Source organism: Sorex fumeus, unplaced genomic scaffold (assembly GCF_029834395.1).
Source record: "Sorex fumeus unplaced genomic scaffold, SorFum_2.1 ptg000169l, whole genome shotgun sequence".
In the NCBI taxonomy this organism is placed as follows: Eukaryota; Metazoa; Chordata; class Mammalia; order Eulipotyphla; family Soricidae; genus Sorex; species Sorex fumeus.
The window spans coordinates 6368370-6918299 of record NW_026606226.1 but is presented as its reverse complement, the minus strand read 5'-3'; the positions used below and the strand labels follow the sequence as shown (position 1 = coordinate 6918299).

At 45.1% G+C, this 549930-nt stretch overlaps 15 protein-coding genes, 1 long non-coding RNA gene and 5 pseudogenes across 26 annotated transcripts; 14 read left to right on the top strand and 7 right to left on the bottom strand.

Moving 5' to 3' along the window:
- Positions 1–18267: 18267 nt before the first annotated feature.
- LAYN (layilin) lies at positions 18268–39670 on the top strand. Of its 3 annotated transcripts, XR_008791283.1 has the most exons (8): positions 18268–18491; positions 22685–22982; positions 29259–29416; positions 30880–30912; positions 31732–31815; positions 34543–34645; positions 37706–38143; positions 38575–39670. XR_008791283.1 is itself a non-coding variant. In XM_056107615.1 (7 exons), the coding sequence occupies exons 1-7, from the start codon at positions 18407–18409 to the stop codon at positions 38067–38069; spliced, it is 1119 nt and encodes a 372-aa protein (XP_055963590.1). In that variant the 5' UTR covers positions 18268–18406; the 3' UTR covers positions 38070–38356. The 3 variants fall into 3 exon arrangements, 2 of the variants coding, with proteins under 2 accessions (XP_055963590.1, XP_055963589.1); XM_056107615.1 differs by lacking the exon at positions 38575–39670 and having other exon boundaries at positions 31738–31815; positions 37706–38356; XM_056107614.1 differs by lacking the exon at positions 38575–39670 and having other exon boundaries at positions 37706–38356.
- Positions 39671–49488: 9818 nt separating this feature from the next.
- LOC130016953 (male-enhanced antigen 1-like) lies at positions 49489–50023 on the top strand (annotated as a pseudogene).
- An 18139-nt stretch (positions 50024–68162) lies between these two features.
- On the top strand, positions 68163–69015 carry LOC130016949 (PRELI domain containing protein 3A-like; annotated as a pseudogene).
- A 5464-nt stretch (positions 69016–74479) lies between these two features.
- On the top strand, positions 74480–192265 carry SIK2 (salt inducible kinase 2). 2 transcript variants are annotated; one of them, XM_056107580.1, is made up of 15 exons: positions 74480–74743; positions 89544–89660; positions 93084–93147; positions 151455–151616; positions 170307–170431; positions 171298–171421; positions 172926–173146; positions 174682–174834; positions 179666–179830; positions 185472–185700; positions 186090–186374; positions 186636–186799; positions 187457–187567; positions 188246–188337; positions 189093–192265. In XM_056107580.1, the coding sequence occupies exons 1-15, from the start codon at positions 74609–74611 to the stop codon at positions 189718–189720; spliced, it is 2775 nt and encodes a 924-aa protein (XP_055963555.1). In that variant the 5' UTR covers positions 74480–74608; the 3' UTR covers positions 189721–192265. The 2 variants fall into 2 exon arrangements, with proteins under 2 accessions (XP_055963555.1, XP_055963556.1); XM_056107581.1 differs by lacking the exon at positions 188246–188337 and having other exon boundaries at positions 189093–189287.
- Positions 192266–202661: 10396 nt separating this feature from the next.
- On the bottom strand, positions 202662–229287 carry PPP2R1B (protein phosphatase 2 scaffold subunit Abeta). The gene is made up of 15 exons (XM_056107584.1): positions 229149–229287; positions 227991–228081; positions 227222–227322; positions 222950–223182; positions 222554–222701; positions 221548–221703; positions 220488–220602; positions 219757–219827; positions 219189–219323; positions 218162–218335; positions 214698–214758; positions 209551–209705; positions 206843–206985; positions 205712–205803; positions 202662–205325 (listed from the first exon to the last, which is right to left on the bottom strand). Exons 1-15 carry the CDS (start codon positions 229260–229262, stop codon positions 205309–205311), a joined length of 1806 nt encoding a protein of 601 aa, XP_055963559.1. The 5' UTR covers positions 229263–229287; the 3' UTR covers positions 202662–205308.
- Positions 229288–229537: 250 nt separating this feature from the next.
- LOC130016880 (uncharacterized) lies at positions 229538–254863 on the top strand. Its single transcript, XR_008791280.1, has 3 exons — positions 229538–229686; positions 230074–230139; positions 254688–254863. It is a non-coding gene; the product is annotated as an uncharacterized LOC130016880 (long non-coding RNA).
- On the bottom strand, positions 248460–329154 carry ALG9 (ALG9 alpha-1,2-mannosyltransferase). Its single transcript, XM_056107583.1, has 15 exons — positions 328929–329154; positions 327953–328091; positions 325973–326107; positions 323704–323774; positions 322059–322147; positions 319344–319479; positions 313940–314027; positions 313655–313760; positions 301559–301681; positions 299055–299209; positions 295671–295800; positions 294717–294864; positions 292399–292528; positions 268455–268585; positions 248460–252316 (listed from the first exon to the last, which is right to left on the bottom strand). Exons 1-15 carry the CDS (start codon positions 329075–329077, stop codon positions 252193–252195), a joined length of 1854 nt encoding a protein of 617 aa, XP_055963558.1. The 5' UTR covers positions 329078–329154; the 3' UTR covers positions 248460–252192.
- Positions 329155–331871: 2717 nt separating this feature from the next.
- FDXACB1 (ferredoxin-fold anticodon binding domain containing 1) lies at positions 331872–335679 on the bottom strand. The gene is made up of 5 exons (XM_056107582.1): positions 335478–335679; positions 335089–335245; positions 333859–334062; positions 333605–333763; positions 331872–333076 (listed from the first exon to the last, which is right to left on the bottom strand). Exons 1-5 carry the CDS (start codon positions 335647–335649, stop codon positions 331897–331899), a joined length of 1872 nt encoding a protein of 623 aa, XP_055963557.1. The 5' UTR covers positions 335650–335679; the 3' UTR covers positions 331872–331896.
- A 1918-nt stretch (positions 335680–337597) lies between these two features.
- Positions 337598–341082, top strand: CFAP68 (cilia and flagella associated protein 68). 2 transcript variants are annotated; one of them, XM_056107585.1, is made up of 4 exons: positions 337598–337821; positions 339313–339543; positions 340489–340555; positions 340900–341082. In XM_056107585.1, exons 1-4 carry the CDS (start codon positions 337726–337728, stop codon positions 341076–341078), a joined length of 573 nt encoding a protein of 190 aa, XP_055963560.1. In that variant the 5' UTR covers positions 337598–337725; the 3' UTR covers positions 341079–341082. The 2 variants fall into 2 exon arrangements, with proteins under 2 accessions (XP_055963560.1, XP_055963561.1); XM_056107586.1 differs by having other exon boundaries at positions 337601–337821; positions 339316–339543.
- An 18393-nt stretch (positions 341083–359475) lies between these two features.
- Positions 359476–362744, bottom strand: CRYAB (crystallin alpha B). Its single transcript, XM_056107685.1, has 3 exons — positions 362341–362744; positions 361049–361171; positions 359476–359827 (listed from the first exon to the last, which is right to left on the bottom strand). The coding sequence occupies exons 1-3, from the start codon at positions 362536–362538 to the stop codon at positions 359627–359629; spliced, it is 522 nt and encodes a 173-aa protein (XP_055963660.1). The 5' UTR covers positions 362539–362744; the 3' UTR covers positions 359476–359626.
- Positions 362745–363553: 809 nt separating this feature from the next.
- Positions 363554–364731, top strand: HSPB2 (heat shock protein family B (small) member 2). Its single transcript, XM_056107684.1, has 2 exons — positions 363554–363728; positions 364089–364731. The coding sequence occupies exons 1-2, from the start codon at positions 363635–363637 to the stop codon at positions 364541–364543; spliced, it is 549 nt and encodes a 182-aa protein (XP_055963659.1). The 5' UTR covers positions 363554–363634; the 3' UTR covers positions 364544–364731.
- Positions 364732–368833: 4102 nt separating this feature from the next.
- Positions 368834–379102, top strand: CUNH11orf52 (chromosome unknown C11orf52 homolog). The gene is made up of 4 exons (XM_056107687.1): positions 368834–368918; positions 377017–377054; positions 377784–377842; positions 378044–379102. The coding sequence occupies exons 1-4, from the start codon at positions 368881–368883 to the stop codon at positions 378278–378280; spliced, it is 372 nt and encodes a 123-aa protein (XP_055963662.1). The 5' UTR covers positions 368834–368880; the 3' UTR covers positions 378281–379102.
- A 1827-nt stretch (positions 379103–380929) lies between these two features.
- On the top strand, positions 380930–465664 carry DIXDC1 (DIX domain containing 1). Of its 4 annotated transcripts, none has more exons than XM_056107497.1 (20): positions 380930–381011; positions 414468–414597; positions 415531–415656; positions 418365–418596; positions 422718–422825; positions 432275–432387; positions 435293–435441; positions 438359–438448; positions 441342–441395; positions 442858–442908; positions 446612–446716; positions 447290–447343; positions 448363–448455; positions 448528–448599; positions 449249–449338; positions 450202–450363; positions 451051–451117; positions 457099–457204; positions 459797–459905; positions 464481–465664. In XM_056107497.1, exons 1-20 carry the CDS (start codon positions 380955–380957, stop codon positions 464559–464561), a joined length of 2049 nt encoding a protein of 682 aa, XP_055963472.1. In that variant the 5' UTR covers positions 380930–380954; the 3' UTR covers positions 464562–465664. The 4 variants fall into 4 exon arrangements, with proteins under 4 accessions (XP_055963472.1, XP_055963473.1, XP_055963471.1 ...); XM_056107498.1 differs by lacking the exon at positions 380930–381011 and adding an exon at positions 394033–394300 and having other exon boundaries at positions 415534–415656; XM_056107496.1 differs by lacking the exon at positions 380930–381011 and adding an exon at positions 394033–394300.
- On the top strand, positions 411421–412327 carry LOC130016806 (myosin regulatory light polypeptide 9-like; annotated as a pseudogene).
- Positions 465665–467928: 2264 nt separating the features above from the next.
- On the top strand, positions 467929–468026 carry LOC130016982 (uncharacterized; annotated as a pseudogene).
- Positions 468027–473120: 5094 nt separating this feature from the next.
- DLAT (dihydrolipoamide S-acetyltransferase) lies at positions 473121–501653 on the top strand. The gene is made up of 14 exons (XM_056107500.1): positions 473121–473491; positions 473918–474019; positions 474515–474639; positions 474795–474948; positions 476677–476803; positions 482170–482357; positions 483659–483812; positions 488203–488270; positions 489810–489902; positions 490241–490348; positions 493150–493265; positions 495672–495834; positions 499657–499793; positions 500228–501653. Exons 1-14 carry the CDS (start codon positions 473213–473215, stop codon positions 500355–500357), a joined length of 1944 nt encoding a protein of 647 aa, XP_055963475.1. The 5' UTR covers positions 473121–473212; the 3' UTR covers positions 500358–501653.
- A 2832-nt stretch (positions 501654–504485) lies between these two features.
- Positions 504486–514648, bottom strand: PIH1D2 (PIH1 domain containing 2). Its single transcript, XM_056107505.1, has 6 exons — positions 514587–514648; positions 513391–513592; positions 511351–511474; positions 510282–510518; positions 508489–508754; positions 504486–504822 (listed from the first exon to the last, which is right to left on the bottom strand). Exons 2-6 carry the CDS (start codon positions 513565–513567, stop codon positions 504670–504672), a joined length of 957 nt encoding a protein of 318 aa, XP_055963480.1. The 5' UTR covers positions 513568–513592; positions 514587–514648; the 3' UTR covers positions 504486–504669.
- A 263-nt stretch (positions 514649–514911) lies between these two features.
- Positions 514912–527806, top strand: NKAPD1 (NKAP domain containing 1). 3 transcript variants are annotated; one of them, XM_056107508.1, is made up of 6 exons: positions 514912–514983; positions 516310–516386; positions 518646–518746; positions 521964–522113; positions 524592–524645; positions 525494–527806. In XM_056107508.1, the coding sequence occupies exons 2-6, from the start codon at positions 516318–516320 to the stop codon at positions 526002–526004; spliced, it is 885 nt and encodes a 294-aa protein (XP_055963483.1). In that variant the 5' UTR covers positions 514912–514983; positions 516310–516317; the 3' UTR covers positions 526005–527806. The 3 variants fall into 3 exon arrangements, with proteins under 3 accessions (XP_055963483.1, XP_055963481.1, XP_055963482.1); XM_056107506.1 differs by having other exon boundaries at positions 514914–514983; positions 525491–527806; XM_056107507.1 differs by lacking the exon at positions 514912–514983 and adding an exon at positions 515339–515419 and having other exon boundaries at positions 525491–527806.
- Positions 527807–527910: 104 nt separating this feature from the next.
- On the bottom strand, positions 527911–529742 carry TIMM8B (translocase of inner mitochondrial membrane 8 homolog B). Its single transcript, XM_056107512.1, has 2 exons — positions 529594–529742; positions 527911–528304 (listed from the first exon to the last, which is right to left on the bottom strand). The coding sequence occupies exons 1-2, from the start codon at positions 529675–529677 to the stop codon at positions 528137–528139; spliced, it is 252 nt and encodes an 83-aa protein (XP_055963487.1). The 5' UTR covers positions 529678–529742; the 3' UTR covers positions 527911–528136.
- Positions 529743–529803: 61 nt separating this feature from the next.
- Positions 529804–541795, top strand: SDHD (succinate dehydrogenase complex subunit D). 2 transcript variants are annotated; one of them, XM_056107509.1, is made up of 4 exons: positions 529804–529917; positions 534012–534128; positions 537031–537175; positions 540691–541793. In XM_056107509.1, exons 1-4 carry the CDS (start codon positions 529866–529868, stop codon positions 540854–540856), a joined length of 480 nt encoding a protein of 159 aa, XP_055963484.1. In that variant the 5' UTR covers positions 529804–529865; the 3' UTR covers positions 540857–541793. The 2 variants fall into 2 exon arrangements, with proteins under 2 accessions (XP_055963484.1, XP_055963485.1); XM_056107510.1 differs by lacking the exon at positions 537031–537175 and having other exon boundaries at positions 540691–541795.
- Positions 538630–539070, bottom strand: LOC130016810 (60S ribosomal protein L27-like; annotated as a pseudogene).
- Positions 541796–549930: the final 8135 nt, after the last annotated feature.

Genomic DNA, 549930 nt, shown 5'->3' with positions numbered 1-549930 from the left:
AACCAACCACAGCTTAATCCCCATACCACAAGGTTCCCTTAGCACTTTCAGAAGTAACTCCTGAGTCACAGATGCTGCAATCCCAGAACACTATCGGGTATGTCTCATAAAAAACACCACTAAGAAATAGTGGATTCTTGGGCCAGAGTGATAGTATAACAAGTAAGATAACGGCCTTGTACATGGTGGGGTTCAATCCCCACCACCCCATATGGTCCCTCAAACACTGCCAGGAGTGTACAGGGCCAGAAATAACCCCTGAATATCACCGCGTGTGACCCAAAAACGAAACAAAACAAAACAAAAGTTAGTTCTACTAGCAGTTCTATTCACAGATGAAATTAATCCCAGTTAATCTTTTGTAATAAAAGAGAATATTTGCTGCACATGAAAGTATGTTTAAGTTCATGAAAATATATTTAGAAAGAATGAGTTCTATTCAAGTATCTAAACAAGCAGTCCCAGACAAATTTCAGCCCCAGAGTAAAATCAGGGCATACATTAAGTGCATTTCTTTCTCTTTTTTTTTCCCCCAAAGATATGAGACTATCTTCCATACATATTCACCTTAAGAACAAAATAAACTAATAAAAATTTTTTAAAAAATTTTTAAAAAAGTATATCACCTTAAAGATCAAAAAAAAGAACAAAATAAACTAATAAAAGCATTTTAAATCCTAAACACTATTAGGCAAAGACCCATACTAATTATCTTCTTAGAAACCATAATTAGGGCCTAGAGCGATAGCACAGCGGGTAGGGCATTTGCCTTGCACACGGCCAACCCGGGTTCGATTCCCAGCATCCCATATGGTTCCCTGAGCACCGCCAGGAGTAATTCCTGAGTGCAGAGCCAGGAGTAACCCCTGTGCATCGCTGGGTGTGACCCAAAAAGAAAGAGAGAATAAATAAATAAATAAATAAATGGATAAGAATAAAAAGAAACCATAATTAAATGATCCTACTGAACACAGAATAAAGAAAAAAATGGATCAGCTTTGTTTTGTTGCTTTGTGGCCACACTCTTCTGGCTCAGTGCTGTGGGGGGCGGGGGGGTAACTCCTGGCAGGCTCAGGGACCATGCATGCTGGGGTTGGAAGTGAAAGCTTCAGAACACAGCACTTCCAGCCCTCTGCACTCCAGACCCTCATGTATTTTCAAAAATCAATTTTATTTTGTTACATGAATACCTAATTTTCAAATTAATAAACACCTTATAAACAGTAGAGCGAATCAAAGAGAATAAATAAATTATTCTGAGCAGTAGGGCAAATAAAAATTAGATTATTTTGTGGATTAGGTCATCAGAATAAGTACAGCATCTGAAACCAAAATAATAGTTGCCTCTTTATTTTGTCTTAAAAGCAAAATGAGAGGATCTGTAAGCAAATCTGGAGCCAGATAATAAGATAATAAAGTTAAACAATTTTTATGTTTTTGTGTATATTTCCTTATCATTTTTTGAGATAATGTTTGTCAGTCACACGAAGTGATTAAAAATGCACTCAGAGTCCATGTTGATCTATTTAATAGGCTCTTGAGAGTTTATAATTCTCCAAATTGTTATGCTAGCAACAGAATTGATCCTCATTATTCATAGACTCTATATTTGAGAATGCACTTACTACTGCTTATTTGTAATCCCAAAATCAATATTCAAGGCACTTTCATTGTCACTTATGGACATTCACAGTATAGTATAGATTTTTAAGTTGTTCTACATACACTCTGCCTCTTGCTTTAGTTCCCAAGAGTTACCTTTTCACAATTTACTTTGTACCACATTTTTCACTTTTAAAAAAAATTATTTTGTTGTTTATAATGGCCTTGAAGTACAGAAATGCTACCTAGTGTTCTAACTGCAAGAAAGCTGTGATGTGACTTAAGGAGAAAATACATGTATTAGATTAGTTTTGTTCAGACATGAGCTATAATTGCTATAAGCAATGAGTTCAATGTTGATGAATCAACAATGTACTTTAAAAGTCATCTTGAAGAAGAACTATACATAATACAAGGTTATATGTTGGTCTATTCATGAGAGGTTAGAACAATGGTTAGGCAGAACTAAGAGCCATGTTCTGTATTCATCCATTGTGTCTGCAGCAACTTTATAGACATAGCTACTGCAAAAATGAGAGACAATCATACTAACAGTGGTTGAACCATAGCTTAACATAGTTTTTCACTGTCTTCTTCCTGCCACATCACCCTGTCTTCTTTCCCACCATTCCTCTTCAAGTACAATTCACACTACAGCCAGTTGAGCAGCAAGTGGTCCCCAGAAAGCACCAAGGTATTATATACCTATGTTCACATTGAGCCTACCATTCCTCCTCCTCCTCCTCCTCTCTCCCATTTCTTTGCATTTAGCTAAGGTTTACTTTCACTTAAAAATAATCCAGTAGCCAGTGTGGTCTTTCCTCACCTTCACATAGCACCGCCACCAGGACCTTCCTACCACCACTATCATTATTTCACAGTGCTCTTCCTTTCTGCTTTTCTGGGACCCAGTGCATTCCCCTGACAGACATATAGTAGTAGTATGGTATCACAGTTTCTAAGGGAGAAGGAAAAAATCCTGGATCATGCAGAGCTTTACAGAATGTTTGAGCAGAACAACTGAAAATATTGCACCCTTAAAAAGAAAAGTAGGCAAGTTAATGGTCAAAGCTAAAGAGGCAATGTCAAGCTCAGAAAAGAAAAGTTATAAACCATAAGATGAACCCTGGGGCAAAATAAATTGACTTGCAATAGTGTAAGAGTCATCCAACAAATGTTTTCTGGGCATCTCTACAAACCTGGCATGGTAGGCATTGAAATCCAATGGTGAAGAGCAAACTCTGGGGTGGTCAGAGTGATAGTACAGCAGGTAGGGTGCTCGACTTGCACACTTGCACACAGCTGACCAAGGTTCAATCCCCAGCATTCCAAATAGTTCCCTGAGCACAGATCCAGGAGTAAGCCCTGAGTACCACCCCAAAGCAAAAACAAATGACAAACTATGGATCCAATGAGATGGCTCAAAAGGTTGCGGAATGGGTTTTGTATGTAGGAGGTTTAGGTGTGGCTCCTTGCACTTCAGGGTTCCCTGAGAAACACTAAGTGCTTGCAAGTTCCAAGCACTGATCTAGGAGAAGTCCCAAAGCACAGCCAAGTGTGGTCTGGAAATTAAAAAAAAAGTACAAACTCAGTTGTTATATTTTTCTTCTATTAAAGAAGAGGGATGTTTATGAAAGAATTACATATACAAGATGTCAGACCACTTGAATAGGCAATTTGTCCAACTGAGAAAACTTCTGTAATGACTAAGCTAAAAATTGAAGGAAAGAGAGGGTTTAAATAGCCCACAAGTAAGGGTAAAGAGAAAAATGGGAGAATATTCAAGGTTACAGAAATAGCCAAAGCACTGACCCTTTGCTGAGAAGCGTGGCATATTTCAGAAGCTGAATGGCAGTATTAGGCCACAGTGAGAATTAGGCCACAGTGAGATCTATAAGAAGCCCCTGATGGGTCTTCAGTTGATAGACAATATATATTTGAAAAGAATTGAACACTGTCTTAGGTGAAATGAACTGGAAAACGTCAGAGAATAAAAGCAGCCAGAGAGGAGTTTATAGCAATCATTCAGTTATGGAGTTTGCTAGTAGTTTGAACTAGGTAAACAATTTTGAGGGCTGTGTAGGAAGTTAAGAAACAGTGTGACTCTGTGGAGCTGGAGCAATAGTACAGCCGTTAGGGAGCCTGCCTTGCACGTGGTAGTGAGGGGTTTCATCCCCAGCACTCCATATGGCCCGTGAGTCCAGTCCAGAAAGATCCCTGATACTGGTGATGGATTATGCTGGGAAATTGCATACCTGAAACTCAAGTATGAATAACTTTGTAAATCACAGTACTATAAATAACTCTGTAAATCATGGTACCTCGATAAAAAAAAGAATTTAAAGAAATGCCTTGAATTATATATTGGATATGAAAGGCGAAATACAGCAAAGCAACAAAGATAACTCAAGGTTACATATCAGACTGGGCTGGAGCAATAGCACAGCGAGTAGGGTGTTTGCCTTGCATGCGGCCGACCCGGGTTTGATTCCTTCATCCCTCTCAGAGATCCCGGAAAGCTACTGAGAGTATCCCACACACATGGCAGAGCCTGGCAAGCTCCCTGTGGTGTATTCGTTATGCCAAAAACAGTAACAAGTCTCACTATGGAGACATTACTGGTGTCCACTGGAGCAAATCGATGAACAACGGGAGGACAGTGCTACAGTGCTACATATCAGGGTACACATGCAATTTTCTGAAATAGGGAGCCTGAGATGAAGATCAGATATTGGGTTCTTTATTTACTTATGGAGGGCTGTGGAAGGGAGTAAACATTCAGCAAACATAAGGAGTGTGAGGTACCTTTGAAATAAGCTGGTCAACTGTCAAATAAGCCTGTGAATGTACAGACTAGAAATTCAGAAAAGGATTGAGTTTGAAGATCACCTGGATGGGTTAAGGGAGTCCTTCATTCCCCCCTTTTTTTTAGTTTTTGGGTCACATTTGGCTATGTTCAGGAGTGACTACTGGTTCTAGACTCATAAATTGCTCCTGGCAGTGTCTGGAGGACCATAAGGGGGGCTGGTCATAAGGCAGGCACCTTATCTACTGTACTACCACCACCTGCTTCTTTCAAAAATCCTAATTCAGGTCAGAAAAGATAACTGAAACACAAAGTCCGGCCCTTTCACCCATTCATCATATCTATATAACCAACAACACAATGAAGACCTTAAAGACGCCATCATAATTTATTTGCTAAGGTAAAGGTAAAGGTAAAGGTAAAGGCCCTCCCGTTGTTCGTCGATTTGCTCGAGCGGGCCCAGTAACGTCTCCATTGGAGACTTTGTTGTTACTGTGTTTGGCATATCGAATACGTCACGGGGAGCTTGCCAGGCTCTGCTGTGCAGGCGAGATACTCTCGGTAGCTTGCCAGGCTCTCCGAGAGGGGCAGAGGAATCGAACTCGGGTCGGCCCAATCGAACTTGTTGGCTGCGTGCAAGGCAAACGCCCTACCGCTGTGCTATTGCTCCAGCCCTTATTTGCTAAGGACAAGCCTTAATCATTATTGCAGACTGAATCATCAGTAATACATAGTTGAACCATATACAGAAGTATCTTTAATTCCTTTATACTTCAATACACTTTTAAATGTTATGCTCATTTTTCTCAGCACTAAAATTCAAACCTTAGTTATTTTAAACAATAAATGTCTTTTAAAGGAGCATTAAAGCATCAGAAATAACTTGACTTGCATGTATTTGTTTTATATAAATGTTTTAAAACATCAGCTAATTAATTTACTCCATTAAAACATATGTAACAGGGCCCCAGGATAGGGATATGGGAGGTGGGGGTGTGGCTTCATAGGCAGGGGGTGTGCCTGCCATTAGGGGGTGTGCCCTAGGGCCTACACATTCATCAAGTGCAGTCCCAGAAGCTCTGCTGTCTGGCATCCCAGCACCAGATTGGAATATGTGATCTCTAAAGCACCACGAACAGGTTCGAATCAGCAAATGAGTGTGATTCCCAGAAAGTATGAGTACAAGTTTCCACAACTATGGTGTGCACCGCCCTAGAAGGCACTGTGGCTAAGTTTGCAGGCATCACAACCAAGAGTGTACACCCTCTGCTTATTGCAAACATTGCAACAAAGGGGAAAAAAGAGGGACAGTAATATGGAGTAGAACTCAGGAAAAATATGCAATAGTTCCAAGAATATCCACATTTTTCTTTACCATAGATAATTCATATTTTGTTGAAATCTATATTTAAGAAAAATTATATTGGCTCCCTCTTAGGTAATGATTGATATGTTTTTCTCATTCAAGTGAGTGTTGTTTTTCAAATGAAAATTATATATGTCAGAACTGGGAACTGAGCCAGAATCAAGCAATTTCCAGGAGGTACAGAAGGTGCTTTGATATGCATCTTTTTGCTGCAAGTCAGCATTCTTCCTCCCTCCGATTAATAGTCCTCTAACATCTTCCATCCATTCCCATAGATGATTCAATTATATCTACCTCCTAAACCTGTACTACTGCTAGAGAAACATTTTTCACTGATTATTCAGGCTACCTTTGTTTTCAAATTTGAAATGATTTTCATTGAATCACCGTGAGATAGTTCCAAAGTTGTTCATAATTCGGTTTCAGTCATAGAATGTTCCAGTACCCATCCCTTCACCAGTTTGCATTTCCCACCACCAATGTCCCCTGTTCCCCTCCTGCCACCACCTCCATGCCCTCTCCCTCTCCTCCTTTCCTTTCTCCCTCCTTTCTCTGGGCACTGCAATACAGGTGCTGACAGGTTATCATGCATATCCCTTTACCTACTTTCAGCACTCAGTTCTTTTCCAGATTGATCATTCCAAATAATCGTTGTCATAGTGGTCCCTTCTCTATCCTAACTGCCCTCTCTCCATCCTTCCGTGTGTGACATGCTTCCATCCTTGGACCAGTCCTCTTGACCCTTGTTTCTATTAGTCTTATATTACGGTGGGATTTTTTTGTGCCCCACAGATGAATGAAATCAGTGTAGTCTGTCTCTCTCCTTTTGACTCATTTAACTCAGCATGATACTCTCCATGCCCATCCATTAATAGGCAAATTTCATTTCTTCATTTTTCCTGATGGCTGCATAGTATTCCATTGTGTAGATGTACCACAGTTGCTTTATCCAGTTATCTATTCTCAGGCACTCGGAATGTTTCCAGATTCTGGCTATTGTAAAAAGTATTGCACTGAACACTGAAGTGCAGGACCATTTTGGGGTTCCTATGGTATCCCAGAAGTGGTATTGCTGAGTAATACAGAAGCTCAATTTCTAGTTTTTTGAGGAATGACCCTATTGTTTTCCAAAAAGGCTCAACCAGTTAGCATTCCACCAATGAAAGTCCCTTTCTCCATGCATCCACACCAGCACTGGTTGTTCTTGTTCTTTTGGTTGTTTGCCAATCTCTGTGGTGTGATATAATATCTCATTGTTGTTCTGATTTGTATCTCTCTGATGATTAGTGATATACAGCATTTTATCATGTGCCTTTTGGTCATTTGTATTTCTTCTTTGAGGAAGTTTCTGTTCATTTCTTCTCATTTTTTTGATGGGGTTGGATTTTTTTTCTCGTAAAATTCTACTAGTGCCTTAGATATTTTTATATTCACCCCTTGTCAGATGAGTATTGGGTTAATAATTTTTCTCATTCTGTAGGCTGTCTTCATATCTTGGTCACTGCTTCTTTTGAGGTGCAGAAGCTTCTTAGTTTGATGTAGTTTATTTTTGTTCCTCATGCCTGGTCAGTGGTGTTTCATCTTTGAAGATGCTTTTAGCTTCAATATCATGGAGGGTTCTGCCTACGTTTTCTTCTATGTACCTTATGAATTCAGGTCTGATCTTGAGGTCTTTAATCCATTTTGATATGACTTTTGTGCCTGGCATTATTAAGAGGTCTGAGTTCATTTGTTCTGCATGTGACTGTTATTCATGCTTTATTTTAAAGCACATAATAGATTTGTTGAAGTCCAAGTGTTTTGGCATTCTGCATCTCATCATTATAGTGGATATAAATTTGTTATGTGGAAGTTATAGAATCTACATAGAAAATTTTAATTAATAGGTACAGTGAATATTAAACTCATAGAGAAAGTTCATAGTTGTTATTTCATAGTTCTTTTAATTAATAGGCATAGTGAATCATAACTTCATAGAGCAAAGTCATACTTACCAAAATCAACAAGCTAAGAGGTATTCTGCTTTTTGGAATCAAGCCCCAAAGTGAAACATTTTACTAATAAATAATTTTACCTTAAGCCAAAAATAATTACCACCTTCCTTGAGATTACATTTGTAATCAGAGAATCTGTTAAATTTGTAAACAGGACAAATGGAACCTCCTGATGCTTAAGGGTTTATGTATAATAAGAACTAAAATTCCATACTATTCCCATTGGACATTTAGCTCTGTATCAGTGGCACCAGAGTCTTTAGGTAAAAAGCTGATTTTGTTTTCAACTTCTATTTAACAACAGAACCTTGGTTTGTTTAGATAATATTCTAAATTTGAACTGTGGGGCTGGAGCAATAGGGTAGGGTGTCTGCCTTGCACACGGCCGACCCGGGTTTGATTCCCAGCATCCCATATGGTCCCCTGAGCACCGCCAGGGGTAGTTCCTGAGCGCAGAGCCAGGAGTAACCCCTGTGCATCACCGGGTGTGACCCCCCAAAAAAAGCAAAAAAAAAAATTTGAACTGTAATCACCATTTTGTTGTTAGGTTTTAATTTAAAAATTCTATCATAAGTATACATTAAATAAATCTTAGAAAATTCATCAGTTTAAAAATACCACTAGAATTTAGCTGTTCTTTACCCTTTAAGCTCTTTTTGCAGATTGCTATATGGTCTCCTTTTAAAGAGCTAATTAAACAAAGCTTACCTCCAGCTGGCTTAGCGCCCCCTGCTGTACACTCGCACAGGCACAGCACACATTTTGTACTAGAATAGTCAGAGCAAAGAGTATATAGGTCACCTTCAACATGGTTAGCCCTAATTAACTCTATTTTCTGAATGAAAACAGAATGGAGAAATCATCTGTCACACTACATGGTTATGTGTTGCAGTGTTCCAAAATCTTTATCAGGAGTTCAAAGCAGTATAGCTAAAGTATATGATATACAGTCAAACAGAACTGAGAATGGGTTTAAATTTTTGGTTAGGCCAGTTAAGTGATTCAGAGAAAAGTTGTTAATTTTTATATAATTGAGTTCCTGTTATTAAAGAGATAACAGTAAAAATAATACATTTTCACTGTTCTATGATGATAAAAGGAGTAATCCCTCACCTAAGGCCTAGCATCCAACTTTTTAAAAATTATTCTGGGGCTGGTTAGTACAGTTAGCTGGGAGGGCATCTGCCTTGTTTGCGGCTGACTCAGGTTCAATACTGGTCAGCCCATAGGGTTCCCCAAGTCCTCCAGAAGTAATCCCTGAGCAGAGTCAAGAGTGGACCCTTAGCACTACTGGCTGTGTCCCCAAAACCAAAAATAGTTTTTTAAGGTGATTCTTTACTTTTATTTAGAGTTGGAAAAGGTACCAACCCTCCACAGTTCTGATTAATGCTCCATTTTCATTTCTTTATTATTTTGTTTAATATGATTTCCATATTTAATACTTCAATCAGTCCAATCCGGTGTATCTTTTTTAAGTATATTGTAAGACATGGACATTACTTAATTTCCCCCCAAATTACTAATTATTCCAACAGCATTCATTAAAATGTCCTCACCATACACCACCCTACCCCCACTCCCCCCAAAAAAGTTCTTTTCTTAGGCTAGGATGTGACTTAGCAGTGGAGGGCATTCATTGTATGTGTGAGGCCCTGTTCAATTCAAATGGTCCAATTCAGTCTCTAAAGGAAATGGTTTGGTTTTATCTTCTCTGCTTTCATCTTTCCTCTTCACTTTTTATTTTTTGATATTAAAAAATAAAAAAATTAGCAGGTAAAAAGTGTTAGTATTAAATAAAATACCTTGAATAAAATGGTAAATCTCAAAGGATAGTGAATAGATTGCTAACGATATTAAACCACCTAAGTATTACACTCTGATTAAAAGACACAGACTAGCATATTCTCAGAGTCTTTAAAAATAAAGTACATTATTTTCCCTTCATCATGTCTTTATCACCTTAAAAAGGGAAAATTAGGGAGCTGGAGCAATAGCACAGCGGGCAGGGTGTTTGCCTTGCATGTGGCCAACCCAGGTTCGATTCCCAGAATCCCATATGGTCACCTAAGCACCGCCAGGAGTAGTTCCTGAGTGCATGAACCAGGAGTAACTCCTGTGCATCGCTGGGTGTGACCCAAAAAATGAAAAAAAAAACAGAGAGAGAAAAATTATCACTGACAAGGTTTTTGACATTTCAATTATGCAGCAAAAAATGTGTGGACTATGTTCATTTTTGCTTGTACATAAAAGGTAATTAAATTTATCCCATTCCACTCTTTTACAAGCATAGATTAAAAGGAGGAATATTTTGATGATTCTGGAAGTCTAAATCAGTGCTTTTTGATTAGAACCTCTCAAAACTCAACTGAGAAAAGATTATTTTCACTCTACAAGACTCTTGGCAACAGTTTTAGGAGCCTCGAAAAGACTAGTATAGACTAACTTCCTAAAACCAATGCATTATTAAAAGTGGTGAATAATACACCAATTAAATCCAATTCAATTCAAAGCGAAGCTAATTGCTAAATGGTAAGCAACATTAGTTGCTATAATAAATAGGGTAGTAATCTGCCTGAGTACATTGTAGATGTGGTTTGCTTTTTGTTTTTGTGTTTGATACTGGATGGCACTGTTTATTTCTTAAAATAGTTTGGTAAGGGGGCAAGCAACCCGGGTTTGATTCCAGTGCCCCATCTGTTCCCCTGAACCCCACCAGGAGTGATCCCTGAGCTCAGATCCAGGAGCAAGCCCAGAGCACCAGCAGGTGTGGCACAAAACCAAACCAAAATGTTTGATAAGTCATTTTTGTCTATAGAGTTCTCTGTTTTTATTTACTCTACCCTCCAGAGACAGAAAGTTTTACATTTAATGAAAAAACTCACCTCCTTCTTTTCCCTTTTAAACAGGCTAAAAAGAGAGATGAGATTCTCCAACTCTTAAAAAAACAAAGAGAAGAAAGGATCTCGGTGAGACAGAGTGAGGCATTGGGATCAATATGTCTAAAAATGCAGTGTTTTAGAGCGTTTATGTATTGACCCCTTAAGTTTAGATATCCATGTTTTAGAATCTTCTATATACCAGAGGGGCAGGGGCAAGGGATAGACATCAGATTGTTAACCCCTGATGGACCAAAGGCCCCTTCAAATTGTACACCAAAGCTGATCTAGAGGGAAATTGTCGTATCTGTGGGCTTTTTTGGCATCTTTCATAAAGTTGTTTTTAGGATTTAATACCTATATTGATAATATTAACAGACTGATTCAGTCCAGTGATTGTTTTACAGTGAATCTTATAACATTCAAAAACAAATGCTAAATTTAAAAAGACAAATAAAAGAATAATAATATGCTATGAATTTATAGACATATCAACACCCAGCACTCCTGAACAAACCCCAAATTCCCTAATCTGGAAAATTTATAACCCCACCATCTCCAAATTTTAGAAGCTAGTCTATATAAATTCTGTGAAAATTTTAACCTCAAATTTTTTTCAAGTAAATTTCAGTCAATAAGATTTTCCTTTTGAACATGAACATTTCATAAAACATAAAAATTTTCCTTTTGAATTTTTGTTTAGAAAGAACTACTCTCCCTTCCATATAAACCGAAGGCCAAAGACTTCAAAGCAAAGTAAGTTTAATTCTGTCAAAAAAACATTCTTACCTTTCTAATTCCCTGGGAAGAAACAATTTTCATATTCAAACTAATTATTGCCCCCATCTTCAAAATCTTCATTTCAAAAAAAAAACTCACTGTACAAGAGATTTCTTGCCAGGAATAAGCAACTGTGTATCTCTGTGAGTCTATTGCATTAACGATTTCTTGCCAGGAATAAAGTGTGTGTGTCTGTGTATCTCTCACAGACATTGCTGTCTGAGAGCCTCCTTGCATCTCTCATACAATGTGCAAGTACAAGTGTGTGCAGGGCGGAGTAGATGACCTGAAATCTGTACCACTCCCTTTCCCTCCAGTAGAGTGCTATAGTAGTGATCCACACCTCCTCTCCCCCAGTCTTTAGCAGGTCTTCCAGATTGCAAACTCAGATTCCACCAATGGCATGCCTGAATTTGTCAATCTAAAGTCAGGTGTCATTAATAGCCTTATTTCTGTAATGTTTGAACAGGACCAGACACATGGTTCTGAAGAGTTTAAAGGAAAGCATCTATCACTAATCATTAAAAAAAAAAAACTTGCACGTATACATTCAGAGAAAAACAGAAAATAAGGGGGTCAGAGTAATGGTATAGTAGATAGGGCACTTGCCTTGCACACAGTCCGCCTAGGTTCAATCCCAGGCACCCCAATATGCACCCCTGAACACCATTGGGTGGAGCCCCCAAACCAAATAAATATAAAATAAAATTTTAACTCTTAGCCCCCCCCTTAATGTTATCAAAGTGATACCTTTAAAGAAAAAATAAGCATGTCTATACTACTTCTAAAAATGGGAAAAAGGAGGGCTGGAGAGATAGCACAGCGGGTAGGGCATTTGCCTTGCATGCGGCCGACCCGGGTTCGATTCCCAGCATCCCATATGTTCCCCCAAGCACCGCCAGGAGTAATTCCTGAGTGCAGAGCCAGGAGTAACCCCTGTGAAACGCTGGATGTGACCCTAAGAAAAGCAGAAAAAAAAAAGAAAAAGGAAAAAGATCGTTGAATCACCTAGCTGTTGTCTACACAGCACTCAACATCTTAATTTCTTTTCTTTTTAGCTAGATGATATATTAATTTGCTCGAGCGGGCCCAGTAACGTCTCCATTGTGAGACTTGTTGTTACTGTGTTTGGCATATCGAATACACCACGGGTAGCTTGCCAGGCTTTGCCGTGCGGGGGAGATACTCTCGGTAGCTTGCCAGGCTCTCGGAAAGAGGCGGAGGAATTGAACCCGGGTTGGTCTGGTCGACTGTGTGCACAGCAAATGCCCTATAATAGCAAAACTATTATGTCCACTTGAAGGATCACTTATCTGCAATAATGGATGAAGCCTGCTATGTAAATAGCATCACAGATGTCTGGGTATCTTAGATTCCTGTGCATATTTTTACAGGAATAATCAGAACATTCCTGCTACTATTCATCTACCTAAACACTAATCCACCTTAGATAAAAACAATATTTCCTATCTTAAACACAAAAGTCCCTCAGTGACTTACATGCCTGCTCCCATCTTGTAGCAATTTGCTGCTACTCCTCCTCAGTCCTGAGGTCACTCTATCATTCTTTAGGCAATATACTATTTTATACCCATATTTTACAATTACTCAGTTCTACAGTTGTTTGGCTTTTCATACATTTTTGACTTGTCTATTGTAAGCAACATGAGAAACTGAGTCTGTCAAAGTGTCCAGTGCATTGCCCACACACAGGGATTCAGAAAGTATTTGTACCCAAAAAAATTATATCAACTCAAATATCATGTTGATTGGACCAGAGACTGGTCCAATGGACTGAGTACATGGGAAGCCTGATTTAATCCTAGGCCCCATATGGCCCCACAAGCACTGCCAGGAGCAACCCCCCAATCACAGAGCTTGGAATCGTCCCTGAGCACTACGAGATATGATTCCTCACAACACCACAACAACCAAAAAAAAAAGCAAACATCAAGTATTAGCTATTTAGAAAGTGATGGTTAATACTGTACATTGATTTGTAAACACTTTTTATACTTTGAAATATTTTAGACATAAGTAAAATATTTTAATTTTAGTCCCTTTCCCTTCCTCCAGTCTTTTCTGTATCACACACAAACACACACACACACACACACACACACACAAAACAAAAATACCCTACATTCATAGATAAAAGTCTAGTATTTCTTCTCCAACATCTGTTAGAATAATACAGATTCACTTCTGCCAAAGAGAATGAGTATGTTTATTATAAGGTTTTAGTAGCAATCTGTTTATTTATCCCAGTAATATTTTTAAAGAGGATTACTAGAAGGAACAATGGTAAATGCAAAGAAATCAGTTACTGATGATGAAATCTCAGAAGTTTAACTCTTGGGTAAGTAAACTATATTAAATGTATGAAGTCTTCTCCCAATCCCACAATATAATGACCACTTCTACATGCAAATTTATACTTATTATGAAATCTAATAGTCATAATCCAAGACAGTGAATATTTATTAGGGGGAGTGAACACATTTTCATACATTTTTGACTTGTCTATTTATTGTAAGCAACACGAGAAATTGGTCTTGTACTATATTGTATTCACAACTACTATACTGGCACTCTGATGGCCCACAGGAAAAGGACAACGGAGTCAGACAAAAATGACAAAGAAGAAGTCAAAGCCTTAAACTAATTCGACTGACAACAGGGCAGAAGCAGACACACTTGGATCTTCACTTTTGAAGTAATCTACTCTTACATCAGGTCATTGGGTTGTTTCACTTAGTAAAATGAGAGAAATAAAAGTTAAACATATAAACTTCTAAGAATGAGTGATGGGCTACTGCGTCTATTAATACTGCATTTGATATACAGAATGATCATGTCTCTCTCAGCTTGTACATTCTCAAACTCTTATTTGTCTTATTTTAATTTAAATGTTATTTTTAGAATTATTATATTTGATATATAATAGGAGCATCGTATAAACAAGAAAAGAGATTTTGTGTACCAGTTTTCATATTTCCAGTAATCAGAGATGAAAGGGAACATGTGAACATTTTAAAATTTTATTGTTTGGCCAGAGAGATAGTCCAATGGATAGGGAGGGTACTTGCCTTGAACAGAGCCAACTTGGATTCAATCTCCAGTTCCCCACGTGATGGTCCCCTGAGCCCTGCTAGGAATGATCCCTAAGCACTGAGCAAAGAGTATGCCTTGAGCACCACCAGGTGTGACCCAAAAACACTGTAGCACTGATCTCCTGCAAAACAAACAAAAACGTTTTTTCTGAAAATCTGACTTAATTGCTTTTGGAACGTAGCTAAAGTCAGAAATGAATGACTTTTGGTTTGGGCATTCCCATGTCTAATGCATATTGCCAACCTTCCTCACTTTCAAGAGTCATACCTGCTAGTATATTTCGGGAGAGGGGTCAAGTATTCGTCCCTTCTGCATTGTCCAGCTGGACTGCTTGCCGGTTCTGTGCTCCACTCCAGATTTGTGGCTCTATTTAGGACCATCGTGCACTTTGCTCTGTTGTAAATCTGAACTCTGCAGCCTAGCAAAGCCCAAACTTTCCAACCAATTAATTCTTGTTTTGTCTTTTGCAGTGCTGAGGGTCAAACTCAGGGCCTCACACATTCAAGGGAAGAACTCTACCACTGAGCTACGTCCCTAGTCCAATTAATTAGATTTGTCCTCCTTTCCTGCTCATTAAGCCCAATGCAAACATCATTTTACCTGATAATCATATATCTCAATGTACAAATATGCTAGTCTCTTAGATTGGGTTTGAACTTTATCACATTAAGGATTAGACACTAGATCAAGGTAATTTCACCAATAAAAATGTTACTTTGTGAGCTCTCAGTAACTGGTCTTCCCCTGGTAACACTGCTTGGTACTACCAAGTAATGCAATAGTACTGCATAACAATGAACTAACCATTCAGGGACCCAAATATGGCTCAGTACTATCACATATACTTTGCAAATATGAGACCCTGGGTTTAATATCTGGCAATGCAACAAACAAGTAAACATTATTTGTTCACATGTTTGCAGATCAGTTGGAGTTTAGCTGATCTAGTTTTAGCCAGATAGCTCAGCTTTACACTACAGCACCTGGAAAGGGAGGGCAGGACTCCAGTATGCTAATAGATGTCTAATGATTGACTAAGGTAGCCCTGCGTCTCTTAGCATCCTATTTGGGATATACATGAACAACTATGAACAGCTGAGAAATTGATATGGTCTTCTCAAAAAGCAAAGATCCAAGAGAACAACTAGAAATATGTGTGGCCATTTCCTGTCTAGGCTCAGAAACAGAAGTTTCAACTCATTCTGTTGACCAAGTGATCTGGTAAAACACAAAGATTATATATTTTGCCCCTTTAATGAAAGGAACTACAAAGCCACATGACAAAGGATATAGAGGCAGAGCAAGTGAAGAACTGAGGTCCTTAACCTACCATATGAAGCTGACTCTATACCTTAACAATATATATCTGGACCAAGGGCCAAGGTACCAAAGGGAGAACCAGGGCACAATTTCATACTTGTGTCAAGGGAACAGTTTCTCCAGCAAGTTGTAAGAGATACTGTAATACTGGAAATAAGTTATTTTTGTTGAAGAGATACCATTGGGCTACACTAGCACGCGACAGGGACAAATGGAGACGTTACTGGCGCCCGCTCGAGCAAATCGACGACTAACGGGAAGTTAAGTGATTAAGTGATTGTTGATCATATTCAGCAATCTGCACACTTTTTATTTTCCTAAATTATCTATTTTCCTCCTACCTATCTCTATCAAATATCTATTTGATTCATCAAACCTTCACAAAACTTTTTCACATAAATATCAGTCAAATATCTAAATATCTATTTGCCTCATCAAATCTTTACAAAACTATGGGGGGAAGTGGAGGGTTTGGGCCATATCCAGTTACCATATAGCCCCCAAGCACTGCCAGATTCAAGCAGTACAAAGCAAGTGCTTCATGCTTGCCTTGCACATAACTGACCCAGGTTCAACCTCCAGCACCCCATTATCGCCCCCTGAGCTTGTGAGGAGTGATCCCTGAGTGCAGAGCCAGGAGTAAGCCCTGAGCACAGACAGAAGGCCCAAACACGCGCGCACACACACACACACACACACACACACACACACACACCAAGTGTTTTAACCCCTGTGCTCCCTCTCCAGCCCTTAAGGGTCACATTTAGTATTACCAAGAATTGCCTGAAACTTGCCAAAGGAACTAGTTCAAGGCCATACAGATATTTTTTTAAAGCATGGGAATCGGAGATATCCCAATGGTTAGGGTCACACACACTACATACTGAGATCTGAATTTGAACCCTGGCACCAAATACCACACCCCAACACCAAATGCCACACCCCAGCACCAAATACCATACCACAGCTCCAAATACCACGGCCGCAGCACTGCCTGGCATAGCTGGGTATATCTTGCCCACAAGCACTGCAATGTTAGCTTGGTGGTCCCTGGTACTGCACTCCCAAAGTGCTCCCCATTCTTGGACACTAACATTGAACAGCCAGACCCAGTCTGTCGAGTTTAGACATGATTGGTCCCTGGGCACCCTAAGCAGAGCACAAGAAGCCAACTAAAATGCTTTTTTTTTTTTTAAACCACAACAGTTGTCTCTGTTGTTTTGATGACCAAGACTTTCTGGAAAAACTGTATTTTGGGTGTGAGATGTTCTTTAAAATATTTTTTCATCATTGGTTTATAACATCATGTAAGTTCAAGTGCTTCGCTTCACACCTCTGTATGTGTCTTAATAGTTACCAGAAATAGTCACCCTCCACCAGAGTTCCAGTGTAATTGCACCACAAAAAGACCCCATGGCTATGACTATCCCGCCATACTCTCCCTGCACTAACAAAGCTGCCTATTATCTGTGGATGCTGAAATCCCTCCCTGCCCCCCACCCCCAAGACTGTATTCAGCCTGTTTGTCTAGAATTGCAGTGACTCAAACTGAGGATGAAAACAGACGTCTGTGGCCACGATGGGGGCTTCTTCTGTGTTTCACAGAGCAGCATGGTATGGGGGAAAGCCAAGGAACTCAGAACCAACTCTGCCACCGGGTGCCTTAGTATTTAGGTGGGAGGCTAATTTAATTACTAGCGTATATTTAAAAACATCTTGTTTCGCTACAAAACTCAAAGGTAAAACACGACTGCTGGAAGAGTCTAGGGACAGAGCTGGGTTAGGGAGGAAAGCTTTTCCAGAGGGAACCGGGCCATTCTTTTCTTAGAGGGGTCCTCTTCCAAGGCCACCTTCTGGCCCACTCTGCATGATGTCTTCTGCGTTGCTACAGTGCTCTCTGCCAACTTAAGCCACCTGCTCTTGCAGGCTATGCTCGCTGTCTTCCACGTCCACACTGCCTACCTGAGCATCTGAACCTACCACGCCTTTCCCAGGGGTAACTGTCCTGACCCGAGAGTTCTCGGTCGGTACCTTTGGTCCACACCGCAGAGCCCAGGGCTGGGCGGATCTGCCTATGCCTCTGAAGCGTGCGGGAGAGATGTCCTGGTTTGGGCCACGGGTGCTGTCACCAGGCTTCAGAAAAGTCAGGCAGGGATTTTCCTGGGCCCAGTGCCCCGAGGCAAACACGGGATGGACGATGGACGGCCCAGCGGAGCTAGGAAGCCAGGCGGAGAGCTGGCTCTCTCCTCTCCTCCCTCCCCTGGCGCAGGCCGGGCGTCCAGCCCCCAGTTCGCGGGTGGAGACCCGCAGGGGGCGGGGGGAGTGGATGGGGGGGGGGACGGGCTAGCCGGCTGGGCTGCCCTCTCCGCAGTGACGTCCCAGGGGGTGGGGGCGGAGGGGCGACGGCTTGGCTCCGCGCCCGGCCCGCCTCCTGCGGGTGCCGGCTCCGTCGAGCTTGGGAGATGCTGCGGCCGCCGCCGTGGCGGTGGTGCACGACGCTCCGGGGTTCGCCCGCTCCGCCGCCGCCTCGTGCCCCCCGAGCCGAGCCATGCTGCGGGGAGCCGCGCTGCGAGCCTGGCTGCTGGCGGCGCTCCTGGCGGGGTCCCGGGCCGTGAGCGGACGCCTGCTGAGCGGTGAGTGCACAGCGGGGCGGGAGCCGGGAGCTGGGCCCCGAACTGCCTCGGTGCTGACCCCCCCTCCCCTGCACCCCAACTGCTGCTGACGGCCTGCAGGGCTCCGGGGTGGGTGGGGTGGCGCCCGTCCCGCGAAGGAAGGAACTCCGCTCTTCGACGCCCGCCCTCTGCTCCGAGGGGAGCAATCGCCCCGCGGTGCAGACCAACGCCGGTTCCCTTTGGATCCTGGCAGGATCCGAGCGAGCTCCTTCCCCAGCCCGGGGCACGGGATTCGGGGTGACGGGGGGGCTCCAAGCGCATCCCGGACGGCTGCCCCAGCGGGCGTCCCCGTTGGCCAGTGCGGCACCCACACTCGGTGCTGGATCACCGGCTCCCCTGTCCTGCCCACGCACGGCCCGGGGAGGGCCTCGCGCCCGGGTACTGGGGGAATGTGAGTCGGTTGTGCCGACGGGACCTCGCCCGGTACTCCGGGTCCTTTCCTGGGGGAGCCGGGAGGGTGGCGGGATCCAGCGGCGCAGGGAGAGCCCTAGAGGTCGGGAAAGCAGGGGGTCAGCGGGACCAGCCCCGCCTGACTCGCTCGGGGATGACTCTCCGTTTCCTTCCTCCGCCACTGTCACTGCAGCCTCGGACTTGGACCTCGGAGGAGGTACAGTGCTCTGTTTTCGCTCGTTTTGCATCTGTGCTGCATGTCGGGCGTGTGGGAGGGGTCGGGGGGGAGGGCGAGAAGGGGGAGCACTGTCGCGCCCCTCTCTCTCCGCTCCACTTGGCGGGAGCGGACAAAAACAGAGGGAGACACCGGGCAATGCAAAGCCCCGCGGAGTTTTACTGCCGGCCCAGCTGACTGTCAGCACAGTTGGTTTCGGGATAGGAGTGGGGTGCGAGCGACAGCAGCGGAGGAGGGGGGGATGGTAACTAACGGGTAAGGCTGCTAGGGCTCAGTCCTTGCTCTTGGGGAGCAGAAAGCCCTCCCACCCTTCCCTTTCCTGCCAATGAGAAGAGAAAGACTTCCTGGAGGCCGGAGAACCAGATGGCCCAGGCCTGTTTCCAGCTCTGGCTCGCTGGCACTCACCCACTTACCCGGGTCTCCAGGCCAGGCAGACCATACAGGAAACGGTGGAAGGTGTTAGAGTTTCCCTGGATAATCCAACGGTGGAAAATGGGAATGCCAGGAAATTCAACTCCAGTCTGTCTTATACTGGGGTCCAGGCTGGAAGTTCTAGGCTCATTTGTTTTCCTCACCAGGCTCTACCCCCCAGGGGAGTATCCCTGAACCCCTGTCTACCCAGCACACACACACAAACACACACACACACACACACACACACACACACACACTCTGGAGCACTCCCCTTAGAGAAGTCCTGCTTTTGAGGCCCCCTAATTTGCCAATGGGCAATTCTATTAAAGTTTCTCTGTTTAGTAGCAGAAGACTGACCCCAAGAAAAGAAGAAAATACAAAACTCTCTTACCTTGTTGCTTTTTGTCAAAGTTTTTTTTTTCTTTTTATTAGTGAAACACCATGTAGTACAGTTGTAGATTTACAATTTTTTGTGCTTGGGTTTCGATTATACAATGATCAAATACCCATCCCTCCATCAGTGCCCACTTTCCACCACCATGGATAATATCCCTCCCACCCCCACCCCCCCTATCCCACCCTGCCTCTGTGGCAGGGCATTCCCTTTTGTTCTCGCTCTCCTTTTGGGTGTTGTGGTCTGCAAAAGAGGCATTGAGTGGCAAACATGTTCAGTCCATAGTCTACTTTCAACATGCATCTCCCCTCCTGGGAGGATCCTCCCAACACCCTTTATTTGGTGCTCCCTTCTCTATCTGAGCTGCCCTTTCCCCTAGAATGCCCGGCTGGCCTCTAAGCTATGGAGTAATCCTCCTGATGCTATCTCAGCTATTCTTGGGTATTAATCTCATATTTTGTTACTTGACAAGGTGTTTTTTGTTTTTGTTTTTGTTTTTTAAAACAAAAACCAAGCAGTTAAAGAGTAATTGAAAATAAAAGACCACAAGTGTGTTCTGGATTATCTGTTGTGCTGTTTCCTTTTAGCACCAAAAAAGCTGTTGTCTGTGGCCTTGTGCTCTGCATGCTGGACAGTTAGAACGTAACGAAGTCTATCTGGCTCCCTGAACAGTGGCAAAATAAGAATTTCCATGAGACTTGGGAAGAGATCTTCAACCCAAAACCACCCTATGTGGCACTAACTCACACCTACAGCTCATGCATGGTTGGACTTTTTCCTTACAAGGGATTCCCCTTGTTAAAATTTGGTTTTCATTTCATAGATCTGAATCAAGATACAAAGGCTGACTGGAGAGATAGCACAGTGGTTAGAACACTTGCTTTGTACCCAGTCAACTGGGTTCAATCTCCAGTACCATATGAGGCCCTCTAAGCCCTCCAGGAGTGATCCCAGAGTATAGCCAGGTGTGGCAGAAAAGAAAAAAAAAGAAAAAAAGAAAGGAAGAAGGGAAGAAGGAAAGAAAGAAAGAAAGAAAGGAGGAAAGAAAGAAAGAAAGAAAGAAAGAAAGAAAGAAAGAAAGAAAGAGGGAGGGAGGGTGGGAGAGAGGGAGGGAGGAAGGAAGAAGGAAGGAAGGAAGGAAGGAAGGAAGGAAGGAAGGAAGGAAGGAAGGATGGATGTACTGGTGAAATGGAAGCCCATCCATTTGTCTGAGATGGTCTACAGCCAGATGGATGTCATTTATGATATTTATATTCAGTCTCTTCAGATAACATGTCATTACTGCCTCAGTGCAACCTGAGTCTGCAGATAAGAGGGGAGTGGGAAGTATGTTCACGTTAGCAGACATAGATAATTCTGCTGATAGCAACGTGACCACCATATTACTCCATTTCCCTGAGGCTTTGTTTTCTCATCTGTAAAATGGGGTGTGCACAATATCTACATCCGGGAATTATGATGAGGTTTCAATAATGTAATATATGTATGTAAACGTAAAAGTCCTTAGTATAGTTCATGACACACAGTAAGAGTTCAGTAAGCCATAGCTGTTGTCTTTAAACAAGATCAGTAACAGAAACCCCAATGGATCTGATGTCCTTGCTACATTTCACCATAAACTGAGCAAATTCTCAGTCTTGCAACCTAGACAGAGGGTCCCAAGGTAGAGAAAACTGCCCAACATCAGACTACCTATCTTACATGAAGGGACCCCCAAGCAGATATCTCATTTTAAACCAACCATACAATCTCCAGAGACTCCCTGACTGCATGAAAATAGTAATTGTATGCCTCTAAGTGAAGCCATAAATCTCCATCTACTTGCATTTTTTAAAAAATGGGGAAATGATGTGGTTTAGAGTTAAAGTCCTTCCTCAAAAGTATCATGCTAAGCGAAATGAGTCAGAAAGAGAGGGATAGACATAGAAAGATTGCATTCATCTGGGGGATATAAAGCAACAAAATATGAGATTAATACCCAAGAATAGCTGATATCAGCACCAGGAGGATTACTCCATAGCTTAGAGGCCAGCCGGGCATTCTAGGGGAAAGGGAAGTTCAGATAGAGAAGGGAGCACCAAATGAAGGGTGTTGGGAGGATCCTCCCAGGAGGGGAAATACATGTTGAAAGTAGACTATGGACTGAACATGTTTGCCACTCAATGCCTCTTTTGCAGACCACAACACCCAAAAGGAGAGAGAGAACAAAGGGGAATGCCCTGCCACAGAGGCAGGGTGGGAGGGGGGGTGGGGGGGATATTATCCATGGTGGTGGAAAATGGGCACTGGTGGAGGGATGGGTATTTGATCATTGTATGACCGAAACCCAAGCACAAAGATTTGTAAATCTACAACTGTACCTCATGGTGCTTCACTAATAAAAAAAATTAAAAAATAAAAATAAATTTAAAAAAAGTCCTTCCTCAATACCTTAGTTCAATCCCCAGCACACATTAAAAAATAAAAACAAAAATGTCTGCTTTTCAACGATCTGTAAGAAAACAAATGAGCATGAAATTCTTACATGACACCAGAGTCACAATCACTGCATCCCTATGATGGAAGAAGAACATGTTTGCTCTAAAAACCCTGACATTCTAATCATCCATTGAGGTGTAATCGAAATTCTTGCCTGGGAAGGCTTTACTTAGATGGCACTAGGCATCTCAGCTCTGATACTTTGGGGGACACTGATAACAGGCTATTTTCTTTTCTTCCTAGGGCAGCCGGTGTGCCGGGGAGGGACCCAGAGGCCTTGTTATAAAGTCGTCTACTTCCATGATGCTTCTAGAAGAATGAACTTTGAGGAAGCCAGAGCTGCCTGCAGGAGGGATGGGGGCCAGCTAGTCAGCATGGAGTCTGAAGATGAACAGCGATTGATAGAAAAGTTCATTGAAAACCTCCTGGCATCTGATGGTGATTTCTGGATTGGGCTCAGAAGACATGAGGGGAAACAAAACAATAGCACAGCTTGCCAGGATCTTTATGCTTGGACTGATGGCAGCACATCAGCATTCAGGTAAGTTCACCACAGTGGTGAACTCATGTGACTAAACTCCAAAAGTAAGCAAGTTGAATCCACATTTCCAGGTTAGTGGGAAAAGAAGACAGAGCTATGCAGACCCCTGGTGTACAGCAGACACTAGAATACTAGAAGTGTGGCAAAGGTGGGGACCCAGCCTTGGGTCTGAGTTCATCTCATATCCAGTGAGTTATGTCTGGGTGGATGAAACCCAGAAGTACTGCTTCAATAGCAGTGGATTTGGCTATCTGGCCTTCGGGGTCAAGAACTTTAGGGAGAGGTTGAAGGTCTCTGTTTGGGCTCCTGACTACAGGGAATTGTGATGATAGGCAAGAAATCAAAGCTAAGATCTAATTCTATGGATAGCCAAGAATTTATACCTTCCTAAAACCAGAATCACCCATCATACCCCACCTTGGCACCATGGCCTTACTATCAACTTTCTTAACAAATACAATAACGTGAACAAAACTCAAAAATATCAAAATTAGAAGTCACACCTAAGACAAAAAATAGTTATAAGAGTTATAACAAATTTACCATAGTTGATATATTTTTACAATGAAATGTTTATGCCAACGAAACACTAAAAGTGTAGCCAACAAAACATTAAGAAATAGAGACTGGAGAGATAGTTTAGCAGTTTAGCAGGTGTTTGCATTACATTTTCCCAACCTATGTTCTATTCCTAGTGCCACATATGATACCCCAAGCCCCGCCAGGAGTAATCCCTGAGCATTTCAGGGTATGGCCTAAAATAAAACAAATAAATAAGCAAAAAGATTAACATATATAGTATGTGGGGCTGGAGAGATAATATAGTGGGTAAGACACTTGCCTTGCACCTATCTGATGTGGATTCTATCCCTGGCAACCTTATGAACCCCCCCCCTCCCGCAAGCACCACCAAGAGTAATTCCTGAGTACGGAGCCATTGAATACCCCTAAATATTGTCAGGTGTGATCCAAAACATATATATGTATATATACACACATATATATGTATATAAGTAAGATCTCTATATATATATATTTACCTGTTATATTTAAGATAGCAGATGAGCATCTATGAAGGTCCATCCATTATGTTCATGAAATCTGCATCTTTACCTGCATTCTAGGATCAATAGCTTCTGAAGGATTCTCATGGAACTCTCTTCCTGGAGGAATTTCTTAAAGGAAAATAGTAGGATGAACTATATGTCCCACCACTGCAGCTGGTCCCAGTGCCATTACTGATACTGAATGATGCTCAGTTTAGACTCCCTCACCTTCTGCTCAAGGGGCCTAAATGGCTTACCTTGTGGCATGACCTAGACCTTCATCCCGAGTCCACTTGTAGTTCTCAAGCTGTAGTGATTGCAGTTTTTCGTTTAGCATCTAAATTGGGTAGGCAGAAAACAAGAGTACCCAAGTAGATAATCTTGGCACCTTTAATAATGTATAAAAACAGATCTACCTCCTCTTTATTAGGGGCAATTTCCTTCAGTGGCTTTCTGTTTTGTCTCTTTTGTTTTGTTTTGGGTATTTGGAATCACATCACTCAGTGATGTTCAGGGCTTACTCCTGTTCTCTGTGTTCAGGATCACTCTTGACAGGGTTTGGGGGACCATACGGGGTGCTAGAGATCAAACCTTGATCCACTACATGCAAGGCAAGTGCCCTACCACTGTACTACTGCTCCAACCCTAATGGTTTCTCTTCTTGACTCTTAGATAGATTCCAAAATGCCCAAGTAGCAGCCATAGTTCATGGTTCAATCAGACCCTTGCCCTGGTTATTCTCCTCTGGGAGCCAAAAACTTCTAAACCCATAAAGCTCAGAACTGTAGATATGTAAGACTCACTCATTCTAAAAATAGTCCATTACTAGTCATCACAAGTGGGTTATCCCTTGGCTCTCAGAACCATGTACTCTCACACTTAGGTTCAGATGCTGATATAAAAGTCACTAAGTTCATTGGCTCTTAGAGAATGATGTCCCGTCAACAGAGAGGATTACCTCAAAGTGTTCCCAAAATGCTATTCCGACCTCCTATCAGGATGGCAGCTACAGAATGGTATAGTATGTGGTATGACTAGCAAATTCCTTGGCCAGGTGCTTATTCTGCACTTACTATGTGATAAAGTAGTTCTTTGTTCTGATGAGATGTTATATGGTATCCTGTGTTGGTAGATCACATACTGCAAAAGCCTTTGGATAGCCTTTGGATAGCCATTCTGCGCAAGTAGTTAACTATATGTACTGTTTGTACAAACTGAGCTTTGGCCATTGAAAGGATGTTCCTTTACCCCTTGAGCTTTCAAGGACATCTGTGAGCATGGCTGTTTTTATCCATATGGAGCTGTAGTTCCGTAGTTGACTGACCTATCCACAAATGAAACTTAGGCTGATCTATCATAAGGATTCCCTTATGAAGCTATAGTGTAAGCTGAGAGGGGAGCCTCTGGTATGACAGTGTTACATGTCATGAGATCATCTGTTCAAATGGCTTGTATGGTACACTTTAGTCCTAGATATACCTCTTCCATCTTATAATTGATTGCTTCCAGGCATGCCAAGCTCTAGTGAGGTCTGTCTCTCATTAGGGATTGTCACGAATTCCATATGACAAATTCCAACGAGTCCTCCTGATGACATTAAGTCAGTGGGATGTAAGCTTGTATCCTGTATTCACCAGTATTTGGAATGTTTGGGTACTCTTCGTTCCATTAGTAAATGGTCTAATAGTACCTCAAACATAATTGGCAAGTAGGATTGCATGGTCTCTGTGCCCCTTGCCTCATAGCAAGCAAGAGGTTGTTTTGCAAAAGATGATTCTTTCTCAGCTGCAGGAGACATGGCCTTAACCACATAATCCTAAGAGTCTGCATTGAGATTCTCTCATTAGGGATTGTCACAAATTCCATAGGACATTATTTTTATCACTACTGATCCCTCCAACATTAATGTCTCTGGGTAATATGGCCAAGTAGCAAATCAGCTTACACCACATCCTAAACTACTTGAGTTCCTTTCTGCTTTTGACTCTTACTCAAAGACAAGTATCCCCAGGTTTGAGATCCTCTGCATTTAGAACCAAAAGAGACCTACTAGGGGCTGGAGTGATAGCACAGCGGGTAGGGTGTTTGCCTTGCACGCGGCCAACCTGGGTTAGATTCCCAGCATCCCGTATGGTCCTCCAAGCACTGCCAGGAGTAATTTCTGAGTGCATGAGCCAGGAGTAAGCCCTGTGCATTGCTGGGTGTGACCCAAAAAGAAAAAAGAGAGAGAGAGAGACCTACTAAGCATTATGCTTCCCTCTTGAATTTATTGGAAGACACTTCAAATTATTGCAAGATGCAATTGTCATGTTCTTTAATTTGTCAAAAATGTTCTGGCATTCTTTAGATCATGACACATCTAAACCATTATTACAAAGTAGAAGTTTCTGAATCTTTTAATGTTTATCTTCAACCTCTTCAATGTACGGGAGGATATGAACTGAGTCTAAATTCCGAAATTCACTCACTAGTCAATTTCTGCCTGTTTGATTCAGTCCACGTCATGATAGCACTATAGATGGTATATTGCACAGTTTTCCTGCAAGATGTCTGAGCCATCCAACTCTCTTCACATCATATTATAACAGAAGGTAGGGGAATTCATATTACCTTTAGGCAAAAACAAATACATACTTTTATTCATTCCAAATGAATGTTAACCATTTATTATTCCCTTCCTGATGCATGTGAAAAAGAAAATTATCATCACATCTACACACTGGGTCCCTGAGGACATGTTAACCTGCTCTAGCAAAGATGCCACATCTGGCAAAGCAGCTGTAATTGTGGCTTCTTGGTTGAGTTTGTTCTCCTCTGGTACTTTTATAACCCCCCTGGGTTTTACAGGAGCCAAAACTAAATTTAATTAAATGCATTAAATAGATGTACTGTGAGGGAAATCGTGTTTGCATACCTCAAGCGTTCAAGTTGCTGCTACTTTTGACATTTTCCCCTGACAAAGATATTTATTCAGTGTCTCAGAGCAGATAGGAAAAATGCAGTTTCAGAGACTTATTATTTGATCTTCTCCATCATTATAGCTCTTAATCCTAAAAGGAATCAAAGTGGGATTATACCAACTACTTTTCATTTCATATCATATCATGTCTTTTCATTTCATATCCTTGAGAACTAGATAATAATCATGGAATGGAGTCCACCAGGAACTGGTTGTGGGTCAGAATTATATTTAAAATGCTCTCATTCTTGGGGCTGGAGCAATAGCACAGTGGGGAGGGTGTTTGCCTTGCATGTGGCCAATTGCGTTCGCTTCCCAGCATCTCATATGGTCCCCTGAGCAGCGCAAGAAGTAATTCCTGAGTGCAGAAACAGGAGTAGCCCCTGTGAAACACCTGATGTGACCCAAAAAGCAAAAATAAATAAATAAATAAATAAATAAAAATAAATAAAATGCTCTCATTTTAACGAGTCCTGATGACATTAGGTCTGTGGGATATAAGTTTATATCCTATATCCACCGGTACTTAGAATGTTTGGGTACTCTTCTTTCTCAGTAAATGGTTATTTGAAGAGCCACAGGTCCCAATGACAAACAGGGTAAACTATTACCATGTGTATTGCTGTGGTGATGAAGGCTCCTTCCTTCTGGAAATCTGGCCTCTCCTTCTATCAGTGAATCCCTTCATGGCAAGCTGGCTCAGGACCAGAAACAAGGTGCCAGGCCTAATAATCCATTCATTCCACTGTTGAAACGAAGCATCATAAAGCCATAAGTGAGGAGTAGGACAAGGCAAGGCAGGGTAGGAGGTATACCAACAAGTCTTCATGAGTTGGAGTAATAGTACTTGTACTATTAGTATTATTACTAATAGTAATATTACTCATTTGCCTTGCATATGGCTGATCCAGGTTCGATCCCCAGAACTCCATATGGTACCCTAAGCACTGCCAAGAGAGACCCCTGAGTACAGAGCCAGAAGTAAGCCCTGAGCACTGCCTGATATGGCCCCAAAACAAAAGAAAGAGAAAAGGGGGAAAGAAAAATGGTCTTTAGGCAACTAATGAGAGACAAATTCCAGTTACTCTGGCACAGTAACCAAGTTCAGTTACTGTCAGTTATTCAACTCAGGGAATGCAGCATAAAAATTTCCACTTGAAAATAGCAACCAGGCCTCAAGCAAAGCCTTGCTGGGTTGCTACCAGAAGACCTCTAGGCCATGTCTAAGGAGAACAGAGTTACATAGAACAGAACTATATAGAACATAGAACAGCTTAAACATCTGGGCATCAAGGCACAATCTGGGCCCAGGAAGGAAACAGTTCAGATGGGTAGCCTAGTAGACTATGAAGCCCCATCCTGAGACAACACCTGAAATAAATGCTCACGGCTGTAGACTTTCTGCCATTGAAGCCAGGACACACATATCCTGCACTGAATTCCAAGTGCCACTGGATAGTGGAGCTGAGATTACCCCATTTAAGAACCAGGGAGGGCTGGAGTAATAGCACAGCGGGTAGGGCGTTTGCCTTGCACGCAGCCAACATGACCAACACAGGTTCGATTCCCAGCACCCTATATGGTCCCCTGAGCACCGCCAGGAGCAATTCCTGAGTGCATGAGCCAGGAGTAACCCCTGAGCATCGCCGGGTGTGACCCAAAAAGAAAAAGAAAAAAAAGAACCAGGGAGACAAAATAAGAAATCAGGCAGCAGAGGCTGAAGAGAGACACATCAATCTGATGAAGTGGAAATAACTGAAAATGACTTCTAACCTCATCCCTCATCTGTTTTGAAATCCTCTGAAGTCTGATTATTTTGATGATGAATTTTCCACCTGCTTCCCGAGGCTAGTATAGGAAGGCAGTATAGCCACTGAAAAGTGCAGAGAGATGGGAGAGGCAAACCACTCTAGAGGAGATAAGATATATAGCTATATATTATATCAGGGCAACTGACTGAAAGAGAGACAGACTCTCACTAATAGCTGCTTTTTCTTCATAAATACTTTACAGACATTATCACATGGTAATAAATTCCTCCATGCAAAGAGGCCATGTCAAATGATTGACTATGATGTCCATATTAGAACGTGTGTGGTACTACTTATTGACAGGACTTCAATTCATTCTCTCTCTCTCTTTCTCTCTCTCTCCCTCTCATACTTAAATAACATTGTAAGTTTATGGTTCAGTAGAACTTGAAAGGAAAGGAAAGACTTCCATGTCATGGGGTATCCTTCTATTGCTTCCATTTTAACCCTTTTTCTACAGGAACTGGTATGTGGATGAGCCTTCCTGTGGCAGCGAAGTCTGTGTGGTCATGTACCATCAGCCATCGGCACCCGCTGGCATCGGGGGCCCCTACATGTTCCAGTGGAATGACGACCACTGCAACATGAAGAACAATTTCATTTGCAAATACTCCGATGGTAATGAATTCCCTCCCAATTATGTAGTTGAATTCTCCACCTCCTCTCTCATAAGCAGCTGCTAGTTCCAAGAATGTTTAATGTGGTCTCTGAGAAAATTTGTTGTGAATGCCAGCAATGATAAACATGGAGATTTCTTGTAAAAGGAAATGCAGATACTTCTTTAATGAGGAGTTATTCTAGGAAGAGAAAAGGACAACAGATGCTAAATGAGGTGGATGAAGAAAACAAAGGATCTAACTTAGTTGCAATTAAGTAAGAATTATGAGACCAGGAAAAAATGTCCTCTCAGAGGGCAGCCACAGAATCCTTATACTTTCCACATGTGAAGTTAACTGTAGGAGCTTAGAATAAGAAGAAGCGTGAGAGGAAGCGTCTCATCATACTCTCAAGTCTTCTAATAACCATTTGAAGTTGTTTATTAGGGCTTTTAAGAAATCAGAACAATGACCAGAGGAGGTAGATGCTAAAGAACACCAATTTCACTGGCACTGGGCAGACCAGTGATCACTCATATGGGCAGGCTTTAAGTCCCCAGGCTAGATTATATTGATACCTTGCAACTTCAACTTGCATTGCTTTGTTAGTTCTATTTGGGGATCAAATAATCCTCGCACTTTCAAATCTTGTTTGAAGTTGACTATGCTTTTGCTACAATTTTTTGCTGCTGATTGCTTTTTTTCAATTTTCTGTCTTTGCCCCTCTGAATAATTCTTTCTTCTCTCCAGAGTTCTGGCCCTCCCCATCAAACACAGTGTCTTCAGTAAGGGAACTGCAAAAACCAGTGCTGGGTTCTTTAGCGGATGGCCTCTTCAGAGAGATAAAGCAAGGCACTTAGGACAAATGGCTTTCCACCACTTCTGTTAATTATTCCCTTAAAGATCAGCCCAAAACACAAAGAAGGATAGAGTATAGATCTGGGAAATGGAGGTGGGCACATGGAAAAAATAAGCATATTGCTTTTTAACTGGCTACTCATCCTCCGGACGAGTTCCCACACCTCGGCATGCCACAAAACAATGGAAATAATCAGATCCTGGTCTCTCCAGACAGTCTCATGCCTCCTACTTTTCTCTCCTTTGCACTCTATGAAATACCCCAAGACTTTTTCATTGCTCTTTCCAGGGCTTGCAATACCCCTCTTTTCTAGTGATAACTCTCACCCTCAGGTTCAGGCTAAACATCACCTTCTTTCATAAGAACTAAGTGCAACAGAGGATCCTAGCTAATGACAGTGACACTGATGATAATGATGATGATGATGGTGACTACTTATGACAAATAGCAAAATTTGAATACGGTCTGTAGATTACATGATAAGCTACCAGTGCTGATTTGTCAAGTTTTTATCTCGGTGGGATGATAAAGTTTTGTAGGGGCAAATAAATGATAGATGCTTAGGCAGGTTTCATTCAGATGGCGTAGAAATTTGATCACTATCTTTATTTTTGTTTCTTTCTCAGAAAAACCAACAGCTCCTTCCACAAGGCCTGTGGGTAAGCTTTCCATTTGAAGTTTAGGTTACTTTGGATTATTTCTTAGCTTTTCTTTGTAGGTTCAGAAGCAAATATTCTTTATTATGAAACAGAAAGACCACCGACTGGGGGGGCAGGAGTGGTAGTAAAATATGCAGGGTGTTTGTCTTGCATGCAACCAACTGGGTTTGATCCTTTGCACCCCATATGGTCCCTCAAGCCTCACCAGGAATGAACCCTGAGTGCAGAGCCAGGAGTAAACCATGAGCACTGCTGGGTGTGGCCCAAAGATAAAACCCCCAAAATAAAGACCACAGATATTATCCCTGACCATTGAAGAGGTATAAATCACTTCTGGCTATGGAAAGTAGGTTCTCTCTCTCCCCCTCTCTCTCTCTCTCTCCCTCTCTCTCTCTCTCTTTCTCTCTCTCGCTCTCTCTCTCTCTCAAAAAAAAATAGTTCCAAACTTCTTAGTTTGTTATATTACATAACTGACTATATGAAAGGAATAATTCAATCTAATGAGACAAGAAGTGGGCCAAACTAATAACTGTTGTTTCTAGAAATGAGCCAAAGCTTTTCCTTTGGTACCTCAATACTTTATGTGCCTTGATGCCTATTGGTTGTTCCAGTGCCTGATTCTTAGCAACAAGGATATTACCAAGGAGATGAAGACACTGAAAACTCTAGGCCAACAAATCCATCCCTTTTACTTTCCCATGTTCATAAATAAATGGCATTGGAACTGTTTTGGGGCCTCCCACTTTGAAACTGTTACGACCCAAGAGTATTGGGGTTACATGCCCTTATCACCTCCTCAAATGCACTATTTCTTTCCAGGTGCAGGAATAGAGCCAGCAACACCTACATTTTCAGAAGACACACAGAAAGAAGAGGACAAAGAAACATTTAAAGAAAATAAAGGTAACAAACTGGCGAGCTAGTACAGGGGTTTAAGTTTATACTTTACATACAGCCGACCTAGGTTTGAATCCCCAATACTACATGGTCCCCCAAGCATTTCCAGGTGCAAGCCTGAAGGTGCCTCCAGCACCACTGAGTAATCCCTGACATTGCTAAGCCCAAGCAACATTGCCTTCTTAGGTCCTAGAGGTGAACCATGAGCCCAAATGGCCTAGCATCACCAGAAGTGGCCCCCAGGCTTCATGAGCTCTGACTAGAAGATTCTCGCAAAAAATAAAAAAAGAAAAGAAATATTTGTAATGAACTCTCCTGGAAAAACTGCATCCCAAGTTATCCAGGGTTACATTTCCTGCTCTGTTCTTTCGCCACAGCTACTTGAAAGCTGTAACTGGAGCTTTAGTGGTTATGCAAAATTACATTAAATATCAACTTTCATCAATGAGATATGAAGATAATGCTAGCCTAAGACAACTGGGGAAGTTAAGCTAGACAAGAGGTGAAAAATATGGATGAAGACAGAACCTTAAGAACCATCAAGAAGTCATGACGTGGGGAGTAGGCAAAGGAGGGCTCTGAGAGATTGATATGAAGAAATATAAAACCATAGAGTTCCAGTCATGATCTATAATATCCATGATTAATAGCATTGTGAGACAAACAAGAGAAGATAAAAGAAAATGGGAAGAACATTTTAGATTGCAAATGGAATATTCAAGAGCAAGTTTTGTTACTGGGAAACTTTAAAAAAAAACACTTAATTTTTCTGAACTTGAGTTTAATCGTTTGCATAATGGAAGTAACAGTCTTTTTATTGCAAACTTAAAAGTATTACTGTGCCCATAAAATACAGTATAATGCAAAACTATAATCTAATTCTGACATTAGCCACCAAGTTAAGGGTTCAACTCCCAACAAGATGCCCAATTTTATTTAGAACATCAACAAGTTTAAGAGATCCCAGGGTCCCCACACTTCTGATCAACTGCCCGAAATCCAGGGAAAATTCACAATCCCCTCAGATTTGATAATTCACTACAACTCCCAATTCAGAAAAACATTATAGTTATGACTACATTTTACTATAAAGGATAGAAAGATAATTGAAACCCAAGCACAAAAATGTGTAAGTCTGCAACTGTACCTGATGATGTCTCACTATTAAAAAATAAATAAATAAATATAAAAATAAAAAGCAAAAAAGAAAAAAATAAAGGATACAAAGAGAAGCCAAATGAAGAAATCCATAGGGTAAGGTCTGTGGGGGTTAGTTCTCAAATGGGGAGCTTAGCTTTTGAGTCCTTTCTTTATGAAATCATCATCCTTCCACACGTTAACTTCACCCACCACCGAGCTTTGGTGTACAGATTTTATTGAATGTCTGTACACCAAACATAGACCAAACACCAAACACAGACCATGCACCAAACAGGTATGTTTGATTTGCTCATGGGCCACAGAGCTGAATTCAATCCCTAGGCCTCGCTGCTTCCCCACTAGTACTACCAGCCCATCCATCCTCAGATATTTCTCCTCAACATAGACTGTGATAGGACTCTGATAAGACCTGAATGGCCCCTGGAAAACAAAATCACTACTATATCATGGGAAACCCCAAGTATTTCTGCTCTCCCTCCCAGGAACCTGGGACAAGAGCCAGTCAAATCCTTTACTGCATAGTAAATACAATGTATGAAAAGGCTTTGAAAAAAGTACAAAGTGCTTTGATAAAAGTACAAAAGTAGGTGGCATTTTATTGTTCATTATTATGACAGCAGCACTTAGAGTTTAATTTTGGTTTGGATTTTTATTTGTTTCTTTTATGTTCTAGTGTTTTCTGGTTGTGAAGTTTGCAGTCTTTTTTTTAAAAAAAAAAAAGAGGTGGGGGCTGGAGCAATAGCACAGCGGGTAGGGCGTTTACCTTGCAAGCAGCCGACCTAGGTTCGATTCCCAGCATCCCATATGGTCCCTTGAGCACCGCCAGGAGTAATTCCTGAGTGTATGAACCAGGATTAACTCCTGTGCATCACTAGGTGTGACCCAAAAAGCAAAAAAAAAAAAAAAAAAAGGGAAAGTATCTGGATGACTGGGAGTAAAAAGGGGAGTCAGTTCTTAATTCTTAATTCCCAAAGCCTTTAAGGGGAGAGTCTCTAGTTCTAAGACCTAATGGACAGGAAGTTCAGGAGGAAGAACTTTAAGTGCTAGTCACAGTCATGTGGTTCAGGGACACAACTGGAGCCAATTAGTCTTAGTCAAAGGCCCTGGAAAGATTCTACAGGCTGATTCATATGTTTTGTGTGACTTTCCCTTTCCTGGTTATAAAACACTGAGAGTTCTGACTTGCTTCTTATTCCTTCCCTTTTCCCCACACCATTTTAGTTTCCTGTCGTTACAGTCAAACACATCAGCACTCCTCAAGTATCCCCTATGTTGTTACGAGAGGAAAGACAAGGAAAGAAACTCTTTCCTCTGGGGAGAAAAGTAGTTCACAAAATTTACCTTCTGATATATTACAAGAGACTTCAAAAGTTAAACTTTTCTATAATTCTGGATAACAAGACTGGTAGAAGATCCTCATTTATTAAAACTAGGGGATTTTGCTAAAAGGAACTTTAAATTCATGCTAGGAAAGTGCTCTTTGGAATATACGCTGGTAACTATGGTTTTTTGTGCCTGTTCGAAGTACATAAAAACATCATTAATGCAGATAATGTGCATTCCTCCTTTCAGATGTTGCCTTAAATCTTGCCTACATCCTGATTCCCAGCATCCCGCTTTTCCTCCTGCTTGTGGTCACCACATTTGTATGTTGGATGTGGATCTGTAGAAGGAGGCAAGTACAATCTTGGTCCTGTACATCTTTATATCTTCTAAACTCTTTGAGATTTAAATGCGACCATGTTTGTTTCATGAAAAACAACAGTAGCTAGGCAAGAACAGCCACTGCAGATTTGAGAGTAAATTTTGTGCTAGTGAGGATTTCTGAAGTATTAAGCAATGTGCTTGGGCTGGAGCGATAGCACAGCGGTAGGGTGTTTGCCTTGCACACAGCCAACATGGCCAACCCGAGTTCGATTCCTCCCTCCCTCTCGGAGAGCCCGGCAAGCTACTGAGAGTATCTCGCCCGCACGGCAGAGCCTGGCAAGCTACCTGTGATGTATTCAATATGCCAAACACAGTAACAACAAGTTTCACGATGGAGATGTTACTGGGCCCGCTCGAGCAAATCGATGAACAACAGGAGGACCGTGACTGTGAAGCAATGTGCTTGGTTATAATCAAGATAGTGATCATACATTTTCTAGTCTGTTTTTTTGTTTGTCGGTGTGGGGTCGGGGGGGGGGGATGATTTTTAACCACATAAGTGGTAGATCTCAGTGATATTCTCCTCCATTACTCAGCCACGTGTTCTTGGGAATGTATGCATGCCATCCCAAAAATTGTTGAGTGAATTAAGTCTAGTGATAAAGGTAAAGGTAAAGGGCCTCCTTACTATTCTAAAGCATTCTAGTAAGCCTCTAAAGCTTACTTCAAATGAAATAAGCAGATCCTTATAAATTGATTTTACTTTCAATTGAATATACTAGTTCTCTAAATATTAAATAGCTATACCAAGTCACAGAGAATGCCTGTTTATAAACTGCATGCCAACATTTAGAAATAATTATTTTCATTATAGTCTAGGTAATGTGGTTATAATAGTGTTGTTAATTATATATTAATGTACAAAGTGGCTGTATCCCATCACCGCGAAGTGCTCAGTACCCTCCACCATTATCCCTGTGTCACTTCTAATCCACCTCTTCGTTCCCACACACACTTCCCACTACTTGGTAATCTGAGTTTTATAATCCAAGGGCAAGAATTTGCCAATTGTTTGATACTATCTATTTTCCCTTGTCTCTCTTTTTTTTTGGGGGGGGGTGCTTTTCTTTTGGTGGAGGAGGTCACACCTGGCAATGCTCAGGGCTTACTCCTGGCTCTGCACTCAGGAATTACTCCTGGTGGTGCTCAGAGGGCCATATGAGATGCCGGTGAATTGAACCTGGTTCAGCCACATGCAAGGCAAATGCCTTCTTTGTCTCTTTATATATCATAGTGAGTGAGATCATCCAGTGCTTATATTTCTCCTTCTGACTTATTTTGCTTCAAGAATACCCTCCAGTTTCATCCATTCATTGCAGTGAACAGCAATGTGTCATCTTTTCCTATGATATCCCACTATTTCTAAGATACCTGAAACTTTTTTCAGTTACCTCTTTAGTCTCATCATGGTATACTTAAAAAGGTTGGGTGTTCCCCTTTTACAACAGGTAAATTCCCCTTAACTAAGTTCAATTCTCTTTGATGACCAATTGGAGAGGCATTCGATTATTGTGATCATTTTACTTATTTCCTTTAAATTTAAATTTTGAATTATGTTCAAAATACTACATACAGCTTTTTCAGCCTACAGTTGGTTCTTGGTTTCCCTTGCTTCCTTTATGTAACACCTCACAGATCTGGGAGTTGTTTGAAGAGAAGTCTATCTATCACAGAGATTTCTTTTTTTAAAATCTTTTTTGGAGCCACAGATCTCTATGGTAGACTAATGAAGTCCATGGACCCCTTCTCAGTATGCTATTTTTAAATGCATAAAATAAAATACAATAGATTACAAGAAAAGCAACTATGTTGCTATATATTTGTGAAATATTTCCAAAAGTGATTATTTAACTCAGTAACACATGTACTTCTTTATTTAGTGTTAGGTATGTAGCACTGTGGCACTGTCCTCCTGTTGTTCGTTGATTTGCTTGAGCAGGCACCAGTAATGTCTCCACTGTGAGACCTGTTGTAACTGTTTTTGGCATATCGAATACGCCACGGGTAGCTTGCCAGGCTCTGCCATGTGGCGAGATACTCTTGGTAGCTTGCCGGATTCACCGAGAGGGATGGAGGAATCGAACCCAGGTCGGCCGCATGTAAGGCAAACACCCTACCTGCTGTGCTACTGCTCCAGTGTTAGGTATAGTTATCATAATTTTGTAATCAAAATTGGGCTGGGGTCAAAGTTGGTGCTGCTCAGGGCTTACTCCTGGCTTTTTGCTCAGGGATCTCTCCTGGGGTGCTTGGGGAACCACATGCAGTACCAGGGATAGAACCAGGGTTGGCAGCATGCAAGACAAGTACCTTACCCCCTGTACTATATCTCTGGTCCCAGAGCTAAATTTTTAGAGGGGCTTCCTCAGTGGTACTTGGGTGCCCAAGGCCACTCTCCGTGATACTTGGTCCAGTTGTGAGAGTCTGACACTCTGTGCTCTGGTCAGATAATGCAGTGCCACTTGCACCCCATGGTGACTCAGGGGCCACATCTAGCAGTGTTTGGGGTACCATGCACTGCCAGGGATTGAGGCCTTGTACACGCAAGCATGTGTTCTGCCTTATGAGCTAACTCCCGCCCTGAGTAGAGAGTGTTTAGAAGATATCTTAAGGCATCTGTAATAACTGTAATGAAATATGTAAATATCCATGATTTTTGTTGATAGAGCCAATGATGCTTTTTTCCTACTTGGTTTACTGTCTATATTCTTAGCTAAACAGTGGGAGAAACTTCACTGAGATATGTTTTTTTAAAATGTATTCTTCTTCCTCATCAAGTTCAATACATGAATCTTGTAGGGGCTGTGGGACCCTGGGATACCCACTAGCAGGAATGACTGCTCATCCCTTTAAACACAGTGGCACTCTCCTGTTTTCTCCCTCCCACACCCAATCCCTGGCTGTACGTGCGTCCAGAGAGAAGAGCAATGAGTGGCTCCCCAAACAATTTCCTCCTGCCCACTCAGGAAGCACTGGGGGTTTTTGGGTCCCCTTGTCTAAAATATTCAGCCCTGGTTTTCTTTCCTCCTAGGAGAAGGGAGGAGTCAGGCCCCACCACAAAGGAGCCACACGCCATCTGGCCGTCCCCTCACTCCGAGAACAGCCCCGACCTAGAGGTTTACAGTGTCATACGAAAACAGAGTGAAGCGGACTTAGCTGAGACCCGGCCAGACCTGAAGAACATTTCCTTCCGAGTGTGTTCAGGAGAAGCCACACCTGACGACATGTCTTGTGACTATGACAACATGGCTGTGAACCCATCTGAGAGTGGATTCGTGACTCTGGCAAGCACGGAGAGTGGCTTTGTGACCAATGACATTTATGAGTTCTCCCCGGAACGAATAGGGAGGAGCAGGGAGTCTGGGTGGGTGGAAAATGAAATATATGGTTATTAGGGCACACAGAAGGAAGCTTGGACTGATAAGAAAGGAAAAGAAAAGAGAATCAAAATTCTCCTATTTTTCATAAGGTAAACACTCAGAGAGTGTATGGAACTACCGGGATCGGACTCCAGGGGTAAGCATGATCCTTGTTCTCCCGTATTAGATCCCCAAGTTTGGACTATCTCCCTTATCCCAGACATATCCAACATGACCTTATGAGAAAGTGCAGTGCCCAGAGTGAAAAACAGATGTCAGATTTCTGGTGATATCTGACTTTCCAGGGACTGCACTTCCACTGACAGTGCTCAGGTTGGGGGGTGGGGGGAGGGGATGGAAGGGGGGAGCTGTGAGATGGGTTTCATCTCAGGGTTCTGTTTTTCTTGCTTTGTGTAGGTCCCACACATAATCATCAAGAGAGAGAAAACACAGACTCTTTCAAAGTCCACAAATAGCAGCCTCAGGCTGACCTGCACATCAGCAATTCTTGTATCTTATTTTTTTTTTTTTGTTTCTGCAGAGAATCAAATCAAATAAAAAGCAGGAAGCAGAATGTTAGTCAGTCTGTGTCTACAGCCCTTCCTCCGCCTGTGGCCTCGGGGGACCCTTTTTTCTTTCTCTTGACATCCAAACTTGGAAATATCCAACTTGGAAATACTTTAGAAACTAAAAATGAAATTGCAGTTGGGGCTCGTAGGCCTGTGTTCTCAGCCCTGGTATTGCATGTTTGATTCTGTTTAAGCTATTTATCGCAGCAATAAAATAATACTATTTTACTGATAATAATATGATCAGAATTATAATATGCTGGTAATTTTGTTTTAGGTATCTATTTCAAATATTTTTGGACAGAAATCCAGAGAAAAGTTTCTTGGCCTAAAACCAGTTATTTAGACACTGATGATCTGAGCACCATTAATCACCAGCAACCTCTCTCTAACAGCTTAATAATCGGGATCATTTAACTATTCCTTGGGTATCTTATTTCTGAGTAGTTTCTAACTTCTGGGTCAGAGCAGTAAGGAGTACCATTACTGCCCAATTACCTGCCTTTTTTGGGCAGACAACAGTGTGGAGAACAAAACATTACTTAGGCAGACTTTAGGGAAGTATATTTTCAGTTACCACGTTTCAAGCAAAAATAGTGACCACACTGTCTGAAGGACTGAACTGCTGTTCTGAAATGTTCAGCTTCCCATTTTGCTTCAAACTACCTGTCTCTCTGATCTGTCCCTTGATCCTCTCTATGTCCCTTTCCTCTCCTCGGTGCCCTTACTCAGCTACCAAACACCTCAGGGCTGGGATTCTATCTGCCTATAGACATTGTACCTCCTATACTCAAGGCAGAAATCAGCATGGAGTATACAAACAGTATTTGTTAAATCGATGAACAATTCATCTTTCAAACTATAAAGCACCCTAAATCTTTCAACTTAAAAGTTTGTAGAGCCTGTTTTTCCTACTCTACCGGGATGAAGGAGGTAACTGAGTTGTCTGAGTTTAAAAATCACTCCTGTAGTCCAAAGAAAAAGAAGCATAGTAATAAGTAAAGTCAAGTTGGATACTGTATGAATAACTTACTCTAATTATGTCCCTGCACCTTGAAATGAGGATATCTTGGCCATATCCTTGTAGGCTACAAGGAGGCACGATATATATACTTTCTGATTCAACCACCAGTACTCAAAAGTCATGCCCTCTTCTAACATAGTCGTGCCCTCGTCTAAGATACACTTTGGCTGTGAAAACACAAGCCAAAGATAAAAAGACTAAACTCTATGATGTCTCTCAGCTCTAAATATTTTATTTCAATAGCACAGCGGTAGGGCGTTTGCCTTGCATGCAGCCAACAAGGCCGACCCGAGTTCGATTCCTCCGCCCCTCTCGGAGAGCCCGGCAAGCTACCGAGAGTATCTCGCCCACACAGCAGAGCCTGGCAAGCTCCCCGTGACGTATTCGATATGCCAAACACAGTAACAACAAAGTCTCCAATGGAGGCGTTACTGGGCCCGCTCGAGCAAATCGATTGTTATGCTCACATTACTTATCATCAGAAGACATAGAGTAATGGTGTGGAATACCCAGTAGAGGGACCACATGAAGATTGAGGGAACTGCATGCCCAGAGGTGGGAAAGCAGCAAAGCCAAGCCCTCTTCTTTTTAATTTCAAAGAGCAGCAAGTGATTAATAATTGCTGACCAATGCTTTAATAATTAATAATTGCTGACATTCTATTATGACATCTTATTATCTCATTCCTACTTTGGACAAACTAGCAGGCTACCGAATGTAGCCTGCCCACACGGCAGAGTCTGGCAAACTCCCCGTGTCGTACCCAAAATGCCAAATACCAGTAACAATGATGGGTCTCATTCTCCTAAAGAGCCTTGAATATAATCTCAGGGCTAGGATGAAGGAGACGTTACTGGGGCCTGCTCGAAGCAATCGACGATTAACAGGATGATTTGTGATTTGTGATCTGTGACCAATGCTTGTATTTTTAAATTCTGAGTCTGAAAGAAATAGAGTCTAGAATAAGTAATCAGAGCAAGGACATCATAGGAAAATAGTTTTCCAAGATTAAAGAAGACCAGGTAGAACGTTTGAGTATATAAAGTTATTAAATATATATGTATATATATAAAATCACAGAAGTACAAGATTTATATGTTTTAATCAGCACAATTTAGATCCCTTCAAGAGATAAAAGTTTATGTTATTATGTTCCTGAGGTTGGTTTAAATTAGTATCAGCATAATTCATAGTCGCTTGACTGTATTAGAGCATTTAGGGAGAAGGCCAGTTAGAATTTCATGCAATACAACTTTTGCTGAAAGTCGGAAATGGCTTTACTTATTTTTACCACCAGGTGGCAGTGTTGTGATACAATAGAAATTTCATCTATTAAAGTTTCAATGATGAAATTTCAAAAGTTCATTCATTTCGAACAATTACTTTCCTATGACTATAAAGGAAGTGAAAGTAAAAGCTTCAGGAGAATATAACTTCTAGGACAGTACAGCAAAGTAATTAAAATCCTGGATTCTGGAATCCCAGTGTCTAAATTCTAAATCTTGTTGCTGTACAATCTTGAACAACTAAATTATTTAAGCCTCAGTTTCTTTGTCTTTCAAATTAACTGTCTTTTCAAATTAATTAACTTTCAAATTAAGTGTTTCTTTAATCAAATCACAAATTACACGCAAAACATTGACATTTGTTGAATTATTTCTCTCCATTTCGTTTGCTGAAGTCCTAGCCCCTGGCCCTTCAAAATGTAACAATTGTATTTGGAGATAGGGTCATTGCAGATACAATCGGTCAACATGATTTAGGATATTCTGGATTATTCTAGATTATTCTAGATTATTCTCTAATCCAATATGACTGGTGTCCTATAAAATAAGGAAATTAGAAAGCAGCAGAACATTCTAGAAGCTGAAGCCAAGAATGGGGTGCTGCTTCTACAACCTAAAGAATGTCAGAGATTGCTGGCAAATGACCGAAAAATAAGGCAAAAGATCTGACACTAGCATCAACATTCAAAAGGAACCAACTGCACCAACGCCTTGATTTCAGAATTCCAGCCTACAGTACAGTGGGATCACACATTTCCGAGGTTTAAGACAGTCTGTGATACTTACGGATACAAAGAATAGAAAATGTACAGCACATGATACCACTAATATGAGCTATTATTATCCCTGAACACTTTTAATCTAATTGCACTCAGGCAACAAGACTGCTCAATTCAATTTAGAGAAATTAAATTTTCCAATTAAAGTGCATTTTCTGGCTATCACAGATTTATATCCCCTTCCCCACCCCAACCTCATTGATGACATTCTGAGGAGCAACAAAAGGTTAAACCCCCCTCAAAGGAGGGAGATTTAGTGAACTACGAGACCAAACCATCATTGCCTGTGTTGAAACTCACACAGAAGTCAGTGGACCCCCTTCAGGGAGTCAGCAGGGTGTAAGATGTGGAGGCCCCAATTTTAGATCACTGAATACAGGCAATAAAGGTATTTGTTCTATGCACCATCAGGGCCTCCCAGAAGTTAGATCTGTAAGGTTCCTCCTTTCTTGGTATGTAGATTTCAGTCATTTTCCTTTAGTCTGAAAAAAATACTAAGAAAAGAAAGAAAGCAAAAAAACTTGGTGGGCCAGGGGGATAGAGCAAAGGACTAAAGCACATATTTCACATGCAGAACCCCCGGTTTGATCCCAGCATTGAACACTGACTGGACTGGAAGTCACTCCAGAGCACCTCCAGGTGTGGTACACACACACGCACACACACACACACATACTCACACAAATACACTCACACAAGCATACACACACAAACACACACACACAAACACACTCACACAAACACACACAAACACTCAAACACACACACACAAACACTCACAAACACACATATACACACAAACACACTTACACAAATACACTCACACAAGCATACACACACAAACACACACACAAACACACTCACACAAACACACACAAACACTCAAACACACACACTCACACAAACACACTCACAAACACACAAACACTCACAAACACACATATACACAAACACATTTACACAAATACACTCACACACACATACACACACTCACAAACGCACACACTTACACACACAAACATACACAAATACACACACACAGACATTTGTTGGCAGTTTCTTTCTTTTCCTTTTCTGGAATCTGGGATCTTTAACAGTGAGATCATCTAAGTAGAATTAAGGCTAAGAAACTGACCCCAGACTTCCCTAAAACCCCATAAAACATACAACCTGTGCCACACAAGTCCTCATCATTCATTTTATCCCCCAAGGCAATTAATAATCTCGATAGGGCTAGATTAGATTAGCATTGCAAGATAACGCAGTAGATAACTCATCCCTTCTCCACTCTCAAAGGAGAGGTTCAGCCCCACTGGGAAGGAACTAAGGGAGATCTGGAAGTGTTTATTTTGTGTGAATATTAGGAGGAGTATTTATGATCATGCAGGGTGGTCCCCAAATGTCTTCCACCACAAGTTGGCTCCAGGGCTATTTTTAATAAAAGGAATTATACTGGTGTGGGACCTTGTTTGGCTGTTCATAGGGGAAAAACTAACCAAAATAAGACACCCTGAAATAACTGAAAAATTGAACATGGGTTGAGAATAAAATTAAGGATTTCTCTTTATGTTTGGAGACTGCAATACTGCTTGGGCCCTGCAGTGTTGGGTGCCCCCAGGGTCACTGCCATGGTCCTCAGGAGGCCATGTGGTATCAGGACTCAAAGCTGAGTTGTTCACATTCAAGGCATGCACCCTGACCTCTGAACTACATCCCCCACTTTATCTTGTACTTGCTATGTGATAATAGCACAATGGTTTTGTAAAAGATAAAGGAGCTTGGTTGGGGGGGGGGGGGGTCCCTCCAATTCATAGCACAGTGTGTAGAACAATAGCCTTGCACCACCCCGGCATTCCATATGGTCCCCTGAGCCCACCAAGAGTAATCCCTGAGTGCAGATAAGCCAGGAGTAAGTCCTGATCACAGTTGGGTGTGGCCCAAAACCAAGAAACAAACAAACAAACACAAAAGATAAAAGGGCTTATCAGTTACGAAGCTTATAGTAAAATGACCCAATTTCTGAAATTTATATTCTAAAATACACTATGAAAATGATATGAAAGGGGAAAAATATCAGCACATTGTTGAGGTTCTGAATGAGAGGTACACTGAGGTTCACTGTCTTATTCTCTTTCTCTTTTTACCTATGTTTGAAAGTTTCTATTAAAATTTTTCACAAACAAAAAGGATACGAAGGAAGAATCACGGTTCTTTGCTTCTAATGAGTAAGAGAGTTCTTTTGGGTACATAAAGGGGAAAGACTTAGAAACTCCAGTTAGTTGCTCCTCATAAGAGACAATAAAATAACCTGGAGAAAAATATAGAACTAGTTTGACCACCACTAATCTCCACCAGAGCCTAGAACATGATTTTTTTTTTCTTTTTGGGTCACACCCAGCAATGCTCAGGGGTTGCTCCTGGCTCTGCACTCAGGAATTACTCCTGGCAGTGCTTGGGGGACCATACACAATGCTGGGAATCAAACCCAGATCGGCCTCGAGGAAGGCAAATGGCCTACCCCCTGTGCTATCACTCCAACCCCTATGATTTTTTTTTTAATGAATTGATACTAATTCACTGAGTGGCCTTGTGACAAGTGCTTTCACAGAAATATTGTTCAGCAAGCTAGATATTTTTATGAACCCCTGTGCTTATTTTTCATCATTTGCAATATCTCATGGGGAATCCTGTCTGGGGACCAGACATCCTACTCTATTCTTCCACCCTGCTCTGTGTCCTAGCAAATTGAAGGCAAGAGACTGTATCACTCCACATCTTTCCCCTACGACTTGGATAACAGGAATTTCCAGCAGTCGTATGTGGGCAGAAGGGAGAAAAGGTTATGGTATTTCTTCCCCACTTCCTTCCTGTTTTGATGTCTTAGCTACTGTAATTGTAGTACCCTCTACATAAACAGTTTCACTAGTCAACCCCGTTTTCCATATCTCACTGTGAGCCAGTAATTCTTTTATGAATATATGTATTTTAATTTTTATTAGTGAAACATCATGAGGTACAGTTGTAGACGTACAAATTTTTGTGCTTGGGTTTCAGTTATACAATGATCGAGTATCCGTGCCTCCACCAGTGTCCATTCTCCACCACCAATGATCCCAGTATCCCTCCCCCACCCCAAGCCCCCCATCCCACCCCGTCCCTGTGGCAGGGCATTCTCTTTTGTTCTCTCTCTCCTTCTGGGTGGTGTGGTTTGCAAAAGAGGCATTGGGTGGCAATCGTGTTCGGTCTATAGTCTACTTTCAGCATGCATCTCCCATCCTGGGAGGATCCTCCCAACACCCTTTATTTGGTGCTCCCTTCTCTATCTGAGCTGTCTTTTCCCCTAGCAGAGCCAGTAATTCTTGTCCAATCAGTCTTAGGAGACTTGACAGCTTCAACCCTCCTTCCCCCCAGTTAATCTCTGGGCACTTCTGATACCTTGTTTGATTTCTTGATCCTATCTGCACATATGCAGTAATTCTTTCACTAGAATTTTACTTTTTGAATCATTTGTGGTAAATTGTTTCCTATTAAAATTTGAATTGTTTTCGTTCCAAAAGCTACAGGGAGATATTCAAGGATTTTAAGAGGGTGAAATCACATGACCATGAAAGCTCTTCTTGACAAAAACTTTTTATTTCCAATTAAATTTAAAAAATTATAGTAATACAATAGCCAAAATCTGGAAAAAACCTGAGTGCCCGAGAACAGATGACTGGTTAAAGAAGCTTTGTTACATTTACACAATGGAGTACCATGTAGCTGTTAGAAAAGATGAAGTTATGAAATTTACATACAAGTGGTACTACATGGAAAGTATCATGTTAAGCGAAATGAGTCAGAAAGAGCGGGATAGACACAGAAAGATTGCATTCATCTGGGGAACATAAAGCAACAAAATGGGAGACTAACACCCAGGAAGGGCTCAGATTAGTACCAGGAATTTTGCTCCATGACTTGAAGGCCAGCCACATGTGCTAGGTGAGAAGGAAGCTCAGATAGAGAAGAGAGCACCAAATAAAGGGTGTTGTGAAGACCCTCCCAGGGTGGGAGAGACATGCTAAAAGTGGTCTATAGACCAAACATGACTGCCACTCAATGCCTCTCTGGCAAAACACAGTACCCAAAAGAAGAGAGAGAGAACAGGGAGGAATGCCCTGCCACAGCGGCAGGGTGGGACGGGGGGGGGGGGGGGGGGGGGAGGATGGGGGGTGGGAGGGATGCTAGGACCCGTGGTGGGGGAGGATGGGCACTGGTGGAGGGATGGGTACTTGATCATTGTATAACTGAAACCCAAGCACAAAAATTTATAAGTCTATAAGTGTACTTCATGGTGTTTCACTAAAAAAAAATAAAATAAAAAAAATTATAGTAATAAAAATAGTTTGTTCTTGGTATCAAAAGCAGATTCAAAGATCAATGGAATAAAAGCAGGAACCTAGACATAAACACACATATACAAGGTGAATTAATTTATAACAAAAAAAATAAAGAATATGTAAAAAAGGACAGTCTTCAATAGATGGGGTTAGAAAAATTAGACAGTCCACACACACACACACACACACACACACACACACACACAAATGAAGCTGGACCCATATCTTACACTTTACCCAAAAATAAACTAAGACTATACTAATAACTTCAATAACGTTAAATAACTTTTTTTGTTTTAAAAGAAAAAAATACTTGAACTTAAGATCTGAATTCATAAAACTGATAGAAGAGAGGGGACAAAGCTCTTGGACAATGGTTTTCTTGGATTTGACTCCAAAAGCATAGGCAACAAAAGCAAAATGTAGACAAGTGGGACTACGTAAAAATAAAAAGGTTCCACACTGCTAAGGACACGATCATCCACATAGACAATCTACCGGGAGACTATCATACTGAGTGAAATTAGAAGAAGAAGGACAGATATAGAATGATCTCTCTCATATGTGGGATACAAGAAACACACAACTTGGGAATAACAAATGAACAAAGGCAATTGCACCTGAGAACTGGTCTACAGAACTGAGAACTGAGCTTACCGTGGCAGTGGGCTGGGAGGTGGAGATGAGCTAAAGGCGAGGGCACTCTGGTGGATGGTGTGGTGTTGGAACACTGTATTCACAAAACCCTATCATTACCAGTATTGTAAATCACAGTGCCAAAAAAAGTCTTAATTAATTAAAGGAGCCAGAAGATAATAGAGCAGGTAAGATGCTAACCTTGCATGTGGCCAACTTGAAATCACATGATCCCAGGCCAGTCTGGCATCCCATATGGTCCTCAACCTCACCCCTGCACTACTAGGAGTGACTTCTGAGCACAGCGTGGTGTGGTTGAAAAACAAACAAGTAACTAGGACAATCTACTAAATGGGAGAAAATATTTGCAAATTGAAATCTATATCCAGAACATTTAAATCAAGAGGTCAGGAAGGTAGTACAACGGGTAGGGTGCATGCTTTAAATGCGGCATACCAGGGGCTGGAGAGATAGCACAGCGGGTAGGGTGTTTGCCTTGTACGCGGCCGACCCGAGTTCGATTCCCAGCATCCCATATGGTCCCCTGAGCACCGCCAGGAGTAACTCCTGAGTGCAGAGTCAGGAGTGACCCCCGTGCATCGCCGGGTGTGATCCAAAAGGCAAAATAAAAGCAGCATACCTGTATTTGATCCACAGCATGCCATATGGGTCCCCAGGACCACCAGGAGTGATCCCTGAATCAGGAATAAGACCTGAGCAACAATGGATGTGGGATACCCCACCCCACCCCTACCCCCAGCCAAAAATAAAAAGGAAGGAAGAAAGGAAGGAAGGAAGCAAGCAAGCAAGCAAGCAAGCAAGCAAGCAAGCAAGCAAGCAAGCAAGCAAGCTAAAATAAGATTAAAAAAAAAAACTCACAGAAATGAGACCAGGAATCTGGCTCAGTAGTAGAGTGTATGCCTTGCATGCAGGAGACCTGTGTTCGATATCCAGCACTGCCAAACAAATGAAAAACCACAATGAGATCAATGAAGCTGTCAAAAGTAACTGCTAAAGTTAACTAACCTCATACCTGTTAGACTAGCTATTATCAAAAAATCAAAAAGTAACACGTGTTAATGAGGATGAAGAGAACCTTTGTACATTGTTGGTGGGACGCATAAATTGATACAACCATAATGGAAACAGTATGGTGGTTCTTCAAAGAATTTTAAAAAGTATTATAGGGTTTACACAATTCCTAGTCTAAATAAGAACAAATCCAAAGGAAGTGAAGCTACAATGCCAAGAAAAATATCTGCACTGCCATTTCATGGTAGCAATTTTATAATAGCCAAGACCTGAAAACAACTTGTGTCCATCAATGGATGAATGAATCAACAAAACGTGGTATAAGGTCATATGTTGCTAAATATGATCCCAATGTAGTATATCATGCAGTGTAGGAGTAGAGTAGGCCACTGCATTCTAGGTTTGGGCAATTACACTTTCTGACGTTCACACAGTGACTCAATTACTGACTGGCACATTTCTTAGAATGTTTATCCATCATTAAGTGACGCATGACCATACTTAAATCATGAAATATTCAACCAGAAAATAAAAAGGGAAATCCTTTCATTTGTGACAACATCAAAATTGTCCTTCCATTTGTAACAATATGGATTGAACCGAGTGAAATAAGTCACAATGAAAGAGACATATTGTATAATGTTATAGGTAAAATTTAAGGAAAAAGTAACTCACAGATACACAGAACACATAGCTGGTTACCAGAGGCAAGGGATTTAAGGGGACCAATAAAATAGGTGAAGGTAATCAAAAAGTGCAAATTTCCAATTAGAAGTTTGGGAACGTAAAGTGTTCATCCTGGGGATTGTTACCAACAATACTGTAACATATGCTTGGAAGTTGCTCAGAGAGCCCATCTGAAAAGGTCTCATTACAAATTTGTAACTGTGTGGGAATGTGTATTAACTAAAATTGTGATGATCATTTCACACTACAGACATATACCAAATCATTAATTTGTGATCTAACACAAAGACAATGTTCAAGTACATCTCAATTTTTTAAAGTTCATTATGACTATATGGTATAAGGTCAAGGGTTGAGTTTCCCTCCCCGCCCCGAGCAGAGCTCCGGCAGCCGAAGACCTCCAGAACCAGCCACAACCATGCTGAGACCACTCTCCACATGCATGAAGGTACCGGCAGAGGAACAAAGGCATGTGGTTTCTGGGGCTGAGATCTCTAAGCCTGCTCGGATCGAGGCTGAGCATCCTCCACCCAGATCCTTCATTCTCCAGTAGTCAGGGGTCACACCCACCAACTGGCTTCCTGGCGCCGTGTAATCCCATCAACGGCCAAGACCCAGAGACTGTAAAACCCAGCTCCCAGAAGCGCGTGGCTGCATTCGCGGTCGCACGACATCTTATTATCTGATTTTTACTTTAGACCAGAATGTAACCTGCCCACACGGCAGAGTCTGGCAAACTCCCCGTGGTGTACCCAATATGCCAAATACCAGTAACAATGATGGGTCTCATTCTTCTAACCCTGAAAGAGCCTTGAATGTGGCACTTTTTAAAATCTCAGGGCTAGGACAAAGGAGACCTTACGGGGGCCTGCTCGAGGCAATCGATGAATAACAGGATGATCGTGATCGTGATCGTGATCATTATGACTATATTTTGAGGATGCTATTGAAGAAGGACAAAAGGTTAGGAGAAAATGACCACAAGCCTGATTCCCAGAGAACATCTTGCTTTTTGGAAGTTAAGATATGGGGCTTCTGCCACAGATTCAAAGCAGCTTCTGCCCAGATGGAAAGAGTAGTTCTAGAGAGAGACAACATGGGCTCTGAGCACATCTTCCCCAATCAGACTGAGCAATTAGAGCCACAGCAGAGCCCCACGGAAGGCACCAGAGATTGGAACAGTGAGGAGCCGGAGGAGGAGCCGGAGGAGGAGGAGGAGGAGGAAACCAGACCAGTCCAGCTGGCTATTCATTGGGCTCCTGAACCAAGATCCTGAACAAGAGGAGGTGGAGCTTGGCCCCAGTGTGGGATGGAGAAGATGTAGTTGCAGATATCCAGGATGGGATCCAGGCCTTGGGGCTTCATTTGCATATCCACCATTCAGAAGTGAGGAGGAGGAGGAGGCAGGCACCGCAGCATTGAACAGCCACAGCTTTATTTTCATGTCAGAGCACACAGAGCTGGTGAAAAGGACAATGGCTGGAGTAAGTTTGTCTTCCCCTCGGGGTTCCAGCCAGGGCTTGGGAGATCTCAGATGCTGATGGGAAGATGTGGTATAGAAGATCCTCTAAGCCCAGGTGACCTCCCCTGCCTCGAAGTGACCACCTACCTCCCTCCACACGTTCCTGAGAACTGCCTTACTCCCTGCATTCCAGGCCAGATGCAGCATGGGACCGAACACTTCCCTGGTTACCATATCTGTCTCTTAAGTGATAGCACAGCGGTAGGGCTTTTGCCTTGCACATGGCTGACACAGCCAACCCGAGTTCGAATCCTCTGCCCCCCTTGGAGAGCCTGGCAAGCTACCGAGAGTATCTCGTCCTCACGGCAAAGCCTGGCGACCCATGACATATTCCATATGCCAAACACAGTAACAAGTCTCACTATGTTACTGGGCCCACTCGAGCAAATCAATGAACAATGGGAGGACAGTGACAGTGATCATTCTCTATCCCCTGCCCATATAAATGCAAAATCAGACTTCTCAGAGACCCACTTTATTCAGTTCTGGAGATATTGGCCTAAGCCCATCTCACCTCAGCATGGATCAATGTGTGAAGAATAAAGCACCCCTTATACATGGCAGGGGGAAAAAAAGAAAAGAAAATGACCACATGGGAGGTTGTGGCAATAATAAATACAGGGATTAAGGAGACAGGGAAAACTTTAAAAAGTAAAAAGAAGGGGCTGGAGAGATAGCACGGAGGGTAGGGCATTTGCCTTGCACACAGCCGAACCAGGTTCAATTCCCAGCATCCCATATGGACCCTTGAGCACCACTAGGAGTAATTCCTGAGTGCAGAGCCAGGAGTAACCTCTGTGCATTACTGGGTGTGACCCCAAAAAGCATAAAAGTAAAAAGAGTCAGGACATACTAAGGAAACATTATTAATAAGACTTGAAAATTGATTGCACACATTTACATATAACAAGACTGTAATAATCTGATGATTAGCACCAGAAAAAAAAAACAGAAAAGAGGGAATGATAGGAAACAGAAAAAAAAAGGATGATAGATAGATATCATCCAATGCTGCTTAAGAGTCAAAACCTTCAGAATTAGCTAATCTATTGCTTTGGGGGGACATCCCAAGAAATGTTCAAAGCATCAGAGGGCATCCCTGTCATAGTCAGCTAGCTTGCCAGACAGTTTAATGCTCACATCAAAATGGACAATACTGTTAAGGCTCAGCAAAACTGGAAACCACCAGGGTCACCTCAGCAGTAGTCAGATTCTATGTGGGCCATACCCAGCAATGCCACACTCCAGCAGTACCAGGGATCAAACTCAGGACCTTACGCATGCAAGACACACATTAGAGTTCTGTGAATTATTTCCCCAGCTACTAGCTAATATATACCTATACCTCCATCCATAAGTTATAGGTTCATTACATCAGACTAGAAACCTCTCCAACTAACCATTTCCAATTCTAATGGCAGGAAAGAAAAGCAATCTTAGTAAGCATAAGCAGATTTCTCACATTGACCTACTGATAGGAAATACTCAGGTCAAAATCCTGATCTTTGGGACATTCATTTCATTGCATATGAACAAATTACTAGTCTGATTTATACAACAAAGCTCCACAATTTGATATCTGTGACTCTGTCTTCAGAATTATTCTGATTCACTCAAGATCTTAGAAGGAACAGATTTTAGATGATGTCAACTCTTTCCCATCCCAGAACTTCCGCATGTTTGCTTTCTGTTCCCTCTTTTTTGGAGGGATCACACCTGGCAACCCTCAGGGGTTCCTCCTGGCTCTGCACTCAGAAGTTACTCCTGGCGGTGCTTTGGGGACTATATGGGATGCCAGGGATAGAACCCACATCAGCCGCATGCAAGGCAAACGCCCTCCCCACTGTACTATCACTCCAGCCCCAACTTTCTATTCCCTCTTAAGTGTCACTTTATACCCCACTTCACTGCGACTAAAATGTCCTTTATGACTCCAGCTTCAAGGTCATTTTCTCCACCAGAAATTGTGCAATGAAATATTACACCTTCTTTAAATATCTGGACTGGAGCAATAGCACAGCAGCAGGGTGTTTGCCTTATATGCAGCCAACTCCGTGGACCCAGGTTTGATTCCTCTGCCCCTCTAGGAGAGCCCGGCAAGCTACCGAGAGTATCTCGCCCGCATGGCAAAGCCTGGCAAGCTACCCGTGATGTATTTGATATGCCAAACACAGTAACAAGTCTCACAATGGAGACGTTACTGGTGCCCGCTCGAGCAAATCGATGAACAACGGGAGGACAGTGCAGTGCTTTAAATCTCGATATTTACCTGTCCTAATCATGTTAAGTAGCAACACATAAGAAACATGGAATGTCCACCTCAGTATCCCATAGTTCAATGCCTGGCTCAGAAACTATCTTCTTTATTGGGAAGAAAGTACCTTGAGGTCACACTACTCATCGTATTTATTTTTATCTTCCCACATGATTAAGAATAATGCTTTATACACAGCAGGAGATCAATAAACACTTGTTAAATACATGTAAGGATAAAATACAACACGTGTGTTTTTGGTTCTATACTTCAGTTAAAAAAATAAAACAAATAATCATGATACCAGAGCCAAATAAATCCAAAGAACCTCTAGGAAACAAAAACGTGCAAATGTGCCAAGGGATTTTACAGAGTACATCCATATGGGGTTTTGAAAAACAACACAAGTACAGTAGGATTTTATTGTGAATTGGATCTGCCAATATCAAGGCTAAAGGAGCCAATCCCAAAGCCAAACACCAGCATTTGTTTCCCAAACACTGATTAAAACAAATATTTTTCAGTTGCCATAGTTTTTGGATCTGTTTTTGACATTCACACTGAATCTAGCAGAAAAATATGGAAACCCTGGCTTTCTTCAATGCTGTTTGACATTAAGGATACTAACCTCACGCGTGAGACCAAAAAACACAAGTTTCCCACCCACAAAAGATAACTTTCCCTTGGTTCTAGGCTGCCAACTCCAGTACTATCTTTGTGATTGTTTCTCGTTGCCACAAAAAGCATGTGCTTTCAATAGAACACAGCGGCCAAATAGCCTTAACGTTTTAAAATTAGTTAAAATTAGACTAAACTCTGGGTCTGCATGAAAGCATGGACATTTTCTCTTTGATTGTGTGTATCCCTCGTATATTATTTAACTTTTATTATAGAAAATTAATAACATACACAAAATTTGGGGCCTTGTATATGCAAGGTCTTGGGTTCAATCCCTGGGACTGTATGATGACCCCTACTAGTATCACTGGGAGTGACTCACACAACTTATACCAACAAATACATACAAAATTAGAAAGAACTGTAAAAGGACTGGACATCCCTTTCCTCACTTGTTTTTTGTGTAGCAAGCATTGTGATACAAAATAGATATTGATATTGTAAAAAATCAGGAATAAAATTGTTTGCTTTAGGTTGTCAGCATCTTACACGAATGGCCCAGGCTTCTAAGAAAGGTTAATATTTCTACTTTTTAGTTGATTTCATAAAACCATGTGTTTTGGAGGGTATTGTTTTGTGACTGTAGAATATAGTTAAGTCATAAGGCAGAAGGGTTAGTATTATTCCTGCTTGCATTCCTCCTCTGTCCAAGAATACAGATTTCTATCCTTCAAGCACAGACTTGACCATATAGGTACATGCAGTTTTCTGATTATACCATGAGTGTGGTGGGATTCTTTAACTGACCAGCTTGATTTATATAGATGCCACAAATGAGTACTGATTAATACTTGAAGATTTCCTTTTGTATGGATTTTAAAACTAAACCCTTATGTTACTGTTGTTTGAAGATCTTGAGATATTAAAATGTCCTGCTCAAATTTTGATCACTTCAGTGTTACAGAATTCAGTGTTACAGAGTTACAGTGTTACAGAATTACAGTGTTACAGAGTTACAGTTTTACAGTGTTACAGTGTTACAAAGTTCAGTGTTACAGAGATATCTGAATTACCACTGTCAAGTTATCCTTTCTTCAAACAAAGGCATCTAGTTTGCTTCTACCAAAATTTTGCTGCAGTAGCTATATGACTGGAGTGTCTTTTTCTCCGAGATCCCATTTATATAATTGCTCCTAGTATACCTGGAAGTAAATTTTTTTTACTGACTCTAAAGTTGTGAGCTCACTACTCTTAGTACTACAAGTTCTGGAAGGGCTTTGAAGTCATTATTTCTACATAAGAAGAGCAGTCCCTATTTTCTTTATATTTTTGTGAGAAAAGAGTCTCCCACGCAGTGCTGGGAGGTTGGGTGAAGTGGCTGGGCCACTACCAGTGTTAACTGGCCAACTAACCCTCAACATTCAATACAAAGATGCAGAGTTGCTTGGAACTTGCAGTGCTGGAGACCACAAGGCCAGGTGTAGCAAGGATCAAACAGGTACAAGTATAAAGCATGTGTTCTGACCACTGAGCATCTCCCATGATGCACTCCTCATATCTAAATAGTGAATTTATCATTTCTAATTAAATGAGATTATTTTTGAAATGTAACATCTCTCACATTGTCTTATTACAAATGTCTATATCCAATCATATCCCCATTTTGACAGATAAGTTTCAATTTGCAATGAACCTCTGTAAATAACAACAAGGCCATGAAAAAGTAAAGAGAAACAAGAAATGGATTTATTTAAAAATAATTATTATTCCCGTGTAGTTTTTTTTAAGTTTTTTTTTTTTTATTGAATCACTGTGTGATAGTTACAAGCTTTCATGTTTGGGTTACAATCACACAATGATCAAACACCCAGCCCTCCACCAGAGTACATTCCCCACCACCAATATCCCCAGTATATCCCCCCTTTCCCACCCTCCCCCTGCCTCCATGGCAGACAATATTCCCCATATTTTCTCTCTACTTTTGGGCATTATGGTTTGCAATACAGACACTGAGAGGTTATCATGTTTGTTTTACAGACAGAACCAACCACTATGTGTCACTATTTTCCTCAGAATCATTTTTCTTAGACTTCCCTCTTGATTTACTAGCTTATAAACCATTTTCAAGATATTTTATAGATTTGTCCTTCAATTCTAAAGAATAAGCCATAAAAAGACTCTATCTTGAGTTCATTTCACTTTGTAGAATTTGTAAAATGAAAAATTAGTAATAGAAGATGTTTCCTTTCCTAAAAGGAACATTCTTATTTTTCCAGAGTATAGAATATTAACCACCAGCAAACTTTTCATCTTAATTTCCACTGGTCTTCCATAACTTTAAGTTTTCTAATCTTAGTATAAACGATCGTCCGTCACTGTCACTGTCACTGTCCTCCCGTTGTTCATCGATTTACTCGAGCGGGTCCAGTAACATCTCCATGGTGACACTTGTTACTGTGTTTTGGCATATCGAATACGTCACGGGTAGCTTGCCAGGCTTTCCTGTGCAGGTGAAATTCTCTCGGTAGCTTGCCAGGCTCTCAGAGAGGGGCGGAAGATCATCTATAATTATAACATCATTCTTTTTTAGACTTAAAAATAAGTAACTCCTGTCTCTGCACTCAGGAATTATTTCTGGCCGGTATTTGTGGGACCACATGGGATGACAAGGATTAAACTCAGGTGAGCCACATGCAATGCAAGGCAGATGCCCTACAGTGCACTATTGCTCCAGCCCCTAATCCTTGTATTTTTAAGAAACTTAAAAACTAACATAAAAAAAAGTCTCATTAAATTGACACATTAAGGGATTACCAGAGTAAAGGAGCACTTTAGAAAGTGTTTAAATATCCAGAACTTTAGAATTAGAAGAAACCTTAGAAACCATCCAGTGACCCGAAAATCCATTTACAAAGGAGGGTGAAAGGACATATCAAAGTTTGGTGAATTTGCTCCAAGTTTCATGACTACTTAGTGCCCTGGATACAACTAGACCCAGACCACCTAATTTTTGTTTCTTTTTTTCGAACACTTTTTCATGAATTACCACAAGTGAGAAAGTGAGAATACGGAGAGGAACAGAAAGGAGGATGGAACTCATTTGGGATTGTAGGGCCTCACTGAAAGTGACAACTCAGGGCACAAATCCACATGATGGAAACGCTGTTTACCCACCTTCAGTCGGAGATAACTGTGTCGCTCACTTTCCAAAGCACATTAGATTTTCTTGAGAATTCTACACCTTTTCCTACCCTACTGCCAGTGGCCCAGCAGTTACACATGAGCAAATAAACTAGCCAAGGTAGGGCTATCACAGCAAAGGAAGAATTCCATTAGCAGCCTGCTCAAGAGCAGAATTTACGACTTGGCCTCATTAGTGCCACACACACAAGACAATCAAACTCACAGCATGGCATAATGCCTCAGTCCCCTTCTAATGAAGGGTTCTTTTTAAGGATTCTTTCTTTCCTTCCCAAGCATACTAATTTTGTCTATAGTCATTGCTTATTATCTCTTCCAGTTTGTCTGAAACTTTTCCACAGAAGAATTGAGAGCGAAGAAAGAGCTCAAGAGCTGAGGAAATAGCTCAAAGGACTGCAGTGCATGCAAAGCATGCCGGAGCCCCAGGTTTGATTAGCAGTACATGATGCCCTGAGAACCACCAGGTATACCCTCCCAAAAGAAATAGTTCAAGCTGCACCACACACATGTAAACCTACGTGCCCAAGAGAATATACATATATACCAGTACACATACCCAAAGTCATCCAAATATATAAAGAGCACTGGAATAGTAATAACCAAATATTTCCATCTGAGAAATCTTGAAAAACTAAGGAGATAATCAATACAAAGCTAATTATATAATTTTTATTGCTCTGGGTTAAAGTCATACTGTTAAAGGTTGCTTGATATTTTCATTGAATCCTATCTAGCCATTCAACCAATATTTATTGATCATTTCTTTTTCTTGTTTCTATTTTAACAGTCACTAATTAAGCTGTAATTATTAAGATTTTCATAAATTTTTCATTTTATCAACAGTAAGGATATTAAATTAAAATGTACATGTACTTATATTGTGTAGTGTTATTGTATTTTCATCAAAGGTAGGTCACTGTCCTGTTGTTCATTGATTTGCTCGAGCGAGCCCAGTAACGTCTCCATTAGAGACTTTGTTGTTACTGTGTCTGGCATATCGAATACGTCACGGGGAGCTTGCCAGGCTTTGCTGTGCAGGCGAGATCGTCTCGGTAGCTTGCCGGGCTTTCCGAGAGGGGCGGAGGAATCGAACCTGGGTCAGCCATGTGGGCTGCTTGCAAGGCAAGCACACTACCCGCTGTGCTATTGCTCCAACCCTTTCATCAAAATGTAAACTATATATCAAAATAAGAAATGTAAGATTAATGTATTTCAAAAATGTCTTCTAAAATATTCATATTAAAATTAGTAAAAAGGTAGGGACTGGAGCAATACAGAAAAGCACATAGGGTGCTTGCCTTGTACACAGGTAGGGCACTTGCTTTGCACACTGCCAGCCTGGGTTTGGTCCCTGGTATCCCATATGGTTTCCTGAACCTACCAGTAATGATCCTCGAGCACAGAGCCAGGAGTAAGCCCTGAGTCTTGCTAGGTATGGCCCAAAAACCAGACAATGAAAATAAAATTAGTAAAAAAGGGTAAATTAGATATAACAAACATTAACACTCTAAATTAAACTTAGACAATCTGAAATTTTAATCTTCAAAATATAAGTAAATATTGGGGCTGGAGAGATAGCACAGCGAGTAGGGCGTTTGCCTTGCATGCGGCTGACCTGGGTTCGATTCCCAGCATCCCATATGGTCCCCTAAACACCGCCAGGAGTAACTCCTGAGTGCAGAACCAGGAGTAACCCCTGTGCATCGCCAGGTGTGACCCAAAAAGCAAAAATTAAATAAATAAATAAATAAAATTTTAAAAATGTAAGTAAATATTACTGGCTTATAAAAATAGTGATTCTTTATTAAGAAGTTATTATTCTCTTGTGACTGGAGCAGTAGCATAGTGGGTAGGGCATTTGTCTTGCATGCGGCCAACCCAGGTTCGATACCCAGCATCTCATATGGTTCTCTGAGCACTGCCAGGGGTAATTCCTGAGTGCGTGAGCCAGAAATAACACCCTTTTTTGGCGGGGTGTGACCCCAAAAAAAAAACAAAAAAAAAGTTATTATTCTCTTACTGTTAGAAAGAATGTAACAAATTGGTATGATACTCTAAAGAATTCTTAATTAAGAACTTGATATCAGTAACTTAATATGGATATTAATTAGTGCAAAATATGCCTCAGTCACCAATGTGCATGTTGTACACCATTCTGATCTGTGAACACAAGAGGGCAAAAAAGTACAAACAGCACACAGAGAACAGTAATTGGAATGGAAAAAAAATCTCTTCATTCTTGTTTAAATAAGAGATCTGAAGAATTGATTTATTTGTCTTTCTCTTATCTAAGCACTTTTGATCACTTTCATCACTCTAATGCTTACACACTTCAAAGCAGCCTGAGGCTGCATATCTGGGAACAGTACCACCCACAAATCTTTAAAACATTCGCAGTGAAGTCCTTCTGTTTTGTGGCCCTAAGGCCAGAAGTGTGAAAAGAAATGTTTTCCTGGGGTTGAAACAGTGTTCGTTATGAAACTGGATCATTCATAAAGTAGCAACAAATGTGAGGTGGAACAAGCAAAGTCTCTTCAACAAGTGGTGCTGGGAAAACTGGACAGCTACCTGCAAAAAAATGAACTCTGAACTCTCTCTAATGCCAGGCACAAAAGTCAGATCAAAGTGGATTAAAGACCTCAATATCAGATCTGAATCCATAAGGCACACGGAGGAAAAAGTAGACAGGAAACTGAAGCTAAAAGCACTTTTAAGGATGAAACACCATTGACCAAGCAAGTGGAAACAAACATAATCAAATGAGACTACATTAAACTAAGAAGCTCCTGCACCTCAAAAGACACAGTGACCAAAATACAGAGAGAGCCCAAGAAAGAAAATTTACCCAATACTCATTTGAAAAGGGGTTAATATCCAGGATATACAAGACACTAGTAGAATTGTACAAGGAAAAAAACCTCCAACCCCATAAAAAAAAAAAAACGGGGAGAAATGTACAGAAGCTTCCTCAAAAAAAAAAAAAAAACAAATGAAAAGGGCACATGAAAAAATGCTATACATCGCTAATCATCAGGAAGATGCAAATCAAAACAACAATGAGATATCATCTCACACCACAGAGACTGGCACACATCAAAAAGAACAAGAACAACCAGTGCTGGCACAGATGTGGGGAGAAAGGGACTCTTTTTCTTTGTTGGTGGGAATGCCAACTGGTCAAGACTTTTTGGAAAACAATATGGGTATTCCTTCAAAAACTAGAAATTAAACTTCCATATGACCCTGCAATACCACTTCTGAGAATATATTCCAAGGGTGCAAAAAAGCACAGTAGAAATGACATCTGCACCTGTATGTTCATTGTCGCACTGCTCACAATAGCCAGAATCTGGAAACAATTCAAGTGCCCAAGAACAGGTGACTGGTTAAAGAAACTTTAGTGCATCTACACAACGGAGTATTATGCAGCTGTTAGGAAAGATAAAGTCATGAAATTTGCTTATAAGTGGATGGTTATGAAGAGTATCATGCTCGGTTAAATGAGTCAGAAAGAGAGGGGCAGACATAGAAGGAGTGCACTCATTTGTGGAATATAAAATCACATAATATGATATTGACACCCAAGGACAGTAGAAACAAGGGCCAGGAATATTGTTCCATAGTTAGAAGCCTGCCTCATGAACTGGGGGAGAAGGCAGCTGGAATAGAGAAGGAATCACTAAGTCAATGATGGTTGGAGGGATCATTCGGGATGGGAGATGTGTGCTGAAAGTAGACAAAGGACCAAATGCAATCACCTCTCAGTATCTATATTGTAAACCGTAACCCCCAAAAGTAGAGAGAGAGTATGGAGGAAATTGTCTTCCATAGAGGCAGGGGGAGGATTGGGATGGGACGAGGGGAGGAGGGGGAGATTCTGGCGACATTGGTGGTAGAAAATGTGCCCTGGTGGAGGGATGGATATTCAATCATTGCATGACTGAAACTCAGACATGAAAGTTTTGTGACTATCTCAATTTGTAACTGTGATTCAATTTTAAAAATTCAGAAAATCAAACCAAAAAGAAAGTAGATCATTTAGGCTTATGGCCATGCTATGTTAGTGCTCAGCTGAGAGAAGGATCCATGTGCTCTTTTAACAATTTATGTGGGAATGGGCACAGGTGTTTGGGATATCCCAGCAAGTCTTGATTTGTCCCAGTCTGAAGAGAGCCAGTCTTCAGTACGTGACTGATATAGAATGGACCAGATAGAGTGAGTGGGACACACAGCTCTCTATGTTCAGGGGAGAATTGAGTGAAGGAGGCCTAGGAACACAAAGTTTACAAAGTGCTTTTCAGCTATTACCTTTTCATCTATTACCTACCTATCTAGAGAAGTTCATTTACAAAGCAGATATGATTATTACTTTACCAATAAGGAAACTGAAACACCAAGTAAATTGAAGTAACTCTTCAGTGTTTACTTAGATGCAACTTGGGAGAACTAAGACCAAAACTCAGTGTTCTCACTCCCTACCCCCAGAACCTTGTTCTCTCCTGTCTCACTTCTCAATTCAGAATTCTGTAGATATCTGTCAGGGTTTTGTGGTCAAGTATTATGTGAGTTGAAAAGAATAAAATAACCACATTGTTTAGCCTTCTCCAATGTTTAAGCATTTGGAGGTTCAAGGGTGGAGGAAAGGGGAAGTTGTTTTAATAAATGTTTTTTGAACTTGATCATTGAACTTCAACATCTTGGAACCAACATATCCTTAACTCTGTCTGGTCAAATAGTGATTATGGGCACAACAATACAATTACTGTATTTAGTCTTCTGAGGAGTGGTCAGCATCTTCTTTCATCCTTTTGATTTGGATTTCCCTGGGCTACTGCACAGGGATGTTTTCTGCTCTTATGTGGCAATTTGAGAGGGGTAGCTAAGTAGCATAATTGTTACTTAGAAAGCCTTGGGAGTTGGGGGCTGAAGCTGACAGAAAATTAAATTTGATTTCTGCCCTCAGAGGTCCTTATTTTACTCTGATGAATGGATTTGACATGTAAACACAGGAAGGAGAAGAATACACCAACTTCAGGGGAAATGAGGAAAAAAACTGAGAGTACCTAATAAAAGTAATTTAGTGATGAGCTGATAAAAATGAGTAACTTCTTAGCTGTAAAGCAAAGGCTGCAAAGGTTGCAAATGCTGTCTCTCAAGTTGATCACTAATATTCTTCCCCCAGTTTTTATACAAGTCATTATAATACACTTTGCCATAAACCATGGTTTTTGGTGACACTGTCCTCTTCACAAAATATATGTATATACTCCTTTCTCTTTCTCAGTGACAACTCCAGAAAAGATGAGAATACCAGAAATAAGCATCAAATTATGATTACTCATAGGGATGAATGAATTCCTATTGAGAAAGACATTTATGGCAAAGCAAGGCTGACCAGTAGAAAAGCACGAGCTTCACTTTTTGTGTTCTAAAGAAAGAAGGGCTGGGTCAGGAGGAAAGTACAGTAGGTAGGGCACTTGTCTTGCACATAGCCAACCTGAGTTTGATCCCTGTCACCCTCCATATAGTTCTCCAAGTCAGCCAGGTATGATCCCTGAGTGTAGATGCAGGAATAAGCCCTGAGCACTGCTGGTTGTGCCCCGCCCCCCAAAAAAAGCAAAAAAATAAAATAAAATAAATAAATTTTTAAAAAGCAACAAAAAAGCAAAAAGAAAGAGGATGGGCTCCTAGAGAAGACACAAACAATTGTATAGCATCTGCCTAACATGTACGAGGCTCTGAGTTCAATGGCTGGCCCTGGTGGCACCCAAACTGTCTTACTGAGCATCAACAGTGTGACCCCCAAGCCCCAAGCTCTTCTGGGTATGGGAACAAGAATGGAGGAGGAAGTGGAGGAGGAGGAGGAGGACTTGGATGAAGTCACAAAGCAGAATCATTGTAACTTAGGTGTAGAACAAATGTACAACTGCTAAAAAAGACTTGTTAACATTCTTTTTATATCTTTACATTCTTGCATGGGCATACGACAAAGGCATGTTATGCAGACAAAAAGGAATGAATCATTCTTGATCCAACACTGCAATATATTTTTTACTTCTGCATTCTAAATTGTATAACTCAACGAGCTGAATTTTGGGGATTCTATTATTTCTAAAAACTGTTATTATTATTTCTAAAAAATATTACTTTTTCCAGGAATCATTTTTTATAAATTAATAATGTTGTCAGAAAATAATGATAATTGTGTTTCTTCCTTTCCAGTCTGTATTCAATCTCAAATAGACGTGATGCTACTGGACAACACTGTCTCATTCTTGATTTAAAATGTAATGCTACCCGGGTTTGATTCCCAGCATCCCATAAGGTCCCCTGAGCACCACCAGGGGTAATTTCTGAGCACAGATCCAGGAGTAACCCCTGTGCATCGCCGGGTGTGACCCAAAAAGCAAAATAAATAAATAAATAAATAAATAAATAAAATGTAATGCTACTATTATCTTCCCACTAACCACATTGTTTGTACTACATCATCCTTCATCAGGTTAAGTAAATTGCTAATTTGCTACGAAAATTTTTATGAATACATGCTAAATTTCTGTAAAATATTTTTTCATGTCTTCTGGAATAATTTCAAATTATTCTTGACATTTGATTTATAACTGCTGTGAATTATATTAATAGATTTTATGTAAATATAATTAAATTCCTGGGAAACTCCTGCCTGGTATACTTCACTTTATAAAATTTATAAAGATTCTGTATGCTTTATAAAACTTAGTTTTCTAATATTGCTTAGAGTTTTGACATATTTTTCTAAAGAAATAATCTATAGTTTTCTTTTCTCATACTAACATTATCTTGTTTGATGATTGATAGTACATAGCTGTATAAGTTAGTTGGGAACTAATCCCTCTTTTCCTATTGTTCTGCTACAGTTTGTAATAAATTTAATATTGCACGTTTCTTGACAGTTAAATAGAATTTGCCTATAAAACTACATGGCTTGATATTTTATTTTGAGAACATTCTTTTCATTATCATTAAGCCACTGTGATTTACAAAGTTATTCATAGTAGAGTTTCAGAAATACAATTTCCAACACCACTTCCACCATCATTGTCAGTTTCTCCCAATCAATATCCCCACATACCCTTCCACCCCCCATCCCCCAGACTGCCTCCTAGGCAGGCACATTTTTAAGTTTAGTTACTGTAGTTTGGGTCTCATATTCAGTGTTCTTTGTTCTGTGAGATATATATATGCATATATATATATATACCACTGTACCAACCAGGTGCCTAAAGATCTTGACCCCCTCCTTCTGACACCTCCCATTTGCATTTTCTTGCTTTCCCCTTGATTTCTTTCCTTCCCTGTCCTTCTCATTCTCATTTCTACAATCCAGGATCAAGGGTAATCTAGACGTCTCCCTTTAATACTTTGCATTCCCTTCATCTGTTATTCTGAATACCATAGGTGAGAACATCCAGCACTTGTCCTTCTGACCTACTTCACTTAACATGATAAGCTCCAGTTCCACCCAAGTTGCAGCAAACAGCAAGATTTCATCCTTCCTTGAAGCTCCATAGTATGCCATTGTGTAGATATTTACCATACTTTCATATCCTCTCATCTGTCATTAGACACATGGGTTGATCTGATATTCTAGCTATTTTACTAAGTGCTGCAGGGAATAACACACGTTCTTTGGAATGGATCTTTGTATCCTGGGAGTACATACCAAGAAGTGAAATCGCTGGGTCATATGGCAGCTCTAGTCTTGCTTTTCCGAGAAATCTCTATACTGTTTTCCATAGGGGTTGAACCAGACAACAGTCCCACCAGCAGTAGATGAGTGTTCCTTTTTCATCACACCCCAGCCAACGTAAATTGTTCCACTTTTTGGATATGTGCCATTCTCACTGGTAAAAATGTTATCTCATTATTGTGTAGATTTAGATTTCCCTAATAATAAGTGATGATGAGCACCTTTACATCTGCCTATTGGGCACTGTCAGATAAGTGTTGGCTCATTTCCTCTCCCCATTTTTTGATAAGGCATTTTTTGTTGTTGTTGAACTTTGTGAATGTTGAGAGTGTTTTCTCTTGGATATCTCTTGGATATTAATCCTTTATCTGATATGCTGTGTTCAAGTATTTTCTCCCATTCAGTAGGGTGTCTTTTAGTTTTAGCTCATGTTTCATTTGTTATACAGAAGCTTTTTTATTTGATGTAGTCCCATTAATTTGTGTTTCTGTTAACTTTGCCAAAAGAATCGTATCATTGAAAACACCTTTGAGGTCCAAATCTTAGACTGCTGTGCTGATATTTTCCTTAATGCGTTTTATTGGTTCCAGTTTGATCTCAATGTCTATAATCCATTTTAAATTGATTTATGTATAAGGTGTGAGAGACAGATGCAGCTTCATTTTTCACATGTAGCTATGCAGTTTCCTCAGCACCATTAGTTGAAGAGGATATCCTGATTCTACTTCATGTACCAAACACCTTTGTTGAAAATTAGTTGACCAGAGATCTCCAGATTTTTCTTTGGTAGTTGATTCTAACCCACTGGTTAGAACCTAACCTACTGAGAATTTCTTTTTATTCCTGTACCATGCTATTTTAATAATGCTCAGGGATTACTCCTAGCACTGTGCTCAGGAGTCATTCCATGTGAAATGCTAAAAATTGAACTCGGGTTGGTCATGTGCAAAGCAAACACTAAACCTGGTGTACCATTATTTTATTTCTCAGGATGGCTTTGGATATTTGGAGTGTTTTAAGATTACATACAACCTTTATTATGGACTAGTCTAAGTTCTTAAAGATGTCCTGGAAGATAGGAACTGCAATGAATTTATGTCATAATTTAGTCTGAACTGTTATTTTTGACAACATTGTTTCTTCCAATCCAAAAATGTGGAATATTTTCCCATTTCCTAGCAATGATCTTGAAATCAGCAGTCACTTGGCAGTAATTCTAAGTAACTTGGAAAAAGTAAACATTTTACATAGCCTTTTTTATTTGACCAAATTGTAAGACAACTATCAAAGGGGATCTTAGTTGCACTTCAACAGCCTAAATTCAAAATTTCCATTTCGGGGCTGGAGAGATAGCACAGCAGGTAGGGCGTTTGCCTTGCACGTGGCCGACCCGGGTTCGATTCCCAGCATCCCATATGGTCCACTGAACACCGCCAGGAGTAACTCCTGAGTGCAGAGCCAGGAGTAACCCCTGCGGATCGCTGGGTGGGACCCGAAAAAGAAAAAAATTTCCATTTCACTGCTATTACCCAAGCCTCCCTCCTGCCAGAGGTCTTATCTCTGTTCTTTGTCTTCTTTGTATCCATTAATTGATGATTATCTGATCCTTATGGAGATACAAATTAACTCAGTCATGAAACTAGTGGGAAAAATCAGAATTAACAGATAATTAACAGATAAACAGAAACAACTCTCAAGATTCTGGTGTGTGGTTCCAAAGATTGAAACCAGAGCCTCATACATGTAAGGCAAGCACTGTACTAGTGAGCTACATCCCTACCTCCAGAAAGCATTGTAACAGTAGTTTATTAAAAGGCTATCACACTTGCTTTGTTTAAATACAAAGGAAGAAGGCTTAGTCAGAAGGAAAATAACCAGACTCTGGAGAAGAGATTTCAAACAAAATCTTCCAGCTTTCAACTTCTATGTAAAATCACACATCTATAACAATACTATAATTTCTATTAGTACTTATGTTATAATTAATTTGTTTGTTTTTGAGTCATCCCTGGCTCTGCTCAGGATCTACTCTCAGCTTGGTATTTGAGGGATCTTTTGGTTCTGGGGATCAAACTCAGGACTCCTGAAAACAAAACATATACCGATTCTTTAAGCCATCTCCTTGGGCCCTAGTGCTTATACAGTATAAGTCAACTTTTCCCATTTAAAATCTAATTGATCAAAATATTCTCCAAGATTTAGTACATATAGGACCATAGGTAACATGGTCCTCACTCTTTAGTCCACAAACTCATACTATTATTATATAGAATAACAGCATACTCTAGTATTATACTATCGTTATATAGCTTATTTAGGAAACTTCTTGATACCTGCTAATCCTTTCCCACTGCCATGTTATAGGAATCAGAACCTCATCAGAACTGTGCAATCTCACTTCATTCAGTGCTTTTTTCTCTTTTACTATGTTTAAACTTAACTAATGAAATATGTGGGGAAGTTGGGAAATGACATAATATGCCAAGAAGCAGAAAATACAGTACATGTATTTATTTTAGATGAATAAATGTATATATTGAAAACAAATTTGTTCAGTCGTTGTTTTAATTAACTAAAAACAGTAGGGAAATTAACACGCCCTTCTTTCTACCCCCAATAACCCATTCTTGAGGATATTCCTTCGATCCTATCATATCCTTAATCAATATCTAATTCAAATATATATAGGCACAGGCAGGACTACTTAAGAGCTTTCATACCCTTTATTTTTGAGGAAGGGGATTGTGGGATAGTAACTAGCAGTACTCACGAATCTCAGGAGTCATTCCTTGAGATTCTCAGCCCAGGTAGTGACCAGGTCACACCTGGCAGTTTGATGCCATGAAGTACAGGGATTGAAGTTGGGGCCTCATGAATGTCACATAAATGCTTCAACCTTTTGAGCCATCTTTCCAGCCCCTATGCCTTTGTTTTCATTTCATTTATGCTCCAGACTCTTGAGCCTCTATTTTCCTCTTGGTCTCCAGTCCCTTATTTTCTTTACTTTTTTCTCCCTCTATCCAGGCGACATGGTACTTAATTACTGGATACATGGCATCCAGTAATTTTCTTGCCCAGTCCTCAACAACCTTGCCCCTTTGATTTTCTGCAGGATCCCATCCAGAACACTCCAGTTTTATATCTAGGCTACCAAAGCATTCTTACCAAAAAAAAAGTTCCATGCCTGGGGCCAGAGACAGTACAGCAGGGAGGGAGCTTGCCACATGGAATTGTTGGGGTTTAATACCTGGCATTCCATATGGTCCCCTGAGCAGTAACAAAAGTGACCCTTGAGTGACCTCAGAGCCAGGAGTAAGTCCTGAACATCCTTAGGTGTGGTTCACCCTCCCTCCAGTCCAAAAGAGTCCCATGAACATGCAGATGGGTACTTCTACCAATCCATGTTTTCCCTATCTCTAACTAGACCTCCATATACCATGTGGCTCTGTGCTCTAATCTTTTCTATTTTCCTCTACTACTTTCAATCCTCTATTACTAACCTAAATCCCCCAAACCATCCACTATTGCACTTTTCAAATAATATGCTTTTTACTTTAGAGAGGAAAGTCATGCCATGGGTAAACTAAACGGCAAACTAGCCACTAACCCAGATCCACTGCTCCCCTTGATTTCCTCCCACCCACATGGAAGCAAAATAGCCAGCTCACCTTCCGCCCAAAGAGACTCTTATTCTTTGAATTTCATTGTACGCAACAGATGATTTCTAGTCACCTTTATCCCAACCTTTTCCGTCTTATGACACTTTCCAAAAATGTTCAACTTTCTGCCAAGTTAAGAACAAAACATGTAATCCCTCTGAACAAAACATGTGATCCCGCTAAGGATATCCATGGCACTTTTCAAAGAAAAGATCAAACACTCCTGAAATTCACATGGAACAACAATCCCTTCCCCCAAATAGCCAAAGCAATTCTTGGAAAAAGAAGATGAGAGTTATCACTCCCCCCCGGCCCCCCGACTTCAAACTGTACTATAAAGCAGTAAATTAAAACAGCATGGTACTAAAACACAGACAGATTCACAGGACAATTGAATAGAATTGAAAATCCAGAGATAGATCCTCAGACATATGGCCACTTAATCTTCAATAAAGGAGCAGAAAATATTAAGTGGAGCAAGGAGAGCCTTTTCAATAAGTGGTACTGAGAAAAATGACTGGCCACAGACAGGAAAAAAAAAAAAAGAAATGAACTCAGACCTGTTTCTAACTCCTTGCACAAAAGACAAACTAAAGACCACAAAATCAGACCTGAATCCATAAGAAACACAGAGGGGGAAAAAAAAAATAGGGCCCACTGCCCCACCCACCCACGTCCTCGCGCCCACTCCGCACCATGCGGGAGCTGCAGAAGCACTGAGCTGTAGCCGTGAGCCAGTACCTGGAGGCCCACAGCGATGAAGATCTGGAGCTCAGAACACGTGTTCGGGCTCCCCTGGGACACGGTCATAAAGGCTGCCCTGCCCAAGTACCCGAACCCCATGAACCCCTGCATGTGGGCGTGGACGTGCTGGAGCCGAGCATGGATGGCCAAGGCTTCCTGAGAGCAATTTTGGGGACCAGCAGGACTTTGACATACATCAAAGAACATTTTGTCGTGGATCCAGTGGAAAAGAAAATGGAACTCTGCTCCACCAATATCACACTTAAAACTTGGTGTCTCTGGGGGCTGGAGCAATAGCACAGTGGGTAGGGTGTTTGCCTTGCATGCAGCCGACCTAGGTTCGATTCCCAGCAACCCATATGGTCCCCCGAGCACCACCAGGAGTAATTCCTGAGTGCATGAACCAGGAGTAACTCCTGTGCATCGCCGGGTGTGACCCAAAAAGAAAAAAAAAAAACTTGGTGTCTGTGAATGAGAGACTGGTCTACACACCCCACCCGGAAGATCCAGAAATAACCAAGCTCACGCAGAAATCCATCATCCAGCCTTTATGACTGGAATCAGCCTCGGCAGCTACCTGGAAAGTCTCATGGCCAGCACGATATCGTCCAATGCGAAAAAGGGTCGCGAGGCCTTGTAGTGGGTGATCAGCCACCTCAGTGTGGAGCTGGAGGGACTCACCATCCTGGCCTGTACCAGAGTCTGATGCCCAGCACCGGAGATGTGGATCCTTAGGAGGCCAAGTCACGGGAATTGTCACCTGTCCCCTAACCCCACTGTGGGGACTCCCCGCACAGTGCTCTGCTCTTGGTTTGTCACAAGGAGCATTCCTGATTAGTGCATGTTGCTGGGAAAGAGTTATTTTGCTCTATCTAGTCTATAGCTTACCATTACTTTTTTTTCTTTTTGTGGGGGTGGGGGGGCTGGGGGGTAGGGGAGGGTTTTGTTTCGAAGTCAGTTTCATTCATTGATTTACTGATCCTTTGTCCAGAAGCCTCAACATCATAGTGAAAAGGGAGATGGCTTTCTTACTCTCTGCAACCGTCCAACGTTTATACAAGTTTCGTAGGTGTTGTGCCCCTCACACTGACTGCCATCAAAGACCACATTTGGGACTGGAGCAATAGCACAGCGGGTAGGGCGTTTGCCCTGCACGTGGCCAACCCAGGTTCAATTCCCAGCATCCCATATGGTCCCCCAGCACTGCCAGGAGTAATTCCTGAGTGCAGAGTCAGGAGTAACCCCTGTGCATCGCCGAGTGTGGCCCCAAAAAGCAAAAAAAAAAAAAAAAAAAAAAAAAAGAGCATGTTATTCCCCCGGCATCTCAGAATGGTGGCTAGTTCAGAGGGCCAGAGCAGGGTTGACCTTGGTAGGGCTGAGGATGGCTAAGGGCTGGGAACATGACAGATTTCAAGCCATCAGCCCAAGAGATTTAGTGGATCAGACTAGGCACCTCGGGGCCCCAGAGCACTGCCCATTTATTGTGGTGCCTCAGCCTGCGGCTGCAGCTGCCCTACTGGTTTCATGATCTTCCACTGACTTCAGACGTTCAGTTGAATCACAGAGAGAGGGTTTTTAGAATTATGTCTGCATTTGTCTGCCTGTGCTTGGTCAGTGATGTCTCATCTTTAAAGATGCCTTTAGCTTCAATATCACGGAGGGTTCTGCCTACATTTTCCTCCATGTAACTTATGGATTCAGATCTCATATTGAAGTCTTTAAACCATTTTTTATCTGACTTTTGTGCCTGGCATTAGACAGAGGTCTGAGTTCTTTTTTTTTTTTTTCATGTAGTGGCCCATTTTTCCCAGCACCACTTGTTGAAGAAGCTTTCCTTGCTCCACTTCACATTTCTTGCTCTTTTATAAACAAATGGGACTACATTAAACTAAGAAGCTTCTGTACCTCACATGAAACAGTGACCAAAATACAAAGATAGCCCATGGAATGGGAAAATTATTTATCTAATACCTAAATAAAAGGTAAAGGTAAATAAATAGGTATTTATCCAATACCTATCCAATACCTATTGGATAAAAATGATTTATCCAATACCTATCCATAACTTGTATAAATTATTTATCCAATACCTGGCTGTCCTCGCCGGGGCCCCTTGGAGGGGAGCGGGTTGAGCTTTCCTTCCCGCCCCGACCAGGGCTCCAGCAGCCGAAGGACCAGCCACCAGCATGTTGAGACCACTCTCCACACACCGAAGGTACCGACAGAGGAACAAAGGCAAGCGGGTCCCGGGGCTGAGATCTCCAAGCCTACTCCGATCAAGGCTGAGCATCCTCCACCCAGATCCTCCAAATTCCAGTAGGCAGGGGTCACACCCACCAACTGGCCCCCTGGCGCCGTGTAATCCCATCAACAGCCAAGACTCAGAGACTATAAAAACCAGCTCCCGGAACCGCACCACGTGACCGTGCGACATCTTATTATGACATCTTATTATCTCATTCCTACTTTGGACAAACTGGCAGGCTACCGAATGTAACCTGCCCACACGGCAGAGTCTGGCAAACTCGCCGTGGCGTACCCAATATGCCAAATACCAGTAACAATGATGGGTCTCATTCTCCTAAAGAGCCTTGAATATAGCACTTTCTTAAAAATCTCAGGGCTAGGATGAAGGAGACGTTACTGGGGCCTGCTCGAGGCAATTGACGAAAAACAGGATGGTTGTCTTGATACCTATCAGATAAGGGATTAATATCCAAGATATATCAGGCACTGGTAAAACTTCACAAGAAAAAAAAAATCAACCCTATCAAAAAATGGGGAGAAGAAATGAACAGAAACTTCCTCCAAAGAAGAAATTCAAAATGGCAAAAGGCACATGAAAAAAATGCTCTAAATTGCTAATGATCAAGGAGATACAATCAGAACAACAATGAGATATTTCACACCACAGAGACTGGCTTACATCAAAAAGAACAACCAATGCTGGCGCGGATGTGGGGAGAAAGGAACTCTCATTCATTGTTGGTGGAATGTCAACTGGTCCAGCCTTTTGGAAAACAATATGGGTGTTTCTCAAAAAACTAAAAATTGAGCTTCCATGTGATCCAGTAATACCACTTCTGGGAATATACCCTAGAGACACAAAAAACACACAGCAGAAATGCAATCTGCACTTCTATGATCATTGCAGCACTATTCACAGTAGCCAGAAAAATCTAAACAACCCAAATGTCCAAGAATAGCCAACTGGTTAAAGGAACTATGGTACATCTACACAGTGGAATACTACACAGCTGTTAAAGAAAAATGAAGTTATAAAATTCGCTTATAAATGGATGGACATGAAGAATATGGTACTGAGTGAAATGAGTCAGAAGGAGAGGGACAGACAGAATGATGTACTCATTTGTGATATAGGGGAAAACAAACAAAGCATTAGACTAATACCCAAGGACAATAGGAATATTGGTTCATGGTGAAGCCTGCCTCAAGAGATGGAAGAGAAGGCAGTTAAGATAGAGAAGGAACCACTGTGACAATGATAACTGGAAATGATCACTCTGGGTGAAAACTGGGTGCTGCGGGACAGATAGATTGCACCATAGCTGGAAGCCTGCCTCATGAGCAAAGGGAAGAAGGCAGCTGGAATAGAGACGGGATCACTAAGAAAATTATGGCTGGAGGAATCGGTCGGGATGGGAGATGTGTGCAGAAAGTAGATAAAGGACCAAACATGATAACCTCTCAGTGTCTGTATTGCAAATCATAATGCCCAAAAGTAGAAAGAGAGTATGGGGAATAATGTCTGCCATGGAGTCAGGGGGAGGGTGGGAAAGGAGGGGTATACCAGGGATATTAGTGGTGGGGAATGTGCACTGGTGGAGGGATGGGCGTTTGATCATTGTGTGATTGTAACCCAAACATGAAAGCTTGTAACTATCTCATGATGATTCAATTAAAAAAAAAAACTGTGTTCTGAAAGTAGGTAAAGGGACCAAACAAGATAACCTCTAAGTACCTGTATTTCAAACCATAATGCCCAAAAGGAGTGTGTGTGTGTGTGTGTGTGTGTGTGTGTGTGTGTGAAAGAGAGAGAGAGAGAGAGAGAGAGAGAGAGAGAGAGAGAGAGAGAGAGAGATACCTGTTATATGTTATTGGGGCAGGCTAGGGCTAGGAGTTGGTGGGAGGGATACTGGGGACATTGGTGGTGAGAAATGTACATTGGTGGAGGGGTAGGTAATGGAACGTTGTGAATGAAACCCAATCTTGAACAGCTTTGTAACTGTATCCCTCTTGGTGATTAAATTAAAAAGTTTTAAAAAAGAAAAAAAAACATAGGTATAATTCTCCATGACAATGAAGCTAAAGGCTTCAATGCTTGTTATTTTAAAGGACCAGGAGGTAAGTGCCAAAGAGATAGCACAGGAGTCAAGTAGTCAAAGACACATGCTTTCATGGGTGCTCTCATTCAATCTCCTAGTGACCCACAAACCCCTACTAATGGGTGACTCTTGTGGTCTCCTGCTAGGGTGGTACAACACCATTACTCACACAGCACAGCATAGCCCTGGTTATGAACCATTTAGTCAGAGTGGCTAACGTTTTACAGAAGTGGCACTGAGGCCTCTGATCATTGCTTACCAGGTTTGGAGAAATAGCACAGCGGGTAGGACATTTGCCTTGCACGCAGCCGACCCGGGTTCGATTCCTAGCATCCCATATGGTCCTCTGAGCATTGCCAGGAGTGATTCCTGAGTACAGAGCCTGTGCATTGCCGGGTATGACCTAAAAAGAAAAAAAATCGTAAATAAATGCACAAATAAATAAAGAACCAAGGGCTTTAACAGGCCTTAACCTTAATCTTACTCAGGAGAAAACTGGTTCCATCTCTGTCTTAAGGACTTTTGGTGGGCCCCCAACCTGTGCTAAGGGTGACAAGGGGCCACTCCCAGCAATATTCAGTGATGTAGTACTCCTCCAGTCCAAAGGTGCTGGAGGTGATAAATGCTATACCTGGTGGTGTTGGGTGGGGATTCATTCAGTGCTAGGGATGGAACCCATGGTCTAACACTTGCAAGGCATGAATGCCAAGCCACTGAAAAGCCATTTCTCTGAGGTTTCTTTCCGTGAAGAACGGCATTTAGACACGAAGACTGGGAGGTGAATAGTTTTCAAAAGACTAAGATTAAGTTATACCTATTTCTCTGGGGCACCACACAGAGGCCAGAGCAGAGTGGTGATTTGCCATCCTAACTCTAGCTTGGCCTGAGTGACTTGGTGCTCCAGTCCTCACCTACAAAAAAGAAAAGAAAAGAAAAGAAAAGAAAAGAAAAGAAAAGGATTGGGGCTGGAGTAATAGCACAGCGGGTAGGGCGTTTGCTTTGCACAGGGCTGACCGGGGTTCAATTCCCAGCAACCCATATGGTCCCCCAGCACCGCCAGGAGTAATTCCTGAGTGCATGAGCCAGGAGTAACCCCTGAGCATCGCAGGCTATGACCCAAAAAGCAAAAGCAACAACAAAAAAAGAAAAATATTAAGGATTAAGTAAATATTTCTTCATTATTTGTTCCTCCACTCCCACCCCGGGGTGACCAATTCTTTGGGGACTCGGATCTCCCCCCCTCCTCAGGGTAAGCCCTGACAGGGTAAGCGACCACGTGCCTGGGTGCATTCGAGGCTCTGACGCCCGTTCGAGGCTCGGGTGCCCGGCTGCAGCATCTCTGGGGCCCCTTCACAGCGGACTACCCATCCTGAGGGGCTCCACAAGACCGTGTCGCTGTGGGCATGATTCCTCAGAGACATCCAAACAAATGTGGGGCGACTTCTAGAGAAACACGATGGGGGGGGAAATACAAAGCAAGGAGCCTGCGCGCAGCGAGGCGTTGCCCGGGGCGCGGCTCGGCTCTCAGGCCACACGGGGTGGGGGCGCGCGCGCGCGCGCTCCCAGTCCCAGGTGAGAGGTTTTGGCGGGAAGCTCCGCGCGGGGCGGGGTGGGGGGGGCGGAGGAGAAGACGGAGCGCCGGGGCTCCCCTGCGCTGCACCCCTCCGCTCCGCCCACCAGGGCTCGCTCTTGCCCTTCGGCTGCCTCGGCCGCCCGAGTCGAGCGAGGCGGGCCCGGCGGCGACCCCGCCCCCACCCCGCCCGCGGCCGGGGCGAAAGGGTGAGGAGAACAAGAGGGCGCCGGAGCCCGGAAGGAACGCGCCGTCCAGGCCCCGCCCACCTCCCCCGCCCTCCGCCGACGTCGGCGGGGCTCCGGTCGCCATGGTGACCAATCGAGGCCCGGCCCCGCCCCCGCCCCCCCGCCCGCCCCCCCCCCCCCCCGGCCCCGGCCCCCTGACGTCGGTGCGCGTCAGCGGCGGCGCGCGCCTGGCTGGGCCCTGGGAGCCGGAGGGACTGAGCCCGGGAGCCAGCGGAGCGGTCGTCGTCGCCCGCGCCGAGCCGCGCCGCCCGCCCGCCCGCGCTCCAGTCCGCCGTGCCTAGCAGCGGGGCCCAGCATGGTCATGGCGGATGGCCCGAGGCACTTGCAGCGCGGGCCGGTCCGGGTGGGGTTCTACGACATCGAGGGCACCCTGGGCAAGGGCAACTTCGCCGTGGTGAAGCTGGGGCGGCACCGGATCACCAAGACGGAGGTGCGGCCCGGGGCTTGGCGGGAGCGTCCCGGGCGAGGGAGTCGGGAGAGGAGCTGTTGGCCGAGTAGGGGGGTTGGGAGGGGGGCGCAGGCAGGACCCGAGAGGTTGGGGGGGGGCAGGATTCCGGGGCGAGAGGCCCGGCGGCGGTGCGCCCCGAGAGGGGTCGCGGCGCCGGGCGGGGAGGGCGCCGGGTCCCCCGGCACCGAGTGTCGTCCGGTTGGAAACCCGCCGGGGCTCTGCCTTCCCTGCGCCGCCCCCGGCGGCGGCGGCGGCGGCCGCGCGGAATTCCGCCCCGCGCCTCCCACCCGGGCCGTGACCCGCCGGGTGGCCTGGGCTCGGGGAGCCCAAGTTCCGCGTCTGTCCGCGTCTGTCCGCTTTCGGCGGGGGGTGGGGTGGGAGGGGAAGTCGCGGGGCTGCGGGGCTGCGGGGCTGCGGGGTGGCGAGACGTCGCCGACCCCGAGGAAGCGCGCGGGCTGGGGCACTGCGTGGGCCCCGTTGACCCCGGCGCCCCGGGGGGCGAGAACACCCGCGCCGACCCCGCGCCCATCTCTTCTTGCGCCGCCCCGCACCCGCCATCCCCTTTCGCCCCGCAGCGCCCCTGATTCGGTGTCAGGCGAGCCCTGGTCCTCCTGCTTGAGACGTACCCACCTAAAGAACTGCAGACAAAAGGGCCGGTTTTAGATGGTCAGCGGTGCGTAGGCACCGCCGGTGCCCGGGTCTTTTCTTGAGCCCCGGGTTGTCCCCTGGACCAGGTGTGCCTTATCTGGCTCGGAGGACGCGCTCCCGAAGAAACCGCGGCAGATTTTGCTTCCCTACTCTTAGAGACCTCATCCCTGGCTTCCTGCCGGCGAACCCCGCACGCCCCCACCTCCCCCTCCCCAATTGCACATTCTAATGCACCGCACATATTTTCTCACGTCTTTCCTACCTAGATCTCCCCCTTCCCGCCCCCCTATCCCCCCCTTCGCCGCCTTGCTTCCCCAGCCTCAAGCTGCTCTCCTCGGGGTCTCTATTTTAAGAGGTGCAAATGAAATACTTTGGGCTGGGGGTGTGGGGTTTGGATGGGGGCACTGGGTCGGGACGGGACGGGACGGTAGAAGCAAAAGCATTCTTTTAGAATAAGCCTTGAGAATTTTTTTTTGTTGTTGCTGCTTGTTTGCTTGCTTTTTGACGCACTCACTTCTGCCTTATTGTAGTTCCAGCCTGCAGCTTCATCCTTTTTTCATGCTCTTTCCGTTTTCTTCCTATTCCGTTTTTCTCCTGATTAGTGAGAAAGTGGAATGAGTTTGAAGGTGGAATAAAGTAGGACTTATTTCTCCCTGAATGGCTACTGAAAATGGGGGTGATTTTTTTTTTTTATCTGTTTCTGAAACTGTTGCTCTTAGAAGTTTGCCTTAACGTGAGGGAATCCATTTGCAAAGGAAGGGGCAGTGTCTTTGTGACATCTTCACTTTTGGTCGGCCCGTGCTGATCCCGAGGCTGGCCAAATCTGACTTTCTTTCCTTCCTTCCTTTCTTTCTTTTCCTTTCTCTCTCTCTTTCTCTCTCTCTTTCTTTCTTTCTTTCTTTCTTTCTTTCTTTCTTTCCTTCTGCATCAAGACCAAGGTTACAGCTTTTCCTTATGCAGATTTCCCAGTGTTGGAGATTTAAGTTGACGAACTGAAAAATAATGTGACTATAGTGAGATTACTAAATATTTGCATAGTTTAATCTGACCCCAGCATTTTTAAAATGAAGAAGGAAACTGGTTCCATTCCTCCAAAAGAACCATGACCTAATGCCATGCCATTTCCCCTTTAAATTACATGAAGATAAGGCATTTTTTATGTGTTTTCTTATTACTTGCTTAGTGACCGTCTAAACATCAAACAAGTTGTGCATTGCAGGGAACTTCCTCCAAACTTTACAATTATTTTGTTATTTGATTCCCAGCCCCTATGTCCATAGTATTTTTTTCATCATCTTTTCTTATCAGTATTAGTTGCAAGATTTAAGTAAGTCCCTTGTTACTTTTAGGTTAAATTAAGCATCCATTTAAAACTGCTTAAGTGGAACTGCTAGTGACAGCTTAGAGGTTGACAGTTCAAACTGTGTCCCCTGAAACTAACAAATCTTGTAGAGCTAGGGGGCACTGTGGAGTAGTTTCATGGTTTTTGGCTAGGAAGAGGGAGTGAGATCAATGCGTTTGTAATTGAAGGCATAGGTCAGATCATGGAAAAGCACTCAGATCCTAAATTAGTGTGTGTAGTTTTTGTGTACAAAATGACTTAAAAGCTAACTTTTTAGTTCATAGATCACATCTCCCCTGGGTTTTTCTCAAGATGTCCTTAACACTAGAAGAAACTGAATTTAAGATAGGTGATTTGTACTAACTTGGTGTAATAGGATATTTTAAATTGAGGATGGTGAGAAAAATAACAAAGTTATCAGCAGGACCAAAATTTCCTGTTGATCTCGAGCTTTTTCTTTGTGAACTCTTATTTGTAATACATATTAAGAGTTGTTTAGCATGCAGACACCATTGTTTTTAAAACTAGACTATTGTTGGGACATTTTGGTTTGGGGACCACACCTAGCGATGCTCCGGGCTTACTCTTGGCTTTGTGCTCAGAGATCATTGCTGGCAGGGCCCAGGGACTATACCGGTATTGGGAACTGAACCTGGGTTTGCTGTGTGTAAGGCAAGAGCCTTCCCAGCTCTACTATTGTTTTAGCGCCTATTAGTTGAGATTTTAAAGGGGTGTTTGTTATCTTAATTAACTGAATAAATATCTGTGTCTTTGCTGAATAAGACTACCTCATATACTAAAAGATGGCTACCAAAACTAAACTTTTATTTAACATCACTTTAGATTTCCATTACAGGTCTCTCTCCACCTCCCCTGCCCCAAGTTTGAACCAAAGGCAAATTTCAGGGCTTAGTTTAGACATTTATGATGAACAATTGGACCCTCCTTTTTTTTTAAATTGACTCTTTTTCATCTCTTGTTTTGTATCACTGAAACTTGGTGTGTTTTGACTAAGCTTGGAAAATCCAAAACTGCCTTTTAGGGAAAAAGAGTTAGTAGACAAAGGGACCTTCATTTTGGTCTATCAAATAGCTAAACATTGTTTAAGGACTATATTTACATCGTCATCCAAAGCAGTATTCTTCAGTAGATTTCTATGTAAATTTTGCACACAAAAGAGAAGGCAGGTGGTGGTAGAATCCAGCTTCCTAATATAAAACTCATAAAAGCTTTGTAGTATTGGTTTGTGGTTATGAATTAAAGTAGCTAATTTTATAAAAATTAGCATAATGGGGAAAGAATAATAGCATTTAGACTGTCAAAACTATTTTCGGCAGTACTGGTTGCTAGTTTGCTATGAAGGGAGTGTCCTTGAGAAGTGTTTTATTAATACTATACTAGTAAGGAACTGTTTCCTTTTATCTAATTGTATGACTGGTTTGGGTTTTGCTAAATAAAATTCCAGAAAAGCCATTATGCTCTCAGATATGTTTTGTTTTCTCTTAAAAATATATAGTCATAATATAGGACATATAAAGAAGAGGAGTTAGTGTACAAAGAAAACCCTGGCAACACACACCAAAAAAAAATCATAATAATAATTCTTCCACCAAAAGGGCTAAGTCATTTATAGCCCTATGTCATATATCCCTCTAGTCTTCTTAATGGATTTTTCCATAGATGAGATCACATTGATATACTTACATAAATTGTATCTTTTTTTCCCATTAATCTTTATAGCATAAGCATTTTGTTTATCTGTATCTTCATAAACTATCTTTGAGGTGTTTTCCTTGCATGTGGTGGAGTCAGGTTAGAACCCTGGTACCATATGTAAGAGTTATAGAGTGTTTCTTAAGCACAGAGCAGGGGGAAGCCCTGATCATTGTAAGGTGTGGCCCCAAAACAAAAACACAAACTTCATAGAGGTTCTAAAAATTACCTACTCAAATGGCAGGTGCTGGGCTACATACTTATCTTTAAGAAACCTGGAATGAAAAACTGAAATTATGGGGCTGGAGTGATAGCACAGCGGGTAGGGCGCTTGCCTTGCATGCAGCCGACCCAGGTTTGATTCCCAGCATCCCATATGGTCCCCCAAGCACCGCCAGTAGTAATTCCTCAGTGCAGAGCCAGGAGTAACCCCTGGGCATCACTAGGTGTGACCCAAAAAGAAAAAAATAAAATGAGGACATTTGAAAACTGTTTTTTGTTCACTGAAAAACCAGGAGCATTTGGGGACTTTCAATTTACGGATGACATCTGAACTTCTACCCTAAAATGTAGGTTTTTTTTTTTAAGCTTTCCAAACTGAAGTACTAAAATTGCATTTTTAGGGAAAGGAAAAGTCATACAGCATACAGTGTTTGCTGAAAAGGAGAACTGATTGTTTGATACATTTGAATTTTATATTTTGCCTGGAAAATTTAAGACTTCTCTTGGAAAAGCAATTTGCAAGTGATATCTCATTTCTACGAATGAAAAAATCGTCCCCTATAGTAGTTCATCTGGGCTAGGAATGAATGAGGAATTACTGCAGAGGCATGAGGAATCTTTAGTGGGTGGCAAATGTTAATGTGAACCTTGGTTGTGGTGGTGTGATCTTGGGTGAATGCGGTTACCAAACTTGTTGGATTGTAAACTTTAAGTAAATATGGGTTTTTTAATGCATAATTTCTCAATAAAACTGATGTGTTATAAAGGATTTGAATAAAGAACAAGTAATTAGAACTTTAAAAAAGACTTCTCTTGCTATTAATCTTTGTACTGAAGTATTCCAGATTTCAAGAATCAGCAACAAAAGGACTTGTTTCCAAATTTAATCACTCATATTTCTATGATCTTTGTGTATTAAAATAAAAATTGTTTTTGCTATGGACAATAAGTGGTTATTAGAAATAGTTCTTGGAACCCTCAAACAAGTAATATTTTGCAAATTATTCTGCTAAATATTGTTCAGAGTGGTTATACTTTTAGGGAAATGCATATGTACAAAGTAAGAATTGTGTAAAATTTTACATGCTCTAGAAATATGTAATTTTAACAGTTTAGTGCATCTGATTTTAATTCCTCTGGGAAATTCTATCTCAGCTTAGGCAGTTAAGAAAACACTTATTTGGAAATAACTGAAACTGACGTCCATTCTTGGATTCACATGATGATATTTGATTTATGGCCCATTGCTGACAGCAGATTTACTGCCTTAGGGTCAAATGGATTCCAGAAGTCTTTCCTCTTTAATGTACCTGTTGCCTCTTCTACCTTTCATCTTCATACTTTTGAAATAAAAGTTATTATATGAAAAAAGTTTCTTTATATGGAACATTTATGGAGAAAATATCCCTTGTATTCCAGTTGAGATCATTATAGTTATATTTGGGTAATTCATCAAAAACTCTTTTGTTTTAAAAATTGTTTAAGTATTTTTAAAAGATTAGGAGATGGCTTGTGAATGAGTTCAACTGAAAAATTATGCTAAAATTTAAGTCCTTTAAAGTCAACATGCTATTTCTGTTTTCCCAGTTGCAAAAAATATGCATATTTATTGTGGTTTTAAAAACTCCAAGAAGAAAACAAACATTCTTAGTTATACATCCAGACCATGGGAGAACCATTGTTAGTATCTCCTTCATATCTTCTTAGTTACCCACATATATCTTATATATATATGTAATAAAAGTTAATGTTATTTTTCTATATGCTCTGTCATTTACTTATAGTATATTAATATTTTAAAAGAAAAGCTGTCTAAAAAATAAAGGTATCCTGTTATCATCTACATTTTGTTTAATCAGTTTCCTATTATTGAACATTTTATTCTTTCTCTCTTGCTGTTTCTCATACAAAATTCTTTTTTTTTTTTAAATTATACCCTGGGGGCTGGAGCAATAGCACAGTGGGTATTGACTTGCTTGTGGCCAACCTGGGTTCAATTCCCAGCATCCCATATGGTCTTATACCTCTTTGATTATTTCATTAAGGTAATCCCACCAATGAATTTCTGGGTCAAGTAGGAAAATTAATAAAAATAAAGATACTTATCCTTATATCCATATATGATAGACTGAAATGCCAAATTTATCTAGAAAAGAGTACCTATAAATTACACAAGAATTAATGCATATGTTTACCAGGACTGTTATTCATGTATTTCCCCCAGTTTGTTAGGAAAAATAGTGTTTTTACTTTAATTTGCATTTCTTTGATTAGCTTAATGACACCATGTTATACGATGACCAGTGGCCCTTTTTTATGTGTGACTTGCTTTTTCGGTTCTCTGACCTATTTTTTAAATTGGGTTGTCTTTTTTGTTTATCTTTTCCTTTTGGAAAGATTAGTTTTAATTGCTTCTTTAAAGTCTTAAGAATTGTCAGTTCAAGATCAGGGAGGTAGCTCAAAGGACTAGAGTGCATGTTTTGTATCAGAGAACCCGTATTCAATCCTGGGCACTACCTGGTACTCCAAGAAACTATGGGTAGTAGTCAGGGTGCTTGCCTTGTACACAGCTCACCCAGACTCAATCCCTGGCACCCATTATGATATGGTCCCCTGAGCACCAGCAGGGGCGATGCCGGAGTACAGAGCCAGAAGAAAACTCTAAGCACTGGGTTTGGCCCAAACATACACACACACACACACACACACACACACACACACACACACACACACACACAATTGCAGCCCAGGGATTGAACCCAGGGGTCTTATACGTGCAAGAATTGCTGAGTGACCTTCCAGCCCCTCATTTTTTTTTTTAATGTAGGAGTACTGCTATTTATTCAGCCACTGATTAGCTGATTGAATTGGGCATGAACTCCACCTTACTTTTTTTCCCCCCTAGTTTTATTTATTAACCCCAATATACCCCCCACCCACCCCACCCAATGCCTGTGAGGCAGATGATTTCTACTTAACTCTTCTCTACATTGATTACATTCATTATTTCGACAAAAGATGCGCCATTATTGTTTAGAGTTCCCCCCCGCCCCCCCCCCCCCCGCCCGCAACATTTAGAATTGCTGAAAAGGCATTGTGAAATACTTTGTTTTCTGTAGCTGCTTATGAAAATCATATAATGCGGCCACGCAATTTTGGATTTCTGCAAAGAGCCAGATAATTTAGAGATTGGTTTCTGTGTGTCTGGTGTTATGGCTGTGCCGGAGAGCCGCTCGTGGGGGGCAGCTCAGGACCTCGGCAGGGAGTGAAGGACAAGCCGGTACCGTCCCCCTTCCCATGAGACTGCAGTTGCCCCGTCACTGCCGGCTCATACCTGGCTTTCCAGTAAGCTCTGAGGTGGCGGCCACCTTGCTACCAGCGGGGGGGAAAGGCAGAACAGACCCTCATTTTAAAACTAGATAGAAGGTACAGTTATCCTTTAAAGATAACCAGAGAACTCTTAGTTTTACTGCTGACTGCTGTCAGAAATTCTTTTACTGTAGACCACTCCAGTCATGTTACAACTTATGAGTCAAATGATAGAGTGGTATTTGATTCCACCGTAATTTTATGTATCAGCTTAAAAAGTTGAATTTAAATTTCTAATTGTGTGCTAACAATAATGCTCCTTGGCATGTCAAGAAAGCAGTTTGAGTAAGGGTATCAGTGGTAAGTAGCACTAAAGCAAATATTGCCTCAGACAGCCAACATACTAGTCTCTGATTTGTTACAGGAAGAATGGCTCTTATTATAGAATTTCCTTTTAAAGTCCCCTAAAGCCACTTTTGTACCTGTAATTGCTTTAGGTCCATGAGATTAATATTTTTATGACAAGTGAAATGAGTTTTTCTAAATAATATTAAGTTTTATTTTAAAAATGGAAAATTCCTTTTATGTTATCAGCCTAATGTTAGTTTCAGTGTTCTAAAAAGCTCTCCTTTCTATGTTTAATTCCTTGTCTTCTAGATTTTTGTTTTAGGAGCTTCAGTGGCATAATTGCTAAGTGCACAGTACTAATATGTTTTACATAGATACGTTATACCAATGTAAAATAACATTTTTTGCTTAACACAGTTATAAACATTTCTATGTAATCTTAAATCTTGATATTTAAATCTTGTCACTTTAGAGGTCATTTAGAAAATAAATGACTAATATTTTACAGATTAAGAAATTAATATATAAATATAGCTGGATTTCACCGTACTTTTTTATTAAACAGTAAATTTTGCTCATTAAAATTACCATAGCAAAGTATAATTCAGGGAAAAGACTGATATTTTTTGCCTCGTGATATTTTTGTATTTGTATCATAATTTTTCTAATTTTTTTTAATGCTTTATGTTGGCTATATTTATATACTGATTTTTTTAATTGGTTTGTAGTGCCGGGGATCAAAACTGGGAACCCTTTCATTTAATATTTTAACCTAAGCATTTCTCCATCTTTTATTAGAAGAAACTAGTTTAATAATAGTTGTGTAATAGTCATAATGTAAACTTACAGTAGTTCATATATTACTAAATTAAATAATTTAGGGGAAATTATTAATAAATAATTTCCATTATTTATGAATGCCATTCTTGCATATATTTACACATCAGTCTGCAAATTATTTCTTCAGTAATTACTCAGAAATAAAATTCTTGGACTAAATACAATGGATGATTTAACATTTTTTAAGTTTAGTCAAAGAACCATGATTTACAGAATTATTTATAGCTGGGTTTTAGGCATAGAATGTTTCAACACCAATTCCACCGCCAGTGTCTCTTCCCTCCACCTGTGTTCCCATGCTCCCTCTCACCGCCCTCCCCCACCACCTGCCACCTGACCGTGCACATTTCAGTTCTGCAGTGGTAGTTTGGATCTCATGTTTTCAGTGTTGTTGAGTCTGTGTTTCGAATATATGGCTATGCCACTCTCCCACAGCACCAGTGTAACTGAGGCCGCTCACCTCCGTTCTCCCTTTATTCCTCCTCCTCTTCTTCCTCCCTCACTCTTGATTTCTTTCCTTCACAGTTTTCCTCCTGTACTCTGGGGTCAAGGCTGATCTTGGCACTCCCCCACTTTACTACATTCTGTTTCCTCATCCAGTTATTCTATATGCCACTGATAAGTGCAGTCATCCTGTTTGTCCTTCTGGCTTACTTCACTCAACATGATTTATCTTCCAGTTCCAGTCAGGTTGCTGCAAATTGTGACTTCATCTTTCCTTGCAGCTGCATAGTATTCCATTGTGTGTGTGTGTGTGTGTGTGTGTGTGTGTACACACATATACATACATTATATATAAATATATATACACATACCACTTCTTCGTAGTCCAGAATGGATGATTTTTAAGGTTCTTGATAAAGAGTACCAGGTTTTTTTAAGTTACTATTATTTATGGTTTTGCTCCCTTGCAGTAGGGTGTGGGGGGCGGTGCTGGCAGGGGCTCCTTAGTCCTGCTGAAAATCACCAGAGCTATACTTGTTACTAAGGCCATGCTTTGCCAGAGATCAAGCCTAAGCCTTCATATCCTTTGTGCATAAATCCGTGTACGTATATCCCTAACCCAAGGACACCAAAATCTTACAGAAAAAAGACTATATTTATCCCAGAAATATATAAAAGTGACCATGTAATTGCACCCTAGTTCAGAAGATTTGACTCCTTGTTATCTTAGTGAATATAATAGGTGAAAATGGTATTTTATTATTTTAATCCGCATTTTTCTGTTCTTGAAATGAAATATTCAGCGTTGCTCCTTTACATGGAATTTAAATGGCAGGCATTCTATTATATCCACCATGCCTTCCAAAATTGTATTGCAAACCTGTTCCCTAGTAGAAGGAATATCAATTTTCTACCCTCATAAAATGATATTTTAAAAGAGAATGCATGTCTTATTAGGAATCACAGTGTTGTATAATTTAGATTGACAATAATAGAAAATAGTTAATAGGGTCCTTTAGTTAATAGGGTCCCTTGCTTTAGTTATTAGACAATTTTGTTAATAGTCTCCCTTGTTACGGCTCTGGGGGTTTTGTTCATCGTACAGTGTTTAGACCTAAGAAAGTAATACAGAGATTAAGTTCTTAGAAATCTAGAAATTTCTAGTTTCCTTTAAAGTGAAATATTAGAACACAACACTTTTGTAAAGTGGAGAAATACATTATTGGAAAAATTCCAAGATGCATATTTTTTGGTGGATAAAGTTTGCTTTCCAAAATGTGCTCCCTTTGTTCTCACAGACTTTGAAGGTAGGAAATGAACTTCATTAATTTTTGTATGGCAGACATAATTTCAGGTATACAACATGTGTTTAATAAATGTGTGAATAACAGGCTATTTGAGATCATGAAATGACTGAACTTGGTGTTAGAAGGCTTGCAATTTTCCCCATTAATTCACTTGGGCTTTTGGAATCTATGTAGATTATGTAACACCTCTTGAAACCTTAGATTCTTTGATTCTTTAATGCAGACTGGTCTCCCCAATTACCGCACAAATTTGAGATACAGGGCCCTTTAGGTAAGATGAAATACATTTGAATATCTTATTAAATTAAGTGCTATGTAGCTGCGGCCAGAGAAATAGTTCAAGTGGTGGAGCACATGCTTAGCATGAGCAGGGCCCCAAACTCACCCCCCAGCATGGTCTGAATACCCTGCCCTCTTCCATCTCAGCAAAATCTAGGTGCAACCTGATGGCTCCTGAACACTGGAGGGGGGGGGGGGGAGGGGAAACGCCCTTTAAAAAAAAAACAGTAGTTGTGAAAGCCAATATAATTATCCCCATTATTGTTTTGCCAAGAAATATTGGTAAAGAGTCCCATTGTTAAGAAATTACCTGGAAGAGAGACCTAGGAAATAGTACAGGGGTTAGGGCATACATGGGCACAACCTAGGTTCTGTCCCTGGCAGCACATGGCCTGAGCTTAGCCCTGAGCACATACCCAGTCCCACAGCCCCCTGCAGCACCAGTGTGGCCGTGTTCTGGTTCTACAGGGCTGAGCAGCACCCCTCCTTGGCTTCTGAGTCAGCTGAGTGTTAACCACAGTCACCCGTTGGGCCTCTACGCATTGCTTGGGAACCACAACAAAAAAAAAAAAAAAAAAAAGGAAAAGAAATTACCTGCAAGAGTATGGAGTATGGTAGAGATTGTTTATAAGCCAGATAGCAACAATTTCATTTCTTCTTCCTGAGCCTCCAACAAATGATTTCTTGGCCTTCCTGACATTAGGTATGGTCACAAACCAAATTCTAAGTAGTGGAGTGACCACAAAATAATGTGGGGCGATACCAGACATGGCCCATAAAACCTTTCATGGGCTCCTCAGAGCTTTCTCCTCTGCTGTCTGGCCTGAAAGGGAGGCCCACCTACTCACTGGCTTCACCCATTCACATTTGCTCCATGAGCAGGAAAAAAAACTTCCATTGTCTCTGAGTCGTATTTGGGGGATCTACATGTTACAGCAGCCAAATTAACCCTGTTTATAACAAGCAAGCTATGCTGGCTTTTTTAGTGCCTTTTCATAATCTTCTTATAGCAGCTTCACAGTAAGAGATAATAGTGTGAAGATATAAGTAAACAGACTTGTGAAATGTATGTACTACATATGTGTGTGCATGTTTATACACTGTACATACATTTACTGTACAGCATTCTTCAACCTTGTTAAATCTGTGGATCAATACCTGTGCAGTAGTAGTGTCCACAGACATGCAGTTCTAACCAAGGTATGGGAGACTGGTAGTTTCCAAACTTTCTACCCCTGCAGCCCGGCACCAATCTGTGGAACTGTGGTTGAAGACCTGGGTACCTAGTATATGTGAAATAAAATATGACATGGTCTGTTTCCCAAAAGAAAATCAAGGATTGGAGCCTGAGCAGTAGTACAGCAGGGAGATTGCTTTTCTTCTTGTACATGGCCGGCCCAGGTTCAAGTCTCAGCATCCGATATGGTGCCCCAAGCACTGCCAGAAGTCATTCCCAAGCACAGAGCCAGGAGTAACCCCTGAGCACTGCCGGGTGTGACCTCAAACCATTACTCCCCACCCCTAGAAAGAGGAAAAAAAGAAAAAGAAAAAAAAAATCAAGGAATTATATTTTGCGATTTGTGAAATTTCTTGTTTGAAAAAAAGTTAAATAATGTGGATTATGACTATTTTAAAAGACTGACGTAGTAATTTATATATTTTTCATTTTTTCATTGTTAGCAAGACTCCAACAGAGTATAATAGAGGAAATACCAATTAAAGCAATAGCTGTTGCTTTAATTAGTATTTAAAGCAATCGCTTTAATTGGTATTTAGTATCCAAACTTTTTCTTTAATGTTAAATATTATATTCAAGATAAGCTTATACTAAAATTTTCTTAGTTATTCACATTGAAATTTTTAAAAACAGGATTATTTTCTCTTGGATGGTTTTCTTTTTACATGGTCGAGAGCCATTTTATTGAAAAAGCTTTTTTTTTTTTTTCAGCTTTTTGGGTCACACCCGCGATGCACAGGGGTTACTCCTGGGTCTGCACTCAGGAATTGCTCCTGTTGATGCTCAGGGGACCATATGGGATGCTGGGAATTGAACCCGGGTCAGCCGCTTGCAAGGCAAACTCCCTGCCCACTGTGCTATAGCTCCAGCCCCTGTGAAAGCTTCTTGTTGGTGAAAAGATCATGTATCTAGACAAACTCCAGAAATTGTAGGACATAAATTTTCTTCAAAATGTTTACTCTGTGAAACTCCTGTTATCTCCCTAGGTAATACTGAGGAAATTCAAGTATACACTTACATTTTTATCTGGCAATTATTAGACAAAGTAACAAATAACTGATAATAAGTAACAAAGTAATGGATAATAATGGGCATTGTTGTAGTCTGTAGTAGGGAGGTGGGGAACACATTAAATATTTTTAGGTTTGAGGTTGTTCAGTAATATTTTTAACAGCGAGTGAGTATTTAATTAGCTTACTTAATCTAGCAAAGTTTAGCATCTTTTGCATTATTGAACATTTTGTTGATAGAAATGTAAAAATTACTCCCAAACATATTAAAAATAGCTATCACAAAACCTTTGTACTTTACTGACCACATAGCACATATTCTTTTTAAGCAGTGGACTTAATTGTATGCATTATAGTTAGTAATATGATTTCTCCGGAGAAACTTGAGGTCTTCTACGGGTTACAGTTACAGTTATTTCAATTCAGGAAACAAGCTATGGATAGCAAATTAGAAATCGGAAAAGTAAGAAATAAACTTAACAAGAGATTTTTAAGGGGTAACAGTAAAGAACATATTGGCCATATGAGAAGAAGGTAGGACTCGAGTAATAGTACAGCGGGTAGGGTACTTGCCTTATAGGTGGCCAACCTGGGTCCAATCCCTAGCACCCCAAATGGTCCCCTGAGGAGTGAACCTTGAGTGTAGAGTCAGGATTAAGCTCTGAGCACTGCTGGATGTGGTTCTAAAAAAAAAAAAAAAGCTGAAAACGATAAAAAAAAAACAGTAGTTTCCAGTTATCTAAAATACCTTATTTCTCAACCAAATTTATATTAATTTTTTAAAAATCTTTTTGTTGCATGAATGATTTCTGATTACCTAAGTCACCTTCAGATGTAATTGTTTCAAAATACTAACCTTAGAAATGGTTTCGGGTGCCTAGTCAATTATTACAGGAAGAGGCCACATTTTATTATTATAATAAAGTAACGGTCACGGTCCTCCTGTTGTTCATCGATTTGCTCGAGCAGGCCCAGTAACATCTCCATCGTGAGACTTGTTGTTACTGTGTTTGACATATCGAATACGTCACGGGGAGCATGCCAGGCTTTGCCGGGCGGGCGAGATACTCTCAGTAGCTTGCTGGGCTCTCCGAGAGGGGCGAAGGAATCGAACTTGGGTCAGCCACGTTGGCTGTGTGCAAGGCAAATGCCCGACGGCTGTGCTACCGCTCCAGCTGGGCTCCAGCACGGCAAAGCCTGGCAAGCTCCCCGTGACGTATTCGATATGCCAAACACAGTAACAACAAGTCTCACAATGGAGATGTTACTGGGCCCGCTCAAGCAAATCGATGAACAACTGGAGGATAATAAACTAACATTTAAGAAAATAAAATTTGGAGCTGAAAAAATAGTACAATGGGTAGGGTTCTTGTGTCATACATAATTTACCCTGGTTCAATCCCCAAAACAACATTATCATCTGAGCCCTGCAGGAGTGATCCCTGAGTGCAGAGCCAGGAATAAGCCCTAAGTACCTCCAGATGTGGTCCCAAACCCTCACAAAGAAGAAAAAGAAAAGAAAATTTTGTAGCATTAGAGCTATTCAATTTTTTTCAAAATCAAAATGTATTTTTTAATGTGGAAGGGTTTTATGACTTTTTATTTAGCCTTTTTTTTTCTTCTCAGAATAGGGTATGTCTATTCTCTAGGACCTTCACTAACTTTTCTAGGAACAATTTTATTTCAGTGTAACAGAAACAATCTCCAACTTGTCTGATCTTTTGTTTATAGTACATTACAATGGAAGATAACTAGTAGATAACTAGTTGAAACCACTAAGATTTTATTTCTTTGGATATAAATGGAGTAAAAGAGCATTCCAGAAGTACTGGAAGGAAACTGTTTTTCATTAAAGTCACTTGACAGGGTTATTCTTCATAGTACACTGGTAACACTCCCAGACAAAATCCACCACAGTGCCCCTTTGCAATAGAGGTGTGAGAAATATTTGCAGAGTGAATGAGCACTGCATTTAAGTCAGTTCTCTTCATTGTCTTACCCATCTTAAGTGTCATTTATTAAAAAATAATTCTTAAATGGGAAAGAAAAGTGATAATTATATTTATTTGTGTTTGGGATGCAGGTGGCGATAAAAATCATAGATAAATCTCAGCTGGATGCAGTGAACCTTGAGAAAATCTACCGAGAAGTACAAATAATGAAGTTGTTAGACCATCCTCATATAATCAAACTTTATCAGGTAGGATTTGGCACCACGCCTTTCCATGCTTCTCACATTTAATGTTTTATTTGGCATCATCATCTTTCTCTCATATTAGTTTTTCTTAATGCCTGAAAGCTGGAGCGATAGCACAGCGGGTAGGGCGTTCGCCTTGCACGCGGCCAACATGGCCGACCCGAGTTCGATTCCTCCGCCCCTCTCCGAGAGCCCGGCAAGCTACCGAGAGTATTCGATATGCCAGACACAGTAACAACAAAGTCTCCAATGGAGACGTTACTGGGCCCGCTCGAGCAAATCGACGATCAACGGGAGGGCCTTTACTTTACTTTACTTACTCGAGCAATGCCTGAAAAAGGATAATTATATGCTTTAATTACAGTGAATATTTTCATTTCCCATACTTAAAAATTTGGAAATAAAAAATACTAGTAATGTAATTTTAAGTCGTTTTACAAACTGTAAACTATTTCATTAAAAAGTTTGCAGTTGTAAATTTATGATGCCCAGCTAAGTTTTGACGACTCTGCCTTTAACGGGGTTTTACTTATTTAAAACTGAATCATTTTATGCTTTATGAAATACAAAAGCTAAAGTAATATGTTACTTGCATTTTTCAATAGTCAGAGCCAAATATTATGTTTTGGGTTATTTTATCAAATAAAAGAAATCAACTACTTTTTAAAATATCAACTATAATTAGACACAATTTCGTAAACTATATTTTAAGGATAAGCTGTTTTTTAAATGGAAGACTGTCTCAGGTTTTTAAAAACTAATTCATGCTTGAATGATTATGTAGTACCAAAGTTTTCTTTCACATTTTTATTCATTAATATGTAGAATTTTTGTATTAGAGAAATTTATTTTGAAAACAAATTTTTAACCATTTTTATTGAGACACAAAACTGTTAATCATACTTTTATTTTGAAAACTTTTTAAATTCAAATATTTCAGTCTACTGGCCTATGACTTTGATCTGTGAGTATGATTTGTCACCCTGGTATGCTAGACTCTGCCTGTACTGACTCACGACTATTACATTTTCAGAAGTTTTGCCAAACAATTAATCACATTAGTAGTTTAAAATCAGCAATGATTGTAGGAATATATTTATACCACACCAGACAGTTTATAGCTAAGGACCTTTTTATTTCCATAGAAACCTTGTAATAAAAAATATTCGTATTTATCTTCTCCTGTGCATTTTATATTAAGCAGAATATATATGGTGGTATAAGAATGTTATTTGTGTCTTTGTATATAAAAACATATGTACATATATACATGCACATATTACATGTATAGGCTTAACAGCTTTTTATAGATATTTGCAATTTGAAAACAATGGAGATCATTGAAGAACATTAACATTATCATTAGCTACAGTAGTGCTAATACAGTTACTAACTGTGTTGTTCCACTCAAAATAATTCCTTAAGTTCCAGAACTCCAGAGGACCGCTAAGGTCAAATTTTTATCAGTGTAGCTTTCTGTTTAGGCTTTTTCTTTTTCTGTACAATATTTAAAGAGGATAATCATAAGAAACTAAACATCATCCTTTTGAAATATCTGAGGAGAGGCCAGGGAAATGGCTCAAAGGACTGAGAACGTGCTTTGCATTTGGAAGCCCAAGATTTGATTCCCAAAAACATCATATGGTCCCAAAAACACTGCCAGGAGGTGACCCCCAAGCATAACCCTTGAGAGGAGTTTACCCAAAAGCAAAAAATCTCATGAAACAGAGTCAAACTGAGGGCACACCCATATTTCATATCATAATTTTGTCTTCATTTGAATTAATCGGTTAAATTAATTGACTTTTTTGAGATTAAACAATAAGATTTTACTTTTTATGTAATCATTATCAAGAATCCACAGTTTAGAAATCATCTTAGAAACTAATTGACTTTTTAACTTGTCCCAAGTTATAAGTAATTCTTAGATTTCTAGCCTGATAGGGATGATACTAGAACTATGTGTTAGAAGAAACTTAGTTTCAGCCTTTTCAGTACATGGCACTTAAACTTGAGATTAACATGTACTGGTGTAGAAGGACATATTACAAAGAAGCAGTCTGAAATTCAGTCATTTAATTAGTGAATTCATTTCCTATTATAAGTAGACTTTAGAGTAGATTGAAAGATCAAGTTTGTGACAATAACACACCTCCTTTAAACTTACTTAAATAAAAGGATTGGAGAGCCCGGTAGGGCAAGCTACCGAGAGTATCTCAATATGCCAAACATAGTAACAACGGGAGGACTGTGACAGTGACTGTCCTACCATTGTTCATCGATTTGCTCAAGTGGGCCCAGTAACGTCTCCATTGTGACACTTGTTACTGTGTTTAGCATATCAAATACATCACAGGTAGCTTGCCAGGCTTTGCTGTGAGGGCGAGATACTCTCAGTAGCTTGCCTGGCTCTCCAAGAGGGTCGGAGGAATCGAACCTGTGTCGGTGGGGTCGGCCGCGTGCAAGGCAAATGCCCTACCCTCTGTACTATCGCTCCTCAGGCCCAAATAAAAGGATAATTTAATAGAATTGTAAAGAACAGCCTTTGAACACTGTTTTTAAGTTGCAATATTTGTTAACAATTTTAAAGTAGAGTGGGAGGAACACTACATTGTGTCAGAGTAACTATCCTGCAGACCTGATAAACTGACCTCTAATGTATTATTCTCTATTTTAATAAGACTACATGATAACACAGAGCCGGAAAAGTCAGTGAGATTGTTATGTTTTGAGAGTGTTTTGGTTTGTTTTGTTTCTTTTCCCAAGTTAATCTTAAAACTCTATTAACAGGAGTTTTTCCTGTGACTAAATAATAAGATATTAGTATTTCTCAAACTTGATGCGCAAAAAAGTCACCTGGAGATTTTGTTAAAACGCAAATTCTGTTTTTAGAAAGTCTGGGGTGAGATTCATCACTTCAGACGGTCGCCTGGGCAATGCTCTTGCTGCTGAGGTCTGTGAATCCCACTTGGAAGAGCATAGCTCTAGATTTTTTTTTTTAATAAAATTAGTCTGCATGCAAAAATAATTAGCAAGTGTATTGTTGTGACTGAAGCTGTCGCTCAGTGATAGGGTGTGTGCTTGCCTCTTACGTGTGAGGTTCTGGGTTCCATCCCTAATACCAGAATGCAAAGTAAAAAGTTGTCACGAGTCTTGGAAACATAACCAGCTTCTGAACTGTTCATCACATCAATTCTTTGGCTCATTTTCCTTACAGGAGCCCCCTAAGCAGGGCTCAGGCCCCCAGGGCCACTCCCAGACTGAGAGGCTGTCTGATCAGTGCTGGCCTAGCAGTATGGGGCTGCTGGGGTCCAGCAAGAAGCTCCCACAGTGCTCGCCTCTCTCAATGATTTTGACTTTAAATAACACCATAGGATATTGTGCTGCCTTTTCCTCTGACACTGATATGGGACTATTTATCAACAGGTAATGGAGACCAAAAGTATGCTGTATCTTGTGACAGAATATGCCAAAAATGGAGAAATTTTTGGTAAGTCTCTAACTTTTTTTTAAATGAAAATATGAATTTTCATGAATGAAGGGTTTTCTAGAGTTGGGGGGAGCTTGTTTATGTGTTGTAAGTTTGACATAAAGAATTAAAATACACAGTATAATTATGTAGTGTTTCAAAAAACAAAGAAAAGAAAGAAAAACAACAACAGCAACAAAAGAAAATTAGTGTTTTATTCTTTCATATTAAAGAAACAAGAGAATTAAAGGTATAAGGAACTTTCAATCATACTGCAAGGGAGTTTTTTCTCTCCTTTTCACCTTCTCTCCAGGGTCAACAAATATTTATGGAACTTGGATTATGTCTCAGGAATTCCATTAGGTATTGGGATATGGAGTCATCTAAATAACACAGTTCTGTCGTTGTGGATCTGATAGTATTGTGGGCTGTTAACTATAATGGAAGATCTCAGGCAGACGCTAAACCTCTGGGATCCAATTCCTTTATCTCTAACAGAAAGTACTTCACTATTTGGTCTCTATGATCCATTCTAATCCTTTAAAACCTAGACATATTTTCAGAGTCTTTGCTTTTTCCTATTTTATTTTTCTGTTTGAAGCCTAACCAATGTAGGCAGTCTAACGGTTTTGGTTTTTAAGTTAAATTTAAGTCAGATTAATTTCTATACAGCTTTATTGTGGAATAATTTAACAAAATAAATGACATGTGTGTAATGTGGACAGTTGAATAAATTTTCTTCTCTCTCTCTCTCTCTCTCTCTCTTACACACACACACACACACACACACATATACACACAACAGTCTGTGAAACTATTACCAAAATTAAGAAATCTAACTTACTCAAGTTTCTTTGAACCCCTTTGCAGTATCTCAGAAGCTAGAAACATTCACAGATTACTCCTCATTTTTTCTTTGTCCCGTGAAGATCACTCCTTTGAGTGATGTTCAGTGTCACATTTTGATTTTGGAGAAAGAATTATATATACTTGTCTATAGTTTTAGCACAGCAGGTAGGGCGTTTGCCTTATACGCGGCCGACCCAGCCGACCCAGGATCCATTCCTCTGCCCCTCTCGGAGAGCACGGCAAAGCCTGGCAAGCTACCCGTAATGTATTCGATATGCCAAACACAGTAACAACAAGTCTCACAATGGACGCGTTACTGGGCCCACTCGAGCAATTCCATGAACAATAGGAGGACAGTGCTCCAGTGCTGTTATTTACAGTTGAATTTTAAATAACTCATTCTGATTGGATAATTTTCTAATCGTATTTTAAAGATAGCTGGTGTTTCCTCATATTGTTTTTCTTTATTAAGCTATTCCTTGCTGAGTTTATTTCAATTATTTGGGAGTAAGGGTTGGTTTTGGTGCCACACCTCCCGGTGCTCAGGGCTTACTCCTGGCTTGTGCTCAGGGATCACTTCTTGGTGGTGTTCAGGGAACCATATGAAGTGCCAGGGGGTGAAACTGGTCTGCCTAGTGCAAGACAAACAGCTTACCTGCTGCACGATCTCTCTAACCCCGAAATTCTTTAGATATTTGTTGTAACTAGAAACTCCTTAACTGGCTCTGGACTGGAGTGGTATGGGCTTTGAAGCAAAACAGATCCTATAGTGTAGAGTGCAGCCAACCCTATTGAACCGTTGCATTATTTTAGTCGTTTCCTTCTTTCTTTTTCTTCCCCTCTCTTTCCTCTGTTTGCCTTTCTGTTCTTTTTCTTTTTTCCTATTCTTTCTTAAATTCAGTCATTCATTTCTTCACTGTCTTTCAAGAAATCTTTGAAAATCCTCACACACTATTCTGTGTGATAAGAATACTGTATCACTGTATCACTGTCACCCCGTTATTCATCGATTTCCTCGAGCAGCCTCCAGTAAATCTCCATTCGTCCTAGCCCTGAGATTTTAGCAAGTGCCACATTGGAGGCTCTTTCAGGGTCAGCAGAATGAGACCCATCGTTGTTACTGGGGTTTGGCATATCGAATACCCCACGGGGAGCTTGCCAGACTCAGCCATGCAAAAGAATACTGCAGTGAAGGAAATAGACCTTCTATTCTTACAAACTTAAATTTAAAGTTTTCCCCAGGGGGAGAAACAATAAACAAAGCAAGAATATAGTGTATCGTATGATGATAAATGCTGTAAAATAGTAAAACAAAGAAGGGGGCATGGGGAGTTATATAGTTGAGTGTGGTATTAGAATGGTCAGGCGAGTGCCTTTATTTGTGTAAAGAGTGAAACGCTCAGTGATAGTGATAAGGGAGAAAGGATGGTCCAGGGACAGGGAAAAGTAAGTGCAAAGACCCAGTGGCAGCAGTGAGACTAAGGTGGTCAAGGAATAGCAAGAAGGAGATGAGGACAGAAAGGTAAGTGGGAGTGGGACAAAATTTGTTAGTCATTGTAAGGATATTTGCTCTTACCACAAATAAGGGGGCTGGAGCGATAGCACAGCGGGTAGGGCGTTTGCCTTACAAGTGGCCCACATGGCTGACCTGAGTTCGATTCCTCCGCCCCTCTCAGAGAGCCTGGCAAGCTACCGAGAGTATTGGATATGCCAGACACAGTAACAACAAAGTCTCCAATGGAGACGTTACTGGGCCCGCTCGAGCAAATCGACGATCAACAGGAGGGCCTTTACCTTTACCTGCCTTTACCTTTACCACAAATAAAATTAGGAAATCATCAGAAGTGCTTTAGCAAAGAAGTAGTTGCATGTAAGTTGCAAAGAAGTAGTTAGCATTTTAGAATTATCTTTGCCTTCTTGAGAGTAACTTAGAGGGAGCAAGGGTGAACACAGGAAGATCGGGTATAATCCTTTGGCAGTTGTTCGGGAGAAGCTATTGTGGCATAAAACAGAGTAGCGGCAAGTCTGGTCCCTGAGGCACTCAAACATTAAAACGTTGAGGGAAAAAAGAGGAACCATCAGAATAAGAGACAAAAATGGAAGAATCAAGACTGTGTTGACCTGGAAATCAAGTGAAGACAGCGTTTTAGGAGGATAGAGTGGATATTGTGTCAACTGTTGTTTGATAGATCAAGAAAGATGAAGAATAATAAATGAACATTGTATTTATTTGGCAGTTGGCAAGAGACATTTTGGTGGAGCAAGTAGTCCAAAAGCTAGATCTACTGTTTCAGAAGAAAAACTGAGAGTAGAACAGACATTTTTTTGGGAAGCTTTTATTCTACTAATAGGGAGAAAAGAAATGGGAAGTAGTTGAGATAGAAGCCTATGTGGTCAAGGGTAGGATTCTTAAGTCTCTATTTAGTATATTTTTAAAGCTTTTGGCTATACTTTTAAATTAAAAGGGGTATGACTCAATAAATGTCATTTCTGTGATAATGAATTATTTAAAGTTACTCTTTCTTACTAAGTCCCTTAATGAAAGTTTTGTTCATGTTGTTTTATATGAATTGAGGCACAATTTGGAGGTTTTCAATGTGTAATATTTCCTTTCAGACCTCCAAGGCAGTCCTCAGGCATCTCCAGGGGCCACTCCCAGTGATGGATCAGCTAGGACAAACAGATCAATGCTTAGACTGACCATATGGCACAACTGAAGTCCAGTGATGCTGGGGGTGATTGGGCACTCTGAGTTGTGCTCAGAGTGTCATGTCGTGTGAGGGATCGAACCTGGGACCTTAGCTTTGACCCATCACCCCAGAGCCATAATTTTTTTTGCCATTTGAGATTTCCATGAAAAAGAGCCACATAAAAATATTGAACTAAGTATTCCAAGCTATGTATTAAGGTTTATCTTTCATGTTTATAACTGGAATTCCTTTTAACTTTTTAAGTGTTTTTTCGGGTCCTATCAGTGCTGAGGACATTGTGTTCCTTTTTTCCTCCTTTATTCCCTTAGTTTCGTGTTTAGTTGGCAAGCAGACCATTCCCTGTGTTCTTGAAAAATGACTTGAAATTGAATCCTCCTGTTTCCACAGTCATCACCCTGATCTCGGCTTTCATCACCTCAGGTCTCAATTCATGAAGACCTTGTGCTTTACCTCCTCGGTTCCTTTCCCAGTTCAGTTACTTTCTAGTATAATTAATATTTAATCTTTCAGAAATATTTCCATTGTGTTACTATTGAGTCCAGTAAATATCACTTACTATTACTCCCTGGTTAAAATCCAAACTCCTCAGTCCATAAATAGGACAGCTGCCTAACATCAGCAGAGGTGCCCCGCTTTCCTTCCATAGGTCTCTGGTAGACCCCATTGCTGTAGGAAGAGCATCCAAGTTGCATATTATACTACTCGTTCCAGCTGGTAACCATCCTCCCTCCATCCCTTTCTGCTTCTGCCTTTCTTCTCTGTCTCTTTATTTCTTTCCTGTTTCTCTCTCTCCCGCTTTCTCTCTATCTTTCTCTCCTCTCCCTCTCTCCTCCCTCCTTCTCCCTCCCTCCTTCCCTCTCTTCTCTCTCATTCTGTGTTTTTATTTTTGCAAAAGTTGAACATGCAAGATTTATACCAATAGCAGCACTTTCTGGTTCTTACCACACTCATTTTCCTTCCTCAGATGTAGCCATTTTCACCTCTTTGATTTGAATTTACCCTTGGTTCCCTAAGTAATATGCGTACTTTGCTGTTTCAGACTTTATTTTTTATGTCAAATCATTTGAAGCATATTTTAATTTTTCCCCCTATTCCTATATGGGGAATATGTTGGAAAAGTGTGTAAGGACATTTCATAGAGACTTCAGGTTTTTAGATAAATATTTTAGTTAGGATTATTTGTAGCAAGGGCGTTGATGAGCCAAATGGTAATAAGCGTACAGGGCTTTCTTAGGAAGACAAATATAGTAGCAGTATATAGCCTGAACTATTGAAGAAAGGGGGCTGCTTCGGAGGCAGTTTTAATTGTTCAGATATAAGAGACTGAGTGCCTGGGTTAAGATGTTAGTGACCACATCATGAGAAAAGATTTTAAGCAAAAGGCATTTCCAGTTCTAAAAATAACAATGAGTAACATTTTTTGAGCACTCCCTTTTTGTTGGGTACTATTTAAAGTACTTTACACAACTCACTTATTTAAACTGAACAAAAAAATTGTAATTGAAAAACTCAGTATCACAATCACTGTCACTGTCCTTCCATTGTTCATTGATTTGCTCGAGGGGGCCCAGTATCATTCTGAGACTTGTTACTGTGTTTGGCATATCGAATACATCACAGGTAGCTTGCCGGGCTCTGCTGTGTGGGCGAGATACTCTCGGTAGCTTGCCGGGTTCTCCGAGAGGGGCAGAGGAATCGAACTTGGGTCGGCCATGTTGGCTGTGTGCAAGGCAAATGCCCTACCCGCTCACTAAGCTGCCCAAAATCATGCGGTAAGTAGGTGGCAGTCCCAAATTAAGCCACGGAGTCCTCGAGACTACAGCAAAGTTCATAATTTAAAATTCTGCTGCCTACTTCTCAGAGTGTGTTTGATGATCTCAAATAAAACCTTGAAAGTTTGATTTAAGATCTCTGTGATTAAAGAGCGTTCGTGATATGGTTGACAGCAATCCCAGCATCTGGTTCCCAGCTAAAAAAAATTGTAAATTCAATTTAAAATGTGCTATTGGAGATAACATCAGTACATTTAGTTTGATATGAGCTGTTAGCAGTTGAAGATAGGGAAACAAATGATATTCAAAAGAGAATTTAAATTCAACAATAAAAAGACAAACAACCCAATTTAAAAATGAACAAAAGACTGGAACCAGACACTTCACAAAAGAAGATATATAAATAGCCAGTAAGCACATGGAAAATTAGACGACATTATTAGGCATGAAAGAAATGCAGATTAAAAACCATGGTGAGATAACATTACAAACCAGCTAAAATGCTGAAAAAGATTGATAGTCATAAATGTTAGTAAGACTCCAAAGCAACTAGTATTCTCACACTCTGCTGGTAGGAGTGTAAAACTTGGGAGATGTTTCTTATCAGGTTGAACATAAAACTATCCTATTACCTAGCAATTCCACTTTAGGTATTTACCCAAGAAAAACTTAAATGTTCATAAAAGGATTTGCACATAGATGTTCGTAACAACTTTTTTCTTAAGTAGCAATTCAAGTATCCATAAACAGAAGAATGTATCCAAAACAAATTGTGGTATAATAATACAATGGAAGATGACACAGCAATAAAAAAGGAATTAACCACTCATACATGTAGCAACAGGAACAAATCTTACAGATATGCTGAGCCAAAAAAGTCACACATAAGAGTTTCTACCTTATGGTTCTGTTTATATGAAGCTCTACAACAGACAAAAACTAATAATTGGCTGGGGGGGTGTAAAGAAATAGTACAGCGAGTAGGGTACTTGCCTTGCACATGACTGACCTGGGTTTGATCCCCAGCACCCCAGAATCTCTCTAGAGCCCACCAGGAGTAGCCCCCAAGTGCAGAGCCAGGAGTAAGCCCTGAGTGCCGCTGGGTGTGGCCCCAACCAGAAAATTAATTTTTAATAAAAAATAATAATTGGTGGTAGAAGTTGGAAAGTAGTTGCCTTTTCTCCTCTTTCTAGGGAGGGGAGTTTTTTGTTTTGGTTTGTTTTGGTTTTGGTCTTTGGGCCAGGCCCAGCTGTGCTCAGGGTGTACTCCTGTAGGGCTCTGGGGACCATCCAAGGGTGGTGCTGGGGATCAAACCCAGGTTGCGTGCAAGGCAAGTACCTTACCCATTGTATTATCTCTCCATTCCAGGAGAGGAGAGATTTTACTGAAAAGCAGCAAGAGAAACTCTTAGTTGGTGAAATGTTTTGATTTTGAGTGGATTTCAGTTGTATATTGACTGAGTTGTGTACTATATGGAATATACAATAACCAGATCTCACTAATGATTTCAGAATTTGCGTATTATTATCTGTAAAATTAGGTAAAGGTAAAGGTAAAGGCCCTCCCGTTGATCGTCGATTTGCTCGAGCGGGCCCAGTAACGTCTCCATTGGAGACTTTGTTGTTACTGTGTCTGGCATATCGAATACTCTCGGGAGCTTGCCGGGCTCTCCGAGAGGGGCGGAGGAATCGAACTCGGGTCAGCCATGTTGGCCGCTTGTAAGGCGAACGCCCTACCCGCTGTGCTATCGCTCCCAAAGCAGGCCCGAGCCGCCTGGATACCGCAGCTAGGAATAATGGAATAGGACCGCGGTTCTATTTTGTTGGTTTTCGGAACTGAGGCCATGATTAAGAGGGACGGCCGGGGGCATTCGTATTGCGCCGCTAGAGGTGAAATTCTTGGACCGGCGCAAGACGGACCAGAGCGAAAGCATTTGCCAAGAATGTTTTCATTAATCAAGAACGAAAGTCGGAGGTTCGAAGACGATCAGATACCGTCGTAGTTCCGACCATAAACGATGCCGACTGGCGATGCGGCGGCGTTATTCCCATGACCCGCCGGGCAGCTTCCGGGAAACCAAAGTCTTTGGGTTCCGGGGGGAGTATGGTTGCAAAGCTGAAACTTAAAGGAATTGACGGAAGGGCACCACCAGGAGTGGAGCCTGCGGCTTAATTTGACTCAACACGGGAAACCTCACCCGGCCCGGACACGGACAGGATTGACAGATTGATAGCTCTTTCTCGATTCCGTGGGTGGTGGTGCATGGCCGTTCTTAGTTGGTGGAGCGATTTGTCTGGTTAATTCCGATCTGTAAAATTATACTGTACTAAATCTTTTTCTCAAAAAAGGAGATTTTTGTAGTATAGACATCAAATTGTGAGAATTATATGCATAGAAGTGATGAGTGAGTTTGTAATTTATAATGTTATCACCAAGAGAAGAGGCTGAGAAGTGGGTTTTGTTAATTACTTCATTTATAAAGCAGATTGGAGGAGAGGAATTGGTGAAATAGAAGAATATTTTGGGAAGGAAGGACAGTTTCAGTTCTGATTAGCCGGAATGCTTGGAGTAAGTGAGCAAGGGAAGAAAAGTGTGGTCATGAGGAATTCCTGATGGCTGGAGGGGATGTCTCTGAGTAAACAGGGAGCTAAGTCAGACTCCAGTAGTGATGGGTGGTGAGCAGGGGGAGAGAGATAATAGAATGCTATCTGGAGGCATTCAAGGTAGAGAGGAGGGAATCCAGGCATAATCAGTGTTCTCCAGATTCAGTATTGTATCATCATTTTGTTGATACAATACTCGTGGTGTTCTTGAAGAAACCAGAAAAAATATAGACAGGGAAGAAGAGCCAGTTGGTGGTAATACAGGGTCCCAGGAGAGACAAGAGACAATGGTGTCAAAACCAGGAAGGAATGGTTAGCTTAGAAGAGAGAAGTTTACCTTCTCTGAGGTGTACAAAGTGCAATTACACTGAGAAGTAGGGCTGGTGCTGAGGATATGGCTACAGAGGTGCTTTGGGGTAAAACGGAAAATGAGTATATTGCTAGGGAATAGATTTAATTCATTCTTTAATATAGCAGATGAGACATCAGGGGAAGTGTGGGACTTAGACATTGTGGTGTGGGAAAGGGGTTAGAGCAGATGGAGATACTCATACGACAGTCAAGGGATGAATCAAAGCATCAGTAATTAGTGACGTGGGCGCTCATGACAGACTCACAGTCATCTTTCCAACTCAGGGGGAAAAAATAGACAGTATGAGTGACTCAGGTTGGGGATTTGAACGGCAGGAGGTCAAATTCATGGAGGAGATGGTGTGGCCAGAGAGGGCAGAGTTGAAATGGCTGACTTCAAGGTCCACGTTCTGAAGAGACAGAAGTGAGGCAACAACGTAGACTGATGTGCCAATAGAATGAAACAGTGGAGCAATTGCAGGTCATAAAGACACCGAAGTGCTTTCAGGAAAAGCATCCCCCTATAAAAAAAACAAAACCTTTCACCTTGAGCCCAACAGTGCTGCTTCTGAGTTCTCTGCTGCTGCTGGCACTGATTACCCTGACTGTGCCCTGCTAATTCAGAAGCGGCCTTAGGGCTTTGCACTGTCCTCAGCTGCTGCTCATTTGCGCAGAAAGGTTTCCTGTGCCATCTGGTTTTCTTGCTCCATCTGACTAGGTTTCCTCCAGCAGAGTGATGTTGGTGGCTTGCAGTGGATGACCTCTGCGTGGTGGGACTGTGGGACAGGGGACGTGTCTACAGTGGATAATCCCTGCATGGGGGATGTGGGGCTGGGGATAAGTCTGCAGTGGATGACCCCTGCATCGTGGGGCGGTGATACCTTTGCCTTTTATTTCGTTCAGTTCATTTACAGGACAGCGGCCCAGAAAAGCTTTACATAGGAAAATACACAACATCCGTAATCCTAAAATACAGAAGAGTAAAGAATTTATTCCGAAAGTACATCTAAGAGTAAGAAACAGACACTAATTTCAGACAGTAAAGGCCTAAGAGCTACAGAGTTGGCACTAACTTTTCTGGGTGTCAAAGTGAAAAGATTACAGTTACTTACAGAATTTTGTGTAAGAGAAGAAAGCATCTATTCTTCAAAGTGGAACACTTCTTGAGAATAAATTCTAAAGTAAACATTTCCTTTAAAGTTGTTTTTTCTTTTTTGAAATTTAGGTAGCATGGTTTACCAATAGTTTTGATAGCTGTATGTTAGGCATACAGTGTTACTGTACCCACACCCAACTGAAGTGCCAATACTAAGTAATCTGTCTTTTAAGAACAAAAACTCAGTTAAAACAAATATTTTCAGGACTTTTACTGCTTTTGAAATAAAGACTAGGGTTTCTTAACAAAGACAACAAGAAAGATTATACTCTATCCACCCAGATTTAAAAATAGTGGCAATAAAGATACCATTTCTTGAACACTTACTGTGTGCTTAGTTACTAAGTCCTGTGTATTTACACCATAAATCATTTAGCTTTTTCAAAAAGCTTAGGCAATGGAGACTCTCAGTGTCTCCATTTTACAGATGAAGCTGAGAACAGAGAGAGGAAACAGTTTGCCCAAGTTAAAGAGCAGTTCAGTAGCATAACCACGTCTTGAAGACTTCAGAGTCTGAACTTTCAACAGTTCCACTATCCTAACCTGTTATATGTCTTCCTAAGCTCTTGTACTTAGCAGGCTTCTTCTGCTTTGTACGTTGCTCTTTGTACAACACTTTGTACATTGCTCTTTCTTTTGGTAGGATAATTCTCTGCCCTCCCCTCATGCCCTGAAAAGTGCCAGTTAATTGAAGTAAATTTTGATAAATATCATTCATTTAATGTTATTATTGAAACTAGAAACAGGCGAAACAAAAATCTTGAAAGATTTTTTTTTCTATTACAGTGGGTATAACTTGACATAACTTCTTGTGTAGCTTTAGTCCCATATTCTCTCCTATGTTGAATGGAAGTAAGGAAAGCTTTGAGTCTTCAGTACTTTGGAAAGTGGCCAGTGGACTTCTTACCAAATCTAATGACCATATCAAATCTAATGACCACAAAACCCATAACAAGACTGATCTACATACTGCCTCTCAGACTAGAACATGTGCAACTCCTGATTCCAGATTCCAGATTGCTCTAGAGTCGGAAAAAAAGAAAATAGCCATTTGCACTCTACGTATTCAAACCTTTTTTTTTAAGCAGTCAAGTTTTTTATAAGGGCTCCCCCCTCTTCAGTTAAGTCTTTCTCTATCCATACTGATTTTCTCATTTGAGAGTTATATTTATATAGTTCTCTCTCTTTGCACAACCAACTTGAGAATTGACCTGCAAACTGCCTTGCATTGTTCTGGTTATAAAATATATCTGTGTATCTTTTGTGTGTGAGTCACTATTGTCATAGGTGTCACTCATTTGGGAGTGGGGTGGTATGTACGGGGAATGTCCAGTGCTGGGGACCCAACTCAGGACTCTGCACAGGCGAGGTTTGTGCTCTGCCACTTGAGCCATATCCCTAGCCCCGCAATGTGTATCTTTTGATCTCTGCTTAATTGTAAGCGTCTGCTGAGGACTTCACACAATGCACAGCATTTTACAGACACCTGCTCGATGAATGGTGAAGCGGTTCTCTTCGGCCTCTTACACCTTATTTACTCAGGGAAGCCAACAGGAGAACACTCTGCCAGGTTAAGCAGTCTGAGATACTTCTTTGTTCAGTTTTTAAAAGGAGTTTTCTGTTGGTTTACTCTTCAGGAGATAAAAGTGAATGAGGAAATGCTAATTGAATCAGGGAAGAGAGTTGGCTTCCTCTAGTGTACTGAACAAGTTTTGAGTACTTACTGGCAATTACCCTCCAGTTACATTCTTTCTTAACTCCCACATGGCCCTAAAATAATCTTTTCCAGAGTATAATGGTAAATAAGAGCATAGGAACCAAATCTGAGTAATTTTGTTTTCCATTTCTTATGCAGAAGTGGTGCTCATGTCTTGATCTGAAGGCAATGAGTTTGTAACGGGCAAATGAAGTGGCTAAAAAGAGCCTTGGGTTATTTGCAAATAGGTTTTGACTCTTTAAGTTTTTCCTTTGGAATTGTGGGTGTGATTAATGAAAGACATTCAAGATTTCTGTGTTCTGCAGAACTGTCTCTTATGTTTGCCCATGTGGTCATATGCAGTAAATGGTGCAAAAATCTTAGGGTGGCACCTCATCGGGACAATTTGGGCACTGTTCAAACAATTAAACCGGCAGTCAGCAGATTCCGGCCTGGTAATTAAATTACCCTGGGCCTTTGTTTTCAGATTTCTGTTCCTTGATATGCAGTGTCTTTCCAGGCCAAGCATGTGCCTGAGGTTTATTGATTCATTTCCTGTCTTTCCCTTTCAGTGGTAACATATTAGGATGCAGACTATAGAGATTGAAAAAGAGCTTTGTTTTAGCCAAAATACCCTCGGACTCTTGGTTACACAGAGAATCTAAGGGCCAGTTTCTGTGGCCTTCTGTTGCTACCTAACAGCATGAAGGTGATGCTAGAAAAACCACTCGCTGGCCTTTTTGTTATGTGTTTAAATAAACATTTTATAACAGCAGTATGACTCTAAGTTTAAATTTGGGTTTTGTTTGTTTGTTAATGATTAACAGGACCCACTTGCAGTGCTATTCAAATCTGTCTTCACCCCTTCACTTTGTTCTGTCATTGCTTTCAGTTTGAACTTTCATCATTTCTCGCTGGATTTACTTCAGGAGCTGTAGGCTTCTGCCTCCAGCTTTGTCCCTCTTCAGAACCATCTTCCATGTTGCTGTCAAAATGATCTTTCTAAAATGCAGATCTGATCTTGTCAGGTTTCTACTTAAAATAGTTCTATGGTTTCCCTCTTGCCTTCATTATAAAATCATATTGAATATTGAACTGATATAATGATGCAGCCCCTGTCTGCCTTTCCTGTCACATCCCTGTCATGTGTCATATGTGCTTTATTAACTGAAATAATCTGCTGAGCAGGTACTCAGACATATATGGAATTTCACACACCTGAGGATGGTATATGTCCATGAAGAAAGGTACTAACTTGGTGTATAGTCACAGTAAAGATATTAAACATGATGAAATATAGTTAGCATATTACATTTATGTCTGGATAGGAAATGTTGGTTCCATGTAGTTAAAATTGGGTGAAGTCAGTCAGAAGAAAAGGCTAAAGGATGATCTCTCTCATATGTGAGATTTAAAGATAACATCATAAGGCCAAAGGCAACAGAACTGGAGAGTTGGTCCACAGAGCTGAGTTTGCAGGGAGGGCCAGGTTGAAAGGGAGGTGCCTTTGGGAACTTGGGGGAGGAAAGTGGTTACTCTGATGATGGGTATGGTGTTAGAATGATGTTGGCATGAAATTATCATTAACAAGGTTGTAAAACACAGTACCGCAATAAAGATTTTTAAATTTTTTAATTAAGATTTTGAAAAAGTTAGCCATTCTTCAATGTAAAATTTAGGGCCTTCCCTTTTAAATTGTTATTTGATGCATCCAACCTTTGAAAAAAAATCAGGTCAAACTGGATTATTTGTAAGTCTTTCTAGTTAACCTGTAGGAAGACTATTAAGTACATACAAGAGTCAGCATGATTCATGTTTATTCGTGTTAATTCCTGTTGATTCATGATTCGAGAAGTTGTTGCTTTCCCCTAACTTCTGTTTCAGTTGAATGAGACATTAAAAGAAAATGCTAGAGTAAGATCTGTGTGCTATTCCGAAGGCAAGCCATAGAACATTTCTGACCCTTGGTGTCTTCTAAAAGCGAGGGACTTGTATGCACTCATCAAGTTTTATATGCTGGATACTCCGACTGGTGCTGGCAATTTCAAAGATGAAAGGATAAATGAATGACTTGATTATTACATAAAGGGGTTGAAGTCAATTTTCTAGGTCTAAAAAGTTGATGCCTGTAAATCTCAGGAAACAAAGTTTAGTTTCTGAACATTTGATGAATGGAATGGATTTGTCGGAGCTGATTAGATGAATTGTTTTTAAGCTGCGTATGTTTGGAAATATAAGCATAACAGGCCTTAATTGAATAGACGAGATTCTGAAAAGCAGTCCAGTTTTTCTGTTAACTTCTATTTTCATTTCAGCTATCTCCTGCAGATTATTGGCAGGCTGCCGTCAGCTCTGGTTCAAAGCTGACATTCTGTGCTGTGAGCAGTCAGCTTCTCCCCTGTCTGGCAGCTGCAGCTGCAGTGAGGCTACAGCAAAGAGAGGCATGAGCTCTCATCTGAGCCATAACCGTACCCAGCCGAATTCTATTAATGTGGGGCTCTTGGCAGTCTGTGTTCTCTGTCTTTCAGAATGAATTTCTATTAAGTGAGTCATTGTATTAAGGCATTTCAGTAAGATTGAATTAATTCAGAAAAAAAAAAACTGCTTCATTGTGAAAGGGGAGAGCGAGAGGCAGATTTTTATCTGCAATTAAGGTAGTAAGCAGGATAGATAAATTTCCTTCTTATAATGATAAAGTCACACAGGGGATGATCTTCCCATCTCCTCTTATAGAATATTTTTTCTGCTTTTTGAAAGAGGTCTCTGAGTGAGACCTTGTATTTCGGAACTGGCCTTCGTTTTGTCCTCATCACTGGTCTGTTCTGTTGCTTCATTGTTTATATTTTAAAGAAGTCTTTTCTATCAAAGCAGCACATTGCTTTTAGGGGACCTGTTACATATCAGACACAGTTCTAGGTGTGAATAGCATTCGTGAACGTGTTCCTTGTCTTCTTGAGACTTAAAATTAGCAAGCGTGTTTCAGGTTGTGGGGAGTTATAGAACTGAACTGTGTTAGAGTTCAGATACAAGAAAACTAAAGGAAGTAAGAAAATGAGGATCAATATTCGTTCCTTTATAAAAGTGGTCAAGGAAAACCTCTCTGATACATATTTGGGCATAAATTTAAAGAAAGGGTATGTGGAAGTAATTGTTTTGAGGCCTTAAATGGTTTAATGTCTTGTATGTCTACCTTGTATTTCATGATTTATCTAGGAATAGAATTTAACTTGGATATAACTTCTCTCCCAGTAAAGAGAATGTTGTTTCACTGTCATGTCATTTCTAGGATTTCTGTTCAGAAGCCCACAGTGATCCAGTTTCTGATCTTGTGTTGTTTTCTGCCTATGAGCTTGTAAGAGCTTTTCATTCCAGGTGTTCTGAAATTTCAGTGATGTGCCTTGTGTGGGTCTTTATTTTCCCTCCATGACTAAGCTGTTGGTGGACCCCATTAATCTAGAAACTCAGATCCTTGGGATCAAGGAAATCCCTTGAAGCACTTAGTTGATGGTTTCCTTCCCTAATCCTACGTGTTCTCCTTCCTAAATGCCCTTATGAACTGGTTATCTGCTTTTTCTTTCTATTACCCTGTTCCGTGTCTCAGTCCTTTTGCTTGACTTTCTAGGGAGCTTACAAACCTTATCTTATAACCTTTCTTTTTGTTACTGTATTTTTATTATCTATAAATTAATTTTGCTCACTGGTTTTTTCCTCTTGGTTGCAGACCACCTTTCTTGTAAGCCTGAACATGAGTTTAATCCCCAACACTCACCCACACGCTCCGAGTGCAATTTCAGCAGTCCCTGGAGTTTGCCAGTTTGCCCCACCACTTGCCATTTTCAGCATCCACAACCAAGTGTGTGTGATCGCCTCCAACAAGCGTGTGACTTCTGGTCATCGCAACACCGCCAGTTACAATAACAAAAGGGAAGGGGGAATTTTTTAAGTAAGTTAGACAGTACCGTTTTATTTGATTATTTTTACAAAACGTTATTTTACTCTATTTCCTTCTCTTTATATATGCAGTCCCTTTTGTCCTCCAGGTTTTTTTCCCAGTTGAAGTCTGTTTTTGTCTGTCTCGTCTGTGTATTTTATGCTAGATTATTTTTTGGTAATTGTTAAACATATTTGGTTGCCAATTCCTATAGAAGAGTGAGACTAAGAAACAAACTCTACCCGAGTGGATGGAATTTATCAGCTAAGAGTTTTACCGTTGAATGATCTGACTCTGTTCTTTCATTGGATATTCCCAATGTTTATATCATTACTCTTGAGTTGATAATTCCCAGGACAAGATTCTGCTGAGAAGTCAAAGGCCTGATAACCATAGTTTTGACTGATGCATATTGTTGTTGAGTGTGCATAAATTTACTTTATCCCCCAGTTTCAGTGTGATATTCCTGTCCTCTTCTAGACTGACTTAAGGACAGTCTAGGGATCCTCCGTTTTCATTTATTTTTCTTTTAGAGACTATTTTGATCTGAAAATATGAAATTTCATTTGAAGTATTCACCCAGTTATGTAAAATGAGAGATGAGCTGTAAGGAATGAACTGCCTCTTGCTCATTTTCTGCAGGGTACCCTTGTTATAGCTCATTTACACCAACTCTCAGCAGTTCTTGGGCTAATTTCTAGTTCATAGGTCTTTGAGAATTCTGCTGGAGAAATTCTGTTAATTCAAGACATTTTCTACTGTGAGCCTTCTAGGTTCTCAAGTTAATTGAGACTGCCATTTCAGTAGTTAGAATTTTTTCGTTTCCACATTCTTTAATTCTTCTTACCATTTCGTATACTTTTTCTTTGATGTAGTATATTCCCTTACCTGAGGAGAAAAAAATTACACACACACACACACACAAACACATATGAATATATATTTAGAAACTTTTTATTGAGATTCTATAGTTTATAATACTATTAATAATGTTTTCTCATTCTCATAACTTCAGCACCATACCCATAACCAGTGTACCCACCTTCCTCCCCCAAGGACCCTAACACCCCTACATTCCAGTCCCCTCCACCACTAACAGCTCAGTTGTGTAGATTAGTTGTCCTGTTGTGTTGTTGCCTTTGGCCCTTCATTGCCACCTTGCTGTACATCTTAAATCCCAGCTATTACTGAAATAATTCTGTACCTAGATACATTTTTAGAATAATTTTTTCCTTTAAATAACTCTCATAGTGCCATTGAAAATTCTATGATCTCTGATTTTTTCTGTCTCTTTCTGTTGTCTGGTCTGCTCTTTTCCTGATTATAGTTTTGTTTTCTGGCTTCATGGCATGTTTTTTATTGGATGCTGGACATTGTGAATTTACATGGTCAGGTCTCTGGATTTTATTGTCTTCCTTTTACAGAGCTAGGCTTTAGTAGGCAGTTAAGCTACTTAGAGTTCTTTCTGAGTCTTTTAAGTTTTGTTAGGGTATGTGTTAGAGTAGAGCCTGTCTGCTAGAAAGGGTTTAGCCTGCCTGTTAAGGTGTGGTCCTTTCAAGGTTCTCACTCAGCCTTGAAGTGGTGCAATGAGAACTCTCCACTTTGGTGGAAATTTGGGTGGTTCTCACACCCATGTGAGTTCTGGGAACCATTCTGCTCATAGGATCTCAGTCATTTTGTACCCAGCTTTGCAGAATTCCATCCTATTAACATATATATGTCTTGGTGCTTAGCAAAGACTTACTGACAAGCCCCACCCCCATACACATTTGTGGGTCCTTTTCACTGCATATTGCCCACCTTTCTGAAACTTTGACCCATATTTTCCAGAAACCTTAGATTTCTCGAATTCTCATGTGTCTCCTCTGCTCAGCAAAACAGCCATGCTCTGCTTGGGATCTATATCCTTGCTAAGAAGTCTGGAATGTGGCTTGAGACACAATGCCAGGAGTTAGTAGGCCTCACCTTTTTTGTTTCTCTTCCCTGAGGGTTTACAGTCAGTGTTGCCAATGCCCCGAGGTCTAAAAACAGTTGTTTAGTACTTCTTGACTGGTTGTCTGGTTTCTGTTACTACACTTAGGTAGTAATGGAAGACAACAGAATCACTTTAAAAATCCTTTTCCAGTTATATATTTGTTTTAACTTTTGGACCACACCTGGTTGTGCCCAGGGCTTTCTCCTGACTATGCTCTGGAGTCACACCGTATGCGGTGCTGGGGTTTGAGTTGAGGTTGGCCACATGTAAGGAAGTATTTTAATCTCTGTACTATCTCTCTGAGCCTAATTTAACTTGGTTTTTTTTTTTTTGCTCGAGTTTGCCCATTCACATATGTGTCTGCTTTTCTTTATATTGCCTGTTTAGGAAGAGGACAAAGACCTGCTATTGGTGGCGGTGGGGGTAGGGAATGAGAGAGACAGAGAGATGGTACAGCAGGTAGGGCACTTGCCTTGCATGCAGCCAACCCGGTTTAATCCCCAGCAACCCATATGGTCCCCCAAACCTTACTGGAAGTGATCCCTCTGCACTGCCAGGTGCGGCTCCCAAACAGACAAACACAAAACCAGACTGGCTATTGGAGTTAGCACTCAGCCTTCAGTGAGAGTAAGACTAGAGGAGGCAGAGAGATCACTCAGTGGGCTGAGCACAAGCTTTGTGTGCAGGAAGCCTGGGTTCAATCTCCTAGCACCACCAGGAATGGTCCCTGAGCACAGAGTCAGGAGTAGCCCCCAAGTACTACCATGTGCTCGCCTCCATTCTCCCCAAACAAGTGACTAGAAAACATCCTGGTATCTGATCTACCGGGAAGGAATGCTTCCCTTTCCTTCTTGATATTCCCAGCCACCCAGAACACTGTCCTGACCCTCTGAAGTCTTAAACACAGTGCTGTAGACTTAGGGGAAATACGCCTCCTCTTTTCTCACTGCCAGTGGGGTTGTACAGAGCACTGGTGTTCAACCACTGGTCTCCAGACTGGAGCTGGTCCCCAGGTGTAGACAGGTTGAAAATCTGCCACCTGGATGTTACTGCCTGTCTGTGGAGTGGTGTAGAGGCAGGTTTTGGTCTGCAGGTATCAGAAGGCTGAAGAATGCTGGTTCCAGGGCATGAATATTGCTCGCGCTGACTGCTGTTCGGCCAGTGCTGCTTTTGCGCTTGCCTGCTCTCTCTGGTTCTATTTCACCTTTAAGCATGGAATACTAGCATTCCTTGTCATTTTCTTTTTGTCTTTAAAACCACTAAAGATCCATGTTGATCTTAGCCTATGATTTTCTTCTTCAGTTTGATTTAGTCTGTTGTAGATCACAGAACATCCGGTTTCCAGCCTTTCAATTCTTTTGTTCTTATGTGACCACTAGTTAGTTTTGCTGTTTCCAGTTTTTGATGGGGGGTGGAACTAAACATTTCTTAGTCTGCTTTTTGAAATGAGCAGAGTCTCTTTGGACCCTATGTTTAGCAATTTTTAAATAGATTTGCTTTTCATTATCAAGGATTTTTTAAAAATCTAGCTTTTTTGTTGGGACAGTAGACATTAAATAGTATGAGCTTTTCTGTTTCTTTATGCCATTGTGAATTTCTCTCTCTCTCTCTCTCTCTCTCTCTCTCTCTATTAAGAAATAATCACCAGGTTTCTAATCTGAAAAACGTGGGTATTTTAGGGGAGGTACTGTATAAAGAGAAAATTAAAGACACTACTATGTTAAATGTGCGTGATATGTACTATTAGAAAGTACATGAGAAGTTCTGTAGAAAGTCGTCCAGGCCGGGGGGGGCGGGGGGCGGAATTATTAAGCAGAGATAATATTTTCAGGGTGCACAGTGATGAATTCAGTGGCTAGGTAGCATCTGACAGAGGTCATTAGTAACCTAATGGGCAAATCTAGTTGCTCCTTTTTAATCTTCATTCTTTCTTCCTTGCAACTACTTTACTCTTAGCATGTATTCTCCTCTCTCTCTTTCTCTCTCTCTCTCTCACACACACACGCACACACACGCCAATATCTTCCTACTTGCAAGAATTAATTTTCGGGGGCTGGAATGATAGTACAGCAGGTAGGGCATTTACCTTGCATGCAGTTGACCCAGAGTCGATCCTCGACATCCCATATGGTCCCTTAAGCCTGCCAGAGGTGATCCCTGAGCACAGAGCCAGGAGTAAGTCCTGAGCGCCACTGGGTGTGGTGCTAAAACAAACAAGCAAAAAGAATTCTCTGTCAACTTTCTGTCCTTGGATTTCTATGCATTCTCTCCCAGTGAGCTCCTGTATTTTGATCTTTGCTGCCTCCTGTAAACTGATCCTCAAGTCACTGACCTGAGCCTTTACTTTAACCTGGACTCCAGATTCTTTTTTCCTCTCTGGTATCTGGAAAATAAAGTACAAAACTGGCATATTACCTTCCGTTCTAAGTAAGCTCTTTCTGTCTTTAAAAATTCTATCAGTTAAATCATTCTTATCACCACTGAAGTATCTTTGACACATCCTTCATGTTTGTATTTAGTTAGTTCCTAGATTACCAGTTTTTCTTGGAACTTTTTCTCATTTCTGCTCTTTGTATTTTCATTGCTTTAACCCTAACAGTCTCATATTAACTGAGTTCCAGCTTATACTTTAACATTCCAAATATTCTCTTGTCTCTAATATTTTCCTCATCTGTCTGTCTGTCTAATGAAGGGTTGGCAATTGAATCAGAAGCTTAATTTATCTTCGCTTTATCTGTTGTAAAGTCCCGTTATCAATCTGCATATCTTTCTCATACTCCTCTCTGATCTCTAGGGCAGGACCCACATCTGACTCCCTTAATATATTTCCGCCACCCAGTAAAATGATTGGCACATTAGAGAATTTGGTAGTTGAATAAATGAAAACTTGCTTTGTTTTTGAATTATGTTATGTTTTCAGATGTACGGGTCTGGAGCAATAGTGTCAGGTTTGAAGCACTTGTGCCTTCACCTTCAGCCATGGCCCTGACAAATGCCAGCTCAACATGTGTCCCCGAGCACAGGAGCCTCACAGACTGTACAGCCTTTACAGAGACATGCATAGATTTTATGTTTCGTTATTAAAATTTTTGCTAGTAATTTAAAAATATTTCTTATTGATTCATGAAAGGTAACCAGTATTTTGGGGAGCAAAATATAGCATCCAGTGACACTAGAATAAAACAAGGGACTTAATGTCTGTCATAGTATCAGACAAATATGGAAAATCCTGTTTTCCCAAAAGGAACTGAGATAAAGGGGGGAAAAATTCCCCTAACATATTGGCCACATGGCATGTATCTTATTTTCCAAGTGACTGCCTTCAGTATTTCTGCCACTTAAGCTTTACTACCATCATTGATTTGGGAAAACTCAGTCTTGCTTGGAAAAGCTCTACTAAACAGCCACCTGTTCGTTTATTTCTAAACTTATATTCTAAATATATAATTTGTCTAGTGCTGAAAAATATGAAGGAAAGGAAACTAAGAGATATAGAAACTATCAAAAGGACATTTTGCTTCTATGTAGCAGTAAGGTTTTGGATTTGTAAATTTAATTAACCAACACTTAAAAGCTTTCTGGACCCCTATTATTTCTTTCCAGAAAAGAAAATTTTTACAAAGAGTTACAATCCCATTTTTGTTTTTGTCTCTTTTCAATAATTCTTCATTTTCTAGTTTAAAAATAAAATAAAATTATAACATAAAATACATGTATCTTAAGTTTATAGATTGACATTTTTAATGTAGTCAGGTAACATGATTACAATAGTGTTACTCTTTATGTTCTTGGTGGACAAAGTTATTGCACCTTCATCATCACCTATGTCAAAACTCTTCACCATTGTCCTTGGGTCCTTTTCTAGTTTGCCTCCATTTTCTGCATATGTACTTTCTTTTGTGATAGATATAGAACATTTCCATTACCTCTGTGTTCGCTCCCATTAGTGTCACAAGATGACCTTGTGTCTGTCACCATAGATTAGTTCTGCCTGGTTTTGAATTTCAGATAACTGAAATAAACCTTTGTGTCTGCTGCTTTCACTCAGTCTTGTAATATCCATCCATGAGATGATATATAGCTGTTCTTTTTCATTGCTAAATTAATTATTTTAAGTTTACCCTTTTCCACAAAATCATTGAAGAAAATTTATAAAGTAAGGAAAAGGAATAAAGAAGGGAGGGGGGAAGCCCTATTTTTAAAGAAATATGTCTAAATTTTGGTTTGTTTCCTTACACATTTATTCTTTGTATAGACCGTTTTCCATGGTTGGAATCATGATATTTAAGTTGTTATAGAATATTGCTTAATTTTTATGTGGAGGTAAAACTCTGTGGTACTTAGGGGCCTTTTGGTGCCAGGGGTCAACCTAGGGCCTCATACATGCAAGGCATGTACCCTACTGCTTGATTCACATCGCCGGCCCATAAAAATTTTAAGCACATCACATATCAGATATTTTTAGCGTCTTTGGGCAAGGCCAGTTGTTCTTTTTTACCCGAGCTAACTTATAAGTGGACCAGAATTTTCATTTACTTGAGGAATTGTGGTTCCACTCTAGTACTGATCCTAGAAATGTACTAGAAATAGAGCAGTAGACAAGACAGAAGAAGTCCCTGCTTTTATATAGGTTATAGTCAATACTTCGGTAGTATGGATATTAGATTAATACCAGATAGTCCAAAATAATAATCCGTGTGACCCCCAAATTTCACTGTTTCATATACATGTAGAAGACAAAATTTTAATAAATATGTATTGAGCTGTAGAGTACTCTGTCTGAGGAATAGAATTATTGGGGGGGTTCATATATGTTTAGAGTGTTTTTGGTTTTGGAGATTTGCATAATGAATATGAACTGCTTTTAGATTGGGGGAATGAATATGTTTTTATTTGGAAAGTATGCGGGCTCAGCAGGTGAGTTTGGAAAACATTGAAGGTATAGATCTTTTAAAGGACAAGGCCCGGCTAGACAGAGGCTATGGCAAGTGTAAGCTACCATGTTCCTGGAACATATATCTTATCTTAGTTACGCTCTCCCAGTAGTGTTTGTATTCTTGAACTGTTAGTCAGCAAAATGAATACTTTTGCTCTTCCTAAATTCTGTCAGGCTACATGTTATTTGATAATTGATATGTCGCGTAGCTTGTCAGTCCCAGTGCTCTAGTGCCTATTATATTTCAGCATACTGCAGCTGGCCAGGGTGGTGGCACATAGTTTCACTCTTTTTTCTGCGCATTTGTCTCTCCATCTGTGAGTACAGCATTTTGTTGATCCTTGCACATATTCCACGTATCTGTCTATACTCCGATTTTGAATCTGCTAATCATACACTATACACTTTAGCTTGCGCCCACTATGTTTTAAGATAATATATTGTTACTGTCAGCATGTAGCAAATTCCTTTTTTTCCCCTCAGATCAAGTAAGATCTTATCTATGGATGAAGATGGTAAAAAAAAAAAACTTATATAAGTTTATAATGCCGTAGTGAAAAAGTCACCTAACTGAATAACCAGGCGGTCCGTGTAATTTTCCTAGCTCTATTATTTATGTACTTTAGATTATATCATGTACTTGGCACTAATAACACTTTCTTGCTGGAGTTACTCAACAAGAAATGTACATTTGGGGCCAGGGTGATAGTGGGTAGGGCACTTGCTTTGCACTTGGCCAACCCGCGTTCCATCCCATATGTTCCTCAGAGGTCACTGGGAGTCAGCCCTGAGCACCACTGGGGATGGCCCAAAAACTTTAAAAAACAAAAAAAAAATGATCATTAAAGTGTGAGGGCTAAGCTAAAGAAAGCTTTTGATGATGTTGTATATAAGACAAAGGACAGTGCAGATTCAGATCTGAGTTATACATCTGCTTGTTAATGTGCTAACGTGGGGAGGGGTGGCGATGTAACGGTGGTAAGAGCAGAGAAGGAAATCATTATTGCACTTTTAATGTTGCTTTTCATAACTCACAAAGTCTTTTCTCCAGAACAGATTTTTCTTTAAAAAAAAAAAAAAATGTAACTGTTACAGGAGTAGTCACAAGTCTTTGCATACCCAGAAACTTATTTAGGGAATGAAGAGAGGCAGAAAAATATCATTAAATAGTTTACTGGTAAGCACTAATTCAAGGCAAGTATAATACCATAGTATCATCCGAACTTTAACTATAAACAGATCATTAGCTTGAAATCCTTATGCTTGACTGGAATTCTGTAGGTATTTTCCCCAATAAAAACATTAAATTAGTATATGTACTACCATATGTCGATATGCTAACTAGCTGTCACTTAATAGACTTAATTTAAATATATTTCAAAGTTGGTTTTAGCAGCTAAGTTTTTCTTTTTTTTTTTCTTTTTTGGCTTCTCAGAGCAATCAGACTTCAACTCATAACTTAGTTAAACTGTCTTTGTTACGAATTTTCTAAAGAAGTAGAAAAAAAATCTGCTCTTTATAGAAACACGTGATGAGTTATCAGTAGTTTTATGTTCTACTTGATGTTCTTTACAAGCCTGTATAAAGGACTTTGACTTTTTTGACAGTCAGGATAGCATTCCCCTAAAGAGCAGAAATATTTCTTGCTTATTGTTTAAAATAAAAATATTTATTACATTCCTTTTACAGAAATTATAATGATAGGATGCTCCGGTAGAGTTATAAAATCTTCAGCCTAATTATTGCCTTGGGAAAGTAGAGACGCAGCATTAAAATTCTAAAATATTACAAACATTTTGTAATCTTCATAAATCACCATTCGTAGCCCCCCCTTTTTTTATTCAGATTCCCAATAATTCATACATCAAACTGTAAAAAAATCTGGGCCAAAGAGAGAGCGTTGAATTCAGTCCCACCTAGTACCCTGAGCAGCACAGAGAAAAATCTCAATGACTCCCCACGTACTGCCAGGCCTAACTGGCTTATCACCAGGAGTGAACCCGGGGCCCCAGAGTTATTGCTTGGGAACCACCTCAAAATACATATTTTTATAAACTACTCCATAAGTTGTTTTAAGTTTTTTCCATGAATTATTTTGTTTTTAAAAGATGCTTTTTCTAAAATTATGTAAGGTAAAAATAAAACTAATAGGTTTAAATCACAGTTGTATTCATTGGAGCTAAAACTGATGTGAGCTCTCCTTTTATGCCTGTTTAATGTGACTGGTCGCAGTAGGCATGCTTTTGTAGAAACAGCTGTCTTATTTTGAGTTTCAGATAGAGGCAAGTTGTGTTTTCTACCTTTGATCATATATATAGAAATAAAACTCAATTGCACTGCTTTCTGTGGACCTCCTTTGTTAAAAGCTCTTCTGAATTTTTTAGATTTATAAAATTGCTCAGTTGCCTCAAGCTATATGTTCTCTCCTGAAACAGTTAATGGTTTGCAAATTGTGTGCGAAGAAAATTGGTCTTTAATTCGCTAGAGTAAAGTAAAATAAAGGTAATTTAAATTTTATAATTAATGTAGTGCTGTGTAGGAATTAAAGGAAGCAGCTCTGTGTTCTCATTGTAGAGTAGTTTCAGTTTTAGTGAGATTTTTTTGTTTGTTTGGCTAGTTGGGTTTTGGTTTTTTAACCACATCTGTCAGTGCGGAAGGGTTACTCCTGGCTTGGGGTCTTTCCTGATGGTGCTAGATGGAGGGATCGTGCTGTTTCAGGAATCGAACCCAGGCCTTCTACTCCAACCAGTTGAGCCATCACCCTGGTCTAGGTTTGGGGCTTTGGGGAGTTTTTTAAGGTAAAATGAGAATCTTCTTTTTAATACATTTTATGAGGATAAAGGCAGCTATGTTATAAGTTATCCGGTACTCATGCTTTAAGTACCTATTATAACACAGGCATTTCAGTTTCCTCAGCTCATTCAATGTAGTTGTGATTTTGCCTTTGTTTGTGGCAAATATTCTGGTCTGGATGACGTTGCAGGCTTTGTAGCTTTCTTAAAGTTGACCAATACTTTTAATAGAAATAATTTGCTGCTTTGAGGATGCTAAATAAAAACAATATATGAACAATAATTAGCTGTACTTAGTTGCCAGCATCAACTCTTTGTACAGAGAAGTATCCACTTGATTTTCTGCTTGAAGTTGTTGCATTAATGTGTCTAAGGCTTTATCCAAACTACTTCTTTTAAAATTGATCCAAAGTATTAAGTCTACATTGAAAAATCATATGGTAATAAAAGAGATAAATGCTAAATATGAGTATTTTTATGTGTGTATGCAGTAATAAAAATGCTAACTGAATATATAAAACACATAACTTTAAATCTTGCCATTAGATACATTAAATTTATGGGAAATTGGTACCTATGGCATATGATCAGAATCAGCCACTTCTGAGTTTTTAACCTCTTTGTGATCAAATAGGTAATTTATTTAAAAGGATGGGAGAAGAATGGCAGAAGTTAGTGGAAAACCAAGAATCAAATCTAATTTGCCAAGAATTTTGGTGTTAGACACTATGTCATTAATATCATCTCACGGCTGCAGGCAGCCTTTGGCACACCACCGCAATTTTGAACATGTTAACATAAAAATCATGGACCATGTGGATGTGACTGGGTATCTAATGTGAGTGCTTGGAGAGACAGAACCCACAGACTCAGATGGCCTTGATTAGAAAAGCTAATTTTTAAATTATTATTAATAACGTTAGTAACAATTACTGACATTTATTGAATAATTACCATATGCCAGACACTCTGCTAACTGCTTTGTCCCACTTAAACCTCACATAGGTGAGGTACTGTCATTAACTTCATCGAAATAAACATTTGGAGACTCTATGGTAAAATAAATTTACCCACTGTAACACAGAAAACAATTGGGGAAGGTAGGATTCAGACTCAGATGAGTCTCGACTTTAGGGTAAATGCTTTTTGCCACAAAGAAGGAGAGGAGTGCAGTTCAAGACAGAGAAGAGACCACCATGACAATGACAGTTGGAAATGATCATTCTGAAAAAGAACCAAGTGCTGAAAGGAGGTAAAATGATATGCATGATATCCTTCCAGTAACAGTATTGCAAACCAGAGTACCTAAAAGGGAAAGGAAAATGTGTGTGTGTGTGTGTGTGTGTGTGTGTGCGCGCGCACGCGCGCGTGCGTGTGTGAGAGAGAGAGAGATGCAGAGACAGAGAGAAAGAGAGAGAGAGACAGAGACAGAGACAGAGACAAACAGAGAGACAGAGAAACAGCGGTATCTGAAGTGTCTGCCATAGAGGCAGGCTGTAGGGGCAAAGTGGGGGGGTGGGGCTGGGCAAGAGGGAAACTGACTGCACACTGGTGAAGGGATGGATGTTGAAACATTGTATGACTGAAACTCTGTCACCAACAACTTTGTAGCTGTGTATCTCACAGTGATTCAGTTAAGAAAATAATTTTTTTAAGCCATGCCTTGGAGGCTGGAGAGTAAGGTGTCTGTATTGCATACGAACTGCAAGGGTTAAGATGCGTGTATTGCAAGCAACCAACCCGGGTTTGGTCCTTGACACCTCATGGTTCCCCAGGCATGGCCAGAGTTAATGGCAATGGAGGCTCCTAAACTCTGCCAAAACAGAAAGGTAAAACCAGGCCATCATGAGAGTGTTTCTCAAAGCCTATTTTGGAGACCACGGTGTCCAGCGTGTATTAAATAATTATAAGACAAAACTTCTGTTTACCATACCAGAACTGCTGAATCAGATCTCATGGGTGTAAGGGCCAAGGCTTTGTTTTTAACAAGCATTCCACTGTGAAATTTGTTTGTTTGTTTGTTTTTGGGGGACACTCGCTGGTGCTCAGTGGCTACTCCTGGCTCTATACTCAGGAATCACTCCTGGCAGGCTCGGGAACCATATGGGTCTGAGGACTCAAACCTGGAACAGCCACGTGCTAGCCGTGTACAAGGCCCTGCCTGCTGTTCTATCACTCAGCCCCTCCGTGATTCTCTAATGTGAGACTCCCATCCACGACATTCCACTATATTGCTATGGAATCGGTAAAGACAGAAGGATGGATGGGTAGGAGGATGAAGACCATTCCTGATACTAGAAATCACATGTGTGAATCATGGAAGTACAAATATGTTATACGTGCACTGGCAATATTTGTAACAGTGGAGAACATAGGTTACGATATAGTGGACTTTAGGGGACTTTTTGTTTGTTTTGTTTTGGGACCTCACTCAGTGCGCTCAGACCTTACTCCTGACTCTCTACCCAGGAATTATTACTGGTGATGCCAGGGATTGAACTGGGATGGGCCACATGCAAGGTTAGCACCTTAACTCTTGTGCTATCTGGCCAAACTTGGACTATTCTGTTTCAATTATGAAGATTGGCATCGTTCTTCAGAAAGACAGTTCCCAGTAAATTAAACACAGTTCAGTACTTCCCTACTGCATTAATACCTTATTCACACCTGTATCATAGTGCTAAAACATTCCATTTCAGCTGTTCAACTGTTTTCTTTTCTTCATTAAACTGTGTCCTTGAGACTAGATAGTACATTTTTCCCACTGTTATATCTCCATCGTTTACCTCAGTCCCTTGTCCAGTATAGATCCTTCATGAATGTCAAGTTATCTCACTCTTTCTTTTGAAACTCTTGAAAGGTCCAAACAGCAAAGCCCTTTGTAGGCCAATTTTCTGTAATTTAAGAGACTTTATCACTACCTTCGCAGACCCCAGTCCCAAGGAGGGACTTCAAATTGTGACTTGACTTTGAGGAACCAGCCAGTGAGGTTTAACTCAACCTTCTTTTGTCTTTCTAGACAGTTCAAGGAGAAAATTTCTAAGAAGTCCTATAGCTTCCCTTTATACTTTGAAATATTATTAAGAAGCTGTTACTTGACGCTCAGCCTAGATGCCATCTTTCCTGTGTACCATAAGAATTGTTCCAACAGCAGAAGAGAACAGAAGATCCAACAAGTTGGGCGATGGGAAAGGGAATTGGCACTTTCAGAGAGGCCCCCAAGACTGTGCTTTAATAAAAAGAGGGGGGAAGCAGATTGTAGTTGACTTGGTTGCTTTTTGCCTTGTATTTTGCCTTGCAGAGAAGCTTCCTAAGAAGTTAAAACAGTATGGAATGGTCAATTTTAGTAACAGGAAGCAGATTTATGCCAAACAGTAGTATCAAGGATAGATTCCATCCAGTAGCAGTACCAGTACCAAGAGTCCCACTAGTAATGTCAGAGTCTGCAGGACCGATAAGAGATTTCTCCCAGGCAGATTGTTTTTCACCCTTCCCGTATCTGTCTTTCCTTTCTTCTAGAAAATCTACAATTTGTCAGTTATCCATGTAGACTGAATAACTTTCTGATTTCCTTTTGTTTCACTTTGTTTGATTGATTGGCCATTCTTTGATTCCTGCCTGTATTTTAGAATTCTAAAGTCAATCATAAATTGGAATCCATTGTTCATTTGAACCACACGAAAAGCTGATGTATGGGGCCGCGGGTGTGTGTGTGGGGGGGGGTGGGGAAGAGGAATGATAGGAACTGTTTAGATAAAACATGATTACTATAAAGTATGTTAGTAAATAATTTTTGCTCAATACCAATTCTCATAGTCTCTTTTTAAGGAATTCCTACTGTGTTATATCTTTGGGCTGGAGCGATAGCACAGCAGATACGGCCTTTGCCTTGCATGTAGCCAACATGGCCATCCCGAGTTCGATTCCTCCACCCCTCTCGGAGAGCCCGGCAAGCTATCGTGATGTATTCGATATGCCAAACACAGTAACAAGTCTCACGATGGAGATGTTACTGGGCCCGCTCGAGCAAATCGATGAACAACGGGAGGACAGTGACAGGGACAGTTATATCATTACAAAATAAACCTACTTAAAAGTGAAGAAAAACTTCAGAAGCTCCCATGATGAGATACATGCTTATGAAAAAAATAAAAGGGAGAGAAATCCTGTGTGCCATAATTGGAGTAGCTGGTTCCTTTTCTCTTCCTTTGCTTGTTGGAGTCTCTGATAATGGCCCACCCAACTGGACTTCAGGCTTTTACTCTTCACTACATAGAAAGTTCTGGGGTTTGGGTCATTCTTATCCAAACAGCATTTGGTCCTCCTGTCAGTTTGTCGAGTCATATACTTAACTATTTACCTGTCACTCTTTCTTTCTTGACTTGGATATAATGCATTGTGTCATTTGCTTCCCTCTTTATAGCTCTTTATTTCTAAAAAACCCAGTTAAGGAGTTTTTCAAATGAAAGGTATGCTCTTCATATTTGTGCTTTGTGCAATTGGTACAACATGATTTTTTTACATGTTGTTTTACAATTCCAAGACAGACTTCTCAAGTAGCTTTTAAATTAGTTCCCCACACCTAAATGCGAGTGAGAATTATACATTTTTCTGCTTGTCATCGACTGCCTCTTCTCCTCAGTCTTAACCATGTTTTACTAACCATGTCCATCTGTTGTGTCTTATTAAGAATCTGTATACCCATCAGTATCACCCTTTTAGAGGAGTCGGGTACAAACACTTCATGGAGAGTATGACTATATCTTACATGAGGTGAAATTTCCCACTCCAGGTGAGGACTATTTTTATTTTTCACTAGAGATGCATTAGAAGATAAATTATGAGTTTGGAATCTGATTTCAGAATACAAATTTCTTTAAGAGAAAATTTAATCAGAATATTTTAAAACTGTACTCTGCAGTGCAACAATTTATTAGGGGTTTTCAGTGGCTCCTTCATATATACATATGTATAGTGCATTCAACAATATGAAACAGAATTTTAAGGTGCTTTTTGCCTGTTTAAATTCAAACACCCTTTTCTTCTTCTTTGATCCCCTGTACCATTAGCTCTGAATCTTGAGGACAGGAACCTTCTACTCGAGGGGTCCTGAGTGTGATCCTTATCACCACATGCTCAGTGCTCCCTGAGCACCTCCAGCAGTGATCTCTATTTGAAAAACATTTTAAAAAATGTCCTTGGCAGAGAAAATAGCATGACGAAAAAAGAAAAAAATATTGAAGAAAAGGAAAGAATTCAACAAGAAATTCTGAATCTGTGGGGTCAGAGAGATCGTACAGTGGTTAAGGTGCTTGCCTTGCACACAGCCAACCCTGGTTCATTCTCTGGCATCATGTGTGGCCCTGGGCACCCCAAGGAATGACCACTGAGTACAGAGCCAGGAGTAAGCCATGAGCACCACTGTGTGTGACCCCAAAACAAAAACCAAGTCTACTCTTAAGCTTCTTTATATACATCAGGAGATATCAGTTATTGTTTTTCTTTTTTCTTGTTTATTTTTGGTGTGGGGGGGGGGTTGAGTTGGGCCCACACCAGGCAATACTCAGGGGTATCGCTCCAGACTCTGTGCTCAGCAATTGCTCCTGGCGATGCTCGGGGGTCCATATGGGGTGCCAGGGATCAAACCCAGGTCAGTCACATGCAGGACAAGCACCCTACCTGCTATACTATCGCTCTAGCCCCTCATTTCTATTTTTATCATTGCTTAAAAACCATGAGGGGAACTCACCTTGCTTTAGAGACTTTGGATGAGGTTAATGACAGTGGTGTAGACATTATGCAGAGACGCCCTGACCCTCCAGCAAGCTCACTCGCTTAGGCAGATTGCTCTTCTCTGTGGCCACTCATGCCCACTGGCTCCCTCAGCCTGTTCACATCATTTTATAATGATGTTCTTCTAAGTCTCTCTCCCTATCAGACTGAAACCCCTTCATGGCACAGGGCATTCGGTCTTAGCAGACTGTCAACTCCAGTTCCCTCACTTTCCTAAGTAACCAACTCAGGGCTGTACACCTGCAAGGTGAGTGTTCTCCTCCTGAGCAACATCCCTGGCACTACTCTGAAATTTTTAGTAAGGAATAAAGAACATTAACACGAGAACGATTTGCTCGAGCGGGCCCAGTAACGTCTCCATTGGAGACTTTGTTGTTACTGTGTCTGGCATATCGAATACTCTCGGTAGCTTGCCGGGCTCTCCGAGAGGGGCGGAGGAATCGAACTCGGGTCGGCCATGTTGGCCGCTTGTAAGGCGAACGCCCTACCGCTGTGCTATCGCTCCAGCCCAACACGAGAACACTGATTACTATTTTGAACTATGATGCATCTCTGTTGATCAAGAGACCTATGGTTGAAGATAGGCATGTTACTAATAGATCTTATGATTCGGTTAGAGAATGAGTTATTTTTCAGTGTGCCAAGAGTACTGAAAGTTAAACTGCAGAATGTGCTCATGCAAATAATTTTGTTCAGTGTTATCAAATGCCAATAAATCTTAACTTCAGGAGAATCTCCTGGCTATTAATTGTGTGATTTTTAATCTGGTTACCCATTTATCTGTGCATACAACTCACCCATTTCTCTTAGTTAATGAACTGGTTGTCACTATTTTTTTTTTTAATTTCGAGAAACCTATTAATGGAAAGAAATAGGGACAAGTTATTCAAAAGGCAAAATAATCCATTCAGTTTGTTTTGAAAATACCTTTTATTAGCAGTTTTGAAATGTCTTATATGGATTTTTTTTAACGTTATGCCTTCCACATAATAGACAAATTTTTCCATTAGTAGCATTACACTTAAAATACAGTAATCATGCTCTGGATCTCTGAATTGCATTGCTAGGAAGTTAGTTGCCCAATTCACTTTCCATTCAGTTTTAGTAATTTTCTCAGAATCATTAGACATTAAGCACGTTTAACCGTGGTTGCTGCTGGTCACACCCCTTTAGCTGTTCTTGCACACATTCTGACTGCAGTGCTACAGGGGGTGGCAGTGCCCCCTATGGTCCTGCTGCTCACACACACCTGACTAGCAATCCTGTCATTAGCAATCACCTGCAGCCTCAGGAATCCAACGCCTCAGCTGCCAGGCAGGGCATCCAGAGCACCCGCACTCTCTTGCTTTATGCTTGCAAGGCCGGGTCTGCACCTTCTAACCATGCCAACACCTCAGCTGCCAGGCAGGGCATCCAGAGCACCCGCACTCTCTTGCTTTATGCTTGCAAGGCCAGGTCTGCACCTTCTAACCATGCCCCCTTCTGATCATCTTGTTTCCTTCCTGTCCTCGTTGGCCCCCTCATTTCATGCCATAGCACCCCGTTGATGCAGTTTTTACAGGAGTCCATATGTCCATAAGATCCTCAATTGGGTAATGCTGCTCTTAAAACCATTAAGATTATTTTAATGAGGGGCTGGAGCAATAGTACAGCAGGTAGGGTGTTTGCCTTGCACACGGCCGATCTGGGTCCGATTCCCAGCATCCCATATGGCCCCCTGAGCACTGCCAGGGGTGATTCCTGAGTGCAAAGCCAGGAGTAACCCCTGTGCATTGCTGGGTGTGACCCAAAAAAAATGAAAAAGAAAAAAAGATTATTTTAATGAGATGACAGGCTTAGAGTTGGAGCTCAGAGATCTAGTCCAAGTACTTCTGCTGCTCCACTGAAGCCTTTGGGGGATCATTTGAGTTGCTGCTCCCTTTGCAGGTACCTGTCCCACTTAGACTGCGCTCTTTCTCTCTCTCTCTCTCTCTCTCTCTCTCTCACTCACTCACTTTCTCTCTCTCTCTCTCTCTCTCTCTCTCTCTCTCTCTCTCATGAAATTTTGCTGACTTTGTAATCCTTAAAGTGGTTTTGCATATGTCTAATTGATTCATTCATATGCTGATTTTATTAATTAGAATATGCTGCTATTTCAAAAGAAATCTATTAATCCTTTGTGTTGCCTAGAGTGAGGAGAGGTGAGTTTTAGATGAAGGTAACAGTGTGAGCTGTAGTACAGAATTAGAAAATTAGGAGGTTAATATGGAGAACAAAGCAGCTCAGACTGATTGGAGCAAATAGAGGAGGCAAGGTGAATAGTAGACGGAGATGCGAATAAGAAGAGATAGTAAAGACATGGAAGATACTAAAACTACATCTTGGGGTGGAGGCAGGTAGAGACAGTTCAGCAAGCTCGGGTGCATACTTGGCTTGTAGGAGCTCTGGGTTCATTTGCTGGCTTCAGACCCCTAGAACACATGGTTCCCCTAAGCAGTTCCTGGAGGGGCTCTACTAGTACTCCTTGTGCCCTGTCAAAAAAGACATGCCTTGGATGGTCTTTAAATCAGCTAGGCCACGGAGATATAAGCAGGCAAGTGCTATTGAGAATTTTTAAGTAGAGAAATGATATTTTTAGAGTTCTACTTTAGGAAGATTGATTTCTGTTGACATTGGGAGATGCAGGAGCCATGGTGAATACCTCGGCAGGTGTTATAGTAACTCCAGTGAAGTGTAATCAGGAGGAATATGGAATAATAACCAGCAGGACACAGTCAAGTGAAAAGGCACCAGATGGGAGCGATGATGCACAGAGAAAATGCCAGGCCCTGACAGCTTCTTGTTTGGTTGGTTGGTTGGAGTTTGGGGTCGCATCCAGCGCTGCTCAAGGGCTGCCCCTGGTTGAGTGCCTGGAAATCCCCCTGCAGTGTATGTGCAGTGCCGGGATCATGTGAGCCTCCTGCATGCAAAGCATGTGCTCTCGCCCTTTGAGCTCTCTCCCCAGCAGCAGCTCTGGCATTTCCCCCCCCCCCCCCCCCCCCAGAGCATAAGAATAAGTTAATGGTAAAAATGCATCAGGCAGGAAAGGTTCTGAAAATCTACTCATGACCTCAGTAGCTTTTTTTAAATTTTATTTTATTGAATCACCATGAGATAGTTACAAGCACTCCGTAGCTTTTTACTATCTGTAGAACACTTTTTGACACTTAAGTGATTTATTTTTCTTTCAGTAGTTAATTTCTTTCATGCTGCTTTTACATGCTCATTTTGTTCACTGTTTATATTATTTTAGTCATTTTTTAAAAGTTTTACCATCTTTGTTGCCATTCTCTAGTTCTTTACTCATTATTGTTAACTCCTTTAATTTGCAATTTTACTTCTCTTGACCTCCACCTTTCCATCTACACTCATGCGCCCTAGACAGTCTTGTAAAGTAGCCGAGGACACAGCCCAACTCTGGTAAAAGGGTAAAGTTACAGAGCGGTCACACGGTAAGTCAGAAGTAAAGCTAGAAAGCCAGGGGGATGCATTGACGGCTGGAGCTCATGCTTTGCATTCGGAAGGCCAGAGTTTGATCCCTGGCACCCAATGGTCCCCCCAGCACTACCAGGAGTGTCTTCCTGACTTTCTAGCTGGGTATGAAAAAAAAATTTTTTTGAAGATACTATCTTTTAAAAGGAAGACTCATTTCTTTAATGGTCTCTGCTTCTTGCTCTATACTTCTGTTTCTTTTTTCTCTCTCCTAGCTGTCTCTCTCTGTCTTCTTATTCCCTATAAAATGGCTTCGATGAATTCCCTGTTTTTATATACCCTTCCACCTTCCATCCTCAGAAATAGTAGCAGCTTCCTTCCTTGCCTCTCAGTTCTAATATTTCTAAAAAGAATACTGTTTCACTAAGCTCACTTTCCAATCCAAGTCTGAATGTTCTTTCTAATCTAGCAATCTTTTAGCTTCGAGTCATAAAAAACGGCAAGGCAAAGCCTTAGAAGTGAAACGGTGTGATAAAGTAAAGGTGGAGTGATGGGAGACATGGGCTGGGAAGGGACAGAGGATGGGTAAGATCATATAAGGTCTAACCAGGCCATGGGAAGGACTTTGGAATTTATACAAAATGAGATTGGAAGCCCTGGGGCTTTTCGGGTACAGGCGTGGCTTGATTTCTAAATACTCACTGACTTCCATTTGGAGAATAGGGTGGAGTTGGATTGGAGACAAACTGTTTAGGACAGATGCCTTGATCCAGATGAGAGAATGATGGTGGCCTGGACTCATGTGCAGGTGGGAATAAAGCAAACAGCTTCAGATATATTTTTAAGTTAATTGTTGACAAGAGTGCCCAAACATGGCTCAATTGCTTAAACTTGCTTAGTTAGCATGAAGCTTCAGGTTCAAATGCCAGTGCCACCTCCTGCACTGAGGCAACCCACGCAGCACTGCAGTTGTGATCTCCTTCACGAAGGGCCTGGAAGATGGCTCAGTGCCCAGAGCATGCATCAGACCCTGAGTTTAATTCCCGGTGTTGCTCACTGCATGCCCCAAGGACTTCCTAACAGCCCCAAGATCTCACCAGGGCGGGGAATGGGAATTTCTGTTGATGATAACCATGTGCTTGGTTTTAAGTGTTTAGTTACAATGTTTAATCGTCACCAAAAAATTTTGAGGTTGATACGGTTAAAATCTCTTAGGAAAACCATGGCGTGCATGTGCACACGCACATGCGTACGCGCGCGCGCGCGCACACACACACACACACACACACACACACACAGAGCTTTCCAAGGTCAGACAGCTAAAATGCAGTGACTCTGAATTTAGAAGTCAGGCACAATCTCTCCAGAGCCTATCCTCAGCATTCTGTCCTTCTGTCCCCCTAGCCCCTGCCTCCCTGGGGAGGAATGAGAGGAAAGTGCTAGGCCGGTCCCAAGTAAACATCCCATAATGCCTTCTGCCTTCCACAGCCATCAGCTATGTACAACATTCGTGTGAAATTAAAGCTCTTCTTCTTTAAACTGCTCATAAAATAACAAAATGCTTTGCATGCTGGAGACCCAGATTCATTTCCCAGCAACACATGGTCACCCAAACACAGAACCAGATGATAGTCCCAGCACTGCCAGGTGTGGCCCCTAAATCTCACACCACACACACACACACACACACAACCACACAACCACACAACCACAGAGCTGGTTCTGCATAACTTTGTCCTTTTCCTTGTCTTCCTACAAAAATGTTTTCGAAAGATTTTCAAAGTTTCTCAGGGGAAATCATATCAGACTGTTTTGCGCCACAGGAAAAGGTTACGTCAGCATTAGCTGGTGTTGGGCAAACGGGACCATGGGAGAAAGCGCAACAAGATTGCAGGGGTTCTCGGGTTATTTCCGACCGCCTTCAGAGCATTCCTGAAAGAGAAGTGGGATAGCAGTCGGGATATTTTAAACAGTTCTTGCCTCGCTGCTCTCGATGGACTGAGTGTGCAGTGACCATAGGGGGCACAGTTGGAACGGGGGCACCTCTCTGATGCCCATCCTCTTACTCTTATCTTTTCCTTCGTCCACATTGGTTTTGCGCTTCAGAGCACTATCTGAGAGGGAGAAAACAGTCCTAGGAATCTTCATAGCACTGCACTGTAGCTCTGTCGTCCCGTTGGTCATTGATTTGCTCGAGCAGGCACCAGTAATGTCTCCATTGTGAGACTACTGTTTTTGGCATATTGAATATGCCACGGGTAGCTTGCCAGGCTTTGCCTTGTGGGCAGGATACTCTCCGTAGCTTGCCAGGCTCTCCGAGAGGGGTAGAAGAATTGAACCTGGGTTGTCCCGGGTCGGCCACATGCCAAACAAATGCCCTACCTACTATGCTATTGCTCCAGCCCAGGAATCTTCATATTTGAACTATTTTTTTTCCCAGGACCAGAGCTACAGTACAGCGGGTAGGGCATTTGTCTTGCACACAACCAACCCAGCTTCAATGCCTGGCATCCCATCTGGTCCCTTGAGCACCACCGGTAGCACCACCCTGATTACAGAGCCAGGAGTAAGCCCTGAGCATCACAGGGTATTAATCCCAAAACCAGAAAAATAATAATAACTTTTTTTTTCCATTTTCTGATCTGGCATGTAAGCAGCTTGGAAGTCATCACTTTGTCCGAACAACAAGTGAAAACTGAACAAATAGAAAACTAGTACTTCTTTGATTTTTCAAAGAAGCCAAGCCATGGGCAAACCCCTGATCCAAACTGGAGTGATAGATAAATGTAGACAGTCACTGTCTTTCTAGAGAAAAACACTGCAAGAACTAGTAGTGGAGTAAGGAAACCTGAATGAGTGGGAAGCTCTGTGTGGATACATCGGAGAGGGGAAAAGTCCAAGGGGAACCCACTCATGGTAGCCGTTCTTTGTGGGTTTTAGCTGTACGGATATACTACTGTAGTAGCCAGGCAGCTGTAAAATACTGACTCCAGCATCACTGTAAATGCTGCCGTCGATATCGGAGCCCCATTAGGTTCTCACAATGAATATTATAAAAATAAATTGCCTCCTCCTCTTGGCAGGGAGAAGGGAAAAGCAAACCATTTTGAAATATGTCAGAGAATGTAAGTTCCACACTTGAGAGGAATCATTTCACTAGAGCCTAATTTACTGGGGTTTTATTATCTCTAGCCAACATGGGAGGAGAGAAATGACCAACTCCAAACCGATCTAGGTACTTTGTCCTGCTTGCACTGGTGGAGATGGTGGGTGTGTACTAAGAAGCACTTAGGACATCCACAGCCAGGCTCACTAAAACCTGAGACTCTGGGGTGCTTTTCCACCCCCCCCCCCCACACCTCACCACTAAAGTCTGAGTTCCTTTCACATAGTACATCTCATTAGATTTTCAACAAAAAACCATAAGGCCTGATAAAAGACCAAAAGCATAGTTTAAAGGAACAGTAAGCATCAGATTGAGTTTCATATATGGTATGGATATTGATGTTAATAAGCTGACATTTAAAACAACTGAGGTTAGGGCCCGTGGTTTAAGTGGTACAAAACAGGCCTTAGATGTGTGAGGGTCAGGGTAAGTCCCTGACTCTGCATGTTTCCCCTAGAGTGCCACTGGGTACAAGCATGGTCGGGCGTGTTCCCCACTCAAAAAAACCTAAGATAGGTATGCCAAGGAATCTAATGGAAAAAATAGATGTGTAAGGACAGATAAGATAAAGAGAAAAATGGAGCATCTGGTAAAAAAGGAAATGATAGAGAAACCTTTTGATGGACTCAATATTAGGACATGGATGGCAGGAGGGAGGACTTGAGAATATGTTAGCAGAAATTCCACAAAGGAAAAGTGTAACAGATTATCTGAAAACTGAAACAACGATGGAAGGTATACCATGTGTATAATAGGGAAGCAGGAAGAGAAAAAGTGACAAAGGAATATTTGTAACGTGAACTTACCTCAAATTAATGTTACACACAAACCACATATCTCAGAAGCTTAAAGAACCTCATCCAGAATAATGTCAAAAAGCAAAAATTATATTGAGGAATATTGTGTTTAAATTTCAAAAATTTTTTGTTGGGGCTGGACCAGTAGTACAGTGGGTTGGGTGTTTGCCTTGCATGCAGCTGACCTGGGTTTGATCCCCTGCATCCCCCTGTGCCCACCAGTAGTGATCCCTAAGCTCAGAGCTAGGAGTAAGCCTTGAGAATAGCCCAGTGTGGCCCTCCAAAAATTATTTTTGAAAGAACCCAGAAGAAGAAAACAAGTCCACCTAATAGAGAGCAAAGATAAAGAATTATAGCCAGCTTCTTTGCAGAAACCAGGCAACTAACATAGAAGTGAGTGGAGTAGAATATTTGAAATGTTGGAAGAATTACTTTCCTCCAGTTGCCTTGTCTACAAGATAACCAAAGAAATCAGGTAAAATTTAATCTGATCCTTTTCCCACAACCTACTGAACACTAATTCTAAAATTATGGACTTGGGGGTTGGGGGAGGGTTGGATGAAACAAGGACGAAATTAATAGATTCAGGTACTATGGTCATGTCATAGACTTTGGTCTTGTGGTGGTGGCTGCGGTGAGGCAGGTGTGACCTGAGGTGGCCGAAAATGATCACAGTAAGACCAAAGTGGAGGTGAGATATTAGAATCATGATTTAGAAATGCCAGGAACTGTTGTGCCAAGGTTCTAAGGTTTCCCATGGGCTTTGGTTTTCCAAGTGTTACTCTCTAGGTAGCTAGACCACCCGTGAGGGTCAGAACCTTGGAGAGTTCCAAACAGCCCTGCAGCTTGCTTTAAAATAGAAATCTGAACTGTTGCATTGACAAAAAATCAACAGATCTCAGTGGCGGTCAAGATTTCAGTTCATCTTTTGTAACAAGTACAAAGCCATCGTAGTTACAAGGGAGTTTTCATTGACTTCTGAAGTTACAAGAGAGAATTGGGGATTTCCATACAGATATTTGAATTTTTTCCTAAGGACTCTCCTATGTCATAGCATAGCTCTTCTGTGTTATTTTCTGACCTATTATAAAATTAATGTCTTTGTTGGGTGACTTTGTATCATATAGTGATATAATAATTTTTTTTTAAATTGAAATAAAATTTCAATTTTAAAATTTCAAAATTTCAAAACTCCCCGTGGTGTACCCAATATGCCAAATACCAGTAACAATGATGGGTCTCATTCTCCTAAAGAGCCCTGAATATAGCACTTTCTTAAAAATCTCAGGGCTAGGATAAAGGAGACGTTACTGGGGCCTGCTCGAGGCAATCGACGAATAACAGGATGGTCGTGGTCGTCGTGAAATAAAATTTTAAAAGAAAAAAACAATCTTTTTGCGTGGAGGGGGAAAGAGAGAGACAGCACTACTAGTTATGGCCCAAATACAAACACACACAAACACACATACACACACACAACAAAATCAAAAACTTTTTGGGTTTGGGTTTGGGAAAGTAAGGGGTTTTTTGGTAGATGTTTAAATATTTGTAATTTAAAGATAAAAAAAGATTCTCTGTGTTAGAGGAGGTTTATGAAAAACGAAGTAAGTGCAGGCTTTTGCTGGAAACAATCAGTTTTTACAGTTTAAGTTCTAGCTCCTAGCCTTCCCTAATTGCAATAATCTGGTTGGTTGTTCGCTTGCTAGTTTGTTTTTAGTCATGAAACAATTCCTACCATTGATGTTTATGGGGATTCTCTCTATCTTCAATTTTAGGGCATGTTCATGGTTTTCACATCATGTTAATAAACTTTAGTGTTTTAGTTAATAACTACTTCACTCGACTGTTTAAAGTTACTTTTTAAAACTATCTACATTTGTGATTACTTAACAGACTTCTAAAACGAGTTGAAAGTAGGGACTGGAGAGATAATATAGCAGATAGGGTGCTCGCCTTTCAATGCCTGACAGCCCATATAAACCCTGATCACAGCCAAGTGTGACCTAAAACAAACAAACAAACCAAAAAATCAATTAAAATACAAATTCCAGGAAGCACCAGACTAGTAAATCTTGGGGGTAATAGTAGCAAAGGGAGAAAATTATATGAAAACAGAACAACTTGCAGTGAATAGTCTACACATTTACACTCCGTGGCAGTTTGAACATGTATCCATTCTCTTTTTTAAATACCTGAAAGAACAGGAGAGTCAGGGTAAAATTTCTGATTAGCTAACTAATTCACAAGGCCAGAAATAAGTACCATCTCTGCAAGGGGTTTGATGAGAGGGAGTCTCCAGGATTGCATTGTCATCAGATTGTGGAGTAAAGAAATGTTAGATGTACTCATGAAAAATTGTAAGAAGTATTTGTGAGAGGGACCAGAGGGTACAGCAGACAGGGCATTTACCTTGACCAATGTTCCATCCACAGGATCCATATAGTCCCCCAAGTCTCACCGGGGAAGATCCCCGAGGAGCAAGCCCTGAACACCACCAGTTGTGGCCCCAAAACAAATAAAAACACTGCTACTAAGACCCAAGACTGTACCAGAGATTTATCTCCTTCTTAGGGGTATTTTTAAAAAATATTCATTAGTGCTATTCTTGGTTATCATAATAAAGTAACAGTGTTTTTATGTGATGAGGTGGATGCAGTTTGTGGGAGTGACCTGAGCTTGCACTGAGAGGCAAATTTCTAGTTCAAACCTCAGTCATCCAAAAACCACAAGGAAAAAACTTCAGGAAAGTTCTCGGGTGTAGTGAGTAAGGGAGAAGAACGTTATCCTGGGTGTGAATTTGCAGATTTAAGAATTTGCAGAATTAAGTTACAGATAAGAATCACAGCATCTGACAGAACAAAGGGGAGATAACTCTGAGGGAAATACTGGTGCCATTCATAGGAATGTGGCAAATTACAAGGAAAACCAAAAGTAATGAGTTCCACTCACGGCATGTGGAATATGAGGGATTGAAATGATATCCACTTGGAGATTTACTATTTAGCTGTCCCTTTTTTTGTTGACTGGAGAACTGAATAGCATCTGTTGATATTGAGGTTGGTAAAGCTTTCTTACCTGCACCTCTATGCCCAATATTGTGGTCCCAGGGAAACTTCCTTGAGGAAAACTTTAAACCAAGTGTTTATAAGACATAGTAATTGCTTTCTTTAAAACCAGCTGTGTCACATCTCACAGTAATCACAAATTGATGGTTTCCAAACTCAAAGATTGTTTTTAGTTTTGTTTTGAAAAAAATTATTCTCCCTGTGAATGTCCTGGAAAATACCAATATGCATTATTTGTGTTATTTGAGTGGGTGAATTATACATGGTGCTAAATAGCTACTCTTAGTAGCTACTCATTTTCTTTATTGCCATTATAGTTGCAGCTGCTGCAATGACCAGAGGTTACACACTTGGCTACATGGTGTTCACGCATTTCTTTTTGGGTTATACACTTGTGTGTTCTCGTGATTGTGGTGGCAACTTTTTGTTATAAAGATACCTATGACCATAAGTACAGTGCCACTGGCATTGTGCTCAGCAAGTGGATCAAATTGACGTCCCTTGCTTGGAAGACAGGTGCTCTGTCACGAATTACAGCCATAGGCCCCCAACAAGTAGACATTATTTAAGACAGTTTAGGAAGGACCTGAGTGACAGACCATTGTATCAGTGGCAGAACTCATCAGAGAGAAATAAATTACATTGGATTTAAGAAAAAAAAGTTTTTATTTTTAATCTAAATGACACTTTCTCTAAGACTGTCTGACTTTTCTACATTTTTATTCTAAAATGACTTTTTAGAATGAAGTCTCAAAGTAGCATTTAGGATATAGAAACTGAAGGGTTTTCTTTTCCATTGTATAGTCTACAAACAATGAGCATTTGTCCTACCTAGCCAGAGGAAATGCTTTCTTTAGGAGGTGATACACTGAGATGAATCTTGAAGGATGAGTAAGAATGACTACAGTGAGGATGGAGATATGTAGAGGGAGCATCCTGTGCAGTTTATCTCAGTATGGAGACCTGCACTCAGTTTGCAGTTGCTACAGTGAGGGGTGTGTGAGAGTGTGTGTGTGTGTGTGTGTGTGTGTGTGTGTGTGTGTGTGTATGTATGTGTGTGTTTGTGTATGTGTGACAAAGATCCTTTCATAGAAATACATAAAGATTTATCACATTTGGGGGGGGAAGCTGGAGTGATAGCACAGCAGGTAGGACATTTGCCTTGAATGAGGCTGACCCAGGTTCAATTCCCCACATCCCATGTGGTCCCCTGAGCACCACCAGGAATAATTCCTCAGTGCAGAGCCAGGAGTAACCCCCGTGCATTGCCGGGTGTGACCCAAAAAGCAAAAAAAAAAAAAATTATCACATTTTTTTGTTTGTATTTGTGTTGTCCGGCAGTACTCATGGACCCACGTGATGCTGGGGATTAAACCCAGGATTTCTACAGACAAAGCAGAATTCTGGCCCATTGAACTATTTATCTGGCCCTTCATTACATTTTTTAAATAGTCTTGTGTCTCATGGAATAATTATATGCTATAAATTATTCAATAATTTCTCTATTAATGGAATTTAGATTGTTTATTAATTTGGGCTCTTTCAAATAGTGGTGAACTATTGTACACAAGCCCTTGCAAACTTTTGCTTGTAATTCTGAGTCAACACTAGGCCTTGATTTTGATAGTTCACAATGAGAAGGTAGACTGTAAGCCTGGGTCTGCACTGTAGCCAGTCATACTTCATTGTATATATAATTTGGAATTATCTGTTTTGTGAAAGCTACTTTCAGTTTCTGATCACCTTGGTCAGTTGTCGTAAGGACTTTGGCTCTTACTTAGAATCCCATGAGAAGCCACCAGACGGTTTGGGGCGGAGGACTTGCATGATACATGAAAATGTTTCTGAACAGAGGCCAGAGAGACTGTACAGCGGATTGGGTGCTTGCCTTGCACATGGCTGACCTGGGTTTGACCTCCAGCATCCCAGTCCTACCTGCTGTGTCATCACTCCAACCTCAGAGGCTATTTGTAATCATTTACTGGAGTATAATGGTGATTTGGCTGGAGAAAGAATGATGGAGGTAAAGAAAAACCATAGGATTCTGGACTTCAGGTAGAGGTAGAGGTGATAGTATTTGCTCCTAGAGTAACTATGGAGAGAAAAAAGGGTCTCAAAGTGAGAGTTTCGTTTTCCTTAACTTGGAAGATGGGAAAGATGCAGGATGAGGAGAGATGATCAGGGGTTCTGTTAGGAGCATGTTCTACCTGAAATGCTTATGAGATATCCTTATGGAAGCAGTGAATAGACAGTTAACCGATGAGGGTAGAGAACACAGTGCCCAGTATTTTATGCATAAAGAATTACTGGTAGCTAAATGTAGAAGGAAATGCAAAAAAACTGAAGTTTGAAAGGGCACAGAAATTGAAACTTTTCCTTTATTAAGACACACACTTTCGCATTGTCCTTTTCTCTCTGTTCCCAGTTAGATTTCATCTTGACTGAAATAGAACTAAATCAATAAGAGTTGGGGCTGGGATGAGATTTGTGTGTATATGTGTGCTTATTTCTCCCAGAACAGACCTGCATGTAAGATATGACAGTCCTAAAAATTACACCTGCTATTATTAATAGTTCTATGTAGAAATAGTCTTGCTTTATGAAATTGCAGTTTCACTAAGGTGATTATAAAGGAATTCCTTTTTCATTCCCACTTTTGTGTAAAATTAGAAATGTTTTACACCCCTCGTCCCCCCAAAAAAAGTCCTGCTAGTTGTTGGAAAACTTACTAATAAACTAGCAGTTAGGGTGTTAATGACTTTATGATTGTTAGTTCTTAGGTTCGCCCCTGTGTGTGTGTGTGTGTGTGTGTGTGTGTGAGAGAGAGAGAGAGAGAGAGAGAGAGAGAGAGAGAGAGAGAGAGAGAGAGAGAGAAGAGCATACCACAGATTAGATTCAAGGTGTCATACATGCAAAGCACATCCTCTATGACTGAGCTATATCCCGAGCCTAGCTAGTCTTCTGAATGTATTTTTTTCTTTCTCTCTTTTTCCCATTTCTTACCCCTGTTTCTCCAACCGACAGTGTTGGAGACTAGCCCTGGTGCAGTGCTCAAGAGCCACAAAGGAGGTACTTCCGACTTGAGTACCTTGGATCCAACCCAGGGCTCCACCCAACCCTCAAATGCATTATTCTTGACCCGTTGCAGGCTCTCTAATCCTGACCATCCCTGCATCACTAACCATTGACTCCATGTCTAAACCCTCTTCCACACTCGAGTTCCCCAAATCTCTTTCCTACCTTTTATCTCTGTGTTATGGGAATGCTGATATTTAATAAAACCTCACTGTGTTAGGGCACAAGTGTCCTCCTAATTATGGTTGTTTAAAATGCTAAGAATGAAGTGTTTGACATTTATATGCACAATGAAATGTTCTTTAGGAAGCATCAGGCCATAAACTCACTATGTGTAAATTATGAACACTAGCTGGCACAGAATCTCCTATTCTGTAGGTTTCAAAGAATCAAATCCAAAGATAATGACAGAGCTCACTGACTTTTTCTAATGTGTTTGGTTAATAGACATCCTTATTTATAGAAAGCTTAATGGTCCACAAATATTTGAATAGGACAGAGGTTTTCTCTTTGAGTTGTTGGTAATATTCGTGCATGATGAACTTAAATTAAAAACAAAGTAGGCCCAGAATTTCTTGCAGATTTTCGCTTTTGCTCCTCTTGAAGTTCTGTAGCTCTAAAAGACCCTGAGGATTATATTTTAGAGCTCCAGGAGGATATTCTTGAATAAACCTTAGAGTAGCATTTCTTTTTTTAGTGCAAAAGTGCAAAGGAATCATGATTTATCTTTCATGACTAGCATTCTTAGAATAATTGGCTAAATAGTGATTAAAGTCAGCGTGGCTTAACAAATTCCTAGAAAATAAAGTGGATTTACCATTAATTTTTTTTTCTTCTGCTAGAAGAGGAAAAAAGAAGATAAAAAATATTGACTTCAAAAATAAAAAAGGGGGGCTGGAGCGATAGTACAGCGGGTAGGGCGTTTGCCTTGCACGCGGCTGACCCGGGTTCTATTCCCAGCATCCCATATGGTCCCCTGAGCACCGCCAGGAGTGACTCCTGAGTGCATGAGCCAGGAGGAACCCCTGTGCATCGCCAGGTGTGACCCAAAAAGCAAAAAATAAACAAATAAAATAAAATAAAATAGGCTGGAGTGGAGAGAGCTCACTGTACTGAGTATGTCGTTTACCTGCAGGACACCCTGCTTCTGTCCCAGCCCACCCCTTGAGCATCCCTGTGTGCAACCCCTGAGCATGGCCTATGTGGCTCAAAGTCGGCAACAAAAAAAATTTCAAATAACTAAAATATAGGCCCTATTTTTTGAGAAACTTCAAATGAACAACTCTTGCCTAAAATCTATAGCAATAATGCCTACCAGACGATAGAAAGATTTTTAATATCTGTCGTATCGAAGAACCAGTTTCTAACTTTGATAACTGGAGAGCTTTTATATAAAGGTATAGAACATAGTCATGCAGTTTGCAGCAACAGGGAACTAGAGAATATCATGCCCGAGTGCAGTCAGAGAGAAAAGGGTAAATACAGTGACCTCTGTCATGTGTGGGACTTACAGATGCACAGTGAGGGAGTGACGAAGGGCCAAAGGCAGCACCACAGGAAAACTGAACCACACAATTGAGATCGGGTGAGGGGTGATAAAAGGGAAGGGGATTGGGGTCCTTGGGGGAGTGAGGGGGGATACTGGTTATGTGTGTAGTGCTGGAATTATGTGCATGAGAACCACCATTAACAGTATTGTAAATCACAAAACTTCAATTAAAAACAAACTTTTTTTTTAAAGATGTAGACACTTTCTAAACTACGGAGATCAGTTATTAGCCGAAATTCAGGCTTTAATAAAATGTGCCATTAGAGAGAAAGATATCAAACTGTATCTGAGAGTGTTTAATCTTAAGCTTTGTGTGTCAGAGTATGTGATTGTAGTATCTTTGGGCTTCCTAAGCACACTCATTAGAAACACATGCTAATTTCTCCCTGCTTGACTACACCTGTGACGTAAGAACAGCAACTTATACCACCTGGAGACATGTAAGAGTTGGAGTTGCATATACATAAAGTCCTACCTTTCGTCAAATATTAATTTCCTGAAGGCTACAAAAGAAATCTTTCTTAATGTCTTTTCCTATTCCTTTGTTATTCAGGATCATCACTACTAAGTTCCTAGAACGAGTGATAGATGTCATAATCATTCTATGTTTCTTTTTCTCTGTTGTCCCCCCCCCAAAAAAAAAAGGAAAAACGTATTTATTAACTCTAATAGTTAGAGGCCATAACATTCATTCTTCAATTGTTTCTCTGTCACTCTTTCTGTTTGGGCACATCCTTGCTAGTGGCTTGATGAAATCGCAGCTCTTCACCCTAAACTACCAGGAGTCAGGACAGACCCTGCTGACTCTGCTGGGTTCCTGAATATCGACCACACTGGTGTCATTTACTTTCTGTACTTCCTGTTGATCTTTTGGATTTGATCTATTTAAATCTTTTTACATCCCCCCTGGCTTCTGGTGCTTTCCATCTAGGATTCTGTCCTTGTGACCTTACTGCTGAAGAGACGTAGTTTCAGAACTGCCACCCCGATACATCTGACTTCGCTTGAGTCTTAAAATAAGTGCCTGAGGGAGTTGTGTGCCAGAAATTACAGGGAAAGAAAGAGACAAGATAAAAATAAACCAACAGGGAACTATACATTTAAAAATGTCTAACACGAGGGGCAGTACAGCGGGTAGGGAATTTGCCTTAGATGCGACTGACTGGGTTCAATCCCCAGCAGCCCATATGGTCCCCCAAACCTGCCAGGAGGGATCTCTGAGCACAGAGACAGGAATATATTTGCCCTGAGCACCGCTAAGTTATGCTCAAAAACAAAAGCAAAAAATCTAAGGTGAACCCAGGGATGTAGTATATGTCAAGCACATACCTTGCATATATGAGGCCTTGGATTTGATCTCAGCACCACCAAAGAAAAACAGTTAGGATCATCTTGGTAAATTTTGTTACATGTATTTTACCTCAGTTGAAAAAAAAAAGGCAAAAACCTTTGAAATAAGTAATCCAAGGAAAGGTAAAGGTAAAGGCCCTCCCGTTGGTCGTCGATTTGCTCGAGCGGGCCCAGTAACGTCTCCATTGGAGACTTTGTTGTTACTGTGTCTGGCATATCCAATACTCTCGGTAGCTTGCCGGACTCTCCGAGAGGGGCGGAGGAATCGAACCTGGGTCGGCCATGTTGGCCGCTTGTAAGGCGAACGCCCTATCGCTATGCTATCACTCCAGCACAGCGGGTAGGGCGTTCGCCTTACAATCCAAGGAAAATTATAGTCATATTTTTCATAATGATGGTTGGATTAAAGAGCAACATTTTTTTAAAAACAGCGTAAGATATTTCATAACTTTATTTTAGAAACATTTTAATTATACCTGAGGTCAGAGATATAGTACCGTAGGTAAGACATTTGCCTTGCATGCAATTTGTTTGATACCTGGCACCCCAGTGGTTCCCCAGTCCCTTTTGGGAGTGATCCCTGGGCACAGAGTGAGGAGTAAGCCCTGAACACTGCCAGGAGTGACCCAAAATAAATAAATAATAAAAATGACATCTGGAACTATTTAAGTGATATGTGTCAGACCTGAGAATAGAGCCACCGTTTTCAGCATTAGACCATGCTGTTTAATTTCTCCCTTGACCTAGAAATTAGCCATCGCCAATTCTTTTGTCTCTCTATTTTTCCTTGTTTTTGTTTTTTTGTTTTTGTTTCCGTGTCACACATGACATTGCTCCTCTCTCTCTCTCTCTCTCTCTCTCTCTCTCTCTCTCTCTCTCTCTCTCTCTCTCTCCTGTCCCCCCTCTCCCGGATCATTCTTGGGGACCATACTGGGTACCAATCAGGGATCAAACACTGGTTGGCCATGTGCAAGGCAAGTGCCCTCCCCACTGTACTATCCCTCCAGCCAGTGTTTTGTCTTCTTTTGGAATGGAATCACAATCGCTTCCTCAGGACTGTGCCTAGGGCAAGAGAGATGGTGTAAGACGTTAGGTTCTTACCTGGCCAACCCCGGAGAGAGGCAGGGAGGTGGGGAGGGGGCAATGAAAAGAATCCTGCTCACTCAGTTGTCCTCCTTTCCCAATATTGAACCTTGAAATAGAAGGCAGTGAGTAAGCCGAGGTGCTCATAGTGGATAAACCCACTGGAAAACGTGAGCACGTGGCCTCCCAAGAGAAAACCAGACCAGCTTTCTTTACATCATCTACAGAACAGAGCCACTGACAATAAGGTCTACATGACCATATCTGTCACCACTCTGTCCTTTAAGCCAGCCAAGTGGGTCTTGATATCTCAAGATGCCATCTAGACATGTGAAACTTGTACAAGTGTAATATATAATAAAAAACACAAAATATAAATTGTCTGGCAAAAATATTCAGAATATTTCCTTGTGTACTTCTCGTTCATTTTATAGCTGAGAAAACTGCGTTTTTCTAATCTCGAAAATTATTATATCAGTCCTGTTGCTGCTGTAGTAAAGTTACATAACAAATAACCCATAATTCAGCGATTTACATCAACAAACATTCCTTCTGTGGGTGAGCTGACTTGGTTTTCTGTGGGCTGCAGACTGTATTGGGTTCAGTTCTGCTCCACGCGCCTCTCATCCTGAGCACACTCTGATGTAGATGAGTAGATGGTAGAAGCACGGAAGATCTAATCAGAGCACACCCAGTTCCCCAGAGCCAAGACTAACCGCGATAAGGCGGAACCCTTCCACCACACTCCTTTCTGCGAGGCATTGAAAAGTCAGCCAATGGAGGGCTTGGATTTTTAATCCTGCTGCTGAGGTAAGGGTGAAGAAATGGGAACAAAATCCTACCACAAAATGTCTCAACTTTATGATATCAGTTTACTAACGATCCACGGCCTTCTTTGAATTCAAATATCTGGGCATACGCAGAGTTAGATCTTTTCTACCCAGCTAACCCTTCCCTTTCACTGTTACTTTTTCTCCTTCTGACAAGTGGCTTCCGTGTAGTTACTATGTACAAGGAGCACCCCAGTAAATAGAAATGCAACAGACTGGTGAACTGTGGAGCATGACTTTTCATAATCTTGTTTACCCGAGAAATTTGATTTATCGCTTAGCTAAATTTATCACAGTGCTTTATTGAAAAGTTGTTTTTACTCAGCACAGCTTAACCTGTTGAGTTTTCTGTGCCCACTTCTGAGCAGACCAATCCATCTTCTCGTCATTGTTTTCCTCTTTCAATTCATCTGGAAGGCTTAATGGGAAAAAAATGTAAAGAAATAAATTTGTCCTTTGAATTATCAATAAATGATGAGACTATCTTAAATCTCAAGTATTTCCTAAAAATGCATCTTTAGAGTACTTACATGAAGAAACTAAGGTACTTAAATATTTCCTTCATCACCAGCATCTTATTCTCCAAGTTTGGATTTTGAATCTTAATTCTTAAATATTGCATGGTTTGATACATCATAGTCTTTTCTTTGGACTGCATTTCTTTCCTTAAGAAATAATTGCATATCAAAATAGCTATCTGGATGTATTTATCTGTGTAAAGAATGTGTTAGAAGTGTGACCAGATTGCATTTATAAATATTATTATAACACTACTATAAATTGAGTAAATAGCACACCACATCAGTAGTTCAGTTTAAAGTGACTCATTTATCAGTCCAGTCATATTCATTACTCAGAAATAATTCACAACAGACTTTGAGGTCCTTAGAGATGATAAAAGTAGGTGGGATGAAGATACATATTTACAGAGTTGTCTGGTATGTTTAATGCCATCAAGATGACATCATCATCTAGTAGTATTAAATATTACTCCTAGGCTGTTCAGTTGACATTTATTTTTAAAAATCACTGCCTGGGTCCAGAAAGATAGCTCAGCTGTCTGAGTGGGTGCTTAGCCTGAGGAGGCCTGAGTTCAATCCCCAGAAACTCATGGTCCCAAAACACCACCAGGAGCAATCCCCAAGCACTGAGCCAGGAGAAGCCCCCAAATTCCAGTGGGTATGACCCAAAAAACAAAAAGAAAAGAATAAAAGAATCACTGCCTAAAAATAAGTCTGGGACCATTTGTGTAACGTAACTACATATATTGAAATCAGTAAGAAAGTTTATCTGTTGTTCTGGAATAGGAGAGTTTATAGTGTTCACACAGCATCTCACCATGTTTGTGAACTAGTATTACCTCATGACATGTATTATTTCCATCAAGGGCTGTTTAAGGTTTTTATTATTTAACTCTCTCTCCTTGGGCGTATTGCAGATGTATTTACACTAGGGAGTAGATTTCATTTCTTGTGGCTCTCACTTTAGCCATCAGAACCATTCCCATGCAGGTGCTTAAGTTTGGAGTTGAATTTTCACTTAATGGAGCTGTATAGCTTATTAACGTAGAGCTCACAGTTTCAGATTATTTTTAAGTGCTTTAAAAATGTAAATTAGAACCGATCTCTCACCTACTTAAAACCATTCCGTGGTTTCCCAATATTTCCCAAAATACACCTCTTAGGATTGTAAGTTCCTGCTAAATTTGACTACCGTGTCTCCCTTTACATGCTAGTTTGCAGCTGACCATGTTTTTCCTATATATCGTGTTTAGACTATCAGAATATATTTTTATTTGTTTTCATCTTTCATTCTATGCAAATGGGCAAAGTGTTGGGCTTAGTGACTGACCCAAAAAGTCACTCCAGTTTTTGATGAATGAATCCTTTTACTCCTTAAGAGTCACAATCAAGTTTTGACTTTGATCCTCCATTTGATTGAGGAAAGGAAACTAGCAGTGAGACGACTTTGAAGGAGTCAGTACCGCTGAGGGTCTACTACTCCCAAGCGTCTGCGCTGTATGTTACTCTTCTGTAATTGACTATTCTGATGTATTCCATAGTGATTGTGTGTCTTGAAGATCTGTACAAATATTTGGCCAAAATCACCTTCTTTGTACATCTTTGTTTCACAAGCCCCGACTTTCCCTGTTAAATATTTCAGTGTTGGAGAGGTTTTTTTCCCCTAATGTTTATTTAGTATTATAGGTACTAGACTCTTTTGAGACACTGTAGATGGCATAATATTTTCATGCAGCAGGATAAAGCAATTGCCGTGTATGGACAGAAGCTGAGAGATGTAGAAATAAAACACTCTTGGATGGTTCTTTGTCGTCAAATTGGAATTGCTTTGTGGAACAGTTTAAGAACAAAGTGCAAAACTTGGGGTTTATAATTGTGAAATCGAATTACGAACTACTAAATTATAAGTCATACCACAGTGAGTAATAGAGTGTTCAGGTCAGAACTGCCCGACTTCAGAACTTATTTCCACTATATTTTGAAATCTCCCAGTAAAAGATTTAGAAATATATGTTATTTATATATTTTATTTAAAATATGGGAAAATTTGTATCATCTCTTTGCTGCCTATTATTCTCATTAGTTATTATGATTTATAGCCTATGTGAAGGTTATAAATTATTTTAGAAAACTTCTCTATGAAAACTTGAACACATATCTTTGGAAATTAATTGTAAGTGATCTTTTGGACTTTAGGGACTGCGGGCCAAAGAGATAGTACAGTCGATAAGGCACCTGCCTTGCACATGACTGACCCAAATTTGATCCCTGGTACCACATATATCCCAAACCCTGCCAGGAGTGATCCCTGAGCACTGCAGGGTGTGGCTCATAAACCAAGACAAGAAAATAAAACTAAGCTTTAGGGACCGGAGCCAGGAATGGAACTCAGCGTTAGAGCCTTTCGTGCTTAGACCCTGGTTTGATTCCTAGCATGTGTATGGGCCAGGGGCTTGTGCTTTGCGTACTCAGTGTTATGAGTTCAATTCCCACTTCCTCATACTGCTCCCTCCCCCGCCCCTCCCCCCAGCACTACTGCCTGTGGCCCTAGTTGCCCCAAGAAGCACTGCTTTGGGGTGAGCCTGGACTGTCCCCTGAGCATTGCGCAAGGTCTACCTCCAAAAAAAATGAAAACTGTAAGCTGTGTAGCTCAAAATTCATTTTCTCAGGAGGCCGTGCTTTGCTTCATTAGTTTCCCAAACTTGAAGAACTGATTCCGAGTCTAACAGATGCAAACAGTCTAATGTAGGGAAATTGCTGAAAGCACAATTAAATTGCCAAGTATACCACAAGCAACAATTTCCTTTAATTTTTGTCAGATAGACAATTTGAAATGATTATATACTTAGAAAAACTAAGAGAATAGGCAAAATGTTTTAATTATGAATGTAGTTTCATATTCACAAATATGTCTCAAGGTTAAAAGTTCAACGTAAATAACGTTATAGTATATTTAACGTTGGCTCAACCCATGTTATCCTTATCCAATGCCTACCATGTACTCTTAGTATTCACTATGCTAAAAAACTATTTTTAGGTTTTTATTTAACTTAATAGGACCCTTAGTTATACATTATCTAATAGTAATTGGTAAGAACAAGTAACAGCTTAAGTTGACAAAGACTAGAGTCTTTTTTTTTTTTTTTTGGTATTGGGGTCACACCCATCAATGCACAGGGGTTACTCCTGGCTCTACATTCAGTAATTACTCCTGGCGGTGCTCAGGGGACCATATGGGATGCTGGGAATTGAACCCGGGATGGTCGCGTACAAAGCAAACGCCCTACCTGCTTGTGCTATCACTCCAGCCCCTAGATTCTTGAACTCTTATAGTGGGGTAGTTTTTTCTTTCGGTTTTTGGATCAACTCTTGCAGTGCTCAGGGGCTTCTCCCAGCAGTGCTGGGAAACCATATGGTGCCTGGATTGTCCCTGTGACTCCTGTGATGCAGCCCTGTGAGTCCAGTAATATTTTTTCTGGTTGGAGGAAAAGGTGAGGAAAGTTAGGACTATTGACATTGAAGATATTAGAGCCTCAATATCCTGAAAGAGCAAACGAGCCAGCTTTGATCACTTTATCAGAGGCCCAGAGTACATAGTGACCATATTGATGGAAAAATATTTTTATTTAAAATAATAATTAGAAATTTGAAGTCTTTGTAATGTTATGGATAAGAAACCTGTGACCAGGAATTATCAGAGGTGTTTTTGTTTTGTTTTGTTTGGCTTTTTGGTCACACCCGGTGATGCTCGGGGATTACTCCTGGCAGTATTCGAGCAACCATATGGGATGCCAAGGATCGAAGCCAGTTCAGCCACGTGCAAGGCAAATACCCTACCTGGTGTATTACCTCTGACCCTATCCAAAGTACTTTTTAAAGACTATTTGAGTATAAAATGTTAAATTAGTATTTGCCTAAAACTTTACCCCCAAATTACATTGTCAAACAACAAACACTGTCCTCCTGTTGTTCATCTATTTGCTCGAGTGGGCCCAGTAACATCTCTATTTTGAGACTTGTTGTTACTGTTTTTGGCATATTGAATACATCACAGGTAGCTTGCCAGGCTTTGCTACGCAGGCGAGACACTCTAGGTCGCTTGCCGACTCTCGGAGAGGGGCGGAGGAATCGAACCTGGCTCAGCCAGGCTGGCTGCGCCAAGGCAAATACCCTATCCGCTGTGCTATCGCTCCAGCCCCCAAATTACAAATCAATGAAATTATTAACAATCATTTCAATGTAATATTAAATGTTTAATTGCACACATTAATAATTTTTGAACTTTCACTTAGCTCCAGACTCAAGAAATGCTAATAATTTCTGACATGAGTGTTAAGCTCGAAAGCATTCTATGGTTCTGATGTCCCTGAAACGCAGGGAAATGCAGCTGACTTGGTTTCTCCACGTCTGTGATAAATACTGGGAAAGCTGACCTTTCTCCCTGGGGGAGGAGAAGGTAGAGCTGATGACAATGACGAGAAAGGGGTAACTCTCCCCCTTTCCCTTCCTGTTTTAGTTGTTGCTCGGGACAGAGGGGGGTGGGGGGAGGCAGGGGACTGGGTGGTGGTACTTGCAGCGGCTCATGTACTAGCTGTGAGGTTTACAGTGAAGTTGTACACAGAGTTCGCTGTGTCCCCAGAGATCAAAGACGGCAGTTGACCATGATTACAGTCTGTGTGGTGTTGGTGTTGTTGTGTCGGGGGGGCGGGGGCGCACACACGCTCTGCAGGGCAGAGATCTGATCCTCGGGGTCTTACCTGAAGACCTGTGCTCTGCAGTGCTCTGCCCTTGAACTGCATCTGCAGGTCCTGAGCAGATATTTTGTTTTAGGCACTTATTGGACTGGAGAGATAACTTAAAAGGCTGGAGCACATACTTTGTTATACAGGAGCCCTGGGTTCAATTCCCAATAACACAGTTCCCTGTATACTGCTCCGAGTGTCCCCTCAGAATCTAAAGCTAAATCCAAACATTCTTTGTAAATATGCAGTGCAGACACTGATGAATTATGCTGTAAAAATTAAACCATACAACCTGAACCCCACCTTTTAGTGCTTCCACTATACTTAATTTAGGGGTTGGTAAAAGATTACTTGAATTTTTGAGGTAGGATATAGTTATAGTGACTTAGATGGTGTAATGAAGTTTATAAAAAGAAAGATGAACTCACTCTTGATAACACTGCAGTGGCAGAAAGATCTGTGTAGATGTATATAATTAAGTGTTGAAAGTTTAAATGCACTTGGCAATCTGGAGGTTATTTCTATAAAAATTCTAATGAATGAATTAAACCCTGCAAGGCAGAGTTTCTCAACCCTGATTAAACCTAAGATCTTATAGGTCCCCTTGAGAGTGTATGAAAAATTTTACATCTGTGTTTATACGGAAGGATAATTTCCATCTGTGAACAGAAGGTCCCAGGCCGGAGTCCTGGGGCAAGACTTGACTGGAGTGAATGAAGAGGCCCCTTGTGACAAGCACTAAATGAAGAGTCTGAAGAGAACTGACACCTTCCAGCTAGGAATAAAGCAAATTAAAGTTTAACCACCAAAGGTGATAATTTAGACTAATTCTGTGAGAGGAGTATCTGGAGGCAAAATAAAGGGCCAAAGGTAGACTAAGGTACGAAGAGAAAGAAAAGCAATTAGTGAGAGATACGGAGGAAAAGCAGATAAATGGGAGTCCATAAGGAGAAATTTTTATGTGGGGAGCCAGTTAACTATACGATATTATTAAACATTCATAAAAGATGAGAATCTAGGGCCAGAGAGATAGTACAGTGGGTAGGGTGCTTACCTTGCACATGGCCAACTCTGGCACCACATATGTTCCTTCAAGCCATGCCAGAAGTGATCCCTGAGCACAGAGCCAGGAGTAAACCCTGAGCACCAGTGGGTGTGCCCCTGCCTTCCCAAAATAGATAAGAATCTAAGAAAGTTGCTGTTTGGGTTTTGCACATTGCCAGAATCTCACAAATCTTTTCCACTAGCCCAAACTGACTCAGTATTTTCAGCAGAAGAAATTTTTTCTATCTGGAAAAGCCAACTATTTGTGAAGAGTTGTCTTATTTATGAATACAGTTTGCTCCATTTCGTGTAGAATCTCCGGGAGGACATTACTAGGTATGGGGCTGGAGCAATAGTTCAGTGGAGAGGGCATTTGCCTTGCATGAGGCCAACCCGGGTTCAATCCCCAGCATCCCACAGGGTCCCCTGAGCACTGCCAGGAGTGATTCCTGAGTGCAGAGCCAAGAGTAACCTCTGAGCATTGCCAGGTGTGACCAAAACGTGTGTGTTTGTGTGTGTGTGTGTGTGTGTGTGTGTGTGTCCATGTGTATTATTAGCTAGGTGGAAGATATTCTCTTGTAGTAAAAGATGTTGCTCCGGGTGGATGGGTGTGGGAGGGATACTGGGATCCATGGTGGTGGGAAATGGGCACTGGTGGAGAGATGGGTACTTGATCATTGTATAATCGAAACCCAAGCACAAAAATGTACCTCATGGTGTTCCACTAATAGAAAAAAAAAAAAGATGTTGCTCTTCTTTCAGAAACTCACATTTGCCCCAAGATCCAACCCTTTTTATAAATATATGTCTCGGTTCATCCAGCAGAGAAGTGAGACTCTGATTTACTTTTAGAAATAGAAATAAAATTTCCATTTTTTAACATAGTTCAAGAACAATTTGATTATTTTGACTGCAAATTCTATTTTTTTTTTCTTAAGTGATCCTTTCCTCTGTCAGAATTCTGGGTGACTGCTAAGTGATCTATAAATGTAGTCAGACATTTTAAAGAAATTATCTTTTTGTTTGTTTGATTTATTTTTTAGTGATTTTTTTTAATGATATATACATTTTTGGCCACATCCAGCGATGCTCAGGGGTTACTCCTGGCTGTGCCTCAGGAGTTACTCCTGATGGTGCTCAGGGGACCACATCAGATGTCAGGGATTGAAATCGGTTGGCCACATGCAAGGAAAAAGTCTTACCTGCTGTGTACCATCATTCTGGCCCAAGAAATTATCTTTTTGGATTGAGATAATAACAGATAGAGAATAATATCCACAACGTCCACCTTTACATACAAAGCCCTAACGTGGAATAGCGCAATCTTGTGAGACTGGTGCGGGAAAGGACTGGGACGCACCTGTGAGAAGACCTGGCTCACTCGGTATTTGAGTCTGGACCACTCGGATGTTCTGTGCATGGTGCTGTGCATTGTGGGGAGTGCAAAAGACATTTTTGGGTCCCTCTTTACTTAAATGAAGATGTCCTTATTTTCTAAAACATTGCATTGTTCAAGTTTGTGTGTGTGTGCGTGTGCGCGCGCGCGCATGCGTGCACATGCATGCACATGCATGCAGCAGCTTTTGCGTGCACATTGAACAGTTTACACAGATCATTCAGGTGGGAACATGTTCTAAATGATCTGGAGTTCAGAGAAGAGAAATCACTTCTGCTTTACGTGATCAGGCACTGTCCAAGGGCAAAGTGCCATTTGAGCAGGATTTTGAAAGGATTGTTGGAATTTGACCAGGAATACAGTAACGCTTCAGCAAGCCCAAACTTTCTAGTTTAGATTAATTCAGAGTACCAAGCGTATGAGTTCAGCCAGTCAGCCAGATTAATTAACTAAACGCTCTAGTTATTAGCTTTCTAGTTAGATAATGAGAAGTAGGGCAAAATTTATCATTATTGGAGGGATTTTAGGAAAATTGAGACACTGATATGAACCTGCATTGTAAACTGTTAAGTGCTGCAGAATTTATAAATTTTTAGTAAACCTTGAAGATGGTATAAGTAAAAGACATGGATGTAGCAGAGAAAGTATTGGAGAATATTGACTCATATACAATTCCTTATCTTAACTTGACTCATATACAATTCCTTATCTTAACTATAAACACCTTTGGAGATTTCTCTTCACCTGTGTTCTTTCCCTTCTTTTCTCTCTCTCTCTCTCTCTCTCTCTCTCCATCACATCAGAAAATTCTTCATCTGCAGGTGAAACCTGTATGAGTTATACTACTAAGTTTCATTGCAGTCATATAAATATATACAGATTTATTTTAGTAAACTACTTTAATAGAGCGTACAATATTTCACTAAGATAGTTTGCATATTTTTCAAAGTAGATCAGTTTAGAAGACACTCATCTTGAAAAAGACATCTTGGTTAACCAAGGATAGGAATATTGTGGCTCTAAGTGGTAGAGTAAGTGCCTGCCATGAGCAAAGGTCCTGAGTTTGGTCCCTGGCATTACACAAGCCTTTCAGCACTACTGGCTACAGCCCTGGTGGCCCCAGCACTAGCAGGATTGAGCATTGCCAGAGTGGCCCGCCACAAACATCCAAAATAGAACACAAGGGAGCCCAGGAGGGAGCTCTGAGAACTGAAGCATGTGCCTAACGTGCACTGCATCCTAAGTTCCATCCCTGGAGCCCCTGTGTATGAGATTGGTATGCCCAGGAAGCCCCACACCACCAGGCCCAAGCAATTGAACTATCTGGGCATCTCCTGGAGTGCCCCAACAGCAGAACTGCCTGGGAGCAACACACACACACACACACACACACACACACACACACACACGAACAGAGGAGAGTACTTAAGCATAAAGAACATTGTTGAATTGCACTGAGTTATATGCCACTTTGTCCTGTCTGGTTGGGTTCTCTGTGTAACTGGACTCCAGTGAAATGTATTAGAATTTCTTCTCTACAGGCAAGGAACTTGGAAAACAGCATACTATTTTAACTCTAATTCTTATTCATTTGGAAAAAAAAAAGATCTTTGAGGGGGGAAAAAATCTTGAATCCATATAGTAAGGATATTTTATTTTGCAAATAATTCTAAATTTCTTTTTTTTTTTCCACAGACTATCTCGCTAATCATGGCCGGTTAAATGAGTCAGAGGCCCGGCGAAAATTCTGGCAAATCCTTTCTGCTGTTGATTATTGTCATGGTCGGAAAGTTGTGCACCGCGATCTCAAGGCTGAAAATCTCCTGCTGGATAACAACATGAACATCAAAATAGCAGGTACGGGGACAGAGCTGGCTCTGGCCTGAGGGGATGCGAGAGTGCATTCACTCAGTGTGTGTGGAAGCAGACCAGCAAGCAGATGTCCGAGCATCTCAAACCAGAGCATCAAGCTTTTTCCAAGTGTTTTCTTCATTTCCCTAGATCTGTGTGTAAGAAAAAGGGAAACAAGCCCATTATTCGTAGAATCTGATTTGTGCCCCAGTCCCTTTGTGGCAGTCTACTAGATGAGATGCTTTTGTCTGAACAGGAGAGTGACGTGGGGACTGTTTGAGCTAGAGAGAGCGTGGGTGCTGGTACTTGGTATATTTCACGTTCCTGATTACGACTGATGGCTGCAGAGAGGCCAGCTAGAGAAGAGACAAAGAGGGAAACAGAGGTAGAATGAACAAAGTTTGGGGTGCAAACGCTTCGCTCTGATAAAATGGGATTGTATTTCTAGTTATAAAAACCTTCATATTTTATATTCTAAGTTTCCTGTTCTCCACATGGTCAGAACTTTAATTCAGTCAACAGATACTTACATGCCAGGTACTTTCATTGATCCTAGGAATATAAATCAAAAAGTTATTTTCTCTGATCTTAGAAGTCTAGTAGGGAGAGAAGAATAATTAAAATGCAGTATGCTGGCTGCCCGAAAAATGCAACTAGAAATGTAATAGAAATAAATACAATACAAGAAAAATACAAAAAAGAACTAAACTCACCAACATACGTAACAAGATTCAAGTAACTAGACCAGAATATTCTCCCAAGAAATGAGCTAACCAGGTACTGCTGTTATGCATGTGGAAATTATATATAAATTCGACAGTATATATAATTCATTTTAATATTAAAGGAAAAAACAAAAAAAATACACTAGAAATGTAGGCGAAGGAACATTCACGTTCTTGAAGAGTCAGAGAAGCATCTGTTTGGCTTAGGCTTGAGAGATAAGTTAAAAGCTTACCGGGAATCGAATAAGTAAAAGTACAATATTGCAGACAAAGGCAAAGTGTCTAAATGCCACTGGCATGAGAAGGAATTGTGGTTGGAATGGACCCAGCTGCCACTCAGTGCTGGTTCACTGTTAAATCTATGAGTATGGGGGGTTGAGACAGTAGGAGCAGGTAGACAAGGACCAGCATGTGAAGGATTTTGAAGGCTGTGAACTGGATTAAGACTTCATTCTGTACAATTTTGCTTGTTGTGTCGAGTCTGCCCTGTTGACAGTTTAGGGTCGGAGTGGGGTGTAAGGGACGTCGGATAACACATTCATATTTGCATGTTAGAAAGATGTCTCTCTAGCCACACAGTAGAGGTAGGAGGGAGACGTGGTAATACTGCAGACAGGGAGATCAATATGGAGCCTGTTGCAGTGATCCAGTCTTGGAAACGTAGGGCTGAATGAGAGCAGCAGCAGCAAGGCTGAGGAAGGAAAGGAGATTATTTTGATGAAGATTTTGAAGATGATGCAGAGCATGAAGCAGAAGCTGAGCTTGCTTATCATCTGTGGTGTTGTGTTCTAGGATTGTTAAAGAGGAACAGAGAGCTATCCAACTTCTTTGTGAGAGAAGTGCACAAAGAAATTATGGACTGTCTAACTAGTTTGGATACTCACTGGACTCACTAGGTTTCAGGAGAAAGAAACTCTTGGATCTTTGGCCCCGTTGTGTAAAACAGAAATGAAAACCCTCTGATTGGTGCATTTAGCTGATTTCTTTGTATGCCGTTGACCACTTAATTATGTCTCAAGTATCTTGTGGAAGAAAAATATTTGTTACTTATCTTTGACTTTTACTTTAACTTAGTTTTACTTTAATTTCTTTTCAGTTTTTCACAAGTATTTCATTCTTTTTTTATTTTATTAAATCACAGTGAATACATAGTTGCAAAGTTATTCATGCATGAATAGCACTTAGCACTGTAGCACTGACCTCCCATTGTTCATTGCTTTGCTCCAGTGGGTGCAAGTAACGTCTCCATTGTGAGACTTGTTGTTACTGTTTTTGTCATATCTAATCCGTCAGGGTAGCTTGCCAGGCTTTGCCATAAGGGCAGGATACTCTCAGTAGCTTGCCGGGCTCTCCAAGAGGGGCGGAGTAATTGAACCTGGGTTGGCCTGGGTCGGTCACGTGCAAGGCATGAATAACTAGTTATAAAAGCCAGTATTATACATGTTTCAGAGAAATGTGAAGTTCCCTGAAGTTCCCTGAAATGTGAATTTCAGGGAATTCAGGGAAGGGATTTTCTGTTCTTGTGGTCTGTGATTTATTTTCTAATGGGATTGCCAAAATGAAGCAAAGTACTGGGGGAATGGTGAACTGGGGCCATCCCGGTGATATTCCAGAGACCGATTGTATCCCTCTCAGAGTCTTAGCCAGCAGTTCAGCACAATGGCCTGGGGTGCAGTGCAGGGATTCTCTCGGCCACCCCAAGTGGCGCCTGGCACCCCTTGAATCACCTTTTGGCAGTGCTTGGGGTCCCCTGGTGCTGCACTTGGATACACTCAGGGTCTACATCCAACCAGGGTTGTCCACATGCAAGATATATGCCATAACCCCTGCACTGTCGCAGGCCTCTAAAACAAGGTATTTTTGGAATTGGAGCTATAGCACAGCGGGTAGGGCGTTTGCCTTGCATGCGGCCAACCCGGGTTCAATCCCCAGCATCCCATATGGTCTCCCAAGCACCGCCAAGACTAATTATTGAGTGCAGAGCCAGGAGTATCCCCTGAACACTGCTGGTTATGACCCAAAAAGCAAAAAATTAAATTAAATTAAAAAATAAAACAAGGTATTTTCAAATTAATTTATCGTAGATCTATTATATACATGTAAAAATACCTACAGAGATTTGTCATTTTGAAACTGCAGTTCACAGAATTAGTGTTTCCATAGTTTCTTATATGTGTTCGCTTTTCCTGCTTGTGGGTTTTTTCATTATTTTGGTCCTTTTGCCTGGTCTCATTCATTTCACTCCTCTGTGCCAACCTTCTGTAGTGCACTTCACACAAAAAGTTTTGTTTGTTTGTTTACTTCTTTAAAATTTCAGCTGCTCAGGGATGGAGCAGTAGTACAGTGGGTAGGGCATTTGCCCTGCATATAGCTGACCTGGGTATGATCCCTGGCATCCCATTTGGTCTCCTGAGCATCACCAGGAGTGCAGAGCCAGGAGTAACCTTTTAGCATCACCAGTTATTGACCCCAAATGACCCCTCCAAAAAAAAATTTTTAATTAAAAAAATAAAACATTTACTGCCCTACACTTAACTCTCCTTAGAAAGTGCTCTCGTGTTTTGAAGTCTGTGACCACACGAAAAAGGTCACAGACCTTTGCTTCACTCTCACCTTCCTTTATGGCCAAAGCAGCAACTTCATGGAGCTCTAGAAATCTCACTAGGGAGAGAACGGTGAGACATGTGGGTGATATGCAGTAGGAATTACAAAGTGCCCTGTCCCTGACATCTTAAGAGAAACTGCCAAACACCAGAGAAACTTGTGAACTTCCTTTAATCTTACCGCCAAGCTTGCCTGACTCTCATGTACCCACCGTAATTCTGGCTTATAAGTAGGTAGACTCAGTATTTCTAATGTCATACCTACATATTTTTCTCTTGCTATTGAATTTTTGCTTTTGAGTATTGAAATGTCAAGGTTTAGATATTGTGTAGCAGATAGGCAAATGCCAGGTGTCTCTAGTTCTTTTCTGGGTTAAACTAGTCTAACCGCTTGCACTCGCTGAGCTTTCTCTGTTTTCAGGTTCTCCGCTCAATATTTGTCTCTCTCAGCAGCACTGGTTTGCTGCATTCCCCTTGGCAGTCTTTAGCTGAAACACTGAGAGATTCAGTGACTCGCTAAGGTGACACCAAGCCCAGACCTGGAATTCAGGGTGAGACTCCCCGTGTCCGTGGTATCTGTGCTGCTTGGACTGCATTGTGCGGCTGTTTCCCGGCATTACTTGGAACGATTCTGTGGTTCGGTGCTTCAATGGGGCATTCTCTCACAGGGCTCCATCCTTCTGTATTTACACATTAGTATGCTAGATTCCCTTCCTCACTAGTGGACACACTGCTGTGCATGCAGATGTTGTCTCACTCATATTTTTTTTTTTTCAGTCAGCTTCAATATTATCAACCCCAAAGGTTCAGAAAAAAATTTTTTCAGCATCAACTGTATGCCTGGGCTTAGTTCAGATATTCCAAGACAAAATGGAAACAAACGAAAAAACTCTCTCCACAAAGAATTCATCACAATCAGACCTTTACATAAATATGATACAGAAAGATAATTGTACAAGGCTATGAGATTCAGACAAAGACTGACAGCCAGGAAGAATCAGGGAAATTATTGGTTAAGAACTTGATTAAGAAGGAGACATTTCTAGTGAGATGGGGTTGGAGAGTAGGGCCCAGGGTGGAGAGAGTGTTTGAGGGTGAGGCAGGGATGGGCTGATTCATCCTTAGGTAGGGGTGCATGTTGATGCATCATAAGCAAATGAATCAACGTATGCAGCCAGACAGGCCAGAGAGAACGCCAAATGCAGAGGAATGCTGCAGGCCTGAACTGGTAGAGCATGAGTACTGAAAGGAGAGATTGGAAAAGAGCCTGGACAGATCCCCAGAGCCAGATCATGAAAGGACCACAGGCCATCAAATGTTTAGATGTGCTCCAGTGTGGCTGAAGAATCTCTTTCTGGGGCCAGAGAGATAGTACAGTGGGCAGGGCACTTGTCTTGCAGACAGCTGACTAAGTTCAATCCTTAACCCCCTATGTGGTCTCTGGAGCCTGCCAGAAGTCATCCCTGAGCATAGAGTCAGGAGTAAACCCTGAGCACCACCAGATGTGACCCCCAAGAAATCATAAAACAAAACCAGAAAAACAGAAAATCTCTTCTTAATATTTATCTTTACCTATAGATTTTAGAACATTTTTGTAATCCTGATTTCCTTTAAAAATATCGATGTTTGGGGCTGGAGCAATAGCACAGTGGGTAGGGCGTTTGCCTTGCATGTGGCCGACCCAAGTTCAATTCCCAGCATCCCATATGGTCCCCTGAGCACCGCCAGTAGTAATTTCTGAGTGCATGAGCCAGGAGTAACCCCTGTGCATCGCTGGGTGTGACCCAAAAAGCAAAAAAAAAAAAAAAAAAAAAATCAGTGTTTGATCTCTGAGAATTCTTCTTGAATTTCAAGGAAACCTAACACATTGGAAAGCTCTTGTGCTCTTTGAATTGGAAAAATTGGAAGAGCACAAAACAAAAATGCCATAATATCCCTCAAATTATTTGTTATTCTCTATAGTAAGGATGAAGAATAATGCCCATTTAATTGCTGCATGCACTGAACATATGAAGTGGTTAGCCATCTTGTATGTTGAAATTCGAGAGATGCACAGATGAAAACTAGGCTTAAAGAGAAATATTTGTCTCCTCTTATAAGACAGAAAGTTAAGTAGAACTAGCAGACATGGTTCATTTTAATCAATAAATATGACTTTGCAATCAGCTTTTGTGCTCCCTCCCTGGGTGAAGATTGCAGACACTGATTGCCAGAGAGCCGCCCACAGCTGTGTGTGCTCTTTGCCTCCATCAGGAGATCCCACTCAGCCTTTGCAAAATATACATGGTAGGATTTTCAGTATAAGAGTCAAATGCGAGGAATATTGGTTTCCACTAAGTAGTAATTGCAATTTAATTCTTTCTCCTGGTATTCTGTCTCTGACATTAAGTTGAGAACAAATGTATGAAGAATATTTAGTTTTATTCTTCATTTTTTCTAATCTGAAATGTTAATAATAAATATTAAAATGTATGAAGTGGATCAGAGAGATAGGACAGTGCATGCAGCCAACCTGGGTTTGATCCCAGCCTTACCAGAAGAGATTCCCAGAGCACAGAGCCAGGAGTAAGCCCTCAAAACAAGGAGAGAAAATAAAAATGTATGAATTAACTTGGAAATTTTTAAAACATATCATAACTCAGGGCTGGAGCGATAGCACAGCAGGTAGGGCGTTTGCCTTGCACGCAGCCGACCCAGGTTCGATTCCTCCATCCCTCTCAGAGAGCCTGGCAAGCTACCGAGAGTATCCCGCCCGCACAGCAGAGCTTGGCAAACTACCCATGACATATTCGATATGTCAAAGACAGTAACAAGTCTCACAGTGGAAATGTTACTGGTGCCCGCTCGAGCAAATCGATGAACAACGGGAGGACAGTGCTACAGTGCTACCGTCATAACTCAAACAAGGTTTTACATAATGAATCTGGAGTTTGATGTCAGGTGGTACCAGTGTGGATTCTGGACGTGCCTCTCAGTATCTTGTGTGGCCTTTAGCTGATTACTTGATCCCAAATGAGCCTGCGTTTCACTATTTATTAAACAGATTCATCTACTGTAAGGAAATGCATAGAGATTAATGATAAAGTCAGAGACAGGAAGGGTAATTGGCAAAAATATGGGTCCAGGCTACCAAGATTTGAATCCTGGCTCTACCACTTATTAGCTGCGTGATCTGGGGTACTTTTGCAGTTTCCTTATCTAAGTTTCCTCCTATCTGTAAAGCGGGAATGAAAGAAGTGCATATCATGGTTACCAGTTAATATCTGCAAGATACTTCCAACAGTGCTGTACATAGAGAGTGCTACTTAAGTGTCAAATTATTACTGTTAATTCAAGTTCCAGGCATTATTGTCTTATTGAATGTTTATTCAAATATTATCTGTATTCAGTATGTAATTGATTTCATGTGAAAACACATCCTTAAAATTTGGATGTGTAATCACCTCCCCCCTACATGTTTTTTTTTCAATTACCAAGGCCTGAAAGCCTTATTAATATAAATCTCAGAGGAAAAAGGAAAGTTTATCATTTATATTCTGAGTTGCCTCTGCTTGATGCAAATTAATTTTTTTTCTGAGAGGGACCTTAGATGTAATTAGGAATGTGTAATTGCCTGATTAACCAGCGCAACCTGTGCATCACGAGACACTGGTGATCAGCCTGAGAAGTGCTCCCTTTCCCAGTTAACTCATCATCATCTCTGAGGAACTGTCATTCCTCACTGGGAGAGCTGGAGATGGGTTTGGGGTATGTGTACACTTGTGTACACACATACACATACACACACACACACTTTTATTTCTCTATACAATATAATACAATACAATATTTGTGCCCTGGAACAAAAAAGAACGGGGAGGGACTGAAACACATAATGGCACAATGCTTATTAATAGTCGTCTGCATATGTAACTTCTGGCCAGTGGGATGGAAAACATGAACGGAGCAAACACAAGACCCCATGTGCCCAGCACTCACAGTGCCTGCGCCTTGGTGTGGGGAGGAACCCCACTAGGGTTTGGCTTGAGTCTGGTGTGGGTCCCGCTCCCTTCCCTTCCCTTCCCTTCCCTTCCCTTCCCTTCCCTTCCCTTCCCTTCCCTTCCCCCCCTCCCCTCTCCTCCCCTCCCCTCCCCTCCCCTTCCCTTTTGAGCGGAGGACGCGCTTGTATTTGGTTCATCTGAATCATGGATCACATTTCATCTCAGCCCTGGGGATTGTGCTCTTTCCCTCCTGACAGGTAGGGAGGGAGGAACTGAGCTTTGGAAGGAAACTTCGGGGCTGACCTTTTCGTGGTGTCGCTGGCGGGCAGTGAAGTATGTGCTGACGTCAGAGTTGGCTGCTGTGACCGCTCCGTGTGGGCCCTGGGTCAGCCCTTCTCCAGCGCTCTACCTTCCTACCTTTCCTTTCCTCTCGCAGCTGCTTCTTTACCCCTCGCCAGACAATTTCAGAAGATCCCCGATTCTTGATTCTTTGTCAAGACTGGCATCGGGTATTTCAGAAACAGGAATAAATTTAACCCTGTAACCGTCCACAGGTCTGTGGAAGGATTTTTAAGTTATGAGTTCGATGTTGCAACACAGTGCTGGAGATTAAAAGTTGCCATGGTTGTATTGATTCCTAGAAAACATTTTCTTTTTCTTAGCTTGAAGACTGTTCTAAATGTTTTTGTTTTCTTTTTTAAAAAAAAATAATGACTTGAAGACATTTTTCTTTCACCTAATAGCTTATCCTATGTATTCTTTGTCACGTAAAAGCTCTGGAAGCATTTAACCATCACAGTGAGCCATTGCAATAAACATTGACAGGCTTGTTAACAACTTCTCTTCTCTATATGTGGGTTTCCTTAATTTTCTCACTCGAGACTGTCCTAGGGACCAGCAGCATGGGCAGCACGTGGAGGGTTAGTACAAGTGCAGAGTCCAGACCCAACCTTAGATCTGCTCAACCAAAATCCACATTTTAGCAGATCCCAAGGTAATTTCTCTACAGACTATTGTGTGCTCCATTTTATCTCATAAAGCAACACAGAGGGCCAGGGGGACAGCTCAGCGGGAGATCACTTCCCTTGCACATGTGAAGTCCCTGGGTTCAATCCCAGACAACACAAATAAAAGTTGGAAGGGACAAAAAATAATTCTCATATGTTCCTATCAGACAATAATCATCAGTTTATTGACTGTAAGATTCAATTATTTCTAAAACATTGACTTCTGTTAGCACGTGTGGATATTGATTATATTATTTAATGATGACAATAATAATAATTGATTTTGGTTATCAGGAAGGCACGGTCGTCAAATAAATCCCTGGTTAGCTAGGGAAGAGGTTCTGAGAGCTTTTGAGGCCAAGTAGATTTCTATCAGTCAACAGCAGTTGATTATTCTGAGATTAAAGACTCTATCTCACCCTCTGCCTCCTATATGCCTTATATGGGAGATATAGCTACACTTGAACCCGGAAATATATTTTAAAAATCTCAAAACCATTGTTCAAGAACAATGTAATGGTACATGCCTTTACACTGTGGGAATGAGAATGTATGTTCATATATACACACACATACACACTGTCTGCAGATTTCTTGTAGGTTCCTGGAATTCCCACATATACAAGCAGTTCTCTGGACACCATCTCGCAAACCTGCAATTTAACCCATCTCTGCGACAACCTACCTGAGGCAGTATCCGTTAAGGGCTCAGTTCAAAATTGCCCTATGCCCCCACTTCAGAGGGAATCACAGCGATGTTGTTACTTTTGCTGCTGAGTGAGACCTGTATATCCAAGATTCCGATCTCCCACCCCCAAAAGTTCAGTTAATTTGCTAGAGCAGTTTACAGAACTCAGAGAAGTATCTTATTTTCTCAATTTACCAGTTTCTGGTAAAAGTATGTAGTCGGGAACTAGTGGAGAGAAGAGTGCATAGGGCGGGGTGTGAAACAGGACATGTAGTTCCCACACTCTCTGCAGGTGTGCCCCGCTCCACACTTTCATCAGTCCAGAACTCTGAATCCTGGCCTTTGGATTTTCATGGAGGCTGTGCTATAGAAGCATGATTGGTTAGGGCATTGGTCACAGGGGCAGATAATGGCGTCTGACGAACATTTCAAATCTCTTATGGTTGTTTCCACTGGCAACCAGCCTCCTAGGTGCTTTCCAGAAATCACTCATTTGGGCTGGAAAGATAGTACAGCTGGAAGGGTGCCTGCCTTGTGTGCAGCCAACCCAGATTCAAACCCTAATATCCCATATGGTCCCATGAGCACCTCCTAGACTTGATTCCTGAGCACAGAGGCAGAAGTAACCCTAGGTTACTTCTGCATCGCTGGATGTGACTCAAAAACAAAACACACACAAAAACCCCAAACCAACCCCCCCCCCAGAAAAACCAGCCCAAAATCACTCATTAACATAACAAAAGGAATGTTTGCCACTATTAGGTCAGGAGATTCCAGGGGTTTAGGAACTCTGCCAGAACCTAGTGGAAAACCAAGTATTTTTTGTGGGCGGGAAGGGGTCTGAGGGGGAGTGTGACAGGGACCACATCCAGTGATGCTTACTCCTGGCTCTGAGCTCAGGGATCACTCCTGGTGCCTTCCCCCCCACCCCCCTACTGTCTCCCAAGCATATGTTTTGACTTATTTATCACAACAGCACAGCATGAAAAGGACAAACTGTTTAACACATCATGCGTTCTTTTTTTTTTTTTTTTTTTTTTTTTGCTTTTTGGGTCACACCCGGCGATGCACAGGAGTTACTCCTGGTTCATGCACTCAGGAATTACTCCTGGCGGTGCTCGGGGGACCATATGGGATGCTGGGAATCGAACCTAAGTTGGCTGCATGCAAGGCGAACGCCCTACCCGCTGTGCTCCAACCCCCACATCATGCATTCTTAAAATGATTATAGAACCCTAAAATGAATGGGCGTATATATTTTTAACATTTCCTTTGTAAACCTCCTAATTTTTCCTATTTCTGTATTAAAGATGCCACTGACCTAGCATCCATTATTGTAAAGCAGAGAAAGCCCCTACCATCTGCTTGGCAGAGGGATAAGTTAGAAAAACTTTGACGGTAATTAATGTAAAGGACCTTTTATTTTTGACAGCCTTACCTTCAATTTTCAATGGGGTTAAACTTCTCTGTCTCGTGGCATTCTTAGAACTCTGATACAGTGAAAAGGAATATCTGGCTCCGGATTCAAAGCCTGTATTTGAGGACCAGCTACACCGTGCACAGCTCTAGACACTTAAGCAAGTCTATAGCTACTTAACCATTTTTTTCTGTTTTTTTCTGGGCCAGGGTATGGGGGAGAGTAAAGACATAGTAGGGCAACATCTGGCAGTGATGAGAGACTATTGCTGAGTCTGTGCACAAGAGTAACAGTGCTCTGACAGTGCTCTGAGGATCATATGCAGTTCCAGGGTCTGATGCATGCAAGAAAAGAGTCTTACCCTCTGCACAGAGTCTCACCAGCCCTCAATTAAGCACTTTGAACTTCAGTTTTCTCCTTTGTAAGGTCAAGACTCTCATACCTCCTGGGTGGGGGAGGGGGGGTGCCTCACATCAGGATTAGATGAGATAATACCACGACCACGACCACCCTGTTGTTCTTCGATTGCCTCGAGCAGGTGCCAGTAACGTCTTCTTCATCCTAGCCCTGAGATGTTTTTTAAAAGTGCCATATTCAAGGCTTTTTCAGGGTTAGGAGAATGAGACCCATCATTGTTACTGGTATTTGGCATATTGGGTATACCACGGGGAGTTTGCCAGACTCTGCCGTGTGGGCAGGTTACATTTGGTAGCCTGCCAGTTTGTCCAAAGTAGGAATGAGATGATAAGATGTCGCATTTGTGGCCGCGCGCTTCCGGGAGCTGAGTGTGATAATCTCTGGATCCTGGCCGTTGTTGGAGTTACACGGCAGTTGGTGGGTGTAACTGTCTAGTTACTGGCAGGTCCAGTCCCAAACCGTGCAGGCTTGGAGATCTCAGCCCCGGGTCCCACACACCTGGGTTCCTCTGCCAGTTCTTTTATGTGTGAGGCTCATCCAAGTGTGTGGAGAGTGGTCCCAGCATGGCCTTGGCTGGGCCCCGAAGGTCTTCAGCTGTTGGGCCCTGGTGGAGACAGTCAGGCACAGGGTAGGAGACTCTGCCTTGTTCTCTCCCGGGAGCTGAGTGTGATAATCTCTGGATCCTGGCCGTTGTTGGAGTTACACGGCAGTTGGTGGGTGTAACTGTCTAGTTACTTACCACAAAAATAAATTCCAAATATAAAATGCTTTGCCCAAAGTATATCTGACATAAATGGTTAGGGTAGGGTTCTAATTCATAGACCATGTTGCAAGATCAGTTGTCGTTTTGTTTCTAAAACTTCTTGTGATTTTATATTGAACTTTCTTAAAATTGAGAAGCTAAAAGGTTCTTTGAGAAAAACTTGTCTTTTTCCCAGCAATGTTCAAGAAATGTTGGAAATCATGATTGATCTGACAAATTCAAGCTATGTTATAAGGGAGAGTTGAAACAATTACTCCCACGCAAATGACAAATTACTGAAGGAGAAAAGCTTCTACCTTCAAAATTTTGTCAGAGTTGCTCAATCATGTATGAATAAAAATAGTTTCAACATAGATAATGCCAGACCGAATCCTGGACTAGAGTGAGAAGTAGTGGAATGAACTCATGGATCATTTGGGGATTATATATATATATATATATATATATATAAATTATATATATGCAAAAATAAATATAACCGTGTATATGCAAGAGCTATCATCTATACATTTATTTTCTGCTTCCTTTTGCTGACAGGACCCAGAAGCAATGACAGCCCTGATAAAATGCAAACATCTATATCTTAGTCTTGCTTTTTTAAATGCCATTTCTCTGTGAAAGGTATGAGGGTCTCCATAGAAAACTAGTTGATCCCAGGGCCAGGCAAAGGAAAATAGAAGATAATCCTATACATCTTCTGGTATAAGAAAAAAGCTTTAGATAAAAGGAATTTGGCTTGGTTTTTGTTTTTGGGGGGGAGTTTTTTTGTTTGTTTGTTTGTTTGTTTTTTGGTGTGGTGTTATTTTTTTTTTTTTGAGGTATACCCAGTGGTGCTCAGGGCTTACTCCTGGCCCCGTGCTCAGGATACCACTCCCAGAGGAGCTCAGGGAGACTATATGTTGTTTTGCGAATCCACCACATTTACATTACAAGGCAAGCATCATAGCCACGGTGCTACCTCTCTGGACCTAAGATGAACTTTTTGTTTTTCAGTGTCAGGAATTGAAGCCAAGGCCTCACAGATGCATGTGGTCTGCCACTGGTCACATTCCCCCATCCCTAAAATGAAATTTGTAAAGAATAAGGTCATGTTGGAAGGACAGAGGAGCAAATCTGAATTAATTCCTAATGACCTAAATAACCGTTTAGGCATCAAAATAAATCACAGAGACATTGAATTATAAGCCATAGAATAAATGTCTGTCAAATATATTACAATATTATAACAAACACTGTCCTCCCGTTGTTCATCGATTTGCTCGAGCGGGCCCAGTAATGTCTCCATTGTGATACTTCTTGGTACTGTGTTTGGCATATTGAATACTCTCGGCAGCTTGCCAGGCTCTCCAAGAGGGGCGGAGAAATTGAACCCGGCTCCGCCAGGCTGGCTGCGCACAAGGCAAACGCCCTACCACTGTGCTATCACTCCAGCCCACAATATTATAAATGATATATAATAAGTAAATAAAAGGGAAAGAAGAGACATGGAAAAACTCAGCAGATAGCACCGTAAAAAGAGAACAGAATTAGGGGCTGGAGCGATAGCACAGTGGATAGGGTGTTTGCTTTGCATGCAACGGGTTTGAGTCCCTGCGTCCCATATGGTCCCCTGAGCACCGCCAGGAGTAATTCCTGAGTGCATGAGCTAGGAATAACCCCAGTGCATCACCGGTGTGACCCAAAAAACAAAACAAAACAAAAAAAAAACAAAAAAGAGAGAGAGAGAGAGAGAAAGAGAAAGAGATCAGGATTAGTCTCACAGTGACTTGAAACTGCATGGTCCTCTGAACATTGCCACCTCTGGCCCCCAAAAAAACAGTGTTTTAGGATTAGTCTCCCCCATAAGTAAACTTTGCAGCACGCTCCCCTGGTACGATTTACTAATCGAGACTTCATGACACCAAGGTGATGTGTTCCCCCAAATTCCTCATCTCAGGCTAAAAGTAAAAAAAGTAAAGGCCCTCCCGTTGATCGTCGATTTGCTCGAGCGGGCCCAGTAACGTCTCCATTGGAGACTTTGTTGTTACTGTGTCTGGCATATCGAATACTCTCGGTAGCTTGCCAGGCTCTCATCTCAGGCTAATCATGAAAAAAAACAGCCCTCGGTCGAACCAGGATTGAGGAACTGCCTGTAAAGTCCCTGACCTGGTGCTTTTTGTGGTCGTGAAAAGCAAGTAAAATACTGAGGGGCTGGCCCAAATTGGAAAGCTCCGGGAGGTCGGGCAGCTTAACTCCAGTGTGTGGTCTTAAATATTTGCTCTGAAGCATTCATGGAAACATTGGTGAAAGATTAATCAGGTCTGTGGTTTAGTTAACAGTATTGAATCCATGTTACTTTCTTAGTTTGGTATATGGTAGATAAAATGCTAACACTAGGGAGAGTTGGCTGAAAAGTATAGGGAGTTCTCCTTTATCATTGTAGCTCTCTTGTAAATCTGAAATTATTTCTAAATTTATATATATACATATATATATAATAGCACAGTGGGTAGCACAGTGGGTAGGGCATTTGCCTTGCACACGGCCAACCCAGGTTCGATTCCTCCATCCCTCTCGGAGAGCCCATCAAGCTACCGAGAGTATCCCACCTGCACGGCAGAGCCTGGCAAGCTCCCCGTGGTGTATTCAATATGCCAAAAACAGTAACAAATCTCACAATGGAGGCATTACTGGTGCCCGTTCGAGCAAATCGATGAACAACAAGAGGACAGTGATACATACATACATATATATATATATATATATCAGCATGAATCCAGCTTTGCATGGTATACATTTTATGACAAAATAGGGAGGAAATGAAGGGGTGTAGCAATAGTAATTTGGGCATCAAACTATCAACCTTGTGGATCAGAACGTTAAAGACACATTGAGCTAGGAGAACTCTTTCTGTCCACCCAGCAAGGCCAGGCTACATCTGAGTCCAGCCGAGGACAGGAATGCCCAGGTGGTTGTTTCCATAAGACTTCCCAAAATTCAGAGAGTAGCGCGGACTCTCTTGTTGTTCTGCCTTGCTGTGGGGCTGTCCTCTGTGTCTGCACAGTGCTGGAAGCACACATGCACCCCAATGTCTCCTAAAGGAATGAAACACTTCGGTTGGTTTGATGAAGCACGTGTTTGAGAAGCGATAAGAAGCGAATTGTGTTTCGCACTGCCGTTTTTGCGTTTCTTCCCTCTTACTCACCCCTCAGTTTATTATAAACTTGTAGGCAGAAAGCTGCAAACTGTGAATGAGGCAAATTATCCAGATTCCTGTGAAAAAGTAATGTCTTTTATTTTTAAGTGTCTTTCCATTGCCACTTCTTAAACCTGACAATTATTAACTTGCTCAAAAATAGCTGCATTTCCCTATGCAAGGAAAGGACATGAAGGTGGTGGTGACCAGTGAGGACTCAGTAGTCAGGCTTGCTTTCAGTTCCACTTCTTCAGCCCTGCATAACTTCTAGCAATGGACTGTATTTTCTTTCCTTTCTCCTATAATAAGGAAACTTTCTAGGGGTGCTATTAAAAAAAAAAAACATTTTCAGAGAAATAGGTCAGCTTCTGGCACATGGTGAGCACTTTTGAAAGAGATGGTGGCAGTATATTTATTCAGCAAGCCTTATTGAATAGTTGCTACCTACAGCAAGTATGTTTAGTGCTGAGTGTACAGACCCATTCATTCTCTCCTTCCTATCCTCAAGGAAGTCTCTCTGATGAAGAAAATATAAGTTAAACCAGAGGGAGAAGAGCACCCATTCTCTCTGTTCTATCTAATAGATTATTCAACTGTTTATTGAGCACCTACTATATTTTAATGCATGCCTAAAACATGTTTGTTATCTGTATATAATTACATAAAGTACTACAGATATGGACTGGAGCAATAGCACAGCGGGTAGGGCGTTTGCCTTGCACACAGCCGACCCAGGTTTGATTCCTCCGTCCCTCTCGGAGAGCCTGGCAAGCTACCGAGAATATCCCGCCTGCATGGTAGAGCCTGGCAAGCTCCCCATGGGTATTTGTTATGCCAAAAAAACAGTAACAACAAGTCTCACGATGGAGACGTTACTGGTGCCTATTCGAGCAAATTGATGAACAATGGGAGGACAGTGCTACAGTGCTACTACAGATACATACACACAAACACTCATGTAGAGTGATCACAATTTACTCACAATTAACTTTGTGAAGTGTACATATTGCCCCCATTTTTCAAATGAGGAAACCAAAACTTCAAGAAGTTAAGTCATTTTCCCAAGATCACACAACTAAGTAGAGATCTAGGGTTTAAGTCCCAATCTACTTGACACCAGAGTCTCCCTTATCAGAACCAGATGGTGACAAATACAGTGTGTAAGAGCTCTGAGATTATAGGAGACCTTTGTGATAGCTTCAGTGACCTGGTTGACTTTCTGTGTTCCTTTGAAAGTCCCTAAAAGCCCAGGTGCCTGTTTTCATCTGTTACCTACAGAGCAGGGAGGTGAACATCTATTTTGTATACTTCGAAGTGACCAGAAAACATGTTTCGTCCTAACTGTCACAAGCAGTGGTCAAGGCTGGGCCTCCCCGAGCTACTTTTCTGGCCTCTTGCTCCCTCCTTTCTGGGAGGGGCATCCAGGCCTCTGTCCCAGTGTGTCCCCCAGAGCCGGGGGCCAGCTCAGAAAGTCACAGCTCCGCAGTGGCTCTTGGAGATGTTCAAACTTTACAGTGCTATTTGGAGAGTGGCCCCGACTTGTACTAAAACTCATCCTGTGATTATGGTTTAAAGTACAGCAATTATTGTACCTATTTCAGGATCTCTAAACACATCCCAGTGCCGCTTGCGCTGTGCTGTGAGTGGAATTAACATTTCCCTCTTTAAATGTTCTTTGAGCCCCTTGACTTCATTTGCTCATCTAGCTTTTCGAGAGTTCTAGAAACCTGCATGCGCATGGATGTGTAGGTCATGGTGTGATGTGTGGTTAGCCACAGAAGTGAAGTTGAGGAGAGAACAGCTCTCTTGAGTCATTTTGGAAAGCAAGTCAGGGCTGACCTGCACCCCTCCCGTCTGAGGGAACAGGTTCTTGCCTCAAGTCCTGGAGGCCAAGAACAGACCCCAGTGGGTTCCCCCAGGGTTAGACGGAGCCTGAGGACTTTCCTCACATGCACCTGCTCCTCTAGGTATTTTTTTATTTTTGGGGTGTGTGTGTATGTTTTAATTTGAGCTACATTAGTTATTTTTCTATTTTATTTTTGTCGTAGTTGAGAAGACATCGCTTCCAGCAGTGATAAATAATGTTTAGACTTTGGATGCACAGAAGTACTGCGTACCAGAGCCTGAATCTTCTTTTCTCCCTTCTTATTGGCTCTAGACCTCTGCTCTGAAAGGCAGGGCTGTGTGATGATGGCTTCCAGCAAGGAGAAGCTGACATTTCCCATCTCCTGTAGCCCAGGCAGTGGATGGTTTTAATCTCATTGCATGCTCCCAGCAATCTAAATGTGTCGGTGGATTAGCCTCACCCACATTCACAGATACGGCAGGTTCAGGGAAGTTCAATCATTTACCCAGGGGATTTGCAGTGCGAACATGGTGAAGCTGGAAATGGCTTTCTCCTGGCTTCACAGGTGTGCTCAGCCCTGGAGCTGCCGGCTCAGGAAGTGGGTCTGTTGTTCACGGTACCGCTGACTGCACACAGAGTGTGTGGAATCTGCAAGTGTGGATAGCGGATGAGCTAACTCACAGCAGCCTGTGGGCCATGGGCCCTACAGAGGTCAGCTTTGGAGTCAGAGACACTGAGGCTCACAAAGACTGAACTGGATGGCCCATGGCCAGTCAAGCTGGTTCTGGAGATGCCATCGGGTCCGCCCCCCACCCCACCCCCACCCCCCCAGACACCTAAAATCTCTCTGTCCTTCTGGTGCTGGGTGCTGCTGGGAGACATAGCCAGTTTCTGTCACTAAGACATTGTTTTTCATGTAAGTGTGATGCATAGGAACCAGAAGGCCGAGGGTACAAGCTGACACTTGTACCAGGGCTGAGTTTTCCTCTTCTATCTCGTGCATACTGAAAACATCCGAGTATTCTGTTTCCAGAGTGCATGCTGCGTATCTAAGCTGTAGATTCGGTATGACTAATATCAGAGAGGAAGGACATTAACTCTTGAAATAGAATGTCACTGTGTCCCCTGAATGAGTAATGAGGGGGTGCTGGGGATCGTTGCGGGGTGGCAGGGCCATCGAGTCACCGCCTGGTCATGAGCTCCTCAGCTGTGCCCCAGCCTGACTCCGGATGTAGGGAGTGGTTGCTTAGGAGACACTTAGAGCAGCCTAAGTTTTCACTCTTGTTTCTTACCTTAGAGAGCACATAAAATAAAGAGATCTAAATTGTGGAATAACTAAAATTCTGAAACTGTCATTCAAGTTAGACCCCACCAGTGGTGGTTGATTTTTTTGTCGTTGTTTGTGGGTTTTTTGTTTTGGTGGGTGTTTTGTTTTTTGTTTCTGCTGGTGATGTTGATTTGGGGCCACACTTGGTGCTGCTCAGGGGTGGTCCCTGGCTCCATGCTCTGGAGTGAGCCCTAGCAGCTCAAAAGGCATATTTTGGTGTTAGGGATTGGTGAACCCAGGTTGGCAGGATGCAAGGAAAGCACCTTAATGCCTGTACTAGCTCTCTGGCCCCACCAAGCTGGGTTGTTTTTTTTTTTTTCCCAACTTTAAAGTATCTTGGGAATGGGAAGATGGCTCCAAGGACTAGCATGCAAGTTTTGCATGCAGAAGCCCAGGGTTTGATCCCAGAGAATGCGTGGGACCCCAGGTATCACCTAGTTTGGCGCAAAAGCAAAAAGCAAACATAACCCCACCCCCCAGAAAAAAAGAGAAAAAAACCAAGAGGATTTGAAGTCTTTTTATCATCTCTCAGTCATTTCTTTTGATTTATTGCCACACTCATTCCATCAATACTTCTTACATACTTAATATTTGCTGAGTAATTAGCCAATACACTCTGGAAGCTAGAGTCCGCGCCCCCAGGGCCATGCTATTGACCTTGTTAGATAACCGCGCTGGAGGTGTTTTACAGAGGGTTTGTACAGCGTGAACGCGTAGGTGAGAGTAACATTTATTTCTGTCTCCCTAGATTTCGGTTTTGGAAACTTCTTTAAAAGTGGCGAGCTGCTGGCAACTTGGTGTGGCAGCCCACCCTACGCAGCCCCCGAAGTCTTCGAAGGGCAGCAGTACGAAGGACCACAGCTGGACATTTGGGTATTGCTTTGCTTTGCTGTGTTTGAGGCACCGATAAGGACAATATTTGGTTTCTGACTCACCTTTGAAGCGTCGGTTCCCTCCACAGAGGCAGCACTTGACGCTTTCCCTGTCTGCCGGGCTGGCATTATTAGCCTGAGCAGCTTGAATTGCACTTTGGAGAAGGCTTTCTAGGGACAGGCATTACCATCCAATTTTCAGCACCATTTAAGTCAAGTCAGAACCAGAAAGCATGAAATTCAGATCTCTTGGTATTTACTCTAGTAGACTTTATTGCAGTATTCGAGTTTTTTAGATTTTAGACTTTATTGCAGTACTTAGGTTCTGTAGATTTTTTTCCAGATTTTTTTTTTAAATCACTGGGCAATGATACAATCACAAAATTGTTCATGATTGAGTTGCAGCCATACAGTGTTCCAACACCCATCCCTTCACCAGTGTACATTTCCCACCACAATGTCCCCAGTTTCCCTCCTGCCTGATCCTCTCTCCCCTGTCTCACGCCCCCCACACCTGCTAAAATGCCTATGTGGTAGGCATTTTTCTCTTCTCTCTCTCTCTCTCTCTCTCTCTCTCTCTCTCTCTCTCTCTCTCTCTCTCTTCCCTCCCTCTCTCCCTCCCTCCCTCCCTCTTTTCCTTTAGGCACTGTGTTTTTGCCAATACTGTTACTGAAAGGGTATCATGCATATCATTTTACCTCCTTTCAGCACTCAGTTTCTGTCCAGAGTGTTCATTTACAACTATCAAAATTCAAAGAGGAATGTTTCGGTCTATTTGACTTTAAGAGCCCTGGCGATGGAGGTCTAGGAAGACAAAAAGCACAGTTGAAGTTCCCAGGAGAAAGTGACTGTGATTTTCTTCCCTAGAGCATGGGAGTTGTTCTTTATGTCCTTGTTTGTGGAGCTCTGCCTTTTGATGGACCAACTCTTCCAATCTTGAGGCAGAGAGTTCTGGAAGGAAGATTCCGGATTCCGTATTTCATGTCTGAAGGTAACAGCTCATTCATCTCACTTATGAATTGCGCTTTATAGCATCTATGCTCCACATGAAATGCCTTGGTAAAAACTTTCTTCTTTCTAAGAATTCGGATGTCAAATAAAATGACTTAATGACTTTTAAAATCATATAAATAATCCCTCCACTCCGTGTAATTGATGAAAGTTTCATTCTTCCCACTCTTGCCTGAAAGCAGAAAGTTTCCCACAGTAATAACAGCAAATTTCCCCTTTACTCTTGGTTTAGAAATGTTCCCGGTTTACTTTAGACTTTGAGAAGCACTTTGAAAGTACAGATCTACAGCCGTTTTACTTTAACTTTGAAATGGACTGTCCTATAACCTATGGCAGGAAGTTGAAAAAATGAGTAAAACCACCTGGAAGAACTGTTGAATGAAAATGGAATGTCTTGGTCTCTAAGCAGTCCTGTATGGGTTGCTAGATAAATGCCAGTCCAGTTTACTCATTACCCTTCACTCTTTCATTTATAAATAAAAGTAAAAATCATGCTCTAGCAGTTAAGAACAAGAACCTTTGAACCAAACAGTCTGGTTTGATTTGTTTTTGTTTTGGGGGCACACCTGGTGGTACTCAGGGACTACTCCTGTCTCTGTACTCAGGGATCACAGGCTTGGGGATACCATCTGGGACGCCAGAGATCAAACCTGGGTCGGCTGCATTCAAGACAAGCACCCTACCCTCTGTATTCTCCCTCTGGCCCCAAATGATCTGGTTTGAATCCTGAGCCCACCACTCGCCGGTGGCCTGACTGTGGCAAGTTTCATCTCCTCTCTGTAGTTCCACTTCCTCGGTCAATAAAGGAGAAATAATGATGTGGTACAGATGAGTGACGTTGCTTTGTATAAGGCTCTTAGAACAGTGCCCTGCATATAGCACGTAACAGAAGGTTAGTGTGTGTAAGTCTGGAGGGAGCGGGGGAGTGTGATTAAAGAGCATAATGTCGGCTTAGAGAATAGTCTAGTATCCAAAGCTTAATTCTCGCTGTTTTCTTAGCATCGTCAGGAGTAAGTGAGGTCTCACAAGCGTTGTCTTAGGTGCGCTGATAGGATGGAGACCAGAAGTCTACTGGAGCCTCTTCCCCGGCTTACAGAGCTTAGGAATGACCGAGGATCCATTTGCAGTTTGCTTGCTCTAAGAATTAAGGCTGTTTTTTCCTCTTTAGTAGAAATCTAAGTCTCTGTCTAGGTATTTTTCCCTCGAGAATTTGGTAGAAACTTTCCTTTAGCACGAATTGCATTGACCTACACTCTCCTTTTTTACAGTATTTATCCACGGCGGTGGTTAATTTCCACGTGTCAACATTTACTGTATGAACTTGACAAATATAAGTAGCTCTCACGTCTCCCTTTATTCTTTTGACCTTCCTCCCAATTGTGGAGGACAGAGAGATTAAGGCTGGTAGAGTCACACGAGTCATGTGAATAGCCCGAACTTACAAGGTGATTTGTGTGACCTCTGTAACATTGTGTTTTCCGTAGACTGTGAGCATCTTATTCGAAGGATGTTGGTCCTTGACCCATCTAAGCGGCTAACCATAGCTCAAATCAAGGAGCACAAGTGGATGCTGGTGGAAGTTCCCGTACAGAGACCCATTCTCTATCCTCAAGGGCAGGAAAACGAACCATCCATCGGGGAGTTTAATGAGCAGGTTCTGCGATTGATGCACAGCCTCGGAATCGACCAGCAGAAAACCATTGAGGTAAAATGATAGTGATCTGACTGAAGATATGGTCAGATTCTGTTGCATTTAGTAATGTGTGGTTTCATGCTCACACCTGTCATCCTGGGCTGGTACCACTGGCATCGCCGGCACTGACGCACACTGTTCAGTTTTCCCGGAAGATTACATCTGACTCTTGCTGTTGGCTTTTATGCCATGTATAAATTCCTCCCTTTGCCTCATATGCCAAGAAACTCATGTTGAGGAGCTTCTTTGGGAATGAGAAATGGCAAAGGTGGAAGCTTGACAAATACGAAGTATAGATCTTCTTCCAGGATGAAGCAAAAAGTTTTATGTAAGAAATAAACTAAGAGTGAGCATCAGTGTGCAGGCATAAAACAGGACTGACAGTTGAACGGAAAATTAGGGAGGTATTGGGTTTAGGAAATCCAGGGCGGTTTATATTATAAACTAAAGAAATTGAGGAGGCAAAAAACAATGGATCCCACATCAGGAATTGTGGGTCATATTATGAGTTACAGAACTGAGACGGTCATGAATTAAGTCCTCAAATTATATTCCTTTGCCTTCCCTGTAGCCATAAGTGAAACCAGGCTGGTGGCTCCGTTTTAATCCCAGGTGCCCACTGCTTCTTTTGGGTAACTTTTCCACAAAGTAGATCCACAATCTTGCCATGCCAATATCACTGGCCAGGAACCTAAGCGTGTTCCCTGAACAGTGCTCACCACAATATCCAATAGAATCAGAGGTCAGGGGAACCATTGTTTCTCTGTTCCACTCATGGCCTGCAAGAGCTGGCCAGTTCAGGATACGAAAATTTGGGAAGCAACTTTATTTTCAAGGTTTTGAGAGGGTGGGACTACAAAAACAAGAGGAAAAAATTACCCAAGAATGGAGACACAGTGTCTCTCGATCTAGCATCCAAATGCCCTCCTCCAGCCCAGAATCATCGTCAGAAATTTCCCCAATGAGTAATCATTCACTTCAGAGCCCTTGATGGTTTGGACTTGTGTTGAGACTTGGAATTGGAGCCACAGGGCTCAGGTTGCTGACTGACCGTCCACGGGGCTGCGGCTGAGCTGCCCACGCCGGCACAAGGGATTGTCTGCAGGGGACAGTGGCCGCATTTCTCTGAACACGCATGAAATGGGTTCTAGTAATGTAAACAGGTAGATCCTAGTTAAGATCAGGTCATGAAAAAGTACCATGCTGTTTGCCCTTCTAAATTTCAGAACTGGGGCTGGAGCAAGAGTACATCAGGGAAGGCTGGGTTCAGTCCCCGGCATCCCATAGGGTCCCCCGAGCACAGCCAGGAGTAATTCCATAGTGCAGAGCCAAGAGTCAGGAGTAACCCCTAAGCATTGTCGGGTGTGGCCCAAAAAGCAAAAAAAAATAATAATAATAAAAAATAAATTCCAGAACAGCTTTCGTTTTGCTGCTTCTTTGCCCTGCCTTCAAGAATGCTTCATTTGTTCCTGCTTTTTTTAGAAAGGTGCGGATCATTGGATCAGAGTTTCTGGTTCTCTGCCTTCACCACTTGTTTTCTCTTTTAGTCTTTGGAGAACAAGAGCTATAACCACTTTGCTGCCATTTATTTCTTGTTGGTGGAGCGCCTGAAATCACACAGGAGCAGTTTTCCTGTGGAGCAGAGGCTTGATGCCCGCCAGCGTCGGCCTAGCACCATCGCTGAGCAAACAGTTGCCAAGGTAACGCCCCATTAGCCAACAGTCTTATCTGTGCAGGTGCCTGTTCACATGTTTGACACATTCATCTTGCAGTACAAAGGGTTAGGATTTTATTCTCTACACAGTTCCTCTGTAAAGTTTCTGCCTCCGTCATTCAGTAGATTCTCAGATGGTTTAGTGCCTTCCTGTTTTTAAGGATTACCTTTATTTCAAATAACTTTTAGATTTTTTAAAAATCATTCTCTCGTGTTGGGGAGTCATGTAACTAACATGTACATTCTGTTCCTTTGAACAGATAACCTTTACTGTCTATTTACCGGGCTGGAGCGATATCACAGCGGGTAGGGCATTTGCCTTGCAAGCGGCCAACATGGCCGACCCGGGTTCGATTCCTCCGCCCCTCTCAGAGAGCCCGGCAAGCTACCGAGAGTACCGCGCCCGCGCGGCAAAGCCTGGCAAGCTACCCATGAAATATTCTATATGCCAAAAAACAGTAACAGAAAGTCTCACAATGAAGACGTTACTGGGCCCGCTCGAGCAAATCAATGAACAACGGGAGGACCGTGACAGTGACAGTCTATTTACCATGTTCAAACCACCTTTTTCGTCATGATAGCAGTATTTCAAGTAGCCCTTCCCTAAGGCAGTACAGAGGAGGAGAGAAATAAGACACCCTCCTAAGTAGTCATAGACACTGCCGAAGAGCTCAGGGCAAGAGGAAAAGAGATACAACTGAGCAGGAAAGGGCGAGTGGACACGAAGGGCCTCCTTAGGGAGAAACCGTCGGGACAGGTGTGGTGTGTAAGCGAAGAAACAGCACGAGTGGAAGTGCCTAAATGCGCGGGCAGAAGGCTTGTTCGAATCAGCTACTCAGATTGAAGCGGGAGGACATGAAAAAGTTGTGGGCAGTTGAGGCCGTGGTGTGAGACTGTGGATTCCACAGAGCAGAGTTTCCTTGAAATGCAGGAAATGGTAGAGGCTTTGAAGCAGAAAAGTGAGTTGGTTTTATCTGTGCTCAACTCTCACTGATCCGGTAGCAGTGGGGAGCAGAGACTGGATAGGTAAGAGAAGGAATTTAGAGAAGTTAGATTATTGCAATGTTTTCGGATGAAAAATGGGTCAGAATGAGAGGAGCAAGCTCTAGGCACTGGCCGTGCATGCAGCCTACCCCAGTTCAGGGTGTTTTGCTTGGTTTGATTTGTTGGGGGCAGTCCTGGGGCTCTGAGTCCATGCCCCATGATACTTGGCCCGCCTGTGTGGGCCTGGGGGTTCTGTGCTCAAGCCCAGAAATATCACACTTCCTGAGCTCAGCAGCAGTAGAACCCACAGAGATGGCCTCAGTAGTGCTGGAGGCCCGGCTTGTGGTTCAGGAACAAAACCCAGGGCCTCTCTACACAGGACACTTTGAGCTATCTCCCTGGCCCCTGGGTTTGATTTTTAATAATGTGTTTTGTTCCAGTTTTATTGAGACATAATATATATCACAGCCTAAGCTTAATGTGTACAGCATAAAACCACTGTTGTTTGGGGGACGCAATTTTTTGTTTGTTTGGGGGCCCCACTAGTGGAGCTTAAAGACTACCCCCAGCTCTGTGCTTGGAAGTCACTCCTGGGCGTGCTCAGGGGGACCCTGTGATGCCAGAGATAGAATTCATGGCTCTGGCCTGCAAACCATGTGCTCCAGTCCTGTGACTGCTCTCCCTGCGGGAAACCATCAGTGTTCACTAGTCCCCCACTCCAAGGACTGAACAGATAAGTAGGCAAAGAGATAGTGCAGCAGATAAGGCCCAGGTTTGAGCCCCAGCATCCCATTTGGTTCCCTGAGCCTGCCAGAAGTGATCCCTGAGCACAGCCGGGTGCAGCGCATCACCCTGCGCCCCCTCCCCCCCCCCAAAAAAAAAGTGAAACTCTCATCCCAGTGTTTTCTAGGATACTATTCAGAGGTTGCAAGTAAAAGCAGTATATTTGTCTGCTGGGGCTTTTCAGATTGGGTACTCAGACAAGAAAAATGTGTTTCTCACAGTTCTGGAGGCTACATGTTCAAGATGAAGGTGCCATCGGGGCGGGTTCCTGGTGAGAACTTTTCTGGCTTCCCGACAACTGCCTTCTCAGCATGTCCTCATAGGACCTTCTCTGCATGCATGGAGAGAGAAACCTCTTGTGGCTTGGCCTCTTTGTAGAGGGACATCACCCTGTCATACTCGGGCCTCACCCTGGTGACCTCTTTGCACCTTAGTTACCTACTTAGAGATCATGTCTCCAGTTTCCTGGGAGTTCTAGGCCTTCAGCAGGAAATAGTTCTGTCCATAACAAGCGTATCACTTGCAGCAATAAAGCTTTCTCCTTGGAACAAGACATTATTTCCACCCCACTAGTTTTGAGAAGCACAAAATCAAGAGCAGAGATTCAAAGCACTAAACGCATGACTTTAAAAAGTCACTACTGGGGCTGGAGCGATAGCACAGCAGGTAGGGCGTTTGCCTTGCACATGGCCGACCTGGGTTCAACTCCTCGCATCCCATAGGGTCCCCCAAGCACCGCCAGAAGTAATTCCTGAGTGCATGAGCCAGGAGTAACCCGTGTGCATTGCTGGGTATGACCCAAAATGCAAAAAAAAAAAAAAAAAAAGTCACTACAGTTGGTTGGACACCATCAGTGTTTATGACCCCTCGGGGGAAGCCGGACCTCCCTGCTCCCTGAGGATACTAGTCAGCCTTATCGGAGTGTCACCACCCTTGAGTCAGCTCAGTGGCACTGCAAGTGCAGTTGTCACCACCTACCTTGTTCCAGAAGGATCTTTGACCCTAAGAGTACCAGAACCCAAAGATGCAGGCCCCTACCCTAAGGCCTTCCATCTTAGTCAGTGAGCTGCTCGTCCTTATACCACAGGCCTCTGTCCTCACATGGCCCACAGTTGCCCGAGGTGAAAGTTCTCAGGAAAATGTGCTGCTGTGCCTGGCATGGCCCTGCCTGTAGAAAGCCCCCCTGGCGTGCCCAGGCTGTGCCCACGCAGGCCAAGAACTTTTATGACGCTATCTGTCATCTGGCACATTTCTCTGTCACAGTCGTGGGCTCACAGGCCTGAGACATGGAAATCTGAGTTCATCTGAACCTCTGAAACCCGATAATGAGTATTCCAAGAAAAATAAGCATACATTATACATTGTTAACACCATCGGGTAAATAACGTTAATGACTCATGCTTGATGAATGATAGTTTTTTAAAAACTCTTAATCATGCCAGAAGAATATTGTCTTTTTGTCGTTTGTTGTTTTTCTTATCCATGTAATACCAATGATTTCCTGTTGCTATTTTAGTCTCTATCACCTGCTGTATATCTAACGATATTAGTATTTGAATATATCAACTGTAAATATATTCCAAATATATTCAAATATAAAGCATATTTCTAACATTCTTGAAAGTCATCAATCTGAAATTTTAACTGGAATCATTAGCAAGTGCACGTGCCTTTATTTTGCAGTCAGGTTCGTTTTTGAAAGACTTGTGATCATTTGAAGGCTTTAGGAAGCAGGGGGAAGGAGGATTTTGCAGTCCTGAGTGAAGGCCCTCCATTGCCCTTTAATACTGGTGAAGAAGCAAAGGCCAATTGGCTTGGCAGCTTCATCAAGGTCACACCATCAGTGATGGAGGCAGGAATCAAACTCAGGACTTGGGAGAGAGAAAAGCACCCAAAATCATATTTTTTTTTGGTTCCTTTTCATTTATTTGCATTTCAAATTCACCATCTTACATCCTTTAAAGTGATTACAGAATTAAGAATATAGTTCATCCCTCCGCCTCTTAGAGACTTAAAGAAAGATTATTCCCACAGATGTTTGCAAGTATCTGTTCTCGTTCAAAAGGCATCTCATAAATTATTCTGCCAGATTTGAAGAGACGATGAGGAAAAGATTCTTCATCCAACAGCTCCATCTTGAAAAATCCTGATCAGTTGTCAGGAGGTTCTCCTTTAAGGGATTTTTTTTTTTCTTCACCAGTATATAAAGCTTGTTGACTTGGAGATTTTAACAAAGATGTGAGGAATGGACCTGGATGTGAGAAATGGAGCCAGTATTTCGTGTCAGGAAGAAGTTAATTCACCTGCAGCAAGCATCCTCCAGCTGCACGCAGGCAGGCTTTTGCCCTCACAAGACACTGCTCTCTCTCCCTTCCTCCCCTTCAGCCATCCCCCTGCCCGGAAAAATATTCCATCTCCCCCCACTCAGAGTCAGGAGAGAAGAGTCAGGGTGCAGTGCATTCTGGTTTCAGGGTGCAGTGCATTCTGTTAGTTAACTGTGTGTGTTTGTGTCTAATCCTGGCTCTTTTGGGTTTTCCTGGAGGCAAGGCCTTTCCTATTTTTTTTTATCTCCTTCCCCGATAATATGTCTACCGAAGTAGACAAGCTATGTATGTTGATTTGGAAGAAAAAGAAAAATAGGCATGGCCTTTGATTCCTTGCAAAGAAAAAGGGGGGCGAAAAAAGGCCTTGTCATCTCTGTGAAACGTCTGCACCTTATTCTGAAACAGGAGAAATTCTGGGCAGCCGATCTGAGAATCAGATGGCAGAGACTGCTCAGACTCAGGCCTGTCCCATGCGTCACTCCCATCCATTCTTCGCCAGGATTCTAGCAAATGACAGTCCTTTCATCGCACCGGGAGGGATTACTTTACTCCAAGGATTTTGTGTGTTCATGATGAGAGTATTCGATATGCCAAACACGGTAACAACAAAGTCTCCAATGGAGACGTTACTGGGCCCGCTGGAGCAAATCGACGATCAACGGGAGGGCCTTTACCTTTACCTTTTACCTTTATGTTCCCAACTGTCCGTTCTTGCCGCATTTGCAGGCACAAACCGTGGGGCTCCCGGTGACCATGCATTCGCCCAACCTGCGACTGATGCGGTCGGCCCTCGTCCCGCAGGCGCCCAATGTGGAGGCCTTTCCCTTCCCAGCCCCCGGCTGCCAGGCAGAAGCAGCCTTTATGGAAGAAGAGAGCGTGGACACTCCAAAGGTACAGTCACATCTGAGAACTGCAGGGTGGCTGGACTCTACCCTTTAGCCCAACAGTGTTGGGCTTTGTACTTCCTCCGGTCACTTCCGAGGGCTGCTTTTTTAAAAGACCCCAGCAGGAAAAATACCCTGGTCTCCACTTGAATCTCATCACTTTTTGGTGGTGGGAGGAGGGGTGTGTGTGGAGGGTGGGGGATGGAGGGGGCAGGGAAGGGCAGGAAATGGAGAAGATTGGGCCACACCCAGCAGTGCCTGGGGCTTACTCCTGGCTCTGTAGTCAGGGATCACTCCTAGTGGTGCTCTGGGGATCATAGGTGGTGACAGGGCTTGAAGCAGGTTAGCTGCCTTCAAGCAAGCGCCTGCCCTGCTCTCCTGTCTTGGTGGCCCCTCATCACCGTCTCATCCTTATGACTTACGCAGCCTGTTAACATACACTGGATCATTTTCATAGGCATAGTTCATAGTCTTGCAGTTTTTTTCAGACTGTCTTTGTTCTTTCACTAGCTGGGTAAAGTTGAACAAGATGACTAACTCCTTTGAACCTCAGTTTTCTCTTGTGTAAAATCGGAGGACCAATTTTATAAGAGAGTTGTGAAGACTAATTGGGAAAATGCATATGGCTCTGGGTGGATTTTAGATACGTAATAAATATCGCTTTCCTGTATTTGGGGGCCTACTAAGGTAGTAAAAACGATGAGTCAGATATCATTTCTGCTTTAAAGTCTAACAGAAGAGACACTGCATAACCAAAGGCACTGCCAGGCACTAAAGAATGATCTAATCGGCGTGCTCCAAGAAGAGAAGGGGCTGCTCTAGCAGTTTGAGCAGGCAAGCCTGGGTAACTGGCACAGCTGGGAACTGGAACATGGGCGGATCAAGGTGGGTGGGGAACCGGCTTTGATGTTCCAGAACAAGGGAAAGCTGAGCCACAGGATATGTGAGAAAAGCCTCGGTCCTAGGGGCTGGAGCTGTAGTCCCGCCAATCTGCCTTACAAGACATTTGCCTTGCATGCGGCGACTCAGGGTCAGTTCCCGGCATCCCACCATCAGGAGTGACCTGAGTGCAGAGCCAGTTAGTAACTTCTGAGCACCACTAGGAGACCCCAAAAATCAACCAATCAATCAATAATGAAATTTTAAGAACGAAGTTGGGTCAGTTTAGAAGTAAAATGTTTATCTAGAACATGGCCAAGCAGCTTCATGCCAGGCTGCCACGGGCAGGTGTAGACCATGTCATTGACCAGGAGACGTTTGTGCCCTTGCCTCTGAGGACAAGACCACTTCCTGTGGACAGTCCATTCTCTCTGCTGGTGGCTGCCAAGTGGGTTCCGCGCCCTCAATATAACTGCTCCTCCACCCTCCCCCAGAAACCCAGACATCAATTGAGGCCACATAATTCATTTACTTTTAAGATTTAATTCCCTTGAAAAAAAATTAAAATTCAGTCTGCTAAAAGCTTGTCTGTGAGGGCATCGGGCCCAAAACACAGATTGGGCACTGTCTGCTGAATTATATAGGGCAATCTATTTTTAAAGCTTGTGATTGTTACCGTAACTAGGAAACAGACAGGAAATGAATGCTTTTGTGAAAGATAGAGACAGGAGCTCGCTGGTGCATTTGCATTTGTAGGAGAGAGCAAGGCCATGCTGGAGCCAGCCTTGTGGGTGGCCCACACTGACAGTGCCACCTCGGGCCGTGGTCAGGCCAGATACCCACCAGTCTGCCCTGTGTGCTGGTTCAATGGGACAACAGAAAGGCTTCTCACTCTTCCCTCCCTCGCACCTTCTCCGTGGGGCCTGTATATAAATGCCCTCGCTCCAGACTGTCAGAGAAACCAGCAAGTTCCTTTGTTCCTGGTGCTTCCTGCGCACTGACTCCAACATCCAGCCGCTGTTTTGGAACGGAGCCTCCTGCCTGCCCTGACACTTGTTTGCTTTCACGCACAGGTGGTGGCAGGTCGGTGCTGGCAGATCTGTCCCCTCTCCTGCCTTCTCACAGTCTGCCGTGTGTCCCTTCCACTGCCGGGTGAAGCCCTGCTCTCAACCCTAGGCTTGGGGCTCCTCCCAAGTGAGCACCTGTCTGAGGCCGTCACCCCACTCCACTCAGAAACAGACCCGCCCAGGTGACACAAGCAGACCGTGGGGGCGGGGCCAGTCATCGCCTTTGGGGGTTTGGGGGAATTGCGAACATCTCCGATTCGCACCCTATTTCAGTCTCATTCAGGGGATTTTACAAAAGGGTTTTTCAGCTTACCACATTCAGAGCAGGAAGGCAAAGGAACTAGGAGACTAAACTGGGAAAATGCAAAGGGAGTGGAGGTATTCCCCATTTAGCTGTGTTCAATAGCCTCCTATTATAATGGCAGTTCACAGGAAAGGAGGTCGGAAAGCCATACTACATCAGACTCAAGAGTACGAAGCGCCAGGCAGCGGTTAAGTTGCGCGCCTTGCATGCAGCCAACCACCATTCCGTCCCAGCACCACGTGACCACCCCAGCTTCTCTGGACGTGGCCCCAGAGACCCCCCAAGCACAGCCAGGGACAGCCTGGGTGTTCCTGGCTCTCCAGGGCACCAATGCCACATCCTCAGGCCCTTGCAGTTGAATCGCTGACCCTGTTGGCCAGGCGTCAGGAGGAGTGGCCCCTGACCAAGACATACTCCTGACCCACCTTCCATCTCCAGCACTGCCTAAGGCTCCCTGAGACCGGCCAGCAGTGATCTCTGAGAGCAGAGCCAGGAATAAGCCCTGAGCACTGCAGGGTGTCCCAAAGGGGAAAAAAAAAAGTACCCTTGAGCTTTTAGAAAAGACAGAAGTGATATAAGTTAGAAAATGTCCAATGATGATATCCATCTTGTATTTGAAGTCCCTAATTTACAGTTCACTCAGGCTCTTTTCTTGAAGTGAAAGATCTTTCTAGCAGCCCAGGTCTCCTAGAGATTAGCCCAGTATTTCAGTAGCAAACCCGAGAGCCCAATTTAGACTCTTGTTATACCAAGTCCCTGGGTAGCAAATTGGCAGGCAGGGGTGGCGTGATTATCACTTGTTTCAGGAAATGATCTTAGAGCTGAAGAGTTCGCACCTATTAACTGTGGGCAGGCCCCCTCTGTGCTTTCCGATTCAATCACCAGACATCTGAACACCCCAAAACTGAAATCAGCAGTTTTTAATAAAAGACATCAGCTCTCTCTCTCTCTCTGTCTTTCTCTCTCTGTCTCTCTCTGTCTCTCTCTCTCTGTGTCTCTCTCTGTCTCTCTCTCTCTCTCTCTCTCTCTCTCTCTCTCTCTCTCTCTCTCTCTCTCTCTTATTTTTTATTGTTTTTGTTTTGGAGTCACACCCATTGGTCCTCAGGGCTGATTGCTGGCTCTGTGCTCAGGGTGCCGGGGATCAAACCCTGGTCTCGCTTTCCTGTCACTCCAGCCCAACATCATTTCTCTTTCATTACAAAAACAAGGAGAGAAATTCGTAAGGAGACAGTCTGAGGGAAACCTATATATAAATCTATCTGTTTTGTTTGGGGCCTCCCAAGTGTTGCACAGGGGCCCCATGGACAATTCTGAGCCAACCAGGCCTGCAGCTATTCAATGCAAGGGCCTCAGGGTACATCTGCTTCCACTCCCAAGTGCCAGGGATTCCCTGTGGTGCTGGAGGTTGAGCCCAGGTCTAAATACTGTAGTATCCCCCAGCCCCTTAAGGGGACTGACTCAAGGCTCTTTTGACTACCCAGAAAGCAAGAAAACCCAGAAAAGAGAAGAGGTGACTTTTCTCTGTTAAGGAAAACAGAACCCGGTTGTAAGATTATTCTGTGGAACATGTGTGATGCCATTTCACCATAGTCTGTCAGTGTCAAGAGGCTCAGTAGGTAAATACATAATGTGGCTTTATTCATTTCTAAATTACCTCTGGATAATATTAGCATCTGTAGACAGCTGGAGAACCAGGAGGTATAAAAATTAATTTCCAAGCAGTCATTTTTTTCTACAAGAAAACTCTTCGTCGACAGTGAGAAAACTTTGGCTGGGGAGATAACTTAGTGGCATGTGCTCAAACCCTGGCCTTCCACAGTCCCACTGAGCACCGCCAGGTGTGGCCCTGGGGCCCATGACCCTTGCCAGGAAGGCCCCCACACCTCTGACCCGAAATTTAAAAACAGAAAATGTATCTGGGGGCTGGCCAGAGGAGCAGTTCTCAGAGATTTTTGTATTCAGGTGCCCCGGGAAGGTGGATGTTGGACTGAGAAGACAGCACTCCTCCCTTCCTTGAACATGACGCACACAGTTTCAACCCGGAGAGGATTAGCTGCCTCATTCATCCGTGGCGGCAGCCCCAGAACAGTTTGGTGGAATAGCCATCCCCTCCCCCAGGCACCCGAAGGTCTGAGTCACGGCATCTCCCTCTCCAAATACGGGGCCTGCCAAGCCTTCCAATTGGTTGCCTTAAGAGGGAAGTTTCCTGTGTCTGGCACCGGGATGGCCCACGTCACCTCTCCAATCCATGAGCTCCTCACGCTTCCAAAGGCAACAAGCGCTCTCCCAGCACGTTCCAGGTGAAAGCCGGGCGAGGGCCAGCGTGCAGCTGACTGGCTGGTCCTGAGCAGCTATTCAGAGGAGAAAACAGATTGATTTCCACAGGGGAATAGTTTAGGTAATGAGGTAAATAATTGCCTGCTCACTGGGGCTTTTACCAGCCAGAGGACTCCCAACCACAACTCCCCTCTGTCTGCAGTTCCTGCCCTTCGGTGGTTGGCTTGGCGATTGCCAAGGAAGGCCGAGTCCTCACTCCGGGCCGCACCCAGCGGTCCCACTGCGGTGGGAGCTGCAGAGATGGTGCGTGTGCCTGGAGGAGACAGTTCAGCACGCTGGCGCTCATTAACCTCTGCAGGAATTTGGGGCCTGTGAGTCATTTGTTATTCTATAATGGAAGGTCTTGGCTCTTTGCCATTTGAGGGTTTTTTGGTTGTTTTTTTTTGGGGGTGGGGGGCATTTTTTTTCTTTTTCTTTCTTTTTTTTCCTTTTCTTTTCTTTCTTTTTTTTTTTTTTTTTTTTTTTTTGCCAACCCTTCCTGTGGTATCAGTCTGTCTTGAAAGAATTCTTTTTTTCCATTCCCCAGGCACATCGAGGCAATTAAAGATTAATTCAAATGGGCAGGTACTTAAATTACACACGTAGAAGTATGTCTAGAACCTTCCAGTGTGTTTTGTGGTTAAAAATCAGAGGAAAGCCAATGACTACTCTTTCTCCCTAGCTACAAGCCATGCTGTTTTGTTGTTTTGTTTTTAATTTCATCAGTCCCCTCTTAATTTTTCTATGTAAAAAAAAAAAAGTATCGGGTAGGCCTCAGGCTGATGGGCCCCACTTCATCTGGAAACCACTAGCACAATTGTTTATTGTACTGATGGTGACTCAGAGGGACCCGGAGCCGGAGCCAGTTTGGATCATAATGGGCTTCTGTCTCTGAGTGCTACGCTTGACTTGCCTTGACTTCTAACCTCCGCGCTGTCCTTGGTAGAAAATAAGCACATTTTTAATCCTTTACCTGCTTTCCAGTTGGCCATATCTTCCTTCCTGGGTTTTTCCTGTGCTCAGCGGAGAACCGCAGCTCCCTCCCTCCCTCCCTCTGACACCCACTCTTGCACTGCGTCCAGGTCAATGGCTGTCTCCTGGACCCGGTGCCTCCTGTCCTGGTGCGGAAGGGCTGCCAGTCCCTGCCCAGCAACATGATGGAGACGTCCATTGACGAAGGCCTGGAGACTGAAGGCGAGGCGGAGGAAGACCCGAGCCAGGCCTTTGACGCCTTCCAGGCCACGCGCAGTGGGCAGAGGCGGCACACTCTGTCCGAAGTGACCAATCAGCTGGTCGTGCTGCCTGGCTCAGGTACGGAGTCAACTGGGTGCCAGGCTGAGTCCGTCCCACATCTGCTCACTGCCCTCTCCAAAGAGGGAGATGGGCTGACCCCAGTTGGTTCCTGCATTTTGCGCCTTGATGGAGCATGTCCACTGTCCAATAAGGGCTTCGCGGTAGCTCCCAGGAGCCCGTGGAACGCAGTGATTCACCAGGGACGGGCGTGATTGTGGAGGTGAAGGCCCTGTGGGGGCAGGCTTGGGAGGGTTAACCCCCTATAAGTTCAACAGCAAATCGATGGCCAAGTTAAAAGACTCTGTTGTGGTTGAGAGTGAGAGTGTTGTCGCTGGGAAGACACATCCCAAGCGCAGACAAGCCGCTTGCTTCACTGTGGGGGGACTGTAACGGTTTCTCTTCCACAGGGAAAATGTTCTCCATGAGTGACAACCCCTCCCTGGACAGCGTGGACTCGGAGTATGAGATGGGCTCCATTCAGAGGGACCTGAACTTCCTGGAGGACAACCCTTCCCTGAAGGACATCATGCTGGCCAATCAGCCATCACCCCGCATGACGTCTCCCTTCATAAGCCTGCGACCTGCCAACCCAGCCATGCAGGCTCTGAGCGCCCAGAAACGGGAGGCCCACAATAGGTCCCCAGTGAGCTTCCGAGAAGGCCGCAGGGCGTCGGACACCTCCCTTACCCAAGGTGACTGTCTGCCTCCGGCTTCACCCCCTTCCTGCACTGCCCCAGGCAGCACGTGGCCACGCTGCTATCACACCTGTGGACTTGAAAGATCTCTCTCTCTCTCTCTCTCTCTCTCTCTCTCTCTCTCTCTCTCTCTCTCTCTATCTCTTACTCTCACTCTCCATCTTGCTTACTCACTTGCATTTCTCCTTCCTCCCTCCCTCCCTCCCTCCCTCCCTCCCTCCTTCCATCATGTTCACTGCTCCGTCTTTTTCCTTTCAGGAATCGTCGCCTTTAGACAGCACCTTCAGAATCTGGCGCGAACCAAAGGCATCCTGGAGCTGAACAAAGTGCAGTTGCTCTACGAGCATATAGGCTCAGAGGCCGACCCCAGTGTGGCGTCAGCCACTCCGCCGCTCCAGGACCTTCCTAGCAGCTGTCCCCAGGTGGGTTCACCGGGCACTGCTCCCGGGGCTTGGGGTGTCTCTCACCCAGATGGGTCCTTGCGGTTAGAGATTCCCTTCGTCCTGGAGCAGATAGGGGCCTTGGCAGGCAGCTGCCCTCCTGGAATCTTGCTTGAGCCTGGGGGGATGGAGGCCCGCACCTCCTCAGCCTGGCTGAGGGAGGCTTCAGTTGCCTCTTGGGGTGTCTCTTGAAGTCCTCTCTCCTGCACACACACACACCAAAATGAAAAATGAGAAACTTCCCCGAAGGGAGAAGCTTCTACTACCGCTTTTGATGCTGCCGCTTCACTAAGCTTTACAAGTGGAATATTTATGCTAAAAATGCAGAAAAATTGCTTTTTGTTTTAAGCCGGTGGACGCGATCGAGCCCTGTTTCCATGCTGCAGAGTTCTGGTACTTGAGTTTCTGGGGAAGGTCAGCGCCTCCAGGGGATGCCAAGAACCTTTGCTCCAGGCTGAGACACACACACATTTTCTGCAGGGACATTAACCCTCGGCCTCCTCATTAAGTGCAAAGCTTTGCCTGCGCGGTCTCGTAGTGGTAGACTTCCTCTTGGACATTCGCCAGCTTGCCTAATTAAGAAGTGAAACTTTTTCCCACCTGGAGAACTGAAAGTGTTTGCACCCCCTCGCTCCGCAGGAGGAAGTTTCTCCGCAGCCGAAGAGCGCGGCGGCTCTCCCCGGCGCCGTGCGCCCGCAGCGCCCCCAGCGGCCGGGCCTGGAGGCGCAGTACCTGCAGCACCGTCTCCAGGTGGGCCGCTTCCTCCTGCCCCTGCCGGCCGCGCCCTGCCGTGACCTGCTCGCTGCGCTCGGGAACCTGTTTGGCATGCTCCTTCTTCTTTATTAGGGTGGCTTCTTGATTCCTTTAGGCAGGAATTTGACTCTGCACTTGTACGTTCTAGAAACATGTTGAGACTTAGCCTTATACTCCGTGTTGACAGCGGGAAAGGGGAAAAAAAAAACACATTTGTCCTTGGGCCCCAGTAAAGGGTAATGCCATAGTGCCACTGAGAGGTGGGAGAGAGACACCTGGCTTCCATGCTTCTAATGTGACTCCCTGTAATGAATAATAAATAAGATGGAAATCTCTAGTGCCAGAAGCGTCATATTAGCTCCACACTGGGGCCTGGTAATCTTCAAAAATGACACGCAGCAGTGCCCTACAGAATGAATTGTTTTTCATTCAGCAGATGCTGCAGTCTTTGGCCTCCCCCCAGCCTCCCAGTCCTTGAGGACTTCCGGAAGTGGAAAGGGAAGTAGGTTAGGGCCGAGGTGCCTGACTGGCCTGGACCCAGCCAGCGCCTTGGGGCTCAGTGAGCAGTCAGCCATCCCTGCAGTGGTGGGGGAAGGACTCTCCAGACAGCATCTGCGGCCTGCAGCCGGTGTGACACCACATTGTCACACTCGTACTGTCTTTCTGCTCTTCCAGAAGCCAGGGCTTCTGTCCAAAGCCCAGAATACCTGTCAGCTTTATTGTAAAGAACCTCCCCGGAGCCTTGAACAGCAGCTGCAGGAGCACAGGTGAGGGGGTGGGGGTCTGACCAAAGAAGTCACTTTCTCATGCCGAGACTGAAGAAGGTGGGATTTGGGGGCCAGAGACACAGCTCATGAGCTAGAGCATGCATATTGCCTGCACTCGGCCCCAGGTTGGCTCCCCAACACTCAGCACTGCTGGGTGTGGCCCCCATCAACCACAAAGAATGTGGGGTATGCCACCCTGGAGCTCCTGTCTCTGGGGCGGTGCTTTGAAACCTGAGGCCGTCTGCAAGATGCAATGGCTAACACAGAGACAGCACCCCTGCACGCTCCTCCCGTTGGGTTAGGAAGAGACCTAAGATCTCTGGACTCTGACCAAATGAATGCCATTAAGTGAGTCATGCTGCCAAGGGGGCTGCACCCCTCCTCCCACAGGAATCCTGTCCCCCCACAAGCCCAGGTAGAGAACCCCAGATCCCCTCCAGCAGACACTCAGGGTCAGCGCTGCAACTGAGATACCAGCTTCTGCCTTGCAGGGAGGGAAGGAAATGGCATCTTAGAGAAATGAGTCAGTGGGCGTTGAACCCTGAGGGGTCAGTGAGAAGGGGGCGGGGGGCCGCAAAATAAGATTGGGTTTGAGAAAATGAGATGCAGTCGGTTCCTTCCCCACTGAAACAAATGCTGCCCCTGCCACGGGAAAGAGAAGCAGGACTGCGGCTAGGGACCGAGTCTGGATTGCCATTAAGATCACCGTCGCCCCAGAAGATTTACGATTCTCTCTTTTGGTGTTGCCAATGCAGACTTCAGCAGAAGCGGCTCTTCCTGCAGAAGCAGTCCCAGCTGCAGGCTTACTTTAATCAGATGCAGATAGCGGAGAGCTCCTACCCGCAGCCCAGCCAGCAGCTGCCCCTGGCCCACCCGGAGACGCCGCCGCCTTCGCAGCCGCCGCCCTTCGCCCTCACCCAGCCCCTGAGCCCCGTGCTGGAGCCCACGTCGGAGCAAATGCAGTTCAGCCCTTTCCTCAGCCAGTACCAGGAGATGCAGCTGCCGCCCCTGCCCTCCTCGCCTGGGCCCCGCGCCCCCCCTGCGCTCCCCACACACTTGCAGCCGCCGCCACCGCCACCTCCTCCGCCTCCACAGCCACAGCCGTCTGGAGCTGCCTCCGCGCCCTTACAGTTTCCCTACCAGACTTGTGAGCTGCCGCGGGCTGCGGCCTCTGAGCCAGACTATCCCGCGCCCTGTCAGTACCCCATGGACGAGGCCGCGCAGAGCAGCATGGGGCCGCCCGAGGATCCCCAGAGCTCAGGACTGCAGGAAGCCCCCGCCACCTACGACCCTCTGGCCCTGTCGGAGTTCCCTGGACTCTTTGATTGTGAGATGCTGGAGGCTGTGGACCCCCAGCACAACGGCTACGTTCTGGTGAATTAGTCTCAGCACGGGAGCAAGGCAGCTCAACTGAAGGAAGAGTGTCTATTTGCAGTCCAGCCTTTTAAATTCGAAGCTTATTTTTCTGCCTTCTCTCTAATGGGGAAAAAAATCAAGTTGCCCAACTGGAATCAGAGAGCCTGGCTGGGTCGATGTCACTCCTTCCTGGCCCCCTCCACCCACCCCAGTTTTCTGTAGTAAGTGCTGGAACATAGTTGTTAAGCTGAAGTTCGTGCTCTCTTGGTCCTGGGAGGAAACTCCCGGGAGGCACCCACAGATGTGCTTGAAAGATGACATCCAGACCCAGGCCATGTGCTGAGCTGCCCCAGTCCACCACCGAGGGGGACCCTTGATGATTGTGGGGAAATGTGGGCCACACCCTGTGGGCAGAACCGACAGGGCAGTGCATTTTCCACTGAAGCCAAGAAACAGCGTGTCGCTTAAAGGAAGTCATGAGTACCTTTGGTAAAATCGGAATCACGGGAGGCAAAGGTGTCCTTTGTCACTGCATCCTGAGTTCTAAGCTGCTGGTGCCCGTTCTCCCGCGTCCACGACACAGCAGGAGAGCCTGAGCTCCGTTGGGTTTGGGGGAGGAGGGGCTGCTAAAATAAGAGCTGGTACTGACCCCGGAGACTGGCAGCAGGCAACACACCTCTCCAGAAGGTGCCCTGGCCCCTGGCGTCAGCGTGTACTCAGGGCTTCGAAGATGTTGCCTGCAGAAGTGACCGTGGGCCGGGTAACACAGGCTCTTCCTGTGGCCTTCGGTGGAGGCTTCCGGTTTAGGCAGTCGGTCTCCAGAGGCCCGACTCTCACCGTGGAATAGTTACTTTGACTTTACACTCTCTGTTGCTAGTAGTTTATTGAGCTTTGTATATTTGGACAGTTTGACATAGGGCTTAGAAACTTTAAGGACAAGAAAAATGAACTTTTATCTCCCATGTGAAGTGGTAGTGCTGTGCCTTTTCTCCCCAGATCATGCTTTAATTCTTTCTTTTCTGTAGAAACCAACACTTTTCCATTTCTGTCAATGCTAAATCCAAAGTCACTTCAGAGTTTGTTTTCCACCATGTGGGAATTGCATTCTTAATTTCCTTAATATTTTGATTTGTAATGAAATGTTCAAGTATTACAGCAATATTCAAAAAGCCACAGACGTGTTAACCATTTAAGCAGATTATCTGCCAAATGTGTGATAGGACTAGTAAAAGCTTAACCTCGACCCTTAACAAGTCATTCCTCCAAGTAAGTTAAAAATAGATGCTCCAGCTAGTTAACTGTATGCCTAGAAGTAAGGAATAAACTGTCATTTGGACAGTAACATACAAGTGTTACAAATCCCAGTATTACACAGAAAAACTCGTCCTTTCTGTCCTTTGAGTAGCTTGTCCAAACAGCAGATGAATGCATTAAGCACAAAGCCTCTTCCTTAAAGCACAGAGAAGAGAGGCGTACATTGATGCTGCATCTAGAAACACCTTTAGTTGCCTTTCCTCTTTGTAGCAAGTGTTCCGGCAGATGAGGAAAGCACGGAGGGTCCGAGGAGGCCCAGCCCGGTCCCTGCATGGCTTCCGGTGGGGTGTCCTCTGGATGTCAGCAGCGAGGGGTGGTGTGGAGAACTGTCAGTTCTGTGATCTTAAGCAGCACAGTGAAGGTCCAGAACGAGCCTCCCTTCTGTGGGTCGCTTGTTTCTTCCTCGTGCTTGTGATTGATGGTTTTGTCAGATAGATGACATTTCATTGGAGAATTTCGACCTCTAACCTGTTTTATGTCTGTGTGAAATAAGCCAGTTATAAAACAGGGCTGGTTTAGGCTGACAGAATATGTGTCCTGAAAATTTACTACAAATGTGCTATAATATTTATGAAGTGAGGAAGCCTTCTGGATTGAAAATGAGGACACTCATTTTTTAGTAAATGAGTACCTTCCCAAGAAGAGTGCCACTACCAATCATTGAACAGGAAATGATGCCTGCTCCCTCCCCCCCCACCCCCACCCCAATAAAGCCACCAGCCAGGTAACCTCCCTGAAGCTCAGGCAAGGCTTACAAAGGAAAGGCTGCTGAAGGGTCCAGAACCCACGACAAGAATGAGGAAGTGCCCACGTGAGGGCAGAGACCCAGCTGCTCAGCCTCTGTTTAAGCTCCAGTTTGCTTTTTTCAGTGATTTCAGTCGGAAATCAATAAATTCCATAAGCGTATGCCTTGAGCGACGTTGTGCTGGTGAGAGGAGACTGGTTCTGTTGGTCAGTGAAGGTGTTTTTCTCAACAGTCTTGTCAGTTCTGTTGCTGTCCCCTAACTACATGACCCGTGGAAGCTTCCGAGTAGTTTTCTCTTCACAAATACTAGAGTAACACTAAGGAGGATGAGAACCACTCTTTGTAGGAGAGGCGACTTTGGAATAATGACTTTCTTTCCCGTCTGTTTCACATTAGCAGTGTACACTACTGTATAATAATCATTAGCTTTATTATCTTGTAAACCAGGCTCCTCTGAAGAGACTTTGGTGAGATGAACGTGAGGTAAAAATTTTCATTCGACAAAAAGTGCAATATGTGTGGTACTTTATTTTTGATGTTTCTCTCTTTCTCTCTCTCTCTTTTTTTTTTTTTTTTTTGATCCCAGGGCTGTTAGTCTTTGCTTTTTGGAAAAAAAAAAATGCACTAGTTCTGTGATTTCCAGTTGGCCAAGTGAGTCTTTAGTATTTACATAAAACTGATATGCAGGGCCCTGAAAGGCAAATAGAGCATTAACACTCCAGAAGGAGATTAGTGTTCCAGTCCGGATTCTTGGTGAGCGATTCCACCCCTCACCACCACTGCCCCTCCCTGGCCTGCGTTGCTCCCAGTTACCTTGGGAGTAGAGAAGGTTCTCCGCCCTGATGTCCCTCCAGGAGCCATTTAATGGGAAATATCTGGGCCTGACTGAGGCTGCCCAAGATGGGACGAAAAGGGCTTCTGGATCGGAGAAAGCAGAACCTCCTCCATTCTGTATTCTGCCTCCGAGGGGACTGGAGAGAGCACAACACTTTCTTCCCCAGAAATAAACGGCTCCAAGATGATAAGCAGTCATCGTGGCAGGACCGGCGGGGGCCTGGGTGGGCTGAGGTCAGGGGGCCCTGGCCATACAGCAAAGAAGCAGCACTTGTGGGAACGTCGTTCTTACCCACACAGGCCTCTACAGAAGAGACTCAGGACCACTGGCTGCCCCCAACCAGCCCCCACACTGTTATCAGTACCCAGAAAGTGGGAACACCTAGAAAAAAAGGTGCAAAACAAGGAGAGTTGGGCCAAGCTGGAGCTGGCAGGGTAGGGAGAGCCGCAGTGCTGGTGCCGGCGGGGAGAGGCACTTCCTCCAGGGGGGCCTCCAGCAGCTCATCAGTTCCAGGGTACTTCTGGATCCGGTCCTATACTGGGGTCATGTTTTCTGTTCTTGATGACATTCCACACCCTTCATCTACATTTACTCTTCCGTTGTCCACTGGTGTTTAAGAAATAATACAATGCATGCTCCAGATAACCTTCGCCCGGTCCCCTCTTCCAGGGACCTCACACAGTGCCCTTTGGCAATATGGCGGCCCCCCATGAAGGCTGGCAGTTCCCTGAACCCACTGACCTTGGCTGCATCTGTGCCCCTAAGCTGGGCTGCCACTACGGCCTCTTTGGACACCATCCGAGCTGCATGGTCCCTATGTGCCTAGACACCGAAGGTCAAAACTGGAGAGCAGGGAGTACTTTGGGGTCATTGAATAGCAATCTCCAATTGTTCTGTGGCTTCTAGAAATTCATCTTTCAGAATTTACACAACTGTTCTTTCTAGTGGTGTGTGGAAGACCAGGGCAGTATCTGCCTCCGTTTCAGAGCAGGACAGAAAGCATCTTAAGTGGACACGTTCCTCACAGTGTCAGGGGTGCCCCTCCCGGGCCACTGCCCCCCCCCAGGGTGTGACTGACTTAGAGCTGCAATACTGGGGCTGCTCCCCAGGCCCGGAGGGCCCCTCACCAAGTGCTCCCCCACTTCCCAGTCAAGGTAGCTGAGCTGGTTCCTGAAGACACAGCCGCCCTCATTGCACCAGCTTCTTCTTGTCCACACGTCAGCAGGGCATTGCAACACACTTGGCAGATCCGGGCTCTGCCTTGATTGAGAAAGAGCAGCGGGGCCTGGACTCAGCCCGCCTCAGTTCCGATGGTTCTGACCCTCCTCGGCAGCTCGCTGGCCCGGGAGGAGCTGGCCATGAATTGTGGACAGGCCTTGACCACGCACTTTCACACCCAATCTTGCCCAAGCCTCACAGTTCTTTGAAATCCATCGGGCAGGCTCACTTCTCAGTGTTGCTCCTCGAGGAAGCCAGCACACTCGGGCGAGGGGGGCTGCTGTGGGGCTCCCCAGCACAGTATTTTGGCCTCTCACTCTGTGCCCTTTCACCCCATCAGTAGCAGTTGACTAGAGCCAGCAGCTGTCTAAACAAAGCCCCCGTCGTAGCTGAGCACTGGGTGACGGTGACCTTGTCCCACTGTGCATTCCCTGCTGGACGGCTGCCTGCCTTCAGGGGAGAGGTGCCCTCCAGGTGGCAGCCGCAGCTGTGCAGGTGGCCCCGCATGAACAGGGCTGAGGCAGGCACCCCCAGATCAGCTGTCCTTTCTGGGACGCGTGAGTTCACACTCGGGTGTCCTGTTCTCCCAGTATCGTAGTGGAATTTCCCACAGAGGTATGTCATCAGGGACATCACGGGGGCCTCAGTCACCCCCTCGGGCCCTTAAACTCAACCCAAAGGAAGGGACTGGCTCTGAAGAGAATCCCCAGCGCGGCCTGGCCCCGGTGGCAGTAACTTGCCTTTGCAGCCAAAGGCCTGTCAAGTCCAAGTGCCGATGAGACTCAGTCAAAAAAATAATAATAATAACATACTTCAAATACTTTGTCTTTTCAGAGGCAAAGTGGGTGGGTCGAGGGGAGCTTTAAAAATAGAAGTACAACATAACATCCTGGAAAACTCTGACCCCAGATTGGAACACTCTTACATTAGCAAACACGATGAGTGGGCCTGCCGCGGGCTGTGTGATACCTGTCTGCTGGAGGTTGGCTCCATCAAGGAACTTCAAGTGGGGATCCCATCCCGTTCCTGATCGTCAAGAGCCCACCTCCACCAGAGTCTTTTCTCAGAATGAGGCAGAAAAGGATGCTGGCTACTCTCTAGGGACTACAATTTAAGAAATCACAGCGAGCGAGCTATTTGCACTTTGTAGAAAGGGCAAGATTATTTGCTTTTTTCTGAAGGGAATGGGGGTGGTCTTTGCTGGATGTTTGGTTTGGTTTGTGAAAGTTACTTTTGATAAAGTTAACCTGATTGTGGTTCTTTTCTTTTTTCTTTTTTTTTCCCTGTGAGCTTTTTTTTTTTCTTTTTAAATTACTGAAAGAAATCGGTGAGTTCACTAGCTTTGGTATTTTGAGTAAAATCATAATAGCTCCAATGTGGAAAAAAAAAATCGACACATAACCTGTCACTTGATGTTAGGAAATTGCCTAAAAAATGCAGTTTAATAAATAATCTTTGTATCAAACAGTAATTTAAATGGGGTAAATTTTTGCAAGGAAAAAAATGTACTGTTTTTATGTTTTCAATCTTCTTGAATTCAAATAAAAACTTGTTTTCTAAGAGCCTGTGTGATAGGACTGTCAGGCGAACTGCGCCTTCAGCAAATCAAGCCTGGTGGGGGGAGTTCGTAGAGTGTGGAATGGAAGGTGGGTGGAAGGTGGCTGCGTTCCCTGAGCACTGAAGCTCACTTCAGGCTGCAGAAAGAACAGCGGATAATGTTCTCATTGACGTCAGCAGGGTAAATAATACCTTGCTCTGAGATCGCCCGAGCACACGTCCGCACTGGAGAGCGCTGACGGAAGCAGCGCTGACCACAGGCTGCCCAGGGCCGGCCTTGCTGCTTCCGAGGCCTCTGCAGTGCAGGAGAGAGAGTGGGGAGCAGGGGCTGGGGTCCAGGCAGGGCAGGGAGGGGGAGGGGCTGCAGGCAGCTGGATGCCTCTTCACTGGGGTCTGCACACACACACACACACACACACACACACACACACACACACACACACACACACGACCAACCTGTCTCTCACCCCACACACACACTCCACACTCCACAGTGGCCTCTGGGACCAGGGAGTCCCTCTGCTGAGGTCTTTTTGAGTTGTTCTATGTGTGGGTCCTTTTTTGGTGCCAGACCCTGCGAGAACAGGCAGATTAAATTCTACTTTCTGGCAGCAAGTTCGACTTCAGATTTGGTTTCGCTCAAACAGCTCCAGCACAACCGATGCTGCAGAACGGAGGCCCCTCCCCCAAGTGCAGGATCCTTTGGGGGTGGTGCCCGGGGCAGGAAGAGAGAGGAGACCCCCTTTGTCAGCCTCATTCCTCAGGGCCCCAGCCGGCCACAAAGCAGCTCTTAACCCCCTGCTGGGCAACCTGAGAATTCGGTTCACTGAGTTTTTGTTTTTCTTTTTCTTTTTTTTCTTTTTGAAGGGAAACACTCAATTTCAGTCATGTTTTGCAAGCCTTCCCCTTTCCCACCAAATTTCTCCATCATTTTGGACTTGCCAAAAACAACCCCAGTGTCTAGAGAACAGGCAGGAATCATGGAGCTGCCCGCAGAGGCTGGAGCTGCGAGCCACCCCCAGGACTCCCTCAGCACAGTCGCGGCCCAAGGAGGGGTGTGGGCCTGGGCAGCCGAGCCCCACAGCTGACAGCACCCACACTTCCACAGGGATGCGGCATCTGCCGTGCTGTCCCCCGGGACCTGTCATCACCCAGTCAGCCCTGCCAGCTGTGCTCTGGCGACCGCCCTCTACCCGGAGCTTTCTCTGATCTTATGACAAGTTGGTAGAAGCCTCAGTCCCTTGTCCCATACAGCCAAAGCCAGATAATTAAAGAAGAGGACAAGGGCTGGAGCAATAGCACAGCGGGTAGGGCGTTTGCCTTGCACGTGGCCAACCCGGGTTTGATTTCCATCCTCGAGCACCGCCAGGAGTAGTTCCTGAGTGCAGAGCCAGGAGTAACCCCTGTGCATTGCCGGGTGTGACCCAAAAAGCAAAAAAAAAAAAAACAAAATAAAAGAGAGGACAGCTCGACTCCCCAGGTCACAATAGGAGCTTTCCTGTCCCCACTAGCCAACCCTGGGCTTCCCAGGGACCTGCCAACCAAGAGGACCCCTACTCCACCTGTGGCGCCAACATCCCAGACCAGGGAGTCTCAGAATTGTCCCCTGCACCCGGGACAGCTGCCGGGCCCTGTGCTGTTGCCCCGACCCCAGCTCACATCTGGTAGGGCCGCACTTCAAGTCAAGCGGCAGCTCCAGCTTGGCAGGATCTGTCCGGGCTTGACTGAGGTGACAGAGGGGTCGGCCCTCACTTCCAACTGAGTCAGAGGCCACACTGTGTAAGGAGCTGCCAGTCCCAGCTAAGGGTCCCCCGCAGGGAGCGCTGGTGCTCCCCTCTAAATTTCCAGGGGCCTCTTCATGGAGCTAATGGGCAGAGGCCGGAACCAGCAGAGAGGAGTCCCCCTAAAAATCAAGCCCCCAAGAGCTGGCTGGGCAGAAGGCTCAGAAAAGCTGAACGCAGAAGCAATGAGGTACTGGAGACCCGGACTCTCAAAGGAACATCTGAGGGGCTGGAGCGATAGCACAGCGGGTAGGACATTTGCCTTGCATGCAGCCGACCCGGGTTCGGTTCCCAGCATCCCCTATGGTCTCCTGAGCACCGCCAGAAGTAATTCCTGAGTGCACAGCCAGGAGTAACCCCTGTGCATAGCAGGGTGTGACTCAAAAAAAAAAAAAAAGAAGAACTGAATCATCACCCCATGGCCTGCCTCGGAGCTTCTGACTCAATCTCCTTCCGAACTCCCCAAAGAGGAGGAGGAGGGAGGGAGGGGGCCTGACTGCCAGGCATCAGGCTGTGACACTCTGCGGGTCCCAACGTTTCTGGGGAGTGCGGCTGAGGTCTCGCCTGGGCGCTGGCCCAAGGCTCAGTGGCCACAGCTCAGGGCTCTCATCACCAGAGGCCTGAGTTGGGCAGGTTCTGTCCAGGCAGACAGCAGCTGAATGGGCCGTGTGCAATTCAGAGGGAATGGAGGTCCCCACGCCCTGGAGCTGCCTCCCTGCCAGGAAGAGCCTTCAGTTTCAGGTATGGTGCACCACCCCTTCCTTTCCCAGGGACAGCCTGGCCACCAGCCTGGGCAGTGATGCTGGGGACACACTGCTGACGGAGCCTCAGTTGACTGTGAGCCCAGCACACAGCTTGGGCCAACACCGCCTCTGACAAGAAAGTTCCAGACTCCCCCTCCCTGGACAGCTCATTAGAGAATGTCACCTCCACCTGCAGTGCTTTGGCTCTTGCGTGGTGCCTATGAAACCACCTCACAGACATAAGGCAGTGGCGGAGAATATGCCAAGAACTTGGGACCTGAGGCGCTTGCTTTGTAGGTGGTCGACTCCAGTTCCACCCCAACATCTTCCATCCCACCCACCCCACCCCAACACCACCAGGACTGCCTGAGCACCGCCGGGTATGGGAGAAAAAACAAACCAAAAAGCCAGAGGTGTAAGGATATCAAGTCAGCAGCTGGCCTGGCTGGGGCTTTTTTTCGTGCTTCCCCGCTACTGGAGGCCAAGCCGAGCTTCTGGATCGGAAAGAGTCGGCGGGTCTGGGGGTGTCTCTCAGCAGAGACAGCTGCTCCATCTCCAAGCTCCCGAGCTGGTGCCATAAAAGCAGACACTGCCCCGCTGACCGGCCACCTGCCCGCTGCTGACCATCCTATCACTCTCACGGTCCCGCTGGGACCAGCCACTCATCCCGGGCTTTCCCTTCACTGCCCAACCTTAGTTCAGCGGGGCTCGGCCTCTCCCTTTGGGGCGCCAACCCTTCGCATGAGACGCCCACGGCCAAGCGCCTCAGAAGAGCCTTGGCGTCACCGGGTCAGCCTGAGCCCCGGCAAGCTGCTTTCTGGGAGGGACACGCAGAGGCCCCACGGCCTCTCCTCCTCCGAGAAGCTTCGGGAAGGCCCACGTGGAGACCGCTCAGGACAGCCAGCTCGGTGAAACGGGTGCCCCCAAGGTCAGGCCAGAGGCTTCCGCTCTCATGAGGCCGAGGAAAATCTGGAAGCTGGAAAGACTGGAAGTAGAAGCGAGGGTAGAAGGACGGGCGAGGCGGCAGGAGCTCGCTCAGCTGGGACTGGCACTGCGCCAGTGTCTGTGTGGACAGAAGAGGCGGCGGCGAGGGGGCGGCCCCTGCCTCGGTGGTGCCTGCGACCATTATTTATGGATGAGGCCTCACTGGATTTTAGCCTCTAAACTGGGCTCTGCGTGGAGACTGAATGTCCCTCACAGCTGCTCCTTCCTGCAATAACAAGACTGACATCACTGTTGTCAGGGAAATGGTGTTTTGATTAAAATCATGTGACAGCTATTTCGTGACTCAATAAACAAGCTCCATTAACCCTCGCCTGACAGGCATGCCGGGTGCTCGGTGGTCGGAGTAACCTGCCAGCTCGCCAGGATGGGAGGGTCCCCGGCCTTGGCAGGGACTCCACCTGCACTACCGCCGTGAGCGAGCAGCTGAGTGGACCTGGGTCAGTATGGTGCGCAAGGCAGCCATCGGATGCCCAGGAGACGCTGCGGTGTGCTGCATGGGCCACTTTGAGGACATCAGGGCTGGGACTCTGAGGGAACCGAGTGGGGACCCCTCACCACACCCCACGCCACCAAAACTGGCCCTCTCCTTGGAGCTGTTTTCTCCCGAGTGACAGGCTGAGCCCTGAGTCCAGGCCAGCAAAGGGCTGTCACAGGGTCTGAAGCGGGCAGGGACTGAGGGCAGGGCCCCCACAGCCAGGTCCACTGACTCCATGGCCACCTCAGGAACGTGCTCTGCCCACACCCCAGCCAGGGAGTGAGGGGTTAAGAACAATTTCTGGTTTGCAACTGGATGACTTCCTGGATCACTCACTTGGCTGCTGGCCCCTGACGCGCAGGGTTCTGCCTGGCAACAGTCAATTCTCTCCCCATGGCACCCACGGGTCATTTTCCTTCAGTGAAACCAACCGGGAAGGCTCCCTGAGTCATCGGGCAGGGACTTTTCTGGGCTAAATGACCAGCGACTTGTAAGCCCTCCATTCCTGGAAAAGGAAAAGACACCCCCCCCCCCCCAGTTGATGTGACCTGGCTGAGGAGGTGCACCCCACACCTGAGGTCTGGAGCCGGCAGCTTCTCCTGCCCAGTCAGGAGGATTAAGGAGACCAGGACAGGGCTTGAGAAGATGGCTGTGTGGCCACCATGGGTCAAGGGTCAAGGAGAGCTCCCCCAACTTGAGGCTGTCACAGCCACCCACACTTGAGCAAGTCGGTTGTGGAAGAGTCCCGCTCAAGCAAGGCAGAGCAAGCATGACACTGAATTTGAAGGAAACATGAATTCCTCTCTGGGGAAGCCTGTGCTTTGGCCCCGAAAAGAGGAAACTATTCTTGCAGCTGCTTGGGCCAAGTTAAGCACTGAAAAGGGGTGATCACTCAGGCCCCTCTCGGGATGCCCACACTCCTCCCAGAGGACAAAGCAGAAGAGCAGTGCCAGCAAGGGAGAAGCTTTCAGGTGAATGTCTTCAGGGCTCAGTTCACAGGAAATGAAAGCAAAGCCATCATGCACATTTGGAAGGCAAAATTTTATGGCGGCTTCTTGAAGGTCGATTCTTCACCACCCGAACACAATGGCACGAGTGAGTGTGCGAAATCAAACGCAAGGGGGCCCAGGCCCCACATGCAGCTTCTCCGACATTGTTCCGACAGTCTGCTCAAGTCCGGGCTTTTGACTTGGGCTTTTCATGTCAGCCCTGGAGTGGCAACCAACGAGGCTTGCGTAACAGTTCACCCACTGCACAGTATAATGGGCAGAAAAGTCTTCTTGGACAAAAATGCCCTCCGAGGTGCAGAGCTGAGGGCTAAGTCCTGGGAGAGCCATGGGACCAGCCTTGTCTGAGTCACCCGATGGCTTGTGGGAGATGCGACAGCTCAGCAAAATGCTCAGAAAACATTCCAGGGGCTGGAGCAATAGCACAGCGGGTAGGGCATTTGCCTTGCATGCAGCTGAACCAGGTTCGATTCCCAGCAACCCATATGGTCCCCTGAGCACCGCCAGGAGTAATTCCTGAGTGCAGAGCCAGGAGGAACCCCTGTGTATTGCCAGATGTGACCCAAAAAGCAAAAAGCAAAAAAAAAAAAAAAAAAAAAAAAACAACCATTTTAAGACTGAAGGACCTTAGGTCTCCTGCAGGTCTTACAAATGTGCCATCAAGGGACAGTGAAGGTCCATGCCCCTTGGTCTGCCTCTGCACCAGCCAGGGTGGCCTCTGTCCACCCACTACCTCTGTCCAGGCAGCAGGGCCACTTACCTGCCTGGGCGCTGCTTCAGGCCCTCAGGTTCTTGCTGGGCCACCACTAGACAGTAGCTCTACCACTGTCCCTCTGTCACATGATCAGGGCATGTCTCTGAGGGCCATCTTTGTGTCCTAGTCAGTTTATCCTCAGTTGGACCAGCACAGTGGAGAACAAGCCCCGATGCAGAGAAGACCGGCTCACTGCAGGAACTTCCCTCCAGAACCAGGAAAGTGCCACCCCATTGTGCCCAGTGATGCCAGTTGGCTGGTCCCCCACTTCTTGGTCACTGGTGGCCTACAGAGCCCCAACCAGACTGAAAAGAAACTGGTATCAGCTTAAGAGACAACTCTGAAGAAATGACTTGGCTTTCCTACCCAATGAGTAATTAGACTTTTTTCATCTTCCAAAAGATTTCCATCTCGACATTATGTAATTTCCTGGAAACAGCAGGCTTGTAGAGGCACATGGGGAGTAGTGAAACCATTCTAGGTACAAAAAAGGACAGAAGACAGGCAAGTGGACAGGCAAGAGAGAAGCAAGGAACTGGATGGAAATAAGAACCCAGGAAAATTTGGGGGGGGGGGGGGGAGGAAGAATTACATAACGTCAGACCACAATCACTTCATCTCCTCAACCCGTGAACACAGAAACAGCTCCATCCCTCCTCTCCACCTCATTTCCAGCTGTGGAGCAACTCAAAGTTTCAAGCTAAGAGTGCCAGAAGGAAAAAGCGTGAGAGGAATTTCAGTGAAAGGCAAGAGGCTGGAACAGGCACCCAATTTGTTTGGCCACCCTGCCCTACCACCCCTGGGGGGAACGGCACCTCGGCCATTTCTATAGGAAAACACCAGGCTTTCACTTATGGGACGAGAGCAATTAATACACAAAACTGCAACCAGAAAGCACAGTCATGGCTTAGCTGTTGGGCCGGGAATGACATGTTTCCCCCAAGGTCCACAGAACTGATCTCAGGCTAGGCTATGACAGCTCCAAGTATAGGCTGTGTGTTTCCAAGGATCTAGGGCTCGTATTTCAACCAAATCTCCCTAAAACTATCCATCAACCTGTTCGAGTTTTACTGAACAGCTGCCTCTTCAGGTTCAGATCCTGGCAGCACAAAGAAACAAGATCTAGTTTCCTAAACCTGGAAGTGGTCCCCGCCTCACTCTACTCCTTCCCCCCTCCCCCCTCCCCTACACACACACACACACACACACACACACACACACACACCCCGTAGGAAGAGGCACTGAGGTGAAGCATGGTGGTGGAGACATTTTTATAGGCCTAAGGGTCTCTGCATGTCATTTTCACTTTCCTAATGGATCAGAGACCACACGTGACGTGAGCTACACAGAAAGAAAAACACGAGAGCAACGTGTGCTCAAGACAATCCAACGAGTTCAAAAGGAGCTGCTGCCTAAACGGGGATGTGGAGGAGAGCAGGAGAGCCACAGGTTACTTCTCAGGGGCACTGCTCCCCTTGCATCAGGAGGAACGCCTTCACGGACTCGTCCACACACGCAACAATCAGGAGACAGTTTAGAAATTCAAACACATTTTTATTGAGCACCGACCAAGTACACCACACTTAGAAGTGCGGGTGATACAGAAGACAAAACAGACACAAAATCCCTGCCCTTACAGAGCTCCCAGAGCTTACAGTCTACTGAAGCCAGGATCAGAAAACTCTCAGAGAAGAAGGTAACGAGTCATTAGGCAAAGAACTACCCTAAAGGGAAACAAAAGGGGCCCCTTTAAGTCAGAAAGAGCAATGCCGCTCAGAGGGTCACCTACGATCAAGAAAGCCAGGTGCACGGTCTCTCCCTTATGACACTCTCAAGGTGAAAGGATTCGTGCACAGTACTCCCAAGGGGTTACAAGGGGCTTTAAAAGTCCAACCCAAACCAATGTCATTTTCAACCCAAGAGTAAAGCAATGAATGGTTGTGCAACAAAATCAGGACAGTAGTCTCTCAAATATAACTCAATAAAGGAAATATAACCTACAGGTAATACCAAACGAAACCCAACACCTAGAATCAAAATGCACAATAGTTTAGGATATTCGAATGAGAATGTACGGTTTGTTTTGTTTTGCTTAATCCTTAACCAACAAGAGGATAGTAAAATAGAAACTTAGTGTAAGTTAATGTGGCAGTCGAAATTGCAAACAGGTAATTTCTAGATCTTAAATGTTCTGGTTTTTGTGTCTTGTTTTGTTTTTTTAAGTAAGGAAAACTTGAAAGTATTTGGTTAGACTCCGTTTTATGTAATGGTTTAATGTAAAAAGTTCTGGGCTTGATAAGACCAGAGTGTTCACTGGGTTTAATGTAAATAAAGGAAACAATCCAAAATAGGAATCAAGCAAAAAAAGCAAGATGCAGAGAAAAATAAGCTACAACAAACACCTCACCAATTAGTATTTATTAGGGACAAAGAGTGTGATTTGATAAAAAGTGTAAATATATTTAAGAGAGAAATATTTAAATTTTCAGTAAAATAATTATGGTTTTTTTTTAGGGAGAATCGATTTAATTCCTTTTCTACGTTTTGGAGCTACACCCAGCAATGCTCAGGGTAACTCCTCGCACTGCACTCAGGAATCACTCCTGGTGGCGCTGGGTGACCATATGGGATGCTGGGGGTAGAATCTGGATTGGCCACATGCAAGGCAAGAGCCCTACCCACCGCAGTATCCAGCCCCCAGACTGCATTTTTCAAAGGTGTAGTTTCGAAAAGATCTCTGTGGAAGCAATTCTGATATAATTGAAGAGTGATTAGTAGCTGGTTTGTCGACTGGTAAAGGAGTCCTTTTAAAATACTTTTACTTTTTAAAAAATGTTATCTTTTTTTGGGGGAGGGAGGGTGGTCTTTGGGTCATACTTGGCGGCGCTGAGGGTTTCTTCCTGGCTCTGTGGCCTTCTGGTGGGGATCAGTGAGCATGTAGAGTGCTGGGGATAGAACCCGCTATACTATCACTGTGGCCCAAAGCGTAAATTTTTTTAGCTTAGATTCAACAGGTTTCCTTACATACTAATGGTTTGCTTCAACAAAACCTTTACTTATCTTAAATTTCTGGAGGAATTAAGGAAGTTAAACTGTGAAAGTGGCAGAGGAGGAAACATTTTAAATCGTAAGATTCCAGTACTGCTTATACCAAAAACATTAGTGATGAAACTAGTTAGGAAAGCTCTCACCATGCGCAGCAGGATGGACCGATGCAACACCGCAGGAAGCAGAAGCAGGTACTGAGCAGGAAACCCTCAGTTCAGGAAACCCTCAGTTCAGTAGCAGGGGCAATTCCTTTATTACTAGGAACGCAAAACTGTAAACTTACGTAAAACAGTACAGACTACTTATGAAAGAAGGCACTAAATTTCAAGTTTTCCTGAGAGAGAGAGAGAGAGAGAGAGAGAGAGAGAGAGAGAGAGAGAGAGAGAGAATCATTCTTGAACGCAGTCACAGCAGTGAACTGCTGGAATTCAATGAGGTTTCAACATCACACTTTAGCAGCAAGATGTGTCTGCACCTCAGGTTTCGGAATGACATGATTAGAGTCAAAATCAAGCAAATAAAACCCAAAACAACCAATACATGAAGCCCAAGTTTCCATATTCCTCCTTCAAGTGAGATACTAATGTAGTTCATCATTATCCAGGAAAATGTGGCTTCCACTACAATCAAATTTCAATGTATCTCCTGGAGTGTTTATAAAATAAGTTACTCTAAATCATGTATATTTAACTTTGGAATAATGGACACAGATACAGACGTATGTAAACATCAGGAGAATCATTCCACACCCTGACTGGGTCCAAACCCATGCAAGCTTGGTCAGGAGTAGTAAGTGGCCAGAACCTGTTACAGTGCAGATGAGGAGCCTCGATGGTCCCTGCCAAGTCAGTAGGAGACAATCAAGAAATGACTATACGAAGTGTCAGGAATTGGTCACAAGCAGTAAGAATGGTTCACATATAATTATCCCAACAAGGCAGACAAGTAAAAAACAATCCCATTTCATTCTTTAGAAACAATCAAGTCACTGAAATTTGATTTCTTCCAAGTTGGTGCCATTTGCTTGGTTGAGGTCTTGAAGGTTTTCCATTTTTTCTCCACTCAGTTTAAGAGCACATTGACTAGAAATCTGTGATAAGAATTTAGTAAAGTCTCTTCCCTTCTGTTCCTTATTATGCCAACGCAAGCACTGGAAAATTCCAAACAAAATCAAGTTAGTTGTACAGAAAGTTCACAAACTATCTATGAGAACATTAAGCATGACAACAATGACCCAAAAGCTCTCTAGCTTTTCACTCCAGTCGATTTCTTCACTCTATCAGGCTAGGCAGGAGTTCAACTTTCAAAACTGGGTAAAATCCACAGGAAACCTGCTCTCAGGATCGTAGTTCCACCCAGGGCTAGGCAAGGCAGTGAGGAAATGGCCTGCTCACTCCAGAGAGGATGGCGGGCCAGGGTGGTTCTGCCCCAAGACCCCATCCAAGTTTCCCAGCTGTCCCCCCGGCCACCCCCTTAGCATCACTCACACACCCTGTAGTACAACGTAAGGTGTGAGACAGACACAGAAAGACCTACCACTTATAGCCTCCTGTGCAAAGTATTTCACATCCATGTCTTCATCTTGGCCTAACTTCTGCAGCACTGGCTTAACTTCCTCCTGCAAAGCACTAAAATCCAACAGTCATCCGTGAAAGGTAGGTTTCTTAAAAGCTTTATGGCATATATGCTCTATGGTCATTTTAAAAGGTTAAAAACTAACGACAAGTATTGATTTCCAAAGTTCTCAGCAGTTTAAAGCAATGACCAAAACATATACTCCAAAAAAAAAGTGAATACCTTCAAAACTGTTATAAAATTATTTTCCTTTAGGGGCTACTCAGTGCTGCGTAGGTCAGGAATAGTCAGAGGCCACCAGCCACACCCAGAAATGCCAGGATCAAACTAGCTCCCCAAATTATTTTCCTCAGGGCTTGGGATGTGGCTCAAGTGGCATGGCAAGTACCTTGAATTCAATTCAGGGACCCACCACATATACCCCATAACACCAAGCACCACTGAGAATAGCTCTGACCCCCCCCCCCAAATACTGCAGGGCATCCCCCAAACTATTATCTTCTTTAAAGAAGCCTCCATCTGGGGCTGGAGCGATAGCACAGCGGATAGGGTGTTTGCCTTGCACTCGAACCGAGCCAGGTTCGATGGCCAGCATCCCATATGGTCCCCGAGCACTGCCAGGAGTAATTCCTGAGTGCATGAGCCAGGAGTAGTAACTCCTGTGGATTGCCGGGTGTGACTCCCCCATCCAAAAAAGCCTCCACCCTAAGTGAAAAATGACTGAATTTCATTTCCTCTTATTACTCCTCTCTAAAAGGTCATTCTTGGGGGCTGGAGCAACAGTAAAATGAATTCAAGTGCTTGGTCTGCAAGCAGGAAACCTATGTTCAATCCCCTAAACACTACCTGGCTGGAAGTAATCTTTGAACTTGGCTCAAAACTCACAAAGTAAATAATTCAGGGTGCACGCAGCAGCACATCCTCAGGCCATGACAGTGAACCGTCAGCCTGGTTGGCCAGTGAACTGCTGAGAAGGTCCCTGGGCGCCCTGAGCACCCCTTGAGAATTCCTCCAACTAGAGCAATTTAATTAAAATATAAGAGATAAAAATTCCAAGCTGCTTTCTGAGCAAAAACAGTACTAAAATCTTACTCAGTGTGTAGAATCGGTCCGATTTTTTGCAGTGATTTGGCCACATTGAAACGAACATTCGCGACTTGGTCTCCTGCCATCTTCAACACAATGGGCAGCATCTGCTTCGTGGTTATTTCCTGACCACAGGCTTCAGACAGTGCCTAGGAGAAGAAATGAGAGTGGCACAATAAAAAGCACTCTTCTCTTTCTAAGCTTCCCCAAATCTAAAGAAACAAATTAATATTTAATAATGCCAAGAGAAAAGTTTTTCTAATTTGAGCACAACAATGAGGGATAGAAGGTAACACAAAGAATCACAGGTTGGTATGTTCCACCGTAATGTTATTTATTATAATGTTCAAGGTTTGGAAATAGTGAATCAAGACGAGGTATCTAAACCCAGCAGAACACCCAAGAAAAGATGAATTCTTTCCTTTTTCTACAACATGGATGGAAGTGACAGGTATGTTACGTTAAGCAAAATATGTCAGAAAGAAAAAATATAAACTCATTTGCACACTCTTACATGTGGTAAAGAAAAAAAAAGAAGAATCACAGGTTTAGCCTGGAATTCATGAGTGACTTGACTGTTAGAGGTTTTTTTTTTTAATTGAGGTCTTATTTCTTTAATTTTTCTTTTCCTATTCCTTTCCTGTGTGTCAGGATGGACAGTACGTGCACACCTGGTGGCAGCACTGACTTCCTCCTGCAGCTGCTACTCACACTAGCTGCAGTGCATGACAGAGACTGCACCCCATGGCACCGGGACTTGCTCAGAATGGGATCAGTGGTATCAGGAACGGCCAGATGGCTTCATGCCTATAGGACAGGAGCCCTACTATGAAGTCACATTTCCAGGCTCCTGCTAGAGTTTCTGTTTATTATTTTGTTTTGTTTTTAATCCCTTTTTCTTTTTGGGGGAAAAGCACAGGAGGGAAGAATAAGCCAGGGAAGCTTGCAGATTATGGGAAGGGGTCACCTGAAGCAGGATTCCCTCCCTGTTAGAGATTATCATGTACACTGAAACAGGGACAGCATCTCCTATCTAAATGAAATCAGTGTAATATGTATTCCTGGGCCAGGGATGAGGGAAGGGGGAAGAGAAGGAAGAAGATACGGGTCAAAAGGAAGAAGATACGGGTCAAAGCACCAGCCTGCCATGCAAATCTGAGGTAAGAGTCTGATCCTTGGTGCCACCCACATGTGTTTCAGCACTCCAACAGTGCTGATCTCTGAGGCGCTGTCAGTGTAGGCACACAGAGCAAACTCCAGCAAGCAGCTGTGTGAGCACTACGGCAAGGCCTGAGGAGCAAAAACAGAGCATGCTTCAGCACCGGAACTCTATCATGACAACCCCTGGAGTGCGTGCACAACCGCAACCTACAGGGCAAGCAACCCTGTGGGAGATGAGCACTAAAGGAGGGATGCAAAGGCCTCAGGCAGTACTGCCAAGGTGTGTGTGTGTATAAGCATCACAATGACACCTCTGCGGCAGCTCCCCTCCCCACTCTGCCCCAGGTCATTGCAACAGCAGCAACAAAGGGAAAGGGAAATTCTTAATATCAAAAAACTGCAAACAAACACCCAAAGGGGAGAGAGAGTAAAAGGGAACGTGCCTGCCACAGAGGCAGAGTGGGGGATGGGGTGGGAGAGGCAGGAGGGATACTGGGAACACTGGTGGTGGAGAACAGGCACTGGTGGAGGGAAGGGTACTTGTCATGACTGAAACGCAATCACGAAAGTCCATAAGTCTGTAACAGTATATAACATTGATTCATTAAAAAATATTTAAAACAAACAAAAAAAAGAAACAACCTGAGTGCCTGAGGACAGATGATTGGTTAAAAAAATCTATGTACCAAAAAAAAAAAATCTATGTACATCTATACAATGGAATATTATGCAGCTATTAGGGAAAATGAAGTTATGAAATTGACTTATAAATAAACAGATGGACATGGAGAGTATTATGCTGAATGAAATGAGTCAGAAGGAGAGGATAGACATAAAATGATTGGACTCCTTTGGGGATATAACAAAACCTAGTATGAGACTAATACTCAAGGGCAGCAAAAGCAAGGGCCAGGAGGGTTGGTCCACGGTGGGAAGCTTGCCTCAAGTGCTGGGGGAGAAGGCAGTTGGGATAGAGAAGGGACCACTAGGACAAAGACAGCTGGAAATGATCACTCTGGATAAGAACTGCATACTGAAAATAGGGAAAGGAACAAGCATGATAACCTCTCAGTATCTGTATTGCAAGCACAATGCCCAAAAGTGGGGGAGGGAGTGGGAGGAGAGAAGGAGGGAGAAGGGGGAGGAGGGAGGGAGATGGAAAGAGAGAGACAGGGAGGGAGGAGGGTGGGGGAGAGGGGGAGAGGGAGGGGGAGAGAGAGAGAGAGAGAGAGAGAGAGAGAGAGAGAGAGAGAGAAGTGCCTGCCACAGAGACAGGCTAGGGGGAGGGTGGTAGGAGGGAAACTGGGGACACTGGACATTGGTGGTCGGAAATGTACCTGGTGGAGGACTGGGTACTGGAACACTGTATGACTGAAACCAGACCATGAACAGCTTTTTAACTGTGTATCTCACAGTAATTCAATTTAAAAACAACAACAACAACAAAAAAACTAATATATTCCACAGAGAAGACATGTTCAGATTTCAGAAATACAAGACTAAATAATTGCTTTAATAACTGAATCGAGTAATAAAAGCTATGGAATACTTACATTAATACAAAATAAAGTGGTCATTCTATGCAAGTAATTAGGATCATTTGCCATCACTAGCACTTTCGGAACAATGGTATTTTGGGCCCAATCTGTACCAAACTTCTGAACCAGTTTCATAAGGTTGTTGGTGGCAGCTTCACGAATGGCATACACTGTAAATGAGGGGGAAACATTCTTGTATGGCTTCTATAATAACCTTATTCCATAATCTAATTTACTTACACCATCAGTCAAGTGGACCCACCCACACCAGAACTGCCAACTCACTCCACGGTGAATCACACTATGGAAACATACGTGGGTAGAACCCAGGTATGTGGGACCCATGGCTGAGATCTCCAAGCCTGCTCGCATGGGGACTGGGCCTCCTCCACCAGATCTCCAGTTTTCCAGTAGCTTGGAAGTCACACACACAAACTGTCCCTGGTGCCATGTAATCTCATCAACGGCCAAGATCCAGAAGACTATAATATAAAACTACCAGAAGAGAGCGATACAGTATTTCCTGGAGCATGTGGCCACAAATGGGGCCACGTGACCTTTTATACTCTAGCCCACTGATGTACCTAAAGTAGCACACATGTGTTTGGTTTTTAACATACTTGCTTCTATTTTTGTATATACGGGCTTAAATAGGCTGAAGCAATAGCACAGCAGTAGCGCGTTTGCCTTACATGCAGTCGACCCGAGTTCCATTCCTCCATCCCTCTCAGAGAGCCCGGCAAGCTACCAAGAGTATCCCGCCCGCACAGCAGAGCCTGGCAAGCTACCTGTGGCATATTCAATACCAATATGCCAAAAACAGTAACAATGTCTCACAACAGAGATGTTACTGGTGCCTTCTCCAGCAGACTGATGAACAACGGGGGTACAATGCTACAGTGCTACTGGCTTAAATGGCCCCAGAATGGAATACAACAACCTTCACACATTTCCCTCTTATTGTGGTGGGAAGATGCCTGCTGGTTGGGTGGGTGTTTGAATATTATCAGTAATGAACTATTGTGAACTACTTTATGAAAATAAAATGTATAAAAATCATAAAAAATACATACAGGGGCATAACTCATATCACACTGATTTGTCTACTCGAGAGATCTGAAATGTGTATGTCCAAGGTAGGAGGTACTGAGCTCATTAGAGGCCATCAGTGCCCATAACACCAGACATTTACTATACAAGACCGGAAGTAGGTAACTCTTCTCACAAAGCCTGTGTAAGAGCAGGCAAGATAACGTAACAGCCCTAAAAAGCCTATGGGAGAAGCAACCTGCTCTAAGAAGCAAGTTCAAGTCCACTCTGCTACCCATAATACACAATGCCATCCTGCATTCACATCCAGTTCCTGCTGTGACACAAACTACTCCGCAGTCCGTACCACTAAAGGTGGAGCTAGCTAGAACATCGATATCTTCTCCCCTAATTCTGTTACTTCACTTGGGATTTTTCCTATTCTGATCTACTACTATAGGATAGTGTCTCTCAAAGTAACCAAAATGGACCACAAACAGGCTCAGTCTTCGCGATCTCAACCTGAAATGCACTTGGCTCTACTTGGCACTTGGCTCTACTTGGTCAGACTCGACAATGTTCTTGGCTCCTCCTCTCATTTTTGCAGGCCACGCCATAGTTCTCTGCCTGTTGTCTGTCTGTCTGTCTCTCCTCCCCCTCCCTCCCTCCCTCCCTCCCTTTGTCTTCAACCCTCTCTCTCTCTTTCCATCTTTCTTTTTCCCCTCAAGGTCTGACTGATTTGGAAGGTTCCTCTGAGCAAGTATCTAACATAATACAAGCTCACTCAGCTTTGATACTTTTTCCTTTCTATAAAACCCAGGGGCCGGGGAGATAGCTGAAGTGAAGGCGTTGCATGTGGAGGCCCTGAGTTCAATCCCCAGAACTATCCAGTCTCTGGAAAACTATCTGAAGCAATTCCCCCAACCACACTCCCTCCCCCCCCCCCCCCAAAAAAATGTACTGGATGTGGCCCATAAAACAGACAGAAAGAATTAAATTCCTGCTTCCAAATTGGAGACGAAACATATTTAGGAAAAGAGGAATATTTAGCTTCCACAGACAAAGCAATCCTGCAAAGAAATGGCATCAGGAAATTAATTTGTAACTTGTAACCTTTTAATTTCCTCAAAATTTGGGTCAGAGAAAGAGCTCAATAGACTGGAGTGAATTGTGGGAGTGTCTTAAGTTCAATCCCCAACACTGCATGGCCCCCAAGCACCACTGGGAGCAACCCCAGAGCACTAAGTGAGGAGTAGCACCCAAGCACCATCACAATGTGGCCCAAAAACAACATCAAAAAGAACCAGCAGAAGCATAAATACATAAGCATTTATTTATTTTCACTCCCCCAAAATATAGCACCATAAGCATTCACAGATAAAAATACTCAATACTCTATGAAATGTTAATATATATAAGTAATATATGGGCTGGAGCGATAGGACAGTGGGTAGGGCCTTGCACACAGCTGACCCAGGTTTGATTCCTCCATCCCTCTCGGAGAGCTCGGCAAGCTACCGAGAGTATCCTGCCTGCTCAGCAGAGTCTGGCAAGCTCCCCATGGCGTATTCGGTATGCCAAAAACAGTAACAACAAGTCTCACAATGGAGACGTTACTGGTGCTCGCTCAAGCAAAACAACGAACAACGGGAGGACAGTGCTACAGTGCTAATACTATATATATATATATAATATAAATTATATATATATAATGCTGTGGAATCATAATACATGCTTAGTGTCTCCACCAAGCATGGAATAGAGGCTCACTGAACACTGTGCCACAAGTCCCCAAGGGTCCTCATCTGAGGTTACAGACCCCAATGAGGCTTCTGGGTCAAGACCTGGGGCCTGGCACTGATCTCTGTCAGAGGGCAGCCCGCCTACTTTCCACTGCCCGACAAAGAACATAAAGACAAGTTAAATATAAAGTGGTTTTATATGAAACAACAGCTGCGGGGGACGGGGGGAGGGGGAGCTGGAAGGAGTAGTGTGGGTGCCAGGCACTGAACCCAGAGCCTCAGGCATGCAAAACACGCATTCTACCGCCAAACTACAACCCGGGCCTCTGTCCTCCATATTTTGGTAAGCAACAGTACCAGCTCTCATTTCTAACCATTTGTGGCACAACAAGAAGTCTGTGCCTGCTGAAGGAAATAAAATAATGCTATAAATATAGAAGGACCAAGAAAGGGACCGGAGATTGCATTATCTAAACGCTGCCCTGGCTGATCCTACCAACGCCTGACCCCACTGAGCACTGGGGAAGCAAATGGCTGGGGGAGGCCGTGACTCTTTCCCTCACTGAAACCAGAAATCCAGGGGCCTTCTCTGCCTCAGGTCACAAGCTGACGTCTCCCTCTTCCAGGCTCCTGTGCCATGCCACTTGACCTCTTTCTCTCCATACCACATCAGAGAAGGCCACAAAAACGTTTCTTTTCCCATCATCACCCCTGGCCCCCCTCACCTTTCATCTGATTCCAATCCCTGTGCAACCAAGTTTATTGTGGCTAAAAATACAAAGACAGCATGAAGATAACATGATCGAATAAACAAGCAATAGGGCAGATTGTTTAATGGAGAAGGTAGCACTGTAGCACTGTCCTCCCGTGGTTCACTGAACTGCTCGAGCGGGTCCAGTAACATCTCATTGTGAGACTTGTTGTTACTGTGTTTGGCATATCGAATACATCACGGGTAGCTTGCCAGGCTTTGCCGTGCAGGCGGGATACTCTCGGTAGCTTGCTGGGCTCTCCGAGAGGGGTGAAGGAATCGAACCCAGCACGGCCGGGCCAGCTGCGCGCAAGGCAAACGCCCTACTGCTGTGCTATCACTCCATGGAGAAGGTAAGAATAAAATTTTAAGGGGGTGGAGTGATAACACAGCGGGCAGGGCATTTGCCTTGCACGCGGCCAACCCAGGTTTGATTCCCAGCATCCCATATGGTCCCCTGAGCACCGCCAGGAGTCATTCCTGAGTGCAAAGTCAGGAGTAACCCCTGAGCATTGCCGGGTGTGACCCAAAAAGCAATAAATAAATAAATAAATAAATAAATAAATAAATAAATAAAATTTAAGATAGAGGGGCCAGGGCATTAGTGAAGCAGGCAGGGCACTTGCCTGGCACACAGCCAAAGTGGATTTGATCCCCAGCACCCCACGTGGTCCCGTGAGTCCGCCAGGAGTGATTCCAGTCCACAAAGCCAGGAGTAAGCCCTGCGCACTGCCACGTGAGCCCCCAAAATCAAAGGGAAAAAATTTTTTAAGATTTTTTTTTCCCTTTTTGGGTCACACCTGGTGATGGAGATGCACAGGGGTTACTCCTGGCTCTGCACTCAGGAATGACTCCTGGCAGTGCTCAGGGGACCATATGGGATGCTGGGAATCAAACCTGGGTTGGCCGCGTGCAAGGCAAATGCCCTACCCACTGTGCTATTGCTCCAGCCCCAGCAAACACAGCGGGCAGGGCATGCAAGGCAAACGCCCTACCCACTGTACTATCACTCCAGCCCAAAATTTACGATTTTTAAATTTAAAATTTTTAAATCAGTCTATTTAGAGGCAAAAAGCTGAACCGTTGTGGCTGGAGAGACAGTACAGTGGGTAGGGCGCTTGCCTTGTACACTGCCCACCCATCTCATGTGGTTCCCTGAGCATCTCCAGAAGTCAATTCCTTGGTGCAGAGCCAGGTGTAAGCAAGCCCTGAGCATTGCTGGGTGTGGCCCCAAAACAGCAACAACAAAGCAGAAAGGTCAAACTTGGTTCAAAGGAAGTAAAATCAACTGTAATCACGTGATAAAGCAAAAAATAACCGGTCGGGTTAGGATTCCTTTCTAAAAAGGAAATATATGAACAAAATGTTCTTAACAAAATATATGAACAAAATATATTAAGAAACATGGGCCTTCCATGACAAACTTTTAAAAAACTTTTCTATGCGGGGCCAGAGAGATAAACAGTACAGTGGGTAAGGTTCTTGCCCTTGCATGCAGCTGACCCAGGTTCAATCCTGGCACCACATATAGATCCCAAGTTCCTCCAGGAGTGATCCGACCGGAGAGACAGAATCAAGCCCTGGGCACCACCACATAAGGCCCCAAAGCAAGAACAATCCAATAAAATGTTTCTACTTACCATGGTCCACAAGCCAGGCCATACACAAAGAGTTCAGTTTTTCATCAAAGAATTCCACACCCTATGGATACAGAGGAGTCCGTCAATACAGATCGCCTGATATAGAAATCAAGATGATCTTACATTACCCCAAAGTGATCTAAACTAAAACAAAAGCCATGGAATCTGATTTACAAACTGTAAAAAACAGCTAGGAGAGCTCAAAGGGCCGGTCACATACTTTGCATACAGAAGACCTAGGTCCAATTTCTGGCACTGCATGTTACCCTGAGCACCAAAGAAAGTGAACCACCATCACACGGCCAAAAATAACCCCTGAACACTGCCCCTAAACACAAAAACACAAACAAAATAATGATAACAAAAAAGTGTAAGTGAGATGGTTAGATGATCCAAGCCCTGCTAACTGAAGAAATAAGGGGCCTAGGGCCAAGCCCAATGCTGCAGGTAAGTAGGGAATAGGCAATGTGGGCTAGCTGGAATCACTTTCTAGATCTATTTTTGTTTTTTGTTTTGTTTTTGGGACACACCCAACAATAGTCAGGGCGAGGATACTCTGAGCTCAGGGATCAGCCCTGGCAGGCTCAGGAGACCATATGGGGTCCCCAGGATCAAAGCCAAGCATACAAGACAAATGCTGTACCCGCTGTACTACCACTCCAGCCCAACTTTATAGATTTATAAAACTAGAAAAAAAAATCTCTCAATGGTATCAGCAATTCTTAAAAACATGTCCCCTTCTGAAGACTTAAACTGATGTTAATAGGTATCTCCTCCTATCTAAAGAAATAAGAATCACCAATGCCTGGTATGTTTAAGACCCCAAATTCAACCCCTGGCACCACATAGCCCTTAGGCACCACTATGTATCCACCTCAGCCCTGGATGCCCGAGTACCAATGGAGTGGCCCAGGGGCGGGGGCGGGGGGTGTCTCAGCACCACAAGCACTAAACCACAGGCTGGTGAACTGCTGTTCCCCAGCACCATAGGGAGTGACAGTATATAAAAACAAAACAAAACCAGCCCAAAAAACCCCGTATTTCCAAAGAGAGCATTTCTGGGATGATGGGGAAAAGCAGGGGCAGAAGGTGGACAGAAAGAGAGGTAAAATGGCCTCAGCACAAGCACAAGGGGAGCCAAACTGATGCTACCAGCTCTGCTCTTCCTATCAGCAGGCAGACACCCTGCATGAGCTGGCAAAGAGCTCATTTACACACACCTGCCACAGACGAACCACAGGGCTTCTTTCATCCAGACACAAACCACATACAAATCAGGGACTTTTATCTTTTGGGTGGGGGTGGATGCTCAATCCAGGGGTTATCCTCAATCCAGCAATGCCAGGGGTCCGCAGGGCTGTATCCAGCAGAGCAGCGGTGGTGACTGAAGCCAGGGATACCAGGTGCAAGGCATGTCCCTAGCCCCTTCTCTCAGCCCGGCCGCCCTGGGACTTCTGAAACACGCAGGAAAATGCTGGGACACATTCCTTCCTAGTGCCACCCTTTTGGGTTCTCTGTTTATGGTTCTCACTTCTTTAGATCCTAAAATGTTCCTGACCATTGGTTTAAATAAGAAGAAGTGTTGAATAAAGTGCTCTGACAGTACAGATTTGGTAAAATAGCTAAGATTATGAGCAAGTTTTGGCACACACTTACATTACCATGTCAGGTCTCAAGAATGCCCCTTTTATTTCAGATTGTATAATTCCCTTGTCTTTTTTAATTTCCTGGTTTTTGTGGTTTAACATTACATTTACTGACTTAAGACCCACAAGCCAAACCACAAAGCCCTGAGTTTTATAAATTGAATGTCTAATATAAAAATATTTAAAAAGGAAAGACAAAATATACAATACTAACAAATTGAAGCTGGGACCAGAGAGATACTACAGGGGCTAAAGTTCATGCTTTGCATGCAATTGACCCTGTTCAATCCCAGGCACTGAATCTACCACTTGAGCACAGAAAGCCAGGAATGGTTTCCAAGCACAGCCAGATGTAGCCCCAAAAACAAAAACCAAATACCAACAAATGTTAAGTATCTGACTAAGGCCAGGCATCAAGGTTTTAGGGGCTTGGGTGGTGTGTTTGTGGGGGAAGTGTTGGGGACTCTAGCAGTACTCAGGAGTTACTCTTGGTGGTGCGCAGGAAAACATACAGTGACAAAGATCAAACCAGGGTTAAGGCACCGTTAAGTAAAACCTTTACACTCTCCAGCCCTGACGTCAGGCACTATTGGGGGAAAAAACATGGATCATAAGGTTAGGGTCATAGTTTAGTGGTAAAGCACTTGTCCTGCATACATGAGACCACACACACATACACAGACAGCAGTCCCCCATTCCAACCCCGCCCCCCACTACAGTTCCTGTACTATGAGATCACACACACACGCACGCACACACACCAGTTCCTATACTATGAGATCACTTATCTATCACCCAAACCAGTCTTTAATGGGCAGTTACAGTATATGTATAAGTGCTACCAGCATAGGGATATATGAAATAAGAATTTACTACAAAAAAAATAAGGGAAATGGGGCTGGAGTCCTAGTATAGCAGATGGGGCATTGCCTTGCATGAGGCTGATCTGGGTTCAATTCCCAGCATCCCATATGCTCTCTTGAGCACTGCCAGGAGTAACATCTGGGCATCACTGGGTGTGACCCCAAAAGCAAAAAAAAAGGGGGGGGGGACGGAACAATGTGGCTATAAAACCCAGTATTAAAATTTTAATCACCATAGTATCACAATAACACTAATCATGAAATTCAAGCAGTAGCAGACAATCATGGAAATTCCAAACATGGAAATTAGCCAATATACTAACATTACAAAGTTCCAGTATTTATATATGGTTATTTTGCTCAGAATATAAGCCAACAGGGAAACTGTCCTGAGCAAAAATAAAAATTGATTTGTTCCCATTTCCTCTCAGTTATAATACTGAATTCATAGTCATTATAAATAGCACAAAATCTAGGTTACATATACAGAAAAACTGATATTTTCTAAGGCAGAAGTTCCCAAAACTACTTGGTCTACAGCACTCCCTTTTCCAGAAGGGAAAAAAAAAAAAGTCCCCCCCGCCCCCCCCCCAACTCAACCACCTTTAAGCTAAAAACAGAAAATGCAAACCCCACCCCCACCCCCACTGCACCCAAGGCCACCACGGCCTCCCTGAATCCTCTCAGCAACAAGGAGTAGGATCACCCACTTTTGGAAACTTTGGTCTCAGCCTTTACAAGTGGTGAGATGAAATATGTTTCTGTAATTCTCTTCTATTACAAGCTCATGAACAAGTCTGAATGACTAAAACCCATGCCACAAGCGGCTAGGACTGATCACACTTTCACATTTACCTAAATGATCACTATCATCTGAGCTCTTTAGGCCTCTGACTTGCAGAGGTACATGTACTGTGAGACGCTACACGTCACTTCATGGGACAATACAACTCACCAGCTGGCCTGCCAGCAGTGGCATATACTCAATGATAGCCAGGCGGACCCTCCACTTGGCATCCTCAGCCAGCTCCACAATGGCAGGCAGAAGAGACTGGGAGAGCTGACGAATTCCAATTACTTCATTTACACAATCCAAGTTGGAAATGATATTCAAACGAACTTCTGGGCACTGTAAGGACATAAGCCCCCAAAATACACGTAAAAACCAATTCTCTACCCAATATTCAACTGCCATGTGAGAGGGAAACAGCTAAATAAATTTAAAAATAAAATTGGTTCAGGTTTAAAAAAAAAAAGTAGTCTTAAAAGAAATACTAAATATCAAGAATATAATATATGATTCAAAACAAGTAAGTCATTGACCTTAACCAGAACTTCCATGAAAACTCTACAGGATGATAAAGCAGAGATTCCCAAATCAAATCACATACTTTCAAGTCCCAGTCTGCATTACTGAGAGCATGAGCAATTTTATCTTGCTGTGCCTCAGCATCCTTATCTGTAAAACGGGGTCAATAAGAAGACCAGTCTCATAATACTGTTGCAGATTACATATAATACATGCATAGCACTTAGTGATCATACCTGGCACAAAAGAGAACTCAGTACATGTCTGCTGAGCTGGGCGCTGTACTCAGCAGCAGAGTGCCTGTCTTACACTCAAGAGACCTGGACTCTATCCCAGCATCACTTTAAAAAGAAATGCTAGCAATACTTATAATTAATTTTTGTACTATACTTAAATTAAACAAAGATACTTCTCCTTTAAGGAGAAGAGATCACTACATAGAAGAACTTGAGGAAAGAGGATGTACAGATGCTATGCCTCCATACGCAGATTCTCAGCCCATTTTCGGGGAAATTTATAATCCCATACATACACATACACATGGTCAGTGATTAAAACATTGGAATTTTTTTTTCAATCCCTTCATTCTCATTCTGAGGTTCATTTTAGTGAAATCCCAAACCAAAATGAAGCCAAATCATTATCAAAGGAATAGAAATTTACAGCCACTTACCTCATCCTTTAACTGGGCTAAAAACAGAGGCAGAAGATGTTCAATGGTGTTCTCTTTACCCAAAATGGTAGACAGTCCCATAATTACAGAAGCTAAAGCTGATTTGACATGTTGATTTGTGTCAGATACTAATTCCTAAAATAAAATTAAAAGCGATTTTTTTTGCACTACAATAAAATCTTCCATACCATCTCCCAAGAAATTTAAAAATATTGACTAGTTGGTACATTTCCTGAGACTATCTACTAATACAAATTTATACACCAAAGAGCAATTGACTATTACAAAGTACTAAAAAGTAAAGCATAAACCACACATCAATATAATTTACCCATTCACCCCTTCCTGCCTTTAATCTAAAAGAGCTTAAAGAGAAAACATACACGGGCAAGGAAGGTGGTAAGAGAACTGGTAAGCTCACTGAGCTTGCACGCAGGAGCTGCAGGTTCAATCCCCAGCATCCCCACGGTTCCCAGAGTACCAACACGAATGCACGTATGCCCTATAAGCCCCACCCAAAGGATGTAACAATTTTCATATAGTGCTGAAACCAAAAATTTAGATTTACCTTTATATAGGGCAGAATTTGATTCATAATTATGGTCTCTCTACCTTCGGTGGGCAAGTTCTCACTAAGTTCTAAAATCGAGAAGACAAGTCATGTTTATATAATCATTACAGGAGTCAAGTTTTATCAAGAGTTACAAAGTCAAGTCAAATCATAAGCTTAAGCAAGTTACGCAGTAAGAGGGAACAAGAACTCTTACTCTACACTTCTTCTCTCAACTATATGCCCCTGAGTATCAAGTCAAACAATTCTGAAAACGATTTCTTAAAAATAACAGGAACAGGGTAAAATAGCTTTTTGGCTTTCAATACAAATCCCTTTATGGCAATGTGACATTTCTATACCATAAAATCATCTCCACTTTTTAAAGTTATATTCCAGAACAAAAAATTTAGCTGGAGTACAATACTGAGGGCTAATATGGGAGACCGATCAGGGGTCAGGGCATGTTCTCTGCATGTGCAGGGATCTGAGTCTGATGCCTACGACCCCTTGCCCCCTCAACCCCACTACCACCACGTATAGCCCTGGAGGCCCCGGCCACCTTTGAGATGTCCTAGTAGACTCCAGGACACACCTCCAGCACTAAGTTGAGCTGTCTGGTCCACCTGACTGACTACTGCCAGTTGTGACTGCTGCCCCACCCCCACCCCAATCCTGTTCCCCCCAAGAAACTTTTAACTATGACATACAAACATGAAAGAGGCTCAAGGAAAACTAAACAACTTAACCTTTGACTTTGTGGGCAGCAGCTGCTCGAACTTCAGCTTCACAGTCCTTAAGAAGGTTCTGAAAGGCGGGGATGAGGTCATTCAGGGTAATTTTAGGACCCACGGCTTTCTGGAGCTATAAAAGAAGTTGTACAGGCTTCAATGTATACTAACCAAGTGACCAACATGAACAACAACAAAAAACCAAAAAACCATCAAATTGTATTTGTGTGACTAAGTACTTCCAATTCAGAATTCAGAAACCTGTGTGTAGTACAAGAGCAAATATACAGAAGACAGAGAAATAGTCAATGAACTAAGAGCATGATTTGCATGTGAGGTGCACAGGTTTGGTCCCTGGTACCTACCCCAAGCACTATCAGAGCAAACTCGCGCAGAGAGTTGGAAATACCCCAGCATCATTGGATATGAACCAAAAAAAACAAACAAAAAGAGCAAAAGTATGTGGGTTTGGGTTTTGTTGTTATTATTTGGCTTTGTTTTTTAGCAATTAAAATATTAATGCAACAACTTGCATGTGTAAGGCTCCAGGTTTGATCTCAGTTCCACAGACTCTAAGAATCTGAACACAGAGCTGGTGGCCTCGAACTGCTGAGCTCAAGCACCACTTGGAATGGGCCCCAAAATTGTCAATACAGACGCCAAGCAGAGCAATAAAATTTATCAGGTCACACTCTTAAGCTACTGAGTGGTCCCTAAAAATGAAAAAAACAGAGGCTGGAGTAACAGCACAGCGGGTAGGGTGTTTGCCTTGCACACGGCTGACCTGGATTCGATTCCCAGCATTCCATATGGTCCCCTGAGCACCGCCAAGAGTAATTCCTGAGTGCAAAGCCAGGAGTAATGCTTGTGCACTGCTGGGTGTGACCCAGAAAGGGGGAAAAAAAAGAATGAAAGGAACATGCCCACATCAGAATCACACCCCCAACCCTGCCTACCCCATGCTGTTAGCTCAGAATATTCAGAGACTAGCACATCTGCAAACAGAAAGAAAGCATCATGTATCGAGACACTCAATGGAAAAGGTGAAATGGAAAAAAGCGTAAATGAAATCAGTTACCTCTGAAAATTTGTCAGCGACCATGTATCGGACTCGCCAAGATTTGTCTTCTGCTGCCTGTCGAAGAGTGGGCATCACCAAAGTCTCAAGGTCACCCTGGGGCAGTAACTGGGCAATACTGACACAAGCTTCCACAGCCAGGAGACGCACTGAATCCTAAAGGAACAAATTTCCTTACCGTTACACAATTATTTACAGAGAAAAATGGGGAGGGAGGTGGGGGAAAAGGAATCCTCATTCACTGTTGATGGGAAATGCCATCAGGTTCAGTCTTTATGGAAAAATGGTATGCAGACATCTCAAAAAAAAAAAAATGAAGAACGAGAGAGAGTACAGAGGATCAGATAGCATGTTTCCTAAAACCCGCTGCACTTGTTTATCTCAAAATAAAAACTTCAGAAAACATCATTCACCCATCTAACAATCAACCCTACAATGTACAAAGATTACCCCTTAACGCAGCCACTGTTTTTTTTTTTTTAATGTAGGAGTACTGCTATTTATTCAGGCACTGATTAGGCTAATTGAATTTTGCATGAACTCCACGCCACTGGTCTTCTAATTCTGGCTCCCATTCTATGACACCACCTTATAACAACTGTTAACATCTGGAGCGATAGCATAGCGGTAGGGCATTTGCCTTGCACGCAGCCAACATGGCCGACCCGAGTTCGATTCCTCCGCCCCTCTTGGAGAGCCCGGCAAGCTACCGAGAGTATCTCGCCCGCACGGCAGAGCCTGGCAAGCTCCCCGTGATGTATTCGATATGCCAGACACAGTAACAACAAAGTCTCCAATGGAGACGTTACTGGGCCCGCTCGAGCAAATCGATGAACAACGGGAGGACCGTGACTGGTCTAATATTAAACTTTATTCAGCGTAGAATTAAACATGAATTTTGAAAATAAAAAAAATCCCAATAAGAAAACTGAAACTCCCTAGAAATTTTCTAAACATGCTACAAGGGAAATTTATCTATGTAGCCTAAATACTAGGCGTTACTTACCTGTTCATCTGAAGCTAGATTAGTGAACAATGGAACAATCTCACTTTTCACACTGTCTAATTCCAAAACTTTTGCAAATTCACCCAGTTTGGAAGCAGCAGCACGTCGTACCATTGGTGTGTCATCTGAGCACAAGGAACGGAAGTGCCTGCAGCAAATAAAAATAATGTAGGGACTTCCTATCAAGTATCATTGATTAAACACTCCCAGCAACACACACACATGTGGACAGATGTTCTAAAATTGTTCTCAACTAGACAGAAAAGTCTTTCGGTACTGCTGGTACCACCAAGAAACCTGCCATCAGTCACTCACTGTAACAAGTCACCGTGTAAACCCATCAGGTACAAGTTCCCAATAACCCCAAATAACCGAAAATCCCTTGATGTGTCTTACTGTCGAATTTCTGCTTTGACAGCATTTGAAGCCCTGGGATAGCAAACGCTGAACAAGCCACATGCAGATGTTCGAGACGTGAACCAGTCCCCGCTCGCGAGGCGCTTCACCAGAGGAACGAAATGAGCTTCCAGCGCCACGGCGGTGTGCTCCTGGGAAATCTGCCGCAGAGACTCCACCGCCTTGTCCCGGACCACTGTCTCTTCCACGGTAGCCAGGCTTTCCAAAGGAGGCTGAACAGACCAAAAGGGACAATCAGAGGGGAAAACTCTGTTAGATACAGATTATCATTTTTGAAAATGACTGAAGGGAGGGGGTCCATGTAACCAGAATGTTCACTACACCACACCAAATGGTTACTTTCAGTTCACACAGTGATAACATATGGTGTGTTCAACCTGAAGACACGACTTCTGTAGGACAGCCAAGATCTCATGTCCCAGATGGCACTTCCCAGATGGTGTCTACAAATGACACAGTGGAAGAGACTTGACACAATATTAATATTATTGTGGGCTGAATCACTAGGTTGAAGAGATGTAGCCAAATTCAGACAGGATTGTGTACAAAAAGCATGACCAACACTGGCACCACAATTACATGATGACATTTCATCAGGCCACTGAGTCCACAGACTTCAGAGTATTATTCTACCATTCAGGAATAAGCAAGGAGGACCTGTCCACTGGCTTCCACACCACCAATTTATCCAATCTTTAAAAGCTGAATACAAAACCGCTTTCCTCCCCAATACTTACAAGTAGCACTGTTCTATGAGCCAGAACCTGAGCAGGCGTTTCAGACAGATCTAAGAGCAGAGAAGGCAGGAAACCTTGCTTGTAGCTTCAAAAACAGGAAAGACCAAATCGGGTCATGACCAGTGAGCACGGCACAGCCCAGTGAAAAGTGGAAAGAGGACTGGTTCTCTAAATCTCTCTTTCTGGGTTTACAATTAGTCTGGGAAATTTTAGCACTGTGATGAGCTGCAAGTGCTAAAGAGAAAGAAAGCCCACATGCAGAGGCCAGGAAATAAGATAGGCCAACTGGTAGGGGCACAGGGTTTGCATACTAGAGGCCACTTGGTCCCCTGAGCACTGCCAAGAGCAACTTTTAACAAGCTGGAAGAAGCTCTAAGAATTATCAGCCATGGCTTAAGACTGCCCCTCAAAACCCCACATGTAAAATTAAGATGAACAGAAGCATAAGCCAAAAAAGCACATCTACCTCATAATACACTCAGAAAATCTTGTGATACACAGCAGTATCAAGTGAAAGCACAGGGGCCAGGGATGTGGCTAAGTGGTAGAGAGTATGCCTCACATAAAAGTCCTGGATTCAATCCCTGGTATCACTTACTCAGCTTTCCTATCATACACACACACACACACACACACACACACACACACACACACACACCCCTTTCCTAAAAGGCATTCCACAAGACTTTTTTTTTAAATGCTGATTTGAAGGGGCCAGAGCCATAGTACAGCAGGTTGGGTGCTTGCCTTGCACATAGAGAACCCGTGTTTGATCCCTGGCATACTTGGTGATCCCTGAGCACTACCCTGAGCCAGGAGTAAGCCCTGACCACTGAGTGTGCACCCAACCCCTCCCCCCAATACTGTTTTTTTTTTGGGGGGGGGCAGAATTTTACAGCAAATAATGTACTTGCCTAGCACATGGCCAAACCCAGTTCAATCAACATATGCACAGCATATAGCTGTTATCATCCCACCAGCACTACCAGGAGTGACCCCTGAGCACAAAGCGCACCAAGCTCTGAGCACAGCCAGGTGTGGCTCCCAAACAAAAATTCCTCCTTGTGAAAACCCGTCGCGATCTGATGCTTGCCTTCTCTGACCTCCTCTCAACCATTACCACTGGATAGTCTCTATCACTACAAGATAAGGCTAAGCTTCAAAAAACATAAAGCATTTAAATAGTCTTCTAAACTATTTTTCCATGCTTATTTTTTGTTTATTTTTGTTTCTGTGCCACACCCAGCGATAATCAGGAGTTTCTCCTGGCTCTGCTCTCAGGAATTGCTCCTGGCAGTGCTCAGGGGAGCACACATGCTGGGGATCAAACACTGGTTTGGTTTGCTGCATGCACGGCAAACGCCCAACCTGCTGGACTATCACTCTGGCTCTGTTCATGCTCATTTTCGAAGCTCCTACCTCTCCTGGTTCAACAGCAGAAACCCCAGCAACCCAAACTATTCAGCTTCCCAGCTCTTTTAAAAAACAATATTGGTGTGTCTGACCATGAAGATATGAAGCAGAGATTCCTCGATCTAGTGGAGTTCACATCCTAACTAATCAAGAACCAAAAGGGGCCAGGAAGAGAGTTCAGGGGTCAGAGACATATGAACTGCAAGCTCAAGGACCCATTTTCACTTCCAACACCACAGGGCCCCCTCGCAGCCCACCAACTACAACCTAGAGCCCTGCTGCCAATCTCAAGCATCATGGGCTATGGATATGGCAGACCTCAGCACCAGAAGATCAGGTATTGCAACCCCAAGCACCAAACCCCAGGTTCCCTGAGCACAACTCAGGGAAGAAGAGATAATTAGATGGTGAGAGCACAACCTTGGAGGCCTCCTGAGCATGGCCAGAATATCTGAGCAACACCCAGTATTTGGGCTCTTGCCAATGAACTGCCAGCTTACTAGGAGAGGCACTCAGACTTCTTAAGCATCGCCTGGGAGGATCCCTCACCCCCACCATAAAAGAGAAATTATAGAATAGGGTGATGTATTAAGTGGTGACTGGAGTGTTATTTCAGGGGCAGGGAGGGGGTTGGAAATGCCTCTGAGTACTGACACTGATCTGAATAAAAAGGAGCCAGGAACAGAAACCTCAACAGATTAGAGGGAATACCAAGGGCAGAAGTCTTAAGGCACTAAGACGCTTGGCTTCGTCATAGAACACAAAAACCATGCTCTGTTTTAGCATGTTACATTTAAAAGGTTAATGCATTAATGGGCGGAGCAGTAGCACACCAGGTAGGGGTTTGCCTTGCACGGGGGCTACCCGGGTTCGATTCTTCCGTCCCTCGTGGAGAGCTCAGCAAGCTACTGAGAGTATCCTGCCTGCATGGCAGAGCCTGGCAAGCTCCCCCTGGGGTATTCAATGCGCCAAAAACAGTAACAAGTCTCACAGTGGAGACATTACTGGTGCCTGCTCGAGCAAATCGATGAACAACGGGAGGACAGTGCTACAGTGCTACATTTGAAATGCCTATTTGACATCAAACAGAAATGTCACCCTCCAAAATACAGTTCAGGGGCCAGAGATAAGAGTAGAGATAGTACATTGTGCAGGGTCTATTTGCCTTGCACACAGCAAACTGGGGTTCACCTCTATATGGTACCCCTAAACCCTACAGGAGTGATCCCTGAACACAGAGCCAAGAATGAGCCCCGAGCACCACCTAACATAGTTCAAAAATACACACACACACACACACACACACACACACATATATACATGGTTCAAACATTATATTCTATGGTCTTCCCTGATAACCCTGGGCTAATCACTATCTCCTATTAACTTGCATGTGTCTATTTTTTAATCTGACAAGGTATACCAATTATCTGTTAACACTTAAGGACAGAATCTTCATTCCATTCACCCTCAGCTTTGTTAACATTAATACTTAACTTTAGTAACTAATATAGAAGGCACTAAATAAATGTCAACAACATGGAATTAAACTGTAACATTCACAAAGTCACACACAAAAATGATGCTTACAATTATTATTTTGTTTTTTTCTTTTTGGATCACACCTGGCGATGCACAGGGGTTACTCCTGGCTCTGCGCTCAGGAATTACCCCTGGCGGTGCTCAGGGGACCATATGGGATGCTGGGAATCGAACCTGGGTCAGCCACATGCAAGGCAAACACCCTACCTGCTGTGCTATCACTCCAGTCCCATGATGCTTACAATAAAACAAAAATTGACTCCAAAGCCATGACATTGCCAGATGAGAGTAAAACACACACAAAAACAATTAACTCCTTTGTCTCCTAACCTCTAAACTGAGGCAGGAAAGAGAACTAAGGCCTTGTATTCCATCAGATAAGGAAAGAAAGGGCGAGCTGAGTCTAAAGAGCCTACATTATTCATCCTCACCACAGCTAACACTGGGACAGAGCCATAAAAATTATCTGCATCAAAACTGCTGTAGCATGCCTATCAGCACACACTGGATCCTTCTATTGCTTTAACGTCTGGGAGGAGAGGAAGCTGCATATACTCACCAGCAAGCAGTGGGCAAAGTCAGGTCCTCCCACCAGGCCCGTAAAATTTCCCAGCTGCTCAGCAAGAGCTAACAGCACTTCATCTTCATCGTAAATTGTATCTGGAAATGAAAACAACCCAGTATCCATCAGCAGAGATGACCCAGAGCTGGACACTTACACGACAACGCGTGTGACCTTCGCAATGATCCATCACAAGCCTAACAGTTTCTCCCTTTCAAATAGTTTTCCTGAATGTTCTGTAGAATGAATTAAAAATGCCTAAGCTTGAGGCAGAGAGATGCGTCTCAGCAGTCAACTCATCACTTACTCGCATGTTGTATCAGCCCCAAAGTTTGTTCCCTGGTAAAACACAAACACACACTAAAAATCTCCTATCAGAGCTGGAGAGACAGAGATAGTACAGTGGGTAGGAGGCTTGCCTTACTCAGCAGACCAGGTTAGATCCCTGGCATCCCACATGGTCCCCCCCGGGGCCCCACCACGACTGATCACTACGCACAGAGTCAGGAATAAGTCCTGAGCACTGCCAGGTGTAGCCGTTAAAAAACAACAACAACAACACAAAACACAAAACCCCACACTATTTTCTATCAACTAAAAGTCAATTCTAAGCGTATCTGCCGACACTGCAACCAGCTCTCTCCCATTTTGGTTTTATTTCTTCACCAGGCACAGTATAATATTTAAATCTAAAAACAGTCAGCTGTGAAAGTCATTAGAAGATGGGAATGCTCATTTGCCTACCTTTCAATAAAGACACACATACCTGTAAGGAATGGCAGCAGTTCCGTTCTAGTCCTTTCTACTCCAAGTGCTAAAGCAATTGTTGATAGCTTCTTAATACTGTTGAGACGGAGCTTAAAAAAAAAAAAAAGAAAAAGGAAGCAAAGAAACAGTTGGGATTTTGATGGGAAAAATGTAAGTTCTGGATGACTGTGTGCAATGTAAGGATATAACCTTAAAAACTTGGTGAGCAAACACAAGAACAGACAAACCAGGGGCGACTGGCAAGAGAAGCGAGGTTACCAGCGAAGGCAGTGGGAAAGGGGGTTTTCTCAGTGGGAAATGAGAAATAACTACATTTTACGCCAGTCCCGTTCCAAAGAAGAAACAGTTGGGTACACAGCCCCCAAACCAAAAGTTGCAAACAAGCGAGATCGTTGCCTACATAGGGGCGAGGCGCAGGAAAAATGCCTTCTATTTAAATCTCTCCCAATAATTAACGATTTAATACGGGGTTCCACTCGCCAAAGTTCTTTTTCAGGTGAAACCTCCCAAGAGCCCATTCAAAAAAAAAAAATGAATGAATGAATGAATGAATGAAACTGCGATGACAAAAATCTAGGAAGAGCGAGGAATGGGGGGGGTGTGCTTGGGGGTGGGGGGACGGCGCAGCAGGTGGAACTCTCGCCTTTTCGAGGACAAGTAGTTCCGCCGGCGCGGACACCGCCGCCGCCTCTGGGGTCGCCGGGCCTCTCCCCACCCAACCCGCAGGGCCGGTTCGGCGCGGGAGGAAGGAGCCCGGTTCCGCCCGCAGCTCGGCCTGGGGCCGCCCGGCCGCCCGCGGCTTGCACGCGGCGCGCCCACCGCCCGCTCCGGGACGAGGCCGCGGCGGGAAGTCGCTGCGCCCACAACCGCCCGCGGACGCGGGGGCCCCCCGCGGCGCCGCCGCCTCAGGGCGCGGGGGGGCGGAGGCCGGGGAGGCCGGGGAGGCCCGGGAGGGTGACGGCGGGGCGCCCGCACGCCCCCCGCGGCCGGTCCCCGGCCTCCCGGCAGCTTTCCGCTCCCCCCCCGCGGCGCCCCGTCGGCCTCCGGGGCCTCCCCCGCGGCCCGGGCGGCCTTTCCCACCCCCCCACCCGGCCCCCGCCTTCCCCACCACGCGCCCGGCCGCGCCCACCTCCGCGCCCCGACTCGACTTCAGTACCTGTACGTCCTCGTTGCGGAGCTCGTCGATTAAAACCGCGATCGGGTAGAGCGAATCATCTCCATCTCCACCCGCTGCCCCCGGGCCGCCGCCGGGCCCCGCCGCGCCCGCCATGTTCTTCCTCCTCCTGCTCGTCGCGGCCGCCGGCCCCGCGTCCAGGCCCCGCCCCGCGCCCGGGCCCCGCCCCGCGCCCGGGCCCCGCCCCGCGCCCAGGCCCCGCCCCACACTTAGGCTTCGCCTCGTGCCCGGGCCCCGCCCCGCGTTCGGGCCCCGCCCCGCGCCTAGGCCCCGCCCCGCTCTTAGTCTCTGCCCAGCCTCCAGGCTCCGCCCTGCGTTCAGGCCCCGCCCAGCGAGTGAGGAGGCGGAGTCAGGGCCGGTGCTCCGGTTCGTTGGACCCGGAGAGACCGAGTTTCTGCTACGCTGGTGGAGACACCCGCCCAGCCCTCGTTGTAGAGGCTGTAGGTGTAAACTCCAGAAGAAAAGCGGACTTAGAAAGAGAATTGAGCTCCCATGTCCTTTCCCCAGACGGAAGAAACAGGTGCAGTGGCTCATCCGGCTCGTGCGGCTGGGAAGGATGATCCGATCTGTGTCCTACTCGGACTCGGGTGGAACCTAGACGAAGCCCAGCTCGGAGCCAGGAGGAAACTAGGACTTGGCGCCTCCCCTGACCTGGTCCTGACCCCGAGCCGCTGGGGCTCCAGGTCCTCATTTCTTTAATAGCCTCACTCAAGCCCCCAGCGAAGCCCTCCACCTACCCCTTCCTTGGGCCCGAACTGTGTCTGGCTCCTGCTCTCTAAGACAAATAACGCGGGCGGTTGGAGAAAATGAACAGTGCTGTCCAAACTCCCCAGTCAATATTTTTTCCGCTTCCTCCATGCAAGCTGTTGAAAACATGCTGTTCTCTTGTTTTTGTGTTTCTTTTCAGTTTGGTACTGGAACGGCGCCTTCTGTTGTATTTTCTTCCTCCCATTTTTCAGTCTTTAACATTCTGGTAAGTACAACAATCAAGTAAAACCGGGACAAGTGGGGCAAGATTGAAGTCTTCCAAATTAGGTGAAGGCGGTTCAAGAAAGGTTAGACTTGACCCCCCCCCCCATGCCCCCAACGTTTCCCCCAAGCACCAAGAGCCCTCCATGGCAGCAGTGGGAGAGGGAGAAGGCATGAGAGTTCTTACAAAACTTGCTTCTCACTTGTGATTTCATTGTTAAGGCAGTACAGAATGTCCTGTCTTTTTGTCTTGGACCACAGGCACTTGAGAGTGATAACTCCAGGGGCTGGAGCAATAGCACAGCGGGTAGGGCGTTTGCCTTGCACGTGGCAGACCCGGGTTCGATTCCCAACATCCCATAAGGTCCCCTCCGAGCAACACCAGGAGTGATTCCTGAGTGCAAAGCCAGGAGTAACCCTTGAGTATCACCGGGTGCGACCCAAAAAAAAAAGCAAAAAAAAAAAGTGATAACTCTGTGCGGTTATCTCAAGCTTTGAAATGCTAATTCTATGTGAAAAATGATCACTAAATGCCATTTAGAAAACTGCACTCTTCCTCCCCAAAACTTGTGGCTTCTGAAAGGAAGGAAGCTCTCGTAGATGGGTTGACAGTTGTGAAACTTTGGGGTCCAGTGAATCTGAAGGGTACTTCTCAAATCAGATCTGTGGATATATTCTATATTCTTTCACTGTTTTCATTTTGGCTATACATATTTTTCCAAAACTTTTGTTTTGTGGAGCAGGGTATTGAACCCAGGTCTCCTGCATGCAAAGTATGGGCTTTACCACAAAGCCACATCCTGGCCCTTGATAGCACTTTTTATTTCAAAGTACATTCTGGATTATTTGGGCGACCTCTTTGTCACCCAGTACTGCCAACTGTGAGTTCAGATATTTGCATGTGTGTTTCAATGCTGTCTTTAATTGTTGTGGGAGAATGAGAAAAAAAGTATACTGAAAATCAGAATAAGACTTTCATACACAAAATGGAAGGCAAAGGACATCCTGAGACTGCACTATCAGAAAAGACATGAGAAAATTGCAACAGCATATTTTAGACTGGGGCGCAGGCATACTGATCTCAAAGAAAACTTAGCTTGCCTGGGCCATAGTCCCAGTACAAGGGATGATTTTGTTAAAAAAAAATTGTCATGTTAACTTATTATACTATTAATGAATATTATTAATTTTGCAATTTGATGTACAGTTAATGTATAGTTGGGGGTTCTTTATATAAGAATGGTAAAGATAGGCTGGAATGATAGTAAAGCAAGTAGGGCCTTGCATGTGCCCCCATATCCTGAGCACAGAGCCAGGAGTAAGCCTTGACAACTGCTGGGTGTGACCCAAAAACAACCCAAAAAGAATGAATAAAAGGATAACATATCTCTACTTTATAAATTCAAGTAACATTGTTATTAAACATTAATTTAAATTGAGTTCAGATTTGTTTTTCTTTAGAAAGCTCGAGCAAATCGATGAACAACGGGAGGACAATGACAGTGACAGTGACAGAAAAGAATGAAAGATTAAAGTTTGAGAAATAGAAGCCTGGGCTTTTTGATCTAGTGCTTTTCCAGTCAGTAGATCAGAGGGCTTTCCTATTGGCCTGGGGAAGAAAAATATATTGCAGTCAACTTTGTGTGAAAAATCTGCAGAACCAATCAATGAAACAAGAGCAGAGAGAAACGCATTAAATCTGTTCCACGAACACTATTATCTAGATAGTAGGTCCAGCTTAGACAAGCCATAATATGCTAACAAAAATTCCCACCACACTGATGCTAAGCCATCCGTTTAAAACTCAAACATGCGTTGCTTACCCAAGCACAATGACGTGGGCACCCAAGGAATAGCTATGATTAAATATGAAATCACAGGCTGAGAAAATAGGTCCCAGAAAATTGCCTGGTTTGAGAGTCATCCATTCTGTTGAATTCCTACCTCTGTCTCTGACTCATTGTGACCCTCCACCTCCTCACCCTCAATAAAATGCAGCTCTCCGCCTCAGGAACCCTCCCTAGTTGCTGGGATGAAGTGAGAACAAGACTAGCAATGAACAAAGAGATGCTAATAAAGCCCTCAGTAGAGAATGTGATTGAACAGACTGCAGCAGAAGGAGACTATTTCAAAAATTGGGCCAACTGTCCACAGATGACAGAATAAAGAAGTGATGGAATACTTCACTTTGCAACAGGCAAATTGATACTGGAGACTGAGAACAGCCAGCAAGAGACGAGTGACTTTCTTAGCACCAAAGCACTACTTAGCTGTTGAAAACAATGAAGTCAGGCTGTTGAAAACAACGTAGATGGATATTAACGTGATCACACTTAGCAAAATAAATCAGAGAGCAAAAGGTGTCAGAGGGCTTTCTTTTTATCTGTAGAATAAAAGTAGCACTGTCTGTAGCACTGTCCTCCCGTTGTTCATCGATTTGCTCGAGCAAGCACCAGTAACGCTCCATTGTGAGTGAGACTTGTTGTTACTGTGTTTGGCATATCAAATACGTCACGGGTAGCTTGCCAGGCTTTGCCTTGCGGGCGGAATACTCTCGGTAGCTTGCTAGGCTCTCTGAGAGGGATGGAGGAATCGAACCTGGGTTGGCCGCATGCAAGGCAAACGCCCTACCAGCTGTGCTATCGCTCCAGCCCAGAATAAAAGTACCCGAAGAAAATTACAAACTAAAAACAGCAGAAGCCTTTCTTAGAATCTGTGTCAAGACCTGATGGCTGCCAGAAGGAGGGGGGAGGAAAAGGATAGAAGGGAATAATCAGATCATGGGAACAGCACTGGGACCAGATGGGTGCTGGGTGGCTATACTATAAAGGTATGAAACTGGACTCAGAGGGCTGGAACGATACTACAGCGGGTAGTGCGTTTGCCTGTCACTTGGCCAACCCAGATTTGATTTCCAGCATCCCATGTGGTCCCCCGAGCACTGCCAGAGTAATTCCTGAGTGCAAAGCCAGGAGTAACCCCTGTGCATTGCCAAGTATGACTCCCCCCAAAGAAAAGGAAGGAAGGAAGGAAGGAAGGAAGGAAGGAAGGAAGGAAGAAAGATGGAGTCAGAGATCTTTCACTGTCACACTGTCCTCCCATTGTTCATTGATTTGCTCGAGCTAGCCCAGTAACGTCTCCATTTTGAGACTTGTTGTTACTGTGTTTGGCATATCGAATAAGTCAAATGAAATGGGTCAAATGAAAGCTGAAATGAAACCTAAGACAAGTTTTTGGGGAATGTGATTTGATTTACTGACAATTTGTTCAGAATCACCTAAAATGCTTCTTTAAAATGCCCTGATCCCCACTCCAGACCTGCTAATGAGGAATTCTTCAGATGGTGCAGGACGTTTTGCCATGTACCCCTGATGATTGTAATATACAATAACAGTAGGAATGAATGAATTTTAAAGGAGGATGACTCAAAGGGTTGGAACAGTTACTGGAGGGCAGGGGGAGGGGGCGTGTTTGGGGCCATACCCAGCATTGCTCTCCTGACAGGGTCACTCCTGGCAGGGCTCTGGAGACCATATGTGGTGCCAGATAACAAACCGGGTCAGCAAGGCAAGCACCCTACCTGTTGAACTATCTCTCCAGCCGTGGAACAAATGCTTTGCATACAGGAGCTCCAGATTCAATCCTCGGCACACATCATGGTCCTTTGAGCACCATCAGGAGCAACCCCCAAGCATTGCTGGGTATCACCCCAAAAACCAAAACCAGGCTTCATCTGGAAGAAAATAATTCCCATGTCCACAAACAAGCATCTGTTTGGAGGAAATCGACAATGAACCTTAGGAGGGCTTCTCTGTCCGGCAAAAGCAGATGACAGTGACAACTGCTTAACAATCAGCAATTCTGTCGCTGCTAATCTTTTGGTCAGATTAAAATGGTCTCTCTTTTCCTGGATTCCTGGAAGTCAGCGCAACACTATAAATACAGGACTCCAGGACTGTGGCACTAAACTGTTTCCACATCCTACTCTCTACGGCTCCCTCTGATCTCCTCTCTGTCCCACACACACCACAAGACTCCAATGACCAGGAAAGCCCAGAGGCAATAGGCAAATTGACACCGGAGACTGGGAACAACCAGCAGAGACAGAGTGACTGTCTTAGCACCAAAACACTACATTCCGACTCCCACATCAAGTTTGCTCATCCAGAGAATCAAGGGGAGACAGGACAAGACTTGCCCAAACCAAGCACAAGAATACGGAGACCATGCACAGACAGACGGACTAACAGCCTTGAGCTCTGGACTGGTAGTAGTTCTACATTCCTGCAGAAAATGTTCCCTCCTGAAAATGCCTCAGAGGCCTTGGTGTGGTCTCGGGCCTCAGGTCTCAGCTTGCATCCTCCTCAGAGTTCACAGAGCTTCACAAACAGGTGTTCTTTCAAGCGCTGATTGGCGCCATAGCTGTTCCACACTCACCCTGGACAGTGGAGTATGGGAAAGAGACCAGTGAGTAGAAGTTTCTCTCAGGGCAAGCCCAGAAATGTCAGCCCATTGATGAGGTCAACGAGAAAGTGGTGGGCGGCCCATCGTGAACAGAACTCCTGAGGCACATGAAAGCTTTCCTCTTCCTTCCTTCAGCAGTGTTCAGGGCTGACTCTTGGCTCTGCACTCAGGGATCTCTTCTAGTGAGGTTCTGGGGACCATATGGGGTGCAAGATTGAATCCAGGTTGGCCTACATGCAAAGCAAGCACCCTACCCACTGTACTATCTCTCCGGCCCCATTTCGCCACTTCTTCACTGTGTTCACTGAAGAAGTTGACTAGTGAACTGGTGGTCTCCAGGCCTGCATTCATTCACTGCCGGTAGTAAACCTCAACACAGCATTGATGACATCTTGAACTGATATGAACACAGTCTTTGGTGAGATTCAAAGAGTTATCCCCTCAACTTCACCTGAATACTTTTACTTTCTTTCTTTTCTCTGTACTGAAGAATTAAATTGAATCCTAGGGGCCAGAGTGATAGTGGGTATGGTATTTGCCTTGCATGGGGCCGACCTGAGTTCGGCCTCTGGCATCTCATATGAGCACCGCCAGGAGAGATTCCTGAGTGTAAAGCCAGGAGTAACCCCTGAGCATTGCCAGGAGTGACCCAAAAAAAGCAAAAAAAAGAAAGAAGAAGAAGGAGGAGGAGGAGGAGGAGGAGGAGGAGGAGGAGGAGGAGGGAGGAGGAGGGAAGAGGGAGCAGGGAGGAGATAGAGGAGGAGATAGAGGAGGAGGAGAAGGAAAAGGAGGAAGAGGAGGAGGAGAAGAATTATTAAATTCTATTTTTGTGGCTGTGAATGGTTGTCTTAGAGGAAGTGCTGCTCACCTGGAGTCCCACAGTTAGCAGAAGCAGCTGTGAGATTCAGCCCTGGATTGTCACTCTCCTTGCTTTACCTGATCTTTCTCCCCCAAGCACCACCGGCTTTGACTTCTGAGCACCAAGTTGTGAAGAGCCCCTGAAGATTGCTATTGTGGCGCCCAAAAAGACACTGGCTCAGTGGTACAGGACTTGCCGTGTGTGTGTGTGTGTGTGTGTGTGTGTGTGTGCGCGCGCGCGCACACCCCTGGATTCAATCCCCAGTACAAAAAAAATTATAGTACGAGAATAATATCCAAAGACAGTAGAAACAAGGGCCAGGAAGACTAGTCCATAGTAGGAAGCTCTCCACACATGAGGAGGGAGGGCAGTTAGGACAGAGAAGGAACCACTATAACCATAATAGCTGGACATGATCACTCTGGACAAGAACTGGGGGCTGCCCACGAATAGCTAAAGCAATTCTTGGGAAAAAGAAAATGGGAGGAATCAACCTCCTGAACTTCAAACTGTACTACAAAGCAGTAATAATTAAAACAGCATGGTACTGGAACAAAGGCAGAACTGCAGACCAATGGAACAGGGTTGAATACACTGACATCTCTCCTCAATCATATGCTCATCTAATCTTTGATAAAGGTGCAAGTAATGTGAAGTGGAGTAAGGAAAGCCTCTTTAATAAATTGTGTTGGCATCACTGGACGGCTACATGCAAAAAAATAGGCTCAGAACTCTGCCTAACACCATGTACAAAAGTAAGATCAAAATGGATTAAAGACCTCAACATCAGACCAGAAACCATAAGGTACATTGAAGATAAAGTTGGCAAAACCCTCCATGACATTGAAGCTAATGGTATCTTCAAAGATGCCACGCCACTGGCCGAGCAAGTGAAAACAGAGATAGATAAATGGGACTATCTTAAACTAAGAAGCTTCTGCACCTCCAAAGAAACAGTGACCAAAATACAAAGACAGTCTACAGAATGGGAAAGGATATTCACCGAATACACATCTGACAAGGGGTTGATATCCAGGATATACAGAATACTGGTTAAACTCCACAAGAAGAAAACATCCAACCCCATCCAAAAATGGGGCAATAAAATGAACAGAAACTTTCTCAAAGAAGAAATCCGAATGGCAAAAAAGCACATGAGAAAATGCTCTACATCATTAATCATCAGGGAGATGCAGATCAAAACCACAATGAGATACCATCTCACACCTCAGAGACTGGCCCACATTCAAAAGAACAAAAGCAACCGATGCTGGCGTGGATGTGGCGAGAAAGGGACACTCCTTCACTGTTGGTGGGAATGTCCACTGGTTCAGCCCTTCTGGAAAACAGTATGGACGATTCTCAAGAAATTAGAAATTGAGCTCCCATTTGACCCAGCAATACCACTCCTGGGAATATATCCCAGAGAGGCAAAAATGTATAGTCGAAGTGACATCTGCACTTGTTTGTTCATTGCAGCACTCTTTACAATAGCCAGAAACTGGAAGAAACCTGAATGCCCAAGAACAGATGACTGGTTAAAGAAACTTTGGTACATCTACACAATGGAGTACTATGTAGCTCTTAGAAAAGATGAAGTCATGAACTTTACATACAAGTGGTACAATATGGAAAGTATCATGCTAAGCGAAATGAGTCAGAAAGAGAGGGATAGACATAGAAAGATTGCATTCATCTGGGGGATATAAAGTAACAAAGTATGAGATTAATACCCAAGAATAGCTGAGATCAGCACCAGGAGGATTACTCCATAACTTAGAGGCCAGCCGGGTATCCTAGAGGAAAGGGCAGTTCAGATAGAGAAGGGAGCACCAAATAAAGGATGTTTGGAGGATCCTCCCAGGAGGGGAGATGCATGTCGAAAGTAGACTATGGACTGAACATGTTTGCCACTCAATGCCTCTTTTGCAGACCACAACACCCAAAAGGAGAGAGAGAACACAGGGGATTGCCCTGCCACAGAGACAGGGGGGATGGGGGGATGGGGGTGGGAGGGATATTATCCATGGTGGTGGAAAATGGGCACTGGTGGAGGGATGGGTATCTGATCATTGTATAATTGAAACCAAAGCACAAAAAATTGTAAATCTACAACTTTAAAAAAATAAAATAAAATAAAGGGAAAAAAAAAAGAACTGGGGGCTGAATGGAGGCAATAACATGGTTGATCCCCTTTCAGTAGCAGTATTGAGCGATAGCACAGCGGGTAGGGCGTTCGCCTTACAAGCGGCCAACACGGCCGACCCGAGTTCGATTCCTCCACCCCTCTGGGAGAGCCCGGCAAGCTACCGAGAGTATTCGATATGCCAGACACAGTAACAACAAAGTCTCCAATGGAGACGTTACTGGGCCCGCTCGAGCAAATCAACGATCAACGGGAGGGCCTTTATCTTATCTTATCTTATTGTTAACAATAGAGCCTAAAAGAAGGGGGGTGGGCAGAGAGAGAGAGAGAGAGAAAGAGAGAGAGAGAGAGAGAGAAGAAAGTGCCTGTCATAGAAACAGGCTGGGGGCAGGGGGGAGAAAAACTGGAGACATTTGGTGGCCAGAAATGTACTCTGATGAAGGGACAGATGTTGGAACATTGTGAACATTGTATGACTGACTACAATGTTCCAACAACTTCGAAACTATATGTTTTATGTGATTCAATGATAAAATTTTTTTATTTCCTCAAATATATATGTATATATGTATATATATGTATATATATATAGTTTCCTAAGGCAAACTTTTGCTTGAGAAGAGCAAATTAATGAAATGAATCTCATCTGTTCTGATCCAAAGCAATATATACAATAGCTGACTGTAGAATGAAACCAGTAATATATTGATGAACATCTCAGCTTTACCTACTACTTTTTTTTTTTAAGAGAGTAGAAAAGTTTATTATAAAGCAGAAGAGAGGGGCTGGAGCACAGCTGGTAGGGCGTTTGCCTTGCACGCGGCCGACCTGGGTTCAATTCCCAGCATCCCATATGGTCCCTTGAACACCGCCAGGAGTAATTCCTGAGTGCAGAGCCACAGCCAGTAGTAACCCCTGTGCATCGCCGGGTGTGACACAAAAACAAAAACAAAAAAAAATACAGAAAGGAAAAGGAACTCCTCACGTGTGGAGGAACTTAGTACAGGACTAAACACCTACTTAACTATTTTTTGTGTGACTAGCACTGCATTATAGCACTGTTCGCCCATTGTTCATTGATTTGATAAAGCACCAGTAACATCTCCATTGTGAGACTCATTACTGTTTTTGGCATATCAAATATGCCACGGGGAGTTTGCCAGGCTCTGCCATGCAGGCAGGATACTCTCAGTAGCTTGCTCGGCTCTCTGAGAAGGACGGAGGAATTGAACCCTGGTCAGCCGCATGCAAGACAAATGCCCTACCACTGTGCTATCTCTCCAGCCCTAGGCAAATCTAAATCTTGATTTCTGCATTTGTAGAGTGGGAAAGTAAATTTTAACTTTTTTCATCATTAACATTTTATATATATATATATATTTTTTTTTTTTTTGCTTTTTTGGGTCACACCCAGCAATGCTCAGGAGTTACTCCTGGCTCATGCACTCAGGAATTACTCCTGGCAGTGCTTGGGGGACCATATGGAATGCCAGGAATCGAACCTGGGTTGGCCGTGTGCAAGGCAAATGCCCTACCCGCTGTACTATCACTCCAGCACAGCGATAGGGCGCCTGCCTTGTGCGCAGCCAGCCTGGCCGAGCCGGGTTCGATTCCTCCGCCCCTCTTGGAGAGCCTGGCATGCTACCGAGAGTATTCAATATGCCAAACACAGTAACCAGAAGTCTCACAATGGAGACGTTACTGGGCCCGCTCGAGCAAATCGATGAACAACAGGAGGACAGGACAGGACAACATTATATTATTTCTATAAAATGCCTAGATTAGAGCTTGAAAAAAGTAGCAGCCCTCAGGGCCAGAGAGATAGGATAGCAGTTAGGGAACTTGCTTTGCTTGCTAATGTCAACTTGCTAATGCCAACCTAGTTTTGATCCCCAGCTCCCCATATGATCCCCCAAGCTGCAGCAGGAGTGATCCCTGAGCACAGAGCCAGAAGGAAGCCCTGAGCACAGCTGGGTAGGGCCCTCAAAATCACACATACCTACAAAAGTAGCCCTCAAATATTAGTCATTCAAGTTACTATTGACTGAAATAGTAAAAAGCCAACAGGAAAACATTCCAATCAATTTTCCTTTGTCAGTCAAGAAAGGGGACCAACCAATGTAAAAGGATGAAAGGAATCACGATTTACAGAAGACCTATAAATCAGAAGAGCTGGCTCATGCCTTTCCAGGGGTTTTCTCATCGCTAAAATGGGAGTAAATTGTACCTTCCTTCTCTCCTGGACTTGTTGTGAGACATAAGATCCATCACATAAAGTGTTGTGTAAATGAAAAGCAAGGCACCCGTGTTAGAAGTGGTTACTTATTACCAAGCACCCGTTGAATTGGGCGCTTTAAGCCAAACACAAAAAAGGTGAACAGGCCCCCAATTCCCTAAGAACTGCTGTCAGAATTAGTACTTCCTCTAACCACAAAGGGTAGATTCAAGCTACAACAAACCTGGAGATCAAACAGGCGTGGTGACCTTTCTTTCAGGCCTCTGAGTTCTATTACAGGCTCTAATGTTCTTAGGACAGAACCCCTGGTTTATCTAGCCGGATGCTCCGCGCAGCTCAACAAAAAACCCTTTGTTAAAGTGTGAAGTGAAAAAGCAAGATACACAGTGTTATTGAAATTGTGGGGTGTAATTTAAGCTGAACAATCTTTGGACGTAATAAGATTGCTCCTCGATGAGCTATATTAAAATAGCTTAAGTTTTAAAAAGCAAAAATATAAGGGCCAGAATGGTATATGGTATATGAGTCTGGCAAGCACAGACAGGAGTGTGTAAAAACAATCTCTGAGCTTGTGTGGTTTAATCATGTTGGTTGATTGTGGGAAGGTAACCGGGGAGAGGCATCTGGGAACAGAAATGCAAGGGGTCTTTTGCAATGCACAGCACATCCATATATCCTTGGCTTTTTACTATTTACTAAACTCCATGGGCTGGAGCGATCGCATTTGCCTTTCACGCGGCTGACCCGGGTTCGATTCCTCTGTCCCTCTCAGAGAGCCTGGCAAGCTACTGAGAGTATCCCACCCACATGGCAGAGCCTGGCAAGCTCCCTGTGGCATATTTGATATATCCCAAACAGTAACAAGTAATGGAGACGTTACTGGTGCCCGCTCAATGAACAATGGGAGGACAGTGCTACAGTGCTAATAAACTCCATATTTACTCAAATTTCACCCATTTTTCAACTAATGTCTTTTTGTTGGTTTCAGAACCCTATCTAGAAAAAAAATGACAATGCATTTAGGCTTTTGAGTGAGTAACCATGATAATGATTACTGACTCAAACCAACATTTAACTGCTGGCTACCATGCTGAGAACTGGACTCTGCCTCCCCACGGCTGGTCTCTCCAGCAGCATCCAGAGATGTAAATAAACAGTCTCTTCCTGCCAGCTAGTCCCCATCTAGCCTTGCTACAGCTTTCCCCCTCTCTTGTTACTCCTGAGCACCATATTCAGTATTAGACCCAGCCCGTATAACTGGTAAGAAGTTGGCAGCTTCTTTTTTTGGGGAGGGGGGGAGGGGTCACACTTGGGGATGCTCAGGGGTTACTCCTGGCTCTGCACTCAGGAATGATTCCTGGCAGTGCTCAGGGGACCATATGGGATGCTGGGATTTGAACCCGATTGGCCGCATGCAAGGCAAATGCCCTACCCGCTGTGCTATGGCTCCAGCCCCAGAAGTTGGCAGCTTCTTAGGCTCCAACTAGATGGAGGTTTGATTCCCCCAAAGCGGTAATTACTTAATATTCCTGGTCCCTTTAGAAGTCTTTTCCTTTGGTGTCTCCTGACAGATGTTATTCTCTCCTGCTTCCCTTTCTTGATTCGTCCAGAACAGTTAAGAGAAAGGTCAAGGGGATAAGAAAGGACCGCTGCCAAGACCCCCTTGGACATACCACTCAGATCTCAGAACTCCAGCTGGGACTGTAATCAGAAGCTGGAATTTTCACTAGCTTCCAGGACTTCAGGAAATCAACCTCCTTTCAGATCTGGCTGCATGATTAAAATTACCTTCGGGCCCAGAGTGTTCTAGAAAACCCCCTACGAAGACTGAATGTATTATCTTCACACTGTCTCACTGCAACAACTTCCAGGCTAAGTGACTAAGAGCAGATTAAAAAGGTGGTGAAAAATGTGTAACCACTTTGATTAGATACTGTTCTGGCTGTTCTAATCTCTACATAACGTCCTCCTCGCCCCCCCCCACCCCCCAGAGGAGACGCTAAGGGGTTGGGACCAGGCCTCATCGGTACAGCACATATCTCGTTGGGATCCCTTGCACTGCATTAAAAACCAAACCAAACAAAAGGAGATAAAGAGCTGCGGAGTTCAAGAGGCCATGAAAGGGGGGGATAGGGCCATAAAGGGAGTCTGGAGTCCCACTGCTCAGGCTGGAGTACCAGGTCTTTAACCTTCTACCAGGTGATCGTTGGTGAGACATTTACGGTCTGATAGAAGCTTCCCCCTGTTCAAAGAGAAGGCCATGGTGGTTATTGGCTTCACGTCATTGTTTTAAGGACTGTGTGAAAAAAGAAGGAACTTGAAACATTCCTAACATAGTGCTTAATGACTGTCAGCTGTTACATTGTTCCTCAATTTGATAGATCTAATCAGAGAGTATTAAAATATTAAAATATATAAACAACCCCCAGTACATTTCCTATGAATTCTAAGATTAAATTCAAAGGAGAGTCTCTAAGCATCTTTGATTAGATACCGTTCGGCCTACCCTAATTTCTATATAACATACCCCCCTCCCGTCCCCTCTCCCTCCCCACACAAACAAGGAGCGGATAGGGGGCTGGGACCCAGCCTCATTAGTATAGCACATATATTGCAGGTGTGAGTTGCTGGATTTGATCTCTGGTACTATATTAAAAATAAAAGTGTATCTCTTTAAGTCACATATAAAGAAGATAACTCCTGTATCAAAGAGCTGAGGGGCTGGAAGGGTGGAGGTGGAGGATTTACAGGCCTTGCATGTATGAAGCCCTAAACTGGATCTTCCACACCACAAAGATAGATAGAGAAAGAGTAGAGAAAGAGAGAGAGAGAGAGAGAGAGAGAGAGAGAGAGAGAGAGAGAGAGCTGGACTTTTCTGTCAAGGACGAAGTCTTTCTTTGTGGGTACCCTACACTTGAAATGTAAACGGACTCTCTTCTGCAAATATTTGCATTTCACTCAATGACCTACGCATAAAGAGCAAGCAAAGATATTCTGAGATTTGTTATCTTCTAATGGCTGAGGGCCTGCTCAAATCTCTAAACTTTCATTGAGTCATTATACTTACATAATATGATAGCTTTTGAAAGAGGGGAGAATCTTCTAGAGTCACATTCTCTGGGTTGCTTTTTAATGACCTCAGAAGGTAGGTAGCAGTGACAAAGTTACAATTCTGTTTATGATGTGATGTGAACATCCTTGGACACTTAAAAATAGGAAAATGGCTAGTAACTATGTGGATAAGCAGCTTCTTCCTCTCAGTACCTATCTTTTATTACCCTAAACACAAGCAGCTTGGTGCCAATTAGCATTGGCTTAATCCAAAAGAACTGACCTACAGATTATCTTCCAAGCAGGGAATCAATATTTGGGAGTAGATACAGACCCCATAGGTTAAGGACATGGTTTTCTTCAGAAAAAATTTACAATCATAGCAGTATATGAGTGCGGTGTAGAAATATAGATTCTGAGAAAAAATGCAACTCAGAAATTTCTATTCACACTGGACCCATCAACCCATACAGAAAGCAGTTTGCTTGGAGGAAAAGGAACGTGGCCAGTTTTAAGTGAGAGCAGTCTGCCCTCTGCTGGGCACGGAGTCTGTCTCTCTGCTGGCTCTGTGACAAGGTCAGCTTGGAAAAGTTTTCTCCAAATGACTCTTGGCGGTAAAACAAAAAACACCAGCAAACATGACCATGGGTTAAACTTTGGTGCTATTTTTTTTAATAACGCGAGTAATCACAGACTGTCAGAAGGTGGTTATAGAAAAACATCCCCCCCCCAAAGGAAAAAAGTTATTTTGTTTTGTTCATAAAATTCTTGTCTAGATAGAGACTGAAAAACCAGACCCTTGTTCTACATAGCTCCACAGACACTGGCAAGAAAAAAAAAATGGGGAGAGCATATTCAAGGAAATACCAGGGAAGCTCAGAGACAAGAAAAAAGACCAACTTCTGAATGGTCCACGGCCTTTTCTTGTTGGTTGACTGAACATATTCCAGATTGTTTCTCCCTAAATGTGATTAACCTTTGTTCCCATGTCCAAGGGGTGGGGGGTGGCAGTGCTACAATAACAAAGACCTCTCGACTGGATTTGTGTCAAAGAAAGCCACAAAGTACCAGGCAGGCACCCCCAGAGTGTCTGGAGCAGAGCAGGAGGTCTTAAAACACACACACACACACACACACAACACACACACACACACACACACACACTTCTTTTTCTCATTATCTTACTCAGGACCGCCAGAGGTCCTTATCTGAGGGAGCCAAGCGATGCCAAACAGAGTGCAGCTGAAAGGTCAGTGTGCTGAAGGTTGAATCTGCTTGCTCAAACTCTCCTACCCAGAGAAACACAGGCAATGGCTCACGGATGGATCTGAACTGCCAGGACTCCCTCTCATCTTTCTCCCCCCACCAGATGTGCTAGCAATCCTGTGCACTGAGACATTTGAGGCGCAGGGGGTGTGTCTCACTGATAGAACACCTTCCTTGCGGGTTGCGGGTTGGAGGACGAGTTCAGTCCCAAGCACCAGCCCATGTTCCAAGGGCAGGCCAGGGGCCGGGGTGTGTGTGCTGCTGACTCCTGTTGCCTGACTCCCAGTGGCAAAGCGTGTCCGCTCCCTGTGCACACCAATAAAGTATGAGATCCTTTGGGGGGCCGGAGCAATAGCACAGCATAGAGGGCTTTTGCCTTGCACGTGACTGCCATGGGTTCGGTTCCCAGCATCCCATATGATATCCCAAACACCGCCAGGAATAATTATTGAGGGCAGAGCCAGGAGTAACTCCTGAGCATCTCCAGGTGTGACCCAAAAAGCAAAAAATTAAAAAAAATAAAACAAAATAACGTGTGCGACCCTGAATGAGCACTGCAAGAGAGCCAGAGCTAATGCTACCAGGTCTGTGCAATCTCGCTTTGGATGAGGGAGGAGAAGGACAATGGAATGAGGTGAGCGTTCAACGGGATGAGGACGACGGTCAATCATTAACACCCACTAGTGGACTTTGGCATCCTATTAGTTAACTGGTATCCAGGGGGGGGGGGGGGGGCCCAGAGGGAGTAGGAGACGAGGTCGGGTTTGGGAAGGTTTCACAGGGCAAAAAACTAGAGAACAGGGCCTGGGGGAAGGGAAGAGACCCATCAGAGGCCTGAGATATTCAGAGAAATTAGAACTGGAAAAAGACACCAAACATTTTGCAATTTAATTCTCATCCCTCTTCAATGTGGTCGTATTAGAAAAATATATAGATATATTTTAATGGTGGCCCATTCTAAGCACAACTCAGAATTCCTGTGGATCAGTCAGATAGTGGCTATGAATTAATTAATTAATTAATGTATTTACTGAGGTGCTAGGGCTGGAACGATAGCACAGCGGGTAGGGCGTTTGCCTTGCACGCGGCCGACCTGGGTTTAATTGCTCCGTCCCTCTCGGAATGCCTGGCAAGCTACCAAGAGTATCCCGCCCACACGGCAAAGCCTGGCAAGCTACCCATGACGTATTCAATATGCCAAAAACAGTAACAACCAGTCTCACAATGGAGATGTTACTGGTACCTGCTCGAGCAAATCGATGAACAACAGAAGGACAGGGCTACAGAGCTACAGTGCTATTGCGGTGCTGGGGATTGAACCCAGAGCTTCCCGAGTGCCGGGCAGACACACGTCCACTGAATTGCATCCCCAGCCTGGCAACTTTTCAAAGGGTTCTCAGGAGATCTGGCAAGTTTTCAAAGTGTTCCCAGGTGATTTGCGTAGCATTAGCTGCTTCACTGCGTCACTGCTCTGGAAGATTCATTTCCTCCTGTGTTTTGAGTATTACGCTGCTGAGACAATGAGCAAACAGAACAAAAAAGCAGACCCTCTGCCTTCAGCAAGCTGAGACCAAAGTTTAAAAAGACATTAACAAGCTAAGGGCCGACTTGTCAAGTGCTGTTAGGCAGGCAAAGGGAGATCAAAGAGAACCTTCATTAGGCAGATAATGGCTGAACTTTTACTGTCTATGGTCTGTGATAAATCCTTGCTCCAGTTTATCTTTGTTCACACAACCTTTCAGCTGCTTGAACCGTTAAGCCTTTTAATTTTTCATTTTTGTGCCACACCCAGTGGTGCTCAGGGGTTAATCCTGGCTCTGCACTCAGGAATTACTCCTGGCAGGTTCGGGGGGCTATTAAGGGGTGCTGAGGATAGAAACCAGGTTGGCCGCATACAAGCAAAATGCCGTCCCCGCTGAACTATCGCTCCTGTTTATACCTGCATTTACAAGTATGAAACTTGAGAACAGTTTCAGAAGCTAGAAGAAAATGGAAAAATCTTGGGGGCTAGGGAGATAACTCAAATGGTGAGCTCATGTTTCGATGCAGGAGGCCCAGGTTCAGCCCCCAACATCCCACAGTCCCCCTGAGTACCATCGGGAGTGCTCAGAATTGCTAAAATACATAGTACTGAGGCTCATCCACATCTTCCAAATTGCTCTTTGGGGGGCGATTTCGGACTTAAGACTCGTTATATTTTTTTGTGGTCCAGAAATGGGCTAATTGAAAGGAACAGCTGTATAAAAGCTGTGGGTTTCTGTTTCATTTTCCCTTCTTCATTGTCAACAACATGTAGAGAACCCAATTGTGAAGGACTGGGCATAGACAGAATGATGTTGTCTTCGCTCCTAGAAGAAGTAACAGTATTCGCAATAGACTGGTTGATAAGGCCCTATGACATGAGTTCAGATATTAGCTACCCCAAGTGTTCAGAAAAGTCAGTTCGCATCAGGATCTGAAGTCCAGAAAGGCTTTAGAGATGGGGAAGCTCAAAGCAGACTGTCGAGGAAGACTAACAGCGTGGATGACGTTTGAGACAGAGAGAAATTGCAGAGGCCAGTGACCATTTCCCAAAATGAAACTGTATTGACGAGGACATCCTTTTAAAAAACAACTCAGGAGAAATAAAGTTTCAAGGCTATTCGGTTTTTTTAAAATTTTTCTTCTTTTAGGGTCACCCAGTGATGCTCAGGGGTTACTCCTGACTCTGCACTCAGTTTTACTCCTGGCGGTGCTTGGGGGACAATATGGGATGCCGGGGATTGAACCCTGGTCAGCCACATGTAAGGCAAACGCCCTACCAGCTGTACTATGGCTCTGGCCCCTACTTGAGGTCTTAAGGGAAGAGAACTGATAATGTATAAAATCAGACGGTTATGAGAAGTTTCTGGCTATAAATTGAAAAGTATAGAGCGGCATTAGGAATTTAAATCATAGAAACATTTTCTTGCTGCTGATAAACACTGATAAGGTGAAAATAGTTGTATAGTATTCCTAGGTCCTCATTGCTATGGATATTGGATTCACAGAGTTCAGGGACTGAATCCAGGGCTTTACACATGTTTGATATGAGCTTTACCACTGATTCAAATCTTTTTTTTTTTTAGTTTCTTTTTTAAATTTTTTATTAGAGAATCACCATGAGGTACAGTTATAGACTTACGGTAGTTATAAACTTACAAACTTTCGTGCTTGCATTTCAGTCATACAATGATCGAGTACCCAACCTCCACCAGTGCCCATTCTCTACCTCCCACCACCCCCACCCCACCCTGCCTCTGTGGCAGGGCATTCCTTTTGTCCTCTCTCTCCTTTTTGGGTGTTGTGGTTTGCAATAGAGATACTGAGTGGCCATCATGTTCGGTCTATAGTCTACTTTCAGCACGCATCTCCCATCCCAAGCAGGTCCTCCAAACACCCTTTACTTGGTGGTCCCTTCTCTATCTGAGCTGCCTTTTCCCCTAGCATGTGAGGTCTGCTTCCAAGCCATGAGCAAACCTCCTGGTACTTATCTCAGCTATTCTTGGGTTAGCCATTCTGTTACTTTATATTCCACAGATGCCACTGACTCAAATCTTGTCCCTACACCAGAGAGTTAAAGTTTAAAGCAAAATAGCAAATATCATTTTTTTTCTTTTTGGGCCACAGCTGGTGATGCACAGGGGTTACTCCTGGCTATGCACTCAGGAATTACTCCTGGTGGTGCTCAGGGGACCATATGGGATGCTGGGAATTGAACCCGGGTCAGCTGCGTGCAAGACAAACACCCTACCCGCTGTGCTATCGCTCCAGGCTGGCAGATATCATCTTAAGAAAAGGAAAGCTGGAGCCAGTGAGATAGCACAGGGGTAACGCAGTCTGCTCTGGTTTGGTCCCTGGCACCTCACAGTGCTCCAGGCATTGCTGGTTGCAGCCTTAGAGGCTCCTGAGCACCACGGGGGTGACCCAAGCCACCCCCCAGTATCACAGGGCCAAGCAGCTCTACATGCTCTGGGGTCTTACATTGAATGACTGGCCTGATTGGCTGAGAACTACCAGGAGGGGCCCCCAGGTATAGCTTGATGGTATATATAGCTTCAGGTATAGATTGATGGCTGCCTCATGGGTCTTTATTCCAAACTCTTTACACAAGTAGAAATTAATGAAACTTTTTCATTTAGGAGTTAAATTTCTGGTGATCCTTTTTTGAGTTCCCATCACAGCGTTTTTCCATGCGTTCCTGGGGCCTCTCCTCTTGGGGAGCTCTGAAGCCCTATCCCTTCCCACCCTCACTCCCCCCAGAAAAAAGAAAGAAACGGCAAATCAAACCACCAAGTGTTTATTCAACTTTTTCTTTCACCGAAAATACAGTAAGTTGGTCTTGTAAACACTGACACATGACATAAAGTACAAGACTCAGTAAGACAAATGTATGGGGTAACACTTGCTTCCACACTGCACTGGTTTCTGATTTTATTTGTATGATCACATGGTTATAGATATGGGGAAAATTAAAGGCAGTATTCATTCAGATTTAAAGAAACACCAAGGAGCCTCTGAAATGCAGCAATGCCATACAAAGTCTAATTCTTCAGTTGCAAAAGCATTAAGCTGAGCACACGTTCTTTTATCCATTTATCCAAGGCATTTTATGTAGAAGTGTAAGAATGAATTAACACATGCGCTTTAATTTGCCTGATTGAATTGTGCCTCCTTTGCTCTCCAGAGAAAATAAAATGAACTAAATTGAAAGCAGAGCTGTGCCATTATCCAGAAGACAGTGCACTCACAGCTAATTCTTATTTTAATAAATCCCACGAAATGCAAAACACAATCAAAGATTACTATTGGTGCTCTGCCCAATGGTCATCCCAGACCTCATGTTATAGAAGCACGTGAGAATTTTAAGGTTCTTTCCCAGACCTCCCAACTGGAAAAATGTCCCAAATAAGCAGTTGGCATCCAGAGCCACCTGGGTTGAAGACGAGTCTAATGTTTCTAAAGTTGAATTCAACGGCAAAATGTATGGGCTTCAATTTTCAGAGGTTATTTCAAGAGGCTAAAATAGACACCCACTAGACGGCACGTCAACCTTGATAACCGATGCTACCACATAGTCTGGGCCGGAAACATCACGTTTTCGGTAGGGCTGCTCCTGATCTCCAGACCAGAGAGGCCTGAGCTGGTGACGATCCTCTCCCACACGAAGCTCACCGTCACAGGCCACGGCGCAGAATCTGCTGCGCCTCGTGCCACGTCTACGGGGAAGTTTGGACCTTGGCGACTATGCCCACAGCAAGCAGGGCGTTCTTTCCGGCCTAACAATGATTTTCTGCAGAATCAAAGCCATCCGGCCAAGACTGCTGACGCTCTTTCTGCCCCACCCACCAGAGCCCTGCTCCCAGAGGCTCACCTTGTGTAGTGTGGAGGTAGAGAATTTCTTAAATTTAAGAAATGAAATTTCTTAAATTGATCTAATCTCACATGAAAGACACCTTCGCAATGAAAACAGTTTTTATGACTTTACCTACAGCATTCTCCACAGTGTTCTGCAATGGGTCGCGCTCACACTCAAAATGGATGTGGAAGAGAGACACCCAGAATCAGGTTTTAAAAGTGAGAGAAGTGAAGCATTCCCAAGAAATGCCTGGATCAATCATCACAGTTTGGGTCACATATTATAATAGTACTAACATTAGCTCCAAAGGTGTTTTTTGTTTTTTTTTAAAGTGTGTGTGTATGTCTGGGGGAAGGGCACGCCTGAAAGTGCTGGGGCTACTCCCAGCTCACTGTGCAGGGATACTCAGGCCAGGTTGGAAACAGGGCCCTCGGCATACAAAGCACATGCTCCAGCCCTTGGAACATAGAGCCCCAGCCCAGGCCATTTAAAAAAAAAAAAGACATGCAAAATAGCAAGCTGATCAAAATAGATCAGCATTCATAGATCAAGGAAGTGGCACATTTTAGGAGAAAACCCATCACGGGCCTCCATTACTAGATTCTCTACTTGGATGTGTGTGCTGGGTAGGGGAGGGGGAATGTGTTGGGTCACACCCAGTGATGCTCAGGGACCATTCCTGGCTCTGTGCTCAGGAGCGACCCCTGATGGTGCTCACGGCCCATATGTGGTGCTGAGATTGGAACCAGAGTTGCAGCCACTGCAGCCCCATGCAAGGCAATCTGCCTTCCCTCCTGTACCATCTTTCTGGCCTCATATACGCTGATTTTCTTTCGCAGAAAACTAGAGAGTTTTAACCACTGTGAAGTACGGTTAATATAACTGTAGGTGTGGGGAAGTATTTCACGGACAATCCCCTGACCCCCGTCTTTCTTCTTACTTGGCACTGGTGCCGATCAAAAAGCCCTTCTCTTTTCAAATGAAAGATGGAAAGGAAAATGGGCCCCTCGTCTCTGCAGAGACTTGACACACTCACCTGGAGGGGAATAAGGCACCTGGACCCAGATTGATCATGGAGTGGTGCTGGCACTGGATCTTGCATGGCTATTAAGGAGTGAGACTTCCAGACAGAAGTGCTGCTTTCTCGGGCGAGTTGCATTGCGGATGACCTCGCCCACAGGCAGACCAGAGGGGCTGAAGAATTCAGAAGAGGTCAGAGGAAAGTCTGCTTTCCAGGAGAAACCGTACTTGTGTCTCTGGCCAATCTCATCATTCTTTCCAGGGATGTTTTCCCAGCCGAGTGAGGAATGTGGATGAGCACTAGATGAGAAGCTAGTCCCAGCACTCATGTGGGCGGTGGAACCTGGGGGAGGTCATGTTACCACCTTCCTTAGTCTCAGTCTCCTCGTCTGAAAAATGGGGATAAAGACTACCTACCTTGGGGCCAGACAGGTGACATGAGTACAAGTTTCGTATGCAGGAGCCCCGAATTTGATACCCAATACCACAAGGTCCCTAGGCGCAAAACCACCTACTTTGTCTCCCTCATGTTATGTCATGGCTCTGAGATCTTGCAAAACTGCCTTATAAACACTTGGAACACTGGATGTAAAGGCAAGGAAATCATATGTATTGACCATATTTTAATTAGGTCATTATTATTTTTCTATTTGACCAGAATTGCCTGATGCAGGATGTGCTTTGCAATATGGAACTCAAAACTATGTGCTATAAATATGTGCTATAAACTGGGTTGTTAAAAAACAAAATTAAAAAGGTGTGTGTGTGTGGAGAATTCTTAATTTCCTCAGGAAGGAACTCAGAGTATATTACTTAAAACTGAGCTATTTTTCACATCGACTGACTGATGGAATTAATTTTCTCCAAACATGTTCTCTACTTTGAGTCAGATCTGCTGATTCCTTGGTACAGGAAAGTCTTGAAGTCAAGAAACAGCATACTGAAACTTGGGGGTGAAAAATAATCCATAGAGTTATAGTTTCCTATAAAGTAAATAAACTGAAAATGAGGCATCTTCTGTAACGCCAGCCCCCAGCCATACTTCGTCACGTGGCTCCCTTCTTCCTGAGACATCTCCAGGACAGAAGCCAGTCCTGTGAAGGGTTTTTGGGAAGTGTAGCCATGGTGGAGATGAGAGGACATGAAGGCTGGCAACAAGGCCACTCTCATTTCAGCACTAGGATTTGAACAAGGTCTGCTCGGACCTGCCAAAAAGCTTTGGTGGAGAAACCCATATGGCCCTGGAGAGGCGAGAGGCGTGCTTAGATGCCAGGCCAGAGTGTGGGGAAGAGCTTAACGGCATCCAGGAGAGGGATTTTCCATTCTTTCTGTAAGTTGGTCCTGCTCTTCTCTGGTCTCGTAAATGATGGAACACCAGGAAAACAATGAGATGTGGAGCAACCACTGGACTTCGGGGCTTCAATTGACCAGGACTGCAGGGCTTTCTTTGCCTAGTTTGCATGCAGAATACACAGGCAAAAAAGTGGCTGTGAGTGACTTGACCGGCCCAAAGCACACAGATTCCAGTCTTCGTGTCAGAGGTCTTTATTACAAACGTTACAAAGTGATGACTTGAGGGAGTCACGTAAGTAGAACCAGGTCACTGGACGGTTGTCGGCCGGGATCACGGGCCTGCTGCTAACCTCCGGTTTTCTTCCTGGTTGGCTTTGCTTTCCTGAGTTTGAGGATGGTGTAATTTGCATACACAGTATACTGATCTGACAGGAAGGGAACATAGAATGCCCGTAGCAGCTTCGAAGATCTGAAAAATAAGGGGGATACAAAAAGAAAAGAGATGAGTTTTATTATCTGATAGAATTTACCTTGGTACTGAGAGTGGCTGAAGGAAATAAACTAAATGGGATCTTGAAGATTCTCTCTTATAAATACATCACAGAGAAGTCTGTAATGTACCTGCTAGATTGTGATAAAACACTTTAGACCAAGTACCTTGCTGCCTCACCAAAAAAGATCGTTTTCCTAAGCTCTAGGTCTTCACTCTGCATTAGACAGTACCAGATAAAAAGTTCCAGGTCAAGGGGCTGGAGCGATAGCACAGCGAGTAGGGCATTTGCCTTGCACGCAGCCAACCCGGGTTCGATTCCCAGCATCCCATATGTTCCCCTGAGCAACGTCAGGGGTAATTCCTGAGTGCAGAGCCAGGAGTGATCCCTGTGCATTGCCGGGTGTGACCCAAAAAGAAAAAAAAAAGTTCCAGGCCAAACATGGGACTTCTATTACTGATATAAAGTTATTATTGGTGGTGGTGGCAGTACCAAGAGTCTCACACATGTGCTGTTGTGCTCTACCACCAAGTCACAGCCCTGGTCCTGAAATAATTCTTAACACCTAAATGATTTCTTTTTTGTTGTGGGGCCACACCTGGCTGTTCCCAGGGCTTATTCCTGGCTCTGTGCTCAGGCCTCACTCGTGGTGGGGCCTGCAGGACCATTTGGGGTGCTGGGAAATCACGCAGGACAAGTGCCTTACCCACTGTACTGTCTCTCCAGTCCCAACCTCTAAATGAATTCTGCATCTGAGAAAATGACAGAGATGTCAAATGCTCAAAGGACCGTGACATTAGCTCTGGGTCGTCCTAGAAAGGTGAAGGAAACCTCTGATGTTTCCATTCAAGGCATTCCAGCTAGGCCCATCCACATCCAAGTGGGTCCACACACAAGCCAGTGCTGAGTCATTTCTTTGGGGGGCAGGGGGGAGGCAGGGGAGGGTGGTTATGAAGTATCTGCTTATTGCTAGATTCTAAATTTCTCATCTTCTTTAAAGAATGTGGAAAGTGCCACAGACTTACTGAACAGTTACTATTGGATAGGCACCAAGAACGTGCTTGTACTTATAAATACATTATTCATTCTATCCAATAACCCTATGAGAAAAATGACATTGTTATCCTTGTATTCGAGGTGAGAAACTGGAGGCTGAGTAGATTAACTTGCTTGGGGGGGGGGGGGAGGCGGGGAGTGGTGTCACAAAGTAAGTGACTGATTTCAGAATCAAATCCAGTCAAATCCAGATTTAATTCCAGAGTCTGAATTCCACCCTCCCTCATCAGGGGGCAGATGGGTTCTGAGGACATGTTCAGCAGTGATAGAGGCTACTCCAGGTTTAGTGTTGAGGGACCGTACTGTGCTGGGACGGAGACTACAGCTCTCACATGTGACACAGACACTCCAGACTTTTGGCCATCTCCTGAACTCCAGAGTCTGAATTTTGTTTTGGGGGGGTCACACCCAGTGATGCACAGGGGTTACTCCTGGCTCTGCACTCAGGAATTACTCCTGGTGGTACTCAGGGGACCCTATGGGATGCTGGGAATTAAACCTGGGTCAGCCGCATGCAAGGCAAACACCCCACCCTCTGTGCTATGGCTCCCGCCCCACAGAGCCTGAATTCTTAACCACTGTGGTTATTCCCGAGTTTTAGCCACCCCTCCCAAGAACAAGTAGTCACAACAGCTTCCAACGGGATGTGATGTAGTAATGCCTGACTGTGATTTCTGAGGCTGCCCATGCAAAGCTGGCCTGGTGACTGCCAAGCTACATGAAGTACCTGCAGGCTCTCCGCAGCCAGCCCTTTTCTGTAAATGTCACACAGACGTGGCATTTGAGTTGGCAGCCTCCTGCCCTCTGAGACGGGCAGCGTCCTGCCATGTGCTGGGCCTACACAGCTCTGAAAGGCTCCACTCTCAGTGATCAACAGAGATCTGCTTCTCTTCAACTGCTGACAGCTCAAGGGCTTGGAGAGAGAAAGGAGACCTCGAAGACACACATGAGAAACAGCAGGGTTCCTGCAAGTCCAACCAATGGAGGCGTGCAAAGCTGGAAGCAAGGTGGGAATCCAACATAAAGAGAGAAGAATGCGTGTATCGGGGCTGGAGTGATGATAGCACAGTGGGTAGGGTTTTTGCCTTGCACACGGCCGACCCAGGTTCGATTCCCAGCATCCCATATGGTCCCTGAGCACCATCAGGAGTGATTCCTGAGTGCAGAGCCAGGAGTGGCCCCTGAGTGTCACTGGGTGTGACCCAATAAATAGGAAAAAAAAAAGCATGTATCATTAAAAGTGGGCACTGGAGAAAATCTTCTGTTAGAAGACGAGTTTCCTTTTCTCCACAGATTCTCTTTGTGATCTCTAACAGCATTATCCATCTTCGAATTATACAGCCACTGATTTCTTCCAGAAGATGAAGGAAGATGAAGGAAGGAAAAAAAATCCTACATATATACCTCTGAGCTGGGATGAAAATATTTTGAATTTTAGGGTTTTTTTTTTAATAAATTCATGTTTTAATTTTTCCTTAACTATAGTCATGCCATGATTCCTTAGATTGGTAGATGAAAAAAATTAGTGAAGGGTTTTCAAATATGTCTATTTGTAAAAACATATCACCCATAAAAAGAAGACATATGATATGTTAGAGTACAAAATGACATTTTTCCTTGGCAATTCTTTGCAAATTGCAAAAATCCTATAAACATATTATGGACTCATTTCTTTATTACACAATTATTTTTTATTTACATAAATATTAATTTATTGCAAATGAGGAAACTGAGGCACACAGGTTAAGTATCCTTTCCAAGGTCACACGATTATTTTATATCAAGTTGTAATGTAGTCAGAATTTGCTCACAGAGTATGTCTTCTGAGTTAGGATGTTTATTTTTATAAAGGCCACAACCATCATTGCATATGCTCGACCACTTGAGTAGCTCCCAGCCCTGCCAACACACATACACACACACCCCAGGAAGACCATGCAAGCAGGAGGGCTTATTTCTACAAAGAGTGAGGCCCTGAGTTTTATCTCTCGCCAGGCACAACAAGCCTCATCTTACCGTCAGCACAGGTCTGTTCCTGGACACCACTGGATGTGGATACCAGAAAACAGTAACTAATTAACTAACCAATGAGAAGAACAAGTAGGCTTGAATGTGTCGTTTCTAATAGGATATGTGAAGTACTGAAAATTTCTCATTTAAAATGATTGTGGCATTTCAAATCTGTCATGTTGTATTGTTGCTGGGAAAGAGAAAGATCCCGTTGACTGTCTTTGTGGAAGAGAACAGCGAGTGGGTGACGTGTGTAGCCACACTCAAACATAGGGAAGATCAGACTGAATCGCGAGACATAACTGAACGGGTGCTTACCCAAACCCATGCCATAATGTCTGTAATAAAGCGAAACGCCAGAGTATTGTCCTAAATAGTCTGCACGAATGAGGGTGCCTGACTCAACAACCAGGGCCGTCCAGGCAGACGTAAGCTCCATGCCTCTAGCATGGCAAGGGAAATGCCTCCTTCCCTGGCGAGAAACACCCGAGTGATTCAAGGCTGAAACAGACCTGGGCAAAGCAACCTTCTGAAGAGACTAACGAGCAGGCAACTCAGAACATTTTCTGATTCAATGACCAGCCCTATCTATCAGGGTGAGGGAGCGTTCCGCTGTGGACTTAAATCTGCTCTTGCTGACGTCAATGGAATTCTGGCTCCCAGTCCCTGGTGTCACCAGTTCAGCCAGCACAAATAAAATTGCTGGGTCAATTCTTCATTTTAAAAAGGAAAACATCCTAGTACTCAGGTTTTCTCTTTTATTTTTAGCCAGCCAGCCGGCCAGCCAGCTATCCATCCATCCTGCCATCCAGCCCCGAACATCCCCTGTGAATCTGCCAGTCTAGGCCCACTGCCAGTTCCTTTTCTGTCTCAAGCTCGCCCTCCCTCTGCTGCCCCAGCTCCTCACTTAGTCCCCTTCCTTTCCTTTCCCTTCCTAGCGTTCTTCAGTTCTGCATGGACTCTTGGAAATCTTTCAAGGCTCCATCTCTGATACAGCCAATAGATGGTCCCCTATCCAGACACTTAAGAACCACTTATAACAGCAAACATGCAATTGTTCTTTTTTTGGGTTTTGTTTTCTAGGCCACACTCAGCAGTGCACAGGGCTTACTCCCAGCTCTGAGCTCAGGGATCACCCCTGGTGGGCTCAGGGGACCATATGGGATGCTGGGAATCGTACCTAGGTCAACCCCAGGCAAGGCAAGCGCCTTACCTGCAGCTATACTATTGTTCCAGCTCTTGTCAATGTTTTTTAAAGGCAAGAGGAGGGGTGAAGGACCTGCATGGTCAGTAAGGCAGAGGTGACCTTTCTAACTTTTTTCCACGAGAGAGAAGTGGACACATGCCCTTTGTTACACTAGGATGTTCCATGCCCTTTGCTACACTAGGATGTTACATGCTCTTTGTTAAACTAGGATGTCGTCTCTTGAAGACAAATTTATCTAACTGCTGTCGCCTCCAGCTTTTGTAACAGGGCACAGAGAGTACTCAAATAGTCTGTGCATGGATGACTGCGCCCTGACTCTTAAATCAGAACAAATACTTTGCCTCCCTCCTTTTTGGCAATATTCATCCCCCACAAGGAAAAGGAAATAGCAAAATAGAAACTTTTCTTTTTTTTCTCTCTCTCTCTTCCCAAACCATCCTGCCTCTAGGTCAGCAGGTGAGAGTAGAGCAAGAACAGGTATCTACAGCGAGGGGGAGGGGCAGGAGAGATGTGGCAGACACCTGTATCAGCAAAGCAAACACTAGCGAAAGGGGTCAAGTAACATCTCCAGGTTTCTGTTCCCAAGAACCTGCTGAGAAACTGTTACCCATGTGACCAGAATACCTTCTTTCCAGTAGGCACGTTCGCTCAGTAGGCTTCTGAGTTAGGGGAGAGTCCTGCCTCTCTGGGAGCAACCTCAAGTGTGATAAACTACAAGTTCACTGGGGCCCAACTGAAACCCCCGCACCATAAGCCTGCATGGACTCCCACGGTGGACCATCTCATTTATGTGTGGTCCTGGCCACCATTTGATGGGACATCGAAGCCTCTTCACCAGGAGTCTGGAGTCTGGCCAAAATTCAGAACGAGGGAATTAAGAGCTGGATCGGGCAACCAGCTTTTGCTGACCTCTAGTCCACAAGCGTGGTCGGAAATGCTCTGCCGGTCTTCTCTGCATGTGGTGGCTTCTAGGAAATGTCAGCTGTGGTTTCAAGGCCACAAGGCCACGAAGAAGACACTGAACTGTAGTCGAGGGGGTGTCTGTGCCTGTTCCTGGGACTCTCATTTGTGACAAACAGGAAATATGGAGAAGGCATAGGTTGCTTTCGAGACCACATCAGGTAGATGATTCTTGAAAGCTTTACAGAGATGAAATCAACAATGAATATACTCGAAACAAATAAAAACCTTGACTCCTTTACCAAAGAAAGGCATTTTTGAGGCTTCTGAATAAATTCTTATATGACCTTCATTTTTTTTTTTTACTCTGGCATAAATCCAGTTTTAAGGGTGTAAAACACATCAACTAATTGATAAAACATTTTCTAAACCCCTACTCCAAGGCTTCAAAGACCTCACAAGAGATGTGGTTCTGACTCTAAGGAACTCTTAAGCATCAAGGTTGGGGAGACACAAGCCACTTGGAGTCTGACCAAAATTCAGAATGAGGGAATTAAGAGTTGCTGTTGGGCCGACCTTTAGCTAGCAGAAAAGCTGCGACCCCAGAACTGTGGTCACCCCTCAACCCTCCCCCTCCCCCGAACACATATACTCTACGGAGTCTCCCAAAGCCCGACTTTATGAGCTCCAAAAAGAGAAAGAAAAGAAGTCGTTCCTCTTACAACGTCAGTGGAGCTTGTTGAGAAGCCAAAATCTGGCCAAAACATATCAGTCGCTTTCCCAGAGAAAGGGGAGAGGGATCCCAAGAAAGTATTGAGGAAAAAACAATGGAATGAACCAAGTGATGAGCAGAAAATAAAAGAAAGAGATCAAAGTGATAGAATAGTGGGTGGGATGTTTACCTGGCCGGCAGTCAACTCTGATTTGATCCCAGGCACCTCATATGGTCCCTGAAGCACGACCAGGAGTGATCCCTGAGCACAGAGCCAAGAGTAAGCCCTGGGCATAGGAATGGGATGCGGGGAGGAAAGCATAAGAGAGAGCTGAGCTGGAGCGATAGTACAACAGGTAAGGTGTTTGCCTTCCACGCGGCTGACCCGGCATCGACCCCCAGCATCTCATATGGTTCCCTGAGCACGGCCAGGAGTCATTTCTGAGTGCAGAGCCAGGAGTGGCCTAAAGTGACCAAAAACAAAACAAAAGAAAACAAAAAAACCCCAAAAAACAAAAAAAAAAGAAAAAGAAAAACAAAAACAAAAAAAGAAGAAAATAAAGCAGAATAGATCGATGAGTCAAGCAATAATGATACCAGCACAGAGACTGAGCATCTACCTTATGGCCTTCTATTCTGACACAGATGAAGGAGAGGGCCGGCTGTGATTGATGGGTAGGGAAAGCCACAAGCACTTCAATTACTGGGGAGGAGGGAGAACGGCTTCTACCCAAAGGCTTTGAACACCACGGCGCACATCAAACTGCTGGCCTGCAACCAAATTCTGCCAGAGGGTGCAGCCGCCCTTCCCACCTGGGCAGTAAGAAGCCGCAGATGGAAAGAACCTGCTGGACTACTTTGCTCACCAGATGTCCCTTTGGTAAGTCATCTTTAAAGGTGGAGAGGGCACCCCTTTGAGTTATCCAATTTGGATGGAGCATGGCATCAAAAGAGCTCTGATGGCTTTCAAACATTCCATAAATTCTTTGACACTCCTTCCATCAACAGGAAAAATTTAATTCCTCTCTCCTTGGACATGGGCAATTCAAGTGGCTTGCTTTGAATGAAGAGAATGGAATGCAAATAATACTGTGTAAATTCCAAGGCTTGGTCATAAAAAAATATATAGCTCTTGGAAGCTGGCCACCATATCATGAGGAAGCACAGGCCACGTGGAGGAGCCTCATTTAAGTGTGCTGGCTGGCAGTCGCCGCTGAGACCCAGCCAAGAGCCAGTACCAACTGCAAGACACACGACAGCGCCTTCGAGATGCTCGTCCCCAACCACCATCTGATGCTCAGGCGTAACAACCCAGTCGAAGAACTGCCTCTATAAATGAACCCAGATCCCTGAGAGAAGCAGGAATAAAACTAGTGTTTCTCATCAATTAGTTTGGGATGACTTATTAGACAGAAAAGCTGGGAACAAACCCTCCGCCCTAATTTGTCCTTCACAGTGATAACTCTGCCTGTCTTCTTACTGGCATGTGACAGGAAACAGTGCTGCTTAGAAAGGGATGAGGGGATACAATGGTGGACACCAATCATCAGATCACCGCATCACGCCAAAATGGAGACAGATGCCAGAGATTCTTTGTGGTTGGTGTTTTCTTTTCTTTTCTTTTTTTTTTTTTGGCGGGGGCGGGGCTGTGCCACTCCAGGAGATGCTTAGCTTAACTGTTTGATCCTGACTATTCACTGTGCAGGCTCTGGGGTGCAATGCTGGTCAGGTCTGGAGGTACTGGGGACGCCACTGAGAATCCTGCATGGGTGACTAAAAGAACACAACTACCTCAACTCGCCTTCTGCCTGGGGGTCCTCTGGCCAGAAAGGTTCCAGCTGCAGACCTCAACCTCCTTCTGTCTTTTGTTTATTTCCAGTTCGGGGGCCACCCCGGCGGTGTGCAGGCCTGCTCCCAGCTCTGAGCTCAGGGGTCTCCTGTGGCATGTGGTACTGGGAGGGGATCCCCGGCCCCCGAGTTGCCCCTCTCTCTAGCTCCGAAAGCTGCCGACCACTGACTTGCCCTCGCATCTACTCTTCACTGGCATTACAGATTTGCAGGGCCCTGAGATGTTGTTCCAATGAAGTCCCCCCGGTGATCTCAAGCCCCTCCCCAGGTAAGCCTGAAATTCAGTAAGGCGAGGCTGGTATGCTCAAATGCAGCGCAGGAGAAAATCTCACTATCAGGAGAAACAATGGTGGAAGCCCGGCAAGGCAGACACAGGGCGCCTACAGCTATGAGCGTTGAGGGAGAGGCCCTTGAGGCAGCAGTGGGGCCTCCCCAGCTGCTCTTCAGGCTCCGAGAGGGCCCCATGGCACAGGCCCAGCCCCCACCACCCACCCACAGCCACGCGTCCCCCCCCCACCGCCGAGCTGGTCCTGGACGGTGACACTCCCTTCCCTCCTCGCCGGGGAATCTCCGAGTAGGCCTTGCCTCCACCCACTTACCGGGCCATTTTCTCCCGGTGTCAAAGCTAGCAAGGCTGCTCTTGCAGAAGTTTGCGACAGGAGACAAGATGCGTCTCCCAGCGACAGAGGTGACTGGTGAAAAGGACTGTGTGGGGGGGGAGGGGGAAGGGCGGGAAGTGGGGAGCATGCCGAGCACAGGCCTTCAGAGTGCAGAGGCCTTGGAATGCCCTCTGAGGTGCTGGGCTCCATATCAACGCTCTGCATGCTGGAGGCCCTACGTTCAAGCACTGACACACAGATACTTCAGAAATGGTCGGGGGGCTGGAGAGATAGCATAGTGGGAGGGAGCTTTTGGCAAGCAATCACCTTAACCCCTGTACGACCCTGTACTACCTCTCCGGTCCTCAAACTAGATAGCCGAGGCCGGTCGACGGCCACACCAGGAAACAGCAAATTAAATCACAGAAGTAACTGTGGCAAATACACCTGGCACAATGGACTGTGGGTCCAGGGGGTGTAGCCTCCTGCTCCCCTGTCCCTGCTCTGAGGAGGAGGCCCTGGGCTCCGGTTCCAGCACAGCAGACCACCTGGTCTGTCCAGGACGCCCACTTTCACTTTCAAAGCGTTCTGACGTGGGCAGGAGACAAAAGGTCGCTACTTATGTGTCAACCGAAACTAAGGAGTTATTTAATTTCTTTTTCCTGATGCTTGGGCCACTCGCCCCAGCAGGCTGCTTTCTAGCTTCCCACATCCACTCCTGGTCCTTCTCTTGGAATTCCAGAAGTTTCTCTGCCCCTGGATCACCCTAAGCTTAGGTCATGCTCAGGAACCCCCCCAGAGCGTTTGCCTTTCTTTGAAGTTGTAGCACACAGCTTGGCACCTCCTGTAATCTTAACGCTGCTTTCAAGATGTTTCCATCCATGTAATTACAAAAGCTGTAGGTAACTCAGGGGCAAATTCTCACTCCCAGAGCTGCCAAACCTGCTGGCCTCAGGACTTAAGACAACTCCCCCGACCAACTCCTCAGAGCGTCCTGAATGTCTGCCTTTAAAGCAAGGAACAAGATTGGAAGAATGTATGGAGGAACTGGACTAACCGTACAGGGGTAGCTTGACACCAGGTTCAATTCCTGGCACCCCATATGGTCCCCTGGGCCTGTCAGGAGTGATGCTCTGATCTCTGAGCTCAGAGCCAGGAGTCAGCTCTGACTATTGCCGGTTGAGGCCCCAAAACAAAACAAAAACAAAAAACTCTTGGTCTGCTTGGTTCTGTGTTTAAGGCCAGCCTTCCTTGATACTGTGAGATTCCAGAGGATAGGAAGCTTCGTCACGAGACACCCAGATCCCCGTCAGTGCCTGGCAGAGATGACTAGGTGGGTACCAGACGCCTGGGTAAGCAGTCAGATGGGTAATGGAAGAAACAATCTCGGCATGAACAATCAAGAAAATGGATTTAAGTTCGAAAGAATTCAACACTTAAGAAACTGACTTGCATTTCAGAAAAGATCATGGGCCAGTAGATAACAGTTCTCTGTGAAACTTCCTTCTCTTAGAAAAAGCTGGACTAGGGCTGGAGTGATAGCACAGTGGGTAGGGCATTTGCCTTGCACGCGGCCCGACCCGGGTTCAATTTCCAGCATCCCATATTGTCCCCCGAGCATGGCCAGGAGTAATTCCTGAGTGCATGAACCAGGAGTAACCCCGGTGCATCGCTGGGTATGACCCTCCCCACCAAAAAACTGGACAACAATGAGGGCTACAGTCCTGTCCAGTCTGAGGTCTAGAACATGAGTGACCATGACATGCAAATCATATCATTTCTTATGATGTGATTTTTCCAAAGTATAGAAATCATTGTTTTGAGAACAGGAAATGGAACAGCACCAGAGAAAAAGGCTCAAAGATACTGTCACAGAGTGACAGCAAAAGACTCATAGCGCTGACGACCTGGTCAGACCTACTGACCCCTGGTCAGCTATGGGAGACGTTGCCAGGCAGACAGGAGCAAATGACTACAGCAAACTGGTCTGTGGGGTCCTGCTGTTTTGGCAGTTAGATCAATAGGAACTAAGAAATGCTGAGGAAGACAAATGTAGAGAAAATCAGCATGATATTGTATCTGGAGGCAGCCTGCTCATTAACTGAAACATTTCTGTTTTAGAATTTGAAACCTCGGTTGGAGAGATAGAACAAGGGTTAAGGTAGATGCCTGGCATGTGGGAGAGCCTGGTTGGCCCCCTGGCCCCACTCGGTCGCCTGAGCATGGTTGAGTGCCGCTTTGGAGGCCCCTGAGCATCACTGGGGTGGCCCCCCAAGAAGCCCTGAACACAGAGGACCTGAGAAGTACCAAATCCTCAGAACCTTCGACTGGCAGGGACCCTAAGTATTGCGAGCATCGCCTAGGAGGTGGCCCCCTAAAGTATATAAGATCATATCTGTTGTGCTGATGTGGAGACCCTATACTTGACATACCGTCAGTGACCTGGACCTTTCCAGTTCTCAAACCAGCCAATTTTCTTCCTCAGCATACGGTTATGGAAACAATGTCCTGAGTACAATTTATGGGGAGTGGGAGCCCTGCAGAGGCCCCAGAGGCCTCCCCTCCCTGCTCAGTGGGCACTGGGTACAGGAGGATGCAGCAAGGCGAGTCAGCAACAGGACCCAGGAGGTCAACTTGGGGTCCGTCTCTCTACTTTAGGAAGTTGTTTAACTTGCAAAAGCTTTTGGTCACCTGGGAACATCCCAGCTAGAGAAAGCAATTCTTATGAAGACCAGGTTTTGTGGGTTTTTTGTTCTTGTTTTGGGTTTTGTGGAGGGGGCCAGGATATTAAAGGGAAATTTGGGGCCACGCCCAGTAATACCCAGGGGTCAGCCCCAGAGGTGCTCAGGTGACCAAATGCAGTGCCAGGGATCAAACTGGGGTCAGCTACATGCAAGGCAAGCACCTCACACCATACTATCTCTCTAGCACCCAGTACTCTACTTCAAATGTAGCAAACAAAAATATATTTTTTCTGTGTGCTTTTTGGGTCACACCCAGTGAAGCACAGGGGTTATTCCTGGCTCTGCGCTCAGGAATTACCCCTGGCGGTGCTCAGGGGACCATATGGGATGCCAGGAATCAAACCTGGATTGGCCACGTGCAAGGCAAATGCCCTACCCACTGTGCTATTGCTCCAGCCCCAGCAAATGGAAATTTTTTAAGCTTGGGAATGTTGCGTTCTGGAGCTTGAAATTCAGCCTGATCTGGCCTGTCCACAGCTGAAGCCTCCTAGTTCCCGCCCACTCTGCGGCCAAGTTCCCTACCTCAGTACTGCTCACTGCTTCAACCAGCAGCTGACAAGCAGGCCTCTGACTTGTTTCTGGGCTGCCCCTCTCCTTCCACCCCAGCCCCACCCTCTCACCAGGGCAATCTCAGGTGTCTGCCCTCCTGGGCCCTCCCTGGCCCCTCCCATGCTGACCAGGCCTGCACTAGCCGCTCCCTCCTAGGCCCAGGTAAGGTTTAGCACTGAAATGACTCTGGTCTTATTTACAAGGGTATGGAGGTTTCAACATGGGAGGTGCTCAAGAAATATTTATCAAATGAATCCATTTAGGTTTTCTTTCCTTTTTCTTCTTCTTTTTTTGTTTTTGTTTTTGGGCCATTCCCAGTGAGGCTCAGGGTTTACTCCTCGCTCCGTGCTCAGGGATCACTCCTGACAGGCTCAGGGGATCTTCTGGGATGCTGGGGATTGAACCTGGGTTGGCCACGTGTAAGAAACGCGCCCTCCCCGTTGCACTATCTCTCTGGCCCAATTTTAGGCTATATTTCTGCCCTTCAACTCCAGGGCCAAGGGAAGCAAGATGTTTAGGGAAGGGCAGCACTGCATGGTCTTCCAACTCCGCTCCCAATGGCCAAGACACGGAGGGTCCAGCGAAGTGATGCTCGGCCTGTCTCTTGCAACTGCATGATCAGATCTGGCATTCTGCTCACCAGGTAGAGGTGGAAAGGTAGGAGGGACAGTCCCCAACACCTGCTTGTCCCTCAAGAGATTTCAGAGCCTCCAGTGAGAAGTTTCCTTCATTCAGTCCCAAGTGTGCCAGCGGCTGCACAAGGGAGCTGGCAGAGGGGCCACGGGGACAAGGACCTCTTGTCACTCAACACCTCAAAATCCAGAAGGAGAGGCTAGGGGCCTGGATAGAAAGACTGGAGGCCCTGAGCTGATCCCTGCACGGCTGTCCACTGGCAAGAATCCGAAATGTGCGTCTCTAGCCCAGACCAGCTCCAGGTTCTGGGTGCCCACAGTTCTCCTGGCAGCCAAGCTACTGAACTGCCCAAACCAGTCTCCTCACACTGTCCCACAGCCTGGTCCACTTAGGTCTTTCCCGTCTCTGAGAAGGATAGCTTCTTTTTCTTTCTTTCTTTTTTCCTTCTTCTATTTATTTATTGAATCACTGTGGGAAAAGTTACAAAGCTTTCAGGTTTAACTCTCGGTCATACAATGATCAAAGACCTTTCCCTTCACCAGTACTCATTTTTCACCACCAAGAACCCCAATATACCCCCCCACCCCTCCCAATGCCTGTGAGGCAGATGATGTCTACTTAACTTTTCTCTACATTGATTACGTTCATTATTTTGACAAAAGATGCACCATTATTATTTAGAATTCCCCCCCCCCAACAATCAGAATTGCTGAAAAGGCATTGTGAAATACTTTGTTATCTATAGCTGGTTATGAGAATCATATAATGATTTTGGATTTCTGCAAAGAGCCAGATCATTACGAGATTGGTTTCTGCGCATCTGGCGTTATGGTTGTGCCGGAGAGCCACTCGTGGGGGGCAACTAGTGACCTCAATAGGGTGTGAAGGACAAGAGGATGGCTTCTTTTTCACCAGTGCCAAAATTAAAATGCTCCGACTCATCGTTATCACTTCTCATCCTTTCCCATTTCACTGCAATGTGGTTTTTCTTCTTATTATTTGCTTTGGGGGGGGGGGGGTCACACCCGGCAGTGCTCAGGGCTTACTCCTGGCTTTGTACTCAGGCATCGCTTCTGATGGGGCTGGGGGACCATACGGGATGTCGGGGATCAAACTTGGGTCAGCTGTGTGCCAGGCAAACGGCCTGCCCTCTGTACTACAGCTCTGCCTGCTGCTTTTCTACATATTCTCTGACTTGTTCTGCCTTACTTCCTCCGCTGCCTGCCCCCCGGCCCGAATCACCCCTGCCTTCTGTGTGGACACTCGTGGGCTTTATCTTGATTGGCCTCCCTACTTTAATGCTCATAGTTCTTCTCGGCACAGCCCCTGAATGAACTTCTTCTTTACTTTGTTTTTGTTTTTGCTTTTTCGGTCATACCCCGCAATGCACAGGGGTCACTCTGCACTCAGGAATTATCCCTGGCGGTGCTCAGGGGACCATATGGGATGCTGGGAATCAAATCTGAGTCCGCCGCGTGCAAGGCAAACGCCCTCCCCGCTGTGCTATCACTCCAGCCCCTCTTCTTTACTTTTTGAACGGGGAACGTCTCCAGCTGTGCCTGGGGCCCGTGGCACTAACTGGCAGTGTAGGCCTGACACTTCAGGGTCTGCGCCTTGAGGTGCCAGAGGCCTCCCGAGCCACAGCCAGTGGTACTCAGGGGGCTGGTGGTGCCTGGGGTCACACTGGGGGCCTCATACGTGCCAGGCATATACTCCAACCTCTTGAGCCACTTCCCTGCCCCCAAATGATCCTTTTCAAGGTTGGGGAGACTGCCCAGTGGTGAAACACCCTGCCCTCATGTCACATATATCACATGTATGAGGCATGGGTCCATCCCCATCTATAGCAGAAGACACACCAAGCCTCTGCTCAGAAGCCCCCTGTGGCTCTCTGTTTCCTGGAGAATCAAATTCTTCCAGGAGTCAACCAAGTCCTTCTTGACCTGCTCTGACGCCTTCTGGCCCGGCCATATCGCCTGTCCTGGTCAGCTCCAGCCACTCCTTGAGGGGCCCTCCGGAGGTCGGCGCCACGACAGCAGACCAGTCCCGACAGCAGTCCCAGTCTGTGCAAGGCTACCGTGACAATCCCCGTCCTGGGGACCCTCCCGAGCCTTCCCACTTCCCTGGCTCTCCTCTGCCCGCAGCCCGCCTCACCTTCCCATATGCCACAAAACTCCAGGGGTCAGGGATGAGAGTGGGGCCTCACACACGCAAACGCGCCCTCTGCCTCCGTGCTCCAGACCAATAAAACCCATTTCCTCACTTTTATGTTCCCTGTATGCTTAGCCTGCCCCTTCTCCGAGCACAGGGATCTTTGTTTTCTGACCGAAGTCTCTAGAACAATGGCAGGGATCCTGAGGGTTCCTGGGAAATACCTGTTTGGAAAGTCACACTGTTTCCTATTCTCTGGGAAAAGGCAATCCCAGAAGTGAGCTCTGACTCTGGAGGGTGCGGCTTCAGGCGAGGGAAGGACGCACGGGATGACGGCAGGGCTCAAGGACCCGTATTCGAGACAGATTCAAACACAAATACCGGCCTCAACACCCCCGTCTGTCCCAACGACAACTGAAGAGCACGGTGACCCACTGGGCGCTCACCTCAGCGCTCAAGGGGACTGGCATCCGGGTGGGCATCTCTGCCTTGGGCGAGTCCTGCTTGAACAGAACCTGCTTAGAGAAGCTGGATTCTTTTTTTTTTTTTTTGCTTTTTGGGTCACACCCGGCGATGCACAGGGGTTACTCCTGGCTCATGAACTCAGGAATTACTCCTTGCTGTGCTCGGGGGACCATATGGGATGCTGGGAATCAAACCCAGGTCAGCCGCGTGCAAGGCAAATGCCCTACCTGCTGTGCTATCACTCCAACCCCCGAGAAGCTGGAGTCTTACCAGCCTGACCAGGAACCTTCCTGAGGTTAGCTCAGTCCCAGGGGAGGTTCCCTGGCCTCTCCCTCCGGCTCCTGGTGTCCTGTCCCCTTCTGGTCCTTCAGACTCGAAGCCCAGGACCTGTGCTCCTCTGACATTTCTGGAGGACTGTCCTGAGTCCAAGTCCCTCTCTCAGAGTCTCCTGCCTCTCCTGTCTTCTTCGTTTTCCTTCCGCCAGGCCCCATGGGTCCTGGGCTCTGCCTACAAGTCTCCTTGAGCTCCAATGCACTGTTTCCCTGGACCTCTGCCCATAGACAAGCAATGCCTCCACAGTTCCCTTCCCCTCACTCCTTCACCTGAACAGCCCGGCCCTCTCTTCCCAGCAGTTCTCACACTGGCCTAGAGAGTCTATTTAACACTTAGGAAGGCCTGTCCCGGTCCTGACAAAACTTTGGGCCCAAAAACACTGGACACAAACTTTCTAGGTCCTTGGTCAGTCTTCCTAGTACTGTTAGAAGAGCCGATGCTGGTGGCCCAAAATATGATCGAGTACATGTAGCTTGTCTGTTTGGGGGCCACACCCAGTGGTGCTCAGGGCTTATTTCTGGCTCTGTGTTCAGGGATCACTCCTTCTGGATTGGGGCTTGAGGGAACATATGGGTTGCTGGGGATCAAACCCAGATAAGGCAAGTTTCCTAGCTTACCTGCTGCGCTATCTGTCTGGCCCCTTACATACATATATGTTAGTTTTCCTCCATGAATATGCTTTACTTACATCCTTTTATTTTGATACATACCAGAATATACTTTGCATTCATTCCGGTGTCTAGAAAAAGACAAGCCCTCTTTTAGATTCGTCAGGAAATTACATAAGGACAGGAGACATATTTGAGTCCAAATCAAATGAAAATGATGGCTACAAGAGTTGGAGGCCATCCTGGATTCCAACCTTGGTGCCACTAGTTCTGGTACATCTTTGAAGATCACATCACTCACCGAGAGGCATCGAGGAACGGTCTGTGGGCCACGCTGATCCACTCTTCACTGTTGGCTGAGTACTTCGGTTCCCGGGGTGCTTCTCTCATCGTGTCCAAATCCACTAAGTAGTGGCACTTGCTGATGTTGATCTGCAGTGGAAAAAGACCAACTCTTCACTAATTATCACCAAGGGCCCCAGAAGAGTGGGAATGTCTGCTACAGCCCTAAGAATTCCCAAAGAGACTTGGAAACACAAACTCCCGAGTCCTCGGACAACATTACCTGTGACCCCTCCACTCAGGTGGGTGCACTTAGTGTTATTTAGGCTCTGAGAAGGGACAGGGAGGATGGTCTAGACTCTGGCTGGGGGATTAAGTCCCTCCTGATCCACAGACACCTCTGAAGCGACCCCAAGTCCACAACCACCTCTTGCAACAACCGTCCTCTCAGTGCCGCTCTCTCCAATCCCTCACCCGTATTTCTTTTTTTTGGGGGGGGGGTCAAACCCAGCAATGCTTAGGGGTTACTTCTGGCTCTGCACTCAGGAGTTACTCCTGGCAGTGCTTGGGAGACCATCTGGGATGCCAGGGATCGAACCCACATCAGCCGCGTGCAAGGCAAACACCCTACTCACCGTACTATCACTCCAGCCCCTCACCCTGCACTTCTGACTAGAGGATGAGCCCAAGACAAAGGCTCCGTGTGAGGAGGCCCTGGCGGGTTCGAGAGCCAGCAGAGGTTATAGCACTACTTACAGGTGGCACAGAAAAAGAGTGCCACCCCCCTCCAAACTGTATCGAGACACCTGGAGATGGCAGGGGGGGAGAGCGCAGAAGCACCTGCCTGGCAAGGATGCAGCCCAAGGTAGATGCCTCCTGCTGCCCATGGGCACTGGGCATGATCTGATCTGAGAAGCCCCCCTCCCCCCGCCTGCGGTCCCCAGCACCATAGGGACTCCAGCTGGGCTGCAGCTAGGCCTGTGGCCAGGAATCCCGCTAAAGGAGTATAACCCCAGTGACTGCTAAGGCTGGTGACCAAGCCCAGAGAGAGAGAGAGAGAGAGAGAGAGAGAGAGAGAGAGAGAGAGGAGGCAGCAGGGGGATCTGAACAGAACTAGAACGGATGTTGGCTGTGGAGAGCTGGAGAGTATCTACCTAGAGTGACTATCAGCAGAGCTGCCGCTTCGTAGCTGCTCTCGTAGACACTCCCGGGAGCTCCCAGGCACCCACAGGAAAATGGCGCTGTAGTTCCTGGAACCCACGCAGGTACCGTGTCTTTCTCAACAGAACGTATGACCCTGTCTATAGAAGGACTCTGGCTGCAGCCCCTTTCAAACAGAATCACACTTTCCCTCTCACATCGAGGCCACCGGATGATTTAGTGGGCACGGGGGACAATTTTAAGTCTCCTTAATTTTTTTTTTTTTTTTGGTCACACGTGGCGATGCACAGGGGTTACTCCTGGCTCTGCACTCAGGAATTACTCCTGGCGGTGCTCAGGGGACCATATGGGATGTGGGAATCGAAACTGGGTCGCGTGCAAGGCAAACGCCCTACCCGCCGTGCTATTTTTCCAGCCCCAGTCTCCTTAATTTTTAAGAAGTTTTAGCCAGGGGTCAGGCTGATAACAGAGCAGGCAGGACGCCTGCCTTGGCAGACCCAGGTTTGATCCCCGTCTGACAGCCAGGGGTGATCCCTGAGCAGAGAGCCACGTGTAAACCTTGAGAACTGCCGGGTGTGGCCCCAAAACAAAAAAAAACAAAACAAAAAGAAGCTTTAACTCCTTAAATGCAAGGACACATTTCTATGAGATTAAATAAAAAATCAAAGATGGAAGCTAAATAATAGACCAGACAGGGTGAAGGCAGCTACCCTGCATGAGGCCAGCCCTGGTCCCATATGGTTTCCAGAGCGCTGCTGGGAGCAACTCCCAAACACAGAGCCGAGAGGGTAGGGCCTGAGCATTGCCAGGTGAGGCCCAAACCACACCCCCTCGAAAAATGAAAACAAAACCCTCACCAATGGAAAATATCACTAATGTGGTCAGTTTGAAAAAGAAAAAAAAAAAGGAACAAACTCTCCAGGGAAGAAAACTATTATTCACTCTTGGCTCCATGCCAACTCACTTACATGTATTTTTGCTAAAATTGTATCAGAGTCTATGAGCGTATTATCCTAATTATAACTGAGGAAGTCAAAACTCAGACGAGTGAAATAACCTCTTTTTTTTTTCAACACAAATATATTAAGCCTGTATGATATCAGAGGCATTAAATTAGCATTAAGGATACAAACTGAAATAAATAAGATACAGTTCCCGTCTTCAAAGACTTTACGGATCTGGCCGAAATCACATGAGGAAGGAGCAGAGCTATATTTGGGCCCAGGTCGGAGTGACCACAAAAGTCTTATGTCAGGACTGCCAGAGAATGAGTCCATCAGGGCCAGGTGCGGCTCTGGGGTTGCGCCTGCCTGGCTGTGGGCCTCCCTTACTTCAGTTCCCGGCAGCACCAGAAACCAAAAGGCTGAAGCAGAAGGAAGAGAGGAGCTCATTTGAAACAAACATTTCTCCAAAATTAAAATCAAAAAGAGGCTTCCCGGGGCTGGAGTGATAGCACAGCGGGTAGAGGGTTTGCCTTTGCACGTGGCCAACTCAGGTTCAATTCCCAGCATCCCATATGGTCCCCCGAGCACTGCCAGGAGGAATTCCTGAGTGCAGAGCCAGGAGTAACCCCTTCCAGGTGTGACCCAAAAAGAAAAAAAAAAGAGGCTTCCCTAGACTGCTAGGTCTTCAAGAAGGTCGCTGGAAAGATGACAAGATCTCCAGTAAACTGTCGACGCAAGGACAAAGGGTTGAGGGCTTTGGGATGATGAGGAAGTCTGGCTGCCTGTCACCACTGTTTTAATCAATACTGTACAGAGGTCCCAGTCAGCAAGGGAAGAGGAGCAGAAACAAATGGCAGAGGAAACGGGAAAGGAAAAAAACACGTGGTCAGTCTCCAGAGTCAGGCTTAGGGGTTATCCGTAGCCACAGGCTTCAAAGGCTCACAGAAGACCGTGGTCATCTCTGGCTTGCAGGAAACGCTGTTCTTCCCCAACTCTAACGCCCTCCCAGCACTATTTATACGTAAAAAGACTCTGGTCTCACATCTGTCTCTGCATATGGGCGATTCCTCCAGGGGAGAGAAGGCACACGGAGGATTGACGTCAGCCCCAATTCCATTCCACATAACTCTCTAAAAATGATCCTTTGCATAAACACTTCAGGAAGCAGCTTTTTTGGTCTGAACACCCACTCTGCAACTCCAAAGGACTTCTAAAACATGAAACAAGTTTTTAAAAGCTTTACAAGTGCTATGGCTCTGTAATCAAATAGAACCACGTAAGGCGCAGAGACTCTGGTCATCTGCCTGGATCTCCCTGGGCGAGGGAGTTCTGAGGGTGATATTCAACAGGTGGCCTCAGCCTGGCCTTGTCAGGACCCCAGCTCGGGAGAGATGAGTGACTATACCCCGGTCAGCTTTCGGCTCCAACTCACCCAATCCACATCCAATGAAACTTAAAGCCAAGGTTTCAGAAAGATACCAAGGCAAAAATCATACTACTGGAGATATTAACGAGTGAACAAATTTAATTTCTTTCCATCTTCTCTGGAAAGCAGTGACTGAATATTCTTTTTATTTTTTTTCTTCTGGGAGGCAGTTGCTGAAGACGTAAAACACACAAGGATAAAGATTTCCAGCAGAAAATAGTTAAGGGCAGACTTTCCTTTAGAGGACAAAACAAAAAAAAGTAATAAGAAATGGAGCTTTAACAATCAAGAAAATAAAAAGGCAGGGAGATGGGCCAGAGCAATAGTACAGTGAGTAGGGCATTTGCCTTGTATGTGGCAGACCTGGATTTGATCCTTGGCACCACATATGGTCCCTGAGAACCAACAGGCGTGATCCCTGAGCACAGAGCCAGGAGTAAGTCCTGGCTCTGCGGGGTACGACCCTCCCCCCTCCCCCAAAAAGTCAGGGAGAGGAGACAGCTCCGCCAGCTTAGCACACGCTGTGAATGTAGGAGGCTGGGGTTCAATCCCCGGCACTGCATCTGGTCCCAAGAGCACCACCAGAAACAACCCCTCCGCTCAGAGCCGGCAGCGGCTCCCAAGCACTGCGGCAGGTGGCCCCAAACCCAATATAAAGACAGGAAGAGAAAAAAGGCAGCCTACAGATTCAGAGAATACGCGTTTCTGCAGACCATCTGTAAGGATAAGTAACCCACATGTGTAAGGAATCCACACGAGTGGATAGGAAACTCAAGACAAAACAATCTGATTTTAAAACTGGAAGCGTGGGGCTGGAGCGGGAGTACAGCAGGTAGGGTGTTTGCCTTGCACATGGCTGACCTGGGTTCGATTCCCAGCATCCCATATGGTCCCCCGAGCACTGCCAGGAGTAATTGCTGAGTGCAGAGCCAGGATAACCCCTGAGCATCGCCGGGTGTGACCTGGATAGATTGTGTTCCAAAGAAGACTTACAAAGGGCCCGGCAGTGAAGCACCCTCACACTTATGGGGACGACTATTAGCTAAGAGACAGCAGGGGGTGTGGAGGCCAGGGAACCCCAGCAGACTGTTAGCTGCAAAGTAAATTACACAGCGAGTTTGTTGTCACAGTGTGCAGACCCTGCTACTGAGGGGTGTGGCCCCACCTAAGCGGGGTGTGTGACAGCAAGCTGTATCACGGCAGCGACCACAGCAATGGGGCAGACACAGCAATGTCCCTCAGGGGAACAGATCTGAATGAAAAAGATCCAGAATCTCAAAATGCCACCTAAAGCCCCAGGTTTGTGGCCTTAAGTCATGTGAAAACAACCTCAGGGTCACCAGGGGATGAAAAGTGGTTCACATTCTGCCTAAGCACAGTGGACATCCTGCTAAGGTAAAGGTAAAGGCCCTCCCGTTGATCGTCGATTTGCTCGAGCGGGCCCAGTAACGTCTCCATTGGAGACTTTGTTGTTACTGTGTTTGGCATATCGAATACTCTCGGCAGTTTGCTGGGCTCTCTGAGAGGGGCAGAGGAATCGAACTCGGTTCGGCCATGTTGGCCACTTGTAAGGTGAACGCCCTACCCGCTGTGCTATCGCTCCAGCCCTATTCATGGCAATATGGACAAGCCCAGGGACACTCTGTTAGCTGAAAGGAAGTCAGATGGAGAATCCTCACGAATTTCAAGAGTTCTCAATTAATAGAAGACGGGTGGTTACAAGGGGCTGGAAGAAACAGGGCAATATTCGTTAAAATGTATGATTTTTTTAAAATTATAAGAATATATTCAGGGGCTGGAGCAATAGCACAGCGGGTAGGGCGTTTGCCTTGCATGCGGCTGAACCGGGTTCAATTCCCAGCATCCCATATGGTCCCCCGAGCACCGCCAGGAGTAATTCCTGAGTGTATGGGCCAGGAGTAACCCCTGTGCATCGCCAGGTGTGACGCCAAAAAATATATATATATATTCAGAGGCTAGAGCAATAGCACAGCGGGTAGGGCATTTGTCTTGCACGCAACTGACATGGTTCAATTCCCAGCATCCCATATGGTCCCCTGAGCACCGCCAGGAGGAATTCCTGAGTGCAGAGCTAGGAGTATCCCCTGTACATTGCCAGGTATGGCCCCAAAAAAGCAAAAAATAAAAAAGAATATATTCAGAAAGGAAACTGGCTATAAATGCATTTTTATTCATGTGGGAGGAAATAGTATGAACTGTTTTACCTTAGATGACAAAGATCTGAGGATTTTGTGAAGATCTGGTGGCTATAGAGAATGACACAATGTCGTGTACTTGGAAACCTCCTCAGACAGTAAAATATTTTCACCACAGAAAAACATAAAATGGACGTGACATCAAGACGCATAAAACACCAAAACGAGCATTGTTACTAGAACCACCAGCATACGGAGATGAGGACATGCTTAGGACTTCGTGTTTGGCAAGTCAGAGCACAGGGAAAACTGACCGAAATCAGCGTGTTTGACAGGGGAGAGAGAAGAGCCACCTGCCTGTCCCAGAATGTGTGCTCAGAAATGAACCGAGACAGGGCTGAGAGTGGGAGCACCCAAAAGAGAAGATGCTGGGCTTTTGTGCCTCAGAAACCAACCGGAGCTTTCCCAGCCAAGGTCCGTGGGGGAGCAAGTTCAGTACTGGCTGAGCACGAAGGTGGGGTAAGGAAGGGCTTGGGGAAACAGCTGGAGGCCAGGGCTCCAGACACTGCAGAGTATCCCGCTCTTGGAGTTCTGGGGCAATGGGAATGGAGAAAGAAGAAAGAGTCAATCAGGCACATCTCAAAGGAAATAGCACTGTAGCACTGTCTCCCATTGCTCATCGATTTGCTCGAGCGGGCACCAGTAATGTCTTACAACAAATTGTGAGACCTGCTGTTACTGTTTTTGGCGTATCAAATATGTCACGGGGAGTTAATGACACCAAAATTTCTAATCCAGTGCATTGGGATGGTGCTAGGGTGAGAGTGGGGAGGAATTGCAGTACAGAGTTTGTTTGAGGGGCCAGAGAGATCGTACAGCAGGTAGGGTGCTTGCCTTGCATGCAGCAGAAGTGATTCCTGAACGCAGAGCCAGGAATAATGCCTAAACACCGCTAGGTGTGCCCCCGCCCCCCGCTATAAAAAATAATAAGTCTGTTTGAGTGAGACAGAAGATGGTAAATGTTCACTCTCCAGCTGGGGTGGGAAGAAGAGCAAAGGGGCCAGGGATGCGGCTCAAGTGACAGAACACATACATTATGTGTGTGTGAGGTCCTGAGTTCAAGCCCCAGCATTTCCTGATGTCCCAAGCACCACTGGGGATGGTCTTTATAAAACATATGTAGGGACAAGTGAAAGAGGGAGAAAAGGAGAGAGGGATGCAGGGAGAGGAGAGAGACAGAGAGAAAGAAAGGAAGGAAGGAGGGAGGGAGGGAGGGAGGGATAGAATGAATGAAACTGAAGACCAGTGTGACTGGAATACGGGCAGCCAGAGACTTGCTTTCTGTTTTCACTGCCTGGAACGCTCCCAGCCAGTACTTACAAAATTCCTACTCAGGGGTCCCAGCGATTGCACAGTGGGGAGGACACTTGCCTTGCATGTGAAGCACCCAGATTCAATCCCCAGCATCCCATATGGTCCCCCGAGCACTGCCAGGAGGAATTCCTGAGTGCAGAGCCAGGAGTAACCCTTGAGCATCATCGGGTGTACCCCACCCTTCAAAAATAAATAAATAAATAACAGCAAAATTCCTACTCATCCTTCAGAGTTCAATGAAGTAATTTCCTTAGGAAAGATTCCACTGTCCACTTTAACTAGAGCAAGACTCAAAATCTCATGCTCTCATAGCAACCAGTACTTCCCCAACGAACTATTTCATGATTCTATTCTGTGAATGAATCCAGACATTAGTAAAGGCCCTAAAAGCTGGGGTTGTGGCTCTCATATAGATGCCAAAAGCCAAGTATAGCACCAAGCAGGTGCTGGATAAACGCATTCAGCCAATGCACAGAAAAACGTATGAAAAACAAGTGGAAGGAGAATGAGGGAGGAAAAGCCGTCAGGGCAGAAGAAAGGAAAAAGAAGAGCAAAAGAGCAGAGTGGTTTGGGAGGATGCCAACAGCACTGGGCAGGAGAAAGACGTGGAGCGAGCCAGGGACAAAAGGCTCCATCAGAAAGCTTGGAGGGCCCTGGAGGAAGGTCCAGGCACTGGAACAAATGACTGCGGCATGCGCTAGGCCGGGCTCAATCCCTGGCACTGCATGGCCTCCCGATCACCACCGGGCAGGCCTGAAACTAAACAAACCTGGGCTACGAGAAGAAAGCTGGAGGAGGAGAATCAAAGAAGTAGTCCTGACACGCCAGAGGGGAACAGCTTTCAAAGGCTACTCGAGAGGCTGTGAGGAGCTGAGGACGGAGAAAAGGTAACGGGAACCCCAAAATACATGGACCCATTTAGAATGCAGGGTGGAGACAAGGGAAGAACTGCGAGTCCAACCTCCTCTTCTTGGTGACCTTCCCTGCTGTCCATCCAGCTGCCTCAGCCAAGCCCCACGAGTCCCAAGGCAGGAAGGATGTGAACTTGCATTCACGCATCTATCAGCTGGAAACGACAATGACGCATGTAGCTGTAAAAATAGAGATGTCTGCGAGGGCCAGCGTGGCGTTTAGGGAACATCACGCAGAAACCAGCTCCGCAGAGAACGCCGGTCTGTGTCTCAAATGAAAATCCGCTGGTAAACAAGCGCTGTAAAAATCCGCGAAGTCAGAGGCTCCCAAACTTACTTGGCCAACCCTCCCCCTTTTCAGAAGAAAAAAAAATCATTCTCCACACTCCCCTGGAAATCTACTTTCTTTAAATGAACAAACAGAAAAGCACCCCCCCACCCGAATTTCACCCAGGTTACTACTGCCCCCACCCAGGAGGGAGTGGGTGATATCTCTCACTCTGGATAACACTGCTTTAAGAGTGTAAGGGGCTGACTGAAGTATCAATTGTCCTGTAACCTCTAAGGCAAGTGGGAGGATGGAAGCTGGAATGGTTGTTTAGACACTTTTCCCACGGCTCAGAAAAAAAAAAAATCCAGTTACAACTCAGAGTATCAATAGCAACAACTTGCTGCAGATGCTCTGACACGAATCCTTCACGTCTCAGCAGTATTCCATTGCCTTCCTTCTTTCCAAAACTTGTCTCAAAACTTGATTCATGAGGGCGCCGCGCATCCCTGGGTAAATGACTGTAGTGAAAGCCTGGACTTATTCCAGCTGCCCACTCTGAGGGCAGGGCCAGAGCCGGCCATGAGCGCCACTGCCTGTCCCCCAGTGCCTGGTCAGTATCTGCCACGCAGCTGGAGTCCGGCTGCGGTTGCCAGAGCCGAGACAGGTCACCAGCTGCACGAGCAGACGGGACAACTGCAAACACCACGTGTTCAGAACCAAAACCTGAGTTTCTATAAGTGCCAAGAATTTCTTCCCTTCTGGTCTTCTGGCTCTGGGTGCCAGGCTTTGAACCCTGGCAGGATGAACTCGGGTCCTCTAGAGTAGCACACCAGCAAGATCAAATCACACTGCAATAAATCTACTGAAACGTCTCGAGCAGGCTGCAGTAAACTACTTGACTTTGAACAAGGCTGGAAAATTCACAACAGCGAGAGTTGGCTTAGTGAGATATTTTATAGAATAAAACACATTCAAAGCATGGGAATTTCCAGGCTGGGGTGGTGGCCCAAAGCATCAGGATGTTAGCACTGCATGCCAGAAGCTGCAGTTTCGTCCCCCTGTACCACAAGGTCCCTTGAGCACCACCAGGGGCAACCGCCAACCACTGAACCAGAGGCAGCCCTGAAGCACTGCCAGGTGTGGCCTCAAAGCAACAACAGAAAGTATGGCAGTTTCCTGTAGAAATCAATTTAAAGACCCAGTCCTGGATTCCATCACGGCAACAAGAACACAGCTCCCTCGGGATTGAGGAGGGTGAGTTGCTAACCGGAAGGGGATCAGGGAACCCAAGGGCACAGAAAACGAGCAGCAGAATCACATTTAAAAGCAAGCCCAAATCACACATGGACAACCTCTGCTTATTCTCAATCCACGCACAAGATGTTGGAGACAATTAAGTCCAGACTATTAAGTTTGCAGGACTTTCTGCATGTAAAGAATTTCTGGGAGGCTGGACTATAACTCAGGTGTAAAGCACTTGTGTTCTATAGATTTATTAAACTTGGATTTATTCCCTGGTAGTTGCAAAAAAAGAAAAAGAAGAAATTTTTTTTTTTTTTTGCTTTTTGGGTCACACCCGGTGATGCTCAGGGGTTACTCCTGGCAGAGCTCGGGGGACCATATGGGATGCTGGGAATCGAACCCTGGTCGGCCGCATGAAAGGCAAATGCCCTATTCACTGTGCTATCACTCCAGTCCATTTTCCCCCCCATTTCTAAAGGGGCTATGGGGCTGGAGAGATAGTACAGCAGATAGGGCAATTGCTTTGCTTGCAGCCCACCTGGGTCCGATTCCCAGCATCCCATAAGGTCCCCTGAACACTGCCAGGTGTGACTACTGAGTGCAGAGCCAGGAGTAACCCCTGAGCATTGCCAGGCTTGGCCCCCATACAAACAAACAAACAAATTTCTGAAGGTGCTAGGGAGAGAGCTTAAGTAGTACAGCACATGTCTAGCATATGTAAAGCCCTGAGTCGGATACTCTGGCGGTGCTGGGCAGGGGAATGGGGTTGGGATGTGTGGGGCCAGGACCCAAATTCTGGGCTCTACCAATGCCAGGCAGGCACTGTACCACCATGGAAGCCATCTTTCTGTCCCTGAAAAATATTTTTATTACACTGTGCCAAAGTGTTTTACTATAATAAATATAAATAGAAAAAGAAATCCTAAATGAGAACATAGAGCTACTGATGATGTTTGCTTCACATTCTAAGATTTTGAAAAATATAAACATTTTAAATGGCCTTAACATAGGTAACAACTTTTTTTTTTTACAGTGCTACAGTTTTAAATTACTTATTATCAGGGAAATCCAAACCAAGGTGACAATGAGGTATCATCTCACACCAGTGAGAATGGCACATATCAAAAAAAAAAAAACACTGGGAAAAATCTGTGTCAGTGCGGAGGTGGTGAGAAAGAAACTCTCATCCACAGCTGGTAGGAATGATGTCCTGGGTCAATCCCTAGAAAAACAGTATGGAGATTTCTCACAAAAGGAAGAACACTGCTCCCATAGCCAGCAATTTCCTTTCTTGGTATCTAACCCCAGGAAACAATAACATTCATTCAAAAGGACATTAGCACACCGTGATTTGCAACAGCTAAAATCTGGAATCAACCTAGGTCTCCAATGAAGATGCGTGAATAATGAAGATGTGGTGTACATTCATGATACAGCTACAAGGAAGGTCAAAATCACACAACATGCTGCAACCTGGATGAAATCGGAGGGTATCATGTTAAGCAAAATAAGTCAGAAGGAGATAGTCAAATACCAGATGCCACTTATCTGTGGTATACAGAATAACAGGACAAGGGAATACAAGTCACCAAAGGGGGTACCTAGATTACCCTGGCCCCTAGGTTACAGATCTGAGAAGGACAGGGAAGGAAAGAAATCAACAGGGAGAAGCAAGAGGAGGTGGACAGGAGGGGAGAGGCAGGAGGCAGGGTTTGGGAACACACTGTCGTGAAGGGATGTGGTTTAGATAGCTGAACCGCAGAACCGACAGAACTGAAATCATGAGATCCAAACTACACCAACCAAACTTAAAAATGTGCCCGTCCGGAGGAAGGGAAGAGTGGGGACTGTTGGAAGGAAGCTGGCACTGGTGATGGCATTCGTGTTGGAACATTGCAAGCCTGAAATGCAACTATGATTATAAATCATGGTGTCGTAATTAAAAAAAATTTTAAGAAAAGAAAAAAGAAGTCCACGTCAGAGCGATAATACAGTGGGTAGGGCATTTGCCTTGCACGTAGCCGACTCACGTTCAATCCTCAGCATCCCATATGGTCCCCCAAGCACTGCCAGGAGTAATTCCTGAGTACAGAGCCAAGAGTAATTCCTGAGCATCGCCAGATGTGACCCAAAACTCCATAATAATAATAAAAGTACTTAAAAATTAAAAATAAATCCTATTATGTGCATATAACATATATGCCAGCATTCGTCGACATTTTCACTCTTGTGGAGCTGCACCAATCCTGTTCCACAGACTGCTGGTTAGAACCAAGGTCATAGACCTGTGGTTATCTTTCTAGACCCTCAGACCAGCAGTGGTCCATGGATTGGCGGTTGAAGACCTTCAATATATGCTAGTATATCTGGATGTGGATTTTATTAGCAAGCAACTATACAAGTACTGGAAATTAGCAATTCTCAGAAATGACTCCAACAGGAAAACAGAACAATGCTCTCAGCTAAGAGCCCTCTTCTTTAAAACACAAAATTCGGGACCTTCCAGGAATGCTTAGGAGGGGGCAAGAGCCATTCCCAGTGATAGATAATTCACTGCCTCCAGCCTAGTCACATCATTATGCCCGGGTCCAGATGCACTTGAAGGGTCATACCTGGCAGTGCCCGGAGGACTAGGAGTGTCAGGGATCCAAGTCAGGGCCTCTGAGCTATCTCCCTGCCCCCAAATGTTCTTACGGAATATTGATATTTGCATCAAGAAGTGGAACCTCTAGCTGCTTCTGCCTCTGTGATATAGGTAAGTTACTGTAGCCTTAGACATCTGGTCATCTTAGCAAACCACTAAGATCCCTCTCAGTTTCGAGAAAGAACCGTTTTAGAGAAAACAGTTTCATCACAGTGACAAGTACTCTCTGAAGCCACTGTTGCTCCTCATTCTGTGTATTGTTTTGGTTTGGTTTGGGTTTGGTTGGGTGCCTCACCTGGCAATGCTCTGGGTTTGCACTCAGAAATCATTCCTGGTGGTGCTCTGGGGACCATCTGGGATGCCGGGGATAGAAGTCAGCAGGCCACGTGCAAGACAAGCACCCTGCCTGCTGTACTATCTCTCTCCGGCTCTTGTTCTGTGTATTTTCATACTGAATGACATCCTGTTGTTGAGGTAACAGATACACGAGATCTGCTTTTTCTGTCTTGCCAACATGTGTGCAATCAGAAAGTCTGTCTCACTTCTGGCACTGAACATGATGGAAGGCGCGTATTTGTCAGGGATGGCAAAGGCAAAATAAGATCATTCAGTTCTCTGAACGTGGTGATGTCAAGGAGCTATTTCCAGTGCAGATGTTATCACTGTTACTCATTGTTAAATATGGAAAGGATTAGGGAAATTTTGTGAGCTTGCATGCCTGAAGAGATACTGAATTTCTGCAGCTTCTTTAACTCCCGTGCTTTATCAATATAAAATACAATCTGGGCATGGGTCATGTGCTTTAATAGGAGTCCCTAGAAGCACCGCGCAGAGATCTCTAAGGTCGAATGATGAAACAGAAAACTCAATGGGGCAGGTTTCCCTCCCCGTTGCTCACGCTACACATCACTCATCAACTCGAGCACTCTTTCCCTGAGTCTGGACATGAGCTCAACATACTTTTCACCTGGAGATCCAGTAAGCCACTCCTGGTTGATGTGAAGTATCTAATGAACAGAGACTGTTGTCTTCCTCGTTAAATCAATCCAGCAGGGGGGAAATAGGTCCTGAGATAGTGGTGCTAACATTCAAGAAGCCCCGTCTTCAGATGCCTAGGTTCTCAACAACCACTGGGGTCAAAGAGTCGCCTGCGAGGGCTGAAGGACCTACCAGTCTTGGGTGCATGGGGCCTTTGGGTTGATCCTGCCACTGTACGGTCCCCCAGCACTGCTCAGGAAGCCCCCACCAAACAAAAATCTTAATATAAATAGGCTTCATATTAAGTATATATTTGGAAAATTGATAATCATGGGTGATTAACTTCTTTTGTTTTACAACAGCAAATTCAAGGTTGGTTTGTTTTTGTTCAGTTTTGAGGCCACAGTGTTCAGGGCTTGCTCCTGGTTCTGTGCTCAGAGATCTCCCTGGAAGTGCTTGGAGGGCCACATGGGGTGTTAGGAAAGGAACCCAGGTCCGCTGCATGCAAGGACAGTGCCACACCAGCTGTACTACCTCTCCAGACGCTTCTCCCCTCTGCTTATTTTGTGATTCTATAAAGAGGGAAAGACTTACATCCCCAGCCATTCAGCACCATTATCCATTCAAAAGAGTCCTCCTCCTCCTCCTCCTCCTCCTCCTCCCGTTGTTCATCGATTTCCTTCAGCGGGCCCAGTAACGTCTCCATCATGAGACTTGTTGTTACTGTGTTTGGCATATCGAGTACATCACGGGTAGCTTGCCAGGCTCTGCCGTGCGGGTGAGATACTCTCGGTAGCTTGCTGGGCTCTCCAAGAGGGGCGGAGGAATCGAACTCAGGTTGGTCATGTTGGTCGCTTGCAAGGCAAACGCCCTACCCGCAGTGCTACGGCCTCCAGCCCATTCAAAAGAGTATAAATTCAAAATGAAGCCTACCTAGGTTAAGATTTGCATCAACCTCTGAGTCAGAAGAGGTTGCTCAGGGGTTGGAGTGATAGCACAGCAGGTTGGGTGTTTGCCTTGCACGTGGCCAACCCGGGTTCGATTCCCAGCATCCCATATGGTCCCCTGAGCACCGCCAGGAGTAATTCCTGAGTGCAGAGCTAGAAATAACCCCTGAGCATTGCTGGGTGCAACCCAAAAGGAAAAAAAAAAAAAGAGAGGTTGCTCAGAAGAGCTGAATTGGGAAAATAAACTTGGGGAGGTGGCCTATTTCCTGGTGAGTCCTCTGTTGAGATCCCATGGATAGTCTTTATGAGCTTACTTAAAATTCTGTGAGCTCCCAAAATAGTCTCATATCAAAGTAACAGAGCAAAATATATTTAGGAGCAGAGGTTATTCATGCATAACCTTTTCCCCCAACTAACAGATAATTTAGGGTTGGTGACGTTAAATGAAAGATTTAAGGTGTTAAGATTATATGAAAAATGTTCAAAGATTAAGTAGAAACCAGGGTGGAGGATGTGCTGCCACAGTGCTGGGGACCCAGGGGCCACTTCCTGAGATTCTCAACGTCACTGTGCAAACTTGGCAGTTTGGTGCTTGGGCCTGGCAGTGCGCTGCTGCTGCCATCGGGGCCACACTCACACTCAGGGGGGACTCAGGGGCCACCAGCACCCCCTATGGTTCTGTGGGAAAGGAAAGCGTGTGGTGCCATGGACTCTTCTTGGGGCTTCCACACGCAAAGCATGTCCTCCAGCTTTGAACTATCTTCTTCATTCTAAGACTTTTTGGGTTTTTGTTTTTTATTTTTTTGTTCTGGGGGGCACACCTGGAGGTGCTCAGGGCCTATTTCCGGCTCTAAACTCAGGGATCCGCAGTGCTCGGGGACCAAATGAGGTGCCGGGGGTTAGCCATATGCAAGACAAATTCTTTACCTACTGGACTATCTCTCTGGCCCATAAGTATAATTTTTTTCAGGGCAAAAGATAGTGTGTAACTAATATGGAAAACTTGTGCCACACAACCAAATAATCATGATCACATTCACGATCATCCTGTTGTTTGTCGATTGTCTCGAGCAGGCACCAGTAACGTCTCCTTCTTCCTAGCCCTGAAATTTTAAAAGATCCATATTCAATGCTCTTTCAGGGCTAGGAGAATGAGACCTATCATTGTTACTAGTATTTGGCATACTGAGTACGACACGAGAAGTTTGCCAGACTCTGCCGGCAGGTAGTAATAAGGACAGTAATTCTCATTTGCTCAAACTGCAGGGAACTCCTATAGAAAAAAGATCCGAAAAGTGATTGGCAGGTGAGCTGGAAGAAAAGGTGGTAGAGGAGCATTATGGGAATTGAAAACTACTTTCAGGGGCTGGAGCGAGAGTCCAGCAGGGAGGACATTTGCCTTGCACACAGCTGACCAGGGTTTGATCTCCGGCATCCCACATCGTGCCCCTGAGCACCACCAGGAGTGATTCTTGAGTGCAGAGCCAGGAGTAACCCCCGAGCATCACCAGGTGTGGCTTCAAAACAAAACAAAACTAAAAATAAAAAAAAAAAAAACTACTTTCATAAGGACTTGCAGGTGGAGTGAGCGCAGCAGGGAGGCTAGGCAGTAGCGCTTCAAAGTCCAGCACAGAAGACTGTGCCTCCCAGGCTTTCAGTGGCCATAAATGTGCCTGCCGGGGGAGATTCCGAAGCATCTACATGAAAGCAGACCTAACAGAGCTAAGAGAAAAATTTTCCATCGTCCTGCAATACATCAAGTCTGATAGTGAACCAGCTGAGACACCAATCTGCCAACACAAAGTTTGACATTATAAACAAATGACAGAAGAAAGATGGACTGTATCTCAAATGTCTCTGAGGCCACGGGAGGATATTCAAAAGCTTTAAAGCGAAGAGATAATATTTTCTTTTTCTTTTATTATTATTTTTAAAGTTAAAGGTTAAGTCTTCGGAAGACAATGATAAGGAAGCGAAGAGCTGAACATGAACAATGGAATTAAATTCAAGACTGTTTTTCCAGATGAGAGCTACAGTTCTAAAGGATCATACTATATGGCCCCAAAATCAGCTGAGAGAAACTTCTGATTAAGTTCATTTTTAAATTAAAATCTGAAGGAGGAAAAATATATACCAAGATAAAATGTAAAATGAGACACTTTGAAGTCTAAAAGATGTCATACATTTATAAAACACACACATACACACACACACATGCACACGCACAGAGACCAGAGAGATTAAGGTGTTTGTCTTGCATGCAGTCAAACCTGGTCAATCCCAGACATCACATGGTCTCCCTAGCCAGAATGATTTCTGAGCACGAAGCTTGGAACAGGCCTTGAGTATCACTGGATATGCACCCCCCAAACAAAACAAAACAAAAATTAAAAAAAAAACCATAAAAGGAAGGACTAAATAATTTTCAGGAGAAAATAGAGAATTGGCTTAGAAATAACCTATCAAATATCACTAGAACATTCACTCTGACAGCGTTAAATGAAGGAGGCAAAAAAAAAAAAAAAGGAAGAGGTACTTCACCATTTCCTTCTGCTAAGTCCAGCTGAAAATTCTGGATCCCAAAGATATGGTGTCTATCACCCCTAGTGTGATTATTTATTTTTTAAACTATGGAAAGGCGGGCTGGAGCGATAGGACAGCGGGTAGGGCATTTGTCTTGCACGTGGCAGACCCTGGCTCGATTCCCAGCATCCCATATGGTCCCCCAAGCACTGCCAGGAGTAATTCCTGAGTGCAAAGCCAGGAGTAACCCCTGAGCATCGCTGGGTGTGACCCAAAAAGCAAAAAACAAAACAAGATAAACAAACAACAACTATGAAAAGGCAATCATGATTTTGGCGTTTATTTTGGGTTGTTGGGGGGCCACACCCTGCAATGCTCAGGGATTACTCCTGGCTCTGCACTCAGAAATCACTCCTGGTGGTGCTTGGGGGATCATATGGGATTCCAGGGATGAAACATGGAGCAGCTGCATGCAAGGCAAACGCCCTCCCCGCTGTACTATCATTTATTGCAAAAAAATAAAAGTATGCATTAAAACCATCACCTATCAGATCGCATGTCCTTTTCTCCCGGAAGGGAGCAGAATATGATGCTCACCATAATCACGCCGCTGGAACCTGCACCAGGCTGTTTCACTTGGAGCGCGCCAAAGGGGGGCAGGTGAGAGCCCTCCCCACTCCAAGGGACCCAGACCAACAGCCTAAAACCTCCAGGGCTCAACCGCCATGACTCTGAACGATGCTCTCCACATGCTCAGGCCAAGCCTCACCCACGAGTGAACCTACTACTGGATGGTATGTGGCCACGCGACACTTCATACCACATACCCTACCCATACTCCAAGAGTATAGCACCACATTTGATGGAGTTCAAAGTAGGAGGCAACCAATCTTACAGGGAAATTTTTTTTTCACAAATATATATATATATATATATATATATAAGCACACAAGGTACCTTATAAAATTAAAAAAATTTATATATATATAAAATAGATTGCATATATATATAAATATATATATATATATATTACCTATAACCCCGCCACCTGCTCCAAACCACCATCAAGCTATTATTGAGGCCAGGTCTTCTCTGAAGATAAGGCTTCTCCTCATATAGTCTAGATCAAGCGACAGGTACTGCCTGACTGTGATTGCTTGGGACTTTTCTACCGGAAGCTCTAGTAACACGAAGGGAATGCCACCCCCTCAGGTCTGAGATTTGAATTCAGAAAGACTAGTTTCTTCTCTCCACTTTTCAGTCTCTCATGGTGCAAAAATCTGAAACCACGCTCCCTCAACACATCATCTACAATTCAGAATTCAAAAGACCAGATTTAAATTTGCCTTAAAGTGTAAGCAAAGAGCTCTTTTTTTGTGTTTGTTTCTTTAGATCTAATCATTCTTTCTTGCATCAAAAATAACAAAATTGTAGGGTGACATTAACACATGATCATGGAACAAAAATGTATTTCATTTCATTAGTCACGGGCTACATATCAACCAGCTGTCGAGGCTAAAAATATGCCCTAGTTTAGAGTTTTGTAAAATACAGGCATTTACGATTCATTCTGAAAGAAATGTGACTTCTTCCAGTTTCTAACAAGCCCAAGAGAAGCATCAGAGAACAAAAATGCACCTTTACAGTAATTCCATAAAAAGATGGAGAAGGGAGGGGAAATTCTAGGTAATTTTCTGATTAGAGTATCTCACTGTTCATAGATCATCAATAAATACATGCTAAGGATGGCAATATAAGAGTACATGAGGGATTGGAGCAATAGTACAGCACGGAGGGCGTATGCCTTGCATGCAGCTGACCCTGGTTCAATTCCCGGCATCCCATATGGTCCCCCCAACCAATGCCAGGAGTTAATTCCTGAGTGCAGAGCCAGGAGCAACCCCTGAGCACCGCTGGGTATGACCCAACAAGAAAAAAAAAACAGTACATGAGATGTAACAAAATATATATTCTTGAGTTGGGGGTGTGGCTCAAGTGATAAAAGCATGAGTCTTGCATGTGTGAAGCCCTAGGTTTGATCTCCGGTACGACTCCAGCAGCACCAAGCAAGGCCTCTCATAAATACCTCTGGTGTGGCCCCTCTAGAACAGACAAACATACCCTCAAAGAACAGCCCCTGGGAGTTCAGGATATAGGTGAGGAAAGGCGAGTGCCTACCATGGGCGTTGTGCACAGAATCAAACAAGTGTGTCTCCATGCTGTTCCCTCAGCAGCCGGGGCTGGGGTGTGCAGTGGGTTTTTGGGGGGCTGCACTCCCAACAACAGCACAACATTAGCACAGAGCACCCCCCCCACAGACACTTGTCTTGTTAAGGTCATCAGCACAGTGCACCCCCACAGACACTCGTCTTCTTAGAGGTCGTCAGCACAATGTACCCCCACAGGCACTCATTTCCCTAAAGATCATTAGCACAACGCACCCTCATGGTCATTCGTCTCTTTAGAGACCATCAACACAGAGCACCCCCCTGGACAGTCGTCTCCTTAGCGTTCAACACTGAGCACCCCCACAGTCACTCTAATCTCCTTAGAGGCAGAAGAGCACACAGACTTCCACTGAGGTCCACAGGTCCTATGGCTTAGGAATCAAGTCTCAGAATAGGAGCAGACAACAGGCAAGACTTTGCCCCCAATCTAATTCCTTTTTTTTCTTTTCTATTTTTCTTTTTAGTGTTTGGCTTTTTGGGTCACATCCAGCGATGCACAGTGTTTACTTCTGGATTTGCTCTCAAGAATTACTCCTGGCAGTGCTCAGGGAACCATATAGGATGCTGGGAATTGAACCCGGGTTGACTGCGTGCAAGGCAAACTCCCTACCCACTGTATTATCACTCCAGCCCCTTAACTCCTTTTCTTTAAGTTTTTACATTTATTTAGGGGCCCCCAGACAGTGCTCAGGGAGACCAGGGATCACTCATGGTGGTGCCGAATGAGCTAAAGGGCTCAATGCGAGGGCCATAGGCACCAGTGCCCCCCCTGGTGGTGCTCAGAGACCTCAACACTCAGAGATGCTAACAGGGGCAGGCAGGGATGGGGATCCACCCAGGTCTCCTAACCCTGGTGCAATGTCCCTGGCTCTAAAACTTTAATTTGAAAGAAGCACTCCACTCAGATTCTTAGCGGATCCCAATTTTATTCTACTGTCTTATAAAGCTATTTGAATCTGCTTTGCTTTGGTACTCGGTGCTAATAGCTATTACTCAGGATTTCTATAGAGAATTCTGTTTTTCTCCAATAAGGACTTGAAAAAAGGTAAAAGAAAGGATAAAAAAGAGAAAAACAAGGGGCTGGAGCAATAGTACAGTGGGTAGGGCATTTGCCTTGCACAGTGGACAACCCGTGTTTGGTACCCAGCATCCCATATGGTACCCTGAGCACCACCAGGAGTAAATCCTGAGTGACAAGTCAAGAGTAAATCCTAAGTATTGCCAGGTGTGAACCCCCCAAAATAAAAATAAAAGAAAGAAAAGAAAAAGAAGAGAAAAACAAAAGCAAGTGGCCCCTGGTCATTTATGATGATTAATACAAAAATTACTATTTTAGTACATGTAACTCTAGAAACGAAAAATAACTTTTGGAGGGGAGGGGCTACCCAGAGGGGCTCAGGGACTAGTGTCCAGTCCTGAGATACGTACTGGCTAGGGCTGCTCAGCCTAGCCAGTGGTGCTAATCTTGATGGGCCTTCTCTACAGTGTTTATGGGCTCACAAAGTGTAGGGATAGAACGTGAGCTATTTCCCAAGCCTGAAAACAACTTAAAAAAAAAAAGTATGTTTAGGGCTGGAGAGAGAGTGCAGAGGGGTTAAAGTGCTTGCCTCGCATGCAGCTGACGCTAGTTCTATTCGTCACCATATATGGTTTCCCCAAGGGGTCCCTGAGCTGAGAGCCAGGAGTAAGTCTGAGTACAGTCAGGAGTGACCCAATTCCCCAACACACACACACACACACACACACACACACACGTATGTTCAGTACCAATGCCTACTGATCCCTATAACATCAAAAATTATTAACTACTATATGAAAACATATATGTAAGTGATGTAACATCATATAAACCACAGAAAAAAGCAAAGACAAAAGGAATATCGAGGACTTCTGAAACCATACATCTTAAAGCTTCAGTTTCCCCATTTATAAAATGAAGAGATCCGGGGCTGGAGCAATAGCACAGAGGGTAGGGCATTTGCCTTGCACTCGGCCAACCTGGGTTCGATTCCTAGCATCCCATATGGTCCCCCACGCACCGCCAAGAGTAATTCCTGAGTGCAAAGCCAGGAGTAACCCCTGTGCATCGCCAGGTGTGACCCAAAAAGAAAAAAAAAAAGAGATCAGAAACTCCACAGTGATTTAAGTTCCTCTCTAAATTCCTACTTCTTTTCACTGGTTAAGTGGGAAAAGCAGGAGTAAAGAAAACAGACTGGAGCAGGAGCGACAATATAACAGGTCGGGCATTTGTCATGCGCTAGGCTGACAGAGGTTCTATCCTAGCTACCCCATATGGCCCCCTGAGCCCCACCAGGAGGGATCCCTCAGCAGGAAGCCAGGAATAAGTCCTGACTACTGCCAGGTGTGGACCCCCAAAACAAACAAAATAATAAGATTTTAAAAAATTTTAAAAAATCTACAGTTCTGTTATAACATTTCTTTTGAAATTGCAAATTTGTTTCGATAAAAATTGCAGCTCTTGGGGCTGGAGAGATAGCACAGCAGGTAGGGTGTTTGCCTTGCACACAGCCAAACCGGGTTCGATTCCCAGCCTCCCATATGGTCCCCTGAGCACCGCCAGGAGTAACTCCTGAGTGCAGAGCCAGGAGTAACCCCTGTGCATCTCCGGGTGTGACCCAAAATGCAAAAAAAAAAAAAAATTGCAGCTCTGCCAGAGCCACTTCCACAAGCTCAGGAGCTGCTTGTCCAAAGTCAACTGCCTCTGGGCCAAAGTGATAATACAGGCCTTGCACGAAGGCAACCTGGGTTCAATCCCTGGCATCCCATATGGTCCCCCAAGCACGGCCAGGAGTAATTCCTGAGTGCAGAGCCAGGAGTAACCCCTAAGTATCTCTGAGTGTGACCCAAAAAGAAAAAAATAGTCAGCAGCGTCTGACAATATCCATGCATGGAGCCAGTTGATATATGTGAAACAGTGCGACCATCTCTCCTAGGCACCTGTTTTTCTTTAAGCGGTTGCTGACAAAGTTGGTAAATATTGTGTTTTTAATGCCAACCCCCCCAAATTGTGTCCTATACTACTTAATAATTTTGAGAAACTTTATATAATCATGCTATAGCAAAACTGTCATTTTGGGGGAAAAATTCATCAATAAAGAACTTTATTCTTTCAAATGTAAAAGATGGATACAAGGCTTCCTGCAAGTCTTCTTCAGCATTAAGTCAGTGTCGGAGAAAGGATGTGCGAGCTCCTTCCTAAACAGATGTTTTCACTTCAGATCTATCCTGGACTAGGGTGCTCCCAAATCAGACAGCACATATGGAGTCAGATGGATTTCGGGCCCCAAACAAAACCAAAATCTGAAGAACCCCTGGGCACTGCTGGGTGTCTCTCTCTCCACAAACAAACAAAAACAAGAGTTGTGGAGTATTCCAGGCAAAGTCACCAGGGCCAGAGAGACAGCCAAGGGACAAAGGTGCTTGCCTTGCATACACTCAATCAATCCCAGTCTGACCGCCCATACTTCATGTGGCTCTCCAGGTACTACCAGCAGTTACCTCTTGCTCATGGACACAAGAGTGGGGCCCTGAGCACTGTCAGGTGTGGCCCAAACACCCCACCCCAAACAAAAACAAACTAAAAAATTAGGGAACAATAAAATGAAGGAGAGATTCAGGCAGATTCTAAATCCTCTCGCAGGTTCCTTTCTCTCTAATCCATCTGTTATACCATTTATCGGATTAGGAACATTTATGGGAAACTATGTACCAGACTATGGTAAATATGAGCGAGAAAAAAATCTAATCTCATAATAAGCTTCCAAAACATACATCACTGTTACAAACAGAAATTGAAGTTAGTGCAAAAGAGAAGCTCACTAAAAAAACAAGGGCACTAGGGTAAGCAACAGAGCTGGGATATGAACTCAGGCCTATTTGATCCTTCCTGATCAAGTGCTTGCAAAGCCTGCTCTCAGAAGAGCATCTGCAGCTGAAATGGAAACCACTAATAACAACCTACCCTGCCCAGGGATATTTTCATGTGACCCAAGTCAGGCTTCACTTAGACAAAGGAAGCGCTGCGAGAGGCACTCAGCAGAACAGCCCTCTCCCCGTCTCCAGGGGACCTGCAGCATGCAGCTAATGACACCCATGGGCAGAGCTTATAGCTAAAACTCACAGGCCAAGAGCCACACGCCAGGGGCTGGAGCGACAGGACAGTGGATAGGGTGTTTGCCTTGTATGCAGTCGACCCAGGTTTGATCCCCAGCATCCCATATGGTCCCCCAAGTACCATCAGGAGTAATCTCTGAGCCAGGAGTAATCTCTGAGCATAGCTGGGTGTGACCCAAAAAAAGCAAAAAAGAAAGAGCCACACACCAAAGTCCTGAGGTCTTCGTGAAAGCCCAACTAGACCCAACCCAGGAGACTAAGGAGAAGCTGCCGCCACAGGCTTGCTTCAGAGGAAAACCAGAAGTCCTGCTGTTCTCGTCGAAGCAAAGGGACCCAAACGGACCCACATGACAAGAGTCTGGCATGAGCTCTGTCAAATGTTTCTGAAGCAGAGCACCCAAACAGGTGCTTTTTAGTAATTCTATAAAAATTCTATAAAATGAACATTCACCGTCACCAGGAAATTTTCTTTATTGCTGCCACTTTTTGCCAAAAAGATCTGACAGGTGTTGAATGGCCAAAGCGTCATCTTTCAAAGGCTCAGAAACAAAACCCTCGTAGGACTTCAGTGGACCGAGACAGGTGGGGACAAAGAGCACGGCCCTGCAAGACTGCTCCAGGGACCCACTTTGAAAACAGCCTTTCCTGACCGTGTTTGCTTAAAAACAGAATACACAAGAGCTGCATCAGGCTCTACCTGGTAGTTGGAAAGTCCCCCCCAGGTATCTTAATGAACCAAGGAATAAAAGTTTTAGGATGTGTTGAGAATGTGGTTCAAATGGAACTAAACAAAACTTTCCCATTCAGCTTTGAAAAGATACTGACTTATTTGTTTTATGCTGAAAAATAAAGGAAGGAAGGAATTTGGAAATGAAAGTGATATTGTTCATTCTTTCTCAACAAATGTTGCTATCATCACTCACCCTAAAGAAATCACTTCTAAAGAAATTGTCATCTGTCTCCATTCTAATATGAATACCAACAGATTTCGGGGCCAGGGGAAGTATAACAACAGTGCCCTTACATATCTCGATGGCTCCTCCAGGTTCTGGTCATTCATGTCTGTAGGAACAATCCGGGTGGCCAGTGATCCCTCTGCAAAAGGTTTTGGTAACTGGCCCCTGAACTCCGAAGGAATGAACTGAAGCTGCCAACTGTCAGAAACACAAATAAGGAGAAAAAGAAAACACAGAGGCTCGTATTGCTAAATGTGCTTGAAATAAACAAGCCAAAGACAAGTTTCATGTGAAAAACATTTCACTTGAGGAAGAAAATATTTCTGCTAAAACCTCAACCAAGGAGAACTGAGGCAGAGGTCAGACTTCAGTCCAAAACTGTTGAGAAATGTTCAACTAAAGGTCTCGACCATTTCACCGACTCTCAGCAGGGGAGATCTGCAACCAAACGGCCGTCCAGCACACAAACCAGGGAAGCATGAACGTGTGCTAGCAATTGTAGTATGGAAAGAGAGATTTATCAAAAGTATCAAATAGAGAAAATAGCGGAGTGTAAAAAGACACCATGAATGGGTGAAGGAACTTTGTTCCTGAGTAATTCTCAAACGTATTTTGAGAGCTGATGCTCTGAACAAACCATCAAACTCTTTCAAATGCTAAAGACTTAGAAGACAAGTTTTTATTTGATGATTAAACGGATCTGTGCGCGGAAGAGACACCAGGCTCGAAGCTGCAGAATCTCGCCCTCCACTGCAGCAACATAACAACATGACTCATCTTTGCCTGACCTCCCCTCCCTAGTCCCTAAATAGGACTTGTTCTCTGTTCTCATATTTGAATTAAGCAAATACAAGGAACTCCCGAGCCTTTGCTCTCCCAGGCAACAGCAGAGAGCTGAAGGAAAGTGGGGCAAGGTCTGAACCCAAGAGTTCCCTAGACACCAGGTGACCTTTCGCTGCTGTTGGAGGCCCAACGTTTTTCTATACTGTTCAATGCCATCAGCCTCTCAGGGGCACTTTTGTTTTATTTATTTATGTATTCATTGTTGTAGCTGGTGTTTGGAAGAATTTTACTTTTCTTTCATTTCTACTTTATTTAAACACTGTGTGGGTGCCAGTTGGGGGGGGGCTGGGGGGCTAGAGCGATAGCACAGCGGTAGGGCGTTTTCCTTGCACGCAGCCAACATGGCTGACACGAGTTCGATTCCTCCGCCCCTCTCGGCAGAGCCTGGCAAGCTACCCGTGATGTATTCGATATGCCAAACACAGTAACAACAAGTCTCATGATAGAGACGTTACTGGGCCCGCTTGAGCAAATCGATGAACAACGGGAGGACCGTGACCGTGACTGTGGTTTACAAAATTGTTCATAAGACAGTTGTTATGGGCACTCAATTCTCCATCACCAATCCCCTCACCAGAGTGAACTTCTTTCCACCTTGTCCCCATTTCCCCAACCACCTCTCCCTGCCTGCCACGCCTGCCTCCTTACAGCAGGCACAAAATAACTTATTTTATAATGCTTGTTACAACTTAACTGGCTAATGACATTATTGAGAAAAACTACAGTAAAAGGAAATTTGTGAAAACTGTTATATCTTACTTGAGGATTTGCTAAGCCATTTGTTGTTAGTTGAGCCTCCTGGGTTACTGTTTTGGTCTCCTGAGCTCAGCTGGCATCTATGTTACTTCTCTCAGGGGTGTGTGAGGAGCAATTGACACCAGGTAATGATAAAAATCGGTCACGGTCCTCCCGTTATTCATCGATTTGCTCGAGCGGGCCCAATAATGTCTCCATCATGAGACTTGTTGTTACTGTGTTTGGCATATCGAGTACGTCACTGGTGGCTTGCCAGGCTCTGCCGTGCGGGCGAGATACTCTCGGTAGCTTGACGGGCTCTCCGAGAGGGGCGGAGGAATCGAACTCGGGTCGGCCATGTTGGCCACTTGTAAGGCAAACGCCCTACTGCTGTGCTATCGCTCCAGCCCAACGATAAAAATGTAAATATGAATTCTTAGGAAGGCCCACGAGCAGGAGCCTAGACCTTGGTGGTAAGGGGCAATGCAGAGTGCAAAACTTGTCTCCTGACCACAGCAGTAAACACAGAAAATACTTTCGGAAGAAATTTAAGAAGAAATTGCCCAGGACTAGAGTGATAACACAGCGGGTAGGACGTTTGCCTTTCACATGGCTGACCCAGGTTTGAGCCCCGGCATCCCATATGGTCCCCCAAGCACCATCGGGAGTGATTCCTGAATGCAGAGCCAGGAGTAACCCCTGAGCAACGCTGGGTGTGACCCAAAAAAGAAAAAAAAAAAGAAATCTCCAAAGAATTGCTGCTTTTCACGCCATGATATGAAACCCTGGGATTTAAATGACAACTTACTTATCAGGCAGAAGGAAGCTGCTGGGAAACCGATACCACTCTTTACCCACACAGACATTCACAGGTCTGCCTTCTGGGACAGTGTGGATGGTTGGGTCGGTAGCGATTCGGTAGAATTCTGGATACAGATCAAGGGGCCCGTGATATCCTGAAGGGAAAAGAGCCAGAGGGGCGTAAGAGGAGCTTCTGACATTTCAGCATGATGCATGTTAACGTCTTACTGTAATCCATGTGAAATTTGAGAATGTGACAGCCCACAGCCACTCCAGCAGGAAGCCGGCTCTGCTGGAATAAAATGTCTCTGTAGTTAACAGACATGACAGCAGAGGCCAGATCTTGCCCAAAAGAATTTTTCTTTTTGCCTCTTTCACATCCTTCCACCGTTTAAACTCCATGCTCTTTGAGTGCATTTTAATATTCTGGATCCAAGTGCTGATTATCAGAAAGGATATAATCACAGTAAATGATCCCCAAATTTGGATCCTCCAGAGTTCCTTAATTTGTCCTTTAAAAGGAGAAAGTATCAGGGGCCGGAGCGATAGTACAAGCAAGTAGGGCATTTGCTTTGTATGAGGCCAACCCAAGTTCGATCCCCAGCATCCCATATGGTCCCTGAGCCTGCCAATAGTAATTCCTGAGTGCAGAGTCAGGAGTAAGCCCTGAGCACCACTGGGTATGACCCAAAACCCAAAAGGAGAAAATTATTGAAATAAAATATCAATAAGAATAAAACCAAGAGAATTACAGTTAATCACACTGAAAGGAACTCTCACTCTTCACTTTAATCCAAAAGTATAGAATTTACATCCTTTTCATAATATGACATCTACAGGTTATCCCAATTTAAAGATTCTTCTCCTAGCTTACACCAAAGTATATTAAATAATGTGTAACAAACATAATCAATTGTGAAAAACATCAGGAATATGGGGAAGGTATTCCCAGTGTATTTACCTCTGAATAGTGCCACGGAGCGAGAAAAGGAAAGGATCCCAAAGAGGAAGACGGTCCCCAGTGCCAGCCAATTGGACGTGATGGTATAATGCTCTAGGCGGTACCATTGAAACATGAAGTGGTAACATTTCTAGAAGACAAAACACCCTGCACTGAAGAAACACTGCGATAGCTTACAGAATACACATGATCAAAGACACATGATCAAAGCAAAAAGAACCTGACTGAAGGTCTGAGCATTTGGAAACATCAGTGGGGACTCCCCTACAAACCCAGACTGACCTGAGTAAAGCAAGCTTAGCAAACTTATCTAAGTAAAGCAGACTTCATTAAGACTGGCAGTAGGGGCTGGAGCGATAGCACAGAGGGTAGGGTGTTTGCCTTGCATGTGGCTGACGCAGGTTCGATTCTCAGCATCCTATATGGTCCCCCAAACACTGCTAGGAGTAATTCCTGAGTGCATGAGCCAGGAGTAACCCCTGTGCATTGCCGGGTGTGACCCAAAAAAAAAGCAAAAAAAAAAAAAAACTGGCATTAGATCAGCCCAGTCACAGGGCTTGTGAAGAATTTAATCTTTCAAATGCTATAAAAAATTTATTTGCTATTTCTTTAGTACCTAAAGCCTTAATAATTTTTTTTCTTTTTTGCTTTTTGGGTCACACCTGGTGATGCTCAGGGGTTACTCCTGGCTCTGCACTCAGGAATCACTCCTGGTGGTGCTCGGGGGACCATATGGGATGCTGGGAATCGAACCCGGGCTGGCTGCGTGCAAGGCTAATGCTCCACCCGCTGTGCTATCGCTCCAGCCCTAATTTTTTTTTTAAAAAAAACTTTCCAACAAAAATGCTCTTCTGGGTAGTTTTAATATATAAAGTTACCTAGTTCCGGTTTGATGTGAGAATTAATCTCGATTTCCTTGCTGACAAATTTGCATCAGCATTTTTATAGCAACAAAATACATACTGACAAAACAGGAAGAAAAAAAAGAACTTGTCACAGATTGGTGGATTATCTGCTGGACTACTACCCAAATAAACGGGATGGATATTAACACAACACACACAGATGCATGAATGCTGTTCTGTCTAAGGACCTGCCCAGTAGGTTTACCAAATCCATGCCTTTCCTCTCATCTGGACTACTTCTAGAAAGCGATGCTATCGCACATTACAAGTTGTACTCCTGGGGCACAGCGGGAGGCTCAATGCCTCCCCTACCAGCAAGAGCCTCAAGATCCCCAGCACCTCACCGAGATGGTCCTGGAAGCTCTGCTGTGTGGAATCTCTGGATCATAACAAAGTGTGTGACCCCCATTACACCGCAGGCAGAGCACTGCGTGAGCACTGCAACTAGAGTGAGCAACCCCCCACCCCACACCACCCCTGGCAGCCAGTATATGCAGAAGCTGACAGCTACCATAGCAAAGGGAAAGGGGGAAATGGTTCTGTGCTCCTTCCATCGTTATACGAATCTGTCGTAAGGAAACAATCAAAATACGTAAGCAAAGCATTATTTACAAAACTGAAAATAAGATAGTAGCCCAAATATTGATATGAATTATACTTAACTAGAATATTATTCAGTTAACTATTATGTAACATAATCATGTTTTATTATTAAATACAGAACACTACACGCTATTAAAATGATGGGCACCAAGCACTCCCCGGAGTAATTCCTGAGTGCAGAGCCAGGAGTAACCCCTGTGCATCGCTGGGTGTGGCCCAAAAAGCAAAATAATAATAATAAATAATGGGCAGCATCATTTTAGATTTTTTAGAGTAAAAAATCATCATCATTTTTCAGAGTAAAAAATTTAATGTATAACTAAGTGAGATATAACACTGTAAGTACATTTTTATTATAATAAACTCTGACGTGTGACAAATACATGTTAGAAAATGGTTTTGTTGGGATAACGAGATAATCTTTTCTTTTATTTCTTTCCAAGTCATCTGTAGTAAAGTTCAATTACTATTATGAATTTGATTTCTTTGAATTGTCCAGGGCCACGGAGATAGCTCAATGGGCTGAGCACATGATTAGCATAAGAGAGGCCCAAATTTGATCCCCAGCACCACATGGCCTTGAAACACTCCTGGGACCAACCTCCAAGTACAGAGCTGGGCATGGTCCCAAAATAACCAAACAGCAACAATGAATAATACAACTCTCATCTTGATATGGAGATGAGTGAAAAACATGACGCTAAATGGAAGGAGTCCACCACAGAGGGACAGCGCCATGACGCCATTCACACAGACCTCCACATCTGGGGAACCCATGGAGATTGAGAGCAGACGAGTGATGGAAAGCCAGGGGACAATGGCTAAAGGACCTGGGTTTCTGATGACAAAATGGTCTAAAATTGACTGTAGCCATGGTTAGTTCCCTGAACATACCCACAAACTATAGAAAGGTGTACTTAAAATGGGTGAGTTCCACCAATATAGCTCCACCAATCTGTTAAGGAAAAAACCTATCACCCTAATAATTCTTTTCCAACAACTGCAAATGGTAAGACATCAAGAAAAGTCTGCACAGACGCTTGTGAGGCCTTAAATATAGAAATCTTGAAGGTCAGCTCTAAGGGAATTGACCCGGAGAGGTTCGAGGCCAGATTACAAAGCATACCAAAGAGCTAACTTCCTGATGTTCTCCTAAACAGTCGAGCAAGTTCTATTCTGGTCCCATAGCAGAAGAACCAACATCTGGGTAGCTGTGCTCTGAGGCAGGCCCACACCAAGTCACAAACTTCTTTCTGTTTGTTTCTGGCTTGGGGCCACACTCATCTGTGCTCAGTTCTCTCCTGGGCGAACTCCTAAGTTTGCACCCGGGGACCACTCCTGGCAGTGCTGGGGATCCAACTCGGATTGGCTGCATGCAAAGCAACCGCCTTACCCCCCAAAATTTCTTTACTAGTATCTGGATTACTGTTGACAAGAGAGACTGGTACAGAAATGAATACTGCAAGCATATAATTAGCAAGTTAAGAGCACGATCACCAGCTAGGCGATCAATGCATAAAGTTTTAATAACACGATCGGAAATCTGGTTGAACGTATGGATGACATGTCTGACTTAGGTGAAAGCCTTCTGAAATGTGCCTTAAGGCTTTGTAAACAATTTTACAAGTGAGGCCGAGGGACCAATACAGGGGCAGGCACTTGCCTTTCATGCAGCTGACCAGAGACTGATCCCCAGCACCCCACAATGTCCCCCAAGCACCACCAGGAGTAGGCCCTGGGCACAGAGGCAGGAATAAGCCCTCCTGAGTCCTGAGCACAGTCAGGTGTGCGCCAAGAACAAAAACAACAAACAAACAAGCAACAACAACAAAAAGCGAGGCAGGATGAAGCACTCTGACATTTCCCTGAAACTTACCTGAAGTGCAGAAAGGGCCACAGCACCACAGAGACATATAAGTGGATACACAGGGAAAAGAAATCTCTCCTCTTTGTGAGGCTGGATGAAGAAAATCAGAAACCAGATATACATTGGAGCCAAGGTAAGCCAATATGGGTGGCCTAAATTCTGAACTGCAAGACACACACACAAAAAAAATCCACATTTCACCATCATAGAACAAAACAACATATTTCGTTTCAGTCCTCCGGATCTCAGACTTGGGAGTATGCCCTACACACCCCATAAAATGTTACGACTCTTGTATTCACACTTTCTTCCATGCCACAAAGGAGTCAAGCAGAAAGAGGAAAACAGGCTCTTCTCAGCTCACGCCCACGGGAAGGAACATCTGAAAAGACTCACGATACAAATTTTCTCTGCTAATTTTTAGGTCTGGGAAAACTATTATCATTCATTTATGTGGAAAGGATTTTTTTTAAGCATTCCCAGATCCCAAAAGCATTCCCAGACCCCAAAACACCAATTCATGCCACACAGAAATGATCTACTTTCAAATAACGGGGGAACTGGTATTGGATTTGGCTGGAACATGAAAGTCAGGTAAAGGAGTAACAGAACTGAGTAATTCCTACAAGGCACAAAACAAAGAAGCAAAACCCTGATCTCTGTTTTATTTATTTTTGCTTTGGGATCACACTTGGAGATGTACAGGAGTTAGGTACTCCTGCTCTCAGGAATTACTCCTGGCAGTGCTCGAGGAACTACACGGGATGGGGATGCTGGGAATCGAACCCAGGTTGGTCACATAGGAGGCAAATGCCCTATCCATTGTGCTATGGCTCGGGCCCCACAAACCCTTATCTTTAGTGGCTCCTTCAACGAACTCTACAGAGTCCTGAAATTAACTAAAAGCATTAACATGAACTCACTTCCGGGATTTCCACTTCTATGTTGTTTAATATATCAATGTTCTTTCTTATACACTAATTGGTCTGTTCATATATCTGTAGATCCAAGGGGGGGAAAAAGTTTTTTTTTTTCTCAACCTACCTCTGGTTATTAGTCAAGCCATACCTACGTGACAAAGTATTTTAAGGACTATAAAAACCAAGTGAAATAAAAACCAAGTATTTGTTATAAACACTATGAAAAGCACTTTTTTTAATGAAGAAATTCCATTTAGGAAATATGAGAGAGAAGAGGAAAGAGGAAACCCAATAAGGTTTAAAAATAATACTAAAGAAATTATATATATCCCAAGTTGGAATATGGGTGACTCCAGAATGAGAACATACATGCAGAACTCTTCAAGGAATTATACTGTGATCCCAAATTAGAACCAAACTGTATGTACAGCATGAGGAAGAATTCAGGGAGTTTAATGAACCCTAAGACCCAAGCACCTGCTTGGAAGTTGCTGGAAGTTGCACAGACCCACAGGGAAGGCTGAGTCCTTCCTTCTCGTTGAGAAGGCAAACCAGCTCAAAGGTTGGCAGACAGCACCCCCTGGTGTCCATTATGTTTACAACGAGCGAGTCCAGATTGAAAAGATCAAGATTCTAGTCAAGACCAACCTACCTGAGTGGACCCAAGGGATAGTACAGTGGGTAGGGCATTCGCCTTACAAGCAGTCGACTGGGGTTCAATCCCCGGAATCCCATATGGTCAAAGCACCGCCAAGAGTAATTCCTGAGTGCAGAGCCAGGAGCAACCCCTGAGCATCACCGGGTATGACCAAAAAAATAAATAAATGAAGTACTCCTTACTGTGTTTCCATTTAAAAAAAAAAAACCTAAAAAAAAGATCTGTAAAGAAAAAATTGGGGCCGAAGCACAGTGGGTAGTGAGTTTGCCTTGCGTTTGATCCCTGGCATCCCCTCTGGTCCCTCTGGACATCACCTGAGCATCACCAGTGTGACCCAAAAACGCAAAACAAAAAATATATATATAAATAAAATTTTAAAAATTCTCAGACTAAAGGGGCCGTAAAGACAGTAGAGACTGAATGGGTAGCCAACCAGGGTTCAATCCTCAGCACCCCATAGAGTCCTCAGACTCCGCCAGGAGTAATTCCCGAGCACAGAGCTAGAAGTAACCCCTGAGTAACACTGGGTATGCTTCCCCTCCACCAAAAAAAAAAAAAACCAATAATTTTATTAAAAAAATTTTTTTTCCTCTCCCATTCTGCCCTCCTCCACTCCCCCATCTTGTTCTATAAATTATGCTGAGACTTCCTCCCTTGAAATCCTCCCTCTGTCAGTTATATTTGCAGTTATTAACCAAATCATAATTGTTTGGTTTTGGTGGGGACAGAGGGTGTGTGTGTGTGTGTGTGTGTGTGTGTGTGTGAGAGAGAGAGAGAGAGAGAGAGAGACAGAGAGAGAGATCTGGGGATTGAACCCAAAGCCTCCCCAAGCAAAGCGAATATTCTGTTGAACTACATTCCTGGCGGCCCGACTCCCGGCATACACACTGTTCCTTATTCTTTCCTCTTCACCAACTTACCACCATGCCACTCACCGTGAAAGTTCTGCAGTAGATATTCCATAAGGTAGGTCAGTGGCAAAACAAAAAGAGCCAAAGCAAAGGCTATATTGAAATTCAGAAATCCATTAATGAAATAGAAGTACCAGGGTTCCGTGCCTGAAGGAGAGAAAAGGAGAAAAGGAGTCAGTAGCCAAGTCTCCAATAGCCATTGTGGGGCTCAATGTGTTTTCTTGGTTCAAGGAGACTAATGAGTCACAAACTCACTCTCTTTCCATGCTCGGTCACACATGGGAAGACAAGAGCAGAAGATGGCAAGATGGGATCGGCCATGATTTAGACAGAAACCAAATCTCAAATGTTTATTCATCTAGTGATCCACAGAGGGAATATTGATCACTGTTGTTCCCTTTATTAATCACTATATCTGGCCCAAACAGCCAAGTCTGAATGGACTAATACTTTTTGTTTTGCTTTATTTTGGTGGAGGAGAGGGGTACTCAGGACTCTGGTTTAGTGTTGAGGACAGAACATTTCAGTACTTAAAACAGTTTAGTGTAATATTGTGATTTATAAAAAATATATAAATACAAGTATTTTGCTGTATCCCTATTCCTGGCTTACAGAACTCTGAAAATCCTTGGAATTCCCTAAGTGATGAAAAGGATGAAGGTGTCTTTTGTTGTTTAGTGAGGCAAAATGTGAAAGGCCCAACATAATCAAAGGGTAGGGACTGGTTGTCAGGGGAACCCAGCTGGAAGCCACAGTCCCTCTGTCCTTCCCTCCACCTCTTCCGGGAGGGGGCTGGGGGCTGGAATGAGTTCAGCCTACAGTCGCCAATGATGTCATCAGACAAGCCTAGGAAAAGAAGCCTCCCTAAACAACCGCAAAGGAAACTGGTCTACAGAACTGGGCTTACCATGGAGGGGCAGTGATCTGAGGCAGGAGGCACTCTGGTGGAGGGTGTGGTGTTGGAATGCTGCATGCATGCAACCCTAACGCTAACAGTATTGCCAACCACGGTGCCTAAAATATGTTTTTCAATAAACAGAAAACAAAGTCAGGGTTTGGAGAGCATCTGGGCTGGGGAGCAGGGTGGAGAAGCTGGCGGCGCCACTCGAACTCCTTGCCCAGTCCCTCTCTATCTCTTCCAATGGGCCACTCAGCTATCTCCTGGGTAATAAACTGTCATGGATAAAGGCTTCTCTGGGTCTTGAGAGCCACGACAGCAAATGAACTGAAACACCCCCTGTAAGAACCTCCAATCTCTGGTGGACTGGTCAGAAGCACAAGTGACAACCTGAACTTGTAGCCAGCATCTGCAGTGAGGGCTGGGGGAGGGGTGGGCGACTTCAGGGAAAGAGCCTTTGGGACCGGATGCTACCTCCGGGCAGACAGTGTCAGAGCTGAGTTAACAGTCGGGTGATGTGTGGAAACAGCACACTGGACCGAGGAACATGGTGGTGTGCCATTAAGACTACTAAAACGCCATTCAGATGTGACTATCCTTCTCACAGTCTAACAATTAAGTGATGGGGTGGGGGAAGAGAGAGAGAGAGGATGCAAATGCTAGTCTTGGACCAGGGAGATGCTCCCTGTATGCGGGAGGCCCAGGCTCCATCTCTGCCCCGTCTCCTGGAGCACAAAAGGAGGGGAGCAAAATGCCTTGAGTACCACCAGGTCCACAAATAAAGCAAACAAAAAATGATATTCTGTTATGACAAATATTCGGTCTGAGCTAGTCATGTCTCTGTCATTTTCTTACCTCTTTATACCATCTTTGATATTAGTATTCTAATTTTTTTTATTCCAGTAACATTCTACTGCCTTTCCCACTGAGATGCCTGACCACAGTCCTCCAGTCACATAGGGATGGACTAAGAATCAGCCATGGGTTTTCCCTAGGCAAACAGGGCTCAGAGACCCCATGCCCTGCTCAGAAGCGCTGGGGATTCTGAGTGAAACGAAATGAAAACACAAGCCTCCCCCACACTGCTCTTGATTCTTTCACTCAAAATCCTTAAGCCCATGAAAAGGGGCAGGTTTGCGGTCGGTGCTTCCTGTGTGTGATGACTTCCGCAGGCAGTGGGTGACACCTGCAGGTTTTAATCACGGCAGAATGTTCTGACACCCACTTTGCCCCTCCCCCCCCAAGCAATTTGCTGCAATCAGTGTTGCTTAAAAGGGTAATCAGAAGGCAGAGAGTAGTTAGAAAACCCTGACATTTCTGCAGCTTGCACAGCAAAGTAAGATTAGAAACTAAACTCATAGTGGAGATATTTAGGGGAGCTGGGCGAGGGGTGGTGGGGACACTCAGGAAGGACTCAAGTGCTACTGTGGACCACCGTTGGGGACATCTCTCTTCTGAAGTCTAAATTCAGTGATCAGGACCCTTGAGGCCGAGAGGGTCCATCCCAGGCCAAGCTCACAAGGGAAATTCAGAGTGGAACTCTCTCTCTCTCTCTCTCTCTCTCTATTTATTTATTTATTACTTTTTTAAAAAAAATTTCCCAAAAGAAGAGAGAGAGAGAGAACAAGGGGGAATGCCCTGCCACAGAGGCAGGGTGGGATGGGGGGTGGGGGATGGGAGGGATGCTGGGACCTGTGGTGGAGGGATGGGTACTTGATCATTGTATAACTGAAACCCAAGCACAAAAATTTGTAAGTCTATAACTGTACCTCATGGTGTTTCACAAATAAATAAAATAAATAAAATTTTAATGAACCACTATGAGATACAGTTAGACTTAAAAACTTTCATGATTGCATTTCAGTCAAACAACGTTCAAGTACCCATCCCTCCACCAGTGCCCATTCTCTACCACCAATGTTTAGGAAAGCCGATCTCATGTGCTGGGGGAAAAGGAACTTTCTTTCTGGACCATCTTTTGGGGTACAGAAGACTCAAGGATGGTTTCAATTCCAAAACTAATCTGTGTTCCCTGGAATTCGTCACTTCTTGGCTTTTTAGTTAAAATCGAATGTGGGTTTTAATTAATATCTTATGCAAATTTCCTGAATGGAGTGGGGAAGAGTCTCCCAAGCAGTGTTCATGGGGCCACTAGGGCCCCCCCTGTCCCCCTGCTCCAGGCAGTGCCACATGCTAGGCCCACAATTCCAGCTTTCTGAGCTATCTCCCGGCCCCGAACTGGGTCCTTCAGGAGACCAGTTTCCGAAAAGGTAAGTTCTATCCAGTCGCTCCTTCCCTCCACTGTGGAAGCAATCAACTTCCTGTTCACCAGTTCTCAATCTCAGTTGGAAGAAAAACCAGGAAGTGGCCAGAGAGAACGAGGGACCTCTCTCGCCTCAACTATTACAGAAGCCAAATTTCAACAGGAAAAATAATAGCCTCTTTCTCTTTGTTATTTGCAAATACATATTGGTGTTTTTTTGTTTTTCAGGGCTACTCTTCATTTCCTCAATGTATCTGTCTCTCCCCGCAAGTTTCAATACTCTCCTGTTAGTGTGATCTTCTTACTCTAAGACGTGGGGTTGGGGGCTGGAGAGATAGCACAGTGGGCAGGGCGTTTGCCTGCACCTGGCCGACCCAGGTTCAAGTCCCAGCATCCCATATGGTCCCTTGAGCACCGCCAGGAGTAATTCCTGAGTGCAGAGCCAGGAGTTACCCCTGTGCCATCTCCAGATGTGACCCCCCCCCAAAAAAAAGACGTGGGGTGGAGAGCATGCATTGGCATATGAAATCATCGCCACGTGTTAGGGGCTCAGATCAACTTCTCAGCGAGACAGGGAGCATTTTGTAATAAGTGGTTCCTTCCCTGAAGGATGGAGCAAAAACTAGGGGATAAGTCAGGAGTGGAAAGTTCAACAGTCCTAAAAACAAGGGCAAAAGGGGACAATCCTAGCGAATTTCTAGCCATGCCTGTCCTCCTTGAGGGGGCACGTGCTTTAGGAGTGGAAAGAGTCAAAGCTTTTCTCTCTAGCCAGCGAGATATTCAGATATTGGATTCAACGGCTCAGCAAGTATCTGGGCTGAGCCCCGCAGCTGAGATGCGCTGAGATGCGTCAGAATGAGGCGCTAACCCTGTAGCTGGTGCAAAGTGGAAGGTGAAAGGAAGGTGGCAGCAGAGCCTCTCGGCTCCATTCTTTTCACTCAGAGGAGCGAAGGGGAGGTTTGGAAGAGCTGAAACAAAGAAGCATGTTCACAGGCTGAATGAAGGGGAACAATTTTATAGCCAGAACTTTGTAGAACATTAGAAACTAAGTGAGAGAAAAACCATCCCCGTAAATGTTAAATTGGCCTCCGAGAAAGGGCACCGAGGTTCCACAGAAAGATCTAAAAGGAGCAAAGGTTCTGTAACACTCGTGCATGGCGGGGAGGACCCCGGCCACAGGACGCCACTGGCTTCCTCTGCGGCTTCGAGAAGGGAACCCGGGCCGCTTTAACACAGGGCACTCGCCTTTTCCTTCTGAATTTCCCATCGAGGGAAACTGGGGTGGGAAATAGGGATCAGATCCTAAGTGGTCCTGTGGCCCCTTTGTGTAGACCCACTTATTTCTTCAGATCCTCTGTTATTTTGTGGAAATTGCTGATTGGTTTTGCCTCTGGTGTTTGGGCCATGCCTGGCAGTGCTCAGGGGTCACTGCTGGCTGTGCTCTGGGGACCATATGAGATACCAAGGATCAAACCAGGTTTGACTACATGCAAGGCAAACATCCTATCCACCATCCTACAGCTCTGACCCCTATTTTGGGGGTGGGGGGTCATACTCAGCAGAGTCCAGGGAACTCCTCCCAGTGGTGCTCAGGGAGCCATGAGACCTGAGGGATTGAACCCTGGTTCCCACTTGCAATGTCCTTTGCCCTCTCCCCCAGCCCCCACTGTTATTTCGTGGGCAAGAGAGAGCATCTGTTCTCCGTCCTGCCCGTGACTCCTCCCCGGGGAGCACCACCCTGCACGCCCCATACCACTCCCCTTCTCAGCAATAATGTCTGCCAGATCCAAATGCTACCAGGGTAAGAGGCAAAGTCCATGCCAAGACCAGTGGCTTTCTCTTTCGCAACTCTCGCTTGAACCGCTGGCCTCTGACGGGGAGGGGTGGGGGAGGGAGGTCTGGCCTGCAGCCTTCCAGTCTGAGGTCTGCACTGCTACCCCACAAGGCCAGGTGTCGTGACCTCCTCCAAGCATTTTCGCTTTTCTTCCACAAGGGTCTGGGGTGGTGCTCCCCTGGGGAAGAGCAGGTGGCGCCGCCAATGGAGCCCGATGGGGGGCTCCCGCTGACAGGCCAGGCCAGCTGCTCCCCACCGTGTAGACGGGGCCGCTCCTGCCACAGGGCCTCCTACCCCCACCACTAACTTGGCTGTTGAATCGAGTCCAACGCCAGGCCTGTGCCAGAGCTGTCGCCCCACTGCTGCCGTGGGTCGGACTTCGTGGCGAGTTCCCAGCCGGCTTCTCGAAGGTTCCCTTTGTAGTGAATAAGGATGAAGAGAACCTCCCTCACATTGCTCCCTCGCGAGCTGACGTGGGGCGAGTTCTCTGGTGCGAGCAGGCGAACAACGAACAGAAGTTGTTGTAATGGAGAATTATGAAAAAGTACTCCTTGTCTTTCCCCCACGTTCTTGGGCAAGTTCAGCTCTGGAACAGGCCATGAATATCGGCTACTGGGCCAAGAAAGTGCCAAGGTCCCTTGGCAAGCAAGGAGCATGAAGCAGGCACATTGAGATGGTTCCGAGTTTGAACGGATCCTGCTTATGCCTTTACCGTTGCCACCTAAAATTCAGCTCAAGCTGTAAAAAATACTTAGAGTTTTAAAACATTGAACTCAATGTTTAATCCTTCTGTCTCAGCACTCTCTATACCAGACATCGAATTTGTCTGAAACGTGTCCCTTGCTGGTATCACTGAACAAACTCCTGCCCTTCCTCCCTGACTCATTTTAAAGATCACCATCTCCAAGGGAGCACCAAATAAAGGATGTTTGGAGGATCCTCCCAGGAGGGGAGATGCATGTCGAAAGTAGACTATGGACTGAACATGTTTGCCACTCAAAGCCTCTTTTGCAGACCACAACACCCAAAAGGAGAGAGAGAACACAGGGGATTGCCCTGCCACAGAGACAGGGGGGATGGGGGGATGGGGGTGGGGGGATATTATCCATGGTGGTGGAAAATGGGCACTGGTGGAGGGATGGGTATCTGATCATTGTATAATTGAAACCAAAGCACAAAAAATTGTAAATCTACAACTGTAAAAAAAAAAAATAAAATAAAATAAAGTGAAAAAAAAAAAAAAGATCACCATCTCCAAGAAGCCCCTCCAGATGCCACCAGATGCAGTCGCCCCTACTATCTTACCACTGGAGCACATAAGATACAGAACTGGAGGGGCATATTAGGCATCTGCAGCCTTGGTGATGGCAAGTGCATGTGGAAAATGGCGAATGCTTGAAAGCTCTTTCTTCACGTCTTTGACTTAGATCCATTTGTCCGTTTATCCAACAAGCATTTATAGGCCTATTATGCTTCTCTATGAGCACTCAGGGGGCTTCTCTGGAGGTTCAAGCAGGGGAGCACAGTTCCTTACACACCTTTGACCAAATAAGGCCCATCTCTAGCCAGAGGAGGCTGTTCTCCTCCACCCATGTCAGTGTATAGCTTCAGGAAGGGCACGTGGAACAGTGGAGGAAGGGTCAGTCCTGGTGGTCAATGGGGTGGCTGATGTCACAGCCAGAGTGCCCTGACATTCAGAAACAGCACTATGACACAGATGTCCACAAAAACTATCAGCAAAATGCATTTTTTAAAAATTGGGGGGAGGGGGGAACGGGGGGCCATACTGGTTGTGTTCAGAGCTTACTCCTGGCTCTGCGCGCAGGGATCACTCTTGGGGGGCTCAGGAGAGCACACAAGGTGTTGGGATAGAACTCGCATCTGCCACGTGAAAGGCAAGTGCCCTATCCACTGTCCTATCACTCTGGCTCCGCACAAAACATTTAATTCTCAGGTAAGAAGCTGCCTGTCACAGCTAATGAAGTACTCGGAGAAGGAAGCTCTTATAATATAGCTAAAATAATGCCAAATAGTATCAGAGAAAGTAAAAGAGCTGAAGTTTCCATAACAGAGTCGCGCTCTCCCACTTGTTTGATGATTCACAGCATCAAAGCACCTATTAAAAGGTAAGTCTTAAACTGGGGACATTGGTGACAGGAAATGTACACTGGTGGAGGGTTGGGTGATGGAACACTATATGACTGTAACCTGATCATGAACAGCTTTGTAACTGTACATCTCATGGTGATTCAATTAAAAAAAAAAAAGATAAGTCTGATACTTATTTATTGAATGGAGTCATCAATTAAGATAAAATTAGTTGATGATCATGAAGTGCTTTTCAGCTTAAAAATACATTTGCCTCTATTCTTCTTTGGTATTTAGAAAATACCAACCTAATACAACACAACAGGTCTCACCAAAATAGATCTAGGACGTGAAAGTGCTCAGGGAAGCATGCAACCTGACAAAATTCACTCATTCGTTCATTCGTGACAAACCTTTCTCTGTACTGAAGCAACACTGCACTTTAACACCATGGGTTTTAGATGTGCGTCACTGAAATTCAACACGCAGGGCTGCGGAGATAGCACAAAGCGCTAGCGTCCAGGCTTTGCTCACTGCAGCCCTAGCCCGATCCTTGATGCAGCCACTGGTACCATATAATCCCTCGGAACACCTCTACGAAAAGCCCCAAGCACTGTCAGTGAAGCCCAAAAACCCAAGGGAAAGAAAATCAACATGTGTATATACGACATTGAGTTCACCGCTGAAAGTGTGGTCTGTCTTTCACCAGAAAATGAAAAATCTTTTTTTGCCCCCTTTTTGGCTCTCGGGGGGTGGGGTGGGGAGGCAGGGCCACTCCCAGACATACTCTGCCCAGCAGATTTGCATGGTTCAATGCCATGGCCTGAGGGTAGAGGTGCCAGGCATGACGAGGACCACCTGGCAGTACTTGGGAGCCTCCAGGGCTACACCTGGCCATAATCAGAGGACCATGTGGTGTTAGGACTTGAACTCGGGTCTGAGCACAAAACATGCACTTTTGATCACTGAGCTAACTCCCCAGTCTCTTAACAAATAGTGTGGACTAAACTCCATAAAGAATGCTCACTCCTAAATGAAAGTGTTCTCTGCAAGCCTGCTAAAGCAAAAAAGACAACTCTCTAAAAGTGCGGAAATCAAACACTTTCCCCCACATTGTCCAATTCAAAGAAGAGGTAAAAGTACTCTTCGAATTCAAGGCACTGAGATAGAACAGCAGATAAGGACGCTTGCCTTGCAAGCTGCCAACTCAGGTTCAATCCTAGGCATTGCAAATGGTCCCCTGAGCCCTGCCAGGTGTGGTCCCCGAGTACAGTGCCAGAAGCAAGCCCTGAGCACTGCCAGGTGCGGCCCCAAAGCCAAAAAGAAAAGAAACAACTTCAGGGGCCGGTGAGATAGTAAGGGCCCCTTACGGTGCACGCACTGCAAGCTGCCAACCCCAATTTAATGCCTGGCCCTACAGGGTCCAATGAGCATCACGGGTGTAATCCTGGGGATTCCTGAGTACCACCAGTGCGGCCTGGGCAGCACCACATCCTCAGACCCTTACAGTGAACCAAAGGCCCAGCTGTCCAAGAATCTGTTCCAGCAAAGCTTTTTCCTACCACTGGGAAATCAATCAATTTCTCTAACTTCTAAAAAGTCAACAGTTGAACTGAAACTACCCCTGGCTCATCAAAGCAGGTAAAACACAGTCTCCTCCCAGTAAAACACTGGCCAAAACGAATAGCAGATACCAGTAGGAAGATTGGCCACTGCTCTGCTGGACCCCAAAACCTACCAAAGGGGTCCTGATCACCCCCAATACACACGGATAAACTAGAAACATGAACTTAACTCAACCGACCACCTGTTTATTTCTAGTTTCAAAAACATCAGCAATCCAGTGAACTACAAAATTCATACAACATTCATGGACTCATACACAAAGTTTTATAAATAAACATTCAAAATGTGATAAAGGCAGAGAAGCCAATTTAACTCAAGAGTTAACATATATTCCCATATGTCTACTTTTTAAAAACAATACTGAAGACAGAACCCAGTGTGTCACAAACACAAGGCACTGTCCCATAGCCCCGTTCTACTGTCTACCCACCCACATAGAGTATTATATTTTCAATCGAACCCATTTTTTTTTTTGCATTTTGGGTCTCACCTGGATTACTCCTGGCTCTGCACTCAGGAATTACTGCTGGCATTGCTCAGGGGACCATATGGGATGCTGGGAATTGAACCCGGGTCGGCTGCGTGCAAGGCAAACGCTCTACCCACTGTGCTATCACTCCAGCCCCAATCGAACCCATTTAAATCCAATTCTAATATATAAACTAGGTGAAAGCAGAAGTCTCCCTTCACTTTCCCCTTCTCATACTATCAAATCAAAGTCTTCAAGTAGGCCACAGAGACAGTATCGGGGTTAAGGCATTTGCCATGCATATATGGCCAACCCTGATTCAATCCCCCACACCACATATGTCCCTGAGCACAACTCAAAATGACCCCTGAACACAGAGCCAGGAATCAGCCCTGGCCATTGCTGGATGAGGTCCCAAAGCAAACAAAAATTTAAAAATAAATTTGGGCTGGAGAAAAAGCAAAGGAAGTAACGGGCTTTCCTTGCATATAAACAACCCTGGTTTAATTTCCTGGCATCACATATGGTCTCTGAGCACCACCAGGGGGCAACTCAAGCAGAGAGCCAGGAATAGCCCCTGAGCACCACTGCCTGTGACCCCCCTCCCCTTCCAATGGCAGTTAGAAACGCACAAACTTTCCCTAGCAAAAGGGAGACATCTAGAGGCAAAAGTTTAAAATAGGGGCTCTTTCTCCTATCAGTCAGGATCTTAGGCCCTTAAATACGGTAGTCTCTCAGAGTCTATTCATCCAGCAATTATTCTCTAACCATTCAATTTATGAATTCAATTCACTAAATAAGACATGGCTTATTTGGGGGCCAGAGTGATAGCATGGCAGTTAGGCGTTTCCCTTGCACGCGGCCAACCTGGGTTCAATTCCCAGCAACCCATATGTTCCCCCAAGCACCACCAGGAGTAATTCCTGAATGCAGAACCAGGGGTAACCCCTGAGCATAGCTGGGTGTGACCTAAAAAGAAAAAAAAAACATGGCTTATTATAACTTGCCATATAAAATGACACTACTCCCCAAATCCTAAGGGGAGTCAATGAAATCTTAATAATACACTTACTTTCAACCTGCTAGTCTTATGGCAGAGTGGCACCAAAAAGCTATGGGCATGGTTTAAATTAGTACTGGAAACAGATAAAGGTAATATTAACCTGCTTCATAGGATTCCCCAAGTCTATGATATATACACAGAGTGTCCTCAGACTTTCAAAAGAGAAGACAAATTACACTCTTTTAATGACAAACTTTAAAAAAAAATGCTTACTGACTGGTCTGAGCAGAAAAATCTCTAGTCCATCCCTCTCTGCAACTGTCAAATGTCCTCTGGCCAACTAAAACAAACTCAAAGGCCAACTGAGTGAAGTCCTCAGGAAAGGAGTGAAGATAAAGGGGATATTTCAGCCCCAAAGGAAAAGCATTCGCCTTTTCCCATTCAGCCCTAACCCAGCCAGACAACCCACTCTCTCTCCATTCACTTCACCTGCTCTCCAGAGTCTCCAAACATCTTCCCCTAAAGATCAATGTTGAGGGGGCTGGAGTAACAGTACAGTGCGTAGGGAATTTGCCTTGCACGCGGCCGACCAGGATTTGATTCCCAGCATCCCATATGGTCCCCCGAGAACTACCAGGAGTAATTCCTGATTGCAAAGCCAGAAATAACCCCTGTGCATCACTGGGTGTGACACAAAAAGCAATAAATAAAATTTAAAAATAAATAAATAAATATCAATGTTGAAATGATACACATTAAAAAAGAGAAAACTGGCTGGAGTGAGAATATAGCAGGTAGGGCATTTGCCTTGCGTATGGCTGACTTGGGTTCAATCACCAGCCTCGCATATAGTTCCCAGCAATGCCAGGAGTAAATCCTACTGCAGTCAGGAGTAAGCCCTGAGCACAGCTGGTTGTAGCCCCTCAAATTTTTTTTTTTTTAAAAAAGAGAAAACAATATATGTACAGGAAATATCTGGAGGAATTAACAACAGCTATTAACAATGGCTGTCTGGAGATGATGGCATTGTGTTTTTCTTGCCTTCTTTTTAGTTTTTGTTTTTGTTTCTGGGCCAGACCTGGCAGTGCTTGGGAATTACTTCCAGCAATAGAGGGTCAAGCTGTTCTGGGGTTCCAACATGCCAGGAATGCGCTCCACTCCTTTAAGTTATCTCCTGGTCCACATATTCTTCTGTTTCGTTGTACTGATTTTCGAATGACAATAAAGAAAAGTCACTTTTAATTGTCACTGTCATTGTCCTCCCATTGTTCATTGATTTGCTCGAGCGGGCCCAGTAACATTGTGAGACTTCTTGTTACTGTGTTTGGCATATCAAATATATCATGGGTAGCTTGCCAGGCTTTGCCATGCGGGCGAGATACTCTCAGCTCAGTAGCTTGCTTTTGGGCTCTCCGAGAGAGGCGGAGGAATCGAACCTGGGTCGGCCTCATGCAAGGCAAATGCCCTATCTGCTGTGCTATGGCTCCTTTTAATTAAAACAAAAAAAAGAAGGAGCAGTATCAAAAATCAAGGAATCTACCTTCCTAGTCTTCTAAACTCTGAACCTGGGAAAAACAGATGGTAGGACTAACAGAAAGCCAGTATCTGAATTTCACAGTGATCAAGGAGAAATATTCAGTTATTACACATCAAATTCAAACGTCATTCTATTTTAAATTAAGATTACCGGGGGCCAGAATGATAGGACAGTGGGTAGGGCACTGGCTTTGCATGTAGCTGACCCAGGTTAGATCCCCAGAAACCCATAGGGTCCCCTGCTAAGTGTGATCCCTGAACAAAGAGCCAGGAGTAAGCGCTGAGCGCCACCAGGAGTGGCTCACAAACCAAAAGGGGAAAAAAAATGAGTGTAAAGTAAGATTACCGGCAAAGAGGCAGATTAAGAATTCCTAACCCTTCCCCGGATTTCATCAAGTCTTACCATAAAGATCAGGGCCATGAGGAGTAAAGACATTATACAAAACAATGTTGAGTGGCGCGATCACCAGCTTCCCATAATAGTAGCTGTCAATGATGACCACTGGCACCTAAAACAGTAGAAAACAGATAAATATCAATTGTGAAGCTTCACCCTGGACACATTCTCTCAGTGTGAACAGAATCAAGTCCAGAATGAACTGAATGGTCGGCCCATGTCCCCTTCCCCCACATCAGCGGCGGCTTGCACTATGGCTTCAGAAGTAAAGTTTTAGAAAAGAAAACTCACCAGGAAAAGGACGAGGGCCACCAGTGACCAACACAAGAAGCTCTTCCACCTGTGTTTCATGATCAGCAAATCAAAAGCAATAGGCAAGCTAAGAGAGAAACAGAAAGAGGAGGGTTAAATCAGACACTTCGAGGAAAGATATGCTCGGACAGTTCAGATTCTCACAGACCTCATGCTGCTGAACTGAGATCATAATGTGTCTGAGTGTCGCTATGAAGGAGGAGCATGAGCGGGTGACAAGTTGTTGTCCCAAAACCATATACAGGGGCTGGAGAGGTACACAGCGGGTAGGACGTTTGCCTTGCATGTGACCAACCCGGGTTCCATTCCCAGCATCCCATGTGGTCCCCTGAGCACTGCCAGGTGTAACTCCTGAGTGCAGAGCCAGAAGTAACCCCTGCGCATTGCCGGGTGTGACCCAAAAAAACAAAAATAAATAAATTAATAAAGCAATGTCCTTAAAAAAAACCCATATACAGAGAGAGACTCATAAATAAATCTCAGAGGAGATCAACAGGCTACAGAGATGCCGTCAGATCCCCTTCCAGACTGAGTCTCATTCTGGGGACCCCAGAGGTGGGTGGATGAGCCCACTGCCTGCCCAAACAGAGCCCTGGCAGCCAAAAACCTCCATAACCCGATCACCACCGTGGTCATGGCCAAACTCCACAGGCTCAGGACGAGCCTCATCCGATGAATGACTCTGTTGAAAAACTCAGGTATGCAAAAACTGTGTGACCGAAATCTAATCCAGCTCTCATGGAGTCAGGGATGGGCAACCTCACCCACCACCCTGTTCTTCTGGGAGCCTGGCAGTCACACCCATGAACTGCCTCTATATAAGATCATTAACTGGCCATGATCCAGAGATTCATAAATAAATCTTAGAAGAGATCAACAAGCTACAGAGTTGCCTCTGGACCCCAAAGTTGCCATCTAGTTAAAAATTTAACTATAGCTATATCACCCTATTTAATATTTGAGAATAAATTTTTTTAGAATTCCTGGAGTGCCTCATACTCTACACCACTGATATACCAGGAGTAGCACACCACATTGGACGGAATGAAAAGTCGAGAGCAACCAATCTTGATTAAGAAAATTTTAGCACACAAGGCTCAATCTGTAACAACAGGTTAGTAATCTTTTATGCCTAAGGGCTTAATGGCTCCAAGGTAAGATACAACAATCTTCACACACTTTCTTCTAAGGAAATCTTTCTGATCATTTTTAGCGAATTATAATAACAAGCAAGACAAAATAAATTATTTTGGGTCTGCTATTCGGGCAGGCGTGGGTGATGATTGGAAAAATTTGAAATAATGGTGGAGGGAAGGTGTAATGGTGGTGGGATTGGTTTTGGAATACTGCATGCAATATATTAGTGCAAACAACTTTATAAAAATAAAATTATATTAAGAAAAACTGTACTGTGCTTAGACCTGTATTGCAAACCACAATGGCCAAAAGGAGGGGGAGAGAGAGAGAGAGAGAGAGAGAGAGAGAGAGAAAGAGAGAGAGAGAAAAGCACCTGCCTTTGACAGGCTGGGGGAAGTGGGAAGGAGAAAGACTGTGGACACTGGTTATGGTGGTTATGGAAAATGTACACTGATGGAGTGACTGGTGTTGGAACATTGTATGACTGGAACCCAATCATGAACAACTTTGCAACTGTGTATCTCATGGTGATTCAATAAAAATAAAATAAAACAAAACCCTAGAAGACACTGTTAAAAAAAATTCCAAAACTGTACTAAGCTTGGGACAGGGCTATGGCTTGAGTAACAGAGTTTGGTCCCTAGGACAGCATGTCCAACCCATCCCAGCACTTCTGGGAGTGTCCCTGAGCCCAAAAGCACAAGTAGGTATTGCCCCTATCAAATAAAATTTAAAAATAAAAAGTACCAGTTTCTTTGCAGGACCTGTGAGAGTGCTCTTTGTCTGAAGGAGAGCAAAACTGACCTCTGGGCTGGTAGAGACCGGTGGGGCAGGGAAGTGTGGCATGCTGGGGATCGAACCCAGGTTGGCTGCGTGCACTGTACTATAATTCCAGCCCCTAGATATATGTTTTAAGTGATAAAAATAAGTCACTACTCTAGTGACTGATATAAAGTGAAAGGGCATGCTCAGGGCCCTGGCTCTGCGCTCTCACACTTCCGGTGCCTGTAGAGTCACTGTTGGGGAAGCCCCTACCCAAGCAACAACAAAAATCTGAGCCTCTAGAATAGGCAGTTTCATACATATTTATGTGCAACCAGCATTCAAAATATATTAATTACTAGTAGGCATGCCCTGCTGTCTTAAATCCACCTGCCAAATAAATACCAAGTCTCCGTCCATAATTTATTGACTTTAATAACATGATAATATTACAGGCTTTGACCTCAGTTCGAATAAAGCCTTTTTTAATACCCCTTGCTCTTCTTCCTTTCACTTAAATTCCTTGAGCAAGTGGCATATATGTGCTGCCTCAGCAAGTTTTTTTTGGGGGGGCCACACCCAGCGGTGTTCAGGGCTGACTCCTGAATCTGCACTCAGGCATCACTCCTGGTGATCACCAAGTTCACTCCGGATAGAAGGAAGGGAATGGGGAGCTAACGAAAGAGGGCTGGGGAGATGAAAAGGAAGAATGAACCATCAGGGTTCTGTAGTCACATTTGGATTAGACTCAGTAGGGGAGGGGTCCGCACTCTTGACCTGACAGTACGATTTCAGGCTCTGAAGGCCACAGACAACCTCTGCTAGACTATGTGTGCATGTGTGTGTGTTGTCTTAACAACCCTTTAAAAATGTGAAAATAGGGACCAGGGGGACTGGGGTCTAGTATAGGAGTCAAGGCACACACACAGCCTCCAAGCATCACTGAGTTTAGCCAGGAGGCTTCTGGGCACTGCCAACATGGTTCTGGTGGTCCCTGATTCTGCAGGGCCTGAGCAGTGCCACATTCTCAGGCTTTGGCACTGAACCAGCAACAGCTTGACTGGCAAAGAGTATCATGTGGGAGGCATCACCATCACACCAAAAAGACACAAAAAACTGGGGGCAGGAAATGGCTCACAGGGCTGGGTGCATGTTTTACATGCTAGAGTCCCAGGTTCAGTCCCAGCATGGCCTGCTCCCCATTGCACCATGCAGTATGGCCCAAACCAAAAAATAAACTGGGGCCAGAGAGATAAAACACTGGTTAGGGTGTTTGCTTTGCATGCGACTAACTCAGGCCCAATCCTCAGTATTCCGGTTGGTCCCAAGAGCACCAGCAGTAGTGATCCCTGAGCGCAGAGCCAGCCCTGAGCACCAACAGGCGTGGCCCAAAACCAAAAACAAAACTAAAATATAAAGTGAAAACAGGCTGAATGATAATAGGCCTGCTAGATTTGGCCCACAGACAGTAGGCTGCCAAATCCATAATGTGGGACAATCAAGAAGTTATGGAACTTAAAAGAAAACAAAGTAAAAAGGGACTGTAGTGATAATACAGCGAAAAGGAGTTTGCCTCAAAGAAAGTCGACCTGGGTTCAATCCCCAGCACTCCAAATGGTTCCCCACGCCCCTCCAGGAGTGATCCTGGTGCCAGAGCCAGGAGTAAGCCCTGAACACCACCAGGTATGGCCCAAAAAGAAAAAAGAAAAAAAAAGGGGGAAAAATAAAAGACAAGGAATGTTAACTGTCCTATCTGCCCTTCTTCAGGAGAGCTCCATTTTGAGGACAGAAAAATAAGGGCACCGAAAGATACAAATCTATGTACAGCGAAAGACATCCTTTCCTACAGGACAATTCTATGTAAGAATATTAGCATGCACGCACACATGGGTGTGCAATCTATAACACAAGGATAATTTCTGGAAGGAGTTAAGTCAAGCTATTAGCAATTACTATCTTTTGAAGGTCAAATGGGAAAGAACAGAATTAAGAGTTGTTTTGGGGTTTTTTTTTTGGTTTTTTTGTTTGTTTGTTTTTTGCTTTTTGGGTCACACCTGGCATTGCACAGGGGTTATTCCTGGTTCATGCACTCAGGAATTATTCTTGGCGGTGCTCAGGGGACCATATGGGATGCTGGGAATCGAACCCGGGTTGGCAGCACGTAAGGCAAATACCCTACCCGCTGTACTATCGCTTCATCCTCTAGAATTAAGAATTTTGGGAGGGAGACAGAGCAATAGTATTGCAGGTAAGGTGCTTGCCTTGCACATGGCCAAGCAGGGTTCTCTCTCCATCAGCCTGTAAGGTTCCCCAAAGTTGCCAGGGGTGATCCCTGAGAACAGAGACAGAAGTAAGCCCTAAGCACTGCCAGGTGTAGCTCAAAAACAAACAAAAAGTATTGTTTCTAAAAATCAATCATATATAAATGTATATATATACATATATAAGTATATACATATACATATACATATATGTGTGTGTGTGTATGTATATGTACACACACACACACACACACACACACACACACACACACTGCGTTTCTGGGTGACACCCAGTGATGCTCAGGAGATACTCCTGGCTCTGCACTCAGAAATTATTCCTAGTGGTGCTCAGAGGACTATGTGGCATGCTGGGGATTGAACCCAGGTCCGATACGTGCACTGTCTATCACTCTAGCCCCCAGATATATATTTTAATAAAAATAAGTCACTACTATAGTGACTGATATAAAGTGAAAATATTTTCTGAATGAGAAGGGCTATTGGCACGAAGTCCACAAGAGTAGAAATGGGGAGAACAATAACTGATGAAGGAATAACAGACACAAGGGCACTTGGCAAAAAGCGTCTGGGAGCGAGGACAGAGGGAGATGAGGCTCAACTCTGAAGCAAGAACACATGGGAGGACTCAAAGCACAGGCTGCTCCAGGGGGAGAAACATCAGCCTCCAGTCAAGAAGGCTAATTCCAACGGCAAACCATCTTTGCTGGGGGAAGAACTTGGGTCACACAGTGCAGAAACTGAGACTTATTCTTGGCTCTGGGCTCAAGGGTCACTCTAGTTATGCTCAGAGACCATCTGAAGTGCTGGAGATTGAACCAGGGTCAGTTGCATGCAAGGCAAGTGCCTTAACCATTCTACTCTCTCCAGTCCCACAATCTGAATCTGAAAGGCACAATCAGAAGAATCGACCTCTTCTTCTCCTTTACAAAGTTACAATCATTGCATTTCTCTTGCAGGGTGAAAATTGGGGATAAAGTTTATCCCCCCAAACAGGGGTTCACACAGGTGCTTAATAGTCACCACTGTATTGGAACTAAGCATAACAGGCCCTGACAAATGTTCTGTGCATTCCAGACACTTTGGAAGTCCAAATCAATCCTATAATTCTAGGTTCCATCCATAGGAGATTCTCTAATACAATACTGAGATTTTTTACAATGTGCCCTGAGATCCAGGGAAGACAAGCTCTCTTGGTTTCTCACCCAAGAGCTGCGCTGAACGGCCAACCCAAGATAGCCCCAGCAGCTACGCCCAGCACGGCCACAGAAGTCTTCTCCATATACCAGCCGGTCATGGCGATCAACGTAGTGTACATGCAGAAACTACTAGGAAGGAATGCTGCAAGGAGAGAAAGAGAAAGGGGTCAGGGCAGCGACAAGGACTGAAAATTAATTATGTGTCAGCGATAAAAGATTTACCTACATTGCAAAGCGTCAATTACCAGGATGATATTTTGAGCCATGTTATATTCCAAAAACATGCAATAATGTGATATTCCATTTTAAAAACTAGTCTATTTTCTCATTTCCTCACTGATTTTTGTTTTATTTGGTTTTGGGGCCATATCCAGCGGCACTCAGAGTTTACTCCTGGCTCTGTACTCAAGGATTACTCCTGGTGAAGACCAGTTGTGGTGTCAGAAATTAAACCCAGGTCAGCCACGTGTAAGGCAAACACCCTACCCACTATTCTATTACTTGGGTCCCCTCACTTCTTTTTTTTTTTTTGGCTTTTTGGGCCACACCCAGTGTTGCTCAGGGGTCACCTGGCTCTGCACTCAAGAATTACTCCTGGCGGTGTTTGGGGGACCATGTCAGGGAGGGAACCCAGGTTGGCTATGTGAAAGGCAAACACCTCCCTGCTGAACTATTGCTCCAGCCCCTCCTTTCTGTTCTCACTACTAAAACATGGCCCAACTGTATACCCACCACCTAAGCCCTTGCTCTCCTGGCTTCTGCCACAAATTCAAAACATACAGCAATGAAGATTCCCAAGAATATGCTTCAAGAGACCCATTGCCAACGACGTATTTCTAAAAAAGCTTTATCTTTTGAGTATTTTTTGCGGCTATCCTGGGACTGATGTGGACTCCACAGGAATTCTAGGAACTCTTCTCAAGGTCAAACTCTGAAGGCAGTATCTCTCAGTACCCTGCTGACCCCCTGAAGTTTAATGTCCCCCATTACTCCTTCAAGCATTACTCTATCATAGGCAGCCAAGCCCTGTCAAGAGTCTGTGACTTGATCTGGGTGTTCGGTTTTGTTTTTAGTTTGGGACCACACCTGGCTGTGCTAAGAGGTCATTCCCTAAGCAGTGCTTAGGGACCATGAGGTACCAGGAACCCCCCACACGCAAAGCACGGGCTCCAGCCCTTTCAGCCACCTCCCCAGCCACAGGTTCCTATGTCAACACCAAAATACAAATGTGTGAGGTCAGGATACAGAATAGTCGTTGAGGGCACAGGCCCAGCACACACCTGACCATGGTTTTATTCCCAGCACCCTGTGGCCCCCCTCACAACCTGGAGACACCGCAGGTCCCAAGCGCGCCTCACCCTCAGGCCTCAGCCGTCAACTGACAAGCGGTGGGCTGAAAATCACTGACGGGACCCCCAGACTGCCCGAGAACCAGTGGATGGCCTCCCCACCAGCCCAAAATACAGATGTGCCTCTCCCTGCTATTTGGGGCTGCTTCACTTCACACTAGGGAAAAAAAAAAACAGTTCCAGCAAGAACCATAACAAACAGGCAACCAACAGCTCAGAGGCTCTGCATCCAAGAGTGCCTTTAGCTTATCTGGACCTTCACCTTCTCTGTGAGTCACAAAACTAGATCTTCCCCCAAGTATTCCCCTAATGAGAGACTTTAACAGGGGTAGCAAAATAATAGCACTGTCCTCCCATTGTTCATCGATTTGCTCGAGCAGGCCCAGTAACGTCTCCATCATAAGACTTGTTGTTACTGTGTTTGGCACATTGAATACGTCACGGGGAGCTTGCCAGGCTTTACCGTGTGGGAAAGGTACTCTTGGTAGCTTGCCGGGCTCTCTGAGAGGGGCGGAGGAATCAAACTTGGGTCAGCCGGGTCAGCCGCATGCAAGGCAAACGCCCTACCCACTGTGCTATCGCTCCAGCCCAAGGAAAATAATAATAAAAAAAAAAAGTGTGAGGGACAACATTCACAGATAATGCTACGTAATTCTACTGCCTTCCCAAGTTGCCCGTTCTCATTGCCAGTACAGGGCAAAGTGAGCAGGAGACTCAGGTGGCGGCCAGCTCTGGGGGAAAAGGACAGTCTCAATTAGGACAATAGCTCTCAAAGTTACACAGGGCTGGGCCTGGCGGTCTCTGAAGAATGGGAATGTTGACAGAGCAAAGAAAGGAAAAGTAAGCATACGATCTTATGCTGTATACTGTTTTAGGTTCTGGTGCACACAGCAGAAACTGGTATTAATATAATTACATGGAGCTCATTTTTTTCCAGAGAATTGAACCCAGGTTGACCTCTGGGCAGCAGGGAGCCTTGGCTCAGCTCATAGCCCACAAGTTTCCAAGGATAGCACGTTTGAAAGCTACCACTTTAGATGTTTAAATGTTAAATTCTAAAATTCTAAAAGCCTACTGGGAAAAGCCCAACTGGATATACATATTTCTGTAAGACACCCTAATAGCTCTATTGCAAGCTGTGAGCTGAAAGCAGAACAACACTGAAGATCAGGGGCTGGGGTGGGGGTGGGGGGCAGGGTGCTGTAGGGGAAGAAGGAAGCTCAAAATCAAGTGTGGCATAGAGCCAGAGAGATAGATCATGTAGACACACAGTGCTCTGCACATTATTGACATTCTGCAAATATCACTCATATCAGGAAGGAGCTTCCTTTCCATGCAACTGTGAGATATTCCTCAACTACCTTTCACTTACCAGATGAAGAGCAAAACATGCCAGTGCTGAGAACCAAGAACGCAAGCATCATTCGGCTCACATGCAGCCCGAACTTCTTACACACAGCTCTAGGAGATAGGCAAAGATTATCAGAGGGACACTGCATATCAAAGGACACACCTGCCTTAGCAAGAAGCAGGATCTACAGTCAGGGTCAGGGAGAAGGTCCAAAGGCACATGGTGTGCATGAGGGAGTGCCAAGTTTGATCCCCAGCACTTCCTGGTCTGCAGAGTGTGGCTGGAAATGGCCATTAAGTAACATCGTGTGTCCCCGCCTCCCCGCAAATACCCTTTTGGGCCCAGAGACCCAGTGCTGGGGTTTGAGGAGCCTGCTTTGTACATACAAACAGTCACCAATCCCGGTATCCCTTGAGCACCAGGTATGATCTGGATAGCTGCTTGAACCTGGAAGTTCTGCTGTCTCTGACCCCCGGTGCTGCAATCAGTTCCCAGATGTACCACAGCCTGGTGTACACAAACACCACAAAATAGGGTGCACTCTGAACAAGCGCTGCAAATAAAAGAGGCGTCCTTGCTGTACAGCCAAGAGGTATGACATCTGGTTGGGCACATGAGGGAGCATCGCAGCAAGGCACCCTGCCATAACTGGGGGGGCTCAAAAGGAGTGTGCCTGGTGGCAAAGCAAGTGTGCAAGCACCACAGCTTGAGAGGGCACACCTCGTGAGCACGTGGGCCTATGTGAATGTCACAGTTTGAGTTGTGCCTTTGGAGACAACCGCATGTGCAGGGAGCAGTCAGGTGTGCAGCACCTGTCATCCTGACAAAACAACAACAGGGAGGGGAGTCGAGGGGAGTTAAAAAGATCATCAAAATAATTTAACTAAAGGGAAAACAATCTCAGGTCAAATGTCAAACTTTTATCAAGTCTGCTAGCACCAGGCCCTCTGGTTAGATTTAGGGATAGCCTGGGCTCTCTGAGAACCAGCAGGTATTCCAGGAGGCTCTGAGCACCGCTGGGGTAATCCTGGTGGCCCCCAGCACTGCAAAGTCCAAGAATCTCTGCATTCTCAGGCCTGAGCATGCAACTGTGCCACCAGGTTGCCAAGTATTTGGGGGAATGGCCCCTGGGCCCTTGAACAGTTTGGGAGTCCCCCAACATACACAAATATATTAGGAGCTCAAAGGGAAGTCTTTCCTGTTCTAAACGCTCCTTATAGTATCAGAGAAAAAATATTTTCTGTTTTAGGTTTCCTCATACCATTTTTATTTTAATTTGGTGGGGGGGGTTGGGAATCCAAAATACACCTGTGTTCAGGGGCTACTGCTAGTGGTGCTCAGGGGACCAAGCAGTGCTGAGGCCTGAATCAAGCATACCTGCGTACAAATATATAATGTGCTCCAGACCTCTGAGTCAAGACCCCAGCCCCTTAGAGAACTTTCAAATGTCAGGATTTTTTTTTGGGGGGGGGGGCGGGGAGGGCCTTTTTGGGTCGCACCCAATGATGCTCAGAGGTAACTCCTGGCTCTGAACTCAAGAATTACTCCAGGGGATGCTGGGACCATATGGGATGCCGGGGATCTAATCCAGATCAGACACATACGAGGCAACTGCCCTACCCCCTCTACTACCACTCCAGCCCAGAAATTAGGTTTTTATACTCACTTGTAAAAGTAAAGTTCACTGACACAGCTCACAAAACCTAGCAGACATCGTACAAAGTAAAAGACGAGAATCTGAAAGAAACCCAGAACAAGAAAATAAGTCACAGATGTAAGTTAAGAAAATCTGAGTGATGAAAACATTCTCATTTGTCGTGAATAATATCATAAACAGTCCTACACGAAGTTCCTCTCCAGCTTTCTCTTCTATTCTCCAATAAAATTTTCTGCTTTCTAAAAAAAAAAAAAAAAAAGCAAAAAAACAAAAACACTATAAGTTGGTATAACCCTTTTGAAGGCAGTATTATGACCATACAATACAGGACCAGGGAGATAGCTCCGAGAGCTATCTATTTATATATTTATATATCAGAGTTATAGCTACAGAAGTGAAAAACACTTGTAAAAGCTGCAAAGAAATATAATAAATGGCCTAAGATGACTCAAAGACCTGGAGAACATGCTTTGATATATAATACAGGAGGCCTGATTTTGATCTCCAGCATCACACAGTCCCTCGAGCACTGCCATGAGTGACCCCTGAGCACCAAGCCAGGAGCAGCCCAAGCACTGCCAGGTGTAGCTTTAAAAAAAAAAAAAAGCAAAAATAAATATAATAAAAAATGGTTATATCAAGCTGGTGGGGATTTGGGTACATATTTTACTCCTATCTTCTAAATTTCTGCAATGTGATCTTAGCAATATTATAATTAAGAACATTTTTAAATAAAATAACAAAATAATAAGAGTTATAACAAATAAGTTTTCTATGTGGCAGCACGGTGAAAGCTTTAAGAATGCTGAAATTATCAACATATAAGCACTATGTGAATGTTAGTCATATTTAACTGGTATACTTAACATACTACTAATTTTAGTGCATCCACATTGTATAGACCATACAAGCATATATAATCAACAGCAAAGTGCTCAGTGGATCAGGCTGTGCCTGAATTAAGTGCTTCCGAACAAGAGTTGATCTACAATATCTGCTGAACAGCACTGGTGAAACAGCTCAGATGTCAGGACTGCATGCCTGGCCTGAGCAAGAAACCGAGTTTACAATGCCTCTTTTGCAGACCACAACACCCAAAAGGAGAGAGAGAACACAGGGGATTGCCCTGCCACAGAGACAGGGGGGATGCGGGGATGGGGGTGGGAGGGATATTATCCATGGTGGTGGAAAATGGGCACTGGTGGAGGGATGGGTATCTGATCATTGTATAATTGAAACCAAAGCACAAAAAATTGTAAATCTACAACTGTAAAAAAAAATAAAATAAAATAAAGGGGAAAAAAAAAAGTCCAACAGAAACGAAAAAAAAAAAGTGTATAAAGTGAAAAGAAGTCACAGTGGAAGAGTTTCAGAAGCCCTAGTCTATATGACAAGTGTTCAATATCAAAAATACAGAAAGTGCTTATACAGCAGAAAAATAAACAATCTGATCAAAAAATAAAGTGACAGATTTGAATAAAAGTTTCTCTGAGCTTGGCGCATCAACACCCAGAAAAGTCTCCAGAAATCTCAGACCAAGGAAGGGTTACCAAGGATTGTTCAGTGTCAATGCCTCTTTATTATCTTCTTATATTAAATTAATTTATCTCATAAAATTACAGTCATCCCTTGCTTTGTTTGGCCTCTGTTTGTCCTTATTGTTGTTTTCAGGTCTCTTACTTTTCATCCCTTTATCATGTTTTAAAAGTGTATTTTAAAAGTAGTGTTACTCTGTTTTCTAATCTGTCTTGTCATTTTGGCACAGAATTGGCAAGTTCAGGCCACTGGTATTTTTAAAAACATTGAAATAAAGATATATATAATGCCAAAAAAAAAAAAAAAAAGAAACCGAGTTTAGGGGCTGGAGCAATGGCACAGCGGGTAGGGGCATTTGCCTTGCACGCGGCCAACCCGGGTTCGATTCCCAGCATCCCATATGGTCCCCCGAGCACCGCCAGGAGTAATACCTGAGTGCATGAACCAGGAGTAACCCCTGTGCATCGCCGGGTGTGACCCAAAAAGCAAAAAAAAAAAAAAACCAAAAACCAAAAAAACCTGAGTTTGATCCCCCAGCACCACACAGCCCTCCCACCTAGCACCACTGAGTGTGGCCTTGGTGCTTCCTGAACACTGCTTGGGAAGGCTCTCTCCAAAGACACCTGCTGAATAGAAGAATGAAAAGAAATTATTTACACAAAGTTCTGTCCATTTCTCAAAGCCATTCCAGAGACTCAACTCTAGAACAGTCATAACTGCTTCCAGGCTTACCTACTCTTACCTTACTCGTTTGTAGAAATCTTGCATGGAACGCAGCTGGCCAGGCGTGAAGCAACAGGTAAGCATAGGAGCGAATGGCATAGGCTGGGGAATACTCCCAAGTCTGAAACCCCTTCCCATAGATGAGGTAGTGAGTCTGAAAACACAGAGAAGGATTCGGGGTTATACTGGCCAAAAAATCCTTGCTAAGAGGATGCTTGTGGAGTTTCTAGGCTTGTGGAGTAAAGAGACAAAAGTGCACAAAAATGCTCACATTCTGAACAAGATTTGAAGCTAATGCGCAAAAATCAAAATGATCCAGGGGCTGGAGCGATAGCACAGCAGGTATGGCGTTTGCCTTGCAGGCAGCCAACCGGGGTTCAATTCCCAGTATCCCATATGGTCCCCCAAGCAACGCCAGGAGTAATTCCTGAGTGAAGAGCCAGGAATAATCCCTGTGCAACGCCGGGTGTGACTCCCCCCCAAAAAAGATCCAATATTTTAAAATATTAAGACGTTATAGGGCTGGAGCGATAGCACAGCGGTAGGGCGTTTGCCTTGCACGCAGCCAACATGGCCGACCTGAGTTCGATTCCTCCGCCCCTCTCAGAGAGCCGGGCAAGCTACCGAGAGTATCTCGCTCGCACGGCAGAGCCTGGCAAGCTCCCCGTGACATATTCGCTATGCCAAACACAGTAACAACAAAGTCTCCAATGGAGACGTTACTGGGCCCGCTCGAGCAAATCGATGAACAACAGGAGGACAGCGACAGTGAAGACATTATAATTCTTACAAGATTTTGTCAGGTCAACAGTGAAAACCTTGAATTTTACTCACGACTTTTTTTTTTCATCTAAAACAGGGAAATTCTGTACCTTGTATTTTTCTTTAGCTACATTTGAAATTCTTTATGTTTACTTAAAGTCTCCTGCCCCCGCGCCTGGCTGTTCCTCACCGGGGCCCCTTGGAGGGGAGGGGGTTGAGCTTTCCTCGCCGCCCCAGCCGAAGACCTCCAGGACCAGCCATCACCATGCTGAGACCACTCTCCGCACACATGAAGGTACTGGCAGAGGGACAGATCCACGCGGGTTCCGGGGCCGAGATCTCCCAGCCTACTCGGATTGGAGTCGAGCATCCTCCACCCAGATCCTCCAAATTCCAGTAGGCGGGGGTCACACCCACCACCTGGCCCCCTGGTGCCGTGTAATCCCATCAACGGCCAAGACTCAGAGACTAAAAAATCCAAGTCCCGCATTCGCAGCTGCGGACATCTTATCAGGACATCCTTTTATGACATCTTATTATCTCATTCCTACTTTGGACAAACTTGCAGGCTACCGAATGTAGCCTGCCCACAGGGCAGAGTCTGGCAAACTCCCCGTGGCGTACCCAATATGCCAAATACCAGTAACAATGATGGGTCTCATTCTCCTAAAGAGCCTTGAATATAATCTCAGGGCTAGGATGAAAGAGACGTTACTGGGGCCTGCTCGAGGCAATCAACGAATAACAGGATGATGAAACGAAAAATGAATGTTTGCTTAAATGTGTTAAGAAATTTTCCTGGGGGGCGGGGGCTGGAGAGATAGTACAACAGGTACAGTTGTAATTTGCAAAAGGGGGAAAAAAAAACAGGACAGGAGGTGCCAGAGAGATAATACAGCAGGCAGGGAACTTGCCTTGAACATGGCTGACTCCAGTTAAATCCTGGTCCACCATGCCCAAGGAGGGATTCTTGAGCACAGAACACCATCAGGTGTGGTCAAAATTTTTTTTTTAAAAAATCAAAAAACAGTATTGGAGAGCTAGTACAGCAGGTAAGGTGTTTGCCTGCCACACTTCAGTGCAGTTGGATCTCCTGCATGGTCCCCCTCAGCAGCACCACCAGGAGTCAGCCCTGAGCACAGAGTCAGAAGCAAGAGCACCGTGAGGTGTAGCCCCCAAACAAAACAAAACAAAACAAAACAAACAAAACAACCAGAAAACTAAAGAAACCACCTACTGGTTCCCAGTAGTTGAATATTTCATCACAGTCAGAGATGTTGCTTAGGAGAGCGGCACACAGCCTTGCAGAGAGCAGGCATTTGAAAGCAGTGGATCCTTCAGGTGCCCACACTTGCCCTGCTTTGTTCCCAGGTAACCTGCAAAGAAGGAAAACAAACAAACAAACAAACAAAAAGAGAACCATGCATGTCAGGAGGATCTGTTGACTAACCAGGGTGAGGGGAGGGGGTAGGGGTGGTGGGGGAGGAGCCCTAGATTGGAAAGACCAAGCAATGCATCAAAATACCGAAGTTATTCTCCGAAAGTGGGTGAACCATGCTCGATTCTAGGCAGAATCGAAAAGGAGCGAGACTTTCATCCCCCGGCTTCCACTTCCTGCTTTTCAAGTGCTTTTCACTTTAGTTCTTTGCCTCGGACGCCGCTCCTTTATCTCTCCCGTCAATCTCTCCCGTTCTCCTGGTCTTTCTTCCCCTCCCAACTGCTCTCGGTGCCCCCCACCCTAAGCAGAAGCCTCGAACAAGCCTCCCGACCACCACGGCCCCCTGCCCTGACAGCTCCTTCCTGCCCCCTCCCGGGCTGGAGGGACCAGACTCGGCTGCAGGTGGACGTGGTGGGGCGCACACAGAGCGGGAAAGGGTCGCTCTGGGGGCGCGACGAAGGCTGCCGTGGGGAGCGAAGGTGCGGGAGAAGGAAGAAGACCCCCTCGGCTCCGGCCAGCGCGGTCGGGGACAGAAACCTCGCGACCCCGACCCGCGCTGTCCGGGTTTCCCCCGGTGGGAACCGGGAGCCCGGGCGCGGGTCTCTAATGCGGGGCGAAGTCCCGCTCGTGGGTCCGCCCGGGGCGGGGTGGGGGGGGATCCCGAAGGCCCGGGGTGAGGGGTCAACCCCAGAGGTCAGGCCCTGGCGGGTGGCGCGACCCCGAGGGTCACCCGCGCCCCGCCGCCGGCCACGCCCCGCCCGGCAAGCACACGTACTCGCTCCGCGGCTCGGCGCCCTGCACCTTCGGGCCGCACGGCAGCTCCCGACGCCTTTTCGCGGCGCAGGCCGGGTCCCCGCCGCTGCCAGCCCTGCCCGCGCCGCCCTTGCTGCCCTTCGGGCGCTGCCGAGCTCCTCGGTTCACCATGGCCAGGGTGCGGGCGAGGGGCTAGAACCCGGCTCCAAGCGAAGGCGGCGAGCGCGCAGACATTGCTGAGGCGGGCGACGGTGTCCGCGGAGGGACAAGAGACCTTGACATGCGCAGAAACGCCTAACTGGGGCGCTCCCGGGCCAATTGGGGTTCATCCCTGGGTAGGTTGGGACTTAGGACTTTCGTCTGGAAGCTTCCGCTTCTTTCTCTCGATCTGGGCATTCTTTCCGCTTTCCAGCATTCTCCATTGACAATAATCGACCACTTCCCCCCCCTTTTTTTTTCTCCATCTTTTCTGGTTTGAGGGCCATATCTATCAGCGCCCAGGACCTACTCCTGGAGTGCTCATGGGACCGTCTGGGGTACCAGGAATAGAACCCAGGTCCGGTGCAAGGACCCTGCCCGCTGTACTCTCCAGTCCTATCTATTTTTAGGACTTACTGTATCCGAGGGCTACAACCATTGATGCTGGGGGTTACTCCCGCTATGTGTTGGGGCACCATGCCATACAGTGCTGGGGATTGAACCAGGGTGTGCCACTTGCAAGGCAGGTACCTGTTAATCTCTGTGCTCTCCAGCACTCCCTTATTTTAAAAAAAAATAAAAACCCTTATTATAACACTGTGATTTTACAAAGTTGCTCATAAGTTTTTTCAGATAGTCAATGTTCCAACACCATCCCACCACCAGTGTGACCCTCCCTCCACCAATGTCCCCAGTTTCCAACCCACCACTCCAATATGCCCCCTTAACAGGCACAAATTTTTTTTTTACTTCATATTTGTTACAACTCAAAGGGAACTGGAATTATCAATAGAAGCGAATGTGTGATCATTGTTATATCTCAATAGTGTTACTGCAGTCGTTGTGGATTTACTGGGCTGGCTGGTGCTAGGTGAACCTTTTATGTTACTGTTCTTGCTCACTGAGCTTGGTGGGCCTCTACACAGCTTTCCCATCAGAATTAGTGACCCTATGGGACTGACAGTACTATGAAACTTGGAAGTGTCAGGTGGCCCATGTCATTCCCTTGTTTCATTCATTTAACTTTAGCTTTGGAGTCACACTACAATGCTCCTGGCTTTGCACTCGGTAATCACTCCCTGTGTTGCCTGGGGGGCCATATGGGATGCTGACGGTTGAACCTGGGTCAGCATGTGCAAAGCAAGCATCCTACCCACTGTACTATCTCTCCAGTCCACACGCCCTTATTTTAAAAGTACAAATATAAAGTGATTGAACAGCTCCACCAAATTAGTTCTTAGAGGCAGTTAAAAGATCGCAGCTTTCCAGGTATGCGGCCTAGTGGCAAAGTACTTGAGACCTGGCATGCATGAGACCTGGATTTGATCCCCACCACACACAGAGACGCCTACCAAAGGGGATGGCCTCAGCTCACTGGGCTCTCTATTTTTCAATGAGATAATCTGTAGTTACCTTGAGACAATGCCCTCATGGCAGAAATGGAATGAAAAAAACTGAAATTTTGTGCACATCCACCACATTACTGCCTTGCTACTACAGTATTATATAGGAATTCTATGTATTTTATCCCTTTTGAATTTAATATACAATCTTGTTTCATGGAGAAGGAAACTGAGGCTCCAAAGTTGGAGCACAAAAAAAAAAAAAAGAGGCAGAGAATTAATCAAGCCATTCATTTGCACAAGCACTGACTAGTTACCAAAAGTAGATGGTTTTTGGTTTTGAGCTATACCGGGCAGTACTCAGGAATTACTCCTGGGTTCTGTGTTTGGGCAACTCTCCAAGCAGGACTCCGGGAACAATAGTAGTACTGGGAATCTTAACCAGTTCAGGTGAGAAATTCCTTAACCCCAAACCTACTCCTATGCCAGTTTTCTGATTCCAGTTAATGTCACTTCTTTTCTGCCAGAGGCTTATAAAAAATCCTGGGTCCAGCTTGATACCTCCTTTTGTTTCTCCCAGGTCTCACCCACAAAAGTCCTTGTAAATATTACCCAATCCAACTTCTTACCAGTCTGGTCCGGGCCGCCATTATCTCCTTTACATAACCATAATAACCTACAAATGTGTTCCTTTGCTTCCGTCTTGCCTTTATACATGCTTTTCTCCAAATAAAGGAAATATGGCAGTTAAATTCCTTCCAGTAGTTCATGATACAACTCTAACTTCTGTAACCTATCTTGTCAGGAAGATACATTCATTCACATTAGAGTATTTCATCCCACACTGTGCCGAGCTGATCAGTTTTCCCATGTTGCTCTGATTCCAAATCCCACTGTTGCCAATTGATTCAGTGAGATAAGACAACTCACTACTTGACTCACAAGTTAGCTCAGATGAGATTTAACTCAAGAGGAACTGACAGTGTGGGAAATGTCATATAGATACGAGAAAACAACATTCTACTGCCTCAACAACAGAGCTTCTGTTTGTTTCATCTATTTTCCCTGTAATTATACAGGATCAGAACATCACATACTTTAAAGGTCACCAACCACGTCTATAACATTAAGTGACAGTCACCAATATCTTTGGCGTCACTCAACAGCAGTTAGTCCCAAAGTAAAAGATTGTTTAAACCCAGAAAGAATTGATTTGTGATCAATTTGATCACAAATTGATTAGGCCTTTTGTTGTTGTTTTGTGGGGGCCATAGCCCACCCTAGCCATGGACTCCTGGCAGAGACAATGGGATGCCTGGAATCAAACCTTATGTCACATGATAAGCTTGCATTCCAGCCTTTTTAATTCATCTCCCAGCCCCATAAATTGGTAGTTTTTATCAACTCTCACCCCAATAAGGATCACACAGTCAAAATAAATTTATTGAGCTACCGGGGTATCACATTTAGTAGTTGTTCAATTGTTTTCCTAAACTGGGACTGCATTGACATTACCTGCTGTTTGGTGAGGGCTTTGTCACAAGTCTGGTAAGTCATTCTATAGCAGAGACTAACCCGTCCAGTCTCTGGATGCTGAAATCGACTAAGGAATTGTACAGAGATGACAGTGTCCTGGGACACTGCTCGGGCCACAGTGTGAAATTCAAGTTCATCAAATTCTTTCTTCTCATCTAACCAAAAACTTATATCATGCACGTAGGTAGGAGGATATAGGGAATAGCTTTGGAAAGGTTCTATTTTCCCAGGGACAAAATTCTTCAAGAAACGGCTATCAAAGGTCCATAATATCCTCCAGTCTGAGATTCCCCAGGCAAGCATGGCTAATAGGTCCAAGTTCATAGATACAAACACAAAACCCTGGTCTTTGCGCATACTACCGGCAGCCGCTTTGATCACAGATCCAATATTTAGATCCTTGGCACCATCTGTGCCAAAATTCTCAGATTTCACATTAATCATAACATCTTCCCCATTTGCTTGAAAGGTAAATTCCACTGAATTACGTGGTTTAGATCCCTCCAGGCCTGTCTGTGTCAGAAGGTCACTTAGAATGTTCTTCAAGTGATGTAGTAGTGACTGAAAACAGCCATCCTTTAGGTCTTCATTTAACCCCAGGATAAGTAAAGTCTCATGAAATGCTGGCATTGTGAAAGGCAAAATATAGCACTTCCGAAAGACAGGTCCGCTGAGGATATGCAGAGAACCTGGGAGAAAGTCTGGTGCTTGGATGACAGCCTGAAGGTGAATTAGGAGCGAAGGTCTAAGGCAGACCCTGGCTTGACCAGAAAGTCCTTCCTGTACTTTTTCCCTAGAGTCTCTCTCAGGAGTTCTGAGGAGGTTAAGTTCTGAAAATGACACCAGGAAATCCTTTGTGTCTGGTGCTGTTCCAACGTTTTGAAACTCTGAATTTGAGGTGTCTTCACGGAGATTAATCCAAAAGGCCTCTGACAGGCTGTCACAGTTCCAGGAAGTGAAAGCACTGCCTCCCAGTGGCAGCAAAGGGTAGGAACACTTCAGCCTCTTGACAGGGAAAACCTTGCCCAACTCAGCAATGAGTTTCTCATTTATGGTTTTGACAGGATGGCTAAAAGGTGCTTCCAGAAAATCCCTATTTAAATACAAAGACAAAAAATACATTTTTTAACTTAAAATGATAATTCTAATGTAACGTTAATTAATTCTAATTAAATGATCCACTGTAAAGAGAACCATCTGGACTGAAAAGACAGTTATAGGGTAAAGGCTCTCCTTGCATCCTGCACACCCTAGATCAAATCTATATATGGCACCACCATATATAGTTCCCCACATCACGTATGGTCCTCCCCAGGACTACCAGCAGTAGCACAGGGCCAGAACAACCCGACCACAGCAGTTGTGGCCCAAATGCCATTCCCCCAAATAAAAAATAAAAGATAGCTATCATATATGTCAGAAATTTGATAGCTACCATCTCAACAATATCCCAGAACTATGACAACTTTAATGCTAAAGTGACTTGTTGAGCCAGACTGATTTTCACAGTACAATCACCATTAACAAGTTACAAAGTGGCCATTCAACATATGGCTGCCATCAAGCCAATCAGGCTAAGGACTACAGAAGGGAAATGATTTCTGGTCAAGTAATGGGTTACCTGCTCAACTTTCCTATAAGTGCTTCTGGTTCTGGAAAGGAAAACCACTGATCACCCAGTTTGATCCTGAAGATTCTGGGCTGTGAACCTTCAAAGGGTAAGCTCCGGGTAAAGACATGGTTCAAAGCACCTTCTAAATTAAAGGTCTTATTCTGACTCCTGGCAAAAATAGATACCTGTCATTATTGAAGAATACAAGTATTTGTATTCTTGGGATGGAAAGGGTGAAGACTTACATCTATGTTAGGACTCACCGATATCCAGTGCACTTGTACCCTGGCACAGACTCACAGATGAAGGGATGCACGTCACTTAAAATGAATCCCCCCAGAGCTGCCATGCCAACTACTTGCCAACTGTTATTCCATTCTCTTGTTGGCTTATCAGCAGGAGTCCCACCTTGTCCTCTACACAATGCCACATGGACTTCTCCTTCCTCTGCAAGAACATCTGCAGAGCTGGGGGGTGGACACCAGCCGTTTATTAGAAAAAAGTAGAAATTACCACTAGGTTAGTTATATCTGCATAATTTGGCTGTGAAATCATTGACGTCCAATCATGCCTCTTTCCAAAGGTCTATTTAGACTTCAAGCATGCAAGGAAAGTAGCTGGAAGTAAAGAAGAATGTCAATATTCAACTTGGAGCTGGCTTTAATGGCTGACTGGGGTGTTATTTAGTTTTACATTTGCATTGTCCATCTATGTCATAAAAAGTTCCTATACCTGATTCACTGATCAGGCTCGTTTCCCTTTCTTCTTGTTCCCTCTAACAATTACAATCTTGTCCTTCAAACACTAAAATCACTAAGATATTTCACTTGTGAAATATTTCTTGATAATACTCATGCACACCGACCTCAAAGATGATATGCATTGGTGTAATAACATAAAAGCATCTTTTAGGTTCACAACAATTTTTTTGAGATATTGTTAATATCCTCAGCTTACAGAGAAGAAAGCAAAAGCACCTAAGGATTAAGTGAACTTACCTAAATCACACCATTCAATGATGCATTGGGATTTGAATCCAAGCAGTTTGGCGCCTACATTCATGCTCTTGCCCCTGAGACCAGCATTTCTCAACCAGGGGTTATAGGGGACCCGATGGACCACAGGATATTCCAAAAGGGCATAGGTGAAAAATTCCCATAAATGAGGACCACAGCACGAGACTAGGGGGTCAACCCAGAGGACAGAGTCTCCACAGAAAGAAAAGGTTGGAAGAAGGGCCAAGGTCAGAAAAGAGTTGAGAAACACTGCACACCGGCTACAGTTATTTTATACTATCAGAGAGAGGCGATCCTCCCTTTACACGCCTAAGAGCAGACTGTATTTCTGGTCAGCCTTTAGGGCTGTATGTCTGATTTCCTCGGAGCTCCAACATGACTGTCTGTCTTATTTCCCAGGCACACGTTTGGAGCGCTGTGAACTCTGCTAATGTGCATCTCAACGCATGTTACTTGTGCGTGCTCTCCTTTCCTCACCTCTGGAAAAACTTGGCCAGGAGTTTCCTGTTCTCGGCTATTCCCGCTTTGCGTCCGCAGTGCGGAAAGTTAAAATAAATTCGATCGAACTCCCGGTCGTGCGTTTCAAAGGCATCTGCCAACTGGGTGCAATCCACACCAAAACGTACGTCCGCACCTGGCACGAAACGGGGACACGAGGGGGGGGTGAAGAGTCGGGAAGCCCCTCCCTAGCCTGAACCGTGCGGCATCCACCCAGGCTGCAACGTGGCGGGGAGGGGGGCTGTCTCGGTCCAGGTCCCGCAGCGGGAACAAGCCACGCCCACCGGCCGAGCATCCCCCCAACGCCCCGCCCTTCTCGCTGGGGCGGCGGCGGCGGCTGGGCGGGGCTTTGCTGACGGCCTGGCTACCTCGCTCTCGCAGGCACTGCAGGTTCTCTTGGGCCACCGGGTCGCCGGCCAGTTCGGAGGAGCACTGGAAGCAGGTGGCAGTGATCCGAATGCTCGGGTCCAGAGTTTTGCTCAGGGCGGCGGCGAAGGAGAAGTTCCCTTCGCCGACCAACAGGAGGCGCCGCGGGGCCATGACTCCCTCAACTCGGCGCCCGCGCGCGGTCTCGGCGGCGCTCGCGGATGACGTCACTTCCTGTCTCCGGGCCGGCGCCGACAAAGGGGGAACAGCGACTTCCGGGCGGAAGGGAGATGCTGGGGCTGGCTTCGCCTCTCGCCGCCTCGTCTCCCCCACCCCACCCCAGTGTCTAAATAAGGGCCTGGGACACCCCGAGTCACCCATCCTGCGCCCCCAAACCGCTATTTGTAACCCTGGAGGCGCCAGAGCACTGCTGGGTGGTCCTGGTAGCCCCCAGCAACGTCCGCCCGAGCAGCAGCGCCTAGTCCGGGCCGCCTGCCCGAGCATCCCCGGGAATGACCCGGGCCCCTGGGCGCTGCTTGGGACCCTCTCCCCGACCCCCGCACACCAGGAAGGAACCTTGAGCCCTCGAGCCTCCCTGACCGACCCCGTCATTCGCGCCCGAAGTTCAAGGGAGGTCCCCGGAGTAGGAGGGGCAGGAGGAAAGGGAGTCTGCGTCTCAGTGCCCAACGGGGCGGGGCTGAGGCGAGAGGAACTGCACAGCATCACCCAGGATCAGTTTTGGTGGTTTTTTTTTTTTTCCTTTTCGGGTCACACCTGGCGATGCTGAGGTGTTACTCCTGGCTTTGCACTCAGGAATCACTTCTGGCAATGCTCAGGGGACCATATAGGATGCTGGGAATCGAACCCGGTTCGGCCGCGTGCAAGGCAAACGCCCTACCCGCTGTGCTATCACTCCAGCCCAAGTTTTTGTTTATTTTTTAAAGAGAGTCGTTTTCACAATTCTTTGTTCCATCCCAAGCGTGTACCGTGCGGCCGTGCTCCCAGGGGAAGCTGCTCCAAGCGGAGCCAGCTGGGGTGGAGAGCTAAGGGGGTTGGGCGGAAGACCAGCTTGCAAGGCTCGAGAAAAGTTAAGAGGCGGAAGGAATTGGGAGAGCGTCAACTCCTGTAGAAACAATGGTTGAGTTCGGCTGAACTGGAGTTGGAGGGAAAGTGAAGTCGTTTAAGCAAGAGCCAAGGTCAGAGAGACCAACACACACCAGTGGAACAGATTGAATCTTAATTTGGAAAGTAGCCAGCACCAGGAAGTATTACAATAGAAAGATGACATCTTCAGATGTTTGTTTGCAAAAGTTCTCAGAGCCAGAAAAATGTTTTTGTCATGCACGCAGTTGACTCATTTCCCTGGCACCACATACCACCCTCTAGCACGAAGTCAGGGGTAAACCCTGAGTATAGTTTGGTGTGGAAAAGAAAAGGAGAAATAAAATATACTAACTCCCGAGTGCAGAGCCAGGTGTGATGCAAAAAAAAATTGTATATACTAATTTCCTGGGGCCAAAGAGATAGTACAAGAGTTAAAATGCTAGCTTTGCACTAGGCAGCCCTTGGTTTGAGTCCCATGGCATCACAGTCTTCTGCACACTGCTAGTGGTCACTTCTGAGCACAGGACCAGGAATAGAACCTGAGTTCCACTAGTGTCCGACCCCCCACACACACACCGTCCACAAAAAAAAAAGAAGAATACTTCTGTGTTTCTATGGAGAAATGATTTGAAAAGAGTAAATCTGCTGGAAAGATGATATGGAGGCTAATATGGTCATGGGACTGGTCAGTTGAGATCTGAATTGATAGTGGGGAGACAGGGGACTGAACTGACACAAAAACCAGCAAGACCTAGTGAGTGGACAAATGTGGACATTCAAAGACAGAATCAAAGATGACCCTAGGTTTGAGGCTTTGGATAAGTGGGAGGATGCTGGTACCTGTCCTTACAGTTCTAGGGCATATGGTCCTTGGTTTGCAGCCTCAAACACTGGGCTGTGAGGTTTTATAGGACCAGATGATGGAGTCATCATGCTGTTTGTTGCATCAGTGCTTTCATCTGTCTTCAAAAAGACTCATGGTATTAGGGCAGTTACCTTTTATAGCTACAGTGTTGGCTTTATCCTTGCCAAAACAGGATGGGTGATGACTCCCAAATCATCCCAACTACCTGGATGATGAACATCCTTTCTTAGCTTGGAGAATTGGGAAAGCCAGATTTGGTGACTTTTTTTATTTTTAAGAACATGGATCCACTGAATAATGATTGCTGTTCCTGTTCTCCAGAAAGAGGTGAAAACGACCCCTGCTACTCAGAATCAAATTACTCTTCTTCGAAAAAGGTATTGCTTTTCTCCTAAGAGACTGAATTTGTCTTTGGGCCAAAAATTTAAATGTTTAGGCTTTTGATTCCTTACTAAAAAAAATGGAAATTCAGACTTTGGTTATCTGGTATGTGCAAAGCACTTTTAATAGAGCAGGTAGAAAGAGAGCGAGATAATGAATAAGACATAGATCCAGGGAATGTACAGTGTAATATAGAGCATTTGACACACATTTGAAGGACTCAGCATACTGTTAAAAGTTATTAATATAGAAATATATGAAGATAAAAGTTCTGAGAGATAAAAGGAGAGAGAATGGGCTGGAGCTATAGCACAGCGGGTAGGGTGTTTGTCTTGCATGCAACTGACCCTGGTTCAACTCCCATCATCCCATATGGTCCCCTGAGCACTGCTAGGAGTAATTCCTGAGTGCAGAGCCAGGAGTAACCCCTGTGCATCACCAGGCGTGACCCAAAAGGAAAAAAAGCAAGGAGAGAAAAAACCTAGAAAGCATCATGGAAGAAGTGCCGTTTGAGCTGAGTCTATATGGAAGGAAAGTATCATTTATGATCATTTATTGGTTCATCTAGTTAGCCACTAATCTCATTGATTATAAAGCAAAACTCTTAGTTCTTATAAGCTCCCACATTATAATGAGTGAGGATTAGTTCTCTTTCTAGTTGGTTTTTTTTTTGTTTTTGTTTATGTTTTGCTTTTTGGGTCATACGCAGCCAATTCACAGGGGTTACTCCTGGCTTTGCACTCAGGAATTACTCCTGGAGGTGCTCAGGAGACCATATGGGATGCTGGGAATCGAACCCGGGTCGGCCACGTGCAAGGCAAATGCCCTACCCGCTGTACTATCACTCCAGCCCCCATATAGTATTTTTTTCTTTTTGGGTCACACCTGATGATGCACAGGAGTTACTCCTGGCTTTGAACTCAGGAATTACTCCTGGTGATGCTGGGGACCATATGGGATGCTGGGGATTGAACCCGGGTCGGCCATCTGCAAGGCAAATGCCCTACCCACTATACTATTGCTCCAGCCCTCCATATAGTATTAAGGGTGCTGAAGGTTTATCTATCTTCTTTGAGGGTAGGGAGCCATTTATAAGAATCATTCACTACTTTGACATAAAGCATAGGACAAAGGATTCATGGACCTGGAGATAAAGAAATGGAACTACAAGAATTTAGTTGAGAGGGTTGGGGAGATAATACAGTGAGAAGGTCACTTACCTTGCACACCAGGCCTATTCAGGTTCAATCCCCAGCATATGGTCCCTTAATCCCTCTAGGAATGATCCCTGAGCACAAAACCAGGAGTAATCCCTGAACACATCTGAGTGTGGCCCAAAAACAAAACAAAACAAATAAAAGAATTAAGTTGAATGAAAAGCTTGATCCTTAGTAAGTTGTGCTTTTGTTTAGTCGAGGAAAAGGAAGTGATACTTTTCTGCTCTCTGGTTTGAGCAACAAGCTGTTCTCTTCTCACTTTTCCCCCAGAAGCAGTCCCTCATCTGCTGCCTTGCAAAGCCTCACTATGGCAGCCTCATTAATGCAGATGGTCATGCTGAAGTATGGACAGATTGGAATGATATATCCAAGTTTTTTCAGTATGGCTGGAGATGCAGCACTAATGAAGATGCTTATTCGATTCGTACCCTAATGGGCAACTGGAACCAGGAGAGATTTGACATAAAGTACATCATCCAACCCAAACCTTTGCCTTCCCAGGTAATCTTTCCTGTCTCAGTTTCTCTCGTTAGCAATAAATACCTGTGACCATTTGAGAGGCAGGCCTCTGACAACTTCAAAGAATTCAATAACTTCCAATTCTGAGATCTCTCAGGCTTTAGTTGAGTGAGATGACTGGGAACTAACCTACTTTACTATTAAGTTGAATATTACCATTATCTTAAGATAGAAAATGGTGGGCACCACTTTCTCTTTGTTCTTTGTGGACTTCATTTGTCTATAGAAGTAAAGCTTCTAATTATATATGCACTGTCCTTGTAGCACTGTCCTCCCGTTGTTCATCGATTTGCTCGAGCAGGCCCAGTAACATTGTGAGACTTGTTACTGTGTTTGGCATATAGAATACGTCACAGGTAGCTTGCCAGGCTGTGCGGGCAAGATACTCTCGGTAGCTTGCCGGGCTTTCCGAGAGGGGTGGAGGAATCGAACCCCGCTCGGCCGGGTCGGCTGCGTGCAAGGCAAATGCCCTACCACTGTGCTATCGCTCCAGCCCAATTATATATGATTTTATGAAATTTATCAGACTAACTTTACCCATGGTTCTTGCATACCTTGACTTGTCATTTATCTGCATCTTTCCCTAAAATCTCTCCTAAATAAATAAACCTATAAAAGAAATGAAGATATAGATATATAAGATATAGCCTTATGCAGAGGTTCCTGATCTTATTTGGTCTACCAACCCCTTTTCAGAAAAGAAATCACTCAGCAACCCATTGGAAACCCATCTCTGTAAGCAAAGTATTACTGCACCTGAGATTGCTCCCCCTACCCCCCACTATTGTTCAAGTGGCGAGCTTTGGGAAATGCTGGGCTAATGTCATATAGGCCGATAGTCAATTGTAAATAAGATAGAATCTGGTCGAATCCATGTCATTGTACAAAAGCTATAAACTCCTTTTACCTACAACTTTTGCTTTCTAGTTTGGACACTACTTTGAAACAACATATGGTGCAAGCTACAACAGCCAAGTTCCAATTCCAACCCATAGTAGGTTGACTTTTCTTTTTTCATTCCTAATTCATTCCTCAGAGCCTAGAACAAACAAACAATTGTGTAAGTTAGTAAACTTTTTAATTTTTTCTCATTTGGGGGGTTTTGAGCTACACCTCGTGGTTCTCATGAACTCCTCCCAGAATGATTCTCAGACGCGCTGAGGGATCATGCAGTGCTAAAGATTGAACCTGGGCCTCGATAGCCCTGTGAGCTATCCCTCGGGACCTCTTTTCTCATTTTTGAAAGATTCACTGTCCATTCCCTCAAAAATAAGTATGATATTTATTACTAAGACTCCTGCTGTCCATTGACTGCTCCTCTCCTTTCTCTTTCTTCAGGATATATACGAGAATCTCACTGGTTTCCAGGACATCAGCCTGAGCTGGAGCCCCCTCAACCCAAATGCACAGAGAAGTCAAATTATCAGAATAGCTATGTAGAGCCTCAAATTTGGCATCAGTCTTCTTCATGTGTGTGTTATCCTAAAAACTGCCCAACCGAGGGTCAAGGATTCTAAGAGTAAGAAGTGCATTTTACCGAAGTAATATGGAGGGAGCCCATTCTAAGCACTAGGCATTTAGTTGACTGTAACAGTTTCATCTCTGAATAATAAAGTACATTAAATATTCTCTACTCCTTTTTTTTTTTGCTTTTTGGATCATACCTAGTGATTCTCAGGGGTTACTCCTGGCTCTGCACGCAGGAATTACTCCTGGCAGTGCTCGGGGAACCATATGGGATGCTGGGAATTGAACCCGGGTCACGTGCAAAGCAAATGCTCTACCCGCTGTACTATTGCTCCATCTCCTACTCCTCCTTTTTTTGAGAGGGAGGCTCCCAATCAGTGCCCAGGGACCACCCCTGGTCGTGCTCAAGCTGGCATTAGAAGCAGCTTTTCAAGGAGATATGTGCTGCGTGACTCTAACAACACTGGGAAGCACTAGGGCTTTACCCAGTGGTGTTCAGGGGGCAGGCAGTGCAGGAGGTTGAACTTGGGCCTTTATATGTGCCAAACCTGTGCTCCAGCCCTTTGAGTTACGTCCCCAGCCTCTATTTCTCTATATCTTTGTTTTTTGTTTTAACCAAACCTTAAAGGGTAAAATTTAATTTTAGTGGCTAGACCGATAGCATAGCGGGTAGGGTGTTTGTCTTCCACTTGGCCGACCCAGGTTTGATTCGCGGCATCCATATGGTCCCCCTGAGCACTGCCAGGAGTAATTCCTGAGTGTAGAGCCAGGAGTAACCCCTGTGCATCACTGGGTGGCTAAAAGCACCTGCCTTGCAAGTGAGGCCATGAGTGTGCCTCATGCACAGAGCGAGGTCCTGGAAGCTTGGCTGTGAGGGACCACAGCACCAGGACAGAGTGTACATTCACTGGAGCACAGCCAGGGCGTGTGAGCAACACAGTGAGATGTGGGATGCTCAGTGAGCACCACAACCAAGAGTGCAAGCACCACAACCAAGTCTACTTGTATGACGCTTGCCATTAAGAACAGCAGCAACAATGGGAAGGGAAAGGGGAGGCGTAGACGCTGGTGTAGTATATTAATAGGAAAAAAACTTTATTGATTCAAGTCTTTTGAAATAGAGACCTAGTTAGGGTATTAAAAAGAGGTGGTAAAAACATGCAGTAGTCTTAATTTTAAATATCACTTAAATTTATAGATAGAGCCAGAGAGCTGGGACAGCTGGTAAGGTACTCCACCAAGGGTGATCCCTGAGTACAGTGCCAGGAGTAAATCATGGGCACACTGGGGCTGGAGCAATAGTACAGTGGTGTGTAAACACAAAAAGACAGGGACGCCAGATGCGTAAACACAAAAATACAGCAGCAGTCTATCTCTCCCGCTGCCCACACTCAGTAGTCTCATGCCTCTTCCTCCACCCCAGGGAGGTCGATGGCGATGGGCAGATGAAGGAACTCGGGCCAAGTTGGTTGGTGTCAGTTGCATTTTATTCCGCTTTCCATTCTCCTCTGATTCTCCTCCCGCATCTTCCTCCCCCATGCTACTTCATTCTCCTCCTTGATCCCTCTTTATTCTCCTTCTGGCCCTGGAATCTGGATCCCCTTTCTCCTCCTCCTTCTGGAATCTGGATCCCCCAATCCACCATTACAGTCCAGTTAAATCCCATTCCCCCCGCCATGAGGCATTGGGGCTTACACATAGGTGTGGTCACAATCAATAGGGGTAAAGTTCTTTCCCTCAAGGGATGCTTCTAGGACAGATGCTCTCTCAGTAGGATGACCCACCCAGCAGCAGAATCCCATGGGTGTGTTTCTCCTCATCTTGTCCAACAAACATATAAGCATTCATAATATTAATCATTTTGTATGGACACAGTAAGAGATGCATTAATCTTATAGAATTGCTCTCCTGGGGTTAACTCAATCTCAGACTCTAGTTCTCAGGCCAGATTAGTCTTTCCTATCCCTAACAGGGTCCTAGTCTCGTTATTACTTTTGGATCATGACAGCATTTGTCCATGATCAAGCTCTTATAGTTAAGAATCGTGGCACTTTGGCCTGGCCCATTTCGATGCCATGGTAGCTCACAGCTTGCCCTGGCTCCATTCAGTCCCTCGTCAGGACCCTGCTTCTGGGGTGCTAAGGAACTGAAGGCAACTGAGGCTTAAGTTGAGACAGCAGATGCCTGGGAGTGAATAATATTCAAAGCCAATTAAATCCCAAGCTACAAAAGCATAATATTAACTGTCTTCCTGTACCTATACAAAAGGGACGTTGCATTAAAGTAAACTATTCAAAAGACATAAGGAGAGGAGAAAGGCAATATTAACTTACAAGTTCAGTGTCCTAGAAGGATCTCATCTTACAAATTAACAGAGTCTGATTAGGGGGGAAAGCTGATTAACTGGTTGGGGAAGAGAGCATAAAAAGGTGGTTACGGATAAACACATTGGAATGGAAGTGCCTCAGGAGTACTGTGATAAACCTGAGTTCCTTGTGGCAAGGAAACAGGACATACCAATATCTTCCTAAAATGGTTAGAGCTACATTCCAATTAACACAGAGGAATGGAGGTACTTCGGGAGCACTGTGATGGGTATCACCCTAAAAACCTAAGCTCCCTGTGGCAGAGGAGAATGGGAGAATGGGCATACCATTGTTACCCTACACAGTGGGGAGAGGGGTTGTCTTGCACACAGCCCAGTTTCAATTCCCAGCATCCCATACAGTGCCCTAAGAACCACCAGAAGTAACTATTGAGTGCAGAGCCAGGAGTAACCACTGAGCATTGCCAGGTGTGACACCCCCCTCCGCAAAAACAAATCATGAGCACGGATAAGTGTGTTCCAACACCCCACAAAATTATAGTTAAATATCAGTATTTCCCCCATTTTTTCTTAAGATGACATACGGTATGTGGGGATTATCTTCCATTTATTATTTCTGGACTTTCATTATATTGATACAGATTAAATTTATATATGATAAATAATGACCAATTTTTATTTTTGCTGCTTGGCTATCCAGTTGTACCATTATTAATTGACCATACTTTCTTTTTTTTAATTTTTTTTTAAATTTTTGTTAGTGAAACACCATGAGGTGCAGTTGTAGACATACAAATTTTTGTGCTTGGGTTTCAGTTATACAATGATTGAGTACCCGTCCCTCCACCAGTGCCCATTCTCCACCTCCAATGCTCCCAGTATCTCTCCCACCCCCTATACCCCATCCCCCCACCCTTGTGGCAGGTCATTCCCTTTTGTTTTCTCTCTCCTTTTGTGTGCTGTAATTGACCATACTTTCTCTACTGTTCTTCAGATATTTATTGTAAATCTACACTGTGTACTTAGGTCTGTTACTGGGCTTTGTATTACTTTTCTCTTTCCTAATTGTAATTCCTTATAAATTCTTATCTGCAATGACTTAGCAAATGTGAAGTATACTTTGGGGCCAGAGAGAGTACAGCAGGTAAAGCACTGGCCTTGCACATGGCTAAAGTCTAACCTGGATTTAATCCTTGTACCTCTAGCACCTCTAGGAGTTATAGCACTGTAGCACTGTCCTCCCGTTTTTCATCGATTTGCTCGAGCGGGCCCAGTAACATCTCCATTGTGAGACTTGTTACTGTGTTTGGCATATCGAATATGTCATGGGTAGCTTGCCAGGCTTTGCCATGCTGGCAGAATACTCTTGGTATCTTGCCGGACTCTCCGAGAGGGGTGGAGGAATCGAATCCAGGTCGGGCTGCATGCAAGGCAAACGCCCTACCCGCTGTGCTATCGCTCCTAGGAGTTATAAGGATCACAAAGCCAGGAGTGTGACCCAAAAACAAACAGAGTCACTATAAATTTTCTATTTTTCCTTCTATTATTCATTTTTAGTTTTATTTCTCAGCAGGCAATAACAGCAGCTCTGATGACTAACAATGAAGGGTGATCACATTCTGGATTCCACACTCCTCAACTCAGTAATATTAAGAGAATAGAAGACAACATCTCAACTCTACTATTAGACACCACGGACTGGAGCAATAGCACAGCTGGTAGGGCATGTGCCTTGGATGCGGCTGACCTGGCTGACCGAGTTCGATTTCTCCGCCCCTCTTTGAGACCCCTGCAAGCTACTGAGAGTATCTCTCCCAAACAGCAAAGCCTGGAAAGCTATCTGTGATGTAATCAATATGCCAAACACAGTAACAGCAAGTCTCACAATGGAGACATTACTGGACCCGCTCGAGCAAATCGATGAACAACGGGAGGACAGTGCTACTGTGCTACAGTTTTATTTCATTGTGACCAGAAAATATACTTTGCATTATTTCAGTCTTTTAAAATTAAGATTTTTTTGAGTCAGAGAGATAGTATAGACCTTGCACATAGCCAACCTAGATTTGATCCTCAGTACCATTTAGTCCCCTGAGCACCATTTGAATTGGCTGTCAAGCCCATAGTTGGGAATAATCCCAATGCATCACCAAGTATGGCCCAGTCACATTAACCCCAAGGAAAAAATACTGCTGGGGCTGGGGTGATAATACAATATGGCCCCAGAACAAAAATAAATTTGTTCAGCTACATGGACAATTTATGACAAAGGAACTAGATACATGAAGTGGAACAAGGAGAGCCTCTTCAACAAATAGTGCTGTGAAAAATGCATGTCCAGATGCAAAGAAAAAAATCCATACTATACACAAAAGTTAATTCAAAGCACAGCGGGTAGGGCGTTCGCCTTACAAGCGGCCAACATGGCCGACCCGAGTTCGATTCCTCCGTCCCTCTCGGAGAGCCCGGCAAGCTACCGAGAGTATTCGATATGCCAGACACAGTAACAACAAAGTCTCCAATGGAGACGTTACTGGACCCGCTCGAGCAAATCGACGATCAACGGGAGGGCCTTTACCTTTACCTTTACCTTTACCAAAAATTAGAGCAGAATCCATACAATACATTAAAGATAATATAGGCAGAATTCTCTGAGTTATTGGGTCAGAGTGGAGTGGCAGGAAGGATGCTTGCCTTGCATGTGATGGAGCCAAGTTTGATCCCTGGCACCATATATGTTCCTTGAGTATTATCAGCAGTGATCCCTAAGCACAGAGCCAGAAGTCCTGAATATCTCCAGATGTGCCCACCTCACCCCCCCTCCAAGTAAAAGGTTCTTCAGGTAATAGACCTTAGAGATATCTTTAATGATTCTACACCACTGGAAAAACAAAAATAAACAAATCTGAATTTAACTTAAAAGCTTTTGCATGGCAAAAGAAATGCTAGCAAACAGACCACAGAGATGGTATAAAAATTAAAGAACTTCTCGTCCTTCATGACCTACCGAGGTCATGAGTAGCCCCCCACAAGCGGCTCTCTGGCATGGCCATGGCTCCAGAGGCAAAAGGACTTAGTCCAGAGCCCAGCAGCTTGCAGGAGAAAAGTGAATGGACCATGCATTAAACTATGGTGCCATGCCTCCCCAGGAGGGAAAGGGTGTTGCTCCCTTCTGCCTTTTCCCCCCCTGGCAGCAAAGTGGCTGCCGCCTCAGAGCTTATAGGAAAGCCAGGTACAAGCCGGTGATGGGGCAACTGCAGTCTCATGGGAAGAGGGGCTGTACCGGCACGTTCTTCACGCCCTACTGAGATCACGAGTTACCCCCCAGGAGCGGCTCTCATGGTGATTCAATAAATAAAATTTATAAAAAATGAAAAAAAAGTAAAAAAAATTTCACTAAAAAAAAGAATTAGGAAATTATCATGCTTAGGTTGTCAGTGTAATAATACTGATAAAAACTTTATAAGTGATTTTTTACTTTGATTTGCATTTCACTGACTACCAATGATTTTCAGTATTTATTTGTATGCTTGTTAGCTTTGGTTTCACTTCAGTAAATTCCTTTATACAGTATTTGTTTTAAGTTAGAGTAGCTGCTTTTTTCTTTATTTTTTTCCAGCATTCTTTGTATATCACAGTTATTGATGCTATTTCTCATAAAATTGCTACAGTGCTTAGTCACTACTCCCAGCTCATCACTGACTCCATACAGTGCTCAAGGGACTGTGTGGTGCCAGGTATCTATCCCAGGTCCCTGGCATACAAAATATGTGTGATAGCAATTTGAGCTCTCTCCCCAGCCCCTGAAAAGTTTAGATGTTACATTATTCAGTTCCTGTGGTTTAAATTGGTTACAAAATTTTGGACATATCTAGAGGTTAAAGTCTATGTATTTCCTTTTATTTTTTAGATAAAATATTTTTTATTAGTGAAACACCATGAGGTACAGTTATAGACTTACAAATTTTTGTGCTCAGGTTTCAGTTATACAATGATCAAGTACCCATCCCTCCACCAGCGCCCATCCTCCACCACCACGGATCCCTGTATCCCTCCCACCCCCCGCCCCCCCCATCCCACCCTGCCTCTGTGGCAGGGCATTCCCTTTCTTTTGAGTGTAGTCAGGCTCTGCAACTGCTTTGTCCAAAGAAAATGAACAAAATAAAAGTAAAAAGCAAACTGCGAATTTCCAGACCCAGTTCTTCAGAAACGACTCTCCCATTTCCTGTCTTTGAAATATTCCTCCTTCTACTTCTGAGCCACCATACAGGAAATCCAGCAACCTGGTCAAGACTGTGGAGAAATATCTTGACATTACAAGCAGAGGGAAAGGATCCCAACTGAGCCTACCATTCCTGCCATCCCCCCTGCCATGATATCAGGAATGAGTTGTCATCTTGAAGTGTTACAGATCAGACTGTCCTCGAGCTGAATACCACCAAGTACTGCCAATCAGTACCCCAAAGAGCTGAGGAATTGGTCCAGCTAAGTCCTGTGCTTTAAAAAAAAGAATAGTAAGTGCTAACAAAATTATCATTGTTTAAAGCTGCTGAATTTTGGAAGGTTGAATATGCAGAACAGTCTCTAGAAATAGGTTATTTCCTATTAACTTTCTGCACTCGTTGATTATAATAGTTTGTTGCTTATGTTGGGATTATTTTGGCAGATGATTTTTATCTGTAATGACAGTTTTCATTTCTTCTGATTTTTACATGTCTTATTCTTTGATAGTCATTCAAAGATTTAGTTGCCTTATTAATATTAGAATGCCCGGTTAATAACGAATAACTTTGTTTTTACTCAGGATAGTAAAATGAGTTTTTTATTTGGTAAGAGATGAAGAATACTTTTGAGTTTCATTAATACTGTTTACCAAATTAAGGAAATTTCATTTTATTTCTGTTTATTAATAGGAGATTTTTCTCACACATAAGTGGGGGGCTACATTAGTTGGGCCAATCATATGATTTTTTCTAGTAATGTAGTAAATTTCACTGAGAATTTTTTTCAGCATTGACCCATTATTTTTGCATTTTTTGTTTTAGTAAAAACTTAGCTATGTGGTTTTACCTGTTATTGTTACCCCACCAGAACTTTTAGATACGTTTTGATTCTTATTTATCTTCATGTACATCTTCAATGCAGAAAAACATCTTCAAAATAATTCTTTACCATTTTCTTACTGATTCTTCCAAAAGACCTATTTGGAGATGTTTTGGGGTCTCTTATACTTTCTCTCATGTATTGTTAGTGTGTGTGTGTGTGTGTGTGTGTGTGTGTGTGTGTGTGTGATACCAGAGTTGGAGCCCATGGCCTCATACAACTCACACAAGCAAGGCAAGTGTTCTAATGCTGAGCTATATTCTTGGCCCTGTTCTTAATCTTTTTTTAATTTGTTTTTTAATTTTTATAAAGTTGCTCACAATAATTTAATAATTTATTACATACAACATTCCAACACCAATCCCACCATTCTGAGACCTTCCCATCACCATTATTTTAAATTTTCCCACCACCACCCAAGCCTGCCCCAAAGACAGATCCTAAATAATTTATTTTGTATTGCTTGTTTTGAATAATCCACTAAAAATTATCCAAAAATGTTTCCTTAGAGGAAAGTGTGTGAAGATTGTTATATCTCACCCTGAAGACACTAAGCTCATGTATGAGATTACTAACATTTTACAGGTTGGGCCATGCGAATAATTTTTTTATTGAGATAGGTTTCCTCCTACTTTACACCCCATCAAATCTGGTGTGCTATTCCTGGTACATCAGTAACTTGGAGAATGAGATGTCACACCGCCACGAATACGGGTGCATGCTTCAGGAATTCTAAAATTTTAGATAGGGTGATAGAGCTGGAGTTAAATTTTTAACTGAATGGTGACTTTGGAGTCTAGAGGCATCCCTGCAGCTTGTTGCTTTCTTCAAAAATTTATTTGTGAGTCTCTGGGTCATGGCCTTTAATGAGCTTATATGGCACCAGAGGTAGTCAATCCATGGGCATGACTACCAGGCCCCCAGAAGAACAGGGAGATGGGGGAGATCACCCATTTCTTACTCTGTGAGAGCCTGAAATTTCGGTCACAAAACTCACATACCTGCGTTTCTCAGCAGGTCTGTCCTTAACTTTGAAATAGCTTTTTACCCTTTAGTTCATGCATTCTGAGAGGATTCATCAGCTTTAAATTGGTAAATATGCTACCTTGTCCTTGATAGCATCTTTTAAAAATTGTTTTTGTTGGGGCTGGAGCGATAGCACAGTGGGTAGGGCGTTTGCCTTGCATGCAGCCAACATGGCCAACACAGGTTCGATTCCCAGCATCCCATATGGTCCCCCGAGCACCGCCAGGAGCAATTCCTGAGTGCATGAGCCAGGAGTAACCCCTGAGCATCGCCAGGTGTGACCCAAAAAGAAAAAAAAATGTTTTTGTTTTTGTTTTGGAAGTCACATCAGTGGTGCTCAGTGCTTACTCTTGGCTTTGCACTCAGGGATCACTCCTGGCAGAGCTCGGAGGACCATATGTGGTGCTGGGGATTGAATCCAAATTGACCACATGCAAGGCAAGTGCTGTACTCACTATACTATCACTCCCACCTAAGCTTTGTTTTCCTTCTGTCTTTCTCTACCTCTGTACCTCTCATTTCATACTCCCCCATAATTTTGAAGTAATTGTTTTCATTACATGCTGCATCCTCTCTCCAGTTCTAAGTTGAGCTTTTATAGTCATCCACGTAGTGTTATCCTACAGAAAACTTATCCATATGAACAACCATGTATCTTTTACCATTTATAATTTTGATGCTGTGTCTATATTTTCTGCTTTAAGAAATGTTTTAAGAAATATTCTAGAACCGGATAGAGAATATAAGGAGAAAATCCTGTGAATTTCTGGGTGTGCCCAAACACCCATTTTTCTCTCGCCACCCTCCCACCACCACCAGAAAAAAAGAAAAAAAAAAAGTGGAGTCAGATGCCGCTTGTTTCTCCGAGCACCGCTAGGGGTCACTCCTGAGCAGTGGAAAGTATGAAAACTTTATAAAAGAATTCAGAGGGGCTGCATAGACACTACAGGGTTTAGGGCACTGCTTGGAATGTGCTTAACCCAGTTTGATCCCTTAAACCGTATGTCCATCCCCCCCACCCTAAACATTGCTAGGTGCAACCATAGAGGACCACCCACCCACCATCAGCACCACCACGACAACAGGCCTGAGCAATACCATATCCTCAGACCTTTAACTCATCAGCCTAGTTCGCTGAGATTCACAGAAAGGGGGCTGCTGGCTACCTAAACACTGCTTGAGAGGACTAGCCCAAAATCAAACAATTAAACACTGCTTAAGGGGCCATCGGGACAGTACAGCAGATAAAAAGCTTACCTTGCGCCAGCCAACCCAGATTTGATCCTGGCATCCCATATGGTCCCCTGAGCACCACCGGGACTGATTCCAGAATGCAAAGCCAGGAGTAAACCCTGAGCATTGCTGAGTTTGGCTCAAAAACACAAACTAAAAGAATTCAGTCAGGGCCAGAGAGATAGTACGCAGGTAAGGTACTTGCCTTGTACGCAACCCATTGCAGTTAGATCCCCAACACTGTATATGGACTCCTGAGCACTGCCAGGAGTGATCCCTGAGTACAAGGCCAGAAGTTAGCCTTTTTTTATTGAATTACTGTGAGCTACAGCTACAAAGCTTTCTTGTTTGAGATTCAGCCATACAATGATCGAATACCCATCCTCCACCAGTGCACCTTTTCCGTCATCAATGACCCCAGGATCCCCTCACCCCCTCCATTCCAGCCCTCACCCTGCCTCTATGGCAGACAATTTCCCCCATACTCTCTCTCTACTTTTTGGGCATTATGTTTTGCCCGAATTTTCCCACCACCATTCAAGCCTGCCTGCCAGGGGCAGACACTAGAAAATTTATTTTCCATTGCTTGTTTTTAATGTCATGAGAGTTTGCACGGCCATGAAGTGGCCATGCTTCTGGAATCTTACATTGTAAATGGTTGGGTTCCAGAAACATCTCTGTAGGGCACTAATTCATTTAGGGATTCAATTGGGAGTCTCTGGATCAGGGCTGTTGGTGCACATGATGGTACCTCGAGGCAAATTGTGAGTGTGACAGCCAAGGTGCAGAGCAGGCGAAGAGCTAGAGAGGGACAGCCCGGCACTTCTACCACCATGCAGCTTGGAAATTCAATTCTGGAACCCGCATGCCTGGGCCTTGCTCTTGGTTGCCAGGATTCCATCTGGAGTAGGCGGGGAGACAGCACCTATTCCATCTGGGGTGTCCAGTAAAATTGGCTCAGTATGGGGCCCGGAGGGATCTCCAGTGCTGTGGTGCCATCCGGGACTCACTGCTGTGTCTCTGGACCAGGGTTGTTGGTACACTAAGATGGCCCAGAAGTTAGCCTTGAGCATTGCCATGTGTGGCCCCAAACCCGAAGTAATAATAATACTGTCATTTCCACTCCACTTGATCACTTGACTTCCCGTTAATCGACGATTAGCTAGAGCGGGCGCCAGTAACGTCTCCATTTGTCCCTGTCGCGTGCTAGTGTAGCCCAATGGCATCTGTTCGCTCCGGGAACATGAAGGGCCTCAAACCGATCATTCATGATCTTGACGAAGAAGTCTGACCATCTGGTAGATGGGCGGCCACGCGGTTTTTTGACATCCCGTGGAATCCAGTCGGTAACAGCTCTAGTCCAGCGGTCATCTTTAAATCTCATTACGTGACCAGCCCATCTGATTTTTAATCTCAGTGCTGCCATATTGGTGAAGCCTTCAGGGTCAGGTGAATGAGACCCATTGTAATTACTGGTTTTGGCATATCGAATACACAACGGATAGTTTGCGAGTCTCTGCTGTGCGGGCGGAATACTCTCAGTAGCTTGCCAGGCTTTTCAAGAGGGATAGAGGCTTTTGGGGCGACCTCTAATCGCCCTCGTAGGTGTTACCATATTTGAACCCTATCAAATATGGTACGGCAATTCCGGAAGATGGGTATTTAGTGTCTTATAATGTGTCGGGTCTGGAAAGCATCCTGGAGTGTGGTGGCGGCTGGGTAGTGGAGGTAGTGTCGGTAGTGGAGGTCTGCCAGTGAGGTATTTATCTGGTCCCGGTAGGGGTAGGGTGGGTCTTCTGTGCGCAATCCAATCCCTGGGTCTCTGGTGGTTGGTGGAAGCAGACAGGGCAGGGTAGGGTGGGGCTCCTGATTATAATCCCTTCGTCACCTGTGGTTGGTGGGAGCAAGCAGAGAATCTCTGTCCTGGGTCCGTTGAGCCTGGAGTCCAAGGTCTCAGAGAGTTCCGCTTATCTTGTTCTGTGGGGCTTCAGTCGTGCGTGAGTCTCGGCCGGAGCGGCCGCGCAGGTCCGGAAAGTGTCCTGGAATGTGGTGGTGGCTGGGTAGTGGAGGTAGTGTCCACTACCAAGGTGTGTACATAGACAGATAAAGGAAAACACAAAAACTTGTACATGAAGGGTGATGTTAGCAAAAGTACTAGAGCGCATGCTTACCACATGCAAAGCCTTCAGTTTGATCCCTGGCAGTGCATGTCACTGTCACTGTCCTCCCGTTGTTCATCGATTTGCTCGAGCGGGCCCAGTAACGTCTCCATTGGAAACTTTTGTTGTTACTGTGTTTGGCATATCGAATACGTCACGGGGAGCTTGCCAGGCTCTGCCGTGCGGGCGAGATACTCTCGGTAGCTTGCCGGGCTCTCCGAGAGGGGCAGAGGAATCGAACTCGGGTTGGCCATGTTGACCGCTTGTAAGGCGAATGCCCTACCGTTGTGCTATCGCTCCAGCCCGGCAGTGCATGATTTGTGTTAAATATCCCAAAGACACAAGTTTTACAGAGATGGAAAACGTGAACTAGTAGTTGCCCAGACTGATGAGTAGACATTGGAGGGTGATGAGTAGACATTGCCTGTGATCGGCAAAGAGGGTGTAAGATATCTTCTTAATGAATGAAATGCCTTAAAATTTAAATTGTTCACTGTGAATGGATGAATAATGTATTGTATGAATTATATCTCAATACCGCTTCTTAAAAAAATTAATCAGGGCTGACATCTCCTGGATTCCTCTCCTTTTCAGATGAGTTTTTCCTCTTAAGGATTGTGATAGTAATGTGGGGGTTTGGTTTTGTTTTTGAATGGAGCAATATCTGGTGGTGTTCAGGAGCCACACCTGACTCTGCTCATAGCTATACCTCGCAGTGCTCAGGGAACCAAGATTTGAACCATTGTCACAGCCTCAGCCATAATGCAAGCCTATCTTTTCATTCCTATAGCTGTCAATTCTCTTTTTCTTTTTTCTTTTAATTTTTTATCTTTTTGGCTTTTTGGGTCACACTGGGCAACGCTCAAGGGTTACTCAGAAGGGTTACTCAGAGTGCTCTGCACTCAGCAGTGACTCCTGGCGGTGCTCAGGGGACCATATGGGATGCCAGGGATTGAACCCAGGTTGGCAGCATGCAAGACAAGTGCCCTCTACAATTTGCTATCACTTTGACCCCTATAGTCCTCATTTTAAGTGAACATATTAGGATCTTGAAAAGATGAGTTCTATTTGTCGTGTTTTTTTTTTCTAGAGCTGGTGATTGGACCAAAGGTCTTGCATGGATCCTACATCTGAACCTTGGATTTGTCTTTTCATAACTTGCTCTTCCTCTCACTTTGCTGTTGTTCTTGTTTTGGGGCCACACCTAGTGATACTTAGGAGTTACTCCTGGCTCTGAACCCAGGTGAGCCGCATGACTGGAACATTTTAGCACAAAGATCAGTAACAGTTCAATATTCAAGATAAAAGGTAGAGTTTAAAACAATGGTTCTTTTTTTTGGTGGTAACAGAAACGGGTTGAAGCCAGAGCCTCACACATTGCAAGTAACTATGAGATCACATCCTCTAAGCCACAACCCCAGCAAAGATAGAATAAAAATTTTGTTTCATTTGTTTGTTTTGAGTTAATACCTACCAGTATTAACCTACCAGTATTACCAGGGATTACTCCTGGCTCTGTTCAAGGATCACTTCTGGCAGGGCTCAGGGAACCATGTGGGGTGCCAGGAATTAAAACTGGTTCAGCTGCAATGCCTTATCCATTGTATTTTCTCCCCAACTCCAAGAATAGAATTCAGAATTTTTTACATTATTTTTTATCTATTTATTTTTAGTTTAGGTCACACCTGGAAGTTACTCCTGGCTTTGTGCTCAGGGATCACACCTGTGATCGGTGTACTTGGGACCATATGGGATGCCAGAGATCGAACCCAGGTTGGCCATGTGCAAGGCAAGCGCCCTACTTGCTATACTGTTGCTCTGGCCCCAAAATAGAATCTTTAAAGCTAAAATCATGTATCATTGTAGAGCCATTTGGCAAATACATCCATCTAGTCTTCTAAGTGTGGCATCTTACTAAAATTATGTGCTTAAGTTACACTTTTTTTCAGAATTATTGCCCACAAAATTATAGTTTAAAAATGTAAGGCATTCAGCACAATTCTTATTCAATAGCAAGTACTCAATAAATTTTTCATTTTTTTCATTTCATCATCCTGTTATTCGTCGATTGCCTCGAGCAGGCCCCAGTAACGTCTCTTTCATCCTAGCCCTGAGATTATATTCAAGGCTACTTAGGAGAAGGAGACCCATCATTGTTACTGGTATTTGGCATATTTGGTACGCCACGGGGAGTTTGCCAGACTCTGCCCTGTGGGCAGGCTACATTCGATAGCTAACATTTATTGAGTTCTGAGTTCGACATCTTATCAGAACTCAATAAATGTTAGCTGATTTTAAAAAGCAAGAGGCTGGAGAAATTGTACAGTACTTATCTTACACTCAGCTGACCCCAGTTCTAATTCCTGGTACCTCATCTGGTTCCCTGAGCACCACCAGGGATCTCTCCCAAAGACAGAGCCAAGAATAGCCCCCAAGAACTGTCAGATGTGGCCCAAACCCATACTACACACACACACACACACACACACACACACACACGCGGACTGAGTATGCAGGACTGAAGCACATACAAAGTATGGGCAAGGCCCTGATATTCTAGCATTTTGGGTGTGGTGTGGTAGCCCCAAATATCTCTGAGAAATATCACTTCATTAGTCTTTGCACTGACTCACCAGTTCTACACTGTTATGCACATTCCAAACAACAACAACAAAAGATTAAAGTTGGCAGATGACTTGCAGGGCATCCTTTAGTATTTAGAATATTTTATTCAGTTCTTATCAGTTTTGTTTTTGCCTCTTGGTTACATAAAACTTCATTAAGATTAAATTTTAAAAGAAAACATAGTAAGACATCATGGATTAGGAAAACTCTAGAGTTGACTAATTCAGTAATTTATTGGCCCATCAAGGATCAGAATCTCCTATCTTCTTTAGCCATCTGAATATATCATGATTATTTCTCATGGGGCTGGAGCGATAGCACAGCAGGTAGGGCATTTGCCTTGCACGTGGCCGACCTGTCTGACCCAAGTTCGATTCCTCCGCCCCTCTTGGAGAGCCCGGCAAGCTACCGAGAATTATCTCGCCCGCATGGCAAGCCTGGCAAGCTACCCGTGACGTATTCGATATGCCAAACACAGTAACAAGTCACAGTGTTATTGGACCCTCTCAAGCAAAACAATGAACAACGGAAGGACAGTGCTACAGTGCTATTTCTCATGGTTGCAAGAGGATTTAGCAATCTGAGTGTTATGTTCTCATGTTCCAACATTCGGAGACTGTAGCCTCATTGTCCACCCCTCTCTCCCTCTCTCCCTTTCTTCCTCTCTCTCCCTCTCTCTCTCTCTCTCTCTCTCTCTCTTTCTCTCTCTCCCTTTCATTGGTGTTTCATTTGTTCTTTGCTTTTAGTTTTCATGTGACATTTGGCAGCGTTCTGGGGTTACTCCTGGCACTGTGTTCAGGAATCACTCCTGGCAGTGCTCATATATGGTGCTGAGGACAGAGCTTGGGTTGGTTATATGCAAGGGAAGCCATATCAGCTGTAGTATCTCTCTGTCCCCTTGGTATCTTTTCTTGAAGCATCTCTAACAAACTTCTCTCCTGTCTCACTGGCAGTAATTGAATCATAGCTCCTTTAAGAGTTATCAGTACACGAGGCTGGAGCGATAGTACAGCGGGTAAGGCATTTGCCTTGCATGCGGCCGACCCGGGTTGGATTCCCAGCATCACATATGGTCCCCCAAGCACCACCAGGACTAATTCCTGAGTGCAAAGCCACAAGTAAACTCTGAGCATCACTGGGTGTGACTCACAGAGGAAAAAAAAAAAGAGTTATCAGTACAGAAAAAAAAGGGAATTTCCACGGTTAGTTTCAACTAGTCAAGATATACTCTCCCTAGTTAAAGCCTGAGTTCACGTCCCTAAAACACATGACCAGGAAGAATATGATGATACATAAACAAATATGGGGTGTTATTAGCAAGGCCAACAGTCTGTTACATAACCACCAAAAAAATGGCTATTAGTTTAAAGAAATCTGGGGTCTGAAGAGATAACTAGTGAATTGAGCACCTGCTTTGCACTCAGGAGGCCTGGGTTTAATCCTCAACAGTACATGGTCCCTTGAGCACCACCAGACGTAACCTCAGAGCACAGAAGCCAGGAGTAGCCCCAGCAAATCCTTGGTATGACTCAAAAACAAGAAAACAAATTTGGTTTCTAGCTAAACAATAACATTTCAGACTACTAGAAAGATGGGCCGGAGTGGTATTACAGCAGGTAAGACATTTATCTTGTATGTGGCTAACCCAGGTTTGATCTCTGGCATTTTTTATGGTTCCCAGAGCACCATCAGGAGTCATCGCTGAGATAAGAGCCAGGAGTAAGTCCTGAGAACTGCCAGGTTTGGCCCAAATAAGCAAAAAACAAAAAAGAAAGTTTTTTTTTATTTTGTTTTTCTTTTTTTTTTTAATGAAGGAGTAATGCTATTTATTCAGCTATTGATTAAGCTGATTGAATTGGGCATGAACTCCACTGTTTTGTTTCTTATGGTAAGACATCTTGAGCCTAGATAGAGAGATAGTCACGGTCCTCCCGTCGTTCATCGATTTGCTCGAGCGGGCCCAGTAACGTCTCCATTGGAGACTTTGTTGTTACTGTGTCTGGCATATGAATACTCTCGGTAGCTTGCCGGGCTCTCCGAGAGGGGCGGAGGAATCGAACTCGGGTCAGCCATGTTGGCTGCGTGCAAGGCAAACGCCCTACCGAGCTGTATAATTAAAACAAAAGTACAAACAAAAAATAATTTTAAACCTACGTACATTTGTAGTTTATACAGTCCTAGTCCCCCACCCTTGAATCATGGAAATTTTTGGCAATGTAAGTTGAAATATTTTCTAACTACAGACTTTGTGAAGATAAGGATCATGGTTTACCTTATGGTCAGTCCTAGCACAGCAGGTAGGGGGTTTGTCTTGCACGTGGCCAACCCGAGTTCAATTATTCCACCCCTCTCGGAGAGCCCAGCAAACTACCGAGAGTATCTCACCTGCATGGCAAAGCCAGGCAAGCTACCCATGATGTATTCGATATGTCAAACACAGAACAAGTCTCACAATGTTACTGGGCCCACTGGAGTAAATCGATGAACAATGGGAGGACAGTAACAGTGACAGTGACAGTCCTTGTGAGACGTTTGAAATCAGGTGGAGGCTGCTACAGAATTAAAATAAGAGTTCTCTTGGGGCTGGAGTGATAGCACAGCGAGTAAGGCATTTGCCTTGCACACAGCCAACCAGGGTTCAATTTCCAGCATCCCATATGGTCCCCCAAGCACCACCAGGAGTAATTCCTGAGTGCATGAACCAGGAGTAACCCCTGGGCATTGCCGGGTGTGATCCAAAAGCAAAATAAATAAATTAAATTAAATTAAATAAGAGTTCTCTCTAAACATTTATACCAGAAAGTCTACATCAGGGCTATTTTTTTTCTACTAATTGAATCCAAACTATTTTGTATACTCAAGGGAAATGGAGGTGTTTTTTGGAGTGATATTTGATTTAAGTTAAATACATTTACTTATTAATCATTCATTATAATTCTAAAACTTTTCTGTGGTGAGTTATTGATTCTGGTATTCCCAATTTTCAGTTTAGTAGATTTTTTTGGATAATTTAAAGCAGAGGATTTCAAACTTGTTTGACTCACCTCTCCCTTAAAAAAATACCTGGAAAATATCTACCTTCTTTAAGCAAACAAAGTACTCCCCAATGATGGGAGATGTGTGCTGAAAGTAGATAATGGACCAAACATGATGACCTCTCAGTATCTGTATTGCAAACCATAATGTCCAAAAGTAGAGACAGAGAGTATGGGGAATATTGTCTGCCATGGAGGCAGGGGGAGGATGGGAAAGGGGGTTATACTGGGGATATTGGTGGTGGGGAATGTGCTCTGGTGGAGGGATGGGTGTTTGATCATTGTGCGATTGTAACCCAAACATGAAAGCTTATAGCTATCTCACGGTTATCCAATAAAATTTAAAAAAAAAGTGCTTTCCAGTTACAACCGAGAATACTCCCACCTTTCTGTCAGTATTGCCCAGTTTGAAAAATACTGATTTAGAGACTAAATTGAAGAGGTTTGCTTGGTGATATGCCCTGGTGAATCAATAGTAGAATGCAATAGTCACCAATAAGAGAAATGTCAGATAATATTGGGGGCACTTTCCTCCTTAGTGCCATGAGTAATCTTGGAGATGCACTGAGGTCTTCTACGCATTGTTATCCAGACTTCATTCACATTTGATATTGGAACCACAATATTGATATTGTGGTCAAAATCACAGAGAGAAGAGAGAGAGGGATGATAATATTTCTGAACTCTGCCAAGGACCTCACCTACATTTTCTTAATTTACTCCTTACAACAAGTGTATAAATCAGTACCCATGTTATAAATAGAAGACCCAAAGACAGAAAGGTTAAGTGACTTACTAAATTTATACCATTAGCAAGTAGTCGAGAGTGTCATTCTGACTCTGTTATCCCCAAAGCCCCGTAAATATTCAAGTGATAACTATATGGTCACAGTATATGTGTATTTTTAAATGTACCAAATATTAGAACACAAGATAGTCATCTGTTTCTGAATAATATTTTATTAGCTTAATAATTTGGGCCTGCCCTTAGCATTAATAAGCTTCAGCACTGTCACAAGATTTCCATTCACCAATGGGGAAATGTTCTTGTTTAATTGTTTTGAAAAAAAATGCAGTGGGACAAAGGGCATCTACTTCTTGGGGCTAGTAACAGCCGGCTTCTCTTCACGGGTAATGGGAATGGTGCGCTCGGGGCCAGAGGCCTGTTTCCTTGGTCCATTCACAGTGAGGACCCCATCAGATGACAGGGATGAAGTAATGGTGAGAGGGTCCACATCAGCTGGAATCCGGTATTTTCTTTGGAACTCCCGGGAAATGAAACCATGTTCATCCTGATTCAAAAGGAACAGAAAGATAAGATAAGAGTAGGAAATGGATTCCATCATCTCCCTGTCAGCTAGACCCAAATGTCATGATAATATAAGAGAAAACTAAATAATCTATTTTGGACTAAGATTAATTTGCTTATCAGTGAGAGACTGAGAAATCTGGAATAGCTCAAAATTTTATAATTCTCCAAACCCTGAGACATGGATATGTTTAGAGGTATGTCCTAAAGATTTATATCAATGTTTATTCCTACAAGATTAAATCTTATTTAGTAACAAAGATCAAAGAAAGTCCGTAAATTGTCCTGACTGTTCAGGAATGTCCCAGAACATTCCAGGTCAGTTGGACTACTACTTAAAAAAACAAAAACCTCTATCCAGAGAATCCATGACCCAAAGTTAAATCAGATTAGCAAAAACTAAGCGAGCCTAAGAATATCAAACTATTGTTTGATGCATACAATTGAGTGGTTACCAATTCATGGAAAGCAAACTCATTTAAAAAAGAAAAAACTTCCAAAGAGTGAAGAAAAGCAGTTTTATTCTTCAGAAGTCCCTCAGTGAGTAATTGACCTTAACCATTTTATCTATTGAATTTTAAGCATTTATCCAGACAAGATCACAATGAGCTGAATTTTATGTGGGCAACAGCTTAGGGTACTGAGAGCTGAGCACAACTCTGAAGCTGAGGCTAAGGATTTTGAGCACTCAAATGGGTCCCTGAACCTCTAGACAATCCCAAAGACCGCTAGGTGCACGCAGCTAATGTCATTCTGTAAAGCAACCAAGTGTCCAAAAAGCAGTACACCTAAAATAATGCTCCTTCACTTTGACTATCAGCATGACTTAGAGATTCTCAAAGGCTGGTGCCCGAGTCCCACTCTCTAAAAATTTTGATCTAATCTGTCTGGGTACACCTGAGCAACTGGGATTTTAAAAACTATTCCTCTGCCGATTCTAATGGGACCAAAGTTGACAACCATTGACTTAAATGCAGAGTGAACATCCCAAGTATCCCATTGAACGCAATCAAATCAACAGTCATTTGGCACTTTTCTAGTTAACACAGTATTAACGATAGCATGTCTCTCCCTCAATGAGTGATAACTATTGATCCGAACCCCTGATGGTTTTGAACCGCATGGTGGCCCTCCTCAGAGATGATTGGCAAGTATGTGGCATCCAGAAGGTACGACATGAGCAACAGAGGAAAAAAAGTCATACCTGGCGCTCTTCGTGCTTGCCGTGCACCTCAATCACGTCGCCCAGCACCTTGACCTTGAGTTCCTCCGGGGAGAAGTGCTTCACATCCAGGTTGACAGAAAACCTGTCCTTCTCCAGACGCATCTAGAAATAATGAAGTGGGGAGGAGAGGGTGCAGAAAAAAGGGTTGAAATGTGGCTTACACTGCAGTTTCTTCATTCTGGAGATGTGATTTCTCCCCAGGAACTTAATCCTCTTTTTTTCTGGCTAAGAATAAAATCCCTTTTTGAGTGAATGTTTCTCTGGCTGAGGGGAGGCACCACCATGGTACTCAAATCAGAACTGCTGATCATCAAGCTCAGACTTTATCTACAGGAACAGAGAGAGGTGGAGGCCAATCACAAGGACGGGTCTGGGCATGGCTTTTGCAGCCTCTTGGGACCCAATGCCTGGTCTTGTCATTTGTCTCTCAGACAAAGGCCCCTTCTTCTTGCTCAGGTCATTACCAAGTTTCCCACCCACCCAATCTGGAATGTTCTGCTGGTCCTGATTGTCCTTCCAAAGTCCTTGCCCACTCAGCTCCTGTTTAATCACACTAGAATATTTTTAAACCAGAGTATACTCTGTGACAGCGGCTGTCCACCTTATCTCTTCACCCTATTCTCTTGGGACAAATGGGGGTCCCAAGAATGGATCGCATTCTTTCCTCTTAAGGCTTGGATTCAAGCCAGTGCCCTGTGACAGCCAAGACAAAAACCAAAAAACTAGAAAGTCAAGTGGGGAAAGAAAGAAAGAAAGAAAGAAAGAAAGAAAGAAAGAAAGAAAGAAAGAAAGATAGCGGCTGTTATCTGCTGTTTCACCCAGTGGGGATGGAGTCGAGAATGAGGGAGGACTGTCTCCTGGCTCTGATAAAATTTTTCAGGCATAGAGGTGGTAGGAAAAGAAAAAAAAAAAGTGGCAGAATAGGCGAGCAAAGGAATTTGAAGGAATTTGAAGGCAGTGCTTTCCATGTAGATCATGATGGGCACACCAGAAAGGAGCATCCCGGTTGAAAGTTAGTGGGGGGGTGGGGGGAGAGGCTGATCTTCGTAGTACATGGGATAAAATGCAATGAAATAGGACGCAAAAGAGGACCAAGGACAGACAGGTGCTGGGGAGGAAGGCACCAGTAAGCTCATCTTTCTTCACTGCCAGGTGCAAAGCATCTAAGTCACTTAGACACGGCCAGATTTAGGCAGGGAGAAAAAGCAAAGTGCATGAAGATGTTCCCAGGAGGTTCCAGAAAGAACTGTCCTGGCAGAGGAGGGACTTACTTCTGAGAGGCCAGTGTCAATCCAGCTGGGCATCCGCAGGAATGAGGACGGCCGCAGGTAGAAGGGGCTTAGGGAGGAGGACGGGAAGAAGTCAGGCTCGAGCAGGTGCTCCCCGAAGAACTGGTCGAAGAGGCGGCTGGGGGAGTGGAAGGGAAAGAAGGGACGACGGATCCAGGGGTGGTGGATGGCGATGTCCATGGTAGCTCTGGAAGTGTCAGGGGTCAGCTGGTTGCTCAGCTCCTTCCACTGCAGCTACAACCAGCCCCTTATATACACAGTCTTGTGAAGCTTCTGGAATGGTGATGTCAGGGGTTTTATTATCCCAGCTCGCCGCCAGTGCATGGAGACTTGTGATTGGGGATTTGGCAGGGTGACACATACCCAGTACTCACTGAGCTAAGAAAAGAGAAACACAAACACGCCTGAGCGGGCCAGTGACTTGTCCTGGTCTTGTTTCACCAGCTTTCCGTCCACACCCACTGGCACCCCCACACTCTCCCCCCCTTGGTGGAGTTGGGGCCAAGTCAGGAATCCCAAGCAGCCGGGCGAGGGGGCCCTCCTCCTCCTCCCCTGCCTAGCATGCCAGGGGAATGGAGCCAGCGACTATCTTGGGCCTGGGCAGGAACTGGAATCTTCCGAGCAGCAGCGAGGCTGCGGTCCCGGGGACGTTAACTCTTTGCGGGTCCCAAGGGAAAGCAGCGCCCCCCCCCCCCCAACTCCGCCGCGACTGCTGATCAGTGCCCCGCATCTGTGTGGCGCCCTGGGCTGACCTGGGTTCAGAAGCGGGGCGGGGGGATAGCCCAGACTCTGGGCAGGAAGACCCCTCGCGGCTGTCCCCAGAGTAGAGGATTCTCTTGCACCTGTCACTGCACAGGCTGCGGAACGTTAGCCCCCGGGACACTTTTGTCAAGTTTTGCGCCTGCCACCCCCCACCCCGGGAGGATGCATTTGGATTGTGAGGGAGGGTCCCAGCGAGATCTCCGCAGGGCCGGCCACCAGCTCTGCTCCCCAGCCCACTCCTCAGCCCGGGACCCTCAGCTGTCCACGCCAGGGGGGGAGGGGGGCCAGCGACAGCTGAAGGGTGCGCGGGGGAGGGGCCAGGGGTCCGTAAGCTGCCGGTCACTCCTCGCCGCGGGAGCCCGGCTTCCCGCCCCTCCCCCACCCCACCCCGGCTCCTCCGCACTATTTTGGGTGGTGTCGACCCCGCCCCCACCTCCGCGGGCAGCTGGAGGGGTCCCGGCGCGCCTGCTGGGGCCGCACCTCTCGGACCAGGGCCGCGGACGCCAGTGCAGCCATGTCGGGCCGCTCGGTGCCACATGCCCACCCGGCCACCACCGAGTACGAGTTTGCCAACCCGAGCCGCCTGGGCGAGCAGCGCTTTGGGGAAGGTAGGGCCCAGTCGCCACCCCCCGGGCCCCCACCCCCGCCGCCTGAAATTCTGGGCCGCTTTCCCGGCCCGTCCTGGCCCGCGCCCCGTTCCGGGCTTAACTGCACTCGCGGCCGGCCCGTCTCCCACCCCGGACTGTCCCCTCGGGCCCTCGGGCGCCAGGCCCTGCTAGCTGTCCCCCGGCCCTCTCGGGGGTGCCCTGGGCACCCCCCCCCCGACCCCCGCTGCCTGCAATGCAGCCCCCTCTGGCTGCCTGGCTGCCATCCTCTCCCTGGTCCTCCCCTCCGGATCTCTTCTCGCCCCCTGTCCTCCAGCCTCATCCCCTCCCCTGCCTTCTCTTCCCCCCCTTTCCGCCCCCCAGGCCTGCTGCCCGAAGAGATCCTGACCCCCACCCTCTACCACGGCTACTACGTCCGGCCCCGGGCCACCCGCGCCGGGGAGGGCAGCAGGGCAGGGGCCTCGGAGCTCAGGCTCAGCGAGGGCAAGTTCCAGGCCTTCCTGGACGTGAGCCACTTCACCCCCGATGAGGTGACGGTGAGGACTGTGGACAACCTGCTGGAGGTGTCCGCCCGGCACCCCCAGCGCCTGGACCGCCACGGCTTCGTGTCCCGCGAGTTCTGCCGCACCTACGTGCTGCCCGCCGACGTGGACCCCTGGCGGCTGCGCGCCGCCCTCTCCCACGACGGCATCCTTCACCTGGAGGCCCCCCGGGGCGGCCGGCACTCGGACACAGAGATCAATGAGGTGCACGTCTCCCTGCTCCCGGCGCCACCTGACCTCGAGGAAGAGGGGGACGCGGCGGGAGTGGAGTCCTGAGTGCCGCAGACCCAGCACCCAAGCGCACCCCTTCCTACTACCTCCCTGGGTCCGGAGCGCTGCTGGAGGTAGCCGCATCCTGCGGGGTGGGGAAGGGAACACACGAGAGTGGTCACAGTGTACAGTTTGATCCCTGGGGACATGCCGTAGCCTGTGTGTAGTTCTGGGTAGCACAGAATAAACCAGAATCTCAGGGCCTTGTTTGTGTTGCTTCAGATTCTGTCCCCCTACCCCCACCCTGGGACCCAGGTATCAGAGGACTCAGCGAACAGGGAGAAGCATTGGTTAGGGCCAGTTAGACATAGAGCTTCAATCAGATGCCTCCGACAACATCCTGGCACCCCCAACACCACCCCCCCCAGCTCACCCTTGGAGGCTGAGATAACCCCCATAGCTGGTGCTGGCTCCAGACCAAATTCCTAACCACTTGCTGTTTTTTCTTTTTCTTTCTTTTTCTCACAATGCCACAAAAGAGAGAGTGGTCCTGGGAGGGACAGGGGATCTACCATCCAAACAGCTCTGTGGGCACTGTCTGAGTTGGTGATTAGAGACACAAAGGCAGGGTCTCCACACTGTCTGGCCTGTTTGGGGCAGGGACTGGGAAAACAGTTTGGGGCTGCAGCCCTGTTTACCCATGCTAAGGTTGGTTCACTGAAAACAGATTCAGCATGTTAATCCAGGGGCACACCCCCCCCCCCGAAAGTCTGTGTCTCTCCATATTGTGGAGCCTTCCTGCACAGGGGAGACCCAGCAGAGTAAGCATTTGTTTCTAATCCTGGAACATCCCAGGGGGAGAAGTCACTGGGTCACTCTACCCCATTCAAGACGAAATGCAGGGTTTACTCCATGGCTTGGAGTCCAACCACACACACTAGGGGAAAAAGCAGCTCAGATAGAGAATGGAGCACCAAATAAAGGGTGTTGGGAGGATCCTCCCAGGATGGGAGATTCATGCTGAGAGTAGACCATAGACCGAACATGATTGCCACTCAATGCCTCTTCTGCAAACCACAGCACCCAAAAGGAGAGAGAGAACAAAAGGGAATGCCCTGCCACAGAGGCAGGGTGGGATGGGGGGGATGGGGGTGGGAGGGATACTGGGATCAGTGGTGGTAGAGAATGGGCACTGGTGGAGGGATGGGTATTCGATCATTGTATAACTGAAACCCAAGTACAAAAATTTGTAAGTCTACAACTAACTGTACTTCGTAGTGTTTCACTAATAAAAATTAAAAAAAGAAGAAAGACTAAATTCAGGGCATCTAGGGCTATTGGTGATACCAGAAGACTTTCCTTTGGAACAAGAGCCTTAGTGCCAGGGGTGGAATGAATTGAAAACCTAAGGGTTGTTTTGGAGGTATAGTACAGCAGTAAGGTGTCTGCCTTGCACACACCTGACCCAGGTTCCATCCCTGGCACCCCATATGGTCCCCCAAGCCCCACCAGGAGTAAATCCTGAGCATAGAGCCAGGAATTAAGCCCTGAGCATTTCCAGGTGTGACTCCAAAATAAAAAACAACAATAACAAAAAGCACCTAAGAATCTCATTCCCCTTCTCACCCCCTTTTGCTCCCTATAGTCAAAAGAGTTTGCGTGTGTATGAAGTGGAGAGTTCTAGAAGTCCTCCCCGTCCAAAAACATATCTTTTGCCAAGCCTGAAGTTCTTCTATAAGAAATGATTGATGCTTCACTATTTTTTCTCTTTTTGGTTTTTGGACCAGCTATGCTCAGGGCAAACTCCTGGCTCTGCACTCACGGATCACTCCTGGCAGGGCTCGGGGGAGCATATGTAGTGCCAGGGATTGAACCTGGGGTCAGGTGTACGCAAGGCAGGTACCTTACCCACCATAGTCTTTTTTTTGAATCTAGAGTCATTTTTATTTTTATTTTTTTTCCATTTTTTTTATTAGTGAAACACCATGAGGTACAGTTGTAGATTTACAATTTTTTGTGCTTGGGTTTCGATTATACAATGATCAGATACCCATCGCTCCACCAGTGCCCATTTTCCACCACCATGGATAATATCCCCCCCACCCCCAGCCCCCCAGCCCCCCCTGCCTCTGTGGCAGGGCAATCCCCTGTGTTCTCTCTCTCCTTTTGGGTGTTGACCCACCATACTCTTATCTTCAGCCCAAAGCTTAATTTTGGAGCCAAGGACCTATATGAAAATCTGACCCTGGGCTGGGAGATAGTTCAAGGGACCAGAGTTCAAACCTCAGATTAAGTACAAGCCCCTCCACTTTAAGTAATTTTATTCAGTCAAATTCCTGAACATTCTGAGTGATAGAAAACTTAGAACTTCATAGAGTAGCCCACTTTTTTTTTTAACTTGTAAATTCTTCCTTCTATTGAACGGTAACCTACCTTTAATTTACTTCTGCCCTGTAAGTTCTGGTAATGCCCAGAAGATAAACGCAGTCCGTCTTATACTTGAGTGTCCTTCAGATATTTAAAAATAACCATCCTGTCCTCTTTAGTCTTCCCTTCCCAAATTAAACATGCCTAATTCTTTCACTGGTATCTTTTGGGACTTTCAGTGCCCCTTATTACCCATACAACTGTTTTTTGACAATGTAATGAGAAATCTAACATGTGGGCCCAAAATGTACTTGTCTTGAACTGACTGATAGAGATGTCAATGGAATTACCAGTACTCTGCTTATCATCTCAGACTCTGTCAGTGCTCTAGAGTATCAGGTTTCTGTCTACCACAAAACATTTGGCTTCTTCAGGGTTTCCAGGCATCTAAACTTCCTTAGGTGCATTCCTCTCAATTAGAGATATGGGAGAGTGGAGGTCTTTATATGCCAGGCTTAGAAGTCTGAGTGACAGGATGAAAGAATACAGTGAGGGCCGGAGTGATAGGATAGCGGGTAGGGCATTTGTCATGCAAGCAGCCAACCCAGGTTCAATCCCCAGCATCCCATATGGTCCCCCCAAGCACCACCAGGAGTGATTCTGAGTACAGAGCCAGGAGTAACCCCTGAGCATTGCTGGGCATGACCCAAAAAGAAAAAAAAAGGAAAGAAAGAAAAAATGAGTGGTACTGTACAAATGAAGTTTCTCAGGGCCATAGTATATGAAGACTATGCATCCGCTTTAGCACGAGATAATAATCGCTTTCCCATCTGACAACTCACTGAGAGCCAGAGGAATGATTAAAAAATGGGGGGGCTGGAGCAATAGCACAGCGGGTTTGCCTTGCACGTGCCCGACCCGGGTTCGATTCCCAGCATCTCATATGGTCCCCCGAGCACCGCCAGGAGTGATTCCTGAGTGCAAAGCCAGGAGTAACCCCTGAGCATCTCTGGGTGCGACCCAAAAAGCAAAAAAAAAAAAATATGTGGGCCAGAGGGGCTGGGGATGTTCCTCCGTGGGACTTTTCTTGCACACAGGTTGGATCCCTGTTACTACAAATATCCCCGAGCACCACTGGGAGAGCCCCTGTGCACAGAGTCTGGAGGAGTCCCAGGCACTACCAGTTGCGGCCAAATAAAACAAAAAAACTGAGACACAAAAAGCATGGAGGCTCAGGTGCATGCTTTGCCCACTGGAGGCCTGAGTTCACACCCCACCGCCACATGGATCCTTGAGCACTGCTGGGAGCAACATCCCCCAAGCTCAGAGCCACGAGTAGCCTGAGGGCCACAGTGTGTGTGGCCCAAAAATCAAAACCAAAGCAAAAACAGAAAGAAGAAGTGGAAGTGCTGAGGTATTCTAACCATGGATCATGGATTTGTTGACCATAGAAGTCGGGAGTCCAATCCTCCTGAATAAAAGTGACTTATCCACATAAATTCCAATAGCAGGGGAGATTATAAAAGGTAACCGCTTCCCTCGAATTTCAGTTTCCAAGAGACTTCAGTATTCAAACCCAGATTCTGACTGGGCAAGAAGAAACTGATGCCAATGGTCTTGAAAGTGAAACTCAAACCAATCCAGAGCTGGGGAAACAGAAAGTAAGACCCTTTACTTCATACCCGAGGATATATTTCAGCGAGAGTGTCATGTGGAAGCAGTTCCCAAGGAAACCTCGAACCCTTTTCTGTCTCCGGTTTCTTTTCACTGAGGCTTGAAGCTCGAAGGTCAATGGCGCCCTAAAGCAGCTCCAAATCCCAAAGGGGGGCTAGCTCTTACCTGGAGCCTCTACCTTTTGGCTGCTAGTCACCTGGAAACCTTTCCAGCAGGCGGCTTCCAAAGTCCAACCTGCTTGGTTGAAACCTGACACTTGACAGGCTCTGCTGGGCGGGTGAAAGCTAAACCAGGAACCAGGAAACGCACAAGCCTTCTTTCTGTAGAGCAAACAGCTGGGCTGCCTCCGAGATCCGAGCACCATGGGAAACCAACTGTGCTGCGGCTGCAGGGGACCCTGGTGAGTAGGGGGAACGGGTGAGGGTAACATGACAGCCAGTGCCCTGGAGGCCCAAGAATAAGAGACCTGCAGATGGTCCCCTGCCAACCCCCACTGCCACCTTCCTGCGCCTGGCACCTCCGGGTACCCACACCAGAGAGGCACGACCTCCTGCACTCCTTTCCCGAGACCTCAGAAAACAGCCTGGCCAGCTGTCTGGAGAATGGCCAGCACAGGGCTGAATAGTGAATCAACATTGTCTCTTTGTCGTCCTCTTCCTCGCCTTTCCCTTCCCCAAGCAGAGATGATCACTGAAGCCCTTGGCGAGTCTTTTGTCACTTTGCAATCTCATTTCATTTTCCCAGCGATCCCGTGGGGTCCGTAGTCTGACACCTTCTATTTTACCGTCTAAAAGGGGAAAAAGCTGAAGTCAGAGGAGTTACCTTGGCCGAGGTCACGTGGCGAGCAAGCATGTAAATCAAGATTAAATCAAGATTCCAAACTAGGGACTCACCCTTACTTTTAAGCACTCCATAATATCTCCCAATAAAGATAATTGCCTTCGGAGAAAATGTTTATTGTGGTTTTGGTACCACACCCGGGGGGGGGGGGGGGGGGGGGGCTCTAGGGCTACTCCAGGTTCAAAGGATTGTTCCCAGCAGTGATGGGGAACCCATGCTGTGCAGGGTTCTGCATCCTTTCAGCCCCCACCCCACCCCCCCAAGAGCTCTCTCCAGGCCTGGAGAAATGTTTACTTAAAGGTCAGGAGTGAGGAGGAGAATATTAATGAAATATCTGAGTATCACTTTTATACGTATTTGCTGTGTGAACTTGGGGCAAAATCGAACACTTTTTTTTTCTTCCTACATAAAATATATGTATTTCATTATAAGAATAGATAAAAATTAACCCCCAAAACCAGAACCAGTGACCCATACTGAAGATCACTGATTTGATGGGCAGAGGAAATGTGAATGCCTGAGTGAATTATTTGTACTGTCTTTATTGTCCTTTCTCTGTGTTATCACTGTAAGCCCCTGGGCCTGATTTTATCGTGACTCCTGCTTACTTAGCAGGAGGCATTCCAAGCCTGAGGATGTCTTATTTATGAATAAACCATCAGTAAGTCTACAGAGATAGGTGAGGGACATTGGAAAAGCTCACAGACTCTGGAGTCAGTTCACTGGATTCATCAAGTTCTCCCTATTATTCATTTATTCATTCTATGACTAAGTAAATAATTTTTTGATTAGTCATAGATTTTTTTTGATGAGTCATGTACTACGAAAAATGAAGACAACATAGAAATAGTAGGAAGTTCGTTCACTGGCTTCTTGCTTAAGGTACCAAAGTTCTAGAACCTTGAATGAGTCATCAGCAAAAGGAGAACAGGGATACATGATACATTCCCCCAGGATGATTGGGGTGGGGGTTGGGGGGCAGTGCCAGAGAGATAGTACAGCATGTTCATTTCTAGCTTTGCATGTAGCCAGTGGGGTTCGCTCCCCAGCACCCCATACCATCCCCTGAGAACTGCCAAGAGTTACCCTTGAACACAGAGCCAGAACTGAGCCCAGAGCACTGCCAGGTATGTCCCCCCCAAACAATAGCAGCAGCAACAACAACAAAAAAGGCTTTTTCCAATTGAGATGTCCTACAAACATAAGATTTCTAGAAATTCTAGAAGTTTCTAGAGAAGGTTGCTCATCTTTCTCTCGAAGCCTTCCTAGTCTTTGACTCGTTCTTCCTTTGATGGTGGTAATCGGTGACATCAGCTTTGACTGAGACTCATCACGTGCCATGAGACTCATTCTAAGCATTTCACATTCACTCCTTTTTAAGAGATTCCCTTTTCCCTCCTTTGGTTTTTAGGCCATACCCATCTGTGCTCAGGGTACACTCGTGGTGCTGGGTACATACATACAAGACACACTTCTTAGGGGCTGGAGCATTAGCATAGCAAGTAGGGCGTTTGCCTTGCATGCGGCCGACCTGGGTTCAATTCCCAGCATCCCATATGGTCCCCTGAGCACCGTCAGGAGTGATTCCTGAGTACAGAGCCCCTGAGCATCGCTGGGTATGACCCAAAAAGCAAAAAAAAAAAAAAAAAAGACACACTTCTTACCTGCTGTATAATCTCTCTGGCCCCTATTTTATTTCATTCTTATAATAATTCCTGAAGATTTAGTGTCTTCTATTTTCAGTTTTTTAATAAAATTAAACTCTACCAGGGCTAGAGAGATAATACAGTGGGTAGGGCACTTTCTTTGCGTATGGCCAAGCAAGGTTTGATACACCATTCCAAAATGGCCCTCTACCAGGAGTGATCCCTGAGAACAGAGACAGGTATAAGCCCTGAGCACCACCATGTGTGGCCCCCAAATTGAATTAAATTGATCTACTAAAGACAGTGATGGAGGGATAGTGGCCCTTAGGTGGTGGAGCTAGTGCACTGACATTACATGCCTAAAATAATTATTAAGAGTAATGCTTTTATAAATAATTTTACCTCAATTTAAAAAACTAATGTGCGAACACACACACACACACACACACGGAAAGTGAAAGTCCAACAAAGTTCAAAACTTGCCCAAGGTCACACAGTGAGTCTGTCTAACACTGTCAGTTTCGATCTAGAGGCCTAGCTAGGAACACACTAGATACTCTAACCAAACTATGGTTAAAATATGGTCTTCCTCATAAGATATTCACTGTCATTGTCACTGTCCTCCTGTTGATTTTGCTCGAGCGGACACAGTAATGTCTCCCTTGTGAGACTTCTTACTGTGTTTGGCATATTGAATACGTCACGGGTAGCTTGCCAGGCTTTGCCGTGTGGGCGAGATACTCTTGGTAGCTTGCCGGGCTCTCCGAGAGGGGCGGAGGAATCGATCCCGGGTCGACCGCGAGCAAGGCAAATGCCCTACCCGCTAGGCTATCGCTCCGGCCCCAGAAACCATTAGGACTGAACATTTTTTCTGCATTCATTTTTAAAATTAATTTTGTGTGAAAGCACCATCATTAAAGCATGAATGATTTATAAAGTCAGTCATAGTTACTTCAAGCACACAATGTTCCAACACCAATCCCACCACCAGTGTCAATTTAACTCCACCATGTCCTCAGGTTCCCTCTCACCTCACCCTCCCACCTCGCCCCCACCCACTCCCCCAAACCCCACTCCTGTCTGCCCCGCCAAAGGGCACATTTTTAAGTTCCGTTGCTTAAGTTTGGATCTCATGCTTTCAGTGCTGTTGGTTCTGTGATCCAACATCTATGTTCCAAAAAGGGGCCCATTGCTCCTAACCCAGGCCCGTTACCCCGTGAGTGCCTGTCATTATTTCCCCTTCCATTTCTTTCCTTCCCTGTCCGCATTTCTAGAATCCAAGGCCCAAAATAATCGAGGTATCTCCTCTTTGATACCTTGCATCACCTCATTCTGCTGGTCTATATTACAGAAAACTGAGATTATCTGTATTTGTCCTTCTTCTGACTTAACGTCACTTAACATGATATCCTCCAGTTCCATCCAAGTCCAGCAAACTGAATGATTTTATTTTTCCTTGCAGCTGCATAGTATTCCATTGTGTATATATACCATACCTTCACTGTCCACTCACCCGTCATTGGACACCTAAGCTGATTCCACATCCTAGCTCTTGTTCCAAGTGCTGCAGTGAATTATGCTGTGCATATGTCATTTTGAATAAATGTTTTTGTGTCCTGGGAGTAGACACTAAAAAGCGAAATCGCTGAGTCATATTGCAACTTATTTTAGTAAAAATTCTGAGAAATCTCCATATTATTTTCCATAGGAGTTGAAACAGACAGCATTCGCACCAGCAGTGGGAGAGAGTTCCTTTTTCACCACCTCCCCACAAACAGATTGTTCCCAGCTTTTTTGATATGTGCCATTCTCACTGGTGTAAGATGCTGCCTCATTGTTGTCTTGATTTAGATTTCCCTGATAAATGAGGATGAGTACATTTTCTTTTTATTTGTTTATTTATTTATTAATGTAGGAGTACTTCTATTTATTCAGCCACTGATTAGGCTGATTGAATTGGGCATGAACTCCACCTTACTTTTTTTTTTCATTTTTTATAATTTTATTTATTGAATGGCTGTGAGAGCAGCTACAAAGCTTTCGGGTTTAAGTCTTGGTCATACAATGAAACACCCATACCTTCACCAGTGCCCATTCTCCATCACCAAAAAACCCAATATACCCCCATCCCACACCCTCCCCCTACCTGTGGGGCAGATGATTTCCACATTACTCTATCTCTCTCTACTTTGATTACATTCAATATTTTGACACCTGACCCACCATTATTATTTGGGATTTTACTCCAACAGAGGATGAGTACATTTTCATGTGCCATATTGTCCACCTGTTTGCCAATAATCAGACTGCTTATTTCCTCTCTAAATCTTTATTTCTTATTGTCTCAAGAACTTCCGGAATTAAAGATACTATGACAATTGAAAAGAATTTTATTTCGAAATGTTCTTTGTTGTTTTTGAGTAAAAAAGTAATAGACATTTTCCATATGTGGAGGGGCTGGAGCAATAGCACAGCGGGCAGGGCATTTGCCTTGCACGGGGCCGACCCAGGTTCGATTCCCAGCATCCCATATGGTCCCCTGAGCACCGCCAGGAGTAATTCCTGAGTGCATGAGTGAGCCAGGAGTAATCCCTGTGCATTGCTGAGTGTGACACAAAAAGCAAAAAAAAAGAAAATGTGAAAAATACCAAAGAGCAGAAAGTAAGAAGATACCATAAATTTTAGTCCCAGAGAGGACAGAGACATTTTAATACATTTCTATGCAATACTTTTTGTTGTTGTTGTTGGCTGTTTTGAATATATATTTATATATTTATTTTTAATTTTTAAATTTTATTTTAAGGGCGTTCGCCTTACAAGCCGCCAACATGGCTGACCCGAGTTCGATTCCTCCGCCCCTCTCGGAGAGCCCGGCAAGCTACCGAGAGTATTCGATATGCCAGACACAGTAACAACAAAGTCTCCAATGGAGACGTTACTGGGCCCGCTCGAGCAATCCATAGTATGCAATCCTTTTAAAATTCCTATGTATATAGTTTTTGTTTTTGTTTTTTTTTTTTTTTGCTTTTTGGGTCACACCCGGCGATGCTCAGGGGTTACTCCTGGCTCATGCACTCAGGAATCACTCCTGGCGGTGCTCCTCGGGGGACCATATGGGATGCTGGGAATCGAACCTGTATCGTCCATCTTGGCTGCGTGCAAGGCAAATGCCCTACCCGTTGTGCTATTGCTCCAGCCCCTGTATATAGTTTTTAATCTCCAAATATTTTATCTCTTTTATTAAGTTAATAAAGGAAAATTTTTATTCATGCTATTGGGTGTTCTTATATTTTTCATAAATGGGTACATAATGTTGTTATTGGTTATGCCATTTTATTTCATCAGGTACCAATGTTGGACATTAAGGTTATTTCCCATGTTTTACAATTTAAATAATGCTATAATGAGCATCCATATTTGCAATGGATTATTTCTTTGTTTGTTTTTTTTTTTTTTTTGGTTTTTGGACCATACCCTATGGTGCTTACTCCTGGCTTTATGCTCAGAAATAACCTCTGGCATTACTCAGGATGCCATATTGGATGCTGGGGATCAAACCCCTGTCAGCCACATGCAAGGCAAACACTCAACCCAGTCTACTAACCTCAAAAATATTATTTCATGGGATATAGAATTGCAACATCATAGGATATTTATGTTTGAGACAAACTTTTGCATTCTTAACTAAAAATAAAATACAGGTGCTCAAGAGATAGTACAGTGGTTAGGGCACTTGCCTTGCACGTGACTGACCCGGGTTCAATCCCGCTACCCCATATTGTTCCCCAAGACCCACTACAAGTGATCCCTGATCACCACCAAAAACAAAATATAAACTAAAACCACATCAAAAATTTGAAAAGTAATAAAAATTAAATCCAATCATCTATGAATTAAATCTAATACTTCTTTTAAGTTGTGTCCAGGTTTGTGCAATGGCCAAGTTGGGAAGAAGTTATTCACTAAATTTGAATAATCCAAGTCAGTGTCAAAGTAGTGTTGATTTTCTTTTGATCTATTTAAGTAGAAGAAAGACAGTAGTGATAAGGAACCAAAAATCTCAGACAGGATAAGTCTCTGACTCTAAACAACAGTAAGAGAATGGGAAGTAGAAAGATTCAGAGTAATTTCAAAGATCTTTCTTTTTATTCTTTTTTCTTTTTTTTTTGTATTTTAGGCTACACCCAACAGTGCTCAGGGCTTACTCCTGGGGAGCCTGTGGAACTATAAGTGGTGCCTTGGATTGAGTCCGTTTGGCCACTTAGAGAGCGAGCTCCGTATCCGCCATACTATCTCTCTGGTCCCCTCCAAGTTTCTTTTTCTGGGGCTGCAGCGATAGCACTGTGGGTAGGGGCGTTTACCTTATATGTGGCTGACCCAAGTTCGATTCCCAGCATCCCATATGGTCCCCTGAGCACCATAAGGAGTAATTCCTGAGTGCAGAGCCAGGAGTGACCCCTGTGCATTGTGCATTGCTGGGTGTGACCCAAAAAGCAAAAATACATAAATAAATAAATCACGATCATGATCACAATCATCCTGTTGTTTGTCGATTGCCTCGAGCAGGCCCCAGTAACATCTCCTTCGTCCTAGCCCTGAGATTTAAAGTGCCGTATTCAGGCTCTTTCAGGGTTAGGAGAATGAGACCCATCATTGTTACTGGTATTTGGCTTATTGGGTATGCCACGGGGAGTTTGCCAGACTCTGCCGTGTGGGCAGGTTACATTCAGTAGCCTGCCAGGTTGTCCAAAGCCATTTATTTATTTAAATAAATAAATAAAAAGTTTCTTTTTCTGAGCCACCTTTAGATTCCAATGAACATACTAAGGGTTCTCAACTCAGTGGAGCTGCATTAAAACTAAAAAATAAAACCAAACACACTCTGTCTAATAAATGTGGAAAAATTCCTCAGTAGTAAAATTAACGTGATTTATGAGTCTTCTTTCTCTCTCTTTTTTTCTCTCTTTCTCTGCCTCCCTCTCTCTCTCTCCCACTTCTGTCTCTCTCGGTCCCACCTCCCTCTTCTCCCTATTAGCAAAAGAAGGAAACTTCCTCTGTGAGACAGAAGTCAGACAAAGAAAGTTGGTTCTTGTGAGAGCTGGAAATGTACTAGCAAGGAAAAGCATGAGAAGTCAGTCCCAAACTATTCAACCTATTTCCTCAGACTGCTGCTGGTTCTCTGGCCATCCAACAATTGACAAGTCACATAGACACACTGGCCCCACCGGGACCCCAGGGGCTCAGAAATGAATATATTCGGGGCTGGAGTGATAGCACAGCGGGTAGGGCGTTTGCCTTGCACGCGGCCGAGCCGGGTTCGATTCCCAGCATCCCATATGGTCCTCCAAGCACCGTCAGGAGTAATTTCTGAGTGCATGAACCAGGAGTAACCCCTGTGCATCGCTGGGTGTGACCCAAAAAGCAAAAAAAAAAAAAAGAATATATGAAGCCTGTCCTGCAGCAAGGGCATGCTAGCTGAGCCACTCTCCAAATCCAGAGCTCCCTGTGTGGTGCACTATAAAGGTTAAATCTCTCTCACTTTCTCTGTTAATTAAAAATAAGTACAGGGCAGCAGGAAGAGAGGCTACCTGTTAGGAAAGGATTTTGAGGGACCCTACTTAATGAGCAGTAGGTATTGGCAGGGTTGGCAGAAAAGGATGGAAGAAGCAAGAGGGTCTCTGAATTCAGGCATATTCTGTTATTTCACAGATTCCCTTGACGCTCTGAAGAGATTAGCCTGTCAGACAGTCCCAGAATAGCCCACAACCCAGCTACCTCCCTGGCATTCAATAGCTGCTTGCTTGACACTGTCTTTTAGGTTAGGTTCTGTCAGTTATACCACTCCACCTTCCAGAACCAACCCTTTGGGAAGATGTGTGGTACCATGATAAATGCTTTGGGACAGGGTGAATTTTTGTTAGCAGACCGAGTGAAGGTCCCATAATGTTAGAGCAGATAAATGACAGGGCGCCAGGGCTCTTACCCACGAGTGATCTGTTTTTCTTTTCACAGGAGCTGCCCGTCTGTTTTTCAGAGGAAAAAGAAGACAGGTAACCGGGATTAAGGGGGTGAGAGGCAAATCACAGAAAAGAAGGTAATAGAACTTTCTGGTATCTTTGAAAAGGGCATAAAGGAACAGGATATGAAAACCCAAAGGCCCAGAACAGGTGAAGGGATAAAGGAGCTGTGTGTGTGTGTGTGTGTGTGTGTGTGTGTATTTATGCACAACAAAAATTTTGTCTTTGTTTTGGGGCAACACATGATAATGCTCAGGGCGTACTCCTGGCTCTGCACTCAGGAATCACTTCCAGCGGACTGGAGGGGTCGTATGTGGTACCAGGGATCGAACTGGGGTCAGCCTCCTACAAGGAAAGCACCTTACCCTGTGCATTTCCCCTCCACACACAATATTACACAGCTATAAGAAAAGATGAAGCTTGTGGGGCTGGAGCGATAGCACAGCAGGTAAGGCGTTTGCCTTGCACGTGGCCGACCCGGGTTCGATTCCCAGCATCCCATATGGCCCCCCGAGCACCGCCAGGAATAATTCCTGAGTGCAGAGCCAGGAGTAACCTCTGTACATCACCGGGTGTAACCCAAAAAGAAAAAAGAAAAAAGCAAAAGATGAAGCTTGTAATTTGCCATCACATGGAAGGAACTGGAGGCCACTATGTTAAGCGAAGTAACATAAGGGTCCAGCAAAGATATAAAGAGGACTTTGGGGGTAGAGACAGGGAAGAGGGGGTGCTCTTTCATTTGGATTTTTTTTACCCCCTTAGGGAGCCAAACTAGAGGGGCACAGAAGCTGCAGGAGCAGCTGCAGCAGAATGGCACAAAGGTAAGGAAGGGGCACTCTCCACGAGCAATGGGGGCGGGGGGAGGGGAGATGCTCTGGGACCCCAGCACAGCCTTTCCCTCTGGGTCTTGCATATCTCAGACCTCTTCACCGAGGAGCAAAGCTGGTACCCACAGTGGAGAGGGATGCCACAGCTCCGTAAGGCCAGGGGGCGAGCTAGGACTCTCCCTCCATGCCTTCCAGACCCCGCGTACAGCAGGCCCCACGGACAGACGGCACGGCAGGCAGCCTGCCCGCCCGAGGGAGAGAAGCGCCAGGTCCGAGGAGAGCAACTTGCATTACGCGGACATCCAAGTGTGCAGCCGCGGCCACACCAGCGCGCCCAGATGCCAGCCCTCGGAAACGGCCACCGAGTACGCGGTCCTCCGTTTCCCGCAGGCCACCCCTCGCTACGACAGCAAGAACGGGACGCTAGTGTGAGCGTGGGCGAGGAGGGACCCGTCTCCACCATGTCACCCCCACTTGCGGGGGGGCGGTGGGGGTCCCCCTGCGTCGTCGGGGAACCCGGTGGCCGTGGCGGCCACGTGTTGAGCGCGAGGACCCCCAGCCTGGCTTCCTCCCGTGGACCTTGCTCTTACTCTGGCAGACTGGGGGTATTGGGGTTACCCAGCCTCAACCCAGCGCCCCCACCCAGAGTCCAGGAGGTGCGCGAAGAGGAGGGAGGCTGCTGGCCGCTCCCCTTCGCTCCCGGCTGGAGGAAAGCGCATCCAGGCAGGTTATCCTGCAACGCATCCAACCCATCCTGTTGGACTGGACGTTCTTCCAAAGCTGGGGCAGAGGCGTTCAGAGCGCGGCCCCCCAAGGTCTCTCGGGGTCACTTCCCGAGAGGTGAGTGGCCGGGGAAGGAAGCAGGACCGAAGCGTTCAAGAGACTACGGGGCTGAGGACTTTCTCGCACCACTGGGTTCCAAGGCCTCGCAGTCTCGTCTATGAGCCACTGACCGCCACGCACCGCCAGACCCGGACGTTCCCCCTGGCTGGACAGTCGGATTTGACGCGTGCGGAGCCTCGAGGATCAATAAATCGCATCAGGAACACGCCCGCCCCGTGCAATTTCTGCAGAGACGTGGGCGTGGGGTGCGGGTGGGGGTGTCTCGCGCAGCCCAGGGCCAGCTTTTGAGGTCCCGCCTGCAGAGGGGCCTTAGTGCCCCCCAGTCGCCCCACCTCTGCTGGCCTCCTCTAGGCCTTTCGGGAGTTGCGGCTGGTTTTCAAGCGCCGGTCCGCGGTTTGTAAAAATGCAAATAAAAAAAAAAATCACCTAGTACCAGTAAGGAATTTCGGCTCCAGCCTACAGAGGTGGGGTCTGGACCAGCCCGAGACGGTCGTCGGGGCAGGCCCGGGGGCGGGGCCGGGGCTGCCTGGAGCATCGCCAGCCCGGCTGGAGGCTCGCCCCGCCCCCCGCGTCTCCATGGCAGCGGGGACGCTGCGGCGGCGACGCGGTCGCGGGAGGAGGCCCAGAGAGTTCGCAGAGCTTGGGGACAGACATGTTGGAAGTACACAGATCTACCTAAGAGGTAGGTGCTCAAAGGCGGTGGGTCCCTGGGAAGTAGCATCACTACCGGTGGGACGTCCCGAAGAGACCTGGGGGGGTTAGGGGGGACACACGCAGGGTCTGGACAAAGAGGGGAAAGTTTCCAGTTCCAAACTCGCTTCCGAAGTCTCGGTGTGCAGCTCCCGGTTCAGACATGCAGAGTTTGGTGACAAGTATTGCTCTCTCAGCCTGTATGTCATCCTCTTCGGTTATCTGCCCATCGGGGTATTTTGCCCTTTGGATTGTCCCCGGGAGGGTGATTACTAAAAGAGAGTACTGGAAATGGAATCGCATCACCGAGGTAAAGAGTTGGTACCAACTTCGTAGAAGATGAGAATTCAAAGAACTCAGGTGAACGTAGCCATACCATCTGGACCGGTGGATGCAGTGTAATGCAGATGGCATTCATCTCCTCCGTATCCATATCATTTCCAGGCCTGTTCTCCAAGACCCGGTGCAAGCTGATCCAGAAGAGCTAGTCAGATCACTGCCTCCGCCACTAATTAGCAGAGCAACCCCCCATACCTATTTATATCCGATTAACTGAGAGTAATAAAATTATTTTCAAGGCTTGCTTACTGTGATGGTCAAATAAGATGTAGGTGTCGAGGAGGCCTTGCAGGAGGCCGACTGGATTTGGTCCTTGGCATCCCATAAGGTCCCCGAGTACACACAGGAATCTTTATGTTCAAATATATGTTTGAATTTAGTAATTCCTGAGTGCAGAGCCAGTGACCCCTGAGTGCAGTGACCCCTAAGCATTTCTGGCTGTGGTCTCCCTCCAAAAAAAAAAAAAAAACCAGAAAACCAAAAAAGCTGTAGGTGACAGCACTTTGTAAACTTTGTAAAGTGCTAGGTATAGTGTTCAGCCTTAGAATATCGTTAAATTGATTTCCTGTGGGTGATGGTAGATAACGCCAATGTGTCTCCCTACTGGCTTCAAAGTTCTTCCTGTGGTCTTTGAGAAATATAAAGGGGAGGGGCCAGCGCCATAGTACACGTGGCACCTCCGGGTGCGGTCCCAAAAAACAAAAGAAAATTCCAATGGTCTGACGAGGGTTTGCTCTCTAGCACCATATATGGTCCCCTTAGGCCTGCCGCGAATGATCCCTGAGCACAGAGCCAGGAGAAAGCCCTGAGTACTACCAGGTGTGATCTCCCTGCTCTGATCCCTCGCCCCAATCAAACACATCCTAGACTTTCCAATGATGGATAAAATAATGCTCCTGGTTACTATTGCCTTTGAAATAGTCCTGTTGTAATAACAATAATAATAATTAATAACAATTAATTATATATTATATATTATTATATAATATAATTAATAATATATTATATAATATAATTAATAATTAATAACAATAACAATATCTTGGGCTGGATTTCCTGTTAAGTAAAATCCTATTTCTGTTACTTCTAAATAACAAAAGTGGGTTGGTTTGGGGGCAGAGGCCTAACCCTACTGACTGTACTCGCTTTGGGAAATGTTTTTCCTATCTTGTATGTTTGTATTGCTTTCTTTATTTTAAGGGCCCCTGATCCAGATCTTCTGGCAACTCTGAAGATGGGAACCCAAGTGGTTGTGAGGCTTTGTAACCCCCTGACCCCAACAGAGCCCTCTGTAAGTCCCCCGTGATGCTGGGAGTAGTGTGATAGCAACAGTAGAACTTCAGTACAGTTCTGCGACTGGGAATTTCTCCAGCGGGAGTCAGATTCTGGCGTGGAATTGTAGTATGTTTGCTTTCTTTCTCTTCTTGTGGGGATTCTAGCTCAGTTGATTCACATGCAATTAATAAAATCAGGCAGATTGAAAAATCCTATTAACCAGAACGTTTTAATCAAAATGTTTTAAATCAAGTTTGTTACAGATCATTTGAGAAATATTGCAAGCCATGGCTTAAAAAAAATCTTCTCTTACCTAGAAGCAGTCACTCTGGATATTTTAGTCTTTGTGCTTGTGTGCTTCTAGGAACGAAACCCAGAGTCTTGTACTTGCAAAACATGCATACAGTATTTTCCCTATGTATTTACATACTTGGGTTCATATTGTGCACACTTTTTAACTTCTGCTTTTTTTAATTTGGGTTTTTTTTGGGGTAGGGGCACCCCATTGATGAAACTCAGGACTTTAAACCTATAAGTTATTCACTCTTCTGCTTTTTTTATCTTTAAGTTTTATTTCACTACATTGAAGGCTTGCCACGCAGTGCTCAGGGGACTGTAGGAATACTCCCAGCAATAAACCACCTAACTCTGTGGGTCTAATTATTCACTGAGGCAGGAGCTGGACCAGAAGCCAATAGTTTGGGGGCTCACACTCAGGTCCTACTGTAGATAAGGCATGTGTCCCAGCCCTGTGAACTCCCTCCTAGTCCCTTGGCCTTGGCTTTTTTTTTTTTTTTTTGCTTTTGGGTCACATCCGGCAATGCACAGGGGTTACTCCTGTACTCCTGGCTCTGCACTCAGGAATTACTCCTGGCGGTGCTCAGGGGACCACATAGAATGCTGGGAATCGAACCCGGGTAAGTCCGGCGTGCAAGGCAAATGCCCTACCAGCTGTGCTATCTCTCCAGCCCCAGCCTTGGCTTTGTTTATCATATGTAAGTTCATGCAGAATTGCTCATTGCTTCTTTTAAGAGATTGGGGATGGAGTTCATGTGGAATGCCTTTTGTGTAATGAGGTCTTGGGTTTTTATCCCCAGCATCACAGTCACGATCACGATCATCCTGTTGTTCATCGATTGCCTCGAGCAGGCACCAGTAACGTCTCCTTCTTCCTAGCCCTGAGATTTTAAAAGAACCATATTCAATGCTCTTTCAGGGCTAGGAGAATGAGACCTATCATTGTTACTGGTATTTGGCATATTGAGTACGACACGGGAAGTTTGCCAGACTCTGCCATGCGGGCAAGGATACTTTGGGTAGCCTGCCAGGTTCTCCAAAGTAAAAACGAGATAATAAGATGTTTTATTGTCCCAGCTTCCAGGAGCTGGGTTTTATAGTCTCTGGGTCTTGGCTGTTGATGGGATCACCTGGCTTCAGTGGCAGCTGGTGGGTGTAACGCCTACTACTGGAAGATGGGGGATCTGGTGGAGAAGGCCCAGTACCGATCTGAGCAGGCTTGGAGATCTCAGCCCCGGGACCCGCATGCCTGGGTTCCTCTGCCAGTTCCTTCATGCATGAGACTTGTCCGGACGTGTGGAGAGTGGTCTCAGCATGCCTGTGGCTGGTTCTGGAGGTCTTCGGCTGCCAGGACTCTGCTCAGGGCGGGGAGGGAAATTCAACCTGTTCCCCTTCAAGGGGCCCGGTGAGGACAGCTAGGCGCCGGGGTGCAGGAGACTCTGCTTAGCATAAAATTAATAAATAAAAGCTCTTGACATGGGTACTTTTTTTTGGTAAATATAATAACTGTGTGCCAGAGAGATAGTACAGCAGGTAGGGCACTTGCCTTGCATGCCGCAGCCAACTCAGGTTCCATCCCTGGCATCCTATAGGGTCCTACCATTACCACCAGAGTAATTTTTGAGAACCAGGAGTAATTAACCCTTGGGCACTGCTGGGTGTGGTCCCCCAAAACAAAACAAACAAAAAACAGAATGACTATGATTTTCTTCATTGTTCCTTCTTTTGAAACATTTAGTAATTAGCCACTAAATTTAAAAATTACCATTATAATTGAATGACTTTCTCATTTAAGACTTTGCCCCCTTAGGAACTAGAGAAATAGTTCAAAGGACTGGAGGATTTGCCTGGCATGCACAGGGTCCCCAGATTTGATCCCCTTATGCTAGTGGATAAAAGGTAAAGGTAAAGACCCTCCCGTTGATCATATAGCCCTGATATCCCCTAACACTGCTGGAAAATGTAAAATAAAATACCAAAATAAAAGTCTTTAGTATAATGCATACAACGTTCTCCCTATGTATTTACATACTTGAATTCATATTGTCCACACTTTTTAACTTCTGCTTTTTTTATTTGGGTTTTGGGGGTAGGGGCACCCCATTGTATAAATTCCTGGAAATCAAATCCCCAGGACGAAGGATGTGAGACTTTTATGTTAAAAATAAGTTACTTGTTAAAAGAAAATTTATGGTGTCAGATTTTGTATATAACTGTGTCTAGGCAGAGACGTCAGTTGGGAAAAGAAAGGTCTTTGGTAGAAATCTTGCTACTCTTGCAGTAAGATAACTGGCTCCAAAAAAATAGATTAGTTCACAGTAATGAGTTTGGTAACCTGTTACTTGGTTTTTGGGCCACATAACTCTGCAGTGTTCAGGGGCTATTCCTTATTCTGTGTTCCTGATGGTATCTGAGGGACCACATGTGATACAGAGATAAAACCAGGGTTTGCTGCATGCAAGGCAAACACCTTAATCCCTTTACTATCTCTCCCCACCCTTCCCACCCCCGTACACATGAATGGCAGTCCCTCTGCATAGAAGATTTACAATCTTTTCATCATAGGGAAACTCGAGGATCATTTCCAAAATAGCCACCAGATGGCGCTAGTCTTAATATAATTTTTTTAGACTACTGGATAGCTTATGGTAAATAACTTTTGATAGGCGAATTTTAAAAATTCATAAAGAATGTATTTGCATATCTGTTTTTTACAGTTTATATTAAGCACTAGCATCTGGTGATACTTTGGCAATATCCTACTCCAGTCTCTCATCATTCTGTATCTTTTATCCCCTTTTTTTTCAACCCATTCCATCTGTCAGGCTTACCCAGTATCCCCACATACAAATATTGGATTCTCAGTTTTTATAGTTTTCGTTTTGCTATTATTTATTTTGATTTTTTCATTGTTTATGTATAATTGAGTTCTTGAAAATTTTGTTAGGCAAATAAAAACATCTGATAGGTCCTCAATAAGTACTTTAATGAATACTTAATAAAAAGAATGCATTAGTGAAAGAGAAGGAATTATAGAATTATACTAAAGTTTTTTTTTTTTAAGTAAAAACAGGTTTTATTTAGGAGTTTTGAGGAAGGGGAAGGGGAGAGAGAGAGTAAAAGAGGGTAACATGCTCAAGAGAGTACTTGGGGGGCTGGAGTGATAGCACAGCAGGTAGGGCGTTTGCTGTGCACGCGACCCGACCCGGGATTGATTCTCAGCATCCCATATGGTTCCCCGAGCATGGCCAGGAGTAATTCCTGAGTTCATGAACCAGGAGTAACCTCTGTGCATCACTGGGTGTGACCCAAAAAGCAAAAAAAAAAAAAAACCCAATTAAAAAAAAAAGAGAGAACTTGGGCTTCTCCCGGGCACCAAGGGTGCCCCAGTACCCAGTACATGTCCCAGTGTGAAAGTATGAAAGTACACATCTCAAGAGGGAAGATGCAGGAGACACATGCACTTGGGTATCACATGTACTTGGCAGCAACACATATGCTTGGGCACCATATGCATCAATTATTTATATTTGTTTTTGAAAATATAGTCAGAGACCTGGGCCCTACACAAACAGGATGAGAACGCTATTCAGGTCTCCCAAAGAAGAATTGAAAGAGCTATGCTTGGAATATCACGTTTCACTCAAATGAGAGAAAGAATCCGGAGTTCCGACATCCGTCGACGATCAAGAATCAGGGACGCTGTCTCGTTTGCCAAGGTGTCGAAAATCAGATGGGCTGGTCACGTAATGAGATTTAAAGATGACCGCTGGACTAGAGCTGTTACCGACTGGATTCCACGGGATGTCAAAAGACCGCGTGGCCGCCCACCTACCAGATGGTCAGACTTCTTCATCAAGATCATGAACGATCGGTTTGAGGCCCTTCATGTTCCCGGAGCGAACAGATGCCATTGGGCTACACTAGCACGCGACAGGGACAAATGGAGACGTTACTGGCGCCCGCTCGAGCAAATCGACGATTAACGGGAAGTTAAGTGATTAAGTGATTAAGTCAGAGAGACAAAGATTCATATTCTTGAACTGGGGAATGATCCATAGCATACTTTTTTTTTTGAAGTAAATAGATTTTATTTGGAGGATTTTTAGGTATGGAGGGAGGGAGAGGGAGTGAGAGAGCAAAGTTAGACACGAAAGCATGAAAGTACACATCTCAAGAGGGGAGATGCGGGCGACACACGTGCTCGGGAACCACATGTGCTCGGCCACATGGGTGCAAGCAGCACATGGGCTCAGGCAGCATATGCGCCCATACTTTCTTTTTTGTTTGTTTGCTTTTTGGGTCACACCCAGCGATGCTCAGGGGTTACTCCTGACTCTGCACTCAGGAATTACTCTGGCGGTGCTTGGGGCACTATATGGGATGCTGGGAATCAAACCTGGGTCAGCCGTGTGCTAGGCAAACACCCCCCACCACTGGACTATTGCTCTGGCCCACATACTTTCTATATGGAGTCCTGGGTTCAGTTCCTACCACCACATGATCCCCTGCACACATCCAAGAATGACCCCTGAGCAACAAGTCTTTGTACCCTCCTCACAAAATAAAAAGATCCACATTCCTAAATTAACAATAATTAAGCGCTGAATTATATAGTCTAGTTGACTGGAGGATGGCCTGGTGACAGCCTGCAGAAATTTTTAACTGGTTTGTAAAAAAAAAAAATATTATTGCTGCTCTTTTTGTTTTTATTTTGAGGCCACATCCAGTGGTGCTCAGGGTTTAATCCTGGATTTGCACCCAGGGATCACTCTTGGCAGGCTCAGGAGATCATATGTGGTGCCAGGGATTAAACCCAGGTTGGCTGCATGCAAGGCAAGTGCCTTACCTACTTATTATCTAGGTTGTGTAGCAGTATTATAAATAAGGAGGTATATTTTTATTGTAATGCTTTTTTAAAATTTCTGCTTTAGCAGGTCACAAAATATTTTTCTAATTTTCATGGTCTGTTGGTATAAAAATGCTGATAACCACAATAGTAAAGCATTGCTATAGAATTTTAAAGTGATAAAAATGCATCCATTTGGCTGGAGTGATAGCACAGCGGTAGGGCGTTTGCCTTGCAAGCCGCTGGCCCGGCTGAGTCAGGTTCGATTCCTCTGACCCTCTTGGAGAGCCCAGCAAGCTACCAAGAGTATCTTGCCCGCACGGCAAAACCTGGCAAGCTACCCGTGACGTATTCGATATGCCAAACACAGTAACAACAAGTCTCACAATGGAGACATTACTGGGTCTGCTTGAGCAAATCGATGAACAATGGGAGGACGGTGCTATAGTGCTTGCCCAACCAATGTTTATTGAACAACTACTCTGTGCCGGGGAAATCGTCTTGATTTATGGCTATAAGCAAATACTGAGATTAACAAATAAGGAAATAAACAAACAAATATGGACTATATGAGATAGCAATGAATGCAAGAAAGAGAAATTAAAATAAATCAGGGAGGAACTGAGAGATATCTTAAGTATAGAGCACATGCATATCATGTACAAGACTCTGAGTTTATGGGCTGGAGCAATAGCACAGCGCGTAGGGCGTTTGCCATGCACGCGGCCAACCCGGGTTCGATTCCCAGCATTCCATATGGCCCCCTGAGCACCGACAGGGGTAATTCCTGAGTGCAGAGTCAGGAGTAACCCCTGTGCATCGCCGGGTGTGACCCAAAAAGAAAAAAAAAAGACTCTGAGTTTAATCCCAGGCCCTACATGGCCTTTTTAAAAAAAAAAATTTAAATTTTATTTTCATAAGGTTGCTCACATTGATTACATTCAGTATTTCAACACCAACCCCACCACCATTGCAACCTTCCCACCACCATTATTTATTTTTATTTTTATTTTTTGCTTTTTGGGTCACACCTGGAAATGCACAAGGGTCACTCCTGGCTCATACACTCAGGAATTACTCCTGGTGGTGCTCAGGGGACCATATGGGATGCTGGGAATTGAACCTGGGTTGGCCGCATGCAAGTGTGCTATCACTCCAGCCCCCCACAACCGTTATTTTTAATTTTGCACCACCACTCCAGCCTGCCTGCCACAGGCAGATGCTAAATAATTTATTTCCTATTGCTTATTATGAGTATCATAAGATGTCGCTCCTGGAATTCTAAAATTGCAAATGATTGGGGTCCGGAGACATCTCTGTAGGGAGCTAATCCGTTTTGAGATTCATTTGTGAGTCTCTGGATTATGGCCTGTGACGTGCTTAAATATCACCCGGATGCAGTTACGGGGCAGAGGCAGTTAATGGGTTTGACAGCCAGGACCCCCTGAGAGGGTGGAGAGATGGGGAGGGATTATCCCCGTTACCGCCACCTACATAGCCTCTTGAGCACTGAGCACTGCTGATGGGTTCTGAGGCTCCTGACCCCACACACCCCCAATACTGCATCACCAGACCCGAACTGCCCAGCTAGAGCAATACCAGGAATGGCCTCCAAGGAGTTCCAGCACTGCTGAGTGTGCACTTATATTATTTATTTATTTTTTTGACTTTTGGGCTTTTTGGATCTTAGCCAGCATAGCTCAAGTGTTACTCTTGGCTCTGAGCTCAGGAATTACTCCTGGCGGTGCTCAGGAGACCATATCGGATGCCGGGAATTGAACCTGGGTTGGTCACATGCAAGGCAAATGTTCTACTCGCTGTGCTATCCCTCTGCCTTGGCACCTTCTTTTTTTTTTTAAATGTCAGGCAAAGAGGTTTGGGGATGCCAGGGTAATGGGGGTGTGGTCACTTTAAAGGAGTGGTCAGAGAAGGCCAAACAGATAAAGTGACATTTGAGCACAGACTGGGGAGAAGAGCAAAAGACGAGCACAGGTTATCTGGGAGATGGAGTTCCAGGTGCATTAGGTGTGCTTAGTCTGTCCTGATTTCAACGGTCAAGAACAGTCAGAGGAGGGGCTGGAGGGATCGCACAGGGGGTAGGGCATTTGCCATTTGGCTTGCACATAGCCAATCCGGGTTCAATTCCCAGCAACCCATGTGGTCCCCAGAGCGCCGCCAGGAGTGGTTCCTGAGTGTGGAGCCGGGACTAACCCCGAGCATCACTGGTGCGATCCAAAAAGCAAAAAAAAAAAAAGAACAAAAAATCCAAAACCAAAACAAACAAACAGACACACAAAAAAACAAAACAAACAAACCAAAAGAACAGTCTGAGGACTTTCACCGGAGAGTGTAACTTGAAGTAGGCACAGGAGAGATTTTAGGCGCAGAAGCCCTTCCAGGTGGAGGGACAGGGTGACAGCGTATAGATGACAATGAGTTGATTTCACGTATCAAGTGAGGGTCCTTGCTAAACCGAGCAGAAGCGATGTGAGGGGTTTGGAGGGAGCCTGCAGAGCCGAGCACAGGGGATTTACATCTGACACCTCAGGAAAAGGGAGTGTTGGAAGACATTTGAGCAGCAAGATAAATGTATTGTCTGTGGTGTGAACTGGCACGGAAGCCTGGAGACAAAGAGGGCAATTGAGGAGCAGGGACCTGTTTAGGAAACTTTGCCAGTGTCTGTGAAGCCCCTTTGTGTCAATTTATACTGTTGTCTCTGGAGAAAAAAAAAATGCAACAGAGAGTGTAGACATAAGGAACAGTTGTTATTATTGCCAAGGAACTGTGAATGTGAGAAGCAGAGGGAAGAAGAAGAAATAATTTCAAAGAGTCATTTACAAATATGGATCCATTGATAATTTCATCTTTGACACAGCCTTGCGGCTTCTCTCTAGTCGTTAACATTCACCCATCACAGACACGTTTGATTTTATATAGGAACAAATTTCACAGCACACATTCAACTTCCATGCAGGAAGTCACAGTCAGTGTTCTCACCACCTGAGGCTCTGTGGAAGGCTCCAAGTCTTACTTAGATGAACATGTTATTACTGTTTTAACAGGTGGATGAGTGTGCTAGTGTTTCCTCCACTGGCTAATTTACTCACTCAACTGAAAACATTTACTGAAAACCTTCTGTGTTGCAAAGACCTTATGAAAGTATTGCAAAGAACTCTGGGGCTGGGGAGAGAGAGAGAGAGAGAGAGAGAGAGAGAGAGAGAGAGAGAGAGAGAGAGAGAGAGAGAGAGAGAAGAACTGGAGAGCATCCTTCGGATGCTGGAGGCCCAGCTTCCATCCCAGCAACGCATGTCCCCCAAGCACTCATGAGAATGACTTCCCAAGCATGAACCCTTGAGCACAGCTGACTATGGTCCCTAAACAAAACATCCCCCTCCCCCTAATGTGACCTTGAATTTTGGCTTACTGGTTAGCTCCCGGTTCAGAAGCAAATTATGGGTTCTCCAAACTTTTCTTTCTTTCTATATGAAATGAGGACAATGAGGGTCTGGAGAGATAATATAGCAGTAAAGGCATACATGAATGACCCAGGTTCAATCCCCACCATCCCTATCTCCCTTGGTCATGTGATCCCTGAGCACAGAGCCAGGAGTAAGCCCTGAGCATCCAGGTGTGGCCCCAAACCCAAGAACATAAAAAGTAAAATTAATAAAATTCAGGCAATGAAAAAAATTTAAGGTGAATGGTAAGTAGGGCCATCAAATGAACTAATGAATATGTGCTTAGAACAAAACTTGGAACCTAGTAAAAATTCAATTTTTTCCTGTAATTACCATTAACTGTAGCTGTTGTATGACTTTTAATTGGTGAAGGAAATATCCATCAATTAGTAATATCCACCATTTAGTAACTATTAAAGTAATACAAGGCAGGGGTAATAATACCACTCCTAGTTTCAGAAACCAACTGCAAGGCTGAGGTGCAGGGAGCAGGCCTGGGACCCTGCCCTTCCCCAGGCCTGCAGTGGAGGGAGGAGTTCTAGCTGCAGTTCGCCCGTTTACAGGCACTGCCAGATGTGTATCACTGTCCAAGTTACTTTTCTCTAACCTTATTCTCCCATCTTTTAGGTTGTTGATGGACGGTAGGACGGAACAGGGAGGATGCAAGGCATGATACATGTCAGCATTGCCTAGAGGGGTCTGGGGGCAGGGGCATTCCAAAGTGGTGCTGAGGGGACCTGGGCCCCCTTCCTGGTGATTCTCAGTTAACCGCACCAGTGGTTCAATACAAGGCCCCAGGGATGTGGAACTTGCGGACCTCCAGCACCACATCTAGAGATGTGGGACCATGTGATGCCCTCAGCCCTGTGCTATTTCTCTGGCCCCAAGTTCAAATCTTTACCTGGGCTGCTTTCTTTCTTTCTCTTTATTTTTTTGGGTTTTGGGCCATAACCAGCAGTGCTCCGGTGTTACTCCTGGATTTGTACTTAGGAATCATTTCTGTCAGGCTCCAGGGACCTTGTAGAATGCTGGGGATTGAACCCGGGTCAACCGCCTGCAAGGCTAGCGCCTTACCCGCTGTACTATCACTCCAGCCAAGTATACCATTTAAATGTAAATGAATTAAATGCCACTCAATATTTCTTTCCATCTATGCATTGGCCACAATTCAGATGCTCAACAGCTTCATGTAAATTGTAGCGGCCTCTGGATTGATCAGACACTTCTGGGGTCAGACAGAGACACTTCCGCCATAACAGTGCCCTTCTGTGCCACTACTATGGAATAAGGGTTTGTAGAAGTATATACTTCCAGGGGCTGGAGTGATAGTACAGTGGGTAGGGCACTTGCTTTGCCCAGACACCATATAGTTTCCCAAGCTAGTCAGTAGTGATCACTGAGCACAGAGCCAGGAGTTAGACCCCTGAGCACCATCCAGTGAGGCCCAAAGACTATATATATATATATATATATATATATATATAATGTAGCACTGTCACACTGTCCTCCCGCTGTTCATCGATTTGCTCGAGTGGGCCCAGTAACATCTCCATTGTGAGACTTGTTGTTACTGTGTTTGGCATATTGAATATGTCACGGGTATCTTGCCAGGCATTGCTGTGCGGGCAAGATATTCTTGGTAGCTTGCAGGGTTCTCTGAGAGAGGCAGAGGAATCGAACCTGGCTCAGCTGGGCTAGAGGCTTGCAAGGCAAATGCCCTACTGCTGTGCTATCGCTCCAGCCCATATATATATATATATATATATATATATATATATATATATATATTCTTCCAGGGAATGGTGCAATCTGGGATATTTACCCTGTAATTAATAATACAGCTCAGGTTTCCTTAGTTCCAGCCACCTGCTGTGCAAAGGGCTGGTAGCAAGGATAGGGCTGGACCATGGAGGCCTAAGGTTCAGATTTGAGCCACCATCTGACTTGTCAATAAGCCATGATCCTTTCATCAGTGAAATTCCTCATTTGGTACTGGGGGGCAAATGAGTTCTTTTGTTTTTTTTTTGTTTTTTTGTTTGTTTGCTTTTTGGGTCACACCCGACAGAACTCAGGAGTTACTCCAGGCTCTGCACTTAGGAATTACTCCTGGCAGTGCTTGGGGGACCATAGGGGATGCTGGAATTGAACCCAGGTCGGCTGTGTGCAAGGCAAGTGCCCTACCCGCTATGGTATCGCTCCAGCCCCAGGATGAGTTCTTTAGCTTTTTTTAAACTTTCCCATTCAGCCATGCAATCAGTCTTTTGCCTGCTGCTTTGTGCTCCCATTTTGATAAGGAAACGTGACAGAGAAATGGTGACCTCTTGGCATGGCTAGCTGTGAGCAGGACTTCTCTTGGTGGCTGTGTGCCAAGGTGAGTGGCTGTCACTGCTCAGAACCCTGTCTCTTCCAGGGGCCACCAGTGGCTGCTTTTGGGTCTTACCTAGCAATGCGTTGTGCATGCCGTTGCAGGCAATACTGTTGGAAGGTTCTTCTCTGTTTTCCAGGGGTCTTGTTGCCTTAACTGGTTGGTCACTGACTCAGTGGAAAGAAGCACACCATGACCAACGGTTGTGGAGTGGGGGGGTCTCCAAACCGATTCTCCTTGCTAGTGGGCGAGGGACGGTGATCTTCTGATTTGATCTAGAGAGAGTCACCCAAACTGCATGCTCAGCCTTCACCAGCAGTATCCTTTCAACATCTCTGCTGGTCCCTTGCTTGCTGCTGGCTGTGGTGGAGAGAGAGGAGTGGTTGTATGCTCGGAGGCAACTTTGTGTTAAGCAGCCTTAGACATTTAGGCAAGATGTTGCCTTTTCTGGCTGTTCTGGGTAAAAACTTTTCTTTCTCAGGGCCAGAGAGATAGTCCAGCCAGTAGACTGCTTGTCTTGCAAGAAGTCAGCTGAGTTTGTCCTTGGCATCCCGTATCCCTGACCACTCCCAGGATTGAACTCTGAGTACAAACCCTACAAACCCAGGAATAAGCTGGAAGTGGCCAAAAAAAAAAAAAAAGTTGTTTTTGTTTTTTATTCTCTCTTTGACAAAGGAACAATCACGAGGTTGGGGTACACACTGCTGACCCAGGTCTGATCCCCAAATCTCTGAGCCCTTTCAGAAGTGATCCTGGAGCGAGGAGTAAGCCCTGAGCACAGCCAGGTTTGGCCTCCAAATGAAGAAGAGAAACAAAATCCTGAAGGCATCCTAGCACCTCCCACTGCCTCGGTCCTGCCCAGCTGTTGGACCAGGCGCTGACCTGAGCATGAACACGTGACCGTGTGGGTCCCTCCATCTGGATCACACGGGAGGTGTAACATAAGATGGGTGTTGTGTCAGCCTCGGGTTTTCCTATAGAAACAAGAGTGTGCCCTGAGAGTGAAAATAAATAAGGAATCTGTGACGTGAATAATTAGAAACAGAACGGTCTTCCACTGGAGCGAGCTTTTGCCTTTCTTTTCGAAAGCAACAGGACATTTTGGTGGGTTTTATTTCAAGTTAAACTTGTTTAAAGGATTGAAAAGTTGCTTTAAAATATGGGTTTAAAATATGCAGTCACTTTATAAGAAAGAAAGGGGACAAGACCCTGGGTGAAAGCACTGGGACTTCTGATTTACCCTTCCTGTTGCTGTTATGACCTTGGGTGCTTTGTTTAGCCGTACTGCCGCTGAAATAGGGTTCAAAATACCACCTATAAGTTTTCTCTTTTCTTGCCTCTCCCCACCTTCTCTTTTTCTTTTCAATTGGTTTGTCTCTCTACTTCTCCTTGTTTCTTTTTCACCTCCTTCCCTTTCTTAAGCTGAACCTCACCCCACCCAGGCCACCAGTGGAAAAAGGTTGCTGTTTTCAGCCTGATTGTGGGGAGGAAAAAATTCCTATGAATCACCCCCCTTCCCACCCACCTTGTGGTGGGCTGCTTGTGGCCTTAACCCAGCAGAGGCTGGGCTGTGTGGCGTGTACATCTTCCTGCCCCCCCTGCGTATGCACGTGTGTGATTACAAGCACGTGCACACGCAGACAACCCTACCTGCGTGTGTGGCTGCGTGCGCGTGTGCAAGAGTGCTCCGCCCACCCCAATAGCCTGCAAAGCCTCCTGTGTGCTTATGTCTGTGCGCGCGCGCGCGCACACACACACACACACACACACACACACACACACCCCTTGATGTGCGTGCACACACCAGCCCAGCAGTCTGCAAGCCGGGTGCATGCGTGCGTGTGTGTGTGCGTGCGCGTGCATGCGTGAGTGTGTGTGCGAGCGGTGTGTGTGTGTGTGTGTGTGTGCGTGTGTGTGCCCTTGTATGTCTGTACGTGTGTCTGTGTGCATGTGCGCGCACACGCCAGCCGGCCCGCGCGCCCTGGGCTGGGCTCCTGCCCTCTCGCCGGCCCGGGGCGGGCAGCCAGCACCCCGCCGCCCGGTGCGCGCCCAGCTGTTTCTATAGGAACCGCGGCCGCGCCTCGGCCCCTCCAGCCCCGGCCCCGTGCGAGCATGCCCAGTGCAGGCCGCTAGTTTGGCTCGGCTCTCGGTTTCCAGTAAGTGGCTTGCGGGACTCGGGCGAGATCCCCAGGAGCTGAGCCGGGAGTCTTTGTGTGCAGAGGGAGGCGGCGGCCGCCGGCCTGGAGACCCCGCCGGGGCGCTCCGGGGGCAGCACCATGCTAGCCTGCCTGGCCCGGGGGAACTTACTGGACGTCCTGCAGGAGGGCTGCAACGAGGTAACCGTCCGCGCCCCCCTCTCCCCCCAGCTCCCCGGCTCCCCTCGCCCCGCGCCTCCCGCCCCATCTCGAGAAAGGCCCCCTCCGCCTCCATCCTCCCAGGGGGTTCCCGGGACGCACCGCCCGCACCGCGGTGGGGGGCGTGCACTGGACCCAACCCGAAGGGCCGGCGGCTGCTCGCATCCCGGAGCGCAGCGCAGAGTGGGTCTCTCTCCAAAGGCGGAGGTGGCCTCCATCTTCCCGGGAACGCGCCCAAGGGAATCACCGGGGAAGCCCCCCCGCCCCCCGGACTCCGGCTGGAGCTCGAGGGGTGAGCCTGGGGAGCGGTGGGGTACCGCTGCATTGGCAGAAAGTTTGAGAGCTGGTCTGTGCGCCTTGAAGTTAAAGTCGCTTTCTGCACCCCGGGCAGGAGAGGTCAAACCCAAGGCCTCCCCCCTCCCCTTACCCAGAGCGAACGGGGCCCCAGCACCCCCAGTTTCTGGGCCCGACTCAGAGGGCGCCAGCACTTGCTTCTTTTCTGTGTGAGAGTGGGTGTGACAGGCGTTGGTGCCACGCGTGGCCCTGTTTCTCACCCCTGATTTTCTCGGAAAATTCTCAAAAATCTCTGATTCGCATTTCCTTGTGCCCCCTTCCCCCCTGAGATTCTCTGGGGGAGATCCCTGCCCCTTTGGGTTACCTTATACCAGCCTCCCCCTGGAGACCCCAACAAGCAGAGGTAGATGATCTCCATGTCTTGATTCCTTTTTCCTGCCTCCCTCGCTCCTCCGGTCCCTTTTGGCTCTTTGAAACGTGAGGCCGTGTATCCAGCAGTTGGTCCTTAAACAATGAACACAGATGCATCTGACTCCTGTGACCACCCGCCTGCCGCCTCATCCTCCCAGGATCCTTCTCCTGCCCTGAGCCAGGCTCTTTCCAGGTTCCTTTCTAATTCCTCTTCCTAACTGGGGGGCTCTGCAGCCTGACCTGTCTCAGAACCGTCCCTGTGCCCAAGCTGTTCCTTGCTCCGGAGACAGAGTAATTACCGGAAGCCTGTGGGCCTTGCTCACCCACTGAGTCAGAATTTTCCTTTGGCAGAGCCCAGTCCGCACTCCATGGACGTTTGGGCAGGGCTCACATCTTTGTACCTTCCTCTGGACACACAGACGAGGGAACTAACAAAGAGCTACAGTCCGACGTGCAGACTGGCCAGGAAGCCACAGTTTCCAGTGCTCGCAGAGAGCCTGGCCCCTCTGTCCTCATTCTGCCCCCTGGGTCTCAGGCTTCATGCCTCTGGCTCATCGACCAACTGGGGCAGAAGCTCCTGGGGTTCCCTCCTAGACTGGCTTAGTCTTAGCTCAGCCCCCAGCACTCATGCCCCCCAGTCTGATTAGGGGGAGACGGCAGATCCTGAGCCCTGCCCTGTTCATTTCTCCTTTCACACCTTTCAGCTCAAGAGCTCGGATATGGCTGAAGAGCAAGAAATGTGACTGTCTTTCTCATGGTTTGGGGCTTCCATCATATCCATCAGTTTTTGTAAAATATCAGGGAGAAAGAGAATGAGTGTTTTCTCTTCGAGATGGTAACAGGAGCCTTTGTAACAGTCAAAGTCACAACTTGATCATTAATTGATCTCTTGAAATTGTGCAGTGATGCCTCTTTGCCGCTTGATTTTTCTGCTCAGCTGGTAAACTTCTTTCCACCCCTTCCGTGGGCTAATGTATGATCCATTCCTTTCTATTTATAGACTTGAACTCTGATAGCCCATAAGTATGCATGGGTTCTCTGAGAAGTTGACCTCCTCTAAATAATTGTGCTAATAATATGCTTGGTCTCATTGGTCCCTTAGAGTTTAGCCTTTTTTTTTTTTGTCACACCCAATGGTGCTCAGGGCTTACTCCTGGCTCTGTACTCAGCAGTCACTCCTGCCGGGGCTTGGGGGACCTTCTATCGGATGCTGGGGATCAAACCCCGGTTGGCCACATACAAGGCAAGCACCACGCCCATTGTTCTATCACTTGGGCCCCGAGTCATAAAGAATTACGTCACGTTTCCACATCCTGTGTCATGTTCAGTGCTACCAACTCGTGTAGCACTGGGCTTATTTCAGAGTGGAGAGGGCAGTGTTTGACCTTCTCCTGCCTCCAGCAGCTCCTAAAAGATCCAGTCTTTCTCAGCCTCTTGTCTGAGTCATGTGATAAGGAGGTCAACCGGGACTTTAGTGTCACTTCAGCACCTCTGAGAACTCGCGTACCGAGGCTAAGAACACCATCGTGTTTCCCAGTTCGTCACCGCCTGGGCAGGAGCCAAGCATCACCCAAGCCGTTCTTTATAGCTCCGTGTGGTGAGGTGTGGCCTCATTCTCTCGGGCAGAGAAAACTGCCCCAGGAAAAGCCTCCGAGGCCTTCCCGATGGGTTAGTTACAAGTTTCAGCAGCAGAGAGAAGCCCTGTGCTCCCGCCCGAGGCTTTCCCGAACGCACAGTTGCCTGTGTTCTCCAACCATATGTCTCCACGCGTAACGTGCACAACGCGATTTTATTCTGTCACATTCCCTGCAAGGAGCCCCAGCCTCAACAGCCCTGACAGATGACTCAGAGAATGGCTCCATGCCAGCCAGCGCGGGCCACTCAGTCCTGCCTGCTGGTACAGTGGGTCTGCGTTGTGGATCATTTACAAATCTTAGCCTCCTCCGGTTCTGTGACCCACCCGGCTCCCCCTCCCTGCCTCGCCACACCCCCACCCTGTCGTGTTCTGGGCCCGATCAGGCTTTCACAAACACACAGACACACCCCCACGCCTGCCTCAGAACTATTTGTTTTCTTTGACACTTGGTATTGGGGTTGTCATACGATTGTTGTCTTCGGTTTAACGTGCCAGTGGGCATTTCTGCCTTTGTTTTCTGGGGGTTGAGCATTTCTTTTTTTTTTTAATTTTTCATTTATTTATTTATTTTGCTTTTTGGGTCACACCTGGCAACGCACAGAGCTTACTCCTGGCTCATGCACTCAGGAATTACTCCTGGCGATGCTTGAGGGACCATATGAGATGCTGGGAATTGAACCCGGGTCGGCCTCTTGCAAGGCAAACACCCTACCCGTTGTGCTATTACTCCAACCCCATAGGCTGAACATTTCTTGAAAAAGACTTAGGTGTTTGTGCTGGGAGGTTTTAGTAAATGTGAGGCTAATATGCTTTAGTTGATTGTCAGTCTTTTATTGGGTGTCACGGTAAATAAAATTATTAAACTAATTGAAAAAGATTAGCGTTTGTTGAGCTCAAAGAGGTAGTACGGTGGGTAGGGTGCTTGCCTTGCATGCAGCTGGTTTGGGTCAATCTCTGGCATCCCATATGGTTCACTGAGCACTGCCAGGAGTAACCTTTGAGTATTACCAGGTGTGGTCCCTCCAAAAAAAACATTAGACTTTGCCTTCCCGTGATTGTGTGTGTGTGTGTGTGTGTGTGAGTGTGTGTGTGTTGTGTGTTTGGGCCAAGGATGCAGTTCTCAGGGCTTACTCCTGACTCTGACTCAGGACTCAATCCCTGTGGGGAGTTCGGGATCTGGTGGAGTTCAGGCAACCCCTGGTGATACTGGGGATTGAACCCTGGTTGATTGCATGTCCTACTTGATATATTGTTGCTTCAGCCCTACCTCTAAAGATTTTTTTTTTTGCTATTTGGGTCACACTGACCATGCACGGTGATTACTCCTGGCGATGCTTGGGGGACCATATGGGATGTTGGGAATCGAACCGGGTTGGCCATGTGCAAGGCAAAGGCCCTACCTGCTGTACTATTGCTCCAGCCTCTCTGAAGAATTTTATATGGAGAGACTTATAGGTGTACCAAAAAAACAAAAAAAATATATGGGAAATTAAAATGATAGGTGTCATAAAAGAGGTCGTGTTTGTGGGAGTAGTAGAGATAGCTTCTCCTTGATAAGGCGAAAATCACCAAATATTTACCAACCTACCTGTTCAATGAGGTCACTTGTTTTTTTTTTTTTCCTGCAGATCTGGTAAACATGCAGGCAAGCCCTCACTCAGTGGTTGTTCAGAGTTAGTGTATTTCCCAGGCACCATGCCAGACTGGAAATAGAAGTGACAAAGCATGGAGTCTGTGCCATAGTGAAGCGCACAGGCTAAGAAAGAAAAAAATCAAGGCCCAGAAAATCCTACCTGAGATTATGGCGCTAGAGGAATCCTGCTTGTCCGAGGGAGCCAACCTTTGTCTCCAGTGGAGTGAATGGCTGGAGACCCAGGGAGTTAGAGGGGAGGATGAGGAAATCCTTGGTCCTTGGGGTTGCTTTTGTTTTTGTTTTTTACTTTTTGGACCACACCCAGCAATGCTCAGGGGTTACTTTTTTTTTTTTTTTTTGCTTTTTGGGTCACACCTGGCGATGCACAGGTATTACTCCTGGCTCTGTACTCAGGAATTACTCTTGGCGGTGATCGGGGGGACCATATGGGATGCTGGGAATCAAACCTGGGTCAGCCGCATGCAAGGCAAACACCCTACCCCCTGTGCTATCGCTCAGAAGTAACCACTTCGGGGTTACTTCTGATTCTGCCATCAGGAATTTCTCCCCATGGTGCTCAGGGGACCATATGGGATGCCGGGGATCGAACCCCAAGTGGGCCACATACAAACAAGTGCCCTACCCAATGTATTATTGCTTGGTCCATGTTTACTTCACAGACTTACTTTAGCAGATAACCGGGGAGATTGTCCCCTAACCAATTTCCCTTCAAGGAGGAAGGTAGAAATTTCATCCCTGTGTTGAGAACCATCTGCTTGGTGGCCCCTGGGAGATGCAGGAAGAATCTTGGTGGGGTTCCCTCCCGTGGAGGGGTTCCTTTGAAGTAGCATGAGTAAGGAAGAGTTAAGTAAGGGGGGCAGCTGCAGAGACCCTCTCTCCTCAGTGCTCTTTCTTCTATGGAGTGAAGCCACGACTTCCAGACGTTTCCACAATGCACTCCTCTGTGCTTTGCTGTAGAAATTAAGGGCCTGTTTAGCATTAATGTTCCAAGGCACCATCTTCCCCAAACCTCCTTTTTTCCTTTCCTGACTCTCCTCATTGGCTTCGTTCCCACAGTCGTCAGTGCCAGCTAAACAGATGCTCCCTGGCAGCCGACTCTCAGGCTGCTTTATGTCCTCGTGGTGAGCAACGGGCTGGCGGGGTGAGTGGACAGTGATGGGGCACTGCCTGCCAGGTGTTTCTGCCCCAGGCCCTTCAGAGCGTGTGGGGAGCAGGGAGAGGCCTGATGGACCCTGACTGGCTTTGTTGTGTAGGCTGTGAGGACCGAAGGTTCAGACTGCATTTCTGTCTTTGGTACTATCCAAACTAGGCCACATTTGAGTGGTCAGGTGTGGTGTGTGGTGTGTGGTGTGTGGTAGGGAACCAATCCCAAAGGCACTAGGGCTGGGTGCCAGGCTCTGTTTTGAGGCTGAAGGATATTTACCGTACACATAGGGATAGAATATTCATTCATTCATTCATCCACATCGGCGCTCACCTGGTAAAAAGGTAAAGGTAAAGGCCCTCCCGTTGATCGTCGATTTGCTCGAGCGGGCCCAGTAACGTCTCCATTGGAGACTTTGTTGTTACTGTGTCTGGCATATCGAATACTCTCGGTAGCTTGCCGGGCTCTCCGAGAGGGGCGGAGGAATCGAACTCGGGTCGGCCATGTTGGCCGCTTGTAAGGCGAACGCCCTACCCGCTGTGCTATCGCTCCAGCCTGGTAAAGTGGATGCATAAAGGAACAGGATGTTCGTGTAGCCCCACTGTGCTCCATGGACCATATCTGGTACAGGACATGGAACTGGGTTGACTGCAAGGCAAGCGCCTGAAAACCTGCACTCTCTCTCTGACCCACAGTTATTTACAAACAAGGTAAGGGGGAGAGAGCACTGGAGCACTGGGGGTGGAGCACCCTAGCACTGCGTGGCACCCCTGAATGACCAGATTGAGTCCTTGTGCCCAAGGCACTACTGAGTTTGTCAAGGACCAGGGATGTGCCCTCTAAGCCCTAAGGGGGACGCCCCTATTTTTAAAAATGATAATTAAAATACGGAGATGGAATTCGTTACAGTGCCACACACTCTAATTTCTTCGACTCCTGGGCTGACGACTGTTACAAAGAACCCTGTCTCCACAGTGGTATAATGATATTTTCACGTGTGAGCTTCATTTTTTTTTTTTTTGCCCAAAGTAGGCACCTGTTTCATTGATTCCATAGACAGTGCTTCCTGGCTCATCAAAGGCCTGAAAGAGTTAGCACTGTAGCACTGTCCTCCCGTTGTTCATCGATTTGCTCGAGCGGGCGCCAGTCACGTCTCACAACAAATTGTGAGACTTGTTGTGACTGCTTTTGGCCTATCGAATACGTCACAGGGAGTTTGCCAGGCTTTGCTGTGAAGAAAAAAACACAGTTGGGGGCTTTTCCTTCTAACAGTTACAATCCCCAAAATTTCCAGCCTCCAGCTTCCTTGGCAGTTTTTCCGGTCCCTCCCTCTCCTCAGCCCCTCCTCTAGCTGGAGGGTCTCTCTCAGCCGGGATCTGGTTTCACTGGAAACAGGCTGGTTTCCTTCCTGAGCCCTGCAGCTCGCCTCCCTCACTGCCTTTCTTGTTCAGGCTTTGCTGGCTCCTTGGCCATTAGAACAGCAGGTCCCCCTAAGGACCCTGGTGAAGCCAGGCTTTTGCAACTCTGACCAAACCTCCCGCAGGAAGGCCCTCTGACCTTGATGGAGAGCAGATGGAACGCAGGGACTGCTGCGAGCACCAGCTTGTGTGGATGAAAGGGCAGGACCCAAAGGAAAACAGGCGGTTTCATTTGGCTCCAATTTGGACAGGATGGTCTCTTTTTTCTCTTTCTTTCTTAAATTGTATTTTCATACAACTGTTCAGGGCTGGAGTGATAGCATAGTGAGTAGGGCGTTTGCCTTGCATGCAGCTGACCTGGTCGACCTGAGTTCGATTCCTCCACCACTCTTGGAGAGCCCAGCAAGCTACCGCGAGTATCACGCCCGCACGACAAAGCCTGGCAAGCTACCTGTGACGTATTCAATATGCCAAACACAGTAACAACAAGTCTCACAATGTTACTGGGCCCGCTAGAGCAAATTGATGAAAAGCGGGAGGACAGTGACAGTGACAGTTGTTCACAATAATGGATTACATTCAATATTTCAAAACCAATCCCACCACCATCGCACCTTCCCACCACCATTACACGTCCCCAACCACCATAATTTCGAATTTTCCCACCAACACTCAAGCCTGCCCAATGGGCAGATGCTAGATAATTTATTTTGTATTATTCATTATGAATAGCATGAGTGCAAAAGTGGCCGCAGGCTCCAGGAATTCTAAAATTTTTAAATGATTAGGATCCCCAGGCATCTCTGCATTGAGCTGCTCATTTCTGAGATTCATTTGTGAGTCTCTGGATCATGGCCATTAATGCATTGAAATGGTACCTGGAGGCAGTTCGTGGGTGTGACAGCCAGTACCTTGTAGGGGTGGGGAGATGGGAAGGAGTGATCCATCCCTGGTCCTTGAGGCCTGCAGTTTGCATTCACGGCAGGATTGTCTCTTATGGTAAAATTACCACCTAAATTGTCTGATGAGGGCTGGAGTGATAGCACAGTGGATAGGAACGTTTGCCTTGCATGCGACTAACCCGGCTTCGATTCCCAGCATCCCATATGGTCCCCTGAGCACTGCCAGGAGTAATTCCTGAGTGCAGAGCCAGGAGTAACTCCTGAGCATTGCTGCGTGTGACCCAAAAAGCAAAAATTAAATGAATAAAAAAATAAAATAAAATTGTCTGATGATCTGGAGTGTCCTGGTTGAAGCCGGTGAGAGTATGGGCTGGCCAAGGCCTCACACCAGCCACTTCTTGGTTTCACTACGGTTCTTCTTGTCCAGCATTGCCCAGTCTCTCTCTTAAGTCAAATCCTGCTCACCAGCTTTGATTGTGGCTGTTTCTACTGGCCTTTCCCCCTGAGGTCTGTCTTTCTAGATGTCTGGCTTATGCTCACAGCCTTTTGACTTCAGCAGAATAAGTGACAGTTGTGAATTCTGGCCTGTTGGGAGCTCTGTGCTATCACCAACATCATATGTTTGTCTTGCTTTTTTATTTTATTTATTTATTTATTTATTTTTGCTTTTTGGGTCACGCCCAATGATGCTCCGGGGTTACTTCTGGCTCTGCACTCAGGAATTACTCCTGGCGGTGCTTGGGAGACCATAGGGGATGCCAGGGATCGAACCTGGGTCGGCCGCATGCAAAGCAAATGTCCTACCTGCTGTGCTATCTATCACTCCGGTCCCTGCCTTGCTTTTTAAAAATTAACTTGGTTGTGACCCGGAGACATAGTCTTGCTTTGCATGCTGCTGACCTGGTTCAAATCCCCGGCACCCCATACAGTCTTCCTAGAACCACCCCGAGAACAGAGGCAGGAGTGAACCTTGAGCACGTGCCCAGAATCCACTCAGAAGGTAGGGACAGAAGATAGGGTTTACCATCTTACAGGATCCCGGGAAAGGCTGGGGGAAAAGCAGAAGCTGTGGGAAAGATGGAGCAGAGTGTGAGCAACAGAGATAATCCGCACACGACTGGCAGAGTGGGTCCCTCTGCTCTGTGCCTCGTTTCTGGCTCCTTCTGTGGGTGGCTTTATTCCCTTTCATCACAGATGGCTTCTCTCTGGGGTGGACAGCATGGCCTGTGGCAACATCTGTTTTAGATCTTAAATGTTGTCGGAAAGAAACTGAGAGACTGATTCCATTTCTAAACTCCGGATCAAATGACACAACTCAGCCAGCCCATGGTGTGTGTGTGTGTGTGTGTGTGTGTGTGTGTGTGTGTGTGTGTGTGTGTGTGCGCAGCGGGCGCTGGCGTACCCACCTGGGGCCTAGCACTGTCCACGCGTGGGAACACTCACATTTGTGCACAAGGGGATCATCGCTATTAACTGGGCAGTTGCAACGCCGTTCGCTCGTTCGTGAGGGGAACTTGGTTGTGGTCCTACTGTGTGCTCCTCAATGCTTGTGGGAAATAGACCAAAAATTGGCAGCATGTGAGATTCCAGATATTCTTGTTGTGTCGAGCTTGTTGTAGCTTGTCTCCATGAATATTTGGGGTCTTGCAGGGAGGGTCCCCAGCAGTGCTTAGGGTCCAGGGCCACTCAATATGATGCTTGGCCAGGCCTCGAGGGGCCTGACTGTTGGGTGCTTGGCTGATAATACGATGCTGGTTGTTTGTGGTAGTGCTGAGGGGGCTGGGGGCAAGGGGTGCTGCGGATTGAACTAGGGGTCTTGCACCTGCTTCACCCTTTCATCTGTCTTCCACCCCTTTGTAAATATTTTTTTTTTCATTTTGGTTTGGTTTTGTTTTGCTTTTGTGCCACACCTGGTGATGCACAGGGGTTAATCATGGCTCATGCACTCAGGAATTACTCCTGGTGGTGCTCGGGGGACCATATGGGATTCTGGGAATCAAACCCGGGTTGGCCGCGTGCAAGACAAATTCCCTACCTGCTGTGCTATCGCTCCAGCCCCTTAAACCTAAAAAAAAAAAATTTATTTTGGACCCATACCTGGCATTGCTAGGGCTTCCTGGAGGGGCTCAGGGGACCATATGTGGTACCAAGGATTGAAACCGAGTCAGCTGCATACAAGGCAAGTGCCCTACCCTGTACTATTACTCCAGCCCCATGTATGTATGTTTTCAGGGTGTTGCAGGATACCCCGAGTTGTAACTTCAAAGGAGGGGTGAGTTTGGAGGAGGAGAAAAAGAAAGGAGAGACCTAGGCTATAGGCTCAGGCCCTACCCAGGGAAACTCTGCTTTTTTTGTGTTGTATGGATTGGAGTTTCATGTGCTGTAATTTGAAGTAAATAATGAACCCCCTTCCAGAAAAAAAAAATAAAGAAGAAAATAAACTATTTCAAGCCCCAGAGAATAACAGCCTCTTGAAAAAACATATGGTATTTCATCTGCTGCAAAAAAAAAAAAAAAAAGAAAGAAAGAAAAACACAGCTTTAGTACATTTTCAAACCAAACTACAGGATCTGAGAGAACAACAGCATGGTGGTGTTTAGAACTTCCGCCTTGCAACCCTGTAACGTACAGTCACGAGTTCAAGTGTCCAGCATCCCACATGTGCAGGGCGTGACCAGCATCCCTGCCCCCGCAACGCACACAAAACCAAACTGCAGAGCTACTCAGGGCTCAGGCACGTACCACTTGCCTCTTTTAAGATAAACACCTTTGTGGGGGAAGGTGAGAGGTTTTTTCTTGTCTTCATATTTACTTCTTTCTTCAAATCATTTTTTTTCTTTTTGCTTTTTGGATCACACCCAGCAATGCTTAGGGGTTACTCCTGGCTCTGTACTCAGGAATTACTCCTGGCAGTACTGGGGGAACAATAGGGGATGCCGGGAATCGAACCCTGGTTGGCTGCTTGCAAGGCAAATGCGCTACCTGCAGTACTATTGCTTTGGCCCTTCAAATCATTTCTCTCCAGCTAGTTGTAGGCATTTATAGAAAGAACAGAGTCTTGCTTATATCTTGGGTGAGAAGTGTACAGGTACCTGCAGCTCTAATGGGGAGATAAACCAAGACTTGGGTTAGTGGTTGGTGGCCCAGTCTAGACTTCATGGTAGGGCTGGACACGTCAGGCCTGTGGGTTAGCATTGCTTCCTCTTGGGCCTGGAAAATAGCTAATTGTTTTTTTCATGAGCTCAGGCTTTGCATGAGTGAGACTTTAAGTTTGATCTTAGCACATTGGTGGTCTCCAAGCACAGCTGGGAGTAGCCCCACCCCCCAATTCTGCTGAGGGTGTTAAAAAAAAAGTTGCTCCACTCAGCTGGAAATTTCTGGTCAAGAGTGAGTTAACTTTTTTTTTTTTTTGAGTTGCCTTTTGAAAAAAAATCTGGTAACATATATATAGACACAGTCACGACAAAGGCCATTCTTCGATTTAAAAAGTTCTTACAGAAGTTGGAGCGATAGCACAGCGGTAGGGCATTCGCCTTACAAGCGGCCAACATGGCCGACCCGAGTTCGATTCCTCCGCCCCTCTCGGAGAGCCCGGCAAGCTACCGAGAGTATTCGATATGCCAGACACAGTAACAACAAAGTCTCCAATGGAGACGTTACTGGGCCCGCTCGAGCAAATCGACGATCAACGGGAGGGCCTTTACCTTTACCTTTACAGAAGTTGGAGCTATAATACAGTGAGTAAGGTGTTCACCTTGCACACAGTTCACATGGGTATGATCCCCAGCATTCCATATGGTCCCCTGAATCTTGTAAGGAGTGATCCTGAGCCCAGAGCCAGGAGTAAGCACCCATCTCTGCTTGCTGCAGTCCCTCAAAACAAACAAACAAACAAACAGTGCTTTTTACCAATCACATTATTAAAACAGCAGACTAATTCTGTATTTAAATTGCTTGAATCTGGAGAGAATGGAGAACATTCCCTACAGTTTAGTGTTTAAGCCTCTCTTCCGAGATGACACTAGGATACAGCGGAGAATCCAGCCCCCTCCCGTCCCCCCTTCCATCACTCTCCTCCCTCTAAGATTGGCCTTCTCTGCCCCTTCAAGCCCAGACCCAGGCTGCCCCCTAAAACTTAATCCATGCAATTGTTCTGCCTCTGAAATCCCCGATTTTCACACTTACCATTCCCCTTAAACTTCCTCTTGTGTTTTGGTTCTGGGGTCACACCCAACAGGGATGCAGGATATTCTCCCGCTCTCTTGGGATCACTCTGGTTGTACTTGGGACCGTGCAGTCCCAGGGATGAACACGGGCCTCCTGCATGCAATGCATAAGCTCCGTTTATTGAGCCATCTTTCTGTCCCCTAAACTTATGGGGAGGAGGGGGCTGTTGAGCCATACTCAGTGGTGCTCAGGGCTTACTCCTGGCACTGCACTCAGGGATCACTCCTGGCGATGCTCGGGGAACCACAGTGGTGCCAGGGATTGAACCAGGGTCAGCCTCAAGTAAGGTCAGTACCTTAGCTCTTTTCTTATCTCGCTGGCCCATAAGCTTAAATATTATATATCACTATCACTGTCCTCCCGTTGCTCATCGATTTGCTCGAGGGGGCCCAGTAATGTCTCCGTTGTGACACTTGTTACTGTGTTTGGCATATTGAATACGTCACAGGTAGCTTGCCAGGCTTTGCCGTGTTGGCGAGATACTCTCGGTAGCTTGCCGGACTCTCCGAGAGGGGCGGAGGAATCGAACCTCGGTCGGCCGCATGTGAGGCAAACACCCTACCCGCTGTGCTATTGCTCCAGCCCAATATTATATATATTAAAGCATATATATATATAAAACATGCGTATCTATCTATCTATCCACTATCTACCTACCTATATCCTCCTCAGGGCTGGAGAGATAGCACATGGGTTAAGATGCACGCAGTGCCCTCAGCTGAACGTGGCTTGATCCCCAGTACCACACGATCCCTGAGCGTTGCCAGACCCTGGAGGTCCCAAGTACTGCTGAGGTTTTAAAGGGTTTCTCTGGCCCTGCAGGGCCCAAGCAGCACTGCGTCTTCTGCCTCTCATATCAAGTTCCAGTCTGGTTGGTTAAGAACTTGAAGGATCAGGATCGCTGGGGTCTCCTGAGCATCCCTTCAGGATAAACATGAAGAAATCGTTCCTCTTCCTCTACTCTTGCTGCTGTGCATAAGGGCTGCATTGAGGTTAAACTCAGGACCTTGTGCTCATTTGTACACACACACACACACCCCTCCTTTTTTTCTTTCCCTGCTTGCTGTGGCAGTATTGCATTGTCCTGGCTTTCATATATGCTGGGCGGAGATGTTGGAACCCTTGGTTGTGCTCTTTACCCATAGGCTGTTGTGGTACTCACTGCTGGTGCTCACTGAGGTTTGCGTTTCATTGACTGTGGTGCTTAGACTCATGTTTCTTGGGGATCACACTCTTTTTTTTTCTTTTTGGGCACACCCGGCCATGCACAGAGGTTACTCCTGGCTCTGCACTCAGGAATCACCCCTGGCGGTGCTTAGGGGACCATATGGGGTGCTGGGAATCGAACCCGGGTTGGCCGCGTGCAAGGCAAACGCCCTACCCGCTGTGCTATTGCTCCAGTCCCGGGGAATCACACTCTTAAGTCTTGTTTTATATTCCCTGGCTGTGGAATGGCCAGAAATTACTGGCAGTGCCAGGGTTCACAGATACCAGAGCTGGCAGGACTGTGTTAAGCACATGTGGTGACACTTGGGATTGAACTCATAGCCATATGCTTGACGACAGGCAGGCTGAACCATTGAATTCTTCCTCCACCCCACCCCTCCTCAAACTTCCTTTCAATCATGCCGACTCCCCCTGAGCCTTCTCTCTTTGGTTTACCAGCTCTCCCTTTGATTCTCCCCTCGGGGATTCACATGCCTGCTCTGGTGATCTGGCCTTTCTCTCCACTTCCTGTTCGAGATTCACTCATTCTTGGTTTCCTTTGCTTGTGACCCGACCTGCTGAGTGTGTCCAGATGCAGTCACATGCCCTTGCTGACTGACTGTCCCCGCAGAGTCCCCGCTGCTGCAGGAAGTTGGTTACTGTCACTGTTCTGTCCGCGTTTCCTGAAGCCCCTTCTCTTCTCCTTCCCACTCTCAAGGGATAAACTGGCAGTATCTATGAGATCCTATTTTTTTGTTTGTTTGTTTGTTTTGCTTTTTGGGTCACACCCGGCGATGCACAGGGGCTACTCCTGGCTCTGCACTCAGGAATTACTCCTAGCAGTGCTCAAGGGACCATATGGGATGCTGAGAATTGAACCCTGGTTGGCTGCATGCAAAGCAAACGTGCTACCTGCTGGGCTATTGCTCCAGCCCCTGACTGATTTTTTTAATGAGGAGGGGACACTTGGATTTGGTCTCCTTCCACTTTCCTCTTCCTCGCTCCCAAGTTTCCCCCAGAGATGCCTGTTCCTAGTTACGCTGTTGGGAGGAAGGGGTCCACAGGGTCCCCAGGACCTTGCAGCATCTTTTGCATCCTCCTTTTGTGCCTCTTTCCCCTTCCCTCCGCCTCTCATGGACAGATGCTGTCCTCAGAAACCCTATTCCTCTGCTCTAGCACTTGAAGCCACATTCTTCGCCCTCTACACACACACACACACACACACACACACACACACACACACACACACAGAGTTTTTGGCTCTTCGTCTCACAGATACTGTCCTCAAAAACCCTCATTCCTCCGCTCTACCACTTGAAGCCACCTTCCTGGCCCCATACAGACACAGACAGACAGACACAGATGCACACGCACACACACACACACACATACACACACACACAGATATGATTTGGGACTGTTAAACCCAGGAAGTTCTCCTGGCAGTTCTTGGTCAGGCTGCTGATTCCATATGAAGGTCCCAGGATGTCACAGTTCAGGCCTTGGGTGACGGGCATTACACGGGCCACCCCAGTGGTATTCAGGGCCACACCTTGTGAAGTTCTAGGGTCATGTGGTGCCAGGAATTGAACCAGCCTGGTACATGACAGTACAGTACACCCCTGTACTGTCTCTCTGAGCCATCTTGTATTCTTTTTTTCCTGTAATTTGCAACTCCTATTTCTTTTTTTATGAGGCAAGTAATATATTGATATCAAAACACAGTACTGTACAAGAAAGAAAATTCAGGCTAATATTTGTGGATACTATAAAATGTGAACCATATATAAATATAGATACTTAGTACTTAAATGTATAGACTAAAATTTATGTATGTAATACATATATATGTATATAACACTCAAATTTGAGGGGCTGGTGGGGAACTCCTGACTCAGTGCTCAGGGGTTGCCCCTGGTGGTGCTCCCACTCACTCTCTGGCCAGTGCTCCTGGCTGTAGTGTTTGTTTGTTTTAGTTTTGGTGCTGGCTGGCAGATGTGCGCTTCATTGAGGTACTCACACACACTCGACAGCCTTGCATCCCACATTCTGGCAGTGCTGGGTCTCAGACTCTGAGCCTTGCGCACGTGGGCTGTGTGCCGGGGATGGAACTTGGTGCCTCACTCTTGCAAGGCGGGTGCTCTTTGTCCCCTGACTTCCTGTCTCACCACTGTACTTTCATGTATAATGAGAATATTTTGGGAATCAGCATCATGGGGTAGGAGAACTCGTTATATTTTTTTTGGGGGGGGGGTCACACTCAGCGATGATCAGGAGTTATTCCTGACTCTGCACTCAGGAGTTACTCCTGGTGGTGCTCGGGAGACCATATGGGATGCTGGGAATCGAACCTGGGTTGGCTGTGTGCAAGACAAACTCCCTCCCCGCTGTACTATCACTCCAGCCCCTGAAGATTTTTTTTGAATAATTCATGGTGTAAATCAGCAGCGTGCAATGTGTGCTGGGGACATGGAAAGAATTTGCTCACAGGAGCAGAGAAACCACTGAATAGGGAAAAGGTGCTTTTTATTAGTGTGGAAAAAGCTTCATATTGGAAAGGATTTGCATCCCCAGAGGCTGGAAAACAGCTTCACAGAGAAGGGAGTAGGAGGCCGGAGTGATAGTACAGTGGGGAGGGTACTTGCTTGCTATGTGGCCTGCCCAGGTTCCATCCCTGGCATGCCCACTCTGGTTCCCTGAGCCCCTCGGAGTGATCTCTGAGCACAGAGCCAGGAGTAAGCCCTGAGCACTGCCAGATGTGGGACGAGAGAGAGAGAGAGAGAGAGAGAGGAGTCAGTGGGGCACTGGGCACATACAACACATACAGCCAATACAGGAGTTGGATGATATTAAGACACTCAATTTTATTTTGGTCCTGGGGCCACAGCCAGCAGTGCTTAGCGACTGCTCCCTCCTCCCATGTTCGGGTGCTTGAGAAAACCAGGATCTCCAGCCCCTGGATGTGGAATTTAATCTTGAAGATAATGAAAGACCAGTGACAGGGGCCAGACAGAATGTGGAGAGGAGGTTGAGGGGGGTTGATTAGAATTTTTGTTTGGGGGCCACACCCAGCGATTCTCAGGGGTTACTCCTGGCTCTGCACTCAGGAACTACTCCTGGCGATGCCTGGGGGACCCTATGGGATCGAACCCAGGGCTCTATAGGGTGCAGGGCATCAAATGCAGGTCAGCTCCACGCAAGGCAAGCACTGTATATTCACTCCAGCCCTGGCTGAGCTTTTATATTTTAGCAGACAGTCAGATCGAAGCTGCTGCACTTCCTGTCCTTCCTGGTCTTCAGTTCTCTTCCCCAAAGGTACCCTGTGCCAGTTTGGCCTCAGATGGTGCAGCAGGCTTGGGGCAATGCCCATTTCCTCTGTCCTGTGGATAGCATGGCCAGTGCTTTCCTCTGCAGTGCATTGGAGCGGGAGATCTGGTTGGCCGTGTCTTAGCTACGAGGATATTGGAAAACTTACACAGCCTTCCAGAACCTCATCTCTAGAACAGAGATACGAGAATTGAATTAGGTAAAGATAATGAGACAAGAATAATGACCACGAAACAAACAACCGTGTGGCAGGCGAGCCCTGTTCCAGGAACATACATTAGCTTGCTAAAACATGAATAATATCCCACAGTGTTTAGGCCTGGAGAAGTTGTGCTGTGGCTAAGAGCCTGCCTTGGTCCTGCGTTCACATCCATAGTGTCAGGGTCAGGGACGTGTCTCCATGGCAGAGCACTGGTCTGGCATGTCCGAGGCTCAGTTCTGACCCTAACACAGATACAGCAAGAACAAAATGGCAGCAAAACCAAACAAAAACCGGGGCAGGGAAGAGGGCTCAAGAGGAACACGGGAATGCAACACCCCCAGCACTGCTGTTTGTGACCCCCAGATTAAAGCAATAAAGAACAAATTCTGGGTGTCCCATGTGTGCTGAGTAAGCAAAGTACTGGTAACTCAGCACCTGTGGTTCCCAGCACAACCAGCACTTCCCGGCCTCACCGCCGGGTGAGCGCCACAAAGCCAGGTTTGAGCACTGCATCTAAAGGAAGTGCAAGCTAGGGCAGGAGGTAGGGCATTTGCCTTGCACACAGCCAACCCGGGTTCAATCTCTGATACTGCATAGGGCCCCCAGAGAACCAGGAGTAAGCCCTGGGCACTTCCGATGTGGCCCAGAACACAAGCCCAACAAAAATAACATTTACTGGGGCGGTTCCCAGGACGTTTCTCAGGTGCTCGGCTTCTCGCGTCTGTGCTGGATTTAACCGCCACCATGTCGAGCAAAAGGGCAAAGACCAAGACCACCAAGAAGCGCCCCCAGCGCGCAACATCCAATGTGTTTGCAATGTTTGACCAGTCACAGATTCAGGAGTTTAAAGAGGCCTTCAACATGATTGATCAGAACAGAGACGGTTTCATTGACAAGGAAGATCTGCATGATATGCTTGCCTCCCTGGGGAAAAAAATCCAACCGATGAGTATCTAGATGCCATGATGAATGAGGCTCCAGGTCCCATAAATTTTACCATGTTTCTCACGATGTTTGGTGAGAAGTTAAATGGCACAGATCCAGAAGATGTCATCAGAAATGCCTTTGCTTGCTTTGATGAAGAAGCCACTGGTACCATTCAGGAAGATTACCTGAGAGAACTGCTTACCACAATGGGAGATCGGTTTACAGATGAGGAAGTGGATGAGCTGTATAGAGAAGCACCTACTGACAAAAAGGGAAATTTTAATTACATTGAGTTCACACGCATCCTCAAACATGGAGCGAAAGACAAAGATGACTGAAAAGAACTTCACTTTCCAGCCAAAAGCTCCTTGTTGCCAATTTGGGTATTTCTGAGATTTTCTCTTAGAGCCTATTGCATGTCCTTAGCTGTTGCCTTTTCTTATTGTACTTATTCTCAGCCATTTTGGGCACATGCATCTCTATAATCAGACTGGAAACAGGACTTACTCTTATTTACAGAATAGAAAATAGGGTAATTTAACTTACCATCTCCTCTCCCCCAAAATAACTGCACACAAAATCTGTACACAGAGTCAATATATTTTTTCAGAGAAGGTTATTCACCCAATTTTTTCTGAATCATAATTAAACTTTATGATAAAAAAAATAACATTTACTTCATGATGGGGACCTAAGACTTATTAGATTCCTCCCCTGTTTCCTGCCGGTCTCCATACTTTGTCAGTAGCTGATCTTTTGGCCTACTCCCCTCTTCCAAAGGCTTTACTGAGTCCCACAAATCAACATAAGGGAAAAGCAGAGGAGATTTAATTTAGGGTCAGGAAGCAGCCAGTGAGTTCTTTCCAGCATTATTTGAAAAGGAAGTACTTAAGGCTTAGAAATAAGCTGTACTTCAACCAAATTATAATTTAATACCCTTAGCTCTTCAACTTAATTTTAGGTTCTGGGTCCTGCAGAAGCCAGAGACGGCTGCCTCCTCCTTTGACATGTCCATGGGTGGTTTTGATGATTAGTGACCGTTTTCAGTCCAAATGATCAGAAGAAACATACAAGTGTGCTTCGTGCTGTTTCGGGAACAGCTTTGGGAGATGTAAGTTTGGTCTGAGTTATCTGACCCAGTCTGGGCCTGGCTGGTTTCTGAGGCCTCCAAAGCCCCCGTCTTTATCTGCAAATGCTTGGAAGGTCACCTCCAGCTCACCCACTGCTGTCCTTCTAGGAACACTGCACACGATAGCCTTTCTTTTCCTGCTTTGTGCAGGTTTTAGTAACTAGATCCTCTTTGAGGCGCTAAAGCCGGGATTAAAATGAACTCTGTAGCAGCCCCAGGATTACGGGCTCAGGAGAATAATCTTGGGTTGACTGTGACATGAGTTCACTGAAGTCAGCAGCAGAGGGAGAGGCAGCTCTGGGCTTGGTTTGCTCCTGGATCCCCAGACGTCAGTACTGATGGGTCTCTCATGGGGGCATATGGGATTTGAGTGGTTGTTCTTATTGTTTTCTTTTTTAGGAGTCACGCCCAGCGATACACAAGGGTTACTCCTGGCTCATGTGCTCAGGAATTACTCCTGGCAGTGCTCGGGCGACCATATAGGATGCTGGAAGTCGAACCTGGGTCGGCTGTGTGCAAGGCAAACGCCCTACCTGCTATGCTATCGCGCCAGCCCCTTGAGTGGTTGTTCTTGAGAAACAGGCGGGGAATGGGCAGTCTGGAGAAGCAGTGATTATTCCCCAAAACTGACTGGAGCTCTGGGCCCCACTCCTTTTTTTTTTTTTTCAGTGGTGGGGTGGTATATTTGGTGATGCTCAGGGGTTCCTCCTGGTTTTGTGCTCAAGAATCACTCCTGGTGGTGCTCCGAGGAATATATGGTATTGCAGAGATTGAACTCGGGTTAGTCATATGCAAGGCCAGTGCCTTACCTGCTGTATGGCCCCTTCTGTCTTTTATTTTTGGGTTTTGGGAAACATACAGACCATATAGAGTGCTGGGATTGAACTTGGCTAAGTGGCATGCACGGCAATCACCTTACCCCCTGTTCTGGGTAAGGCCCTTGGGTCCCATTTTCATCCCTGATCAATGGAGCGGAACCCAAGGAAGACAGGAGTCATTGAAACATTCCATAACTCACCTGAGTCATCCCTGAAGCACAGCACTCAGTTAGCGGCAGGTTTGCCCTCTCTTCTGGACCCTCTTCTTTCCTTCTTGCCTTCCTTGGCTGGGGAGGTGGCTTCAGGGACCGGGAACACAGACTTTGTATGTTGGAATCCCAAGTTCCATCCTCGGTGCCACATGTTTCAAGCACTGAGCACTGCAAAGAGTAGTTCCTGAACACTGAGCTGGGAGTAGTTGGGAGCACTGCTAGATGTGTTGCCTTCCTTTTCAGGTGGGCATGGAGCTCAGTAGTAGGGCACTGGCATGTGAAGCACTGGGTTCAGTCCTTGGCACCGTGTGTGTGTGTGTGTGTGTGTGTGTGTGTGTGTGTTATTTCTCCTCTGGAAATAGATCTCTCTTTTTTTTGGCCTTTTGAGTCACACCTGGTGATGCTCAGGGGTTACTCCTGGCTCTACGCTCAGGAATCACGCCTGGCAGTGCTTGGGAGACCATATGGGATGCCGGGGATTGAACCCGGGTCTGTCGTGTGCAAGGGAAACTCCTTACCTGCCGTACTATTGTTCTGGCCCCGGATTTATGTTATTTTATTTTTTTTGCCGTGGCACAACCCCAGAAGCTGCAGGGTGCTGTGCAGAGGAGAAGAAGTAATTTTCTCTTCTCTCTTTTCCAGCAACAGCTGCAGGCGTATGTGGCCTGGGTGAACGCACAGCTGAGGAAGAGACCTGCGGTGAAGCCCGTGCAGGACCTTCGGCAGGACCTTCGGGATGGAGTGGTCCTGGCCTACCTCATCGAGATCGTTGGTCAGTTTCAGCCAGAACCCTGGCGTGACATCCTCTCGCCTCCGTACGCCCTTTAGAGCCGCTTCTCTCAGTTGCATGGAGGCAGAATAGAAAACTCAGTATGGACCTTGGCTCATCACTCAGTTCTTTAGCATCGAGCAGGCTGTGCCAGGCGTTGGGTTGTGCTCTGAGAATGTGACGGTGAGCACAGTCTGTCCTCTCGTGAGTCTCCCAAAAGCTCAGGAGAGACAGAAACATCAGTTCCACACAGATTCTTAGTCCTCCCGGGGAATCAGTACTGGTGGGAACCCAGGGGAGCTGCCCAGCCCTGCCATGGGCTTGTCAGAAGAATTAATGTCAAACCTGTGCTAGAAAAGGACACAGTAGGGGCTGGAGAGATAGTACAGTGGATAGGGAGTTTGCCTTGCACACGGCCGACCCGGGTTCAGTCCCTGGCATCCCATATGGTCTCCCAAGCACTGCCAGGAGTAATTCCTGAGTGCAGGAGCCAGGAGTAACCCCTGAGCATCACTAGGTCTGGCAAGCAAGCAAGCAAGCAAGCAAGAAAGAAAGAAAGAAAAAGAAAAAAAGAAAAGGAAACAGTAGCCAGGTAAAGAGAAGGTTCAGGGATGGAACTCAGTGGTAGAATACCTGTGAGGCGCAAACCTGCAGCTATCCTAATCACGTATAAGCAATATAAATGTATGTTTGTGTTTTTCCAAAACCCAGGTGTACCCCAAAACAAACAAACAGTAAATTCCGAAGGCTCTCCAAAAGACATTCGTTTCCCTTTTCTCCATCTAACTTACGTACATGGAGATTTAACTCACTTACTTGCCTACCTAGCGATGATTTTCAGGCTCTGTCAAGTAGCTCCTTCTTAGTATCTGGAAGCTATGAATTGCGGATGGTAATTGTCCCCTTGAGCTCCAGATGTTTCCTTTCTTCGAACAGCAGGAGAAAAGCTGAGTGGGGTCCAGCTGAGTCCCAGGAACCAACAGGAGATGAAGAATAACGTGGAGAAAGTGCTACAGTTCGTGGCCTCCAAAAAGATTCGGATGCACCAGACTTCGGCTAAAGGTCAGTGTCTTCTTGCAGGTGCACTCAGCTGGAGAACTGCCCGGGGAGGATTAGGCATGTTTTTTATACAATTTGTTTTTAATCTTTCAAAATATTATTCTGGGGCCAGAGCAATCGTACAGCGGGTAAAAGATTTGCTTGCCTGTCGCCCACCAGGGTTCAATTCCCGGCGTTTCATCTGGTTCTCCTGAGCACCACCAGGAGTGATTCCTGAGTGCAAAGCCAGGAGTAATCCTTGAGCATCGCCAGGTGTGGCCCCCAAACAAAGCACTGTAGCACTGTTCTCCCATTGTTCATCGATTTGCTCGAGCAAGCACCAGTAACATCTCCATTGTGGGACTTGTCACTGTTTTTGGCATATCAAATACACCACAGGCTCTGTCGTATGGGCAGCATACTCTCAGTAGCTTGCTTGGTTCTCCGAGAGAGACAGAGGAATTGAACCTGGGTTGGCTGCGTGCAAGGCAAATGCCCTACCCGCTGTGCTATCTCAAACAAAACTGTCACTGTCACTTTCACTGTCCTCCCGTTGTTCATTGATTTGCTCGAGTGGGCCCAGTAACAATGTGAGACTTGTTACTGTGTTTGGCATATCTAATACGTCACGGGGAGCTTGCCAGGCTTTGCTGTGCGGGTGAGATACTCTCGGTAGCTTGCCGGGCTCTCTGAGAGGTGCAGAGGAATCGAACTCGGATTGGCCATGTTGGCTGCGTGCAAGGCAAACGCCCTACCGCTGTGCTATCCTCCAGCCCCTCAAACAAAACAATAAAACAAAATATTATCCTTTTGGGAGATGAGTGATTATCAGAATCTGAGTGTGATGGAAGCCTGGGTGGAGATAAACATTTTTTTTTATTCCTTTTAACCGAATAAAGATTTTGCCTGGAGTGGGGGGCTACATGCTGGGAACCCACCTGGCTGTGCTTAGGAGCTAACTTCCTTCTCAGAGACAGCATTGCTCCTGGCAGTGCTTGAGTGACCATGTGGTGTATTGACCTGCACCTCCTCTGTGCCAAGCATACGCACTAGCTTTGAGCTTTCTCCTCAGCCCCCATAAAGGTTTATTTATTTATTTATTTATTTTGGTTTGGGGGCCACACCCGGAAATATTCAGTAGTTACTTCTGGCTCTGTGGGCAGGAATTACTCCTGATGGTGCTCAGGGGACCAGATGGGATGCTGAGAATCGAACTGAGATTGGTTGGCTGTGTGCAAGGCAGGCCTCATATCTGCTGTACTGTTTCTCTAGCCCCTAGATCACATATTTTATTCAGTCTAGTAAAAATCATTTCAATAATCAGCCGGGTTCGATTCCTCCGCCCCTCTCAGAGAGCCTGGCAAGCTACCGAGAGTATCTCGCCTGCACGGCAAAGCGTGGCAAGCTCCCCGTGATGTATTTAATATGCCAAACACAGTAACAACAAGTCTCATGATGGAGACGTTACTGGGCCCGCTCGAACAAATTGATGAACACCGGGAGACTGTGACTGTGATAAAGGTTCCCCAGCAGTGTTCCAGGCATGGGGACCATTCCCAGTCATAGTGACCCAGTGTGAGGGCTCATGGTTTGTGCTCAAGATTTGGTGTTTCTGGGCCTCAATGGCATTGGGCCACTGTTTTATTTTTATTTTTGATTTATTTTGAACCACTTGGGCCACACCCAGCGGTTTAGGGCTTACTCCTGACTCTGCTCAGGGATCACGCTTGGCAGGTCTCTGGGGACCATGGAGTGCCAGGGGTTGAATCCGGGTCAGGTGCATGTAAGGCGACCCACTGTTCTATTCCTCCAGCCCCTGTTTGTTTGCTTTGTTTTTTTTTTCTCGTTTCTGTTTTTGTTTTTAAATTATCTTCGGTCCCAGGGGCTAGAGCAATAGCACAGCGGGTAGGGCATTTGCCTTGTACAGGGCCGACCCGGGTTTGATTCCCAGCATCCCATGTGGCCCTCCAAGCACCACCAGGAGTGATTCCTGAGTGCAAAGCCAGAAGTAACCCCTGAGCATCGCCGGGTGTGACCCAAAAAGCAAAAAAACAAAACAAAACAAAACAAAACCAAAAAACCCTATCTTAGGTCCCAGCTTAGAAATTGCTTCCTCTGGGTATCCTCCTCTGAGCTGTCTAGAGTAAACTCGGCTCCTCTTCTCTGAGCTCCATCATTGTGCACTATTGCACTTATTGGCTTTGTTTTGTTTTTTTGGATGCTTTTGAGGAAGGCGGGGGAGGGGGGAGAGGATAAGAGAGAGAGAGAGATAGAGAGAGAAAGAGGAAGAGAGAGAGAGGAAGAGAGAGGACGAATAACATGCTCAAGAGAGAACGTGGTCTTCTCCAAAGGTGGCGAGAGCCCCAGTACACATCCCAGCATTAGATATGAAAGTACACATCTCAAGAGGGGAGATGCGGATGACACATGTGTTCGGGCACCACATGCACTTGACTGCAAAACCTGGGCACAGGTAGCACATGGGCCCGGGCAGCATATGTGCCTACCCCATTGCCCTTGACTGCAGTTGTTTTTATTGATGGACCCTGGTGGTGCTTGGTCAGTTGAACTCAGGCCCTCGAACCTAACTGCTTCTATGTCTTTTGTCTCCCGGGCTGGACATAGTTCTGTAAGGACAGAGGCGCTGGCTGCCTGGCTTGTCTGTTCTCCCAGCAGAGTCGGGTGGCACAGGGGTGTCCTCAGCACTCAGCCTCTCCTCCTCCATCCCTCAGATATTGTGGAAGGAAACCTCAAGTCCATCATGAGGCTGGTCCTGGCCCTGGCGGCGCATTTCAAACCCGGCTCCAGCAGGACGGTGAACCAGGGACGGGGCTCCCGAGCCCCTCTGCAGAGCCACCAGCCACACTGTGCCACCGCCGTGGCCCACGGCGCAGCTGCTGCCCTGGCAGACGTGTGTCATGATATGTCACGGTCGGGACGGGACATCTTCCGCTACAGACAGAGGTAGGTAAGGTGGCGTCTGGTCTTGGGACCCCCTTCACTCCCCTCACGTGTCTTGTCCTTGAGATCAGTGGTTTTCAACCTTTTGCTTTGTTTTCGTTCACACTTGAGGGGGGTGGGGGTGGGGTTACTCCTGGTTCTTAGCTTCGGGGACCCTAGGGTCCCTGCGACTGAACCCAGGCCTCCTACATGCAGACCATGCATTCCAGCTATCTTCCTGGCCCATTTTCAGCCATTTTTACTCTTGCAGACTGGCACCAGTCCATGGGTCTGAGGTTCAAAACCACTCTGTGGGGCTGGGGAGGCAGATCAGTGGTAAGAATGTGTGGCTTGGGGGCTGGAGCGATAGCACAGCGGGTGAGACGTTTGCCTTGCATGCAGCCAACATGGCCAACAGAGGTTCGATTCCCAGCATCCCATATGGTCCCCCGAGCACCGCCAGGAGCAATTCCTGAGTGCATGAGCCGGGAGTAACCCCTGAGCTTCGCCGGGTGTGACCCAAAAAGCAAAAAAAAAAAAAAAAAAAAAAGAATGTGTGGCTTGCATGTGAGAGGCTATAGGTTCAATTCCCGGCACCAGAGAAAAAGATGACAGAAGCCACTACCTGCTCTGGCAAGAGCTCAGTGCGCCGTGGCATCTGCTTTTGTATGTAGGGACCCCAGGTTTGGTCCCCAGTACTCACTGCATGTTCTTCCTGAGCAGTCAGCCAGGAGTAGCCCCCAAACACTGCCAGGTGTGGTCCAAAACAAACAAGAAGACCCCACTATTTTGTTTATTATTTTCTTGTTAGTTATTTATTAATCTTTCTTTCTTCCTTTCTTCCTTTCTTTCTTTCTTTCTCTCTCTCTCTCTCTCTCTCTCTCTTTCTTTTTGGCTTTTTGGGTCACACCCGGGCATTGCTCAGGGCTTACTCCTGGCTCTGCTCTCAGGAATCACTCCTAACAGTGCTCAGGGGACTATCTGGGATGCCGGATATCGAACCCAGGTCAGCCACGTGCAAGGCAAATGCCCTCCCTGCTGTGCTATCGCTCTGGCCTCTGTATCACAGTTATTTAATAGCTCCCTCTCACCACTTTATTGAGGCACTTAATTTAAAATACTGTTAGTGATAGCTTCATTCATACAGTGTTCCAACACCACTACCCATTACCAGAGTGTCAGCTTCCCTCCACCCATGTCCCAAAGTCCCTTCCCGTCCCCTCTGCTCCGCTGATAAGTTCAGACTCTCCTATCTTAAGTGCTACTGTGCAGCAGCAGGAAATATGCTACCCAGCAAGCCCAATCGACAATGCAAGGAGCACAGTAGCGACTGGCGCATGCCTCAAGAGAAAAGCCTCGCTTTGTCTGTGTTGGTTTGGGGACCGCACCGAGCAGTGCTCAGGGCTTACTCCTGCCTCCGTGCTTACAGATCATTCCTGGAGGTGCAGGGGATCAAACCTGGGTCAGTTGGTTGCTTGAAAGGCAACCAACCTGCTGTACTATATCTCTACATCCCCCATCTTTTTTTTTTCACTGCTTGCAGTGTTTGGGGAACCATATGGGATGCTGGGAATCGAACCCAGGTCGGATGTGTGCAAGGCAAATGCCCTACCCGCTGTGCTGTCGATCCAGCCCTCCCCCCCATCTTCTTTATTTTACTTAATCCTCGTTATAACCCTAGGAAGCCTTTTTTTTTCCTTTTCAGGTCACACCTGGCGATGCACAAGGGTTACTCATGGTTCTGCACTCAGGAATTACTCCTGGCGGTGCTTGGGGGACCATATGGGATGCTGGGAATTGAACCTGGGTCGGCCGCCTGCAAGGCAAACAGCCTATCCGCTGTACTATTGCTCCAGCCACCGGAAGCCATTCTTATTGTTTCACTTTAGAGACAGGGAAACTGAGATTCAGCCAAGCTGAGTGACTAGAGTTGGCTTCGGAGCTCTGCGGGCATTGGCTGGGGAGTCGACTCCATGGTCTGTTACTGAAACAGCACAAGCCAAAGCACTCTGAAGGGATGGACCAGGCTTTGGCACTGAGACGTTGATCTGAGGAAATAGCTGGTTCAGCCACAGCTGCTCAGCTCGTCTCTGAATTGAATATCTATCTCTCTGCCCCCCATAAGAAGCAGACAACTCCCTCTTTGTGGCATCCATATTTTAATAACGAGTCACCAAATCCTGCCTGTGTCTCGGTTTCTCTCAGAATCCATCAGCTTCCTCTTTTTTGGGGGGGAATGTGGATCGGGGGTCGGGGCCACACCTGGCAATGCTCAGGGTTTACTCCTGACTCTGCATTTAGGAATTACTCCTGGCGGTGCTTGGGGAACCATACAAGATACCAGGATTGAACCCAGGTCAGCCGTGTGCAAGGCACATGCCCTACCCGCTGTACGATTGCTCCAGCTCCCATCCTCATCCTCTTTTGCTTTCCCCTGCCACTCACTCGCTGTTTCTCACTTGACTTGTCATAATGGCCTGACATTTAAAAAAAAAATGGATTGGTCATTGTTTCACAGTAGGGTTGAGTTTCCTGGGTTTAGCTTCCCACTTCTGTATGTGTGGAATTCTCACCGATCCCACATCCAAAGTCCCAGGGCCGCCCACCACCAAAAACACACCTTGATTCCTTCCTCCCACCCACCTTTCATTCCCTCTGGTCACCTCCATAGTTTTCAGGGGTGTAGGAGTTAGTTTTGCTCATACCAGTTTGTTTGCTTTAGTTATTCATATGCATAAAGGTGAAACCATCTGGTAATTGCCTTTTGTCCTTTGTCTTTCACTCAGCAAAATCACCACATCCTTTCCATTCAGTTTGCCCTCCCCCCTCCCAGAATGGTTTTATTCTTGTTTTTGTTTTAAGTGAAGAAAGAGAGTGTTTACTGAACAAAACATACTGAGAAAGATCTGAGTGGAGGAGCTGGAGTGATAATATAGCAGGGAGGATGTGTGCCTTGCACACAACTCACCAGTGTTTGATCCTCAGCATCCCATATGGTCTCCGCACCCCCCAAGCCCCCCCAGCCCCCACCTCCAGTGATTCCTGAGTGCAGAGCCAGGAGTAAGTCCTGAGCACCACTCAGTGTAGTATGGCCCAAAATAAAAACAAAAAAGGTGAGTGCAGAGAAAGACGAAGGAGAGGAAGTATGCAGTACTCCAGAGAGAACAGAGACTTGAAGAGCAAGCAAAGAGACACAGAGACAAGCCAGGGAGATTTCGTGTTCTGGAGAGAAAAAGCCAATAAATGGTTTCATCTTTTTATGGCACCACTGTTTTATCGAGGCATCTGTTGACAGAGTCCCACCGCTCTTTTAAATTTTTTTAATTTTATTTTTTACTTTTTTCAGGGGAGTTGGACCATACCTGGCTGTGCTCAGGACTTATCCTGGGCTCTATGCTCAGGGATCACTCCTGGCAGGGCTTCGGGGGGCGGGAGCAGGAACCAGTGGGGGGGTACTGGGGCTTGAACCCGGGTTGTCTGCCTATAAAGCAAGCACCCTACCTGCTGTACGATCTCTCTGCACCTGCACCTTTTTTTTTTGCTTTTTGGGTCACACCCAGCAATGCATAGGGGTTACTCCTGGCTCTGCACTCAGGAGTTACTCCTGGCTGTGCTCGGGACCATATGGGTTGCTGGGGATCGAACCCGGGTCGGCTGTGTGCAAGGCAAACGCCCTACCCGCTGTGCTATCTCTCCAGCTCCCTCCACCTTTTTAAAAAAGGAGATTTTATTTTATAGTCAGCAGAAAATAAAAATCGTGTTTGTGATTTTTGGTTTTGGACCCCAGAATTTTAAATGCAGTTTTTTTTCTCCCCCCGGGGTGGGGGGGGGGCAGGCGGAGGGGATATGTTCCAGTTCATCTCGGGGAGTTTCCAGGCTAAAAGGTCAAGCCGTCCTTTGATGGTCAGACGGGCAGAAAACACTCCGTGGCTTCTGCTTCTGCGGAGGGAGAGCGCGTCCCTGAGGTGGTGCAAAGACTGGTGAAATCACTTGTTTTCGTGCCTAACTTCCCTACCAGGTTCCAAGTAGGGCCTCAGCCTCCCGGGCTCCCCAGAGAGCCCCCCCCCCCCCACTCAGGGGCCTGCAGAGGTGACCGGAGTGCAGGGCGGGCTCTCACCTGTCTCCGTTGCCCTTCCCGGTCTTAGGAACAGCAGCATGGACGAGGAGATCGAGAACCCCTGCTGGAGCGTGCGCGCCCTGGTGCAGCAGTACGAAGGGCAGCAGAGGTCCCCGTCGGAATCCAGCTGCTCCAGGTACCCAAGGCCACCGCCAGCCACCTTCCGGTCTCTGTGGGGGTTCTCGGGGCTTTTGCCTAAAATGGTAACTTAAGACAAAGACACCTTCCTCTTTCCTTCAGTTTAGTGAGCCCCGGGGTGGGGGGTGGGGGGGATGGGTGGGGAGGTGGGGGGAGGGGGGTAAGGGGAGTATCCCTCAGCACTGCTGCCCTACCAGAAAGCATCTGACGTCCCTGTTTCCGGAAGGTTGGTGCCCAGGTTTGTCCCGGGCAAGTGCTCCCTGGTGACCACAGGGGGGCGGGAGTAGCTGTGGGGCCCAGCCTGAGGGTTCTGATCTTTACATATCAGCTGCCCATTTGTGAGAGCAGTTCCTGGCATTGTCTTTGTTCTGGATCCAAAATCTCTGTTAAAGTTGAGAATAACAGGAAAAATCAAGCTGAGTTGTTGGAGACTGTTAGAATGTTTCCATTTCGCCTGTAGGACTAAAATTGGGGCAGATTAGTAGACTTTTTTTCCTTTTCTCTCCCTCCCTCCCTCCCTCCCTCCCTCCCTCCTTCACTTTTCTTACTTTCCCTCCCTCCCTCTCTCCCTCCCTTGCAAGTGCTTCACCCACTGTACTATTGCTCTGCTTCTCCCTTTTTGGTGCAGTTGGTGCTGGTGCTAGGGTGCTTGCGGGGGAGGGGGGTCATGAAACACACCTCCTGTCTGCAGGTTAAGTGCCTCATGCCTTGAATCATTTCCACCCCCCCCCCCCCCAAAGGGCTGATATCTGTAACGGAAACTTTAGAATCAAGTGCACAGGATCCGGCATGGGTCTATAATAAAAATCTGGTCATTGCCAAGTTTAGTAGCAGAAAACAACTGCTTTCTCGGCACGTGTGAACCACGCTGTAAACACATCCCGGGACATCATGTTAACTTATTTAATTATTTCATTCCTAAGACATATTTAACTGCATGCTTGACCTTTTTCCTTGTACCAGACCCCAATCCAGCTGGTCTGTGATAGTTAAGCCTAGTTGCTGCTTGGCTTGTGTGTATTTCATGTATCTTTCTTTGCCTTCCTGTTTCTTGTTTTTATGAAATCCTATTTTAGCTTGTTGAATTCCCCCACCTTTTTTTTTTTTTAATGATTCATGAAAGCCAAGTCACATAGATAGCCTCTCCAGTATTTTTTGTTTTGTACTCAAGGTTTACTCCCGGCTCTGTGCTCAGGGATCATCGAGCTGCTGGGGCGCAGGGAACCATATGTGGTGCCGGGGATCAAACTCAGCTGGACCGCGTGCAGGTCAAGCGTCTTTAACCACCGGATTATGGCTCCAGCTTCCTTTCTGATATTTATTTAGTATACTGGTAATCTGTATAACTTTCTCTAGTCTTAATACTGGTAGCCTTGTTTCACTGCCATTTTCCTTTCCCTTTAACATGTCACTGTCACTGTCCTCCCGTTGTTCATCGATTTGCTCGAGCGGGCCCAGTAACGTCTCCGTTGCGAGACTTGTTGTTACTGTGTTTGGCATATCGAATACGTCACGGTAGCTTGCCAGGCTCTGCCGTTTGGGCGAGATACTCTCAGTAGCTTGCCGAGCTCTCTCTCAGGTCGGCCAAGTTGTGTATGCGTTTTATTTAAAAGAATCACATAACAGGGTTGGAGAGAAAGCTCAAAGGGCTGTCGCATAAGCTGGGCATACAGATTCCCGGCATCACCTGGTCCACCAGCACCACTGAGCAATGTATCGCAAGAAGTGGCCTCTCAGCACCCCTTAGCACTTTTTTAGACACACACCACTCCATTAAATCACCTAGCCTAATAGTAACCATTAGTCATTGTAAAGTGTACAACTTGGTGGCGTCTAGCCCCTTTCTGATGTGCCCTGCCACCTCTGTGCTGATCAAAGGCACATTTCCACGGGCCTCAAGGAAACCCTGTACCCATTAAAGCGGTAGGTGTGCTTTTAATGAGAGTCGGAACCATTGCCTCCCTGCTTGCCTCAGAGCCGGCACTTGGTACAGAATCAAAGGAAGTTTCCATGTATAAAGACTTCTATTGCTTCCTGCATGGTTGCAGGCCCTTCATACCCTGAGCCACGGGAGACGCCTGGAGCCGGAGGGAAAGGCTGGGGGTGGGGATGGGTGGGGGCAGAATCTGTCCCGAGAGCCCTTGCTTCCTTCCTGCCTTGGCCCGGCTGTGGTTAGGGACCTTGTGGTGAGGGCGGTGATTCTAGGAGTGACCTGGCCTGTCATTCAGTCCTTCCCGGCTTTGCCATTAGAAAAAAAGAAAATTTTAAAATTTGGTTTTGGTTTTAGCGATGGAGACTGGGGGAGACTAACTCGGGGCTGGGTGCCTTGTAGGTATGCGGGGCTCTGGGCACCCCGCTGAGGCCCTGGACACTACCTGCAGCCCCTAGCCCTGTCTTCTTGGGACGAGCGCTGGCATTCCTGGCTTGGGCGTGTTTCCTGAGTACCTCGTCGCATCCTCAATGTCACCCTCCTCACACCAATGCCCGGGGCTGTGACTCGGACCTTGGCTGGGCGCGGAGGACTGGAGCAAAGGCCTCGGGTGTGTGCCCCCGCCTCCGGGTCCTCCTGACTCAGCCGTGGCCCCCTGGCACGGCCAGCCCGCCTGTTGCTCCGCCGACCTCGGGCCAGCCCGCACTGTATGCGAGCAAAAACATCCTTAGCTGCAAAAAAGAAAACACAGACCGCCGGGGGGGAAGGTGGGAGGAGATCGGCTTGCGGCGGGCTTCCGGGCGCTTGTGCGGTGGTGGCGGGGGGGATCCCAAGGGGGAGGGGGGCCACTGCGTCCTCACCGCGCCGGGGCCACTTCCCGCCAGGTGGCGGAGACCTGACCCGACCCCGGTGCCCGCGAAGGGAGGGGGCAGAGCGTAGAAGCCACCGATTGCGCGCTGGGCTCGGCAGGACGGGGACCGCCGACCCCCGGGCACCCCCCGCCCGCCCGCCCCGCCCCCCACCCCCCGTCACTCTCCAGCCTCCCCTCCCGTCCAGTCCTAGCCCCGCCGCGGCCAGCTCCAGGGTGGGAAGCGACGGGTGACAGCCCGGGGAGGGGCGCGGGGCGGGGAGGGGCGCCCGAGAGGCGGCACGGGGCGGCGATCACCCGCACCAGCTGCGGCCGCGGGCGACCCGAGCGGCGGGCAGCGTCCCCCCCCCGGCCGAGCGGGCGGGACATGGGGTGAGATGCCCGCGCCCGGGGGCTTGCCCGGAGCCGCGCGGCCGCGCGCTGGGCGATGCCGCCGCCGGGGGCCGCCCGCCCGCCAGGGGAGGCAGCTTCCGCCCAGGCCGGGCTGCGGCAGCGTCTGAGCGGCCCGGACGGCGCGGCCCGGACCCGCGAGCATCCCTGCGAGCATCCCTGCGAGCATCCCCGCGCGCCGCGCCCCCGCCGCGCTCCTCGCCGGACGGCCCGTGCAGGGGTTCCTCGCGCTCCCGCGCGGGGAGACATGCCCGAATTGGGGAGCCCGGAGATTCTCCGCCTCCCGCCGCACCCGAGGAAGCAGGCTCGCTGAAGCCCGAGCCGGAGGGGGACCATGGGAGGGACGCAAGTCAAATGGTGAGCGGAGGTCACTTGGGGTTTTGCAAGTGGGGGGCTCGGGGAGGGGTGGAGGGAGCCGGGCCCCAGATTGGAGGATGCTGTCGGGGGTGCAGCCAGGGCCGGGGGCTGGGGTGGGTGGGTGGCGGAGATGGGGAGCGCTGTACTGGGGCGATCGGGCTGCTGGCCTGGGATTGTCACTGCAAATAGTGTGTTTCGGCACTGGAGGCAGCGCGGATGGGGGTGGGGATGAGGGAATGAGGGGTACCGACTTTAACCGCCTTGTCTTTGACGAAGGAGCCCCCCTCCCCACCCAGTAGCCAGCAGGATTCTTATAGCCCATTACCCATTTGGTAATTAAAAAAAAAAAAGGATTTGATCCTAATTCGCCTGGAGATTGCTTGTCTGATAAATTGAGCTTGGCGGAGAGAGCGGTGGACCTTTGGGGATTACGAAATGAATCAGTCGGACCCGATTTTGTAAATCACTTGGACCCGGACTGCGGAGAGGATTATGGTGGCAGCTCGGGTATTAGGTACTTGTTAGAAAATACGGTTTTTCCGCCAATCGGAGAGCGCCTGGAGCGGAGAATTAATTAGCAGCCAAGCACTTTTCCCCGGCCTGGGGCGGAGGCTGCTCAGCCTTCAGTTCCCGCCCGGGAGCCCGCACCCGGCCTGCTGGGACCAGTGCCTGCGGGATTTCCAGCGCGGGGCCCCTCCCGCCGCACTCGGCCGCCCGCTTTCAGGGTCTCGCCTCTGCCCCGCACACTGGCAGCCTCAGTGCAAGAAAGAGAAATGTTGTTTTCCTCTCCGGGCGCTGCCACTCCCCCGGCCTCCTCCTGCCCTTATTTGGGAGCACGCGAAGGTGGAGCCGAGCATGCGTCTCTGCTCGCTGGAAAGCGCTTCTCCCCGCAGCCCGGCTTCACGCGCTGCCTCCCCGACCCCCCCTTTGTCTCTCACGTACCCCACCGCGGAGCAGACACACGCAGGAGGGGCACGGGCCAACCGCAGCGCCTCTGTCAGCTGAGAAAGTGTTGGCTGCGGGTTTCTACAGGGGAGCGGGGTGGCGGGCCTCCCTCTGAGCTTGGACCCCCACATCTCTGGAAGCGGGCGAATGCTGCAGTCTTTGGTCTGTTCTTATCAGCACCATCGTGCCCTAGTCCCCTGCTTCTCCAGATGGGAATGCTTGCAGGTGTGCGGATGTGTGTGTGTGTGTGTGTGTGTGTGTGTGCGCGAGCGCGCCCGCGCGTGTGGCGAGCAGTGGGCAAGCCACACGGGGGTGTACTCAGGACTTAATGGCAGGGCTTGGGGGACCCTATGGGGTATGGGATATTGGGGGTTGAACCCAGGTCAGTTGGCTGCCTGCAAAGCATGCACCTTACCCATGGTACTCTGTAGCCCAGCTGCAAATTGTTTGTTTTTTTTTTCCCTTTTGAGTCACACCTGGTGATGCACAGCGGTTACTCCTGGCTCATGCACTCAGGAATTACTCCTGGCAGTGCGCAGGGAACTACATGGGATGTTGGGAATTGAACCCAGGTCGGCCATGTGTAAGGCAAACGCCCTACCCGCTGTGTTATTGCTCCAGCCCCTCAGCTGCAAATTGTGTGTGTGCGCGTGTGTGTTTGTCATGCTCAGCGATGTGTAGGGCTTACTCCTGGTTCTGTGCTCAGGGATCAGTGACCATATGGGGTGTGGGAGACCAAACCTGTGTTGGCCGCATACAAGGCAAGAGCCCCACCCACTACTGTTGTGGCTTCTCCTCCTCCTCCTCCTCCTCCTCTTTTTCTTTTTTGTGAAGCAAGATAGTGAGAGATATGAAGGGAGAGAAAGAGAGACGTATGTGCTGAAGAGAGAACACAGGCTTCTCCAGAGCGTAAACAGGCCAGCTGAGGAACAGGTAAACAAGCTAGATCCGAGTTCAAGGGAGAACATGGGCTTGAAGAGCCAGCCTACAAATTCTTCAAAAAAAAAAAAAAGTTTTCCCTAATTTTTAAATTTTTCGAATCACCGTGACATACACAATTACAAAGCTGTTGATTGACTGAGTTTCAGCCTTGCAGTGTTCAAGCACCCATCCTTTCACCAGTGTCTCCTTTCCTCGCCAGTGTCCTCAGTTTCCCTCCCTCCCCCACTCCTGCTGCAAATTCCTGATGACCTGTAAGTCAGATGTCAGTTCAGTGGAAGAAAGTTTATAAAGCAACGAGCTATTCTAAATACTTCTTGCTCTGCTCCACCCCTCCTCTCCCTGTGGGTTGTAGATCTCCCGGATAGGGTTGAGTGACTTAGTTTCCTATGAAGTAGCAAAATACTTCACATTTTTTTCTGTGACCTTAAGGAGGGGCATGTTGAATTCATTCTCTCCCTTCCTCCAAGTGCGGAAACCCTGGAGTGCGGGAGGGAGGCGCAGCTCTGGCTGCCAGAAGCTGTTCCCCTCCGACTGGTTTCTCGGAAGACCAGAAGTAGACCAGAAGTTAACTCCTGATCGTTGTGAGGATTAGCCTGGGAGACTTCAGGGCCACATTAAGTGGGTCAGTGAACCCGAGACGCTTTCCCTGTTGTCTGGGTGATGAATTTGGAAGGAATTTGGGGGGGTGGAGGAGAGCTGGGCCCGCAGCCCCTGTAGCCCCTGTAGCCCCTGAGTTTGTTTCGGTGTTGAGGTTCTCAAGGTGGGGTTCGTAGAAGAGGCTGTTCCCTTCCATGCCGCCCCCTCACGCTCCCATCCCGTCTTGCACATCTAAGGTTCTCCATTCTGAGAAACTGAACAGGTTCTTCCACGTCTGTCAGGTCATCAGAGCTTCAGAATTATTGGGAGGGGAGGTTGCTGGTGACAGATAAGAATGACTTTGATGGGCGATAGTACAGCATGGGGCGTTTGCCTTGCACGTAGCTGACCCAGGTTTGATTTCTGGCACCCAGATAGTTTCGAGCCCACCGGGAGTAATCCCTGAGCCAAGAAGAAATCCCTGAGCACCTGAAAACTGCCAGGTGTGTCCCCCGAACAACAACAAAAAGACTTTGATGGGAAAAAAGCAAATAAACAGTTGTCGTGCTCTAGAATACTTCCCCTTTTTCTTTAGATCAAATTGTTTTTCTCTCATTTTTAAATTTATTGAATTTGTTTTTAATTTTTTTCCCATTTTTTTTGGTTTTGGGGCCACACCTGGTGGTATTCAAAGTTGCTCTGAACTGATTCCTGGCTCTGCACTCAGGGATCACTCCTGGTGGGCTTGGGGGTCCATTCGGGATGCCAGGGATTGAACCCAGGTTGGCCACATGTAAGGCAAATGCCCTGTTCACTGCTCTATTGCTCTAGCACTGTCTTTAGTGTTTTTTTTTTATTTAATTAATAATTTTTCCTTCCTAATGGAGCTACTCCCTGCAATGTTTAGGGACCAACAGGGCTACATCCAGTAGTGCCAGCATCAGTTTTGCAGGGGGGAGGCCTGTGCGCCACAACTTTGAGTTGGCCCTTATTCACGTCTTTATTTACTTTAGGGGTGGGTGGGTTATACCTGGCCATGGGCTAGAGCGACAGCACAGCGGTAAGGCGTTTGCCTTGCACGCAGCCAACATGGCCGACCCTAGTTCGATTCCTTTGCCCCTCTTGGAGAGCCCGGCAAGCTACCGAGAGTATCTCACCCGCACGGCAAAGCCTGGCAAGCTCCCCGTGACGTATTCGATATGCCAGACACAGTAACAACAAGTCTTACGATGGAGACGTTACTGGGCCCGCTCGAGCAAATCGACGAACAACGGGAGGACCGTGACCGTGATTAAGACTTAACGCGTGGTGTGACTCAGGGAACAATATGCAGTGCTGGGGATTGAATTGGGATTGACCAAATCACAAGACAAGCACTGCCCCTCTGACCCATTTTAATTAATTTTGGGGTTTGGGGCTACACCTAGGAGTGCTCAGGGGCTACTCCCAGCCTGGTGCTTGCTCCCGGCAGGGCAGTATTTAGGGGGACCATTTAATGCCAGGGATGAAAACTGGGCCTCCTGCGTTTCAGCCTACTGAGCCGTCTCTATTTTTTGATTTTTATAAGGGGCTTCGTCAGCTTTGCTGAGTCACTGGCTGTATGTGCGTGTGTGTGTGTGTGTGTGTGTGTGTGTGTGTGTGTGTGTGTGTTTGGTAGGGAGTGGGGGTGGGGAACCAGGATGTCACCTGACTGTGCAGTGATGGAGTTCAAACGCAGGGAGTTCCACAATATGTGGCAAGCAAACACCACTTATTTTCTCCCCCATCCAAATTACCCTTTATTTGTTTTAAAAAAAATTGGGGGGGAGGGCATACCCGGCAGTTCTCAGGGTTTGTTTCTGGCTCTGTGCTTAGGGATCACCCTTTGCCGGCTCAGGGGACCGTATGGGGTGCCAGGGATGCCAATTGGCATTAGGTGCATGCAGGGCAAGCATCTTACCCCTCCCTGTTCTTTCTTTCTGACCCAAGTTACTCTTTCTCTCATCACATGCTGTCATTGTTGACATATCCTTTGCCCTCTCTCTGCCTGGCACTGTCCACGCTCCAGCAAGTGCTCCCCCATCACTCCTTTGGCTTCTGCCCAGTGCTGATCTGTCATGATTACATGCCTGTTGTCTCTGAGAGGTCATATACTTGGAGCAGATTTCCTCCAGCGCCCAAAGCTACCAAGACACATGAGACATCAGATTCTTCAGTTGGGTCCAGAGAGGGTGGTGCTGGTCTTAAACAAAACGATTCTGTTTTTGTTTGTTTGTTTTGGTGGTGTTTAAGGCCTATTCCTGGTTCTGCACTCAGGGATCACTCCTAGCAAGCTTGGGGGAGCATACGAAATGTCAGGAACTGAGTCCTGGGTGGTCGCACACTAGGCAAGTGTCCTACCCGCTTTACTATCGCTCCCGAGAAACAATTATTTAAAGTGGTACATTACTTGTGTTCCTGACACATCATCACTTGGTGAATTAAGCTTAAATTAGAGACATCCTTTTCTAGAAAAGAACTTCTAAGACTGATTAATTCATTCACTTGGTATTCATTTTATTCAATTTCATTATTTTAATGCTATTTTTGTTTATTTATATCTTGGTTTTTCAGCCCTGGTGGTACTCAGGCACTATTTCCTGCTTGTGGCTTGGGGATCACTTTTTTTTTTTTTTGCTTTTTGGGTCACACCCAGCAATGTTCAGGGGTTACTCTTGGCTTTACACTCAGGAATTACTCCTGGCTGTGCTTGGGGGGACCATATGGGTTGCCGGGGATTGAGCACGGGTCAGTCACGTGAAAGGCAAATGCCCTACCCACTGTACTATCGCTCCGGTCCCTGGGAATCACTTCTGATGGTACTTTGGGGACCATGCAGTATTGGGAATCAAGCATGGGCTTCCTGCATACAAAACCAAAGCTTAGTCCATTGAGCTGTCTCCTCAGCCCCAACAAATGTTTATTTTCTTTTTTTTTTCTTTTTGGGTCACACCTGGCGATGCACAGGGGTTACTCTTGGCTCATGCACTCAGGAATTACTCCTGGCAGTGCTTGTGGGGATCATATGATATGCTGGGAATTGAACCCGGTTTGGCAGCGTGCAAGGCAAATGCTCTACTCACTGTGCTATCGCTCCAGCCCCAAATGTTTATTATGCTAGGCCAGCGACTGTTGTAGGAGTGCAGGAACCTCCCTTGGGACCCGAGTGGGAAGGGTACAGTGGGAAGGGTGGTTGCTTTGCACGTAGCCAACCTGGGTTTGATCTCTGGCATTTCAAAACACTGTCAGGAGTGATTCCTAAGCACAGAGCCAGGAGTAAACCTTAGTATTTCCGGGTGTGCCCCCAACCCTCCACAAAAAAAAAAAAAATTAAAGAGCATCTAGTCCCTTGAGTCTGTTAAAAAAAATGACTTATAAATCAATATAAATATTGTTTCTCTTCCTTTTCCTTCCCTCACAGCCTGACTTCACCCAGTCCTGTCCACAGTGCAAAAAGTGAATCCATAATAAGCCAGTCGGAAGAAAAGGCCGGTTTTGTGATTATTCCCTCGGAAGGAATAGAAAACCGAACAGGTATGATTGCTCCCTCTGCCTGGGTTGGCTCAAGGAACTGTGCCCGATTTGAAGAGCTGGTGGGGGAGCATGCAGGCCCAGCTCTAGGGGGCTGCTAGCTTCGAACCTGTGAACCTGCTCATCCTCTTGCAGAGTGGCCTGTCTGAGACCTTTGCTGTCAGAATGTTGAGGGCAGCGTTATTGTGCTGCTTCTCAGTAGCTGCCTTTACTTGAAAACATTCGGAGCCTCCTTCTTTCAGGGACACAGCATTTACTGTCCCTGCGCAGGACAAATCATGCCAGCACTTTCCTGGAGTTCCCAAAAGAGTAGGAGCCTGAAGTGCCCTGAGAATGTGCAGGAGAGACCCCTGGTCTACGTGGGGTTGGAGAAGGGGCCTGAAGGACCCCAGGGTATCCTCTGTTTAGACTTCTTCCTCCCTCTGAGAGAGTCCCATTTTCTCATTTTTTTTTTTTTTTGCATCACACCTGGCAATGCTCAGGGGCTACTCCTGGCTCTGCACTGAGGAATTAACTCCTGTAACTCCTGGCGGTGCTCGGGGGACCATATGGGATGCTGAGGATTGAACCCCAGTTTGCTGTATGCAAGGCAAACACCCTCCCCATTGTACTATTGCACCAGCCCCTCTTTTTTGTGTGTGTGTGATTTTGGCCCATGCCCAGTGGTGCTCTGGATTTATTTCTGGCTTAGGGATCATTTCTGGTGTTGCTCAAGGGACCCTATTGGTTAGCAGGGATTGAACCCGCGTCAGCCACATACAAGGCAAGCGCCTTATCTGCTGTACTCTCTCCAACTCTCTGGCTCCCCTTTTCCTGAAGTAAGCCTTGAGATCAGCATGGAGGAACCAAAATGCATGATACCGAGTTTTATTCACCCAATAAGGGTTGGGATGAAATGGAAACCCTCAGAAGGAAAGCTGGAATCACATCCTCCCAGGCCCTGTGCCCCCATTCCACTCTGGAAGGAGACCCACAGAACAGGGTTGTATGCTGCTTAGAACTCGGGGCACTGGAGGGAGAGCTGCCTACCAGCTCTGAGCCTGCAGAACACCACAGGCCCTTACCTCAGCGCTGCCTCATCTGATCTGCAAAGCTGAAAAGGGTTATATTTTTATTCATGCGTATGCTTGGAGAAACTTACTCAGGCCTATACCCTTCTGTATCATTCCCCTCTGCCTTGAAAATAGCACTGCAGGGGCCGGAGAGATAGTCCAATGAGTAGGGCACTTGCCTTGCATGAGTCTGACCCAGGTTCTATCCCCTCCTCTGCAGAAGGTCCCTGAGCCGTGCCAGGAGTCCCTGAATGCAGGCCCAGGAGTAAGCCCTGAGCACCGACTGGTGTGGTCCAGAAGGAAGAAAGAAAACAATCATAACAGCACTGCACACGGTTAAATAGGAGAAATCGTTCACGACCCTTCACAGTGCTATCAGTCACAGCTTTGTCTTTGCAGTTCCTAAATACGCACCCCGTACTTATGTGCCCTGTGTGGTCAATATGCTCCCCAGTACGTGCCCTCCTTGAAGTGTCTCCCTTAAGGAAGTCAAAGGAGAGAACTTGGAGGCAGTGGAAGGTGAGACCAGAAAGGGAGAGATGGAGAAGTTGGTGCGAGGATGCCTGTGCTGGTTGGAGTCCTGTGTGACTCGGGCAGTGTTGGGTTCTGTGACCCCTGTGAGGAGCGTCAGAGGAATGAGGTCCCTGAAGCTGCTGAGGCTCCAGTGCCACTGACAGGAATTTTGTTTTCTCTGTCTCTGATGGCTTTTCTGTTTTTACTGCCAGAGTCAAGCCCTAGGAATGTCAGCTCTAGAGAGGTCAGAGTTGAAATCTGGAGACTCTAGACCCAGACTCCCAAGGAAGGCATCTGAATATTGCTTTTTTTTTTTGAAGCAAAACAGATTTTATTTGGAGGTTCTGAAGGAAGGAGGGAGAGAAAGTGGGAGAGAGTGGGAAGTATCGTGCTTGAGAGAACCCAGGCTTCTCCAAGGGCGGGGAGAGCCCCTACACACATTCCAGCATTAGACAGGAAAGCATGAAAGTCCACATCTCAAGAGGGGAGATCAGGCGACACATGTGCTCGGGCACCACATGTGCTTGGCCATGCGGGTGCAAGCAGCACATGGGTTCGGGTAGCATATGTGTCCTGAATGCTGCTGCTGCTGCTTCTCTTCTTCCTCCTCCTCCTTTTTTTGGTCACATCTGGTGAATCACAGCGGTTACTCTTGCCTCATGCACTCAGGAACCACTCCTGGCGGTGCTCAGGAAACCATATGGGATGCTGGGAATCAAACCCCGGTTAGCCGCGTGCAAGGCAAATGCCCTACCTGCTGTTTTATCGCTCCAGCCCCCTGAATGCTTCTTTACCCTTGTTGTGGTTGTTGTTTGTTGTTGTTGTTGTTGTTGTTGTTGGAGAGGATCCCAGGCTTGGCGCTTGACGATTCTCAGGGCTCACTCTTGACTGTGCCCTCAGGGATTACTCCTGGAGGGACTTGGTGGACCATATGGGGTGCTGGGGATTGAACCTGGTCAGCCACATGCAAGGCAACCTGCTGTACTTCCTATCTGGCTCTGCGTTTTGTTCTGGGGGGCAGGGGGGCACACACCTGGCAGTGTTCTAGGATGCGGTACCAGGAAGTGAATGTGGGCCGCTTGCATGCAAAGCCTGTGCTCAGCCTACAGAGTGCGCTCGACCCAGCTCAGAGGATCCATTGAGTCCTACAGACTGATTTTTGTAGCCAAGGTTTTCTGCCTCACAGCCCCACCTGGTGGACAGCGTGTGCATGGGGACAGGTTCCGAAGGCAGGTGACCTGGGAACCCAGAGGACAGGGAAAGCTCCCTTGCTCGCTCTCTGCTCTCTCGCCCTTGTTTTCCCTCCAGCATGAACTGTCCTCCTCCCCCCTTTGACTTTGCAGAGGAGACAGACTCCCCCTTATCTCGAGACTGGCAACCAGGGAGCCCCGGAACCTACCTGGAGACTTCATGGGAAGAACAGCTGTTGGAACAACAAGAACATTTAGAAAAAGAAATGGAGGAAGCGAAGAAAATGATCTCAGGATTGCAGGTACCGCTTTTCCCATCTGGTTGTTCCTCCGACCGATTGTTGGGATTTCTTTGTAAGCTGCCGAGCTCTCTGAAAAATAAGTTCCGGGGGTCAGAGTTGAGCAGCTCCAGGTGTTTACCTCACTTGTTCAGAAGTGAGTTCCCTTGTCTACACAGTCCGAGCTTCTGATTGCAGGACAGCTGTAAGGATTCCTGGGGACCCCGGGACTCACCCCTTTCCCCAGTTTTCTGCTTCCTAGGTGGAATTTGCTTCCCTCTCTGCAGCTCCAGATCTGCAGTTTCTCCAAAGATTGGGGCCACGACTAGTCAGCGGGGTTCACCCAGGAACTCTCTCCTTAGCAGGAAGCCAGTTCACATAAGGAATATGCAGGTTTCCACTGGAATCTGGCTCTCAGGAGGGTTAGTTCACCCCTGGTGCGTTCCCAAGCGGCTTCCACGGCAGTGTGATCACGTGGAAAAGGTCTTGGTCGCGCCAGCCTGGCCCTTTCTTTTAATTTTCCCTGTACTTGCAGCACCAGCTTTCCATTCTCCCCAGGCCCACCCACCCACTTGACTTAGGTGCCTGATGGTCCCCACCTCGACCCCTCCCCCCTCCATCCTCCGTCTTTGTCTGTCTGACCCTGTTTGGGGGCCCGTTTGTAGGGTATCCATGACCCTGAAATCGCCTCGGGATATTTCTTTCGGTGTGTGCTGGGAACGGCGCTGCTTTGGAATTGTCAAATATTTATGGACACGTAAACAAAGCCCACATTATGTGAGCCGCTCTGGCAGCCCGCAGGCGCTGGAAGGCGTGTTCGCAGCCTGCCAGCCTCTGGGTGGGGACACAAAGGGCTCCAAAGAGGAGAGAGGATTGGTGCAGGGCGAAGAACATTTGCATAATCTATGCCCCTGGAACTGGGGAGGGCCGCAGCCGTGTTTACTGCCTGAACATTCCAGGCTGAGCTGTTGACTTTCTTTCCCCTTTGGCTCCGTACTTTTCAGAAGTCTGGCCTTGGAGACCTCTTGGGTCCCTTTACTGCCGCCCCTTTCAGGACTGGCTTCATTAATGCGGTGGTTTGCGTGTGAGCGCACTGCCCTTTAATGGGAAGCATTAACACGGGGAGGGAGAACTTGGAGGATGAGACTGACCAGGGTTTTTTTCCCCAGGACAATGTGAGGTCTATGCTCATCAGTTTGGCTTGCGGGTTGGTTTGCATTTTTCAGTCTGGCAGAACATGGGCACATGAGATGGAAAAAGAAGATCGATAGGCAGAAAGTCATCATCCTGCTATTCCCTGCAAAGGAGGAGTCCTAAATCATAGCCACATGATCACAAAGAGAATTCAGTACCCTGGTAGGAGACAATGGGGCTCACGGCATCCTGGACTTCTTAACTCTTTCAGTGATGAACAGGGTTTCATCTCAGCCTCTCACTTAGTAGTCTGCCTTACCTCTATGTAATAAAGTTTAATGAATCAAATTACTCTGGTTATTTGAGTCTTAGAGTTAATCAAATTACTTTGCTTAGTTGACTCTTAGACTTATCCAGACCTCTTGCCAAATCGAATTACTTTGCTTAGTTGATTCTTAGACTTATCCAGACCTCTTGCCACAACTCCATAGCACAACTAAAGTAATTTGATTCGCTAAATTTTTATTATTAATTATTGCTAGACCTTCTAGTGGCTGGATTTTTAAAATGTTTTCATAGCCCCTGTGAATTTGTATAACACGAACTTGTGTTATATCTGTTGAAGTGGGCTTTAACCTCTAACTCTTTATTGGATTTGATCAGAATCACTACAAAAAATGGGGACATGTTTAAAATTCTTTTTATGAGCTGACAGGCCTCATAATACCTACCTGTAGAACTGACTCAAGTTTTGTGAGTGCTAAAGAATGCAATTTAGTGGGTTCTCTTTACGACAATGAAGTGTGGGGGGCTGTGAGATTGTTCAACGGGTAAGTTGCTTGCCTCGCATATGGTTGACCTGGATTTGAGCCCCAGCATCCAGTATAGTCCCCCGAGCCTGGCACGAGTGATCTCTGAGCTCAGTGCCAGGAGTAGCACCTCCACACATTTGAAAGCAAAGCTTGGTTTGGGAACTGGAAAGGAGTGAAGCATCTCTCTGTAGATATGTTTTCCTTCGTGTTCTATTCAGGTTTGCCTTAGTAAAAATGCAGAATTATTAAAGCACAGTTTAAAAAAAAAGACAACATAACTTTGTCCAGGGAGATGGATCCAAGGGCTGGCATTGCAGTTTTGCATGTGAGAACCCTGAGCTTGCTTCCTGGTCCTTCATGGTCCCCCAAACACCATTGAGTGTGACTCCCTGAACAAATTCACCCAATAAATCAGAGCCTTATTTTATTATTATTATCACTGTTATTTTATTTGCATTATGTCTTGAAGAACTTAGGGGCTTTTCTTGGCTCTGTGCTCAGGAGCGACCCTCAGCTTCATGCTTAGGGGACTGTATGTGGTGCTGGAGATTCAAAGTGGGTTCTGTGGGATGCAAGGCCAATGCCTTAACCTCTGCCCTCCCTCTCTCTGATCGCCAGTCAGTGCTTTACATGTACTCTCTGGAAGACCTTCAGGCCAAGATAGTTCTAGTTCACTTCCCAATCTGTAATCCCATTCTGGTTTGAGAAGCTTGAAATGTCACTGCTGAAAGCAAAATTTATTTTAGATTGCTTTCTGGGGCCAAGAAACAGGCTCAAAAAAGGATTCTCGGTGCATCCAGAGAGATGCGGAGCCAAGCGCATGAGCTACACCCGGGTGGGCAATCAGGGGTACTTCCAAATGGAGCATCAAAACTTCCCAAGGAGATTACGAGAGGGATCCAGGCTGTGATTTCAATGTGGGGTGAATTTCCGAGCTCAGCTCTGGACTCAGACGTGCAATGGATCTTGTTTCTCTCTGCCTTTTTGGTTTTCAGGCCTTATTGCTTAATGGATCCTTACCTGAAGACGAACAGGAGAGACCCTTGGCCCTCTGCGAGCAAGGAGTCAATCCCGAAGAACAACTGGTGAGCTTTTTCTTTTGCAGCTGGACCCTAAGTACTGGTTCATGGATTTCATTTGGATTTTTTTGTTTTGCTTTGTTCCCATTTGGCCCTGTTGTCAAAGTCTTCTTGAAAAGATTTCTTCATATTTCTCTCATATTTTCTACCTTTTTTTTTGAAATATAATGGATTTTATTTGAAATTTTGTGGAAGGTGGAGGGAGAGAGAGAGAGAGCGAGAGCGAGAGAGAGCGAGAGAGAGCGAGAGAGTGAGTAATGCACTCAAGAGAGAACACAGGTGGGGCTGGAGCAATAGCATAGCAGGTAGGGCATTTTCCTTGCATGCGGCCGACCTGGGTTCGAATCCCAGCACCCCATATGGTCCCCTGAGCACCGCCAGGAGTAATTTCTGAGTGCAGAGCCAGGAGTAACCCCTGAGCATCTCTGGGTATGACCCAAAAACCAAAAAGAAAAAAAAAAAGAGAACACAGGTTTCTCCAGAGAGGACAGAGAGCCTGAGTATATGTCTGAGCATTCAATATGAAAGTAGTACACATCTCACAAAGGGAGATGTGGGCGACATGTGCTCTGACACCGTGTGTACTGGGCAGCAGAACATGGGCACAGGCAGCATGTGGGCTCAGGCAGCATATGTGTGCCCTAATTTTTACTTTTAAGTGCCAACCAGGTGCTGGACCCTGTGTGCTGGGGATTTGTTTCATTGGTTGGTTGGTTTGAAGCGACCCCCATCAGTGTACTGGGACTTCTCCTGGCTCTGTCCTCAGGGGTCACTCCAGGTGGTGCTCAGGGGACCACCTACGGGGCATTGAAACAGAGTCAGCCCCCTTCATCTTTCGTTATCTCCCCGGCTCAGTGCTGAGAGCTGGTGGCCAACACTAATGCTTGCCCTTCCAGCGTTTACTTCAGACCCCCTGAGCAGCTCTCAGCACTACTCAGCGTTCTCCTCTGGGCTCTTAACCTCACTTTCCCGGGCACAGCATCTGCCTCTGTGTGTCCACTCACCTCCCAGCTCTCCATCCTTTCTAGCTCAGCTCTTCATCCTTCTGTCCCCGAAGCACTTCCATGTCGGTGAGTGAGAAGTTAAGCCGCTTTGCTCTCTCGTCTCATCTCCCACATCAAAAGAACTTGCCCTCTTTTTTGTTTTGTTTTTGGATTTTGGGGCACACGCCCGGCCATGCTCAAGGGTTACTCCTGGCTCTGCACTCGGGAATTACTCCTGGTGGTGCTCAGGGGACCATATGGGATGCTGGGGATCGAATGCCGGCAAACACCTTACCTGCTGTTCTATTGCTCTGGCCCAACTTGCCTTTTTTTGAGTTGGTCTGACCACTTTCCACCGTCCCAGATATTAAAAGCTGAAATATGAATGCATCCTTTTTTTTTTTCTTTTTGGGTCACACTCGGCGATGCACAGGGGCTACTCCTGGCTCATGCACTCAGGAATTACTCCTGGTGGTGCTCAGGGGACCATATGGGATGCTGGGAATCAAACCTGGGTGGTTGCGTGCAAGGCAAACACCTTACCTGCTATGCTACCACTCCGGACCCTCGTTTTTTAAAGAAAAAATTTTTTCCAATTTTCTCCTCACATTTATGTAAACACTGTGGTTTACAGAATTGTTCATGATGATTTACAGGCATTCAGAATTTCAGCCCCAGTCCTGATGCCATTACACCTTCTTTCCACCGTTGTCTTCAGTTTTCCCAGCCGTTTTGAAGCCTGCCCCAACAGCAGGGAATAAATCCCTTCTGACCCCTTCCTTCTGGGCATTCACCAGACTGTAGTTTCACTCTCCTGGGGCCTCCCAAGCAGCACTGGCTCTGCATGCTGCTCGCCTAGTGTTGCTGCCCAGTGATGTTGGGCACCAGCAGGGACACCCCAGTGCTTGCCAGGCCTGTGCCCCGACCCCTGAGCTATGTTCTGGCCCCTTCGTTCACTTTAAATCTCTTCATCCAGGGCCAGAGTGATAGTACAGTGGGTAGGGCGCTTGCCTTACAGGCGGCTGACCCAGATTTGATCCTCAGCACCCCATATGGTCCCCCAAGCCCTGCCAGGAGTGACCGCTGGCCACAGAGCTAGGAATAACCCTTGAACACCATCAAGGTGGCCCCAAAACAAAACAGAACAATCTCTTCATTCAGTTTTCTCCCTTTTCATAGTTGCTACTTGAATTCAGGCCTTCATCCAGTGTTTGTTCTAACAGGCTGCCTAAAGGACTTCTGATTCCTCTCATGCCCACAAACTCTCTCTTTTTCTCTCTCTCTCTTTCTTTTTGGTAGTGGGGTTGTTTGTTTGTTAGTTTTGGTCACACCCAAAGGTGCTCAGTGCTTACTCCTGCGCCATATAGGGTGCCAGGGATCATCGAACCCAAGTCAGCCACATGCAAGGCTAATGCCCTACTCGCTGTACTTTCTGTATAACAGCAAGAATGATTTTCCTTAGAGAACTACTTAAGTTTTTGACCCTTTGCCGAAAACTTTTCATTCACTTCACCATTATCCTCACTGGCCTTTCTTGACCCAACTCCTGTTTCTATTTCCCTCTCTTACTTGATCTCTTGTCATTGTCCCCTAACCCCTTACCCATTCTAAATGGTATTCATAGTATCTGCTTGTGCTACCCAGGACATAACTTCTGTTAGAGGGCCAGATCTGTTTCCCGTTCTTCTCTGTTCTCATATTACTGGACTCCTGTATAGTAGGTGCTTAATAAATGCTTATTGGGCTGGAATGATAGTATAGTGGGTAAGGCACTTGCCTTGCTTACAGCTGACCCAGAACAACCCCTGAGCATCACTGCATGTGACACCCCCCCCGAAAAAAAAGGTCAATAAATGCTTATTGATGCATGAGCTCTGCATTTCACACCATATATAACTATCTCCTTTTGCCTTCAGATCATAATCCAAAGTCGTCTGGATCAGAGTATGGAAGAAAATCAGGACCTAAAGGTATGGCAGGACACTTTAAACTTTTCATAGTTTTTCATTTTTTAATTAAAAGTTTCAAATAGATTGAATCTTTGTTATAAGTCTTTTCTAATGTATATTTCCCAGAATTCTTATAGGTAGTGATTCCTAATTTTCTTGGAGTCATAAGTGTATTGATAAGATCATGAATTCTCTCCCCAGAAGCGTATCCGTGTGGCATGCACACACTCACAAAACTGACTTTTTATTTTTTATTTATTTTTTAATTTATTATTATTTTTGCTTTTGGGGTCACACCTGGCGATGCCTAGGGGGGTTACTCCTGGATTTTGCCCTCAGGAATTATTCCTGGCGGTGCTCAGGGGACCATATGGGATGCTGAGAATCGAACCCTGATTGGCTGCGTGTAAGGCAAACGCCCTACCCACTGTGCTATCACTCCAGCCCAAAACGGACTTTTTAATAAGATAGTTTTAGAACCCACCTGGAGAGGGTCCAGGTTCAGAATTTCCATTTTTAGGTCTATTATTCCAAACTCTTGCTGTGATGCAAGAGGAAATGAAGAGAGCGGGTCCTGCCTTGTGGGTCCTCCACTCCTGAAATTTTTTTCCTAGTAACAATAAAATGTACTTTCCATCTATTGCAGACAAGGACTGAGGACTGAGAGAGTCAGAATCCTGTAACAGTGGTTTGCTGGCATCAGGAGTAGGCATAAACGGTGATCACATATTTCAAAAATCAGAGAGGGATTTTGATTTTGATGCCGAAACTTTCCACATATTTCAAAAATCAGAGATTCTGATTTCTTTTTCTTTTTTTTTTCTTTTTTTGGATCACACCCAGCAACACTCAGGGGTTACTCCTGGCTCTGCACTCAGGAATTACTCCTGGAGTGCTTAGGGGACCATATGGGATGCTGGGAATCGAACCCGGGTCGGACAAGTGCAAGGCAAACACCCTACCCACTGTGCTATTGCTCCAGCCCCAAGAGATTTTGATGTCGAAACTTTCCTCATAGTGAAGATGGTATGAGATACGAAGGCGGGCCTTTGGGAATATACGATGTCTTCTGTTTTTTGTTTGTTTTTGAGGGCCACCCAGTGGTGCTCAAGGCTTACCCCTGGCTCCGTGCTCAGGGATCACTGCTGGCTGGGCTCAGGGTGGTTCTGATGATAAAACCTGGGTCAGCCACGTACAAGGCAAGCAAGCACCCTCCCCTCTGTGCCATTGTTCTGGCCTGCTGTCTTTCTTGGCAAGACCCTTCTGCCTAGTCTTTGGTCCTGAGTCCCACCTGGCAAGAGTGCAGTGGGCCCTGTCTTTCTTTTGCCTTCACGGTTTTCCCATCCAAAGCTGCTCTCTGCCTCCACAGAGTTAATTTTGCACGGCCTGGTGATCCGACTGTTGTGTTATTACTGGCAGATGAGGTAATGCTGCCGAGACAGCACAGATGCTCCCCTCTGATCTAACTATATTTGGTTTACAGAAGGAACTGCTGAAATGTAAACAAGAAGCCAGGAACTTGCAGGGGATCAAGGTAAGAAGGAAGACTCTTGGACCGGAAGTAAGCGCTCTCTGAGGGAAGGTGGCCTCCTGGAGAGAGGTGCCGGGAGGCGGGGTTAGTGCCTCTTGTCCTGTCTCGCTGGCCTGTGCTTTCAGTCTGGAGAGCCCTGGGGCAGGAGCAGTGCTTGATTTTCTTGGGGTTTGTTTCCAATCATGATGACTTGGGCAGCCCCCACTTTCTGTGTCATCTTGTTTCTAGATGCCCCCCCAAATTTATTTTTTAAGTCACTGTGAAATTGCGAAGTTATTAATGATTAGGTTTCTTTTTCTTTTTTTTTTTTTTTGCTTTTTGGGTCACACCCAGCAATGCCCAGGGGTTGCTCCTGACTGCACTCAGGAATTACTCGTGGCGATGTTCAGGGGACCATATGGGATGCTGGGGATCGAACCTGGGTCCACTGCATGCAAGGCAAACGCCCTCCCCTCCCCCCCCCGCTATACTATCGCTCTGGCCCCATGATTAGGCTTCAGACATACAATTTTTACAACACTGATCCCTCCACCAGTGTTTACTTCCCTCCACCAGTGTCTCAGCCTCATTTGTTTCTCTCCCACCAGTCTGCTTCTATGAGAATTCCTTCATACATATGTTATGTATTAATATATATTAAAAATTACCGTTTTTAGTGCACTAAAAACTAATTTTTTTAATATGTTATTATTATTAGGGCTGAAGCGATAGCACAGCAGATAGGACGTTTGCCTTGCACGCGGCCAACCGGGCCAAACCGAGTTCGATTCCTCCACCCCTCTCAGAAAGCCCGGCAAGCTACTGAGAGTATCTCACCCGCACGAAAAAGCCTGGCAAGCTCCCCGTGACGTATTTGATATGCCAAACACAATAACACCAAGTCTCATAATGGAGACGTTACTGGGCCCGCTCAAGGAAATCGATGAACAACGGAAGGACAGTGACAGTGACAGTAACAGTGCTTTTTTGGGACCCTGCAATGCCCAGAATTTCTCCTGGCTCTGTACTCAGAAATTAGTCCTGGCGGTGCTTGGGGTACCATATGGGATTCTGGGGATCAAACCCGGGTCAGCTGCGTGCAAGGCGAACACTCTTCCTGCTGTGCTTTCGCTCTGACCCTAAAAACAGAAAATTTAAAAAAAATCCATTTTTTTTTTCAATTCTAAAGAAGGAAATCCTTGAACAGTGAATACCGGAAACTCTTATTACAATAAACAATATTATAAGTCACAGTGCCTAAATAAAAACTTCCAAGAAAGGGGGGGGGGGAAGAACAAAGTCCATTAGAAAAGGAAATGTTTAGGGCCAAACTCTCACTCAGGTGGTAGAGCGTATGCCCTGCATGTGTGAGGTTCTGAGTTTGATCCCAGCTGTGTGGCCTCTGTGTCCCACCAGGCCTGACTACCAGATAGCTTTGTAGCCCTGAGATCCTGGGGCTTTGCTGCCTGTGACACCTATAATAGATACATCTTCAGGGACTTTACTTCAGGTCAGTAACATTCAGATGGATAAAAGTTAAAAAAATATATATAGGCTTATATATAGGCACTGGAGCCATAGTACAGAGTGTAAAGTGTTTGCCTGGCACATAGCAGACCTGGGTTCGATCCCCGGCACCATAGCTGCCCCCCGCCCCCCAGCCTCAGGTATAATCCTTGAGCACAGAACTGGGAATAAGCCCTAAGCACTGCCAGGTGTGGCCCCTGAAACCGAAACCGAACATACTCTGTGGACCTGTAAGTTTGAGAAGTGCTCTGCTGTTGTCTGGGTCATACGGAAGAGTCACAAGTTAAAGGGGCCCTTAACAGGGTCCTAACGTGAGTGACCTAAAAAGAGTTGAGAATTTTTTTTTAATTTATTTTTTTGTTTGTTTATTTTTTTGCTTTTTGGGTCACACCCAGTGATGCACAGGAGTTACTCCTGGTTCATGCATTCAGGAATTACTCCTGGCCGTGCTCGGGGGACCATATGGAATGCTGGGAATTGAAGCCGGGTCGGGCTGCGTGCAAGGCAAATGCCCTACCTGCTGTGCTATCACTCCAGCCCCAAGAGTTGAGAATTTTAACCCTAGGGCCGTGAACGTGTCACTCAGTGGTACAGAACTTGCCTTCTGTGTGTGAGGCCCTGGGTCGGAGTCCTAGCACAGCATTAGGACAGCAAGTGCTAATTTCATTTCCAAAGCCCATAAGCTCCCCTCTGCACCCCCAACAGCTCCTGGAGCACCCACTGGGAGCTGTTCCTCCGAGCTCCTGGTGCCAGCCACAGCTGAGGCCGCCTCTGCTGTGTTCTCGTGGCAGATGGCATGTTTGAGGCTCCCTTTTTGTCTCGAGCCCACATTGCTTTTGCAGGGCCCGTGGAGAGATCAGCAGGACTGTACCCCTCTCTGCAGCCCCAGGCCACGGTTCTGTTTGAAATCACAAGGTGGAGGAACATGGTTGGCTGACCCTTAGAGACCTGTGTCTCTCTCCCAGCTATGTGTTGTGGGTATTTGGGGTGAGCCTGCGGGCCACTCCCGGCGATGCTCAGCCCAGCTGTGTGGACCTGACAGTCTAGTGCTTGGATTTGGACCCTGTGGGACCACGAGGGCCACAGGCTTGGGTGACCAGGTGGTGGTGAACCTTTTTTTTGTTTTGTTTTGACTTTTTTGAGTTACGCATGGGAGATGCACAGGGGTTACTAATGGCTCTGCACTCAGAAATTACTCCTGGCGGTGCTCAGGGGATCATATGGGATGCTGGGGTTCGAACCCCTGTCGGCCGCATGCAAGGCAAATGCCCTATAGCTTGTACTGTAGCTCCAGCCCCCAGGCACACCTTTGATGGGCATAGTTGAAACTCCGAGGGTCCAAGCTGAGGAGACGCTGAAAACTGGACACTGGGAATAGGAACTACCCATCAGTCGAGGAGCTGTTCTCTTTTTTTTTTTTTTTGCTTTTTTTTTTTTGAGGTCACACCTGGCGATGCTCAGGGGTTGCTCCTGGCTCTTCACTCAGGAACCACTCCGGGCAGTACCCGGGGGACCATATGGGATGCCGGGGATTGAACCCGGGTCGGCCACGACCCGTTGTGCTATCACTCCAGCACCCAACCAGGAGCAGTTCTGAGCATGAAAATTTAGTCCCTTTGTGGTCCACCCCTGGCCTGTGGTGGGGGGCAGAGGGAGAATCATGGCCAACTCTGCCCAGCAGGTGGGTCTGAGCCTGGCATGTCTGGATAAGCAGAGAGCTAGACAGTGATGGCCCTGCCCACAAGCAAGCCGGGACTGGGCAAGAAGGAGGGCGGTTTCTGTGTCCAAGTTAGAGATGAGGACACCAGGGTGACAGGCAGTGGGGAGCACTGTCTGAGGTCACTGTTAGGAGAGGAAGTGGGGGGCTTGTCATTTGCACCTAGCACAGCCTGACTGCGGGCGCTGCTCCTCTCCAGAGCCTGTGCTGCCAGCAGGGCAGTGGAGGGGAGGATGAGTCATACATGGAGGAGGAATCATGCCTCAGTCTGTTCATAGGATGATCTCTGAGATGCTGAAGGCCCCGGAGGTGACAGAACATCCATTCACCGCTCACTTCCCGTGGCCAGACCCTTCTCTTCCTTTTGTCTCTCAGTTCACCAGAAGTCGTGCTGGAGGTGCAGGCAGGGTTTGAACGGCTTGTCCCGCTAGCGGGCTGTTGGCCAGAGTGGCAGCACAGTAACGACAGTGCCTCCTTTCCCAGGATGCCTTGCAGCAGAGGTTGGCTCAGCAGGACACCTCAGTCCTTCAGCTCAAACAGGAGCTACTGAGGGCGAATATGGACAAAGATGAGCTGCACAACCAGAACGTGAGTTAAATGAATGCACTCTGACCTCACCAAGCCCTGCTAGCAAAAGCCGTAGAGCCCTGGGCAAAGTCCCGGCCCCGCGCTCGTCTTTCTTCTGGAATGCCTACCCGAGTCCTGCAGTTATTTATTCTCTGTCAGCCTCATCTCTGTTCCCAGGTATGCAGTAACCCTTCAGCCCTTCAGTTTGAGACTGAGACAACTGAGGCTAATTTGTGCCTCCACCATCTGATTGTCTCCTAAAGTTCCAGAGAGAGGCTGTGTGGGCTTGTTTGTTTGACCTTTGTTTTGGGGTCACATGTGGCGATACTTGGGGGGTTACTCCTGGCTCCGTATTCCAGAATTATTCCTGGCAGGCTCTGGGGACCATGTGGGATGCTGGGGACCAAACCCAAGTCAGCTGCATGCAAGGCAAGTGTCCTACCCACTGCACTGTCGCTCCATCCTCTTCATGCATGTTTTTGACCTCTCAGCTCTGTCCTGCAGCTGCCGACATCGACTCTGGCTGCTGGGTAACTGGTTTCTGTGGGATTGTCAAGCCCCAGGCCAATCAATTCTTCCTTCTTTTTCTGACAGATGGATCTGCAGAGGAAGCTAGAGGAAAGGAACCAGCTACTGGGAGAATATAAAGTAAGACCGAACATCAGTTGGAGAATGATTTCCATGTGTCCTTTTACGAACAGCTTGTTGCCCGAAGGAGGTTTAAGTGCTCTGTTCCCATCCTTGCTTTCTGGAGATCTGCAGGGGAAAACTGCTGTCTGATTCCCTAATCCTGAAGGACAGACAGCATGACAAGGGGGGCATAGAGCGAGGAGTCTGGAAACTCCAGCTCATATGTGTACGTGTCTGGAAACTCCAGTTTGTATGTGTATGTAAACTCCAGTTTGTGTGTGTGTGTGTGTGTGTGTTTATCTGGAGACTCCAGTTTGTGTGAGTATATGTGTATAAATTCCAGTTTGTGTGTGTTTGGAAACTCCAGTGTGTGTGTGTGTGTGTGTGTGTGTGTGTGTGTGTGTGTTTGTCTGGAAATTCTAGTTTGTGTGAGTATGTTTGTGTAAACCTCAGTTTGTATGAGTGTGTTTGTCTGGAAACTCCAGTGTGTGTGTGTGTGTTTGTCTGGAAATTCTAGTTTGTGTGAGTATGTGTGTGTGTAAACTCCAGTTTGTATGTATGTGTTTGTCTGGAAACTCCAGTGTGTGTGTGTGTGTGTGTGTGTGTGTGTGTGTGTGTTTGGAAACTCCAGTTTTTGTGTGTTTATGTGTCTGGAAACTCTGGTATGTGTGTGTTTGTGTGTATGTATGTCTGGAAACTCCAGTTTGTCTGTGTAACCTCGTGAGTGTGTGAGTAGCACTCCTGCCTGTGCTGCCACCGGAGCTGACCATGGCAGTGCTCCGGGGGCCATGCGACGCCATAGGTTGAGCCCATGGCCTTGAAGGTGCCAGGCATGCACTCATGCTTGGAGCCCATATCTCCAGCCCCCCTGTTCCATCTTCAGCTTTCTCCCTGACTGGCTCTGAGGGCACACGGCAGCCTTCCTCCTGACCCTTCCAGAAACCCAGTGGGCATTAGCTGTGCTGGGTCATGCCATCCTGGGGCAGCCGCCGTCTCGCAGAGCCTGTGCTCCGAGGCTCACAGTCTGTCTCTTGCAGAAAGAGCTGGGGCAGAAGGACCGCCTCCTCCAGCAGCACCAGGCCAAGTTGGAAGAAGCACTGCGGAAGCTGTCGGAGGCCAGTTACCAGCAGGTGGGATGTCGGCAGCCCCTTGCTTCGCCCCGGCCTGCAGAGCTCCCTGCTGATGTCGCCTCTGATTTTCAGGTGGACCTCGAGCGGGAGCTGGAGCACAAAGACGTCCTCTTGGCTCACTGTATGAAGAGAGGGGCAGAGGAGGTACCAGCGCCTGCCGTCTCCCGCCCACACGTCCCCCGGGCAGAGAGGGAGGGAGGGAGGCTTTGCTTTCTGAGTCAGGGCTGAACCCAGGCTCCATCAGCTTCGTAGGTGGCTGGTGAGGAGGTGAAGAGGGCTGCTTCCAGGATTAAAAGGAAAACTCTTTTAAGATTCCTCTTCCAGCGTTACCACTCTCTACTGGGGCGTGACCTTATTTCACTTTTAGTTTCCGAATCTTTGAAGAGACGCTCATCTGGAAAATGGGCTGTGGGCATTGCCCTGATGGAGAATACAAATGGTGATGCTTGTACCGAGAACCAAGCATGGCCCTGCTGCGTGCACCAACACCTTAGTGAACACAGTCGCTGTTCTGATGGCTGGGGGTGTGCTCCCGTCCCCGCCTCCAGGGCCCGGGTGGGATTGGGGACCTCCAACTGAGGTTCCCTGTTTATTCACTCTATATTTGACACTCACCCGGTGTCCAGTCCTGGGACCTCTGCTGCAAAACTTGCATTTCAGCAGATCACTTGAAACCAGTATTCGACTCGTCTCCTGTTTCGCAAGTGACAGGTGTGGGGAAGAAAGAGTATGGGGGACGACTCGATGTGGAATTGTCCCTTGGAACAAGTGTCCTCCCTTCTTGTGGCTCTAGGTGACCAACCACAACAGTCACACCTCTCAGAGCAATGGCTTCCTCCCCGGGGTGGCAGGAAAAGGGGCTGCTTCTGTTACCCACAGAGGGGTAAGTTGGGGGCTGGAGCGATGGGTGTTTGCCTTGCGCGCGGCCGACCGGGTTTGATTCCCAGTATCCCATATGGTCCTCTGAGCACCGCCAGGAGTAATTCCTGAGTGTAAATCCAGGAGTCACCCCTGTGCATCGCCAGGGTTACTGTGACCACCCTCCCCAACCCCCCATAAAAAAGCAGAGGGTTAAGTTGTTAGAGTTTGAGAACTGACCCACCTCTTCCCGCTGGCAACAGAAGAGGGGTCTGGGGAATGCCGAAAGCGGGTTCTCTGTAGTTGTGAGACATCACCCCACAGCTCACACATCTCCTCCCTCAGAATATGAAGATAGGGGCTAGAGCGACAGTACAGTGGATAGGGCATTTGCCTTGCAAACAGATGACCTGGGTTCAATCCCCGGCATTCCATATGGTTCCCCAAGCACCGCCAGGAGTAATTCCTGAGTGCACAGCCAGGAGTAACACCTGAGCATTGCTGGGTGTGACCCAAAAAGCACACACACACACACACACACAAAATGAAGATGGGGGCTGGAGTGATAGTACAGAGGTAAAGGCATTCGCCTTGCACCTGGTGGGTTTGATCCCTGGAATCCCATATGGCCCCGAGCATTATTGGGAATGATCCCTGAGCGCAGAGCCAGGAGTAACCCCCTGTGCATCTGAGCACCACTGGGTATGGCCCCAAACCGAAACCAAAAGAACTCATCCCCCCCAGCCCCCCCCAAAAAAAATAAAGAAAAGCGAATGGCTCTGTAGATTTGGCCCCTGTGGTGGGTGACATAGCCCTGGCCCTGGCCACATCACCGCGCCCATCCCCCTCCTCCCTTTTTATTTTTATCTTTTTTTTTTTTCCCGACAGACCAGTGACCTGCAGCTTGTGCGGGATGCCCTCCGGAGCCTGCGCAGTAGCTTCGGTGGACACGATCCGCAGCACCACACCATCGACAGCCTGGAGCAGGGCATCTCCAGCCTCATGGACCGCCTGCGTGTCATGGAGACGCTGAAGAAGCAGGAGAGAAGGGTGAGTGTCCACCTCCCCCGCTCCCGAGGAGGTCCCATCCATGATCCCGTAGCTGAAGGCAGGGCCCAGAGGGAAGACAACCCTGAAGTTCCGCTTGACTTCCTCCCGGTTTCCCTCTTCGGTGGAGCTAAGTCTGGCTCCTAGCAACCATCTAACGGTGGTCTGAGGAATCTGGCACTTCACCCCACCCCCATCTCTGCCCCAGGCCCTTTCTCTCCTGCTTCCCCGAGCAAGGGTGGCAACAGACCAAGGAAATATTTGGGGAAACACATTGGGTACTGAAAACCCTTTATAATCAGGCACGCAACTTCAGTTTTAAAATACTGTCAAAGAAGTATATGTGGCACTGTAGCACTGTCCTCCCCTTGTGCATTGATTTGCTGGAGTGGGCACCAGTAACGTCTCCATTGTGAGACTTGTTACTATTTTTGGCATATCAAATACGCCACAGGAAGCTTGCCAGGCTCTTCCGTGCAGACAGCATACTCTTGGTAGCTTGCCAGGCTCTCCGAGAGGGACGCAGGAATTGAACGCGGGTCAAATGTCCTACCTGCTGTGCTCTCGCTGTATATAGACATATTTCTGTATGGTCATGGTTAGAATTTCATAGTTGAGTTCTTTTACTGTTTTCCCCACAAACCATAACTTGTGATTTTTTTTGTGGGGGGCGGTGGTACGGTTCCCCAGGTTCGTGGCAAGTCACCCAGAACTCAAGCAGATGATGAATACTGGGAGTCCTGGCCCACTAATTCAAGTAAGTACTTTTAATGCTCAGTCAAAACTTCTAGCATATTACAGATCCAAAATTTGATGTCTCCATGTGGCTAATATTTTGGGGTGCTGATATTTTTCTTGTCTTATGTCATTCATAATAGGATGTTTCAGTAGCAATACTAGAATTGGGTTATTTGTAGGACTGTGAAGACATACAATGTCACCACCTCCACTACCACCGCAAGTACCACTTTAGTCACATGCAAGATGCTTCTAATTCAGAGAGCCTAAAATATCCCTGGGAAAAGGGGGCCAGAGAGGTAGTACAGCAGGTAAGGTACTTGCCTTGTACACAGCAGACCCAAGATCGATCCCCGGCAACTCTTATAATACCCCAAGCACTACTAGGATAATATCTGGGTGCAGAGCCAGGAGTAACCCCTCAGCATAGCTGGGTGTGGCCCCCAAACCAAAATAAAATAAAATATCCCTGGGAAATCAACTTACAAGCCCAGAACATTTACACCAAAGTAAAATATAAAACTGCGGAAAACACAGAAATCATCAAACATATTAAGATCACCTGACAGTTTTAAATAGCACGAAAAATTTCCATGTCTTCCTCGAGGACATAGTGTAATTTCTTTGGGGATTTTCCTTAAAACTGAGCGCTTACATCATTTAGTCTACATTCTGCAAATGTCATTTTGCCATCTAGTGGTATGGCTAGGAAGTTTGTTTTGAACCTAGTCTGCTCAACGAACTGCATTCCATCCCACCTCCCATCCCCGCCCATTTATTCCAGAGTTTTGGAACTCTATCCAGCCTGTATTTTCTATTTCACTTTGTATCTTACCTTTTGTTTTCATAGCATTCATATTTTTTCTTTTAGTTTTTGGGCCACACCCAGAAATGCTTAAGGGTTACTCCTGGCTCGGCCCTCAGGGATCACTCCTGGCAGTGCTCAGGGTACCATATGGGATGCTGGGGATTGAACCCAGGTTGGCCATGTGCCAGGCAAGCATCCTACCTGTGGTACTATTCCTTCTGCCCCAATTTTCTGATATTTTATAGTTTACCCATATAGTTTAGAATAATCTAAAAATGTCTAAATAGAGATTGGAGAGAGAATACAAGAGGTAAGACACTTGCCTTGGAGTGCAGTTGACTCTGGTCTGGATCCCTGGCACCACATATGGTCCTCTGGCATTGCCAGGGCGTCACTCCTGAGCACAGAGGCAAGAATAGTTCCTGTACAATATGGGGTATGGCGTCCAACCCCCAACCCCCACCAAACAATAAAAATATCTAAAAATAATGTTTAATGAAAAGCGGACCGTAACCTATTTTGTATGTTATATGTTTTTTATTTTTTAATTTTAAAAACCACTTTAATAGTAAACACAGAATATATGCACAGATGTTCACTGTCACTGTCACTGTCCTCCCGTTCATCGATTTGCTCGAGCGGGTCCAGTAACATCTTCATTGGAGACTTTGTTGTTACTGTGTTTGGCATATCGAATACGTCACGGGTAGCTTGCCAATCTCTGCCGTGCGGGCAAGATACTCTCGGTAGCTTGCCAGGCTCTCTGAGAGGGACGGAGGAATCGAACCCGGGTCAGTTGTGTTGGCTGCGTGCAAGGCAAATGCCCTACTGCTGTGCTATCGCTCCAGCCCACTTACAGATGTTAAATGCATAAAATACTTTGTAAAGAAAATGGCATTCTCAAGCCTGCGAATAGCTTTTCCTCTCCAATTATGTATCTGTTCTGGGAATGAAACAAATTATGTTACTACAAAAAGGTAATTTCATCTTCATTTTCTGATTATTATTTTGAAACAATCCCCTCTAGTTTCTTTTCTCCACCTCCTCTTCCTCCTGTTGCTCCTCCACTTCCTCCTCCTTCCTTCTTCTTCCTTCATCTTCCTTCCTTCCTCCTCTTCCTCCTCTCCTCCTTCCTTCTTCCTTCTTTTCTTCTTCTTTCTTCTTTTTCCTCCTTTTTTTCTGACCCCACTTGGCCATGCTCGGGGCTTACTCCTGCTGGCTCTGCACTAAGGAATCACTCCTGGTGGGGCACAGGGAACCATATAGGATGCCAGGGACTGAACCCCGGTTGGCTGCATGCAAGGCAAGAACCTCACCTGCTGTACTATCTCTCTGACTCCACTTCTCTTTCCTTGAGGCTTTTATTTTGTTTTTCTCTTCAATCCTTTCTTTGGGATAGTAGCATAAGCTGCCAGTGTTCCTAGTCTAAGTATTTGGACATTCCTTTTTGAAAAACAATCTGATAAAGCCCTGCCTTCCCGGAGAAATTCTTATGTGTCTATGCAGTGTGTAGGTACAATACTACAGATTAATTCACAACTGCTTCTGAACTAGGGGCCACCTAAAATCTGTATTCACAAATAAACTCAGATGGCACTCTCTCTGAAATTTCAGAAACTTGTGTGATTTGCTAGTCCTCCAGCTTCCGATTTAGTTCTCTTCCTGAAAGGCTTATCTATTCTTGCTCTGTTTTCACTCTTTGATCCCATTTCTACTTGGTCACTCTTTGAATTTTTACTCAAGTTACTCCCCGTTGTGTTCCTCTCTGGGGCCACTATTGACTTTCTTGTTGCCTAATCCAGATGGTTACTTTTCAAACCTTACCTTTTGTGAACTTTTCCAAAGCATTTATTTGGTGGGGGGGGACACCCCAGCAGTGCTTGGAACTCACTGGAGTCACATCTGATGGAGCTGGAGAGGGCGCTGTAGTGCCAGGGATTGAATTTAGGGCCTCATGCCTGCCAGACCTGTGCTTTAGTCTTTGAGCTATCTTCTTGGCCCCACGTGTGTCTTAGTCATCGATGGTCTTCTGGAAACATTTCTCTACTTTAACTTCAGTGCCATGAATTATTCATTCAGAAGTTATGTATTGAGCATTTTGTTGCTTGAGTGGTACACACTGGAGGACCAGAGATGAGCATGGAACATTTGGTTCTGAGCTTCATTGAATCTGCAGCTAGGGAACAAGTGACAATCCCCTTTCCTTCCCCATTCTGTCTAACCCTTAATGTTGATATACTCTGGGATTTCATGGTGATACAGACAAATCCATATGGCTCCCTGTAGCCCCCCAGGATATTCCAAAGGGGTCACTTGATCACTTGATATCCTGTTACTCATCGATTTGCTCGAGTGGGTGCCAGGAACGTCTCCATTCGTCCCTGTTGTGTGCTAGCATAGCCCAATGGCATCTGCTCATTCTAGGAACATGCAGAGCCTCAAACCTATAGTTCAGGGTCTTGATGAAGAAGTCTGACCATCTCGTAGGTGGGCGTCCACGTGCGATCTTTTGACGTCCCGTAGAATCCAGTCGCTAATGGCTCTAGTTCAGCGGTCATCTCTAAATTCATTACGTGTCCAGCCCATCTGATTTTCGGTGCCTTGGCAAACGAGACAGCGTCCCTGATTCTTGAGCATTGACGGAGGTTGGTACTCCGGATTCTTTCTCTCATTTGAGTGAAGCGTGATACTCCAAGCATAGCTCTTCCGATTCTTCTTTGAGAGACCCGAGTAGCATTCTCATCCTGTTCTTGTAGGGCCCAAGTCTCTGAGGCGTATGTTAATGCAGGAAGAACAGTGGAATCGAAAAGATGTGCTTGGAGCTAGAGGTTCTTCGTCCTCTTAGCTATTTCTTCGGCGCTCTTGAAGGCGTCCCAAGCCACTCTCTTTCTCCTGTGCAACTCAGGTGCCAGGTCATTCATCATGTTGACCTAGGTACACATAACTGTTGCATTCGGAGATGTTTGTTCCGTTGAGAGTGAATGGAACGTCAGGAACAAGACTGTTTCTCATGAACATTGTCTTTGTGAGATTCAGCTGTAATCCGACCTTTCCACACTCACGGTCAAAGTCTGTCAGCATTTGTGCCACTTGGCTGATGTTTGGTGTTATTAGAACGATGTCATCAGCAAAGCGGAGGTGGTGTAGTTGCCGACCATCTATCTTCACTCCCATTCCTTCCCATTCCAGTCGTTGCATGACGTTCTTGAGGGTCACAGATGAAAATTGCGTAAATGGGGAGGATGGCAGAGCATAAGAGTGGGGACCATCTGGTAGGTTAGGTGGGTACATGGGGAAAGCAAGGTCAGAAGGGGACCACGGTTAGAGAAAGTTAAGAAACAGGACTCTAGACCTAAGCCTTTCCTGGTCTTGCTTCCATATTCTCTTTAGATAATCCCGTAAACACCATGACACCAGCTACTTCTATGTGCTGAGCTTCCGATGGAACCAAGAGCTTCACTCTCACAGTCCCTTTTAGTCCCCTTTATTTGCTGTTTTTGTTTGTTTTTTTTTTCCTAATGGCATTCCAGGCACCAGGTGGTGGCAGGGATCAATCAGAATTGTACTCCCACCAGATATAGAAGGACTGCATTCATTTGTGCTATATAAAAACTATAGTAGAAGCCTTAATATCTATGGCCAGGGAAAATGGGTTAGGAGGACTGATCAGTGGTTGGAACTATCCACAAGTGTGTGTGGGGCTGAGAGTAGGTAAGCTAGAGAAGACACTGCTTTGGAACAGACAATAACAGCTGGGAATGATCACTCTGGACAAGATCTGAGGGTTAAAATAGGTAAGGGATTTTTTTTTCTTTTTGGGTCACACCCAGCGATGCTCAGGGATTACTGGCTTTGCACTCAGGAATTAGTCCTGGTGGTACTTGGGGGACCATATGGGATGCTGGGAATCGAACCTGGGTCGGCTGTGTGCAAGACAAATGCCCTACCCGCTGTATTATCGCTCCAGCCACAGGATATTCTTGATAACCTTTCAGTATCAATATTGCAAAACAAAATGCCCAAAGGGGGGAGGGAGGGAAAAGGAGAGAGAGAGAGAGAGAGAGAGAGAGAGAGAGAGCGCCTCCCATAGAGGCAGGCAGGGGATGAGGGGAGGGAACCTGGGGACACTGGTGCTGGGAAATGTACAGTGGTGGAAGGACGCGTGTTGGAACACTATGACTGAAACTTAATCGTGAACAGCTTTGTAATGGTCTGTCTCACAATGATCCAGTACAGCACTGTAGCACGACTGCAATGTCCTCCCGTTCATCGATTTGCTCAAGCGGGCACCAGTAAGGTCTCCATTGTGAGACTTGTTACTGCTTTTGGCACATCAGATATGCCAATGGGAACTTGCCAGGCTCTGCCGTGCAGGTGGGATATTCTTAGTAACTGTCTGAGAGGGACGGAGGAATCAAACCCGGGTCAGTCGCATGCAAGGCAAATGTCCTACCCGCTCTGCTATTGGCTCCAGCCCGATAACAAGAAGTAACAAGTCTCACAATGGAGACGTTACTGGTGCCCACTTGAGCAAATTGACGAACAATGGGAGGACAGTGCTACAGTGATTCAATAAAAAAGTAAAAATATATATATAAAGTTATATATATATATATATATATATATATAAATTTGGGCTGGAGCCATAGCACAGTGGTAGGGCATTTGCCTTACAAGTGGCCAACATGGCCGACCCGAGTTTGATTCCTCCACCCCTCTCGGAGAGCCTGGCAAGCTACCGAGAGTATCTCACCCACATGGCAAAGCCTGGCAAGCTACCCATGACGTATTCGATATGCCAAAAACAGTAACAACAAGTCTCATGATGGAGACGTTACTGGGCCCACTCGAGCAAATTGATGAACAATGGGAGGACCGTGACCGTGAGCCTCCATCATCCAGTTGTGCTCAGCATCTGCGGCTCTTGCTGTTCCATCCAGCCCTTGGCCAGGCTTCCCTGACCTCCCTGGGCTCCTGGCTACAGTGCTTGGCTGGACTGTCGCAATCCTCTGCAAGTACCTGGAATGGGTGGGAACCAAAGGTCCCTGCAGTGGTATCTGTGTGCGAAGCACGTGGTATTTGGCAAGGGGAAGCGGTGTTGTAACCGCGGATGGCTGCACTTCCCTGAGGCATACTGCGTAGCTGGAAGTGAGGGGGCAGTGCCAGTGTCCTGACCACAGCGTCTCTTGCAGAGCTGCCTCACTCCCAGAGCGCCCCGGCCGTCAGCAGCACCTGCACAAAAGTGCTCTACTTCACCGACCGCTCCCTCACGCCCTTCATGGTCAACATACCAAAGCGGTGAGATTCTAGGCCATTTTGATTTCTTTGCTGAATTTTAATTTTGTGTGTGTGTGTGTGCGCGTGCATGCGCGCGCGTGTGTGTGTGTGTATGAAGCCAGACAATTTTTTTTTTCGCCTTTTGGGTCACACCTGGCATTGCACAGGGGTTACTCCTCGCGGTGCTCAGGGGACCATATGGGATGCTGGGAATCAAACCCGGGTCGGCCGCATGCAAGGCAAACGCCCTACCCGCTGTGCTATCGCTCCAGCCGCAAAGCCAAATAATTTTTACTGAATGAAACTTACTTAGATGTGAGGGAGAGAAAGAGAGGAAATATATGTTCAAGAGAGAACACAGACCTCTCCAGAGTGGAAGAAGCAAAGAGACATAGAGACAAGCAGATGAGATGTATTTCCAGAGGGGAACACGGCCTTGAAGAGCAAGCTCCTCTTCCTCTCTTTAAAAAAACGGGGCTGGAGGGACAGTGTGGGGTTAAGACACTTGCCTGGCATGCTTTGGACCCAAGTTCCGGTTCCATCTCTCGTGCCACTTGGTTCCCTGACAGCGTCACTGAGTGCTCTGCCCCTCCCCTCACCCAAACATAGAGCTGGGGGTAGTCCCCAAGCATCGCAGGGTGTGGCCCTCAGTGCCCCTCTTCTCCCTCTCAAAAGGGACAGAAGCCTTCGTAACTGCCCATATGATGAGCTGAGGAAGCCGGGCAGTGTACAAGGTGCACGGGCAGTACCTTATAGTTGCAGCCTTACTGTCACCAGCCACTTCATAGAAGACAAGTCGTCCTCTGCTAGGTCCAGCCCCAAGAGTCATTATCCTGTGCCCATAACTATATAGATAGACTCAGGTTAGCTAAAGTCGTTGTGTTTTTTGGGGTGCTTTTTGGTTTGCTTGTTTTTGGTCTGCACTGGCAGTGCTTGGGGCTTACTCCTGACTGCACTCAGGGATCACTCCTGGCTGGCTCAGGGAACTGCATCTGGTGCTGGAGATTGAACCTGGGTCAGCTGTGTGCAAGCAAGTGCCTTGCCCGCTGTACTATCTCTCTGGCCCATACAGGTGCCTCTGTAAAGTGCTCAGGCCTGCTCCTAGCAACTCAGCCCAGTAATGGATGCTGCAGGCTACCAGGGCAAAACTGGGGGCAGGCACGGGGCTGTGTGCTACTGGGGATCTAACTTTGGACCTTACACATACAAGGGAGCAAGGCATGTGCTCATCCTGTCCATCTATCTTTCTCATCTGAGGTCTTTTTTTTTTTTAAGCAGGGTAGTTTCTATTGAAATTTATTTAGAAAGATGTAAGGGGGAAAAAAGACAGAAGTACAACATGGGCTTCTCCAAAGTGAAAATAAGCAAAGAAACATACAGGCAAGCAGGCAAGGTATGCGTTCGAGGGAGACACGGGTTCGAGAAGCAGACCCAAGGAGGTCTTTTTTAAGTGCCCCAAAATAGATCCTACACAGTGTGGGACCCTCTTACTCTTCGATAGTTGTTCTCTTCCTCACTTAGCCGACCTCTTAAGGATTCATGTTAAAAACCTTCAAATCTATGCCAGAGCGACGATACAGCAAATGGGGCTCTTGCCTTGCATGTGTCTGACCCAGGTTCGATTCCTGGCACTCCTTGTGGGTCCCCTGAGCCTGCCAGGAGTGATCCCTGAGCACAGGGCCAGGAGTAAATCCTGAGCACAGCCAGGTGTGACCCCCACACCAATCAAACACAAAGACCCTTCAAACCCTTGCTTGATACACACCCTCAAGAAAACAACATTTTTAAATAATAGAGAAGCACCTCCCACCCCTGCGTGGTGTTTGGGGCCATCAGGGCTGTACAGAGTTAAGGGGGAGAAGTGGGCAGTTTGGAGGATTGGATTCAGGACCTTGAGCTTGCTAGACCTACCTTCCACCATGACCCAAAGAAAGGAAGTTTTGCAGGATTCTTAAACTTGGGAATCACTGCTGAGGGGACAGCAGTGATTTCCTAGGATCTACATACTTGGTTTGATAGGGGGGAGCTTTCTGATGCAAGGAGCAGAAATGGACAAGACTTGATTGAATCCGCCTGCCTTGGGAAATGGAGCACTGTGAAAGGAAACAATTCAGAGAACCTTAGGCCGAGAGTTGATATGATTTCAGAGAATTCCATTTTATTTCTCGGGAAAAGTCATTTGAGTTTTGTTCTTTTGGAGCCATACCTGGAGGTATTCAGGACTTACTCTTGGCTCTGCATTCAGAGATCACTCCTGGCAGGACTCGGGGGACCGTACGGGGTGCGGGGGATTAAACCCAGATCTGCCTCCTCATAAGGCAAGTGCCCTGTCCTCTGTGCTATCTCTCAGGCCCCAGAGAAAAGTAATTTGACTGCTGCTGCAGTAGTTTTAAATTCCCAGATCACCCCATAGGTAAGGCGATTTCTTCCCCTGTGTGGTGACTGGCTTCCTCAAAGGTGGTTTTAGACTTTGTTGGGTTGTCAGCGCAGTGAGCTGCGAAGGTCATGCACTATCTGCTTGGCCGCTGACAGGGGCCTGCTTTGGGGTAACTTCTTATCTCTCTAACCTATTGCTAACGAGTCGATTTGAGGGCTTTGCTATTCCTATTACAGGTTGGGGGAGGTGACCTTGAAGGATTTCAAAGCAGCCATTGACCGGGAAGGGAATCACCGGTACCACTTCAAAGCTCTGGATCCTGAGTTTGGCACCGTCAAAGAGGAGGTACAGACTCCCCAGGGAATGTGGGTGATGGTCCCTGAACCGGTATCTATAAGAACCCACGTTCCCTCACAGGTTAGAGGGATTTCCCAGGGCCTCCGGTCAGGGAGCAGCCCAAGAAGTTGATGGTGTCTTTACTTCAGGGTCAGTTGTTTTCATCAGTAACTGGGTTAGATTTTTTTTTTTTTGCTTTTTGGGTCACACCTGGCAATGCACAGGGGTTACTCCTGGCTCATGCACTCAGAAATGACTCCTGGCGGTGCTCGGGGGGACCATATGGGATGCTGGGAATCGAACTCGGGTCGGCTGCGTGCAAGCCCTACCTGCTGTGCTATTGCTCCAGCCCCAGGGTTAGAATTTTTAATCTTAAAAAAAAACAAAAAAAAGAAAAGGTGGGGGTGGGACACGGGTGAGGATGTGGTCTTGCGTGCAAGAGACCTGGGTTCAATCCCAGGCAATGCAAAACAAACAAAAAACTCAAGGGGCCACGCAGATGGTGCTAAGGCCTGTAGTGCGTGCGTGCGTGTGTGTGTGTGTGTGTGTGTGTGTGTGTGTGTGAGCTTGAGTTCTACCCGGGCACCTCCAGATACGGCTTCCAAACAAGTAAATAGAAAGAGACAGGTTTCTGGGCCAAGGATGGAGCTCAGATGGGGAGCACATATGTACCATGTGAGAGACTCTAGATTCTATTCTGTAGCCTCCTACTTGCCCCCCTCAGATGACCCTTGCTCACCGTCCCCTCTCCAGCACCACTAGGTATGACCACTCCAAAAAAAGGGAAAAAAACCAAAACAGGGAAAAATTTTTATTTTGTTATGGAAAATAGCATCAATTTGAACAAAACTGAGTTTTTAAGTTTCGTTCAGATTTGTAGGCACTGTCCTCCCGTTGTTCATTGATTTGCTCGAGTGGGCACCAGTAACATCTCACAGCAAATTGTGAGACTTGTTGTTACTGTTTTTGGCATATTGAATACGTCACGGGGAGCTTGCCAGGCTTTGCTGTACGGGCGAGATGCTCTCGGTAGCTTGTAGGCAGCAATTTTTTTCCTCTTTTTTTTTGAGAGGGCCACAACCATTAGTGCTCAGGGCTTTACCCCTGGCTCTGTGTTCAGGGATCACTCCTGGCAAGCCTCGGGGGACAATATGGAGTGCCAGGATCAAACCCTGATCAGTTGCCTGCGAGGCAAGTGCCATACCCATTGTACTATCGCTCCAGGCCTTTGTAGCCAAATCAAAAACTTTCTCTTTTCTGTGAAGCATAAACAAGTAGAGATGACTCTGTGGAACTGTGGTGGAAATCCCCCAGATAATGAAAACAAGTAACTTCTGGAAACTTCATCTTCTTATTCTGAACTTATTTACCACTTTGCTATATAGTTCCTCTGCTAGAAATAGACTTTTTGAGGAGCTGAAGCCTTGCACGTGGCCAGCCCAGGTTCAATTCCTGGTATACTGTGTTGTCTCTCCGAGCCTTTCCAGGAGTGATCTCTGAGCCTGAAGCCAGTCGTGAACATCATTGGATGTGGACCCCAAACGAAACAAAAAAAAGTCTTTGGGGGGACTAGTCCTGCAAGTGTTTTTTTTTAGTAACAGAATGCAAAAAGTTGTAAAGCCATGGGCTGGAGTGATAGTACATTGGGCGGGGTGCTAGTCTTGCACACAGCTGACCCATGTTCAATACCCATGACTACATATGGTCCCCCAAGCACCTACTGGAGTGATCTCTGAACACACAGTCAGCAGTAAGCCCTGAGTACCGGCAGGTGTGGCCCTCGAACAAAACAAAAAGTTGCTAAAGCCATTTTGTTTTGTTAAGATTTCTCCTCAGCTAAAATGTTTTAATAACCCTGTCTTGGGGCCAGAGCAATAGTACAGTGGGCAGGGCGTTTGCCTTGCACAATGGCTGACCTGGGGTCAGGCCCTGGCATCCCATTTGGTCCCCCCAGGCACTGCCAGGAGTGATTCCTGAGTGCAGAGCTTGGACTAACTTCTGAGCATCGCCTGAGTGACCCAAAAAGCCAACCCCCCCCAAAAAAAAAAACAAAACCTTGTCTTATTAGTAGCATAGGAAATGAAAGAATGAGAAAAATTGCATGCCAGCATATTAAGATTGGTCTTTTTTTTTAAATGTAGGAGTACTGCTATTTATTCAGCCACTGATTAGCTGATTGAATTGGGCATGATCTCCACCTTACTTTTTTTTTCATAATTTTATTTATTTATTTTTCTTCTTATATTTATTGAATCACTGTGGGAAAAGTTACTAAGCTTTCAGGTTTAAGTCTCGGTCATACAATGATCAAACACCTCTCCCTTCACCAGTATTCATTTTTCACCACCAAAACCCCAGTATATCCCCCCTCCCAACCCTCCCAGTGTCTGTGATGCAGGTGATTTCCACTTAACTCTTCTCTACATTGATTACATTCATTATTTCGACAAAAGATGCACCATTATTGTTTAGAAGTTCCCCCACCCCCAACAATCAGAATTGCTGAAAAGGCATTGAGAAATACTTTGTTTTCTATAGCTGGTTATAAGAATCATATAATCTCATGTGGCCGCAATAGCAGCCTCACGATTTTGGATTTCAGCAAAGAGCCAGATAATTACAAGATTGATTTCTGTGTGTCTGGTGTTATGGCTGTGCCAGAGAGCCGCTCCTGGGGGGCAACTCGTGATCTCCGTAGGGCGCGAAGGATGAGCTGGTACCGCCCCGCTTCCCATGAGACTGCAGTTTCCCTGTCAACGCCAGCTCATACCTGGCTTTCTTATAAGCTCAGAGGCGGTGGCCACCTTGCTGCTGGGGGGCGGGAAAAGGCAGAAGGGAGCAACACCCTTTCCCTCCTGGGGAGGAATGGTGCCATAGTTTAACGAATGGTCCAATCACTTTTCTGCCGCAAGCTGCCAGGCTCTGGATTAAGTCCTTTGGCCTCTGGAGCCATGGCTGTGCTGGAGAGAGAGCCGCTTGTGGGGGGCAACTCATGACCTCGGTAGGGCAAGAAGGACGAGCCGGTACCGCCCCCCTTCCCCTGAGACTGCAGTTGCCCCGTCAACGCAGGCTCATACCTGGCTTTCCAAGAAACTCTGAGGCAGCGGCCACCTTGTATGTGGTCCAGATGCATTTCTGCCAAAAGACTCTGGGTTTTGAGATTTGTTTCTGAGTCTCTGGGATCATAGCCGTTAATTAGCTTGATCAGGAATCAGAGAGGCCGTTTGTAGGCGGCGACTCGGGGTCTCACTGGGATGGGGAGGAAAGGGCTGGTTCCACCCCCAGCTGGTGAGGCCCCACGTGTCTCATCACTGCAGGCCCAAACCTGATCGTCCAGTGGCCTCTGGAGGATGGTGGTCACCGGGCCACCAAGGGGAACAGGCCAAGGCACGAAACCTATTCCCACCTGAAGTGGCCCAGCACCAGTAACCTACTGCAGGAACAGGATGCATTTCTGCCAAGAAGCCTTTGAGTTCCGAGATTCGTTTCTGAGTCTCTGGGATCATGGCTGTTAAGCAGTTCAATCAGGAGCCAGAGAGAGAGGCCATGCCTCCAATTATATAGCTGAGCCAGAGGTGGTTTGTGGGTGTGTCTCCCACATACCTAACTTTTGGCCATTTACTTTCTTGGTAAACTTTGCCCCAAGTTTTTGGGGTCTGGCAAGGCACAGCAGCAATTTTGGGGTATCTAAAAGCCTGACGGTGCCATCAGGCTGCTGATGCAGTTGCCTCACAGGTACAAATTGACCTGCTGGCAGCATCATACCCCCAAGATTGGTCTTTCTTACCCTTTCTTTAAAGTGCCTTGAGCCCCCGATTTCCCCCTTTTTCATTTAGGTATTTACAGTTGTTGTGGGGGCCACTCCCAGCAGTGCTGGGGCAAAGCACGAGGTGACAAGCATAGAGCCCAGGGCCTGGCACCTGGAAGACATGTCTTGTAGCACTGAGTCACAACTCTGATCTCCTCTGTCTCTCTTTTTCAGTGGCTTATACTTCTGTTTCTTCTAAGAAGGCCAAAAGTGCTCTGTCGTAATTGACTTACTAATTTCTAAAAATTTTATGAGCAAAGAAGTATTAGGATGCTACGGAGAGTATTCGATATGCCAGACACAGTAACAACAAAGTCTCCAATGGAGACGTTACTGGGCCCGCTCGAGCAAATCGACGATCAACGGGAGGGCCTTTACCTTTACCTTTTAACCATTCCATAGATGTAGACATAAAATTAATGCATCCACACCCACAAAATATACTTTTTAAAAAAACCTGTTACAACTTTTAGGGATAAAGCCAACGGGACATGGAGTCTAACTCAAGATTTTTTTTTTTCATCCTTCCTTGATCTTTTTTTTTTTTGGCTTTTTGGGTCTCACCTGGCAATGCACAGGAGTTACTCCTGGCTTTGCACTTAGGCATTACTCCAGGCAGTGCTCAGGGGACCATATGGGATGCTGGGAATCGAACCCGGGTCGCTGCGTGCAAGGCAAACGCCCTACCCGCTGTGCTATTGCTCCAGCCCCTTCCTTGATCTTTTTATGAGATGCCGTATCTTACTCTTCTTTTCCCATCATGGCTTTTTCTCTAGGTTTTCCATGATGACGATGCCATCCCCGGATGGGAAGGGAAAATAGTAGCCTGGGTGGAGGAGGATCACGGCGAGAATTAAACTGAGTATCAGGTGGAAGACTTTCGGAACTTGACTCTCCCTGGCTGCTCGACTCAGGAAAGAGGACTGAAACCAGGAAACACTACGAAGTTTCTAGTTCATGCTGCCAAAAGAGAAGCTTCTCCAAGGGTAACAGCCAGAGAGGCCAGTCCTGTTTGTGTGCCTGGCACATGTGGCCCTTAAAAATCCCTGTCCAAATGGAGACCCCGGCTTCCTCTGCAATTCCTCGTTATGGGAACACAGTGTTTCATTCTGCTCTGAGGATAACAAACCCAAGGCCTTAAGCAACGGGAATGGGCCATTCAGCTCTGATAGGGGCATGGCTGCTAGGATCTGGAAACTGGGAATCAGAGGCGTCACTGCTGCGTGTTACAGTATTACTTGGCCTAGATGGTTGCAGCAGTCCTGGTGTTTGTACTCGCAGACAAGGCACGGGTAACCTGTTTCCTGCTTCTTCGAAGCTGCTGCAAATGCATCAAGGGGGAAGCCCACTCCTCAGCCATCTTTCTGGACTGGTCGTGGATGGTGCATTATCTTGGACTTGCTGGGAAACATCTGCCTCACATGTGCTATCCTTGGCCAAAACCATAATGAAGTTAGACCTTGGGCTGCCTCTGGTGTCTTAACTGGTTCTGCAACTTGTCCTTGAGCCCAAGGGGACATATTTCAATGTACTGTTAGTTTTCTCTGGGGACTCTTTTAACTGGAGCCTTTTTAAACATTCTAACTGATGAACTTTGTATTTGAAAGGAATGAGGAGTTAAAAAACTCCTTGAGAATCCAGGCGGGTGTGGAACGGTGCTGCTATCCATATCTTCTTGACTTTCTTTCTTTCCCTTAGGACTTAAGTTTCTCTATTGTTGTCTCCTTTGCACTCAAAAGGGAGGCAGATCATTAATTTCAGTATTTGTGATTTTTTTTTTTTTGAGAACCGAGCATGAGTTTCTGGTCTATGCCTCCTTGTTTCAAGGCCAGGGTGTTTTGGTTTTTGGTTTTTCCCATTACCTTGAATCTAGGCTGATTCTTTGGGGCACGATAGAAACCAGGGAGCATGGAGCCTGAGTTGTGAATGGCAGGGCTGATTCTGGGTGAAAAAAATCAAACCTAGAATACTTTCTTATGTGTAGCATTGTTAAGTGTAGTAGCTCAAAAAAAAAAAAAGTTGAATTGCCAGCAATTACCTATTAACTTGGGTTTTCTCATTCATTCACCAAGCACCATCAGCCATTTTACACATAGATACAAGCATCGCATTCAAGTATGTATGATACACACATTTTCCAAAGCAGCCTGCCTGGGACCGCCAATGTACACTGCCAACCTGAGGAGTTAGACAGACCGATTCTGGGTTCCTGACCGGTCTGTCTAGTTCATCGCCCTGTTCAGCTATTTCCAGCAGATGACTGGCGCTCTTAAGAGGACATTTCATTGTTTTCTATGGATCTGTCTTTCTAAGATAATTCATGTTTGGAGAATTCTTTTGTACTCATTTGCTTTTTTTGTCTGAGAACCATGTCTATTTTTATAACTTGAGTGTGAGTGCTGTATATTCTCACATTCTGTATACTCTCTCCATTTTCTAGAGAACCCAGTGGCTTTTTTACAGGCTCTTCTTACCAGCTCTTGTGGTTTCAGAACAGCTTTATTTTATTAAGAGTATATTAATAACTAACTCCAGTTCCAAGTCTACCTGCCATTTTCGGGGTGGAGGTGGTTTTAATGTAAAATTGAATTGATGGCTCCTCTTGAAGACAAGAAGAGTTCAAAAGACAGCTAATAGGGTCCATGTAAGTTAACCTGGTTTTCTCCTAATCATAGAATGATTTCTCATTGGAAAAGACTGGAAAAGTGTGGGAAAGTCGGTCCAAGGCAAGAAGAATTCATTATGGAAGCAAACAGAAGAAAACAGCATATTCTCAGGTTCTTTTTCCCAGGAATCCTGGAGGAAAAGTCCTTGAGTCACCAATTTCTCTGTTGCATGTGAATTTTAGTGTTTTGCTATAAAACAGCATGAGGGTTATCAGGCCAAAATCCATTATTGTATTTCTCATTTTGATCCATTTTTTACTTGTCAGGATTTTTGTCTGCTTCAGCCAACAGTCTAACCGTTATGTGCAATTTAACTTCTCAGAGAAAATTAAATCAGAAAATTTCAAAGTCCTCAAGCTGATTTGTCTTGTTACTCCTTTGTATTTGGAGGAAGGGTCACATGGCCTTAGCATGCATAGAAAGCTGAAGTCGAGATCAGGAGATGAAAGGAGGCCATTTCCCCCCTTCAGCTTTTTAATCTCCTGTGCCACAGGTAATGACTAGGTACCCTAGTTGCAGGTTATTGCTCCACTAATTCTTGTGTAAAATGTCCAGTTTCTAAAGGCCGAGAAGGCTTCTGAGGAGGAGTGTGTAATGATTTGTTCTGATCTTAAAAAGTCTGATTGATGGGTCCAGAGTCTATGATAGTACAGCGGTAGGATGTTTGCCGACGCGGGTTCAATACACTTGAGCATTGCCAGGAATAATTCCTGAGGACAGAGCCAGGAGTATCTCCAGATGTGGCCCAAACAAAACAAAACAACAAAAAAATGTGGTTTAGATGCTGCATTGGTTCCACCACAGTGAGCCTCTTAGAGTACTGCCCCCTAGTGACATTTATGTGGAATGGTGCCTGTGGAACCCTGCCGCACTGAAGCTCTTTGGAACTAGAATGTTGAAACAATCTAAACTCTAGTGGGTTAATGAAACAAATAGCCCTCTCATCAAAATAATTTAGCATAAAGCTCAATTCCTAAAAACGCCTTTATTTATAAACCGAGGTGGGCGGTACAGAGTGCTAGTACAGCGGATAGGGCGCTTGTCTTGCATGCCACCAGCCCAGGTTCGATTCCCAGCATTCCATATGGTCTGCTGAACCTGCCTGGAGTGATCTCTGTGCAGAGCCAAGAGTAAGCCCTGAGCACTGTGGGTTGTGGGCCCCAGACAAAACGAAGTACTGAGGATGGGGCTAGAGAGAACTCAGCAGACTGAGAGCTTGTCTTACATGCAGGAGGTCTAGGTTCAATCCCCAGCACCAACCTATTCCAGAGCGTCTCTGGGAGTGACTCCCAAGCACTGCTGGGTGTGTCCACCTCTTTCAACTTTCCCACTTCCAGACATTCAAAACAACAAAATAACCAATTGAGGATTGTTCACACTCAGTTTCTTAAATTAACTACAATTGGAACACTTTACAGTTAGTACCTAACACTGGCTTTGGCAGGACATTACACTAAAATTGGGATAATAAAGATTGGGAAGGGTGACATGTAAATTTGTGAAGAATTCCATACTTTTTATAAAAAGCTTTTGTCAAAAAAATAAAAAAAAATCCATACCTAGCATATTTGGACTAAACTAAAATTGGAATAATAAAGATTAGCATGGTCCCTGCGGAAAGGTGACATGCAAATTTGCGAAACATTCCATATTTTTTATAAAAACCTTTTGTCAAAAAAAAAACAAAACAACACATACCTAGCATATTTGGACTAAACTTGGTCATGGCAGAGTTCTGCTTATTGACCAACCTCGTAACCCTTTTTGACCAATAGCTGCAAATTGAGGAAAATATCTTTATGCTCTACATCATATCCAAGAGGACTTTAATTTAGCTCATTATTATTTTCATTTTCACCCTCAAACATGATTGCACACTCCCATTACGTGAACATATGTAAGAGGTATGGTTTGTTTGAAATACGTATAAATGTAAAATTATATTTTCTTAGAAACTGGATGTTTGCAACCATTGCTTTCAAAGAGATTATTGCCATGTATTCTCTTCTCCCTTTTACAATGTTTTCATGAGGATTTACTAGAGGCTTGTGATTATCAAAATGATAACCACTTTTAACTGCCTGTATGTACCAGATTTTTGAACTAAAAGAAAAGACAAACCGAATAAAATGGAGTTTGCAAACTGAATACCATAAGTCATTTTCATTTGTGTTTACTGGCGGATACTAATCAATGAAGCGGTTAACCTTTAGTGAAAGTAAATTTCCTCAAGTGATCTCCCTGGTAGCATGTTTGCTTATTGCATAGACAGTACAGATAAGAAAGTTCATTGCTCCAGATAGTTTGCTTATTGGTATTTCCAATGCAAACATAAAATGGATTATTATTCACAGAGAATTCATTGACTTAGCGCTTCTTTTATTTATTTACTAATTTCTTTTGGTTTTGATACAACTGCCTGCTGTACTCAAGGCTTATTTTTTTTTAACTTTTTATTGAAGAATCACTGTGAGATAGACCTTTGCTAAGCTGTTCATGATTAGATTTCAGTCATACAGTATTCCAACACTCATTCTTCCACCAGTGTACACTTCCCAGCACCACTGTCCCCAGGTTCCTTCCCATCTCAAAGCTTACTCTTGACTCTGTGCTCAGGGATCACTACTGGAAATGCTTAGGGGACCATGCGCAAAAAAAAAAAAAAATTGCTGTAAATAGTCTCTTATGTGAAAGCAAAGAAACATTAACGAGAGTTTCAGAAGTGTCATAATTGGTTTTTTGACCACAGTGGACCATGCTTATGGTTTATTCCAGGATCTTTGCTCAGGGATCATTTCTGGTGAGCTCAGGGGACCATATGGGTTGCTGAGGATCCAATCCAGGTTGGCTGTGTGCCAGGCAAGTGCCTTACCAACTGTACTATCTCTCTGGCTCCAGAAATGTGATGTTTAAAAGAGCCAGAATCCCCAAATTAATTTCAAAGTTGTCTCCCTAAAACTTAAGGCTTTAGTATTTTAATTGAAATGGTTTTTATATACATCAATTTTTTGTCCTGAGTGCTTTTCAATTACATATTTTCATCTGCTAATTGCTATCCAGTTTAATAGGTTTATCCCATTATTGTGCTAAAAGGGTAAAGACCTGAATTAGAATCTTCCTCTACTGTCAATCCATTGTATATCAGTAGTAGTATTCTACAAGTCTTACTATATCAAATATTAGTCTTGGGTTCCCCATTTCCTTAAATTTTTTTTTATCCAAATTGGGTTTTTTCTTAAGTCTGTTCTCCCTGAACTGATTTGACAAATCTAAGTGTTCCTGGCCCACCTCTGGCATCAACAGAATCACTTTTGGACTTTTTGACATATACCCTTCTATAATAACTATACTCACCAAAAGTATTTAAGGGGCTGTCGTCTTTCCTGGTGTAAGGCCCTGGATTTGATCCTTTAAAATGTAAACTTGCAGCCACTGGAGAGATGTGAAATCCTTGGTTCATTCCTTGGCACCACACAAAAAATTTGCTATGCTTTGAGAAAAAGTGAAACAAGGTGGAGATGGAGTTTAGTATATACAGCAGGTAGGGTGCTTGCCTTACATGTGTCTGAACCAGGTTTGATCCCCAGCACCCTTATTCAGTCATCTGAACCTGCCAGGGAGATCCCTGAGCACAGAGCCAAAAGTAAGCCCAGAGCTGGGTGTGATCCCAAAACCAGAAGAAAAATAAAAAAGTGAAACATGGTATTGTACTTAAGAGAACAGCACAGCAAACTAAAGATCATCCCCAAAAGTGAATTTAAATCTAGTTAATAAATTCAAATGCAGTAAAAATAGTATCAGAGTTTAGTCAGTTCTAAGTCCTTAAAAGAATTTTTATTTGGGGCCAGAGAGATAGCATAACAGGCAGGGTACTTATCTTGCACAAGGCTGACCTGGGTTTGATCCCTGGCAGTTCATATGGTCTCCTAAGCCCCATTAGGATTGATTCCTGAACACAGAGCCAGTAATGAGCCCTGAACACTGCTGGGTGTGGATTTCCGCCCCCCACCACCACCCAGAAGAAATGTTTTGGATCCACACCTGTCCAGTTCTCAGGGCTTATTCTTGGCATTGTGCTCAGGGACCATATGAGGTTCGGGGAGGTGGGGTGGAGGTCAAACCCAGGTTGGTTGTGACTGCTGTACTATAGCTCTGGCCCTTTCAATTCTTGATTTATTATAATTACTTATATTTTCCAGCTGCAGAATATTTCTACATTATATGATAACTGCTCTCATTTCAATATGCTTTTCTATTTAATTCAAATATTTTGACTGCTTATTATTCTATTAGGCAGATATGTCTGCCTAATCTATTCCTTATTTCTAGTTGTTTTTCCAGTTTTGCTATAACACTATTATTTCCCTTTGGGGGAAAAATATAGACAGCACAGCCAATAGTGCTTGGGGAAAGAGGCCTGGTGGCTGCTGGTAGCTCTTTTCTAAGTGGGTGGGCCTAGGGTTGTGTGGTCTGTCTAGGAGGGTGCCGGGGAGCCACTAACCCTCTAGGCAGAGGTGCTGTGGCCTGGCACATACACCCCATGCCATCTCACCTGAGCTGTCTCCCCGACTCAGCACCGTGTTTTGAAGGTCATACAAATACTGGAAGAGAATTTTGGGGAAACATGTAAACTTTTGTTATGATCTCTAAAACCAATATTCAGTGCCTCCAGTGAGTGTATCTGTTTTACTGCAGTTTCCTCAGTAGTGCAGGCTTTTGACAAGAGAAACTGTGTTTAATAGTGAAGCTTAGCACTCTTACTCAGGCCCTCCGTGGAAACAGCAAGAAATGGTTGCTCAGCATCCCCAAGACAGGCTCCCAGGGGTTAAGTGGACAAGGCAAGCGGGCAATTAACAGCAGAGTTCCTTAGCGTCAGACAGGACAGAGCCCAAAATAGCACTGGAGAAGAGCTGCTGCTGCTGCTTGGGAGAAAAGGTTCCTGGCAGGAGCAAAGGACAAGCTGTCAAGCCGTTCAGGGCAGTCCCAGGACCAGCGGCAGAACTGGTGGCTCCAGCAGTGCCAAAGTCCAGGGGGACAGCGCTGGTCTGGAACTCTTGGCTAGCCACCAGCAGGAGCTGCTCCAAAACAGCAGATCTTTGGACCTACCCAGGAGGGCGGGTAGGCAGGCCTGATCAGAGGAATAAACAGTGCTCGCCCAGTTTGCTTTTTACAGCTCCTTTTTCCAAGCATGTATGAAATAGGACATCCGGGCTGTTTTACGTTCCCCAATGTTTAATAACTAGTGAGACTGTTCCCCTCCCTCTTCCCCTCGCTCCCCCTCCCTCCTTTGTTTTTTGGGCCACACCTGGCTATGTACTACTTAGGGTTTCCTCCTGGCTCTGATCACTCCTGGTGGGCTCTGGGAATCCAACCCCAACAGGCCATATAAGGCTTTACCCCGCTGTACTACTGCTCCAGCCCCTGAATGTTTTTTTTTTTTCTTTTTGGGTCACACCCAGGGATGCTCAGGGGTTACTCCTGGCCCTGCACTCAGGAATTACTCCTGGCGGTGCTTGGAGGGACCATATGGGATGCCAGGGATTGAACTCCGGTCAGCCACGTGCAAGGCAAACAACATCCCGGCTGTGCTACCACTCCAGCCCCTGAATATGTTTTAAAATGTATTTTTGGATTTGTTTTCCTCCCCCCCCCCCCCCCCAAATTTTTCCTGTCCAGTCGTTCTTGGGTTCTTGGTGTTCTCTCACCATCTGTACAGTGGGGGACGGGAGCCCGTGTTTCCTTCTGATGATCTCGTGCTCAGAAACAACAGTACTTTCGCCTTATAACAGGATGATCACCCTACAGTCGGACAGGGGTGGTTGGGAGATGTCTTCCGTCCACTCCACAGGTGCATGGGGCTGCCCTCTCGGATGCTCTGCCCACTTCCCAGGAGTAACCCGCAGTCCTCCCAGCCTAGCCGGGGAAACCAGAGCTCTTCCTTATTTTTTTTTGTACGCCTTATTCTTATTTCCCGGAGGCCACAACCCGGTGGGTGGCTCAGGGCCGCCGACTCCCGCCTCTGCGCTCTGGGATCCCTGCCGGAGCGGGCTGGGTGCCGGATGGGGGACTCGAACCGGGATCGCCCGGGCGGCCCGCTGGACCGCGGCTCCGACAGCTCAAGGAACGGTTCGCAGCGCGGGTGGGCGAGCTGGGTCAGCCGATCCCTTCCGTCGGCGAACCCCGCCGGCTGCGGCAGCGGCGCTCGAGCCTGGGTACAAATGGACCTTCCTCTTGGCTGCCCTTCACGGCCGCCGGGCGGGGAAATCTGCTCCCGCCGACTTCCGGTTGGGCCGCACACCTGAGATCGGATCTGGGCCAGCCGGGGCAGGTGCCCCGCGCCCGAACCCCCCGATCGGCAGTGGGCGGGGGTGGAGTGGGGGGAGGGTGGGCTCCCGGGACGCCCGCGGCCCGCTCCCTCCCCGCACCACCCACCCCGCGCTCCGGGCCGGCCTCGGGGCCCCGCGTTTCCGCGCCACGCGGCCCCGCCCCTCAGCCCACCGGGTCGGGCCACTGGCTCGGCGCCGTCCCCTCAGGCTCCTCCCTTTGCCGACCCCGGGATGCCTTTCCCGCCCGCCGGGCCGTCTCGCTGCTCCCGGGCGGCTCCGCAGGCCGCCTCCAGCCGCCCCCTCTCGCGCCCGGGCGTCGCGCCCTCCTCTCCGCCCCCCCCTCCCCCCCGCCGCCGCGCGCTCCTGAGGGCCGCGCAGGGGGCGGGCCGCGGCGTGTGGGAGCGTTTTACGACAGCGCGCGGCGGGCGCGGCGTGGCTGACGGCAGCGCCGCGCGGCTCTCGGAGAGGTCACTCCGGAGACGCGTTGGTGTCGGGCTTGTGGGGGGCAGCGGCACGATGTGGCGCGTCTGTGCGCGGCGGGCCCAGCGTGCGGTCCCCGGCGCGGTGTTCTGGGCGCGGCGGGCCGCGCGCAAGGAAGGGCCCGGGGCGGCGGGCGCGACCCCGCGGGCCGGCCGGGTGCCGGCGGGCTGCCGCGGCGCGACCACCGGCCATGGCGGGGGCCGGGCCCTCAGTGGCTGGAGCCCGGGGGCCCGGGCCACGCCGCGCAATCGCTTCCTGCTGCAGCTCCTGGGGCCGCCGGGCCGCCGCGCCTACAGCCTCCCGCCGCATCAGAAGGTGAGCCCCCGCCCCGAGCTGCCCTTCAGGGCGCCCCGTTATCCTTCAGGACGGCCGCCCGGCTTCGGGAACCCTCCCCGCGCCGCCGCGGATTCTCCTCCCACTTCCCCTTGTGTGTCATCGTCCCGGCCGCGCCGGGCTCCGCGCGGGCTCCTGGGCTTCCCTCCCCCGGTCCGTGCCCTTACTGTAAGAGCCCTGGGGCCCCGGGGCCACCGAGGTCCGATCTGGTGGCCCGGACTGGGGCTGGGAGGAGGAGGAGGAGGAGGAGGAGGAGGAGGAGGAGGAGGAGGCGGCAGCTCGGGTGCTCTCGGGAGTGCCCTGCGGGTGATGGAACGCGGTCGTCTGCATTCAATGAGGTTGAACTCAATGAATCGTTAAATCGGACCTCGAGTTTAAAGGGAGTGTTTCTCCTTTTTTCTCCTCCAGGTGCCATTGCCTTCCCTTTCCCCCACGATGCAGGCAGGCACCATCGCCCGGTGGGAAAAAAAGGAAGGGGAGAAAATCAACGAGGGTGAACTAATTGCAGAGGTGAGTAAGTTGCTTTACGTATAGAAATGAGTTCGAAGAAACTGGTTTAGCTTAACCGGCTGAACGTTGATTTTTTTTTTAGATCGGACACCATCCCCGTTGCTTAAAAAAATTTGATGTTTGGAGGGGGCACACCCAGCAGTGCTCAGGGCTTACTTCTGGCACTGTGCTCAGGGATCACTCCTGGCAGGGCTGGGTGCGGGGGGGTAGCATATGTGGTGCCAGGGATTGAACTCAACTTGGCCGCATGCAAGCAAGAGCCCTAACCCACTGTACTATCTCTCTGGCCCCGAGAAACTTACTTTTTACAAGCTAGTAGTAGGAAAGTTCTGTTGGGGAAGATGCACGTGGATTTTTAACTAACATTGTTAAAATTTGTTCTTTCAAATCCCTAATGGAGGCTTAATCTTCACCTGTTGATCTGTGTGGTTCTATACACAACTAATAGTTGATAACTAACGTTGTAAACCTAAACGTCTGCATTTGTGTTGAAAGGTTGAAACGGATAAAGCCACTGTTGGATTTGAGAGCTTGGAGGAATGTTACATGGCAAAGATTCTTGTTCCTGAAGGTACCAGAGATGTTCCCGTTGGAGCAGTCATCTGTATCACAGTTGAAAAGTGAGTAGTTCGCTCTGGCAATTTGATTGGTACTTAGATGAAGAGTGTAGTATTTTAACCCGTAAATGAGATCGTAGGAATTACAAGCTTTACTTCTAATGGAGCTGAACTGCTTTATAACCCCCTTATATTTATGCATTCTTTCTCTTCCTTAGGCCTGAGGATATTGAGGCCTTTAAAAATTATACATTGGATTCCTCGGCAGCACCCACCCCACAAGCAGCCCCAGCACCAACCCCTGCTGTCGCTGCTTCGCCACCTACACCTTCTGCCCAGGCTCCTGGTAGCTCATATCCCACTCACATGCAGGTGAGGCTCAGCCTCTGAGTGTTTGCTCGAGATACTTTATTACTTACTCATTTTATTTTATGACTCACATCCTGGAAACTGCCATCAAATGTGACCAGCTCTTGTCACTTGAAAGTACATCTAAGTACATCTAAGTTAGCTTTTATTCCTAGTTACTCCAGGCATGTGAATTTAACAGGTTCTTTGACTTTTAATGCTCAGTAGAGTGTACAGTTGAATGCTTGGAACTTCATTCAAGAATATGTTAAGAGTATGAGTTATACTGTATCTGTTCCCTGAGTGGAGATTTTTATAAGACCAAAGTGTTACATAATGAATGAGAGTTGCTATTTGATGTTTTTTTTTTTTTTGATACTGTTGTCTAAGTGTGTGTGAAGTTTAGTTACATTATTAACACATGAGAAAACTGCTGGCAAATAGTAGTGTAGCTAATGCATATAAAAAAGCAGGACAAAGCTGAAGGTAGTAAATAGAGTGGAATCTGTTAACAAAATCAGTTTAAAAAAACGAAATTTGTAATATAGCAGGATTTTCCCATGTATGTTTTATTTTAGATATTGCAAGTGTCCAGCTGTCACTTTTCTAAAGTGTTAAGACTAGAATTTGATTTAGTTTGTCAAAATTTCTGTATAGGGATTTTTTTTTTTTTTGGTTATAATATATGTTACAAGGTTTGTTAACAGCCATTAATGATAAAAAAAAAGTTTTGCCTGGTGTTCAGTTTACATTTTTACTTACCAGCTATAAGCTGAAGATGACAGGTTATGAACAGGAAAACCATCTTTCTAATCAGAATTCTAAGGAATTGTTTTGCTTCTTTCCCCTGTCTTCCTGGGATATTATTAACTAAGTTGATTTTTTTCTGTCAGCACACTATGATTCCATATATGACTTTATTTGTAGAAGGCAACAACTGAAACTCAAAACAACTAAATATGCATCCAGAGTCAGTGGATGAATTAATTATAAGCTATATGTATAGGGAAGCAATTTTTTTCATTTAGAACAAGCAGTCTAATGTTTGGCTTTAGTCGACTAGTGTAAGAATGATTTTTTTTACCCCCCCCTTGTTTGGAAAGCTATCTGGTAGAAAAGTTTCTTGGTAGAAAAGCATTTCCTTTGACTAATAAAATAGATGTTTAGACAGCACAATAAGATAGTTTGGACCAGGATCATTCTTTGAAACTAGAGAGTGTAACTTAAACTAAGTGTTAAGAAGGACTAGGGATATGGCTCAAAGGTAGAGCTTATATTTGCACATACAGCTCTGAGAGGGGTCCTGGGTTTGATTCCTAGCACCACATGCAAAGTGTTAAAAAACAAAAATTGAGACGGTGCTTGGGGTGCGGGTGTCTTTCTTTTTCATTTTTGGTCAGATTTGGTAGTGATGGTGACTACTCCCAGCTTGTTCTCCAGGGATTGCTCTTGTGGTGCTGGGGGACCATGTGGTATAGTAATCAAACCTGAATCTCCCACATGCAAAATGCTTTTAACTTTGGGAGGTGGGTTGGAGTATCACTGAAACTGTAAAGCCAGAACTTTAAAGAATGTTTCAGCTGGGAGGATACTGCTGAGACATAGAACTTTTGCTGTAGGGGGGGCATCAGGCAGTTGGGAATTTGAATTGTCATAGCCACTGTCGTTCCATAAAATTGTTCAAGCTTGCCTGGGTGCTGTTGCATCCAAGCTGTTCTAGTATTAAGCAATAATATGTGCTTGTTTCTACAGGTGCTTCTTCCTGCCCTCTCCCCCACAATGACCATGGGCACAGTTCAGAGATGGGAAAAAAAAGTGGGTGAGAAGCTAAGCGAAGGAGACTTACTGGCAGAGATAGAGACTGACAAGGCCACTATAGGTGAGAGTTCTTCAGCTCTTAATCATTGAGGCTTGATTATGGTTACCCTCATATGGTCCCTGGAGCACTGGCGAGAGTGCTTCCTGCTCACAGTGCCAGGAGTAAACCTTAAGCACTGCTGATGTGACCCCCAAACAAAACAATAAGGGAAGAAGATTGCTGTCTTATCTTGCACGATTGAAACGACAGAAAAACTTTAGTTTTGGGACTGGAGTGATAGGACAGCAGGTAGGGCATTTGCCTTACATGCAGCTGACCCAGATTCGATTCCCAGCATCCCATATGGTCCCCTGAGCACCACCAGGAGTAATTCCTGATGCAGAGCCAGGAGTAGCCCCTGTGTATCGCTGTGCGTGACGCAAAAAAAAAAAAAAAAAAACCCACCAAAAATAAAAACCCTTTAATTCTTAGGATTCATTTCCTGGAACAGAACATTTTATAACCAAAATGTGCATAGTTCTATATAATAATTTTGTACTGTATTCTCACTTATCAAGGGTATATTGGTTCAAATTGTTTTTTAAGGCCAGAGTTTGCTTCTTAGCTTTATGTACTATTGAAAAACTGTGTGATGACTGCCATTCCCAATCTGGATAATGTGTTAAAAAGAGGGAACAGGAGAAAAAATTTTTATTTATTTATTTTTTGTATCATATTTGGCAGTGCTGAAGGCTACTCCCAGTTGTACTAGAGAGTTGCTCCAGATGGTGCTGTGGAGCCCATATGCACTGGTAGGGATTGAACCTGGGCTGGAGTGGAGTAAAGGAGGACCTCAGCTTGTTGAATTCTCTCTCTAGTCGGAAAACTAGGTGGTTGAAGGGGGGAGGGAATGGGGCCACTCTTAGCAGTGCTCAGGACTTAATTCCTGACTCAGTGCTCAGGGATCCCTTGTGGTGGTGCTTTGGGGACCGTATCTGGTGCTAGAGATCAAACTGGGGTCAGACGCATACAAGGCAGGTGCCTTAGCTCTGTACTATCTCTCAGGCCTTAAAACTTTTTGTAGAAAATTAAGGGCCACTACTGACCATAATTGGAGTCCCAGGGCCACTTCCAGAGGCAGTTCTTGGCGGACTGTGCAGTAGTAGGGATCAAACTCAGAGCTTCTTATACTATTAAGGCATGCGCTTCACTGCTGATCTACATCCTCGGCCCTGGAGAAAATAATTCCCACTAGTGCACGTGGCCTACTCCCACCTATGCTCAGGGGAACAGTACTGGGACTGAACCTAGTCTCCTGCATGCACAACTCTTGCGATCTCTTTCTCGCCCGAAAATAATGTGATGCAAGAAAATACCATATAAAATGATTTTGAGGAAAAATTGAAGCTAGGATTTAGACCCTTCTCATAGTTTGGGAACAATTTTGGGAAGTACACCTATGTATTACCTACCAATCATTCCCAAATGTGTGTGTGTATGTGTGTGTGTGTGTGCGCGCGCGCATGCATTCTAGGGATGTGTCTTAGGTATAAGAGCAAATTCCTCACTTGTATAAGACCCTGGGTTAAAACCTCAGCGCCTCACAGATATACACACACATTCTCTCTCTCTGTGTACGTGTGTATGTACATCAGCATCATAGTACATCATACTCCCTTCTGTTTTGGGAAGGGTGAGGTGAGTTTCTCCCAAGCAGTGCTTAGGAGATCTTGGGGCCTTTTCTACCCAGCTGTGTGGTATGGACAGTTCAATGTTTGGACCCAGAAGAGTGCTTCTACTTGGGCTCAGTAGAACTTGAGGGCATGAGGGAGAAGTGGAGGGGTTCATGTCTTAAGGTTCTGGGCATCGAACTCAGGGTCCTTTATACATCAGGCTTGTGCTCCAGCACTTTGAATTATCTCCCCAGCTCCTTCGGTCTGATTTTTTTCTTGGTGCTGTGAGGATCACACCTGGTAGTGATCAAGGGCCGCCAGGGTCATATGGGGGTGGGTGAAATGGGGGCTTTTGCCAGGGATTAAACCCAGGACTTCATGTAGCCAACACGTGTGCCCCCACCTTTCTTCTTATGATTTGTATTTTTGCTCAGAAATAAAACCAACCTAAATACTCGTTTGTTATACTATTTATAGATATTTCCCAAGATGTATAGTCCAGGATGCAGTGGGAGAAAGTGGACCTCCTTCCTTTGCAGTGGTTGTTTGCAAGTCATTCTTTAAACTGGTTCCTTGATGGGACACAGGAGAACTTAAACAGGACCCTACTGTGCCTAAGGCACACTCTTTCCACTTCTATCAAAGCAATTCCTTTTTATCTTTCTGCCCACTGTGCAGAATCAGAGATTTCGATCCAGGCACTGGAGAGATAGTGTAGGGGTTAAGACACTTAACCTTGCATGTGACTGACCCTGATTTTATCTCCAGCACCACATTGGATCTCCTGAGCACTGTCGGATCACCATCCCCTCCTCTCCCTCCAAAAATATATTTTTTAGAAGACAGGATTCTGATAACTTGAATATCAAGTATTAATATAGAGACTGGTATAGAATCTTTAAAATTTATTTGATTTTTGGGCTACACTTGATGGTATTTGGGGCTTCCACCTTGTTCTGTACTCAGGCATCACTCCTGATGGGGCTTGGTGGACTGTATGGGGTGCCAGGGGTTGAACTGGTTCGGCCACTTGCAAGGCAGACACTCTACCCTCTGTCGTATCACTCCAGCCCCAATATGGTATTGAATATGTTAGAGATTTGTACTGAATTGTCTCCAGATAAGTATTATCTGTTCAAACTTTTTGTGAACTTGGAATGTTTTCTTTCTAAATATTCCTTTTAAAAGTTGCTATTGTTATAAATACTTCAACTACAAGGTACAATCTTACAGGGTTTCATAGTTTACAGAGCTACAAAATCAATGAATTGTTAGGAAGAAGAGATAGTTTAGAGGGTAAGTGCTTGTCTTGCATGCAGCCAACCCCAGTTTGAACTCTGGTACAGCATATGGCCCTTAAGCACAAAGCCTAGAGCATCCTCTGAGCATAACTTTGTGAGACTCTAAAACCCAGAAAAATAAGAACAGTGCCATAAATGGAACTGCCTTGCTTATACCACAGAAATTTCTGCACAGTATTTATGGAATCTGTACAGGGATCTCTTATCTCTGTGCTCCAGTTAATTGTTCTTACATGTACATAAGTTGATTCTGTTCCAGTCAGTATATCCGGAGTGGTGTAATAACAAGGCCATACAATCAAAGGTTGTTCTAAGCGAATAGATTAAGCTTTACTGTTTTCCACATTGAGTGGAATAGGAAATTCTCCCAGCAGTGTTCTACAAAATTAGAAGTTGTGATCTGGAGATGTATTCTTCCAAGTGTATTTTAGAGTCTGACAAACACAAATAAGCAACAGTAGTAAAAATAGACAAAGTAATTACAAATAAAAATGTTTTCAACTCCAGCTCTGTTAATGGTTCTCCCTGTAGAACAAGAAATAAGAAAGAAGCATAAGTAGTAGATCTAATACTTCAGAAATCTGGTTATAATTATAAGATAATTATAAGATAATGAACTTATAGAAGGTACATTGATTTCATGATTAAATAGAAAACTAGATCGATAGCTGATATAAAACAGAATAGGGGGCCAGAGTGATTATACAGTATGTGGGGCACCTTACTTGCACTTGGCTGTCTCAGGTTCGATTCCTGGCACCCTGTATGGTCCCCTGAGTCTGCCAGAAGTCATCCTCGAGCACAGAGCCAGGAGTAAGCACTGAGCACTACCAGGTGTGGCAAACAAACAAAAAACAGAATGGATGCATAGCCATGTGGTGTTTCCAATATTGAGATATTTCCCATGATGCCTTGTTGAAATTATACATAAAACATGGGTATACAATTGTATCTTTGGGAGAATGGGGGATACACAACCGTACCCATAGCTTCTTCCTGGCTCTGCTCAGTGATCACTCCTCACAGTGCTCAGGGGTTTTGTGCTGTTAAGGATTGAACCAGGGTTGGCTGTATTCAAGGCATGTGTCATAGCCACTATACTATCTCTCCTGGCCGTCTTAACGTTTTCACTCACAGCATGGAAGAGAGGTTTACTGTCTCCCACAATCAGGTACCCTAAACACACCTTATTGAATACTGATCCTCTGGGATAAAGAAGAATTTGTCAAAGATGTGTTTATCAAGGACAGAGACATGAGTTTGTCCTTGAAAGTGCCACAGAAAGCAAAGCCCCAAGAGGCAAAAGTTGACCTTTGTCACTGGCTTCTTATTTGGCATAGTGCCAAGTATAACCTCTTTGGACAGCTCCAAGGATGCTTTAAGGGATGTAATCCCGTAGCAATAACTGACACACTTACTCCTGTAATTTGCTGTCCATTAAGTTCTGGTCTAAGTGGACAGTTGACATTCTGTTGGTACATTAATGTCGCCTTGATAGGTTTGCATAGGGACTGACCTTAGAGATGAAGTAAGTGGATCGTGGAGAGGGTCCCAAGCAGTGCTCAGGTCTAGAGACCCCTCCCAGTGTTTCTCATCCAGTGCATTGCTGCTTGTGCTTTATCTTGCACTGTCAGGTGTGTGTGTGTGTGTGTGTGTGTGTAGCAAAATAGTTTTTATTGAAATTTACTTAGAGGTGTATGAGAGGAGAGAAAGAGAAGAATTCAAAAGAGGACATGGGTTTCTGAAAATGTCTGGGCCAGAGATATTTCTTTTTTGGAGGGGCACACCCAGCAGTACTCAGGGTTTGCTCCTGAGCTCTGCACCCAGTGATCCCTGCTGGCGGGATAGAGGATGAACCCAGGTTGGCTTTGTGCAAGGCAAGCATCCTCTCTACTATCACTCGAGCCCTGGAGATAGTCTTAAGAGTGCCTTTTAGAACTAATCTTTTTCTGAAGTCTATCCTAGTCTGATTGAACAGACATATATTACTTTGTACTAAATACCATTTCTAAGTACATAAAAATACTAATTATTCCTCATAACATTTCTGTGAAGTGGGTACTACTACCTCATTTTTTCCCTCAGGGTCATACCCAGTAGTGTTGAGGGTAGAGCCACACTCAGCAGTGCTGGAGGCACCCATCTGATGCTGGTGATGTAACTCAGGACTTTGCCCATGCTAGACATGCTTACCCCTCCCCCGTGCTGTTACCCTTATTCTGTAGGTGAAGAAAGAGACAGGTAAATCACTTTCAACCATTATGTAGTTTGAAGAAGAAGATCCTTTACTTAAAACTGTATTTTGAGGGGCTGGAGAGGTAATCCAGGGCTTACGATATGTGACCAACCCACATTTTTTTATCCCTGGCAGTGCATCTTCCCTGGGCACCTCTCTGAGTAGCTTCTCTGCTTTGTGTTTGGTGAGCTGGCATTCCTTGAAATTCTGTAATTTTTCCACCCCTCTCTATTTAAGGTTTTGAAGTACAGGAAGAAGGTTACCTGGCAAAAATCCTGGTTCCTGAAGGCACAAGAGATGTCCCTCTAGGAACTCCACTCTGCATCATTGTAGAGAAAGAGGCAGATATACCAGCATTTGCAGACTACAGGCCAACTGAAGTTACTGACTTAAAACCACAAGTACCGCCGCCTACCCCACCCCCAGTAGGTATTCTAGAAACGAGGGAACTTTCATCTTACTCCTTTCTAAATTAAGGGAATTGGATTAGATAATACTTAAATCCTTCCAGCTCTAAGATTCTACAAGGAAGAAGATAATTACACATGTGGAGATCTCTAGCATATGAAATCTCTAGCATGTGTGCGACTATACCATTCACCAAACTACTCAATAGTTTGATTCTTGAAATATTTTTCTTCATAGTCTCTCAAGACTTGCTAAGAATAAAATTCAGGTTATTACTTTTCTACTCTGGGTATGGAGATGTATGTTTGGGGAAGGTAATACTTTGTTCCCTGTTTCCTGTAGAATGTACTATGTAATGTCTTACTGTCTGTCATCTTGATGTTTACATATTATGGTAGGTTAAGCTTATATATTTTTGGGGTTTTGTTTTGTTTTTGGTCCACACCCAGTGATGCACAGGGGTTACTCCTGACTCCACTCAGGAATCACTCCTGGCGGTGCTCGGGGACCATATGGGGTACCAGAGATCCAACTCCGGTTGGCTGTGTACAAGACAAGAGCCTTACCTGTTGTGCTTTCTCTCTGTTTCCTTATATTCTGTAACTTTGACATAACATTGCCTGTGTTGCATAGAATTTAGTCTTAACACCAGACGTTAGTGATTTTCAACCATTGGTACTTATTTGGATTAGAGCCGATTTATAAGATAATAAAAAGGTTGAAAAAAATCTCTAATAGAGCATGTATTCACACATGTATGGAGCTTAAGCATTAATAACACTAGACTTCTATCAGAAATCTTGTTTCTGACTTACATGATTATGCAGAGCTGGCAGGTACGAGTGCTGGCTGATTTCTTAAGAAACCTCCAACGTAGGACTTGTTGATTTATTTCTTAAGGTACTTTAAACATGGAACCCTCCCGCATAATTTAGAATTTTGAAATTAGGCGTAAGTAAAAGCTAAAACCATGTTGGTGAAGGAAGAGAATGAGAGTAAAGACGAGGCAAGAGATTAAAATGAAGAAAGGCTCTAAGGGTGATAACCATATTACTCTGAACATCCTAGATCTTGTCTGATCTTGGAAGTTAAGCAGATTAATACTTAAGACTATAAGATATTATGTACTGGTTAGCAGAATTCCACTTTGTGGCCTTTGTTATCATAAAGTAAGGTAATGACTTTTTTTTTTTAAACTGTTCATTACTTTGTTGGTGGAGTAGGGGAAAATAGGAGAAAGTTAATTGGATTAAAATTGCTTATCTTTCAGACCAGTCTTTGCAGCTGTGAATTAACATTTTGTAATTTTTCTTAAAAGATGGCCCCTGTTCCTCCAACTCCCCAACCTGTAGCCCCTACACCTTCAGCCCCTCGCCCAGCTACTCCTGCTGGACCCAGAGGAAAGGTGTTTGCTAGCCCTCTTGCAAAGAAACTGGCTGCGGAGAAAGGGATTGACATTGCTCAAGTAAAGGGTAAGTTAAAATTTCCTTTTGAAGATCAGGAAGTCTAACTCTCACAGTATAGTGGGGAGAACAATGAAGGAAGGAATAAAGAACTCTTTTGTTGCTACCAGAGTCGGAAAAGTTTCTGGGCTTTACTGTGTCTAGGATTACCTATGAGCTTATAAATTTGTTATTCATGGGAACCACTTCATTGTTGGTGAAAGTATATGGTACTTGCCCAGCAAGGTTGGGGTATAGACTTGATCATAACCTTTTGGTGGGGGGAGGGGGCACACCCAGCTTTATACAGGGATCACTTCTGGCAGAACTCAGGGGATCATATGTGGTTCCAGGGATTGAACCTGGGTTGCCGCATGCAAGGCAAACATCCTACACACTATACTATTGTTCGGACCCTTGATTATGTAGTAAGAAATTTCTGTTAGTGTTCAGTTGACAGAGTTTAGTTGTGCAGTAAAGTTGACATAATTTGTAATTAGTTGAAATTGTAAAATTCATGTAAAATGAACTAAAATTCCCTGAAGACATAGAATAATGTCTTATCTTTTTCTTCCTGATAAGAAAGTAGAACTTAGTGATAGGGTCTTGAATACCATATCATGTAGGGATTAATCCTGGCTTTATTACTGTTTTGTGGAAAACATCTTTAGGTGAGTTAGTCTAAATCACTTTAGGTGATGTACTAAACTAATTTTAGCATTTAAAAGTTAGTGCTTTACTATTTTAATTTAAAATTGATGAATTAGTTAATCCATCTCTTCTTCTCTGTGTAAGAGAACGTCCTGTTTCCCTGCATATTGCTGGATGTGGTCCAAACCTGTTCCTCTCAAAATAAAATAACTTAAATATTAAGAAATAAGTGATAAGCTAGTGATGTACATGTACACATATGTATGGGTGTGTATAAAATGGAGTGATAATAGTGTATGTCGAAACAAGCAAGGTGCTTAGAGCATATCTAGGATATATAAAGTACTCAATTCATGTTAGTTTGTTGGTCTTACTATTATTGTTTGACATGTAAATTCTTTTTGGCAATTGGAAAGTACCTCAGTGGTAGAGTGTATTATCCTTTACTGCTATATGAGGCCTTGCATCAATATACTCAGCATCCCTCCTTTAAAAAAAAAAGTTTGATCTGATGAAGGCTAAGACTTAAGGTAAGGAAGTTAAGATACTTATTTGAAAAAAGAGAGAAATTACTGTTTTTGAAGCTTGTTTGATGTGCTAATTGCCACATTTAAATTATACAATCCTTTCCCTTTTGGGTGTTTTTTTTTTTTTCTTTTTTAAGAAGTGCTCAAGGAGCCTAATGCTGATGTGTGAGCATCACCTAAGGGATCGCTTTCTAGCATCCTAAGATGCTTTTTAGTACACACTTGGATCAGCAGTTTGGTTGATGGTGCTGAGGGGCCCTTAGAGTGATCCAGCCATGTTTGAAAATCAACCCTGGGACTCCCCGTGCAAGGCATGCACTTTAGCCCTTTAAGCCCTTTAAACAAAACATACAAGGCTTTTTTGTTTGGGGGCCACACCCTGCAATGCCCAGGGGTTATTCCTGGCTCTGCACTCAGGTATCACTCCTGAGTGCTCAGGGATCATATTGGATGTTGGGGATAGAACTTGGTTGGCTGCATGCAAGGCAAGGGCCCTACACTGCACTAATCTCTCTGGCTCCAGTTTACACAGTCTCGGTGAGGTTGGGTGTTACTTGAGATTGAATTTGAGACCTTTTGCCTGCAAAGCAGTTCTCTACTACTGAGCCATATTCTTGGGACCCATCCATGTTTACTTTTAGTTTTGTTTTTAGGCCATACCTGGCTTTGCACAGGGGTCACTCCTTGGTGATGCTCAGAGGTTCATATGTGGTGCTGGGGATTGAACTTGTACTATTTGTGCTTGTACTATTTCTCCAGTACCAAAATTGCTTTTAAGACTGGGAGGGTTGTTGAAGATCTTTCAGATGAGGTGATATTTGATCTGATATGAAAGATGAGGAGTCATCTATTAGCCAGCCTTATAGTGCTCAGGGCTTATTCCTGTAGTGATTGGGACCATATGTGGTGCTGGGAATCAAGCCAAGGTTGGCAGTAGGTGAGGCAAACGCCCTACCTGTTATACTATTGCTCAAGCTCCACCTCCTTTTAAAATACAGTTTTGAGGGTCTGTGGTTCTTGGAGCACGAAAGTGGAATAGCAGTCGATCTGGGGCCTTCACATGGCAGATGTGGGATTCAGCTCTTTTTAACTAATTTTTTTTTTCAACCTGAACTGTAGCTTTTAGATGTACACTTGGGCAAGCATCAGGAATACTTTCCTAATATGCTTTAGAAATTTTAGATTCTTGTTTGGCTCTTACTGCTTCCAAAACTTCTGAGATGCATACATTCCTTATTTCTTTCCTGTTCGATCCCTGTTCATCTGGGCTGCCACAATTAAGCAGAAAATTGAAGGGCTTTTTCCTTGGATCTCCAGTGGTCAGCCCTGTGGTTTCTACTGTGAATCTAGTATTCGTCCCTTTATACCGTCTTGCTTTGTGATGCTCTTGTGCCTTCTCAGGAAGCTAGACAGAAGGATTGAAAAGATTTTCATGAACTTTTTTATATTCTTGTTGGCTGCGGTGGCTGTCATTTGGACCACAACTGGCAGTGCTCAGGGACTTCCCCTTGGCTCTGTGCTTAGAGCTTACTCCTGGTGGTGTCCTGGGAACTATATTTGGTGCTGGGGATAGATCCGTGGTCTGCTTCATGGCAAGGCAGGTCCCTTAATCCCCGTACCTTCTCTTCAGCCCAGGTTTCAAATAAATTCAAACAGAAAATTGTGGCTGACACTTAGCGTCAGGCAGATGTTATATATATATATTTTTTTTTATATATATTTTATATATATTATATATATATATAGCTTTCCTTCACTTTAGTGTCTTCACAGGAAGGTGTGGTATATGATATTTGTTACCCATTTTTTTTCTATTTGTTTGATTTTTATATGGGGAAGCCATACCGGACAGTATTCAGGGCTTACTCCTGGCTCTGTGATCAGGGACCACACCTGACAGGGCTTGGGGGACTTTTTGTCGTGCCAGGGATTGAACACAGATCAGGCTTGTGCACGGCCAGTACCTCATCCCTGTACTCTCTCTCTTACCCCCTTGCAACCTGTTTTAGAGCTGATAAAGGCAAATCCTCACCAACCCAGTTTTTATATTGTAGGAAAAAAAGTTGGGAGTTAATGCGTATAACCAGAGTCCTTTCAGAAGCTTGCCTTGGCTTTTTTTTTTTTTCATGTACAGTATTAAGAAATAGCAAGGAAATAAAAACCAACCAATGATAATAGACACTGAGCCAGTCTACAGAACTCATTTGCTTGCTAGGTTAGGTGAGCTGTTTCTGTATTTTCCATAGAAACCGCTGTGGAGGGAAGCTGACACTATGGTGGTGGGTGTGATGGAACAATGTTTTATGTCTGAAACAGTACTGTTAATCATGTTGTACATCACAGTGCTTAAATAAAAATTAAAAGAAAAAAACAGAATTTTGCCTTGGAGGAAGGTGAATCAAATTTGACCAAATCTTTTTTTAGAGCTGGGCCAGTATGGAAATATTTAATAACTAAATTCTGAATCTCTTTAGAGTTAAGGATTATCAACTTGAGTCTAAGTTAAACCTAAGAGTTTGTGGATGGGAGGAAGGACATTGAATTGAATGAAAAAGAACTTGGAAGATCTTTTCTCCTGTGTGACATTGCACCTATTTCCTACAGTCTCTGACACAGGCCAATTTAGAGCCTTGGCTTCTGTGAGAAAGCTATGAATGATGGAGACCACATAAGAAACGAATGTTTCTAAAGATGAGATAATTGTAGGTGAGAGCTATTCTTGCCATTTGGGGATGAAAAATCTTATCCGATGTATGCAGAACAATAGTTAACATAGCTGTGTTGACATACAAAGGGAATCTGTAGTAGTCAGATTAGCATAGAATGCATTGAGATCATGCTGTGGCTCAGAGAGGGCCTTTTGAAGCTAGCCAGAAGGGAAAGCTAGAATTCCTTTGGAGGAATGAATTAGCATTGTGCTTCTGCTGGTATGACCCAGTTTAAAAAGTACGGTTGATGAAAAAAATTAAGCAGAACTTAGACAAAACTTTAAAGTAGTAAGTGTAAAAGGATGGTTAATATAGTTGAAAGAACACTGTAGACTAAGCAAGAGAACTCAGTTAAAATTAGCAGTTTACAAAAGCTAATACATTCAGGGATCAGTGACAGGGGCAGGATTAAGGTAGTGATCTCTTGAGAGGGTTTTTAGTCGCGCCCCCGGGAGAACGTGCACTGCAGAATCATGGTGTTTGGCTGGGACTCGCAGCATGCTCCCTTGTATGTGATATTTCTCTCTCTTCAAGGGACGGGACCAGAAGGCAGAATCATCAAGAAGGACATTGACTCTTTTGTGCCTTCCAAAGCTGCTCCTGTGAGTTACAGTTTGCTCTCTTCTGCCCCCTTCAGTTTGCTCCTGCAGAGTGCTTTGTGTTAAGCTGTTAGGAGCCTTTCACAATGACTTAATAGCTTAATCAGGACTTCTGCCGTTACCTAATTTCTGTGGCTAGCAGTATATACATATGGAGATGATGTCATTCTTATAAAAACAAACCACAGTGATAATGCATTCCGGATTTTTTTTGAAATTAGATTTTTTTCCTAACAAATTGTTTCTCTGTTTAAGGCCCTCTCTTGGAGTTGTGTGTCGGGGTGCACATCTGGCAGTGGCTGGGTCTAAATCCGGCTCTGCTCAGCTCTCTGCTTGAGGTCACTCCCAGTTGTACTTGGGACCATGCATTACCAGGGAATGAAGTTTGGACGCCAGTATATAAAGCATGTGCGTTAGCCCATTGAGCTCTCCCTGTCACTCCAAGGCCCTATTTTTACTTAGTTTGATTTTTATTTACTTTAGGATGGTTGGGTTATACCTTGTTAGTGTTTAGGGCTTACTCCTGGCTCTGCTCTCAGGGATAACACCTAGTGGGGCTCGGGGCGTGTGTGGTGCTGGGGATGAACCTGGGTCAGATGTGTGCCGGGCAAACGCCCTACCCATCGTAGTCTTTCTGACCACTAGGTACTGCTTTAATTGGAAAGATTTTTCATTGTTTTTACACTACTCAGGAATAGGGTTTACTTATTTAAGTCTTTCAAGTTCAAAAAAGCAAGTAGGGCCCGAGTGATAGTACAGCGGGTAGGGCATTTGCTTTGCACACGGCCGACCTTGGTTTGATCCCCGCATCTCATAGGGTCCTCTGAGCAAATGACTCCCCAGGAGTAATTTCTGAGTGCAGAGACAAGAATAACCCCTGAGCATTGCCGGGTGTAATACCCAAAGCCAAAATAAGTAACGCAAGTGATTCTGAGTCAAATTCTAGTTTTTGGGCCACACCTGGCAATTGCTCAGGACTTGCTCCTGCCTGGCTCTGTGCTCAGGAATCACACCTGCAGAGTTTGGAGACCCTATGGGGTGTTGAGGATTGAACCTGAGGCAACTGCATGCAAGGCAGATGCCCTACCTCCTGTACTGTCTCTTAGGCCCCTTAAGTACAAAATTCTGACATAAGCTAGTCATTAAACATACTCAGGAGATGGAGAGATAGTTACAGAAGGCAAGATGCTTACTTATACTCAGCTGACTGTATTCAGTTTCTGGTACCACATAAGATCCTCCTGGCACTGCCAGGAATGATTCCTGAACATAGAGCCAGGAGTAAGCCCGGAGGCGCACTGCTGGGTGTGTACCAGAAACCAAAAAATAAACATACTCTGCCACAAAGAAAAATGATAATGTGACAGACGGTAAGAGTCTCTATTGCCATGATAGAGGCAAAAAATAGCTAGAAACTGCTATTTTTTTTCTGTAAGTCTTTGAATTTTTCTCTTTTCTGTCTGGGTAAGAGTCATTAACCAATTCTGGTTCCTTCTGCTGAAATTGTTCCATATTGCTAGGAACTTCTTTCTCTTCCCATAGGCCCCAGCGGCTGCTGTGCCTCCCCCGGCTCCAGGAGTGGCACCAGTTCCTACAGGTGTCTTCACGGATATCCCAATCAGCAACATTCGTCGAGTAAGATACTCCATGAATCTAGATCTATAGCCGTTATGGGCATTTTGCTCCTTGTATTTGATAGCCTCCATAAGTTGGATCATTGATAGTAACTTTATTTAGGACGTCTAAGATGATTAAGTGATGCTTGAGTTGGCCAACTGAATACTTGGAATACATGAGTATTGTTCTGATTCAATACCATTAAATGAGATTATAAGTTATGGTGCAGTTATCGAAGGTCCAGTTCTAAGAATGCTTGAAGTCAGCTTAAAGGGGAAGCAGGAAGTAGGGGCAAACACCCCTACTCAGCTAAGGTGTCATCTCAGCATAATTGCTTTTCTGTCTCTTTGTTTTAGGTTATTGCACAGCGGTTAATGCAGTCTAAGCAAACCATACCTCATTATTACCTTTCTATTGATGTAAATATGGGAGAAGTTTTATTGATGCGGAAAGAACTCAATAAGGTAAAAGGTCTGAAAATTCCAGCTCTGTATTCTGGAAGTCTTGTTTTTCTCCACTGAACATTTCGCCCCACATCGTGTTACAGTATTACAGTATACCGGTTGTTGATTATGGAAAGCAGATGCTTCCCCCTCCCCCAACACCCCTGTTTCTTAACCTCTCTGGCTCTCCAGGAACCTGGTGATTGGCTCAGTGTTGCTGGGGCCATGAGACACTTGGAGGGCCACATGGTGCAGGGATTGAATTCAGGCTCTGTACATAGGAGGCATATAATTATCAACTAAGCTCTGTTAGGCCTTTAGAATGGTTTTTTTTTTTTAAGTTATCAGGTCTCGAACCTAGGGCCTTACACATGCAAGGCAAGTGTGCTACCTCTGAGCTATGATCCCTGACCTAAGAACCTTTTTGGAAGTTGTTGGGAAGATGAGGGAGCTTGGTCACATCAGCAATGCTCAGGAGTGACCCCTAGAGATACTTGGGAGGATGACATTGGTGCCTGGCATCAAACCGTGCTCTGCTGCATGCGTGGCAAGCTCCTGATTGCCTGTACTATCTCTCTAGCCTGAAGTTTCTACATTTTGTTTTGAGTGGGGGAGGGTTGGTTGCCACACCCAGCAATGCTCAGGGGTTACTCCTGGATCTGCACTCAGGAATTACTCTTTGCAGTGCTCAGGAGACCATTTGGGGTGCCCGGATCAAGCCCAAGTCTGTTACATGTAAGGCAAGTGCCCTACCCCCACTGTACTATCTGTCCGCCCAAGGAGCTTGTACTTTTTTTTTTTTTTTTTGGTCTTTTGGGTAACACCTGGCAGTGCTTAGGGATTACTCCTGGCTCTGCGCTCAGAAATTACTCCTGGTGGTACTTGAGGGAGCATATGGGATGCCTGAGATCGAACCTGGACTGGCCATCTGTAATGCAAGTGCCTTACCTGCTGCACTGAGCTGTACTATCTCTCTCTTGCCCTGAAGTTTGTACTTCCTTAATTCACCCGTTTCATCAAACCTCCTCGTTGTGATAAAAATGAGTTAACTGGGGACTGGAGAGATAGTATGGCAGGTAGAGCACTTGTCTTGCATGAGCCAGCCCAGGTTTTATCCCTGGCACCCCCTATGGTCCTTCAAGCCCACCAGTGATCCCTGAGTACAGAACTGGGAGTAAACCATGAACACTACAAGATATTGCCCCAAAAAAGAAAACAAATAGAAATAAAAGAAGTTTATGTATCTCTTCATAATTACCGTTTCTTTTTGGTTTTGTAGTATGCTTCTTTCTAGAAATTTGTCCATTTCAACTAAGTATCTAATGTGGGACTGGAGCAATAGAATAGCGGTATGGCATTTTCCTTGCACGCAGTTGACCCGGGTTCTATTCCCAGCATCCCATATGGTCCCCTGAGTACCACCAGGGGTGATTCCTGAGTTCAGAGCCAGGAGTAACCTCTGTGCATCGCCAGGTGTAACCCCCCAAAAAAGTTATCTAATGTGTTCGCTTGTGGCTGTTCATGGTGTTACCTAGAATTTTATTTCTGTAAGGTAGCTAGTAATGCCCTGTTTCATTTCTCACTATGGAAGTTTGAGTTTAGTTTTTTTTTTTTTCCAGCCTAACTAAATTTTATTATCTGTTCAAAGGACTTCTGTTTTTCAGGGGCTGGAGTGATAGTACAGTGGGTAGGGCATTTTGACTTGCACACAGCTGATCTGGATTCGATCCCTGGCATTTTATGTAGTCCCCTGAGCATTGCCAGGAGTAATTCATGAGTGCAGAGCCAGGAGTAACCTCTGAGCATCGCCAGGTGTGACAAAAAAAAAAGGAGGACTTTGGGTTTTATTTATTTTTTTTGGGGGGGGGTGGTAATTGAGGTCTTATTCCTGGTTCTGTGCTTGGGGAATCACTCCTGGCAGGGATCATGGCAGGTAACCATATGTGGTGCTGGGTTCAATCCTGGGTCAGTTGTGTGCAAGCTAAGTGCCCTACCCATTGTAACTATGGCTCTGACCCAGGACTTTGGTATTTTCAGTGAAAGTGCAGACCATCACTGGGTGTAGTGTGCTTAGCAGGAAACTATGAATCTTTAAAGGTCTACATTAAATAAAGAAAATACATATTATATATGCTCCTTCACATCTTTTCACTTTGCTCAAGATTGTATGGTTTTAGGCTTTAGTTTGATTGGTTTGGGGTAGAGTTTCGGTTATATGTATGTTTTTTTGGTTATAAGTTTGTTTGGTTTTTTTTCTGTTTCAGTATTTCGGCTTTTTTGATTTGGACCACACCTGTGGTACTGGGGGTGGGAGGGCTATTTTCTTCTGGTCAAGAGTCTATGTGGTAGCTGGGATTAAACCTGGGTCTTCTGCATTCACTCAGTCCTTTGAACTGTCTCTTCTGCCCCATTTATTTTTGGTGGTTTGGGTTTCTTGGTGCCAGGAACTGAACCTGGAGCTTATCCAAAATTTGCGGGGCTGGAGTGATAACACAGCAGGTAGGGCGTTTGCCTTGCATGTGGCCGACCCGGTTCGATTTCCAGCATCCCATATGGTTCCCTGGGCACCGCCAGGGGTAACTCCTGAGTGCATGAGCCAGGAGTAACCCCTGTGCATTGCCGGGTGTGACCCAAAAAGCAAAAAAAAAAAAAAAATTGCATGCCTTCTTTCCTCTGCTGAGCTATCTCCCTGACCCTGAATTGCTTTTTATTTGGAGGAAGAGAATTTAAGTACAATGGGACTGAGTATCACAGGGATTGACCCTGAATGTTCTTTCCTCTCCAATGAAACAGAAAAACAGTATGGCTTATTATCTTTGCAGGTGTTAGAAGGGAAAAGCAAACTTTCAGTCAATGACTTCATCATAAAAGCTTCAGCTTTGGCATGTTTGAAAGTACCAGAAGCAAATTCTTCTTGGCTAGACACAGTTATAAGACAGTAAGTATCGTGTTGCTGGGGGAAGCTATATATTCACCAAAAGTTTGTGTTATTTTAATGAATAGAAGTATAGAGGGCTAGAAGAAACAGTAGTCAGGGAGATGACAGGTGGAAAGGGTCGAGAACAAAAAACTATAGTGAGATAGTGCTAAATTCAGTCACTGTCACTGTCACTGTCCTCCCGTTGTTCATCGATTTGCTCGAGCAGGCCCAGTAACATTGTGTGACTTGTTACTGTGTTTGGCATATTGAATACGTCACAGGGAGCTTGCCAGGCTTTGCTCTGCAGACGAGATACTCTTGGTAGCTTGCCAGGCTCTTCGAGAGGGGTGGAGGAATTGAACTCGGGTCGGCCGTGTTGGCCGCCTGCAAGGCAGATGCCCTACCCGCTGTGCTATAAATTTAGCAAAGGCCACAAAATTCAAGTTCCCAGTAAAAAGTTCAGTAAAAGGAAATATATGTATAGACAAGAGAACAACGCACAGTGTGGTATTGATTGTACTTGATGCTGGTGGTCAGTGAAAGTTGTTTCCATATAAACTGTATTTTCATATAAACTGTAATTGCAGTTGTCTTTTTCTTCCAGTGGAGAGTTGCTTTGGGCCACATCTGGCAGTGCTTGGGGGCTATACCTAGCTCAGTGCTTGAGGAACCATGTGTTGACAGGGTTCATGAACAGTTTAACCTCGGTTACCTCTCATTCCTAGACAGATGTTGTAAAATATTGTACAGTCAGTACTGCTTCAAAATTAGTCATTAGGGGGCTGGAGCGGGTAAGATGCTTGTCTTGTATAAACCCCACCTGGGTTTAATTCCCAGCATCCCCTATGGTCCCCCGTCACCACCAGGAGTGATACCTGAGTGCAGAGCCAGGAGTAAGCCCTGAGGACAGCCAGGTGTGGCCCCTCCCACCTCCAAATCGTCATTAGAGATACTGCAAGATTTTTTAATTGAACTAATATAGAAATATATGTATCACAGTTTGTAAAATAGTTTTAATTTCAGTATAGTTTTGTGGAAATCTTTTTATAATTTTAGCATTTTACTCTCTGTTTTAAATATGCTACCACTAAGTTACATCCCAACCCTTTGTCTTGTAGAAAAGAGGGATTCTCCCCTTCATGTTTTCTGAGCACACTACTCCCCGACCCCGTCCTGCATCCTGAGCACTTCCGTTTCTTCCAAATTGCTGCCTTTGTCCTCCACTCTATAGATTTTTGTTGGGGGAGGTGGTTTGGTTTGGCGGTGCTCGGCGGCTATTCCTGGCTCTGCTCAGGAGTGTTCCCCAGCAGTGCTTGGTTCCACGGATTGAACCTGGGTTGGCAGAGTGCAAGGCAAGCACCTTCACCCTGCTGCTGTACTGACTGTCTCAGCCCCTCAGCTCTACTTACAAGCTCAGAACCAGCCAATCCACTTCCTCTCCAAATCCAAGGAGTGCTTTGTTACTGAACACTTATGAATTCTTACTGAGCATTCGGCCCTTTTTCCCCCAGATTCATCCTTTTCCCCCACGTCTACACCTATATAGGCAAATGGGGAGAAGTTAGAAGGTACATGTATGACATTTCTCATTATTTTATTCTATTGAGCCACACCTAGAAGTGTTCAGGGGTGATACCTGGCTCATTGCTCAGGAGTGAGCCCTGGTGGTGCTTTGGGGACCATTTGTGGTGATGCGGATTTGAACCTGGGTCAGTTGCATGCAGTGCAAGTGCCTTAACCCCTGGGCCCTTCATTGTTTTTTTTGGGTTTGGTTTTGGTTTATGGACCACACCTGGCTGTGCTTATGGCTTACTGCTGGCTCTGTGCTCAGAGATCACTCTTGGTGGTGCTTGGGGATGGTATGTGCTGCCTGGGATCAAACCCAGTTTGGCCACGTGCGAGGAAAATGCCCAACCTGTTGTAGCATCATTCTGGCCCCCTTCATTCCTTCATTCTTTTTTGTTGTTGTTTTGTTTTTGGGCCACACCAGGTGGTGCTCAGGGTTTACTCATGGCTCTACATTCAGAAATCACTCCTGGTGGGCTCAGAGGAGCATATGGGATGCTGGGGATAGAAGGCGGGTTGGCTGTATGCAAGGCAAGCACCTTAGCCACTGTTTCTCCAGCCTCCTTAATTCATTTTGCAAGTACGAGACGAAGGGTTGGGATGTAACTTAGTGGTAGCATGTGTTCTGCATGTACAAAGATCTGGGTAGCCACTGGCAAAACAAAAGTGAAAATAAAAAATGTAAGAACAAGTTTGCAAGTCAAGGAGAGGGAACAGCAAAATAAGAAGCCAAAAGAGAGAGCTCTCTGGCATAACAATAGCACAAGCTGAGGTAAATATTGATGTTCCTGCTTTACCTTACTTACAGCTCTTAATGCGTACCAGTGACTATTGAGATTCTTTTTTCTATTTCGATAGAAACCATGTTGTTGATATCAGCGTTGCTGTCAGCACTCCTGCAGGACTCATCACACCTATTGTATTTAATGCACATATAAAAGGACTGGAAGCCATTGCTAATGATGTTGTTTCTTTAGCAACCAAAGCACGAGAGGGGAAACTGCAGCCACATGAGTTCCAGGTGAGATATTATTTAATTATGTTGTGAATGTGAAGAATTACATTATTTGTGCTGAAAAGATAGTACAGCAGGTACAGCATGCTGTCAACCCAGGTTCAATCCCCAACACCACTGAGTACCAGAGGGTGTGGCCAGCCTTCCACAAAAAAGAAAGAAAGAAAAAAAGAAAGAAAATTTGTAGGAGTCACAGAGATTGACTTAATCGACTGGAGCACCTGCTTTGCTTATGGAAGGCCTGGGTTTGATCCCTTACACCACATGGTCGCCAGAGGATTGTCCACTGTCGCCCCAAAACAAAATAGCAGGAACAAACATTCGTTGTTGCTGGGAAATACCACTACTGCTAGGGTATGCAGTGTCAGGATTTCTTCCACTTTAGCCATATCCCTGGACCACATCCAGTAGTCAGTGCTTGCTTCTGATTCTATACTTGGGATCACTCTTTGTAGCATTTATGGGACCATATACGGTGCTTGGGGATCAAACTTCAGTTGGTTGCATGCAAGACAAGCACCCCTGTTTTCTCTGTTCAGCCCTGAGAATTAATATTTTAAGATTGCTTTTTTTATGTTTTGTTTTTTGGGGGCCATACCTGGCTACTCCCAGGTGGTCTTCAGGGGACCGTGTACCCAGGATCAGACCCGGGGTTCCTGAATGTGAAGCATGTACTCCAGCCCCCTGAACCATCTCTCTGGCTTCATAGGGTTGTCAGTTTCTACCATGTAGTCTCAGTCACACAAGTTTTGAAAGAAAAAAATGAGCCATTTAGCAAAAGCTGAACATAATACATTTTCCAACTAGAGTACAAAAGCCATGTGCTGACTCTTGATATTGTAATGGCTGTATATTTTCAATAAATTATATTCAATTCAGGCCTTTCTCTTTTCAGTTTTATTGAAATATAATTAGCACATAGCGATTGGTTATATGTAAGCTATATATAACTTAATATTTTGATATATACATATATACATTGGACATTTATCTATACATTGTGAGATGATCACAAGCTAGTTAACGTGTAACTATGTACTTAAAAACTTTACTTTTCGGGGCCGGAGCGAAAGCACAGCGGGTAGGGCGTTTCACGCAGCCTTGCACGCAGCCGACCTGGGATCGATCCCTGGCATCCCATATGGTCCCCCAAGTACCGCCAGGAGTGGTTCCTGAGTGCACAGCCAGGAGTAACTAACCCCTGAGCATCACTGGGTGTGATCCAAAAGGCAAAAATAAAATAAAAAATCTTTACTTTTCAGGGCCGGAGAGAGATTACAGTGGCCAGAGCACTTGCCTTGCACTCGGTCAACCCTGATTTGACCCCCAGAACCCCATATGGTCCCCTGAGCCCACCATGAACGATTGAGTCCTAAGCGCAGAGCCAGGAGTAAACCTTGAGCACTGCCAGGTGTGGTCCAAAAATTAAAAATAATAAAATTTTTATTTTCTCTTTAATTTATTTTGGACTTTTGTTTGTTTGCCAAATGGGGGGTTACACCTGCTGGTGCTCAGGGATTACTCCTGGTTTTCCACTCAGGAATTACTCCTAATGGGCTTAGGGGACCATAATGGATGCTGGGAATCGGACCCGGGTCAGCCTCGTCGTGCCTTACCCTCTGTGCTAACTCTGGCCTCATCTCTATTTTTATTTTGATTGTTGGGCTCAGGAAACCATGTGCAGTGCTGGGGATTGAACCAGAGTTGTCTGCATGTAAAACTATATTCTCCTGCAGGTTCCCCCCCCTGCCTTTTTTTAAGTGATAGTTTCAAAAAATAAATTTAAAAAGGTAGTTTTAGAATTCTCTGGCATTAGGGAACAGGTGGGCTGGAGCGATAGCACAGCAGGTAGGGCGTTTGCCTTATGCGCAGCCAACATGGCCGACCCGAGTTCGATTCCTCCGCCCCTCTCGGAGAGCCCGGCAAGCTACCGAGAGTATTCGATATGCCAGACACAGTAACAACAAAGTCTCCAATGGAGACGTTACTGGGCCCGCTCGAGCAAATCGACGATCAACGGGAGGGCCTTTACCTTTTACCTTTAGGGAACAGGTATGCATGTTTCTGAAAGAATGCAGAGTAGAGCTGGAGCGATAGTACAGTGGGTAGGGCATTTGCCTTGCATGCAGCTGACCTGGGTTCAATCCCCAGCATCACATATGGTCCCCTAAGCACTGTAAAGAGCAGTTCCTGAGTGCAGAGCCAGGAGTAATTCCTGAGCATTGTCACATGATCCCCAAAAGTCCTCTCCCTCCAAAATGCAGAGTATTATCAGTATAGAAAGTAAATTTATTAGGGAAATACGTGCATGCACAAAGGGACCAGTAGGCCTTTGCTCCAAAGACTAAAAGACCCAACATTGGTCCAGAGACATAGCTCAAAGGACTAGAGTGACATATTTTGTATGCAGGAGGTCCAAGTTAGTACCGTGTGGCCCTGAACACTGCTGGTTATGCCTAAATAAGCAAGAATATCGAAAATGTTGTCCTTTTGTGGGGCATGGGGGTGGGGGAACATGCACAGCTAATATCCTCAGGGCTTACTCCTGGCACTGTGCTCAGAGATCACTTCTGGTGGGGCTTGGAGGACTACATAAGGAATGCAGGGAAGTGAACCTGGGTCATCCATGTGCAAGGCAGGTGCCCTACCCTCTGTACTACTGCTCTGTACCCAATTGTCCTTTTAAGCATTTATATGCCCTTACTTGGATGTCTCACACACACACACACACACACACACACACACACACACCCCTTCCCCCCCATCCATGGGAGGCAACTGCATGACTTAATCCTGGGAAAGTAACTCAGTCCTGGGATATTCTCTTTTTACCGCTCAGATGCTCCCTGCATCCTACTGATAAGTGTTTTTGCTGAGTTGCTGTTAGTTAAGTATCTGCTCCTGACCCCTGAGAACAGAAATATGCCGACATACTCTGGAGGGCATGTGCAGGGGCTTCTGTCCTATGGTTCCCTGAGAATTGGTGACTTGCATCTCTTAGGGGGTTCTCTGTTGACTTTCTGCACCCTGGTTTGTTCCTGGGAACAAGAAACTTGCTGAATAGTTTTTATTTCTATACTTTTTGGTTTTGTTTTCTGGGACTAATGGTGTTTTGGAGTTGCCTTTGGTTGTGCTAAGGGGATCATGTGGTTCCAGAGATCAAATCTAGACCTCTGACATGCAGAATATCATCAGCTCAGCCCTTTTAGCTAACCTAGCTTCAACAATGTTACTTTGTAACTATCACTTACTTTATTTTCACTGAAAACTCAGGTTCTGCTATTTAGTACTCACTCTCACTTAAAACAATATAAAAGGTCAGGGGAGATGACTCAGAGGACTGGAGTTGTAGGCATTGCATGTGGTACCCAGGGTATGATCCTCAGCACTTGATGGTTCCTTGAGGACTGCTGGTGTGTCTTCCCCCTCAAGAAAAAGTAAAGGATGGTTCTTCTTTTATTGGTTCTTTTTGTTTGTTTTTAGGCCACACCTGGTGATGCTTAGGGGTTCCACAAGGCAATCGTCTCAGCTGCTGTTCTCTCTCTCCAGACCCTTTTGCTTTTGTTTGCTTTTGGGGTCTCCATCTGGCACCGCTCAGGGCTGCTCTTGATTCTCTGCAGTGCTTGGGAAACCATGTGACGCCAGAAATCAAACCCAGGATTCTCCTTCGCAAAGCTTGTGCAGCAGCCCATTTGGGCTATCTCTCTGGCCCTCTCTGACCCATCAAAGATCATCTTAAGTCTTCTCACAAAACATTTATTTCTCTTTCTCCTTCTCTTTTTGTTTATGGTTCATATTGACAGTGTGATGTATTTTTCTCCCTTCTAGGGTGGCACTTTTACAATCTCCAACTTAGGAATGTTTGGAATTAAAAATTTCTCAGCTATTATTAACCCACCTCAAGCATGTATTTTGGCAATTGGTGCTTCAGAGGATAGATTGGTTCCTGCAGATAATGAGAAAGGGTGAGTCCCAAAATGGAGGAGGGGGTTGTAAGTTATTGGCATAATATATTGGAGCTTTATAAGCTGTATTCAGATAAGAATAAAATGAAGTTTCTGAAAGCACTCATTCTTGTTTTGAGATGGGAACTCTTATTTGCTCTTGAGTTAGAGGTCAGTACTCTTCCTGCGTTATTTGGTCTTCTTATCCCAGTATGGATAAGACGGGCACAAGCAGTACATAAATGAGTTCGAGTAAACCTGTTTGGCAGGCTTTGGCCTTTGGGCAGTAGGCGACTGGGTCTGTATTTTCAGGCTTTTAAGCTGAGCTAGAGTGTATAGACATGAAGAGTAGGTGGAAAATATGTTGTTGCTTGGGAGTGTGAGATGGGAGTTGACATACGATGCATAATCGTTACTGCTGTTGGATACCTAATAATGATTTCATCTTTTTCTAGGTTTGACGTGGCTAGCATGATGTCTGTTACACTCAGTTGTGACCATCGGGTTGTGGATGGAGCAGTTGGAGCACAATGGCTTGCTGAGTTTAGAAAGTACCTTGAAAAACCTATCACCATGGTGTTATAATTAACCCAAGGATTTCTAGACACTCCCAAGTCACATTGTTTCATTCATCAAGATATTTATGTTATAAAACAGATTTTTTTTTCTTTTTTAAAAAAGTTAACCAGTTATTTTTTAGTCTGTCCAGATAAGTTATTTGTAATGGGCATTACTGATTTTTTTTAAATGCCAATTACACTCAGATATTGTACACATTTGATAAAGACCAGATTTTAAACTGTGTACTCTAGTAAGGGACCTGTGGCCTCCCCTTTGGTGATAAGTACTTCCACTGGGAAATGTAGAGGTAAGAATTTAATCAAGGTTCCCTGCTGAAGCAAGTACATAGAAGTAGTTACTTGGATGAAAACTTGAGGACTTGACATCTAATTGCTTCAGATGTTTTACTTAGATTTGAGGGAAAGAGAGAAAGGAAAATTAATTCCCTTGGAGAAAGGATTTGCATTTAAATATGATTTTGGAATTTAACCATAATTTAAAATTGTTGTAGAAGTGTGGTTTGCCATAAATTGGATGGGTAAAGAACTTAAAGGAAATATGTAAAATTAAGGCAATTTTCTTAGACTCCCTTCAACTGTTTATTTTTCTATGAATTCATAAATAGTTGTTTTCACCTCTTGAGATGAAGATATAAATATAAACTGGCTGCTAGTATAAATGAGAATTTGTGTGGGTATTTATTTAAACAACTTAATGTGTAACTCTGAGAGCAGATTTCTAGTTATTTCCAAATAAAAGAGTATGCTTATATAGAATTTAACGGAAGAAGTTACGAAAGTAGAATTTTTTTCCTGCAGGAGTAACTGGTGATTGTTTGCAAATGAATTTGTCAGAATTTTTATTACCCAGATAACATTGGTAAGCTCTATCAATTCTCTGTGGAATAGGTACTTATGTAAATATTGTTGGACATGTGCCAAGGATAATTTATCACCAAGAACTATCTGAAAAGGAGAGATAGACATTGATAAATAGTGTGGAATGCTAAAAGATTATGACCAAAACGAAATGGTCTTCCAAAATTCTGCTTAGAGGGAGTAAAAATTACATAATGTGTCCTGTGTGTTTCCACCCAGCATTGAGTCTTGTGAAATAAGAAAGCTCTCAAGTTTAGTGAAAAGAAAAAACAATCAGGTTCTCACCTTAGCCTAAATATTTTTTTTCTATTTTATAATTTGCCTTTCTTCTACTGGGTAATTATAGAGAAAATGATATTCAAGACAATAATGAATTGGGAATGTTACCACAATTCCATACTTTGTGCTGACTTGATTTTTTAAATAAATATTTGGAATTATTTACGACTACTTAATAAGTCTTATCAGGACCCTCTTGTATATAGATGAGTGGAGCTATCCCCAGCAATTTAGGTCTCTGTTTCTAAATGTTCCCTTATTACATTGTGCTTATGTGACACTCCCAATATTCCATAAATATCCCCTTTCCTGTATTATTACAAAAACAATATGCTAATCCAGGTTTTTCAGTTACTGGTCATTTTAGCTTGAACTGAACATTATGCAGAAGGAACAAATAAGCTTGTCACAAGGGACCATTTATCAGTATGAGCCACATCTGGTTCAAACGTACGAAACTTAAGATCATTCTTCGCTAATGCTTTACGGCTCTATTGTTCCCTTGAGAGAAAAATAAACAGTTGCCTTCTAATAAAAATTGTTCTGACTTGAAAGTTAATTTGAGCTATAATCTAAATCTGTATTCAGTCTATTTTTCTTATCAGAATGGGTAGAATGTTAGAAATGGTGTTTCTGGTCGGGAGATGGCTTCAAGGGTTGGAGCAGGTGCTTGGTATGTAGGAGCCCCGGGTTCCATTCCTAATACTGCAGTTTCCCCTGAGCAGCACCAGATGTGGCCCCAAACTAAAGAATTGGTGGTCTTGGTTCAATTTAAACTTTTCAGGGTGTGTGTTCTAATTTTTGGTCTGTTGGTAATTATTTTTCATATATAATTAAGGCCCAAGGACTGTTTAGGATATTATTTTAACTTTTATAATCTTAAGTAGGGGCTGGAGAGCTTGTACAAGTGGGAGGGCTGGTCCCTCTGCATTTTCCTTATATGCAGCCATCCCTTGGTCCATCCCTGGCGCTTCATATATGGTCCTCTGAGCACTGCCAGGGATCACTCTTAAGCACGAAGCCAGAAGGAGCTGCTGAGGATCAACACCCTGTTCTGTCCCCAAATAAGCCTAAGGGGTTATAGAAACATCTTGTGGTGTCACATACTAGCTGAAAGATGACAACGTAGTTAGCTGTTACATCACGGTCATTAGTCACAGTCCTCCCGTTATTCATCGATTTGCTCGAGCGGGCCCAGTAACATCTCCATCCTGAGACTTGTTGTTACTGTGTTTGGCATATTGAATACCCCAAGGGTAGCTTGCCAGGCTTTGCCGTGTAGGCGAGATCCTCTCGGTAGCTTGCCGGGCTCTCCGAGAGGGGCGGAGGAATCGAACTCGGGGCGGCCATGTTGGCCGCTTGCAAGGCAAACACCTTACCTGCTGTGCTATCGCTCCAGCTGTTACATACTATGTCAGTTATGAGATTTGTAAGTAAAGTTAGGATATTCCAAGATGTGGTATTTAAGAGAATGACCCAGTTGCAAGGAAAGTATGTAATAATGCACAAACCCTAGAATTTGTGGAAAAATAATCAGTATTGATAATGATCTAAAATTAAATTTGTAGAATATCCTAATGTGAATCTAGACAATGACCATCTGAAATATATTTCCAGCTTTGAAGAAAAAAATGTTGAAAACAGTCTAATTTACTGTACAGTTCATTATATTCTCTTCTTGGTTTTGCTACAGGAATGGAAAGGTAGAGATGTTCTTTTTCTTTCTTTAGGGGTGGGCTGGAGGTTTGGACTTACCCTGGTTCTCTGCTCAGGGATCACTCCTGGTGCAATACTGGGAATTGACCCCTGGATGGCTGCCTGAAAGGTGGGTGCCTTACCCATTGCACTATCTCTCTGGCCCAAGGTGGAGATATTTTTATGCTTATGAAATATGGAGCCAGGGATGTAGCTAAGCAGTAGAGTACTTACCTCCAATGAATCAGGTCCTAGGTCCTGAAATAATGTGAATGAGAGCATTTTGGTGGGACCCAAGAAAAGTTGTGGCAAAGTCTGTTTTAAAAGGGCAAGACTGCAAATTTTGTCCCTGATGCCACCCAACATGTACCAAGTGTGATAATGGAGGCATTACTCTTGGGATCTCCTGGTGCGAAAACAAAGCATGTAAACCTCTGGTGGACCACAACTTAAAGAAATATGATCCCAGTAAGTACTGCAACCAAGCACATGTAAAAGCATTTTGGGAATAGGATATAAATTTAATATTAAGCATATTCATCTTGACTAGCATTTAATAACTAGTATATAAAAGTTTAGCTGCTGACCTTAGGAGACATGTAACTGCTTAAAGAGCAAGAGTTGAGATCCAGCCAGCTCTGTATAGTTAAGTGTGGGAGCTTTTTGTTTTGTTTCTATTGGGCCACAAACAGCGTGCTTGGGGCACTACTTCCAGGGGTGCAGGGAAGTCCTACGTTGGAACCCAGGTCTCCCACACACTACACCAGCCCTTTGAGCCATCTCCTAGGCCCATAGATATGAATATTTTGAGGAAATACCATTTGACAATAATTTTGTAGAAAAGGGAGGAGAAAGCATCATAAGATTTTTGAGGATTAAGGAGGACACAGTACGTTTTGGTTATTTGGGCCACATCTGGCGGTGCTTTGAGGCTTCTGGCTCTATGGTTCGGGGTTAATGCCGGCACTGTTTCAGGGACCATGTGGTGTGGGGCTCAATCCCTGGTTTCCCGCATGCAATGCATGCTTTCAGCCTGTTGAGATATCTCTCAAGTCTTGATTCAGAAATTTTCTAGAGAGTTTTTTTCAAACAGTAAGACAAGAGTTATCACATATTAGAAATAGAATTTTCTAAGATGATACTGAAGTTACGTTAGACCAATACATTTTTATTTCCTGTTTTGCACACAGGACCACATATAGTTTCCCGAGCCCCACCCAAAGTGATCCCTGAGCACTGCTGGGTGTGCCCTCCCAATCAACAAAACGACCAATATATTATTACAGCAATGCTGTTTTTACTAGTTTCTTTTTGTTGCCAAACTTAGAAGCAGGAATAAGTTTTTAAGGAAAGCAAACAGTCGTTGAGAAAATCTCATTCTATCAAAAGGACTCTTAGGAAATAGGAAACTTAAGATAAACCACTACCTCTTCAATCACAATGAAGGTTCTAGATTCACATCACTTCCGCACTGAACTTCCGAATCACATGATGCTCCTCTCTTGTGCAAGTGGCATTGTCACGATTAGTGTTGCTTTTTCTTTGATAAATTTTGCTGTAGTCATTTCAACATCCACAAGTTCTGGGAGATTCAGATGCAGTCTGTACTTCTCAGAGACCTCTACCAATAAATCATCCTAAATAATAAAATGAGTTTTAGTTAACGTTAAATACTTAAGGAAAAGAGAAGGCAGCAGAGATTTTCCTACAAGTATGGGTAGTGGGGGCTAAAAGAGTTTTCGTTTTGTTTTTTCCACACCCAGTGGTGTTCAAGGCTGAGCTCTGCACAGGGATCAGCTCCTGGTGGAGCTCGGGACCATATAGGGTGCTGGAGATTGAACTATGGTTAATCATATGCAAGGCATGTCCCCTACTTTCTGTACTATCTGTCCAGCTCCACATTAGAATTTTTTTTTTTTTTTTGCTTTTTGGGTTACATCTGGAGATGCACAGGGGTTACTCCTGGCTCTGCACTCAGGAGTTGCTCCTGGCGGTGTTCAGGGGATCATATGGGATGCTGGGAATCGAACCTGGGTCGGCCGCGTGCAAGGCATACCCGCTGTGCTATTTCTCCAGCCCCAAGATTAGAATTTTTAAAGGATGAAACTGGAAAAGTATTTCTGGTTAAATTTTTAAAACTAGATTGTTGCTCCCAGTTATTTATGCCTTTCCCATATGAAGAGGATTTGCTTATTGCCCAGTGATCTGCAATGAGACTTAGAACTTAATTCTACTCAAATGTATTACCACTATTTCAAGACTAAACACTATTGTAATCCCAAACTGAACGGCATTAAGTTAGAGACTAAATAGCAACCAATTAAGGAAACCTATGGAGTCTGAAAAGATGATGGTATTTTATTTATTTATTTATTTATTACCTTTTGGGTCACACCCAGCTGTGCTCAGGGGTCACTCCTGGTTCTGCACTCAGGAACCACTCCTGGCGGTGCTTGGGGGACCATATGGGATGCCGGGGATGGAACCCGGGTCGGCCGTGTGCAAGGCAAACGCCCTACCCGCTGTGCTATCGCTTCGTCCCGATGGCATTGTTTTCTAACAATTAAGTCCTTGGTAATACAATCAACAATATGCCCGATACATGGCTCTAGTAAAGAGGCAGACATGTTAGCAGCAAGCAGTGGTCTTATCTGCCACATTTAACTAGGCATTTCACTCAAAAAGGAGTTTAGAAAAACATTCCCAGTTTGCAAGTGAAACTGAAAGGGAGGGGCTCGGAGATAGATGGATGGGCTGAATCCATGCGAGACGTGGCAGCCCGGCGCCACATGGTTTCCAGAGCACTGCTAGCAGCAACCCCAAGCACAGCTGGGAGTAGCCCCTGAGCAGTTGGCCCCCAATTTGAGCTCCGTCCCGCCAAACTAAGAAAAGAAGTCTTTTGTACAGGGTACAAAAATTCTCTTTACACGAGCACTAAGAAAATGAATCTAATGGCTTCCAATCAGTAAAGGATAAAAATTGAGAATTTTGGGGGCTGGAGCGATAGCACAGCAGATAGGGTGTTTGCCTTGCACTTAGCCGACCCGGGTTCGATCCCCAGCATCCCATATGGTCCCCCGAGCACTGTCAGGAGTAATTCTTGAGTGCAGAGCCAGGAGGAACCCCTGAGCATTGCTGGATATGGCCAAAAAAACAAAAAAAAATGAGAATTTTTGTTTTTATTTCCACACTTGGAAATGGCTCATGGCATCTCCTGGCGTTATTTAGGGGATCATGCCAGGATCAAACTGGCTGCACTGAAATTATGAGCTCTTGTCCTTTGTTTCTCTGGTGTCAAACAGAAATTTTGTCAAATGAACATGATTAATACAGTCTAGAGGTGGGGCTGAGTGACAGTACAGTGGGTGAGGCTCTTGCTTTATTTGTGGCTGGTCTAGGTTCCCTCGAACATTGCTTGGAGTCATCCCTGAGCCAGAAGTAAGTCCTGAGCACAGCCAGGTGTGACACCGTCCCCCAAAACTCCCACCCTTCTTGAATAAAAAGACAAAATAGATCACAAGTCTCTATCATTTGTTAAATTCTATTTGTATTAAAATGGACATTGGGGGCCAGAGCAATAGTACAGTGGGTAGTGCACTTGCCTTGCATGTGACCAATCCAGGTTTAATCCCTGGCATCCCACCTGGTCCCTTGAGCCTGCCAGGAGTAACCCCTGAGCATCACTGTGAGGCCCAATAAACTAAATAAGTAAAGTGGACTTAAAAGTGGCCATTGAAAAGTGACTATATCTAAGAAAGAACAATAGAACTGTTAACTGGAATAACATGCTACAGTCTGGGTTAAAAGTAAAGTAAAATGACTGTTGGTCTCCACTGTTTCGACAAAAAAAGGTTAAGAAACCTCTTCAGGGGTGGGAGACAAAATACTGCAGGTAGGGGAGCTTGCCTTGCAATCTGCCAACCCGTGTTCAATCCCCAGCACCCCCATATGAGCCCTGGGAGTGATTTCCTGAGAGCAGACCCACCAGTAAATCCTGGGCACCACCACTAAAACAAACAAACAAACAAACAAAAAACTCACTGTACCACCACACCCCAACCCCGCTTAAAAAAAAAAAGCTGTTCATGTAAAGAAGCATATTCTTCAAAGCTCTTTCAGACATGACGAAGGTAGATAATGGAAAGGGAAGCAACTTCTAAAAATAAGAGATGAAGATATTAGAAAATAAACCATAGCCTATTTTTTTTTTTAAAGAATGAAGGATAATAGAAAACAATTGGACTAGGGGCTAGTTATTAGCAAGGGACGAGTCACGGGAGCTAAGATCTGTATTTCCAGAAAAGACACCTTCACAATATCTGCCTCCCAGAATTTCAGAATTTCTGTGTACCAAAAGCCACTGTGCGCTTCATTTTGTTTTCTTGTTAGTTCTGGGGCCACACCCAGTGATGTTTAGGGTTTACTCCTGGCTTTGCACTCAGGAATCACTCCAGGTGGTGTTTGGGGGACTGACATCACTGGGATTGAACGCGGGTGGGCCGCATGCAAAGCATAGTACTTCTCACTTCGGCCCAGTGCCTCATATTTTTCCATTTCTGAATTGAGACAATTATGGCTGTTACTATCCCCAGTTGACATTGCATGGTGCACTGGGGGGATTATGACAGTAAGATCCTGTGCTTTAGAAGTTGATGCTGGGAAGAGAGGTGTCTTCATCTAGAAAAAGGGCAGACTGGATAGACTGTAGGACTGTTACCAATTATTTGCTTTGCTTCTGTAGGACACTTCAGGCATGCATCTCTGCTATATTGCTTCCTATGGCTACCTGTGGGAGAATATACTTCCCAGTATATCACTGTTACCTTAACCTTGTGACTGACTTTGGTCAGAAGAATTTGAGTAGAAGTGATAGAGGCCATGTCTGAAAAGTTATCTTAGGATCAATTGCCTGGCTTAGCTATTTTGTTTCTCTCTTCCAGAGAAATGGCATATCTCAGATAGTAATTACTTCTTCATCTGTGTCTTAAAATGTATGAAAGTCACAGAATCGTAGATATATAATCTAAGGAAATTACTGTAAACCACTGATTTCATGGGGTTGGGTAGTACAACATAATGGAGTGAATGATGGCTGATAACAGTTTACAGTATTAGTGGTTTTCAACCTTTTCACTAAGTTAATTTGTGGTGGTGCTAGGGATTGAACCCAGGGCCTCAGAAATGTGAAACATGCCCTCTGTTACTGAGCTATACCCCAAACCCTGGTTTTAAACATTTTTATACCTGCAGACAAGCACCAGTCCACAGATTGGCACTTGAAACAACTGAATTATTCAACTTACCTCAGAAACGTGAAGGTCACAGAGAGAGACTGAATTAATACCAGGTAATTCAACTTTTAATTCAATTTTTTGAGGTTTCTCATTCTGTTCTTCAACAATTTTTAGTTCATATACTGGTTTCTTCACCTCCATTTGGATTTCTGTACTGGAAATCTCTTCTATCAAACACCCTGCTTTGTTGGAACTCTGCTCTTTTGTCAGTAAAAGTTGAGGTAAGTAATTTGAACTGCTTGTAGTATTGCTGCTTATCTGTTCAAGAGTTAGTTCTTTGTGAGAAAAGAGGGGTGATAAAATTACAAAATCAGTAATATAGAATACAACCTCGTTATGAAATATAGCATTTAAATATTAATAAAAATGGCAGATAAAGTTGCAGCTGAATTAGTTGAGGAATTCAAAATCAAAATATTCTTTGTTTTTAGTTTGGGGGCCACACCTGGTGGTGCTCAGGGTTTACTCCTGGCTCTGCACTCAGAGATCACTCCTGGTGGTGACAGGGGACCTTATCGGATATGGGGATAGAAGCTGGATTGGCCATACACAAGGCAAACACCCTTCCCCATGTACTATTGTTGGCCCCCAACTTTGTTTGAGTCATATCCAGTGGTGCTCAGGGCTTACTCCTGGCTGTGTGCTCAGGGGTCACTCCTGGTAGTACTTGAGGACTATATTGGTGCTGGGGATTGAACTGGGGTCAGCTGCATGCAAACTAAGCACCTTACTTCAGTATCTCTCTGCCCCGCAAAAGACTCCGTTTTTCCCTTTTGGGGTGGGGCGGGGCGGGGTTCCACATCCAGTGGTGCTTAGGGCTTACTCCTGGCTCTGTGCACAGGGTTCACTCCTGACAGGATTTACGGGACCATATACGATGGCTGGGGAAAGAATCCAGGTCAACTGATGTAAGGCTTACCACGCGACTCTGCTCTCTAGCACCCCACCTTGAAGACCTTTTTTTTGGGGGGGGTGCACACCTGGCTCAGGGAACTACATGAGATGCTGGGGTTCCAACTTGCATTGGTTGTATACAAGTGCCCTACCCACTCTACTATTGCTCCAGCCCCTCGAAAAACTCTTAAGCCAAAGAATTTGTTTTTCAAGTGCAGAATTTATCAGGGAGATAGGTCAAAGGGCTACAAAGGGCTAGATGCAGGATCCATGATTTATCCCTAGAGCTGCAAGGTCCCCCCAAACCTTCCAGCACACTAGGGTGTGACCCAAACTAAGTTTCCTGCACACCAGGGAGATGGCAGTAAGGACGGGAGCACACAGTTTTCATGTAGGAGCTTTGGGTTTGATTCCTGGCACCACATGGCTTCCCTCAACCCTAAGCACTGCCTGGTGTGCCCCTAAAACAAGACAAAACAACAAATTTAAAATTTTAAAATTGTGGGCTGAAAGTGCTGGAGTACCTGCTTAACATACTGGAATCCTGGGTTCAATCTCTGGTAGCACAAGTCCCCAGAGTGCCAGAATGGCCCACAAATGAGCAAGGAGTAGCCCTGAGCACTGTTGTGGGTGAATCAAAAACAGTACAACGGGCTGAACAGATAGTACAATGGGGAAGTGCTTGCCTTGTTCTATCCCTGGCCCTCCATTTGATACCCTAGCCCTGTCAGGAATGGCTCCTTAACAGAAAACTGAGAGTGAGCCCTGAGCACCACTGGGTGCTCAAAAACAACAAAGTCTCCAATGGAGACGTTACTGGGCCCGCTCGAGCAAATCGATGATCAACAGGAGGGCCTCAGAAACAAACCAGAAACCAAATTGGATTCCATTTACATTCATTAACTTACCTTTTCTTGGTTTCTCTCTTAAATCTGTTTGGATTCCCATCAGATTTTGTTTCGTCCTCTGGATATTTCCTTTCATTCTAAAATTGGTAATATGGTAAGCCTGAGAGAGAGTGAAGTGCTGTTTTTCTTCAATGCATTTCATGACCATTCGTATTAATTCCTTTTTTCTAACGTGGTCATTTTCTGCAGCCTGAAGGACCTCAGGATTGAAGGCAACATCGATGACTGTGTAAATATCTGTGTGTAGGTCAAAGGGTCTGATATTAATACATTCTCTTTCACCAATGGTACTGTCAGGTAGCAGAGTAAGCCATAATTTCAGTAAAACTAGAGAATATAAATTATTATTATTATTATTAATTATTTTGGGGGGCCACACTTGGCGATGCTTGGAGGTTACTCCTGACTCTGCAGTCAGGAATCACGCCTGGTGATGCTCAGGGAACCATATGGGATGCTGGGGATCAAATTTGGGTCCGCTGAATGCAAGGTAGACACCTTGCCCACCGTAATATTGCTCCAACCCTAGAAAATATAAATTCTATTCCTGTATTTTTTAGAGGCACTAATAACGGTGCTATACATACAAAATTCCAATTAGGGAATTTCTTGGCATTTTATTTTTTCCCACTTTATGCCATTTCTTGGCATTTGGATGGATTAAAAACAGCTCATATATTACAAAAATTAAACATTTTAATTTATATAAGGGAACACATATCATTAACTACTTATAACTCAACACTGCAATGCTTTTTAATGAAATAAAACCTGGTTCACACTTCTCTGGTTTTTGTTCCTTTTTGGGTGACCCTCAGCTGTGCTCGTAGGGCCTGTAGAGATAGTACAGTGGGTAGAGCCTTGCAGATGGATGACCCAGGTTCGATCATTGATACCCCATATCGTCCCCTGAACCCACCAGGTGTAATCTCTGAGCACAGAGCCAGAAGTAAGCCCTAAGCACCACTGGGTATGGTCCATAATAAAACAAATTTTACTTGATGCATCATGACTTCCAGTACTGTTAATAAAATTGCAAATATTCTTTCTCTTCCATAATTCTGTGTACCTGATGCCTCAGACGTATCTTCTGGTCTGCCAATACTTATAGGTATTGGATGAGTGGCTGACTCGGGAGATGGGATCCTTTTCCACTGACAGAGATTGATAAAAAGCTTTTTCTCCTTTGGTTTCTAGAAAGATAATTGTAGATACAGGTAGTTTTTTCCTTTTTTTGGGGGGGGGGAGGTCCACATCTGGCATTATTCAGGGGTTATTCTTGGCTCTGATAAGTAAGTGGTCATTCTGGTGGTGCTTGAGGGACCATATGCAGTGCCAGGGATCAAACTGAGGTTAGCTATATGCAAGGCAAACATCTTCGCATCCACTTCCCCAATACTACCTAGTCCCCAACTCTTTGTTTTAAAAAATATTATTTTCAATCATACCTGCCAGTATTTGGTGACATCAGGAAAATACCTGGCAGTGCTGGAGAGGAAAATATACATGTGGTTGAAGGATCAACTCAGGGCCTTGCACATGGTAGGCATGTATAGTTATTATCTGGGCAGTGCTCAGAGGCTACTCTTGGATGCCTGGTAGTTCTCAGGGGACCATGAGGTGACAGGGATCAAACTGGAACCACACACTGCAGCCCTTTGAGTTATCTCCCTAGCCCCACTGAAACTTTCGGAGGGAGCCAGAGTGATTGTACAGCAGGTAGGGCACCAGCCTTGCAGGCCACCAACCTGAATTTGCGTCCCCGATCCCAGCACCCCATATGGTCCCCTACACCCTGCCAGATATAATGCCTGAGTGCAGAGCCAGAGGTAAGCCCTGAGACCCACTAGATGTGGCCCCAAATAACCACAAAAGATGCCCCCCTTCTCATTTCCCCAGAGCTCTGGATTTTCCTCAAGTACCCAGTTGCTATTCCCAGAAAAGGGATGGAGAGAGATTGATCTACAGTTATTTCAGGAGAATTTGTTCAATGCTTCCTTACCTCCCAACCAAATAAATATATTCTTTTGTTCATTTCTGTTATCGTTTCCTTTTCTTTCTGTCCTTCCTCCCTTCTTTCCTCCTGGGATTGAACCCAGGGCCTCATATATGCAAGATGGGTGCTTTGCCACTGAGCCACATCTCTGATCCTTAAGTTCTTTTCTTTGAAAAAAGTTATGCCATGATTATCAAATAATTATATTATTAAGTTTTTTTGTTTCAATGGATGCTGGGGATCGAACCCAGGTCGACCGTGTGCAAGGCAAACGCCCTTCGCGCTGTGCTATCACTCCAGATGGGGGCCATACCCTGAGGTCCAGGGTTACTCCCTACGGTTCTGGGGGCACTGTGATGCTGGGGTCAGACTCAGGCCAGACTTCATACATACAAGGCCTTTTCTCTACCACTAAGTCAAATTCTTAGCTCACTTTTACATTTACTTTTAGCTCCCAAAATAACTGACTTTGAGATCTTCAAAATATACCAGGTAACAAGATTTAAGTTTTTCTATTGTTATTCCAACACAAATCTTCCACAGTTTCATTCTCTATTAAGAATGGCAGTTTTATTTATTTTTTTTGCTTTTTTTGGTCACACCCTGCGATGCACAGGAGTTACTCCTGGTTCATGAACTCAGGAATTACTCCTGGCGGTGCTTGGGGGATCATATGGGATGCTGGGAATCGAACCTGGGTTGGCCACGTGCAAGGCAAATACCCTACCCGCTGTGCTATTGCTCCAGCCCCGAGAATGGCAGTTTTAAAGTAGGAAGAAAGCGCAAGTGATAGAGCACATGCCCAGCATGTTTTTTTCTTTTTGGGTCACGTCTGGTGATTCTCAGGGGTTATTTCTGGCTCTGTACTCAAGAATTGCACCTGGTGGTGCTCAGGGGGACCAAATGGGATGCTGAGGATTGAATCCAGGTTGGCTGAATGCAAGGCAAATGCCCTACACGCTATTGCTCCAGCCCCAAAGCCCAGCATGTTTAAGATGCACAGTGCCCCTCAAACTGTCTTGTGCCCAAGTAGTGTAGAGTAAGTTCTTATCTGTTTCCTGTAGGATCATTTCATTTAGCACCTCTCCATCCCTGAACCCCATATGGACATACCAGGATCCTGGTCTCTAGGCAGAACTGTGGTTCTGGGGCCGCCCAGAGCTCTTTGCCTTCTTTCAGCTGCTGGTTAATGAATTTCTTATAGCTCTCAGGGTTACTTTCAGCAAGATCATCTAGGAGGTTCCATAACTGATTAGCTTGTGTATACAGACCCTTTGAAGATGTCTCCATAATTGAGTTAAATAGGCTCTTGGATCTGTGGAAAAACATAAGGGGGTGCGGCAAGTCTGTTGATTCCTTTCTTCTTTAGGAAGAGGGGATGGGTCAGGAATTGTCTGGTGACGAGTAGCACTGTATCGATGACACATAAATCTAAAAGATTTCATCACCATGTATCCTCTCCTTATTCTCGAATTATCTGATGCTTAACTGTCAAGCTGCCCTCTAGGCTAAGGCCTGACTGCTGCGAGGGGGTCCGGTTCAAGTCCGGATTTTATGGAAGCTAATTCCAACTCTGGGTATTGGTTCTCTGGCGTGTGAGAGCAAGCATGCCCGCTGGAGACACATGCATTTGCTGAGATCCCAATCTTCACGCCATCAGTAGCTGTGTGATCTTTACAACGCTTTTATTTCTTTGCTTTTTGGGTCACACCCAGCAATGCACAGGGGTTGCTCCTGGCTCATGCACTCAGGAATTACTCCTGGCGGTGCTCGGGGGACCATATGGGATGCCGGGGATGGAACCCAGGTTGGCCACGAGCAAGGCAAATGCCCTACCCGTTGTGCTATCGCTCCAGCCCCACACGCTTTTTTTTTTTTTTTTTTGGGGGGGGGGAGGTTGGTTCACAGCCGGTGGGGCGCTGGGGTCGATGCGCAGACGAACAGAGGGTGCTAAGGGACTTAAACGTTGGGCTCCGTACCAGGCAAGACCCATAACCCCTGGACTATCTGGCCGAGCCCTCGATTGCTTTACGTAGTTTCTTCGACGATACCCATCTGTAGGATTTTCGTGCGCATTCAGCAAGGCAGAGTGGTTGCAGCGACCGGTGGGCATTAGCAGGAGTTCTGCTAGCCTTCCTACGCCTGGCGATGCCTCCCTCCGTTCGCCCTTCCTCTCCTCCCACTGGGGACACGTCCCGCCTCATCCTCAGAACGAGGAAAAGGTGGGCGTAGGTGGGGTCTTCGAATCCTGAACCAGGGCGAGGCTACCTACGGAAGCTAAAGGTTATTCTCGAGGTCCGGGCACCCACCTCGGCAGCGGCGTCTAGACCGACCGCGACGCCGGTTACCAGGGCAACCAGGCTGGGTCCCGCAGCTAATTGGGTCCGGGGTGCCCCTGGCCCGAAAGGCCACCCTGACATCCCGTTCCGGAATCTGCCTTTTCCGGCGCCGGGCTGGTTTTCACCCCGGGAGTCGGTCCGGGTGCTGGGCCCCTCCGCGCCCGCGAGCACCGCGCGCCGCTCGAGCCTGCGGAAACCGCCCCCCGAGACACCTCCGCTGCCGGCGACTCCCCCGGCGCCTCCCGTGGCGGGGACGGATTTCCCGGGAGCACCACTTCCGGCGCGAAGGGGAAGCGGCTCCCGGCGCTCCTGGGCCGCTCCCCCCCACTCCCCACCCCACCCCCGCCACGCGAGGCTGCGGCGCACGGTATGGGTGTGTTTGTGTGTGTCTGTGTGGGGAGGGCGTGCGGCGGGAAGGCGGCCGGGAGCGCCGGGAACCCGCGCGGGCGTCATCCTCCGCCCCCCCCCCCCCCAAAAAAACCCACTTCCTGGGGCCCGAGCGGGGGGCGTCCCGCGCGCCCAGGCCCCCGCCGCGTTCCGGGGGCAGCGAGCCCGGCCTCCCGGGGGCCCCGTGGCGGCGGGGCACGCTCGGCCCGGGCGGGGGAGCGGAGCGGAGCGCGGCGCCGGGCAGGGGGCGAGGCCGCCGAGGCCCGGGGCCGCGGGTCGGGCGCATGAGCGGTGGGAAGGCTGCGCAGCCCACGGAGGACCCGGGCCCTGCGCCCCCCCGGGTCGGAGGAGATCTTGTAATGGAGTGGTGCTTCGTCTCACACTAGCAAGATGCCCGATCTCCTCAGGATCCAGGGGTGAGTGAGCGGGGAGGGGGGTGGGGAGGGGCGGCTTGCGCCGAGCTCATGCTTAACTGCATCCTGAACGGTGGGGTTTTATTGTTGTTCTAGTTGTGGAGGCGTCGGTCCCAAGCGGAGAACGCAGTCCCCCCCCCACGCTCCCCCGGTGACTGTCGGGCATGTGTCTGCCGTTGGGTGTGTGCAGGCGCCCGTTTGCTTGCAGTTTGTTGTTGACACGTGTGCTCCCCAACACTCCCGAACCTGCCGCTGGGCTTCCTCGCAGACAACATTTGGGGGGGATGCGGGAGCTGCCTTTAGAATCTGTCTGCAGCTTGGACTCGGTGGCCTTGGGCTAGTGCTGGCTTCCAAGAAATTTCACTTACGGCACAGCAGGGAAAAGAACTTGCCTCGTGGAGAACAGCCCCTCTCTGAACAGTCAGTACCTGGGTGCTGTTGACAGCACTGGATTTTGTGCAGTATCCCAGAGCGCTGACGCACATTCTTTTCTTTTCGTTCCTTATCGGAGCGGGGTACGCTTTCCGCTCTTCAGTCCTTTAATTTTTAGTTGGGTTTATTTCTGAGCCACACCCGGAGGTGCTCAGGGCTTACTCCTGGTTCTGCGCTTAGGGCTTAGGGGGTCCTTTTTATGTGGGACTCCAGTGACCGTTGTTGGTGGAGTGATTGAACCCGGATTGGCCTTGTGCAAGGAAATAAAGTTCCTTATCAGGTCTACTACCTACCTCTCAGGCCCCAAGGCTTTCCCTTTTTAACGATGAACATAAACTATTCTCCAGGACCTTTGACTTCTAGTTTAATCGTGTTTTCCTTATCGCACTCTCCTTTCTGAGTGCGATAGAAGATATGGTAATAAAGGAAATCGTTATTAGGTGTTTATGGATTCTTTTCAGATTAAAGAATGTCCCGGGTTCCACTGGGGAAAGTCCTTTTGAGGAATGTCATCCGGCACACAGATGCTCACAATAAGGTAAGAGCTACAACCCAGTTCTTCGACAGCCCTTCATGAGGAGCCCATAATGACCCATGCATCATTTTGGTACAGTTGACAGATAGGTGAATTAAGTGGATAATTCCCATACAGTTTAATAAGTGCTGCAGCAGAGGCAGGTACAAAATGCTTTAATGCACTGAAGAAGAAATAATGAAATCTGCATTTGGGAATTAGAAAAGGATTCATGGAATGGTTGACATTTGAATTGCTGATCTGAAGTTCGTTCTCCATGAATAGGCACAAGTGTACCCGTTGAAAAAATACCGCTCTAGAGAGAGAACAATATGAACTAGTAAAAGGCGACAAGAAAGAGCATGATGGGTTGGGAAGTGTTGCTCAGTGACGGAGCACTTGCCTCGGACATATGAGGCCCGGGATTTGATCCCTGGCAGAAAGGGAGGAAAAAAAATCATGAAGCACTTGGGACATAGTAAGAAATTGTGTGTATTCCAAAGATAAGGGCTGGAACTACAGTCCCACAGGTGGGGCCTTCGCTTTGCACATGGCAGATCTGGGTTTGATCCTGATAACCCAAGTCAGCCAGGAGTGAACCTTGAGTACAGATCCAGGAGTAAGTCCTGAGCACCGCAAAGCCAAAGTAAAGCCAAAAGTAAGGGAATGTGGGGCTTGTGCCTGAAGCTGAGGTTTGAATAGAAAATTAGTTTTGGGTTATATCGTGTGGAAATTAATACTTTTTCCTATAGCAATAGATTTTCTTTATTGAGAGCACTGACAATAGGCATGAAAATGAGTCACTGGAGATAGTATCCAAAGCACCAAGTGGCTGATTGAATAATAATGATAATTATGGAATCAGTTATAAATACCTTGTGTAATTGGAGGGATGATGATGAATGATGCCATTAATTGAGGTGAGAGCAAAAGACAGGGTTTAAATATGATTGAAAAAAGGAAATTTTGCTTTAGCTTTGGGAGTTTATCTTTGAACAAGTTGATCATGAGATGCTTACAGAATATCTATTAGAAACTCGGGCTTTGAGGAAAGGAGAAAATGTGGAGTTACACATAGAAATTGGAAATTATTGATATATAGGAAATGATAGACCATATGAGAGAAAATGAATTCACCCAGGAGACCTTATATAATTGAAGAGGACCAATGACGCGCATTGATTTTCTTTGGTGAACTAACAGTTATACTCTTGGTTTGATCGGAATATTATTCCCATAGTATTTCCCGATAGGTTGATTTAGAGAGTATAGTTATTTTTCTGGCCCTTGGTTTTCTTTTGAAGTAAGATTGTTTAAGGTTCTGTATTTGATTTTGTGTTTTTATTCCACACCTGGTGGTGCTAAGGACCACTTGTCATCCAGGCATTGAACCAGGGTTAGCCACATCCAAGGGAAATGCCTTAATAGCTCTACTATCTTGGGACCTCTAAGGTTCAGTTGGGATGATAAAATCATAAAACATTTTAGTAACATATTATTTGCTAATTGGAGCATAATTACAAAATTGATAGTTGTGTATGGAGGGGGCTGGAGCGATAGCACAGCGGGTATGGCGTTTGCCTTGCACGCAGCCAGTATGGCCGACCCGAGTTCGATTCCTCCGCCCTCTTGGAGAGCCCGGCAAGGTACCGAGAGTGTCTCGCCCACTCGGCAAAGCCTGGCAAGCTACCTGTGACGTATTCGATATGCCAAACACAGTAACAACAAAGTCTCACGATGGAGACGTTACTGGGCCCGCTCAAGCAAATCGATGAACAACGGGAGGACAGTGACAGTGACAGTGTATGGAGGATTAAAAGTTCTCTTGAGGAGCTGGAGAGATAGTATAGTGAGTAGGGTGCTTGCCTTGCAAGTGGCAGACCTGGGTTTAATCCCCAGCATTCCCATATTGTCTTCTGTACATTGCCAGGAGTAATTGCTGAGTACAAAGCCAGGAGTAACCCCTGAGCATCATCAGATCTGGCTCCAAAACAAAAATCAAAAAAGTTCTTTGAGAGGCCAGGGATAATTTAGTGGCAGAGTGCAGGCTTCAAATATATGAGGCTCTGGATTCTCTCCTCGTCACTGCCCTCCATCCCAATCTGTCCTACGGGAATTTTACATATGATTTGCTGCTCTAGACTGTTTAGCCTGTCTAGAAAACCAGAATTTGTTTCTTGGCGTCCAGATCACAATCCAGTCTAATCCAAGTGCTTTCAGTTACTTTCCTGTATTGTGTTGTTTTCAGTAACTTATTTTTATTTTCTTTTTTAATAAATACAGATCCAGGAAGAATCAGATATGTGGAAAATAAGAGAACTGGAGAAACAGATGGAAGATGCATACCGGGGCCCCAAAAGGAAAATGTTACCCAGTAGTTCAAGGTGAAGTGGCAGCTCTCAGAATGAAAATAATTCTCATCTTGCACAGAATCAACAACTTTTATTTTGAAACAATTTACTATGCTAAGAACAGATGAATGCAGTTCTCGAGTTGTTTTTATTATTATTGTTGCTGTTGTTGTTATGCATTGTTGATGCAGCAGTGATTGGAGGTCTCACATATCCCAGGTTGTGGTGCTTGGATATTTGGTTATGGTGAGGAGTCTTGCATTTGCTTGCAGTGCTCATAGACTTGGCTGTTGGTGCTCACTTACCTTCCTTGTGCTTGAAGGTTGCTCACACAGGTGCTTGCTGGGGGTGACTCACCTGACTGCAGTGGGCCAAAGAGTCCATGCACTAGCCAAGACCTTGCTCTGTGCATGTGGGTTGGCACTGGGGATCTAACTCGTGGCCTGATGTTTGCAAGATAGGCTCTGTGCCTCAGAGTTATCTTCAAGCTCCAGTTGTGTGAGTTCTTAGCTTTCCCTCTTTGGTACTGGGCTATCTTCAGGAGCCTGTCCTGTAAGTTCTTAAGCTTTTTCTCTATGAATTTAGACCCAAGCACAAAGATAATGGCTGTGATTTATATCTTTGTTTGTTTTGGGACCACACCAAGTGGTGCTCAGGGCTTAGTCCTGTTTCTGCTCTCAGGGATCATTCCTGGTGGGGTTGGGGCACTATATGTTGGTGCCACAGACCCAACCAAGGTCGGCCACATGTAAGGCAAGCCCCCCACTTACCACCTGCTATACTATTACTCTGGTGCCTATGATAAATACCGTTTTTTTCCTTTTTTTTTTTTTTTTTGAGGGGGCTGGGTTGGGCCACACCTGTCTGTGCTCAGGAGTTATTCCTGATTCTGCACTCAGGGATCACTTTTGGCAGTGCTTGGGGGACCATATGGGGTGCCAAAGATCTGATTCAAGTCAGTCTCCTGCCAGGGAAACACCGTACCGACTGTATTGTTGCTCCAGCCTGTATATCTTTGCACTTATTTGCAGTGGGGAAATCAAAAAATTCTGTCTAAACAATTGTAATATTAAGGATTCAATGTTTGGGGCCAGAGAAGAAGTACAGCAGCTAGGATGCTTGCCTTGCACTCAGGTTTGATTCCTGGCACCATGTATGGTCCCTGAGCCTGCCAGAACCAATCCTGAGCAGAGCAGTGTGTAGCCACAAAACAAAACAAAAGGATTTTATGGATTCTGATCCTAGTTGGTGGCTTTTAACTTAGGGTTTTCCACAGATCCTTTTGTATTAGTCATTTGAGTGTGCATGTGCATATTTATGTAGGCTTAGTTGTTTTACCAGTGAAAGTATAGGAATTTTGGAGTAATTGGGAACTTCTCTTGGGCTTTTTGTGCCTGTTAAAGTAATAATGCTAATACATGTTTGTTTGGGGGCTACATCAGGTGGTACCTAGAAAGTACTCTCAGATCAGTGGTTGGGGGTAACAACTGGCAATGTCAGGGGACCATTTGGTGCTGGGGATCGAATTCAGGCCTCTTGCATACTACATGTAAAGCCTGTTGAGTTATCTTTCCAGTCCAGATCATGCAGAGGGTTATTTTTTTTTTTTTTGCTTTTGTTTTTGAGGGAAGATGGTTTTAGGCCTTTCTTGGCTATGCTCAGGACTCTGCACTCAGGGACCACTCTTGGTGGTGTTCTGGAGTGCTGGGTATGGAACCCGGTTGGCCACATGAAAGGCAAATGCCCTACTGATTGCATTATTGCTCTGGCCCCAGTTCTTTTGTTTTTCTGGGAGCATACCTGGCAGTGCTCAGAGACTATATGTAGTGCCAGGGATTTGAACCAGAGTATGTACCTCAGCCCCTGTAAAAAGTCTGCCTGGGAAATCAGTAGTTATTAGTGAGATATTTTAGGGGAATGAGTATGCTGTGTATGTGGTCTTCTAAAGTATGATTGGCTGTGTGTAAATGACTTAGACAGGAAACTGTTTGATACCAGTGGTAAGGGAGACAGAGTCTTAAAATAAAAGTAAATATCTTTCGGTTTTTTGGGGGTGGGGGGCCACACCTGGTGTTGTTCAGGACTTACTCCTTGGTCTACATTTCTGGATCACTCCTGGTGGGGCTTGAGGGAAACATGGGATGCTGGTGATCTGGTGATGGAACCTTGCTCAGCCATATGCAAGGCCAGCACCCTTTTCACTGTACTATCTCTCCAGCCCCCTCCCCCCTCCTTTTTTTAAAGATGGTCCTTTGAGAATTTTGAAATGCAGGTAATATAACTGATGGTTTGTGCTGTTTGTTCAATTCCAAATGATAATTCCAAGAACAGAATACTCTGAGTAAGTTATTAATTCTGGTAAATAAATCTTTAGGGCAGGGATTCTGATTATCTCACTTGTTTATAATCAGATTAATTGACCGACTAGACTTGTAAGTACAGGCTGTATTAATGGTTCCCAGCAGTTTTTCTGCCCCAACGTTCTGAAGGATAAGGCCTTGCTCCCACTATTACCATGACCTCATTAGAGCAGTTTGCTGTTGCTGGATTTTGGGGAATGGAATATAATTCACAATCTTCAGGGTAGTCTGAAGTGTCTGCAGCTGTGATTATGTTGTTTTCTTCTTTGTGTTGCCTCCTAATTGAAAACAGTAATCTACAGGATTTCACAGTTCAGAAGTTAACATTGTGCGCTGCAACAGGGTAGACATGGTCAGATTTTCACTGGACAGTTCTGCAAATCTATAGAGAAGAACTGATCATGTTATGTTTTGTTTTTTTTTTGGGGAGAGGGGCATGGGCTTTCAACTTGGGAGGTCATGTTCAGCAGATCATACAGTGCCAGGTATTGGTCCCAGGCCTCCTGCATGTAAATGATGTGCTCCTATCCTGTTGAGTGACCACTCCAGAACATGTCTTTTATATAATTTTTGTTTTAGGTCACATGTGGTAGTACTTAGGAATTACTCTTGGCAGTGCTCAATACTCCATTCTCCACTCCTCAGCATCACACATTCAGAGAAGAAATAACTGACTCATACGTAAATGATACCCAGGATTGAATTAGGGTTGGTCACGTGTAAGACAAGAGCCTTAACCCCTGTACTATCTCTCTGGCCCCTGTAATTTTTAACTGTTGCAAGTTGCTGTTTTTTCCTTTTAAGCTTGTTCATTTAATGTTGTGCATAATGTTCCATAAAGAAACTTCAGAAATTGCTTCTAAATCCTTTTTTTTTTTTTTATCTTATAGCCGAATGCGTAGTGATGGTTTTGATGAAGAAAGCCAGAGAGATTATTGGAGGCCAAAAAATGACATTTCCAGGACACTGGAGGATGATTTTCTTAAGGTTAAATCCTGGAACAAGAAGTTATATGACTATGAATCTAACATGCCAGACAGGTTTGTGGTTTAATTCTTTTGACCAAAAATGATATGTATCCTGAAAATGTATACTTTAATAAAGGTGTTTGGGATGTAGTTCTACACTTGATTTTAGCCAAAAGGCTAAGTCTTATATGCATAGTGGGTCAATTCCTAGCACTACAAAAAATTAAAAAAAAAGAAAGTGAAAAATTAAATATCCCAGTCCAGAGAGAGAACTCCTTGGATCGAGTGCTTACATTGTGTAGCAGATGCCCAGGTGTGTTTCCAGACATGGCATGGTTTCTGAGCACTTCCAAGGTGTAACCCAAAAACAAAAAAATGAAATATTCTATGAAATATCCTATAGAGCTTAGGTCTAGTGTGGTATGAGGCCCTGTATTCTATACTCAGCATCACACATATAGAGCAGACACGCTAATTCAAAAGAAAAAATATTAAGTGAAATATCCCGTAGAATGCAAGACTAACATGGTATGAGGCTCTGGAGATCAAAGCATCGCACAGATGCGCACACCCACCAGCCACACTCACATACCCTGGAGATCAAAGCATCGCACAGGTGTGCATACGTACACACACACACACACAGGAGATCAAGGTAGCACACATAAAACCAAGATCAAGGCATCATACACACACACCTCTAAACACTCCTCTTCAAAAACTTGTACACACATTTTTCTTAGCATCTCACACTCACATAGATCCCTCCAAAAACTTGGACAAATTGTTCATCGCATTAAGAATTCATAATGGTCAAGAAGTGGAAGCCCCAGTGTCTCTGGTGATGAATGTAGAAATAAAATATGGTATATCTATAATCTGTAATGTTACTTGTCAGAGTAAAGTACTGATACATGCTACAACATTGGTGAATCTAAACATTATGCTAGGCAAAAAGGCTAGAGAATCCACTTGGTCTTTTGGCCACTCTCAGTGATGCTGAGCACCATTAGATGCTGGAGATTAGCTCCTACAAAACTGCTTTATATAATTCTGTTTATGTGAAATATTCAGAATAGAGAGACAGTGTATAGATTAATGGTTGCTGTGGGTTGCAGGTGAGGGATTGATGAATCATTACTGCAAGTAGCCTCTTTTTGGGGTAACGAAAATATTCTCAAGTTAGTGGTTATGGCAGCGGGGATTTTTTTGGAGGTGGAAGTGGGTCATACGTGACAGTGATCAGGTCTTACTCTTGGATCTGTGCTCAGGGATCACTCTGGTGGGGCTTGCGGGACCATATGGAGTGCCAGGGGTTGAAACCAGGTTGGTCGCATGCAAGGCAAGTAAGTGCCCTAACTGCAGTATTATCCCCCTAGCTGGCTCCAAAGGGTTTACTTTTTTAAAAGTGAATGGTCTTAAATATTATGATGTTGTGAATTTTTTTTTTCTGAATTTGGGAGCTCAGAGCTTGACTCCAAATTCTGTGCTCAGGGATCACTCCTCAGGGAACTGTCTGTGGAGCCAGGAATTAAACCTAAATCAGCTGTGTGCAACTGAAGCACCCTACCCACTGGATTATGTCCTTGGCCCCTAGGAAATGTTTTTAGAGAAGTGCAAACTAGTATAGGTGTGCTTTAGTGTTTTTTTTCTGTTTTTATTTTATTTATTTTTGCTTTTTTGGGTCACGCTGGCGATGCACAGGAGTTACACCTGGTTGTGCACTCAGGAATTACTCCTGGTGTTGCTCAGGGGATCATATGGGATGCTGGGAATCGAACCCGGGTCATCCATGTGCAAGGCAAAGGCCCTACCTGCTGTGTTATTGCTCCAGCTGGTTTTTATTTTTGTTTTTGGGCCACACCCAGCTGTTGGCTCTTGGTGGGCTCGGGAGACCATATGGGGTCCTGGGGATGGAAACTTGGTTGACCATGTGTAAGGCAAGTTTTACAAATGGTCACTTGGTGTTGAAAACAACTGTGCATCGTTTCTGAGCAAGGTGGCTGGAGTGATAGTACAAGAAGTAGGGCATTTGCCTTGCACATAGCCAACATGGATTCGATCCCTGGTGTACCATATTGTTTCTGAGCAAACTGGGAGTGATCCCTGTCTGAGCACAGCCAGGTGTGCCCTTCTCCCCTCCCCCCCCAACTCCTGAAAAGTTACTGAGCAATAATATGAGGTTGACTCTTTTTTCTCCCGTGTTTTGTTTGAAAGACCCGGAGATCTTCTCTTGGTGGTTCTCAGCCAGCAGATCTGGTGACTTAATACAAGGGCTTTGTATGGTGCTCCATAGGTCTTGTGGTGCCAGGGACCTATGCCACCCTGCTGGTGCTGACTGCACCTGCCGTGTCTGGGGGATTGTGATACTGGGGTCAAAGCGAGGTTGGCTGCAAGTGAGGCATGAACCTTAATCCTTATGCTATTTCTGACTCCTCTATTTTCCACTAGTGTTGTGTGGGTCTGTGAGTATGTACTCCTAAGTTTTGCCTAATTTGCTTTAATTTTCAAAAATATATTCAGTACTTTAACAGTACATATATCTTACAGATGGGGTCACAGTGGCTATAAAGAGTTATACCCTGAAGAATTTGAAACAGACAGGTAAGGCAAATTCCCTTACTGAATAAAAAGAAACAAATCATAAAATCTGAACTGTAAAATGAGTTACTAGTATTTATTAAGGATAGAACGACGATTTCCCACAATTTTCCATTTTAAAAATGTAACCAGGCTAGGGATATAGCTCAGTAGAGCACTTGACTTGAATATGTGAGGTCTTAGGGTTGATCTTCAGCATTGCAAAAATAAAAAACAAAAAACTCAAGTAGCCAGACCTATTTGGGAAACAATATTTTGCTTTTTCTCTGGTTGTTTGGCATATCTATAGAACTTAAATTTGTGTGTGTGGGGGGGAGGGGCATGGCACCCAGCAATGCTTGGCTACCCTTGGTTCTGGAGTCAGGAATCATTCTTGGCATTGCTTGGGGGAACCACATGGGATGCCAGGGATTGAACCTGTGTCAGCCATGTGCAACGTCCTGCCCGCTATACTAATCCCTCCAGCCCCGCACTTAGATTTTTTGTTTGTTTGTTTTGCTTTTTGGGTCACACCCGGCGCCACACAGGGGTTACTCCTGGCTCATACACTCAGGAATTAGTCCTGGGGGTGCTCAGGGGATCATATGGGATGCTGGGAATTGAACCTGGGTTGGCTGTGTGCAAGTCAAACACCCTACCCTTCTGTACTATAGCTCCAGCACCTGCACTTAGATTTTTATACATTGTATTCCATCCATTAACTCAGTATGGACAATTAGAATTTTTATTTTCATTTAAAAGATGAAGACGAAAACCCAACAGAAAAAAATTTGATGCTGTGTCCAGGCTCTGATTTAAAATTAAGATTAAAATATTTGTTTTCTAAAGTAGTTCCTATTTTTTATTAGTAGTGATCAGCAAGATATTGCCAATGGGAAAAAAACATCTCCCCAGGTAAAATCATCTACTCATGAATCTCACAGACACAAGAAGTCAAAGAAATCCCACAAAAAAAAGCAAAAAAAGAAGTCACACAAAAAACAGAAGAAAAGCAAAAAGGAAGCTACGGATACAATAGCAGACTCTTCAAGTGAATTCTCAGAAGAAACTGGGGCTTCTAGTACCAGGAAAAGAAAGCAGTCGCATAAGCGCAAGAAGAAATCCAGGAAAAAGTCTCTTAAAAAGTCTGCGTCTGCTCTGTGCTTAGAAGCAGAAAATGACTCTTCGCAGTCAGATGATTCTGCATCTAGCAGTTCTGAGGAAAGTGAGGAAAGAGACACTAAAAAAACCAAGAGGAAAAAGAGAGAGAAAAAAGTCCACACCCCTGTCATTAACAGTGAAATGCAGGAGAGGACAAACAAACGCACAAATTGGAAGGTGGCTACAGATGAAAGGTCTGATGAGAGTTCAGAGGATGACTGAACAAGCTGAGAAAAGTGCTTATTCCCCCAGGACTTGGTATCTACAGCTTGGAGTTTTGCCAATGACTCTGCTCAGCACATGGCACCTGAGGTTAGAGGTGTCTGTGCTGTCTGTGTTCTTTCTGACAGACTTCTATTTTCGCCTGTTAAACTTGATCTTTTATTGTTAATAGGGAATCTTGTATTTTGTTATGAAGGTTTCTTGAAGAGATTATTTTTTTGCAACTAATCACATTTAGTGCAGAGTGCATATACAGCAAAATTAGAAAGACCCGGAAAGCTGAATCTTGTTAGTGACCTGGGTACACCAATTGGAACATTGGATTTGGGGAAAGTTCTGGGATCAAGGAATGGCCTGAAATCAGTGCTGTGTAGAATAGCCTAAGGGAACATCTCTTTTACCTATTGATAGTTAAGTGCCACAACTTGACCTCAGCCTTGGTGCTTTGATCTTTCTGTATTTCGGCCCCACACATGTAGTTCAGGTTTTAATGATGAGTGTAAGAACAAAAATCAACTGCTGTTAGAAAAGACATGGCTTTTGTTGAATTTTCCTGCTGGACAGGACTGTGGCTATATCAGTATAGCCCTAAATATGGCAGGCTAATGGAATAGTAATTAGTTTTCTAGGCCCATTGCTATGTATTAAGTGGATTTGGGTTCAAAATTACTTCCTCAGTTATCCTCAAAGGGGGAGAATTAGGAATTAGTTGAATGGGTGCTCTGAACCGGATTCAGGGCAGCAGCTGTAATTTAAATGTTTCTTCCCTATTTCTAAATTTATTAATGAACTTTAGATTTCCCCTAAAACTTAAGTTGAAAGAAATCCCAAATGAAACGGGCTTCTCAGGGACATACCTACTTCCCAATCTGCCTTTGTACTAAAGCTTCAAGCAGCAACTATTATTATTCCCCCTTGCTGTGTACTGTGATCCTTCTGATGTTGGTTCTTAAGAATCCAAATTCTCATTGAACAAAGACTGCAAAACTCATCAAAATTTTCATTGTGGCAGAAAATCCAAGTCACATTCTCCCTTGGTGTCACTTCATGGACTGAGTGAAAATTTAAGACTCTGATTTTTCTGTTTATGATGTCTGGAGTAGTTAACCTCCCTCACCTCACTCTCCCCAAGTATAATACAGAAACACTTCGATGTGGCATGACAGGTGTAAGACATCAGTAACAGAATTTTAAATATAAAAATATTCCATGAAGTGGCAATATTTTACCGTTCTGCTAAATTTGTTCTTTATAGAATACATGGTTGGTAGAGATTACTTATCCTTTGATTATGAGCAGGTGCTACCTTTGGGTATATTTATTTGAAATGTTAATACTTTGGTACCCAGTTGTCAATGTTCCATGGTGTGTCTACTTACCTTTGGGATTAGCAGAGGCCAAAGGGAACACAAGTTTATATATACTACCTCTTAACCTAAAGCTTTTGTTCTTGGAACAAGTAAAATCTTTGTTGAAAGGAGCTTTCAACATGTATTTTTAAGCAATGTTCCTTTGCTAATACCGATTCTAAGCACAGACTTAGGAAGATGGGTCGTTAGAACAAGGAATGTTCTAGAAGTGAGTTCTATTTTGGTCTGAACTTCCCTTTCCTCCCATATAAGCAGGCCTATCTCTTTCCCAGCAAGTATACACAATGCTTGTTTTTTCTCCATGTTTATCTTTTCTTGGTCATGTATAAGCAATAAAGCTGTTTTCTGTTCTTCATCTTTCTCAATCCCCTCTGTCTTAGGTTAAGGTTCTAATGGTTATATCGGGCCCTTCGTGGTTTACACGGCACTTTAAACCCAAGAATTCCCTTTTGCACCTTTGGCTTCATGTTATATATTCCTATTGTTCCTGCCAAACCAGAGACCTTTATTAAATCCCAAATTAAGATGAAACAAACTGGAGAATTCACATTTATTGAATAATGATGGGTTACAACCTGGAATTTCTCAATTCCAAATAAATAAATTTCACTTTTTAATATGGTACTTGTTAGTACCAACAGGCTTAAGTAACTAACAGCCTAAAGTTGACCAGACAGCAGACTTGATGACCTTGCTCCATTTCTCCTCCAATTGTTTGGTAACAAGTCCTTTGAAGCATCTGTCATTCTCCCAGATGGCCTCCTACTGACCTCCTTTCTGTACAATCTGGGCAAAACGACTCGTAATAGCAAGAGTAGTGTCAATGAAGCGGTCCACACAGCTTGAGAGACAATTTTCAGTGCGAGAATCCAGACGGCTTCCTGGTTTATCCACACATTTATCCCAACATAGTTCCATGAAGTGATGCACCTAAGAAGAAGAAAAAAAAAGACCATTGGGAGCTAATAACTACTTTCCTTATTTTCTTCCTATTTTCCAGCACCTGACTAAAAAAGTTCTTTCATTTGACCCAAGAATCTTTCTTCATTTCTCAATTATTCACCTGTGTGGACCAGAGTCTCAACAGTTTAATTATCTTGTCTACTTTTCTTTTTTGGGGGGCTACATCCAGTGATACACAGGAATCACTACTGCTTGTGCTTGAGGGATGACCATAGGGGATGCCACGTGCAAACAGTGCCCTACCTGCTGTACTATACTCTCTGGTCCTTGTCTATCTTTCTAGTATTTTCTAATTAAAATATTTTCCATCAAGAAATCCATGTTTGCTGAACACTAATTTCTTCGCTGACCAATCAGGGCATTCCCTTATTCAATCACCAACACAGGACTGTCAATGAAATCTCTTATGTATCCAACTTGACTCCTAGTAATACGCCATTCTAAAGATTTTTTCCCCCATTTCTCTGTAGAGCTTATTCCCTCCCCGACCCAGGATCAGGGGCGGGGTGGTGGGGGGCACAAAGTGCAGTGCTTGGGAGTCCAGCACGGGTGGGCCGTGTGCAGGGCAAATGCTTCAATCTCTGCTAACGCGCCGGCCCCACAGTTCTTAACCTTTGGGTGGGGGGGCGGGGGAAGGTCATGAACACAATTTGCGAAATCGGGAAGGATCATGGGGTAATGCACCCACCCGCACGGTTCCATCACGTTAGGGCCTAAAGATTTCGAACCAGGGTGCTAGCACCGCGCCCGGCCTCCACTTCGGGCGGCGGGGCCCTAAGCATTCGGGCAAACCTTTCCAGGGTTCTGAACGCGGTGGATCGCCCCCATCTCACAGGCGGACTTGACTGCCCAAGGTCAACGCGGGGTTCCGGCCTCGCTTAAAGGGCTCCAGCGTCTAGTGCTAAACAAACACACACTCCCCATGCCGGTTCGCCCGCAACATCGTCTTCACTTTATCGCGCAGGGTTGAGTCCTGCGAGGCGGCGAGCGACCCGAGGTGGCGGAGGCCTGGAGGAGACACAGGCAGGGTTAGAGCCCCGTAGTCCGCTCTACGGGGGAGTGGGGCGCTGGCGGCCCAACTGCCAGGGGGTGCGGGGCCCAAATCTCCAGTTTTCACCTTCCCTGCCCCAAGGCCGGGCGAGCGGAACGGCCACCCCGGGCACTCGTCTCCGGGGAGGGGCAGCGGGCATCGGACTGCTCCGTGGGCGCCCGCGACCTGGTCTTCACCCTCCTTTCCCTGGCCCCGGACTCCACACCTGTGCAGTGAACTGCGCCTTCTGTTGTTCGGCCGCTACTAGGCGCTGCAATTCCGCCTCGTCCGCCTCCCCCAGCTCCGCCATTGTCCGTGTCTGCCCGAGCTCTGGCCAGCGAATGTGCGCATGCGCAACGGGGCGCGCGCCCTAACTTCCGGCTTCCGGCGCATAAGGCCCCACCCCCCTTTTTTTTTTTGGCTTTCCCAGTCACGAAGTGGAAGTTGTCGGGATACTGCTTCCGGGTCCGTGGATGACCTTGAGCCCTCAGGAGCAACATGGCGGTCCTCTGGCGGCTAGGTGCCCTCTGCGGTGCCCAAGGAGGCCGAGGTGAGGGGTCCTAGTGAGCGGAGGTGTCTAGAACCACTGCCAGGCGCGGACGAGGGTGCGGAGAGGACGCGTCTGACGGGTGGTGAGGCGCAGGGACACTCCCCGTTCCCGGCGGCCTCTCGCGCCCCTGCGGACACCGCGGCTGTGACAGGCTGCCCGCAGCCCGCCCCGGCGTTCGCTCGGGCGCGTCGCGCGCAGTGGTGGGGTGAGCGGACGCCGCCAGGAGAGTACGGCGCTGCCGAGACTGCCCGTCGGGGTCGCCCTTCCTCTCCCCTTCGCTGTCCCTTGGAGTGTGGGGTCCCGAGCTTCCGGGTCCGTGCCGCGGGGAACTGCTGCGTTTTGAGTGTGAGGAGAGTGTGTGTGTGTGTGTGTGTGTGTGTGTGTGTGTGTGTGTGTGTGTGTGTGTGTGTGTGTGTGTGAGAGAGAGAGAGAGAGAGAGAGAGAGAGTCTGACAACTGTGCGTTTTGAGTGTGAGGAGTGTGTGTGTGAGAGAGAATATGTGTGTGTGTGTGAGAGAGAGATCCTGGATCCTGACAACTGGTGCGTTTTGAGTGTGAGGGGTGTGTGTGTGTGTGTGTGTGTGTGTGTGATAATCCTCGAAGTTAGGCATTCGTCTTGTGAGAGGTGTGTGTGTGTGTGGGGGGGTAATCCTCGAAGTTAGGCATTCATCTTGTGAGGGGTGTGTGGTGTGTATGTGTGTGTGTGTGTGTGTGTGTGTGTGTGTGTGTGATAATCCTCGAAGTTAGGCATTCATCTTGCACCGGGGATGCACATGTGAAAGCAACGGTGCCTGTTCACGTGGAGTTTTCGTTTTTTTATAAAGAAGAAAACCTAGAAGAATTTAACGTCTCAGGGGGCTGGAGCGATATAGTACAGAGGGTAGGGCGTTTGCCTTGCACGCGACCAACCCGGGTTCGATTCCCAGCATCCCATATGGTCCCCCAAGCACCTCCAGGAGTAATTCCTGAGTGCAGAGCCAGGAGTAACCCCTGTGTATCGCCAGGTGTGACCCAAAAAGCAAAAAAAAAAAAAAAAAATTAACGTGTCAGGAGAACTTTGTGTTGGTCTGAGTCTTGGCAGGAAAGGCGAAGGAAGAAGGGCACCACTGTGACCCAGCAGTGATGGGAGTGTAGCCACTACGCGGGATAAACGAAAGCAAACCGAAGCAGCTAATTATTAGAGTTCTGCAGCTCAGTGTGAGGAGAGACATGCATCTGAAAACTTGAGGTGGAATCTAATCACAGACGAACTTGCCTTTTTACTTATTAAGGGCTTGGAGGGTGCAGCCAGCAGCATCCAGGGGTTGGTTGTTCCTGACTCTGTGCTCAGGAATGACTCCCTGGCGATACTTGGGGATGCCCAAGTGTCCAATCCGGATGGGAGAGATGCAGGGCAAACGTATTACGTCCTGCTGCAGAATTTGTCTATAAGGAGTTTGCATTTCTGTAGGTGTGTAGGGGAGCCTTTGGTAGAGTCCACATGGGTCAGTGAGATAGCTCAAAGGTCTGGAGCACATGCTACACTTGTGGGAGCCTCTGGTTAGATCCTCGGCACGATTTCTTGATCCCAGGTCACCGATTCCAAGTGTCCTTACCTCTCTCATCCCCTCCCCTAAAGAGCCTTTTGGCCCAGGTTTGAAGCTTAGATCGACCACTTTGATAGTTGTGTTAGATGACCATCATGAGAAGATGGGGCAGGCCAAGGCCCTAGTCGGGGAAATAAGACAGGATGTAAAAGGAGTAGTTCAGGCAAGAATGGTGATGTTCTGAATTTTATTTTATTTTATTTTTTTTGCTTTTTGGATCACACTCAGTGATGCACAGGGGTTACTTCTGGTTCATGCACTCAGAAATTACTCCTGGCTATGTTTGGGGGACCATATGGGATGCTGGGAATCGAACCCGGGTTGGCCGCATGCAAGGCAAACGCCCTACCAGCTGTGCTATCACTCCAGCCCTAGCTAATTAATTTTAATAAAGGATGTATTTCTTTTTTCATTTGGTTTTGGGCCATACCTGGCAAACTTCAAGGGTTGCTCCTGGCTCTGCATTCAGGAATTACTCCTGGTAGTACTCGAGGGACCATATGGGATTCTGGGGATTGAACCTTGGTTGTGTGCAAGGCAAAGTACCCTACCTACCCCATGTACTATAATAAAAATACATAAAAGAATGTATTTTTTGCTTACAGTATTCAGGTTTTTTGTATCTATAATAAGTTTCCAGACCACGTAGGATATTTCAGCATAGAAGCTTATGAAACAGAGAAATATCTGGGCTAGAAATACATAATTGGGTATTATCAGCTTTTTGTTAATGAAAGGCTTAGGAATCGGAAAACATTTGAAGGTGACAGGTTGGGGAGGTGCCTCAGTGGTTGAAAACTTGCCTTGAATGTGAGAATTTCAATCTTCTGGGTTCATTCTCTGGCAAAAAAATAGGGTGGGGGATGCAGAATGCAGGAGGAGATTGACATTAGATGATCAGAGAACCAAAGAGAGAACTAGAAGAGATCCTTGTCAGAGAAAAGGAAAGAAGAAAGAAAGGAAGATTCCTTATTGCCAAGTAGTGCAGATTTGGTTTAATGAAAAGTGAACAGTATTTGTTGGATAATTTCATGTGGTAGAAGAATGATTGGGAAGCGAGGAAGTAGAGATTATTTAGTCCGTGCTTTAAAGTAGCATAGTTGGAAAGGCAGGAAAGGGCAGAGGAATAGTTCATAGGCATTAGTTTGAGGACATAGGGTCAAGGGAAAGGTTAAGCAGATTACGACAGTCAAGGAGAAATGGCCAATGGGAAGGAAGGAGAAATTAAAGATGACCTTTTGCCAAGTACTTACAATTTTATGAGAATTTTGCTTAGTTCCTTGCATATTTTATTTTCAATGGAATAGTAAGAAATAAGTGTTATCTCCACTTTATAAATGAGAACATTGAAACTTTGAGAGCCTGTTTAACTTAGTCATTTATCATCTCAACAGCTAATAAATGGTAGAGTCAAGTGAACTTATGTCTAATTTTTTTTTTTTTAAATGAAGAGATATTATCCAAAAGGGGGCAGAATGGCTTGGGTTCAAGAGAACAAGTGAAGAAATTGATCTAGAAGAGGAAGAAGTAATAACTGATTTTCCCAAACTGGATCTTTTTAAGGACAAAGGCTTTATCTTTCATCTTTCTTGCTCTGTGCAGGACATAATCTAGTATATGGTCATTTCTTTTGTTTGTTTGCTTTGGTTTTTGGGTCATACCCTGTGGTGCCAAGGGATACTCTGTCTGCTCAGGAGTGACCCCTGGCAGTTGGGGGACCATATGTAGTACTATCTTTCTGGCTCATCATCCTTTCATGTGGTTTGTTTTTTGGGGCACACCCAGCCATGTCAGAGCTTATTCTGACATATGTGGTGTTTGAGATCAAACCCAGGTTGGGTACCTGAAAGACTTATCTGCTGTACTATCCTGCTAGCCCTTCAAATGGTTGTTAAATAGTTGAATAAATGGTATAAAAAGGAGCTGTAATTTATTTTCAAAAGTTAGTGAAAATAAGACCCCTTTCACAAAGTGGTTCTTTTATCTTTAATAACTGACTTCACAATTACTCAGTGAAATACATGGTGTCCTCATTTTACTGATGAGATAATAATCCCTCATTTGGACTTACTGATTGCTTATGGTCATTTAGAGATGTTTCAGTTTCATTTTAAAAAAATGAAATGCAGGGCTGGAGAGATAGCACAGCGGGTAGGGCATTTGTCTTGCACGCGGCCGACCCAGGTTCAGTCCCCAGTATCCCATATGGTCCCCTGAGCACCGCCAGGAGTAACTCCTGAGTGCAGAGCCAGGAGTAACCCCTGTGCATCGCCAGGTGTGACCCCCCCCCAAAAAAAAAAAGCAAAAGAAAAAAAATGAAATGCTTTGGCGGGAGAAATAGCTCCTTAGTCTAAGCACATGCCTTGCCTCCGGAGGCCTGGCTTCAATCCCCAGCACTACATGATCCCTTCATGAGCATTACCAGGACTAGACTCCAGGATTGCTAGGTGTGACCCCAAAACAAAACAAAACTGTTTATGATCATCTTTATGTTTTTTATTTTTCACAGCTCTGTTGCTCCGAACCCAGGTGGTCAGACCTGCTTGTGTCTCAGCATTTCTTCAGGACCCACCTTCTATAAGATATTGTGGGGTGCAGAATATTCACCTGTCTCCCAGCCGCCATGGTATGTTTTCTTAGTTGCTGCTTTCTTGGATCAGAACATCTTCACCTGGCCTAATGATCACTACTTTGGTGGGACTTGGCTAATTAGAGGTAGGGTGGGTGGGGAGAAAGCCTCTTTTGTCCAGTTATGTCAAATGAAGACCTAGTCTAAACTGCATAGATAATGCTAGTATAGTTGAATGATGCCATTTGCACTCAGTTCTCTGGTATGACTTAAATTGAAAAAAATATTTTTTTTAAAAAAGAAAATAGCTCTTTAGGAAAAGCCCATTCACTAATGGATTGCACTGTACTGTCCTCCCGTTGTTCTTCGATTTGCTCGAGCGGGCACCAGTAACGTCTCACAATAAACTGTGAGACTTGTTGTTACTGTGTTTGGCATATCGAATACATCACGGGTAGCTTGCCAGGCTTTGCTGTGTGGGCAGGATACTCTCGGTAGCTTGCCAGGCTCTTCGAGAGGGACGGAGGAATCGAACCCATGGCCGTGTGCAAGGCAAACACCCTACCTGCTGTGCTATATCGCTCCAGCAATTCCAAAAATTGGATTACATTCAATATTTTGACACCAGTCCCACCACCATCACACCTTCCCAACACTTTTATTTTGAATTTCCCACCACCACTCAAACCTACCAAACTGGCAGATACTAGATAATTTATTTGTATTGCCTGCTATGAATAACGTAGGATGTCGTGCTTCCACTCTAGTGGCTGTGTGCTGCTAGAAATCTAAAATTTTAGGTACTTAGGGTCTGGAGAAATCTCTGCAGCAAGCTGCTCGGCTCTGAGATTCTTTTACGTGTCTCTGGATCGTGGCCGTTAATGAGCTTAAATAGTTGCCAAGGCAGGTCATGGATGTGGCATCCAGGGTCCCATGGAGGCGAGAGATGGGAAGGGCCTACACATCCCCCATCCCATGAGGCCTGAAGTTTGCTGTCACTAGTCCCGAGTGAATGAAAAATTTTAGACATTACTAAAATCAGTTGGAGCCAGAGCAATACCGACCCGGGTTCGATTTCAGCATTCCATATGGTCCCCTGAGCTCTGCCAGGTGTGACCTTTGAGTACAGAGCTAGGAGTAAACCCTGAACATTCTCAGGTGTGGCCCCAAAACAAAACAAAAAAAATGTTTTTGTTTCTTTTGCTTTTTGGGTCACACCCGGCGATGCATAGGGGTTACTCCTGGCTCTGCACTCAGGAATTACCCCTGGTGGTGCTCGGGGGACCATATGGGATACTCGGAATCGAACCCGGGTCGGCCACGTGCAAGGCAAACACCCTACCCACTGTGCTATTGCTCCAGCCCCACAAAAATTTTTTTTAATAAGATTTTTCTTCTTAGGCTATAGAGATGGCTCCTAGAGTTGAAGCACAAGCATTGCATGCAAAATGCCTGGGCTTGATTTCCACACTGCATGATGCCCCGGTGCATTTCAGGCATGATTGCAGTCAGTGCGTTAGGAGAAGCCCCTGAAGCACACTGGTTGTGTCCCCCAAAACAAACAAGACAAAATTAGTTTTTTCTGACCTTGATGCCTGGTGATTGCTCCTGGCAACACTCAAGGTACCATGTGGTGCTGGGGATAGAATCTAGCACTCCTGTATGCAGTCCAGACCTTTGAGCCATTTTCCTGGTTCTTTTGAGAATCTTTAGTTGAATTTGAGTTAACAATAGTTCCTCTTGTTCCCCATTTATTATGGTGCTAAACCCGGTGCTGCTCAGGAACTATATCTGACTTGGTGTTCAGCTCTGTGATCGAACCTGGGGCTCCTGCATGTTGAAGCATTGCTTTGTTGTTCTTGCCCTTTGCGCTGTGTCCCTCCAAATCTCCCTAGTCCTGGTGGGCTTGGGGTGGTGATGGGGACTTGAACATAGGTCAGCCACATGCAAGACCAGTGTTATTATCCACTGTATTAATTCTCTGGCCCCTTCATTTTATCTTGGGAGGGTTTTTATATTCTAAAGATGAAGTATAAATAAAAGAAGTATAAAGATGAAGTATAAATAAAAGAATAATTTTTAAAGGAATTTCTCAGATGTCATTAGCTTATGTGTGACTAATTTGTAAGGTCTCTATTACACTGAAGTCGAGGAATGACTTAATTTTACAAAAACACTTTTTTTCCATTTTCTTTTTTTTTTTCTTAAACAGGAATTCACATTTATTAAAATGTAACCTTTTTACTTACACAAAATATCTAGAACACCCATGGATAAGTAGGTGCTTGAGGTTAGGAAGGGATTTGGGGAAAGTGAGTAGGTAACAAAAATGAACATGGATATGGTACACAACTCTTCAGTACATTAAAAACATCAACTGCATACTTTAAATTGGTGAGATTTCTTCCATCTTATTGCCAGTAAGTAGTTTATCTGTCTTCCAAGCAATTCAGATTGGCATTGAGGCACCCTATAACAAAAGAAGGTAGGAAGGGTCTGACAGTACAAAGGGTAGGGTGCTTGTCTTACAGGTTGCTGACCCACTAACATGGTTTTTTGAGTACTGCTAGGAGTGATACCTGAGCAATGCTAGATGTTGGCCCTCTAGCTCCCAAAAAGAAGGGGAAAAATTTATTTTTTTGAAGGGGTCCCCACTGATACTGGGGTTACTCCTGACTATGCTCAGGAATTATTCCTGGTGGTCCTTGGAGGAACATTTGAGATGTTGGGGATCGAACCCGGGTTGGCCGTGTGCAAGGCAAGCACTTTACCTGTTGAACTACTACTCCAGCCCCCGGAGATGGTATATTTCTGCTAGCTTCATATTACCCTTTTAATATTAAGTCTTACATGTATACTATGTGCCATTCTGTTTGGTTAGGTTATTTTCTGGCAATAATTGAATGTGAGAGGCATATTTTTCCCTCTTCAACTCTTATGAATCTGGTCCTTTCTATAGCTGGTTCCAAGGCTGCATCTCTCCACTGGACTTCTGAGAGAGTGGTTAGTGTTCTGCTCCTGGGCCTGCTTCCTGCTGCTTATTTGAGTCCTTGTTCTGCAGTTGACTATTCACTGGCTGCAACCCTCAGTCTCCACAGCCACTGGTAAGTACAGCTCTCTTCAGCATTATGTTGTGTGTTCAGTCTTTGGTGTTTTTATATGTGTGTGAGAGAAAGAGTGAGAGCTTACTAGTTCATCTGAGAGAAAAGTTAATTGTCAAAACCTGTAGAAAACTTGAAAACATATAACGTATCCATCCGCCTGTTTAATGTGCCTAATTAGATCATAAGTTCACTAGTAAATCTTGGAAAGAAATCTGTGTAAGTTATTGAAAAATAAGATCCAAGGAATAATAATTCTATAATAATAGTCTTTATTCCAATTGTCTCTAGATACCTCGTTAATTCTCTGTCCTCTTGACACATACAGATTACTTGGAAGCATTGTTTGGAGTTATACTGTGGTTCTTCAGTGTTTCGTCTATTTAAACCCACACTAATCATACTTTGTCCTAACTACATGACAGTGCTGAGAGCTACACCAGGCATAGCTCTAGGGTTCCATGTAGTGCCAGGGATAGCACTGCTCTCATACCAAAAGATGCACTTCAAGTCTTTGAATTTTCTACCTGTTCCTATTACTTAATTGAAGTCATTCTTCTCAAAGTCACCAAAACCCTTTGTTTTCCTTTTTCTTTTTTGGGGGGGGGGGCGGGGTCACACCTGCAATGCACAGGGGTTACTCCTGGTTCTTCACTCAGGAATTACTACTGGCGATGCTCGGAGGACCATATGGGATGCTGGGAATCGAACCCGGGTCGGCCGTGTGCAAGGCAAATGCCCTACCCGCTGTGCTATTGCTCCAGCCCCTACCCTTTATTTTTCTAAATTCATTTGTCTATTCTCTTTCACTTGTTTGAACTCATGTGCATTCAGATTGATTAATCATTTCCTCCTTAAGTCACTTTCCTAGTACATGAACCCAAATATATACGTGGGTTTGGTTGGTTTTTTTTTTTTTTTTGCTTTTTGGGTCACACCTGGCGATGCACAGGGGTTACTCCTAGCTCTGCACTCAGGAGTTACTCCTGGTGGAGCTCAGGGGACCATATGGGATGCTGGGAATCGAACCCGGATTGGCCACGTGCAAGGCAAGCGCCCTACCCACTGTGCTATCTCTCCATCCCCTATATATGTAGTTTGTTTTCCATCTCACTAGCTGTATATTTTCAGAGTACTCTTGTCTAACTTGTAAACAGTAAAGTTCCCAGATTTCACTCTAGGCCTTCTTCTTTTTTTTTTTTTCCCTGCTTTTTGGGTCATATCCGGTGATGCTCAGGGGTTATTCCTGGCTTTGCACTCAGGAATCACTCCTGGTGGTGTTCAGGGGACCATATGGGATGTTGGGAATCGAACCCAGGTCGGCTGTGTGCAAGGCAAATGCCCTACTCGCTGTGCTGTTGCTCTAGCCCCATCAATCTAGGTCTTTTTAATTTATCTTTTTATGTACTTTTTTTTTTTTTTTGTGAAACAGACATAATCTTGATTTGGTTTTTTAATGATTGAAACAACATTTACAACCGCAGCTTCTGGAAGAACCATTTGTTCTTGCCGGTCTTGTATCTCTCCTTGAACTTGACCTCTCTCCAGGCTTTGCGTTTAAGAGCTGGGTCTCTGAAGACATCCTTGTTGAAGATGGTTTTGTCTAAGGGGATGTCCACAGAGTACCCTGTGGGCAGGAGGTGATTATAGTTATAAACTTTCACAAAAGACTTGATCTTGTACCTTTTGGCGATTTTCTTCTTGCCCATGGTAGCTGTCACTTTGCGGGGTAGCGGTCAATCCCAGCCACCAGGGCATGGTTGTAGGAGCGGTCTGAGGTGCTTTCATCAATGTTCTTCACAATGACCGCTTTGCGTCCTGAGTAGCGGCCCACCAGGACCAGCACCACCTTCCCAGGTTTCATGAACTTGCCCATTTCGACAGCAACCACTTGGGCCTACAGCTGAAAGGAAGCTATGTACTTTTCTTAGGTTAAATCAAATCTGATCTCTTCTGAGCTGCAGGATATTTTTGTGTTTTCCATTGCCAAAAATCATGTAATTTCCCCCAAATTTTCCGTTGATTTCTCTTCAAAACTTTCTTCTCCATTTCTTCATTGATTTATTTAATTAGAGGTAGTTTGTTAAGGCATATATGCTAGGAGTCATTCTAGGTTTGTTTTTGCTTTTTTAAAATCCCACATCCCCATTTATCAGCTTTTTCTCTGAGTATCTTTTCAAAACAAAGCCTGATTGTCATTTCAGAATATCTTCCTGACTTCAGCTTAGATAAAACCAACAGATTTGTATATACTTCTTCAGTCTCCTCCTAAGTGGTTTCTGTTTTTATTTTTACCTTCTCTCCGCTGCCTTCACATTCCATTGGCCACAGTACTGTCAGAGTGACTTTTGGTGGGGAGGGAATGTAGGGGATTCGGCCATTGTACTTTAGATCAGATTAAAACTATTTTGTTTTTATTGTTTTGGATTTTGGCCCAGACCTGGCAGTGCCCAGGGGACCTTATGTGATCCTGGGGACCCATATGTGGTGCCCGGGATCAAATCTTGGTGGGCTGTGTGCAAAGTAAGTATCTTACCTGCTGTACTATCTCTCCAGCCCTCAAACTCTGTTTTGATCTTTACGGTCTTTTGTGATCTGACCCTGCTTTCTAATCTTCTTATTCTCAGTCATAGTATCTTTTAAGTATTCCTCAAAGATGCCAGGATCATTGTCATTTTACTCTGGAATACTCATTCAGGTTGTCCTTTCTAAAATATTTCTTAATCAGACCAGGTGATAGAGCAAATGCTTCACATATATGAGACTGGGCTTGAGCCTTGGTAAACCCTCCAATAAAATGCTTCTTAATTTTTTTATACTTTATACATATATAATATACATGAAGTTTATATGTAAAATTTATGTAATATTTATATCGTATATATTTAAATTTGTATTATGTAGATTTAAATATTCATATTTTCTGTATCCCTCACTAGAATGTATATTCTAATAAGGGTTGGGATGACTACTGTACTCCGTAGCATCATGTGCAGCAAATCCTGGTCCTGTATGTCTGTATAATAAATTCCTTTAGAATTAATGAAAAAATTATGAGCATGTTTTCGTTTGGAAAAAGTGCCTCAAGTTTTATAAATTAGTAGCTATAATCTGATATAAACATTCTATCTGGGACCAGAGTGATAGGACAGCTGATAAGGCATTTGCTGTGCATACACCTGATCTGAGTTTGATCCCTGGCATCCCATATATTTCTCGAGCCCTCCCAGGAGTGATCTCTGAGTGCAGAGACAGGAGTAAGCCCCTGAGCATAGCCAGGTATGGCCCCAAAACCAACACCTCCCAAGTTATATCTGATAAATCTCTTTATTAAAAATGACCAGGAAATTGAAGAGCTTATACATCTTATTTATATTTATTAGTAAACATGACTCCTTCCTTTGGGTTTATAATTTTTATGAATTTCATTTTGAACCTTACTGTTGTTTGCAGCCAGTTATTTGTTTAGCTTTTTGACTTGCAATTTTTTCATTTGTATTGTGATTCTTTTTCTTTAGGGGCCTTGGACAAGTTGTTACTGACTATGTTCCAGGGGCTACAACACAGAAAGCTGCCAAGGCAGGTGTTTTGGCACTCTCAGCTTTAACCTTTGCTGGCCTCTGTTATTTCAACTATCATGACGTGGGCATCTGCAAAGCTGTTGCCATGCTGTGGAAGCTCTGACCTTTTTGACTTGCGCCTTGAAAATTGATTCTACACCTTTTTGCCTCTGCTCTGTCATGCCATTCAACTCACAATAAGGAGGGAGTAGCAGATAAGTTTTTTGATGAGACACACCTCTTCTGATCATCCGATTAGAATTTAATTTTTGAGGAAAAGGTTTGAAAAGAATTATATTTTGTAAAAAATGATGTCAGGGTAAAGTGCATATTTTGAATATATGTAGCCCTGGGTTCAATCTGTGGCACCAAAAAAAGAAGAAAGACACAATTGTGAGACTGAATTCTCTGTTTTGGTGAGTTAATAATGTTTCCCAGCTTCCCATAAGATTCTCATTGTAATCGTTACGGAACATGTGAGCTTTTGTCTTTCAGTTTATCAAACTCTTTAAAGAAGCCCATTTTTGTTATTATCAATATCTAATCAGACTGGAATGATGGGGGGAATGGAAACACTTGTTTCATAAGTAAAGTCTTTGTACACATCTTTTCCCAGCCAAATTATTAGTAAGATTTGGTGATGAAATAAAAAGGAAGACTGCAGAAAATTGGCGATGCTTATAATGTGAAAATACGCCCTCTGTTCCATTGACAGCAGTTAATGATGATTACATGTCTAAGAAGACTTTAAAAGTAGGAGGAAATGCTGATATTTTACATTACTGATTTCAAAATCCCAGGAAGAAGACATTGAAAGCTTCTTAATATATTAAAGTTTCATTTGGAAAGAGGTCTCCATATTAGATGTTATCAAAATATTGTAGATTCTAAATTTGGTCCTCAAATGTGTTTGTTTTATTTGTCCTAAAATAATCTGTCTACAAATATAAAACTCTTAAAGAAAAGTTATTTTCCCATTGGGACTCTTTAATGTGGAAATGTATTCTACCAACATAATTTTATAAAATAAAACACTGTACAACAAAAATGTGTTCTACCATTTCTTATACGAATCTTCCCTAGTTTTATGAATAGAACTGTCTCTTAGTGTAGTCCACAGCACAACAGGACTTTTGTATTTAATTTCCTTATGTAGACTAAGCATAAAGTGTTGTGATAAAAAAGATATAATGTGAAATAGGCAGAAAGATTTAATGTGTAAAAGGCAGAATAGGCAGCATATTATGAGGAGAGTTTTGGAATTTAGTAGAAGGAACTAGAACTAGTTCCAACATGCTGCCTTTGAAATTCAAATTATATTCTTTGTTTAATCTGATGCCAATTAGATATGATAAATAAGTCAAGTTACTCTCCTAGCAATGGAGAATAACTGGGGTATAGAACATTACACTCACCACAGACCTTACTGAGTGGCTGAGACAAACTATTGAAAGGGTGTTGTTTAGAAAGGTAAGTTTGTTCATTGATGTCTATAGGTATTAATGATAAGTCCTGACATGCCCTTTAGGAGTTCATATGTGCATTAAAGGTTTAAGAAGAGATGGTTAATTCTGTTTTAGGGTGGGATAAAGGTTTCAAAAAAAAAGTAAAGCCTGAAGGGCTATAGTATAGCAGGGTAGGGTGTTTGCAGCAGACTGGGTTAGATCTCTGGCATCCACATGGTCATCCAAACACCACTGGAGGTAATTCCTGAGTGCAGAGACAGGAGTAACCCCTGAGCACCACCAGGTATGGCCCAATAATTAAAAATAAAATTAAAAAAGTAATGCTTGTATGGGCTTACTCTGGCACCAGTTTGTCCTGGCGGGGAATATTTTATTACTAATATTATTTCATGATGATGATAAACAGTAAGTTGACCTTTAGTCAATTTCTTTATTACAAAACTTCCTGTAGACAGGAAAGTTGCTATGCATTTTCACCCAACCCCAGTTGGGTGAAATAGGATTTTTCATGTAGTCAAAATGGGAAAGTAGATAAAGACAGGTATCCTATAGTTGCTGCAAATACCACCATTTTCCAGTTCAGTCTGGAAGGATTCCTAATGCCAATAAACTTTATTGGATGACAGTTGCGCGGTAGTACTCCGTTGAAAAAATGGGATAGATTGCTGAATTGTCACTTTAGAAAGTCAGTGAGTTGTGCGAGTGATTATAGCTGTGGCAGGGGCCAACTTACAGCTCTAGGTTTCTGCAGTTAAGCAGGATTTGATCAGAATCAATTTAGGTGATATTGGGAAATAGCTAAGCAGAAGGCAACATAGAGGGAGAAAGAGACAGAAGAAGAACCTGAACTATAATAGGTACAATGGAAAGTGGGAGTCAATTAATAAGGTACTGTGAAAGTTGAAAACTTCATCCTGTAAGTACCTTACAGCCTTATAGAATTGGAACTGTGCCTAGTACTTAGAATAAGAGATAGATATTCTCTGTCCATAAAAGCAATTTAATAATTTAATTGGGGCACCATAAATGATTGCGATACTATGGGTAATAGTTAAGCATAATGTGCAGTGATACAACAAAGGGTGTGATATGAGTTTGATTGCATGTTTCCTGGAAGGGATTCTTGACCTGAGTTCTGAAAGACAGTGAACTTACAGTAGGCCAAGAAACTGGGTGAGGTTTAAGGATGAAGATGATAAACAAGATTGTATATAATATGCTATGAGTGTAGGATAAAGACTGGGTTGTAGAGGATAGATACTTTGGTAAATCATTGAGATTATCTTGAGTACATTCAGTCAGTGAAGATTGTTAATAATGCAACTGTTAGGATTAGATGTTTGTTTTAAAAAAGGTTATGCTAGTGTTGGAGAGAGTACAGGAGGTAATGCCCATGACTTGCAATCGGTGGACTCTGGTTCGAATCCCTAGCACCACCTATGGTCCACCAGGCACTGCCAGGGGTCACTCCCGAGCAGAGCCAGCCAGGAATTGCTTCTGAGTACTGCTAGGTATAAACCAACCAGCATGTACTCTCCTGTTCCCAACCCCCCCCCCCCCCCGCCCATCCCCATAAATAAATTAATAAGAAAGAGGTTATGGTAGTAGTACTTCACATACTGTGTGAAGTACGTGTTTGAAGAAGGTAAGCAAGGAACATTATTGTTCAGGGAGATTATTTCAGTGATCCAGAAATGAATTCTGAGGGCAGTATAACCAGAATGAAGGAAAGAACTTTAATCAGTATTTAGAATTACAGCCAGTGTGAAAACTCATGAGAGGAAGGAGTCTACCTCTGCTCACATTTTGTTGTAAATAAGTGGAGATCTAAATCTTTGCAGGAAAATTAGTATAGTCGTGGAGTGTAGGTTGTTCCTAAAGTTTTGGATTTGTGGAATATTCAAAAAGAGATTCAAGTTGTGGGTTTGTATCTTTGACAAAAAGGCAAAATCAATTTTAGACATAATTTCCTTATAAACATCTTGGAATGTAAATGATAGAACTGTGCTTTCAAAAGAAAATTCTCTTAGGGTGAGAGCTGTAGTACAGTGGGTAAAGCATTTTATTGCACTGGCTGACCCCATTTTCATGCCCCACCAGAAGTGATTCCTGAGCTCAGAGCCTGTAGTAAACCCTGAGCACTAACCAGGTGTGGACCCAAAACAAAAAGATCCTCTTAAGCCAGAACAAAATGCCATGAGGTAGGTGTGAATATGCTCAGGCATCAGTTACCCTGCAGAAGTATCTACTAGGAGTATCTGCTAATTCCTAAGTATCTAATAGAAGTATCTACTAATTCCCAAGTATTTGCTAAAAGTATCTACTAATTCCAGGTGGCTTAGAGTTCTGTTTGGGGCAACATCTGGAAGTGCTCAGTGCTTACTCCTTAGAGCTTACTCCTGGTACTCAGCCGACTTTATGTTATACTTGGGATGAAGTCAGGGTTGAAAAAAGGGTGAGTTAGGAAAAATACTTTCCTGCTTTCCTTTGGAGTTCGCATACTTGGTCTTTTTTAAAGAACTCTTTTGATTGAGGTATTGTGATTTACAATATTGTTAATTATGATTTTGTATGTACATAATTCAACTCTGCACATGTCCCCCAAGGTCGTGGTCCCCCATGGCCCTACCTCCCTTTCATTTCCCCCACACCACTGCCCCAAACTCAGAAACAGGTACATTCTTTTAAACTTGTTAATTAGTGGCTAATCTGATCTAGAAAAGTAGTTCAAGGTATATTAAAATTGTGAGTGTGAAAGAACATAGAAAAAAGTGAAGGATTGGGAAAAAGAGCACAATAAAAATCAGCAGAAAACTGGGTTGTATATATAAAAATGGGGCTGGAGCGATAGCACAGTGGGTAGGGCGTTCGCCTTACAAACGGCCAACATGGCCGACCCGAGTTCGATTCCTCCGCCCCTCTCGGAGAGCCCGGCAAGCTACCGAGAGTATTGGATATGCCAGACACAGTAACAACAAAGTCTCCAATGGAGACGTTACTGGGCCCGCTCGAGCAAATCGACGATCAACGGGAGGGCCTTTACCTTTACCTATATATAAAAATAGATTTTAAGTCAAAACAAGTGTTGTTAAAAACAGGATAACAGTAAAATACATTTATTGTATCGGGGCTGGAGCAATAGTATAGTAGGCAGGGTACTTGCCTTGCAAGTGACTGATCCAAGTTTGATCCCTGGCTTCCCACAGGTCCTCTGAACCCACTAGGACTGATTCTAATGTAAGTCCTGAGCACCACTGCGTGTGTCTTCTCCAATTCACCATTATAATAATTATGGATCTATATGCCCCTGATAATCATAGCCTCAATCCTCTAAAATTAAAATGTGACCATATGTAATTAAACCTGGGTTGGCCACATGCAAAGCAAGTGTTTTTAACCCCAGTGCTGTCTCACTGACCTGCAAAATTCTAAGAGAAAGTATGGGAAATTTCAAATATATTCCTGTATAGAGTGTTATAGGAGGGAAGACAGACTCAATGAGAGAAATGACCAGTATAGTAATAGTAAGAGGCTCTGCGGGGGGAGCCTCAGGGGCCTGAGGTGGCCGATCAGATCCTCAGCCCGCTTGCTCTGAGCACAGCCTCTGGCTCTGCCCTCCTGCCCCCCTGAAACTGCAGCCGAATCTGTGATCTTTGGAGCACCACGGCCAGGAGTGTGCAAACACTGCCCCTACACTGTGAGTCCCAGTGTGCAGAACTGCTGGAAAGTGTGCGAGGACCACTGCCTGGCAAGCCTTGTAACGACACCAGGAGCACTGTAACCAAAGGAGTCAAGCCCAGTGATTGGGATGTGTCCCCTGCAGCTACTACCATCCTCTCCCCTTCATCGACGCACACACGGAAAAGGGAAGAATGAAAAATGACAATAAGATGAAAGAGAGATTAATGGGGGCCGGGGAGGAGGGTGGGGGTCATACCTGGCATTGCTCAAGGTCTCCTGTCTTGGTGCTTGGGGCTTACTCTTGGCAGTGCCCAAGGGGCTTTGCGGTGGTGGGGATCCAACCCCAGGCCTGCATGCAAAGCATGCTTTCAACCTTTGAACTACTCCTCTGGCCCAGGAAGGAAGGATTTGATTGCAGGCAAAGACATCTCACCCGGTGAGCACTGTAACCAGAACATGTGGGAGCATCAGAACTAAATGAGTGCAACCCCCTGCAAGCACCTGTGCAGGAACCACAGCCAGATGTGTGTGACCTCTGGCTATATTGCACCAAAGGGAGTGGGGACTGAAGACCAGCACAATTGTAAATTCTGAAACAAACAACAAAAAAGGCATAGCAGAGTCTAGTCTCAATCTCAGCAAATGTTATCCATGTAATAGAATCAAAGAAATGATAGCACATTTAGAGATCTTCTACCATGCCTTAATGACTGAGATTGTTTTGTTGTTGTTGTTGTTGTTGTTTGCTTATTAACGAGTGTTCAGAAACCAAACCATCACAGACTCCTTCAATTATGACTATAGGTGTTATCAGAAGGGGGGGCTGGAGCCATAGCACAGCGGTAGGGCGTTTGCCTTGCATGCAGCCAACATGGCCGACCTGAGTTCGATTCCTCCGCCCCTCTCGGAGAGCCCGGCAAGCTACCGAGAGTATCTCGCCCGAACGGCAGAGCCTGGCAAGCTCCCCGTGACGTATTCGATATGCCAAACACAGTAACAACAAGTCTCACGATGGAGACGTTACTGGGCCCGCTCAAGCAAATCGATGAACAACAGGAGGACCGTGATCAGAAGGGGAAGGGCCAGGACAAAGGTCTGCAGAACTGGGATGAAGGGACATTGGTACTTTGCTTGTTGAGTGTGGTATGCTAACAGACATTTGCAGAAAGTGAACCTGTTCTCCCAAAATCGTGCTGTAAACCAACACTACCTCAAAAAAATGAATGGGAGAACAATCATCCATAGCGATGGAGTTAGCTACAGAAACTATAGGACAATGGGCAAGGGTTATAAACAAATGACTTTTATTTGTTTGTTGACTTTTATTTATATTTTTGATTGTGTGGCCACATCCTGTCAGTGCCCAAGGGCTCCCATCTCAGTGCTCAGGGGTTGCTCCTGGTGATATTCAAGGGACCATGTGGTGCCAGGCATCAAATGCTGAGCTGTTTCCCCAGCCCACAGATGGCTTTTTAAGTCTACGAGAATGACAACACCATTACTTAGAAAAATTCAAAACATAGCAGATACCATAGCAGCTGTGCAAATACTAGATGAGAAAAACCTAATAACACAATTGGTGAGATATGGTGAGACGAGGCAGAGAAAGAGGAAGGTAACAAACCAATTTGAGGGGCCGGAGAAATAGCACAGCAGGTAGGGTGCCTACCCTATTTTGATCCAGGCACCCTATATGGTCCCCCGAACCTGCCAGGAGTGATCCCTGAGTGCAGGGTCAGGATTAACCCCTGGGCACTGCTGAGTGTGGCCCCCAACCCAAAAATATAAATTAATTAAAAACAAAGCAACTTAACAAGGTGCCGGCAAGAAAGAGGAATTAAGAATAGTTGAGCATCCTGTTTGGTTCTTTGGAACATGTTGAAACATTTATGTCAGCGTTCTCAGAAGCAGTAGACAGGGAAGTTTGCTATGTATTTATGAATTGTAAAGGGCTGTAATAGGAAGGCTCTCCAGGTCAGTCTGAGGGGAGAAAATGGGTTTAATTAGAGTGTTTAATTCTTTCTACACAAAGATGAAGTTAGAGCGTGGGGAGAGATGGGTTAAAAGTGAAGCACTCAGGGGGCTGAAGCGATAGCACAATGGGTAGGGCATTTGCCTTGCACGCGGCCAACCCGGGTTCGATTCCCAGCATCCCATATGGTCCCCCGAGCACCGCCAGGAGTGATTCTTGAGTGCAGAGCAGAGCCAGGAGTAACCCCTGTGCATCGCCGGGTGTGACCCAAAAAACAATAAATAAATAAATAAAATAAAGGAGTGAGTGGGGCTCCCCTCTCCTAAAAAAAAAAAAGTGAAGCACTCAGGCTGAGTCCACTGAGAACTTGCCACTAGTGGAGCGAATGTGAAAAAAATTACTCTCTTCACATTCACTCCATTCTGGTATGTGCCATTATATATATATATATATATATATATACATATTTTTTTTAATAGGGACCTGGGGAAGGCCCCTATTACAAGCAAAAGGGACTTGTAAGCATGAAGTAACAAGTTTGATCCCCAGCACCGCCAGTAGTGGTTCCACTGGCTCTGCTGTTTGTGGATCCCTGGCTTTGCATTGGAGTGTGTCTTTGCTGGTGAACCTTAGTCACATATGTGCAAGCACTGCATGCAGATGTATATGACCCCTCAATGAACACATAATGAGACCACAACTAAATAAGTGTGGCCCTTGAGTGCTCCATGGCTGAGGGTATAAGTGCAGAAATCGGACTGCCCCCACAAACAAGTGTGCAAACACACAATACCAAGTGTGTGTGCCATGCCCTGGACATCCCAACTACAACCAAGGGAAGGGACGGTGGGGGGGGGGGATAACTTGGAAAAAAGATCTGTTCCAGGGGTCGAAGTGATAGCACAGTGGGTAGGGTGTTTGCCTTGCATGTGGCCAACCCTGGATTCAATCCCTGTCACTCCATATGGTGTACTGAGCCCCGCCAGAGCACAGAGCCGGGAGTAAGCCCTGATCATCATCAGATGTAGCCCAAACCCCTGCCCCTAAAATGTATTCTAGTGAAAGAGGCAGGAGAGAGAGAGAGAGAGAGAGAGAGAGAGAGAGAGAGAGAGAGAGAGAGAGAGAGAGAGAGAGAGAGAGAGAGGCAGTATTGCGGGTAGGGCACTTGCCTTGCAGACAATCCATCAGGGTTCGATTCTCGGCACCCCATATAGTTCCCCAAGCCCTGCCAGAAGTGATCCGTAAGCGCAGCACCATGAATAAACCCTGAGAACCACAGAGTGTGGCCCAAACACCCCCACCTCCCCTCAAAAAGAAAAGGTGATGTGTAAGAGGTCAAGAGGCTAGGAGACAGCTTACTCTTGGCTCTGTGCTCAGGGATCACTCCTGGCAGTGTTCAGGGACCATCCAAATGGCAAATGACAAAGAATGATAAACGACAAAGAGTGCATCCACGTAAGATACTTTGTGGCCAGCGCTTTATGAAGACTGAGTGCAATCACAGAGCAGTCAACCACTGTAAATGAAAGGCCCGCCATGTCACGCAGGGCCACCAGGGGGCGTACTAGCGCCATCCAGGAGCGACAGAAAGCCCTGACAGATTTGGGGACGTTTTATATGGATAAGGCGAGGCAGGAAAAGGCAAATGGTTTTATATGGTCTGGTTTTTTTTTGGGGGGGGAGGGAGTTTTGGCCAAACCTGTTGGTGCTCAGGGCTTACTCTTGGCTTTGTGCTCAGGGGTCCCTGTGGTGATGCTGTGGCATCTTGTACAGGGCCAGAATTGGACAAGGATCTACCACATACAAGGCACATGCTTTCACCCTTGTATTATCTCTTCAGCCCTTAGGTTTGTGTATTTTTCCTTGTATTTTAGTCTCTACCAACTCTGCACCAATTTTTCACTCACTGAAATCTTTTCCTGTAGCTCTGTTTCCATGTTGCTTAGCGAACAACATCATTTTCACTTTAAAACATGCAGAATATGTTGAAACTATGGACTGAACATGTTTGCCACTCAATGCCTCTTTTGCAGACCACAACACCCAAAAGGAGAGAGAGAACAAAAGGGAATGCCCTGC

Excerpts from the sequence above, each read along its gene's own strand:
- FDXACB1 (XM_056107582.1), bottom strand. The coding sequence starts at position 335,649 with ATGGCCCCGCGGCGCCTCCTGTTGGTCGGCGAAGGGAACTTCTCCTTC. Across the intron at positions 335,246-335,477 it reads GCAGTGCCTGCGAGAGCGAG|GTGCGGACGTACGTTTTGGT; the intron begins GTAGCCAGGCCG and ends GTTTCGTGCCAG. Across the intron at positions 334,063-335,088 it reads CTGGCCAAGTTTTTCCAGAG|CTCTGCAGATGTTCTTGCAG; the intron begins GTGAGGAAAGGA and ends TCCACCCCCCAG.
- DIXDC1 (XM_056107496.1), top strand. The coding sequence starts at position 394,241 with ATGCTAGCCTGCCTGGCCCGGGGGAACTTACTGGACGTCCTGCAGGAG. Across the intron at positions 447,344-448,362 it reads AGCTACTGGGAGAATATAAA|AAAGAGCTGGGGCAGAAGGA; the intron begins GTAAGACCGAAC and ends TGTCTCTTGCAG. Across the intron at positions 448,456-448,527 it reads CGGAGGCCAGTTACCAGCAG|GTGGACCTCGAGCGGGAGCT; the intron begins GTGGGATGTCGG and ends TCTGATTTTCAG.
- DLAT (XM_056107500.1), top strand. The coding sequence starts at position 473,213 with ATGTGGCGCGTCTGTGCGCGGCGGGCCCAGCGTGCGGTCCCCGGCGCG. Across the intron at positions 476,804-482,169 it reads GACTGACAAGGCCACTATAG|GTTTTGAAGTACAGGAAGAA; the intron begins GTGAGAGTTCTT and ends TCTCTATTTAAG. Across the intron at positions 499,794-500,227 it reads CCTGCAGATAATGAGAAAGG|GTTTGACGTGGCTAGCATGA; the intron begins GTGAGTCCCAAA and ends ATCTTTTTCTAG.
- LAYN (XM_056107614.1), top strand. The coding sequence starts at position 18,407 with ATGCTGCGGGGAGCCGCGCTGCGAGCCTGGCTGCTGGCGGCGCTCCTG. Across the intron at positions 22,983-29,258 it reads GGCAGCACATCAGCATTCAG|GAACTGGTATGTGGATGAGC; the intron begins GTAAGTTCACCA and ends CTTTTTCTACAG. Across the intron at positions 34,646-37,705 it reads ATGTGGATCTGTAGAAGGAG|GAGAAGGGAGGAGTCAGGCC; the intron begins GCAAGTACAATC and ends CTTTCCTCCTAG.
- SDHD (XM_056107509.1), top strand. The coding sequence starts at position 529,866 with ATGGCGGTCCTCTGGCGGCTAGGTGCCCTCTGCGGTGCCCAAGGAGGC. Across the intron at positions 534,129-537,030 it reads CCTGTCTCCCAGCCGCCATG|CTGGTTCCAAGGCTGCATCT; the intron begins GTATGTTTTCTT and ends TCCTTTCTATAG. Across the intron at positions 537,176-540,690 it reads CTCAGTCTCCACAGCCACTG|GGGCCTTGGACAAGTTGTTA; the intron begins GTAAGTACAGCT and ends CTTTTTCTTTAG.
- TIMM8B (XM_056107512.1), bottom strand. The coding sequence starts at position 529,677 with ATGGCGGAGCTGGGGGAGGCGGACGAGGCGGAATTGCAGCGCCTAGTA. Across the intron at positions 528,305-529,593 it reads AGGCGCAGTTCACTGCACAG|GTGCATCACTTCATGGAACT; the intron begins GTGTGGAGTCCG and ends TCTTCTTCTTAG.
- PPP2R1B (XM_056107584.1), bottom strand. The coding sequence starts at position 229,262 with ATGGCGGGCGCGGCGGGGCCCGGCGGCGGCCCGGGGGCAGCGGGTGGA. Across the intron at positions 222,702-222,949 it reads GTCAAAGCAGAAATTCGACA|GCACTTCCGTTCCTTGTGCT; the intron begins GTAAGACACATC and ends TATTTGCTGCAG. Across the intron at positions 206,986-209,550 it reads CCACTTTATTTTGTATTAAT|GCACTGTCTGAAGCCTGTGG; the intron begins GTAAGTATTCCA and ends TTCTTCTCCTAG.
- CUNH11orf52 (XM_056107687.1), top strand. The coding sequence starts at position 368,881 with ATGGGAAACCAACTGTGCTGCGGCTGCAGGGGACCCTG. Across the intron at positions 377,055-377,783 it reads TCAGAGGAAAAAGAAGACAG|GGAGCCAAACTAGAGGGGCA; the intron begins GTAACCGGGATT and ends TTACCCCCTTAG. Across the intron at positions 377,843-378,043 it reads TGCAGCAGAATGGCACAAAG|ACCCCGCGTACAGCAGGCCC; the intron begins GTAAGGAAGGGG and ends CATGCCTTCCAG.
- CFAP68 (XM_056107585.1), top strand. The coding sequence starts at position 337,726 with ATGGATCCACTGAATAATGATTGCTGTTCCTGTTCTCCAGAAAGAGGT. Across the intron at positions 337,822-339,312 it reads ATTACTCTTCTTCGAAAAAG|AAGCAGTCCCTCATCTGCTG; the intron begins GTATTGCTTTTC and ends CTTTTCCCCCAG. Across the intron at positions 340,556-340,899 it reads AGTTCCAATTCCAACCCATA|GATATATACGAGAATCTCAC; the intron begins GTAGGTTGACTT and ends CTCTTTCTTCAG.
- ALG9 (XM_056107583.1), bottom strand. The coding sequence starts at position 329,077 with ATGGTGAACCGAGGAGCTCGGCAGCGCCCGAAGGGCAGCAAGGGCGGC. Across the intron at positions 295,801-299,054 it reads TGGCCCTTTCTGCACTTCAG|AAATGTTACCACTTCATGTT; the intron begins GTAAGTTTCAGG and ends TTTGTCTTCTAG. Across the intron at positions 292,529-294,716 it reads AGCTTCCTTCTGCCTGATAA|TTGGCAGCTTCAGTTCATTC; the intron begins GTAAGTTGTCAT and ends TGTTTCTGACAG.
- CRYAB (XM_056107685.1), bottom strand. The coding sequence starts at position 362,538 with ATGGACATCGCCATCCACCACCCCTGGATCCGTCGTCCCTTCTTTCCC. Across the intron at positions 361,172-362,340 it reads TTGACACTGGCCTCTCAGAA|ATGCGTCTGGAGAAGGACAG; the intron begins GTAAGTCCCTCC and ends CATTATTTCTAG. Across the intron at positions 359,828-361,048 it reads GCAAGCACGAAGAGCGCCAG|GATGAACATGGTTTCATTTC; the intron begins GTATGACTTTTT and ends CTTTTGAATCAG.
- NKAPD1 (XM_056107506.1), top strand. The coding sequence starts at position 516,318 with ATGTCCCGGGTTCCACTGGGGAAAGTCCTTTTGAGGAATGTCATCCGG. Across the intron at positions 522,114-524,591 it reads GAATCTAACATGCCAGACAG|ATGGGGTCACAGTGGCTATA; the intron begins GTTTGTGGTTTA and ends TATATCTTACAG. Across the intron at positions 524,646-525,490 it reads GAAGAATTTGAAACAGACAG|TAGTGATCAGCAAGATATTG; the intron begins GTAAGGCAAATT and ends ATTTTTTATTAG.
- SIK2 (XM_056107580.1), top strand. The coding sequence starts at position 74,609 with ATGGTCATGGCGGATGGCCCGAGGCACTTGCAGCGCGGGCCGGTCCGG. Across the intron at positions 170,432-171,297 it reads GACCACAGCTGGACATTTGG|AGCATGGGAGTTGTTCTTTA; the intron begins GTATTGCTTTGC and ends TTTCTTCCCTAG. Across the intron at positions 185,701-186,089 it reads GGTCGTGCTGCCTGGCTCAG|GGAAAATGTTCTCCATGAGT; the intron begins GTACGGAGTCAA and ends TCTCTTCCACAG.
- PIH1D2 (XM_056107505.1), bottom strand. The coding sequence starts at position 513,567 with ATGGAGACATCTTCAAAGGGTCTGTATACACAAGCTAATCAGTTATGG. Across the intron at positions 508,755-510,281 it reads AAGAGAGAAACCAAGAAAAG|AACTAACTCTTGAACAGATA; the intron begins GTAAGTTAATGA and ends TTTCTCACAAAG. Across the intron at positions 504,823-508,488 it reads GTGACCTTCACGTTTCTGAG|GATGATTTATTGGTAGAGGT; the intron begins GTAAGTTGAATA and ends TTTATTATTTAG.
- HSPB2 (XM_056107684.1), top strand. The coding sequence starts at position 363,635 with ATGTCGGGCCGCTCGGTGCCACATGCCCACCCGGCCACCACCGAGTAC. Across the intron at positions 363,729-364,088 it reads CGAGCAGCGCTTTGGGGAAG|GCCTGCTGCCCGAAGAGATC; the intron begins GTAGGGCCCAGT and ends TCCGCCCCCCAG.